Below are 576,716 nucleotides of genomic sequence, written 5' to 3' on the forward strand. Positions count from 1 at the left end.
GATTACCGCGAAAGTTTCTTTTTTTATCACCAAAACTTGGACGAATTCTGCTACTTCTCGTTTTCTTCCTATCCATTGTCATACGATGTTCAGTCACCCAGTAAGAAGCGAGAAATTGAAAAGAATTAAAATATTTTAATTCTTATGAATTCCGTTTTAAAATTTTATGTAGAAAAAAATTTGACGGTCCGAAGATTTGAACCTTCGATTTTCAATGCCGGAGCCAAACAACTATTTCGCGCAGCTATATCAACTGTACTATAGATATTTGATTTTAAACGTACTTACTTCAGAATATTACGGATTTCAAAAAAATTAAAAAGTTAGCGAAATATCAAAACGGAATTGGTAGTAATTGACTTTCAGGTAAAACTGAAATATTTAGTCCGAATTACTTATTCAGTATTTTCGAATATGGCCGATCCAATATGGCGGACGAAAAATAAAAATCATTCAGACGGGCTTAAAAAATTGTTACTCGGGGATTTTCGGGGTCGATAATTACGAATTTGATATCAGTTTTCAAAAATTCAAAATGGCGGATCCAATATGGTGGAAGATTTTTTTAAAAATCGATTCAATTTGCCTGAAAATTTTTACTCATGGGTATTCGGGGTATCTGATGATGAATCTGGTGTCAAAATTTCAAAATTTTCGAAATTCAAAGTGGCAGATCCAATATGACGGACGAAAAATAAAAATCATTTAAATGGCTTGCAAATTGTTACTCGAAGGTTTTCGGGGTCGCTGATTACAAATAGGATATCAGTTTTCAAAAATTCAAAATGTCGTTTCCAATATGGCGACCGAAAAATTTAAAAATTCATCGGATTCGTAATCAGCGACCCCAAAAGCCCGCGACTAATAATTTTTAAGCAAATTGAATCGAATTTTAAAAAAATCGACCGCCATATTGGATCCGCTATTTTTAATTTTGAAAATTTTGAAAATCTGACATCGGATTCGTAATCGGTGACCCCGAAAACCCCCGAATAACAATTTTTAAACAAATTAGATCGATTCTTAAAAATGTCGGCCGCCATATTGGATCAGCCATTTTGAATTTTTGAAAAGTGATATCATATTCGTAATCAACGACCTCAAAAACCACCGAGTTGCAAGTTTCAGGCAAATTGGATCGATTTTTAAAAATTTCGGCCGCCATATTGGATCCGCCATTTTGAATTTTTAAAATCTGACATCGGATTCGTAATCAGCAACCCGGAAAACATAAGACTACCAAGCATTATGTAAATCGAAGAATGTTTTGATGTTTTTGGTATGTTTTCACGATTCTCCCCACTGTGCGGTCCTAACCTGATCTCGACTATGAGATGTTACTTCCATAATACTTGGTATTTCGGGCTAATATTTAGACAGTGAATTCTCCAAATATAGTACTTCCGAAATATGCAACAAAAAAAAAATCGATTTTTTGAAACCGAAACACCAGAATACCCCCTTAATTGGAATCTTTAAAAGATCGTCAATATTATTGAAACGCGAAATTGTTGTATTACACAAATAGCATCGCTGAGCTGATGTCGTTTCTGTGACTGCATTGCACACTTTTCCGTCAATCATAGTTAAAGCGAGTGTATACGATATAGTTATCTGTTTTCCATCCAGTTGTGTTTCGAAATTTGTAAGTTGATTCACCTTTTCTTGTATGTATTCATTTTCTTTGGTAGTGATCTCAGTTGTTTTGTGTACAAATTGTATTCTTATGGGTCTACAGAAACGAGGAGAAGATGTTCTGGGATTTTTCCATACCACCATACCTGTGTTTACTCCATTATTAACGGATTTTAGTTGCAAAGGTACTAGAGAAGTAAAGAATATGTTGGCATTTGATTTTCTTCCATCGTCATCATTAAATTTTTGTTTGTAGACACTTTGACCAGAGGTACCGTCACAACCCCATTTGCAGATCAAATTTAAGTGTCGAACATCTCTAGCATCCAAGTTTTTGATAACATATGTTTGCGTTTGTAAAATCCTTTTGGAGGTATGTTCTAGAAGAGCTTGTAATTCGACTTCAGCACTGCTTTCTGTTACCGAAATAGCTAATTTAGGTGAGTAACATTTATTTTTAGCTTCTAATACGGTATTATAAGCAGGAAAAAGCTTACTGTTCTTCTCTTTGCTCACCGCTCGTAAACTTCTATATTGTCCCACAGATAACTGCAATTCGATCATAACTGATAAAGCACAATCAGCAGAAAGAGTCTTTTCTTCTTCTGGGTCTGTAGATTTTCTATATTTTTTAGCTACTGATGGACTACCTGATGTAATATTTTTGACAACGAATGCAGCATCATTTCTTCCAGCTGCTCTGAAGCTCATTTGTGTCGCATAAGATAGTTGTTCAGTGCTTACCTGTGAGCGAAGATCTTCAGTTCTTCTTCGCTTTGTTCTTTCACTCGAATTTGCAAACTCAGATTTGGGACGACCTGCTTTACATTTTTTAAACGATTTTACTTCATCAGTTACTTTGAAAGAGATGAAAACATCGAGATAATCACTGTAATTTTTAAAGAACCTTTCTTCCATCCTTTTAGCCTGTTGCCATTTTTTGCAAAGTTCGAATTTCAATTTTCTTATACTCGGTTTAAGAGATTCTGTCAAGTTAAAGGGAGATTGCAATTTTTCAGACATAAATAATTCAATTCTTTCATATGCCGCAATAGCGCCTTAATTTAGATGGTCCTTTAATATACAAAATATTTCCTTTCTCGATAAGCCTATTGCTTCATTTCTATCAATAAATTCTGAAAAGGAAAAAAAAATTTTATCATCAATGAGTATTCAATATTAAAAAAAAATTTCAATTTTTTAACCTATTGGTTATGGTTAAACGTACCTTACTTTTATTTTTGTTATAAAAACATAAATTATGAGGTTAAATTAACATTTTATGTTATTTTATTAAAATATATAAACTCTTTTGTAATTAGTACTGACTACTTTTTTTCGAATTTGATATAAAACTTTAAATTTTACTAACCTTTTGCATTCAAGTCCATTTTATAACCCTATAAATCTTTCAAGATAATTTCAAAATTAAAAAAAAATCGTAGGGGCAACTGTGGGCAGCTAAATATTTTTTCATTTGTAAAATGAATGAATGAAAAATAAATCCTAATAAGTTATTTAACTGAACAGTGTAGAACAAATATACTTTTTGTCAACAATTTATAAAGTTTATTTATTAATTTAACATAAACTGTAGAGGTTTGTTTGTATAAGATGCTAACTTCAGTGTTAACTTTATTATATATGAAATATATAGTCAAGTGGTATATATGTTTTATTTTCAAATACATTTTGAACGGTCATAATCAATTGAATTTAAAAGATTTTCAACCTTTTTAGATAACAAGTTAATTTTCATCCTGCTATAAGACATTTATTAAAAATTGAAAAGCAACATTTGACCTTATTGAAAAAATATTATATAAACAAATTTTTTTCTTTGAGCACGAATTTATTGTATATTAACATTTTCTCTCACCAAATTAAAAGTAAAAAAAAAATAATTTTTAATTAGTTAATTTTTTAATTCTGACCAGCTTTTTTGCATTTTGAACCACTGTGTGTCACGTGCTACTGTAGAAGAAGTTAGCAAAGAATTAGACGTAGGGACAATGTTTAATGTATCGATAAGAGAAGATGAAATTCTAATGTATCAGAGACACGACGAAAAGTTAGCACGTAAAATTGATATTCTCGAAAAAACCGAGCGAAATAGAAGCAAGCGAGAGAAAGGTGAAGTTGTTGACTTTGTATTAAGAGACGGGATACTATATAAAATTGTAAATGAAAAAGAACTGTACGTCGTACCAAGGGCTATGCGTAAAGCTCTTGTCATAAAAAACCATTATTTAACAAGCCATTTTGGGTTAGATAGAACAATTTCGCGAATTATAGAGTTCTATTATTTTGCTAATATGAAAAATTATGTTAAACGACATATAGCGGCATGCGTCGAATGCATTTTCGCCAAGACAAAACCTGGAAAGCAAGCTGGGGAGCTTCATCCAATTCCCTCGGGGAACCGACCTTTTGAAATTGTAAATATAGATCATCTTGGACCCTTCGTAACGTCGACGAAAGGTAACAAATATATATTGGCAGCGATTTGTAATCTTACGAAATACGTTCATTTGTTTTGCGGTAAAAGATACAAAAGCATCGACGACAGTTAGAAAATTGGAAGAATTAGTTGAACAATTCGGAGCGCCGAAACGTTTTATAACAGATAGAGGAACAGCGTTCACCGCAAATACTTTCGAGAATTTTTGTAACGTAAATGGAATTAAGCACACGCTTAACTCAAGTCGCCATCCACAGGCGAATGGCCAAGTGGAGCACTTGAATAGTACAATTTTACCGGCACTTATCACTAGTTTAACTGATTCAGAAGGCTATCATTGGGATTTGGGAGTAAGAAAGCTAGCACACGATTTAAATTCTAGCATTTGTAAGACTACGGGTCGAACCCCGTTCGAAATGTTGTACGGATATATTCCGAAGTATATAAATTACCAGCGGAAATTAGAGCGGAAGCTGTCAAAAAAATCGAAATCGAACAAAAAAAAATCGAAAGAAAGGTATGACAAAGCTAGATTAAAGAATGTAAAATTCGAAGTTGGAAATATTGTTGTAATGAGAGGAAACTCCTAAGCACCCGGGGAGTTAACTAAATTGCTACCACGTGCAAACGATTCTTTTGTAATTACTCAATGTTTACCTGCCGAAACTTATTGTATAGAAAGTCTTTCTTCGAGAAATAGAATTAAAAGTCGAACTACCGCACACGTCAGCCAATTGCGAATTTGGACTGGACATGATGACAGTAGTAGTGAAACCGATTGTAGCGACGACAATAGTGAAATTGATGTTAAAATAAATGAAGATAAAACAAGCATTGTAGAAAAATCGACGATTAAAAATTCGAATTTAAAAACAAATGTAACGAACATTGACAACGAAAATGAATTAAATTCTAAAGATGTTTCGACGAATGTTAAAGCCCTGCGAAGAAGTTCTCGTACTCATACGAAACCATTGAGGTATGATTCAAACAACGTTTAAGTATTAAGTTATAATTACAGTTTAATAGCTTGGAGACCAAGCTATAATTCAAGGATGGCCGAATGTTAGAATCTTATTATTTTGTATATGTACTAATTTTGAATATTGTGTCACTAGAAGTCCATAAGGTTTGTTTGGTTGTCAGTCGTGTCGATAATGTGTGAGTGTGTCGAGTCAGTTGGCTGTTGGTTGTGGCCGTAGTCGGATCTAAAGACCCCAGTTATTATTAATTATTGCCTTCGTGGTGTAAATTACTTGTATAGCCTTCGTGGTGGATTATTGTGTGTGGCCTTTGTAGTGAATTATAAAAGAGATTAGCATAGTAGACTAAAAGAAACTGAAATCTTTAATTAGCACATATTAATTTAAAATAAACATTTATTTTTATATATTATTAAAATAAACATTTATTTTTTAAATAAAAATCTCAATTATCAGATTCGTTTTTATTTCATCAGAATATTTTAGAAGCTAATAATTATATTTTGGCGCGGTATCAACTCTACACATTTTAATTGTATACAGTGCAACTGTACACCGTTAATTCTATACAGTTCAACTCTATACATTTACGAATTTTGAAAAAGTTTAATTTTAACTTTACACAATTTAATTAAATACGCGTTAATTGTGCACTGTTCATCTCTATATAAATGAATTTTTAATAATTAATAACGTTTAACTCTATACAGTGCAATTGAATACAGATAAATTTGATAAATTGTTCCGCGCCGGTTGCATTTTGGGATCCGAATCAGTACAGACCATCGGTACTGGCGGCCCGTACGGGTGCGGTTCCCAGGTGGTTGTATGCTCCGACTTTTCCTCCTGGGATATGTCCCACGTGATGACGCGAGAAACATTCGTAAAATACGGAAAATGAAAACTGAAAGAAACTGCAGGAAAGGAGTAATATTTAAAATTTCCTTTGGAACGTATGGAACCGCTTTTATTTGGATATTTAAAACTAAAATTAATACTTAATTAATTAAAATGGTTTAAATCTCTTTTGTCACTAATTGTGACTATAATGTCCAATTTAGATACACTTACACTACCGACGGAAATTGTGCGAACGCTAACATCTCGAGCTATTAAAAAACACACCCGTACAGAAAGAGTGATAACTCTGTTAAAAATGAAGCTAGATGCTTTTTTTAAATTGCATTGGAAAGCTTATTAAATTTCCAATGAAATGCCACTATTTTAAGTTGTATTGCATAAGTAGAAAGCGAGATATCATGTTATAAAGATAAAAATATAATTCTATTTTTTTCAGAATTTCTTACCCTGACTTTGACTCCTGGCAAAATTCAGAAAAGTTGATGAAAAAGATTGTTACTTTCACGGACTATTCCTTGTAACCTAAGCTTTACATAGAGACCAAAAACAGCAAAAAATATTTACGGGTTCCCGAGGTATTACAAAAAGAGTCGGACCGTGCGAAGCAATATTTTCAATCATCGATTTCTCTAATTCGCCGTTGAGTCAATTGCGTGGCTGTGAAAAAAGTGTCCAAAATTAATTTTACCAAGTACATTCTTACTGGGATCCATTTTTTAATTTAATTTATTATATAATGATATTTAAAAAGTAGATGGAAAACTTTGCTTCGCGCGGTTCGACCCTTTTTGTAGGGGAGAGTCTCCAGTTGTGAGACGGGTTTTATTTTTGACCCGTAAATTGTAAACGGGTAAACGAAATTGTAAATAAAATACACCGTTCGAAAGGTAACAGAAATACGCAACTTTTATTAAAAGAAAGTATAGTGTTTCGATGAACTCAAAAAATTTTACGATACATTTTCCGAGCACATCGCTTTTTTCAAAAAAAAAAAAATGTCTCCAGTTGTAAGACACTCATTAAAAATTGCTAAAATTTAATAAGTTTGACATAAAACGTTATGTTTAGTAGAAATAATTGAATATATTAATAATATTTATTTTTATGTACTAAATAATAATATTTATTCGGCAAAATATGACTATCAAATAAACACAATTTAATAGCTTCAACAAGAGCATTAAAATTGATTTCTTCTGAATCAATTGACTTTTTTCCACTTGACATGCCCAAAAATACTAGAAAAAGAAATCAAAACAACATTTAAATAGTATGCCTGCAAAGTCGTATTTTTTATGCTGCCCAGATGGGTGTTGACACCGTCTCACAACTGGTGATATGCTGTGTCTCACACCCAGAAATTAGCGCTATTTTGAAAAAGGAAAATTAAATTATTTTCAACCGTAAATTGGAACAATGCAATATTGCATCACAAAATATAAGGAAAACACTAAAAGAAAATGCATTACATTTACCTTTTCCAATTAATTAACTTGGAAAAAAATTACTTTGCATTTATTGAAAAAACGCTTTTTAGTCGATTATCACACACAGTGTTGGTATTTATCAAAAACAGTTTATATATCCGCTTCAGCGTACACGAAAAAGTTAGCTCATATAAAAAGAAATGTTTTTATATAAACCAATCGGCTTTTTAATATTGCATGTTAAAAAAAATTGACTGTCTCACAACTGGAGGTGTCTCACAACTGGAGACTCTCCCCTAATATCCCGGGAACCCGTTAATATTATTAGCTGTTCTTGGTCTCTATTTAAAGCTTAGGTTACAAGGAATAGTCTGTGAAAGTAACAATTTTTTTCATCAACTTTTCTAAATTTTGCCAGGAGTCAAAGTCAGGGTAAGAAATTTTGAAAAAAATAGAATTATTTTTTTATTTTCATAACATTATATATTGCTTCCTATTTATGCAATACAACTCAAAATAGTGGCATTTCATTGGAAATTTAATAAGCTTTTTAATGCAATTTAAAAAAAAGCATCTAGCTTCATTATTAACCTAGTTATCACTCTTTCTGTGCGGGTTTGTTTTTTAATAGCTCGACATGTTAGCGTTCGCACAATTTCCGTCGGTAGTGTATATTTCCACTGCGCCCCAGGTAGAGCAATAGTTCCAACTGTGCACGGATATATTATATTTATTTATTTGTTTCCTTGCTTACATCACTTTTAGTGCAAACAAGGGAGTAACGCTAATTGTCTACATAATACGTAATAAATAAGGTTTGCGGGCGTTGAACACAGATACGAATATTAACACTTTAATACATAATTCATACATACATACACTTATTTTAAAAGAATAATACAAAATTTAATAGTCACGTTAGTGGTCTTTATTTCGAATAAAAATTTTAAAACAGAAATTCATTTTCCTTAATCATGTATACGTCCTGCGAAAAGTCGGAAGAGAGTATTTACAAATTTTTTTAATTAGGAACAATCATGGGAGTCAAAAGGATTCATGCAGCTTTCAAAGGGAGTATTTCTATTAGGGGCCATTCAAAAAATACGTAACGCTATTTTTCGGAAATTTGGACCCCCCCTCCCCCCATGTAACGCAATGTTGTATACATTAGCGCTATTTTTCTGCTGACCGTAACAAATAGCTTGACCCCCCCTCCCCCCTAAAGCGATACGTATTTTTTGAACGGCCCGTTAACGCTATAATCCACATAATCGGTCAGCAAGTGATTGCACGCTGGGCAGTCGCTCAAAATATGAAATAAGCTCTCTTTTTCCAGTTGGCACGATTCACAAAGGGATTCCTGATTAAATACTATTTTCTTTTTGTCAAAGTAACAAACATATTTATTTAGTAGTCTAAGTTAAGCAAGAATTATTTTTATATCTCAAAGGGGCCGTCCATAAATTACGTAAGGTCATTTGGGTGAGGGGTGGGTGGACAATGTTTCCATGTTAACTTACATGGGTGGTTACGTAAGATATATTTTCTTACACTACTCCATAAATTTCGGAAATTCTTAAGCTATGATAGGGTCGTTCCAGACTGAGCCAAAACGCAACGAAGACGCGACGCGTTCCAATGCCAAAGATGTTAATATTAAGCTAAATTTCTGCATTAATATTTATTATTTTGACCAAAGTAAAATATGTTTAATAAATTTTATACAAATTAAGTATATTCTAAGAAATACAGAACTATACACTAAACACCAAACATTTGTTTATTAATTCATTCTATTAGTTAAACAATTTTTTGCAATGCTACTAGTAAATTCTCGTAAAAAATACCTAACCAAAAACTTACGTAAGATGGGAAGGAGGGTGGGTGGTTAAAAATCTTACGGAGCCTTACAGATGTGGGTGCATAGGTCAAAATTTAAGAAAAAGCCTTACGTAATTTATGGACGGTCCCAAACGCATATTAACCCTTTAACGCCCAAATGTTCTGTTTTTCGACTTGAATTTTAACTTCGTACAACTATTAAAAGGAAGCTAAAAAAATTTCAAAAGTACCATTTCCTACTATTTTCGGGGTCGCTCTTTCGAATGGCGTTGTCAAAATTTCCAGAAAATGAAATTAACCCTCTCTTTTAATGAAATTTTCCAAAAAATGCAAGATTTTTGGATGAAATTTTTTTTTTATTGCAATTTTCATTGTTATATCGGTATCTACATATCGTCTAAGGTATAAAAACCGTATTCTCGATAGCTGTACTTTAAAAATGTGCAGTAGTTTTTTTTTTCTTTTTTTCATTTTTTATTAAAAAATGGCGCCCGAACGCAAAATTTTTTTTTTATTAGGTACACATACAAATTTATTTTTCTAAATTTGTTTAAATTCACTTGAAATTTGTTATTTGGGGGTTTATGGGGTCGCTAATTACGCATCTGATGTTAGTTTTGAAAAATTCAAAATGTCGGATTAAACATGGCGGACGATTTTTTAAAAAATTTACTAAATTCGACTAAAACTTGTTACTCGGGAGTTTTCAGGGTCGCTGATTACGAATATGATGTTAGTTTTTAAAAATCCAAAATAGCGGATCCAAAATATCGACCAAAAAAATAAAAATCATTTAGATAGGCTTAAAAATTGCTACTCGCGGGTTTTTGGGGTCGCTGATTACGAATATGATATCAGATTTTCAAAATCAAAAATGTCGGATCCAAAATGGCGACCGAAAAAATAAAAATCATTCTGGTTGGCTTCAAAATTGGTACTCGGGGGTTTCTGGGGTCGCTGATTACGAATATGATGTTAGTTTTTAAAAATCAAAAATTTTGGATTTAATATGCAACAGATATTCAAATGACTAAAGGTGACCAGGACTTAGAATAAGTTTTGGTAGATGTTACATCCCGAGATAAAACTTTTTTTTAATTTAACCCTCAAAGTGTAAAATCAAATCAGCACTTTACCTTCCTTTTATTATACGCTTAATAAAATTACCCTTGCCTTAGCTCGGAACGTGACAGAAGACAACCTCAAACAAAGTTTAATGATGAAAAAAGGTTCCCACTTTAAAGTTCAATAAGTAATTAAACTGAGTTTTATGAAAGTAATGTTTCAAGTTTGACATTATTATTAATTGAGTATAAGTAATTTCCAAAATTGACCCAAATAACAATTTTCAAGCCAATCCGGATGATTTTTATTTTTTTTTGTCCGACATATTAGATCCGAAATTTTTGATTTTTAAAAACTAACATCATATTCGTAATCAGCGACCCCAAAAACCCCCGAGTACCAATTTTTAAGCCAATCAGAATGATTCTTATTTTTTCGGTCGCCATTTTGAATCCGCCATTTTCGATTTTTAAAAACTAACATCATATTCGTAATCAGCGACCCCAAAAACCCCCGAGTACCAATTTTTAAGCCAAACTAAATGATTTTTATATTTTTGGTCGCCATTTTGGATCCGCCATTTTGGATTTTTAAAAACTAACATCATATTCGTAATCAGCAAACCTGACAACCTCCGAGTAACAAGTCTCAGGCTAATTTGGTAAATTTTTAAATAATCGTCCGCCATATTGAATATGCCATTTTGAATTTTTCAAAACTAACATCAGATTCGTAATTAGCGACCCCATAAACCCCCGAGTAACAAATTTAAAGCGAATTTAATCAAATTTAGAAAAAAAATTGTATGTGTAATAAAAAAAATGATATTCACGTCAAATGAAATTTATGTCAAGCTAATTTTATGTCTAATGATATTTATGTCAAATGAGAATTACTTTAAATGACATTTATGCCAAATAAAATTGATGTCAAATGAATTTTATAACAAATAAGATTTACGTTAAATGAATTTTATGTCAAAAGAAATTTATGTCAAATAATGTGCATATTATATGAATTTTAAGTTAAGTAGTTTTATATCAAATAACTATTTGGTCAAAAAAGATTTCGGGAATAAGCATGCGTCTCTAATTTCTTGAGTAAAACGTTTTTCTCGATTTATCTGCTTTGTCTGAAATTTCAAGTGAGTGTAAGCAATGTGACGGATTTCACGGCGAGCTCGGGCATCTTGTGCTCGGGTGACCAGTGATCCGACGCTCGTTTGAGTTAATTCCCTGAATTGACGCGTGGCGCAGCACTTGATTATTCAAACAAGCAGGTGGGAAATTTCATTTTTTTAACGAAAATATTATGATTTATACAAAATTAAAATATGAATTGATTTAAAATAATAATTGGAAGGTTAAATATTGTTATTTAAAATAATATAACTCACTCTTACTATATGTAAAAAACTGCTCTGAAATAAATTTAATTTTATAACTTATAATCAGAAGAAAGAGATAAAATAATTTTTATCAAATATAAAGAACAAATTGTGAATGCTCTGTTGGTTTGGTGTCACACTCTGACCTGCCTTGCAGGCGGATTCGGATTGCTGGCTTCTAGAGTATTTTCAAAATTCAGAAGTTTTAAAATAAATCTAATAATTTTTTTGGAGCATGTTTACAATATTCCAGGGTCAATGGTTAGATGAATACTTGTGTTCAGTATTGGGATCCGAAATCATGTGAAACTGACCCACCCCTGTACCCACTTGCGTCCGACATCTTGGTTTTTTATCTCTTTTTTTTACATATGTTAGAGAGAGACGAAATGAAAAGACAACTACCGCAAGTGGGTCGACACCAGAGGGCCTACGCAGCTCTGCGGTTCCCAATAGAATTCGATTATTGATTAAGAAAATTAGTAGTGTCGTATCTGTCACCCATACATGTGCTTGCGCAACCCAAAAACCGATTGACTTTCGAAGTAACAGTCGGAGTCAAACATCGGCGAGTGGTGTGCATGTGTGTTTTCGCGGTGCGATAACCCGATGTTTAGTTTCGGATCAGAGCAGTTGCAGTGTAATTGTTTTGGTTCAGAAGCAATAGGACATTTCTCTATTCAGTAAAATTTTAAAAGAGCCTGGTAATGTTAAAAGAAATTTTAATGAGAAATAATTCAGATAGAATTAAAATTTTGAAGAGTTAAAAGTTTAGAAGAAAATTCAGAGGTGACTTAAAATAAATAATTTTGTTAGACAACAAAAATATACAAACATTAAATTAAAAATATAAAACTCATACTAATTGAGAATGTTTCTTAAATCCTGGAACAGATGTCTAATGTAAACAACGGTAATCCTGGAACAGAAATCGATGACCAGAGTGAGGAATATGCAGAGTATTTGAGGACTAGGTGTGAAATAGACTAATTTGATCTTGAACAAGAAAATCAATGTAAGGATTTTTTTACATTAGTCTATGTTCGACTAAGAATTCAGAGTGCTGTGAGTAAGAGTAAGTTTAAAATTTAAAAGAGAAATCAGAGGAATTGTTTATGATTAAAGAGTGAAAGGTCAGATCTGACAAACCTGAATTTTCTAGTAATAAAAAAACCAGGTAATAAGAGTGTATTATTATTTACAGCAAATATGGAGCAACAGGAAAATTCAGAGCATACAAATCAAAATACATCGAAAAATTTAGAGATGGTCAATAATTCACAGGACAATACTTTGTCACTACAGATGTTAAAAATCCACAGGACACTTCACAGCCAACAATTAGTGTTAATGCATTCAAATCTGAAGAGAATGCGGAAGAGTTGAAAAATGTAATTTCAAGAGCTCAAGCACTGGCTAAAAAGATGGCATCAAATGTGTCAATATATCCAACCACTCAAAGTTTGTTGAAAGGAGCAGTATACAAACTGGTCTTGGCACAAAATAATATTCTTGAATCAGAAAAATTGAAGTTAAAAGCTATGCAAACAGCAGAGCAAAAACTAAACGACAATCAAAATCTACAAAATACTCCGAGTACAAGTAGCAACACAAATGTGAGACAAAACAATCAAATCATGCATGACGTTCAGAGTACAAATAATAACATGAGACCAAAAATTCAGAGGAATTATAAGCTCACTTCAAAATCAAGTTTTGAAGTTTGGTTGGATTGTCTCAAGACAGAGTTGACTAGTTGGATGTTGCTTTATTTGGTGGATTCGAAAGTACCTGTACCAATTGGTATCTCGGAAATGGAAACAATTTTGAGAAAAAAATCGGTCAAAGATATTATCATCAGTCACATTGATGAGGAATATCACAAGAAAATTTTAGGTTTAACAGAGCCTATAAAAATACTTCAGAAGTTAAGCGAAAGTAGAAAAGGTGAAGTAATTTCTACCCCAACTTCAATTAGAACGAGGCTCTACAATCTCAGAATGAACAAGGGAGAGAAAGTTCATAAGTTTTGTGAACGTTTCGATCAAATAATCCGAGAACATAAACTAAGTGACGATCCTCAAAAACTCACAGACCAAGAGCCAAGTGCGTCCAGAGCAAACTCCTACAAAACGAAGAATAGTAAATCCAAATGTTATCGGTGGAACAGATTTGGACATTGGCAACAAGAGTGCCCATTAACAGTTACAAATCGTTGGTTCTGCTACATTTGTATCTGTGAAACTGATCACAAAGGAGAAGAGTGTCTTAGAAAATTTAAACGTCCAGCTCAAGGACACAACAAGCGACGTTTTAACAAAAATCGGGATTCATCTGTTCCTCCTGCGAAAAAGAATAAGTTTTCTCAAGGTCAACTTAATCAGAGTAGAGATCCAGCAAATTTCAGAGGCGATCGAGTCCGTGGCAGAGGCTACAGCAGAGGCAGAGGGAATCATCGAGGTTCAAGGAACGGGTCGACTCTCAGGAGAGCTGAATTCGATGAGGAGGACGATAACTCAAATGCAAACATTGAAGGGTATGATAACTAGTATGAGTGCGAAGAGAATCAAGATAAGAAAAATCATATTTATAATAAAAATGACAATGATGAACATGTAGAATTTATTACGGATTCAGGAGCTACTGAACACATTGTAAATAAAAGTTTTATATTAAGAAATTTTAAAATATCAACAAAAGGAGTTATTAAAAGTGCAAACAAAAATGAATTTGCCAAAATTGTAATTGACGGTAGAGGTAATTTGTTGATTAAAAACAATTCAGACGTTAATATTTAATTAAGTTAACAAATGTGATTGCAGCTAAAGATATTTCAGAGAATTTATTATCATTGCGTAAGTTAGTTGATGCTGGTTTCAGTATGCTTTTAGATGATAAAATGTTCAGAGTTTATAACAAAGACAATGATAAAACTATTTTTGAAGGAATTTATGAAAATCCAAACTAGATAGTGAGATTTAAAGTACAAAAATCTAAAGAAAATGTCCCATAAGATGAGTATGTGATTTGCACTTTTCATATTTTAAATATGAGTACGATGACTATAGGTGCATTGCGTGCATGGCAACAGACAATGAGTCTTCAGAATAATCACAGAATAACATTGAAAATAAGCAATCCTTAGCTTCGGAGGGAGCTGATTCAGAGGTTACTGAAAAAATAGCAGAGTCTGTGATTGGGTGGGAGAATTTAGGAAGACTCATTGTTTCAAGTACTCAAACTTCAAGTTCAGAGTGTATATCTGAAGAGAGAAGTTCCAGTATGTATATTATCAAAGATGGAAAAACTTCCATTCAAACAAAATAGAAGTCGAGCAGAGAAACCGTTACAAATGCTACATTCAGATTTAATGGGTCCAATCAAACCTGCTTCATGACCGGGACAAAAAAAGGAACATCATGACATTTGTAGATGATTATTCTCGCTATGCTAAAATATACTGCCTAAAATCAAAAGATGAAACTGGCTAAGCTCTTGATGACTTTTTGGTATCAGCTCGAAATCTATTAGGTACAGATGCAAAAGTTTGCTATATTCGATCTGACAGAGGCACAAATATACTGGTGGAAAATTTGCAGAGGTAATGAGGAGGGAAAAAATAGAATTTGATTGTGGTCCAGCTTATACTCCAGAACTCAATGGAACTGCGGAAAGATTCAACAAAACAATTTAGAGCACTCATGTGCGACTCTGGTTTACCTTCAAGTATATGGGAATTGGCGGCAGACACAGCTGTCCATACGTATAACATTACTCCTCACAAATACGGTTACGAAGTACCGATATTGAGATTTTCACCAAAAGCCATATGTCATCTGGAACAGGTTAAGAGATTTGGATGTATTGCCTACATCAAACTTCCTAAAACAGAATCTAAATTTAGCAATGTTTCACTAATAACTGTTTTAGTCGGACATACAGGCACTGGATATATTTTATGGCATCCAGACTCAAGAAAATTCTTAGAGTCAAGACATGTCAGATTTCTAGAGAAATTAACTTACAAAGATGTATACATCAGAAAACTCAAAATGAAAACGAGGAAATAAAACAAAAGAAAAATACTTCAGAGATGCTAATCGAATTCTCAGAAAAAGAACCAAGTAAAGAACCAGAAAAGTTGACAGAGGCTAATCAATCGCCTAATCTAGAGTATCCAGAGAATTCAGAGTTAAATAAATCAGAGAATAAAAAAAGAGGCAGACCAAAGAAAACAATTCTGAAAGAAAATGAACAAAATTTAGAGCCAAACAAAGAGAAGCAAGTTAGTTAAAATGGACCTATTACAAGAAGGATAGAATATTTTGGGAAGTAGCCATAAAAGAAGAATTAAACTCAATGGATGAGAATAGTGTGTGGGAAATAGTAAATAGACCTAAAGAGAAACCAAATGGTGAAAAACCTAATATAATTGACTCCAGATGGCTATTCAAGAAAAAGCTCGAAGCGGATGGCACAATAAAATATAAAGCTCGACTAGTAATCAGAGAATTCAAGGACAAAAATGTTTATGGTTTAAAAGAAACCTATGCACCTGTGTCAAGACTGTCGCTTATTAGAGCAACCATTTCTACAATAAATAAAGAGGATTTAGAAATGTGCCAAATGGATGTCAAGACAGCGTTCTTGAACGGAGAACTTGAAGAGGAAGTCTTCATGGAAATACCTGATGGAGTAGAAAACGAAAAAAATGTAAAAATTATTAAAGTTTGTAAACTTAAGAAATCACTGTACGGTTTAAAAATCAGCCCAAAGAAATGGAGCAAGAAGTTTTCAAAGGTAGCACGTGAACTAGGTCTTGAAAATGATCCATATTTGTTCACTTGGAATAAAATGGAAAAGTAGCATTTATCATATTATATGTCGATGATGTGTTAATTACGAGTAATGATCCAGAGAAACTTAAACAAATTAAAACACATTTGTGCAGTGTCTTTAAAATGAAAGATCTAGGGGAACCCAGAAACTTTCTAGGAATGACAATTCAGAGAAACAGAGAAAAAAAAGCATCTTACTGCATCAAGCTGCTTATACAGAAAAAATATTACAAAAATATGGAAGAATGCAAGCCGCAGAAAACTCCAATGGTAACTCGACAAGTAAAGAACAGGAATAACAAAGTGAATATTGTTGATGAAAATTCAGAAGTTGTCGAAGAAATAATAAAAGTACCTTACAGAGAAGCGATTGGAAGTTTAATGTATCTGGCTAGTGATACTCGGCCAGACATTGCCTTTGCTGTTAATTATCTGTCAAGGAAACAAGTTGAACCTACTGAAGATAATTGGAATGATGTGAAAAGAGTGTTTAGATACCTAAGAGGAACAACAAATCTTCTTCTTGGTATAAAATTCACATCTGATTCAGAGAACTTGGAAGCACTCAGTGACTCAAGCTTCAGAGATTGTGAAAATTCAACTTCTACTGGTGGGTATGTCATTAAACTGTTTGGCGAGGTGATTGCTTGGAGAAGTCACAAGCAACTTTGCACTTCATTGTCAATGTGCCATGCAGAATATTTGGCGATGAGTGATGCATGTCAAGAGTTGATATCGTTGGATAAATCAGTCAGAAATATAATAGGACGAACTATGTTTCCGGTTACTATATGGTGCGGTAACAGGTCTGCAAGAGATTGCACCGAAATGGACGGAAGTCACAAACTGAAAACGTTTGATCAAAACGTCAAAATGATCAAGAGGGATTTAGCGTTTAGAGAAGAAACGGGAATTAGAAAACCAATGCCAGAATCTCATGATGATTTTATAAAACAGTGTGTAGATGAGAAAAAGGTTAAAGTTCTATGGATACCTACTAAAGAGAATCTAGCCGATATAATGACGAAACCTTTGGCTGAGAAAGAATTTACTTATTTAAGAGACAAAATCATTAATTTAAAATCATAAATAATACGCGATTTAAATTATTTCAGAGGGTCATTCAAAGATATGTTCATGATATACTAATATTTTTTTGTGTTTTCAGAATAGCGGGAAATGGATTCTAGAGGCTGCGTCTACAATAGAAAAAAGTAATGTGTAATTTGTAGTGTAATATGTATTGTTTTTGGCATTGACAACTGTCTGGGGCAATTACACTATATATTACACAATTTTCTACACATTATTTTTTCAGTTGTAGACGCAGCCAGAAGATGAAAAGGGAATTCAATACTCATAAACAATTGCAAACCAAAGTGGACTTCTAGTTAAATTTAGTCTACATTTTATCTTATGTTAAATATTAGTCATTAAGTATTTCTTTGAATGAATATATATTATTATTGTTAGTTTCGAAATGGGCGAATCCACGAAACCGTGTGATTTTATGTTACTCCTCATTTAAACAATTGACCTTTAAGATAAGCCTAAGATTATTAAAAAGCTTTCATTATTTTAGAAGTTATTTAAATTTTTGTAAAACATTGAAAATGACGATTTTTTAAAAATATCTAAATAAAATATGGGCGATTAGCTCAGTCGGATAGATGCCTCGTATTGGCGGTCGTTTAAGGACAAAGGGTATAAGTATCCTTGGTTCGCGCCCACTTGGCTTGGTATTATTCCGGCACGTGAGACAATCTGAGCGGGAGGTTTGACATCGCATCGAGGTATAATGTTCCCAGGTGCGAATTTAGGTTGGCCGCCAGAGTTTGAAGGTTGGCCCAAGGTTGGCCTAACTTTGGCAAGCAAAGTTTTGGTTGCCAGAGTTTGCCCAACTTTGGCAAGTACTTGTGCCCACAGTTGGCCCGACTTTGCAAGCCAACCATTAAATGCAGAGTTTAACCAACCGTCGGGCCAACTTTGGCGACAAAGGTTGGCACAACTTATCCAAACGTAGTTTAAAAGACTTTCAGTTTCGGTTGGACGAACTCTGGGCCACGGTTGGCCCAACGGTTGGCAAAACTATGTGAAACACAGTTTAATTGACTTACATTATTTTGGTTGGCCGAACTCTGGGCCACGGTTGGCCCGACGGTTGGCAAAACTATGTGAAACGCAGTTTAATTGACTTAAACTTTCTTGGTTGGCCGAACTCTGGGCCACGGTTGGCCCAACGGTTGGCAAAACTCTGTGAAACGCAGTTTAATTGACTTGATTTTTCTTGGTTGGCTGAACTCTGGGCAACGGTTGGCCCAACGGTTGGCAAAACTCTAGAAACGCAGTTTAAATGACTTAAACTTTCTTGGTTGGGCGAACTCTGGGCCACGGTTGGCCCAACGGTTGGCAAAACTATGTGAAACGCAGTTTAATTGACTTAAACTTTCTTGGTTGGCCGAACTCTGGGCCACGGTTGGCCCAACGGTTGGCAAAACTCTGTGAAACGCAGTTTAATTGACTTGATTTTTCTTGGTTGGCCGAACTCTGGGCAACGGTTGGCAAAACTCTAGAAACGCAGTTTAAATGACTTAAACTTTCTTGGTTGGGCGAACTCTGGGCCACGGTTGGCCCAACGGTTGGCAAAACTATGTGAAACGCAGTTTAATTGACTTAAACTTTCTTGGTTGGCCGAACTCTGGGCCACGGTTGGCCCAACGGTTGGCAAAACTCTGTGAAACGCAGTTTAATTGACTTGATTTTTCTTGGTTGGCCGAACTCTGGGCAACGGTTTACAAAACTCTAGAAACGCAGTTTAAATGACTTAAACTTTCTTGGTTGGCCGAACTCTGGGCCACGGTTGGCCCAACGGTTGGCAAAACTATGTAAAACACAGTTTAATTGACTTAAACTTTCTTGGTTGGCCGAACTTTGGGCCACGGTTGGCCCGACGGTGGGCAAAACTTTGTGAAACACAGTTTAAATGACTTAAACTTTCTTGGTTGGCCGAACTCTGGGCCACGGTTGGCCCGACTGTTGCAGCTTAAATATACATTTTGCGTTATGCACTCCCATGTGAGCGTAGCGTAGTGGTCAGTGTATAAGTCTTCGGTGCGTTAGGTTAGGGGTTCGATCCCAGCGAGCGATAGATATTTTCGAAAATGTATGTATGAGATTGTGTTTAATAATAATAGGTAAAGGTTATATCTGATGTTCCCGCTAATAATAACGTGTTAATTGTTTAAATAATGTAGTTTTTTAATAATTTTTTACCTTTGGCTGTTGAAGTTGGCCAAACTTTGAAAATTGTGGTTGGCCCAACTTACGCATCTAAAGTTGTGCCAACTTTGGCGTCAGTCTTTGGACCAACCATTGAAATGTATAGTTGGCACAACATATGCATTGTAAGTTGGGCCAACTTCCTTATGAGTTGTCGGGCCAACCATCGTCGCCATTAGACGGTCGCCGTTATCATCTGTATGGTTGGCCCAACCTCTGGCACGAGAAGTTGGACCGACTTTGTAAAAGTTGGCCTAACTATGGGCCGACCAAAAAATCGCACCTGGGTTGTGTACCGTCGATTATTGTCCGGTATACACCATCAGAACTCGACTGTCGATAAACCGGTTGTACTCAGAAGAGGTTTTCTACAGTTTCCCTCTTCTCTGGCGAGAAAACCCATTGACGGGTGGTCCAGGCAAATGCGAGTACTCCTAATTTTCAAGTCGCTCTGTAGGCGCAAAATTTAGTATTAAGTGATTTAAGAATTATTTGTAAGAAAAATTTTCGACGGTTGTAAAACACTTGTATAGCCAAGATTGTAGGCTTAAGACGGGTGTATAAACAAATAAATAAATAAAATATGGGCCAAATGACTTCTAAAAGATCTTGTTCTTTTCAAAATTCTATCATCTTTGAAAAATTAAAAAAAAAAATTTTTTAGTTTTTATACATTTTTTAAAGGCGTTTATGAGTCGGATATCATGTTATATCACATTAACGCACAGCAGTGTCTTCAAAGAAGTACTATACCCGAGTCAAAATTTGAACTTTCTTTTAGTTCTCCAAAACCGATTTTTAACCTCTTTAATACTTCTAAATCCTCTTTTGAAAAGAGAAGTAAAGAGGCTTAATGGAGGACCGTAAAAAGATTTTCAAAATATTTCGAAAGCTAAAATTGGAATTTTTTTAGTTATATTTTAATTGTTCTATAGAAGATGCAAATAATAGTTTTTAAATAATTTCAATAAATCTATTAGCATAGATAGAAATTTTTAAATATTTTAATTTTATAAAAATTTTAAATCCTCTTTTCAACCTCTAAACATCGGAATATGGAGTTTTCCGTATCGTTTTCAGGTTTAAAAAAGATTTAAAAAGAGAGGGTCCATTTTTGATTCGGGCATTGTTTCAACAACTCATTTTTTCATTTTTCTCCATGTATTTTAATTGCTTGCCTCCACTAAAACTTTACTATGTTTCTTGATTATTTTAAATTAAGATTTTAAAGAAATATTTTATATCATATTCAAAATAACCTTGCTTTCATATTTTCCATTTGACGGGGAGTTTGTGGAAATACAATTAAGTCATCCAGAACTCTGTTCGCAGCTCGTAGTACATTATGCAGACTTTTACTGATTGAACTTTGTGACATGCAACTGCAAAAATCCATTCCTACCCTTCTTTGGTAGGAGCCAGAAGCAACCAAGTTAATGGTCGAAAGTATCTATAAGTTGAAGTAGTTAATTTTAAAGTAAAGTATTTTTCATGTACACAAATAACGCGTAGTTCCTATTTTTAAATTATTGCTATTTGATAAGAAATAACACAGGAACACAAATTTTTTTTTAAGTAAGTATTGACCGGACCCTGTATTTTAGATCGCTGAATTCGAATCCGAACTCAGTTTCCCGCAATCACGTCAAGTTTCTTCAAAATGATGGATCCAATATGGCTGTGTTGGATTTTTTAAAAATTTATCAGATTTATTTAAAACTTGTTACTCGATTTTTTTGGTTTTGAGGTTGCTGAAAACAATTTTCACCTTAGTTTTCAAAATGGCGGATCCAATATGGCTAACGAATTATTAAAAAATTTATCAGATTTAAAATTTTTTAAAACTAAGGTGACATTCGTATTTCTTTGATTGTTTAACATTATTATATAATAGAATCTTTTGCTTATTTTTATTTAAAATCTTGTTTACAGTCAGTTTTTTTTCGAATTTTATTAATTTGTGAAGAAACTTGACGTGTTGGCGGAAAACTGAGTTCGGATTCGAATTCAGCTACTCAAAAAACATATAAAAAACATGGTCCGGTCAATACTTTCTTTAAAGAAATTTTGTGGTCTAGTGTTATGAAATTATTATAACATTTTAAATATCAAAAATCGTGGAAAAAATCATTTTTAAAACTTTTTTGGATTAAAACTATTGTGTAGCTAATTATAAACACGTAATAGAGAACATAAAAATTACAATGTAAAAAATAAAACTTTTAAAAGAGAATTTCTTTATCTCTTAAATGATTTTTAGCGTTCTTTAATAAATAAGTTATTTCATGTTGCATTTTGTATTTAAAAACTTTGAATCAGAATATCTAAAAACAATTAATTTTTAATTATATTGAAAATTATATTAAAAGAGCTTATATTCCTTAATTTTAGGATCATTCACATTTTTTACTTAAAACCTTTTTTTACATTTCATCACGCACAGCTTGAGACTCCACCGACCCCTAGAAGTTTTAATATGCTAACCCAATAATATTAATAATATTATTTTAACCTGCATGAAGTGTGGAATTGCAGTATTTCTTCGCTGTTGAGACATTAATGGTTCTATTAATTCAACGAAATATCGTGCTGTTCTTTTTGATAAACTGTTAAAAACATTGAAGTATTAAATCTTTTATAGTAGTTATAACTAAAAAAATCTAAAAATGTTAGGTAAAAATTATTCCTACGAATTTATTCGGAATTCGTTTAAAATTCAGGTTAAATTCCAATAGGAATTCGTGTGCCGTTTTGGAATACTTTTCGTGCGAATTCCGCAGGTGGAAAACTGATACAGAATTAATAAATAATCATTTTACATCGAATCCGAACGGAATTTTGCACTAAACAAACAGAGAACTTAATGCAAGATAATTTAAAAAAAAATTTTTTGAAATTTTCCAAAATTTTTTTTTATGGTTAATTTTGAAGTTACATTTTGCCCATAAATTTCTACCCGCTTAAAAATAACTTTCTGAAATTTTTAACTCAAAAGGGCTAGGGGATTAAGTGTGCAAAAACTGCCCCCGCATCTATTTTTCTCAAATTTGGCCCATATATTACTATCCATATGACTATAACTTTCTGCAATTTTGAACTCAAAATTCGCTTTTTTGGGGAGTTATGGAGGGGGAACGAAAAATAAGAAAACTTATTTTTCTCAAAAACTACTGAATCGATTTTAATGACCATGGTTTTTGACATTTTACTCAAAAACTATATTTTTAAAAAATTTGGAAAAAATATATGTTAAAGGAGACATTATACGGTACTATTTTCTATAAAAATTACAGTATGGTCACTTCAAAACTAACCCTCAATAAAAAGGTTTGAAAATTTCAAAATAAAATTTAATTTTTTTTTCTAGAATTGTCTTGTCTACATTTGAAACATATCCAAATTTCATTAAAATCGATTCAGTAGTTTTCGAGAAAAATAAGTTTTTTGATTTGTCGTCCCCCTCCATAACTCCCCCAAAAACGTGAATTTTGAGTTCAAAATTGCAGAAAGTTATAGTTATATGGATAGTAATATATGGGCCAAATTTGAGAAAAATAGATGTGGGGGCAGTTTTTGCACACTTAACGGCCCCTAAGCATATTCATGAGCTTTGGATATATTGTAAAGGTCTTACCTAACTGTCCTTGCCCAATCCTCCCCTACTATACATAAAAATGAACCGGGTAGGGTTTTTTTAGTTTTTCACCGTGCACACTGAAAAAAAGTTTTACTTTTAGCCTGTTTTCGAGGCTGAATTTAAGGTGTAAACGGAGTCAGCCCCACACTAAGAAAACTGGATATTAAAACTCTTAATAGAATATGCTAATGCATATCATCCAGATGTTATGGTTTAATATATCAGATGTTAAAAAGTATAATCTGTAAATGTAATGTTATGTTTGAACAAGTCTTTTTCCATTATCTTAGATATTAAATTTGAACATCTAAGAAGTTTACATAGTTTACTGTCACAGATATTGGCCATTAATATCTAGATAAGGCTTAATATCCATTTTTCTCAGTGCATTAAACAAGGACAAACTTATGTGAAATACAAGGGCTGAATTTAAGGTGTAAACGGAGTCAGACTTTTTTTCCTGTGTGACGCACCCTGAAATAATGTCGGGTAAAATTTTCTTGTTAAGTAGAACAAAGAAACAAAATAATAGTGAGTAAAATGAGAAAATAAATCAAAATGTCACACTTCACTAGAACTAAAAATTTTTTTTTTGATAGGGTAAATGCGCCAATTGCTGCAGGTGCTTCAGTTTGTGAAATGTGTGATTATTATTTATCACTTAAAATATTAATGTTTAAAAAATGTTGAAAAAATTATTTTGAAAAATACTTGATACAATTGTCTATAAAGATATACATTTAAAATAAAATTACTTTAATTATTTAATTTTTAATTCTGCTTGCCGCAGAAACTAAAACATGCATGTAAAATAAAATGTGCTTCAGTTGCTGCGGGCAAAATGACATCAAAATGCAGGATTGTTATTATGGCCGCACACCGAAAAAAATGCCTAGGACCCGTATACCAGGAATTGACTAGGTTTCCTAGTTACGAGAGGAGCCAACTATAGAATCCTAGTCAAAGTAATAAAATTCAAGCATAGTTAAAGTGACCAGGAAAATTAGTCGATGTAATCAGAAAAAAATAGTCAAATTGACTAGGATAATTATATTAGATTTACACTGTGTATCATAATTATTTGAAATTCTTAATCAAATTCTTATTATCCAATAAAAGAGGAAAAGTAAATATAATTAAAAAAAATAATTAATTATTTTATTAAACATATTTATATTTTACTTTGCATTTATATACCTTGGAATTAATTTAAACTTATGAAATAAGCCTGTTCAACTATCAATACAACGATGCTACACACTTATATATAATTAATTTTAATTTTTTTATGTCATAATATTATTTTAAATTCAATGGAATTATATGTACGAAAAGAATTTTTTGTCAAATATGATAAATAATAATTAAAAATTTGTTGTTAAAAATTTTTTCTTTCTTATTATTAAAAATATTGTATTTTGAAAACATATAAAATTATTTTTGGATTCAGCGTAAAAAAATACATCAAATTAAAAAAAGAAAGATAAAAATCGGTAAATAATTAACGAAGTTATGACCATTTTTGCAAATTTGAACAGCTAAATTCAGTTGTGGCGGCGAGAATCACGCTCCTCCGAGTACCCCCACTCCGCCGTTCAGAGGTTGAAAAATGGATACATTTACTTTTACTTGATATAAATTAAAAATAAATGCACAAAACCTTATGTCCAATTTTTTTTCATAAAATACATACATTGAACTATAAGTGGTATGAATTGCAATTAAAAATATTGATAATTAACTAGTCAGGAATTTTTTGAAAAAAATAAACTAACTCCCCCCTCCTTGAAGCTAGGTCGGATTTTTTTTGGAAAAGTTTTGTGAAAACGAATGAAATTTAAATCCCTTTACACCAAATCGATAAAGTGAAAATTGACTGAGTTATTCCATTTGTTTATGTCAAAAAAACATACCCTTTTTTAACGTCTATTATTATGCACTTAGATAAGAAAAATCAATTTCCCATTTAAATGGAATCAAAGTTTGACTCCTAAACTGTACTCTCGAAAAAAAAAACGAAATTCGCAGGTCCAAAAGTGGGGAAATTCTGTTGAAAAATTTCATGTTTTTAGTTAACAAATGGAATAAAACATAAACTATTTGTCCGATCGAGTTGACTTTTTTTTTAATTTATTCAGCTTCGCAAGGAGAATATTCCTGGTGAGTTGTAAACAAATTCAATAATTATTAACAAAGTTATTAAACAATTAAAAAAGTGCTATTTTTAATGGTTTAAATTCATTTGCAACTAAACTAATTAACCTTTTTCAACGTATGACCAATCATTTGAAAGGTATTTTTAGGCTCTACAACTTTCAATAACAACTTTTTCCTCTAAAATTTAACCGGAAGCAAGGGTCATCGAAAAACTACGTTTCTCGAACTTTGACGATTGTTTACACTATTTTTTGCAACCGGAAATCGAGAGCAAACCATGGGGCTCTTATATGGGGCCCCCAAACTACAAGAAACTATTGAGACTTTTCCAGTTGCACTTTTGTGCACTTTTTGCACTCACCGACTGGCCTAGTAAAAAAACTCTACAAAATTATGGAAAAACATTTGTAGGTGTCCTAACATTTTTTTAAAGTTATGGGCAAAAAACGTTTTTTTGCAACATTAAAAATCCAAAAAAATCCAGTTAAACTTTATTAATGTATCACAAAGTACTCTCACTTTATGTCCGCAGGTGAAATCTACAATTTAAAACAAGTTGTAAATCCAGATGTTCATTACATGACCATTTTGCTTCGTTTTTACGATCAGCAAAAAAAATTTGCTTCCTCGTGGAGAAAACATTAACGATAAGTATATAATAAGATTTTAGAAATATATGAGTAAGATTTTCTTATACAGCAACATAATTTTGAAAGAAATTGCAATTCTCTTAATTTTTAATATTTTAAACTAGTATTTTACTTTTGTTTTTGAATAGTGGTACAATAGAATAAAAGAATAAATTCTATACTATAGTTTGAACCCTAGTTAAGAAACCGGACAGATTTCGGACTAATCCGAAATTTGTCCGAAACAATGCGGTTTATGGTCAGGTTTTGGTCACCCGAAATTAATCCGGGAAAATCCGAACTCTATAAGGTTTGTGAACAACTAGTCAAACCGGAGTTGGTCCGATGAAGTCCGAAATAATCAGTGAATTTTAACTAGTGAATCCAGAATTTATCCGAAATAGTGCGGTTTATTGTCAAGTTATACGGTTTGTATACAACTAGTGAATCCGGAATTAGTCCGAAACAGTCAAAAATTAGCCCGGATATATATTTTAATAAATTTCAATACATTAAATTTTATTTAAATATTTGAGTTTTTCTTTAATGCTAAATAAGTTGAGATTCTTATCGAGTTCGGATTTATCAGGATAATTAGGGAAATTCGTGCTAATAAAAAATCTCCTCGAAATTTTCAAGTAATTTTGAAAATAAGTATTGAAAAATAAAATTAAAAAGTTGCATTTCTGGTGAAAGTGAGATGTGTCAGTGGTCAAGGAGGTTGCGCCAATTCGCGCTAGTGGCCGTGGCTTAAATAAAAAAGTGTCTTAGCCTCAAATTACTCCAATTTCAATCCTTTAGGTATCACATCCCCCTAAAAAATTTCTTAATGAAATATACGGCACTGAAAATTGCTAATGCTATATAACGCCTTCTTTACTGTGGAGAGATTAGGAACTAAAACGGTTTCTCAATAAAGTCCAACGGACAATAGGTTCGACATTATATAAAGTGCTTACAAATCTTTTTGGGATAATGCATTTAATTTGTCAAGTGGGGATCTTTTTCAGCACTTATTCTAGAATAATTTTCAATAGGATAAATTGCTAAATTTTTGTTTATATTAACTTGGAAACATTACATTTTGATTTAATATGCAGTGTGAGGCAGAATGGGGTACCTAAGTGAGGGGCTTACAAGGTGCTACGCCGTTTCATTCAACTATTTACAAATATTATATTATGCATTTTAAAAGTTTCTCGCAGAAGAATCGATATTTTTGTTTTGAGTATATACTACTATCGATGTTTCACTATCGATATATCGATATTTTACAATATAGATGTTTTTTTTGTTAAATTCTAATAAATATTACTCTTTAGGGTTCCGTATCCGGTAGGAACCCTATTGAAAGGGTTACGGAAAATGACCATGTACCCCCCCTGGCGTCCACAGTTTTTTACTTACAGATGTAAATTGGCATACTTATGTATTTTTTCGTGTAGATTACAGGAAAAATATAGCGGAAGTGATTAGAATTGATCTTCATGGTGTTTACATCGAAAAACTAAAATTTCTTTTTGCAAGCTCGAAAATACTTTAACCCTTGCTGGTTCTCACAATTCTTAATCTAGAGGACTGGCGTTATACACTTTTATTTATTTTTACGTGTAGATTTCAACCAACATACAGAAAAAATTATTGGAGTTCATCTTCATTTTTTTTGCGAAAAACTATTTTTTTCGTTTTAGAAAAAAAGTGTATACCCCCCTGGTTTTCACAATCCTTGGCCTAGTGGACTGCAGTTTTGCTTATTTTATGTATTTTCGTGTGTAGATTTCAGGAAAAATACACCCAACGTGATTGGATTTTATCTTATTTTTTTCAGCGAAAAACTCAAAGTTATTAAAAATTTTGTCAAAAAAGCGTGTATTTCACCTTAGCGCCCACAGTTTTTTATTTGAAGAGATGAAATTTTTTTAAATGGTCGAAGGTCTATAAAAATAAACACAAAACTTTCGTTTTTAATTTTTTTAAATGAAAATTCATACAATTTTAGGATTAAAAATAGCCAAATTAATGACAATTAAATTTACTATAAGAATGAACCGTCATTTTTTTATTTCATGCATTTTAAAAAATAAGTATTTTCCATTAGAAATTTCTGGTTGTCCGTTTCGCATAGACTGCCCCTATAGTCAAGCAATGGAATCGCAGTAGTTATAAGAAACAAATGACATGTTATTTAAAGTGCATGTTCATATTCAATTGATATCTTTATGTAAATTAAATAAATGTCAAAAAGAAGTTTAAAGGTTTACGATATGGAGAAGATTTCCAATTATCAAAAAGTAATGATGATTCGATTCATGAAAAATAATCAGGATCTTTTTAATTCTAAATGTAGTAAAGCTATCCACAAGAAGAAGTGGCAAATTCTCAGTACGCTTTTAAACTTGGAAAGAAATGGTGTTCAAAATAAACTTGAAGAATGGGAAAAGGTAAGCTCATGATTATTTTATAATTTATTGCTTACTTAATTTTCTATCTATTCAAAATTAATAACCTTAGAAAAAATATTATTTTTAGTATTTTCAATAAAATGATTTTATTGCTTCTATATCAAACAAAAAATTAAGTTGAGACAACAAAATTTTATTGGTGCCAAGGAAATGTAGTCTTAATTTACTTAAGATAAATTTATTCAATCAAAATTTAAAGATATTTTAAAAATTAAAAATTTTTTTTTCAAATGTAAGGGTTCATCCATAAACTACGTTACCAATTTAGGGTGGGAGAGGGTCCAAAAATTGAAATCTTTACACGTAACGAAATGGTAACGAAATGGTAACGTAGTTTATGGACGGCCCCTAACCTCTGGTTTTGTCCAATTTAAAAATTGTTTTCTTAAAAAATATTGTCCTATGTAAGAATCGAATAAATTAACCTACATTCTATTAAATTAATTTTAGATATGGATGGATTGGAATAAAGATGTGAAGACCAAGATTCGAAATGAGAAAAAAAATCAAACTCAAACTGGAGGTGGATCACCAATTCCAGTTGAGTTTGATTTCCTAGATGATCAACTTCGATCTTTGGTCTTAAAGGTTGATTTAACTTTACCACCCCAAGAAAAATGGGAAGTAGATGCTCTTAAGAATTTTAACCTTCAATCCGCAGCAGAAGAAATGCCTCAAATAAGCGTTAGTACAATTATTTATATATTTATTATTTACTTTTCCTGTTCAAAACAGTATTCAAGAATCTAAATACAATTTACTTAAATTATGAATAATTATAATCCATATGTTTTTGTTACAAAATCATTAACGTGATCGCTAACCTCATTCACGTTTCTTTTGCCCTCACTATAGCTTTATCTCACTTCTCTTACACATTTTTTTACATCACACATATGGACTAGTATATTTATAATTAATATATTTTCATTATAGAATAAAAAAATTAAACTTTACATATTATTTTACAGACGAGAAGCAACAAAAAAAATAAATCAACTACAACGAAAGAGAACTCGAAAAAGGATGCTTCTGAAGGTAAATTTTCATTTTGTTTTCTATTAAATATTTTTATTTTTTCTGATAAGTACATACATTATTTATTAATATTCTAATTTGTTTCCTTCTTCCTCTGTTTTTGACATATTTGTCAATTTTCTATTTACTACCTTTATTTATTATTAACATTATATCAATAAAATGCAGATGTGATTTTGGTTTCTGAGTCAGACGAAGAAGAATCATCCTCCAGCAAAGTGCAGTGTTCCGACAAAAAGGCTTCTCTTGGAAAAAATCTACCAATCAATAAATTAAGAAGTAAATATGCAAAAACCTAGACATTTTTTTTTGAAAAAAGTATTTCTCTTAAAAGTTAATAAGTGCTTAAAGTTAGAATTAATTAAAATTTGAATAACGTTAATTTTTTATGCGAATACCTCTTTGCGGATAGTTGAAAAATAACTTTAAACTTACAAAATGTTTAATCTAAAAATTTTTCTTTTTAATTGCCCAAAAATTGATAAAATTTCAAAAAAATGACACCTTAAAGAAAAAATGTGGTAATTTTTCAGATAGATATTTTTAAAAACTCCAATTTTTAAGGAGAGGTACTGGTGAAATTTCAACTCATCTATATTTTCCTTCTTTTTCGATGGTCAATAATTCTCTTGTAAAATTTTTATTATTTCGGTATTTCAAATTTCAAATTTTCGAAAAATCAAAAAAAAATAATAAATAAAAATAAAGATCAAGATTAAAAAAATAATTTAAACTACACACAATTTTCATTGCTGATTTTTTAAGATCTTAAATAATGATAGAAAAAATCAACAATTTCTGGCTATATTTTTCTCCGTGCAAAAAGAGGTGGTCGCACAATTACCAGTAGTAGTGTACATTTCATTTTATTTACATATTCTAAAAAATTATAGGTATCATGTTACGAAGAAGAAGCCATCTCAATGCGTATCAAGAACTAAAAATAAAAAAGTTAAACGATATAATTAAATTAAAGGAATCGAAGCTTAAAATTGAAGAGCGGAAAAATGTGATTCTTGGTAATATTTCAGAGTGTCTGAAGGAGTTAACGGAAGAAATGCGGCGAGGCCAATAATTTTTTTTAATATTAATATAAAAAGTATTTGCAATTATTATATTTAAGACTTTATTGAATTAAGCAGAAAATAATAGTGTTATCACCAATACACGTTTTAAATGAAATAAATTACATCAGTTTAAACAAGTGAAAACATTAATTTTGACCCATTTTCTAAAAACAAAAATTTTGAGAAGGTTATTAAAAAAAAATTTCAGTTTCTAAAGATTTGCAAAACCAGTAATTATAAAAAAATCAATTAAAATTTTTATAAACAAATATTCGTCTTTATTATTTTAAAAAACTACTTTTTTACAATATGAAGAGAAATTTATTTATAAGAAGAAATTGTTTTCTTAAGGGCAGTCTACTTTTCGCCGTCAACTCACTCCTGTATACCTGCTCGGCGTCGAAATCTCGCTCCCGGGCCCTTCGCCCACTTTAACGTTGGTGAAGTTCACAACGTTTATAATCAACAATTTCTTAAGAAAAATATGTTTTTAAGCAAATTTTTATTAATTTTTGTATAGAAAATATTTTGGTTAGTTTTTTGAATAATGATTTACAAAAGAAATATATTTGTGAACAAAAAATTTTATTCTTTTTCGTAGGAAAATAATTTTTTTTTAATCGTTGATCATAAACGTTGTGAACTTCACTGGCGTCCACTTTACCTACTTTTCGGGCACCATCAGTCATACTGTCAACCGGGGCTATTTTGTGCACCAAATAGCTTTTTTTGACTCAAAGAAAAAAAATTAAAAATTCAGAAATAAAAGAATTTTAAATTCAGAATTAAAAGAATAAAGAAAATCAACTTTTGACATATGTTGTGGACATCCTTCTAAAGGTTTCCTATAAATTTGGCAAAGAAAAAAATTTTTTTGTCTTAGCTATAGGCATTGAAAGTCGTACACACAATAACTCCCGGGATGGGGCTATTTTGTGCATCGAACTTTGTTTTTCTATAATGTTGCATAAACATTTTTTTTAATCGTTTCTGCTTCATGAAATCTTTTGTGTAAATAAAACATTTATGAAAAATATTTGATTTTTTTAAGTGCACAAAATAGCCCCATGGAATCCTGGTTTTTCAGTTTTTTCCACTTTTCTCTTAAAATAATGAATAAAAAGTTAGCGCATTACGTATGTATCATCACAACACAATTGACAACAAATATCTAACTCAGTTTATGAGACACATTAAAACTGTAGAAGATCTGCTATAATTTTCCCGAACTTTCAAAATTTTTTAAACAAATTTTCCGTTTTTATGAATTTTTTTCTCTTAACTGAAATAATAACATTTAGTGCTCTCTATTGTCATGTCATCAAACTTTCATTTTTCAAAATAGCAGATTGAAATAATTCATTTTAATAATTTTTTCATTAAAAAATTCGCGTACACAAAATAGACCCAGTTGACGGTACATGTTATGAACTACTTTTCCCCCCAACGAATATGCAGTCAAATTTGACTGCACCTGGCATTTTTTTTATTTCCAAAATAATATATAATTTAAAATTAGTTAGAAAAATAAACAAGTGGAATATGTGTTGTAGCTTCATGCTACCAACTTATATTATGAACACTGTGATGAGAACATAACCTCTGTTGTTCAAATCATATAGGCGCGGCTAACTTCTTACTGCCCTTTTTAAATAAAATTATCAATTTTAAAAATAATAGAATTTAAAAATTTTCTAATTTAAATTTTTGCTGAAAACACTAAAAAAATTTATTTTTTCAGAAATTACAAATAATTGCAGAAATTCAATTATTTAAAAAAAATAAAATTCAACTATATGTTCAAAATTTGAAGAAAATTCTTCTAAAAATCGTAATTATCTTGTCCTAATTTCAATTTTTTTCAATATTTACTATATTAATAAAATTTCCCAAAAAGAATTCAATTATTTAAAAAACTAGCTAAAACAAACGCGCGTAAACGCGCGTGAATACTTGCTGGGCGCAACTGCCATAACATAAGAACCCTGATTATCTTAAAAAAAATGTAAGAAAATAAATAAATTTTGCAATAATTTTAATTAATAGTACCCAATGCATTCAATATCATTTAAAAAAAAATTAACAAATTATGCATAATTTTTACATAGTCTTATATAGTAATTACTTAACAATTATTGGAAAATTTTCTGTCTACTTCATAAAATAAACAAATCATAATATTGAATACTATTTCTCATAAACCGTTTTTTTAAAAAGGTTTGTATCATAGTTCTAAATAGTAACAGTTATCGTCAAACAGAAACAATAATACTTCAATTAAGTATTTTTGACACTAATTTCATTCTTTTTTTTAATAATATTTAGAAAATTAAATCTGATAGCGTTCCACAAATGTAAGAATGGATGTCGAAATTTTAACAATTCTAAGAAATATGTTAAACGTTAAAACATTCATTATATTTTCGTGTCTTAACACTAAGGGGCCATTCATAAACCATGTAACCTCTTGAAGGGGAGGGGGGTCAAGCAATTGACTGGGGCCGTCCATAAACCACGTGGACAATGTTTCACCAATTTTTGACCCCCCGCCCCCCGTTGTGGACAGTCGTGGACATTTGTCAAACCCCCTCCCCCCTATACAATTGTCCACGTGGATATTGCAAATTAAAAAAATAAGTTTTTTTTACTCATGTATGTTAAAAAATAAAAAAGATTATTTTTGAACATATTTCAAAGCAAGAATGTCAGTAAAGTAAGGGAAATGTCAGGAAAAAATTTTGTCGGGGAAATTAAGAAAATTGTGACTTTTTTCGACTCATTTAAAATAATTGCGACAAAATACCACAATTTTTAGTAAAAAAAAAGTACAAGTTATTTTGATTTTTATAATGTGAAAAATAACTATAATCAGGGTGGCCGCTGGACCGGGAAACCGGGAAAACCGGGAAATGACAATGAAGTTTGAACTTGACCGGGATTTTGGATTTTTTTTTAAAAACACACATTATTTTGTGAGAAAAAATAAAAATATTTATTTCAAGACTTAGGTATTAACTATATTTCATTAAAAAAAATTGAACGATCTTCTATAAAATCTATTTATATTTTGTCAGAGAATTTTATAAAAAGTACTATAAAAATATTCAATTTCTAGAATTTATAAGAAAATTATGAATTTTGCTGTCCAACGTAACAGATTTAGAAAAAGAAAATATTAAATTTAATTTTAAATTCTTTCTATTTCTAACAATAATTAAACAAAATATAATTTTAATTAAACTTGTCAAAAAAATTTCAATGAGAAAAAATTTCACATCCTATAGAATAGTGAAAAATAAATCAATTTAAAAATTTTTTTGCAATAATATTATAACAAAACAAATAAGAATTATTAAAAATTTGAACTAATTAGAACAAAAGTGATACGAAATTTATAAAAATTAATTTTAGAATAATAAATAATGTATATAAAAATAAATAAAATTTCTTTTTTTAGAAAATAAATTTTTAAAAAATCGTATTTTGCATTAATATCAATTAGTTTTTTTTGCAATTATTGATAAGCAAACTTTTCTATATTTTAGAATGTTAAATTAATAATTATTATAGATTGAATTTTAAAAAATTTCAAATTTAAGTTTTAGAAAAGTTGAATTTTAAAAGATTTTAATTAAAAATTCTGAATAAGTCAGTTTTTAAAAATATTTATATTCACATTTTTTCAAATTAGTTATGTTTTTAAATATGTACCTAATATTTAATTGAAAAATTTTTAAATTATTCAAAATTTCATGAAATTGTCTTGTAAACAAGTGGATTTTAGAAATATTTTAGTTATTTCTAGAATATAATTAATTAATTAAATTAATTATTTTTTCCAGATACATAGAATGAAGTTAACTCTACCAAAAACCATATACCTATTATTAAATAAATATTTACTGTTATCTAAATCACTTTAATGCTATTTGACCCAATATTTGCAGTATTTGAAGCAAATACCATTTAACTTAATCTTTAAATTTTAACATTTTTTTGGTAAACAACATATGTATAAAATCGTGAAAAAGTAAGGAATTTAAATATGTTAATTTAAAAGTTGAAAATGTTACTATTTAAAAATTTATATTTTTCATTATTAATAGAAAAGTCATTAGCAGTTTTCCTTAATGAGGGTTTAAGGGTCCGAGCGACCCCCGGTATGAAGGTTGTTTGGGACTCAATTCCAAGTAGCCCTCGCAGCGGGGGGCTCTATGTCCCTTCTAACGGCGAACAGACAAACTAAATGCGAACAGACAAAATATATATATATATATATATATATACATATATAGAAATTTTTCACATCTAAAAAAATATTTTTAATTTAATATTTAAAATATATATTGTGAACTTATAAATTTGTTTGTGAGAATACGTTGATGTTAAAATACTGTGGACAATATTTATAAATGTATCAAAATCAAGGTAAGTATATATTATATTACTAAAATTATAATAATTAATTAATTAATAATAATTAATAATGAGGTAAAAGAGAAATATTTTTAAGGAAAAGTCTGAATAAGTATAATATGCTTTGACTTTGGAAAGACCGTGTTTGTTTATATTTTGGCGATTTACTCCTGTGGCATTATTACACTGAGAAAAATAGAGTTTGAAAAACTGGGAGTCAATATTGAAAAAAGTGAACTCAGTCCAGTAAAAGTACATTAATTCATTTCCATCAAGCATCTTAGGGTGTTGCGTATAGTGTATAGAGGGCCTTAGTTCCAAATGTCACTGTAAAGAGCATTGAAACACAGGCGAAGATTATAAGGCGCGCTGCAGTGTGCATAGTAGAGAAACTGGACTCAGTCCCCTACTTCGAAATTTTCACAATAAGGAAACGCAGGCGCGGAACCTGTCAAAATAAATGGCCGACGCGACGCGAAACGAGTGTTTCCTTTTATTCACTTCGTCAATTTTATATAAAAAAAACAATAACCAATCATTAAAAAAAAAGAAAAATATGTTCATATTCATTAATTCACAAGTTTTATTCTTCCCACATCTTCATACTTACAATTAACAACTAAATGCATCGGAAAATCTTACAATCATACGGGATTGAACACCTACCTAACCATACAACTAAATATACGCATATAATTATAAATCGCACGCTTTTACATTAAGCCTCTCGGCTACGCAATCGATGGGGGAAATTTCCTATTTAAGAAACATCCCTTACCAATGAAATAAATTAGATCATGCATGGATTTTACTTTGTAATTAATGTAAGTATGGATGTCAACAATATTCATAATATTGAATAAATAATATTGTCAACTAGTTTAAATTTGATACGGTTATTAGAATTTAATAATAAATAAATAGAAAACATTAATTTTTTCTTAATAACCTTGAAACCTTTTTTAAGTTTGACAGTCCTCATGGTAAATTTGATTATTCTTTTTTTTTCGTGTACAAAATAGTGAATTGACCTTGAATGAAATGTATAATTAATTATTCTCACAGCAATATTTAATAATTTAATGAACTTAACTGCACTGCATAATAGTTGAGAGTAGTAAGAGTAAGTGAAACGGTAAGATAAGTGAACGACCATTAGTGTGAGAGAGAGAGAGAGAATAACTTGTGGTTTTCGAGTAGGTATCTACTTTATGTGCACGGCGTTCATTTTTCGAAAGAACTGGACTGAGTACTATTTGTTCAATATTCGCTTCTATTATTGACTTGTGTTTTGTACACTGCCGCGTTCTTTTAACAATTACATGAGAAAGTAATTTCTCATTCCAATTTTTTATACTCTTATTCCCTCTTAGACTATATAAACAGTCTTGTTTAAGCTGATGAATGGGATAACTTGTGTTAAGTCCCAAACTGTTCAGCTATGAAACTTCTAATACTATAGTGTGTACCTGTCACATATTATTCTATAAAGGAGTACTACACTGACTGCATAAATCATTTTTCTATTTTTCTCCGTGTAAATTTCCACGATCTAGGATTTCTCAGAAGTGGAGAACGATTTCTGCCGCCCAATAACATTTTCAAAACATCTGAATAGCGTATTAACTTCTGAGACTTCTTAGAGTACAGACGTGTTATACTATTGTATATTTTGCAAATTTTTAGCTTTTCAATTTATTCTTACGAATCTTAACTGTGTTTACTTTAAAGAATAAGAGAAGAAACAAAAATTTAGATTTCTAAAAGATGGATTCTACCAGTAAAGAGAGTGGTAAGTAAAATAATTTATCTAAAAAAATTAGAAGATAATGTATCAGAAGATATACCAATAAAATTTCAATCTTGTCGAATTATTTGTCTAGCGCAAAATTTGTCTTTAGATTCATTTATTTATTATTTAAATTTAAAAACAGTGAATTTCGATAGTTTCGTTTAAAAATAAATTATTTAAAAAATTTTATTTTGTAGAAAAATTAATTATTTTAATAATTAATAGACATTGCAAAGCAAAGTTCACAATTTTGTCTACACTGAAAAAAAAAATTATTTGAATCAAATAAAAATTATTTGATTCAAATAAATCATTTATTTGGTTATATTCCAATAAATGTGTATTTGAACCAAATACATAAATATTTGAACTAAATATTTTATATTATCGCACCAAATAATTATTTATTTGAATCAAATACAAACAATTCAAATCAAATAAATAGAATATTTGAATCTAATAAATAATTATTTGAATCAAATTCAAAAATTATTCAACTCAAATATATATTTATTTGACCCGAATATTTTATTTAATTGTATCAAATAACTATTTATTTGAATCAAATACAACTAATTCAAATCAAATAAATAGAATATTTGAATCTAATAAATGATTATTTGAATCAAATTCAAAATATATTCAACTCAAATGTATATTTATTTGACCCGAATATTTTATTTAATTGTATTAAATAACTATTTATTTAAATCAAATTCAAATTATTTTAATCAAATAAATCGAATATTTTAATGTAATAAATAATTATTTGAATCAAGTATGAAAATTATTTCATTCAATATTGATAATTTCAACATCAACAAATATTAATAAAAAAATAACTAATTGCAAAAGATAAATACTGATGACAATTCATTGATAGTTCACTTTCACATTTTTTTATACACTTAAACGCAATTTTTATTACATACACATTTGAAAAATCCTAACGCTTGGGGGTACGAACCCACGCCTAACCGAATATTCACGCACCGAAGTCACGCACGCTAACCACTATACTACGCTCGCATGGGACTCTCAAATCTTAAACACTCTCATGTCTCACTAGCTGAAATAAAACTTGTAGAATTACTACAAGGCAGTGAACAATTTTGCCGCTATATTTTCAATACTTTATTCAATGTATATTTACGAATATATTTCAATATTTCTTTAAAAAATCAACTTATTGTAATATTTTTATTTATATATTTTTTCATAATATTAATTATTATGTCAATAATAATAAATTTATATAGTAATAATATAAATTTATTTGTAATAATTATAAATAAAATAAATTTATTGTGTCAAATAATTTTTATTTGCATCAAATAAACGAAATATTTGGGTTAAATAAATGAATGAATAGTTTCAAGTAACTCATTATTTTCGTTTCAAATAATTATTTAATTGATTGAAATATTTTTTTATTTGTCTTGATAAAATGTATATTAGCTTTAAATAATGAATTATTCGGATTAAATATTCCAGTCTATTAGAATCAATGAAATAAATTTACTGAATCAAATAATTCTTACTTGCATCAAATAAATGAAGTATTTGAGTGAAATAAATGAAAGAGCAGTTTCAAATAATTCATTTTTTTCGTTTCAAATAATTATTTAATTGATTGAAATATTTTTTTATTTGTCTTGATAAAATATTATATTAGCTTTGAATAATAAATTATTCGGAGCAAATAATTCCGCTTATTTGAATCAATAAAATAAATTTATTGTGTCAAATAATTTTATTTGCATCAAATAAACGAAGTATTTGAGTGAAATAAATGAAAGAATAGTTTCAAATAATTCAATATTTGTATTAAATAAATTTATTTATTCAATTCAATTAACTATTTATTTGAATCAAGTACGATTTATTTGGTTCAAATAAGTATGATTCAAATAATTGCAGATATTTAAATCAAATACATATTTTTTTGATCCAACTAAAAAGTATTTAAATCAATTAAATATTTTTCAAATAATTTGAATTATTTGAATCAAATAAATTTTTTTTTCAGTGTATAATTTCAAGTTTTATTAAAAAGAATGTTAATTGATAACATTTTTATAATATTCATAAAATAATTTAATAATTAAAAATAAATTAAAATTGACCTCTGTTTCCTTCTATCAAATTGAATGCAAGTAAAGAATCAAGCCTCATATTGCACGATAATTATTCGACTTTTTTGACAAAAAATAAACTATTTTAATAAGATTTGAAAATTATTACAAAATTTTTAAGCAAATTATAACTTTTTTATAGAATTTGCAAAATTAAATTATTTAAAAAATATTTTAACTAAAATGAAATTCAACTGAAATTTTTTACTAAATTAATTCGAAATGTTGAATAACTTTAATCAATTTTTTTTAAAATCCAATTATTAAAAACAATTTTTAATTACAATTTTTCTAAACTTAAAATTTTTATTAAAGAAATTTTTTAAAATCTTCATCAATTTATATTTATAAACATTCGTATATCTCTTAAAATTGAATGAAACATTTCAGGAGTCATACGACTGTTACTCTTACAAAATTAAATTATTTTTAAAAAATTTTTTCTGAAATTGTTTGCTAAATTAATTGTTTTCAATAAATTTTATTAAGTTTTGAAATAAAAAACATTTTTTAATTAACAATTTATTTTAGTGATACACCCTCTCTCAAAACCTGGTGCATAATGTTAATGATACCTTCTCATCGTATGAAGCGCTTATGAAAAAAGTGAAAGAATTTGAAAATGAAACTAATTCTTGTTTTAAAGTGCGAGATTGTTTAAAAAAGGAACGAGGGGAAAAATTAAAAAGAATCAAGGTTTTGAAAGAAGGCATTAACTATCACTATTTGAAATTTGTATGCAAGCACGGAGGAAGAAATCACCAAAAATCCAAGTCAAAAGGGCAACGAGAAGCCAAGTGAGTATGAACTAATTATTGCAAAAGTGTAATTCTTTTACTATTATTTTTTCAAATAATGCTAAGAGGCATCACAGTAACTTTTATTTTAAAAAAGAAGAATTTTTTGAAAGAATGAATAGTAATTTTTAAGGAAGAAAATTTAAAATTTACAAAAATGTATTTGTTTAAACAGTTTACATAATTATATAATTAAAATGTATATCGCTTTTGTATAGAACTTTTTAATAATTAATCAAATTTAATATAATGAAGGTTTTTTCTTCAGAAAATGATTTTGAATATAATTTGTTTAAAAAAAAGTAAAATTAATGTGCCCTATTACCAGGCTTCGGATCGATATAAAAAAGTCGAAAAAGTCGCATTTTTCAAGATATCCGAGGCCTATATTAAATAAAAATTGAAACATTTATAAAATTTTTTTATAGAAGACAAATATTTTGATCATCTGTGAACTGTATAAAAATAAACAAATAAATATTATGATTGTTAATTTTTTTCTTGAAAAAAGATATTTTTATTCTTCTAGAATATACTATAACTATAGCAACAAATCGCGCGGCTAACTTCTTACTACGTTTTTTAAATAAAATTAGCAATTTTAAAAATAATAAAATTTGAAAATTTTCTAATTTAAATTTTTGTTGAAAATACTAAAAAAATTCAATTTTGTAGAATTTGAAAATAATTGCAAAAATTCTTTTAAAAAAAATTATTCTTCTCATTACATTCAATTATGTTCAACTCTTGAAAAAAATTCTCGTAAAAATCCCAATTATCTTTATAAATAACAAAATTCTTCTTCAAAGTTCAATTACACAGGCACACAAAAAAAAAAAGTTTCGTGGCCGAGACACTACAGTAGTATATTCCCATGTATTTTTGGCCGCTGAATCCGAATCTGAAGTCCGAATGCTCAAGTTGGTTCTTTTTTTTTAGTTATACTCAAAAAACGACTCAAAACACGAATTTGAACCAAAAAAATTAAAAAATTTTTTTGTGAGACATGACAATAGCATATTTCCATGTATTTTTTCCCGCTAAATCCGGATTCTAAGTCAGAATTGACAGATGTGCTCAAAATTTTGAGCTAAACTCAAAAAACGACTCAAAAAACCGAATTAAAATGACGAAAATGAAAAAATTTTTCTGTGACACTGCAAAAGTATATTCCTATGTATTTTTTCATGCTGAATCCGAATTCGAAGTCAAAATTGACAGATTTGCTCAAAATTTTGAGATAAACTCAAAAAACCACTCAAAAAAAGACTCAAAAATCCGAATTAAGATGAAAAAATTTTTTATGACACTACACTACTATATTCCCAAGTACTTTTTCCCGCTGAATCCGAATTCGCAGTCAGAATTGACAGATTTGTTCAAAATTTTGAGATAAGCTCAAAGAACTGATAAAAAAGCGATTTAAAATAAAGAAATGGCAATTTTTTGCTATGACACTACATTACAGTATTTTATATTTTTACACTCGGATCTCGCATTTGAAGTCAGAATTATTCTAATGGCTCAAAATTTTGAGACACACAAGAAAATCTGTTAAGTTACAAAAATTAAAGTCAAGAAACTCTACTTTTCTTGCTAGTACACTACATTAGTATATTCTCATGTTTTTACATCTGCTTCTAAATTCAAAGTTAAAATTATTAAATTGGCTCAAAATTTTAAGTTAAATCCAAAAATGCTCAAAATTTAATATAATGCAAAAGAGTTCATTTTTTTGGTATTCGGTAGTGTATTCTCATGAATTTTATATACGCTGAATACAAATTCGAAGTTAGAATTATCAGAATGACATAAAATTTTTTAAAACTCAAACCCTGGTTACAGGTACAAGCATGCATGTTTTTGAGCACTTTTAATGAAATCCAAAATTTTGAGCCACTTTGAAAATTCTGACTTTGGAATCACAGTGAAAAAATACATGGGAATACACTAGTGTAGTGTCATAGCAAAAAATTTCCTTTATTCATATTAAATTACATTTTTATCAGTTTTTTGAGTTTAGCTCATAATTTTGAGCACATCTGTCAATTCTGACTTCGAATCCGGATTCAGCGGGAAAAAATACATGGAAATATGCTATTGTCATGTCACAAAAAAAATTTTTAATTTTTTTGGTTCAAATTCGTGTTTTGAGTCGTTTTTTGAGTATAACTCAAAAAAAAGAACCAATTTGAGCATTCGGACTTCAGATTCGGATTCAGCGGCCAAAAATACATGGGAATATACTACTGTACCCAGTAAAAAAAAACTAATTCAAATGAATTGAAACGAATTAACATTTTTGGTAGGCTCCAATTCGTATTTGTCACAAAGCGGGATTCACTCAAGCTCTTTGTATATTCAATTGAATTTAATTCAATATGTACCAATTTGTCCAAACGAATTCGCATTCGAAAGAAATGGCCAAGGAATGCATTGAATTCGTGCTAACGAATTGAAAAAAATTAAAGGCTCAAAACTTGTCCAGTGAATTGGTACGGATAGAAGGTTCGGAAGTTCAATACAGTTTCACGAATTCAGGAAAATTGCATCATGGCTCCAATTCGTATTTGTCACAAAGCGGGATTCACGAAAGCTCTTTGTGAATTCTTTTTAATTCATTTCAATTAGTTTTCGTTTACTGGGTAGTGTCTCGGCCACGACACTTTTTTTTTGTGTGCCTGTGTTATTTTCGGAAATTTTTCTAATTTTAATGATTTTCAATATCTACGATTTTAATAAAATAATAAAATATTTCCCAAAACGAATTCAATTATTTAAAAAAAAATTAATTTTAAATTTTAGAAAATGACAATTTTGAATGAATTAACATTTTTTTAAACAGGAATTCAATTCTTTTCATAAATAATTCTATAGGTATGTAGGTTTTCAATTATTTTTATAAATAATAAAAATCATCGCAGAATTTCAATTATTTTTCGTACAATGTTAATGGAATTTCTCGAAAAATTTAATTATTCTTAAACTTTTTATCAAAATTAATTTTCAAAGATTTTAATGAAATAATTTTAAACAATTCGATTTTTTAAAAATAATTTGAATTAAATTCTTCGTAGAATTAAATTAATATCAATAATATCAAAATTCAATTATTTTTAATATCTACTATTTCAATAAAAATTCTCAAAAGAATTCAATTATTTAAAAAGAAATATATTATTAAAATTGAGCCTCCGGAAAGTATAACCACACATAAAATTCTGACGCCCATTGAATTAGCATGGCGGTCAGAATTTTATGTGTGGTTATACTTTCCGGAGGCTCAATTTATCGCAAGAATTAAAGTATTTTTCATAAATAATAAAATTCTTCTCAGGTATTAAATTATTTTCAATACAATTATTAAAAAATTCGATTGTATTCAATAAATTAAAGAAATTTTTCATTAAAAAAAGGTGAAAAAGAGGCCAAAAAAGGACTATCTGTGATGCCTGTAATAGTAATTATTATTATTATACTAATCTTATCTTATCTTATATTATATTATATTAAAATGCTTCCTTCGTCCACCAAAAATTTTTCGTTCAACGTTTTCAGCAATATATGAATACTAAAAAATATATATATATATATATATATAAATATATATAAATATATATATATATATATATATAAATATATATATATATATATATATAGTATATTATATATATATGTTAGGCTCAAAGACCGAAAACGCTCATTGAGCGAAAATATAGTCCACAACGCGTTGTGGCTACTTCAAATTGTCCACAACGCGAAATTCGTGTTGTGGCATGGCAAAAAGTGCTCAAAACGCGTTGTGGTAATTTAAAAAGGGCCACAACGCGAAATTCGCTTTGTGGCTGCTACAATATTCGGCCACAACGCATTGCGGTAATTAAGAAATGCCACAATGCGTTCTGGATTCTTTTATATTTGCCATTACACGTTTTGGTAATTTAGAAAAATCATAACACATTTTGTTGCTTGCAAAGAAGGTGTATACTAATTACCTGTCTTATTATTTGATACTTAATTAATTAATTTTCTATTATAAGTATGTCATTAGCCTCTACGATTATAATGCCTTTGAAATTTTCTTTATTCAATGAATAGTTACAGTAGTAAAATTTCCACATCGGTGATTGCTAAAGTAGATTTAACTTAACATTTTTGTAGTCTTTGTGTAATATTTATACTGTGACATTTATATAATTTAAAAAGCTGTGCAGGATTTTAACAATAATATTAATAACTCCCCAATGGGAAGTAAACGATTGGTTCAATAATGGGCCATGCTTGGCGAACTCCGTTCCATTATTGGAACATTAATGGCAACCATCATTGGACCACCAATGGTTTAAACTTGGGATGATCACGCTACTGCCAATGATCGGTAGCCAAGCATCGGGCCAATATTAGTTGCCAAGGAATTGCCAAGAAAACAAAATCGATTTTTAAAAGCTTGATTTTTTATTGGCAGCCAACAAAAAACCAAGGTTTTGAAAATTGATTTTTTTTAATTATTAATTAAAATTTATTTTAAAAAAATATATTTTTCAAAAATTAATTTTAAAAAAATATATTTTTCAAAAATATATATTTTTTTAAATTAATAGAACATATTAATTTAATTTGTCACCTCTGGTAAAACAAAGATGAAAGACTGATAAATTCCCTCACTTTATATCTTACAGTGGAGGGATAACTGTGAATGTCTTTGCGAGAGAGGAGCAGGTACTTATATAGAGCCAGTGAAACAGGTCACAAGCGAGAAGAAATCACTAGCATGCACTCTGGCGGCGCTTGTCGGAAGTGGCGCAACGTTGGTTGCCAAGCGCTGTGTCGATAACGTCAGGATATGCATGCGCGCCAGAAAACAGTTCCGACAAGCGCCGCCAGAGTGCATGCTAGTGATTTTTTCTCGCTTGTGACCTGTTTCACTGGCTCTATATAAGTACCTGCTCCTCTCTCGCAAAGACATTCACAGTTATCCCTCCACTGTAAGATATAAAGTGAGGGAATTTATCAGTCTTTCATCTTTGTTTTACCAGAGGTGACAAATTAAATTAATATGTTCTATTAATTTAAAAAAATATATATTTTTAAAAAATAAATTTTTGAAAAATATATTTTTTAAAAATAAATTTTAATTAATAATTTAAAAAAATCAATTTTCAAAACCTTGGTTTTTTGTTGGCTGCCAATAAAAAATCAAGCTTTTAAAAATCGATTTTGTTTTCTTGGCAATTCCTTGGCAACTAATATTGGCCCGATGCTTGGCTACCGATCATTGGCAGTAGCGTGATCATCCCAAGTTTAAACCATTGGTGGTCCAATGATGGTTGCCATTAATGTTCCAATAATGGAACGGAGTTCGCCAAGCATGGCCCATTATTGAACCAATCGTTTACTTCCCATTGGGGAGTTATTAATATTATTGTTAAAATCCTGCACAGCTTTTTAAATTATATAAATGTCACAGTATAAATATTACACAAAGACTACAAAAATGTTAAGTTAAATCTACTTTAGCAATCACCGATGTGGAAATTTTACTACTGTAACTATTCATTGAATAAAGAAAATTTCAAAGGCATTATAATCGTAGAGGCTAATGACATACTTATAATAGAAAATTAATTAATTAAGTATCAAATAATAAGACAGGTAATTAGTATACACCTTCTTTGCAAGCAACAAAATGTGTTATGATTTTTCTAAATTACCAAAACGTGTAATGGCAAATATAAAAGAATCCAGAACGCATTGTGGCATTTCTTAATTACCGCAATGCGTTGTGGCCGAATATTGTAGCAGCCACAAAGCGAATTTCGCGTTGTGGCCCTTTTTAAATTACCACAACGCGTTTTGAGCACTTTTTGCCATGCCACAACACGAATTTCGCGTTGTGGACAATTTGAAGTAGCCACAACGCGTTGTGGACTATATTTTCGCTCAATGAGCGTTTTCGGTCTTTGAGCCTAACATATATATATAATATACTATATATATATATATATATATATATATATATATATATATATATATGGGGCATTCCACGCCAAGTCGGACACCTTTTGACTTTTGCATCTCCGATTTTTTTCAAATATTTTTTTTCTTTTAGTGCTGGTTGAAAGGAACTTCCATGATTTTTTTCAAATTTTTTCATGAAGTAATTTAAGAGATCTGGGTTTTTGAAAAATCACGTTTTTTACATAAATTTTTTTTTTAAATGCTTATAACTCGGACAAAAATTGATCAAATTGGACGTTCGATATATGAAAATTTTTGTTTTTACACGTAGTTTTTGATAAAAATATTTAAAAAAAATTTTTTTTTAATTTACCAAAAAAATTTTAAATTTTAAAAATAAAATTTAATTTTTAAGAATGTATGTATCGATCGATTTTTTTCAAAATTTTTTGTAAGAAACTGGTACTAAATTAAGAATTTTTAATCCTTGTCTGATTGTGGGCAAACGATGGGATCTATTTATTTTGAAATTTTTAATTTTTGTAAAACGGTAGGTAGCCAAATGCCTAACTTGCAATTTGATCAAATCACTTTTTTAAACAGTAAGAAGGTTAAGTTCGGAGAGACTCAGTCTGAAAACAGTTTTGGTTTGAAAAATTTGCGTGATTTGGTCAAATGTCAAGTTACGCATTTGGCTACCTACCGTTTTCACTGCGTATACAAAAATTAAAAATTACAAAATAAATAGATCCCATCGTTTGCCCACAATCAGACAAGGATTAAAAATTCTTAATTTAGTACCAGTTTCTTACAAAAAATTTTGAAAAAAATCGATCGATACATACATTCTTAAAAATTAAATTTTATTTTTAAAATTTAAATTTTTTTTGGTAAATTAAAAAAAATTTTTTTAAAAATATTTTTATCAAAAACTACGTGTAAAAACAAAAATTTTCATATATCGAACGTCCAATTTGATCAATTTTTGTCCGAGTTATAAGCATTTAAAAAAAAAATTTATGTAAAAAACGTGATTTTTCAAAAACCCAGATCTCTTAAATTACTTCATGAAAAAATTTGAAAAAAATCATGGAAGTTCCTTTCAACCAGCACTAAAAGAAAAAAAATATTTGAAAAAAATCGGAGATGCAAAAGTCAAAAGGTGTCCGACTTGGCGTGGAATGCCCCATATATTTTTTAGTATTCATATATTGCTGAAAACGTTGAACGAAAAATTTTTGGTGGACGAAGGAAGCATTTTAATATAATATAAGATAATATATATAATATATATAATATATATATGATTTTTTCTCGCTTGTGACCTGTTTCACTGGCTCTATATAAGTACCTGCTCCTCTCTCGCAAAGACATTCACAGTTATCCCTCCACTATAAGATATAAAGTGAGGGAATTTATCAGTCTTTCATCTTTGTTTTACCAGAGGTGACAAATTAAATTAATATGTTCTATTAATTTAAAAAAATATATATTTTTAAAAAATAAATTTTTGAAAAATATATTTTTTAAAAATAAATTTTAATTAATAATTAAAAAAAACCAAATTTTAAAACCTTGGTTTTTTGTTGGCTGCCAATAAAAAATCAAGCTTTTGAAAATCGATTTTGTTTCCTTGGCAATTCCTTGGCAACTAATATTGGCCCGATGCTTGGCTACCGATCATTGGCAGTAGCGTGATCATCCCAAGTTTAAACCATTGGTGGTCCAATGATGGTTGCCAATTGTTTTGCCAAGAAAAAACCATTGGGCACCAAGCATGGCCCATTATTGAACCAATCGTTAACATTGGCAACTTCCCGTTGGGTCATAATGGATAATAAAGAGGCAATATTTTTTGGGAAATTAAGTGAATTGATGAAGAATAGCACGGTACGATATTTATTATTTTTATATAAATTAAGTAAGTAAAAATAAAACAATGAAAAAATATAGATCAAAGTACAAAATAATAAAGTACAAATGTTTATGTTTAAAGTTAATTTCGGGTATTTATAGTTTAAATTATTTGTAAATAAAATTATATGTTATTTGCTAAAAAAATACTACAGTTATTTATTTCTTATCATTTCTAAATTACCAAAACGCGTAATGGCAAATATAAAAAAATCCAGAACGCATTGTGGCATTTCTTAATTACCGCAATGCGTTGTGGCCGAGTATTGTAGCAGCCACAAAGCGAATTTCGCGTTGTGGCTCTTTTCAAATTACCACAACGCGTTTTGTGCACTTTTTGCCATGCCACAACACGAATTTCGCGTTGTGGACAATTTGAAGTAGCCACAACGCGTTGTGGACTATATTTTCGCTCAATGAGCGTTTTCGGTCTTTGAGCCTAACATATATATATATAAAATATATATAATATATGTATATTATATATATATATATATATATATATATATATATATATATATATATACTAATTTTCACTTAAAAATCCATTTTAAGACGATTTTAAGGGTTTTTTTTAAAAAAAAATTTTTGAAAAAAAATTTTTTTTACAACTCCTTCCAAGTTTGAAAAATTGATAATGAAAGGGGTATAATATTTATACCCCTTCCAACAATACGTTAATTACTCACACATATGAATTCCTAAGAAAATTCTGAATTTTTAACGACGTTGAAGTCCACAACGTTTATCAACGAAAAAAAATATTTTTTTAAATAGAAGATTTAACTAATATAACAGATATCAAAAGAAAAGTCACAAACACAACAGAAAGCAAATATCAAAACTCAAAATCATAAAAAATTACATTTTTTTACAAACTTAAAATATCAACAATATGTATGCAAACTAGACCAACTTGACAACAACATAAATGTAAAAATTAGAGTTATGAATTGACCAAGGATTTTATTTTTGGAAATGACTCCTAGTGAGTCTCCTAATCATCCTACACAATTTCAAAAAAAATCGCTGCCCGGAAACTCTCAATTTTTTGACCTAAAAAATCAAAAATGGTTTCTTTTTTGCTATGAAATCACCACGAATTCTAACACAAAACTTTCAAATTTTTCTATTTCCTACAGTAATATTTCTTTTTAAATAACTTCATTCTTAAAAAACAATCATACAATTATTGTTATTTATAAATTATTTATTGAATAATTTTATTTAAATATTTCAATATTAATTGCCATTTAAAAGAATTGAGTTTACAATTTTCAAAAATAGATGAACTTCAAAAGGCTTTAATTTGAAATTTCATAAACTTTCAATTTTTAATGAATGTAATTAGAAACTTTAAAAAACTTAGATTTTTTCAAAATTTTAATAGTTCAAATTCTTCTTAAAATTAGTTACATTTATCAATATATCGTCGGTTGGGTGCAGAAAGATGCCAATTCAGACTAATTAACAAATAGAAATTTTTTTTATACAAAATTTTTTTTTCACACAAATTTTTGTTTATTTAAGTAATATATGTCGATTTTGGTAAAAATTATTTTGAATTTAACAATTACCATTGTTATGAGCAATTACATGAACAATAATCAAGTTTCTTTGACATTTGTAAACATTTTTTAAACATAAAATGTTTATATAATATGTACATTCTTTCAAAAACTTTAAAAATTTATTAGCACAAACAATTAATAATTTGTTTATAACAAATGTAATTACATTTGTTATAAACAAATTATTTACTTTTTAAACAAATAAATGGCTCTACTTGATTATTGATAACTAGATTATTGTTCATGTAATTGTTAATAACAATGGTAATTGTTAAATTCAAAATAAATTTTACCAAAATCGACATAGATTACTTAAATAAACATAAATTTGTCTGCAAAAAAAAATTTTTTTATAAAAAAGTACAATAGTTATCTATTTGTTAATTAACATTGTTTGCAACAACTTAAATAAATTGTATTATACATTATTATTTGTCTGGTGGTCATGCTAGACTAATTTAAATTGATTCCAATCATCTGCAACGAAAAAATAAAAAAATTAACATGATTTTTTCTAAAAATATTGTAAATTTATTATTAACTTTGAATAACAAAAAAAATATAAACAATTTAAAATTCAAAAATTGGTTTAGAGGAATCTCTTGGAAATTTTATTCCCTTCAATTTAAGACCAAATCCATGAAAATCCGATAAAATTTGTAGGTTCCAGACAATTTTAAACAGTAAATTGTAAAAAATTCCAATGTGCGCGGGGCGAGTTTAACGTCATCATATAAAGCTCTAGAAAGCTGCAGTTTTTAATTAATAACATTTTTCTAATTGAGGTTTTCTTTTCTCGAAACGGTTTTACACTCGGAGACATTTAAGGAATAGAATAAAATTTTAATTTTTTTGTTAGGACGTGAAGAACATATTTGTTTATTAACATTTTATAAACAAATTATATAAAAAATTATAAAAAATAAAAAAATTTAAAAACAAAAAATATATTCAAATAGTACAATCCAAGACGAAAAAAACCCATATTTTAATTTCAAAATCCGTCAACTGGAACTCGAGAAAAAAAATTTTTAATTAAGCAGTACTAAAAAATTCAACTAATTAATTACTAATTAAATTTTGAAACTCTGCACTGCACTAATTATGGGACGATGATTTCTTGTATGTACGGGTGTCCCAAAATGAATGTACCTATTATCACTGGGTTACAAAAAAATGGTCATATCGTGTTTATTCAAAGTTTCCTGTGTTTATTGAAAGTTTAGGTGTCACTGAATAAGAATATACCAGTAAAACATTTTTTCATTCGGTCATTCCCTTAAAAAAACGAGTTTAAAGTGTCAAAAACCGTATTTTTAGCACTTATTGAGGCAGCGTAACAAGAAAACGCAACATGATAAAAATCTCTACAAGAGCTTAAATAAAAGCTTAAACCTTCAACTTTGAGGCTCAGAACTGAAAAGTACTTAAATAATCAATGAAAACCTCCTTAATTAAGCAGTCGCTACCTGAAATTGTCAAAAAAAGCTAGAACAGGAAGCAATTGGTAAAAATCGATTTCCTTAAGCGGATTCGGTTGCAACTTGTTATTTGAAGTTTTTTGAGGTTTCTAATGACGAATTGGAACTTAGATTTAAAAATTTCAAAATGGCGGACTGAAAATAATGAATTCACTCAATTTTTCAAAATTTGCGTTAATAATTTTAAAAAATTGAGTCCGCCACTTTGAAATTTTTCAAATCTAAGTTCCAATTCGTCATTAGAAACCTCAAAAACCTAAAATAACAATTTGCAACCGAATCCGGTTAGGGAAATTGATTTTTACCAAGTGCTACCTAACCCAGCTTTTTTGATAATTTCAGATAGTGACTGCAGGTTTTCAGTGCTTATTTAAGTACTTTTCAGTTCTGAGCCTTAAAGTTGAAGGTTTAAGCTTTTATTTAAGCTTTTGTAGAGATTTTTATCATGTTGCGTTTTCTTGTTACGCTGCCTCAAAAAGTGCTAAAAATACGGTTTTTTGAGACTTTAAACTCGTTTTTTAAGGGAATGACCGAATGAAAAAAAGTTTTTCTGGTATATTCTTATTCTGTGACACCTAAACTTTCAATAAACACAGTAAATTTTAAATAAACACGACATGACCATTTTTTTGTAACCCAGTGTTATGAGACATTTATTTAATTCAATAAGTAATTAGAATTCTATTGACTTATCTCAATAATTTGAATATTAATTATAAAGAATAAAATACAATAAACAAATTCTGGTTTAATAAATAATTATAAAACTAATTTTTCTGGTAGAAAATTAATGCGAAAATACTGAAAATATTTGAGGTTATGTTTGCTGTATATTTCCTGTGTGTCTAATAATAGGGGCATGCAAATAATAACCCACACAGCACATGATATTTCCTAAATATTTCCTGAATATTTCACTGAAAGATTGAAATATTTCAGTGCAAGGTTCTTGAAATATTGCTGCAAATTGAAAATGTCCGCCTACGTGAAATATTGATGTGAAAGTTTAGAAAATATTTCATTGAAATATTCCTGCAATATTACACATGACGATTCTGCAATATTCTGAAAATATTTCATAAAATTAAGAAATTTGTTAAACACCTGAAACCAATAGGAATTTTCTGAAATATTTTAAAACCCATAGGATATAGTAAGCCAAAAACTACTGCGGAGCTCTACAGGCCATAGAAACTGAGTTCGACCAGTGCGCCCGAGTCGAACTTTTAGACCTGCTTACCTCCTTGTAAGTATAATTTAACCCTAACCTGCACCTAACAAACCCTTGGTGTTTTTTTCCTCCTGCGTAAGTTCTATTTAACTCTGACAACTCCTTTTTAAGTCCTAATTGAACCTTAAACCCTGTATTGCTTCTACCACATTCTTACGCAATAGGAAATGTTACGCGCGGTACAAGATATTCAACTTATTATTGTTTTGCAAATTACAAAATTTTTTATTTTGAAAATTTCACGAAAGAATTCAATTATTTTCTAAGATTTTAATAAATCCTTCGAAAAAATTCAATTATTTTTATAAATAGTAAAATTCTTCCGAAGAATTCAATTAATTTTATAAATAGTAAAATTCTTTGCAGGAATTCAATTATTTTCAAAACAATTTTAATTGAATTCCTTAGATGAATTCAAATATTTTAAAATATTTTCATAAATTGCAATTATTTTCTTAAACTTTAATAAATTCTTCGAAATAATTCAACTATTTTTATAAATACTAAAACTCTTTGCAAGAATTAAATAATTATTAACCCAATTAAAATAAAATTAAACGAAAGAATTTAATTATTTTCAAAAATTCCCATAAAATTTAGTTTCAACAAGAATTTAAAATTTTTGAAAAACAATTTAATTATTCTCAAAATATTTAAAAAAAATTCTATATAAGAATTAAATTACTAGCTCAATACAATTTTTGAATATATTCGTCAAAAGAATTGAAATAATTCTATTATTTTCGAAAAGTAATTAAAATTCTTATGATGAATTTAATTATTTTGAATAATACTTAATTTTAATAAAATTCTTTAAAGAAATTCAATTATTTTCGAAACAACTTTAATTGAATTTTTCGAAAAAATTTCATGATTTTTAAATATTTCTATAAAATTCTTCATAAACAATTTAATTATTTCTTAAAATTTTAATAAATTCTTCGCAAGAAATCACTTATTTTCAATACAATTTTAATAAAATTCTTCTTCATAAAATTCAATTGCTTTCGAAATTTTCAATTAAAATTATTAAAGAAACTCCATTAGTTTAAAAAAAATTCAAAGAAATTTTTCAAAAAAATTTAATTAGGATTTTTAAAAATATTAATAAAATTCTTTGCGAGAATTTAGTTATTTTTCTAAATAAAGAAATTCTTTGAAGGAATATTCTATTATTATCAAATTTTTTGATAAAATTCTTTGCAACAATTCGAAGATTTTCAATACATTAATTTTAAAATTGAAAATATTTGAAAAGAAAAATTAAAAAAAGATTAAGAAACCAAAATGTAAACAACAATTAACTTCAAACTGCGAATAGGTTACCGAAACATGTACTTTTTTATTATTAATTTATAAATATTATTTTTAACTGAAATGTTTTGACATTTTTTTTAAATAATAAAAATATTAATTTATGAATGTTTAAAGGTTATTATTATTAAACAATTTATTTATTTGCTGTAGTGTATTAGTGTCAATTAATGCTTTATTGAATCACTCAACAAGTCACTGAAAATAGAGCGTCTGTGTTCAGTTAGGTTCCGTAGTATAGTGGTTAGGGCGTTAGTTTCGTAGTCCGTAGTTCGTAGGTCGTAGGTTCAAGTCTCGCGTGCGTTAGATTTTATTTATTTCGTAGGTTTGCGTTTATTCCGATTTTTCTGTATTGTATAGGTATAAGTATGCAATTTAATGATTATATACACCGTTAAATAATTTAATTACCAAATATTAAATTAAATTTTTTTTTATATATAAATGGATATGTATTAATCCTGACATATATACTAACATTGTTTATGAATTCGCTATTGGTCACGATTAAATTAGAAAAAAAGTAAAAATCATTAAATAATAATGCCATTTATTAATAATTAAAGTTATTATAAAAATTAGTTAAAAATGATCTCAAATATGCTATGAGCAGTTTTTCCAGGGTTTTTGGAGAGGAAAGAATTCTGTAAGTAAGGGTCAAGCAGTATTTAATAAGGTTCTAGGAACACCTGCTTTCCCCCTTTTACCATCTAAATTTGTCGCTAACCAGGGGTTTGCAGGAGGTAATCAGAGTTAACTTGCAATGCAAATAAACTCTGCTTTCATCCTATTACATCCTTACAAACCCTCAGTTTTAAGGAGGTAAGCAGGTCTAAAAGTTCGACTCGGGCGCATAATTAAAGTTGGAAATTTCCAAAATATTTTCTAAACTTTCGCGTCAATATTTCATATAGGCAATTTATTATTTTTTTTTTTTTTTTTATTTCAATTTGCAGCAATATTTCAAGAACCTTGCACTGAAATATTTCAATCTTTCAGTGAAATGTTCAGGAAATATCATGTGCTGTGTGGGAAGTGTACCTAATGTGAGACGGCAGTCTGACGAAAAACCTGGCTTACCTTAATTTAAAAGCTAAAATGCAATTAAACATTTCTTATTAAATTAAATGCTATACACAAATAATTTTTCTTATAAAGTGTAAAATTTTTTGAAATAAGTAGAAATTTCGTATGACCAATTTTAATTGCACTTATTTTATTTTTTGTAATACTGTCTTATAATAGGGACGAAATTGTAAATTGTCCCATAATTGGGACCTTTACCTTATATTTCTTATTTCTTAATCATAATTCTTAACAATTAACAATTTTCTAATATTTTTTATAAATAAAAAGCATACAAATTTGTATAATTTAGATCAGTCAAACGAAGTTTCTTATAAAAAGCGTATAAAAAACAAAATTTATTTGTTAATCATAACTTTTAAAAAATTTTTTAATTTTCCAATTTCAAATATCACTGGATCCTTTTTTCCCCTTGATATAACCTAACCTCAAAATTGTTAGTGAGCTATCAGACAATATTAATTAATTTATTTATTTGTCTACAAATGTAATTTAATAAATTCAAATTATCAATTTTACACTATATTAATAAATTTCAAAGATATAAAAAAAAATTAGCAGGCGATTCTATTTCAACCGAGGGCAAAAAGAATCTTCGTACTGTCCTGCATATTTATACTTTTTCGTCAAGGTTAATATTATATTATATTAAAATGCTTCCTTCGTCCACCAAAAATTTTTCGTTCAACGTTTTCAGCAATATATATATATATATATATATATATATATATATATATATATATATATATATATATATATATACATATATATACTAATTTTCACTTAAAAATCCATTTTATCGATTTTAAGGGTTTTTTTAAAAAAATTTTTTTAAATAGAAGATTTAACTAATATAACAGATATCAAAAGAAAAGTCACAAACACAACAGAAAGCAAATATCAAAACTCAAAATCATAAAAAAATTACATTTTTTTACAAACTTAAAAACTTAAACTTGACAACAACATATATAAAAATTACAGTTATGAATTGACCAAGGATTTTATTTTTGGAAATGACTCCTAGTGAGTCTCCTAATCATCCTGGAGAATTTCAAAAAAATCGCCACCCGGAAACTCAATTTTTTGCCCTAATAAATCGAAAAATTAGGTAAAAATACCCAGTGAGAAATTTCTCACCGGTCCAATATCGGTCCAATATTGGGAGCCAAGAGACCGATCATCGGTCCAATAAAGGCTCCCAATATTGGACCAATATGGGCTGATGCTTGGGATGTAACGGCATCGCCAATCATCGGTTGTCAATATTGGTCCAATATTGGCCGAATATTGGCAACCAAGAGAAAAAAATTTTTTTAATTAAATAATAATAATAAAAAATTAATGTTTATAATTTTTGTTTAATATATTTATTTGTTTAATTATTTATCTTTAATAATTCATGTAAATAATAAATAATTTATTATTTATAAATTATAATTATTTAAAAATGCAGCAGCTATTAGAAAATAGCATTCTGCAAAAAAATTCTATCATTGAAAAATCAATGATAGGCGAGAGAAATCCGCGTCTTTAAATAGATTCGCAGATGATAGACAAGAGATATCCGCGTCATTAAACGGATTCGCAGATATACTCTGGTCTCGCGACGAATCTCTCGATACTTATATACACTGGAGTCGCCGTGTCAGTTGCGAGAACGGTTACAGCGTCCCCCTTTCGGCGGAGATAAGAATTGTCACGTAAACTGCGGGTATAATAAGGCGGTCGGTAAAGCGATTTAGCAGTTTACGTGACAATTCTTATCTCTGCCGCAAGAGGGACGCTGTAACCGTTCTCGCAACTGACACGGCGACTCCAGTGTATATAAGTATCGAGAGATTCGTCGCGAGACCAGAGTATATCTGCGAATCCGTTTAATGACGCGGATATCTCTTGTCTATCATCTGCGAATCTATTTAAAGACGCGGATTTCTCTCGCCTATCATTGATTTTTCAATGATAGAATTTTTTTGCAGAATGCTATTTTCTAATAGCTGCTGCATTTTTAAATAATTATAATTTATAAATAATAAATTATTTATTATTTACATGAATTATTAAAAATAAATAATTAAACAAATAAATATATTAAACAAAAATTATAAACATTAATTTTTTATTATTATTATTTAATTAAAAAAAATTTATTTAAAAAAATTTTTTTCTCTTGGTTGCCAATATTCGGCCAATATTGGACCAATATTGACAACCGATGATTGGCGATGCCGTTACATCCCAAGCATAAGCCCATATTGGTCCAATATTGGGAGTCAATCGGCGCCCAGCACGGCAACCAATATTGGACCGATATTGGACCGATTAAAGTCTATTGGCAATTTCTCACTGGGTAGAGAAAAAAATGGCAAAATTAGAGTTATCAATTGACTAAGGACTCTTCTAACATTCCTACACAAATTCAAAAAAATCGCTGCCCGGAAACTCTCAATTTTTTGCCCAAAAAAATCAAAAATGGTTTCTTTTTTGCTATGAAATCACCACGAATTCTAACACAAAACTTTCAAATTTTTCTATTTCCGACAGTAATATTTCTTTTTAAATAACTTCATTCTTAAAAAACAATCATACAATTATTGTTATTTATAAATTATTTATTGAATAATTCTATTTAAATATTTCAATATTAATTAATTGAGTTTACAATTTTCAAAAATAGATGAACTTCAAAAGGCTTTAATTTGAAATTTCATAAACTTTCAATTTTTAATGAATGTAATTAGAAACTTTAAAAAACTTAGATATTTTCAAAATGTTAATAGTTCAAATTCTTCTTGAAATTAGTTAAATTTATCAATATATCGTCGGTTGGGTGCACACGGAAAAAAAAAGTACGTGAATCCTTCCTTGAAAGTGCTTGACTTTTGGATAGAACACAAAGTACAAGGCTGTATCATATACTTTTTATTAGAAAATATAGAAAAGTCCTAGAGTTATTTTAGTACTAGTATGGGCAACAGTGTTTTTTAAATTTTAACGAAAAGTCATTTGTTCAGTTTTATAAAGTACGTGAAAGATTAGTTGACTGCGCTTGAAAATTCTGTAGAGCATGCGCAGTGTGCGTTGCGCGTTTCTACCCAAGGTAAATGCCAGCTGATCGTCTGTTTCCGTTTGTGTTAATTTCAGATGTGAATATACTATTATTTTATGAAAAACAAATAGTGTTAATATATATTTGTCTTCAAGAATTGACTTTCAAAAAAATATTTTTTGTTTTGTGTTTCTCACAAAACAGAATGTTATGTAAGTCTCAGTTTTCAGTGAAATAGCATGTCTCAGAAGTCGTGAAAAATTTCACCATGTGGTATATAAGAACAATTCGATACGTACTTTTAAGTGTTAAGTGTGTGTTTATATTTAAGTTATACGCGAATATATGTGTGTGTTATAGGTTAGTTCATAAGTGTTGACGAACGTCGAAAAGTGATACAATAATTGTTCTAATTGTACAATTTAATTTATTTAATAGTCAAATTTAATTAAAATTAATTTTATGTTTTTAACAATTTTATTTGTTTACTTAGCTCTAAATTACAATGGTATTTTTACATAATATTAAACGACAATTTAGAGAATAATTGAATATCGCTAAAATTTATAATTGAATGTATTAACAGGATAAGAAGAAAAATATTTTTGTTGATAATTAAAGAAAATTCGGAAAAATGAAGTACAGAATAAAATTTTTGTGATTTCAGTTTTAATAAATTGAGCTTTTTCTTCTTTTCTATATAGGTAAAAAGACGCATTTTAATGGAAGAATTGGTGCAGTTAGTAGAAAGTAAAGAGTCATCCCTTCCTGATAGTGAGCAGGATTTACTTGAAGAAAATGAAACCTCACTGCCAGAAGAACAAGTTTCGCTTCCGGAAAATGAGGCTTCACTCCCCGAAGAAGAAGCTTCTCTTCAGACAGAGCAGTTTCTTTTTTCGGAAGATCAGGTGTCACTTTCGGAAATTTCGGAAAGCCAGCCATGCATTTTATTTGATGAGTGTTGCGATGTTATTAATGTCTCCTCTGTAGATGCAAATTACAACATCTTGCATTCAGAAAAAAAAGGATGAAATAGAATCAATGGAAAATTCCATAAAAAATTGTATAAGATGCCTCCGTCGCAAAAAATGCGTGGGAGACCGAAGCATTCCGCGACAACGACGCCAATAGGACTTCCGAGGAGACAAAAGTCTGCTAATGTAAAGCACAATGTTATCCCCTTTAAAAAGCAAATTCTAGAAAGTAAAGTAGAAAAAATTTTAAAATGGTTAGTGTCCGATTCAATTGTCAAAAAATCTTTATTAGGATATAAAATAAAAGAAGAAGAAGTAGAAACAAGGCCAGAGAAAATCAGTTCAGCAATTTTAGACGAGGAAATAAATTTCGAACTAATTGAAAAATATTTTTCAGAAGATGCGTGGATGGTGGTAAATAACGTACTTAAAATAAAAAACGACAATAATGTTTGGTATTGTAAAAACTGTAATGTAGATATTATGGAAGCACCCGAAGTTTGTTCAATAACAACAAAGTTTAATGAAAACACATCAATAAGATGTGATTCTTGTTTGGAGTGGTTCCACCAGATGTGTGTTAATTTAAAGGAATCTCCAAAAAGCAACTGGTATTGTAAAGAATGTAGAGATGTTAATAAAAAAATTGACAAAATTCCTTAGATTTAATTCTTTAAAATTAGATATTTAAAACCCACATTTTTAATTTTTAAATTCGCAGATTTTATCATTACTTCAATTCCCATTAGCTTAAACAATTTGTCTGGTTTTTTTTTCACAATAAACAGAAAATAAGTAACTAAATTTTAAGTATAATAAGGAATAATTTTCAATTTACGATTTCTTTAGAAATTCTTGACTTTAAGAGAATTTCAAATATTAAGAATATTTTTCAAATTTGCTACACACGTTTAAAACCATAACACTATAATAAGTATTATTATAATAATTATTAAACTAAAATTATATTAAAAATTTTTGTATTAATTTTATACTCCCAATTTATTTAAAACTTCCCGCCTTTATGGTAAAATCAGATGACACAGAATATATACAGAAATTTGAGGTTATGCACTCGAGTGATAAAAATAATAAATAAAACGAAGTTATAAAACTGTTTGCTATTTGAAGGGTGAAATAATTTAGTTCTCTTATTTCACCTGTTTCCTTTAATCGACGTATTATTTACCTGACGGGTGAAATAATATAGTTTTTTTTATTTCGCCCGTCTTTAGTAATCGCATATTTTTTCTAACGGGCGAAATAAACAATTTCTCTTATTTCGCCCGTCTTTTATATTTTCACTGACGGGCGAAATAAACAATTTCTCTTATTTCGCCCGTCTTTTATCCCATACATTTTCAATGACGGGCGAACTAAACTATTTTCCTTATTTCGCCCGTTGACGGGCGAAATAGCCACTTCGAAATAAATATAGCCGACTGTCAAATGAAACACGATTGCAATTTTCTTAAAAAATAAATTAGCGTGCGTACTTTCGACCGTATATAAAGAAAAATAGTATACATTACAAGGGCAGAAATTCGAAAGCCCTAAACTACGCGATGATAAAAAAAAATTTCGCGCAGTGCAAGAATTTCAAACTTTCTGCCTTTACTATTAGTGAAGAGAAATCAAAGTTATCTATTTTTTAATTAATATTGTTTATAACAATTTAAATACATTATTTAATGATGTATTAATTGTCTGGTGGTCATATTGGATTAATTTGAACTGATTTATATCATATGTGCAGCAACGGAATAAAAAAATTAACGTCCTTTTTTAAAAAATTGTATTAATTTGTTAACTTTGATAAAAAAAATAAATTATAAACAATTAATATCTCAAAAATCAGCCTACACTGAGAAAAATAAACATAACTGGGTACTGTCCAGACAGGAATGATCCCTGTCCAAAAAATTTTTTTCGTTTAGACAGTACTCTTTGCTTTCTGGACAGGAACCCCTTAGTAATGTCTTAGACATTAATAAAACAGACAGTAATGTACAATGTCTGGACAGGAACCACTCCTGCTGCCCAGTAAGAAACGAAAAATTGAAAAGTATTAAAAAGATTCTATTCTTTTGAATGCCATTTCTGTCCAATACTTTTCTATCCAGTGAGAGCAATAAGAAAAGTAACGATATCAATCCTCTTGAATACCCAGTAAGAAAGCAAAGATTAAGAAGCATTAAAAAAATTCTATCCTTTTGAATACCATTTCTGTCCTATCTTCTGAATTCCGCGACAGTAGTATAATAATATAATACTAATATTGTTGACATATAGAATGTTCAATTACTTTCAAATAACTGCACTCATGACTTTATTTGCTATTTAAAAAAGGAATAATTATTAAATTATCAGTTAAGAGGGTTAAAAGTGTTTAAAGGTCTCTGAAATTTTTAGGTTATGATTTATTGTCTAACAGAATAACGGCCCTGACTCGTTTAAATGACGTAAAATTGGTAAACAATCAATTTTTCAGCAAGTTTTTCTTTGAACACATACACTTTTTACAAAATCTGCCACTGTATGTATCTTATAAATTACAAAAATCCAGAAGATTGCTTGAATGCATGCAGAAACGCGGTTCCAATGAAAAATTGAAAAGTGATGTAATGACAGGCTGTAATAATTTCGGATGGGATTGGAAAGCATTCAGAAAAAAATGTTGTCTTTGTTAACAATTACAAACAGAATTGAATAGCATTCATTTTTAGACGAAACGTGGTCCTATCATGGTATAGAAAAGTATTGGACAGAAATGGCATTCAAAAGTATTGGATAATTTCTACTACACCATACAGAGTTTGAATTATTTCAATCCTTTTCAATTCCTCGCTTCTTACTGGGTGTCTAGACCTAAATGTCAATTCGCCGCATTAAAACAAAACAGTGTACATACATATGTACATATAATTATCATTGAAAATATTTAACCTTAAATCATCTTAGATTTTATTTTAATAAAAAACGATTTTATAACTGTGTCAATCCATTTTATTTCAACTAAAGTGGTCGCCGACTAATTTTAAAAAATTGTAATATTGTGCAGAAATGATTTTAATGTTATCAAAGTCACAAAATGAAAAGATTTTTTCAAAAATATGTTATATCTTTATAATTTTTTTTCAGTATAAAATAATTTAATAGGCATACAATTTATTACAAAAATTATTGGTATATGTTAAGAATGTCTAAATTTATTATTATAAACTGATGTAAGTATTTAAAAACATAAAATAATAAATAAAATATTATCCTAATGTTCATCAGTAAAGTAACCTAATTTTGCGATTTTTATTAACAAATAATGGGGAAATGGCATTATAAAATTAAGTAATTACTTACGGAATATTAAGAATTTGTGATGAATTTTCAGTTTTTATTTAGTTTTCTTCCATTGTCTTGTCAAATATAAAATATATGTAAAATAAAATTTCCACTTTGCCAATTTTCACGCGATTTTTAAATGCGTCTAATTTCTCTTGAGAAGTTTGAAAAAATGTGTCTCTTTTAGGAATAATTATTCGGAAAAATTATATTTTAAAAATAGTACGTTTTTAAAGGTTAATGAATGTAATTTTTATAAAGTTATTGTTAGATAAGCATTGATAATAATATGTGAGAGTGCTGTATTGTGTTTACATGTGTGTGTTGTGATTGTGTGAGTAATGAGTAATGAGAACGATGACTGAAAGTACGAAAACGTAGGACAGTTCGACTTGAGCCTTGGCTCCAATAACTTATTATATATTCATTCTCGCAGTTATAAAGATTATAATAAATTCTCGAGATTCCTATGTGTTTTATTGCGTTTCCCTCTGATTGCATCCTGACATCTCTTACATAGTATATTAAGCAACAAGAGGAGAAAGGCAGCCATTTCTTTACGGTGATTTTTGTGACACGAGTGGAGGTCGAGGGCGCCGTAGGCGCCCCGAGACCTCCACTCGTGTCACAAAAATCATCGTAAAGAAATTGGCTGCCTTTATTCTCGTGTTACTTACGATATTTTTTATTCCTAATGCACAAAAGCGGCGATTTCAGATAGCAGACGACAGGGAGTAAAAGTCATTCACTTGTTCGATTTGTATGAAAATGGCGGCCGTCTTCTCCCTTGGGCAAGAAAAATGCATGTGAACAGCTAATTTTCTTGCCCTTGGGAGAACACGGCCGCCATTTTCATACGATCGAAGAAATGAATGACTTTCCTCCCTGTCGACTGCTATCAGAAAGCGCCGTTTTTGTGCATGTGGGATAAAAAATATATTAAACCAACTTCAACTTAAAAGATGTTATATTTATTAACCTTTAAGGGGAGGGTATAGTATTTTAGCTTTTATTTTTTTATTTTAATCTACTATATTTCAAGAGTATTGTGTGAAAATTTGAAGCAGATCCGAGCAAAACTGACGGATGATCCAGCTTCGACTTACACCTAGTGAGAAATTGCCAATAGACTTTAATCGGTCCAATATCGGTCCAATATTGGTTGCCGTGCTGGGCGCCGACTGACTCCCAATATTGGACCAATATGGGCTGATGCTTGGGATGTAACGGGTTCGCCAAGCATCGGTTGTTAATATTGGTCCAATATTGGCCGAATATTGGCAACCAAGAGAAAAAATTTTTTTAAATAAATTTTTTTAATTAAATAATAATAATAAAAAATTAAAGTTTATAATTTTTGTTTAATACATTTATTTGTTTAATTATTTATTTTTAATAATTCATGTAAATAATAAATAATTTATTATTTATAAATTAAAATTATTTAAAAATGCAGCAACTATTAGGAAATAGCATTCTGCACGTAAACTGCGGGTATAATAAGGCCGTCGGTAAAGCGATTTAGCAGTTTACGTGACAATTCTTATCTCTGCCGCAAGAGGGACGCTGTAACCGTTCTCGCAACTGACACGGCGGCTCCAGTGTATATAACTATCGAGAGATTCGTCGCGAGACCAGAGTATATCTGCGAATCTGTTTAATGACGCGGATATCTCTTGCCTATCATCTGCGAATCTATTTAATGACGCGGATATCTCTCGCCTATCATTGATTTTTCAATACTAGATTTTTTTTGCAGAATGCTATTTCCTAATAGTTGCTGCATTTTTAAATAATTATAATTTATAAATAATAAATTATTTATTATTTACATGAATTATTAAAAATAAATAATTAAACAAATAAATATATTAAACAAAAATTATAAACATTAATTTTTTATTATTATTATTTAATTAAAAAAATTTATTTAAACAAAATTTTTTCTCTTGGTTGCCAATATTCGGCCAATATTGGACTAATATTAACAACCGATGCTTGGCGAACCCGTTACATCCCAAGCATCAGCCCATATTGGTCCAATATTGGGAGCCTTTATTGGACCGATGATTGGTCTCTTGGCTCCCAATATTGGACCGATATTGGACCGGTAATAAATTTCTCACTGGGCAGTGAACACCGAAAAATGGTTTTTTGAAGGCGTCTTCGGAAATCGCGTGCCAATCAGTTCCTTCTCATCATATAGCTTTCAAATTTTGACTAAAATTATCTTTTAATGATGTACTATAAATGTAAAATTTGTCCAGTACACTGGCTCTAACCAGAGCGCCAAAAAAATCACGAAAACATGCCATTTTTTCACAGAATTAACTATACCCTTTCCGTAAACCGTTTTTCCCACACTTGCTGTTTTTAAAGTCGGTGTTCACTGTCACTCAAAATCTACTGCACCGATTCTTTTGAAATTTGGTATATTTTTTATACACATAAATGGCGAGCCGGCGAGATAACGCTGTCGAGTTTTTATTTTTTTGTTAATTATTACTCATTTTACAATAACAAATGTGTTGACATTTTATAGCAAAAATCGATTTTTTGACTTCAAAGTGGTGCCAAAAATCCAAAAATAAAAAAAAAAATAAAAACTCGACAGCGTTACCTCGGGACACTCATCAGTTAACAAAAAAATCTTGGGTTTTTGAATTCAGATGATCCAGCTTCGACTTACAGTGAACACCGAAAAATGGTTTTTTTGAAGGCGTCGTCGGAAATCGCGTGCCAATCAGTTCCTTCTCATCATATAGCTTTCAAATTTTGACTAAATTATCTTTAAATGATGTACTATAAATGTAAAATTCGTCCAATACACTGGCTCTAACCAGAGCGCCAAAAAAATCACGAAAACATGCCATTTTTCAGAGAATTAACTATACCCTCCCCTTAAAAAACATACTATTTTCAAAAAGTTTTTAATTTTTAATGTGGACCCGGGACCAAAGTGAAAGTTATAGTGTGCGTTTAATTAGTAATAATTTAATTATTCCTGAAAAGTCCCATATTTTTCCGATTTTCTCTAAATAAGTTAGACGCATTTGGAAAACGTGAAAATGGGACAAAGTAGCAATTTTATTTTACGAAATTTTTTATGTGACGAGACATTGGGAGAAAACTTTAAATAAAAACTGAAAGTTCATCACAAATTCTTAATATTCAATAAGTAATTACTTATAATTTTATAATCCCATTTTCCAATTATTCGTTAATAAAAATCGTAAAATTAGGTTACTTTACTGATGAACTTTGAAATAGTATTTTATTTATTATTTTATATTTTTAAATGCTTTTATCAATTTATAATAATAAATTTAGGCATTTTTTAATAAAATAAAATCTAAGATGATTTAAGGTTTAATATTTTGAATGATATAATTATATGTATGTATGTACACTGTTTTCTTTAATGTGGCTAGTTGACATTTAGGTCTGGGCAGGAATGGTTCCTGTCCAGAGACCATCCCAAGTAGAAATGTAATACTGGCATAGTACTGACCCAGTACTGACTGACAGTATAACAGTACTGACTCCAGTACTAAATCAGTACCGGGAAGTCCCTGGCTGGTAACGCTGTCCAGTACTGATGTTTTACCAGCAGTCAGTACTAAGTCAGTATTAAAATATCACTGGCAGAACACCGCTTAATTACTGATTTGCAGGTAAAATTTAACAAATTTGGAAAATGCTGTAACGCGTTCTCTAAAACAAAATTTACCTTTAGAAGCTTATATTAATTTGTTATTTAATTATTAAAGAATAGGGAGTAATTTATTGAAGACTAATAATTATTATTAATATTTCTGTAGTAAATAAACTTTTATGAGTAAGTAACAATAAAAATGTAAATAATTAGCAAAATTGCTTTTATTGAAATAAGTTTTTTCTTTTTTTCACTATTTTATACAATTTTATTTATTTTAACTAATTACTAAATTATTATTATTAGGTATTGTTTATAATTATTTAAATTTATATTTTATGTAACACTGATGAGAATTATATACTAAACACTTAGAAACTAAGACGGAAAAATATCGCACGCACGGGGAATCGAACCCTAGACCTCGAGGACGCAAGTCGAATACACTAACTGCACAGCCACGCAAGCTTGGAAGTGATTTTACTTAAACTTCCTTTTGAATTATAGCAAGGATATATACAGTGCTATAATAAAGAACTCACTGTATATTATATTTATTTAAAGAAAAATTATTATAAATATATGTTTTATATATTTATACACATTTTAACAAGACGTTATATATTAATTAATAGGTATAGCATAAAAATATGATAAAAATTATTAATTCAATTATTTATTAATTATTATTTATTTAATATTTTTAAATTATTAAATTATTTATTATTTATAATTTAATTATTTATTAAAATAATAATAAAAAATATATATTTGGGGCATTCCAGGCCAAATCGGAAATTATTTTGCTTTTGCATCTCAAATTTTTTTTAAACATTTTCTTTCTTTTAGTACTCTTTGAAATGAGCTACCTTGATTTTTTTCAAATTTTTTCATAAAGCGGTTCAAAAGATACAAATTTTTGAAAAATGACGTTTTTTACGTAAATTTTTGTTTTAAATGCTTATAACTCAGTCAAAAATTGATCAAATTGAACGTTATTATAATGAAAAGTTTTGTTTTCACGCGTACTTTTTAATAAACATATTTTTTAAAAAATTTAAAATAATTTACGATAAGATTTTAAAATTTTTTAAATAAAATTTTATTTTTAACAATGTATGTATCAATCAATTTCTTTCAAAATTTTTTGTGAGAAACTAGCGCTAAATTAACCATTTTTAAGCCTTGTCCGATCGTGGGCAAACGATGGGATCTATTTATTTAAAAAATTTTTATTTTTATATACGCAGTGGTGGCCAATGATTAACTTGCTATTTAACAAAATCACACAAATTTTTCACAGCAAATGTGTTTTCAGACTGAGTCTCTCCAAACTTAACCTTCTTTCTGTGTAAAATTGTGATTTGGTCAAATAAAAAGTTAGGCCTACCGTTTTCACTGTGTATATAAAAATTAAAAAATTTTAAATAAATAGATTCCATCGTTTGCCCACGATCGGACAAGGCTTAAAAATTGTTAATTTAGTGCTAGTTTCTTACAAAAAATTTTGAAAAAAAATTGTTCGATACATACATTGTTAAAAATGAAATTTTATTTTAAAAATTTGTAAATCTTATCGTAAATTATTTTAAATTTTTTTAAAACTATTTTTATTAAAGACTACGCGTGAAAAAAAAACTTTTCATTATAATAACGTCGAATTTGATCAATTTTTAAACGAGTTATTAGCATTTAAAAGAAAAATTTACGTAAAAAACGTCATTTTTCAAAAATCTGTATCTCCTGAACCACTTTATGAAAAAATTTGAAAAAAATCAAGGTAGCTGATTTCAAAGAATACTAAAAGAAAAAAAATGTTTAAAAAAATTTTGAGATGCAAAAGCAAAATAATTTCCGATTTGGCCTGGAATGCCCCATTTATAGGGGAGTATAGTCGAGGTTGGACCACTGTCTAGGTAGGCCATTCGCGTTTTTTTGTCAAGTTCACTAGCGCCACCTACGCGCATGCTTGTCGAAGCTTGTCTTAGTAAAACCTAACTTTTTGTTCAATTACATTTTCGGAGAATCGAAAATTGTGTTTTCTGTGACGTCGGTACAAAAAAAGCTCAAAAAAAGTTTTGTGCATCATATGAAAAATAATTAATAAAAGATAAAAAAAATTAAATCGTCAAGGCAAGCATGCAGAAATTTTGTGGGACTCATTGTTGAAAGAAAATCAAAGTGAAAAATCGAATCTTGAAACGTATTTCTTTCTGGTTACAACAATTCGGTAATGTTACTTTCTGTCAAGGTCGGCCACTTTGTGTTTAAAATGCGCAAAGATGAGGACGAGCTACTTCATTTGCAAAAACTGCAATTCTGTATAACTCATAATATAATTGATCATCCTATTAACATTTTTATTTAATTTTATTAATGTTTCAGTGCAAAATTTTTTTTATTTATATTTATTTTTTTATATTGTTTATTTTTGTTATTTTGTTATTTCATTAAGTTACAAACTGTAAACAATAAAGAATCAATTTTCCGTAACTCTAAACATGTTATTTTATTTTTTTACGATTAATGCCCTTTGAATTTTAAACATTAACAACCTTGACTGTAAGGACCAACCTGGACTACAAATTTTTTTTTTTAATCTTTATAACTTTTTTATTTTAAAACCAATCAATTTACTTTCTTCAGAAAAGATGTTCCTATTAAACAGGACTTTCCAACCATATACTTCAATTGTCCAAATTCATTTTTAAAAAAAAGATATAAACAAAAGTCAAAAAGGGGGCCGACCTCGACTATGTTCCCCTACATTTTTAAAAAATTAAAAAAATTTTATTATTAATAATACATAATAGTAAAAAAATTAATAAATAATAATTTATTATTATTATGATATACAGTGAGTTCTCGCGAGTCCTTCAATTCTCGAAAATTTTCAAGATCATAAAACTCACGAGTCGTTCAACGCATAAACCACGCCTCCAAGGCGATTTCAGGGATGTGTGAAACATATTTATCGCCCCGAAAGACACAATATTCAATGGCTTTGGTCCGTTTAAATTACGCAGCACTGAGCACCAGCGCGCGCATACCAGAAATTGAACGACTCGTGAATCGGACACTGATCAGCTGTTGAACGACTGACGAGTTTGAACGACTCGTGAGTTGAACGACTCGCGAGAACTCACTGTATCCGGATTCCAATTATCCGGACGTCCGATTAACCGGATTGTCGATTTAAGGGGAGGTTCCCATTGCGGGAGTCAAAAAAATTGATTTCTTTTTTATTGTATTTTTTTAAAGCTATATATATGTAGAATATGTGTGTATAGCGATTTTTTGATCCGAAGAATATTTTCGTTTTTATGGAGTCTTGAACTCACCGCCGTCCCGAGCACTGAGTAACAAATGTCAGGCAAATCGAATCAATTTTTAAAAATTTTGCAAATCTGACCTCAGAATCGTAAAGAGCGACCCTAAATACCTATAGATATTTATCATATACGCAAATTGAACAAAGAATTGCAAAGAATAAAATTATTGCACAAAAATGTTTCTCAAACTTTAAACGCGGTTTTCTCGAAACAAGATTTTTCAAACTGGTGGGCATCGTAGCGTCTAAACTATTTAATCAATCAACTTCGGGTTTGCGGCTAATTAAAGGTAACTAAATTCTACTGGGGTTATACCTATAATATGATAAAATTGTTAACAATAGAGATTTTTACAAGAGGTCAAATATGGAAAAATAATGCAAAAACGCAGTTTTTTTAAAAATGTGTTCGCCATTTGACATTTTATTAACTTTTTAACTATTTTTTAGGTATAACCTATTCTTTAGGATGTCACCTTTATAAAAATTTTTGAGTTTTTGTTTTAGACTAAAAATTGCGCAGTATAGAATGCCCACCGTTTTCCCTATTTAATAAAACATTATTTTCTAGATGCGCCATATTGGCCGCCATTTTGCATTTTTTTTTAAAATGAAATATATATTTTAAAAGTTCAAGAAAGTATCTTTATTTAGAAAAAAAAATTACATCGTTAAGTCATAGCCGTTCCTCGCAAAAAATTGTCAAAGTTTGTGTTTATTTTGGCCTCCGCAATGAGAACCTCCCCTTAAAGAAAAACAGTTCTGCGGTTTTGAAGTTTGCTTCTGATTTGGAATGTACGGATAGAAACCCGTTTAGAAAAATTATGGAAACCTCTCAAAATAAAGAACTTGAAGCGTCAATGTTTAAATGGTTTTTGCAGCAGCGTTTTAAATAGCAGATTGAAATCTTATTACTCAAAATATATAAATCTTATGCTCATTTCGATTATCCGGATTTTCGCTTATCCGGATCGGGTCTGGTCCCAATTGATCCGGATAATTGGAATTCTACTGTATAGAAAATATTAAAAGTATATACCAATGCTTAAAATCTCTAGTTACGGCACTGAACTGAAACATAATTATGTGCAGTGGTTATTAATTCTCAGTATCCATTGCGTTGAACGGCCGAGTGCGTTAAGCGGTGCGACTTTAGTCCAGCGGGACCCGGGTTTGCTCCCCGTTTTACCCCCCAAGATTTTTTCGGTGAAATTTCGTTATCGTTTTAAGGTTTATATAGATTATAATTGTTTATACTAATAAAACATATTTGTTTCAGTGTTATTGTTAATAATAGTGCATTAAAAAAAAAAAATTAAAAAAAAAAATTTTTTTTTTAATTGAATTAAAAATCAAAAGGTAATGTAGAAAATTACATGTAATAATTTACTATTTAAATTATTTTTATATAATAATTCAACTAATTAATTAAAAATTATAAAATATTACATAATTTTTTATTCTATTCCATTTATTATGTATATATTATAATGGATACAGAAATTTTCCAAAAATATTTTTTATTGAATTTCTTTGGTGCTAAATAGAAATTTTATATTAATTGCATGAAATAAATGTGTTAACTACAGTAAATCTTAATATTAAACAAATTTTCAGTATTTTAAAAGAATTAATTTGTCTAGTTTTTCTACAGAACCGTTGACCAGAATTTATAAAGTTGGGCTAGATAATAACTTGATAAAAAAAGCGTGACACTCCATTCCAGTTATTAGCCAGTTGGCTTGTAAAGTAACTAGACAATTTCAAGCGCGACTGGACAGTTCCTTTATAATAACTAGGACAAATTTCTACTATAGGGTATAGGGGGAACGGGACATAATGACTAAGGGGCGTAATGAATAATTGTTCTTTGTTTTAAATTAAAGGGGAATAAATTCTTAAGACATCCCTCTACACTGAGAAAAATAAACATAACTGGGTACTGCCCGGACAGGAATGATCTCTGTCCAAAAATTTTTTTTCGTTTAGACAGTACTCTATCCCAAGTAGAAATGTCCGGAGTGATGACGGAGTTAAACACCGGCATGGTACTGACTCAGTACTGACCGTCGGTACTGACTTTCGGAACCCGATCAGTACTGGGAGTATATTGACTCCAAAACCAAATCAGTAATACGTCGGAGTTAAAAAGTATTAAAATGAGTACTAGCAGAAAACTGACATAACACCAAGTCAGTACTGCGAAGGAGTTAAAAAACAAAAAAATTTGTTATAATGGTATTAAACTGGTCACTATTGATAACAACATTGTTTTAATTATTAACTATTAAAATATTTTCCAAGATTTTTAAAAACATTATTCATCAACAATAACGTCAAACACTTAATTAATATATTATTAATTATTAGGGGAGAGTGGGGCAAACCGGCCCGGTGGGTAAACCGGTCAGGTGTCAATATCTCCGAAATGGCGAAATTGTCAAAAGTGCTATTTAGAAATTTGAAACAACCATGTATACCTTATTTTTTCAATTTGACAATTTTTACTTTTGTTTGTGCAACGCTGGGAGCAAAAGTTTTTTTTTAGTTTTTTTCTACACTTTTACGAATTTTTTTCTTAAGGAAATTCTGAGGAAATCGTGTAATATTTCCAAATATTAGGTCTTAGGTTTTGAAGGTACACACCTCAGGAATATTTACCACCAAAAACTTTGATGAATTTGCAAAGCGTTTCTTTTAAAAAAATATTTATTCTTAAAATGAGCCTGTGGGGCAAAGCGGACAGTTTTCGGTGGGGCAAACCGGCCATAGGAAAGTTTCATTGTATAAGAGTTTCAAGAAAATTATTATTAATTAGAATGTTTTTTTCATTAAAATATTTACTTTTAATGAAAAATAATTATCTTCTAATGATAATTAGACCCTTTAATATTGTTTCTCTGATAATTTCAAACATTTTTTTTTGTTTTTTAAAAAAATTATTTATTTAATTAAAATTTAAATTAATTTAATTTAAATTAATTAATTAATTAATTTTAAATTTTTTTTAAATTAAGCATTGTTCGCATGTTGTTATTGTAGATTATAAAAATGCAATATTATAGATAAAAAACGTAGGTGGCCGGTTTACCCCAGGGGGTGGGGCAAACCGGCCCGTTTGCAAATTTTTTTAAAGTTAACACAGTAATTAAACAATAAAAGATAAAGTATAGGTGCCTCTGGGAAAAAGTTGCGCAATTAAATGATCTTTCAAACAAGCCATCGAAAAATGAAATCAGTTGATTCGTTTAGTCACAAGAGTGAAAAAACCGTAGGTATGGCCGGTTTGCCCCACTCTCCCCTAATTAATAGGTACAGTGAGTTCTCGCGAGTCGTTCAACTGACGAGTCGTTCAAACTCGTCAGTCGTTCAACAGCTGATCAGTGTGGAATTCACGAGTCGATCAATTTCTGGTATGCGCGCGCTGGTGCTCAGTGCTGCGTAATTTAAACGGACCAAAGCCATTGAATATTGTGTCTTTCGGGGCGATAAATATGTTTCACACATCCCTGAAATCGCCTTGGAGGCGTGGTTTATGCGTCAAACGACTCGTGAGTTTTATGATCTTGAAAATTTTCGAGAATTGAACGACTCGCGAGAACAGACAGATCGACAGACAGACACTTCTCTAAAAACCATTTTGTTGGAATCAGGGGGTCATGAAACGTGAAGATTTATCAAAATTAGAAATTTCTCAAAATCGCACAAATCCAAGACTTTCATTTTTGATGAGAATGTAATATAATAATATAAATAATTTAAATATTTTTAAAATACTCTGCGAAAATATTACCAGTATACTAGTACTTTTAAATACAATTATTTATTTTAGATTTTGCAACTTTGGGAAAATAGGAAGGGCCACTTCAGGAATTTTTACTCAATATTAAATAGATTTTTCAATTTATTTCTATTACATGGTCTATTTTCATTGTTGTAGATATAATTTGATGTTAGTTTTGTCAAGTCCAATAATTAAAATACAAAATATGTTCGCGCATGTTCGGGGCTACCAGACAAATTGTTGAAGGTTGATATTTTAATAGGGGAGACTAGATGCGGTTGTTACGCTGTGCAGTTGTTACAAATGGAATATCTCAGAAACAGTGAATTATAGAGATGGGGTTCCCAAAGGAGAAATGTTTAATTTATATGTATGAACTTTCTGCAATATGTTTAAAAATTATATGCAAGCTTTACAAGTAAAAAAAATAGGCACATTGGTTTTTAGAGGCCAAAAGTAAATATTTCTCTGCTTGATATTTTTAAAATAATTAATAGACCTTTATACTTAACAAAGTAAATTTTTTAATTTGATTTTTATGAGGATTAAGCTTTAAGAAACTGCCTTAGTTGTCCACATTTAGTGTATACTTTTTTAATAAAGTGATTAATTGTAAAAAATGTAGGGGAGATTGGGGTATTGTGGGCCACACTTTTTCTTAGCTCAATATCTTACAAAAAATTTCTTTTTTTAATTTTAAAATTTTTCGTGTCAGTAGGAGGTCTAAACTATCATATATCATAGTCAGTTTACCAAAATTATCACTTATCTAAAAAAATTTCAGTTTTTCCAAAGAGTGCACTTTTATGATTTTTAAAAATGTTGGGGAATTGTGGGCCACTGCCTAAATTAAGTTCAAAATCAAAAATAACGATGAAATATATTTATTAAATTGTTAGAAATATTAAAAATGTTATAAATGTTTAATTATTAGTTTAAAATTAAAAAAGAAAAAGTAAGAAAATGAAATTAATCGGAATCACAATTTGGACAAGTAAAAATAGGCTCAATTAATTACACATTTTAAGTGAACAGCTCTATCCCTTGAATCGCAATGAATATAATTGTTTTGTTAAATTACTATATCTATGAGTGTTTTTAATAATATTTGCAATTAAATCGCCAAAAACAAGCAACAAATAGTTCCCTAAAAAAAGTGGCCCACAATTCCCCAAATGCTTCATTTTACAAAAAGCTTTGTATTATTTATTCATTTTAATTTAATAAAAAATTTCTTTTTGGAGTCAAAGTACCAATGACACACAATAATTAAAAACATATAATTAATAATTAATTCTTGAAAATCCTTGTAAAAAAATAAAAATATGAAGGCCCAAAATAAATATTTAAATGCAATTTTTCAGGTGATTTTTGTTAACTGTTTGTAGGTAACAACCGTCATTCACTTTGTGCAGTTGCTACAATTTACGCGCTGTCACTCAAATGCTTCTAGTTAATTAAATAATAGATATAGAGCTAAATCAATTATGGCCTTTTAAAACTAGATAATATACCTTTGATTTAACTGTATGACCAAACAAATTGGAGTTAAACTCTATTCACTGTAACTGATTTTATCAAAATTGTAACAACTGCACCTAGTCTCACCTACTCATATTTTTCCTTATTTTTTCGCTAAAATATTTGATTATTTTACAAATAAATTTATGCTGAAGGTTGAAAGAAGCATTCTGTTTGACATAAAAAAAAATAATTAATACAGTGAGTTCTCGCGAGTCGTTCAATTCTCGAAAATTTTTAAGATCATAAAACTCACGAGTCGTTCAACGCATAAGCCACGCCTCCAAGGCGATTTCAGGAATGTGTGAAACATATTTATCGCCCCGAAAGACACAATATTCAATGACTTTGGTCCGTTTAAATTACACAGCACTGAGCACCGGCGCGCGCATGCTAGAAATTGAACGACTCGTGAATCGGACACTGATCAGCTGTTGAACGACTGGCGAGTTTGAACGACTCGTGAGTTGAACGACTCGCGAGAACTCACTGTATTCCAAAAATATGAACACAAATTATTCACCAAAAAGCTTAAGTGTCCGGGGCTACCCGAATCTCCCCTATACGACTTAAAATCATTAACAAGAAAAATTATTTTCTATATTGTTATCAATTTTCTGTACATAAATTTAAAAATATTCTTTTACTTAATGCTGAATATTATGATTATTTCAACCATTTATAATATTATTTATTTTTTTAATATAAGCTTTATCAGGGTGACCACCAAAACTCGTGAATAAAATTCACGTCTATTTCCCGGTTTTTTAAAGGTTTCAAGGAAATTTTCAAGGTTTTTTTGTTGGTTCAAATTTTACTATAGTAATACTTAAAAAATTCAACTACTTCCACATTTTTTATTATTTTTTATTGTCGAATTCTTGATAGGCTTTTCTTACGATTCTGAACAATCAATCGTATAGATTTTAAAAAATTCAGGGTTGCCACAAATATTTAATTTTATTTTTCCCTGACTTTTCCCTGATTTCCAGACAAAATTTTCACTTTTTCCTGACCATAAAGAATATTCTGATTCACTCTAAAAATTATTAGATACTCAAAAAAAACATTCTATTACATTTATTTACGAATTTCTTAAATTGTAAAATTATTCGCAAACATCAATAACTACATTTTTAAATAAGCATTTAATTATTATTTTTCCATAGGAATTAAAATTCTTCAAAACATTCAAATTCAAACAGTTTTAAAATTCAACAACTTATAAGAATATTATTATAAAACATAAAGATATCTTCATATTTTATAAAAATTTTAATTTACATAAAATTTTACAAAAAAAATTAAATTATTTACAAAAATTATAATAAAATTCGTTGCAAGAATTCAATTATTTTCATAAATAATAAAATTCTTCACATGGTTTCAATTATTTTTAAAACAATTTTTAATAAATTTCTTGCAAAATAAAATTATCTTTAAAAATTTTTTGCAAGAATTAAATTAGGTACATTTCACAAATAATGAAATTCTTCGCTGAAATTCAAAAATTTTCAAAATATACATTTTTAATACAAGTTGTCAAAAGAATATGATTATTTAAATAAAATTTAATAAAATTCGTTGCATAAATTCAATTATTTTTACAAGTAATAAAATTTTTCACATGAATTCAATTATTTTAAAAAAATTGATAAAATTCGTTGTAAGAAATCCATTATTTTCATAAATTAAAAAATTTTCTGAGGATTTCAATTATTTATAATACAATTTAAAGTAAATTCCTAGAGAAATGGAATTATTCTCTTAATTTTTTTGTAAGAATTTAATTACATTTCACGAATATAATAAGATTCTTCGTTGAAATTAAAATATTTTCACAATCTATACTTTTTTTATAAAAATTCTCAAAAGAATTCAATAAAAAAAAAAAAAAAAAAAAAAAAAAAAAAAAAATTTTTAAAAAAATGTAATAAAATTCGATGCAGGAATTCAATTATTTTTATAAATAATAAGATTCTTTACATTATTTCAATTATTTAAAAAAAAATTTGAAAAAATTCATTGCAAGAATTCAATTACTTTCATAAATTAATAAAATATTCTTCACAGGATTTCAATTATTTTTAATACAATTTTAAGTAAATTTTTCGAAAAATGTCACTATTTTCAAACATTTTGTTAAAATTCTTCGAAAGAATTCAATTATGTATTTTATCAATTATGTATTTTTAAAAATTCATGCTACAAAGCTTTTAATATTCAATTATTATCCAAAATTTTAACTAATATTCATTTTCAAATCAATTTTTATTGGAAAATTCTACAAGAATGAAATTATTTAAATACAAAAATAAATAATTTATTGAATAAATGAATGTTTTTCGAAACTAAATTATCATAAAGAAAACAAATCAACAAATTTGATTTTTTTCGAGAAATTTTAATAACATTTTCAAGAATATTTAAATTTTTCGAGGAATTCAATTAAAATTGTATTAAAAATAATTGAAATTCTATGATGAATTTTATTATTTATGAAAATAATTGAATTTTTGTAAAAAATGTTATTATTTATGAAAATAATTGCATTATTGCAAAGTTTGCTTAGAATTTTATCAACATTTTTTTTAAATAATTGAATTCTTTTGAAAAATTTTATTAAAACTAGATATTGAAAATCATTGAATGGAGAAAATTTTTTTGAAAATAATTGAAATTTTGCAAAGAATTTTATTAAAATTCTTGAAAATAATTGAAATTTGGAAAAGAATTTTATAATTTTTAAATATAATTGAATTTTTATGAGAATTTTTGAACATAATTGAATTGCTGCGAAGAATTTTATTACTTTTGAAAATAATTGAATTTTTGCAATCATTTGTAACTTCTCCAAAATTAAATTTTTTCCAGTTACTTAAATAAAAATCCCTGACTTTTCCCTGAATTCCCTGATTTCCCTGACCTGTGGCAACCCTGAAAAATTTTAGTTTTTTAAAAATATAAAATTTTGAAGTGGCCAAAGAATTTTTTTTCAGTTTTAATAATATATAATACTAAAATTCAAGGTTTTTAAAAAAATTCAAGTCCAATTCACGGTTTTTTCAAGGTTTGACAAAATTCACGTCCATTTCAAGGTTTTCAAGGTTTCAAGGTCCGGTGGCCACCCTGTTTATCATCATTGTTATTTTCATTTCCTAAATATTGATATAAATATTAACATCATAGTAACATTATTAAAATAATCATTATCGTAATCTAATGGTAATTTCTCAAAACAACATATAATTATGTTAACCTTGTTGCCATCATTCTGAACATAAATTGGAAAATATGAGAATGATCATCAGGGCCGTAGCGACGTAGGTGCAGGCGGTGCGGTGCACCGGGCCCCCAGCTGCCAGGGGCCCCCCCCAGGCAGAAAAGTTGGAGGTGTGCCAGCACTAACGACCGGCATGGTATCGAACCGGTTGTAAAGTCGGACATATGCCGGTACCGGCAAAAAGGTACCGGGCCGGATATGAAATAAATACCGGCCCAGTACCGGCCCGGTGGTAAATGTGGATTTCTACCGGTACTGGTAGTGTGTACCGGGCCGGTTGATTAAAAGTATCTGGCCCAGCACCGGCCCGGTACTATAATTTACTTCTTTTTTTATACCGCCCAAGGAGATTTGCCGGTGATAATATTTGTACCGGCCCAGCACCGGCGTATCACCGGCCCGGTACTATAATTTACTTCTGTTTTTATATCGCCGAAGGAGATTTGCCGGTGATAATATTTGTACCGGCCCAGCACCGGCGTATCACCGGCCCGGTACTATAATTTACTTCTGTTTTTATACCGCCGAAGGAGATTTGCCGGTGATAATATTTGTACCGGCCCAGCACCGGCCCAGCACAAAAATTTACTTAATGCTTTCTACTGGCACAGAAGTTTTGCCGACAAAAATATGAGTACTAACCCAGTGTCCTTCCGGTTGTTTGCCAATGTTAAACTATCAGAAAAAGAATTAAAGAAAAGAAAAAAAATTTGAAAATTAATTTATTAATTAATTTATTAATTTAATTATTAATAATAAATTAATTAGTTAGTTGTGCCGGCAATTATATTAATACCGAGTAGGTTGCTTATTGGTGCCGGCCCGGTATTTAACCGGTGAATAGGGCGGTTATTATTATTTATAATTACTATTTTTATTTATTTATTTATTTTTAATAATTTAAATTGAATTAAAATAAATTAGAAAATACAAATACTGGCCCGGTACCGCACCGGTTGAATATTAGTGCCGGCCCGGTACTGCTGCCAGGTGGAATGTCGGTTGGACTTTATAAGCTCACTTTGCATTTGCTTTCCATATGCAGGTTTAGGTTAGCGGATGTGGTGTCGACTTTGCAGCCTTAGGGTCCGGAGTTCAATTCCTCGAGTCTTCAGATTTTTCTATAATTGTTTATGTTTCTCTGTTTCAGCATTTAATATATTTACTGTTTCCAATTTAAAATTAATAACAAGATTGATAATAATAATAATAATTAAACAATTAATCAGACTGAAATATAATTTTTTTAACCGGCCCGGTACCACACCGGTTGTTTTTTAGTGCCGGCCCGGTACTGCGTCAGATATTTATTAGTGCCGGCCCGGTATGGTTGCCGGATACCTACCGAAGTTATCATCCGGCAATTTACCGGTACTGCGCCGGTGGAATGAACAGACTTATGCCGGTACTGGACCAGTACCTAGCCGGTTGTGCAGCCGGTAATAAACCGGCACCAAATGCCTTCCAACAATAACCGGGCCAGTACCGCCCCGGTGGATTATTCGGTACCGGCCCTGTACGTATGCCGGATACCTGCCGCAGTTATCATCCGGCAATTTGCCGGTACCAAGACGGTGAAAATTGCGGTCTTATGCCGGTACCGCCCCGGCACTTATAATCCGCCGTTTGTACCGGGCCGGTACCATCCCGGTCGTCAATTTCTACCTGGGCCGATGCCAAATGACGGAAACCTGGTTCCAGTCATATTTTGCGCAAGCGCAAACATATATGTTTTGGTATCCACTCATATTACACTGAGAAAAGTGGATATTAAAAATCTTAATATACTAGATATTAAGAAAAGATGCTAATGCATATCATCTACACTACCGTCCAAAAGTATCAGCTATCAGGACGATTACATTCGACTCTATAAAAAAACATGCCATCACTTTTTCAATCATATCTCGGAAATAAAAGGAGGTACAAAAAAAACTTAAATACGGTTAGAAAGCTGATTAAATTCTGCGTAAAATAAGCCGTCTTTGAAGTCATTTCGTTAATTATTTTTTAAGTTGTAGAGTGAGAAAGAAATAAAAAATATTATCAAATTTTCTCATTTTTGTCTCTTGACTTCAACTTTTTCAAAAATCTAGAAAAATTTAAATAAAATTTTTCTAAAAACACGGAAATCTTCGTTAGAATTTCAGCTTTAAAATGAGCCTTCGAAAATTAAAAAAGGTTAATCCGTCTTCGATATATCATTAAAAATGTAAAGCTGTGTTTCGACCGATTGGTGCATTGAAATTCAACAGTGACGACTCGATTCTGGCTTCGCGCGGCTGCGAATGAGAGAAAACAGGGACGAATTTTTGCTGGAGAATAATAAATAATGATGTTTCACGAGTAATATAAAGAAACTCAAAAGTTCATCGTTCCCCCGCATGAATTCGTTCCTGTTTTCTCTCTCATTAGCTGCCGCGCGAAGCCACAATCGAGTCGTCACAGTTGAATTTCAATGCACTAATCGGTCGAAACACGGCTTCACATTTTTAATGCTATATCAAAGACGAATTAACCTTTTTTAATTTTCGTAGGCTTATTTTAAAGCTGAAATTTTAACGAAGATTTCTGTGTTTTTAGAAAAATTTTATCTAAATTTTTCTAGATTTTTAAAAAAATTAATATTGTTACCATTATTTTTAGTTGGTATTAATAATAAAATTATAATATCTGTTCCATATTAAAAATATTATTGTCAACCCAAAAAGCACATAATTTTGAGCTCAATATTGCCATAATATTGAATTCAAATATTATGATGATCCCAAATAGCGATCTTCATTAGCATAATTGTGGCACCATGTGCAATAACTGCAGATACGCGCGGTCACATGCGCGTGTTTCACCAGTCAAGTATCAGTGAGTGGCCCAGAGACTCTCACTACTATTTGGCTGGCATCAGGATGTCTAATCGAGAGTAGGTTCCTATTGCTATTGCAAACGGTGTCTCAATTATTATTATTTTTCATATTGCGGTGAGATCACTTTTCTTAACATGATTATCATATTATCATTAAATCTTTATTAAAACCCTTATGATGATTTTCCTCAACAAGGTTATTATGATCTTCTCTATTAAAATTATTTTTCTGACTTTTATTAATATTACATTAATATCAGCTATATTCAACACCAGAACTATTATAATCTTCAACATATATTCCTTAGAATCCTTCTTATGAGTTGAATACTATTCGTCAAAATCAATTATGCAATTCAAAATTATTATTTTCATGACAAGGACAATAATAATGGAATAATAATCTTATACTGTGACCATCTTCCGAAACTTAATCTTCATCAACATCACGGTCACCGTATGATGATAAGCAATTTAAGAAATATCCCCGGGCTTAACGAATCGTGACTCCATTCCTGTTAAACTTTCCCTTTACCTACTTCCCCTCGCCACCGAGTCTCACATTATACGTATCCTGATATTCTTGTACCATGGATATAGCGCAACACACACACACCACAAAACGAATGGACTCTCTCAGTAGCTGGTGCTATAGAATCGTTGTGATTACAGCACAGGCGCAGTGTCGTGGTGAGCCATCAGCCGAGAAACATCAATGGATAGTCATAGAATAAGATGGCAGACTGCGAGTCGGAAGTGCAGCCTCGAACGCCAGTGACCAACATTGACGGAATGAATACAACAGTGACGATGGTCAACAATGGCCGTGTGCCTCAACACTCTGTCAACAACACCTCGGATCCAATAGGACAGGGACCAAGGTGCGTCACAATTTACAAGACTGAAACCGGGTTTGGGTTCAATGTACGCGGCCAGGTCAGTGAGGGTGGACAACTAAGGAGCATCAACGGGGAACTCTATGCACCACTTCAACATGTCAGTGCCGTTTTAGCTCAAGGTGCTGCTGAAAAGGCCGGTGTTCGCAAGGGCGATCGCATTCTAGAAGTGTGAGTAAACCTGTTTCTTTTTTTTTCTTCTACTTCATCATCATCATCATCGTCTTCTTCTTCTTCTTCCTCTTCACAACAAATCAATTCTTCTCCTCTCCTTAAAAAAATTCCCTTTTATCCTGAGAATTTTCGACAATACCATCACATTCGTACATATCTTATAGACGTTTCCTTATCATCAAATTACTAATTCATTAATAATTTAAATCAATGGAATTACCATCTTGAGAGAATAAATGCAACACTGTGGCTAACATTGCAAAAAAAAAATTGATTTGGTTGTGTGTAGAATGCTTATGTAGAGCTCTTTGCCAATTATTCAAAGACATAGAGAGAGAGAGAGAGAGAGAAAATTGATTGTTCGAAAATAGGCTCTGGAATTTAGCTTCTTTATTTGTTTGGTCTTCTTTAATCTTTTTTGATGGACTTGCAACTTAATCATAATCTTGTATTATTATATTCATAAAATTGTTCTTGCTATTGTTGTTCGCGGGTCAAGGGGTAATTGATCATAAAAAACGCTTAAGTTCAATTTTTCAATAGTTTATAATGACGTCTAGGAATAAAAAAACGTACTTCAAAATATGGAGAAATTTTAACATTCCTGGATTTTTTTTATGTCATTATCTAAACGTATAGAAAAAATATATTTTTCACCATTCAATGTTGATTTTCAATATTCTTCACTTATAAAAAATTTTTTTTAATGCTCTCTTCTATTTGTTTCCTCTTTTCCTACTTTTTTCACCAAAAGAAAACAACGATTTAACAAATATTAAAAACAAATTGATTAAAACAGAAAATTAAATGCAGAAAAACAAAAGAAAAATTTAATAGAACGATCACGAAAATTTATATATGCGACATTTACCGAATTGGAAATCAATATAGTCGTTTTATGCTTTTCAATGATAAATTATATAAACCACTTTTTAACTTTAAAAAATATATTTTTGTAAACAAAATTTAAAAAGGACAGCAGATAAAAATATTTTTTAATGCTTAATTCTTTTTACTATTTGAATTGTAATTTTTGAAAAAAATGTCTGCTAATTTGTTTATTTTAAAAAATTGGTTTTTTAAAAAAATTAGTATTTGTTCCTTTTTCAATTATCGTTTTATAATAAAAAATCATGTACAGATAAAAATGTTTTATATTCTACGAGTATTGAAGAATTAGTCTACACTTGATTGGATAGTTACGCATTTGCTTTTCCTAAACAATTTCAATTTCCAAAATAAATCTGAGTAGAAATTCTACAATTTGATCTCCAATTAATGGGTCAAAATTAAAATCAATATTTGTTTATCTGTATACATATATAGGCGAAATTAAATTTGTAATTTATACATTATATAGTCTATAAATGTTTCGCTTCATTTTTAGATAAGAAATTTTCGGCAAACATTTATCGCTTAATCATCAAAACACTACAATGTCACAATAAAAGATAAATTTAGCCAGAGCAAATACAACTCTGTAATTAAAAATTCATTACACATTATCAATTTTATTATATGACTGCAATTAGCTATTTATAAAAAAAGACACTTTCTTTTTTTATTATAGCACTTAATCATGTAGTTAATTGATTACAATTTAAATATATTTTAAATTTGGGCAATATTAATTATATATATATTATAATTAGTAATTTATTGTACTATTGATAGTAATTTTTTTTAATATTAATTAACTATTTTAATCTTCGTATTATTCTTTCATTCATTCTGACCGCAGTTTGTGTACAAGCTTTTGTTTTTTTTTAATAATACTAGCAACAATTCGCGCGCGGCTGACTTCTCACTCGCTTTTTGAAGTAAAATTAGCAATTTTAAAAATAAATAGAACTTAAAAATTTTTAATTCAAATTTTTTTTTATAAAAATAAAATATGAATTGGAATATATAGTTTTAATATTATTATAATTATAATAATCACATATTCTGACATAGGAAATTCAGGAAAAAGTCAGGGATTTTTATTAAAAGTACTAAAGAAAATTAAATTTTTAGAATTCATAAAAAAATTCTGAATTTTTGTGTCTTTTTTTACTCATTTATTATAAAATTTCAACGAATTCTAATACAAAATCTTCAATTTGATCAATTTCTGACAAAAATTTCTTTTTAAATAACCCTCACAGCACGGGATATCCCGCGAATATCCCATTTCCATCCCGTGATATCCCTAGGATATCTCACGGGACGGAAATTTGGATATCCCAAGGACATCCACTGGATATCTTTGGGAGATCCATGTAGGCCAGTCGGTGAGTGCAAAAAGTGCACAAAAGTGCAACTGGAAAAGTCTCAATAGTTTCTTGTAGTTTGGGGGCCCCATATAAGAGCCCCATGGTTTGCTCTCGATTTCCGGTTGCAAAAAATAGTGTAAACAATCGTCAAAGTTCGAGAAACGTAGTTTTTCGATGACCCTTGCTTCCGGTTAAATTTTAGAGGAAAAAGTTGTTATTGAAAGTTGTAGAGCCTAAAAATACCTTTCAAATGATTGGTCATACGTTGAAAAAGGTTAATTAGTTTAGTTGCAAATGAATTTAAACCATTAAAAATAGCACTTTTTTAATTGTTTAATAACTTTGTTAATAATTATTGAATTTGTTTACAACTCACCAGGAATATTCTCCTTGCGAAGCTGAATAAATTAAAAAAAAAGTCAACTCGATCGGACAAATAGTTTATGTTTTATTCCATTTGTTAACTAAAAACATGAAATTTTTCAACAGAATTTCCCCACTTTTGGACCTGCGAATTTCGTTTTTTTTTTCGAGAGTACAGTTTAGGAGTCAAACTTTGATTCCATTTAAATGGGAAATTGATTTTTCTTATCTAAGTGCATAATAATAGACGTTAAAAAAGGGTATGTTTTTTTGACATAAACAAATGGAATAACTCAGTCAATTTTCACTTTATCGATTTGGTGTAAAGGGATTTAAATTTCATTCGTTTTCACAAAACTTTTCCAAAAAAAATCCGACCTAGCTTCAAGGAGGGGGGAGTTAGTTTATTTTTTTCAAAAAATTCCTGACTAGTTAATTATCAATATTTTTAATTGCAATTCATACCACTTATAGTTCAATATATGTATTTCATGAAAAAAAATTGGACATAAGGTTTTGTGCATTTATTTTTAATTTATATCAAGTAAAAGTAAATGTATCCATTTTTCAACCTCTGAACGGCGGAGTGGGGGTACTCGGAGGAGCGTGATTCTCGCCGCCACAACTGAATTTAGCTGTTAAAATTTGCAAAAATGGTCATAACTTCGTTAATTATTTACCGATTTTTATCTTTCTTTTTTTAATTTGATGTATTTTTTTACGCTGAATCCAAAAATAATTTTATATGTTTTCAAAATACAATATTTTTAATAATAAGAAAGAAAAAATTTTTAACAACAAATTTTTAATTATTATTTATCATATTTGACAAAAAATTCTTTTCGTACATATAATTCCATTGAATTTAAAATAATATTATGACATAAAAAAATTAAAATTAATTATATATAAGTGTGTAGCATCGTTGTATTGATAGTTGAACAGGCGTGCATATGTGAACCTGATGCTACACACTTATATATAATTAATTTTAATTTTTTTATGTCATAATATTATTTTAAATTCAATGGAATTATATGTACGAAAAGAATTTTTTGTCAAATATGATAAATAATAATTAAAAATTTGTTGTTAAAAATTTTTTCTTTTTTATTATTAAAAATATTGTATTTTGAAAACATATAAAATTATTTTTGGATTCAGCGTAAAAAAATACATCAAATTAAAAAAAGAAAGATAAAAATCGGTAAATAATTAACGAAGTTATGACCATTTTTGCAAATTTGAACAGCTAAATTCAGTTGTGGCGGCGAGAATCACGCTCCTCCGAGTACCCCCACTCCGCCGTTCAGAGGTTGAAAAATGGATACATTTACTTTTACTTGATATAAATTAAAAATAAATGCACAAAACCTTATGTCCAATTTTTTTTTCATAAAATACATACATTGAACTATAAGTGGTATGAATTGCAATTAAAAATATTGATAATTAACTAGTCAGGAATTTTTTGAAAAAAATAAACTAACTCCCCCCTCCTTGAAGCTAGGTCGGATTTTTTTTTGGAAAAGTTTTGTGAAAACGAATGAAATTTAAATCCCTTTACACCAAATCGATAAAGTGAAAATTGACTGAGTTATTCCATTTGTTTATGTCAAAAAAACATACCCTTTTTTAACGTCTATTATTATGCACTTAGATAAGAAAAATCAATTTCCCATTTAAATGGAATCAAAGTTTGACTCCTAAACTGTACTCTCGAAAAAAAAAACGAAATTCGCAGGTCCAAAAGTGGGGAAATTCTGTTGAAAAATTTCATGTTTTTAGTTAACAAATGGAATAAAACATAAACTATTTGTCCGATCGAGTTGACTTTTTTTTTAATTTATTCAGCTTCGCAAGGAGAATATTCCTGGTGAGTTGTCAACAAATTCAATAATTATTAACAAAGTTATTAAACAATTAAAAAAGTGCTATTTTTAATGGTTTAAATTCATTTGCAACTAAACTAATTAACCTTTTTCAACGTATGACCAATCATTTGAAAGGTATTTTTAGGCTCTACAACTTTCAATAACAACTTTTTCCTCTAAAATTTAACCGGAAGCAAGGGTCATCGAAAAACTACGTTTCTCGAACTTTGACGATTGTTTACACTATTTTTTGCAACCGGAAATCGAGAGCAAACCATGGGGCTCTTATATGGGGCCCCCAAACTACAAGAAACTATTGAGACTTTTCCAGTTGCACTTTTGTGCACTTTTTGCACTCACCGACTGGCCTACATGGGATATGCAAAGTTTTCTTTCGTGGGTCATCCCGTGTGGGATATCCCGCGTGGGATATGTCAGCGCATGTGCAGGAAACGAAATGCAATCGTTCCAAGTGTCAAAGAGTGTGTGTCAAAGAGCTGTGAAATTATATTTAACTCATTTAAATTAGAAAAAGTTCGTTTAGATATTTGTTGCATTAAATTAACGAAAGTGGAAAATAAATATATTTATAAATTCAGCTTAAAGTGTACGATTTTTTAGTTACTTTTTTTGGTAGATGATATATTAAATTATTCAAATATTTATTTTAACTACATTCTAAACAAATACTGCATGAATTACTAGATTAATTACTGAAAATCCAGTATATTTTTCCCTTTAAACAAGAAGAAATAAAATTTTATATGTATGTACAAGGTAGTCCAAGTTGGGTGGGGGAAATTCAATATGGCTGACATCAGCTGATTTACCGGAGGACAAACAATGCATTGAATTCAATGGGACAAATCAGTTTTTTAACCATAACTTTTTAAATATTCATTTTTGAACCATAGTGTAATGGAAAATTATTCTTTATTTATCGAAATCTATTTTTTAAAACAATAAAACCAAAAAATTAAATTTTATTGTTTTAAAAAATAGATTTCGATAAATAAAGAATAATTTTCCATTACACTATGGTTCAAAAATGAATATTTAAAAAGTTATGGTTAAAAAACTGATTTGTCCCATTGAATTCAATGCATTGTTTGTCCTCCGGTAAATCAGCTGATGTCAGCCATATTGCATTTCCCCCACCAAACTTGGACTACCTTACTCATATAATCTAACACGCGCATGCGTCGACCTTCCCAGCTGTTGAGTGTCATGGCGACCATGGCGTCGCGTCATTAGATCAGAATCGTGTGTTTTGCACTGTGTGATTATAAGTGTTGCTGTTTAATATGTTTAACTTTCACATTTTTTTTAGTTTCTTGTAAATATCTTTAACCAATAAATATTTATCAGTAATAGACAAAATGAATTGACCAAAATTAGTGTTTAAACCCACACACAATAAATGTTTAGCGTTAAAAAGACATTTTATTGAATTCAACTAATCGTTTATTAAATCACAAAAAAATAACTTTGATATTAGTCAAATAATCTTTTATTTTGGAAATAATTTTTTTCTCATTCTGGTTATAATTTAATAATGGTTTTTCAACTCTTTAAAGCTCTAATTATTTTTCAACATATTACTATTTCTCACGTGGCATATCCCGTGTGGAGAATATTAGGATATCCCGCGCGAGTCTCCCATGGTATGGAAATTTTGATATCCCAGGGATATCTCTGAGATGTCACAAATATCCCAGGGATGTTCCTGGGATATCCCAATATCCCGCGAGATATATCTAGGATATCCCTTGGATATCCTTTTGCTCAAAAGGAACTTAAATATTTATTTATTCATTTATTTATAATAATATTGAACAACTATCATGAAATCAATAAATTATTTAATGAATAATTTTACTTGAATATTTCAAAATTAATTCAATTTTAAAAGAGTTGCGTTTATAATTTTCATAAATGAATGAACTTCAAACGGTTTCAATTTGAAATTTTATAAAATTTTAATGTTGAATGAATTTAATTAGAAATTTTAATGAACTTAGATTTTTGAAAAATTTTAATAATTCAAAATCGTTGAAAATTAGTTAAATTTGGCAATATATATTTAATTAATTATTAAAAATAATGGATTTATAGAAGAATTTCAGTTAAAAACACTAAAAAATTGAATTTTGAAGAAGTTACAAATGATTGCAGAAATTGAATTATTTTAAAAAATAATAAAACTCCTATCACAAAATTTAATTATGTTCAAAATTTCCAAGAAAATCTCGACAAAATCCCAATTATTATCTTGATAAATAAAAAAATTCTTCTTAAAAAAATCCAATTATTTTTAAAACTTTTAAGAAAATTCTTGTCAAAATTTCAATTATTTTCAAAACTTTTCCTCATTTCAATAATTTTCAATATCTATACTATTTTAATAAAATTACAAAAGAGAATTCAATTATTTAAAAGCAATTTCAAAAAAATTTGTACGCAAACATTATTTTTATTTTCATAAGTAATAATTTAGATAAATTAATATTATATTTTTAAAAGAATTTTTCTGTTGGTACAAAATTAATTTTATGTTTCTAAAATTCTAAACGTTCTAATGAACACAATTTCATTATTTCTTCAAATTATTAAAATTTTATTATAACATTTTGGCACGTATTAAAAAAAATTAAAAAAATTTTAATTATTTTATTTTTGTTTTTAATGTTTATTAAAATAAGTTTTGAAAATAATTATATCAGCAAAAGATTTCGTTCATTTCAATATTCAGAGCTTGTGGATAATAAATTTATAAAGTATAAAAAGTTTTCTTGATAATTTTTTTCTCATTTTATATTGCGATAACAATTATTCGTTAAATTTTCATTGACTCGAAATTTTTTTATTTACCGACAGTGGTGTTTTTACCGACAGAGAATTCTTTTACTCCCGCTGTAATAGAGGTTGGGTATGAAAATCAACCAAAGCACAAATGTTTGACTTTCTGCTGCGAAATCGCAGAGGGAAGTACGTACTTTCGACCGAGGTATGAAGAAATAGTATATTAAGCAACAAGGGTATAAAGGCAGCCATTTGTTTACGGTGATTTTTGTGACCATGTTACTTACGATATTTTTTATTCCTAATGCACAAAAGTGGCGATTTCAGATAGCAGACGACAGGGAATAAAAGTCAGTCACTTGTTCGACTTATATGAAAATGGCGGCCGTTTTCTCCCTTGGGCAAAAATAACGCATGGGATCAGCGGTTATGTTTGCACATGGGAGAAAATGGACGCCATTTTTATATGGTCGAACAAATGAGTGACTTTACTCCCTGTCGTCAGCTATCTAAAAGCGCCATTTTTGTGCATGTGGGATAAAAAAATAATTTGTTTTAAAATAACACATTATTTGTGTTAAATAAATTCATTTATTAGAGTCAAGTAATTGTTTAATTAATCCAATTAAGATTTATTTGATTCAACTAATTAAAATTATTTAAAGGAAATAAATTATTATTAGATCGAAATAAAAGTTTTTTAAATAAGATATTATTTTTCAAATAATTATAATTACTTGAATCATATAACTTTTTTTCAGTGTAGCTATAGTAGGGGAGACTAGATGCAGTTGTTACAATTTTGATAAAAACAGTTACTACACTGAGAAAACTGGAGAGTCAAATTCAGAGGTTCAAAAAGTGTATGTTTTCTTTGCTTATGAAGAGAGTTAAATAGTCCTTCTAAAATAAATTTTGAATTGATAATGGAAATCTACTTGTATATTCTCTCCCATTATATCTGAGGGTTAAAAGTTGCGCAGAAAATGTGTACGATCTGATGCGCGCGAAATTATTTTTCTGACATTTTATGTATTTAATTTTGGGGGTTAGGTTGCCATATTTATTCATTTCGCGCCGGATAAGGAAGGGATTTCTCAAGATGGTTAATTTGTCCCTCTGTTATAAACTCATTTTCCCTCCAAGAGAAATGGCACGAATATCTGTCAATGGTGTATTTGAACATTTAGATTGTTATCCAATAGCTAACTCTCAAATATCAACGATTTGTCCCTCCAGATGTTTAGTCCAATACTCCAGTTTTCTCAGTGTATGATTAGAGTTTAACTCCAATTTGTTTGGTCAAACGATTAAATCAAAGGTATATTATCTAGTTTTAAAAGGCCATAATTGATTTAGCTCTATATCTTTTATTTAATTAACTAGAAGCATTTGAGTGACAGCGTGTAAATTGTATCAACTGCACAAAGTGAATGTCGGTTGTTACAATACCAAGAATCATCTATAACATTTCTAAATTGAAGACAAATAATTTCTTATAACAACTTTTATTAATTATTCATAATTTTTGACTCAACGTAATAGTACGTGACAGTTCCATAGAGATGGCAGCATTAATATTGTTTCGAAATGAAAGAAACTTAAAAAAGTTTTTTTTTCATTAATTTTGAAGACGAATTTAGAGAAACCATTAGATTTTTCATAAAAAAATGAGTGTGATTACATTTTTGACAAATATTTTACATTTCAAACGAATCTGTTGCATTTTGGAGAAAATATCCATTCTCATTATCACTTGTAATAACTGCACAACAGGTACATTTTTTACTATAAAATACTTTATTAAAGTAAAGTATACACTAAATGTGGACAACCAAGGTAGTCTTTTAAAGCTTAATTATCATAGAATTGATATTAAAAAAATTTACTTTGTTAAGTATAAAGATCTATTAACTTATTTAAAAAATATCAGGCAGAGAAATATTTACTTTTGGCCTCTAAAAACCAATGTGCCTTTTTTTTTACTTGTAAAGCTTGCATATAATTTTTAAACATATTGCAATTGCAGTAAGTTCGTACATAAAAACTAAACATTTTTCTCTTTGGAACCCCATCTCTATAAATAACTGTTTCTTAGATATTCCATTTGTAACAACTGCACAGCGTAACAACCGCACCTAGTCTCCCCTAAAGTAAAAGTTACTAATGTGAACGAACATTATGCTATATTTAAAAAATTTTAAAAAATCAACATTAATGTTTTGAAATAATTATTGTCATCAATTTTACTCAAATTTGAAACAGGGTTAATTTTAGTGTTTTTTATTAGAATTCAGTCATCAGAATAGAATTTGAGTTTTTTATTTTTTGATCATTAATTAATATAATATAATAGCAATTTTGAATTCTGTGCAATTTACTGACAAAAGTCTCATGTTATTAATATGGATATTGTTAATATTCTGACCTAATAGAATTCTTTTAGGAAAGTAAACTTATGATTTTAATAACAAATTTTTATTGTTGACCTAAGAAATAGAACCGTTTAAAAATTAATTACAAAAAAATTTCTATTTTTAAACCCGTTGCCTGTTTCCGACCCACGGGTGGGTCGTGAAAAAGTATGGCCATAACTGTTTCCGACCCCACCCGTGGGTCGTGTTCACTATCACTCAAAACAAATATAATTTGTATATAAATTGATAGATATTTTTCTTTATACCAATATTATAAGAAATTATAAGGGTCATTAATGATATTTTAGAAAATAATTGAATAATTAGTTATAATTTAAATATATTATACTATTTGAAAAAGTATCCGATTTCGCTGGGCAGTTTGGGACAATCATGTTGTATTTTCCTCAAACAGTTAAGGGGTTAATAAGAAACACTAAAATTAACACTGTAACAAGTTTGAGTACAACTCACTGAAGTATATGAAAAAACTAAAAATTTCGAATTTTCGAATTTTTTAAAAAATGGCATAACTTCCAATCATATTAATATTTTTTAATCTACTATCGCTAGGATTTTAAGTTAGGCTAATGCTTAAAAGACTGCCAAGTTTCACTTCAAACGATCGCACACTAAAAAAAAGTTTTACTTTCAGCCTATTTTTGAGGCTGAATTTAAGATGTAAACGGAGTCAGCCCCGTTAAACAAGGACAGACTTATGTGAAATACATGGGCTGAATTTAAGGTGTAAACGGAGTCAGACTTTTTTTCCTGTGAACCGTTTTTCCGAGATGAGCGGTCGAAAATTTGCGGACATACATACACACATATATACACATACACACATAATTTTCTTAATAGTATTTTCGCATTTCTTAGAGTGAAGAAATATAATAGAAATTTTGAATTCTATGCAATGTACAGACAAAAGTCTGATTTTATTAATAAGGATAATTCTTAGAGTGAAGAAATATAATAGAAATTTTGAATTCTATGCAATGTACAGACAAAAGTCTGATTTTATTAATAAGGATAATTCTTAGAAACTAATTTTCATTTTTATTAAATTTACATTTAATGATTTTTTATTAAGTTTTTTGAGAATTAAATTATTTTCAAAATTTTGCAAATTGAAATTATTTAAAAGTTGATTTTCAAAATTTATAACAAAATATTTGAAAAAAATCAATTACTAAATTTAACAAAATTTCATTTATTCAAAAACTGTTTAATTATATATTTTGAAAATTTAATTAAAAAAATTATTCAAAAATAACTTCTCAAAGATTTGAATACTTTTCACACTAATAAAAATCAAAATAATTTGCAGTTTATTCTAAAAATGTTGTACCTACACTACCGTCAGGAATTATCAGTACGGCTGCACGCGCACGGCCCAAAAACATACCAATCTTTAAATCACAATTTTTTTGTAAATACAAATGTCAGAAAATTAACAAATATACCATTCGAAAGATAATTAAATTCTACGATTAATAATACATAACTGAAAATTTTTATAATTTATACAAAGATTGCAATAATCGACAAATTTGACAAAAAAATTTAAAAAATAAAATTTTTTTGGAAATTTTTTCAACCTCTACACATTTTTTAAAAATTGTAGAACAAATTTGAAACTTATATAGGTGTGATCATTCAAGTCTCATCTTTAATTTAAGACCAAAAGAGTTTAAAAATCTTAATCGGTTAGCGAGATATCATCAGTGGCGTAACAACGAATTAAGGGGCCCTAGACAAAAAAGTTCTACCCACACGGAGAGAAAAATCTAGCTTTAAAGTCCAACGCACAATAGGTTCGCGAAAGTCGTTCGCGAACGAGACACATGAGATAGACAAGGACACAAATATATCTCTGTCCTTTTCTAACTCATGCTTTGCGTTCGCGAACGACTTTCGCGAACCTATTGTGCTTAGGCCTATAGTATGACACTACCTATACTAATTTCGCATGGACTATAGTCACGCTTCAAACGCATGAAAACATACCGAAAAACCATGGTGAAGCGTGGACCCATGGTTTTTGGGTATGAATTCATGCGTTTGAAGCGTGACTATAGTCATGCGAAATTAGTATAGGTAGTGTCATACTACTAAAGCTAGATTTTTCTCTCCGTGCAGGTATAAAAATTTAATGGAAGCCTAGATATATGATAGCGCCACCACTGGAATTTGCATGGCAGTATATCTTGCCGACGTCTTCTAGTGCCTTGCATGGCGCGAGCACTTTGCGCTACACGGAAAAAATAAGTTCAGCAGATTTTACGAAACTAATTTCGCACTAGCGGATATTTAAGATTCCTAGACGAAGTTTTTCAAAAACCCAGAAACTTTCACTACTTTAAGCAGAACAATTGTCGAGAAACTGCAACCAGTGTTGTAATTTATAAAACAAGCTTGAATGTAGAAATGTTTCGTATTTTCTGGTGAACATTTTATCAGAAAATGGTAAAAATGTTTCGTGCAATCTAAAAACGCGTGGTTTGAGTTTCCACTTCGCTGTCTATCGTGAATTCTCGAACACAAAGTTTCGTAAAATTCTATACGGGGTGTACCAAAAGTCGCGTTATAAATAGATATGTTGAAGCTTGTCTCGTCGCGTCGGTATTAACTTGTCTGCTCTATATAGATATAATATGTGGAAGGAAAAAGAGAACTGCTTTACCTGCCGGTAACATTTGGATAATTGTTTTCTTTTACGTATTTCACATTTCATTGTTCCAAATTCGTAACATTTTTTATGTGCTTTTGTAATCCAAACTTTTAATTATTATTAATTTCTTTTAATTTACAGTCCAATAAATTTTATAGTTTATCATAATATTGGGTATCCATAATATTTACCGATGACAATATATATATTAATTTCTCAAGTTTTAACTGTTATTACTTCAAATTTTAGACAATTTAATATAAACATTTTTTGAGTTTGAATTTAATTTTGAAAATTTTTTGTCAATTTATTTATAATTTAAAATTAAGAATAAAATTATTTTCTAAAAATTGAAAAATTTTATAGAGATTTTATAACTAATTATAATCAAAAAATGTTATTTTAAAAACCATAAAATATTTTGTATAACTTTTAAAAAAATGATTTTTTTTAAAATTAATATTCAGTATATTGACATTTCTCGCAAGCGCAGTTTTAATCTCCTCAGTTAGTATATAAAGAAACTCAATTCTTTCATCTACAAGTGCGAGTTATATTGTATGTGCGTTGCGTCAGAATTCGTTTATATGTATGCGTATTTCCGTTAAGTTAGTGTCAGAATAAAATAAGCCAATCCAAGCGAACCATTGCGTTGTAGAGTGCAGTCACATGTGTCGAACCAATCATCTATCTCCTATAGAAGACGAGAAAAAATGGTCTTGAGAGCTCATTGGTACATTAAGAAATTCTTTTTTCTGCTTTATTCGTTTTTTTCTCCATGAATATTTTTTTCCGTGGCGCATGCGCTTCAGGCTAAACATTTTACAAAACTCTTGAATTAGAACGTCCAACCGATCATTTGTGAATTCCATAGAATTTTTTTTGAGTTTTCGAGAAACGCAGTCATCATATATTACTATTGATTCTGTTTTATCTTATACTAAACTCCTCTCCGTATCCGCTATTCCAAAATTAGTTTCGTAAAATGTACTAAATTAATTTTTTTCCGTGTAGAATGCAACACAACCTCAAATTTCTGTTGCATAAAGTGTCAAAGGTGTTTGTTTTTATTTTTAAGGTAAAAGTAAGTGTTTGCTTGTAGAATATTGTGGCATTTAAAAACAATAATAGTAAACGATTATAAGTATTTATATATTTGTAATTGTATTACATTTAAATATTTAAATTAATATTGCATTATAAATTTAATGTTCATTCGTTAATTTATACACTTGTTTATAAAAGAATTTTTAGTATATGAATGTCTTATTCAACCTCCAAGAAAATTTTTAAATATATTTTAAGTAATTAATCTAACAATTTATCACCAAGAATAACAATAAATACTTTTTGATGGATCAAATGAGCAATTCCATGTGAAGTGATCGACGATTTTTGGACATTGTTAGCAATTTTCTTGAAAATTTTTTTCCTTGTATAGCTATAAGGATAAGATACGATAAAGTGAAGACGATTTTGAAAATTTCGAAAAAATTTTGAAAATATTCAAATTTGAAAATTTATGTACTAATTTTTTAAAATTAAGATAACTCCGGTTGTTTTCAATATTTTTTCAAAAATTTTTTTTTTCAATTTCTCAGTATAACTAGTATTTTTTAGATAAATTTTTTAGAAAAAAAAATTTTTTTAAATTATTAAAAATTTTTCAAAAAAAATTTTTTTTTTTAATTTTTTTTATAGTGATAGCCAAAAGTGATAAGAAAATTTTCGTAAAAGTTTTATAATGGGATCGTGATAACTTTTCGAGAAATCAACGAAAAAGTCTATGGCGCCCCGTTGAGACTGACGCGCTCACGTACGTATGTCCAAGAAGTTGGCAACGCCATTTCATTTTTTCTCAACAAAATTTGGATAAAACTAAAAAACGAAAATTGCATGAAAACACTTAGAAAACGATAACAAATATTGTGCTCGAAAAAAATTAATATATTTTTTAAAAATTAAAAAAAAATTTCTTATTATACTTCAATAATTTTTTTGGACATTTTTCAAAAATCAAAATTTTGAAAAAATAAAATTTGTGCTGAATTGTTCTCAGCGAGCACAATAAAAAAGTCTAAGAACAATTGTACAACAAGTTAATAATTATTTAAAAAAATCACAGTTTTTGAACCTTTTTGAAAAATCAAAAGTTTGGAAAAATAAAATTTGTCCTGAATTGTGCTCGTGAGCACAATAATACAGTCTCAAAACAATGTTTCAAAAAGTTAAAGAATTATTTGACAATAATCATAGAGGAAATTGGGGAATTGTGGGTCACCTCCATTATTTAACAATTTTTAAAAATTTTTGATCATCCAATTTTTTTATTTTCTTTTGTTCGTCAAAAGTAAATTTTTCATTAGCATTTCATGACTTTACAGTATTTCACAATTACCTATAAGTCATAAACAACAACCAACTGAAAATTGCAATAAAGTATTTATTTTGGGCGTTCAAGTTTTTACAAGAATTTTGAAGAATTGCCTAGTTAAAAAAAATTTTAATATATTGTTTCTTTTTTTTACTTCGACTCCAAAAAAAATTTGCATGAAATTTAAATAAATAAATAATAAAAGCTTTTTGTAAAATGAAGCATTCGGGGAATTGTGGGCCACTATTTTTTTAGAAGTATGCAGGCACATAATATTAAAATCACATATAGCTAAAATAGTAATTTAATTGAAACAATTCTATTCATTGCAATGTATGAGATAGAGCTGTTGTAAAACTGTTGTAAAATTGTTTTTTTAGACTTTTTTATTGTGCTCGCCGAGCACAACTCAGCACAAATTTTATTTTTTCAAAATTTTGATTTTTGAAAAATATTCAAAAAATTTTAGACTCAAAAAATATGATTTTCTTGAATAATTATTAACTTTTTCAAAAACTGTTATATACTTTTTTTATTGTGCTCGCTGAGAACAATTCAGCACAAATTTTATTTTTTCAAAATTTTGATTTTTGAAAAATGTCCAAAAAAATTATTGAAGTATAATAAGAAATTTTTTTTAAATTTTTTAAAAATATTTAAATTTTTTTCCAGCACAATATTTGTTATCGTTTTCTAAGTGTTTTCATGCAATTTTCGTTTTTAGGGTTCCGTACACCATAGGTGTACTGACGGAACCCTTATGAAATCACTCGTGTGTCCGTCCCAGCTACGCAAAATGGGCTGTCCCCCCCTCTTAACTTTTACAAATTTTAACCTAGTGAGCTGAAATTCGGTAGAGATCTTCAGTTTTAAGTGCAGATTACAGGAAAAATATACACGGAAAAAAAAAGTTCGAAGATTATTCGGGAACTTCGTTCTTAACTCTTGGATACGGCGGGTAGTTCACAGAGAACTAAAGGTTGCCTCGTTTAAATATGTCATTTACTATTTCTCTACAAATTATAACTATTTCACCACTTCTCGGCAAACTGTTCTTGAAAAAGTCGGGAACTGTTCAAGAAAATCGAAAAGTTAGGCAAATGCAAGAAAAAATGGATTCTGCTTCCCCCCTCCCACTTCCCCTCCTTGACACGTCCGCACACACACACACACACATTTATCCTTGAAGATCACATACAATTTTTATTTTTTATTAAGTTTCTGAAATAGAAAAAACCATATGAGGGAAAAATCGACGGCGGCTGGAACAGAACTCGCGTACCCGAGGAATAGAAGTCCGGCGTCTTATCCACGTGAGCTAAACAGGAGCGTTAAATACCTCAGCATAAAATAAATATATAAGGCACGCAAGTCTTACTGACGTTGAGACTGGTGCGCACAGTTTCTGCGCACCAAGATTCCTTGACGAGTTCCCGAAAATTTCAGAAACAGTTGCGGCCAGTGCCATGGACTTTACATGAGAAAGAAATGAAAAAAAGACTATTGGACTATTTACAGCGTTTTCTAATACAGTTCCCGAATTTCTTTCAAACATTCATTGATTACCATTGAATGTTCGACGCTAGTTCAGAGCTGTTACCACGTATCCAAGAGTTAGGAAATAATTCCTGAAATATCTGGGAACTTTTTTTTTCCGTGTAGCGAACCCAATTGACGGACATATTTGCGAACTAGGAGGGAAAGAAATTGAATTTTTCAGAAAAAATTACAAAAAATGACCCTGTCACCCCTCCTTAATTTTTACAAATCTCAACCTGGTGAGCTGAAATTCGGTAAGGATTTTCAGTTTTAAGTGCAGATTACAGGAAAAATATAGCGAACCCAATTGACAAACATATTTGCAAAATAGGAGGGAAAGAAATTCAATTTTTTCGAAAAAAATGCTAAAAATGACCCTGTCCCCCCCTTAACTTTTACAAATCTCAACCTAGTGAGCTGAAATTCGGTAGGGATCTTCAGTTTTAAGTGTAGATTACAGGAAAAATATAGCGAACCTGATTGGTGGAGATATTTGGGAACTAGAAGGGAAAAAAATTGAATTTTTTTGAAAAAATTGCAAAAAATGACCCTGTTCCTGCGGTTAACTTTTACAAATCTCAACCTAGTGAGCTGAAATTCGGTAGAGATCTTTATTTTTAAGTGAAGATTGAGGTAAAAATATAGCGAACTCGATTGACGGACATATTTGCGAACTAGGAAGAAAAGAAATTGAATTTTTTTGAAAAAATTGAAAAAATTACCCTGTCCTCCACCTTTAACTTTTACAAATCTTAACTTGATTAGCTGAAATTCGGTAGGGATCTTCAGTTTCAATTGCAGATTACAGGAAAAATATAGCGAACTAGATTGACGGACATATTTGCGAACTAGGAGGGAAAGAAATTTAATTTTTACGAAAAAATTGCAAAAAATGACACTTTTATCTCCCTTTTTGAACTTTTAGGAATCTTAATTTGATGAGCTGAAATTCGGTAGGGATCTTCATTTTTAAGTGAAGATTAAGGTAAAAAAAATATTTTTTTTTGTTATTTGTAAATAAAACATAAGAATTCAATGTGGATTATAGTTATAGTTTTTTTAATCTATATGTAATAAAAATACATATATGTGTACCGAATTTCAGCTCAATAGGTTTATATATGTTAATATTAATCAATTATATTTCTTATATATATTTTTTTTTATAAAAAATGAGTTTTATTTTGGTGTACGGAACCCTCGATCTTAATGCGAGTGCAACTCGCACTTGCCCGATGTTTTAGTTTTATCCAAATTTTGTTTAGAGAAAATGAAATAACGTTGCCAACTTCTTGGACATACGTACGTGAGCGCGCCAGTCTCAACGGGGCGCCATAGACTTTTTCGTTGATTTCTCGAAAAGTTATCGCGATCCCATTATAAAACTTTTACGAAAATTTTCTTATTACTTTTGGCTATCACTATAAAAAAAAATAAAAAAAAAATCGGACGGGGGGTGTTTTTTTTTCCTGTGACCTATGGATCGAAAGGTAATTTAATAACCTTTCCAATGATACCTCATTTATTATATTTTGACAAGCTAATTTTCCTACAGGTAATTTTAAGTGGCGTCGCACCTCGAAAATGCAAAATTTGAAGCTACAGAAAAACTGCACGAGGGAAAAAAATTAAAACTATGATTTTCTTACTCAAAAAACACCTACTATTCGAAAAAAAATTGTTTTGTTCGATTGGCAAAAAAAAGTTTTTAATTTGTAAACCTGTGTTATCTTACCGTTTCACCCAGTGAGAAATTGCCAATAGACTTTAATCGGTCCAATATTGGTTGCCGTGCTGGGGGCCGATTGACTCCCAATATTGGACCAATATGGGCTGATGCTTGGGATGTAACGGCATCGCCAATCATCGGTTGTCAATATTGGCCGAATATTGGCAACCAAGAGAAAAAAAATTTTTTAAATAAATTTTTTTTAATTAAAGAATAATAATAAAAAATTAATGTTTATAATTTTTGTTTAATATATTTATTTGTTTAATTATTTATTTTTAATAATTAATGTAAATAATAAATAATTTATTATTTATAAATTATAATTATTTAAAAATTCAGCAGCTATTAGAAAATAGCATTCTGCAAAAAAATTCTATCATTGAAAAATCAATGATAGGCGAGAGAAATCCGCGTCTTTAAATAGATTCGCAGATGATAGATAAGAGATATCCGCGTCATTAAACGGATTCGCAGATATACTCTGGTCTCGCGACGAATCTCTCGATACTTATATACACTGGAGTCGCCGTGTCAGTTGCGAGAACGGTTACAGCGTCCCTCTTTCGGCGGAGATAAGAATTGTCACGTAAACTGCTAAATCGCTTTACCGACCGCCTTATTATACCTGCAGTTTACGTGACAATTCTTATCTCTGCCGCAAGAGGGACGCTGTAACCATTCTCGCAACTGACACGGCGACTCCAGTGAATATAAGTATCGAGAGATTCGTCGCGAGACCAGAGTATATCTGCGAATCCGTTTAATGACGCGGATATCTCTTGTCTATCATCTGCGAATCTATTTAAAGACGCGGATTTCTCTCGCCTATCATTGATTTTTCAATGATAGAATTTTTTTGCAGAATGCTATTTTCTAATAGCTGCTGCATTTTTAAATAATTATAATTTATAAATAATAAATTATTTATTATTTACATGAATTATTAAAAATAAATAATTAAACAAATAAATATATTAAACAAAAATTATAAACATTAATTTTTTATTATTATTATTTAATTAAAAAAAATTTATTTAAAAAAATTTTTTTCTCTTGGTTGCCAATATTCGGCCAATATTGGACCAATATTGACAACCGATGATTGGCGATGCCGTTACATCCCAAGCATCAGCCCATATTGGTCCAATATTGGGAGCCTTTATTGGACCGATGATCGGTCTCTTGGCTCCCAATATTGGACCAATATTGGACCGGTGAGAAATTTCTCACTGGGCACTTACTCTTACTATACTCTCAACTATTATGCACTGCAGTTGAGTTCATTAAATTATTAAATATTGCTGTGAGAATAATTAATTATACATTTCATTCAAGGTCAATTCACTATTTTGTACACGGAAAAAAAGAATAATCAAATTTACCATGAGGAGTGTCAAACTTGAAAAACCCTGGCGGGTTGGGCTACCGTAAATCTACCCAAGTTATGGTAGATTTAAGGTAGGTTTTGGGTAGACTTAAAAAATTGCTATTATTCAATGAAATATTGTAAAATAAATTATTGGGAATAATAAAGTAACATTTATAGATTAAATTTTTAAATTATATTATGTAAATTGAACAATTATAAATAAATTATTGATATGTAAAAGTGACAAAGTAGTTTCCAGTGAATATAGTGGGTTTTAAATAGTATATTTAGTGAATAATGAAAAGAAAAAATTAGGAAAACTTATTTAATTTAACTAAAGTGATCATTACAGCATTTATTTATTACACATTTAGGGCAAATTAATGTTTACTTATTGAATAATTAATGTTTAAAGTTGGAGATGTCAGTTCTACTGTGAGATGTATGCGTGTGTGTGTAAAGCGATGATAATATACTACTTGATATATCGCCGCGCATTTGTCACGACAGATGGCGGGACTGACATTCGAACTCCTCTGTTTTATCCACATTCAAAACAAGAAATAGGAAAACCAACTTTCCAAGATGAATTTTATTTAAAGCAATTCTAAAAATTGTATATTGAAATTAACCTTTTTTTAATTTAATAAATTTCAATGACAATTATTAAAGTATATTTAATAAAATATAAAAAATAAAAAAGCAGAAAATAAATAATTATACTAAGAAAGATAAAATATGGAATTTTTTCCCATTTTTCTAAAATTAATAGAAAATTTACTTTTTAGACCAATTAAAATGAGATTCTAACTTCTCCTACTTTAAAAAAGCAATTTCTTATTCGTTGGTTCAACATTACAAAAAGGGAGTGAATATTTAATTTTTAAAAAGTTACATTTAGTCTTAACCCATTAAGAAAAAAAGATATCTGCGGCCAATAAAAATAAACTCCTATTTTCAAAATGCAATTTTTGATTTGTTAGTTGAGTGAAATTAATATTTGAAAAATAAAACATATATAATACCAACCTTCAAAGAAAAATGGATGATTTAGACCAATAAAAATAATAAACATCAAACTCCTCCCACTTTCAAAATCAATTTTTCTATTTGTTGGTTGAGTTAAACAAAATGGAGAAAAAATTAATATTTAAAAAATAAATCATATAAATCCAACCCCCAAAAGGAAAAATGGATGATTTAGACCAATTAAAATAAAATTTAAACTCCTCCTTCTTAAAGAAACCTTTTTTTCTATTTGTTGCTTCAATAAATCAAAATGGAGAAAAAAGTAATATTTAAAAAATAAATCATATATTTCTGTTTTATTGAAGAACTCTCCTTCTTTAAGAAGGAGGAGTTTAAATTTTATTTTAATTGGTCTGAAACATCCATTTTTTCTTTTGGGGGTTGGAATTATATGTTTTATTTCTTAAATATTAATTTTTTCTCCATTTTGTTTAGCTCAACCAACAAATAGAAAAAAAGGTTTCTTTAAGGGTAAGTCCAAGGTGTGAAATGTAAACAAACCAAAAGGTAAACAAACCAAACACAAAAATCCCACTTTTGTAACAGCCATTTCTTTTACAAAAAATAACATTTTTACACTTTCTCTACAAAAATGGAAAATTAGAGTTTCAAAGAGTCCAATAAAATCATTTTTGGCTATGAGCAATAAAAAGCAATTAGTTAAATAACTAATTAAAATGACCAGAAAAATAGCATTTTTGACGCGTCGCGAAAAATAAACTGTTTGAGTATATCAACCGCACGGATGATGAAGAAGTTCCATGTCAGCGATTGGACCTTCAACATGTGGAAGGGTAAATTTTTCCCTTTCTTCCTTGAAATTACAAGAGAAAGGGTAAAAACTTCTTCATCGTCCGTGCGGTTGATATAGTCAAACACTTGAATTTTTCGCGATCTGAGACTCTGTTGCTCTCTGCGCAAGCGCAGAGCGTACTAAGAATGCATTGACAGCACCATGTGGAAGTGCACATTTTCTTTTGAATAAAACTTAGTTGTTTTCTCATTTTTTTCAGCTATGCAAGGCGTAGTAACCAAATAGAATACGTCAGTTCACCATTTTCATAAAGAAAATGTGAATTTGTATTTATTTACGAAAATGAGACCTCGTGCAAAAATGCTTCATTATGCGCTATTTTGAAGCATTTTTGCACGAGGTCTCATTTTCGTACATAAATATAAATTCACATTTTCTTTATGAAAATGGTGAACTGACGTATTCTATTTGGTTACTACGCCTTGCATAGCTGAAAAAAATGAGAAAACAACTAAGTTTTATTCAAAAGAAAATGTGCACTTCCACATGGTGCTGTCAATGCATAAGGTAGTTCAAGTTGGGTGGGGGAAATCCAATATGGCTGACATCAGCTGATTTACCGGAGGACAAACAATGCATTGAATTCAATGGGACAAATCAGTTTTTTAACCATAACTTTTTAAATATTTATTTTTGAACCATAGTGTAATGGAAAATTATTGTTTATTTATCGAAATCTATTTTTTAAAACAATAAAATTAAATTTTTTGGTTTTATTGTTTTAAAAAATAGATTTCGATAAATAAAGAATAATTTTCCATTACACTATGGTTCAAAAATAAATATTTAAAAAGTTATGGTTAAAAAACTGATTTGTCCCATTGAATTCAATGCATTGTTTGTCCTCCGGTAAATCAGCTGATGTCAGCCATATTGGATTTCCCCCACCCAACTTGAACTACCTTATTCTTAGTACGCTCTGCGCTTGCGCAGAGAGCAACAGAGTCTCAGATCGCGAAAAAATGAAGTGTTTGACTATATTAACCGCACGGACGATGAAGAAGTTTTTACCCTTTCTCTTGTAATTTCAAGGAGGAAAGGGAAAAATTTCCCTTTCCACATGTTGAAGGTCCAATCGCTGACATAAGACTTCTTCATCATCCGTGCGGTTGATATAGTCAAACAGTTTTATTTTCGCGACGCGTCAAAAATGCCATTTTACAGGTCACTTTAATTAGTTATTTTATTAATTGCTTTTTATAGCTCATAGCCAAAAATGATTTTTTTGGACACTTTGAAACTCTAATTTTCCATTTTTGTAGAGAAAGTGTAAAAATGTTAATTTTTGTAAGAGAAACGTCTGTTACAAAAGTGCGATTTTTGTGTTTGGTTTGTTTACCTTTTGGTTTGTTTACATTTCACAACTTGGACATACCCTTAAGAAGGAGGAGTTTAAATTTTATTTTAATTCGTCTATATCATTCATTTTTCTTTTTGGGGGTTGGAATTATATGATTTACTTTTTAAATATCAATTTTTCTCCATTTTGTTTAACTGAACCCATAAATAAATATATCGGTAGGAGGGGTTTGATTTTCTTTATTGGCTAATAGCAGTCTATTTTTCGTGAGGGCTTGAGACTAAATTTTATATTTTTTAAAGTTCAATATTTTCTCCATTTTGTTTTATTGAAGCAACAAATAGAAAAAAAGGTTTCTTTAAGAAGGAGGAGTTAAAATTATATTTTAATTGGTCTAGAACATTTATTTTTTGGGGGGGGTTGGAATAGTATATTTTAAATTAAATTATTTAATTTTTTCTCCATTTTGCTTAGCTCAACCAACAAATAGAAAAAAAGCTTTGATTACTAAGGAGGAGTTTAAATTTTATTTTACTTGGTCTAGAACATTCATTTTTTCTTTTAGGGGTTGGAATTATGTTTTATTTCTTAAATAATAAATTTTTCTCCATTTTGTTTAACTGAACCAATGAATAAAAATATAAGAGGAGTTTGATTTTTTTATTGGCTAATAGCATTTTTTTTCGTGAGGGGTTGAGACTTATATTTTTTAAAGTTTAATATTTTCTCCATTTTGTTCTATTGAACCCACGAATAAAAAATAGTTTTTATTAAGAGGGAGGAGTTTAAATTTTAATTTAATGGGTCTTAAACAACCATTTTATCTTTTGGGGGTTGGAACTAAATTTCATATTTTTTAAATATTAATATTTTCTCCATTTTGATTTATTGAAGCAACAAATAGAGAAAAAGGTTTCTTTAAGAAGGAGGAGTTTAAATTTTATTTTAATTGGTCTAAATCATCCATTTTTCCTTTTGGGGGTTGGATTTATATGATTTATTTTTTAAATATTAATTTTTTCTCCATTTCGTTTAACTCAACCAACAAATAGAAAAATTGATTTTGAAAGTGGGAGGAGTTTGATGTTTATTATTTTTATTGGTCTAAATCATCCATTTTTCTTTGAAGGTTGGTATTATATATGTTTTATTTTTCAAATATTAATTTCACTCAACTAACAAATCAAAAATTGCATTTTGAAAATAGGAGTTTATTTTTATTGGCCGCAGATATCTTTTTTTCTTAATGGGTTAAGACTAAATGTAACTTTTTAAAAATTAAATATTCACTCCCTTTTTGTAATGTTGAACCAACGAATAAGAAATTGCTTTTTTAAAGTAGGAGGAGTTAGAATCTCATTTTAATTGGTCTAAAAAGTAAATTTTCTATTAATTTTAGAAAAATGGGAAAAAATTCCATATTTTATCTTTCTTAGTATAATTATTTATTTTCTGCTTTTTTATTTTTTATATTTTATTAAATATACTTTAATAATTGTCATTGAAATTTATTAAATTAAAAAAAGGTTAATTTCAATATACAATTTTTAGAATTGCTTTAAATAAAATTCATCTTGGAAAGTTGGTTTTCCTATTTCTTGTTTTGAATGTGGATAAAACAGAGGAGTTCGAATGTCAGTCCCGCCATCTGTCGTGACAAATGCGCGGCGATATATCAAGTAGTATATTATCATCGCTTTACACACACACGCATACATCTCACAGTAGAACTGACATCTCCAACTTTAAACATTAATTATTCAATAAGTAAACATTAATTTGCCCTAAATGTGTAATAAATAAATGCTGTAATGATCACTATAGTTAAATTAAATAAGTTTTCCTAATTTTTTCTTTTCATTATTCACTAAATATACTATTTAAAACCCACTATATTCACTGGAAACTACTTTGTCACTTTTACATATCAATAATTTATTTATAATTGTTCAATTTACATAATATAATTCAAAAATTTAATCTATAAATGTTACTTTATTATTCCCAATAATTTATTTTACAATATTTCATTGAATAATAGCAATTTTTTAAGTCTACCCAAAACCTACCTTAAATCTACCATAACTTGGGTAGATTTACGGTAGCCCAACCCGCCAGGGAAGGTTAAGAAAAAATTAATGTTTTTTATTTATTTATTATTAAATTCTAATAACCGTATCAAATTTAAACTAGCTGACAATATTATTTATTCAATATTATGAATATTGTTGATATCCATACTAACATTAATATTACAAAGTAAAATCCACGCATGATCTAATTTATTTCATTGGTAAGGGATGTTTCTTAAATAGGAAATTTCCGCCATCGATTGCGTAGCCGAGAGGCTTAATGTAAAAGCGTGCGATTTATAATTATATGCGTATATTTAGTTGTATGGTTAGGTAGGTGTTCAAGCCCGTATGATTGTAAGATTTTCCGATGCATTTAGTTGTTAATTGTAAGTATGAAGATGTGGGAAGAATAAAACTTGTGAATTAATGAATATGAATATATAAAGAGTGCATTTAACATATTTTTCTTTTTTTTAATGATCGGTTATTGTTTTTTTTATATAAAATTGACGAAGTGAATAAAAGGAAACACTCGTTTCGCGTCGCGTCGGCCATTTATTTTGACAGGTTCCGCGCCTGCGTTCCTTTATTGTGAAAGTTTCGAAGTAGAGGACTGAGTCCAGTTTCTCTACTATGCACACTGCAGCGCGCCTTATAATCTTCGCCTGTGTTTCAATGCTCTTTATAGTGACATTTGGAACTAAGGCCCTCTATACACTATACGCAATACCCTAAGATGCTTGATGGAAATGAATTAATGTACTTTTACTGGACTGAGTCCTGTTTTTTCAATATTGACTCCCAGTTTTTCAAACTCCATTTTTCTCCGTGTAGTAATAAACATAACTTCCAATTTATATTTTACTCTTATAAAAAAAATTTGAATTATAAATTTTTATATTAATTCATTTATAAAATTGTTAATTTTATAAAAAATAGTAAACGAAAAGCTAACCGCGCGCGTCAGCGCGTGAATTGTTGTTGTTATCATTATAATAATTATTAATGACCTAAGAACAACAATTAATATATGTATGAAAATTGAAGTAAACTAAAAATAATATATATATATATTCATAACTGGTCAACTTAATACTACCTGCGCGGGCAGGCAGCATTAAAACTCAAAAAAACATCTAGTTTATTATATACTATTTTATATGTAGCTTATGAGAAAAATCAATTTTATCATTTTTGGGGCCCCTAGTTCGCCGGAGCCCTGGACAATCTAACCCCCCAAACCGTCTATTGCTACGCCACTGTATGATATTATAAACGGCAGAGCATTTTCAGCCAAAAACCGTTCAAAATCGACTAATTCACTGCATTTGTCAAAAAACATGCTCGGACGTTTATAATAGTATCTCACGAACCGAATAAGATTTTTAAACTCTTTTAGTCTTAAATTAATGATGAGACTTGAATGATCACACCTACACAAGTTTCAAATTTTTTCTACAATTTTTAAAAAATGTGCAGGGGTTGCAAAAATTTCCAAAAAAATTTTATTTTTAAAATTTTTTTGTCAAATTTGTTGATTGCTCCAATCTTTGTATAAATTATTAAAATTTTCAGTTATGTATCATTAATCGTAGAATTTAATAATCTTTCGAATGGTATATTTGTTAATTTTTTGACATTTGTATTTACAAAAAAATCCTGATTTAATGATTGGTATGTTTTTGGGCCGTGCGCCTACAGCCGTACCGATAATTCCCGACGGTAGTGTACTTTGTCAAAAAATTTTTTAAAAAAAGTATAAAAAGTCGCATTAATATTGAAAATAGTCGAAAAAGTCATAATATCCGAGGCCTGCACTAGAAAATGTAATTGAAAATGAAACTGTTTTTTGAATTGTTAGAAAATAAAGGAAAAAATTATGTTGAAAAAAATGCTCTGTTAAATTTATTAATTAATTTATTTATTTATTATATATTATTATTATTATTATTATTATTATTATATTATATTATTATTTTTATTTATTTATTTATTTATTTTTACGAATATCTTTAACTGTAAAATTATTCGAAGACAATAATTTCTTTTTTAAATATTTAATTATTATTATTTTTTCAAAGCAATTGAGGGCCTGGAACGGATAACTGCCTGCAACGCATGGTCGAAAGGGACTATACCAGTCAGACAATAGTGAGCGCCTCTAGGCTTCTCAGAGATGTCTGACTGGTATAGTCCCTTTTGACCATACGTTGCAGGCAGTTATCCGTTCCAGGCCCTCAATTAAGATTTTCAAAAATTTCAAACTCAAACCTTTTTGAAATTAAACAACTTAAAAAATTTCTGAAGGAAGTGAATTTATCATTCGGTGATTAAATATTAAATTTGAAGAAGCTTATCGAGATTTATTTAAGATATTTAATTTATTTGTGTAGATTGATTCGGGAAAATTGTTAACTTCTTCAAAAATATTTAATCACCGAATGATAAATTCACTTCCTTCAATTATAATTGCCTATGAATTGTAAAATTAGGCTTACCATCTTTAAGAACCTTCCTACGTTATCAGTAAAATAATGTAGGAAGGGATAGTATATTTCAAGGAACTCGGAGAGTCTCGGGGTGCATGTAGCTCAGTGGTCAGAGCAGTCTACCGGCAATAGAAAGGTCGTGGGCTCGTATCCCACCATGCTACCGTTTTTTTCTGAGTTCTTTGATAATTTTGAAATTATTAATTAATTTCGAAAATATTTTCCAGATTAAGCAGGTTTCTCTATTAGGGCAGCTGTGCTGTCGATACATTGAAGCCCATGAGCTTATCGAGATTTATTTAATATATTTAATTTATTTGTGTAGATTGATTCGGGAAAATTGTTAACTTCTTCAAATTTAATAATTAAACAATTTTTGTTATTAAACATGAAGATAACGATTACTCCGAGTCGAAGACTCGGAGTGATGTTAAATAATAATATATAATAATAATAAATGTTAATAATAATAATTAAATATGTATAATATAATAATATATATATATATATATATATATATATATTATATATATATATATTATATATATTATATGTATAATTTATATATGTTTAATAATAATTAAAGAGGATCGACTGTTAAAATCATTATTTTATATTATAAGAATTTTGTTACTGTAACTCCTCTAAAATTATTTTCATATTCTATTATTATCTAAAATTTAAACTAAAATTCATTTTCATATAAATTTTTATTAGAAAATTCTACGAGAATTAAATTATTTAAATACAAAAGTAAATTATATAATAATTAAATGTTTCTTAAAATTTAATTCTTCTAAAGAATTTTATTAACAAATTTTTAAATAATTGAATTCTTTTGACGAATTTTAATAAAAATTTTTAGAATAGTTACACTAAAAGACTTTGTGTTTCAAAATTTAATATGATTATTTCAAACAGGTGAAACGGTGATTTTATGTTACTTAATTGTATGAGCGTATCAACTATTAATATGGTTCATACTAAAGATTGGTACGGACCATACTAATTTTTTACATTATTTTGTCAAAAGCTGATACGTTCGTACGATTAAATACCTAACCTAAAAACATCGTTTTCCCCTTTTTAAAATGAATTATATTAAATTTTGAAACGAAAAGTCTTTCAGTGTACATTTTTTAAGGAATTCGATTAAAATTGTATTAAAAATAATTGAAATTCTGCTACGAGTTTTTTTATTTCTGAAAATATTTGAATTATTGAGAAGAAACTTATAAAAAATTTGCGAAAAATTTGTAAATATTTGAATTCCTGTGAAATTTTTATTACTAGAGACCTACACTTTGTGCGAAGCGCATAATCGCATAATTTTCTAAAATTGAATAAAAATGTAATATTTCACTTTTAAACATGTTTATAAATGAAATATAATAAAATTAATGTCGCATCAAAACGCATATTTTTTTTTTCGTCGCATAATTTTTCAATTCTCGCACAATTTCGCATAATTTTATTTTTTTGTGCAAGAAATATTAAAATATTTGATTTTTCAGATTTCGGTAAGTTTTTATTTGTTATTTTACTTTTTAATACTGTTAAAAATACTAAATAGATATTTATAAACATGTTTTATCATAAATTTTAGCTGAATAAAATTAATTATCCACAATTAAAAGTAATTTCTTGATAATCGGAAGTTATAATTGTTTTATAATTCGCGGGCAAACTTTATATATCGAGTAGCGTATCTTCGTATTTTACAATATTAGCTTTACCGCAACTTATTTAGTTTTATGTGGAGAGAGCGCTGGAAGCAAACAGATCGCATAGTTTTTGAGGTTAAGTTTCAAGTTAACGTAAAGATTCGAAACGTCTAAAGCTTTACTGCCTATATGTGACTGTCCGCGACAAAAGGGACCTTAGCTCCCATGTATTTACATGGAGCTAAGGTCCCTTTTGTCGCGGACAGTCACATATAGTGAAAAATGTGATTCCCTTTATTTGGAAATAATAAAGAAAAGTGTTTTAGACAATAAAAATAAAAATGGCACCGCATTTAAAAAGTAGAGACAAAATTACTGTTCATGATCGGGTCAAAGAATATGTGCATGACCCGTGTAGAAATTTCCCTAAGTTTCCCTACCAATGGTTGGATTCTAGCTAGAACCACGCCAGAAAATCTAGCCTAGGAAAGCCTGACTGGAACTGGCAAGATTCTTGTGAGGAAATCCGGATTAGAAATATCTCCCTAGATCCCACTTGGAATCTAGAGAGGAAATTGATACTGGAAAAAACTGGTAAGGCCCCTGATAAATTCTGGACAGAGATATCGAGTCGATATCTCAATGCGCAAACGTTGGGTTAGGAAATCCAATTAATTATATAGATAAAATAATAAGTTATTTTAATTTTTTAAACAATTTTTTCTCAAAATAGTAAACTGTCGAATTATCGAAATTTTCTCAAGTAGAGTTTAGGATAATTTTATACTTTGTTTTAAAGATAATAATAAGTGAATAAGCAAAATAAATTAAAAATAAATTTTATAAGTTACAGTGTTGTTTTCATTTTTTGTTTCAAATAGTTCTAATGTAATTATACACTGTTTGAGTATATAATTTTTTATTAAAAAATAATGTTCATATTGTACACAAATCTTTTCCATAATTTATATACAGAGTTAACTAAATTAACTGCTTTAACTATTTTTGAAATAACTAATTTTGAAATAACTATTTTTTTTCCCTTTGTCAACATAAAACATAATTATTAATTATTAATAATTAAATAATAATAATAATAATAATAATAATAATAATAATAATAATAATAATAATAATAATAACAATAATAATAATAAATAATTATTAATAATAAATATTAATTAATAAAATTTAAAATAAAAATTATTATTATTATTATTATTATTATTATTATTATTTATTTATTTATTATTATAATCAGGGACCGTCTCGAAAGTTTAATTTTGTTTTAGTGTTTGAGTTAACACGAAACTAAATTAACAAAGTGACTTTAGTTTCAAGTCGACACGAAACTAAACTCAGTTTAGATTATAACATATTTATTTAATTACTGATTAAATATAAATTCCCTGAAATATAAATTCTTTTATTACTTAATATAAGAGAAAAAACTCCAGCACGGCATTTAACTGTAGAGTAAGCGACTGATATTAAGAAGCGGATGTATTACAATGCAGCGCGCCGGTTCCCGTCGATCACGGAAGTTAAGCAACTTTGGTCGCGGTTACTACTTGGATGGGTGACCGCTCGGGAATATGTCGTATTACCGTGTTTTTCTGACGAAAAAAAATAAGTTTGTGTGTGTGTGTTTTTAGCCGTTTAGGGGAAATTTGTTCGATTGAAAAAAATAAAAAAATTATAAAGATGTGTATGTGAGTTAAAAAAAAAGTTAAAATAAAGATTTATATAGAAGTATTTGTAGCTATGAAAATTAATTAAAATATGTAAACCTAATTTTCTTTTTTCAATTTATCGTTTGTATATTTTTAACCCCATAAAAGGATTGGATTAACAATATGGTGTTATTGAAGCAATAGCGACAACTAAAAAAATTTTTGTATCATAAAAATGCCCGGGTGTCATTGATTCAACAGCATTTTTTTCTCCGTGTATTTATTCGCATATTTAATAAACCGAGCGATTGAAGGGAACTAAAAGTGTCCTAGCGGTGGCTTTCTATTTCTGGTAGGGCCATCACAGGGAAATCAAGCTAGAGCCCGATCTTCCATTCCTCGCTGTCCGCGAGCGTGACGAAAGGTACCGGGGCCCGACCAGATTTTCCCTTCCAGAACCCTGCTAGCAGTACGGAAATACAGCGAGGACCCTATCAGAACCCAACTCAAATTTCTACACGGGGAGGGAATGTTCGTTTTTTACAACAAAAAAAATGTAAGTATTGCAATTCTACCGTCAATTGGGAAAGGAAGTGTATTGTTGACAATCACTGCAACTCTACTTCACATGTCAAAAAAAAGAAAACTGATGAAGAAGAAAAAACGAAAAATAAACAAGTATCTATTGAAAATTCATTTGGACAGTCTGCAAAATTACATTCTGAGAAAGAAGAATTTATTATTTCAACTGTATCTTCTTTTTTAAAAGCTAACATACCGCTGGAAAAATTAGATGATCCTGATTTGAGAAAGTGGATGGAAAAGTACATGCCTGGTAAATAATAAAATAAAATTTAAATGCAATAACAGTTTTTAAATACTATTTTTTTAGAAAATAATTTTAGTAGACTTTATATTTTTAATGGCAAGGAAAATTTTATACTTCGTGACTTAAAATATTTTTAATTTAAGTAATAATCAATCTATTATTTTTATTATTAAAAGAATTAATGTTCAATTTATAAATGAAAAATTTTAATTTATCAAGGATCAGGAAATCTTCCTCAAGTTTCTTGGATTAGACAAAGATATGTTCCTCTAATAAAAGAGGATCAAGACCAAAAACTCAAGGAAACTTTCAAGGACAAGCCTTTGATAGTACATTGCGACGAAACAACAGACAGAAAGGGACAAGCAGTTTTTATAACCCTTTTTCGAATTTTACCAAACGAATTGTGTACCATACCGAAATTATTAGTAGCAGGAGTGACAGTTCTCAAAACTTGCAATGCTCAGCAGACAGCTCAAGCTATTCTTCAGGTATAATTTTTTGTTATTCTTATTTATATTGTATATATGTATATATATATTTTTTATTTTATATTATTATTTATTGTTCCTTTTATTATAGGTTTTGATGAAATTTGAAATAAAGTATGAAAATGTTATGGGCTTGTCTTGTGACAGTGCACCGTACATGACTGCTTGTGCTAATAATTTAAAGGGAATAATAAATCCTGACCTTATTCATGTGCAATGCTGGTCTCACAAAATTGACAAATTAAATAAAATTTGTCCGGATAAATTTCCTCGTTTGAACGAATTTATTTCGAAAACGAAAAAGGTGTTCAAAAATACAAGAAAAAGAAAGCATAAATATACAGGATTTCTTCAAAATAAGTACGGCTTAAACAAGGAAAAATAAGTTAAACTATTTCCTCTTCCTGTTATGACCCGCTGGAATTCCTGGAAAAAAGCTTCCGATTATGTTGATATTTATGCTTCAGATCTAGTAGAGTATATTAAAACTTTACCTGATAATCCGAAAATAATCAAGTATTTTAAATTGCTTACTACCGTTGATGTCAAAATAATTCAAACTGAAGCATCTTTTATAAAAGAGCACTGTTCTGTTGTAAACGAACTTTTGTTGCTGGTGGAAGGATCAACATATCCAATGGCGCACTCTTTGTACCCGAAATTAAAAGAGATAAAAACAGCATTTTCAATTTTTGCAAAGTCAAAAAGAGTCAAAAATGATTTAGGAGAAAAGACTAAAAGCCTGATAATATCTTTATCAGATGAGAAGAAGAAAAATGTGGAAGATCGAATAAAAAATTTATCAAAATCTATTTTAAAGAAACTCGAAGAATTAATTGAGAAAGATCCAAGCAAATTGTTTTTTGAAGGGGCGGAAACTCTTTTCCATCCTATTACATTGATGACAAATGACGCTAATTCTGTAATGAAGTCTATTCAATCCACAATTTTTCTCAAGAATATTTCAACACCGCAGGTTTTAGTTTTGTATAATTTGTTCAAAGACGCTGTCAAAACATCTCTAAATAGAGAAGCTATTCGTAAAGAAGATTTGGTATACAGTGTTCTCACAGGAATGTTAGCAACACAACCTGAATTTGCGATTAAATGCTTGCAAATTATATTTTTTTCCGTGTCGAATGTGGATTCAGAACGCGCTTTTTCAGCTTATTCTGATATTGTTTCAGCCAGAAGATGCAATCTTCTCCCTTCAAATGCTGAAACTATGATGAGCTTATACTTTGGAGATGATCCAGAACCCAATGGGAAATTTACAACTGGCGTAGTACTGCGCCAGCACTGGCAGCACTGGCGGCAAGGCTGAGAGCCAGCACTGGCATGGCACTGGGATGATAACGCCGTCTGGTGCTGCCGAAGTACTGTCTGTCAGTGCTGCCAGACAGCGCTGGCGCAGCACTGGACCAGTGCTGGCTGAGAATATTGCCGCAATAAATGCCGTATTGTTATTAATTAGTCGTAAATTCATAATTATAAATAATTTAACAACAAAATGGTAAATAATATTAATAAATAGTTATTATTCATAAAATATTTCTCTTCTTAAAGAAATTGTATTAAAGATGGAGACTAACAAATGATATAGTAAATGAAGTAGAAAAAAATTGTTTATAACATTTAAAAATTAAATAATAAACAATTACAGTAAGTGTGCATTAGATTTTCATATTTTAGTACCTAACGATTGGAATCTAGAAATATCGCAAACCTATGAAAATAAACAAAATTGCTGACGAGGGGAATCGAACCTACGATCTACGGACTAACAGACTAACGCTCTAACCACTATGCTAACGACACATGTGTACAGTAAAGTATTAATATCTCAGTATCATTCAGACATACAATTATTGAGTCAAAGATGAGAAAAAATAGGGGTACGTTAGAAATAATAAATTGAAATAAAATAAATTAAACTAAATTTTTAATAATTAAATTAAATTACTTTACTTATTGCATTTAACATTTTACGTAATTCTTAAATTACGTGGTATTTTTTTAATAATTTTTTATTCATAGTAAGAAGTATAGTAGTATTTTAATAGGAACCAAATTATTATTGAGATTAAAGTTTAAATTTTGTTTATAATTTTAATTTGTTTAAATAATTTATTATTTACAAAATTAGACAATTATGTTAAATTATTATTATTAAATTTAATAAAAATAAAAAATGAACAACTGAAAAGTAAAATATTAATTTTTTCAATAAATTTATATTTATGAACATTCATAAACTTTTTTTATATTTTTTTTCAAGTTTATGTCAAAAAAGCAATGTTGGCAAAGAGCGTTGTGAACAATTTTTCTATACTCAGCCAGCACTTGCCGCCGTGGCTTGGCCAAGCTTTGGCGAAACAAAAATTCTGTACTGCGCCAGCACTAATTGTCGAGGCTCGGCTAGACTACGGCCGAACAATCGTCTGAGTACTAAGCCAGGGGTGAACATCGGCACTACACTGGCATTTCCCATTGGGAATGAACGTTTTTTAAAGATGTGTTTCATTATTTAAAATTTTAAATTATTAATAGTATTGTTTTATGATCTCTAAAAAAACTAGTCTTGTATGTTATAAATAATGAAATTTATAATATAATAAACAAACTTTATAAATTATTTTAGTTATATATTAGTTTAAAATGTAACTTTTAATTAGCCTAATATTAGAAGCTTTATTTAGGTCCTTAATAACGTTTTTCTTTTAAAAGCATTCATAAAATACTGTCCTTATTATCTTTCACATTTTTTTTCGTGCCTGCCCCCGACCAGAAGCACTCGCTTCGCTCGTGCATCAAATGTCGGGGCAGGCGAATATTGTTAGCAAGAGAGAGAGACAGAGAAAAAACCAGAACTTCACGAGTGTCCGCTAGAGGCGTCAAAGCGAGGAGCAAAAGTAAATAAAGATGGCCGGCTGTCAAATGAAACACGATTGCAATTTTCTTAAAAAATAAATTAGCGAGCGTACTTTCGACCGTATATATAAAGAAAAATCCCTACTGGAAGTAAAAAGATAGAAAGAGATAGAATTTTGGGGATTGAAAGAGATAAAGTTTTTTCTATCCCTTTGACATAGCCACTTTGCATACCCGAAATATTATACCTTTTTATCTCCAAATTTATATCTCTTTTTATACCCAATTATCCCCTATCTATCTCTTTTTATACCTATGTACTTTTATCTCTTTTTATTTCTCTTTGCTGCAAATTTTTATCCTTTATAATACATAAAGAATTAATTAACCAATATTATTAACAATATTAAAGACTTTATGAAGTATTACAATTTCAATTGAATTTATTATTTAAAAAGATATTTTTAGAGTTTTCGTACTTCTATTTATAACCTATTTTTAACAAATCAAGTTATTTATTTATTTGTTATGAAATTATTATTTATTGTTTAAATCTATATTTCATTTCACATTATTAACCAACATTGTACACATAACACTTAAAACCAAATTTGAAAAATCTCGCACGCAGGAGGGCTCGAACCCTGAACCTTAGGGACACAAGTCGAATACACATGTCACTCAGCCACGCTAGCTTGAAAGATACTTTTCTTGAACTACCTTTTAAATTTTGGGACTGTATTGATCTCTTTTTATCTCTTACTTTATCACTCTTTATCTCTCAGTTGATCTCTTTTTTAGTTTTAATTTCTCTTTATTTATCATGAAATCGTCACATTGAAAAGCGTATAAAAAGTTTTTTTTGGGGATTGAAAAAGGATTCAATGGGATATAATGAAGGTTATTAAAAAAGATTAAGAAAAAAGAAAAAATCGAATTTTTTAAAATTTAATAGAAAAGAGATAAACTGTGATAGAATCGAAGGAATAAAAGGAGACAAGTATGGACTGAGATTTAAATAGGGATAGAAAGGGAAAGAAGTGAATAGTAAGAGGATAAAAGGCGATAAAGTAAGGGTTATTATAAGAGATTGAATAAAAAGGGAAGATAGAAAGAGATTGAGGGGAATAGAAAAGGGATAGCCTGGGATAGAAACAAGATTATTAAAAGAGTAAGTATATTCTAAGGTAAAATAAGAGATAGAAAGAGATAGGTGTAGATATTTAAAGTATTAAAAGAGATGAAATAAAGGTTATTGAAAAACATTTATACAGAAGGAGAGATAAAAAGTGATTGAAGTGATAAACTGGGGACAGACTACACGGAAAGAAAAAGTCCGTCAACCATTAATGGATTAGTATATTACTTTGAGACGGGACTCTTTTTCCGTTGATGGTTACTTAACTTTACTTAACGATTGAAAACGAGTCATGGATTGATTAGAATGCCAGTATGTGACCAATTGTTTTAGATTTAATGCTGAATTGTTATCAATGGCTGTTTGAATGTTTACGAATCATTAGTGAAAGTTTGTGAAACGTTAGTTGACTCGTATTCTAAATCGGCGCTCTTCACTAGCGCATTGTTGCGCAGTGTACCGATGCGCATTTCTTCCGGTTTCTCTATAGTCCATGTGTTTTTGCTGTCTGCTATACATATCCCTATATACTATTATGTGTAATGTGAATATTTAACTTAACTAATAATTTGCAGTTGAATTGCGTCTAGAAATTGACCTCGATAAAAATATATTTTCTTTTATATTTCTCGCTAATTAAAAAGTAGTTATTAGTGCAAAATCATTTCTCACAAGTTGTGAAAAATTTTGTTATTTGATATATAAGAACAGTTCGCTTCTAAACTTAAAATGTTATAAGTGTGCGTTTCTACGTGTAGTTATTATAAGTGCGAAAATGTGTTGGTCTAAAGCGTCTAAGAGTGTAAATAAAATATCGGAACTGTGCAACGAAAAAAATGTGTTCTTTCTGTACCAAATAGTGTCTAAAATTAGGGATAATTCTGAAAGAAGTTGAATTTTTTGAATGCTTTTGATAGTCATAGAAAATTTAATAGACAGTTTTCTAAATTTTAGTGAACGAGTTTTATATATTGATGACAGTTTTCTAAATTTTAGCAAGCAACTCGTCACTGATTGTGACTCAAAGTATGTTATGCATTCAATGATTTTGTGTCCCGTCTCAAAGTACTATTCTAGTCTATTAATGATTGACGGACTTTTTCTTTCCGTGTAAGATAGAGAAACTTTATCTCTTTCTATCTCAGAGATAAAAAAATATTCAAAGAGATAGGATTTCTATCCCTTTACTTCCAGTAGGGATAGTATGCATTACACGGGCAGAAATTCGAAAGCCCTAAACTACGCGATGATGCCCTCGGCATTTCAAACTTTCTGCCTTTATAATGTAACCAATTGATTAAAAAAAGAAAAACCTAAAAATATCAAATATTTTAAGAAATATAACAAAAAAATTGTTTTGCAAAAATAAAATGATAATTTTACTAAACAAACTTTTATTTTTTAAAACATAAGTTTAAGTATTTAATTTTTAAAAACGTAACATGTAAATGAATTAAATATTTCTCTACACAACTGGCGTGGTGTTTTAGTTTAATTTTGTATCTAAATATTTTAAATTTAAAGTAAAAAAAAGTTTGTTACGTGGGGCAAAGGCAATATTGAACATAATTTGGTTAAAAACAATTGAATATTCCAATTTTCTATGTATTAATTCACAATATAAGGTTAAAATCACTAAAAGTTTTTATTTTTTATTTAAATAGTTTAATTCTTTTAATAATATGTTGTTAACCTTATGTTTCGTAAATATTATACTAATAAATATCACTTGTTAATTTTTTTTAAGGCTTATAAATGCTTTCTTTTAGAAATATAAGCGAAAACGTCGCTGCCCCAGCGTGTGGGGCAAAGGCATTTTTTGCATTCTTTTTAAATTTCATTAAATAATGTATTTATAATTATAATATACTAAATAACAACTATTAAAATTTCTTGTTGATTAGTTTTAGAATAATGAAAAACAAAGACCGCATAAATTAATTGCTTAATTTAAAAAATATACATCCATAAATGTAAACCTAGCGTTTTTGCCCCACTCTCCCCTACTAATTTCACTCAGTTAATTGGATATTTGACATAAATAAAAATTATTTGACACAATTCATTTTATAGCTTCAAGTATAATAATTTATTTAATACAAATAAAGTAGTTAATAAAAACAAATAAAAAAAACATTTAGATAAAATAAGTCAGTTCCGTTGACGATGTAGTTTGTTTTTCCTATTTCCTCGGCAGAGTTAGGGGTCTTCGGTTATAGGTCTTAGGCTAGGTAAGTGTGACTGGGTTTCGATCCCCGTAGGTTTCAAATTTTAATTTAATTGTAAGAATTTAATGTTAATATTTCCAAGCATATGAGTCCTTCGAAGTATTTAGTCTAAATAATTAATTATTTTATTAAATTTAACTATAATTAGTCCAGTTACTCCAGAGTAAAAACATTTATATGATTGGAATAATTTCAAATACCAACGTTGGTGTTGAAACGTTGTAAAAAATTAATAAATGTCGCAATAGTAATAAACTATCCAGAAGTACCTGAATTATTCCAATAATTAATTTTTATTGCAATTAAAGGAATATTATCCTGAATTAAAATAATTCCCAGGTGAGAACTGACGCTGGGTTCAGGCTTTACGAAAGCTTCGTTGAGGCTTGGTCAACATTGATCAAGCCTCGGTGGGACGGCGGAAGCAAGGTTGCTTCTAGCCATAATGTAACACTTATTTAAGACTGACGCTCCAGTCCTTCTTGAAGATTGGCGTTCAATGTTTAATCAATGCTGCGGAACCCTAATGCAGGACTGAAACAAGGCTGCTTCCACTGTTCCCAAATTTACGCGTCTCTCGCGCTCATTCAATATAATATGGATATATGAATTGTATATAATAATAATAATAATAATAATAATAATAATAATAATAATAATAATAATAATAATAATAATAATAATCTCATCCAGTCGATGATGGAGAAGAGAATACCGCCCTACTTGTTGCGGATAATGAATGATTATCTTAGCGACAGGTGGGTAATATATGAGGGGGACAACTGGACTCTGAAGGAAGAGATGCAAAGTGGTGCCCCCCAAGGCTCGAGGGTGGGACCATTCGTGTGGAATGTATCCTATGATAACTTCCTGCGAATGGGTCTACCTGAAGGCGCGGTCATCATCGGCTTTGCGGACGATGCGTTGGTCGTGTGCTCAGCCGAAAGCGAGGAAGCCCTTGGGACATTGGTGAACGAATGTCTGCGGCGAGTTAAAAGCTGGTTGGATGCCAGAGGTCTTCAAATGGCCTTGGAAAAAACCGAAGCTCTGCTCGTCACAGACAGACGTGGTTATAGTTTCCCACGAATCGTGATAGACGAATTCGAGGTCAAGTGGAGTAAACATATTAAGTATTTAGGAGTGGAGCTCGATGGAAGGTTAAACTTCCATTACCATATAGCGACGGCCTTGAATAAGGCGATAAACTGTGCGTCAGACTTGGCACGACTTATGCCAAACGTTCGCGGACCACGTGAAAGGAAAAGGAGACTGGTGGTTAGTGTTGCCCACGCTAAGCTGTTTTACGCAGCAACAGCGTGGGCTCCCTCACTTAAAACAAGAAGCAAAACCATTTGCGATAATATGCTGTCTGCGCAGAGATGTGTTACTACCCGTATCGTCTCTGCGTATAAGACGGTCTCGACGAGTGCTGTGCAAGTCCTTGCAAGTGTCCCGCCGGCAGATCTTATGGCAAGGGAAAGGGAGGAAGTATTTCCTCTTTTTAAAAGAAGAAATAATCCCGAGTACCCAGAGGAAGAAAGACCTAGCAAGGACCGCATCCGCAAATACGCGAGAAACAGACTTATCGAGACATGACAGGACAGATGGGATGGGGAGGAAAAGGGCAGATGGACCTATCGTCTGATTCCAACACTCACCACCTGGATAAACCGAAAGCATGGAGAAGTCTCCTATTATCTGACTCAGGCGCTCACAGGTCACGGGTGTTTTAACTCGTACCTGTGCGGCTTTAAATTACGCGAGGACGAGGTGTGTGCATATTGCCAGTTCCCTGAGGACAACGCGGAGCACACCCTCTTCTCATGCAAGAAATGGGACTTGGAGAGGCAGGCCATGTTCGAAGGTGTAAACAGTCAAGTTACACCGGAGAACATGGTATCGCTGATGACCCAGTCAGAGGAGAATTGGCGGCAAGTCGAGAACTTCATAATCTCGGTTATGTCGAGGAAGGATCTCGACGGCCGCCAAAAAGCGTAATTTAAACAGCTTTTAATTTATTCGTTTGTTTTTTATTAATTTATTTTGTGATTTATTTGTCCTTATACATTTTTTAATTGTTTGTTTTTTTTATTCATCTTTGTACAGTTTTATGTTTTCAATTTTTTATACGCGTTTATTTTTTCTTTTTTTTATATATCCGTTTATAATTTTATCTTCTGACTTTTTACACTTAATTACACATTTGTTATTTTTAATTATTGTTGTGCTGTTAATTCCGCTTTATATTGAAATAGTTTTAAATTTTTAACTATTAACGCAGGATAACCGCAGAGAAAAGCAGAAAGTCGCATTAGCGACAGAGTTGGAGCGCCACCCTCGAAGGCTAAAGTCTTACGACAGTTCCGAGGGAGGGTAAAGGGCTCCAGAAGAAGGGTTACGGGTTTTAGTGGGTCAAGCTGGCAGTAGGTCGCCAGTTTATTAAATTTATTATTTTATATATTTATTTTTCAATTTTTTTTTATTTCCTTTTGTTTTATCACACCAACCCCACATAACCTTGGAGTGCGAAGTCCATGGTATCTGTAGGCAGATTTCCCAAAATTCCCTAAGCAAAAAAAAAAAAAAAAATAATAATAATAATAATAATAATAATAATTTTATTTTTTTTTATTTTTTATTCACGGGGGAGAAGAGGAAATGCATTTGCGCATCCCCAGGAAGATCCCACTTACCTGGGGTATGTCGGACTCGTACAAAATGCAAGGAAAAAAAAAAACCTCACATACCTGCTTTTAACGGCAGTCACCCTACCGACTAAAACCTCTTCTTGTTTCCCCTGGGTTTCGAACCTTCTATCCACCTACGGAACTACCTAGTGGCTTCAGACTTCGTAGATGAATGGTTCCATGTAGTCGCTGGCGCGACTCTCCCGTGCCGCTCTTGTTCTGGCCTTATTTTCTCCTTGTCCTTGACAAAGTCTTCTTAGCTTCCTCTAAGGCAGTCCTGAAGACCTTGCACCGACCTGATCCGGCGACGTGTTGGATGTCCTCCTTTTCGCCGAACTTCGCCTGGCATAAGAAGCAGCATGAGCTCTTCTTACAATCTGCTACCTTATGGCCGGCTTCTCCGCACTTGAAGCACGCAGCCGACCTGTCTACCTCTTGGCAATCTCTTCCTATGTGGCCGTAGCCAAGGCACCTATGGCACCTTGTGACCGTAGTTCTTCTTCTGACCTGGCAGGACACGAACCCAATTTTAATGTGTCCTATTTTCTCCAGCTTATCTGCATCCTCTTGGCTGGTGACAACGACAGCGAGCTTTACTCCTCGCTTGTTTGGGCCAAGGACCGCCACCCTTCTGCTCCCTGCTGGCACCGTAGAGATTTGCTCCAGGGCATTCAAAACGTCTTCCTTTTCAGTAAGGGCGTCCATATCGCGGATTTCCAACGTAGTTTGCCGGACCGCAATCTGCACCTTACCCAAATCGCCGATTACCTTTGTCACCTCCTCGGTGAACAGCTTCTTGTTGGAAGACCCTCCAATTTTAATGAGAAGGTCTCCTTTTTTAGTGGGTAAAGCTCCCACAACCCTTGTCTGGCTGGCCTCCAGGTCAGCCTCCCTTCGAACCTTCGCCAGCACTTCAGCGAAAGTTTTTCCTTCGGCCACTTTAACGATCACTGTGGCTCTTCCCTTCTTGACCTGGTCTGGGTTTGGAACCGTTTTGTTCCCCTTGCCTCCAGTCTTTTTTGGTTTCTCCTCCTTTTTCCTTTTTGGATCCTTCGCAGGCTCAGGATCACTTCTCTTCCGCTTCTGAGCATCCAAGACGACGTTTCTCAACACGATCGCGTTACAGCGATCTCGTCTAGCTCTACGATCCTGTCTGGCCTCTTCCGACCAAGTCAATCCCTGGTAGAGACTCTCATCCTTTTTCGTAGCTGCTGCGTGCTTCTCCTTTACGTCCCTTATGAGCGATGTTAAGCTTCTGAGTCCATCCTTGATTGTCCTATTGACATTGTTCTGGACTTCACAGGACTTCAGCATCTTGCTGACCTCCTCCTCCATTTCTAGAATGCTCGCTGCCTCTTCCTCCCGCAGCTTAATGCATTCATCTCTATCTTGGTTGCAGCTTGCAATGTCCTTTGCCGAGGCATTACTGAAGACAGAAATGCAGCTGGCTTGACTCGTCACGCTGCTTGTACTCCCTCGTCTCTCCGACCTGTCCACGATGATCTGTGGTACTACCAACGCGTTGTTGCCCTCCTGCATCCTTTGGCCACTGGCCACCGCCCTCACGCTCGAAAGCGCTTGACGATCGGAACCAGTGAGGGATTTAGCCGTAGCATTACCCCGCAGGTACTCTTCCTCGTTTTTACAATCGCTCATGATGGATGTTTCTTGTTTGCTGGTTTTGGTCCGCGTCGAGTAATTTTTCTGTTAATCGGTACATTTTTTCTCGATTTTTCAGCAGACTTTTTAATATTATTTACAAACATATTCACATTTAAAAAATTAAATTCTCGCATTTAAACCGCTCGGCCACAGAAGGCTGGAAGGCACCTCGCCTAATCTACTATTTCAATGCCAGCGCCGTATATTCTGTATATATACGGCGCGTCACTCAATATTTGTTCAGCATGGGACACCAATGTTCGTCCCATGCTCGATTCAAGACTCGGTCAATCTTGATACAATATTCACTTTCTTTATTACCGTGTGCACTGAACAATATTAAATATAAATATTTATAAATTATTTAATATTCAAATATTTTTTATGATAATTTTATAAGTTAAATTATATATACATTTTTTTCTTGTACAGTGTCAAATTATTATTTTCAAAGATTAAGAGTTTCGTTTATCTGAAAAATTATTAGTGAAAAAAATGTTCATTAGGTAGTGATAAATATTTATGCTTAGTAATTTTACACTAGGATTAACTGTTTAGTAAATATTATCAAAAAACTATTTTTTGGCAAACACGCGCAGCTAAACACAAATAACCTTGAAACTCCAGCATTACCAACTCAACACATACGTTAAACTCTTAAGTTCTCTTTAAATCTGAATAAGTGAAATTTTCACTTTTTTCATGTGTGAACCTTTTTCTCACTTATTAATAAGTAGAATCTACTTATACATAAGTGAAATATTCACTTTTTTATGTGTGAAACTTTTAAATGTTTAAAAACAATGTTTTTATCATTTCAGTTAATATATTAGAAATTTTTTATTTTATTTAATTATAAAAATTGTCATTTAAAATTTAATAAATTTTTTAAAAAATATTCAGTTAAATATTATATTAACAGTAATCTAATAACTAACTTTTTATTAACTAAGTATTTATATACATATATAATAAGAGAAATCTTAAACAAAACGTTAAAGTAGAACACAATAAACTAACTCTTTATAAGTATCACCCAATAATTTTCTATGAGTATAAGGCAACTTATTAAGTGGCATTGTAGTGTTTCTCGTTGATCAAAAAATTTAAGCGACATTGCTTGCAGTTAATATTAGGATGGGTGACCGTTTGGGAATTTAGCTTAAAAAAGTTGAAAAATTGATATGTTTATAAGTTTCAGACTGATAATGAGAAGAGAAGAGAGTGTTAAATAGTTAATAGTAAATAAATATTTTTTTTTATAATATTGATCCTGATTATTTATTTACATTCACTTCTTAATGTCTGAGTATTCACTTATCTCATAATTGAATATTCACTTATTCATAAGTGAATGTAATTCACTTATTCATAAGTGAATATAATTCACTTATTTCATGTGTGAATATTCACTTATTCTACGTGGAAGAGTTTTGAAACATGGAATAAGTGAATATTCACTTAAAATAAGTGAAATTTCACTTATTCAGATTTAGAGAGTTGGCAATGCTAAAGTCTCAAGGTTATTTGTGTTTAATCGCACGCGTTTGACAAAAAATAGTTTTTTGATAATACATATTTACTAAACAGTTAATCCTAGTGTGAAACTACTAGGCATAAATATTTATTACACCCTAATGAACATTTTTTTTACTGAACATTTTTCAGACAAACGAAACTCTTGGACTTTGAAAACAAAAATTTGACACTGAGCAAGAAAAAAATAATAATATATAATTTAACTTTATTTATATGAATCTTATATAATTAATAATAATAATAAATAATATAATAATAATAATAGTTATTATTCTTATAATAATAATAATAATAATAATAATAATAATAATAATAATAATAATAATAATAATAATAATAATAATAATAATAATAATAATAATAATAATAATAATAATAATAATAATAATAATAATAATAATAATAATAATAATAATAATAATAATAATAATAATAATAATAATAATAATAATAATAATAATAATAATAATAATAATAATAATAATAATAATAATAATAATAATAATAATAATAATAATAATAATAATAATAATAATAATAATAATAATAATAATAATAATAATAATAATAATAATAATATAATAATAATATAATAATAATAATAATAATTTTTTTTTTTTTTTTTTTTTGCGTGGGAAGTGGAAAATCTGCTATAACCTTGGAGGCCTACTTCCAAGTCAGATACCTGGAGCCCGTACTCCTAGGTTATGTGGGGATGACCGCTCTTGTTCTGGCCGACCCACTAAAAACCACTCCCTTTTGAGACATATCTCCCCTGGCGGAACTGCCGTCAAGCTTAACATCGCCAGTGGAGGTCCCCTTACCTACTTCCAGATCCAAAATCCTTAACTAAGCGCTAGCGGAAGAGGGAGGAGGTCCAGTTAAGGTCTCCTCCGTCTTCCGCGAGCGCCCAGCTGAGCTGCAGGAATTCTCCGATGGTGTTGTGACATCCTTCTGTCCTTTTCCTTTGTCTGCATGACTTTGATGACAAAGGACTCTACCTCACGCCATGAGTCTGCACTCTGTAACATAATTTGAACCATGTTCTCGACCGTGACTTCAGTGCCCACGGCCGAAAACATGGCTTCCCTAAGTCCACGCCAGTGCCCGCAGGAAAAAAGCGTGTGCTCCGCGTCGTCAATGTGCTCTGCTTCGTCGTCACCCGAACCGTTGCAGTACACACATTTCGCGTCTGCTTCTATTTTAAACCGATAGAAGTACTGTCCGAAACAACCATGACCCGACATCGCTTGTGTAAGGTAGTAGCCTACTTCACCGTGTTGTCTTTCCAACCATGTGGCGAGGTGGGGAATCAGGCGATGAGTCCATCTACCTTTTAATTCCCCATCCCATCTCTCCTGCCAACTCAGAACGAGTCTTTTTCTTGACTCTAAGCGGATTAAAGCTTTGAGTCTTTCTCTACGCTCAGGGTTGCCTACTAGATCTTTGGAGAGCTGGAAATTCTCCTGCCTTTCCATCGCCAACAAATCCATTGGCGGTAATCTAGCAAGCACCCGAAGAGCGCAATCAGACACCGTTCTGAAGGCTGACGTTATTCTCCTTGCTGGCTCTCTCTGGGCCGAGAGAAGTCTGTCAGAGATGCTGTGGATCTTAAGGGCTGAGGCCCATACAGGGGCAGCATAAAGCTGCTTTGATTGAACCACAGTCGCCACTAGTCTTCGTTTATTTTCCCTGGGGCCACCGATATTGGGCATCATCCTCGAGAGGTTTCCCATGCATTCGGTGGCTTTGAGTGTTGAGATGTTAATATGTTGGCCAAAACTTAAACGTTTGTCCAACCACACTCCCAGGTACTTAAGCTTATTTCCCCATGCGACTTCAGTTCCTCCCATTTCAATTTTCGGGGCTTCATAAACTCTCCTGTCTGTGACGAGCAGAGCTTCGGTCTTTTCGAGGGCCATTTTCAGACCATGCCGATATAGCCAAAATTCAGCTCGCCGCAGACTATCTTCAAGTTTTATTTTTAGCAGTCTCAAATCCTCGTCATAACATATCAAAAGCACGTCGTCCGCGAACCCGGATATAGACGTATCTTCGGGTAAGCCCAACCTCAGAAAACCGTCGTACATAACGTTCCAGATGGTTGGTCCCACCTTTGATCCTTGGGGAGCTCCGCATGTCATTTTCTCTTTGATATGACATGCATCGCTCTCGTAGACAACCCATCTGTCGCTAAGATAGTTGTCTATCATTCGCAACAGATACGTTGGTACCCCTTTACATCTCATTGCTTTCATACAAATGTCCCATTTCGCGGAATTGAACGCGTTACGGATATCGATTGAAACGAGTGCGCAAAAACCCTTCTTACGTCCCTCTTTGACTCTTTTCGCTTTTTCGAGAACTGCTAAGATCGCGTCTACTGTCGACCGGCCTTTCCTAAAACCGAATTGATTCTCTGATAGGCTATTTTCGCCTACCAGGATTCCCTGAAGTCGCTCTAGAATCATTCCCTCTAGAAGTTTACCCATCGTGTCCAATAAACAAATTGGTCTAAACGATGAGACTTTATCTAGAGGTTTATCCCCTTTTCTCAGGAGGACCAACCTCTGTGTTTTCCAGTCACTGAAAAACTCTCCACTCTCGAGACATGTATTGAAGACGTCGAGAAGCAACTCTGGATACACAGCGATTACCTCTTTGAGGATCTCGTTGGGTATTCCGTCGATGCCTGGCGCTTTGCCGTTCCTTAACGTCTTTGCCACCTTTTTAAGCTCCTCCAGCGTGAAGAGCTCCTCCCTTTGCACTACACAAGAGGAAAAGTCCTCCCTAGGGCCAGATTCCACATGGGGAAACAGCGCCTTAATAATCTTTCGGACCCAGATTGGATTGTCAAGACCAGGGGTTCTTTGCCTCGAAACTAATTTCTTAGTGACGACTTTGTAGGCCAAGCCCCATGGGTCCTTCTCCGCTTCTCCAATCAGGTCCTTCCAACACGATTTTTTGCTACTCCTTATAGCCCGCTTAAAAATCTGCCTGGCTTCTTGCCACTCTTCTTGCAGCAGAAGGTCTCCCTTAGATTGGGTATATTTCCTTCTTGCTGCATGGCATTCTCTCCTTAAGCGAGCTAGTTCGTCATTCCACCAGTACAGAGCTCCCTTCCTAGTTCTTTTTTGTTGCCGGCGAGGCATTGAGTAGTTGCACGCTGCAATAATTACTCGCCTCGCCTCACGCACTTTATCACCCACTGAAGTTGGCTTCGTCATCCAGCCTAACTCGTGTATAGCCCGAGCATCGGCTAGTGACTCCACCAACTTCTCCCTATTTAGCCGTCTGAGATTCCAGGAGGGACTCTTGTGACCAATATGCGGCCTAATGTTCCCTCTCGGATTTTTCTCAGCGACTATAAACTCTATGTACTGGTGGTCACTCATAGTCGTTTCGTCCAGCACCTTCCACCGCGCCAATCTACGGGCCACGCGGGGCGACGCAATTGTCAAATCAATGATGGACCCTGATACCCCGCGTCTGAACGTGAACTCTCGTCCCCGGTTCATCACCACCAAGTCGTTTGCTGCAACCATGTCCGACACCAAGGTTCCCCTCTTGTCTAAACGGGTCTCCCCCCATTCCGGCGACTTACTATTAAAGTCTCCCGCAATGAGGACATCCCCGCCGAAAGCTTTAATGCTTTCTTCAAGAGCCTGAACCTCGGCCTCGAACTTTTTGAGGGGATCATTTGGAGAGAAGTAGCAGCTGTAAACACGTACCTCGGCCACCTTTATCCAAACGAACCCCCTATCGGTCTCCAGAAAGTCACCGATGGCGATGTCCGGGTTACATATTTGAATACCTGATCTCTTTGATGCATCCTCAAACCAGACAGAGGATTCTGGCTTCCTATACTGCTCACTGAAAAGCAGTATATCAGCTCCCCTCTCTCTGGCAGTCTGCATCAAGAGATCTTGCGCGACTTTTCCCTTCCTGAGATTAACCTGGAGAAACCTAAGCTCTGGACTTTAGATCTGTTAGTATCTTCCAGTACACCGGGCAGGCCCTGCTCCCTGAAGGATGTTTTGTGTCTTCCATCCCACGATCGGAACAGTCAATGCACTGGGCTACCCCTTTGCATTGACTCTTCCTGTGGTCGAGACCGCCGCACCTCCAGCAAGCCTCCTTTCGGTCCGGCCCACTGCATCCTCCAGCCAGATGGCCGTAACAGAGGCATCTAAAGCACCTCTCTACTTCCACTCTGGCATGGACTCTGCAGTTGACCCACCCTATCTTTACTCGCCTGGCCTTCAATAACGACTCCGCTTCCGTTTCCGGGAGCCGCAGAATGGCCTTCTTCGTGCTACCATACCGAGCGAAAAGCTGACACGGAACTTCTAAGTCTGGTCTGCCAAGTGCACCCCGGACCGCCAATACAACATCTTCTTGGACTATGGTTTCGTCAAGGTCCAAAATTTCTATCGACCTCATCGAAACCACAGTCCTTACTTCTGCCTCGCCCTGAAGAGCAGCGGTCAAGGCTCTGCCGAAACCCAAGACGCCCTGTCCCTTTTTGAGTACCAGAAGGAGATCGTTCCTTTTGGTCCTCCGAATCGACAGTATCTCCGTCTGCGTATCCTCAGGCCTAACCGCCGCCTTCATTTTGCTCATAATGTTGGATCTTTCGTAGATATCACGATCGCATCCGTCATTTTTTCTCTCTTTTTACGTGGAGGTCGATCAGTCTCTTTGATCGACTCCCCCGTCTTTTCTTCCAACTTCTCTGCATCCCCCTTCTTTTTTTTCTTTTTCTTCTTTTTCTTGACCTCTTTCCAGGTTTCAGTTTCCTGGAGAGAGTTCAATTTTTCATTTTCTTCGGTAGCAGGCTTGCTGTCCCCCGGGTCCAGCTCGCCTGTTTTGCCCTTCTTTTTCTCCACTTTCTCTGGTGGTGTCCCAGAGGCATCTCTCTTTTTTCCTTTTCTTTCAGAGTTCGGAGTCGCCAAGGGTATTGTCCCCTGGCGGCCTCGAGCTCTCTTCTGGCTGAGGGAATCCACTATCTCTAAATTATGAGAAAAGCAGGCCCCCTCCTACATCATATCTTTTAAGATGCCTCTGAGGCTATCACTATGGTGATATGCCTCTCTGGCACTGATTTTCACCTCCCTGGAGTTGTTCTTGAGCATCCCTTCCTTCACTATTTCTAGTGATTTGAAGAGCTGCTCAACCACCACAGACTGCTTCTCCATAAGTCCAAGAATGACTTGCCATTCTTCGACGATCGGTGAAGCAGTCCGCGACACCAGAGTCTCCTTTTCCTTTTCAATGATGGACTCAGAGGAAACTACGCTCTCCGTCTCCATCATCACTTTTCCGTCACCGTTATGGTCAGAAGGACCAGTGTGCTGTTGGCCCCCTCCAAAATCCGTGGGCCTTGCGTCGACCATCGGGGCTTTCACCCGATCGGAATCGACGGCAGGATTAGCCTCTGTCGAGGTACCTGCTTGGAGGATAACGTTCGTTACATCACACATTTCATTAAAACGTCGTTCGGTATTCGGTATGGGTGTGATACTTAACAGTGTAAGTGTATATGTGTCGTGTTATGTAAGTGGGTGTACCCATATCAGTGTGAGAAAGAAGAGTAATTATGTATATGTTGTTTGAGGAGCTTCGGAGGCCGGGATCAGCCGGAGATCCCCTTACATACTTTGCGACCAGGAGAATAACGCGTTTATAGCGCATCCCACACTCATACTCAGGAAGAAGCCTCTCCGGAGGGTTCCCCTTTCACCTCACCAACATGAAAGGCGCCGTTTATAGGCTTAAACCTTTCAGATTCATACATCAGCTTCTGCTATCCCGCAAGCTGAATCCCCCCAATCTGCGTCGCGAGTACATGAATTAACATGGTCCGACGTGCCGGCAGGGATGGCGAGCGTGGATAACAGGAGTTGCCCATTCGTGGAAGATGCCGTTTATAGACTATGTCTTCCCAATCACCAAGACAAAACAGAACAAAAATTTCATACTGAACTCACCGGTTCAGATTCTTCCTGCCCATTCAGAGGGGTAATGTGTTTATAACAGTACCCTCCATTAATACCATTCCCTAACATGCTGATATCCAGATGGTCCTCACCTCAAAAGCTCTCCAAACTACCCTCCTCCTCCTCCAAACAACTCAGCACACGTACACACACTTCATGTAAAATAATACACAAATGGGTGCAGATGAGCAGAGAAGATGGAGTCCCGGGCTTGGGACCGGTTCAAAGCGGAGTTAATAATAATAATAATAATAATAATAATAATAATAATAATAATAATAATAATAATAATAATAATAATAATAATAATAATAATAATAATAATAATAATATATAATTATTATTACACAGTGCAACAGAATTTCACTTTTTTATTATTTCTGGGATCGCATAGGGTGATTTTGATAGGTTTTTTGATGCTGAATGCGAATCCGTAATCTACAGGCCTCGAACTGAGTACATAAATTAAGGAAAAGTACGTAATTTTGACAAAAGGTCCGTAAAGTACGTAATTTTGACCATTTCGACTGAAAATCAAAATATGTATACCTACAGATTGTGAATAAATATTTAGTTACGCCTTAGATAAATATACTAGATGCGGCGAGGCGTTAGTTTAGGCACATGAATCCAGGGTGGCGTTAGTGTAGATCATGTGCCTACATGTGCCGGAAATGTTTGAAAATACTAACAAAGCGATCATTTCTCATTCAAATTTAAGATTAAAATTGTATACACAATTTATAAACAAAATTGTTGTTTTTCTTAACTATATATAATTAAATATAGTAAATTAAATTCTTTTATTTCGTTGTATATTTAAATGTGTGAATCCGGGAAAAAATAATGTTTTCGTGATAGCGTTCTCATTTAAGGGCATCCGGGAAATAATACTGGTTTCGTGATAGACGTCTCATTTAAAAAGAAAAGAATATTTTGAGTCGGGATTTTTTGGTAAATATAGAGAAATGCTCTGGGACCAGCGGTCCTCTCGGAATTTAGAGAAATTTTAATAAATAATTATTGAAAAAAATTGTTTAAATATACGGAAAAAAGGGGTTTTGAACGGTTCAGTATAGACGTCTCATTTTGAGAGGATAAAATATTTCGGGTTCATATTTGGAGGGGTGATAGAGGAAGACTCTCCGAGGAGCGGCCCTCTCCGTTTTTGCAATAATTTTGCGAGGAAATGATTTTATTAACGATTGAAAGTGGAGTAATTTGAGATTACTACATTTCGTTAGTTCAAGTCACGACCACTTCCGAGAATTGGCGCCACCTCCTTGACCATTGACACATAGATCCACTTGTCTGTGTGCTCACCGCCATATTGTCTCTCACTTTCGCCCAAAATCCAACTTTTGTAATTTCGTTTTTCAATATTTATTTCAAAAATTACTTGCAAATTTCGAGAATATTCTTTATCATCATGAATTACCCTAATTATCATGATAAATCGGAACTAAATATCTCTAATTATTTAGGAGTGAGACGACACGCGGGAAAACACTTTTTGGGCTCGATTTTTCCCGGATGCCCTTAAAAAGAAATAAGAAAAGAATATTTTTAGTCAGGGTTTTTTGGTAAATATAGAGAAACGGCCCAGGTAGAAATTGACGACCGGGATGGTACCGGCCCGGTACAAACGGCGGATTATAAGTGCCGGGGCGGTACCGGCATAAGACCGTAATTTTTACCATCTCCACGGAGAGAAGGGCGTAGTAGATTCTACTGACATGGCAGTTAAATCTACTAAACAAAATCGTTAGGTTTGGACTGACGGTACAGACAGTGCCATCTACTGCACTGTTTAGTAAGATAGTAAGATACACTGAGCAAACAGTATATTCTACTAAACAGAGAGGTGTCGTAGTGTATTATACTAAACATACAGTTGGCGCCACTAACCGGTGCACTAAATGATTTACTAAACGCGTTCTGTCACATTTACTGCAACTCTTCTCTCCGTGTCGGTACCAACAAATTGCCGGATGATAACTGCGGCAGGTATCCGGCATACGTACCGGGCCGGTACCGAATTGTCCACCGGGGCGGTACTGGCCCGGTTATTGTTGGAAGGCATTTAGTGCCGGTTTATTACCGGCTGCACAACCGGCTAGGTACTGGTCCAGTACCGGCATGAATCTGTTCATTCCACCGGCGCAGTACCGGTAAATTGCCGGATGATAACTTCGGTAGGTATCCGGCAACCGTACCGGGCCGGCACTAAAAAACAAACGGTGTGGTACCGGGCCGGTTAAAAAAATTACATGTCAGTCTGATTAATTGTTTAATTATTATTATTATTATCAATGTTATTATTAATTTTAAATTGGAAACAGTAAATATATTAAATGCTGAAACAGAGAAACATAAACAATTATAGAAAAATCTGAAGACTCGAGGAATTGAACTCAGGACCCTGAAGTTGAGTCTCCAATGTGAGAGAGGTGCGCATCGATGTTCATAGCTATAGATATACCAAAGCATACTTTAGTATACCTATAGCTATGAACATCGATGCGCACCTCTCTCACATTGGAGACTCAACTTGAAGCTGCAAAGTCGACACCACATCCGCTAACCTAAACCTGCATATGGAAAGTAAATGCAAAGTGAGCTTATAAAGTCCAACCGACATTCCACCTGGCACCAGTACCGAGCTGGCACTAATATTCAACCGGTGCGGTACCGGGCCAGTAGAAAGTATTAAGTAAATTTTTGTGCTGGGCCGGCTCAAATATTATCACCGGCAAATCTCCTTCGTTCGTATAAAAACAAAACCAAATGGTAGTGCCGGGCCGGTGCTGGGCCGGTACAAATATTATCACCGGCAAATCTCCTCCGGCGGTATAAAACAGAGCGAAATGACAGTACCGGGCCGGTGCTGGGCCGGTAAAAATATTATCACCGGTAAATCTCCTTCGGCGGTATAAAACAGAGCGAAATGACAGTACCGGGCCGGTGCTACACCGGTGCTGGGCCGGTAAAAATATTATCACCGGCAAATCTCCTCCGGCGGTATAAAACAGAGCGAAATGACAGTACCGGGCTGGTGCTACGCCGGTGCTGGGCTGGTAAAAAAATTATCACCGACAAATCTTCTTCGGCGGTATAAAAACAGAAGTAAATTATATTACCGGGCCGGTGCTGGGCCAGATATTTTTTATCAACCGGCCCGGTACACACTACCAGTACCGGTACAAATCCACATTTACCACCGGGCCGGTACTGGGCCGGTATTTATTTCATATCCGGCCCGGTACCTTTTTGCCGGTACCGGCATAAGTCTGACTTTACAACCGGTTCGGTACCATGCCGGTCGTTAGTGCTGGCACATCTCCAACTTTTCTGCCTGGGGGGTTTGAACGGTTTGATATCACGGTCTCATTTTGAGAGGATAAAATTTTGCGAGAAAATTATTTTATTAACGATTAAAGTGGAGTAATTTGCGAGGTTATAATACATTTCCTTAGTTAAAGTCGCGGCCACTTCCGAGAATCGGCGCCACCTCCTTCACCACTGACACATAGATCCACTTGTCTGTGTGCTCGCCGCCGTATTGTCTCTCACTTATGTCAAAAATCCAACTTTTGTTATTTGTTTTTCAATATTTATTTCAAAAATTACTTGCAAATTCCGAGAATATTCTTTATCATCATGAATTCCCCTAATTATCATGATAAATCGGAACTAAGTATCTCTAATTATTTAGGAGTGAGATATGAAACGCGGGAAAACACTTTTTGGGGGCGATTTTTCCAAACAAATGTTTTTAAACATTTCTCAATCAACAATTTTCAAAAGAAAAATTTTACATTTTACATTGATTTAATTGATCGGTCAATTAATCGGTTATTTGAATCAAATAAATTTTTTTCAGTGTAAAATTTTTTCAGACAGAAAATATTTGTTTAAAAATTAAAAAATTTTTGCATTATAGAAATTTTATTATCGTTTAATATAAAATATTCCTCATTTTTCAAACTTTATGTATTTTTTTAGCCTTTCCCATTCTATTAAACACAATTTTTAAATTAAAATTCAGAAATCTAAATGATTTCCTCTTCAGGAAGTCTATCCAAAAAAATATACAAAATTAAAATAATAATAAAAATTATATACCTAAATGATTAAAATAAAAATAATTTAACAATAAATAAATAAAATAAGAATTAATGGATAATTATCTTACCAAAAAATAATATAATTAAAATAGATGAAGACTTAAATTTTTATGCCCTGACGATGGAGTAGAGTCTCGAGTAAAAGAAAATTATAAAAAACTTAATATTCATCAAATAAATTTAAAAATAATTGAAAAAAATTGTTTAAATTTAAAATTGTGAAAAATAATAATCAATAATAAAATTATTAACAAGTTAATAACAAATTAAAAATTAATTAATAAAAAAAATTAAAATTTATGAAACATTAAAAATACAATTATGAAAATTAATAATAAATAAAAATAATAAATAGCACATTTAAAACTGAGCTCCAAACTCTATCGAGTCATTACATTATAATGAACATTATAATTATCTATTAATTTTTATTTTATTTATTTTTAAATTATTTTTTTTGCTTAGGGAATTTTGGGAAATCTGCCTACAGATACCTTGGATTCCGCACTCCAAGGTTATGTGGGGTTATTTAACTAATTAAAAAAATTAAATTAATAATTAATTTAATAATTAAATAAATTATTTTAATAATACATTTAATAACTAAATTAATTAATATAATTAATAATTAAAAAATTTTATTTTAATTAAAAAAATAATTAATAACTTTTTATTATAAAGGAAATTAATTACAATTAATAATCAAAATATTTTATTTTATTTATAAGAAAGTTAATTAAAAATAATAATTAGGTTTTTTTATTCTAAATTAAAAGTTCTTTATTTTTAAAAATTTTATTTTAAAAAATTGATTGATTAGTTTTTATTGAAAAACACGTTGTTTTCAAAAAAGAAAAGTAGTGATATTGGCGAGAAATGAAATTCTAGCCTTTCACGACTCAAAAAACGAAATTTCCAAGCAGTATCCTTGGAAACGGCGAAAAGTTGAAGAGGGCAGCGCTAACATACACTGAAAATTTAGTATGCTATATATATCGGTAGTCCCCACCATCGACCCTCGCCGCGTCTAGTATATTTATCTAAGTTCAAAGTGCTGAGATCTTTCTAAAATTTTACACAACATTTTTGAGGTATTTTACTTTCAAAATCCGTAAAAAAATTTAATTTTTTGAAGTTGACAAAGTGGTATGAATCCTTAAAGAAATTCAAAAACTTCTTAATTTACATAAGAACATATAAATAAAATATTATTTTAATTTTAAGATTTTCTAAACTAATAAAAATATGTTGATTGAAATCCATTTAATTATTTAAACTAAATCATTCTATTTTGCGATTTAAAGTCGGCACTTTAAATAAAAAATTACAAATTTTGGTACGTAAATTGGTCACTAATTTTTCCTTTTTTGGTACGTAAAGTACGTAATTTTCAATGCCAAAGGTAGTTCGAGGCCTGGCTAATCAGAATTGTTCCATCACCCTAGGTTTTCGAGAAATTTGACCTTGAAAATTGAAAAATGGACGTTTTTGGGATACTTTTTGGATTTTTATCAGGGTACAAAAATTTTTTCTAGTGTTTTCATGATATGAGTACGAAAGCTCACATCATCCTCAACAATCTCCAATTTGAACATTTTAAAAATATTTTTTTTTCGATGAGTTATCTTTGTTTTTGTTAAATTATTGTTAAAGAATTTGAAATGATAAACAAAAAAGCAATGGTTCATTTATTTTTGATTTTTCTAAGAATGTAATAGTTTTTTTAATAAATCATTGGTTTCTGCTTGAGATTTAATGGGTTAATATTAATAATAGTAGAGGCATTTCACGTCAGAAATATCACGATTTGGAAAGGGTCTGCCGATTTTCGCAAAACTTCGTGGGATTATAGTTCTATATAAGAGACTTCTTTCCCCCAAATTTTTTCAAAAAAAATTGAAAATTGTTGAAGATACGCCATTTTAAATTTTAATATTAATTTTATAACATTTTGAATATCTCGGAATATTGTTTATGGATTTTTATGAAATTTACACACTTTTCAGGTAAAAGTATGTACTTTAAAATGCAAATAAAGTTTTAAAAAAAAATTAATTTTTAAACAAAAAAATTTAAAAAAAATTTTTTAAACAATTTTTTGTTTATTTACTCCTCTCGGAGAAAAATGTTATTAACATATTTGGATTCCTTATGAAATCGCCTTTAATTTCATTAAAAAAAATTGATGGAGACTCAACTGGGTCCGGAGATATTGAAGTTTTTGTAAAAAATAGTCCTAGTTGCAGCAGCAATGCACGACTTCGGTAACGTACTACGCGACTTGTGCAGTATGGTGCTATGGCGCGGCGACGCTTTTTTTTACAAAAACTTCAATATCTCCGGACCCAGTTGAGTCTCCATCAATTTTTTTTAATGAAATTAAAGGTGATTTCATAAGAAATCCAAATATGTTAATAATATTTTTCTCCGAGAGGAGTAAATAAACAAAAAATTGTTTAAAAAATTTTTTAAAAATTTTTTTGTTTAAAAATTAATTTTTTTTAAAAAACTTTATTTGCATTTTAAAGTACATACTTTTACCTGAAAAGTGTGTAAATTTCATAAAAATCTGTAAACAATATTCCGAGATATTCAAAATTTTATAAAATTAATATTAAAATTCAAAATGGCGTATCTTCAACAATTTTGAATTTTTTTTGAAAAAATTTGGGGGAAAGAAGTCTCTTATATAGAACTATAATCCCACGAAGTTTTGCGAAAATCGGCAGACCCTTTGCAAATCGTGATATTTCTGACGTGAAATGCCTCTAATATTATGTTAATATTTTTCTCACTGTTATCCCATTTGACGTTACGATGCGAACTTCAAACAAGGATAGCTCATTGAAAAATAGATATTTTTAAAATGTAAAAATTGGAGATTGTTGAGAAGAATAGCTTTTATACGAATATCATGCAAACACTAGAAAAAATTTTTGTACCCTGATAAAAAACAAAAAATTACCTCAAAAACGGCATTTTTGCTAATTTTACGATGCGACGCGAACATCAAACAAAGATAACTCATCGAAAAATAGATATTTTTAAAAGGTCCAAATTGGAAATTGTTAAGGGGGATATGGGCTTTCGTACGCATATAATGAAAACCCTAGGAAAAATTTTTATACCCTGATAAAAAACCAAAAAGTACCCAAAAAACGGCCTTTTTTCAATTTTCAAGGTCAAATTTCTCAAAAATCTAGGGTGATGGACCAATTCTGATTACGGATTCGTGTTCGGCATCAAAAAACCTATAAGAATCACCCTATGCAATCCCAGAAATAAAAATGCTGTTGCACTGTGTTATTAATTAATATAAATATTATATACTAAATAAATATTAATATTTATTTACCAATTGATATCTTAATAATAATAATTTTTAAATAGGATATAAAATTATCATAAAAAATATTTTAATATTAAATAATTTATAAATATTTATATTTGATATTTTTAAATGCACACGTCAATAAATAAACTGTCAAGATTGATTCAGAATTGAATTAAGATAAGATATTCAAGCTTCACTCACGAAGATTGACCGAGCCTTGAATCGAGCATGGGACGAACATTGGTGTCCAATGCTGAATCAATATTGAGTGACAGTGATATAAAGACTGCTTCAACACTGGGTTACCCACGCTGGGCGTTCAAGACTGAATCAAGCTTCAATCCATCGTCAGCATTGGTCTTTCGCGCCTGGGTTATTTATAATACAATATTTATTATAATATATATTTATTTATAATGCATAATTGAAAATTTGATACAAATATATATGTATGTAGTTATTTCAAAAAAATTATTTCATTGTTGCAAATAAATCCGCTCATTTGAATTAAAAGAACGGGAATTATTGAATTAAACAATTTTTATTAGATCGAATTATTCTATTTATTTGACCTTAGTAGTTTGTATTTGGTATAAATAAGTAACTCAGGCGCGAAGTGACGCCGAGTTCAGGCTTTATAAAGATTGGCCGAGCATTGGTCAACATTGATTGAGCATGAATGAATCAGCGAGAGCAGGAATGATCGAAGCTTTAATGTAACACCAATTCCAGACTGCAGCGCAAGCCTTGATTCAGCATTGGACACCAATGCTCAATCAATGCTGCGGAAGCCTAATGCAGGACTAAAACAAGACTGCTTCCACTGTTCCCAAATTTACTCGTTTCTCACGTTTATTCAATATAATGTGAATATATGAATTATTAATAATAAAAAAAACTTTTGAAAAATTTGAAAAATTTGAAAAAAAAAAAAAACTTGAAAAATTTTTGTCCCCGAATTTAAAGTTATCTATGGTTTTTGATAGATATATGAGTAAACTTTTACCCGCTAAAATATTTTTCAAAAATTTTATTTATTTTGAAAGTTATCAGGTGTTAAACTTTTAGGTTACTTTTAATTCTTTTCATTATTACTCCGAAACGAATGAAGATAATTTCAATTTTTTTTTGGAAATTAAAGCTAAAAGTCTGTAGCTTAAAGTGCAACTGAAAAAATTGCTGTATAATAAAAATTTCTAATTGTTATTAACAATTATTTTAAACAATTGCGATTTAAAGTATGTTCTCAATGTCGGAAAAAAATCAAACTATACTCATGTGATGCGCAAAACTCTAACGAGTAAATTAAAAAAAAAAAGTGAGTAACCTCTAAAATTGAAGGGCTACATAAAATAAGGGGACGAATGCATGGTTGAAAGGGATAATATCAGTCAGGTAGCAGCGAGCGGCTCAAGGCTCGTCACTGCTACCTGACTGGTACTATCCCTTCCAAGCCTCGAGTTCGTCCCCTTATTCTATGTAGCCCTTCAATTACAGAAGTTATGCATATTTTTCTGACGACGCGCGGGAATTAACTGATTCGCAAACTCTCGAGCGCGCGGGAATACGCCCGCGCCCGCTCCCGCCGCACTGCTCACATTTGTGTTTTCAAACAATTTATGTTTACAGAGAAGGAGAAGTAATTAAAATATTATTTTCTTACTGAATAGTTTATTAATATTTTTACTTTTGGAGTAATTATATACATAAAAACCATTTTGTATGTACTCATAAACTGCTTTGCAGTTTTTATGCTTTGATAAAAAACTTTTTTCGTGGGTCTGATATTCTTGAATCGTACAAAAATCGAAATCGATATTGTTTGTGTAGAATTTCATCAAAAAATTTTTTAAATAATTGGATTTCTAAATAAAATAATTGAATCATTTGTCACTTCTCCAAAATTCAATTTTTATTAGTGTTTTAACTGAAATTTCTTCTATAAATTCGCTATTTTTAATAATTTATTATTTCTTAAAATTGTATTCCCATAAAGAATTTTATTAACAAATTTTTAAATAATTGAATTCTTTGAACGAGTTTTATAAAATGTTTAAGAATAATTACATTTTTCGAGGAATTCGATTATAATTGTACACGGAGAAAAATATAAAGTAACTTTTACTACTTTTATAGTAAAACATTTCTGATAACTTTTACTACTTTCGGAATAAATTTACTCCGAAAGTAGTAAAAATTATCAGAAATATTTTACTATAAAAGTAGTAAAAGTTAGTTTAAAAATATTTCAAAATTATTTGAATTTTGAAAAGAGTTGCTCTCTAAATCTGAATTAGTAGAATTCTACTAAGGAATAGTAAAATTTGACTAATTTTTAGTAGTTTTCATGGACGACTTTTCCCCTTTTCAATTAGTAGAATATTACTAATTCTTAGTAAAATTTTACTAATGTTTTAGTAGAAATTCACTAATTAAAAGTCACTCATTTCACTAAATGAATTAGTAAAACTGTTTTATCGACTATTAATAAAACAGTTCTACTAATTGTTAGTAGAAATCTATTAATCAATTAGTAAAATTCACTATTTGTTAGTAATATATTACTAAGTCATTTGGTGGACGACTTTTCGCCATTTCATTAGTAACTTTCTACTAATTCAGATTTAGAGAGTGCGTTTACAATTTTCATAAATAGATGAACTTACAAATGATTGCAAAAATTCAATTATGATAAAAATTTTTTTTAAATTATCGTCAACATTTCAATAAACTTTATAAATAATAAAATTCTTCTCCGAATATAAGTTATTTTCAGAAGTTTTCCTCAATTCAATGATTTTCAAAATCTACTATTTTAATAAAATTTTCTAAGATAATTCAATTATATTAAAAAATAATTTTAATACCTACAATTCCAGGCAAAAATTTAATTATTATTTATTATTAAGAAATAATAAATTATTAAAAATAGCGGATTTATAGAAGAAATTTCAGTTAAAACACTAATAAAAATTGAATTTTGGAGAAGTGACAAATGATTCAATTATTTTATTTAGAAATCCAATTATTTAAAAAATTTTTTGATGAAATTCTACACAAACAATATCGATTTCGATTTTTGTACGATTCAAGAATATCAGACCCACGAAAAAAGTTTTTTATCAAAGCATAAAAACTGCAAAGCAGTTTATGAGTACATACCAAATGGTTTTTATGTATATAATTACTCCAAAAGTAAAAATATTAATAAACTATTCAGTAAGAAAATAATATTTTAATTACTTCTCCTTCTCTGTAAACATAAATTGTTTGAAAACACAAGTGTGAGCAGTGCGGCGGGAGCGGGCGCGGGCGTATTCCCGCGCGCTCGAGAGTTTGCGAATCAGTTAATTCCCGCGCGTCGTCAGAAAAATATGCATAACTTCTGTAATTTTAGAGGTTACTCACTTTTTTTTTTAATTTACTCGTTAGAGTTGTGCGCATCACATGAGTATAGTTTGATTTTTTTCCGACATTGAGAACATACTTTAAATCGCAATTGTTTAAAATAATTGTTAATAACAATTAGAAATTTTTATTATACAGCAATTTTTTCAGTTGCACTTTAAGCTACAGACTTTTAGCTTTAATTTCCAAAAAAAAATTGAAATTATCTTCATTCGTTTCGGAGTAATAATGAAAAGAATTAAAAGTAACCTAAAAGTTTAACACCTGATAACTTTCAAAATAAATAAAATTTTTGAAAAATATTTTAGCGGGTAAAAGTTTACTCATATATCTATCAAAAACCATAGATAACTTTAAATTCGGGGACAAAAATTTTTCAAGTGGCCGGTTTCACTTATTTTGACCCTATATATATATTTAATGGCATTAAGTTACTATTATAATAATTATATTACTTTCATATAAATAATATATTACTAACAATAAATGTCATTTGAAATAGTAATACTAAAAAAAAATTTTAGTAAAAAAATACAATTTTTCTGTTAATCGATACATTTTTTTCTTGATTTTTTAACAGACTTTTAACATTATTTACAAACCATGTTCACATTTTTTATTCACAACACAACACACAATTTTATTATTTTATATGACGCTTAATGCCGGAAGTATCTAACGCACGCATTTAAACCGCTCGGCCACAGAAGGCTGGAATGCTTCTCGCCTAATCTACTATATCAATGCCAGTGCCGTCACTCAATATTGGTTCTGCATGGGACACCAATGTTCGTCCCATGCTCGATTCAAGACTCGGTCAATCTTGATACAATATTCACTTTCTTTATTACCGTGTGCACTGAACAATATTAAATATAAATATTTATAAATTATTTAATATTCAAATATTTTTTATGATAATTTTATAAGTTAAATTATATATACATTTTTTTCTTGTACAGTGTCAAATTATTATTTTCAAAGTTCAAGAGTTTCGTTTATCTGAAAAATTTTTAGTGAAAAAATGTTCATTAGGTAGTAATAAATATTTATGTTTAGTAGTTTTACACTAGGATTAACTGTTTAGTAAATATTATCAAAAAACTATTTTTTGTCAAACGCGCGCGACTAAACACAAATAACCTTGAAACTCCAGCATTGCCAACTCAAGAGTTTAACGTATGTTAAACTCTTGAGTTGGCAATGCTAAAGTCTCAAGGTTATTTGTATTTAGTCGCACGCGTTTCACAAAAAATAGTTTTTTGATAATATTTACTAAACAGTTGATCCTAGTGTACAACTACTAGGCATAAATATTTATTACACCCTAATGAACATTTTTTTCATTAAAAATTTTTCAGAAAAACGAATCTTTTGAACTTTGAAAACAATAATTTGACACTGTGCAAGAAAAAAATAATAATATATAATTATTAATAATAATTTTTAAACAGTATACAAAATTATCATAAAAAATATTTTAATATTAAATAATTTATAAATATTTATATCTAATATTGTTAAGTGCACACGGTAATAAATAAACTATCAAGATTAATTCAAGCTTGAATAAAGATGGGATGTTCAAGCTTCACTCACAAAGATTGACCGAGTCTTGAACCAATATTGAGTGACAATGATATAAAGACTGCTTTAACTCTGGGTTACCCACGCTGGGCGTTCAAGACTCAATCAAGCTTTAACCCATCGTCAGCATTGGTCTTTCGTGCCTGGGAATCCTTATAAATAAAATTACACTTCTGCATGTACATTGCTTAAAACATAAAAATTTGAAATAAAAGCAGTTGTTTTGAACATCAAGAAATGTAAAGAAGTATGTATGATTATATGTCACAAAAGCTTTGTGCACCAATCACACAAAACGCCCTGTACCGATGAGAATGAAATTTTTGACGAACCTTAAATAGGGGAGACCGAGGTGAGTTGTAACAGAGGTGAGTTGTAACAAAGCCAATTTCTCGAAATCTATGACCTTTTAAAAATTTTGAAAAGCGTGAATTTATTACATTTGTGATTCACTATTTGATGCAAATTTACTTGACCACCTGAGAAAAGTTTATGAGATGTATTTAATATGTGTGCAAAAAAATTGCTAAAAGTAAGTTTTCAGCGGAAATTTTGATACTTTATTATTCGACACATATTAGATTTTTGTTATTCTAATATTTACCTTAATAACTGTTGGATATCCTAGTTTCATGAAATGGTTTTGTTTTTTGTGTTAGTCTCAAAATTTAAGATAAAAAATAATTATTCGAACCGATGCACAATTTTTCGCACCTAGGCGAGTTGTAACAAACTGTTTCAACTCACCTAGGTTTACGCAAATTTGTACTTGATCGAATAGAGACTGTTTGGATTTTTGCTAAAGTATATTGTTTTATATTTTGGCTTTTAAAGTATTTAGAATTTTACAAATTTTCGTGTAAATCACTTTTATATTTTCAAATTAAGGAAAAAATATATTAATAAAAACATTTTTTGAGTTGCTCTTTTATAAACAAAAGTCAAAAATAATTTCTATTTATAGGTTTTTTCGTTATTATTGAGCTTGTTACTCATTTTTAATTTAGTTTTCGGTTTAATTTGATTGATATTGATCTCATAAATTTTCTTACTCTAATTACTTCTTAATTATTTAAAAATTCGCAAACAAAATTTTATTATTCTTAAATTTCTATAAAATATATTATATAATATTATTTTTAGCTACTATAAAGCTCAAATTGTTATTATAGATCGTAATTAAATACCAAAGATTGGTTTAAAATATCTAATTAGTGTTAAAGGAAACAAAATATGTGATAACATAATTCCAAAAGTAAATGAAGGTACTAAAACGAGTATTTTATTAAAATTACTATCTAAACTAAGCATTAAAAATGAATTTTTTCATTAAAGTCACAAAATTTGCAACTGTTACAACTAATGTCGACATGTGTTACAACTCACCTTGGTATTAGGTGAGTTGTAACACCGGGAACAGTTTTAGATTTTCTAATTTTTTCTTAAACCCTTACAACTTTTTAAATTTTTCATTTTTGATTCACATCCCGAGTCGAACTTTTAGACCTGCTTACCTCCTGGTAAGTATAATTTAACCCTAACCTGCACCTAACAAACCCTTGGTGTTTTTTCCTCCTGCGTAAGTTCTATTTAACTCTGACAACTCCTTTTTAAGTCCTAATTGAACCTTAAACCCTGTATTGCTTCTACCACATTCTTACGCAATAGGAAATGTTACGCGCGGTACAAGATATTCAACTTATTATTGTTTTGCAAATTACAAAATTTTTTATTTTGAAAATTTCACGAAAGAATTCAATTATTTTCTAAAATTTTAATAAATCCTTCGAAAAAATTCAATTATTTTTATAAATAGTAAAATTCTTCCGAAGAATTCAATTAATTTTATAAATAGTAAAATTCTTTGCAGGAATTCAATTATTTTCAAAACAATTTTAATTGAATTCCTTAGATGAATTCAAATATTTTTAAAATATTTTCATAAATTGCAATTATTTCTTAAACTTTAATAAATTCTTCGAAATAATTCAACTATTTTTATAAATACTAAAACTCTTTGCAAGAATTAAATAATTATTAACCCAATTAAAATAAAATTAAACGAAAGAATTTAATTATTTTCAAAAATTCCCATAAAATTTAGTTTCAACAAGAATTTAAAATTTTTGAAAAACAATTTAATTATTCTCAAAATATTTAAAAAAAATTCTATATAAGAATTAAATTACTATCTCAATACAATTTTTGAATATATTCGTCAAAAGAATTAAAATAATTCTATTATTTTCGAAAAGTAATTAAAATTCTTATGATGAATTCAATTATTTTGAATATACTTAATTTTAATAAAATTCTTTAAAGAAATTCAATTATTTTCGAAACAACTTTAATTGAATTTTTCGAAAAAATTTCATGATTTTTAAATATTTCTATAAAATTCTTCATAAACAATTTAATTATTTCTTAAAATTTTAATAAATTCTTCGCAAGAAATCACTTATTTTCAATACAATTTTAATAAAATTCTTCTTCATAAAATTCAATTGCTTTCGAAATTTTCAATTAAAATTATTGAAGAAACTCCATTAGTTTAAAAAAAATTCAAAGAAATTTTTCAAAAAAATTTAATTAGGATTTTTAAAAATATTAATAAAATTCTTTGCGAGAATTTAGTTATTTTTCTAAATAAAGAAATTCTTTGAAGGAATATTCTATTATTATCAAATTTTTTGATAAAATTCTTTGCAACAATTCGAAGATTTTCAATACATTAATTTTAAAATTGAAAATATTTGAAAAGAAAAATTAAAAAAAGATTAAGAAACCAAAATGTAAACAACAATTAACTTCAAACTGCGAATAGGTTACCGAAACATGTACTTTTTTATTATTAATTTATAAATATTATTTTTAACTGAAATGTTTTGACATTTTTTTTAAATAATAAAAATATTAATTTATGAATGTTTAAAGGTTATTATTATTAAACAATTTATTTATTTGCTGTAGTGTATTAGTGTCAATTAATGCTTTATTGAATCACTCAACAAGTCACTGAAAATAGAGCGTCTGTGTTCAGTTAGGTTCCGTAGCATAGTGGTTAGGGCGTTAGTTTTGTAGTCCGTAGTTCGTAGGTCGTAGGTTCAAGTCTCGCGTAAGTTAGATTTTATTTATTTCGTAGGTTTGCGTTTATTCCGATTTTTCTGTATTGTATAGGTATAAGTATGCAATTTAATGATTATATACACCGTTAAATAATTTAATTAACAAATATTAAATTAAAAATTTTTTTTTATATATAAATGGATATGTATTAATCCCCACATATATACTAACATTATTTATGAATTCGCTATTGGTCACGATTAAATTAAAAAAAAAAGTAAAAATCATTAAATAATAATGCCATTTATTAATAATTAAAGTTATTATAAAAATTAGTTAAAAATGATCTCAAATATGCTATGAGCAGTTTTTCCAGGGTTTTTGGAGAGGAAAGAATTCTGTAAGTAAGGGTCAAGCAGTATTTAATAAGGTTCTAGGAACACCTGCTTTCCCCCTTTTACCATCTAAATTTGTCGCTAACCAGGGGTTTGCAGGAGGTAACCAGAGTTAACTTGCAATGCAAATAAACTCTGCTTTCATCCTATTACATCCTTACAAACCCTCAGTTTTAAGGAGGTAAGCAGGTCTAAAAGTTCGACTCGCCGGGTTAAGCATATATTTGATTTTTAAAAATTATTTTTCAGTTGTAAAAGTAATTTCAAAATTTTTATAATTTTTTTTCAACATTCGTCACATTGTTTTGCTGAAGAAGCTACGATATTTTTAAAATACTAGTATCAAGTTCTTTGTGTACGTAATTTGTAAATAACAATCATTTGATTAAATGTTGCTGAAATTGATAAATTCATACTGTAATAAATACACGTTTTACAAAAGAAAATAATTTAAATTTAAGTAAAAATACAATTTATAACAAACAAAAAATATTATTTTCAATCGTGAGGCATTAATAAATTAAAATAAAAGATGTTTAAATAAAATAATTAATTGACAGAAACAAACAGAAAAATAAAATCATTAAAATATTCGTAAACAAGGTAATAAGAGAAATTGAATAAATGAGAATCAATTAGCGCTCAAAATATTTAATATAAAAATCAGTCGTTAAATGACTCGAGTCAAGATAAAATAATTATTTACAACAAATACGTCCACGTAACATTCATACACATACACACATACGTCAAAAAATATAACTATAAATTAGGACGAATAAATCATAAATAATATAAAAGAAATTGATGAAACAAAATCCAGAAAGTGAAAGACAATAACAAAAAAATATGACAAATTCAAAATACTCATCGCTCTCTTTAGCATAGGGGAAAATGGCTGCGGCGCGGATCCGGAGAACGGCGTGGTCTCTTTCTGCAGAGCGGAATTCAAAACTTCGTTTCCCTCCTTTATTTAGCAGTTTATAGTGGAATATGAAGACGATTGAGATCTCTCCATCATTAATTATTAATTAGACAGCCTTCTTGATTCTCCACATTCGATCCTAATTCGCCAAATCAATTATCGGCCCATATGAAAATAGCAATAAACGCCACACTGTACGAAATTGAATAATTTATATATAAGTCGTCACAAAAAAAATTATCAAAAGAAAACACAATTTGTAATAAAATAATCAAAATAATTAATCTTTATCTTTATATACCTTGAGGTCTCGGCGATGGACTTCGCGTATGGCGCGGATTCCCCCTTATCAGGCGAGAAGCAAATGAGGCAGAGAATCAAGAAGGAAACCGTTTTATTGTCGCGATAGTTTTTCCCCCCACATTGACCAATTCTCCGAACCCACCACGCTTTTCCCCGAAACGCGAAACGAACACAGAAAATTCATACTCGTCATCCCATTACAATTGGTTGCCTAAAGGCAGGAGAGAACTTCTTCGTAATTAAATATAATTTTAAAATATAAATTTTCTTACAATACAATATCTTCATGCTTTTTTGCCCACCTTAATTATTTGCAAAATTAAAAAAAATAACCTTAGTTTTTAGGTGCTTTATATAAAGAGCTTAATGAACTAATAAGTATTTATTTCTTTATTACTTTTATTGTCATGACAAATTTGCTCATTAGTGTTGTAAAAAAGTCTAAATTATTAGTAAGTAAGTTTGCTGCTTTACAAATTCTATGAATAGGTGAATTCTCACCATACTCTGTTCTATGATAACCTACACAGTAAAAAAAAAGTATTGAGTGGAGCGTTTAGGAATTGAGTGAAGCTCTGAGCCAATACGGATTCAAGTAAAAACCGTATTGGGACGTTTGACTCAATCATTTTTTCATCCGCCGAATTCGGTCTTAATTTAGCATTAAAATTAAAATCACATGAACAGAGTACACATTATAAATTGAAAGCACAATTGTCCTGGAATGTAAAAATGCCGATTTCGATAAGAAGCAGTGAATATTTTTTAAAAATTGGTAAAAGCAAAGTTTGATAAGCGCGACTGAATTTACCATGTGAATAAATGAAGTAATGGAGCGTTCAGATTTCTACAGCCTGTCTGTCTGCCTGCAGGTTGCCATGGTAACGTACAAGAGTAAGAGAGTAAGGAAATTCAAATTTACTACACCTTCTCCCTTACTCTTATTGCTTCTGGCTGCGCAGGCAGACAGCCTGCAGAGGTCTGAATGCTCTTTCAGTTTAAATGGACTAAAAGAAATCTACTGTTACCGATAGAAAGTTCCTAGAGAATTGTGGTAAATTCAAATGGAGAAAACAAAACAATAAAATTTCATTGTTAAAAAAAACCACAATTCTCTAGAAACTTTCTGTCGGTAACAGTATAGATTTCTTTTAGTCTTTTAGTATTTTAGTTCTTTTAGTTTAAATAAACTTACTACTTCATTTATTCACATGGTAAATTCAGTCGCGCTTGTCAAACTTTGCTTTTTCCAATATTTATTTTTAACAAATATTCAATGTTTCTTATCGAAATCGGCATTTTTACATTCCAGGACAATTGTGCTTTCAATTTATAATGTGTACTCTGCTCATGTGATTTTAATTTTAATGCTAAATTAAGACCGTATTCGGCGGATGAAAAAAAGATTGAGTCAAACGTCCCAATACGGTTTTTACTCGAATCCGTATTGGCTCAGAGCTTCACTCAATTCCTAAACGCTCCACTCAATACTTTTTTTCTTACTGGGTAACTTAAACAAACCACTAACTTTCAAAAAACGGTTAAGGAGGAATGGGACACTCATTAATAAATGTCAGAAACTCTTCAAATTTTTGGAAGAAGTTTCTAATAATATTATAAAACAGCTCACAGAGTTTGAAAATTTTTGTCTGAATAGTTTAAAAGTTATAAATTTATTAATTTAACATTGTCTCTTATGGAAAATTCAAATACTGGGTTCTTATCAAACATAAAAATGATATTTCTAGATGTCAACTTTTTTTGTCTCAAATAGGGGAGTGTAAGGTATGGTGGCGGATACTTTGTTTTTTGCGTCTCTCTCTCTCAAAAAACAATATTTTTCAAAATTTCAAAAGCAGACAGTTGCTGACATCTATTAAGCACATTTCTATCAGAAACGGTTGTTAAAATTTAAATGCAGTGAAATTTTACAGCTCTTGGCGCAAAACACTGATATTTTTATTTTTGAAAGTTGTAAGGTATGGTGGCGGATTTGGTGTATTCAACTAAAATATTATGTAGATGTTAAAATCATTTATTAAAACTACTAGAAATGATGAAAAATAACAAAAAGAGAAAAAAATGATGATTTTACATTATAGAAAAAAAAGTTTCACTTCAGTTATGGTTACAATTTGGACATGTGAAGTAGCTGGTACTGTTTTTATGCAACTAGAATAAGAGAAGACCGCAAGTGTCACATATTCGAGAATTGTTGCGATGGAGCACAAGAGGCATTAGTACACAAAAAATGCTAAGACAATTGAAACTCGTGCAAAAAATGATCCGCCACTGTACGTTACAAAAATTACACCATCATACCTTACAAGCTATTGATGAAAATATGATGGTGTTACTTTCACTCTGGCACTGTTAACACACGGAAAAAAATTTCTTATAGAAAACACAAACTTTTTTGTAAAATATACAAATAGGTTAGGTTGTGTTTTATGCAGTCGAGTTTTGTGTTTTCAACAAGCTGGTTTGGGTGTACCACAAACCAATCAGTAATAACACCAAGAAATCCACGCAAGCGCAAAAAAATTCAAGTGAACGTCTGCTTGTCGTCTGCTGCGTGACTGTTTAAGCGGTTGAATCATAAACTGAAGTTTGTGACAAGACTCATTCTGGTTTGTGTATTTTCCAAACTCAGCCGTTTGTGGATACTACAACCGTCGTTCATAGATGGCACAGGAAATCTTGTAATTTCCACAGGAAATTTTTTTCCGTGCACACATATCCAATAAAACTTTTTATTTTTTTTTACTACTTTTTTATTCAAAATCACTTAGAGTACAAAGCACGCGTTTGCTCCTTAACCCTTTAACGCCGGGACAGACACTTTTTTTAAATCATATTCAACGTTAATTATTTTGGTTATTAGACATGTAGAAAATTTTCGGAATAACATTTTCTGACGTATTTTTTATCGCTCTTTCAGAATCTGTCATCAAAATTGGAAAAAACAAAAATTCCTAAAAGTTATGGCCATTTTTTTGGAAAAAAATCCAAATTTTTGACATTTTTGATTCAAAAATGATTTTTTTTTCATGTTAGCAGTAACCAGAAAAATTCTTTATCATAAAATATCGCGTCCACAATATCCCAGCTTCAAAGTTATGGACCATACATTTAAAAATTTCAAGATGGCAGATCCAAAATGGCGACAAAAGAATTTTTTTTCCCCAAAATTGATACCCTGTGGACTTTTTTTTTAATTCTCCTTTTATCTTCAAGACAAATAGTACTTGAATGTTTTTTGGGTCGCTGATTACGAATATGATGTCAGTTTTCAAACATTCAAAATGGCGGATCCAATATGGCGGACGAAATTCTAAAAAATTATCAAATTCACTTGAAACTTGTTACTCAGGGGTTTTTGGGGTCGCTGATTACGAATATGATGCCAGTTTTGAAAAATTCAAAATGGCGGATCCAATATGGCGGATGAATTTCTAAAAAATTATCAAATTCACTTGAAACTTGTTACTCGGGGGTTTTTGGGGTCGCTGATTACGAATATGATGCCAGTTTTGAAAAATTCAAAATGGCGGATCCAATATGGCGGATAAATTTCTAAAAAATTATCAAATTCACTTGAAACTTGTTACTCGGGGTTTTTTGGGGTCGCTGATTACGAATATGATGTCAGTTTTCAAAAATTCAAAATGGCGGATTCAATATGGCGGACGAATTTCTAAAAAATCATCAGATTCACTTGAAACTTGTTACTCGGGGGTTTTTGGGGTCGCTGAAAACGAATATGAAGTCAGTTTTCAAAAATTCAAAATGACGGATCCAATATGGCGGACGAATTTCTAAAAAATCATCAGATTCACTTGAAACTTGTTACTCGGGGGTTTTTGGGGTCGCTGATACTGAATCTCAAGTCAGATTTCAACAATTCAAATTAACGGATAATTTCTTACTTCATTCATTTAGCTAAATGAATTGTCTATTAGTTAGTCTTTGCAGTCAGTTGTTTTACAACATCATTGAATTGCATTTCCTTTAGAAAGTATATGTGACCCCATATGAGAAAAGGGACCTTATGGCCAAAAAATCGATTTTTTTATTTTGACAGTGTCTTACACTTTAAGGTCCTTAAAATGCATGTAGTCCTGGGTTAAAAAAGTAATTTCAATTCTTTAAACAAATAAAATATTTTCACCTAAAAAAAGTTGAGTTTGTTCATAATGTCCCTGTTCTCGGACGCGGTCACATATTGTTTCTTACTTTATTGACAACACCAGAAAGACATGGTTTCTCTAAAGAACGTATAAACTTTTAACACAATCTAATCTTTCTCTGAAATTTTCACTACCATATTAAATTCGGAATATTGAATTTTTGAAAACCGACTTCATATTCGTTTTCAGCGACCCCAAAAACCCCCGAGTAACAAATTTCAAGTGAATCTGATGATTTTTTAAAAATTCGTCCGCCATATTGGATCCGCCGTTTTTAATTTTTGAAAACTGACATCATATTCGTAATCAGCGACCCCAAAAACCCCCAAGTAACAAGTTTCAAGTGAATTTGATAATTTTTTAGAAATTCATCCGCCATATTGAATCCACCATTTTGAATTTTTAAAAACTGGCATTATATTCGTAATCAGCGACCCCAAAAACCCCCGAGTAACAAGTTTCAAGTGAATTTAATAATTTTTTAGAATTTCGTCCGCCATATTGGATCCGCCATTTTGAATTTTTGAAAACTAACATCATATTCGTAATCAGCGACCCAAAAAACATTCAAGTACTATTTGTCTTGAAGATAAAAGGAGAATTAAAAAAAAAGTCCACAGGGTGTCAATTTTGGGGAAAAAAAATTCTTTTGTCGCCATTTTGGATCTGCCATCTTGAAATTTTTAAATGTATGGTCCATAACTTTGAAGCTTGGATATTGTGGACGCGATATTTTATGATAAAGAATTTTTCTGGTTACTGCTAACATGAAAAAAAAAATCATTTTTGAATCAAAAATGTCAAAAATTTGGATTTTTTTCCAAAAAAATGGCCATAACTTTTAGGAATTTTTGTTTTTTCCAATTTTGATGACAGATTCTGAAAGAGCGATAAAAAATACGTCAGAAAATGTTATTCCGAAAATTTTCTACATGTCTAATAACCAAAATAATTAACGTTGAAAATGATTCAAGAAAAGTGTCCGTCCCGGCGTTAAAGGGTTAATACTACTGCCCAGATAGCACGCAAGTTTGCTGCAAACTTGGATTGCAAGTTTTGCAAGATTGCAGTGCAAGCTTTCTGCAAATTTGCAGCAAGCTTGAAAAGTCTGGACTGCTGCAAACTTGCACAGCAAGTTTGTGGAAAGTTTGCACAGCAAGCTTGTCGCATGTTTGTCGCGTGTTTGTCGAAAGCTTGTCGCGGGTTTGTGGAAAGCTTTTGTTGTGAACTACATATATTTATAAAAGTTTTAACATTTCAGAAAATTAATTAAAGTTTTTCTAACATAGTTGAGCTGGACTGATCCAATAACTTATAAAAAAAAACAAATTTGCCTTTCTATGAAAAAATGTTATAGAGAAAAGTTGTTTGTATTTTCCTAATCTAAAGTAATATAAAAGTTTAACATATTGGAATTTGAAAAAATTGAATTTTCAAAATTTTGAAAGTACTGTAGTTTGTCTAGTTTTCGACGAAAATGGCTGGCTAACAAACTCGATCTGTATTTTAACACTAACTTTGTGCATGCAAAGTTGCAAGTTGACACAATAAGGTTTACAAAAGTTATCGTAGGGACACCATTGTGTCTACAGACAGTCACTTTTTCTAGACCATGTTTTTTCGGACTCAGAGTACCCCAAAACGTCGAGATTTCATGAAATTAGCGAAAGTCAATTTTCGACCAAAACTAATACTTTCTCATGTACCGACAGATTGGCTCAGTCGGATAGATGTCTGGCGTTGGTGGTCGTTTAAGGACCAAGGGTATAAGTACCCTTGGTTAGCGCCCACTTGGCTTGGTATTTTTCCGGCACGTGAGACAATCTGAGCGGGAGGTTTGACGTCGAGGTATAATGATGTGCACCGTCGATTATTGTCCGGTACACACCATTAGAACTCGACTGTCGATAAACCGGTTGTACTCAGAGAGGTTTTCTACAGTTTCCCTCTTCTCTGGCGAGAAAACCCATTGACGGGTGGTCCAGGCGTAATGCGACTACTCCTAATAAAGTCGGCTGTAGACGCAAAATTAGGTTAATATATAGAAAAATTTCTAAAGTAGAATGGTTATGCTTAATCCAAAAAAGTATTTCTCGGGGACTCTTGTCGAAGTGCGTAAGGCCAATAGGGCAGGAGTATAAACAATAAAAAAAAAAAAATACTTTCTCATGTGATGAGAATGTAAAAATTAGTTTTTGATAAATTAAATGTTCCGTGAGTTCTGATCAGAGGTACACTACCGGCGGAAATTGTGCGACGCCTACACGGAAAAAATAAATTTAGCAGATTTTACAAAACTGTTACGGTGTAGAGGATACAGCTTTTTACGAAACTGAGTTTTATAAAATGTAAGGAATATTTCAGGATGAAGTACAAAACTTTCGTAGTTTATACGAAATATTCCTTACATTTTACAAAACTCAGTTTCGTAAAAATCTGTATCCGCTACCCCGTAACAGTTTCGTAAAATCTGCTAAATTTATTTTTTCCGTGTACATTCAATATCTTTTAACTTGGAAAATATAATAACTAAAAATTTTTCTTTTTTATTTTCAATAACGGCCATGGAGGACCGCGAGCTATTTACGCGCGAAGCGCGCAACTATTCTCGGAGCGCGAGCCTCAGCGCAAAGCGCGGATGAGAATGTGTCCGCCCGAAGGACGGGCAGATTTTTTTTTAAATTTTTAAATCTTGTAAATCAGTACTTTTTAGGTTTGTCAGAAAAAGTTTTTAGAGTTTTTAACCTTTATGGGACTGATGAGATAGCCGGGTACCTTTGGCATTTTCAAATTGATTTTTTTCAATGTTCCTTTACTATCTTAACGATTTTTGTACGCAGCTTTGCTATTTATGTTTAAAGTTAGAAATGGTGCAATCAATTGTTCAAATTTTTTGATTCTCTTCGGATTTTATGTGCCTCCTAGACCTAGTAGACATTCACAATTATTTCAAATTCCTATTATTAGAACCGATTATCAGGGCAATTCTGTTGTGAATAGGTTGCATAAACAAACTAATCAATACAAAAATAAAATTGACTTTTTTGGTGTCTCAATTAACAAATTTATAGGGGAATTGCAAAAAATTGTATTTGATAGTAACAATAATTATAATGCAGCCAGATAATTTGATTTTATATAAGCTTACATGGTAAGTTTGTGGTAACCTTAAAGGATAAATGTGGTAAGGTTTTAGTATGTGCATTGAAAATAATATAATTTATATTATTAATATAATAAGAAACCCTACATTTTTTAAAAAAAAATTTAAATTAACAATTATTAAAAAAATAAAGATATTAAAAGTTAATGAAGAAATTTGTTTTTCGTTTCCTTCTTGTGATAATGTAATTAAAACGATATAAATTAATTGAAATACTGTTACTGCAATGCGGATTTGTAATTGAATGCCTTATGTACAAGTAGCATTGATTTTTAAACGAAGGTTTATTAATGTTAAGTCGATATAAATGTTGTAAGGCGATCTCACCAGAAATTGCGTCGAGGATTAGTTTAGATGGTAGTTAATTAAAGGGGCGTTTAACTACGTCGTTACAATTCATTGCCAGAACGAAATATTATTTATAAATTAAATTCAATTCAAATTTGTGATATAAGAATCAATTATTTTTACAAATTTTCAAGAGTAGTATATGTGGGCAATTCCACGTGAGATTTTAGTCGACCTCTTAAAATCGGCAAAAAATATTTTTTTCTATTCTGCATAAAAAACAGATACGTATTTTTTTATTTTTGTCTAACCCGTTGGCTGTCGCTGACGCATATATGCGCAAAACTAAACTGGCCAAAAGTGTTCATGACGCAAAAATGCGCAACTCAAAAAAGGTGATTAAAAACTTCCTAAATATTCCTGAAACCGGTTACTCGGAGGTTTTCGAGGTCGCTGATTACGAATATGACATTCGTTTTCCAAAATTCAAAATGGCGGATCCAATATGGCCGATAAAAGAATAAAAAAATTGATCAGATTGACTTGGAACGTAATACTCGGGGGTTTTTGGGATCGCTGATTACGAATCTGACATCAGTTTTTCAAAATTCAAAATGTCGGATCCAAGATGGCGGAAATTTTTTCAAAATTCGTCGAATTTGCTTGAAACTTGTTACTCGGGGGTTTTAAGGGTCGGAGATTACGAATCTAATATTAGTTTTCCAAAATTCAAAATGGCGGATCCAATATGGCGGACGACAAACTAAAAAATTAATTATAATGGCTTGAAACTGAATACTCGGGGTTTTTTAGATTCGTAATCAGCGACCCCAAAAACCTTAGTGTACCAAGTTTCATAAAAATCCATTAAAAATTTTTTCAACACACTTTTGGCCCAAACAGTGGAAATCTCGTTGACAGCCAAGGGGTTAATTATCTAAATTTTCGAGTTATGAATTTTCGAAATTTTAGACTTGTAATTGTAGATTTATATTCAGTAGCTTATAAGTCCGAAAATATTGAGTTTAGGAAAAGTTGTCAAAGAATGAAAGTTTTAGTTTTCTTTTGACTTTTAAGAAATGTAAACAAAACAAACTTATTTTATTTTTTTTAATTTTTTTTATAATATCACTATTGGCTGCCAAGGCAAATGTCAGACTTTCCAAGCCTTAGATATTCATTGGCAACAAAGATTGGACCAATATTAATGACCAATTAATTACCAATGCTTTAAAATTAAATTAATGCTTGGTTATTTCTTAGTTACCAATACTGAACAAACGTTTGAAATCAATATTTTACAAATACCAACAAATAGCAAAAATTTAAAAAAAAATGAATTACTAATCTAGAAAAGAAAAAATAATTAATTTAATTAGAACACTCTGTTAAAAAGAGAATGTGATAAAAATCAGACAAAGACAAAATTTGTCTAAGTTTGAGAATGCAAGCGTCTCTCCTTATATAGAACTGGTAACGCCACTTGCTAGTGAGTGAAAGAAGCTCTGGCGCATCCTGGTGTTCGATTTTGAAATGTCCCGCGCTGCTTCAAAGTATATATGCTCGAAATTACTTTGGATAAGTGCCACCAGGGTGCGCCAAAGTTTCTTCCTCTCGTTTGCAAGTTGTTTCACCAGTTCTATATAAGAAGAGACGCTTGCATTCTCAAACTTAGACAAATATTATCTTTGTCTGATTTTTATCACATTCTGTTTTTAACAGAGTGTTCTAATTAAATTAATTATTTTTCTTTCTTTAGATTAGTAATTTAATTTTTTTTTTTTTTGAAAAATTTTTGCTTTATGTAAAATATTGATATCAAACGTTGGTTTAGTATTGGTAACCAAGAAATAGCCAAGCATTAATTTAATTTTAAAGCATTGGTAATTAATTGGTCATTAATCTTGGTCCAATCTTTGTTGCCAATGAATATTCAAGGCTTGGAAAGTCCGGCATTTGCCTTGGCAGCCAATGATCCAATATTGGCTGCCAATGCTTGGCAAAGTCGTGATCATCCTAAGACTCTGGCAATAGTGGCTTAATATTGGTTGCTATTATTGCACCATCATTGGTACTGCTGGCTCCCAATATAGGACCATTATTGCGCCAATGGTTAATTTCCCATTGGACAGTGCAAGACAATTCTATCTGAAAATTTTGTGCAAAATATTACTAAGTAAAGCTGCGTATAAAACAATTCTATCTAACGTTGAATGAAAGATATATGTAACTATTATTATTTATTTTATTATCTTGCATGTAAAAGTTAGATAGAATTGTTTTATACGCAGCTTTACTTAGCAATATTTTGCACAAAATTTCCAGATAGAATTGTCTTGCCCCGAATATTGAAATAGAATTTTCTTGCATGGTTTTTTTAGTTCACTTTATATTGCACATATTTTCCAAGTAGAATTGTCTTGCATTGACTTTTGAGTTAGCATTTTATGAACGGAAAAATTTAATATGGTGGGAGACCATTCAATTTGCAATGAAACTTGTTGCTCGGAGGTTTTTGGGGTCGCTGATTACGTAAAATTAAAATTTCCACACAATTTGAAAAATTTTTAAAAATGTCTTTGTGTTTTACAGGTTTGACACTGTCATTACATTCAAAACGATGCCCACATCACAAGTTCATACATTAAAGTCGTATTCATTTATGATAAAGCAGTGAACCCAGTCATGTTGTTAGAAGACTGGAAATAAAATATTTGAGACAAAGCCCAGAAGAGAATATTTCCAAGGAACTCCCTTCTCGGGAGTTTATTTTCATGAAATTCTCAAGAAATAAACGCAAAATTTAAGGAAATTTCCCAGGAATGAATTTTTCAGAGAATTTTCTAGGAATCAAATCCCAATGAATTCACGAAAATTTCTCCGGGATTTTTTTGTGGATACGTTGAATTGCTTCTCTTCTAGAAAACTGCAATTTATTAAAAAAAATAAAATAATTAAGTGCACAATTTTAATATGACTAATTGTGTATATGATGTCCTTGTCTCCACTGGAAAGCACAAAGACTTTTTTACAAACTTTTGGAAATTTGACGAAAATTCAAAATTTTATTCTTTATAATTGTAAACAGACGCCAGATTCGTGATTAGCGCCACAAAAAAACACAGAGTGTCAATTTCCATGCAAATTGATCAAATTAAAAAAATCTGTGAGCCATACTGGATTCGCCATATTGAATTATGGAAATCAAACTTCACATTTGTAATCAGCGATCCTAAAAACCCTCAAGCAACAAGTTTAATTGCAAATTGATCAAATTTTAAAAAAATTCGCCTGCCATATTGAATCCGCCATTTTAAATTTTGGAAATCTAATCGCAGATTCGTAATTGGTGACCCCAAAACCCCCCGAGTAACAAGTTTGAAGCGAATCCATTACATTTTGATAAATATGTCCGCCATATTGGATCCGCCATATTGAATTTTGAAAATCTAACTTCAGATTCGTAATCAGCGACCCCAAAAACCCCCGAGTAACAAGTTTCAAGCGAATTCATTATGTTTTTAAATATATGCCCGCCATATTGGATCCGTCATTTTGAATTTTCAAAAACTGCCACTCAGCATTTAAAAGTATTTATTTTTAACTAAATTTTTAGGTTATATCTGGTAATTCAAACGCAAACCATTTTTGGAGAGCAGGTGGGTTTCGTTGACAAAGAATGCCTCATATATACATATATGGGCAATTCCACGTGAGATTTAAGTCGACCTCTTAAAATCGGCCAAAAATATTTTTTTTCTATTCTGTATCGAAAAAAAAACAGATACGTATTCTTATATTTATGTTTAATTGTTCAAATTTTCGAGTTATGAATTTTCGAAAATTTGGACTTTTAATTGTAGACCTATATTCAGTAGCTTATAAGTCCGAAAATATTGAGTTTAGGAAAAAGTTGTCAAAGAATGAAAGTTTTAGTTTTCTTTCGACTTTTAAAAAATGTAAACAAAAAATTTTTTTTTTATTTTTTATTAACCCCTTCGTTGGCATTGACGAATTTATGCGTCAACCATTTATATCATGTTTAATTAGCTTCAAATTGCAATTAAATCATTCGGAAATCGTTACTCAGGGGTTTCCGGGGTCGCTGAACACGAATCTGGCATCAGATTTCCAAAATTTAAAATGGCGGATCCAATATGGCGTAAATAAAAATTAAAAAATTGACTAAATCGGCTAGAAATCGCTACTCGGAGGTTTTTGGGGTCGTTGATTTCAAATCTGATGTCTGTTTTTAAAAATTCGAAATGGCGTATCCAATATGGCGGACGTAAAAAATTAAAAATCGACCAAACCGGCTAAAATTCGTTACTCGGGGGTTCTTGAGGTCGCTGATCGCAAATCTGATGTCTGTTTTTAAAAATTAAAAATGTCGGATCCAATATGGCGATTGAATTTTTTGAAAATTGATTGTTTTCTAGAGATTTTCTTGAAAACTGGTGTATTCTCATTGAAATTAATACTTTGAAGTTTTCCAGGTCGCTGATGTCAAATCCAAAGTTAAATTTGAAAAATTCAGAATGGCGGACCCAATATGGCGAACGAAAATTTGAAAAATCATTTAGATTTTTGTATAATTTGGCATATGATGGAATTTTCGGTTAAAAATTACGAACAAGACTAATTTAAAAAATTGAAATTTAGGAAATTAAAAATGATGAATTCCGAAAGGTGGAAAAACATGCAAAAAAGGTTTTTATTTGATTTAGTCTTCGTACTCATTCAGGATGCTTATTATAATTCGATTGAAATTTGTTATTCAGTTTGGAATTGACTTAAAAAAATACAAAATGTTGCATGATAAGACTAACGGAGATATACAAAATTACTTCATTTTTACTTTTGGGGACCCCCTGCATTAGCTAGTCAAATTCGTAATCATCGACCCTAAAAATTCCCGAGTAGCGAGTTTCAATCAATTTGATCGATTATTAATTTTTACGTCTGCCATATTATCCGTCATTTTGAATTTTGAAAAACAGACTCCAGATTCGTAATCAGCGACCTCAAAAACCCCCAAGTAACGAATTTTAACCGATCAGGTCGATTTTCAATTTTTTATGTCCGCCATATTGGATCCGCCATTAAGAATTTTCGAAAACAAACATCAGATTCGTAATTAGCGACCCCGAGAATCCCCGAGTAACGAATTTGAACCGATTTGGTTGATTTTTAATTATTACGTCCGCCATATTGGATCCGCTATATTGAATTTTTGAAAACAAACATCAGATTCGTAATCAGCGACCCCAAAAACCCCCGAGTAACAAATTTTAGCTGATTTGGTCGATTTTTGATTTTTTTATGTCCGCCATATTGGATCCGACATTTTGAATTTTTCAATTTTGACCTCAGATTCGTAATCAGCGACCCCAATAACCCCTAGGTACAAAATTAAAAAAAAAATTTCTGTACATTTTGGGCACTTTTGGTAGAATTGCCTCTGCCAACGAAGGGGTTAAAAAAAATTTTTTTTTATAAACAAATTAATTTTTTTTAACTTTGGGACGGATTTTTTTTATTTTTTTTTATTTTTTTGTACCTTATAATATAGAGAAGATTTTCCAAAAAGTCTCGAAATGGGCCTGGTGTGTTAAATGAGTTTTAAAATATTTTCAAAAATCACTTGCAAGCATCACAGTGGGATTTTTTTTACAATTAACTTTCTAAAACTGTCTACAACCCAAGTAGACATTTCCCTAGCTTTGCCCGATGTTTAATTGTGGCCCATACATGGAAGCCATCCATGGCCCATCCAAGTTTTGTAACCGGCAGCAGACTTTTTCCCGACTTTTAAAATTTTTATCAGATCATTTATTCAGACATTTCTTGTCATTATTGCATGACTTTGCTTGTTTAAGTAAACCCGAAAATTAAATTATTGAAATAACATCTTTTGAATTTTTTTGTATCACGGATTTTCCAAAAATTTCGCACGGTGCGCCTTAACTAAAATTAAATAAAAAGGTCTTACACCAAAAAAATTAGTAAATTTTCTGAATTTACAATGTTCATAGATGAGAAAAATCAAAAAACTAAAATAATCTATGGAGAGATTTTCAAATAAATCCACTTTGAACATTTTTGCGCACTAAGTAAGTTATTTTGGAAAATATGGCATTGTTTATTTATATGAATAGAAAGGAAAAAATTATATAATCATAATTTTTAAGTGGTAATTCTATTAAACTTTTATTATTTTAACACTTTAGTACTAATAAAATATAAAAATGTAACATAATTTAATTATAATTACATCAATTTAAACATGTAAAGCATTATATCTACAAACAGCGCTGAAAAGGTGTTTAGGATAATCCGGGTGATTTTTTATATGGGAAAAAAATAACTAAATTTTCTATTTTTTAAATAATGTTTATTTTTTATGACAAAATTAATCATTTTCAAATAATTAATTTCTATAAACCCTCGTTCGGTTGTATTTCAACTTATTTGTTTTTATTTATTTAAATATTTATTTATATCAAATATGCAATTATTTTTCATAATTAATTATTTTAAATTACTCTCTAAATCTGAATTTGTAGTTTTCTACTAATGAAATAGTGAGAATTCGTTTACCAATTAAATAAGTAACTGTTTTTTTCAATTTTTAGTAGTTTTTTACTAATTGCTAGTAGAAAATTACTAATTCAATTAGTATAACGTATTTTTTACTATTTCAAATTAGTAAATTTTCTACTAATAATTAGTTTAAAAAACTACTAAAAATTAGTAAAAACCGTTAGTAATTCAATTGGTCAACGAATTCGCACTATTTCATTAGTAGAAAACTACTAATTCAGATTTAGAGAGTAAATTAAAATAATTAATCATGAAAAATAATTGCATATTTGATATAAATAAATATTTAAATAAATGAAAACAGATAAGTTGAAATACAACCAAACGAGGGTTTATAGAAATTAATTATTTGAAAATGTTTAATTTTGCCATAAAAAATAAACATTATTTAAAAAATAGAAAAATTTAGTTATTTCTCTCCCATATAAAAAATCTTCATATGGAGTCCGTACATTTTGATTTCCTAAAGTCTTCCTGGAAAATGAATAAGGTTGCTGCGAATCACCCGGATTATCCTAAACACCTTTTGAGCGCTGTTTGTAGATATAATGCTTCACATGTTTAAATTGATGTAATTATAATTAAATTATGTTACAATTTTATATTTTATTAGTACTAAAATGTTAAAATAATAAAAGTTTAATAGAATTACCACTTAAAAATTATTATTATTTATTTATTTTTATTTATTATTATAAACGGGTTTACAAAATCATACCCTTTATAAAGGAAAAAAAGACACATATTCATTACAAAAAAATAGCGCTGTAAATATTACTCAATCAATAACAAAAACGTGTATGAAAAATTGAACAAAGTTAGTCAAGTTTTGCTATTTAAGTGCTTTAAAAGCTCCTGCGCAAATCGACCTTTAGAAACATTAAAAAAGTCTACACTTTGGGCATGATTAGCCTCTCGACAAAGCCGAGTAAGAGGTGAGTTGCTTCCCAAATTTGTGGGACTGAAAGGCACTTTATAAATTGCTCTATTTCTTAAAAATATGTAAGGAACTGGCAGCGAAATTCCAGACAATAATGATGGACAATCTATCTTTCCATTTAGGATTCCATAAGAAAATTCTAAATCGCTCTTTAAAAATCTACTACGAATTGAAGGAATCCTAAACTGCGACCGCAACTCCTCATAATCATGACTAAAATAGTCATAAGGCACACTAAGCTGTCTAGCAGCAAATCTCAAGAAAATATTCTGAACTCTCTCAAGCCTCACTTTCTGATATTCATACTGGGGAAAGTATATTTGTGATAAAAAATCCATGTGTGGCCTGACAAGAGCAAAGAACAGGATCCTGAGAACGCGCAGATTAAAAAAGACTGAACCAGATCGCACAATCTGACCGAGAGCTTTTAAAGATTTAACAATTGCAAAATCAATGTGATCATTATACGTGAGAGCAGGGTCCAGCATCAGTCCCAAATCTCGCTGTCGATGAACATTCTCGAGTGGTGCTCCACTGATATTATAATAGAAATTTATTATTTTAGTTTTTCTATGAAATGACATTATATAGCACTTATTTATATTTTATGGCAAAAAATTCTTGGTGGACCACAAGTAGACTCTATCCAGATCATCCTGTAGTTCAGAAGTACAATACAAATATTGTATAACTTTAAATATTTTCAAATCATCTGCATAAATGAGAAATTTACTATTAAAGAAACAACTATTAATATCGTTCAAAAAAATAAGAAAGAGAAGAGGACCAAGATGAGAGCCCTGCGGAACACCAGAAGTTGAAAAAAATTCATATGAAAAGGTCCCATTCACTCTAACAACTTGTCGTCGGTCACACAGGTAGGAAGCCAACCATTTCAAAGCCAAATGCGAAACACCATAGGCACGAAGCTTGCAAAGAAGGACATTGTGATCAATTTTGTCAAACGCCTTTGAGAAATCGATATAAATTGCATCAACCTGCAAACCAGCATCCAAGGCGCTTGACAGATACTGAGTATAAATGCACAAATTACTTAAAGAAGAACGTCCCCTTCTGAACCCGTGCTGCTCCTCAACTAAAACATTTTTAAAGGCAAAATACATTTGGTCGTAAATTAAACTTTCAAATAATTTCGGAATAGCACTGAGGATAGATATAAGTCTATAATTCTTTATATTCGATTTATCATTAGTTTTGAAGATAGGTGAAATTATGCCCAACTTCCAATAGTCCGGGAAATAACCAATTTTCAAAGAGTAATTAAATATTAATAAAAGTAGATCAACAATCGAGGAGCAACACGACTTCAGAAAAGAGACTGGTATATTATCATGGCCCGGCCCCTTGTTATTGTTTAAAGCTCGTATTTTAATCTCAATGTCCCTCTTAGAAATCTCATTAAAACTCAAATCAACACTTTCACCAAACTCAACTGGAAAAAGGGCACTATTATCAGATTGGTTATAAACTGATTTGAAAAAATCAGCAAAAAGGTTAGCAATACTCAAACTGTTATTTGCTTTACTTTGACAAAGATACATTTCATCTGGAAAAGTTGAAATTTTTTTATTATTTTTAACAAATTTCCAGAAGAGTTTTGGATTACGCGTTAAATTCGCTTCCGTATCAATTATATATTGATTGTAAGTCGTTTCCGAGAGCTTTTTACATTTAGCTCTTAAAATTGAAAAATGCTCATAATCAGATAACTCTCTTGTGCGTTTATATGTTGCATGAGATGCTTTCTTTTCAATGATTAAATTCTTTAATTGATTAGAAAACCATATTGGATAAGTTGAGGGTCGATTACATTTAGTAGGAATAAAAAGTTCAAAGGGATACTCAATATTTTTGTAAAAAATCAAAACCATTTTATTTATAGCATCTTGTCGAAAATTATCAGAGTTATCTGTTATGTGCAAATCATTTAAAATATTTAGTTCATTTACAAACTCGTGATTCCAGTCAATTGCCAGTAAATAATTATCAATGGATGCAAAGTTTGCTTTTTTAAAATTGAAATTTATGGAATAGTTTGGTAATTCATGAATGGCAATAGGTACTTTAATTTTATATATAAGGGGAGGGTGATAATCATCTATGGGTAACAATATGTCGCCTGATAATTTAACATTACTATAGTCAATATTTGTCAGTATAAGATCCAAAATAGAGTTACGATTGTTCCAAAATAAATTAAATTGTCGCAGGTTAAAAAAATCTAAATTGTCCATAAATAATACAAAAATTTCTTTTTGAATAATAGTATGACTAGGTTCAATTTTATGCAAAACACAAGACAATTCATAATCATTATATATCCCCCACTTAATTAAAGGCAAATTGAAATCACCCAGTATATGAAATGGTACATTTGGCATGTCATTACAAATCAATTCGACAGTATTGAAAAAATCTCTATAATTATTCACACAAGAGTTTGGTGGAAAGTATACTACACCGAGAATGTGCCAGATGTCTGAAAGCTTAACTCGAATAAACAACATTTCAATAGTTTTACATACAACCGGTATATGGGCACTGGAAAATGTATTATTAACTGCAATAAGTACTCCGCCACCACGACGCGATGTGCTAGTCAAAGAATTTCTGTCAAATCTGTAGACTATAAAATTCGAAAAGCCTAATTCACCACTGTCAATACCGTCATGCAGCCAAGTCTCAGTGAAAACAAAAATAGGATTGGAAAAGGATGGAAGAGATTTCTGTAAATGTAGCGTTTTAGTACGTAAACCTCGAATATTCTGATAATATATTTCTAGTGAGCAAGTGTGAGGAGAATTACGTGTATGTTGAGGGGAAAGTGGTGTATTGCTACGGTGGGCACGTTCTACATCGATGACTCTGGAACAGGTGGCCTCTCCCTCCTTACAATTTTCAGCTCGACGGTCCCTCAATTCCATTTGAATCTCCTTCTGCTGCGTTCGTTGAAGTGGGGTTAGATACCTGGACAGTGAAATGGTCAGAGTATTTTTCCCCACTAATAGAGTTTTCTGATTCCAATAAGCGCGTAGCATTTCCCACATCAAAGCTTCGTTGTCATATGTGATCTGAATCGGCCGAGGAGATGCTGAGCTCTGTTGATATTTACCAAGTCTTTAAAACTTAATTAGGAGAGGATTATGCCTATCATTAATGGACTTAAGAAAACCATTAATTTTCCCAAAATCTGACTCATTAACAACATTTTTACTTTGATCACCACTATCCAGTGCCTCAAGACAGCCAAACATTACGAGGTTACATTTTCGTTTTAATCTGTCAGTCACTTCAGCAACGCATTTCGAAGAGATTGATACAATTGCATTATTATTTAAATCTTAAAACTCTTGGAATTTGTCTTCAAGATTCTCGATTTTTTCCACAGCATTATCCAGTCTGCTTGAATAGGAAGCAACAGTAGTAGTCAAGAAAGAAATTTTTTCATCAACAGCACCAATCCTACCACCAATAAATTTCTCAGATTCAGTTTTAGCTTTAGCATAATGATCCTCCAACATTTTACCAAGTTGCTCAATATTGAAACCAGAAGAAGAAGTTAGGGACAAAGATCTCGCAATTGGTTTGAATGGACAACACTTCCTCTTACGACTCTTTTTACTAACCGCAAGGGAAATACATTCCGGATGATAGAAAACACCACAAGGACAAGAATTAGCATCTCCAACAATAATGTTAGTACATTGACGACAAACTCGAGGATCTGACATATTTAGTCTGTATCAGCTAAGCATATGTAGGGATCTATGAAGTCAATACACGGCACTGAACTTGGGTCCAATTTATACAGTTAGGTAGTACACAAGCACTGCACTTGGGTCAACTTTATATGATTGTATAGTACTCTACAAAATAATAGAAAACTTTACGTTTTCAATTTGTCAAAAACAAAACCAGTTTCCAAAAAACCAATTCACTCACAGCAAAGAAGATCGCCCAGATAATCCAAAAAAGCAATAACCGGAAACAAAAAGTTACCCAGAGCACATAAAAACGCAAAAGATAATAGAGCAGATCACAACACGTGTTTAATACCAAGCGCCTGCGCACAATAGAAAAAATTATATAATTTTTTCCTTTCTATTCATATAAATAAACAATGCCATATTTTCAAAAATATCGTACTTCGTGCGCAAAAATGTTCAAAGTGGATTTATTTCAAAATCTCTCCACAGATTATTTTAGTTTTTTGATTTTTTTCATCTGTGAACATTGTAAATTCAGAAACTCTACTAATTTTCTAGGTGTAAGACCTTTTTATTTAATTTTAGTTAAGGCGCACCGTCGAAATTTTAACTTAATGATTCTTTGAACTGTACATTATTTGATCTAATTAGCTAAAAATTGGTATACTAGTGTATCTTTACAGGCTGATAAAAGAAAATTATTTAAGAAAATCATTTAAAAAAAAATTTTTTTTAAATGATTTTTTTATGATAATTGTTTATTTTAATGTCAGAAACCATTTAAAAAAGATTTCAAGAGGATCTAAGTCGGGGAAAGCAGTGATTTTTTTTGTTACGGATTTTTCGAAAATCCAGGAATTTTAAGTAAATTGTTAATTCCTCGGCTTGGAAACCATTTTTTTTCCCTTTAATAACTATTTATTTTAATCTTCAAAACCCTTTAAAAAATTGCAAGTGGTTGAAGTCGGGGAAAGCAGGAGTTTTTATTTTTTTGTCACGGATTTTCCAAAAATTTCGGAATTCTAACTTAATTAATAATTTCATTTAAAAAATCAAAATTACTGTTTTCCTCGACTTGGATCCACTGAAAATTTTTTTAAATAGCTTCTTACATTAAAATAAATTATTATCAAAAGAAAACAATTTGTTTTCAAAGCAAGGAATTATTAATTAAGTTGAAATTTTTTGAGCAAATTACTCATGAGTCGAGGAACTTGAAATTTTTTTAAATGGCTTCTAACATTATTAGTTTTCGAACTTTTTAGAAAAAATTTTTTTCTAATTTTTTCGATAAGTCAACGTTGGTAACTTCAATTTCATGATAACTTTAGGTAAATCCTAAATTAATAAATTATTTATAAACATTTTAAATGAATTGGGTTTGGGTCAGTCCATTATATTTCATCTAAAGTCGTTGCGGCCTGTTTTTAATAAAATCTCATAATTTGTAAAAATGATGTTTAATATCCATAAAATTCATTTTTAAGAATTATTTTATAAAATTTTTTGAATTTAACTTAGAATTATAATTTTTAAGTTGAGTTGCACAGAAAAAAGGTTAGATTGACAGTTATGAAAATTTAATAAAAAAGCATGGAAATACTTTAGATAATACAAATTTCTTGATTGATATTTGCTAAAAATGAGCTAATTTACTTATATAAATAGATTATTATGTAAACATACCTAAAATAATAGATAAAAATTAATTTTAAAATTTACCTATGAAATGTCAAAAGTCACTACATTTTAATAACATTTTTCTAAAAAGTTTATACAGTACCGGCCAAAATTGTCAGTCCACCCATTTTTGAAGGAATGAAAAAAATTTTTTAACATAAAATTTATGAAAACTCAAAATTTTTTTGGTTTATATTTTGAAAGACAATAAAATTTTGAAAAGAATAAGACCTCACAGAAGTTATTTGACCAAAATTTGTAGAAGATATTCTTAAAAATCGTCATTTTCAATGTTTTACAAAAATTTGAATAACTTCTAAAATAATGAACGCTTTTTAATAATCTTAGGCTTATTTTAAAGGTCGTTTTCTACGGAATAAGCATTACTTATAGGCATTAACCTGTAATTTTTTATTTGGAATAAGCATGACGTCAAAGTTGGACAAAAAAATTGGAAAAATTTGAAATAAATTTTTTGTACTAAAAACTATTCTAGAACATATATAAAACATGATATGGTGAAGATTTTTAAAGAAAAGTTAATAAAAAATATGTTTGAATTTCAAAAATTATTTTTCTTTTAATAACATTATTTCAAATTTTTTGAATTTTTTTGTCCAACTTTGACGTCATGTTTATTCCAAGTAAAAAATTAGAGGTTAATGCCTATAAGTAATTCTTATTCCGTAGAAAATGACCTTTAAAATAAGCCTAAGATTATTAAAAAGCGTTCATTATTTTAGAAGTTATTCAAATTTTTGTAAAACATTGAAAATGACGATTATTAAGAATATCTTCTACAAATTTTGGCCAAATGACTTCTGTGAGGTCTTATTCTTTTCAAAATTTTATCCTCTTACAAAATATAAACCAAAAAAAATTTTAGTTTTCATGAATTTTACGTTAAACAATTTTTTTCATTCCTTTAAAAATGGGTGGACTGACAATTTCGGACGGTACTGTAAATATAAAAAAATTTATTACTATTTAATGTAAAGTATTTTCAATGTACTCTCATAATATGTGCTAACTTTTTAATTTTATAATATAGAAGTATGAAAAATTTTACCTTTAATATTGAGTGTTTCATGATTTTCAGTGATTTTAATCACTTATTTCCTCTCAGGTGCAAGACTAAAAAATCCAATTTTTGTCTTAATATTTAAGTTTGACCTTCTTTTCCACTCTATTAAATTTTCGTGATGGAGAACGAGCTACTTTTCAGTTTAAATTTAGTTTAAAAAATCTGCTGAAAAAACGAATTTGTTGGTTAAAATGCAAGTAGATTTTTGCATGACTATTGAGATAGCCAACTTCAGTGTTATAAAATTACCTAAATTTTAACCAACAAACTCGCTTTTGGAAGCAGATTTTTTAAACATGAATAAAACTACAAAGTAGCTCGTTCTCCACCACCAAATCTTAATAGAATGGAAAAAAAGTTCAAACTTAAATATTAAGACAAAAGTTGGATTTTTTAGTCTTGCCCCTATTGAAAATCCCCATATGGGAAACCACATGGGAAACCACATGGGATCCTATGTCAAAAACCATGTAAAACCCTACTTCCATGAAGGAAACCACGTGGTTTACCATGTGGTTTCCCATGTCAAACCATATGGGAAATTGAGACAGGATTCTAGCTAGGAATAGACATGGGGAATTTGAACAGTTCATCTATGCATAAAACCATATCAAATCTCACATGTTTTTCCCATATCAAATCCTAAACCAAATCCCATGTGAAAAACATTATCCGCCTTATTGAATATCCCTACATGGGAATCCACTTGGAATTTTACAAGGGATTTCACATAGGATTTTATATGGGAATTGACATAGGATTTCATGCAAGATTTCACCTAGGATTTAATGAGACATCACATAGTATTTTATTAAAGATCCAATGAAGAAATTTTCAAAGGATTAAAAATTATTTAATAAAAAATTAAATAATATATAGTATTAGTGTTACAAGTCATCAAAAAAGTAAAAAAAACGATCATTTGAAACACGTCCTCTCTGCTACAGGTTCTGAGCTTTTATATACTTCCAGAATCGTCTCAACAGCGAGAGAAGTCACTTTCGCCACCTAGCGGTGAAAGTATAGGAGCGACAGTAATCTTTAACATTACTAAGGAAACCATGTGGAATACCACGTAGGATTCCATGTGGTTTCCTACGTGGGGATTTACATGGGATTTTACTTAGGAATTCATTTGGGAATTTATTTCTACTTAAATTCCTAAGTAAAATCCCATGTAAATCCCCACGTAGGAAACCACATGGAATCCTACGTGGTATTCCACATGGTTTCCTTAGTAATGTTAAAGATTACTGTCGCTCCTATACTTTCACCGCTAGGTGGCGAAAGTGACTTCTCTCGCTGTTGAGACGATTGTGGAAGTATATAAAAGCTGAGAACCTGTAGCAGAGAGGACGTGTTTCAAATGATCGTTGTTTTACTTTTTTGATGACTTGTAACACTAATACTATATATTATTTAATTTTTTATTAAATAATTTTTAATCCTTTGAAAATTTCTTCATTGGATCTTTAATAAAATACTATGTAATGTCTCATTAAATCCTAGGTGAAATCTTGCATGAAATCCTATGTCAATTCCCATATAAAATCCTATGTGAAATCCCTTGTAAAATTCCAAGTGGATTCCCATGTAGGGATATTCAATAAGGCGGATAATGTTTTTCACATGGGATTTGGTTTAGGATTTGACATGGGAAAATAATTATAAATAAATGATACTGTTTTTCACTTGGGGATTGACTTGGGAAAATAATTATAAATAAATGATACTGTTTTTCACATGGGATTCGGTTTAGGATTTGACTGGGAAAAACATGTGGGATTTGATATGGTTTTATGCATAGATGAACTGTTCAAATTCCTCATGTCCATTCCTAACTAAAATCCTGTCTCAATTTCCTATATGGTTTGACATGGGAAACAACATGGTAAACCACGTGGTTTCCTTCATGGAAGTAGGGTTTTACATGGTTTTTGACATAGGATCCCATGTGGTTTCCCATATGGGGATTTTCAATAGGGGCACCTGAGAAGAAATAAGTAATTAAAATCAATGAAAATCATGAAACACTCAATAAGAAAGGTAAAATTTTTCATATTTCTATATTATAAAATTAAAAAGTTAGCACATATTATGAAAGTACATTGAAAATACTTTACATTAAGTAGTAATAAATTTTTTAATATTTATAAACTTTTTGGAAAAATGTAATTAAAATGTAGTGACTTTTGACATTTCATAGGTAAATTTTAAAATCAATTTTTATCTATTATTTTGGGTATGTTTACATAATAATCTATTTATACAAGTAAATTAGCTCATTTTTAGCAAATATCAATAAAGAAATTTGCATTATCTAAAGTATTTCCATGCTTTTTTATTAAATTTTCATAACTGTCAATCTAACCTTTTTTCTGTGCAACACAACTTAAAAATTATAATTCTAAGTTAAATTCAAAAAATTTTATAAAATAATTCTCAAAAATGAATTTTTTGGATATTAAACATCATTTTTACAAATTATGAGATTTTTTTAAAAATAGGCCGCAACGGCTTCAGGTGAAATATAATGGACTGACCCGTTTAATTGTTAAAAGTCTTTTTTCTCAAATAAATAAATTTAATTATTCTTTGAGCTTCAAATGTACACATTAGATGTATCTTATTTTCGACATTAAAAACTATATAAAGAGTTTTAAAATGTTTAATCGGAAGAAAAAAAGTAAAAAATTTCTAGGAGAAGAAATTGATGCACAATAAATCACCTTTAGAATGGTTAGAATGATAAAAACCGCTGGAACACGCTTAAAACTATGTAAAGTATTCATTTTTGATAATTTTAAAAGTTAGGAAGAAGTCTGCTGCCGGTTACAAAACTTGGGTGGGCCACGGATGGATTCCATGCATGGCCCACGTATGGAACAGGGCTTCCAGACAAGGACCATGGTTGGATCCAGGCATAAGTTTCTACTTGGAAAGGTATAATTTTTAATGTATTTGAGTGTTCTTTGTTTTAAATGAAAGGGTCTACGCTGTAAACAGTTTTAGAAAGTTAATTGTAAAAAAATCCCACTGTGATGCTTGCAAGTGATTTTTGAAAATATTTTAAAACTCTTTTAACACATCAGGCCCATTTCGGGACTTTTTGGAAAATCTTCTCTATATTATAAGGTACAAAAAAATTAAAAAAAAACAGATAGCTATTTTTTTATTTTTGTTTAATTGTCCAAATTTTCGAGTTATGAATTTTTGAAATTTTGGACTTTTAATTGTAGACCTATATTCAGTAGCATATAAGTCTGAAAATATTTTTTTAAATTTATTTATACCTTATAGTATAATGAAGATTTTCCAATTAGTCTCGAAATGGGCCTGATGTGTTAAATGAGTTTTAAAACATTTTGAAAAATCACTTGCAAGCACCACAGTGGGATTTTTTTTACAATTAACTTTTTAAAACTGTCTACAGCGTAGACCTTTTAATTTAAAACAAAGAACACTCAAATTGATTGAAATTTATTCGCTGTAGACAGTTTTAAAAAGTTATTTGTAAAAAAATCCCTCTGTGATACTTGAAAGTGATTCTTGTAAATCTTTTAAAACTCATTTAACACATCTGGCCTATTTCGGGACTTCTTGGAAAATCTTCTCTATATGTATTGTAAAGTAGAAATGAATTTAAAAAAAATTAAAAAAAATCCGGCCAAAAGTTGAAAAAAATTAATTTGTTTATAAAAAAAAATTTTTTTTTTTTTACATTTCTTAAAAGTTAAAAGAAAACTAAAACTTTGACAACTTTTACCTAAACTCAATATTTTCGGACTTATAAGCTACTGAATATAGGTCTACAATTAAAAGTCCAAAACTTCGAAAATTCATAACTCGAAAATTTGGACAATTAAACAAAAATAAGAAAATACTAGAGATGTGAAAAATTAGAACCGAACCGAGTTTTTTTCGGTTTTGGGGCGCCAAAATGTCGAATATTCGACATTCGAACTAGGCTAACTCGGTTCGGTTCGAATTTTGTAGTAACTCGAATGTCGAATATTCGACATTCGAACTAAGCGAAGAACTTCCAACAGTTCGGTTCGAATTATTTTGCACAGCTGTAGAAAATACGTATCTCCCAGTGAGAAATTTCTCACCGGTCCAATATCGGTCCAATATTGGGAGCCAAGAGACCGATCATCGGTCCAATAAAGGCTCCCAATATTGGACCAATATGGGCTGATGCTTGGGATGTAACGGCATCGCCAATCATCGGTTGTCAATATTGGTCCAATATTGGCCGAATATTGGCAACCAAGAGAAAAAAAATTTTTTAAATAAATTTTTTTTAATTAAATAATAATAATAAAAAATTAATGTTTATAATTTTTGTTTAATATATTTATTTGTTTAATTATTTATTTTTAATAATTCATGTAAATAATAAATAATTTATTATTTATAAATTATAATTATTTAAAAATGCAGCAGCTATTAGAAAATAGCATTCTGCAAAAAAATTCTATCATTAAAAATCAATGATAGGCGAGAGAAATCCGCGTCTTTAAATAGATTCGCAGATGATAGACAAGAGATATCCGCGTCATTAAACGGATTCGCAGATATACTCTGGTCTCGCGACGAATCTCTCGATACTTATATACACTGGAGTCGCCGTGTCAGTTGCGAGAACGGTTACAGCGTCCCTCTTGCGGCGGAGATAAGAATTGTCACGTAAACTGCTAAATCGCTTTACCGACCGCCTTATTATACCCGCAGTTTACGTGACAATTCTTATCTCCGCCGAAAGAGGGACGCTGTAACCGTTCTCGCAACTGACACGGCGACTTCAGTGTATATAAGTATCGAGAGATTCGTCCCGAGACCAGAGTATATCTGCGAATCCGTTTAATGACGCGGATATCTCTTGTCTATCATCTGCGAATCTATTTAAAGACGCGGATTTCTCTCGCCTATCATTGATTTTTCAATGATAGAATTTTTTTGCAGAATGCTATTTTCTAATAGCTGCTGCATTTTTAAATAATTATAATTTATAAATAATAAATTATTTATTATTTACATGAATTATTAAAAATAAATAATTAAACAAATAAATATATTAAACAAAAATTATAAACATTAATTTTTTATTATTATTATTTAATTAAAAAAAATTTATTTAAAAAAATTTTTTTCTCTTGGTTGCCAATATTCGGCCAATATTGGACCAATATTGACAACCGATGATTGGCGATGCCGTTACATCCCAAGCATCAGCCCATATTGGTCCAATATTGGGAGTCAATCGGCGCCCAGCACGGCAACCAATATTGGACCGATATTGGACCGATTAAAGTCTATTGGCAATTTCTCACTGGGCTGTTTTTTTTCGATACAGAATAGAAAAAAAATATTTTTGGCCGATTTTAAGAGGTCGGTTAACATCTCACATGGAATTGCCCATATATATTTTTTGTTTATTTAGTATTTATTTATTTATGTGTAAATAATTTAATTTAATTAAATAATATTATTTAAATAATTTAATAATTATTTTTTTATTATAGAAAAAAATTTACATTAATAGAAGTCATTTAAAATTTTTTCCATTAATTAAAAATAATTATATAAATATTAAGTAATTTAAAAAAATCTTCTTAAATCTACCGAGATAGCAAAGGTATCGGGCCCGCCTGGCCGCTACACCACGTTTAAGTTGTGACGCTGCGATTTATAACTTTTGTGTAAATTTATTACTTTCTATATCTGAACACCTGATTTCCCAAACTCATTAAAATCTAATTTTTAGGAAAAATCAATACTTTTTCAGAAAAACGTTACAATTACTGTTTTTCATCAATTGGCAAAGGATACTGATAGCATTAGAACTAAATGTTTTTTTAACTCCAAAAAACCATGCAGTATTATTCTATTATGTACTTGAATTCTTTTCAAAAGTACAAACCGGCTTCGGATTTTACAGTGAGCAATTGAGTCTGTATATTCTAACTTTAAAACCATTTAAAAAAGTATAAAGTTTCCAAAGATCTTTCGGATTATCCAAACTGACTGTTAAGAGCTGTATATGAATACAATAATTTACATATCCTATGATACAGGATATAGGAATTTGAAAACAATAATTTTACAAATAATAGGCTCAAAAGTCAAAAGTTCGATTTTATTAGTTTTGATATATATATTTTGATATATATGTTTTTATATTTTTATATTTTTATATATTTTGATGCCAAAATATATATTTTGCATAAAAACAATTTAGATTAACGTTTTTAAAAAAGAAAAAACACAATAACCAACAAAAAAGGAAAAAATCAACATAATTTTAGTTTCCCTCCACCAATTATTTTCATTTTGGTCTTAAAATAATGATAAAACATTACCAAAGTCATTCCAAAAGAAAACGGTGAGGTGGTCGGACTTTTGGGTTGAAGTCAATCCAAGCTCACCGTGATTGTTAATTGTAAGTATGAAAATGTAAGAAGAATAAAACTTGTGAATTAATGAATATAAATATATAAAGAGTGTATTTAACATATTTTTCTTTTTTTTAATGATTGGTTATTGATTCTTTTTATATAAAATTGACAAAGTGAATAAAAGGAAACACTCGCGTCGCGTTGGCCATATATTTTGACAGGTTCCGCGCGCGCCTGCGTTCCTTTATTGTGAAAGTTTCGAAGTAGAGGACTGAGTCCAGTTTCTCTACTATGCACACTGCAGCGCGCATTATAATCTTTGCCTGTGTTTCAATGCTCTTTACAGAGAAATTTGGAACTAAGGCCCTCTATACACTATACGCATCACCCTAAGATGCTTGATGGAAATGAATTAATGTACTTTTACTGGACTGAGTCCTGTTTTTTCAATATTGACTCTCAGTTTTTCAAACTCCAATCTTCTCCGTGTATTTCTCAAAATTTCAAAAGCAGACAGTTGCTGACATCTATTAAGCATATTTCTATCAGAAACGGTTGTTAAAATTTAAATGCAGTGAAATTTTACAGCTCTTGGCGCAAAACACTGATATTTTTATTTTTGAAAGTTGTAAGGTATGGTGGCGGATTTGGTGTATTCAACTATAATATTATGTAGACGTTAAAATCATTTATTAAAACTACTAGAAATGATAAAAAATAACAAAAAGAGAACAAACTGATGATTTTACATTATAGAAAAAAAAGTTTCACTTCAGTTATGGTTACAATTTGGACATGTGAAGTAGCTGGTGGCTGTTTTAACGCAACTAGAATAAGAGAAGACCGCAAGTGTCACATATTTGAGAATTGTTGCGGTGGAGCACAAGAGACATTAGTACAAAAAATGCAAAGACAATTGAAATTCGTGCAAAAAGATGATTCGCCACTGTACGTTACAAAAATTACGTCATCAAGCTATTGATGAAAATATGATGGTGTTTCATTAATACAGCGCGAATTAAGAAAAATGTAAAAAACAAAAAACTGTTGTTCAAGGTCTAAACAATACGTTCCATACATTTACCTGGCTCAATTTTCAAAAAATCTTCACTCTGGCACTGTTAACATACATATCCAATAAAACTTTTTAATTTTTTTCACTACTTTTTTATTCAAAATCGATTAGAGTACAAAGCACGCGTTTGCTCCTTAATACTACTGCATATAAAATTTCATCACGATAAAAGACATACTATACCTTACACGCCACAATACCTTACATTCCCTTACATATTAAAATATCTGACGCTCGCGGGAATCGAACTCGCAACCTAACGCACTATAGTCGTACACACTAACCACTATGCTACGCTTACATGTCTGAAGGAGGAGCGTGATGACTTTATAAACTACAACCGGACCCGACCGTTGGCCCAACTGTGGCTGACGGTCGGGCCGACCATTAAGAAGTTGGCTACAAAACTATGGCGGCTAAAGTTTACCAGACCTTTGGCCCAACTGTGGCCGTTGGTTGGGCCAACCATTAAGAAAACGGTTTTTCAACTTTGGCGGCCAAAGTACATCCGACCGTTGGCCCGACTGTGGCTGACGGATGGGCCGACAATCATAAAATTGGTTTCAAAACTTTGGCGGCCAAAGTATATCCGACCGTTGGCCCAACTGTGGCTAATGGTTGGTCGGCCCAACGGCCGACCATCAAAAGTAGGTCTTTCAACTTTGGCGGCCAAAGTTCACCCGACCGTTGGCCCAACTGTGGCTGACGGTTGGGCCGACGGTCAAATTTTTGCAGTTGCCACGGTGGCATTCACGTTTGGCCCAACTTTGGGAGAAACTTTCAACCAAAGTCGGGCCATCTTTGGGGGCCGAAACTTCGGCTGCCACAGTTGGCTCGACGTTCCAACTGTGGCGGCCGACCGAAATTTGCACCTGGGTCCTGTAAAAATTATCTTGGTCTTTTCAGTTGATTTTGAGAAATTAATTAAAATCCACAATCGTTTCAGAGGTTAAAATTTGTATAAATTGAGAACCACTTATTAAATAGAGTAGCTTTTGTTTTTATAAAATTTAGATAATAGTGGGCAATTTTTATTTTAAATAATGCTGTATTTAATAAGTGGTTCTCAATTTATATTATTTTAACCTCTGAAACGATTGTGGATTTTAATTAATTTCTCAAAATCCACTGAAATGTCGAAGATCATTTTCAAAGGAATAAAAATAGTATATTTATGCTTTATTTTGACATCAATTTTATCAAAATCGGATATAACGTGTTTTGACATATTGAGAAGTTTAACCTTCAAATTAAATTTTCTATAGAATAACATTATTTTTTTAAAAAAAAGCTTTTTACTATCATAAAGTTCGAGAATTTATCTTTCAAAACTGCTAGTAACAAAATTCAATTGGTTTATTTAAATAGGAGAAATATTTATTTAAAAATTGCCTTAAATTGTCAATTGTTTACAAGGGGGGTCGTTTTGAAATAGAATGCCTCATTTATCAATTGCAAGCTTACAATTGAAAAAAATTCAACAAAAACTTTTAAAATTTGAATACAATTGAAAAGTATTAAAATTTCTCATAACAATTTTAATTTAATTAGCGACGATTGAATAAACAATAAGCAAACTGTTAACTGTGAATACTTACAATTCGTGATCAATCGATTCCTTCTATATGGGTTCGAGTGTATAGTTATACTGTTATTTTCTGTTACATTGAGACTTTTCTCTAATCCCCTTAAATCGTGTACGTTATTGAAAATAAGTAAACTTTTTAAAATGCAATATTTTTGAAATACTTATAACTCAAACATTAGATACTCAGGCAAAAATAAAAAATACGTATTCCTTGTCTTCTGAAAGGAATAAAAAAAATAAATATATCTTTATTGTAAATATATAATTTCATAAGGTAGATTTCTTTCTACAATTTTCAATAACAAAAAATGATTTTTTCGTACTTTGTTTATTAAAAGTATATATTTTAAACTTTAATATGAAAAAAATTTATAAAAAAACGATTTTGAAAAAAAGTTCAAAAAAGTTTTTATTTTTAATTAATGGTTGATAAAAAAGGATTTACCGATTTTCCGGTTCGCTGAACACATTGTACACATAATTCATTCAAAAAATTGAGAGAAATAATATCTAACCAATTGCTATACACTCGAACCCATATAGAAGGAATCGATTGATCACGAATTGTAAGTATTCACAGTTAACAGTTTGCTTATTGTTTATTCAATCGTCGCTAATTAAATTAAAATTGTTATGAGAAATTTTAATACTTTTCAATTGTATTCAAATTTTAAAAGTTTTTGTTGAATTTTTTTCAATTGTAAGCTTGCAATTGATAAATGAGGCATTCTATTTCAAAACGACCCCCCTTGTAAACAATTGACAATTTAAGGCAATTTTTAAATAAATATTTCTCCTATTTAAATAAACCAATTGAATTTTGTTACTAGCAGTTTTGAAAGATAAATTCTCGAACTTTATGATAGTAAAAAGCTTTTTTTTAAAAAAATAATGTTATTCTATAGAAAATTTAATTTGAAGGTTAAACTTCTCAATATGTCAAAACACGTTATATCCGATTTTGATAAAATTGATGTCAAAATAAAGCATAAATATACTATTTTTATTCCTTTGAAAATGATCTTCGACATTTCAGTGGATTTTGAGAAATTAATTAAAATCCACAATCGTTTCAGAGGTTAAAATAATATAAATTGAGAACCACTTATTAAATACAGCATTATTTAAAATAAAAATTGCCCACTATTATCTAAATTTTATAAAAACAAAAGCTACTCTATTTAATAAGTGGTTCTCAATTTATACAAATTTTAACCTCTGAAACGATTGTGGATTTTAATTAATTTCTCAAAATCAACTGAAAAGACCAAGATAATTTTTACAGGACCCAGGTGCAAATTTCGGTCGGCCGCCACAGTTGGAACGTCGAGCCAACTGTGGCAGCCGAAGTTTCGGCCCCCAAAGATGGCCCGACTTTGGTTGAAAGTTTCTCCCAAAGTTGGGCCAAACGTGAATGCCACCGTGGCAACTGCAAAAATTTGACCGTCGGCCCAACCGTCAGCCACAGTTGGGCCAACGGTCGGGTGAACTTTGGCCGCCAAAGTTGAAAGACCTACTTTTGATGGTCGGCCGTTGGGCCGACCAACCATTAGCCACAGTTGGGCCAACGGTCGGATATACTTTGGCCGCCAAAGTTTTGAAACCAATTTTATGATTGTCGGCCCATCCGTCAGCCACAGTCGGGCCAACGGTCGGATGTACTTTGGCCGCCAAAGTTGAAAAACCGTTTTTTTTAATGGTTGGCCCAACCAACGGCCACAGTTGGGCCAAAGGTCTGGTAAACTTTAGCCGCCATAGTTTTGTAGCCAACTTCTTAATGGTCGGCCCGACCGTCAGCCACAGTTGGGCCAACGGTCGGGTCCGGTTGTAGTTTATAAAGTCATCACGCTCCTCCTTCAGACATGTAAGCGTAGCATAGTGGTTAGTGTGTACGACTATAGTGCGTTAGGTTGCGAGTTCGATTCCCGCGAGCGTCAGATATTTTAATATGTAAGGGAATGTAAGGTATTGTGGCGTGTAAGGTATAGTATGTCTTTTATCGTGATGAAATTTTATATGCAGTAGTATTAAGGAGCAAACGCGTGCTTTGTACTCTAATCGATTTTGAATAAAAAAGTAGTGAAAAAAATTAAAAAGTTTTATTGGATATGTATGTTAACAGTGCCAGAGTGAAGATTTTTTGAAAATTGAGCCAGGTAAATGTATGGAACGTATTGTTTAGACCTTGAACAACAGTTTTTTGTTTTTTACATTTTTCTTAATTCGCGCTGTATTAATGAAACACCATCATATTTTCATCAATAGCTTGATGACGTAATTTTTGTAACGTACAGTGGCGAATCATCTTTTTGCACGAATTTCAATTGTCTTTGCATTTTTTGTACTAATGCCTCTTGTGCTCCACCGCAACAATTCTCAAATATGTGACACTTGCGGTCTTCTCTTATTCTAGTTGCGTTAAAACAGCCACCAGCTACTTCACATGTCCAAATTGTAACCATAACTGAAGTGAAACTTTTTTTTCTATAATGTAAAATCATCAGTTTGTTCTCTTTTTGTTATTTTTTATCATTTCTAGTAGTTTTAATAAATGATTTTAACGTCTACATAATATTATAGTTGAATACACCAAATCCGCCACCATACCTTACAACTTTCAAAAATAAAAATATCAGTGTTTTGCGCCAAGAGCTGTAAAATTTCACTGCATTTAAATTTTAACAACCGTTTCTGATAGAAATATGCTTAATAGATGTCAGCAACTGTCTGCTTTTGAAATTTTGAGAAATACACGGAGAAGATTGGAGTTTGAAAAACTGAGAGTCAATATTGAAAAAACAGGACTCAGTCCAGTAAAAGTACATTAATTCATTTCCATCAAGCATCTTAGGGTGATGCGTATAGTGTATAGAGGGCCTTAGTTCCAAATTTCACTGTAAAGAGCATTGAACACAGGCAAAGATTATAATGCGCGCTGCAGTGTGCATAGTAGAGAAACTGGACTCAGTCCTCTACTTCGAAACTTTCACAATAAAGGAACGCAGGCGCGCGCGGAACCTGTCAAAATATATGGCCAACGCGACGCGAGTGTTTCCTTTTATTCACTTCGTCAATTTTATATAAAAAGAATCAATAACCAATCATTAAAAAAAAGAAAAATATGTTAAATACACTCTTTATATATTTATATTCATTATTTCACAAGTTTTATTCTTCTTACATTTTCATACTTACAATTAACAAATTGGTAATTTGCGACCCACTAGCTCACACAACTGTTTCAAGGGAAAACCTTAATAAAATAGGTGAAATTAAAAAATCGCCTGAAAATCGCCTAACAGAAAAAAAATCGCCACATTTGGCTCATATAGCTAAAATAAAAAATGTAAGTCGCCAATCAAAAAAAATCGCCAGATTGGCGATAAATCGTCAAAGTTGGCAACGCTGAAAACACTCTGTTAAAAACAGAATGTGATAAAAATCAGACAAAGATAATATTTGTCTAAGTTTAAGAATGCAAGTGTCTCTTCTTATATAGGATTGGTGAAACAACTTGCTAACAAGAGAAAGAAACTTTGGCGCACCCTGGTGGCACTTATCCAAAGTAATTTCGAGCATATATACTTTGAAGCAGCGCGGGACATTTCAAAATCGAACACCAAGGTGCGCCAGAGCTTCTTTTACTCACCAACAAGTTGTTTTACCAGTTCTATATTAGAAGAGACGCTTGCATTCTCAAACTTAGTCAAATATTATCTTTGTCTGATTTTTATCACATTCTGTTTTTAACAGAGTGTTCTAATTAAATTAATTATTTTTCTTTTTCTAGATTAGTAATTTATTTTTTTTATTTTTAAATATTTGCTATGTGTTGGTTTTTGTAAAATATTGATTTCAAACGTTGGTTCAGTATTGGTAACCAAGAAATAACCAAGCATTAAGGAGGTTCTCCGGCTGCTACTCTTGAAAAAAACGATTTTCTTCAAATTTTATTTAAATTTTGAGGAAATGTTTCTTCGAGTGCGCTCTAAATGTGGTAGAAATTTCAGAACCCTTTGCCATGCTAAATTTTGAAATATTCAAGTTCAAACTTCAGCTTCTACATATGCGATTATTTTGAAAATGAAAAATGCCAACTACGATATCTCGTTTTTTGACATGGCAAAGGGTTCTGAAATTTCTACCACATTTAGAGCGCACTCGAAGAAACATTTCCTCAAAATTTAAATAAAATTGGAAGAAAATCGATTTTTTCAAGAGTAGCAGCCGGAGAACCTCCTTAATTGAATTTTAAAGCATTGGTAAATAATTGGCCATTAATATTAGTCCAATGTTTGTTGCCAATGAATAACCAAGGCTTGGAAAGTCCAGTATTTGCCTTGGCAGACAATAGTGATCCAATATTGGCTGCCATTGCTTGGTAAAGTCGTGATCATCCCAAGACTCTAGCAATAGTGGCCCAATATTGGTTGCTATTATTGCACCATCATTGATACTGCTGCACAGTGGTTCAGAATTACATTTGGTGTTCATAATCACCTACAGCCTACAATTTTTGATGAAATTTGACTTTTTTTCTAAATCTTCCGCGATAAATTCCCCAGATCGCCATTGAGCCGAAATTTGGAATTTTATTTTGTAATATAGTTTATTTAAACAATTAAGTGAATTTAACCTACAATTTCAATATTTGTTGAATATTTTTGAAAAAAATGATTAAATCAACTATTTAAGTATCTTAACAATAACATATATGTCCAAAAATACAAAACTCATAATTAAAAATATTATTCCAATTGTTCTTAACAATAGTTTTAAACAAATACCTATAAATAATAAAAAAAAAATATTGCTTTTTTTGCTGCAATAATTTAAATAATGGTTTAAACAAAAGGTAGGATAGAAGAATAATTGTTAATAATAAATATTATTATAAATAAAATTAATTAATTAAGAGCTTTTTCTTATGTACGTTAAAAAATGTTATTAAAATACACTGAGATAGGAAATAGTATTCACTTATCTTTAGATAAATAAACATTTAGTTAAATAGTTGTTTAAACAAATTATTGTTATTTATTTATTTTTTTAAAAATGTTTTTCTAAGGATAATTTGTTATTATTATTATTAGGTTATTTGTCTTGAACCACAGGTTCATACAAAAGAGTTACATTGAGTTACTTCTCCTTTACTTTATTTTTTTAAATACATTTTTAACGAAAAAAGTTAATGCTTTAACAATTTCTGCTTGAGAAAAATTTAATAAGTCGATACAAAAGTCTTTTATTATCGAAGTGTCTTCGCTTGCACAAATAAATTGTTTCCTAATATCTCTGTATAAATCACATTCCATCAACATATGATACAATTCTCTCCCTCTCAACTCGGGATCTCCACAACAATAACCGGTATTTAATTTCAAAACTTTATTTTTCAGTATAATTCTAGTTCTATAGTTGTTGATTAGGAGTTGGAGAGATCTCGAGTTTGACAGGGAGTTTACATCTTCTGCTCGGATATAGGTTTCATATTTTTTCGTTAATCTTTCTTTATTGTCTATTATAAACTGTAAATCCCAAGAAATTGTTTCTCCAATAGTTTCTAACATTTTTTCAACTTGTTTGCACCAATTATATTTGGGAGTTGAGTTTGAAGATTTCGCTAATTTAATAAGTCTAAGTAGTGTTACGATCCTAATTATTATAATTTCCCTAATGTTTCCCGATTTTATTTTAAAATTTATTAAAATAGGGACGGGGTAGTAAATAACAAGAAATTACTTTAGTTGAAGAAATATATGTGTATTTTATGAAATAAGATAAAATTGATGAAAATAAGAGATGGACATAGGCTTTCTAATGTGAGTCTTAGAGTGGTTGATTGTTTACCTTGGGACAAAGGGTGATGCTAGTCGCTCAGGTATAATGGCACTAGTCCGTTAATGGTTGACTAAGTGGATGCAGTATTGTGTCTCGAGAAACAGGAACACTCTTTTCAAATGGCAAATTTGACTTCCAGATTGACTTTCCAAAATGCACTTTTGAAATATACGTAGAGTAAAGGACAACTACTGAAACTGGGTTTAGAGCACTGTGTCGTGAAGAACCACTTGTTATAGATAAAATTTTAAGACTGAAGACCGTTTGATAGTCTGGTCCTTCTTATACCCCAATTTCCCTTTGTATTTGAAGAAACTGTACGTTTTGCCATGTATTTGAAGAATCGTTCGCTTTGCCATGCATTTGGAGAATTGTTCGCTTTGCCATGCATTTAGAGAATCGTTCGCTTTTCCATGCATTTGGAGAAACCCTTTGTTATAGGAACACTTGTCACCACTAATAGTGAGTCACCACTCACTATTAGATCGCACGTGTACATTCCCTTATTACTCATGTTATTTTATAATTTTGTTATTAATTGTTACAATTTGTTAATTATAATTGTTTAACTTTGTTGTTAATTATAATTGTTTAAATTTGTTATTATTTATTATTACAATTTTGTTGTTGCTGATATTTGTTATTACAATTCTATTATTTAATATGTATTATTACAGTTTATTATTGCTTATGTTTATTATTACAATTTATTATTGTTTATTATTATTTCTTAAAGTTTGTTGTTAAGATTGTTATATTTAACTATTTATTAAAATTTATTATTGTTTATTATTGTTTGTTAATATTTATTATTACAATTTATTATTGATTATTATTAATATTTATAGTTATTATTTATAATAATATGTAAATAATAATTTTGTTATTAACTTTTATTATAATTATTACTATTATTATTAATTATTATTAATATTATTAATTAATATGATTATTATTATTAATTATTAAGATTAATTATTATTCTACATATTATTATTGAAAATAGGTTACGGTGACGTAACAGTAGACATATTTTGGGGAGTCTATCGTCTTTCATTTTCAAAATTTTCTCAATTAGATTAAAAGTTAACTTAAGCACTCTACTGGATAATTTAAGGGGGAAAACCTAATTGTAATTTTCAAAAAATTTATTTTTTATTTTTTCCATTTTCTTAAAGTATATATATTTAGAAATTTTTTATTATTTTTTCTATTATTATATGACTCTTTGTGACTTTAAAAAAAATTTCTGCCTAACAGAAAAAAATAAATTGAAATTTTAAATGCGTTTTTCTCAAAATCACATTTTTTATGATTGCGTGCAGTCTAACTTAAACAAATATTTACCGATTATAATGGGATTTGGAAGTTTTATTCTTTATAAAATTACAAAGAATATGAACCACCATTTAAGCTGATATCACGATTTTAAGGATGTTTTTTTGTGTAATTAGTGTAAAAAAATTGTGAAAATTCAAGAAAAAATGTCAAACACCTTTAAAATTAAAATTTTTTATTATTTTTACCTAAAATGAGGTTCATATTCTTAGAAAATAAGTTAAGAATGTAAGAATTTTTTTTTCAATTTTAGTTAAAAATAAAAATTGCTACACGTCACGCAAGTCGAGAAAAAATATCAGGACCATCAGTGGTTACGACAGCATATTTGCCTTATTTCTGGTTAAAATAAATCAAAAGAATTTATAAACATTGTTCAAAACACTAATAAAAAGATGTCTAAATGTAATTGAATTTTAATTTATATTTCCCCCCTAAAAAAAATTTTAAAAAATCCATAAAAATGAGCCACCTAATGTGGTTTCCCCCGTTAAGGTCACCTACCTCCAATCTGATCGCATAATTTGGCGTATTTTGAGAGACAAGAAGTAATTTTTTATAAAAATTTGTTTGAACTTTTTCAATGTCGTCAAGAGATCGTAGACCCCATACCAATTTTTTTATCTCCGTACATAAAGTTAAATTTTTTATAATAATCTCATTAGTATGTCCTATCGATACACCCCTTATCCTTTCCGATTTTAGAAACTCCTCTAAGTCGGCTAAAAAGAGCGAGAACAATATAGGGCTGCTTACTTCTCCCTGTAGTACGCCTTTTGTAATTTTCACTGGTTTTAAGGTTCCGCAATTATTTTGTATCGATACAGTTGCTTTCGAGTAAAATTCCATTAAGATTTTAGTCAACTTATAACCTAAACCTTGATTATAAAGTTTTTTCCAGAGTAGATTATGCGAAACAGATGGAAATGCGTTACTAAAATCTACAAACAAGGCAAACAATCTCCCACCTTTCATCTTAAGTATATTTTGTACCAATGCGTTTAAAACGAATATATTGTCAATGCAGCTTCTCCGCTTTCTGAATCCAGATTGGAATTCAGGAAGCAGATTTTCTTCTTCAGCCCTCTGGACAATCCTTTTCGTTATTATGGTAGTAAATTCCTTCGTTATGGTGTTAACAAGGGCAATAGGGCGGTTATTGTCTGGCTTGCTTGCGTCGCCCTTTTTATAAATCATTCTCAAATTAATCTTTGACCAATTTCTCGGTACTCTTTCTTCGTTTAAAATTTTGTTAAAAAGGAGAGCTACAAAATTAATCGATTTCCCAGGTAAATTATTTAGAAATTCAAAAGAAATTTCCTCTGTTCCGGGGGATTTATTATTTTTACTATTTCTCAAGGTGGAAATAACTTCCTCTCTTGTAATAGGTTTTTTTAATGCTGGGTTGATATGTTTAATGGGTATTTCAATAATTGTATTCGGTTCTTTATGCAATTCGTTTTCCTGGAAAAAATTGCTAAAATATTCGTACCAGACTTTTAAATCAATATCATTTTTAATATTATTATATTTTCGTCTAAAACCATTAATCACTGTCCAGAAAATTTTAGAATCTTTACACTGTGATAAATGATTGAGAATTGAATCCTCATAACTCTCCATTTTTAACTTTTTTGTATTGTGATACATTTTTTTTGTATTAATATATTCTATAATTGTGTTATCATTAAAATTTTTTTCATATTTACATTTTTTCAGTAATATTTTTAAACTTTTTTTCAGCGCCACACACTCAGAGTCATACCACGGTCTTAACTGACCAGTTTTATTATTTAGTTTTGATATCATGCCTATTGACTTAGCTTGCGCTGTTATTGAAGATACCAATTCGTCTGCCGAGAGATCTACATCGTGAAGATTAGTCAGTGCGTCGCAAGGGAGAGCATTCATAGCCTCAAAAAACTCGTTTGACCTATCATTTTTCCACCTTAATTTGTTTATCGATTGTCGTATTTCAAAATCTTTTATTTCTGAAATTGCTGCCATATTTACCCACACTAAGTTGTTAGTAGATTTTTTACCGTTCAAAAAATAAAAATCTCCTGGCAATCTACCGTTTAAAACAATAAGTCCGTTCTCTTCCATGCAACGCACCAAATCTCTTCCTTTTTTATTTTTTATTTTGTCTGAGTTAGCTCTAAAGGGAGTGATATTAACATTTTCTGGGAGTACATTTTTTTGTAGTTGATTTAAATCACCTATTCTAACATTAAAATCTTCTCCTATAATTAAAGGTGAATTTGGATAATAATTGTTAATTAATATAACTATTTCATTAAATTCTGAGCAAAAAGATCAATATTTGTATCTGGTTTTAAATAGATAACTCGGAGGATGAAATTCATATTAATAGAGTTAATTTTAATTTCGACGATTATAAATTGTTCTGTGATTTTAATTGTCTTATATTTGTATTTACTTGTATTTATCGCGATGAGTAATCCTCCGCTGGCTCCTCCTCGTTCGGCTGTTCTTACTGCTGGGCTGTCAATCAAATTAAAGTTGAATGGGGAAAAAGACCGTGATGATGACGTCATCCAAGTTTCCGAAATACAAATTATTTCGATGTCGTTGAGAAATGGTGATAAATCCGTAATATTGGTCCATCCCTTTGGATTCCAGAATACTATTTTGGGGTTGATTTTGTTTGTGCTGAGCTATGCTTTTTGCGAATAATATTTATTACTTTTTTTTTAGGTTTAGGCCAAAGAATATTTATTATAATATTAATTAAATATTTATTACTGTTTCAAGTAGATTTTTGTTTTCGTTCACTGTGCCTGGGATTTTGTAAATTATCAGGTTCTTACTTTTCTCCTTATGCAAAAGATGATCAAGTTTTCTTTCGCAGAGACTTAATCTCTCGGTTAGCACCCTATTTTCCTCAGTTAAGCAATCATATTTTCTTTTGTAGATCTTCAAATCCGTTTTAAATAATTGGTTGTCCCTTTTTATTTCTTGTAGATTTGAGTCCATTACATCCAGTTTGTTATTTGTCTGTTTTCCTTGCTCTTGAATAGAAAGAAGGAGCTTTGTGAGAGAATCCGGCTGCGTTGAGTTGTCTGGAGTATCGGTTTCCATATTCACCGTTGCACATTAGAGAAAATCCAGAATTACACTACCCAGTTGCACAATTAAGGTCATGTTATTCAGTGGTCACGTGTTCCCATAGTAAAGTATATGGAGCACGTGACCACTAAATAACATGACCTTAACACTTCCGATAAACAAGGACACTTGCGGTTTGTAAAAATCAAAATATTTGATAATTTTGCGATTGAACGAGAGCAACCCGTAAATACGTCTAGACACTTTGAATGCTCAATCGCATCTCAAGGATAATTTGTTTAAATAATTATTAAAAATTTTGAGGATTTGTTTAAACAACTATTTAACAAAATGTTTATTTATCTAAAGATAAGTTAATACTATTTCCTATCTCAGTGTATTTTTATAACATTTTTTAATGTACTTCAAAAAAAAAAAAATTTTAATTAATTAATTAATTTTAATTATTTATAATAATAATTATTATTAACAATTATTCTTCTATCCTACCTTTTGTTTAAACCATTATTTAAATTTTTGCAGCAAAAAAAGCAATATTTTCTTTTTTTTATTATTTATAGGTATTTGTTTAAAACTATTGTTAAGAACAATTGGAATAATATTTTTAATTATGACTTTTGTGCCTTTGGACATACAGTCGAACCTGGATAAGTGACATTTCAAGGGACCGTGAATTTTTTGTCACTTATAGAGATACATAGAGGTTGAAGAGCGGCCTCAGTCACTTATAGAGGTTTAATCACAGAGGTTTAATTGATTTAATCTACAAATGATACTACCAAATTTACTAAATTCATTAATTTATTTGTAAAAATTTTATGAAAAAGTAATTTGTCGATTTACACAATTATTAATTAAGTGAACTTCTATTAAAATTTGAATTACTGTTTACTTACTTCTATTGCCCAGTATAGCCCATTTATACACGGAGAAAAAAATCAGGGCTTTGTAGCATGGAGTGGTCTGTACCTTTAGCGCATGGGCGCTTCCTTGCGGCGAAAGAACGAACTCGTACGATTGCAGCAAGGCTCCTTACTAAAATAGGGCGAGCTCTTGCTGCAATCGTACAAATTCGTTCTTTCGCCGTAAGAAAGCGCCCATGCGCTAAAGGTACAGACCACTCCATGCTAAAAAGCCCTGATTTTTTTCTCCGTGTATAAGAAAAAGATTTTCACTTACAGAGGTTGTAGCCTGCTCCTGTCATTTATAAAGGTCTACTTAAGAAAAATAATCACTTATATAGAGGTTCAAGGAGCGCTTCATTCACTTATACAGGTCTAGCAAAGGAAAAATATCGGTCACTTACAGATTCTCACTTATAGAGGTTTTTACATGAGAAAATGAAGGGACATGGCGATTTCCACACTATGGGGTATTTTGTTAAAAAGTGTGCCAAAAACAAAGAACTCTTGATAGATTCAACCAATTTTAATAAATCAAAAAGTAAATGAGAGCTTATTTTCTACAGAATACAGAAAAAATAAGCAGAAAGTGAAAAAAACGATTCTAATCTATTAAAAAGTATCGTAAAGTTGACAGTTTTTGAGGAAATTGGCACTTTTTGCCTGTGTTGTTGAGAAAAAGGGACAAAACAGTTGTGCTAAGCAGTATATTTGAAGACTCAGTCATCTTACTTCAGATTCTGAAGCAAACAGTGCAAAATCAAAATGGCGGATTCAACATGGCAGACAAAATGTCAAAAATTTAAAAAATTAAGTAAATTTGCTTGAAATTTGTTACTCGGGGGTTTTGGGGTCGCTGATTACGATTCTGATTTCAGTTTTCAAAAATTCAAAATGGCGGATCCAATATGTCAGACAATTTTTCTAAAAACTCATTAAATTCACTTAAAACTTGTTACTCGGGGGATTTTGGGGTCGCTGATTGTGATTCTAATCTCAGTTTTCAAATTCAAAATGGCTGATCCATTATGGCTGCTAATTTTTAAAAAATTTCTTCGGATTTATATATGAAACTCGTTACTCTGGGGTTTTTGGGGTCACTGATTACGAATATGAAGTCTGTTTTTCAAAATTCAAAATGCTGATAACGTATGAAACTATATTTTAAACATTTTCTTAACATAATATGTTTATAACTTATAATGCTGAATTGAATTTTCTTGTGTTTAACCAATGTCACTTATATCATATCGGTTTCCAAATCGCTCTCTTCACTTACTTTATCCTCGACAACGATTGCATCTTCATCTAATTGTCTGGAAAGTAATTTTATGCCACTGGTATAGATATTCTTAAATTGATTACATTTACTTGTATTTTATACATTAAATTAAAACAATTTTACTTAAAATTATGTTTCATCTATAATAAGATAGAAAATTGAATTATAAATTAAGTGAAACTATTAAAGAAGAACTACATTACTTCTTGAATTTTGCCGTGCATGAGAAATAAAGTTCTTTCTGTAGAACTTGTGTCACGATTCATTAGCATCTTCAGCAAAATATGCTATTGGTACAGGAAATTTTCTACAAATCTGACACCCATGCTTAAATAATTTGTGAAGAGTTGGGCTCATTCTAGCCCATGGACAGATTTTATAATAGCGACAGTAGGTTTGCCAACAGAATGTCTCTAGCTCATCTAATTTTAATTCTTTCTTACATTTAAATGCTTGTAATATGATTGCAATATTAGAAACCAACTGTTCATCAATTTCAAGTACGTCTGCAAACATTTTTGGTTGTTGAAAGCATGTTCTTGCTAAGTTGCATGTATTTGTCGTGCCATGTCCTTGTAATACTTGATCGACTCTTATACCAAAATTTCTAAAAATATTTTCTTGGATTAACAATTTTCTAGTCTCGAATCGATCTATGGAATTTGAAAAACATAATTATTACGTTTAAATTATAATTAAATTTTTCTGAAAAAGTAAGTAGACAATGGCGATATTTCATTTCAGTTTATTAGGAAATAATTATTTTTGATGAAAGTTCACTTATCAATGGTATATGTAAAAAAATTTGAGTTAAATAAATAAATAAATAAAATAAATTAATAAATAAAAATAAAATAAATAATTAAAATAATAAATAATTAAAATACCTTAAAATCCTTTTTCACATCCCACAATTGCAAGGGCTTTCTATAAGATAAGTGAAACAGACGTTCAAAAGCTTTAATTTCGCAATGCAGTAGACCTAAACCATACACTAGTGAGGTTTCTACAGGGTTAAAATCGTCTTTTAAATTGCAAAATTGGTGGCTTGTTTTCAAACACATAGGACACCTACTGGATGCTTTATTTCCTATAATGGTATTCAGACACTTCCCATTAAACAATGTTTGCGTTACATTATACTTTACTGTAACCTTTTTACCATTGGACATAGTAAACGTTAAGGTTTAAGCATTTCTATTTCTTTATTCAATCGCTGAAACTCTCAAATAGTCGATTTATCATCTTCTTTTTACAATGCGATCCTATGTGGACGACAAAAACGCACACTCTGGGAAGTTGGATTTGGCCCTGATAATTCATTTACCCTACAATTTGTCAGTTTTATAATAATCATGCTATTAACAAATAGAGACTGCAAAGCCTTTGGAACATCGTTGGTTGGATTTTGACATTTTTCATGTGGATTCGTATATCCTGAGGAACTATCAAAGCCTAAGGTAACGAGTAATTCTAAATTACGCAAATCTCTGTTATCCCAATTCAAAGCAATAGATTCGCACAAACGTTCAGAGGTCTTACTTAGCATGTCTTTTAGAGGAACTAAAACTTTAATTTCAGATGACTTATAGTGAAGAGGTTTGCAATTTAACATAGATTCTTGTACTTTCATATAACAAGGATAAACAGAGCTATTTCCTTTTTTACTATCTTTTGAAAAAGCCTCATAGCTTCTCTTAGAAAAGTTATATTCCAAATAAAAAGCCAATCCTGAATCACTTGTATGCCTAATTATTTCCGGTCTTTCAAAAATGCATGAATCTTCATTTATATTATTATTTTTGGCAATGTTTCTTTTTCTTCCTATCTTGACAGCGAATTCTATAGAAGAGATATTATTTTCTGCATAATTTAAAATTTCATTGGCTCTTCTATACATAGTTCTCTTACTGATGACATTTTCCATTTCAATTTTCCTTCTACCAAGATTTAATATATTTTTATTTTTCTTAGCCGGGCGACCACGATGTCTTTTTTTATTCTCACCATTCTTCTTATTTTTCATACTACATATATAATTTTTGTTTATAAAATTAGATTATTTCTAACCAAATACAATACATCAAAATTAATCATGTAACTTACGCTAATTACTATTATCAAAGAAGCAAGATTATGAAAATTCTATTCTCGAAATGAATATTGAAATATGCACAAAAGTCTTGCCACTTAGAAAAACAAGAACAAAAAGAATTTGTTTAACATTTGTACAGAAAACTTATTCTCATGAATAAGAAATGACAGATCTTCCACAATTTAAAACTTTATTCAACTATTTATTTTAAAACAATCGCTACATAGTCGTACTCTTGAAAACTAACTTCAGATACGTAATTACCTACATCAAAAAACCTAAGATTCAGAAAATTCATGAGTAACAAATTGAATTCTAAGAAATATGCTAGCCACATTGGATCATCGATTTTGAATTTTTGAAATCTAAGATCAGAATCGTAATTAGCAACCTTAAAAACCCCCGAGAAACAAATTTCAAGAAAATTTACTCAATTTTATAAAAAACGTCCGACATATTGGATCAGCCATTTTGAATTTTTGAAAACTGAAATCAGAATCATAATCAGCGACCCCAAAAACCCCCGAGTAACAAATTTCAAGCAAATTTACACAATTTTTTAAATTTTTGACATCTTGTCTGCCATGTTGAATCCGCCATTTTGATTTTTTTTTATTTTTTTGCACTGTTTGCTTCAGAATCTGAAGTAAGATGACTGAGTCTTCAAATATACTGCTTAGCACAACTGTTTTGTCCCTTTTTCTCAACAATACTGTCAAAAAATGCCAATTTCCTCAAAAACTGTCAACTTTACGATACTTTTTAATAGGTTAGAATAATTTTTTTCACTTTCTGCTTATTTTTTCTGTATTCCGTAGAAAATAAGCTTTCATTTACTCTTTGATTTATTAAAATTAGTTGAATCTATCAAGAGTTCTTTGTTTTTGGCACACTTTTTAACAAAATACCCCATAGTATGCCGTCTCTAATAGAGGTTTTTCACTTATGGGTGACTCTACAAACGAAGGACGAAAATCAAGAAAATTTGGACACAACATTTTTTTCTCATTTAAGTTCTGAAAAGTATTTTAACTTCAAGTTAATGTACGGTACTAATAAAGACATCCATAAGTGGCCAGACAAAATATTAAAAATTACAAAAGTTATGGTTATTTATAAACAATTTATCCAGAGAATTAAAATCGTGTCAAGAAAATTCACATTAACATAAAAATTAATGAATGGATTTTTATAAAATTGGTTACTCGGGGGTTTACGGGGTTGCTGATTAAGAATCCAATGTCAGTTTTTCAAAATTCAAAATGGCGGATACAATATGGCGCACGACTTTTGAAATAACTTATCGTATTCGTCTAAAAATCGTTACCCGGGGGTTTTTGAGGTCGCTGATTAAGAATCTAATTAAATGAATTTTAAAAAAATTGTTCGATTTTTATTAAATTTGATTTTGTAAAATATATTTAAACGTTAAATAAGTTATTAACCTAGAGGAAAAGTTAGAACTAACAATTTACAATTTACCACCATTTTCGCAACTTTTGAATCAGATAGTTCAAGATTATTTAAAATACGGAATACTTGATGCATACGGAAATTTCCGAGGACTGAAAAGAAATCGAGTACCCGAAAAAATCGAATACTAAATACTTTGAATACACCTCTAGTTTTTAACGTTGAGTTTAATTTTGAATTCACTTTTTAATAATTTATTAATTTATTTTTATTTAATTTATTTAACTAATTAATAATTAATAATAATAATAATAATAATAATAATAATAATAATAATAATAATAATAATAAATTGTAATTAATTAATTAATTATGATTATTAAAAACTATTTAAAATTTATTTATTTATTTTTATACATCTATGAACTATAAATATAGTAGTAGAACTAAAAAACATAATTAAATTGTTTAAACAAATTGTAAAAGCAATGGTTAATTTGAAAAAAGTTGACCTCGGATTGGTAATAAGCGAAACAGAAAATCACCGAGTAACGATTTTCAGACGAATATGTTAAGTTTCTCCAAAATCGTCGGCCATATTGGATCCGCCATTTTGAATTTGAAAAATTTTTAAAACTGACATTAGGTTCTTAATCAGCAACCCCGAAAACCCCCAAGTAACGATTTTTACGAGGATCAATAAAAGTCATCGGTTTAATTAATTTTTGTTGTAATTTAATTAATAATTGTTTTTAACAAATTACGGATGGTGTATTTGTTTCTATAAGCACAATTTCACAAATCATAGAATTGTAAAAGTAAGTTCAAGTGTCTAATAATAAAGAACTACTTTGATTTTTGTGGGCTAAACTTTATTCATATAAAAAAATACTTATTCCATTTGTTTGTTTATGTCAATATAATTATTTATGCGAAATGAAAATTGAAAATTCAGTTATAGCAATTTCTTGTAAATTTAATTAGGATTATTTTAAGACCAGAAAATCGAACAATAGTTGAAAATTGTTAGTTTTACGCTATTTTTAGTGATATAGTATACATCCTATCTCAAAAGTGCCAGACGAATGAGAACCAGACGAATGAGAATTTGGCATTTTTTGTATAAAAAATAGAAAAATAACATTAAATGAAAAAATCCTTTAGTACTATCTTATAGAGAATAATAATCTACAAAACATAAGTCTATAGAATAACCGAAAAATAAAATATTTTTTTAAAAAATGTATGCCAGACGAATGAGAATTTGTCTGGTCACAACACAATCTCCGTTACAGATTGAGAAATCTTGGATAATAGATTAGAAGATTCAATAAAACCCGATTGGTATCACATTTAGTTTAGTTTAATTAACAACTACAACGAACAGTCACTTCATCAGAATGTTGATTTTTAATAATTTTTACATTTTTTGCACTGCCAGACGAATGATAACAAATTCAGGGGACAAACTTCGCGAAGATATTTTATAAATAAGATATAGAGAAACATCATAATTATTTCCATATTAGTAATCTACAACTATTCAAAATTACTAATTCAGTATGAATTTTCCGCAAAACATTTGAAAAGTGATATTTATTCTCAATATGAACTGTCATTCTCCCAAAGGGACATGCCAGACGAATGAGAATTTAGCACTATAATGTGTATTTTTTGCAAAAACATATTTTTTTTCATCGGTTTTTTTTCTGTGCCATAATAGAAACCATTAAGATTTACAATTTCCATTAAAAGTAAAATTATTCTTTCCAAAATTAATGTACAAAACATGCTTCAGACATCAAAATTTCCTCTTTTGTAGAATCACCCTTATCCAGGTTTCACTTAGCCAGGTTCGACTGTATATGTTATTGTTAAGATACTTAAATAGTTGATTTAATAATTTTTTTCAAAAATATTCAACAAATATTGAAATTGTAGGTTAAATTTTTCACTTAATTGTTTAAATAAACTAAATTGCAAAATGAAATTCCAAATTCCGGCTCAATATCAATCTGGGGAATTTATCGCTGAAGATTTAGAAAAAAAGTCAAATTTCATCAAAAATTGTAGGCTGTAGGTGATTCTGAACACTAAATTGTAATTCTTAACCACTGTGTGCTGGCTCCCAATATAGGCCCATCAATGCGCCAATGGTTAATTTCTGATTGGGCGTAAATAAGTAAATAATCAAATAAATATTTTCTTTTCAATATTCGCACTTTAAAAAAATTCCAATACAAGTCAATTAAAAATAAACTTGAGTAAAAATTTCTTTAATATATGGAGGTTCAAAATAGTTAACAATTGGAAACATGAAAAAAGTGCTCGCACAGGTAGAATATAATTATAATAAAATAACTTTTATATGTAAAACATCTAGTTAGACTTGGCCTCCAAAGTACTCAAAAGCTAGTCTCAATATTTGATCACGTAACAATTTCGGAACAAAATTTAAAAAAAATCGTATGCCACGGACCTGACAATTTAATCCTTATTTTCTTAGTTTTAACTATAATAATGATTAGTAAATCAGGGTGGCTACATGTCAGTAAAGTCAGGGAAACTTTTTCATATTTTCATATAAAAAGAATTTTGTCAGGGAAAGTAATTTTAATGTCAGTAAATTGTCAGGGAAATTGATAAACTGAAACTTGTGAGCACTCTGTAAATGAACTGAATATTAAGTAGGTATCATTAAGAACAGACTGCCATTAAAAGGTTTATGAAGTAATTGTAAAAAAAAAATAGTTTTAGTAGTTATTTATCTTTGAGGCCATGCAAATATGACAGTTATTTGAAAATCATCCAAATACGTAGCGGTTTTTTGATAAGTTAATTTAAACAAAATTGTTATAAATAATTAAGTTTCGTTTTTTGGGTCGAAAAATGAGTTTTTTCTTCAAATGCTTTTCAATTACACAAAAATAAATATTTTTAAAATCCGCTACATATATTTCTGTAGCTATTCTCATGTAAGCGGAGAGAAAGGAATAGTAGACACATCCAGATACATGGATATCACAGCCATATTATATTGAAAAATACGGGATATCCATAGTTAAGGTTGCTGCATCCATATTCTATGACTGGCTGTATATTGTTGGAGCAGCAAAAGTAGTGATGGGACATCAAAACAAAAACATCGATGTTGTGAAACATCGACATAAAAAATTCCTAACATCGAGTGTTGTATATTTTTTATATTTTCCTAACGCGAGTGTTTCCTTTTATTCACTTCGTCAATTTTATATAAAAAGAAACAATAAACAATCATTAAAAAAAAGAAAAATACACTACCGTCCTTGAGTATCAGGACGCCCCTTTTTTCATGAGTGGAAAAATGCTTAAAACGTAGAAAATATCAACTTTTAAGTATATTTTTGCATTTTTTCTCACCGCAATTTTTTACTTCATTATTTGGGTCCCCTGAAGAGATACCTACATGTATTTTCTAAATATCTTTAGTCAGATTTTTTATGTTTGTTGTTAAAGCCAAAAACGCACCCTGGGGCGAAAAGTTAAATAATGGGTGGGGCCAAAAGTTAAATGTATTTTTACATGTTGTTAAATTTTTTTTTATTTTTCGTTTTTTTGGGTTTATTTGTTTAAACATTATTTATTTGCCATTTGGCAAGTACTCTGTCAAAAAATAAGCCGGTTCACGTGAAATAAACCAAAAATTTTTTTTTTTTTTGAAATTTCAATTTTTTAACTTTACAACTATTCTAAAGCTTTTGTCAAATAAACAAAGATCTTTTATTTACTAAATTACTTGTTTACGTATACTTTAACTTATCTACTATTTATCACTTATCAGAAAATAGTTTTAGTAGGCTAAAAATAGAATTTAACTTTTCGCCCCAGCATGGGGCGAAAAGTTAAAAAAAAACAAAATTTTCAAAAAAGGACAAAACATGTATTTTTTGCGAAAATATCAGGAACTGTTTTATTGAAAGTTGTAGAGGACAAGTTGCCCTACAATATTGATATACAAATATTTGCATCTAAGCGGCTTATATTGCCAAAAAAAATCATTTATGCAAAATTTAACTTTTCGCCCCAGTCTCCCCTACATATGATATAAATATTTAAAGTTTAAAAAATGCTGGAAATGTTTATAAATGCAAAAGAAAATAGATTATTGATGGTTATATAATTATTAAAAACAATGATAATTGCTAACTTCCAAATCATTTTCTTACAAAATAGACATACATTAGAGGCATTTCACGTCAGAAATATCACGATTTGCAAAGGGTCTGCCGATTTTCGCAAAACTTCGTGGGATTATAGTTCTATATAAGAGACTTCTTTCCCCCAAATTTTTTCAAAAAAAATTCAAAATTGTTGAAGATACGCCATTTTGAATTTTAATATTAATTTTATAAAATTTTGAATATCTCGGAATATTGTTTACAGATTTTTATGAAATTTACACACTTTTCAGGTAAAAGTATGTACTTTAAAATGCAAATAAAGTTTTTTAAAAAAAATTAATTTTTAAACAAAAAAATTTTTAAAAAATTTTTTAAACAATTTTTTGTTTATTTACTCCTCTCGGAGAAAAATATTATTAACATATTTGGATTTCTTATGAAATCACCTTTAATTTCATTAAAAAAAATTGATGGAGACTCAACTGGGTCCGGAGATATTGAAGTTTTTGTAAAAAAAAGCGTCGCCGCGCCATAGCACCATACTGCACAAGTCGCGTAGTACGTTACCGAAGTCGTGCATTGCTGCTGCAACTAGGACTATTTTTTACAAAAACTTCAATATCTCCGGACCCAGTTGAGTCTCCATCAATTTTTTTTAATGAAATTAAAGGCGATTTCATAAGGAATCCAAATATGTTAATAACATTTTTCTCCGAGAGGAGTAAATAAACAAAAAATTGTTTAAAAAATTTTTTTTAAATTTTTTTGTTTAAAAATTAATTTTTTTTTAAAACTTTATTTGCATTTTAAAGTACATACTTTTACCTGAAAAGTGTGTAAATTTCATAAAAATCCATAAACAATATTCCGAGATATTCAAAATGTTATAAAATTAATATTAAAATTTAAAATGGCGTATCTTCAACAATTTTCAATTTTTTTTGAAAAAATTTGGGGGAAAGAAGTCTCTTATATAGAACTATAATCCCACGAAGTTTTGCGAAAATCGGCAGACCCTTTCCAAATCGTGATATTTCTGACGTGAAATGCCTCATTACTTAAATAAACATAAATTTGTCTACAAAAAAACAATTAAAAAAAAAAATACCAAAGTTATCTATTTGTTAATTTAAATTGTTTTTTTTAACAATTTAAATAAACTGTATTATGCATTATTATTTGCCAAGTGGTCAGACTAGACTAATTTAAATTGATTTCGATCTTGTGCAATGGAAAAATAAAAAATAAACAGTATTTTATACAAAAATATTTTAAATTATTAACTTTGAGTAACAAAAAAATAAATAAACAATTAAAAATTCAAAAATCGGGATAAAGAGATCTCTTACAAATTTTATCCTCTTTCATTTAAGGGGAGGTTCTCATTGCAAAGGCCAAAATAAACACAAACTTTGACAATTTTTTGCGAGGAGCGGCTATGACTTAGCGATGTAGTTCTTTTTTCTAAATAAAGATACATTCTTGAACTTTTAAAACATATATTTCATTTTAAAAAGAATGCAAAATGGCGGCCAATATGGCGCATCTGGAAAATAATGTTTTTTTAAACATGGAAAACGGTGGGCATTCTACACTGCGCAATTTTTAGTCTAAAACAAAAACTCAAAATTTTTTATAAAGATGACATCCTAAAGAATAGGTTATACCTATAAAATAGTTAAAAAGTTAACAAAATGACAAAATGGCGGATACATTTTTAAAAAAACTGCGTTTTTGCATTATTTTTCTATATTTGACCTCTTGTAAAAATCTCTATTGTTAACAATTTTACCATATTATAGGTATAACCCCAGTAGAATTTAGTTACCTTTAATTAGCCGCAAACCCGAAGTTGATTGATTAAATAGTTTAGACGCTACGATGCCCACCAGTTTGAAAAATCTTGTTTCGAGAAAAGCGTTTAAAAGCGTTTAAAGTTTGAGAAACATTTTTGTGCAATAATTAAATTCTTTCCAATTCTTTGTTCAATTTGCGTATATGATAAATATCTATAGGTATTTAGGGTCACTCTTTACGATTCTGAGGTCAGATTTGCAAAATTTTTAAAAATCGATTCGATTTGCCTGACATTTGTTATTCAGTGCTCGGGATGCCGGTGAGTTCAAGTCTCCATAAAAACGAAAATATTCTTCGGATCAAAAAATCGCTATACGCACATATTCTACATATATATAGCTTTCAAAAAATACAATAAAAAAGAAATAAATTTTTTTGATTCCCGCAATGGGAACCTCCCCTTAAGACCAAGAACATCAAAATCCTATAAAATTTGAAGGCTCTAGACAATTTTGAAGAGTAAAGTGTAAAAAATCCCACTGTGAGGTGTCCCGGGTAAAAGATAATGCGCTGGCACTGATACGTGGTCGCGCTTCCACAAAAATTGCAATATCTCGAAAACTATTAAAGTCTCCATCGTTTTCTTTTTTGTAAATGAAAGGTGAAATTATAAGGAATATTTTATTATATATCGAAAAATTCTCAAAAATCGGTCCCGTGCTTAATAAATCGATTCAAAAAAATTTTTTTTACTTTTTTTTTGAAAAAAACAAAAATTTTTTTTTCTTTTGAAAAATTCTGAAAGGACATGATTTTAACTATAACATATTTAAATTTTATTAAAATCCGTTAAATTGTTTCGGAAATATTCACATTTGAAAAAAATCTTATAAAAAAATTCAAAATGGCGTAACTTTTACAATTTTGAAAATTTTTAAAAATCCTTTGGTACACTTATTTTTGTTATCAAATATAACAACTTCACTAAATTACAGAATAATCCGAAGACCCCATGCAAATTGTAATTTTTCTGACGGAGTCTTACCCAGTACTCTTTGAAATGAGCTACCCTGATTTTTTTCAAATTTTTTCATAAAGCGGTTCAGGAGATACAGATTTTTGAAAAATGACGTTTTTTACGTAAATTTTTGTTTTAAATGCTTATAACTCGGTCAAAAATTGATTAAATTGGACGTTATTATAATGAAAAGTTTTGTTTTCACGCGTACTTTTTAATAAACATATTTTTTAAAACATTTAAAATAATTTACGATAAGATTTTAAAATTTTTAAAATAAAATTTCGTTTTTAACAATGTATGTATCAATCAATTTCTTTAAAAAATTTTTGTGAGAAACGAGCACTAAATTAACCATTTTTAAGCCTTGTTCGATCGTGGGCAAACGATAGGATCTATTTATTTAAAAATTTTTAATTTTTATATACGCAGTGGTGGCCAATGATTAACTTGCCATTTGACAAAATCACACAAATTTTTCACAGCAAATGTGTTTTCAGACTGAGTCTCTCCAAACTTGCCCTTCTTTCTGTGTAAAATAATTGTGATTTGGTCAAATGAAAAGTTAGGCCTACCGTTTTCACTGTGTATATAAAAATTAAAAAATTTTAAATAAATAGATCTCATCGTTTGCCCACGATCGGACAAGGCTTCAAAATTGTTAATTTAGTGCTAGTTTCTTACAAAAGATTTTGAAAAAAATTGATCGATACATACATTGTTAAAAATAAAATTTTATTTAAAAAATTTTTAAATGTTATCGTAAATTATTTTAAATTTTTTTAAAACTATTTTTATTAAAAACTACGCGTGAAAACAAAACTTTTCATTATAATAACGTCCAATTTGATCAATTTTTGACCGAGTTATAAGCATTTAAAACAAAAATTTACGTAAACGTCATTTTTCAAAAATCTGTATCTCCTGAACCACTTTATGAAAAAATTTGAAAAAAATCAAGGTAGCTCATTTCAAAGAGTACTAAAAGAAAAAAAATGTTTAAAAAAAATTTGAGATGCAAAAGCAAAATAATTTCCGATTTGGCCTGGAATGCCCCATATTCATAAATTCACAAGTTTTATTCTTTTCACATTTTCATACTTACAATTAACAACTAAATGCATCGGAAATGCTTTTAATGATAATAATAATTTACAATTTACCATTGATTTTGAGAATAATAATTGCATTAGTTTTTTGGACACCCTTCTTATCGGAGAAAATAGTTCTATTGTAACCAATTGGTATCATAAAGATACCTTTTCTGGTAAATATATAAATTATAATTCTAATGTATCCATTAAAGATAAAATCTTAATCATTAATGGTTTGGTAGACAGGGTCATGAAACTGTCGGATCAAAAATTTTTTGCAGAAAATTTAAAATTTATTTATGACATATTAATTGAAAATGATTATCCTAGAACTTTTTAAAATAAATATATAAATATTCGTTATCGGTTTCTTGTAAACGATAATATGGTAGATAGACAGATTTTTGATACTACCAATTTAGTTGTTTTACCATATGTGAACGAGTTACAATATTGTTTAAAAGAATTGTATAACGAGTATGACATTAGGGTTGTTTTTTCTTATAAGAAGGATCCATTTACAGTTTTTTCAAAGAATAAAGACAATACTCTATTTGATCTCAGATCGCATTTGGCTTACAGTATTCCCTGCCAATGTGGAGCTATATACATTGGTGAGACTGGTAGCTATATTAAAAGTAGATTAAGCGAACATAAAAGGGAATGCAATAATGATAATAGAAGAATAGCTCTGGTAACACATGCTCATGAGAATGATCATTTTTTTAGTTTCGATTTCACAAATATTATTTGTAGTGAGCGAAATAACAGACGCAGGAAATTTAGAGAAATGTTTCCCATTCTAAAATTCCAAAACTCTGTAAATAAGCAAACTGATATAAATAATTTAAATCAAATTTATCATTCATTAATTCTAAACACTAATTAAATTATTGAATTAATTAATTTGTCTTTATATTTAAATTAATTAAATTTTCTTTATTTTAATTTTTGAAATTATTGATTAAGCAGTTTTCTTCATTATCATACTCCGAATCTGCTTTATCCTCATATGGCATTTAAAAAACATTTTTTATACGTTAAAGAGCAGGTATGCATACACGTTTTTTTTCATTTTGTTTAATTTTTTGTTGTTTAATCAAGAACAAAATGTTCTTGATTTTTTTATTATATGAATATCTCTAAAAAATGGATTTTTTTATTTAATGTTTTTGTGATCATTTTTTGAAGAGACCTCTTGGTAAGTTTTTTGGTTATGTTATTGAGTGATGTAAAAAGAAAAAGTTTTCTAATTGAATATAACATGTATTTCAGTTTAATATCTGAGGATGCCTGTCGTCGACGGGCGAAAGCTCATAAATAAAATATTTTAAATAGTTAAAACAATGGATTTTTATAAAAACAATATAAAATCACACTAAAATTATAAATCCAAACAAAATAACAGCACAATATAATTATAACACTTTATTATACACAATAAACTCACAATGCGATTATATAGACGCGACAGGAGACCGACGCGATGGACAAATTGAGACGACCATTTTTAACAGGATGCCATGATAATGAATTGCGCGCAACATGTATCAAAAGTTTGAACTAACTATGGATCTCCCAACCAAAGTTTATATGGATGAGGCAGCCATATGTGAAAATCCATAGCATGAATTGTAAGCCCAACCATGCCTATGGATGTCACATTCGTATTTAATTCAACAATATAATCCTGAAAGTTGTCTCTTCCATTGAATTAATATTCTGCTCAACAATATTTTTATGGATATCTCTTCCAGACCTATTCTTTCCGTGTTGATTCAGAAAAAAAATTTATTTGGTTCTAGGTTGAAATTTACATTACTTATACTGCGTGCCGCGTATCTCCTGGAAAAAATATGCATTACAAAAATGACTCCTGTGCCACCATTTTGGAATATTTATTACTAAAAAATTTGTAATTTTTTACTTGAATATACAGTTAATAACTTCCTAAAACATTACAACTGTAGGGGAAAGGTATACGAGATGATCCTTTTGAATTTTGAAGAGACTATTAGTGCCACCTTTTAGGCAATTATAGTAATACGTTGCCAATGACATACCTATGAACCAGTCAAACTGTCATGACAACACGCGTCATTAAAAAAATTTTATTGGAAAAAATAAAAATTTCATACTTTTGATGTAAGAAGAGCTTAACTTTGTGCTTAGGTAGCTTTTATTGTAGCAGCTGGAATAAAAAGTCTCTTGTACTGATAGATTCAGTATAACTTCAATTAAGTGTTCTGATTGGTATTATTGAATAACAGAGCTCGTAGGTTAAGTTACGAACAAACCATGAAGTTGTATAAGGAGACCGAACGACCGTGCAAGTTTTGTATTGAAAGTGGGACAGATTTCGGTACCTGAATAGTGGGTAAAAATACCGAAAGGAACACCAGCGCTGCATGTAGTTAAATTGTTGACTATGAGATGCACAAAACATAACCTATATTATTTGTTTATGTTTCACTAATTCATGTGTGTCATATATGTTTCCACGTGTTCCTCATATTTTTTAAATATTATCAAAGTAAAATAATTATAGTGTTATTTTCAGTGTTATAATTCTATCAATTGTGAATGAAGTGTGTTTTCCATTTTTCCCATGCGCAGCGCTAGTGTTCCTTTCGGTATTTTTCACCTACTAAGCGGGTACAGAAATCTGGCTCATTTATAATGTATATTTCGTTCGGTCTCCTTATACTACTTCATGGAACAAACTACAAAATAGTGACATTTGGGCAAGATGATCCCCCCTGATTACCATGTATTTCGTCTCACCTCAAATTGAATTATCTAGTATTAATAAAAAATTTAATTTTTCTCGCTTTTTATATGTTTTTATTATGAAAACTAACTCATCTAAAACAAAAAGTTGACATCTACATCTATTTCATTAATTTTCTTGTTGTAGACAATGTCTCGTAATTATAAAATAGGAAAACGAATCGTGGTGAGTGGTCTAAAGCATTTATGGCCTAAATAAAGCTCATTTAATATAGATACACTGTTATTCCTTCAATTTAGTCTCCATTTCCAATAATTGGGGTAATTGACAACAATAGTAATCCTACGGATAATCTTGCCCATACCATGGGGATCATCTTATTTGGACACCCCGGTGTCCAAGATGATCCTTTTGTAAGGTTTTAGAAAAAATAAATTTAATAGTAAAATATTAATTTTTGTTCTATTTTAATATTCCGACAAGGTTTTGAACATGCATTAACATCTACAAATAATTTCATAGCGTCACAAAAATAAGGGCGAGGTCTGCAGGTTGAGACACGGTGTGGCACGCAAGTTGAGAAGCGCACATTTATTTTGAATCCAGAATTTTCAAATAATTTACAAGTTCTTTTTTCAAATTAAAGGCAATACACGTTTTTTAAGATTAGCATAAGTAATAGAATTTATTATTATAATTATTGCGCTTCTGAATAAAATTAATAAGATTTTACATTTTTTATTCTCTTTATTTAGGATAAAATTTAATTATTTTCTCTCTTTCAAGTGAATGATAACAAAATCCGTCTCAACCTGCGTACCTCTCCCCTAATAGTAATGAAATTATTATTAGTAATTTTTATTAATAAAAATAGTTAATAAATACATCAACATTAATAATTGTATGTAATTATGTATTAATGAGGGAAATTTCAGTTTCAGGAAAATTTTTTAAAAAAGTACCTGTAATATTGAGAAATTATTTTTTTAAATTGAAACGACATTAGGAGAGTCTTAAAAGGTTTTAGATTATGAAAGGCTTCTGTTAAATATGACTTGGAAATGAAATCGGCAAACGGCCAAGGTCATAAAATGTTACTATTCTTTGAAAATATATAATACATTCTTCTTATCAAAAGAATTTTGATGTTCTTTTTTGTTTTGACTTATAGTAGAGTAAGGGGCCCCAAGGTGTCCCCCATCTTTTGAACGACTGTAATTCCTAAACGGTATTATAAAACATAATAAATAATATATGCACTGTAACTGTATCTCTTTAGCTAACTTTTTAGCAAAAAATTTTTTTTTATTTTACTAAGAAAAATAAAACTTATGCGACTTTGTAAAAACAGCTGAAATTTTGCTTTAAAAAAAAGTTGTTCCAAGGTGTCTACCATTCAAAAATTCACTGAAAAATTAAAAAAATAGTTGCAAAAATAAATTTTAGGTAATTTTATTTAAAATGTATTGTTTTTGGCTTATACTCACAGAATAAATATTTGCAAACTTTGTTTTTTGCTTATAAGAAGCCATTCTAAAATATTGTTAATTATTTATCCTATTTCATGCATTAAAAATTAATTATTTTATTATTCATCATAAAATTTTCCAAATCGATAAAATTTACATTTAGGGGAGAGTAGGCTACATTGAACCAGCGTCAAAAGTGAACCACTTCAATTTTCTGAGAAATGACTGAATGAAATTTGTTCTTATTCAATATATAAGTTAGTATTACCGAAGCAGACTATGTCCAAAAATTGCTGGCACGTAGGTTTATTATTTACAACGAAAAACTAAAAAAATTGTTTTTCACATACAAAACAAAAAATTTGGTGGAATTATAATGACGTTTTTTTATTGAAATAGGAATTTTAAAAAATTAGTAAACTTGTGATTTATTTTGCTTAGGGTGTTAACTTCAATATTCCGATGTGATAAAGAATTTTAGAACTCACATAAATTTATTTTAAACAATTTTTGTTGTAAATGTCATGTGTATACAGTGAGTGCGGCATCATTGAACCACCCGAAAAAGCAATGGATTTTCAATTTTAAGAGTGGTAAAGTTGTCTGCTCTACTAATTAGTAAGAAAAATACAGGAAGACATACTTTCATCACAATTGTAAACGAGATAAACTTAAACTGTCACTTTTGCTACCTAACCTGACATCGAAATATATTAATCTCCTATATTAACAAATAATAACTATTTAACAACAATTTTCTATTTTTTTGAGTGGAAAATAAGATTTTTTACAATGTGTAAGTGGAAATATTTTTTTCGAAGTAAATTGTAGTGTTTTATTAGAGCTGGTTCAATGTAGACCCACATTCTTCAAAATAAGAAAAGTGTAACTGATTAGAAAGAAATTAAATTTCATTATTTAATTATAGTAATTCGTGTTTGCATCGTGTATATTAACTGAAGGAATACTTCAGTCTTAATTTTATACAAAAACCTGATCAAAATTTGTAAAATTTAATTAGTTCTTGGACTTCATAAAAAACCTGGTTCAATGTAGCCTTCTCTCCCCAACCATAATATATTTTGATAAATATTACATCGTAAGAAAACTCAAAAGTGATTTTACATATAAAAACGCATGGTGGCCTCCTTACACGGAGAGAAAAAAAGAGAGCCGTTTGATTTGGCAAGAGAGCGCTGTTTTCCCTTTATAAAGCACAGCAGTAGCGCCGCAAACGTCGAACGGTTATACTTTTTGAGGAGTATCGGTTCTCTTCTCCACACAAATAGAGCCGCTTACTTTCCAAAAAGTGTACCCGCTTTCCCCAAAAAGGAGAACCGTTCTCCCCTCGAGAGTAAGCAGCGTGCTTAACCTCAAGTTGAACGGCTGTTTCGCATTTAACGCAACCGCTCTACCGACAGGTAGAGCCGTTTACTTTTTTTTCTCTCCGTGTAGGGCCAGGACGACATTTTTTAAAAGTTATTAAAAAATTGTATAACACACAATTCTATCGATATTCGTTTATAATATTATTGTATGTAAATTATATGTAAACAAAATTACACTGGAAGCCCGATCAGCGGTTGGCTCCGGGGGTGCTCAACCGCTGATCGAGCGTATACATATAGGACTCCCTCTTTGCCCCTCGCCCGCCCCATCTACAAACGACGTAAACAAACTACCGCTGATCGGGCTTCCAGTGTACCACAAAGTTTAGAATTTTTAAACTATTAAATGTAATCACAGTAGGTACCACTTTAAAAACAATGATTTTAAAATTTTTGTTACCAAAAGGACAATGTTAAAAATAGTCGATCTTTAGATCCGACAGAAACCTAAAATTCGCATGTCAATTCTCTCATTACTTCATAAGGAACAAGAAAAATATACTCATTCACCCTATACATGTGAGGAAAGGGGTGAAATCATCCCTTTCTTTGATCATGTATCTAAACAGAGCCATTCATAAAAAATTAATTAAACGAATAGTCTAAAATTAAAAAAAAAATTGTATGTATTATTTGCAATTATATAAATCCCATAGTTCAAGCCAAAAACAACCCAATAAAAATATACCACCCCTATTTCATCCCTAGAACTAAAAAATCTTTACAAAAAACTAATAAATGATAAAACTCTCTACCTTTTGCAAATAAATGTTTTTGTAAGGTAGATATAATGTTCGTAAATTAATAAATCTTTGCAACCCTTCTTTTCACCTTTAAAAACCATTTTTATTTCATCCCTTAAAGCAAAAAATTGTAAAACAGGAAATAAACTGTTCTTAGTTTTTTGTGTTTTCAATCTAAGAGCTCTATTGATACAGATAGGGGATCTCCATGAAGTTGGCTTCGACGCTCAGCGTCGAAAATTTAGTTCTCATCAAATAACATTGCACGTCATTAAAATAAGGCGGAAAAAGCCACAAAATTATAGAAAACTAAGAATATTCAAAATAATTACAAAAAATTACTTCTCAACCCCTCGTGCTGTAAGTTGAAAACTTTTTAACCCCAAAAAAATAGTAAAAAAAAGAAAAAAATATTCCAAAGACTAGAAATTTTCTCGATACCCAAAATTTTATTACAGTTTTTCAAATATTATAATACATAAATGCTAGAAAAAAATATAAGCCCAGTCGAGATAGGAGAATATAAATTTTTGAACCCTTAAAATGCCAAAAATCAAGAAAATATTGAAAAAAATTACAAAATTTCATCGATAACCAGAATTTTATTCCTGCTTTACCAAGATTATGATCCAGAAAGACAAGAAAAAAATACCAGCCTCATAGCGATAGGGGAACAAGAGTTTTTCATCCCTCAAAATACTAAATAAAAGAAGAAAAAATCGAAAAAAATTCTAAATTCTCTACTTTTTCTCGATACTCAAAATTTTATTGCATATTTTGGATGATTATGATTCACTTAGACTAGAAAAAAATACCAGCCCCATCGCGATTGGGGAGCTCGAGTTTTTCAACCCTTAAAATGCCACAAAAAACAAGAAAAAATTTGGATGATTATGATCCACTGAGACTAGAAAAAAATTTTTAGCCTTATCGAGAGAAGGGAACACAAATTTTTCAAATCTCAAAATGCCAAAAAACAAGAAAAAAAATTCTACAGATTTTATTGCATTGGCTTATTAAAATATTTTTTAAAAATATTAATTCTTCTAATATTTTGATAATAATTTTTTAAATGAAAATGAACTTGATTGGCTTTCCTATTGGGTCCTAGCTCGAGTGCGTTCGGAAAAGCTCGGTTCACCTTGAGATTTAAAATCTCGCTGCATTGCCCAGCACAACGAACAAAAATCGGAAGGAGACAACGAAATTATATTTTGGACAATCAGCCCTCACATCGATAGCGCGACAAACTGCAACTCTTTGCAAAAATTTCTATTGTAATTATTGGTTCTAAAATTTAAATTTTCGGAAATATTGATAATAATTAATTTTTATTTAATTATATAATAATAAATTTAGAGATATAGAGTCAAAATTTCTGAACTGGGCCACCTAAAACAATCTTAAATCTTTTTAAATTTGCATTATGTCTATACATAATTTGTTACAGCCGGGTGATACAAAAACATTCCCGGAATGCGTTTTCAAAAATTTTAATTTTTCAATTAGTTATAATCAATTGAACTTTAAAGTACCTTTTTAGAAAATTTATTATTTCTTCGGTGTTTTTTGATAAAATTTAAAAATATTTGTCAGAAATGTACAAAAATACTGCCTCTATTAATAACAATAAAAAATTTAAAAATTCATAATTATTTATGCAAAATAAATTGTTAATTAATTAAACAATTAAAGTTTTAAGTGACTTCTGGACTATTAACAAGAAAAATTCAAACACTACTGAAATCTATTTTTTCTAAAATTTTATTTAAAAAAAAAAATCTTAGTACTTTTAATAATTGAGCAAATGACATAATTTTAAAGAGGGGCGGTGCAAGTGCTCGGACTGCCGCGGCCGTTGCGCTAGGACGCGTCGAGACATAATTGTTCTTGAAAAAACGTTTATTTAATACGCTTTTCTTATGATTTGATTTTTATTAATTTTCGTTATACCTTTTGCAATAATATCTATTTAATTAACGTTCGTATTTTTTGAATATATATATATATATATATATATATATATATATATATATATATATATATATATATATATATATATATATTGATTTTTTGTACAAGAATAAAAATTTCTGAAATGTAACAGTAAATTTTAAGATTCACTGTATTTATTTTTTTTTTTATTTATTTGGTTTTATACACCCGTCTTAAGCTTATCTAGCTATACAAGTGTGTTTAGATTTTCTCTTACATAATATTTCTTATATACATTTTCCTAATACTAAGTTTTGCGCCTACAGAGCGACTTGAAAATTAGGAGTACTCGCATTTGCCTGGACCACCCGTCTAATGGGTTTTCTCGCCAGTGGAGAGGGAAACTGTAGAAAACCTCTCCTGAGTACAACCGGTTTATCGATAGTCGATTTCTAATGGTGTATACCGGACAATAATCGACGGTGCACATCATTATACCTCGACGTCAAACCTCCCGCTCAGATTGTCTCACATGCCGGAAAAATACCAAGCCAAATGGGCGCGAACCAAGGGTACCGTCAAATAGGGTAACTTCGGACGGTTTTCGATGTTTTTTATTAATATTTTTTATAATATAATATCTGGAAGTTTGACGTTCAGAATATATCATCCTTAGGGTCTTGTGTGTTGATATTTCTAGTTAACATTTTTTTATTTACCTCTGTTATTTTCTGTGAAGTAAAAAACAAGTGTCCGGAGTTAGCCTTCAAAGTGGGGTAACTTCGGACCCCGTATAATTTTTTGTGTAATTTAAAATTATTTTGGATAATTATATTATTTACGTATTTTTGTTTTAACAAGAAACTATTCTAAGGTTCTCAGACTATTCATTATAATTTTTTTAGAAAAACAAAAACTAATTAAATTCAATTAATGGTGCATTTGAAAAATGAACTTTTTTAAAATTTAGCGATTTTTAATATAATTTTTTGGACATAAGAATGTAATACAATTTGAGAATATAAACAATATATATATTTAAAGCTTTTAAACATTTAATAAAAGTAAAGTTTGACTCAATTTACTGTAATCAACGCCAGAAGACGTGTATCTGACCATTACATTTTCTTAAATAAAAATAATTTACGAAATAATTTTCGAATTTAGGTTATTGAAATTAGTGTTAATTTCATGTCAAGACATAGTAGATTAAATTTTAAAAAAGAAATAGCTTTTACTTTACATATGTTCGCTTATAAAAATAAGTTTTTCATAAAGTTCAATAACTTCCTAAAATCTCTTCTGACTAAATTAATTTTTTTCTCAAATTTTTTTGATTATTTTTATTTCTCAACTGTCATATAATGTTCCTTGAATGTTTGGTAAAGCAATAGAAATTGGAAATCCTTATAAAAATTTTTAGGTAGAATGGAAATACAAAATATTTACAGAAATATACGAATGTCCGAAGTTAGCCTATTTGACGGTACTATACCCTTGGTCCTTAAACGACCGCCAAGCGAGGCATCTATCCGACTGAGCTAGAGATTCACTGTATTTACTTAGTAATACATGAAAGTGAAACATAATTATGAGATAATTAAATGCCTAGAAGGATTTTTCAAAAAAATTAAATTTCACTTAATTATAAACAATTGAATTTTTTGCAGTGTTTTATTAAAAAATTAATTTCTCGGAACAGAATAAACGAATCGTTATAAAATTTGGTATGTATACTCAGAATGCTTCTCTCGAAATTCAGGCTTCGAATTTAGTAAAACATAACTGAAAAACTAGTTAAACTTGACTAATTGAATCAATAAATTGTATTTAAAAATTATAAATCTGTTTGATTAATCCAAAATTAAGATAAGATTAGATTCGAAAAATAGGTGTTTGTAAAAGTTAGAATTTTATATTCCCCTATCTCGACTGGGCTTATATTTTTTTCTAGCATTTATGTATTATAATATTTGAAAAACTGTAATAAAATTTTGGTTATCGAGAAAATTTCTAGTCTGGAATATTTTTTCTTTTTTTTACTATTTTTTTGGGGTTGAAAAGTTTACAACTCGTGCTGTAGCACGATTTGAAGCCAACATCATGAAGATGATAGGGGAGTATAGTCGAGGTCGACCCACCTTTTGACTTTTGTTTATAACTTTTTTTAAAAAAAGAAATTGGACAATTGAAGTATATTGTTGGAAAGTCCTGTTTAATAGGAACCCTGGTAAAAATTTCGGACTAATTCCGGATTAAATACGGACAGATTAGTACGGATTAGTCCGAAAATTGTACGAAAAAAGTCCGAAAATGATCCGCGTTAATCTAACATCAATCCGAGTGAAATTGGGAATCCTAAATCAGTCTGGAGTAATCTTAAATGTCTATGAATTAAGTCCGTAAAATTATTACGCAACAATCCGAAATTATGTCTGTCAAAAAACTCATCTAAAATAAATACGAAATAATCCGAAATCAATATGTAAACAATACGAAATCAGTTCGCAATATTCCGAATTTAATCCAGTTAAAAGATTTAATCCGAAACAAGTATGGAACATTCCAAAATCTGTATGCAAAGAATCTGGTAATAGTCAGCGTCAATCCGAATAATATCTGATCAAAACACCACAGTCCGAAAACAAGTCTTATTATTATAAGAATTTGTAAATACATACAATCCACAGACAGTTCAAAACAATCCATATTTAATCCAATTTAAAGACTTAATCCGGAATGATTTTGGTATAATATTGAATTTGTATATTAAAAACAATTTGTATTAAATGCAGATAAATTCAAACTATAATTATAATTTCGTATGACAAAAACCTGACCAAAACTAGATTAATTCCCGAGTTAATAATGTCACATTTCCAAGTTGCGTATTATTAGACTAACTTCGGACTAATTCCGGATTCACTGGTTATACACAAACCACATTAAGTTTGAATTTATGAGCGACAAAAACCTGTCCATAAGCAGACTGTTACGGATTAGCTGCGGATTCACTGGTTAAACTAACCGCATTACTTCTGCATTTACTAGTCGTAATAATGCAGCATCGTTATTAGGAGTCTCCGAAAAATAGGGACCTTGAATATTAAGAATGTATCTATCTGGTGCAACAACTAGTACAGGCTTTAATAAATGTTTACCCTTGGACAAACAGTAAGATTGCCTTAGTACTCTAAAGTTGCTACTTTTTTCTATGTCCACGTACGTTCCATCCATAATTATATACTATAGCTTTCGGTACTTCTGGTTCTCGATTATATAGAATATTCGCAAAAGGGGTAACATGGTTTTCGATGTAGTCATTCCTTGTAATAGCTTGAAAACCGATATTTTCTGGCACAAATCTTATTAACAATGACTTTATTCCTTTACTGATAACGTAACTTACTAACTGTCGAGTGGAATAATTAAAAATGATTTCCAGTGCACTATCACTAAGACCATGTCTCATTTTTGTTAGGAACGTTAAAAGATCTTTTTTTGTAATGTACTCATGTGTATTTCCTGCGGGTACTGGCTCGCGGTGTAAACAAAGATCAAGAAAGTGCTCTTTTGTTAAAGACGTCATTGCTTTAAAGTCTTCTTCATTAAAATCATCTTCATCTTTAAAATGTGGAGGTAATGAAGCACTGATGCGAAGTTGTTCAATGAGATGCTGCAGTTCTTGGCCTTTTATTACATATGGTCTGTTTATGTACCGTAATCCAGCATGCAGTGGTTGCAAAAGAAAACCCTTTTCATTTAAGTGAATCGGACACGATCTAACATTATTAGGAATATAAATATTCGAATTAACGAAAATATTAACACGCGATTGCATAGAAAGCCTTTGTACACCAATTTCTTCATTACAAAAGAAACAGGATGCACTTCGATTTTGTGTAAGTATATTAAGTCTTACGTGAGATTCATCTAGTTCCAATAATCGAATTTCATCAAGAATAGATCTATTACAATTCATGCACAATCTTGTTTGATCTGTCACTTCTAAAGCTGGATGCCCAGCATTATCACGTCGAAAGATATCAATATCTCTCTTTACTAAATGATCATCGACATCAATGCGTCGCATTAATCTGGGCTGAAACCGTTGGTTACAAACAAAACAGCTAAAGAAATTGCGCCCTGCCATAATTTAAAATAACTTTTTTAAACTGAATTAGTCAATGTTATACAATAAATCATTATAATGTTACTTCAAAAGCAAAAAAATGTATTGCAATTCTCTTCAAAACACTAACAAATGACCCGTTAAATAAAAATATTAATACATCGAATGTATAACATATATGTTATAAAACTTCAATTTTAACAAAACGTTAAACTTTTTTCTAAAAAATATAACTAAATAATAAAAAAACAATACTGTATAAATCTCTGTGAAACTCTTTTTCTAATTTAAAAAAAGGAAAGCAAATAAAACTGACTATCAACGATTTTTCCGTGAAAATCTTCTAATATTTCATCTCAGAAAAGAAGAAAGGAAAATTGCAATATCTTTATTAACGTAGAGAACACTTTTAATAAATCACTACTTCTCATTAGAGTTATGTAATAACTACAATCGACAAGAAAAATACGTCTATCTTAAATTATGTTTTGCAACGTTTTGACAAATGTAATATAAATAAACAAAAAAACATTAACGCGTGGCTTTATTCTCTATTCCTTTGTTTATAAATAGTTTATGAATATGCATGGCAACGACATGACATCCACCTTTTGTAATATATATATATATATATATAGAAAAAGCATTAAATAAAGAGTTTGAATTTCAATCATAAGGGTTGATTCTTAAATAACAATATCGCTTGTTATTAACTTTTTACTGATATTTATAATAAACAATAAAAAGTTAGCTTTAAGCATATTGCAAAGATAAAATCCTCGACTGATTGAGCTATAATATCTTTAGTGAATCATGAAATTGATTCAAGTGTTGAAAAAGAACTTTTTTCTTGCAGAAATAAAAATTGACAGGGTTAGATTTTTGATTTTAGGACTATTGTCTTATTATTAGTTGTAATTGTCTTTGAATTACATTTTTTAGAAAAACTTACTGGACATTGATTCATAAATATTAATTTTACAGAATATAAATACTAAGAGTTGGACATAAGGGTGAACACCCCATATGAGTCATTACCGTTTATTTTTAGATTTACAAACACTTCAAGTACACAATAATGTAATTTTGTCTTTATTCCACAATATTTAATCCTTTTTAATCTATTCAAATCTAATATTCTAGTAGTTACCGCAAATGACCTTTTCAAGAGTTTCAATTGCTTGTATCTTAAAACCAGCTCCATATCCTGCAATTTGCCAAAGGAAAAAGTTGTTTAGAATGCAAAAAGGTATAAAACCCCAAAATTAAAAAAAAATCGACTGAGAGCCAAAACTAATGTAAATCCTGCGAGGTCCACTCAAGAGAAATTAGACGTATTTAAAAATCGCGTGAAAATTGGCAAAGTGGAAATTTTATTTTACATATATTTTTTATTTGACAAGACAATGGAAGAAAACTAAATAAAAACTGAAAGTTCATTACAAATTCTTAATATTCCATAAGTAATTACTTAATTTTATAATACCATTTCCCCATTATTTGTTAATGAAAATCGCAAAATTAGGTTTCTTTACTGATGAACTTTAGGATAATATTTTATTTATTATTTTATATTTTTAAATTTAGACATTCTTAACATATACCAACAATTTTTGTTATATTTTTGTAATAAATTGTATGCCTTTTAAATTATTTTATACTGAAAAAAATTATAAAGATCCCTGGTAAAAATTTCTGACTAATTCCGAAATAAATACGGACAGATTAGTACGGATTAGTCCGAAAATTGTACGAAAAAGGTCCGGAAAATGATCCGCGCTAGTCTGATATCAATCCGAACAAAAACCTGATTCCGAAAACACTCCGGAGTAATCCTGAATGTCTACGAATTCAGTCCGTAATTAGTCCGCAACAATCCAATGACCGGTGAATAATTCTTCTAAAATAACTACGGAATTATCCGATATCAATATGTAAAGAATACGGAATCAGTCCACAACAATCCGAGTTTAATCTAGTTAAAAAAACTTAATCCGCAAAATGTCCGGAGCAATCCAAAATCTCTAAGCAAGAAATCCGGTATTAGTCCGCAACAATTTGAAATTAAGTGTGGCAAAATCCTATTCCGAAAGAAGTATGAAACAATCCTAAAATTGTCTGTAACAATCCGGAATTAATCCAACTAAAAGGTATAATCCGAAACAAATACGAAATAATCCGAAATCTGTATACAATGAATCCGACATTAGACCGCTTCAATTCGGAATTAGTGTGGTAAAATCATATTCCGAAACAAATACGAAACAATCCGAAATATGTATGCTAAAAATCCGGTAATGGACAGCCACCCGAATCATATTAAATACCTGATAAAAATTTCGGACTAATCCGGGTATATTAGTGTAGATTAGTCCGAAAATTGTACGAAAATGATCCCCGTTAATCTAACATCAATCCAAGTGAAATTTTAAATCCTAAATCAGTCTGGAGTAACCTTAAATGTCTATAAATTAAGTCCGTAATTATTATGCAACAATCCAAAATTAGGTCCGTCAAAAAACTCATCTAAAATAAATACGAAATAATCCGAAATCAATATGTAAATAATACGAAATCAGTCCGCAATAATCCGAATTTAATTCAGTTAAAAGATTTAATCCGAAACAAGTATGGAACAATCCAAAATCTGTATGCAAAGAATCCGGTAATAGTCAGCGCTGATCCGAATAATATCTGATCAAGATACCACAGTCCGAAAATAAGTCTTATTATTATAAGAATTTGTAAATATATACAATCCACAGACAGTTCAAAACAATCCATATTCAATCCGATTCAAAGACATAATCAGGAATGATTTTGGTATATAATATTGAATTTGTATATTAAAAACAATTTGTATTAAATGCAGATAAATTCATACTATAATTATAATTTCGTATGACAAAAACCTGACCAAAACCAGATTAATTTCGGATTTAATAATTTCACATTTGCAAGTTGCGTATTATCAGACAAACTTCGGACTAGATTGGACTAATTCCGGATTCACTGGTTATACAGAAACCGCATTGAGTTCGAATTTATTCGGACAAATTCTGAGCGACAAAAACCTGTCCATAAGCAGACTGTTTCGGATTAGCTGCGGATTCACTGGTTAAACCAACCGGATTACTTCTGCATTTACTTGTCGCATATGATCTGACTAACTGCAGACTAAACCGGACTAATTATGGATTCAATAGTTATAAAAAACGGTATTAATTTAAAACTTAATTCATGGTAAAAAAACTTCACAATAAACCGTACTGTTGCGGACAAATTCCGTATTAGTCCGAAATCGGTCCCACATTTTATTCAGGGTATTTACTTATGGTAAATAAAATATTTAATTCTGCAGTCAATTTGTTTTTACAAATTTACTAGTATTATTAGTTATCTTGTTCCAATATTAAAATTAACACTGATATGTTAGTTTCTTGTCATTTCTTTTCGTGGCACTTCATAAATTCTATTATAAATTTGAACTCCCATGCGAGCGTGGTATAGTGGTTAGTGTATTCGATTTCGGTGTGATATAATGTTAGATAGGTGTAGGTTCGAATCCCCAAGCGTTAGAAATTTTAAGTTAATGTAAATAAAATTGCGATAGGTAAATCGAAAAAATATTTTGAATGTACCATAAAGTAATAATAATAATTAATATGTGTAACTTGTATCATTATTTTTTGATTAACATTCCCTAAATTGTCTGGATTAATTTTTGACTGTTTCGGACTAATTCCGGATTCACAAGTTAAAATTAACTGATTAATTTCGGACTTCATCGGACCAACTCCGGTTTGACTAGTTGTTCACAAACCGTATAGAGTTCGGATTTTTCCGGATTAATTTCGGGTGACAAAAACCTGACCATAAACCGCATTGTTTCGGACAAATTTCGGATTAGTCCGAAATCTGTCCGGTTTTTTAACCAGGGATATAACATATTTTTGAAAAAATTTTTTCATTTTGTGACTTTGGTTACATTAAATATAAAATCATTTCTGCACAATATTACAATTTTTTAAAATTAGTCGGCGACTACTTTAGTTAAAATAAAATGGATTGACACAGTTATAAAATCGTTTTTTATTAAAATAAAATCTAAGATGATTTAAGGTTAAATATTTTCAATGATAATTATATGTATGAACACTGTTTTTTTTAATGCGGCGAATTGCCATTTAGGTCTAGACAGGAATGCACAGTGGTTCAGAATTACAATTTAGTGTTCATAATCACCTACAGCCTACAATTTTTGATCAAATTTGACTTTCTTTTTTTCTAAATCTTCAGCGATAAATTCCCCAGATCGCTATTGAGCCGGAATTTCGAATTTCATTTCACAATATAGTTTATTTAAACAATTAAGTGAAAAATTTAACCTACAATTGCAATATTTGTTAAATATTTTTGAAAAAAATATTAAATTAACTATCTTTTTAAGTATCTTAACAATAACACGTATGTCCAAAGACATAAAACACATAATTAAAAATATTATTCTAATTGTTGTTAACAATAGTTTTAAATAAATACCTATAAATAATAAAAAAAGAAAATATTGCTTTTTTTGCAGCAATAATTTAAATAATGGTTTAAACAAAAGATAGAATAGAAAAATAATTGTGAATAATAATTATTATTATAAATAAATAAAATTAATTAATGAATTAGGAGCTTTTTTATGTACATTAAAAAATGTTATAAAAATGCACTGAGATAGGAAATAGTATTCACTTATCTTTAGATAAATAAACATTTAGTTAAATAGTTGTTTAAACAAATTATTGTTATTTATTTACTTTTAACTAGTTATATATATGCATTGATCGTAATTTCTTCTTTATATCTTAGGTATCATACTTCTGCTTTTTCGTAGAGGAACCTTTGCTTTGTTATCCTCCAAATTTTTAATAATTATTTTAACAAATTATCCTTAGAAAAACATTAAAAATTAATAAATAATAATAATTTGTTTAAACAACTATTTAACTAAATGTTTATTTATCTAAAGATAAGTGAATACTATTTCCTATCTCAGTGTATTTTTATAACATTTTTTAATGTACATAAAAAAAGCTCTTAATTAATTAATTTTATTTATTCATAATAATAATTACACAGGCCAACAAAATTTGATTTAATTGTCTGATACAATACTTTTCCGAAGGATTTCGACGTGCTGAATCCGAATCTAGCCTTAAAATAGACCCATCACGTCAGGTTTTTGAGATATTTTAACCTAAAAGTGCAAAAAACCTGTTTTTAGTTTTATTTGATGTCATGTAACATCAAGAGATAATTTTTTATTTAAAAAGTCAATATTGATTTTAAAAGTACTACTCTTCCCCTTTAATATCCATTTTGAAAATTTAAAAAATCTTCATTTGTCTCTGAGTAATCGTTCATTGAATTTTTTGAGTTTGGTGAATTCTTCGAAAACTGAGTAGAAACAGACAAAACTTCGATAATAAAGCAGATTTTAACTACAAACATCTAAATTTTAAATAGTTCTAAAAATTTTCGAGATAACTGAATACGAATTCGATATCAAATTGACAGAATTCAAAATGGCATATTTAAAAAATATACACACAATTTTAAATAAATCGTCTGCCATATTGTATGTGCCATTTTGAATTTTGTGAATCTAATATCGAATTCGTATTCAGTTTTATCGAAAATCCTCAAAACTAATTAAAATTTAGATGTTTGAAGTTAAAATCTGCTTTATTATCGTAGTTTTGTCTGTTTCTACTCAGTTTTCGAAGAATTCGCCAAACTCAAAAATTTCAATGAACGATTACTCAGAGACAAATAAAGATTTTTTAAATTTTCAAAATGTATATTAAAGGGGAAGAGTAGCACTTTTAGACACAATATTGACTTTTTAAATAAAAAATTATCTCTTGATGTTACATGACATCAAATATAACTAAAAACAGGTTTTTTGCACTTTTAGGTTAAAATATCTCGAAAACCTGACGTGATGGGTCTATTTTAAGGCCGGATTCGGATTTAGCACGTCAAAAACCTTCGGAAAAGTATTATCTGATTCTTGAAAAGTAAATCTTGTTGGCTTGTGTTATTATTCACAATTATTTTTCTATTCAATCTTTTGTTTAAACCATTATTTACATTATTGCATCAAAAAAAGCAATATTTTCTTTTTTATTATTTATAGGTATTTGTTTAAAACTATTGTTAACAACAATTGGAATAATGTTTTTAGTTATGTGTTTTGTGTCTTTGGACATATATGTTATTGTTAAGATACCTGAATAGTTGATTTAATATTTTTTTTCAAAAATATTCAACAAATATTGCGATTGTAGGTTAAATTTTTCACTTAATTGTTTAAATAAACTATATTGCAAAATAAAATTTGAAATTCCGGCTCAATGGCGATCTGGGGAATTTATCGCTGAAGATTTAGAAAAAAAAGTCAAATTTCATCAAAAATTGTAGGCTGTAGGTGATTATGAACACTAAATTGTAATTCTGAACCACTGTGGAGTGGTTCCTGTCCAGACATTGTTCATTACTGTCTGTTTTATTAATGTCTAAGATATTACCGAGTCCTTTCTGGACAGGAATGGTTCCTGTCCAGAAAGCAGAGAATACCTACTGTCTAAACGAAAAAAATTTTTTGGACAGGGATCATTCCTGTCCGGACAGTACCCAGTTATGTTTTTTTTATCAGTGTACCATTCGAAAGCTTATAAAATTCTACGTTAAATAATTATAATATAAATACTATTTTCATAAATTAGGTACACAAAGATTCTAGCAATCGACAAATTTAAAAAAAATAAAAATTTTTTTCTAATTTTTTAAACTTTTGCATATTTTTTAAAAATTGCAGACAAAATTTGAAACTTAAATAGATGTCATCATTTGAGTTTCATCTTTACTTTAAGACCAAAAAAGTTTAAAAAAATATTCGTTTTTCGAGATATCATTATAAATGTCAGAGCATGTTTTTTGACAACACAGCTACACATAAAAAAAGTTCTGATCTGGGAGTCTCACTATGTAGACTTTATGTTTTTTGGGTCGCTGAATCCGAATCCGAGGTCCATTTAACCTCATCAGATCAGGATTTTGAGATAACCTCAAAAAACCAATATGGCGGACACATTTTTGAAAAGTTCATTGGATTCGCTTGAAATTCGTTACTCGGGGGTTTTTGGGGTCGCTGATTACGAATCTGATGTCGGTTTTTTAAAATTCAAAATGGCGGATACAATATGGCTGACACAGACATATTGGATCCGCCATTTTGAATTTTTGAAATCTGACTTCAAATTCGTCATCAGCGACCCCAAAAACCCCAGAGTAACGAATTTCAAGCGAATCCGATGAATTTTTCAAAAACGTGTTCGCCATAGTGGATCCGCCATTTTGAATTTTTGAAATCACTTCAAATTCGTAATCAGCGACCCCAAAAACCCCCGAGTAACGAATTTCAAGCGAATCCAATGAACTTTTCAAAAATGTGTCCGCCATATTGGTTTTTTGAGGTTATCTCAAAATCCTGATCTGATGAGGTTAAATGGACCTCGCACGGTGCTTTTTAAACCGATTTAACTGAAAGGTTCTGGCACCTGAAATTTTCTTCTTGATTTCGATTCTAGATCACAAGTACATCATTTTCCAACAAAAACGAAAATCTTCTGTGGAGCCGTTTTTAAGAAAAGTTGATTTAAAAATTCAAAATAACGAAAATTCAGATACACATTTAAGAAAGAATATCATCAGAAAAAACTTGTATACATTAAAAAGCAATTTTTATATGATTACCAATGTCCTATACCTATAAAATTATAATAGTTTACGTCAGAGACGAAGAAAACTAACCTTTTGCATGTGCTTTCAGTTTTTCTTTATTAAAAACTAGTTAAAATGAAACAACTTGCTTTAAGAATTTTATTTTCGCACAGTTTTTAATAATAATGAAATGTAACATTTTATAATCTAGGAAAATGTTACAATACAGTTATATATTATGTAACATATTATGTAATTTATAATTATGTAAACATGTATAAATATAACATAATATAAAATATAACACAACCCCAAAAAAAGTATCCTGCGCAAAAGATCATAGTACGATAACCCTATGTATTTTGGTAGGCTGAACACGAATCTGAAGTCTGATTTGCTCCTTCATGTCAAGATTTTTTTCTAACACCAAAAAACATGTTAGATTTTATGTAATAATTTTGGTAACATACAAATTTTTTAAAATTGATTAGATTCGTTTCAAACTTGTTTGTCGGCGTTTTTTAAGGTCGCTGATTACGCATCTGGTGTCAGATTTTAAAAATGCAAAATGTCGGATCCAATATGGCAGACAAATTTTTTAATTTTTTTGGATTATCACTTTACTTGGAATCTAGGGGTTTTCGGGGTCGCTGATTTCAAATTTGTAGTCAGAATTTCAAAATCTAATATGGCGGTCATTTTTTCGAAAATTGTTTTATTATGATTTAAAATGGGTAAAATGTACAGTTTTTATCTACAGTAGTTTAAAGTTACGGTACATCCGAAAAAACTCAAAAAATGTTGCTCAGGAGTTTTTTAAGTCCCTGATTACGAATCAGAATTTTAGAATTCAAAATGCAGGATCCAATATGACAAGCAAGTTCTTAAAAAATCTATCGAATTTACACGAAACCTGTTGCTCAGGGGTTTTAGTGATTTCATATAATGATTCTGAAGTCAGGATTTCAGAATTCCAAATTGCGAATCCAATATTGCAAACAAGTTTTTAAAAAATCTTTCGAATTCACACGAAGCCTGTTACTGTGTGTTTTTTTGGGGTTCTTAATGACTTGTTTGCAATATTGGTCCCTAATATCCGCAATTTGAAACCCCCAATTATCACGTTTCGTGTGAATTCGGGAAATTTTTCAAGAACTTGTTCGTCATATTGAATTTACCATTTTGAATTCTTAAATGCTGATTTCTGATTTGTAATCAGCGACTCCGAAAACCCCTAGATACCAAGAAAAGTAAAAATCCAAAAAATTTTAAAAACTTGTCAGCCATATTGGATCCAGCATTTTTCATTTTTAAAATCTGAATTAGTAACCATAAAAAATTACTTTTTTTAATATCTACAAGTTTTTTCTGATGATATTCTTTCTCAAATATATATTTCTTGAAGAAAAGCTGACTTTTCGTTGTTTTGAATTTTTAAATCAACTTTTCTTAAAAACGGCTCCACAGAAGATTTTCGTTTTTGTTGGAAAATGATGTACTTGTGATCTAGAATCGAAATCAGGAAGAAAATTCCAGGTGCCAGAACCTTTCAGTTAAATCGGTTTAAAAAGCACCGTGCTCGGATTCGGATTCAGCGACCCAAAAAACATAAAGTCTACATAGTGAGACCCCCAGATCAGAACTTTTTTTTGTGTGTGGCTGTGATTAATGCATCAATTAATGCATTGAATTAGTTAATTTTGTATGGTTTTTGACTGAAAATGCTCTGACGTTTATAATGATATCTCGCGAACCGAATAACATTTTTTTACCTTTTTTGGTCTTAAAGTAAATATAAAACTTGAATGATGACATCTATTTTAGTTTCAAATTTTGTCTGCAATTTTTAAAAAATATGCAAGAGTTTAAAAAATTGTAAAAAAAAATTATCATTTTTTAATTTTTTTTTAAATTTGTCGATTGCTAGAATCTTTGTGTAATTAATAAAAATTTTAAGGTGTATATTATTTAAAGTGGAATTTTATAAGCCTTCAAATGGTACATTTGTAATGATAGGGTTTTTATTTGCTGAGAATTCGCTCGCCGGATGGAGTCCGGGTTCCCTTAAATATTAATTAAATAAATAATTATCCATTGTTAATGGCGTAAGGCGCCATATATTGAGCTTAACTTGATTTCTGTGATTCTGAGTAAACCCTAGTAGAAATTTGTCCTAGTTATTATAAAGGAACTGTCCAGTCGCACTTGAAATTGTCTAGTTACTTTACTAGCCACCTGGCTAATAACTGGAATGGAGTGTCACGCTTTTTTCATCAAGTTATTATCTAGCCCAACTTTATAAATTCTGGTCAACGGTTCTGTAGAAAAACTAGACAAATTAATTTTTTTAAAATACTGAAAATTTGTTTAATATTAAGATTTACTGTAGTTAACACATTTATTTCATGCAATTAATATAAAATTTCTATTTACTACCAAAGAAATTCAATAAAAAATATTTTTGGAAAATTTCTGTATCCATTATAATATATAGGGTGATGTGGGGTGATGTGAAACATGGGGGGATGTGCAACACCGCCGATTTCTGATCTACAGTTCGATATTGAACAGAGCCAAGTATTGCCATTTGTTTGTGTCCTCAGTAGCTTGTTTTTGATATAAAACTCACGAGACAGCTCACAGCTAGGTTTACTGTACGTAAGTTGACTTAAATTTCTCGAGAAGGAAATATTTCTCGCGCTTTACATTTCTAGTCGTTTCGTGAAGGGTTTTAATTTATTTTATATAGATAAGAATGTGTTTATTTTTCCTTTTTAAGTGTTTTTAAATATCTATTATATTTTGTGTTTCCATTGCATTGAATTGCGTACAAATCATTTATTACAAAATATCATATTTGGGGTGATGTGCAACACTTTTTTTTGGGGTGGACGTAACTACTTTTTACGTGCCATAACTGCGATTCACATGATGAATAAAAAATTCTTAGTTATTTTCCTTTAATTATATTTCTCATTCAGTTATTAATAAATAAAAAATTAAACAAAAAAATTTTTTTTTTCTTTGGTGAAATCTCTACTTTTCAGAGGTCAACTATACCTCAGTAAATTTTTTTTGGCAGATTTCGATTAGTTTGCATTAAAAAAGCCTAAAATTAATAATTAAAGAGATGTTCATCGATATTTATGCATTACATACCTGAATTTTACTGGTGTTGCACATCACCCCAACTTTTTTGGAAAATGCAAAAACAGACGTTTTTGAAAAAGCGAAAAATTTGTAGGAAAAATTTAAAATTCTGAAAATCTAATAATGCAGAAATATTCTTTTATAATGCTTCTAAGTCATTCAATTTTGAAATATTTAAAAATTTAATTATTTGACATCAGGGACCGTCACGGAAATCAAATTTTGATTTCGTTACGATATTCCAAAACAAAACGAAATTATTAATGTATTTTGATTTTGATTCGGTAACGAAACAAAATGTACTTCCTATTTTGATTCTGATACTGTAACGAAACAAAATTTACTTTCTATTTTGATTCCGATACTGTAACGAAACAAAATTCACTTTCTATTTTGATTCCGATACTGTAACGAAACAAAATTCACTTCCTATTTTGATTCCAATAATGTAACGAAACAAAATTCACTTCCTATATTGATTCTGATACGTTAACGAAACAAAATTTACTTCCTATTTTGATTCTGATATTATAATATTGCAATTCGGTTTTCTTATAGAAACAGAAGTCGATTCGAATTCTATTTCAGATTTCGTATGTAAAAATGATATTATCTTCTGATATCAGGGACCGTCACGGAATTAAAACAAAATTAAAAAATACTTTTGTTTTGATTCGGATATGGGTATCAGAATCAAAATTCTACTCTATTTAGTTCTGATTCCAATATCAAAATCAAAATTCAACTCTATTTCGTTTTGGTTCTAATATCAAAATCAAAATTCAACTCTATTTCGTTTTGGTTCCAATATCAAAATCAAAATTCAACTCTATTTCGTTTTGGTTTCAATATCAAAATCAAAATTCCATTCTATTTCGTTTTGGTTCCAATATCAAAATCAAAATTCCATTCTATTTAGTTTTGATTCCAATATCAAAATCAAAATTCTTTTTTGTTTTAATTTTGATAAAATACTACTGCGCATGTATAAGTCTCATTGAACCTAAATTTTGTTGCAAATGTCAAATATATCAGAAGATAATATCATTTTTACATATGAAATCTGAAATAGAATTCGAATCGACTTCTGTTTCTATAAGAAAACCGAATTGCAGTATTAAAATATCAGAATCAAAATAGGAAGTAAATTTTGTTTCGTTAACGTATCAGAATCAATATAGGAAGTGAATTTTGTTTCGTTACATTATCGGAATCAAAATAGGAAGTGAATTTTGTTTCGTTACAGTATCGGAATCAAAATAGAAAGTGAATTTTGTTTCGTTACAGTATCGGAATCAAAATAGAAAGTAAATTTTGTTTCGTTACAGTATCAGCATCAAAATAGGAAGTACATTTTGTTTCGTTACCGAATCAAAATCAAAATACATTAATAATTTCGTTTTGTTTTGGAATATCGTAACGAAATCAAAATTTGATTTCCGTGACGGTCCCTGTCTGATATATTTGACATTTGCAACAAAATTTATGTTCAATGAGACTTATACATGCGCAGTAGTATTTTATCAAAATTAAAACAAAAAAGAATTTTGATTTTGATATTGGAATCAAAACTAAATAGAATGGAATTTTAATTTTGATATTGGAACCAAAACGAAATAGAATGGAATTTTGATTTTGATATTGAAACCAAAACGAAATAGAGTTGAATTTTGATTTTGATATTGGAACCAAAACGAAATAGAGTTGAATTTTGATTTTGATATTAGAACCAAAACGAAATAGAGTTGAATTTTGATTTTGATATTGGAATCAGAACTAAATAGAGTGGAATTTTGATTCTGATACCCATATCCGAATCAAAACAAAAGTATTTTTTAATTTTGTTTTAATTCCGTGACGGTCCCTGTTTGACATGTTTTTCGTCCAACGAAAAAAAACGTTGCACATCACCCCACATCACTCTACATAATAAATGGAATAGAATAAAAAATTATATAATATTTTATAATTTTTAATTAATTAGTTGAATTATTATATAAAAACAATGTAAATAGTAAATTATTACATGTAATTTTCTACATTACTTTCTGATTTTTAATTTAATTAAAAAAAATTCTAAATTCGAATATCCTAAATATTTACTGTTTTCAAACAACTTTCATTTTTTTAATGCACTATTATTAACAATAACACTGAAACAAATATTTTTTATTAGTATAAACAATTATAATCTATATAAACCTTAAAACGATAACGCAATTTCACCGAAAAAATCTTGGGGGGTAAAACGGGGAGCGAACCCGGGTCCCGCTGGACTAAAGTCGCACCGCTTAACGCACTCGGCCGTTCAACGCAATTGATACTGAGAATTAATAACCACTGCACATATGTTTGAGTTCAGTACCGTAACTAGAGTTTTTAAGCATTGGTATATACTTTTAATATTTTCTATGTAATAAAACATTTTAAATGATTTTTTAATTATTATAACTTTTTAGTAATTTAATTTACAACGTTAACAATTAATAAATAAATTGTTTACTGTAATTAAATTTTTAATTATTTTTATTAATTTGTTATAAATTATTATAAATATTTATTAATTAATTTTATTATTTAATATGATTAATTGATTATTAATTAATAATAATAAATTCATTAAATTTTTAATTAATAGAAAATTATAATTAAACTAAAATGGAATTTAAAAAAATTAATTTTAACTAATTTTATTATTTTTATATTTATAATAAATGATTGTAAAGATTTATTAATTATTTTTATTAATTAATATTATTAATTTATTTTATTTATTATTAATATTATTAATTTATTTTATTAATTAATAATATTATTAATTAATTTGATTAATTAATATTATTAATTTAAAATAATAAATTGATTAAATTTTTAATTAATAACAAATTAAAATGAAAAGTTTTAAAATATTGAAAAGAATAAGAACAAATTTATCTCTAGCAAATAATCAGTCGAGCTGTCTAGTTATTAGACATTATTGCAGTGTCATCGACACGAAAAACTTAGAACTATAATTTCTAGGAGTACTTTAAAGTAACGTTAAAAAAACTAGACAGAAGTTATGTCTAGCCAATATCAAATTCAACTTGAATCTTTCACGAAGAGCGTTGGTCAGTAATTTTACAGTTATTTACCAGTCCACCTAGAATCAGCGTCCGTGACAAAAACTGTCCAGTAACTTGAACAATCGAGTGGCTCCATGACAAATTTCTACTAGGGAAGGTGTAGTCAATAACGAGGCGAGAATTAAACGTTCGAAAGAAAAGTATATTATAATAAAATAATATTTTACAAAAAATAATAAATAATTAGAAATTAGAATTAACAATAATAAAGTAAAAAATAATAATAATAATTCAAGTACGACAAAAATAAAATAATGATCGAGAATCTAATCGAGAAATAATAATAACAATAATTTAATTTCGAGACGCGAGTAAATTAACATTTACTAATCAAATAATTATTAACAATAAAAATAACTGAGAACGCGAGTTATAAAATATTTGAAATTAGTTTACATATGTTTTCGTTTTGTCTGAAACTATCGCATACTATCGAGTTTATAATTCACGAAACTAGTCTAGAATTCGTTCCATAATCTATCGTTACCGACGCGACCAAGACGTGCACTCTGAGGAAACTGAATCTGCTCTTCGTTTAGGCAGAAACAAGATTCTAATACATTCTAATAATAATAATAATAATAATAATAATAATAATAATAATAATAATAATAATCTCCGCCGAATATCATTGATGTCTTAGATGTGCTGGTAGAAGCGGGTTCACTGCCAAACATCATTGATTTCTTTGATGTGCTGGGAGAAGTGGTCCCGCTGCCAGACACGACTGGCATCATGGATATGTTCGGTAGACCTTTCCGTGGTGGCGGGGCTTTTCACTAAAGGGCAACTAAACAGCAAGAAAGAATGGATTCACAAAATTCAAAGAAAGTACCCCATGTGAGCAGGCCAAAAACGGGAAATCTCACCATCGGTCCCAAGACTGATGCTCAAGTGCGCGCGGATTGTGGGGGCGCACAATTTCTTGCAGTGCCACGGGTGAAGGCCTAAGCACAACTGTTCGGTTTCGGGATATGTAAGGCTGCGGTTACACCTCTGCAGGCAGCCTGCCTGCCTGCAGGTTGTCATGGTAACGTACAAGAGTAAGAGAGTCAGTGACTTTAAACTTCTCCCTTACTCTCGTTGCTCCTGCCTGCGCAGGCAGGCAGCCTGCAGAGGTGTAACCGCAGCCTAAGATTTACATACATTTTGAGGTTAGGAAGCCCATATCCCGAAGTCGTCTCCCGCACCCGACTCAGTTGTGCTTAGGGCTTGATCGTGGAGAAATTGGATCCACAGAACATTGTGGAAGGAGAAAGAATAAGAAAGGGAAGCGCGTCGAGCCTTCTGAGTGTGTCAAGCTGCAGTAGCGGAAAGACCGTACATAGCGCTATCCACTCAGAACTAGACGACGAGGCAATAGAAGAGACTCGCGAGATATGCTCGCGGCTCAGAAAGGAGGAGGCGACTTGCCTCGACAAAATGGAGTTGGAGGTCGCAAAGATGATAAAATCTTGCGACATTCAGAAGAACGTCAACAGGACGGTAAAAGATGGACTCAAAGCCATCGAAGTCCTGTTGAAAGAGGCAAAAGTAAAGCATGTCGCGGCCGATGAGTCGGACTTCGATTTGGCATGCGTTCTTAGCGGTGCGGAGTGTAACCGCAAGGACCATAGGGAGAGGAGAGAGCGTTCCTATAGGCGTAATCTCAAAAGCGTCCTAAGAGATGCTCAAAAACGGAAGCGAGAGGGTGACAGTCCAGGGGAGACTTGAACCCAAACCGATAAGAGGAAAAAGGAGGAAGCTCCTCCAATGGAAACGGAAGTACCAGATCCAAAGATTCCTCAAATAAAAAGAATGGGGTCAAAAAGATCCGCAGTTCTAATCCGAGTCGGTCAAGGATTAACGTTTGTTGACGTTCTGGGTAAACTTCGGAAAGAGGTCAACCCGAACGACTGCCATACGAGAATAGTAGCAGCGAAAGCTACAAAGAAGGGAGACCTTCTGATTAAGATCAGAGGAGGCTCCGACAAGGGCGCTTTCACCGCTGAGATCACCAAAGCGGTTGGAAGCATGGGTAAGGTGCAGTCGTTGGATCGAAGAGTTACACTCGAGATCCGTGATTTGAATTACCTTACCTAAGAAACCGAGGTGCAACAAGTGTTGTCGGAAGCGATAGGAAATTCAGGATGCAGGAAAGTGACGGTCTTAAGACCCAACCGCCGAGGGATGAAGCTCGCGGTTGTAGTCACCAACCCGGAAGAGGCGAACAGGCTGGAGAAATTGGGACACGTAAAAATTGGTTTTATGTGTTGCCCAATTAGAAAAAGAGTAATGGTCGTCCGGTGTCATCGATGCTTGGGATACGGTCATATTGGAGCGAAATGCCAGAAGGTGGACAGATCGGCTGCGTGCTTTAAGTGCGGTGAAGCCGGTCACAGGTTCTCCAACTGTAAGAAGAGCCCAAGTTGCTTTTTATGCAAGGAAAAGTTTGGCAATAAGGTATCAACCACCCATATTGCAGGCAGCGGAGGATGCGGAGTCTTCATAACGGCCCTTGAGGAGGCGATGAAGACTCTCGCAAGAACTAAAAGCAAATAAATAGTATTAAAAGGAGCAAGTCGAGAACTTCGTAACCTCGGTTATGTCGAGGAAGGATCTCGACGGCCGCCAAAAGGCGTGATTTAAACAGCTTTTAATTTTTTGTTTGTTTTTTATTAATTTATTTTGTGATTTATTTGTCCTTATACATTTTTTAATTTGTTTTGTGTTTTTTATTCGTCTTTATGCAGTTTTATCTTTTCGGGCTGGTAGTAGGTCGCCAGTTATTAAATTTACTATGATATATATTTATTTTTCTTTTTTTATACCTATTTTCTTTTGTTTTATCATACCAACCCCACATAGCCTTGGAGTGCGGAGTCCAAGGTATCTGTAGGCAGATTTCCCAAAAGTCCCTAAGCAAATAATAATAATAATAATAATAATAATAATAACAAGATTCTAATACATTCTAATTCGAATAGATTCTAATACGCTGCCGATATTCTTGTCCGACGCGAAAGATTTGTGAATTAGGAACTCAACTGTCGATTTCTTATCCAGGGTGCTCCCTAAGGGAAGGAATCGTCTCCGTAGCTTAGCCTCAGGTGTAATAAGAGCTCCTATATACACCTGGGGGGCAGAGTATAGGAAAAGGAAATCTTTACCACGAGGTCCTCTTGTGAGAGCTCCCGCAGGGAGGTCCAAGTGGTAAAAGGGCTAGGGAGTGAGTTCGTAACCATTCTTCCCAAGGAACTCCATGAAGCATGTCAGGCTACGAACTGAGGAGTTATATTATAGCCCATCGTTACACATTTGTTTTTACAGAAGAATCGTGATTTAAAGTTTGGTACCTATGTTTTTGGGCCATGCGCGTGGAACCGAACCAAAAATTTCCGACGTTAGTGTATGCTAACACAAAATCTTAATCTTAAAGTAGTAGAAAATTGACTGTAATAAATATTATTTGATTAAATTAAATATTTAATTGATGATAGTCAAGTAATCGGTTATTTGAATAAAATAAATTTTTTTTAGTGTACAAAGAGCGCTAGTGACAAGTTTCTAAGAGCAAATTGATCAGCAAGTTCGTGTCTTTTTAACCCATGGTTTAGTCCCAGCGCATTTTCTTTATGCTAAGCGATTAATATAAACAAATAAAAATAATTATTTATTGTCGATGATCAAACATTCATTTTCTGCAGCTGGATTATTTTCTACTAAAATTCGGTCACGATTAGGAGATAAAAGTTTTGACAGTCTATGTTTTTTACGTGCGTACTTTTAAAGAAATTTACTTTTAAATCATGTCAGCGATTAGACCTTCAACATGTGGAAAGGGAAATTTTTCCCTTTCCTCTTTGTAATTACAAGAGAAAGGGTAAAAACCTCTTCATCGTCCGTGCGGTTGATATAGTCAAACACTTTAATTTTTCGCGACGTGAACTCTGTTGCTCTCTGCGCATGCGCAGACCGTACCAAGGTCGCAATGACATCACCATGCGAAAATACATATCTTGTTTTGAATGATACTTAGCTGTTTTCTCATTCTTTCAGTTATGCAAGGTGTAGTTACCAAATTTGATACTTCAGTTCACCATTTTCATAAAGAAAATGTGAATTTATATTTATTTACGCAAATGGGAACCGCGAAAAAATGCTTCACTATTCGATCTATAATGAAGAATTTTTCGTGGTTGCCATTTGCGTAAATAAATATAAATTCACATTTTCTTTATGGAAATGGTGAACTAAAGTATCGAATTTGGTAACTGGTGTAGTTACCAAATGCAAGGTGTGCATAACTGAAAGCATGAGAAAACAACTAAGTATCATTTAAAACAAAATGTGCACTTCCACATGGTGCTGTCAATGCATTCTTAGTACGGTCTGCGCTTGTGCAGAGAGCAACAGAGTCTTAGGTCGCCAAAAATTAAAGTGTTTGACTATATCAACCGCACGGACGATGAAGAAGTTTTTACCCTTTCCCTTGTAATTACAAGGAGGAAAGGGAAAAATTTCCCTTTTCACATGTTGAACGTCCAATCGCTCTCTGGAACTACTTCATTATCTGTGCGGTTGATATACTCAAACAGATTATTTTTTGCGACGCGTCAAAAATGCTATTTTGCAAGTCATTTTAAATAGTTATTTTAATAATTGCTTTTCTTTGCTCATAGTCAAAAATGATTTCATTGAAAACTTTGACACTCTAATTTTCCATTTTCGTAAAGAAAGTGTAAAAATTTTATTTTTTGTGGAAGAAATGGATGTTACAAAAGTGCGATTTAAGTGCTTGGTTTGCTTACCTTTTGGTTTGTTTACATTTCACAACTTGGACATAACCTTAAAATGTTGTTTTATGTTCACAAAATTTTTAACATAATTCTGTTATCGCAATAAAAAACAATTAACATTGCATAATACTATTTGTTTTTAGTAATAAAAAATGAATTAGAACTTTTATATGTATTACTTTATTTTTAAAAATATTTAAAGAGAAACTTAATATAATATGCTGAATTGTTTTGTTTTATATTCACAATATTTTCAAATATGCTTTATTTTCAATTGAATTTTATCTGCCTTTTTTTTTTTATTATAATATTATATACTAGTCAAAAGTATTACCGGTAAAGCGGTTTTACCGTATTACCGGTAATTGAAAAAGTCGGTAAATTTACAATCCCTAATTCTGGAAAGTATTTATACTTTTTCAACTGTCTAACAACTAGTTGTCTGAAGGGTTACAAATGACAATAGGCACAATATAGAAAACTGTCTAGAAACAATAAAGAATCTAGTACTACGAAGCAGAACCTAGAAACTTCTATGACTTTCCACACGGGACCCTTTCAAATGTATTTGTAGAAACTAAAACCCGTCGAAGACGGGTATGACAGCAAGTTTAATAATAAAAATTTTATATTACGATGGATATATATTTCTATCTATAGTTTATTGTAACATACAAAGACTATTTTTTCCGATAAAACTTGATCCTATGTAAAAAAAATCTTTATTTCTTCAGAAACAACGTCAACGTCGAGGGTGCAACTCACAAGCAGGTAGTCGACCTGATAAAATCCGGAGGTGACGTTTTGACCTTAACTGTGATCTCAGTAACACCACAGGAAGCAGAGAGATTAGAACCATGCGAGGATATAAGGTACACATTTCCTCTTTTATATTTACTTTAAGAAGATCTAATTTCGATTATTTGCAAATAATCTTTAAGCAGACTTATAAAATTCTAAATATACTTTTTACTAAGAAAAGAAAAGAAAAAAACAATTTTTTTTATAAAACATTTTTTAATTTTAGTAATATTTACATTTCCGTCCCTAATGAGAAGATGGTTAATTTTTCAAAAAAAGTTTTTTTCTTTTCTCTATGTTTCTAAAAATAAAATAATATGAAAGTAATTAACAATCTATATTTATTGGAAGTCGTACAGAAAGTATTTTCCCAGGTATACAAATTTCAATTCAGTACCGACCAGTCACTGGGAGTATCTCTAGATACTGACAGAAAATCTGATAAGTGACTGGTTGAAAATGCTATTTATCAGTCACTTGTCAGAATATCTGTCCAGAATAAAATACAATTTTTTCTGACTTTTATTATTATTTTTGTATTATAGTATTATATACTAGTGAAAAGTATTACCCGTAATTTATCAGTCATAATTTATTTTTATTGTCATAATTTAGCTATTTTATTTATAATTGTTTAATTATATTTTTTGTTTATTTAAATATTTAAGCTTAATTAACAATTGAGGAGCCGGAAAGAAGAACTCTCCGAGAGCCCGAACATACTCCCTAATGGGGAATCTACACTTCGAACTAAGATGCATATAAGCCCCAAGTTGATGCGGGCAATCTGCGGAGTGCCCAAGCGGCTGCGGGCAATGTTACTTAGGGGACATTCCAGTTCAAAATGTCAAAAAAATCGATTTTTATTGTTTTTGCTTCCTCATAAGGAAGCTTTGCATTCGTGACGATTTTCAATTTTTCAAAAGAAGGTTATATGGACTCATTTTCATCTATAACATATGTATATTCAATTCTGAGCAAATGTCCAGATGCATGTGTGTGTGTATGTGTGTATGTGTGTGTGTGTGTATGTCACAAAAATTGTGTACAAATTATCTCAAACAAATTTTGATGGATTGTCTTGAAATTTTGCAGGTTTATTGCAGTCATTAATACCTAAAATCTGACACAAGGATTTTCAAAAATATCTAAAAAAAAAAATTTTATACAATTTTTTTAAAATTCAAAAAAAATTTTTTTTTGTATTTTTGTAAATAATTTTTTTATCTGTTAATATTTTAATTAATTATTCTCAAAATTACATTCCTGACCGCGGGCAGTTAGTAAAATGCCTAAATTTGAATGTATAAAAACAGGTAATAAGCAAAGTACCTAGGCAGTTTACATACTGCCAAAGACGTTTCAGGCAATTAGAAAAATGTATTGAAAGTAGCAATGGGGTGAAAATTTCTCAACAGGCCACCTGAAATGGACTTTTCAAATTTCAAATATTTTTTTCATAATCTTTTGTAGTAAGCCTAACTAAAAACATTTCTGATGTGCGTTTTCAAAAAAATTAATTTTTTAATTATTTATTAAAAATTGAAGTTTTTATTGCCTATCTAGAGGTTACAAATATTATTTGTTTTTAATAAACTTTTTTAAAATGAAAGTTTATTAAATTGAGGCCTTGGATCGAATAACTCGCCCGACGCTCGGAGGAACGCGCAACTGCCAGTCAGTGAGCAGTGAGCGCCTCTGGGCCACTAACTGCTGCCCGACTGGTATTAGCGCGTGTCTTCGAGCTTCAGGCGAGTTATTCGATCCAAGGCCTCAATTGTTCAGCAATCTGTGGAGGTAGAATTTTGAAAACTGTTTACAAATTTTTTTATTTAATCATATATTTCAACAAAAGAGAAAAAAAAATTTTATGGGAGTATATTTTTTATTAAAATGTGTTTCTATTAATCTATGCTACTTTAATTGAAACAAGAGTTCCAGATAAACAATATTTATAAGTGTAGAATAAATAAAAATTTTATTTGTTTAAAAGTATTCATTCAAATTTTTTTAAGCTTTGATTCAAAAATATAATTTGTTTAAATAATTATGTTTAATTCAAACATATTTTAAGTTTAGATTTCAACAAAAATTATGTTAAAAAATTTTATGTTTGATTTAAACTTAAAAGTTGATTATAAATAATTCTTAAATTAACCAAAAAATTTGTTTCAATTAAACTCAAATATGTTTCAGATTTAAAAAAAAATTTACAAGATATATAGTTGTATAAAAGTTATGCCACAGAAAAAATTTTGTGACTTTCAATATACATTTTTCTAATTACCTGAAACGTCTTTGGCAGTATGTAAACTGCCTAGGTATTTTGCTTATTACCTGTTTTTATACATTCAAATTTAGGCATTTTACTGCACCCTGGTGGCACTTATCCAAAGTAATTTCGAGTATATACTTTGAAGCAGCGCGGGACATTTCAAAATCAAACACCACCTATTGTGCGTTGGACTTTACACAACTTGTTAGTGAGTGAAAGAAGCTCTGGCACCAGGGTGCGCCTAAGTTTCTTCCTCTCGTTAGCAAGTTGTTTCACCAGTTCTATATAAGAAGAGACGCTTGCATTCTCAAACTTAGACAATTTTGTCTTTGTCTGATTTTTATCACATTCTGTTTTTAACAGAGTGTCCTAATTAAATTAATTATTTTTCTTTCTTTAGATTAGTAATTTAATTTTTTTTTGAAAATTTTTTTGCTATTTGTTGGTATTTGTAAAATATTGATTTCAAACGCTGGTTCAGTATTGGTAACCAATAAATAACCAAGCATTAATTTAATTTTAAAGCATTGGTCATTAATTGGTCATTAATATTGGTCTAATCTTTGTTGCCAATGAATATCCAAGGCTTGGAAAGTCCGGCATTTGCCTTGGCAGCCAATAGTGATCCAATATTGGCTGCCAATGCTTGGCAAAGTCGTGATCATCCCAAGACTCTGGCAAGAATAGCGCAATATTGGTTGTTAATGTTTGACCAAGAAAAAACTGTTGGCAGCCAATATTGGTCCATTATTTAGCCAATGGTGACCATTGGCAATTTCCCATTGGGTACTTTCAAAAGTTAATGCTTTTTAGAAATCTAAGATCAATTGGATAATTGTAAAAACTGAGTTGCTGAATAATTAGAAATTTTTGTTGTAAAATTAGCCGCATTCTCTAATTATTAATCTACAATCAAAATTTAAAAACAGACTAAAGATTGGTAATCAGGGACTACAACAATCTCCGAGTAACAAGTTTCGTGACAATTTAATAAATTTTTACATTTGGCATCTATCATATTGGATCCGCAATTTCGAATTTTTGAAAACTAACATCAGATTCGTCATCAACGATCCCAAAAACCCCCGAGTGACAAGTTTCAGGTAAAACTAGACAATTTTAAAACAAAATTTGCGCCATATTGGATTCGCCATTTTTAATTTTTAAAAACTAACATCAGGTTCGTCATCTGCGAACTCTGAAACCCCCGAGTGACAAGTTTCAGGTAAAACTAAACAATTTTTTAAAAATCGTTTGCCATATTGGATCCGACATTTTAAATTTTTAAAAGCCAACATCAGATTCGTCATCAACGATCCCAAAAATTCCTGAGTGACAAGTTTCAGGTAAAACTAGACAATTTAAAAAAAATCTTCCGCCATATTGGATCTGACATTTTTAATTTTTAAAAATTAACACCGGATTCGTCATCAGCGAACCCTGCAACCTCCGAGTGACAAGTTTCAGATAAAACTAAACAATTTTTTAAAAATCGTCCACCATATTGGATTTGACATTTTGAATTTTTAAATACTAACATCAGAATCGTCATCAGCGATCCCTAAAACCCCCGAGTGATAAGTTTCATGTAAAACTAAACAATTTTTAAAAAATAGTCCGCCAGATTGAATCCGCCATTTTAAATTTTTATAAACTGATGTCATATTCATAATCAGCAACCCCAAAAACCCCCGAGTAACAATTTTTAGTCGATTTTCAAATGTTTAAACAATTCGTGACTGTTAACAATAATTTATGAATTTTTTAAAACAATAGGAATTTTTTAACATGATCTAGGTTACATATTTTTAAAGCCCTATTCTTCCTGAAAAGAACGCACTAAATTTGACTCAAAAATATTAATTTTTGTTAAAGATATTGAGGTTTTTGTAGGTGGGACGTATACGTCCCACTGCCCCTCAAAGGGATAAGCAGAACCCAATCGAATGATTTAAATGTTTTCTTATTTGTATTTTGTAAAAAAGACAAACAAAAATGTATTTGGTGTTGCTGATCACAAATTAGATATCAAATTTTCAAAATTCAAAATGGCGGATCTAATATGGCGGAAGAAAAAATTGAAAATCAAGTGGATTTGCTTGAAAATCGTTACTCAGGAGTTTTTAGGGTCGCTGATTATGAATATGATATCAGATTTTTAAAATTCAAAATGGCGGATCTAATATGGCGGGTAATTTTTTTAAATTAATTAATTTTGAATTTAAAAAATCTAATATCATATTCGTAATCGGCGACCCCAAAAACCCTCCAGTAACGATTTTCAAGCAAATCCGATTCATTGTCATCATATCTATAAGTGGAACCTAAAAAACTGAAAAATTTCCAACTCCCTTTTTATTTATAAGAGAAATTCTGAATAAAAACATGTGTTTTTTTCATGTTTTGGGGAAAAAGTACACTAAAAAAAGACGGGAAGAAAATTCTACGTTTTTTGAGGTTCCACACCTAAAGAAATATCTAACGAAGAGAATATCACTTCGTTTTTGGTTTTATCTGTTTTAGAAAGTTTGGAATCGATCTTACCATAAGAAATGGACATTTTTGAAAATGTCGTATATCGCCGACATTTTGAAGTAAAAATGAAAATTTTTTTTTGCATATTCTTAAATAAATTATTTGTTACTTGTAAAAGAAATTTTATAAATAAATGTCATAGTTATTTTAATAATATATACTAAAAAGCCTTGTTTTTTCCTGTTTTGAACTGGAATGTCCCCTTAAATCGTTTTTTATTAACAGAAAATTGTAATTTTTATTGAAATGCAGCTTTTAATTATCTAAAATGTTGAAAAATGTAATTCTTTAAGCTTCCACTAGATTGAATTTAAAATTTATTAATTATCTTTTTCATATAAAATACGAAATCATGACATTATAGGCTTGTTTGTATTTTTTCCTTTGTATTTAGAATCTATTTAATTTCTGTGTATTGCTTTTGAAGTATCCGTGTGAAGAACAATTTTTAAAATTGACAGAAATCCCACAAGAAATGGATTCAGTTCGGCATATTAATGGTGAGGAGTCACTATTTGGTCTACAAGGATTTGTCAAATGCAATTGCACAAAAAAATGTATTTAAGTAAGGCTTGTAGGGGAGCGTGGGGGCATTGGAGCCCCTTAAGGAAAATTATTAAAAAAACCAACTTATATTTATAATAATACATTATTTTCGTCATTTCCTACTTATTTCGTTATTTATCTTTAATTATGTTTAATTAGAAACTTAAAAAGAGAAAGTAAATTGGAAAAAAAAAATTTTCAAAAAAAAATACATTTTTTGCAATCACCCAATTTGTGGGGTAATGGGAGCTTTCACTTGAAATTTAAAAAATTTCTATGTTTTAGGAATATTTTTTGTTTTCTAATAGAAAAAAGTGTTAATACTTACAATGAAGCCAAAACTTTAGACTTAGAATAAATTTTTTCCTAAATTATAATTGAATAAAAAATTTTTGAAAAAAAATTAAATTTTTCATTTTTCCCACCAAAAATTATTTTTTAATTAAAAGTTTTTTCATAAGGTGATACCTTTTACAATTTTGAAAGAAATAACGAAAGACGCAACATAGTAACGAAAATTCTTTGGTCTGACACTAATTCTCCCATTACCCCACAGAATTCTTACAGGCCAAAATTTGAATAAAAAAATTAAAACATAAACAAATTTTATTATTATTTCAATTTTTATACAAGTATACATATCTACATATATTCACCTATAATATAATGAAAAAACAGAACTAAATAATACGATTTTAACTACTTATGGTGATGTTTAGAAATATTTGGCATTTTACAACGAAAACGCAAAAAATACATTTTCCCTTGTCTTTACTAAAAATTTGTCAAGAATGTAATCGTTTGTTTTGGAATGATATAAACAAAGGTTGTAGAAGATTTTCTAGACATTGCAGCGAATTTGAAGGCTTTTAAGTACGTGAAATTTAAAAGCTCCCATTACCCCACGCTCCCCTAAGTGTAAAAAAATAATGTTATGTGCTATTCCAAATGCCATAATGCAAATCCTTGTTTAAGTAAATAATATTTTTATTTCAATTTTATTATAATTTTTAAATTTTAAACGCAGAACATTAGTTTGCAGTAATTTGAAATTTTATGATATTTTAATTTAATTTAAGCATTAAAATAGTATATTAAGCAACAAGGGTATAAAGGCAGCCATTTTTTACGGTGAATTTTGTGACACGAATGGAGGTCTCGGGGCGCCCTCGACCTCCACTCGTGTTACAAAAATCATCGTAAACAAATTAGGATGCCTTTATTCCCATGTTACTTATGATATTTTTTATTCCTAATGCACAAAAGTGGCGATTTCAGATAGCAGACGACAGGGAGAAAAAGTCATTCACTTGTTCGACTTATATGAAAATGGCGGCCGTTTTCTCCCTTGGGCAAAAATAACGCATGGGATCAGCAGTTATGTTTGCACATGGGAGAAAATGGACGCCATTTTCATATGGTCGAACAAATGAGTGACTTTACTCCCTGTCGTCAGCTATCTAAAAGCGCCATTTTTGTGCATGTGGGATAAAAATTTTTTTATTTTCAAATATTACGTTTCTCAATTAAATTTGGATTTGGGGCAAAGCCCGAAATAAATCAGTATTTTGGACTTTGCCCAAAACAACTTGGGCACACTGCGAAGTGCCCGGACACTCCGCGGATTGCCTGCACTCCGGACTTTGACCACAACATATAGATATAGTAAATTATAGGAAGCGCCAAGAAAAAACGTCCCGCTTAGCTTCCTAGATCGAAGTGTAGATTTCCCATAATACCAGTCGGGGAGCAGTGAGCGCCTCTGGGCCTATCACTGCTACCCAACTGGTATTAGCGAATGCGTTCGAGCGCTCGGCGAGTTATTCTGTGGGATCGAACCCTAGATCTTGGAGACACAACGGCTGTTTTCGGCGCTCGCCCGTGTTGACTCCGGTTTAATGGTGATTGGTTAGTTCCAACAGAATGTTATTGATGATTGGACCATCGTTAACTCTGGGTTAACCCGGGGCGAGTGCCGAAAACAACCAACGCATGGGGGTGGTAACGCAGCCACGTTGACTCGACGGTAATTTACAATAACTACAGTGTCGAATAAAATTCGCTCCTAATTCGAAAGATACAATAAATAAAAATAATATGGAATTTTTTTTATTTCCAGCTATGCATCGGTGGATTACAGTGAGAAAAGATCTTTACCAATTAGTGTACCGGATTACCATGTTCGCGAAAGAAAACATGAACGGTATGTTGTTTTTAATGTTCACATGGCAGGTCGTCATTTATGCTCTCGTCGATATCGAGAATTTGCCGCACTCCATATGGCCTTGAAGAAGGAATTTATTGGATTCAATTTTCCGAAATTGCCTGGAAAATGGCCTTTTCAGTGAGTTCTAAATTTTTGTTCCTTTTGCGAAAAAGAATTTTATTATTAGGTATAATTTTTATAAGAAAAAATATTGTTTTAAAACAATAATAATAAACTGGACAAAAATGTTTTTCTCTTTGCTTAAAATTAAATTGACTTAAAATAAATAAATTTCTAATTTAATTAATTAAAAATTATTAAATAGTTTTATTTTTCATAGAAGAAATTATATGAAAAATTTTATTATGTTTTGTAAAATAGTATCTGCATGTAATTATTTTTTGTTGTTAGAAATTTTAAACTATACATAAATTTAAATGAAATACTTCAGATATTGACTATATAATGTTAGAAAATAAAATATTTACCCAATAGTTCTCGTTACATAATTTAAAACCACTAAAAAATATAAACATCGGTCTGTCAGTCTGCTGTTTGACAAACCGGTGGTTAACGTGATTTTTTGGCACCGATCAGTTTAAAGGTTAAAACTATAAATTTTATTAAGACCCTTTTTGACCTGTATCCCAAGTTGAAATGTCCGGAGTTAGGACGGAGTTAAACACCGACATGGTACTGACTCAGTACTGACCGTCGGTACTGACTTTCGGAACCCGATCAGTACTGGGAGTATACTGACTCCAAAACCGAATCAGTACTATGTCGGAGTTAGAAAAGTTCTAAAATCAGTACTGGCAGAAAACTGGCTTAACACTAAATCAGTACTGCGAAGGAGTTAAAAAAACAATCAAAATTTGTTATAATGTAATTAAACATTAAACATCGTTTGATTTATTAACAATTAAAATATTTGCAAAGATTTGTAAAAACATTATTCATCAACAATAATATCAAACATTTTATTAATTTATTATTAACTAATAGATATATTTTAATAATATAATAATAAATTATTATTAATTAATTATTTTTAGAATTATTACGTATTATTAATAATAAAAAAAATTTTATTTTTTAAAGCTGTATATATATTTTTATTTATTTATTTAACAAAAATTTTCTTAAATAAATTTTTTTTATTATTATTTTAATAAATAATTAGACTATAAATAATAAATAAATAATTATATTAATAATTTTTACCATATTATTATGATGTATCTATTAATTACTACATAATGACTTGATAAAATGTATATAAAGATATATGTATAATAATTTTTCTTGAAATAAATATAATATGCAGTGGATTTATTATTAAAGCACTGTATATATCGGTCCCACAATTCAAAAGGAAGTTTATGCGAGATAACTCCCGAGCTTGCGTGGCTATGCGGTATGTGTATTCGACTTGCGTCCTCGAGGTCTTGGGTTCGGTCCCCCGTGCGTGCGATATTTTTCCGTCTTAGTTTTAAGTGTTTTGTGTATAATTCTTAACAGTGTTACATAAAATATAAGTTTAAATAATTAATAACCAGTAATAATAATAATTTAGTCTATATAGTTTATTTACTCTCCCTACAATAGGTAGGGTTCGAGACTCCCAAGTACATACATAACAATCTTAACCTATATTTACAAAAATCCTTACAACTAAACATTCTCTTCATACAACTTAACCTAAAAAACGCAACTCTCTCCACGCTCTCTACCTTACGCTCTTAACCTATCGCCAGTGCCGGGCTTCCGTTTCCAGTTCCTTCTATGCCCATGCTGGCTTCAACCCAATTCGCCCACCCTTTTTTCAAAAACCTGCTTTCTCACCTCCCTTACACGCTCCAGTCATCCACTTTTATCCATCCATCCATCCATCCAAGCAAAATCTTCTCACCTCATTCTCAGCCTATACCTGTCTATCACACTTTACACACTTCCATCACTCCACCCATATCCTCCCCCACAACATACTTTACCCCATCCACCCAAATACAATCCTTACCCATTCTTACCTGTTTTCCTTTCACTCTCTCCGTCCACGCTCTTTCTCTCAATAGCCATAGCATTCTTCTCTCTCTCCAACATCTATCCTCATCTATTCTTATTACACTTCCTTTCAGTCTTCCTTTCACCCTCATTACATCCATTTTCTCTTCCTCACTACCCAACTCCACCAACCATAACTTTGGTACCCCATATTCACCCTTTCCTAACGCTTGTACCATTTTCACTGAGACATTAACCCCCACCCACGCCAACACTTTTTCCACTGCTCTTTTACCCTCCAACACACCTACATTCATACCTCTGATCACTACATTCTTTTTCCTTTTTTCATTTTCTACTACATCCACTCGTCTTGACAAATCTCCCATTTTCCACTTTAACCTCTCATATTCACTTCCCTCAACTTTCTCAGTCCCCTCATTCACTTCCTTTATAAATTTTTCTAATCCATTCATTCTTCTCCACATGCTTTCCTTATCCTTTTTCCACTTACTATCCCATTCATTCCACATTTCCTGCAATTTCTCCAACCTCTCTTCAATTTCCACTATCTCTTTGTCCCTTGATTCCCCATCCTCACATATATCCATCAAATTTTCCCTTACTCTCTTCGCTCCTTCATCCATCGCGTCCTTCATCATCCATACTAATTCTAACAAATCCATGCAATCCTCACACGTCATCTTTTTTCCATTCTTTCCTATTCCCCTTTCAAATACCCGCGCCTTTTTCTCATTCTCGCTAACACTACTTGAGTCAAACTCAGCCATTCCAGAAATCTACCTTATCACTCAAATGCTCAAAATTTTTCCACTGTCTCTCTCTCCTCTCTCTCACTTCAAGCAACCTAACCTCACAAAACACACTTCTCTTTTTTACCTTTTTTATCACTCACACATTCACTACTCTATACCAACATACCTTTCCTTTACACTACCGCAAATTACACTACACACTCAGCACTCTACATTACCCACCCTTTTTTAAAACCTTTATATTTCTCAAAAAAACTCTTAACTCTTTCCAAACGCGTGTACACCGAAACGGTACCGGAAACGGAAGCCTAATAATAATTTAGTCATTAATTTAAATAAATAAGATTTAAATAAATAATGAAAAAATAAGAAAAATATTTTTTTTAAACTTATTTTAATAAAAGGAATTCTAATAATTAATTAATAATAATTAATACTAATAATAATTATTAGTATTCAATAAATTACTCCCCATGCTTTAATAATTAAATAAGGAGCTTATACTGACCGCCGGTAAAAATCAGTACTGGACAGCGTTACCAGCCAGGGTTTTCCCAGTACTGACTTAGTACTGGAGTCAGTACTGCAATACTGGCAGTCAGTACAAGATCAGTACTATGCCAGTATTACATTTCTACTTGGGTAGGTTCTTTAACATAGATTTTGACGTATGATGAAAGCCCTTTTTCACATGTAGGTCAAAAAATAGGTCAAAATAGACATACATTTTGACATAATGTAAAGGCTCTCTCTTCTCTAAATTCGACTGCATTTTGACCTGTAGGAAAAAAAATAGGTCAAAATACACATAGATTTTGACAAAAAGTATTAGGCCTCTTTTTAACCTGTAAATTCATTTGTAACACTAGAACATTATCACAAAACTGCACTCACTATTATATTTAAAATTTAAAATTTAATTAATTGAAACAATTAATACGGCACGACGCACACTACGAACTACACCCAGACTTCCATATATAAAAAACGAAGAAACTGAACAAACGCGGGTGCAGGCGCGCCACAGAGTTTCGCATTCCTAAAAACTGTTTGGGAATGAATCTAAGGACTCTCGCACAGAACAGTCTCCGTTTAAGTGAACGTTGATACAAAGTTTGTAACAATTGAGTAGCTAAATTAAAATAAATGCAAATAATTATAATTGTACCTAATTCTTTTCACCTTTGAATTAATTACGGAATCTGATTGCACTTGTTGAAAGAAGACTATTAGCGTTTATTAAGATATTTAGCATTGATCTTAATTGAAAATCGTTACTAAACTTTTTGGGATAGAGAACCAAAATTTAATATTTCTTCCTACGATAATACAAATCATTCAAATTGTTTTATATTCAGTCCGAAATCTGAATTTTCATTTTTCTCCGTGTCCCGTGTAGAAATTTAACCATGGCCCAAATAGGGGGCAATGGTTTTAATCATTGTGTAGGCCATAACATGGCATGAAATGCCTTCCCAGATCGGGCCCAAGTCTGGCCAGACTTGGGCCCGATCTGGGAAGGTGTTTCATGCCATGTTATGGCCTAAATATGGCAATTTCTACACGGGATAGGTTAAATAATTTAATTTTTGTATATTTATTTAAAATATGTGCAGAATCGTACACGGAAAGAAAAGGTCTGGAAGAGATATCTATAAAAATATTGTTGAGCAGAATATTTTTGTGTTATCCAATTCAATGGAAGAGACAACTTTCAGAATGGAAGCACATTCCATATTCAATGGATGAGGGAGCCATATTATATTGTTGAATCAAATATGGATGTGACATCCATAAGCATGGTTGGGCTTACAATTCATGTTATGGATTTTCACATATGGCTGCCTCATCCATATAAACTTTGGTTGGGAGATCCATAGTTAGTTCAAAATTTCGATACATGTTGCGCGCAATTCATTATCATGGCATCCATTTAAAAATGGTCGTCTCTATTTTGTCCGTCGCGTCGGTTTCCTGTCACGTCTATATAATCGCGTTGTGAGTTTATTGTGTATAAATAGTGTTATAATTGTTTATTATTTATTATCGTTATTGTCTATTAGTGTTTATGTAAATTCATTTTCATGAAATATGTGTAGAGTATATAAGGAATATTATATGCTCAAATATTGTAGTTGTGTGTATAGTGTAGTGGATAGCGTTAGTGTTTAGTATGCGTTAGGTCTAGGGTTCGCGTCTCCCCCATCGGTTAATAATTTATTTCGTAAATATGCGGTTATTCAATAAGTGGTGTGTATTAATTAACAAAAATGTGTATAAAATATCTCAAGTGACATTGAATTTAATTAATTGAGTGATTCCAATTTTTTTTTCCCATTTCCATTACTATGGATCACCCAACCATAGATCTTTTGCTGCTTCAACAATATACAGCCAGCCATAGAATATGGATGCAGCAACCTTAACTATGGATATCCCGTATTTTTCAATATAATATGGCTGTGATATCCACGTATCTGGATGTGTCAACTTATTTTTAGTATCAATTTGCATTATATATAATGCAAATTAATACTAAAAATAAATTTTTATAAATAAAATTATTTTGTAGAATTATTTCAATTTTTTGTGTACAGAAAATCACCGAAGCAATTAAAATCATTAAACTGTGACTTCTAAAGAGCCTCGGTCAAAATTGACCATTTCCAATACAAAATATTTATCGATTTCACAGTTATACTCGAATATTAATTTCAAAAAATATTAAATGGTTCCTTTAAGATTATTATTAGCAGCTGATTATGAATCTAAAGACAAACTGTAAGAATTCAAAGTGGCAGATCTTATTCGGCATTCAAATTTTGCAACAATTTATCGGATTCACTAGAAACTTGTTACACAAGGCTTTTTGGGGTCGCTAATTACGAATTTTATGTTAGATTTAAAAAATTCAAAATATCGAACAAAATATGTGAGATCAGTTGAGGGTAACAACCCTCAAGTAACGAGCCTCAAGTGAATTCGATGAATTTTTACAAAACTTGTCCACCATATAGAATCCGCTATTTTAAATTTTTCGAATTTTACATCAAATTCGTAATTACTGACCCCAAAACCCCCCCAAAAAAAGAGTAACGAATTTGAAGTGAATTTGTTGAGTTTTTGCAAAACTTGAGTGTCATAGTAGATACTCCATATTGGATGGGTACACAATTTTAAATTCTTATAGTTTGATTTTAGATTCGTAATCAACAGACAAAAATATTAAAGGAATCATTTAGTCTTTTTTAAAAATTAATATTCGAGTATAAATGTGAAATCGATAATTTTTTTTTATTGGACAGGGTTATAACTTTTTAGTTTTTTTTTTATTTAATGATTTTAATTTTTTCGGTGATTTTCTGTACACAAAAAATTGTAATTATTTTTACAAAATATTTTTATTTATACCTATTAATTAATTTTAGTATCAATTTGCCTTCCGATTGTGCAAATAATTTTAGTAAATGAAAATGTTTTGTTTTTTATGAAAAAATGTTATTAACCTCCAACATATCAATAACAGGTGTGAGTAAAAATAAGTTTTTATTTATTAATTAAAGTGGTTAAAAATAATAAAACAAATATTACATAATTTTTTCGTCAAGACATATTTATTTTATTCGAACTTAGGAGTAAGTTTTGAGAATGATGTACTACCCAATGGGAAATTAATCATTGGCGCAATAATGGGCCTATATTGGGAACCAGCAGTACCAATGATGGTGCAATAATAGCAACCAATATTGGGCCACTATTGCTAGAGTCTTGGGATGATCACGACTATTGGCTGCCAAGGCAAATGCCGGACTTTCCAAGCCTTGGATATTCATTGGCAACAAAGATTAGACCAATATTAATAACCAATTAATTACCAATGCTTTAAAATTAAATTAGTGCTTGGTTATTTATTGATTACCAATACTGAACCAACGTTTGAAATCAATATTTTACAAATACCAACAAATAGGAAAAATTTTTCAAAAAAAAAAAATTAAATTACTAATCTAGAGAAGAAAAAATAATTAATTTATTCTGGACACTCTGTTAAAAACAGAATTTGATAAAAATTAGAGAAAGATAATATTTGTCTAAGTTTGAGAATGCAAGCGTCTCTTCTTATATAGAACTGGTAACACAACTTCATAACGAGAGGAAGAAACTTAGGAGCACCCTTGTGGCACTTATCCTAAGTAATTTCAAGCACATACTTTGAAGCAGCGCGGGACATTTCAAAATCGAACACCAGGGTGTGCCAGAGCTTCTTTCACTCACTAACAAGTTGTGTAAAGTCCAACGCACAATAGGTGGTGTTTGATTTTGAAATGTCCCGCGCTGCTTCAAAGTATATGCTCGAAGTTACTTTGGATAAGTGCCACCAGGGTGCGCCAAAGTTTCTTCCTCTCGTTAGCAAGTTGTTTCACCAGTTCTATATAAGAAGAGACGCTTGCATTCTCAAACTTAGACAAATTTTGTCTTTGTCTGATTTTTATCACATTTATTTATTTATTTATTTATTTATAATAATCAAAGTTCCTAGGGCTATATGAAAGCCCACAAGAAACAGTTACATTCTGTTTTTAATTAAAATCTAATTAAATTAATCTGTTCTAATTAAATTAACCACTTCACTGGCAGGGCGTTCCAAATGGCGTTCCACGCGCCGAGGCCCAGACTGGCAAAAACACCGAAATGGCGTTCCTAATAAAACTTTATTTTTAAAGAGTGTACACTACTTTTTACTACTACAAAGCAATATTTCTATAGTTTAGACATCAGGGAACAAGATTATCACAATGAAAATGTCAGTTTTTGAGATTTTCAATGTTTCTTCGAACGTTGAAATAGTCGATTTTTAACACTTTTTAACAAATGGCGTTCCACTTTTGTTATTATTAATAATTATTATATTTTATTTATTAATTATTTATATTTATTTTTTACTTATAACATTATTATATTATAATGTTTTGTATGTAAATATATTTTTTAAATAAAAAATATGAGTTTTACTGCGTAAAAATTGAAAAAAAGTGGAACGCCATTTGGTGAAAAGTGTTAAAAATCCACTATTTCAACGTTTGAAAAAACATTTAAAATCCCAAAAACTGAAATTTTCATTGTGATAATCTTGTAACCTGATGTCTAAACTATAGAAATATTGCTTTGTATAAGTTAAAAGTAGTGTACACTCTTTAAAAATAAAGTTTTATTAGGAACGCCATTTCGGTATTTTTGCCAGTCTGGGCCTCGGCGCGCGGAACGCCATTTGGAACGCTCCGCCAGTGAAGTGGTTAATAATTTTTCTTTCTTTAGATTAGTAATTTAATTTTTTTTTTTTTGAAAAATTTTCGCTATATGTTGGTATTTGTAAAATATTGATTTCAAACGTTGGTTTATTATTGGTAACCAATAAATAACCAAGCACAACTAACAAGTTGTGTAAAGTCCAACGCACAATAGGTTCGCGATAGTCGTTCGCGAACGAGACGCATGAGATGGAAAAGGACACAAATATATCTCTGTCCTTTTTTAACTCATGCTTTGCGTTCGCGAACGACTTCGCAAACCAGTTTTGCCAGTTCTATATAAGAAGAGACACTTGTATTCTCAAAGTTAGACAAATATTATCTTTGTCTGATTTTTATCACATTCTGTTTTTAACAGAGTTTAAATAAAGTTTTATTTGGCTCAATCCAATCGGGATCTTCTGATGCTAGCTAGATAAGAACAACCTGAGTATGAAGGACTTTCTTCCAAAGGATGCAGACGGTCGTGCTGGTGAAAACTCTCAACATCGTGATCAGAAGAAGCCCGTCTAGGAAAACGAATCCTTTATTGACACCTTGGGAGGATCGCCGCAGACCCTTCTTTGTAACATATTTTTTTGGAATGTCCATGGCTTTGCAAATCTGGTGGATCTTAAAAAACGATTGGTCAATTGGACACCCTATGCATACATGAGACGTGGGTGGAGGATCCCAATATGTGCCTGCGAAGTTTCTCCAAGGATTTTTAGCTCTTCTACAACTTGGCGTGGAGGAAGGCTTTTAAGGGGAGAGCGACTTATTTTTAAGATACAAGGGAAAAAAATTAGAATCATTTATGGGTGACAATAGGCTCTGTGTTTTGATTGGTAGGGCAAAAGGAGATTCGCCTGCACAAATGACATTCTGCCAGAGTATAGGCTCTAGCGTAATCGACCTGGTGTGGGAGACTCCAAATAGTTTTTTCTTCTTGTAGGGGAGAGGGCCCTAAGGTGGTCACCCATCTTTTGAACGACTGTAGATTTCAAATGGAATTATATATAAAGGTCAATAATACGGCGTTTGAAACTTTATCTTATTACCTAACTTCCTATCATAAAGTTTTTTTTATTTCATTAATAAAAAAAAAGTTATGTAACTTTTTAAAAAAAGTTGAAAATTCGACTTTTAAAAAAGTGGCCCCAAGGTGGTCACCATACAAAAATTCACTAAAAAAGTTTTTAAAAAATGTAAAAAACGTACTATTAAGTTGTTTATTTAATATTAATTGTTTTTCAGGATCACAGAAACATATTACATATTTTTTTTTGCACTCTGTCCTTTTGTCAAAAATGATACTTTTTGTGTATGTATTAGACAGGTAAAATTTTGAAAATAATTCTATTTCATTATTATTCATCATAAAACTTAAAAATTGATAAAATTCACATTCACAGTGATAAATGTTGATAACTATAGCGTATAAACACATTTTCATAAAAAATCAAAAGTGACCACCTTGTGGCCAAAAAAGTGCCCACCTTAGGGCCAAGACACAATTTTTAAACGTTAATGAAAAAATTTTTTAAAGCACAATATTAATTATATTTATTTGGAATATTATTGTACGATATATAAAGATAATTATAACGATTTTTACTAATTTAAAATGGTTAATTTCGATGATTTTAACACCCTGAGAAAAAAATTTCTCGATCATTTAAAAACAGAAATTTTACGACGTGCACGTTACAAAGAGACTCATACGACTATTTACCTCAAAACTTTACTAAAATCTTTGTCTTCTCAAATAATAACAATAACAAAAAACATTTGAAGATAGTAACTAATATACAAAAATTTTCTTAGGGTGACCACCTTAGGGCCCTGACCACCTTGGGGCCCTCTCCCCTACGATTTGTATATTTTATCAACTTTGACATTGTCTCATTCTCTCAGGAGAGATGAGATTGCATGCGATGACGATGGAATAGATTGTCTAAAGGACAGTATAATATCTACGATAGTAGATACAGCTAGAGAGTTAAACATGGTTCAGGCAGTGCGAGAGAATTCGGCAATAAAGAAAAAGCAAACCCTGGTTCGATGGATAAGTGTCGGGACACTAGGTGGTGTTATCTCCGCCTTCAAGAGGTTGTCAGAAGGGGGCGGTGGGGAAAGTAGCCGCTTGATTTTCTTAGAAGCAAGAAAGAAATACTATGAACTTTTACGGGAACAGAGAATAGCGTATAAGAAGAGTCTTGTAGATAGGATTGCTCGCACACATAATTCTTCGGAATTTTGGGAGATATAATTAATACAAAACGAACAAAATCTTTGAACTCTAATTCAATTGATAGGGATACGTGGTACCTTTGTCTCATGAACTGGTTTTCGGATTTGTCGAATAACTCGTCGGTTGGGTGCAGAAAGGTGCTAATTCAGACTAGTCGTGAAAAACGTGCCGTTTCAAAAAACACGTGAGAAACCTGCCACTTCAGCTGCGATTTGGAAAACATGCCAACTCAGAATTGACGTTCATTTTTTTTATTTTAGGTTAACATTTGTCAGTACAGAAAAATTTGAAGCAAAGATTACAAAGTTGTATAAAAATTATTTTTTTAGCTGCATTTTGCATAATTGTTATTTTTCTTTGAAAAAGGAATATTTTTACTAATTTATTGAATTAATTTGTTAATTATTTATTATTTGATGAACAACTTCTTTCTTGTACCTAAAATGAAAGAAATGAACGTCAATTCTGAGTTGGCATGTTTTCCAAATCGCAGCTGAAGTGGCAGGTTTCTCACGTGTTTTTTGAAACGGCACGTTTTTTACGACTAGTCTGAATTGGCACCTTTCTGCACCCAACCGACGAACTATACAGCATTTTTTTCGTCACGACGTGGACAGACGCGCAGGTGCGCCGGCATTCGTTTCACCCGTCGGTGTGAGGCGCGTCATTGTGTGGGTACGGATTACTACTTTTTCGAGTAAAAATCTTTAGGAAATAGTAATAATTGCTCTGATTCGTAATAAAAGTTGCTTCGCTCAGAGTAAATAAATAAATAATAATAAATAATAATAAATTACTTACTTGAAAGTAGTAATTTTTCATCGAAAATAGTATAATTATTACAAGGTATTTATTTTTCTCCGTGCGAATTATATAATGCCACTCTTTTTTATGTAATAGACTGATTTGTCTTAATAAAGGAATATTAATAATAATAAATAATAATAAATTCATTTAATTTTTAATTAATAGAAAATTAGAATTAAACTCAAATGGAATTTAGAAAAAATAATTTTTAATTGATTTTATTAATTTTATACCCAAGTAGAAATGTAATACTGGCATAGTACTGATCTTGTACTGACTGCCAGTATTGCAGTACTGACTCCAGTACTAAGTCAGTACTGGGAAAACCCTGGCTGGTAACGCTGTCCAGTACTGATTTTTACCGGCGGTCAGTATAAGCTCCTTATTTAATTATTAAAGCATGGGGAGTAATTTATTGAATACTAATAATTATTATTAGTATTAATTATTATTAATTAATTATTAGAATTCCTTTTATTAAAATAAGTTTTAAAAAATATTTTTCTTATTTTTTCATTATTTATTTAAATCTTATTTATTTAAATTAATGACTAAATTATTATTATTACTGGTTATTAATTATTTAAACTTATACTTTATGTAACACTGTTAAGAATTATACACAAAACACTTAAAACTAAGACGGAAAAATATCGCACGCACGGGGGACCGAACCCTAGACCTCGAGGACGCAAGTCGAATACACATACCGCATAGCCACGCAAGCTCGGGAGTTATCTCGCATAAACTTCCTTTTGAATTGTGGGACCGATATATAAGTACATATATCTTTATATACATTTTATCAAGTCATTATGTAGTAATTAATAGATACATCATAATAATATGGTAAAAATTATTAATATAATTATTTATTTATTATTTATAATCTAATTATTTATTAAAATAATAATAAAAAAAAATTTATTTAAGAAAAATTTTTGTTAAATAAATAAATAAAAATATATATACAGCTTTAAAAAATAAAATTTTTTTTATTATTAATAATACGTAATAATTCTAAAAATAATTAATTAATAATAATTTATTATTATATTATTAAAATATATCTATTAGTTAATAATAAATTAATAAAATGTTTGATATTATTGTTGATGAATAATGTTTTTACAAATCTTTGCAAATATTTTAATTGTTAATAAATCAAACGATGTTTAATGTTTAATTACATTATAACAAATTTTGATTGTTTTTTTAACTCCTTCGCAGTACTGATTTAGTGTTAAGCCAGTTTTCTGCCAGTACTGATTTTAGAACTTTTCTAACTCCGACATAGTACTGATTCGGTTTTGGAGTCAGTATACTCCCAGTACTGATCGGGTTCCGAAAGTCAGTACCGACGGTCAGTACTGAGTCAGTACCATGTCGGTGTTTAACTCCGTCCTAACTCCGGACATTTCTACTTGGGTATTTAGGGTAATGTCACCTTGAGTGGACCGCCTAAGCTTTTTTTCGAAAAAATGCTTTATGAAAGCAAATTAATCGGAGGTTTCTATTCCATGCTTTAGTTTAGATTCCTAGGTAAGTGTTTACACCATAATAGCTTTGTTTTATTTTTATTTGGAAAAAACAATTGACTTTAAAAAAATAGCTAATTTTTAAGGAATGAAAAAAGTGTAACCTTGAGTAGACCACTCCTAAAAAATTGTAAAAGTTATTCTATTTTCTTTAAGGAGGATGGTGACCGTCTTTTCGGGGCAGGCGGCGAGAGGGGAATTCACATGCTTTTATATGGGATTAAAACTGCAAATACCAACTGTTTTAATATATATTTTATAAGTGAAATATGCAATACTTAATATATTAGACATAAAAAATAGTATTTTTAATAATTCCAATTCATTATTCTTAAAAAATATTTTAAAAAATAATTATTTAATTACGTAAAAAAAATTTTGTAAAAAAATTTTATGAGCATGGAGATCGTGACAACAGCGCATTCCATATGCATGCTAGAAACAGTGTTGGTAACACTGAATAAGATTTCATTCGTATATGCGATTACATTGCGACGTTGCCACGTTTCTGTGTATTATGTTAGAGAGGTTAGAAAATCTGTAATTTTACGTTAGTTTTAATGTTATTTCTTAAAATCAGGACAGTCTGTTTACTCAATTATTTTTTTAAATTATTCCAAAAGTATTAAACTTTAAAAGAGTATGATTTTTAAAAAAAGTTTAACTTTTTTATACAAGTTATTACCAAAATAGTGCACTTCACATAACAGTCCCCATAAGAGCCCATATAAAAACATGCAATTTCAACAATTAAATTCTCAAAAACGCGACAGTAAAAAATTTAAAAAAAAATTGTTCTATAATTTAGACATTCTTAACAACAAGTTTTTCCAAATTTCAAAAAATTCTTAACATTTTTATTTGAGTCACCATCCTCCTTAATTTACACTGAAAAAAATTCTTAGTAGATTTGACTACTTTTTAACTACGTTCCTTAGTTCAATAAGTCCCCAAAGATAATTTTGAACTTACATTAATTATCAGATATGTAGTTGAATGAAGTGATAATACAGTTGCATTAACTACTTTTCTTAGTTAAATAGGAACCAATGACAGTTTTGCAGTAGAATTAACTGCTGATATGTAGTTAAAGTTACTAAGATAACTCAGTAATAAAGACAACTACTGAAAATGGTAAAATAAAATTATTTATAATTTATTATAAATATTATCGAGTTGTATTTTTTTATATTTTCCCCTACCCACTTTTGTTTACCTATACCTTATTTATTTAATGTCTATATACCTAACGGAGAAAAATCTCTAAACGTCGGGAGTTGAACGCTCGACCCTAACATTCGTAAACCGATAACCAACCACCTAACCACGCTCGCTCGCTTCGATGAGTTGCTTAATACTTAAAGGCATTCCTGACACAGTTCAACTGATAACTGTAGTTAATTTTACTACTTAAAGTAGTTGCATTTACAACTTTTCACAGTTGATAATCTTCTATAAAAATCTATAACATAAATTACATGGAAAATAATTCAACTCCTAGAAGAAGTAAAAACTACTACAAAATTAGTCTATCGAACTACTTTAAGTAGTAGAATCTACTACTTTCTGTAGTCATTTCTTTAACATACATGCAGTTACAAAGTTAACTATAAAATTACATTAATTTAATTAATAATTTTTAACTACATAAAACAGTTAAAATAAGTATCAAAAGTAGCCAGACCAACTAAAAAAGTAGTTCGTTTTATTACTTTTTACTCTACTAAGGGGATGTAGTTGAAAATGTCTCATGTATTTTTTTCAGTGTATTTAATATTTCTGATATATTAAAACAAAATTTATGCTTATGCAGCTTCAGACCATGACTGTGTCGCAATGTTTACAAGTGAAACCACTTTTAATAATTTTGGCACATATCACATCAATATCACAAAAAAATTAATAAAGAACATAAAACATAGTTTCAAACTAATTTATTGTCAATTTATTTTCTTAAAAATGGTAAACTAACATTAAAAATATAAAAAACAGGCAGTCCTCTCATGGTTATAAACAGTGGTCCACTCATAGTGAAATACAACTTTTTATGGCAGCCACCACAATTTTTTTTTGAGTCAAAATTATCACTTAATTAAACTAAGACAATCAATTCCAATGTCCAAAGTAGTAGGAAAAAAATAAGTTACCTTTTAAAATTAAATTTTACACTACTTTTACACTTCTGAATCATTTTACTCACTGTAAGAGCGACTTCTTTTTTGGTTTGTATTCTTAAAAATGCGTTACATCAAACAATAACGTACATGTTTATCGCGGAACTTAATTTCTTACGGTTTCTAGGTGCGGTGCTGCTATTCGTTTTATTTATTTCATGTTTCCGCTGTCAGATAACTTAAAAGCTCAGGTGGTCCACTCAAAGTGGCGGTCCACTCAATGTGACATTACCCTATTATAAATGATTGTAAATGTTTATTAATTAATATTATTAATTGATTAATAATTAATTATTAATAATAAATTAATTAAATTTTTAATTAATAACAAATTAAAATGAAAAGTTTTAAAATATAGGAAAGGATAAGAACAAATTTATCTCTAGCAAATAATCACTCGAGCTGTCTAGTTATTAGACATTATTGCAGTGCCATCGACACGTCAAACTTAGAACTATAATTTCTAGGAGCAGGGAAAAGGTGTACGAGATGATCCCCCTAAGGGAAAAAACCTATTATTCAAAGAAAAATTAACATATTCGAGTTTTTTTTGGACGCACTACTAGATAATTAATCTATCTAACTATTATGATTTGTAATATTTGAAGCTAATTAATATTTTACTACTAAATTTAATTTTTCTAAACCCTTACAAAAGGATCATCTTGGACATCGGGGTGTCCAAGATGATCCCTATGGTATGGGCAAGATGATGCGTAGGGTTATCTTATCCCAATTATTGGAAAAAAAGTCTAAATTGAAGGAATAAAAGTGTATCAATGTTAAATATACTTTATTTAGGCCATAAACTCTTTTGACCACTCACCACGATTCGTTTTCCTATTTTATAATTACGAGGCATTGTCTACAACGAGAAAATTAATAAAATAGATGTAGATGTCAACTTTTTGTTTTAGTTAAGTTAGTTTTCATAATAAAAACATATAAGAAGCGAGAAAAATTGAATTTTTTATTATTACTAGAAAATTCACTTTGAGGTGAGACGAAATACATGGGAATCAGGGGGGATCATCTTGTACACCCATTGAGGAATCATCTTGTCCCAAATGCCACTATTTTGTAATTTGTTCGTAACTTAACCTACGAGCTCTGTTATTCCATAATACCAATCAGAACACTTAGTTGAAGATATACTGAAGCCGTGAGTACAAGATACATGGAATTTCAGCTACTACAACAAAAGTTAAGCTTTCCTTAGATCAAAAGTGTGAAATTTTTATTTTTTACAATAGAATTTTTTTAATGACGCGTGTTGTCATGCCAGTTTGACTGATTCATAGGTATGTCATTGGCAACGTATTACCGTATTTGCCTAAAAGGTGGCGCTAATAGGCTCTCCAAAATTCAAAAGAAACATCTTGCCCCGCGGAATCATCTCGTACACCTTTCCCCTACTTCAAGGTAGTTCTCCGGCTGCTTATCTTGAAAAAATTGATTTTCGATAGATTTTCTTCAAATTTTGAGAAAATGTTTCTTCTAGTGGCTTTTAAATGTGGTAAAAATTTCGAAACCCTTTGCGATGCTAAATTTTGAGTTACCCAGGTGCGAATTTGGGTTGGCCGCCAGAGTTTAAAGGTTGGCCCAAGGTTGGCCTAACTTTGGCAAGCGAAGTTTTGGTTGCCAGAGTTTGCACTGTAAAAATTTTTTTCGAAATTTTTCGAAAAACTGTTCGCCAGTTTTATTTCGCAAAGGTTAGAAATTTTTCGAAACAATAATGTCGAAAAATTTCAAAATCTGTTTCGAATTTTTCCGAACAGTGTGGTAAGAAAAATTTCGAAACTCAGTTCGAATTTTCTAGCAACGTTTTTAGATAAATTTCGAAACTCCTTTCGACTTTTTTCTAACCAAACGTTAAGAAAAATTTCTACAACCTATTCGATTTTTTTCAAACAAAATATTTAGATAAATTTCGAAACTTTGTTCGATATTTATAGCAACGTGTTCCGATATATTTAGTAAAATTTTTATATATTTTTCTAACTAAAAATTTAGAAAAATTGCAAAGCTAATAAAGATTTTTTGCTCTACAAATAGTAAGGATGTTTTTTAATTTCATTTAGTATTATTTGTTCATTGCAGTTATTCAATTAATGCTGTTCCAATAACCATAAAAATTATAAATGGGTGCAGAGATAAAACGATTTAATCATATAAGTATACATTTATAAAGTTTTTCTTTTATTATAAATTAACAATTTTAATTATAAACTAGAACCAAAAGGGCGCGCGTTGCGCGCCCACTCCTGGTCCTTTGACACACAAAATAAAACCTTAATGTAACCTTACATTAAATCTTAATTTAACAAAAACATTTGTTTATATTTTAATAATTATTTTTCTGTTAATAAGATTGTTTAAAAAATTTTTAATTTTTTTAATCTAAGTTTGACGAATTGAATTTTCTATAAAAAATTACACGTTAATGCCTATAAAAAGTTCTCATTCTGGAGAAAATCATCTTTAAAATAAGTCTAAAATCATTAAAAAGCATTCAGTATTTTAGAAGTCATTAAAATTTTTGTAAAACATTGAAAATTATCATTTTTTAAAAATGTCTAAATAAAATATTGATTAAATGACTTGAAAAATTATGTACAAACTCCAAGGATTAATTTAAAAAGAGAAAAATCAGTAACCTTCTATATTACAGAAATTGTGTAGATTTTTCTCCCAAAATACAGGCGAAATTTTTTTTAAATTAATACTTGGAGTTTTGCACATCAATACAGGGTAATTTAATTTTTCCAAAATATTGAGAACATTCTTGAATTTGCAATTGTTTTAAAGAATTGTTAATAACAATTTTAAAATTTCATTTTTTAACAATCCCTTTATTTTATCATTAAAGTATAGACTTTAAGCTTTAATTAAAAAAAATTACTTAATTATTACTTCCTCATAGAGGAAGTATTGTAATACCAAAATTTTTCGAGTTCGATTTCTTGATATATCTTTATGTTATTTGACCTCAGGAGTTGCGGACATAAAGTCAGCGTACTTTGTGATAGATTAATAAAGTTTAACTAAATTTTTTTTGGATTTTTAATTTTCCAAAAACACGTTTTTTGCCCATAACTTTAAAAAAATGTTAGGACACCTATAAATGTTTTTCCATAATTTTGTAGAGTTTTTTTAAACGCATCTTTTGAGTTCTAATTGAACATTTTTCGTCCATATTACTGGAGATATTAAACTTTTAAACATCATAAATTTTAGAAAAAAATATTTTTTTGAAAATTTTGTTAAAAAATGTAGAAGTAATCTTAAAATTATCGTTACCAACTTGTAGAGCATTATAAAACGATTCGATTGACTTATTTTTGAACCTAATTCGATAATAAATTTAGAAATTATTGGTATTTTAAAAACCAAAAATTGTGGAAAATGACATTTTCTCAACTTTTTTGTTTGAAAATTTTTGTTTAACTATTAAACTATTATAACTATATTGTAGAGTATTTAAAAATACATTGATTGACCTAAGATTCAATCACTTTTACCATATTTATAAAAAGTTATTCATATATTTTCCTATTATTATTATTATCTCTATGAGGAAGCAAAGTGTTCATGAAATGAGCGCACCAAAATTATAAAAAATATACAACTTGGCAGCGGTTTCTTTATTTGTTTCAAAGTAATAATAACATGAAAATAAAATGATCTAAAACTTTAACACCAAATTACTTTAACAATACAATTTTTTTTTTTTTGAAAAAGTTTCCCTTATTGGAAAAAATTTTTTTTTCCTTATTGGGTCAAAACCCATTATATTAAAACATCAAAGATGTTTTTGTTGGGATTAAATTATTCTCTAATTAATGATTTATTACCATTTATTAAATCAATTTTAATTAATTGTACACTATCTGCAAAAATTATGTAAATGATACATTTTAGTGCTATAAATAATTTTTTCATTTTGCAAAATGTATTAATTAACATTTTTCCCGTCTAAGACATTAAAACTCAATATAAGTATTCAAAAATTAAACTTAAAAGTAAAATTTAATTAACTTTCCAAAATCATTAAAAAATTTCTTGACTTTGTCTTGTTTAATAAAATTAATATAATTTTGGAAATACTTTACATGTTTTAATGTTCTTTAGATAAAGCTGAAATAAGCATTCAGTTTATTTTAATACAATTAATGTTAATAGTATTAATTTATGCTAATAGTATTTAACATTAAAATCTACAAGTAAATATGTAAATAAAAAAGCCAAACATGACAGAATTTTATGTATTATCCTAACTTCAATGCTTGGCCATTTCTAGTTAAAAAAGTATCAAGCTAAAACAAAAATTGTCTCTTTCAAAACATTTACAATATAAAATGTTTTTTGCCGTTTTTCGCGAATTTTTTTTTTAAAGTAAGAATTTTTTTGAATGAAATAAAACATTTCTACTATGTTGTTCATATATTTAACTGTAACTCATATTTTTTATAAGCGTTTATATCAAAAATCTTCCAAATTAGGAGCTATTGCATATAGAGCTGCTCCGCCGGAGTTCATGACTGCCGTGCAGTCCTGAGCCCACAAATTTTGTCCGAAAGCAAAAATCAAGTTTATTCATATTTTATAAATATTTTATTATTAAGTAAACTAACTTTTAAGTGAAAATATTAAAAATTGACACTACTTTAAAAAAAATTCGATTTTTTGCCTACTTTTTTGCAACTTTTTTATTTTAAAAAAGGTACTAAAATTTTTTTTTTTTTCAAGTTTAGTTCACTTAATAATAAATTTAATAACGAACAATTTCCAATTTTTCATTTTAAAATCGGTCAATAACTTTTTGAGCTACACTGTACGGCAATTTTAAAAATCCTGTTTTGAGAAAAACGCATTTAAAAAAATAGTATCAAAAATTGATATTTAGGGGAGAGTCTCCAGTTGTGAAACAGTCAATTTTTTTTAACATGCAATATTAAAAAGCCGATTGGTTTATATAAAAACATTTCTTTTTATATGAGCCAACTTTTTCGTGTAAATTTTGAATTGATAATGGAAATCTACTTGTATATTCTCTCCCATTATATCTGAGGGTTAAAAGTTGCGCAGAAAATGTGTACGATCTGATGCGCGCGAAATTATTTTTCTGACATTTTATGTATTTAATTTAGGGGTTAGGTTGCCATATTTATTCATTTCGCGCCGGAGAAGGAAGGGATTTCTCAAGATGGTTAATTTGTCCCTCTGTTATAAACTCATTTTCCCTCCAAGAGAAATGGCACGAATATCTGTCAATGGTGTATTTGAACATTTAGATTGTTATCCAATAGCTAACTCTCAAATATGAACGATTTGTCCCTCCAGATGTTTAGTCCAATACTCCAGTTTTCTCAGTGTGGGCAGCATAAAAAATACGACTTTGCAGACATACTATTTAAATGTTGTTTTTATTTTTTTTTCTAGTATTTTTGGGCATGTCAAGTGGAAAAAAGTCAATTGATTCAGAAGAAATCAATTTAAATGCTCTTGTTGAAGCTATTAAATTGTGTTTATTTGATAGTCATATTTTGGCGAATAAATATTATTATTATAATGATTCTAAAACTGGCACCTTATTATTATGGCACCTGTTTATTACCTTCAAGACTCTAATTTTGAACTGAAATAAAAAATATTCTTTTTTTGTTTAAGACAACATAAACTTTTTTATAATAAAAAACTGGGTACTGGTTTAAGATTTATTAAAAAAATATTAAACCATGTAAAGTATTTCTGAAATTATATTAATTTTTTAATAAAACAAGGCAAACTCAAGGACGAGATCAAGCATTTTTAAAATGATTCTAGAAAGTTATTTAAATTTCTTTACAAGTTTAATTGTTGAAAAAGTAGATAATGTTAGTGACTTAGACGGGAAAGTTGTTAATTTATTACTTGCATTTCTTAATTACAAAAAAGAAAAATCATTTTATATCACTAAAAAGTAGTATTTTACTCAATTTTTAAAAACTTACCTCCTTATCCTTATTTTTAATCACAAAAATTTTTTTCGTCTTTTAATTTTGAAAAGAGAAAAAAAGTGTTCTTCACATTGCACTTTTATTTTTCTGTATTATATAATGCGAAAATCTGTTAATAAACTATAACTACACTGTAAAAAAAGAGAGTTAAATTTTAACTCCCCAGGGGATTCTATAAAAGTCGCACCCATTGGGGAGTTAATGCTAGGGGAGTTAAATAAAGAGAGTTAAAACTTCACACCCAAATGCTAACTCCCCAATGAAAAAATAACTCGCGCGGGTGTTGAATGAAGGGAGTTAGAAATTAACTCTCTTTTGGAGTTGATTTTTAACTCGAAAAATTTCATTCCAAACTCCCGAGTCCGTTAACTCCCTAAATTTTTTACAGTGTATATATATGTATACTCAAGTATAAAATAGACTACCAACTCTCTCTCTCTCTCTCTCTCTGGTCACTCAATAGACTGCCTACTGGTTGAAAGAAACCCTTCAAACAATAGGCCAGGTACTCGAGCAGACCTTTCATTTCTCTTTAAATTTTATATATATATATATATATATTTCAAATATCTTTCTGTCTTCTTCTTTCTAAATAAATAACATAAATCGGTCCCTGTTTATAACGCAGAAAATCTAACGCTATTGCTTTCTTCCTCTTTCCAAATAGAAATAACATAAATCGGTCTCTGTTTATAACGCAGAAAATCTAACGCTATTGCTTTCTTTCTTTTTCGAGGATAAGCAACATTAGACTGTCTCTCTTTACCTAATTTGCATATCTACTCGTTTCATATTAAGGATTATAAATAAGTATGGTAATTATTACAATTAAATTACAATTATTTCACATAATTTTTTTATCTTGTTGAATAAATTAATTTAATAATTTTCACATAACATAAATTTAAAATACATCACTTCTTTATCACACAAAAATAACTTTAAACAATTTACTTCACAACAAAAAAATGTTTACTGAAAAATATTCACTTCACCACAACATTTCAGAACGATACCTTACAAAAAAATTAATTCATAACGAAATACTAACTTTAAAATAATTTTGTCACGCGCGATTTTAGTGTATTTCTGACAAATGCTAAGGAGCAACTGACGCTCGAAAGTCTTTTGGCAGAAGATTTTACAGTCAATATTTGAAACTTACGAATACTTCAAATTTTCTTCTAAATGAATCTATAAGAAAAAAACTAGAACCGAAAAATTTATAAAATAGACCCGTTTACAATAAGGAACCTTTAAAGATGGTCAAGCATTTTAAAATAAAATTTATGATGAAAATGATTTGTTATGAATAAAAAAAATAGTTTGTTTAACAAAAACTTAATAACAAGGGTGGACTATATAATCCATTAATATAAAATTGTTATATATGTTTAAATTCAAACAACTTTTAAACTGTAGTGTCATTAATTATTAATTTTTACTATATTAAAAAATACAGAATTTGTTCTTAATAAATAAATAACCATACGATATTTGCAGGTTCTACATTTTTAAGAAAAATTTATGAATATTATTAGAAATTTTGTTGTACATGGGTAGAAAAATATCTTAAAGTTTTTAGGAAGATTGTAATTTGTAACAAAATTAGAAAATTTTCTAAAACATTTTGCTATACTAGTAAAGTAAAGAAAAAATTCGAAATCAGTAAGAAAAATTTCGAACTTTTTACGAAATATACTTAATCTTACTCACTTTTCGAAAAATTTCGAAAAAGTTTCGAATTTATTCTATACTTTTTGAAAAATGTCGAACTTTGTATAGCAAAATCATTTTCTCAACGTTTTTCGAAATATTTCTAACTTTTCGGTAAGAAAAATTTCGAAAAATTTTTACAGTGTGCCCAACTTTGGCAAGTACTAGTGCCCACAGTTGGCCCGACTTTGCAAGCCAACCATTACGTGCAGAGTTTAACCAACCGTCGGGCCGACTTTGGCGACAAAGGTTGGCACAACTCATCCAAACGTACTTTAAAAGACTTGATTTTTCTTGGTTGGCCGAACTCTGGGCCACGGTTGGCCCGACGGTTGGCAAAACTTTGTCAAATGCAGTTTAAAAAACTTAAACTTTCTTGGTTGGCCGAACTCTGGGCCACGGTTGGCCCGACGGTTGGCAAAACTTTGTCAAATGCAGTTTAAATGACTTAAACTTTCTTGGTCGGCCGAACTCTGGGCCACGGTTGGCAAAACTTTGTCAAACGCAGTTTAAATTACTTAAACTTTCTTGGTCGGCCGAACACTGGGCCACGGTTTGCCCTACTGTTGCAGCTTTAATATACATTTTCGTCGTTCATCTTATCAAAATCTACGTTAAACTGACTCTGCTTATATGCCGAATGACCTGTACTGCCATCGAAGCCCTAAGAACACATTAAGACCAATTCTATTTGATTTCCAGTCTCGCTGGTACTTCCAATGTACTGATCAATAACGTCATTCTGCATTTCTAAAATTCTTTCAATTGATATATTTAATAACTCTTGAATTTGAACTTCTGCCACATGATCTGAAATTTTTACAACTTCTTTTTGTGGTCTTAAGTTATTTTTGGCATCACGGACATTATTATAAGATGGCCAAATGTCCGCCCCTGATTCCAGGCATGCTAAACGCATATTTGTATATCCTTGTTTTGAAAGATTATTTAGCAAGACGTACGTTAAAGATTGTTCTGCGGTTTTTTTTGTAACGCTAGAAGTTTTTGTAGACATTTCTTCTTTGACTTTATGTGGTCTTTCTGGACTTATCAAAATCTTTTTTATACGAGATGATAGATCATTATTTTTTTGCTTTTTAGCGGCATGAGAAGCAGCCAATAGAATTTTTTCTGGGTTATTTTCATTTTCCGAACTTATTCTAGCTGCTATCTTCTTTTTTGTTTTATCTGATGCCAAGTCAAAAGGAAGTAATGGTCTTCCAATTTTCGAATCTGATATTTCTTTTGTAAAAATCATTAGGCATATTAAATTCTGAATCAAGCCATTCTGAATTTTTTTCTAAAAATCTTTGTTTTATACGCCTTGAATCATTAAATTTGCTTTTATATTTTGCATGTAAGGATGCTACTGATAATCTTAAGCTTTCAAACTGATTTGGAGTAACATTTAAGTGGTCAATACTTTGGTTTGAAAGAATTTCATTTATAACAAAATTTGTGTCTTGTTTTTTCATAAACAAATCAATAACTTCCTTCTTCTTCATCTTCCCAAAAAGAAAGCATTCGTTTTATTTTTCTGAAATGTACAGCTAAAGCGTATAGATTATAAAAATACACTCAAATCTCTGTATAAGGAGAAGAACGGGTACCGTAAAACCTATGTATAACGAGCACAAGAGGGGTCCCCACTTGAAGGTTATATTGTGTATAGTATGTGATCGCATTCGTCTGCTACTTGCGCAGAACGATGCGCACGTATTGTACGAAGAGGTTAGTAGTAACAAAATTTTTTGAAAGTTGTATTCATTTTAAGTATAGCCACATGTTATTTAATATCACAATTTATTTAATTTCAAGAAATATACATTTAACTTTTTATACACTTAAATCGGTCAATAAATTCTTATAATAATTCTGAAATGAATATTATAAATTAAAGAAAACGTGATTTTGTAAAAAATTTAATTTTTTGAATTTTTTTTTTAATTTTGTGAAAATTAAATAAATTTTACAATTTATTTAATTTTAAGAAATACACATTTAACTTTTTATACACTTAAATCGGTCAATAAATTCTTATAATAATTCTGAAATGAATATTATAAATTAAAGAAAACATGATTTTGTGAAAAGATTTTTTTAAAGTGACTCAAAAATTGAAAATTACAAATATGAGCAACTTTGGGCATGTCTAAAATTAAGTACATATATCGCACAAAAGAATGAGACTTTATTGGCATTAAAATTCAGGGGATCGAAAAAGATCAAATCTTTCAAAGTTAAAATTCTACCGAAAACGCAGTATACGCACGTATATTAAACAACATATTTATTCGATTTTTAAAGAATATATTTTATTGTACAGCATAATTGTATGAGATATATGTGTAACTTTCAAGGAAAAATAAAAAAAATAAATAAATTTATACCTAAAGTAACCTAGGTTGCATAAATTAATATGAATTTATAGTCATTTTTTTCATTTTTATAAGTTTTGACGCCACATATCTCATAGAATTCAATGTATAATACTTTAATATTTCAAGTCATGCTAGTTTTAGGTGTCTAAAGTGACTTAGAGTTAGTAACATGTTTGATCATTTGATATGGATTTTGGCACTTTTGGGAAATTTTTTGAGTCGCCTGGCCCACTGTGCATAGTGATGGAACATCGAAAACATCGAAACATAAATGTTTTTTCTTCGAGGTCGATGTTTAAAACCTCGATGTTTTGATTTCGATGTTTTCGATGTATCGAGGTGTTTTTTCGATGTTTGAAATCGATGTAAATTAAGTGGGGAAAAGAGGTTTTTCAAAAATATTTTCTTTATTTCTTGCCTCTAACAATTTGTGTTTTTTTATCTTTTAAACAAGTGCTCTTATCGATTTGTAAATCTTTAAATTTTGTTTTTGTTGGTTAAATTTGCCCAAAATGTGAATTATCCTAAAGTGCTAAACAACTATAAAATGCTATATCTGTCTTAATATATTAATTAATATTATTTAAATGACAGAATTTAATTTTCATTGTTTTCTATATTTCAGAATTAGTTTTCTACTGAAAGCTGGAAATTGTGCTTTTAAAAATTACCATTTTATCTTGAATCTTTTTAAAATCTACTTCCAATGTTATTATTATAATTATATAAATATATTTTTTGATGAATCAAAAGGAAGTGTGAAAAAACATCGAAACATCGATGTTAGGAATTTTTTATGTCTATGTTTCACAACATCGATGTTTTTCTTTCGATGTCCCATCACTAATTCAAACGATAATAGAAGAATTTGGTTGTATGAGTATTGCGCAGAAGTCTGCTGCAGCCTAGCTCTTTTGCAAATGAAACGCCTGGTTAAAAATTGGTGACTCACCCCAACTACCGAAGTTTTACCTTTTATCTATAGCCTTCTTGATTTTGATAGAAGTATAGACAAAATGTATTTGGTGTTGCTGATCACAAATAAGATATCAAATTTAAAAAATTCAAAATGGCGGTTCCAATATGGCGGAAAAATTTTTTGTTTATTTTAATTTTTTTTTTCGTTTAATTTTTTTTGTCCACCATATTGCATCCGCCATTTTTAATTTTAAAAAAATGATGTCATATTCGTAATCAGCGACCTCAAAAACCCCCCCGTAACGATTTTTAAGCAAATCCAATGATTTTGAAAAAAATGTCCGCCATTTTGAATTTTTAAAATCTGATTCCATATTCGCAGTAGTGTTCTATCACAATGGCTGTTTTCGGCACTCACCCAGGGTTAACCCCGAGTTAAATATTATCCAATCGTCAAAAACATTCTGTTGGCCTAACCAATCACCATTAACCCGGAGTTAACTCGGGGCGAGTGCCAAAAACAGCCTATAACGCATGAGCAGTAGTGTTCTATTAGTATCACGCATGAGCAGTAGTGTTCTATCACTATTACGCATGCGAAGAACATTCAGAACTTCAAAATTTAATTTTTTAATTCACACACAATCTAAAAATTATTTTTCTACAATACAAAATTTCCAAAGCCAAAATATGAAATGTCCAAAATATGAAATTTCCAAAATAAAAAGTGTTAAATTGTAATATAAGTGAAAAGAAATAGATTATTGAGTATTGAGATTTAACAATTCTATTTCTGTGTAGGATATTTTTAAAAAATCATTATTTTCAATGTTTTACAAAAATTTAAATAACTTCTAAAAACATGAACACTTTTTAATGATCTTAGGCTTACTTTAAAGGTTATTTTCTACAGAATGGGAATTACTTATAGACATTAAAGTGTAATTTTCTCTTAGAAATTACAGGTCGGCAAAGTCATACACAAAAAATTCAATTTGAAATAATTTTTTTGTACAAAAAACTATCCTACAAAAAATATAAAACATGATATGATGTAGATTTTTCAAAAAAATTAAGTAAAAAAATATGTTTGAATTTTAAAAATTATTTTTCTGTTAACCCGTTGCCTGTTAACGACCGTTGGGTAGTAAACTTTTTAGCGCAAAATAAATGCAATTTTTTATGTAAATTATAAAATAAATTGTTTTATATCATTATCAACACACTATTGATTTCAATGATCCTAAATTAAGTAATAAATAAATGATTATTTATTATTTTTAAATAATATATAATAATTTAAAAACAAGTAAAATTTATGAAAATTTATTTTTAATTTCAGTCACATTTAGTGTATAAGGGTTTTTAGAGTCGGTGAATTCGAATTTAACCTTAATTTTAAAAAATTCAAAATGGCGGACATAATTTTTGAAATTCATTTGGATTTTTATCAATTTCAGTACCTAAGGGTTTTTCAGGTCGCTGAATTCGAGTTTAACCATCATTTTTAAAACTTCAAAATGCAGGATCCAAATTGGCGGACATACTTTTTGAAATTCATTTGGATTTTTAGGGTCCCCGAATATAAATCTAAAGTATTTTTTTAAATTCAAAATAGCGGATCCAATATGGCAGACAAAATTCAAATTTGAACAGATTCGATTAAAACTTGTTACGCGAGGGTTTTTAGGGTCGCTGATTACCAATCTGAAGTCACTTTTAAAAAATTCAAAATTTAAAATAACGGAAAAATTTTCAAATTTGATCCGATTTCCTTAAAGCGTGTTACTCGGAAGCTTATGGGGCCACAGATTACAAATATGAAATCACTTTTTAGAAATAAAAATGGCAGATCCAATAAGGTGGAAAAATTTGTTAATTTGATCATATATAATCGGGGGTTTTTAAGGTATCTGATTACGAATCTGCAATCACAATTTAAAAATTGAAAATAGCGGATCCCATATGACTAAAAAAAATGTTCAATTTTGATACATGTCGCTTAAAGTTTGTAATAATAAGAAATTGTTTACATTATAGAACAGTATGAAGCTAGATTTTCTTAAAAGTGACTTCAAATTCGTAATCAGATACGCTAAAAACCCCCGAGTAACACTTTTTAATTAAACCTGATCAAATTTAAAAATTTGTACACCATATTGGATTCATCATTTTCAATTTCTACGAAGTACCTTCATATTCATAATCTGCGACCCCAAAAGCCCCCGAGTAACACCTTTTAATCGAATCTGATAAAATTTGAATTTTGTCCGCCATATTGGATCCGACATTTTAGATTTAAAAAAAAAACTTTAGATTTATATTTGGGGACCTTAAAAAACTGTTAAAGAATGAGTTACAGAATAATTTACCTCGTTTTATAATAATAATAATAATAATAATAATAATAATAATAATAATAATAATAATAATAATAATAATAATAATAATAATAATAATAGTGTCCCGCCAGCAGATCTTTTGGCGAGGGAAAGGGAAGAAATGTTTCTCTTTTCTAAAGAAAGCAGTTCCTTGAATGAGGAATTAAGACCAAGCAAGGGCCTGATCCGCAAAGAAGCGAGGCACAGGCTCATAGAAAGATGGCAAGAAAGATGGGATGGTGAGGAAAAAGGTCGATGGACTTATCGCCTTATCCCGGCACTCGCCACCTGGATAAATAGGAAACACGGTCAGGTTTCCTATTACTTGACTCAGGCGTTCACAGGTCACGGGTGTTTTAACTCGTACCTGTGTCGCTTTAAATTACGCGAGAACGAGGTGTGTGCATATTGCCAGTTCCCTGAGGACAACGCGGAGCACACCCTCTTCTCATGCAAGAAATGGGACTTGGAGAGGCGGGCCATGTTCGAAGGTGTAAACAGTCAAGTTACACCGGAGAACATGGTATCGCTGATGACCCAGTCGGAAGAGAATTGGCGGCAAGTCGAGAACTTCATAATCTCGGTTATGTCGAGGAAGGATCTCGACGGCCGCCAAAAAGCGTAATTTAAACAGCTTTTAATTTTGATCGTTTGTTTTTTATTAATTTGTTTTGTGATTTATTTGTCCCTATACATTTTTTTTAATTTGTTTTGTTTTTTTTATTCATCTTTGTACAATTTTATGTTTTCAATATTTTATACGCGTTTATTTTTATTTTTTTTTATATATCCGTTTATAATTTTATCTTTTGACTTTTTAAACTTCTTAAAATTTTTGTTTTTTATTGTTGTTGTGCTGTTAATTCCGCTTTTATATTGAAATAGTTTTAAATTTTTTAACTATTGACGCAGGAGAACCGCAGACACAGAACAAAGTCGCAGCAGCGATAGAGTTGGAGCGCCTCCCTCGAAGGCTAAAGTATTACGACAGTTCCGAGGGAGGGTAAAGGGCTCCAAAAGAAGGGTTACGGGTTTTAGTGGGTCGGGCTGGTAGTATCCAAGGTATCTGTAAACAGATTTCCCAAAATTCCCTAAGCAAAAAAAAAAAAAAAAAAAAAAAAAAAAATAATAATAATAATAATAATAATAATAATTATAATAATAATAATATAATAATAATAATAATAATAATAATAATAATAATAATAATAATAATAATAATAATAATAATAATAATAATAATAATAATAATAATAATAATAATAATAATAATAATAATAATAATAATAATAATAATAATAATAATAATAATAATAATAATAATAATAATAATAATAATAATAATAATAATAATAATAATAATAATAATAATAATAATAATATAATAATAATATAATAATAATAATAATAATAATAATAATAATAATAATAATAATAATAATAATAATAATAATAATAATAATAATAATAATAATAATAATATTTTTTTTTTTTTTTATTCACGGGGGAGAAGAGGAAATGCATTTACGCATCCCCAGGAAGATCCCACTTACCTGAGGTATGTCGGACTCGTACAAAATGCAAGGAAAAAAAAAGAAACCTCACATACCTGCTTTTAACGGCAGTCACCCTACCGACTAAAACCTCTTATTGTTTCCCCTGGGTTTCGAACCTTCTATCCACCTACGGAACTACCTAGTGGCTTCAGACTTCGTAGATGAATGGTTCCATGTAGTCGCTGGCGCGACTCTCCCGTGCCGCTCTTGTTCTGGCCTTATTTTCTCCTTGTCCTTGACAAAGTCTTCTTAGCTTCCTCTAAGGCAGTCCTGAAGACCTTGCACCGACCTGATCCGGCGACGTGTTGGATGTCCTCCCTTTCGCCGAACTTCGCCTGGCATAAGAAGCAGCATGAGCTCTTCTTACAATCTGCTACCTTATGGCCGGCTTCTCCGCACTTGAAGCACGCAGCCGACCTGTCTACCTCTTGGCAATCTCTTCCTATGTGGCCGTAGCCAAGGCACCTATGGCACCTTGTGACCGTAGTTCTTCTTCTGACCTGGCAGGACACGAACCCAATTTTAATGTGTCCTATTTTCTCCAGCTTATCTGCATCCTCTTGGCTGGTGACAACGACAGCGAGCTTTACTCCTCGCTTGTTTGGGCCAAGTACCGCCACCCTTCTGCTCCCTGCTGGCACCGTAGAGATTTGCTCCAGGGCATTCAAAACGTCTTCCTTTTCAGTAAGGGCGTCCATATCGCGGATTTCCAACGTAGTTTGCCGGACCGCAATCTGCACCTTACCCAAATCGCCGATTACCTTTGTCACCTCCTCGGTGAACAGCTTCTTGTTGGAAGACCCTCCAATTTTAATGAGAAGGTCTCCTTTTTTAGTGGGTAAAGCTCCCACAACCCTTGTCTGGCTGGCCTCCAGGTCAGCCTCCCTTCGAACCTTCGCCAGCACTTCAGCGAAAGTTTTTCCTTCGGCCACTTTAACGATCACTGTGGCTCTTCCCTTCTTGACCTGGTCTGGCTTTGGAACCGGTTTGTTCCCCTTGCCTCCAGTCTTTTTTGGTTTCTCCTCCTTTTTCCTTTTTGGATCCTTCGCAGGCTCAGGATCACTTCTCTTCCGCTTCTGAGCATCCAAGACGACGTTTCTCAACACGATCGCGTTACAGCGATCTCGTCTAGCTCTACGATCCTGTCTGGCCTCTTCCGACCAAGTCAATCCCTGGTAGAGACTTTTTTAACCCTCCTTCACACACATGAGAAAAAATTACGACTTTACACACGTTTAGAGGGAATCCCTCACCACATTGTAAAATAAGCAACATTACAACATAAACAAAGGAATCAACAAAAATTTAGTTTTAACACAAACTTACAAATCTGTAGTAAATTATTCTAAATTATAAAATTAATAAAATTAATTTTCGGTCTCAAAAATAAAAATTAATTACACGAATGCACATCTTCGAACACGGAGAAAAAGGAATAGTTGACACATCCAGATACATGGATATCACAGCCATATTATATTGAAAAATACGGGATATCCATAGTTAAGGTTGCTGCATCCATATTCTATGGCTGGCTGTAAATTGTTGAAGCAGCAAAAGATCTATGGTTGGGTGATCCATAGTAATGGAAATGGGAAACAAAAAATTGGAATCACTTAATTAATTAAATTCAATGTCACTTGAGATATTTTATACACATTTTTGTTAATTAATACACACCACTTATTGAATAACCGCATATTAACGAAATAAATTATTAACCGATGGGGGAGACACGAACCATAGACCTAACGCATACTAAACACTAACGCTATCCACTACACTATGCACGCAACTACAATATTTGAGCATATAATATTCCTTATATACTCTACACATATTTCATGAAAATGAATTTACATAAACACAAATAGACAATAACGATAATAAATAATAAACAATTGTAACACTATTTATACACAATAAACTCACAACGCGATTATATAGACGTGACAGGAAACCGACGCGACGGACAAATTGAGACGACCATTTTTAAATGGATGCCATGATAATGAATTGCGCGCAACATGTATCGAAATTTTGAACTAACTATGGATCTCCCAACCAAAGTTTATATGGATGAGGCAGCCATATGTGAAAATCCATAGCATGAATTGTAAGCCCAACCATGCCTATGGATGTCACATCCATATTTGATTCAACAATATAATATGGCTCCCTCATCCATTGAATATGGAATGTGCTTCCATTCTGAAAGTTGTCTCTTCCATTGAATTGGATAACACAACAATATTCTGCTCAACAATATTTTTATGGATATCTCTTCCAGACCTTTTCTTTCCGTGAAGGAATTCTACTTGACATGTAAAAATAATGTAACATTAACAAATAAGCAAAAAAATTAATAAACAATTCATTTTAATTATATTTATAATATAATAAATTTTGTCACTAACTAACAGTGGAACAAAAAATATTTTGAAAACTTGATTTTTTTATTTAACATAACCTCACATTTTCGAGTTTTTTCTGGCTTTGAAGCTTCATAATTAAATATTAATTACACAGGCACACAAAAAAAAAAAGTGTCGTGGCCGAGACACTACAGTAGTATATTCCCATGTATTTTTGGCCGCTGAATCCGAATCTGAAGTCCGAATGCTCAAATTGGTTCTTTTTTTTGAGTTATACTCAAAAAACGACTCAAAACACGAATTTGAACCAAAAAAATTAAAAAATTTTTTTGTGACATGACAATAGCATATTTCCATGTATTTTTTCCCGCTGAATCCGGATTCGAAGTCAGAATTGACAGATGTGCTCAAAATTATGAGCTGAACTCAAAAAACGACTCAAAAACCGAATTAAAATGACGAAAATGAAAAATTTTTTCTGTGACATTGCAAAAGTATATTCCTATGTATTTTTTCATGCTGAATCCGAATTCGAAGTCAAAATTGACAGATTTGCTTAAAATTTTGAGATAAACGCAAAAAACCACTCAAAAAAGACTCAAAAAACCGAATTAAGATGAAAAAAATTTTTTATGACACTACACTACTATATTCCCATGTACTTTTTCCCGCTGAATCCGAATTCGCAGTCAGAATTGACAGATTTGCTCAAAATTTTGAGATAAGCTCAAAGAACTGATAAAAAAAGCGATTTAAAATAAAATAAAATTTTCCATATGGGATCTCGCATTTAAAGTCAGAATTGACAGATTTATGACTGATTTGCTCAAAATTTTGAGATATACTCAAAAGACTGATAAAAATGTAATTTAATATGAATAAAGGAAATTTTTTGCTATGACACTGTGTATTCCTATGTATTTTTTCACTGTGATTCCAAAGTCAGAATTTTCAAAGTGGCTCAAAATTTTGGATTTCATTAAAAGTGCACAAAAACATGCATGCTTGTACCTGCAACCAGGGTTTGAGTTCTAAAAAATTTTATGTCATTCTGATAATTCTAACTTCGAATTTGTATTCAGCGTATATAAAATTCATGAGTGGTTTTTTTAATTTATCTCAAAATTTTGAGCAAATCTGTCAATTTTGACTTCGAATTCGGATTCAGCATGAAAAAATACATAGGAATATACTTTTGCAATGTCACAGAAAAAAATTTTCATATTCGTCATTTTAATTCGGTTTTTTGAGTCGTTTTTTGAGTTTAACTCATAATTTTGAGCACATCTGTCAATTCTGACTTCGAATCCGGATTCAGCGGGAAAAAATACATGGAAATATGCTATTGTCATGTCACAAAAAAAATTTTTAATTTTTTTGGTTCAAATTCGTGTTTTGAGTCGTTTTTTGAGTATAACTCAAAAAAAAGAACCAATTTGAGCATTCGGACTTCAGATTCGGATTCAGCGGCCAAAAATACATGGGAATATACTACTGTAGTGTCTCGGCTACGACACTTTTTTTTTTGTGTGCCTGTGTTATATATTTAAACTAAATGTCTTTTTAGAAATGTGTTGAGGAGTAAATTGTCGAAAGGTATAGAAACTGATTTTATTTTGCAATGAGGAAAACAAAAGTTATTTAAAAAATACTGAAACCGTAGAGGGAATCTCTCCCTAGGTGTTTGACGGAGGGTTAAAATAAATATTTATACAATTCTACGTTAAAAAATTATATTTTTCATGTAAGAAGAACTGATTTCTTTTTTATCTTAACAATGACTAATTATTTTAACATCAACAAGAATTTAATTTTACGTAAATCATAATAAATTAATTGCAAAATGACTTAATAATGATAAATAATATCAAAATAATAATAAATTGTTCAGGTAAAAAAGGAATCATTTCTTTCTTGAAAGAGCAGGAAAAAACACCGAATACATATGGGTCAAATTGTTTTTTACTCTATTATATAAAAAGGTACAATTTCTTTTAGAAAATTCACTATTCATTAGAGGTGTGCAAAAAGCTCGAAGCTCGAGCGGGTGGGTATTTTCGAGCTTTTCATTTTTCGAGCCGAGCCGAGCCGAGCCTATTCAGTTCGAGCTCGGGCCGAGACGAGCTTTATAAAAAGCTCGAATAACTTCGGGTACTCGAAACTTTCGGGTACTCGATTTAATTCGAGCCCTTGAGAAAATCCAAAATTTTCTACATTAATTTTTAATTAAATTTTTTTTTTAATAATTTTTTTTAATTTAAAAGCTCGAATTAAATCGAGTACTCGAAAATTTCGGGCTCCCGATACATCGAGCCCGGCTCGGGCTCGGCTCGGCTCGAAAAAATTGCGGCCCGGCTCGGCTCGGCTATTCGAGCTTTTTGCACACCTCTACTATTCATACTTACCCAAAATATTCAACACCCTCCCCCCTCTTCAATTTTTTATTAAATTTTATAATGCTTGGTGGTTGAAGTACTCATTCATAGTACTAAATACTGTGAAAATATTAGTCCGATCCAGCAACTTTAAATTTTGACATTGGTACGCTTAAGAAAATTTGCCCCATTTACATGTATTTTTAAAATAGGATCAGGTACGATTTCGGGGCTCAAAAATTCGGAAACTAGAGGTCGTGTAAGAAAAATCTACGTTGGAAAATCTTCCATCCATTTTCAAAAACCCTGCTTTTATTTCAAGAGCACTGTGATCCACTCGTGTCACAAAAATCTGCCTTTATACCCTTGTTGCTTAATATACTATTTTCAGTTGTAAAAGTACTTTTAAATTTTATATAGTTTTTTCATTCACATTTTGTGACTTGCATTTTTTGAAGAAATGTATGTTGATAAATTATTGTGAAAAATCTCAATTCTATTAAAAAATACGATTTAAATAAGCATATGAACGTTAAAAAACGTAAATTTCTTCAGAAGAATAAAATTTAAGTTAATACATTTTAGAAAACAAATCACTTTTTGCAGTAATGGAAAAGACAATTTCGGCCGATACTATAAGCATATAATTTTTTTGAACTGTAAAATTAATTAACAAAAAAAAAGAATAATTTCTCGGTTTCATTCCTGGGAACATTTTCACGTTGGAGGTACAAAAAAATTACTCCTAGCATATGGATAACAAAATTTGCGATCTTGGCAAGTCCCATGATGATAACTGCAAAAGTGAATTTTCTTAATAATTTTAAAATGTTTGAAGATTATAAAACAAAAAAAGTATATGCATTTTGTTTTCGATACCTATTAATAAATACTAGCCCATTAAAAAAAAAAGTATTGGAAGAGAGCGAATAGTATTTGGCGGTGAGTTTCTGCCAATACGTTTTCGCGTGAAAACCGTATTGGGGGCATTCTGCCAATCCTGCTTTTTCACCGTCAATACTGTCCTCTTGAATCTTTCGATTTCACGTTTATTGACTCGATTTGGCATTTTAATCAAAAAGACTGATTGATTTAATGTGTAAAAATGCTGATAACGAACAGGAAATATAAAATTTTGTTAAAATGTAAATAAATGAAATGTGACAAACTATTGGTCTATTACTATATGATTTAGGGTATTTTCTAGATAAGCGCTGTGACTTATACTTACAGCGCCCCTAGCGCGAACGTCGAAAGCTCTCTAAATCATGTGGTAATAGATCAAATAGTACACACTCAAGTCGAGTCAATAAACGTGAAATCGAAAGATTCAAGAGGACAGTATTGAAGGCGAAAAAGCAGGATTGGCAGAATGCCCCCAATACGGTTTTCACGCGAAAACGTATTGGCAATACTCACCGCCAATACTATTCGCTCTCTTCCAATACTTTTTTTTAACTGGGAGGATAAAAAATAACTCTATAATATTTTATAAGTATCTGAATAATAATTTTCTAGTTATTAAATGAGGAAATAAAATAGACTTTTTGGAGAATCTCAGATATAACTAGCATATTTTATAGAGCTCGACATATAATTTATAAAAATTTATAGTACGTTATGCAACAAGGCAGGTACGTCCGAGTTTATGTACCGAGCACAATATTGTGCGAGGTCATAAACGAGGTTACCTCCCTTGTTCCATACTTTGCTTTATACAACAAAGGCGTATTATGGTTACTCTATGCTACCTGTACCGGTGCATGCTAAGTTCTTCCATATAACCCAGCTGGTCAATTAAGTAACCATTATTGCCCTAGGGAGATAAAGGGTACTTTATTAACCTGGGAGCGGTCAATAATATACCCTTTATCTCCGTAGGTCTATAATGGTTACATTATTGACTGCTGGGTTATAAGGGGGAACTTAGTACGCGCCTGTACAGGTAGACAAGGTGACCATAATACGCCTGAGTTGTATAAATATTATTATTAGCACATACTCGCACACACGGAATGATATTTTTCAAAAATGTGATTTTTGAATTCTTAAGGTCAGAAAACGTAAAGAAAAGTAAAAAATCGAGTTTGAAAATTGGAGGTAATACAATGCTGTAAAGTAGCCAAAAACTATTGAATAGCCTAATATTTGGACATAACCAAAGAATATTTATTTTAGATTAAGCGAGCAACAATTAGATGCAAGAAGACGAGGATTGGAACAGTATTTAGAGAAAGTTTGTGCAGTTAGAGTTATAGCTGAAAGTGATGCAATGCAGGAATTTCTCACAGACAGATTAGAAGAGGATGGTGATCAAGGACCTGCGGTGGATTTGAAAATTCTACTTCCTGATCGAGAAGTGGTCACCGTCACTGTAGCTAAAGCAGCCCCTGTAAAAGATGTCTACGATGCTGTTTGCTGTCGAGTTGGATTAGACGCAGAAACAGCAAAATACTTTTATCTTTTCGAAATCGTCGAATATAATTTCGGTATTTAAATTTCCATTCAATTCTATTCAATTTCATTTATATATTAGTTTGATGTATGTTTTATTAATTCACAACCCTAACAGCAACCGGATATTCAGGGTATCCGGAAAATATTATATCCGTAGGATGTCCCAGGGATATCTTAAGATATCTTAAGGAAATCCTAGGGATATCCAAAATTTCGAATGTGACTCAACATTGATTATGTCCGCCCTGTGGAAACATTACTAAACTTCACAGTTGACGCGCATCTTCTCTGAACGATGTTCCGCCCGTGTAAATAATACAGGGCGACTGCTAACTAAAAGATGAATGAAACACATATTATAATATGTATTTTACTTACGAAAAAGCAGTTTCCTTGTAACAACTTATTAAAAGACATAATTTTTGGGACAGGAATAGCCGAAATTTCAAAAATTTATAAGATTCAATTTCTGAGATAAACAATGACAAACACTTTCTATCTAATTTTGAACTAACTATGGATCTCCCAACCAAAGTTTATATGGATGAGGCAGCCATATGTGAAAATCCATAACATGAATTGTAAGCCCAACCATGCCTATGGATGTCACATCCATATTTGACTCAACAATATAATATGGCTCCCTCATCCATTGAATATGGAATGTGCTTTTATTCTGAAAGTTGTCTTTTCCATTGAATTTGATAACACAACAATATTCTGCTCAACAATATTTTTATGGATACAGTACCGGCCAAAATTGTCAGTCCACCCATTTTTAAAGGAAGAAAAAAAAATTTTTAACATAAAATTTATAAAAACTCAAATTTTTTTTGGTTTATATTTTGAAAGACAATAAAATTTTGCAAAGAATAAGACCTCACAGAAGTCATTTGGCCAAAATTTGTAGAAGATATTCTTAAAAATCGTCATTTTCAATGTTTTACAAAAATTTAAATAACTTCTAAAATAATAAACGATTTTTAATAATCTTAGGCTTATTTTAAAGGTTATTTTCTACGGAATAAGAATTACTTATAGGCATTAACCTGTAATTTTTTATTTGGAATAAGCATGACGTCAAAGTTGGACAAAAAAATTGGAAAAATTTGAAATAAATTTTTTGTACTAAAAACTATTCTAGAACATATATATAATAAAACATGATATGATGTAGATTTTTCAAGAAAATTTAATAAAAAAATATGTTTGAATTTCAAAAATTATTTTTCTTTTAATAATATTATTTCAAATTTTTTTAATTTTTTTGTCCAACTTTGACGTCATGCTTATTCCAAGTAAAGAATTACAGGTTAATGCCTATAAGTAATTCTTATTCCGTAGAAAATGACCTTTAAAATAAGCCTAAGATTATTAAAAAGCGTTCATTATTTTAGAAGTTATTCAAATTTTTGTAAAACATTGAAAATGACGATTTTTAAGAATGTCTTCTACAAATGTTGGCCAAATGACTTCTGTAAGGTCTTATTTTTTTCAAAATTTTATCTTCTTTCAAAATATAAACTAAAAAAATTTTAGTTTTCATGAATTTTATGTTAAAAATTTTTTTTCATTCCTTTAAAAATAGGTGGACTGACAATTTAGGACGGTACTGTATCTCTTCCAGACCTTTTCTTTCCGTGTGCAAAAAAAAAATCCCGTTATCTGAGATCGAAAAATCATTTCTCGTAGTTTTTTGTCAGGATTTTAAGATTCCCATGTAGAAATTGTAGCAGGATTCTCATAGGGGCCTTGTAAAGTTTTCCTTTTACTTATCTGAGTCTAGTAAGGAAAAATGTAGGGAACTGGTTGGGACCCGGGATTTTCTGTGACACTCGGATCTTGTCTGAGAAATGTCGCGAGGACCCTACGAGAACCTCACAAGAAAACTGATTTTTTTTCTGTTTAATAATTTAAGGTTATTTGTAATATAAACGAATTTATCATTTGAAGGGACTAGGTTAAAATTGAATATTCCCATTCTACGCTGAAGGGCGGAGTCCCACGACAGCGTGGCAAAACGGGAATATGTGTGAAATAAACATTCAAGACTGAAGTTTAAATCATTTATACTAATTCCTCGAACAATAAATAGAGCCAAATGTCTACAAATCAACATATCTTCCTAGGACCCATATTAAATAGTCAGCAAAATGGCAACATTGAATATTAAATAGAAAAAGAATAACCAACGCTGAAGGGCAGAAACTCACGACAGCGTGGCAACATTAAATTATTAAATAGAACAAAGAATAACCAACGCTGAAGGGCAGAAACTCACGACAGCGTGGAAACATTAAATTATTAAATAGAAAAAGGAAAAACCAACGCTGAAGGGCAGAAACTCACGACAGCGTGGAAACATTAAATTATTAAATAGAAAAAGAAAAACCAACGCTGAAGGGCAGAAACTCACGACAGCGTGGAAACATTAAATTATTAAATAGAACAAAGAACAACCAACGCTGAAGGGCAGAAACTCACAACAGCGTGGAAACATAAAATTATTAAATAGAGAAAGAAAAACCAACGCTGAAGGGCAGAAACTCACAACAGCGTGGAAACATAAAATTATTAAATAGAGAAAGAAAAACCAACGCTGAAGGGCAGAAACGCACGACAGCGTGGAAACATAAAATTATTGAATAGACAAAGAAAAACACTGAAGGGCAGAAACTCGCAACAGTGTAACAGAACAAAAAAAAGAAATACAACAATTGAATAATAAAATACATACAAATATCCGATGGTGAGAAAAAAACACTTATTTCACTTAATTAACACGTAATCAAAAAAAGACATCCGCAGCAATCGAAGCGTAGTCCCAAACTGAACTCTGCTCGTCAGGTCAGTGACCCGTCTGTGGATAGAGTGGGGGCAGTTCCCAACTTTTGAGAATAGTAAGGGAAAAATAAGGTTGCCTTGAATATCCAACCTTACATTCGGCCATCCTACAATTCAGCTCGTCTCGAGGTGACTGTCATCATCATCCGATTTGAGAGGGACTCCATCATCTCCACTATCACTATCGGTAACATCGGATAACCCTTCTGATGGACACCATGGTTTCATCTTGTCAACCGAAATGACGTATTCATAAGTTCTTCGACGATTAAGCCTGTGCGATCCTTCCATGTCCTTGACCACAAATCTGTCATTCGGCAAAATTTTTGTAACCACCATAGGGCCACAATAAGGATGTTGCAATTTTTTACTCGTTCCAGTCGCAACTAGATTTCTTTCCATTAGGACCAAATCACCCACTTTGTAAGTTCTGGGCTTCTTTCTTCTGCTATCAAATATTCGTTTTTGATATGCTTGATCCTGAGCTATAAGCACAGATGCTTATATATATTTCTTGAAGAAAAGCTGACTTTTCGTTGTTTTGAATTTTTAAATCAACTTTTCTTAAAAACGGCTCCACAGAAGATTTTCGTTTTTGTTGGAAAATGATGTACTTGTGATCTAGAATCGAAATCAGGAAGAAAATTCCAGGTGCCAGAACCTTTCAGTTAAATCGGTTTAAAAAGCACCGTGTATTGTTTTGGTTACATCTGAGAAGTATACAATTCAAAGCAAGTCAAAGAAATAAAATGTTTCTAGAAAAAATCTATAATGTACCAATTTATAATTATTATGAACTCAGTTCATTAATAAGTAATAAGAAATAAATTTTATTTTAAAAATATTTTTAGCATTGTAAATTGTAAAAATGACGAAAAACTGCATTATTCAAGGTTAATTCTAAAATATAGAAACAATTATTAACAACAATAATTTGTTTATACATTTGTTTTAATAATAATAACATTATTTAATTAAAGTCTGACTAATAGTGGAAAAAAATTCAGACCATAACTATAATTTAGGGAAAAAAGAATGTATAAGGGGCTCCAAGTAACCACCCACTTTGGGAGACGCCTATTCGGCCCTGGGGAGGCGAAGGAGAGAAAGCAATAGACGGGATCCGCGGCGATCGATGGTTCAATGACGAGAAAAACATACGCGGACATTTTTAATCATATCTCGGAGACGGATTAATATTTTTTACTTTTCTTAGGCTCAAATTAAAGGTGACAATTTTTTTAACAAAATGGTATAAGTTCCAAATTTTTCCTATTATTTTTGTAGATCAGGCAACGGACTAAACATATCGAACGATAATTGAAAATTTTGAGAATTTTGTACTACAAATAATTAAATAATATAACTAGTTTTAAACGTTAAAAAAAATTAGACCAAATCTTATCTTATTCAAAATTTTATAAGCTTTACAAATCTGCAAAATTCAAGACTCTATCTTAATTTTTGTCAAAGTTATTATGATTTTAGTGGAGCTGTCTTTTTTTCTCCTCTTCAGTCGATCGGACCGAAAATTTCCGACGGTAGTGTATACTAGAAAATATTAAATTAGGAAACTCAAACATTATTAGAGGAAAATAAATAACAATTAAGTAAAATATTATATATGTATTTCTTCATATAAACAAAATTATTTAATTATAAAAAAACATTTGAAATATTACATTAAACATATTATAATTATGATTTTTATACGTGCACTCAGAAAAAAGTTTATTCGAAACAACAAACTGAAAACTTCACAAAACGTTTTTGTAAATATTCTTCTCACTGGTACAAATTAAATATGCAGTAAGTCTAAAATGAACACAATGTATTTATTTAACCGACACTTATAATTTTTTTCTTTGATTTACCGATTTAAAGTAGAGTCTACATTGGATGAACGCGAACGTTGCCGTGCTGACGTCACCCATTTGAATAGCATGGGTGACGTCAGACGTTCGCGTACACGTTCACGTTCGCGTACCATGGAATGTAGACTCTACTTAACAAATAAATTTGACGCGAACGCGGACTGTAGACAAGTGAGATCGCCATTTTTAAATTCACACATGTACTTTTTGAAACAAGCAAATATGTTTGTTTGACTCAAATAAAATGATTTGGTTGAATCAAACAAATTTTTGTGTTGTGTCGAACAAACTATATTTAACTAAACAATATTCTCTATTCAAAACACAAATTTGGTTAAATGAAACAAACAACTTCAAATAAAAAATTTCTTTCCAATAACCAAACAAATTTTACGTATTTATTAAAATAAACCAAATTTTTATTTAAATCAACAAAATTGTTTTATTCTGACAAATAAAATAGGTTAATTAAACAGTTTGGTTAAGTGAAATAAACTTTTTCTCTGAGTGTAAATAGCGCTTCCAAAAATCGCCCTTGACGTTGTTTTAGAATTTTTACTTTAAAAATGTAGAAAATCAAAACTTTGAACCCGCCATATTGGATCCAAAATTTTGAAAATTAATTTCTAATATCAGATTCATGATAAACGATCGAAAATAGCCCCGAGTAAGAAATTTTTTTGAATTTTTGACAACACTTATGTGTTAAAATCTTGGACATATTGTGGTGCATTTTTATGACCCACTTTAATCATCCGCCATTTTAAAAATTTTTCAAAATTAAATTTTTGGCAAAGTGCTATCTTATAGTGCAGCTAAAAATGAAGGCAAATGAGACCTGGAGAATTTTTTGCATGAAAATTAAAAAAGTTATGAATTTTTTTTTAAAAAGTGCATTTTTCCTATGTATTTTTAATGGGAAATTTCGATGGATCTCTGGCACGTGTTAATATTAATCAGTCGGCTTCAAATTTTGGGAAATTTTTTTTTATTTTATTGGAACTAAACTGGGGGGTGGCGTAAACAAAATTCGAAAGTCGCATTGTTACGGACACCCTATTGTGCACGTTTGTACGCTCGCTTCATATTCCGCCTCGCTACGGAGTTTAATTCCGCGGTACGCGCTCCCACTAAAGTCGCAATATCTCGAGAACTATTAGAGTCTCCATAAATTTTTTTTTATGAAATGAAAGGTGAAATTACAAGGAATCGATATTTACTTATTAGAAAATTCAAAAATTAGGCCAACTGAACTAAAAATTAATTCAAAAAATTTTTTTGACTTTTTTTTTGACAAATTTTGGAAATTTTTTTTTGTTCATAATATCAAATTAAACTACGTATTTTTAACTATATCGCCTGTAAATTTTATTAAAATCGATCAAAAAGTTTCAGATTTATTAATTTTTGAAAAAAACGCAACACTCATTTTCAATATGGCGTAGCGGCCGCCATTTTGAAAATTTTTCAAAATCCTTTTAGGGTTAAATTTAATTCATATAAGACTTCTATTTCCCAAGGTTTCGAAGAAATCGGAAGACCACTGACTTGCAAATCGCTTTTTTTCTGACGGAGTCTTACCCATGAACATTTTACTTCCTTTTTTCGATCAGCAAAAAAAATTTGCTTCCTCGTGGAGGAAGCATTAACGACAAGTATATTTAATTTTTAAATCATTTTTAATACAATTTAACATTTATAAAATAAAGTTCATTCGTCTTAATAGGAACAATAAAATTTTCTTATACAGTAATATGAATCTAAATAAACAAAAAAATTTTTAGTAAAAAAAGTGAATTTTTCAACTTCAACTTTAATTGTAATTAATTCTATAATTTTCAATATAGCTAAAGAGACGGCACGCGAGTTACATCGCTCTCCAACAGTTTGTCAATTTTTTTGCGAATTTCGATTGACCAGTAAGCCCCAATGTGTATCGTTACCTCTTGTTTTGACTTGAATAAACTATGCGCTACTGGTGAGCGTTTTTTCTTTGTGTTTTGTGCATTTTTTCTGTTATAAAACTTAAAAGTTCGCTTGCTACATCCATAGCAGTGGCCCTTTTTCGTTTTGTGCAACGTCGTGCAACCGCATGTGTTATAATTTTTTTTGGTTTTCCGACTATGTGCGCGTGTGATGGTGCAATTTGATTGACCAATTCGAAATACTTTGAATTCGATTAATCCACTTTTATTGCATTCTTGTGCAGGCCCCCGCTGCATCTCATACTCTACATAAAAGCATAACGCCTGTAGTTGTATTTGACTGTACTTTGTACCTTATAAGGTGGCTGTACTTTAATACAATGTCGGAGTCATTCCAGCTGACAAGTGATCCTAGCCATCTCTCTGTGACAAAACCTACAGATGGCTCCACAATTAAGTGTACGCAATGCAATCTCAAAGTTAAATCACCTACACGGAAAAAATTTTGGTGCACCGTTTGTACGTTAAGGTACATCCGTTGTGTTAGTAGGCGATTCAAATTTTATCTCTTAAACCGAGACATATTTCGTCCCTGTTTCAGTGCGTCAGTCGTGTTAATGCTGCGCAAGCGTTGAACTTTGAATGGAGTCTAACATTTGTCTCCAAATCTGGGACCAGTGCTATATTGTACATGCGCTGTCGCGTATATGATTTTCTTGAAAAAATGGCATTATTATTATCTTATAAAGATAATAATTACAGTGTAGGCATTTAAAACATATGTACACAGAGAGAAAAATCAAGCGTTTGTAGTATGGAGACTTCCTATGCTAATTTTGTATGAACGTCCTGCTAAAGAGGCATGTTTTTATACCTCAGTTGCATGAAACATATACTAAAAAAGCATGGATCTCTTGCAATCGTAGTATACTGACGTCCCATGCGTTACAGGTAGAACTTTTATGCTGATAACGTAGAAATTTATACAAATACAGCAGAAGTTTTACGCATATTGCGCATGTGCATTCTTTTACGAAATAAGCTTAACTGTCCATACTACAAACGCTTGATTTTTCTCTCCGTGTAGACAAAAAAAAATATTTTTACTATTTTTTTAAACAACTACTTTGTTTTATTTTATCCTTATTTTTTAAACATTTCAAAAATTTTATTTTTATACTAATTCTTATTTAACAGAATAATTTTTTTTTAAATTTAAAAAATTTTTCAGAAATAATTTACAATTTTAATAACAATAATTTAAATAAAATTATATACACTGCAAAAAGAAGTATCTTAATTAAGATGTTTTGGTAGTCATTTCTAAGATATTATGGTAGTCACTTTTTAGTCATTTAAAATATCTTAATTTAAGATGTTAAAAGCATCTTCATACACATTTTCAGCATATTTTTTGGGAAAAAAGTTTTGAGGTTAACTATGGGCTTATATGTAAAACATTTTATGCATCTTAGGTTTTAGTAACTTAAATTTTTTTCGCATCTTACAATTCACAAGTAACCTATAGCTAAACATCTTATTGAGACAGAAACATCTTAATTTAAGATACTTTAAAAAACTTACAGGAAGTATCTTACTTTTTTAAGATAGAAGAAATAAGACGTATAAAGCATCTTAAAAATCAGTAAGATACTTTAGAAAACATCTTATTTTAAAATGTAAGATACCATTTTTCCATCTTACATCTTATTTTAAGATATCAAATAAGATACTTATTTTTGCAGTGTAATTTAATAATAATATAATACTAAAAATTTTCATAATAATAATTTTATAAAGTTATTTATATATATTTTCGTCTTTTGGATTAATTTAAATAATAATTTGAATTTATAATATTAATTAATCAATTATAAAATTAATATACACGGTTATTTTAAATCCTTAAAAGAATTTCTTCACAAAATTCAATAACTGAGATTCTAAATTGTAGTTATTTTCTTGATTCACTGCATTTGTCTCTGTTAACGTTCAAGTGTTGTCTTCAACATTGGGGACAATATACGTCCCTGTTTTCGGCGCATATGACGCATGGAATCCGGGATATCATTTACATCTGAACGTTAGTACAACAGGTGTACTATAGGCAGCGAAACCGGTGGACCGAAATTTTTTCCGTGTACGCCTTGCCCTGTGTGCTCTGCTCCCTTCCATTTGCGTTGTACAGTCAAGTATCCCAACGCCTCAAACGGCGGATTCAAGAAGTGTTGTAGCACACAATCACCATGTCCCTCACCTACTGATGACATCTCAAGTTTATACGCTCCGTCATGAGAGGGGAACTACAAGATTTTATGGCACACATAAATGGCAATATACAAGGCTTTTCTACGAAAATCACTAACATGGACTTAAACTTAAACACAATCAACGAAAGAGTTGAAAGATGCATCAGCAGCACTGCAGAAACAGCTGATCGCGTTACATCACTAGAACTAAAATTTCAAGAATTATCAACTGTCAACAATGTTGCTAATTTTCCAATCGACTCCTGCCTTAGTGAAGTGGAAGACCGTTTATTAAGACGTAAAAATATTATGATATACGGCATGAATGAACCTGCTCAATCTTTTACTCTCAATGCGCATGAATCTGACTTATCTTCTGTCAATTCTTTGCTTTCTCTTCTGTCCTCTTCTATCGACTCTCATAATATAAAAATTAGACGTCTCGGCACTTTTTCTACTTCTCAATTAAAGCCAAGGCCAATAAAAGTGCCTTTCCACATGAATTTTATGTTTCGCAGATTCGCGATTTATTCCTGAAATTGAGAAAACAATCGCAACTACCTCCAACTATAGTCCAAATCTCACTTGCTCCCGACCGCACAAAACAACAACAAAGCAACTATCAACGAATAAAAAAGGAATTCCAAACCCGTCTTCAGAATGGCGAAACAAACATATATCATAGTCAACAAGTGACTCATCAAAAACATACATCAATAAAAATTTATTATCAAAATGTCCGTGGTTTAAATTCTAAACAACTATTAGTTAATTGTTACCAAGACATTTTATTGTACTCTATCTATGTATTAACAGAATCATGGCTGAAACCCCATATAAATTCTTATCACTTTCCAATCTGCCCTTGATATTTATATTGACAACTGTTGTTGACAATGTCGTTCTCAAATTCTACTATCAATTTAATTTTTGTTTTTAGACTTAAGTATTGTGTAATAATTAATTTTATTTTTTTCGTAACCCATGTATGGTCCATCTTAAACTGCGGGAAAGATGATGTAAATAAATAAATAAATATAATATATAGGCAATTCCACGTGGGCAGTTCCATACGAAAAGCAAATGGCGGATCACCGATTTTTCTTAAAGTTTGTAATTTTGTAGTACTTGGGGTACGTTTAATAACTGTGCCAAACAGTTTTGCAAAAAAGAATTTTTTTTGCAAGATATTTAGATTTGAAAAATTGGAAACTGAAAAAAATGACTTTTTTGAGAATTTTTATTTCGAAAACTATTGATTCTACAAGAAAAAGTCATTTATTCAAAATTGGAGAGAAAATGTCAATTTTTTATAATATTAAAAAAAAGTAAAGAAAAATTAATTTTTCAATAATTTGTTTAAACAATAATTTTTTATTGTTAAAAAAAAGCAAAGGACATCATAGAATTTTCTAGAAAAATTATTTTCTCAAAATTTGAACCTTCCTTAATAAGTGGTTGAATTTTTAAAGAAGTGATTTTTGATGCTTTTGAGGAAAAAATTTTTGAAGTTTGCGCTACGAGTTTATGTGCGTTGCGCTAACTAAGCAGCACCTATATCAGTGTATTATAAAAGATGATATGACCTTTACTGCTCGCCCCTAATACATTTATTAATTATATACACGTATATATTATTATTATCTAATCTATTTTCCTTTTTTATTGTAAAAAATCTTTTCCTCGACACTTTACCCAGGCTTATATTTCTCATTTTTATGGTCTTCAATGGAACAAAAGTCAAACGTTATTGTGTCAAATTTATTTTCTACTAACTAAAAAAATGCTTTAAGGAAAAAATTTTTTACATTAACCCATTGATGCCTATAAGCAAAGGAATGCAGATATAATAAAAGTAACTATTGGAATCCTGGCATGGGATCTAATGATAATTTTTGTCATTGAATGTTAAAAAAATATTTTTTTAACAATTTTTTATAAACAAATGAAGAAAAATTGTTTTTTATAAGAAACTTATAGCGCTATTTGATTCTACGCTAAAAATCACTACGAAAACATATATTACATAATTTTTAAAAAAAGACCTATTGCTGTAAAAATGTTATAAGTAATTAGCCTTCCTTCATATACTGTATGAGCTATAAGGATCGTTTTTGAAGTTAAAGATTTTTTTAAACAAAATTAGTTTAATTAGGCGAGTTTATGACGTTAAAAATTTTTTAAACAAAATTTTCACCTCAAAAGCTATCCTTAGACCTCATACAGTATAAATGTTTATGACATTTTTACAAAAATATGTCTTTTTTTAAAAATTATGTAATATACGTTCTCGTAGTAGTTTTTTGCGTAGAATCGAATGGCGCTATCAGTTTTTTAGGAAAGTCAATTTTTCTTCATTTGTTTATAACAAATTGTTAAAGTCAAAAAATATCATTAGACCCCATGCACGGAAAAAAAGTACGTGAATCCTTCCTTGAAAGTGCTTGACTTTTGGATAGGACACAAAATACAAGGCTGTATCATATACTTTTTATTAGAAAATATAGAAAAGTCCTAGAGTTATTCTAGTACTAGTATGGGCAACAGTGTTTTTTAAATTTTAACGAAATGTCATTTGTTCAGTTTTATAAAGTACGTGAAAGATTAGTTGACTGCGCTTGAAAATTCTGTAGAGCATGCGCAGTGTGCGTTGCGCGTTTCTACCCAAGGTGTTAGAGCGGAGGTTCCGCTTGGTAAGCGGTATCGGTTAGACGCGTTACTTTTGCTCGTTAAAGTTTTTACCGTTTCTCCGGTCTTCGGTGCTTATTTATTGATCTCAGTTCCCGTCGTGGGCCCTGTTATTCAAGCCTAAAGTATTGTGTACTGCCTGCTTCACAGGCACTGTATAATATAAGTGTGTAAGTATATAAGTATATTATAAGTGTGTTGTTTATAGGTTAACGCCAGCCACCGGGCTGTGCGTGTGTGATCGAGGCATGGCCTCTGTCGATGCGGAAATGGATGTCGGCGACCACGGTGGTGGGTCGGAAGTAGAGAAAGCAGTTGAAGGTTTGCTTTTTATGCAACAAAATTCTAAAATTAGATCGCGCCAGAATTCGACATCGTCCCTTGATTCAGATCCAGCAGCGAAACGTATTCGCGATGGCAATTCATTACAGGACAAAGTCCCGCCTTCAACTCGGTCGAAAATTTCGCTTGACCCCAAAAATAGCAACCAGAAGCCTGCAAAGTACGGAAATTTTGATAAAGGAAATTGTCCAGTTTTTATCCAGCGTGATCCGAGTTCAACGGATGCAAACAAAGATCTCAACCACATTTCTATCGGCAAGACACTGCACGCGCTTTACCCCGGTAAAGTCGTCAGTATCCACCCAAGCGGTCGTGGTAAGGTGCGTGTTGTAATGAACAGTGGTAGGGCCGCTAATCAAATCGTCTCGGACCCCACTTTAAAATCAAAAGGTTTAGTTGCGTTAATTCCGAATAGCTTTGTCACATGTCAGGGTATTATAAATAATATCGGTCTGGACATCTCTAACGAGGAAATTTTGGAGAATGCCGAAGTTTTAGGTCAAATCGGGAAAGATTGCAAAATAATCAATGTCATGCGTTTCAACAGGAAAGTCGTTAATGAGGCCAAAGTTGTCTCACATGAACCATCTACCACCGTGCTTCTTACCTTCCAAGGTACAACTTTCCCGGAACGCGTTGCAATCTTCAAAGGCTCTAGTCCGGTCCGTCCTTACGTACCCGATCCCCGAATGTGTTTGAAATGTTTCCGTTTTGGACACATAGCAAAAAATTGTCGATCCAAAGCTAGATGCTAACAATGCGGTAGCACAACCCCACACGACGATTCAAACAAATGTCCCCAAACTTCGGATTCCCCAACTTGCCTGAATTGCAAAGGTCCACACAGGACATCTTCAAAACTCTGCCCAAAGTTCGTCGAACAGAAGGAAATTCGCTATTACGCGACAATGCACAGATTGTCCTTCAGTGAAGCACGACAATTCCTCAGTCCAAAAACAACCTCGAACCTCTCGAGTTCTTTTAACTTTTCTGAGTTTCCAGATCTGGGAGATTGTCCAACGCCGTCATCAGTTCAGCCTACAAAAACGCAATCCCAGTCTCGTTCATACTCACAAACAGCTCAGCAACAAAACTTTACTCATCCATCCTCCACAAACAAAACTCACAAACACAAAAACATGACAAAACCTTTAAGAAGCTCCGCTTCTTCATTCTTTGCCTCCAATTGGGACAATGGAAGATCGGAAATCATGCTTCCAAACGGTTTTGCTCTCTCAAACTTCACACAAGCATCTCTACCTCTACCACCTTCTACATCTTCTAACCACTCCTCTTTACCAAACCTAGATTCCTACTCACTCTCCTCTATCATCTCCTGGTTGAACAACCAGGTGTCACTTTCCTCTCCCAATTCTTCTCCTGATGATGCTAAACAAAGACATTCTCTTCTCACCAACATCAAAGATAACCTCCGCCTTTTACTTGTTCCTTCAACGGACAAACATGGCCAATCTCCCTAAATTAAACATACTGCAATGGAATTGTCGTGGTGTCTCTAACAAGACACACGAAATTCACAAAATTTCAGACAAGTTCGACATTCTCCTTCTCTGCGAAACTTTCCTGAAACCGGATAGACGCGATAACCTTAATATTCTTAAAAATTTTAATATTATTAGACTTGATAGATTAGTAAATAAAGGTGGTGGCCTGGTCATCGCCATTCGTAAAAACTTAACTTTTTCAAGAATCAACACAATCTATACCCGAGAAGACGATTTGGAGACACTAGCTGTCTCTATTGACTCATCGTTGGGTAAGCTTTTGTTGATCTCAGCTTATAGAGTACCGGGTAAACAAACTTCCATTAATGTTTGGAAATCTTTTTTCGATTCTATTAAAAATTCCGGTTTCAGGTCTGTCTTCATAGGAGGTGACTTTAATAGTCATAATACCTTTTGGGGAAGCTCCCAGACCTGCATAAACGGGCAAAATTTATGTGACCAATTGGATACCTCTGATTTTATTCTTTTAAACAACGGCTCCCCTACTTACTTAGGTCGCCCACCGAGCCCTGGTTCAGCATTGGATTTGTCACTTGTTACCTCAAACCTTTACACTCTCTCTTCATGGTCCATACACAATGACACACTGGGCAGTGATCACTTCCCAATATTCTCATCTCTAGGCATCTCTATACCCATTTTCACTTTTTCTTCTCACAAATATAACCTCAAATCAATCAATTGGACACTTTTTTCTGAAAAAATCCGTTTATCTGTAGAATCCAATTCAAACCTTTTAAACACCACAGATCCCATCGCAGACTATAACCTATTCACAGACATCGTGGACAGCTCAGTCAAATTTGCCTGTCCTCAACACAAACCTTCACACCACACACTAGGTAACAGGCCACATTCTAAAAAACCTTTCATTCCAGCACCTTGGTGGAATGGTAAATGCGATGAGGCTATTAATAATCGTAAATTAGCTTTGTCAAATTATAAAAAATCTTCTAATTACCAAAATTTTCTTGAATATAAAAAATCTGAAGCGATAGTCAAACGCACTGTTAATGAAGCTAAAAGAGAATCTTTTAAAACATTTTGCAATTCTTTAGATAGACATACTCCTATTTCAAGAGTATGGTCGGTTGTTAAAAGCTTTAAACATCGTTTTACCCATCCACCAACAGCTTCATGTTCGGCAGACAAGGAAATGATAGACAAGCTCCATTCTCTGGTAGATGAGCTTTACCCACCTACAGTTTTTCATGATAATTTTCCTAATAATTTCATACATAATCCTTTCTTGGAAGCGTCTTTTTCTCTGGAAGAACTCAAAATTGCAATTAATTCATGTAAAGTAAAATCATCTCCAGGTCTAGATAAAATAGATTATAATATCATTAAACATTTTCCAGATGAAGCTCTTATTACCCTTTTATCAATATTAAATAGAATCATTTCTAACAATGTCTTTCCTTCCTCGTGGAACGAATTTCTCATTATTTTCCTGCCGAAATCCACTCCTGGTAAATTCCGTCCTGTCTCTTTGGCTTCCTGCCTATTTAAAGTAACTGAGAAACTTATTTACAATAGACTCCTGTGGTATGTCGAACGCTTAGCTTCGAACGCTTAGCTGTCGGTCTACCTCAGGGTAGCATCCTTAGTCCAATCAACTACTCTATCTACACTAGAAATCTACATAAATGCATTCCGGCAAATTGCATAATTTATGAATTCGCAGACGATCTAACGGTCACCTGCCGTTCATCTAGTCTAAACCAAATAATAACTTCCCTCCAAAACAGTTTAAACGCACTGTCTGATTATCTTAAAGACAGAGGTCTGGAGGTCTGTCCGGAAAAGACGAAGTTAGTTATATTTAGCAATAAGAAGATTAACTTAGAAGACCCACCACTTTCTTTAAATTTAAATAATCAATCATTTATTATCAAACCCTCCCCTTCCGCAATTTACCTAGGCATTAACTTCCACCAATCCGGTTCATCCGATACCCACTTCAACTATTTATGTTACAAAAGCAGAAAAATTCTTAATGTTTTAAGGGTTCTTAGAGGCACATGGTGGGGTGCCGATCCCAAATTATTGCTTCACATTTTTGATTCCTTAATTGCAAGTGGCGTTAACTATGGTTCCATCTCCTCTAATTTTAAATCCCATAAAAATTTCTCCCGCCTTGAAAAAATCAGAAATCAAGCTCTTCGACTAGCCGTAGGCTACAGGAATAGCACCCCGATCAATGTAATGTTAGCAGAATGTTGTGTACCCCCCTTAAGAATAAAATTTAACTTTCTCGCAAAGAAATACCTTTATAGAATTTTTTCAAATCCCAGCCACCCTTTACCGGTCGGACTTACAGTTCTTTCGCGACTCCTCCGCGACTCTAATACTCTTTTTAATTATCCTCTTCTAATTGCTTTCGAAAGATCGAAGAATTACAGCTGACTCATTAGAAGTAAGAATCTAGATCCTTACTTCGAATTCCTCTATGAGGATCATATATTCACTCCCCAAATCTTCTTTGACTTGGGCAAATCACTACAAAATTCTCTTAATCTAGCAATTTTATTCAGGGACCTAACCAATCGCAACTTTCCTAATCATGTTTTCTTTTTTACTGATGGCTCAAAGTCGGACAAAGACCTTTTAGCGGGTTGCGCCTTTGTTTGTCCTACTTTAAATATCGTATCAAAATTTAAAATTTCTAAGTTTGCTTCAATATTTTCCCTCGAAGCGTTTGCAATCTTATTTACTCTCGATTTTATAATTAATTTCAATCTTAATAATACAGTCTTATTTTCAGACTCACTTAGCGTACTTAAAAACATAAACTCCAAAAGTATCTATAAAGTTAAATCTTATATAATATTTGCGATTAGAAACCGCCTAAAGGTCCTGTCTGATTTAGGTCGTCCAGCGAAACTGGTCTGGGTTCCTGGTCATTCAGGGATAGAGGGAAACGAAGCGGCTGATAAAGCAGCAAAAGAAGCATCCACAAATCCTACTCCACTAGATATTCAGCTTTCTTTTTCGGATTTCCATAGTGTTGCTCGCAAGCAACTTGATGCTAGTTTTAATTCTTATTTAACAGACGTAGGTAAAAATAAGGGTGCCCATTACACTCAACTTTTCTATAAACCCAGAAGAAAACCGTGGTTTGCTGATTTCGTCGCCCGCAGATCCTGGATAGTTTCATTATGTCGCGCGCGTTCCAATCACTATAATTTAGCTGCTAGCCTTCACAGGAAAAATTACATTTCCTCCAGTGAATGCTCTTGCAATCGCGGTGTGGAAGAAGATCTGAATCACATACTTTGGGCGTGCCCTAGGTTTGACGCGTTCCGACCAGACCTTTTAAGAGCTCTCTCGAGAGCCTTAAAATGTCCTCCACCTTTTAGCAGCATTCAATTTCTTACGAAGCCTTCTCCAAGAATAGTTTTTCACATATTCAGATTTTTAAAACGAGCTAATATTCAAATTTAATTTAATCTTTATAATTAATAATTTTTAATAATTTAATAAAATAATTATTATAGGGGAGACTGGGGTAAACCCGCTCACTTTTTTTCAGATCGGTAAAAATCTAAGAAATTATTCCCTAAATCCAAGTTAATTTATATCATAGAATTCTTGATTTTATCACTCGGTCAAATTAATAATATGTAAGATGTAGACTATCAAATGACATTCGAAACAAATTGATAGGTAACTTTCGTTCCTATGAAAACAACAAAAAAAGATCATGCCACGTTAACATAAAAGATAGAATGTTTGCAAAAATGTTGAATGAGACGAAATCATTTGTTAGTAGTCATAAGAATATTTTGTTCACTACTGCGGACAAGAGAAATGTCACGGTTGCGTTAAATAGATCAGATTATATAAAAAAACTTGAAAATTTACTCTCTGATAAAAAAACTTACAAAATTATTTAAAAAAATCCGTTATCAAAATTAAAAACTAATACTTATAATGTTCTTAGACATTTGAATGATAGTGGACTTTAGGGTAGAAAATACATTGACATTGAGTTAACACAGACTAATACTAACCTTCCAAGAATTTATGGTCTGCCTAAAATTCATAAAAAAGATATTCCTTTAAGACCTGTTGTTTCGACTATTGGTTCTCCAACAGCCTTTCTATCCAAACAATTATTTGATATGCTTAGCAATTCTTTAAAAAAACCGATGTCCTATGTACGCAATAGTTTTGAGTTTATTAAAAAAATTAAAAATGTTACTGTTCCTGACAATTATATTTTAATTAGCCTTGACGTATCATCTTTATTTACAAATGTCGGCTCGAAACATGTAAGTGATTCTCTCATCAGACGCTATCGAATGATTTCTCAAAATTGTAATATTGCAATTGATGATTTACTTGACTCATGTCAATTTCTTTTTGATAATACTTTTTTTAAATTTAATGACAAGTATTACCAGCAGGTTTATGGTACTCCCATGGGTTCGTCAATTTCTGGTCTTTTTGCAGATATTGTCATGGAGGACCTTGAGACCTCTTGTAATGCTAATCTTTCTTTTCAACCTTTATTTTTTTATAGATATGTCGATGATATAATTACTTGCATACCAAAAGATAAAATTGATGAAATGATTAATGTTTATAACAGTTATGACGAAAGATTACAGTTTACATTTGAAAAACAAAATAATAATACCATTAATTTTTTGGATGTTCTTGTTATTATCAATGAGAGTAATCAACTAATTACTGACTGGTATAAAAAACCTACTTTTTCCGGACGTACTATTAATTATTACTCTAAACACCCTTTTTCTCAAAAAATTGCAATTATTTATAATTTAGTTGATAGAGCTATTAAACTCTCTGATAAAAAATATCATAATAAAAATATTCAGTTTGTTAAGAACACCCTACTAAAAAATAATTATCCTTTAGAATTTATTGAAAAATATATAATAAAGCGTACTCGTTTAATTGAATCTAATTCTCAGAAATTTTCCACTAAAAATAACAATCTTTATACTAACATGCCGAAAGTTCTTTTACCCTATGTTCCTTATCTTTATGAAAAAACTGCTTTTGTTCTTAATAATTATAATGTTTTATCTATTCCATGCAAAAATAATATACAGTACCGTCCGAAATTGTCAGTCCACCCATTTTTAAAGGAATGAAAAAAATTGTTTAACGTAAAATTCATGAAAACTAAAATTTTTTTTGGTTTATATTTTGTAAGAGGATAAAATTTTGAAAAGAATAAGACCTCACAGAAGTCATTTGGCCAAAATTTGTAGAAGATATTCTTAATAATCGTCATTTTCAATGTTTTACAAAAATTTGAATAACTTCTAAAATAATGAACGCTTTTTAATAATCTTAGGCTTATTTTAAAGGTCATTTTCTACGGAATAAGAATTACTTATAGGCATTAACCTCTAATTTTTTACTTGGAATAAACATGACGTCAAAGTTGGACAAAAAAATTCAAAAAATTTGAAATAATGTTATTAAAAGAAAAATAATTTTTGAAATTCAAACATATTTTTTATTAACTTTTCTTTAAAAATCTTCACCATATCATGTTTTATATATGTTCTAGAATAGTTTTTAGTACAAAAAATTTATTTCAAATTTTTCCAATTTTTTTGTCCAACTTTGACGTCATGCTTATTCCAAATAAAAAATTACAGGTTAATGCCTATAAGTAATGCTTATTCCGTAGAAAACGACCTTTAAAATAAGCCTAAGATTATTAAAAAGCGTTCATTATTTTAGAAGTTATTCAAATTTTTGTAAAACATTGAAAATGACGATTTTTAAGAATATCTTCTACAAATTTTGGTCAAATAACTTCTGTGAGGTCTTATTCTTTTCAAAATTTTATTGTCTTTCAAAATATAAACCAAAAAAATTTTGAGTTTTCATAAATTTTATGTTAAAAAATTTTTTTCATTCCTTCAAAAATGGGTGGACTGACAATTTTGGCCGGTACTGTATTAAACCATAATTTGATTAAAAAAGGCAAAGATAAAAGTAAAAAATTTGAAAATACAAATATAGTTTATAAAATTGACTGCAAAAATTGTACAGCTTCTTATGTTGGCCAGTCAAAGAGAATGGTTGGTGTTCGTGTTAAAGAACATAAGAATTCAAAATCTGGTGTAATTGCTGATCATAATAATTTGTTTAAACACGATTTTGATTGGGATAACTTTAGGATATTAGATAAAGAACAAAACTATAAAAAACGATTAATATCAGAGATGATTCACATCAATTTACAAAGGAACTCAGTAAATAAAAAAGAAGACATACAAAATCTTAATACTAATTATATTCATTTTCTAAATGAGAGAAAAATATATTCATAACTCCTCTCTTATAATTTGATTTACCTTGACAATTCACTTGTTCGTTCTCTGTTTACTGATGCGGTCATTCACCTCATCCCCGTAGTTATAATGTAATCCGAAATATATACTTTGCATCAGTGTCAAATTGTTATCACTACGACGAAGACGTTCCTCATGGAACTGTCCTTATATATATATTTTTTTTAAATTATGTTAAATATTTTTATTGAGTAATTGCGGTAAATATTTATTTTTGTTTTATAAAAATTATGTAATTGTTTTTAATTTGTAATTTTAAAAAAATTTTTATTTCAATAAACCATAGTTCTGAAGAGGACAGCTGCGCTGTCGAAACGTAAAAACCATCTATATTTTATTTCTAATTTGACTCGGAGTGATCGATAGTCTACATCTTACATATTATTAATTTATATCATTTGAAAGCTTATGATTTCTACTAAAAAAATAAAAAAGAGTTTTTGATTTATCTTTTTTAGTTTTACTTAGAGAAACTTTTTAATACACATATACCAAATTTCGAAATTACAATTTTCCAGGGTAAACCCGCTCACTTTATCTTTTCAAGACGGAACAGTTTTATTTTTTAAATATTAAAGTTCGTCTTATTCCCGTCTTAAGTATGATTTATTATTGATAATTTATGAGTTATATAAACAATTCTATAAACAAAAAATTGGTTTAATAAATAATGAACATAGATTTTATGAATTACAACTATGGATTTAAATAGTGTTATATTTTATTAAGAGAAAGTGAAATGTAGTTACAATTTTGGTTTTAATAAGTCATAAATTGTGTTATTGTTGAAATATAATACGTGAAATTATTTTATTCTAAATTTTAAATTAAGAACTAAGTGAGCGGGTTTATCCCGACTTCACGTGAGCGACTTTACCCCGAGTGTATTCCTCACATTTCAGAATAAATTTAATTAAATCTTTTTGAAATAAGATAAAACTATACATGTACTTCGAAAAAGGACATCCAATAGCAACAAAAAAAAATTTGCCAAATAAATTAAGACTCAAAAATAATGATCGAAAAACTTAAAAATCCAAAAAACGTTTTTTTCTGATACCTCTAAAAACATTTGATTGCCTCTGATTCTATGTTGAATTCATGAAACTAAACGAAAGTTCGTTAATATAAGTTGAATGGTAAGTACTATTCACAGTATCAATATCTCCATCTTAAGTTGAGTTCATCGCGTTAAATCGCTGGTGAGCGGGTTTACCCTGTGCGCGGGTTTACCCCAGTCTCCCCTATTGCTCTCTCTACACTCCTACTCGGCACTACATTGGTTGCTGAGATCTACGTTCCTTCATTTGAATTGCTCCCGCTGATGCGCCAGGGGTCTTTGGACCCTTTGGCGCATACGCGGGAGCAAGGGCGGCCTACGCGCCCCACACTTTTACTCTGTTCGCAGGTTAATCATTAAGCTCCACTCATATCAAGAAGACTAGAGACAGGAGGTAAAACTTCGGTAGTGGGGGTATGGCAATGCTGAGTCGCTCAGCTGATGTATGGTCAGGCGTTTACTTTCAAAAAAAGTTTTCGCCGCAATAGACCACACGGACTTCTGCGCAGCTACACACGTAAACACAGGAAAATATATTCTATACAAATACAATATAAAATATAAGTGTTTATATATTTTCAAACATCTTTTAGTTATTAAAAAAAAAGTTTTTACATAAAAAAAATGTGGAAACTATAGCATGAAGTGTATTAAAAGTTAACAAAAAGTAATAGTCATAGTGCTGTGTTTATCTTTCTTCTTGTTACAACTTTTCACACAGCACGTTTTCGGAATTTTTAATTATTTGAATAATACTTAATTTAATAATCACTCACATTATTTCTATATATATCCGTTATGACACACATTGTGTCTCGATTGCACTTTAAAGTTAACCTCAAATTAAAATCATATCATACACACTGTAAAAAAAATTCTCTGTAGATTTACAGTTTTTAACAGGAATTTGTAAAATAACATCTTTAAAAGTAGCGAATTTACAATCCCTTTAGTAAAATTACTAATTTCAGCGCGTCAATTTTACAATTTTCTGTAAATTTACTACTATGAAAGTAGGTAATAAAAGGACAAAATTATTACTGATTATTACCTACTTTCATAGTAGTAAATTTACAGAAAATTGACACGCTGAAAGTAGTAATTTTATTAAAGGGATTGTAAATTCGCTACTTTCAAAGGTGGTATTTTACAAATTCCTGTAAAAAACTGTAAATCTACAGAAAAATTTTTTTACAGTGCACATGTAAAACATATGGTATACAAGAATTTGAATGTGTGAGTGATGTGCAGAAGCACCGCGCTGGCGACTTTTCGAAACGAAAAACGCCTGGTTAAAGGATGACTCTTGACTCATCCCCACTACCGAAGTTTCACCTCCTGTCTCTAGCCTTCTTGACTCATATATACCAGGTCATGGCCGGATATACAAGGCGAAAAGCCAGTATTTTTTCTCAAAAACACCACCTTTTCTTGTTATCAAATTTTTATTACAAGTTCTTAAAATAATTATGAACATTTCCTATGAATTTCAAGCGGGCTAAACCATTCTGGCAATCAGGAGAATTTTTTTATAAAATATTTATTTTAACAAATTTTTAAATTGTAAACGTTTACGTCAACAATGTTATAACGATTGATTTGTTTTCAAAAATGCAAAGTTAACAATTTAAAAATTTGCGAAAATAAATATTTCAAAAAAAATTTCTCTTGATTGCCAGAATGGTTTAGCCCGCTTGAAATTCACAGGAAATGTTCATAATTATTTTAAGAACTTGTAGAAAAAAATTGATAACAAAAAAGGTGGTGTTTTTGAGAAAATTGATCTTATTTATTTTCAGAAAATCATCCCCTATTTTTATAATTTTAAATAGGGTGATGGAACCAGTTGTCGAGTCGACACCAGTTTTTGAGTTCTGGTGACTATTTATGCTCATAAATAGTAAATTATATTAAATACGTAAAATAAAGTAATATAACAATATTCCCAATTTAATAAAGTTATTTATAAAAAAAATGTTTTTTATTAATATTTTTTAACAATTGTTAATAACAATTCAAATTATTAACAAATGTGAAATTTGACAACAAGTTAAGAAATTACTTTATATACAAGGAAATATACAAAAAAACGAGACTTAAACAACTAAAAATAAAGAAACGGTGCAATTGTTAATTAAGCTTTGTTTAAACAATGTTACAATAATAAATGAGAGTAAAAAATACTTCCTGTAAATCGTAACTAATAATAATATTGGTTTTAAAAATATAACTAACTTTGTGTTAAAAAAATAAAAATTGTTAATAAATAAATTGTTTATAACATAACAAAAAGTAATTGTTTAGAACAATAAATTTAACTAGTATTTACTTGCATATCATAAGTATAGTAGATTATGCAAAATTTAGTAACTAAATTTACATTATATTAAAAAAAGCTTTTGTTAATTTATTTGTTTATAACAAAAGCAAAAATTGTTTAAACAAAATAGTTAATGTCTCAAAACATTTTTAGAACATGGCTATAATGTTTTTGGTAATTATTAATAATATAATAGGCTTTCAAAAGCAACAATATTTGTTTAAAGAAAAAAAATTTCTCATTTTTTTATTTAACATTTAATAAACAATTAACGGAACATTTTTTTCTTAAATAAAAAACGTACGTTTTATGCAAAATTTTATTAGCTTTAATTGAAAAAAAAATTTTGTGAATCGGTTAAAAATTGTGGTCTAAAAATTAATTTGTCCAATAGCGTGTTTTTTGCCCCACTGTGGCGAAGCCCTCTTCCGCTGAAGTTCCTGTATACTTTGAATACGGAAAGGGGATCAAATTGACTTTCTAGTTGGTACTAGAAGGTACCGAACCCAGAATCAACCCCCCTCCAACTTTTTTAAATATACTCGTGGAGGAAACCAAAACGGAGGCGGGCGAAGCCCGCTTCCGCTAGAATTCATGTACACTTTGAATACGGAAAGGGAGTCAAATTTATTTCTACTTGGTACTAGAAGGTACCGAACCCAGAACCGACCCCCCTCTAACGTGTCACAAAAAACACTTTTTTAAATATACTATGATTATTATCTATGACTATTACTTTAAGGATAGTCCCTAAGGAACCATATTATAACAATTGTTACCCATCCCTATGGTATTCCTAGAGTTATCTTTTTTGGCTTCCGCCCATCTGATTTTTTATTTTCTAGCTAACTGAAAGCTTTCCAAAAAAAGAATTGATCATTTATCTCTGAAATTGGAAAAAGTCCTTCTTTTGCATAATTGAGGGTCCCTATCAAAGAACCGGTTAAAGTTTTTTAAGCTCGAAAGCATTGCCCTGTAAATAAATAATTAAACTGTTTTTAATCCCAATTTTTTTAGAAACATTTGGATAATATTTATACCAATACAAAATGATTTCAAGAAATTAAAATTTTAAATCCTTTTTTATTTAGAGGTCGAGAATTTTGAGTCTCAATATCTTATTACCGGTTCTTTGATAGGGACCCTCAATTACCCAATTTTCATGGAATTTTATCATTTTCTGCATTTTTCTCGAAAAATTGACACTTTTTAAAAAAAATGTATAGAACAAAAAAATTGTATTTTATTGAGATCTACAACTTTTGTAAACAATATTTTTAAAAATTTTGCATTTCTTAAAAGAAATAACACATAAAACTTCAATTTTATGGTGTCTTTTCAGTTTTCACCATAAAATTAAAATTTGCGCCAATTTTCACTATTATTTTCGTAATCAGCGCATCAAAATACATAAGTTTCACCAAGTTTCATTAAAGTCGGTTGGGAGTTGTTTTCGGAAGTATATCCAAACTTTATTATATTTGAAATAATTTTAATGAATTTTTTTACATAAAAAATATAAAAACATGTTTTAACTTTCAGTATTTTTCTATTTAACTTTCTTCGAGCGTAAGGCTTTGTGACCCTCTCACTCTTTGCAAATAGAGATAGAAGTCTTTTTGTACAATAAAATTTACTGCAAATCAAAACACACAGAGACATGTGTCTATCAAAATCTATTTTTTTCAGTGCACTTTTTAAATGAAATATTATACAGAAAATAACTACAACATAACACATTATTATTCACATAAATCAGAAACTACAACAAACACTAAAATTCACAAAAAAATGCACTACACGCTAACTGATCTAACGACTCCAATCGACGCGACGCCATGTTATTTAACAACTGGGTATAGATTGCCGCATGCGCGTATAACATCCTAGACCAAATCTAGACGATCTTAATAACCCCTTACTAGATGGATTTATTTGACTTAAAATTTTTCTAATAAGACCATCCGTTGAGTAACTGATTTGAGACTTGATGAACCGTCTAGATTATACGGACTTGATGATTGCTAATCGGGAAATTATTGGACTGCCACAACGTTTTTCCACACGGGATGCGACGCATTTGCGTAAGTGCAAAGTATGTGCGCTGTCGGACAAAAAATTCGATATTTCGGTTAGTTTTAAAGTCTTCAGGAATTTTTTTTGCAAAAAATTCTGGAGAAGATAAGGAATCCAAATATCATAGTTACAAAAAAATGAAAAGGGTGCTTATGCCCGAAAAAAATGAAATTAAAATTTTTTTTGACTTTTTTTCCGGGCACATTTTGGATTTTTTGTTTTTTAGTATTGCACTTTAAATTGTTAGAGAATCAGTTATTATCACCTAAAATATAAACAAAATCTAACTAAATGGTTAAAAGTTATTCGTTTTTTAAAAAGAATTTTCTTTAATGTTTGATGCCCGGTAAAATCCACAATTTTGAAAATTTTTTAAATCTTTTTTTCCTATAATCTTTTTACACTTATGTATGCTATAGAGACATTTATACTTTGAATTTTGGATTAACAATGTAGGATTATATTCTACAGATGACAAACTAACTTTTAAAGCAATGAAAAAAATTGTAAAAAAATTTCATTTTACACGAGTTCCCCCTTTATATGTTAAGAAAACGAATAGCAATAACATCTCCAACTATTGAATTTATAGATGTAATTTTCAAATTGTACGGTAATAATTCGTAGGTATAGGGGAGACCGGAGCGTAATGAATAATTACAATTTATTAAAAAATCCTAAATCGAAATACTTTTGCTCCATATATAGTAGTGATGGGACATCGAAAAATCGATGTTTTTCCTTCGAGGTCGATGTTTAAAACCTCGATGTTTTCGATGTATTTAGGTTTTTTCTCGATGTTTGAAATCGATGTAAATTAAATGGGGAGAAGAGGTTTTTTAAAAATATTTTCTTTATTTTTTGCCTCTAACAATTTGTGTTTTTTTATCTTATAAATTTTGCTTTTAAAAATTACCATTTTATCTTAAATCTTTTTAAAATCTACTTTAAATGTTATTATAATTTTATAAATATATTTTTTGAAGAATCAAAAGGAAGTGTGAAAAAAACATCGGAACATCGAAACATCGATGTTTTCTTTTCGATACATCGATGACATCTATGTTATGAATTTTCGATGTCAATGTTTCACAACATCGATGTCCCATCACTAACTTAGAGAGCTTCCTGGAATAATAATCATCTTTGCAGAGATTTAATTATTTCGCTATATTTCTTATTGGATAAGAGGGTCTAGGTAGCGCCCTGGCTCTTCACCGAGACGATCCTCGTAGAGCAAGCGAGATCGATTCTCCTTGTTAAGTGCACGAACATTGTCGCTCCCAATAATAATAATCGGGAAGTAAATTCATGACCAGCTTCGGGAATGATTAAAGACAGGACAATTAATTCATTAGCTTCTTAGTTATTCTTTATTTTATAATTGTTCTTTTATTTATTACAAACTACACTTTCTTACGAAGGTTTAATTATCGCGGAAAGAAAAGGTCTGGAAGAGATATCCATAAAAATATTGTTGAGCAGAATATTGTTGTGTTATCCAATTCAATGGAAGAGACAACTTTCAGAATGGAAGCACATTCCATATTCAATGGATGAGGGAGCCATATTATATTGTTGAATCAAATATGGATGTGACATCCATAGGCATGGTTGGGCTTACAATTCATGCTATGGATTTTCACATATGGCTACCTCATCCATATAAACTTTGGTTGGGAGATCCATAGTTAGTTCAAAATTTCGATACATGTTGCGCGCAATTCATTATCATGGCATCCATTTAAAAATGGTCGTCTCAATTTGTCCGTCGCGTCGGTTTCCTGTCACGTCTATATAATCACGTTGTGAGTTTATTGTGTATAAATAGTGTTATAATTGTTTATTATTTATTATCATTATTGTCTATTAGTTTTTATGTAAATTCATTTTCATGAAATATGTGTAGAGCATATAAAGATTATTATATGCTCAAATATTGTAGTTGCGTGTATAGTGTAGTGGATAGCGTTAGTGTTTAGTATGCGTTAGGTCTAGGGTTCGTGTCTCCTCCATCGGTTAATAATTTATTTCGTTAATATGCGGTTATTCAATAAGTGGTGTGCATTAATTAACAAAAATGTGTATAAAATATCTCAAGTGACATTGAATTTAATTAATTGAGTGATTCCAATTTTTTGTTTCACATTTCCATTACTATGGATCACCCAACAATAGATCTTTTGCTGCTCCAACAATATACAGCCAGCCATAGAATATGGATGCAGCAACCTTAACTATGGATATCCCGTATTTTTCAATATAATATGGCTGTGATATCCATGTATCTGGATGTGTCAACTATTCCTTTTTCTCCGTGCGCCTTATTAATACATTACATTTTCCCGAAAACATTTTCCTGAAAGATCTTTTCACGAAAGATAAATTTCCCGAAAGTCAAAAATCTCGAATACCTTTTCCCGAAGAATTTTTTCACGAAAATATAATCCCGAAGAACTTTTTCCCGAAATTCATAAAATAATCGTCATTTTTGAAGTTCTTACCTTGTTACCTGGCAACGGTCTACGTTTATTTGTTTTAACATTTACTTTCATATTTGTCATATTTGTTCTGAAATAAAGTTTTCCAAATTTATAAGTATTTTTAAAAGTCAAAATTTTCAAGTAATTTTAATTAATTTTTATTATATTAAAATGGAGAGTTCAGGAAAAATTGTTGGTGGTAAATTACATGTGGCCGGTTTTAGTTATTTGAAGTCCAGAGCAGCAAAGGGAAAAACATATTGGGATTGTAAGAAAGTTCGTGGAAAGGAGTGTATTGCAAGGGCTATCACTTGCTTCGATAGTGCAGGAGAAGTTGTAGTTTTAAAAGGTCCAAACAAATCAGTCCATCAACATGTGCCAAATCAAGAGGAATGTAAAGCAGAAGTTGTCAAATATATTTGAAACGGGGTGCAGAAGAACATCCGGAGCAACCCCTGGCCCAGATTTTAAGAACACAATTATCTGAACTATCTGAAGGGGTTTTAAGTCAACTACCAGAAAGAGAGAATTTAAAAAAGGCAATGCGAAGAGAACGCCGAAGAAATTTACCACCTAACCCTACATTATTGTCTGACTTGGAAGATCTTCCTGACAAATATCAACATACTGTTACTGGTGAGAAGTTTTTACTGTATGATTCGAAAAGCGATACTCAGGATGGAAGAGTTCTTGTGTTTTCAACACATAGAAATTTAGAATTATTATGTCAAAGTGATTGCTGGTTTTTAGACGGAACGTTCAAGGTACACATTATTATTTTTTTATTACTTATTACTTTTAATATTATTATTACTTTCAGTATTATTATTATTTTTCTATTAAATTTAAGTGTCTCCTACAATATTCACTCAAGTTTTCACTATACTTGGAACATGCAGGAGAAGTTCTCGAAATCTAAATTCAAGTATTCCTGAGTCTCCAGTTTCCTTACCGTTTGTTTATGCTCTTTTATCATCTAAGGAAACATATCAGTATGCTGCAGTTTTAAGATCTGTCCAATCTGCTATAGACACGTACAGAATTAATTGTTTGCCACGCAGAATAACGAGTGACTTCGAAAAAGCCATCATTAATACCTGCCACGAAATTTTTCCGGATGTTCCTTTGCAGTACTGCTTTTTCCACCTCGGACAATCTGTTTATAGAAGGATTCAGAGCGTAGGATTGCAGGAATTGTATAATAATCCTAATGATCGGACATTGAAAATTAACACTCACATGATTCTAGCGCTTGCTTTTGTTCCTGTAGCAGAAGTTTTGTCCACCTTTCTTCTCTTAAAAAATAATTTTACCGAGAACTTACTTCCGATTCTCACTTACTTTGAAGAAAATTATGTTGGCCGAGCAGCGAGAGGCAGAAGGAGAGCTATTGTTCCGCGATACGCTATACAGCTTTGGAATGTTTATGATGCAATATTGACTGGACTTCAAAAAACAAATAACATTAGTGAGGGTTGGCAGTTGGCACAACCGTTTCCAGATTCTGGTTGGAAAACATCATCTAGATTTATATTCTGCGTTAACAGAGTTCCAGAAGGAACAGGCAGACTCAGAAATAATTATTACTGAACTCAGTTTGGGAAGAAGAGTCAAAGCACAAGCTAAAAAAAAGTGGATAGAATTTCAAACACGGCTGAGAGCAATTGCATTAGAGTATAATGAGTACAAAAACGAACAACGTGATTTGGATTATTTGCGTGCAATTGCTCATAACGTTGTCCTATAATTTTTCGAAACTTCGGTGAAATAAAAATAAGAATTGTAAAAAAAATAAAATTTTTTTTCGTGAACAATAGTTTTCGTGAAAAAAGTCTTCGGGAAATGGTATTCGACATTTTTGACTTTCGGGAAATTTATCTTTCGTGAAAACATCTTTCGGGAAAATGTTTTTGGGAAAATGGGTGGATACCCTAAATCATATAGTATAAAACTCTAATTATTATAATTAACTGCTAAATAAGGTACCCGGACCCCATTCGACGAGTGGATCCTATTTGCAATAAAAGTTCAGTTTATTACAAATTTCATAATATATAGACTTCACTTAACAATGTAATTTAAACTTATAAATAGTGATTTTCACTCATTATTCATTACGCCCCGGGTGATTATCCATCACGCCTCTGCTTGGGGCGTTTACGTTTACGCTAAAAAAAAGATAGATTCTGTTAGTCTATAAAAAAATGTAGTCTTTGATCGTTGGAATTAAAAAATATCATTTTTTGACAAAATGGCAGCAAAAAAAAAGTTCATTTTTATGAAAAAAAATCGTCTTCAAATGTTGATTAAAATTATAATTTTATTTAAAAAACCTACGATCAAGGACAGCAAAGAGTAGTTGTTGAGCTTGTGGGAAAATTAGAGCTAAATCGGTTCAGCGGTTTTTGAGAAATCGTGTTCACCGACTTTAAAAACATAGTTTTGAGAAAAGCGAGTTTAAAGACGCTGCACCTGCTCTACACCTCACGGCGCGCCTTTCTAGTTTTGTCTGCAACAATTCGAAAATATTTCTCGAATCTTAATAAAAATTTTTGTCACAACAGGCAAATATATTATATACTTTAAGAAAATGCAAAAAAAAATCGATTTTTTGAAAATCGTGACTGTATATAACCCCTTAACTAAAACTGATTTTAATACTTGATAAAAAACCTTCAAAAGAATTATGCAGTGTTTTGTCCTAGAAAAATTGAAAAAGGTTACTGAAAATTTCTCAAAACAAAATTCAATTTTTCAGAGAGAAAGTTGCTATCCCATGAACATCCACACACCTTGTACATTCAGAATTATTCAACGGCTAGTGCAACTTGCCTATGCATAAGGAGATGGCTCTTTAATATTTCAAGACCCCTCAGTGAGCAAGCATTAACGTGGATATTTTGGCAAACTGTCGATGAAGTTAATAGAGGACATATTTCCGCGGGCGAGAGACTCTATCAACTCAAAGCATTGCAAGATGCTTCAAGAAAACACGAGGTAAAATTCACGACTAATTCCTTGCAAAATTTCTAATTTTCTGACATAAAAATTTTATAAATTTAGTTAATTAATAAATATTTACGACCCAAATCATATCATTTACTACATATTTTGAAAAATCTATAACACAAATTTATTAATTATTAATCCAACTTGTTACACTGAGAAAACTGGAGTATTAGACTAAACATCTGGAGGGACAAATCGTTCATATTTGAGAGTTAGCTATTGGATAACAATCTAAATGGTCAAATACACCATTGACAGATATTCGTGCCATTTCTCTTGGAGGGAAAATGAGTTTATAACAGAGGGACAAATTAACCATCTTGAGAAATCCCTTCCTTATCCGGCGCGAAATGAATAAATATGGCAACCTAACCCCTAAATTAAATACATAAAATGTCAGAAAAATAATTTCGCGCGCATCAGATCGTACACATTTTCTGCGCAACTTTTAACCCTCAGATATAATGGGAGAGAATATACAAGTAGATTTCCATTAACAATTCAAAATATATTTTAGAAGGACTATTTAACTCTCTTCATAAGCAAAGGAAACATACACTTTTTGAACCTCTAAATTTGACTCTTCAGTTTTCTCAGTATATGCTTATAATATGGATATAGTAAAAGCTTTGATTTTTGCACTTATAATATAGATTGTAAGATGTTTAAATATAGATATACTCAGAAAAAGGATTGAATAATATATTCAATTGGTTGTATTTTATAGAACTCGATCAAATAAATTGGTTAAGACATACGAATTTCGCGTCTGCGCAAAATGTTTGCCACAGCGGTGTAGTAAAAGGGGTGGAGTTCGTAGCAACCGTTATAAACAGACGTGTATTTTTTTCACTAAAATTAATTTAAAATGACTTAAATATTTTTTCGATAAAAGTTTAGTGTTCATTAATTTGAAAACAGGCGATTAAGTTTCGCTTTATTTTGTGTTATAAGTTATTGTGTTTTTTTTACTATTCGTGTTAGTTTTCTCAATTCGTATTCATGTCTAGCGGATATAAGTGATATAACCGCTTTGGCGCTGTGTCGCTTCGCGCATTCTCTTACGAAGACGCGCATTTTTTTGAACATTTAATATTCTCTTTTTTTCGTTACCGTGTTTAATAATTATTTTCGCTCATTATATTGAACGTTTTTGATAATGTGTGACGCGCGCTATCGCATCATTCCTCCAAAGAATTCCAAAAATACTGCGCATCGTTCTTCGAGTTTTTCAAAAAGAATGGCATCGGATTCTTCTTTTTCAAACTCAGAATATAAAAAAAAACAAAAATGTCAGATAAGTCATCTGTCAAAACAATTGACTCCTCTAACACAAATGTCATCGACGACTTAGACAAGGAAATTTATTCACATCTCTCTTCCAAAATTACTAATCCTTTGCTTACATCCCGATCTTTCACGGTCACCGAAGGTCCAGATCGTTTTCGCAGATACCCTGTTTCTCAACAGGGTTTCAGCAAACTTTGTGTTACTTTGGAAACAGCATCTGACACCAATAAATTATTGAATGATAACATCCTTCTTAATAATGGCCTCTTTACTTTTATTCCTGCTAGCTTTTGCACTTGTCAAGGTGTCATCCGTGATGTCCCACTTGACATAACTGACAAAGAAATTAAAAACAATATTTCTTTCTTAGGCTCTACAATTGGTTCTTCAGCTATTCTGGAAGTTCGTCGTCTCAACAGAAGGGTTAAAAAATCAGATTCTAACGAATCTGAATTAAAACCTTCTTTTTCTGTCCTTATCACCTTCCAGGGTATTTGCCTACCGGAAAAGGTTGCTCTTTTTCACGTCTCCTCCCAAGTTCATCCTTACACACCAGCCGTTAAAATATGTCACAAATGTCTTCGATATGGTCACATCTCGAGTCAATGCCGTTCATCACAGAGATGCTCTCACTGCGGTGAATCGCACTTAAATACTGCAGATAATCCATGTCCCTCAGTGAAAAATCCTCCCGTTTGTATCCACTACAAGGGTCCTCATTCTGCTAAATCCAAAGAATGTCCAGAATGGCAATTCCAAGAAGATTTTAGATCATATGCTGCAAAATAGAACGTAACATTTAAAGAAGCCAAATCATCAATAAAACCATCTTTCAATCAGAAAAACTTTCCAGACAGTTTAGCACTTCTACATCTTCTTCCTTTCAAAATGTTTCGCAACCCTCTCCTCGCTGTTTTTCTCAAATCATTCAAACTCCAGTATTTCGTGCTCCACCAAAATTATATTCTCAACCTAAAAAACTCAAACTCAACTTCGATCAAATCCTTCATCGGATGCCTCTCTTTTTAACAACGGAAGATCTGAAATTTCTCTTCCAAACGGCTTTAAACTTAAACGCCCCACATCACTCTCTTCGAATCTTCAATCACCCAAATCCAATGATAACACCTCGGACTCCTCTAACCCTGTACATCTTATCTCTATTTTAACATCTCTTGTTGATCAACTTTCTTCTAACTCTCCTTCATTAGCAGTTAATACCCACGACACAATTGCCAATCTTACTCGTAGCTTTTCTTTATTATCTCAATCTCTTCTATCATTCTACAATGTCTTACACCACTAACTTAAAAATTAAGCAGTGGAATTGTCCAGGCATTATAAATAAAAAAGGAGATCTTTTAAATATTTTAAATAACTTTAATATTCTTATTTTATCAGAAACCTTCAAAAAAACTTTTACTTAAAAAATTTTAATATTATCAGATCAGACAGATGAATCAATAAGGGTGGGGGCTTAGCCATCGCTATTAGAAACAATATTAAATTCTCTAAGGTAAATACAAGCCTCAACATCGAAAATAGTCTAGAAACCTTATCAATCTCGATTAGCATCTCAACTGGAGAACTGTTAATAGTCTCGGTATATAGAATTCCTTCATCTAATAATAAAATCTCTGATAACACATAGTCCAAACTCTTCAACTCTATCCAAAATGTCAACAATTCTTTTGTTTTAATAGCGGGTGACTTTAATTGTCACCACTCTTGTTGGGGCAGTTCCCATAATTGCTTCAATGGCATTGGTCTCTGTAATCAACTCGATTTATCAAATTTTATATGGTTAAACAATGGAAAACCTACTTGTCGAAGTAGACCTAACAATTCAGATTCAATGCTAGATCTTTCTTTTATTTCCTCCGATCGTTTCTTATCATCTTCCTGGGACATTTGGGACGACACTCTCGGAAGTGACCACTTTCCAGTCATTACAAACCTTGGTGTTTCAATTCCAATCTCCTATTTCTTCTCTCACAAATATAATTTAAAAAATATATCCTGCTCAATATTTTCTCACGAACTATTAACATTCAGAGATATCAATCAACTTTCTTCTTCAACTCCACATTCCAATGGCTTAGACAATTATAATTTATTCACCGAAGGAGTCTATCATGCAATCAAACTTGCATATTCCCCCTCTCCCAGACATCACTCAAGATCACCATCAAATTCCACTAGAAAGAAACCGTTCATTCCTGCTCCATGTAATGAAGCTGTCTTAAAAAGAAAATCAGCTTTACGTACTTATAGACATACATGTAACTTTGAAAATTACAACCTTCTTAAGAAATCTGAAGCAGAATGTATAAAACTGTTTCAACATTATAGAAGAGAATCATTTAAAAAGTTTTGTGAATCTTTAGACAGAAACACTCCAATTTCTAGAGTTTGGAGAGTAATCAAATCATTTAAAAATAGATTCACCAAGCCATTTTCATCCTCCTGCTTAGTGATGGGACATCGACATCGAAAACATCGAAACATCGATGTGTTTCCTTCGAGGTCGATGTTTAAAACCTCGATGTTTTCGATGTATCGAAGTTTTTTTTCAATGTTTGAAATCAATGTAAATTAAGTGGAGAAGAGAGGTCTTTTGAAAAATATTTTCTTTATTTTTTGCCTCTAACAATTCGTGTTTTTTATCTTTTAATCAATTGCTCTTATCGATTTGTAAATCTTTAAATTTTGTTTTTGTTGGTTAAATTTGCCCCTCTTTAGCACTTTTGCCTCATTTTCCCCTAAATTTTTATTTAAATCAGTCAATATCATAGGTTTTAACTTGCCTAAAATGTTAATTATCCTAATGTGCGTTTAGCACATTAGGATACACATTATTAACTATAAAATGCTATATCTGTCTTAATATATTAATTAATACGGATAATTACTAAGAAAAGGGCGAAGATACGTCTATTCTTTTGTTACTAATAGGATTTTCTGTAATGATGGGACATCGACATCGGAAACATCGATGTTTATAACCTCGATGTTTTAATTTCGATATTTTCGATGTATCGAGGTTTTTTTCCGATGTTTGATATTTATGTGAATTAAGTGGGGAAAAAAGGATTTTTTTAAATATCTCCTTTTTTGCCTCTAACAGTTTGTGTTTTTTATCTTTTAAACAATTGCTCTCATCGCATTGAAAATCTTTAAACACAAATTGTTATAGGGGAGCGTGGGGGAATTGGAGCCCCTTAAGGAAAATTATTAAAAAAACCAACTTATCTTTATAATAATACATTGTTTTCGTCATTTTCTACTCATTTCGTTATTTATCTTTAATTATGTTTAATTAGAAACTTAAAAAGAGAAAGTAAATTGGAAAAAAAATTTAAAAAAAATACATTTTTTGCAATCACACAATTTGTGGGGTATTGGGAGCTTTCACTTGAAATTTAAAAAATTTCTATTCTTTAGGAATATTTTTTGTTTTATAATAGAAAAAGTGTTAATACTTACAATGAAGCCAAAACTTTAGACTTAGAATAAACTTTTTCCTAAATTTTAATTGAATAAAAAATTTTTGAAAAAAATTTAATTTTTTATTTTTTCCACGAAAAATTATTTTTTAATTAAAAGTTTTTTCATAAGGTGATATCTTTTACAATTTTGAAAGAAATAACGAAAGCCGTAACATAGTAACGAAGATTCTTTGGGCTGACACTAATTCTGCCGTGTTTTCGAGAAACACAGTAACTGCAGATTGAAAGATTTCGAGAAAAACGCGAAAAACTGTTCGAATATTTATTGTCCCCTCCCGCATAGCCTAATTGAAATTATAAAACGCCGTTTTTACTTTTGATTCGTATGAATGTCCTCTTTTTAATGATGTAAAAATAAATGTTTTATTTGGTTAAACAATAAATAAATTATTAAAAATGTAGTTACCGGTATGCTGATTTGAGTCTCGTCGCACGAAATACCAAGTAACTGGCAGTTACTTGGTCTTTAGTGCGATGAGCGCTCGTATAAGACCCTTCGTCGCGCAGAGAACTTAGGTAACTGCAAGAGAATATAATGGGGAGTTCTAAAAAAAGGTTTTTTTAATGTAATAATTTTAGAAAAAATGAATAATATAATATTATAAAATTATAATAAAATTAAAAAATAAATAAAATAACAACAAGAGAAAACCCTGCGCAATATAATATAAAAATGTTAATATTTCTTGACGCCGTATTTTAATAATTATTTACATAAATATACAACTTCCCTATATTAAATTTTGTTATAACATATAAATGACTAATTATTAATAATTAATCAAAAACTATTAATTATTATTCTTTTTTAATTTAAAATTAAAATACACAGAAAATAATTTTTTTAAAATCCAACTACTTTGGGTAGTAAAGTGAATACTAAGAATTAGTTTGAATACATTGAAAAAAAAATTAATTTGATTCAATCAAATAACCGATTAATTGACTATTATCAATTAAATATTTAATTGAATCAAATAATATTTATTTGAGTCAATTAAATGGTAATTGCTTTAAATACTGCAATTATTGGTTTAAATACTATTGAACTGCCTGCAATAAATATTATTTGTTTCAAGTAAATATTTAATTAATAATAGTCAATTAATCGGTTATTTGAATCAAATAATTTTTTTCAGTGTAATTACATGTTTACTTAGCACTGTTTGTATAGTTAATTTTACTATTTCTTTATGTAGTTAAAAATTTAGAATTCAGTTAACTAAGAAATGTAGTAAAATTGCAAAAACAACTACAAAATCTGATAGCACAAACTACATTCTTAATTCTTTTAACTACTTTTTGATAGTTAATACAAGTTTGAATATTATTGGGGACTTATTGAACTAAGCAGAGTAGTTAAACATTGATAGGACATTACTGCGCATGCATAACATTGATAGAACACTACTGCGCATGCGTAACATTGATAGAACACTACTGCGCATGCGTGACACTGATAGAATACTACTTTGCATGTGTGACATTGATAGAATACTACTGCGCATGCGTGACATTAATGGAATACTACTGCGCATGCCTGATATTCATAGAACAGTACTGCGCATGCGTGACACTGATAGAATACTACTTTGCATGTGTGACATTGATAGAACACTACTGCGCATGCGTGACAAGACATGTATGTGTTTTGTGTGTATGTGTAACATTCATGGGTATGTGTTTTTTGGACATGTGTGAGTGAAGTATTTTCAAAGATAGTTAGACAGAATAGAAAGAGGTGTGAGTCGGTCGGCCGGTCGGTCGATCTCTAATTTAATATAATAGAGTGGATTATTTAACTGACAGAATTTAATTTTCATTGATTTCTATATTTCATAAGGGGTCATACACAAACTACGTAAGGCTTTAAGGGGGGAGGGGGGGTCAAGTTAAATCTTACGAACAGCAAAAAAAATGGCGCTAATGTATAGAACCCAGTAAAAAAATTCGATACACGGACCGCGGAGTTCGTATACGAGCTCGGTAGCTCGTATGAGAAATATGAGAAAACTCTCATATGAGCCTTTTCCGTTAGTTAGAGTAACAAGGAATTATTAAATTCTAACCTTTTTCAGTGTGAATAAATTTTTTGAACAAAATTATCCTTTTTTTTCTTAAGACTTCATTTCCTTTATAAATTTAGCTTTGTTTTACTTTGAAAATTCATTTCTATTATCTACATTTACTTTAAAATAGTGTTATATTAAGAAAAATGCTTTAAAAGTCACCTCGTATACAAGCATCTATACACTTCTCATTACGGAAAAGGAAATATCGAATTTTTTTTACTGGGAAAATGTCTTACGATGGGGGGAGGGGGGGTCAAAATTTCTGAAAATATGCCTTACGTAGTTTGTGTACGGCCCCTAATTAGTTTTCTATTGAAAACTGGAAATTGTGCTTTTAAGAATCACCATTTTATCTTAAATCTTTTTAAAATCTACTTCAAATGTTATTATTATAATTTTATAAATATATTTTTTTAAGAATTAAAAGAAAGTGTGAAAAAAACATCGGAACATCGAAACATCGATGTTTTCTTTTTGATACATCGATGTTAGGAATTTTCGATGTCGATGTTTCACAACATCGATGTTTTTCTTTCGATGTCCCATCACTACTCCTGCTCATCAGATAAAGAAGTTGAAGCTTCACTTCTCAAATTAATTGACGAAACTTGTCCTCCTGCACCACCAATTAACCCTCTTCCCTCATACTTTAGACACAATGAATTTTTAGAATCCCCTTTTTCTGAAAAAGAGTTATCCGTAGCAATTGCATCTCATAAATATCAATCCTCACCAGGACTAGCCAAAATTAATTACGAAATTATATGTAACTTTCCTAACAAAGCAAAATCTGTTATCCTAGATATTTTCAATTCTATCTTATCTTCAGGAGTCTTTCCTCCATCCTGGAATAATTATCTTATTATCTTTCTACCTAAATCAACTCCTGGTAAATTTCGTCCAATTGCCCTAGCTTCGTGCCTATTTAAACTTCTTGAAAAATTAATTGAAAGTAGAATCAGCTGGTATTCGGAACATAACTTTTTACTATCTCCATCTCAATTCGGGTTTAGAAAAGGCAAATCTTGCGCAGATAACTTAGCCATCTTGGCCACAGAAACATGGATCGGCTTTTGTAATAAACAAATCACCGCTGGCCTTTTCTTGGACATCAAAGGCGCTTTCCCAAGTGTCAGACCTGATGTTTTAACTGAAGAATTTCGTGATCTAGGTTTTGCTGCATCTCTTACTCAATTCATTTATAATTCTGTAGCACACAAAAAACTCTTCTTCAAAGTCAACGGCAAGTTAATAGGATCCAAAGAAAACCCAATTGGACTCCCACAATGGAGCATCCTCAGTCCAGTTCTCTACTCTATTTATGCTAGAGATCTTTCATCCTGCATTCCTGATGACTGCATTCTTTTATAATTTGCTGACGATCTTGCGATTATTTGTAGATCTGATGACCCAATAGTTTGAATCAACTCTTTACACATATTTCTAAATTCTATCTCAAACTTCTTAAACAATAATAGTATATTAAGCAACAAGAGGAGAAAGGCAGCCATTTCTTTACGGTGATTTTTGTGACACGAGTGGAGGTCGAGGGCGCCGTAGGCGCCCCGAGACCTCCACTCGTGTCACAAAAATCATCGTAAAGAAATTGGCTGCCTTTATTCTCGTGTTACTTACGATATTTTTTATTCCTAATGCACAAAAGCGGCGATTTCAGTTAGCAGACGACAGGGAGTAAAAGTCATTCACTTGTTCGATTTGTATGAAAATGGCGGCCGTCTTCTCCCTTGGGCAAGAAAAATGCATGTGAACAGCTAATTTTCTTGCCCTTGGGAGAACACGGCCGCCATTTTCATACGATCGAAGAAATGAATGACTTTCCTCCCTGTCGACTGCTATCAGAAAGCGCCGTTTTTGTGCATGTGGGATAAAAAGGTCTTTTTCTTTGTCCATATAAATCCAAGTTAATTGTCTTCAGCAAATCTTGATCTCAACCACCCCAACTTAACTCTGTCTCTTAATAATATAAAAATCTCTCCCTCAAAATCCACCAAATTTTTAGGCATTATACTAGACTCCAGCTTTACTTTCGACGAACATTTCACTTATCTCACAAATAAATGCCGTAAAAAATTAAACGTCATAAAAGTGCTTCGTGGTACTTGGTGGGGCGCTGATCCCTATACACTTCTAATTATCTATCGTGCTCTTATTAGAAGTTCTATAGAATACGGCTCCCATATTTACACATTTAAAAGACTAAAATTTGTCGATGAACTTGAAAAAATCTGAAATCAAGCTATTCGACTCTGAAATTACTCCTCCACAAATAACTTTTATCAAATCAAAGACTCTTTTACTCTCATCATAGCTTTTGAAAAAACACGCTATTTCCCACCTGACATACGCAAAGCCTTCACCCCTCCCTATTTTGAATTCCCTTATGAAGAACACCTTTTTATTCCATCTATCGATCTTAATCTGGGTAAACTGACTCAAATCAGTCCTGCCCCAAAAACTGTCTTCAATGAACTCACATCTTACCATTATCCTAATTCGACCCACTTCTATACTGATGGATCTAAATCAGATTCCTCATCCATAGCTGGGTTTTCCTTCATTAGCCCATCATTAAATATCTCTCATTCCTGGAAAATCTCTTCCCACGCCTCCATTTTCTCTATTGAAGCTAATGCCATTCTATACTCTCTTGACTTCATACTGAATAATAACATCCCTAATTCTTCCATTTTTTCTGATTCCCTCAGTGTTCTTACTAGTCTTTCCTTACCAATTTCTTCCAATATTAAATCGATTATCTTTCTGATAAGAAATAGACTAAATACTCTTCAAAAATTAAATCTCCAAACGACCCTAGTTTGGATTCCCGGCCATATGGGTATATCTGGTAATTAACTAGCTGACAAAACAGCAAAAGAAGCTGCAAATAATGGCACTCTCTTAAATTTTCATCTTCCTTATTCAGACCATTTACACACCAATCTTATCTGCCTTAAACAAACCTGACACAATTATTACTCCACAGTAGGTGAAGTCAAAGGTTTAAAACCATGGTTTACTTCTTTTATTGCCAAAAGGGCCTGGACAGTTTCTCTTTGCCGCATGAGAAGTAACCATTATTCTCTTAATGAAAGTCTACACAGAAAAAATGTCCCAAACTAGACATCACTCACCGCAAACCATTTTTGCAATCTTTCCATTTAATTCTTTTCACACTGTTTATTTCCCACCCTAGGAGCCCTATCAGAGAAATCTTATTGGGGAACTTTTCCATCCGGGTGAACTGAATAATTTGGAACTGTGGTTCCCTATGATAAACTTCTCTCTAGGTTCCCTCCTTTCACTCCCTGCCTATTCCTATACTTTCAATTTTATCTATTAGGTAGATATTGTTGTTCTTTTTATTCTCATGATTTTCTGCTTTCTATCAACGTATTTTGCTCACATAAGATCGCACCCTCACGGTGTACACAAGCTTTATCTTTCTCCGTGTAGTGAAGTTAATAAGTTTACAAAAGAGCTAGTAAAATTGAACGAACTTGCACAAAAATGGCGCTTTTAGATAGCTGATGACAGGACGTAAAGTCATTCATTTGTTCGACCGTATGAAAATGGTGTTCAATTTTTTCCTAGGACAAAAAAACAGTTGTTCCCATGCGTTATTTTTGTCCTAGGGAAAAAATGAACAGGGTCAAAATAAGTGAAACCGGCCACTTGAAAAATTTTTGTCCCCGAATTTAAAGTTATCTATGGTTTTTAATAGATATATGAGTAAACTTTTACCCGCTAAAATATTTTTCAAAAATTTTATTTATTTTGAAAGTTATCAGGTGTTAAACTTTTAGGTTACTTTTTATTCTTTTCATTATTACTCCGAAACGAATGAAGATAATTTTAATTTTTTTTGGAAATTAAAGCTAAAAGTCTGTAGTTTAAAGTGCAACTGAAAAAATTGCTGTATAATAAAAATTTCTAATTGTTATTAACAATTATTTTAAACAATTGCGATTTAAAGTATGTTCTCAATGTCGGAAAAAAATCAAACTATACTCATGTGATGCGCAAAACTCTAACGAGTAAATTAAAAAAAAAAAGTGAGTAACCTCTAAAATTACAGAAGTTATGCATATTTTTCTGACGACGCGCGGGAATTAACTGATTCGCAAACTCTCGAGCGCGCGGGAATACGCCCGCGCCCGCTCCCGCCGCACTGCTCACACTTGTGTTTTCAAACAATTTATGTTTACAGAGAAGGAGAAGTAATTAAAATATTATTTTCTTACTGAATAGTTTATTAATATTTTTACTTTTGGAGTAATTATATACATAAAAACCATTTTGTATGTACTCATAAACTGCTTTGCAGTTTTTATGCTTTGATAAAAAACTTTTTTCGTGGGTCTGATATTCTTGAATCGTACAAAAATCGAAATCGATATTGTTTGTGTAGAATTTCATCAAAAATTTTTTTAAATAATTGGATTTCTAAATAAAATAATTAAATCATTTGTCACTTCTCCAAAATTCAATTTTTATTAGTGTTTTAACTGAAATTTCTTCTATAAATCCGCTATTTTTAATAATTTATTATTTCTTAATAATAAATAATAATTAAATTTTTGCCTGGAATTGTAGGTATTAAAATTATTTTTTAATATAATTGAATTCTCTTAGAAAATTTTATTAAAATAGTAGATTTTGAAAATCATTGAATTGAGGAAAACTTCTGAAAATAACTTATATTCGGAGAAGAATTTTATTATTTATAAAGTTTATTGAAATGTTGACGATAATTTAAAAAAAAGTTTTTATCATAATTGAATTTTTGCAATCATTTGTAAGTTCATCTATTTATGAAAATTGTAAACGCACTCTCTAAATCTGAATTAGTAGAAAGTTACTAATGAAATGGCGAAAAGTCGTGCACCAAATGATTTAGTAATATATTACTAACAAATAGTGAATTTTACTAATTGATTAGTAGATTTCTACTAACAATTAGTAGAACTGTTTTATTAATAGTCGATAAAACAGTTTTACTAATTCATTTAGTGAAATGAGTGACTTTTAATTAGTGAATTTCTACTAAAACATTAGTAAAATTTTACTAAGAATTAGTAATATTCTACTAATTGAAAAGGGGAAAAGTCGTCCATGAAAACTACTAAAAATTAGTCAAATAATTTTTACTACTTTCGGAGTAAATTTATTCCGAAAGTAGTAAAAGTTATCAGAAATGTTTTACTATAAAAGTAGTAAAAGTTACTTTATATTTTTCTCCGTGTACAATTATAATCGAATTCCTCGAAAAATGTAATTATTCTTAAACATTTTATTAAAACTCGTTCAAAGAATTCAATTATTTAAAAATTTGTTAATAAAATTCTTTATGGGAATACAATTTTAAGAAATAATAAATTATTAAAAATAGCGAATTTATAGAAGAAATTTTAGTTAAAACACTAATAAAAATTGAATTTTGGAGAAGTGACAAATGATTTAATTATTTTATTTAGAAATCCAATTATTTAAAAAATTTTTTGATTAAATTCTACACAAACAATATCGATTTCGATTTTTGTACGATTCAAGAATATCAGACCCACGAAAAAAGTTTTTTATCAAAGCATAAAAACTGCAAAGCAGTTTATGAGTACATACAAAATGGTTTTTATGTATATAATTACTCCAAAAGTAAAAATATTAATAAACTATTCAGTAAGAAAATAATATTTTAATTACTTCTCCTTCTCTGTAAACATAAATTGTTTGAAAACACAAGTGTGAGCAGTGCGGCGGGAGCGGGCGCGGGCGTATTCCCGCGCGCTCGAGAGTTTGCGAATCAGTTAATTCCCGCGCGTCGTCAGAAAAATATGCATAACTTCTGTAATTTTAGAGGTTACTCACTTTTTTTTTTTTAATTTACTCGTTAGAGTTTTGCGCATCACATGAGTATAGTTTGATTTTTTTCCGACATTGAGAACATACTTTAAATCGCAATTGTTTAAAATAATTGTTAATAACAATTAGAAATTTTTATTATACAGCAATTTTTTCAGTTGCACTTTAAACTACAGACTTTTAGCTTTAATTTCCAAAAAAAAAAAATTGAAATTATCTTCATTCGTTTCGGAGTAATAATGAAAAGAATAAAAAGTAACCTAAAAGTTTAACACCTGATAACTTTCAAAATAAATAAAATTTTTGAAAAATATTTTAGCGGGTAAAAGTTTACTCATATATCTATTAAAAACCATAGATAACTTTAAATTCGGGGACAAAAATTTTTCAAGTGGCCGGTTTCACTTATTTTGACCCAACACCATTTTCATACAAGTCGAACAATTGCATGACTTTTCCTCCCTTTCGTCTGCTATCTGCACTGAAAAAAAATTCGACAGAATGTGCTTTTTACTTAGGCAATTTTTGCCTAAGAACAAAAGAAATACACATAAAGCAATTGTTTCTTTAGAAAAAAGCAATTTTTGACATTAAAAAAGGTAAAAATTGCCTTAGTTAAAATTTTTGCCTTTAAAAAAGGAAAAAATTGCTTTTTTTGAAAGAAACAATTTCTTTGCGTGTATTGCTTTTGTTCTTAGGCAAAAGTTGCCTGAGTAAAAAGCACAATCTGTCAAATTTTTTTTTCAATGTAAAATCGACACTTTTATGCCTTTGGAATAAAAAGTATCGTAAGTAACACGGAAATAAAGGCAACCCAATTTCTTTACGATGATTTTTGTGATACTAGTGGAGGTCTCGGGGCGCCCTACAGTGGGACCAAACTGCAATTTACTGTTCATAATATTCTGGAGCCTTCATTTTTTAACCGATTTTACTAAACTTTGTTTTAAGTAAAAGATTATTAAATTTGGAAGAGATTTGTCGATGCCGAATTTTAAATTTTAATTTGTTTATATTTATTTTTTTATTGCAAAGTTTAACAAAAGCATCTATTTTTAAAAAAAAGTTATCTCCAGCCTCTATAATCGAATGGTACGTGCTAAAAACTTTTTAGAAACACACCTAGAGTACTCTGTAAATTGTATAAAATTTGTGCAGGTAAATATTCGAATGTTATAAACAATTTATATTAACAAACAATTAAGTTTCCAACAAAGTGTTAATGTTGACAAAAGCTTTGATAGATTTTAATGAAATTGTATACTTAAGGTATTTTGGGGTCGCTAATTACGAATCCAATGTTGGTTTTTCAAAATTCAAAATGTCGGATCCAATATGGCGGATGCTTTTTTTAAAAATCGATTCAATTTGGCTAAAAATCGTTACTTGGGGGTCTATGGGGTTGCTGATTACGAATCTGATGTTGGTTTTTCAATATTCAAAATGGCGGATGCTTTTTTTAAATCGATGCAATTTGGCTAAAAACGTTACTCGGGGGTTTTTGAGGTCGCTGATTACGAATCCGATGTTGGTTTTTCAATATTCAAAGTGGCGGATCCAATATGGCGGATGCTTTTTTTAAAATCAATTCAATTTGTCTAAAAATCGTTACTCGGGGTTTTTTGGGGTCTCTTATTACAAATATGACGTCAGATTTTTAAGAATACAAAATGGCGTTCATAATATGATAAAAATCAAATTTAAATTATGTTTTATACGTTAATTTTTAAATTGATTTTATATACGTTTTTAAATAAAGGTTATAAAATTTACTGAATACTTTTATAGTCTTGTTTTGACAATTTTATTCATTTATACTTATTTTGATACTGAATAATTCAAAAAAGTAATAATTTTTTACAAATTGTGAGTAATTTGTACACTTTAAAGTATGTTTAAATCCAACAATATATAATAAATTTTTGAGCAAATTAAAAAAATATTATTGCTTTTAACAATTTTTTAACATCATCGTATAATTTAAATTTTTTTAAATAATTCTGCATAGTGTAAGGATTTTTAGCACAGATTGTTAGTCTAATAGTGATTACAATTTCGCGGTTAAAGTATGAGCTTTTCATCTCTGTTGCGAGATGGCTTGAAGCTTTTTCACCTATAAGTGAGAACTCGTTTTTCATTATAAGAGCTTATTACATTTGTGAATTAATAATGTAAAAGATTTTGATATACTAAAAATATTAATTATACTTAAAAAACCCAAAAAACCTCTCCGAGTAACAAGTTTCAAGTACATCTAATTAATTTTTTAGAAAAGCGCCTTACACATTATATCGTTCATTAAAAATGTTAAAAAACTAATTATAGATTCGTAATAAGTGACCCCAAAAACCCCCGAATAACGATTTTTAGCCAAATTGAATCAAATTAAAAAAAGCATCCGCCATATTAGATCCGCCATTTTGAATATTGAAAAACCAACATTGGATTCGTAATCAGCGACCCCAAAGACTCCCGAGTAACGATTTATAGCCAAATTGAATCGATTTTTAAAAAAAGCATCCGCCATATTGAATCCGCCATTTTGAATTTTGAAAAACCAACATTTTATTCGTAATCAGCGACCCCAAAAACCCTTAAGTGTATACACTTTCATCAAAATCTATCAAAGCTTTTGTCAACTTTGTTGGAAACTTAATTGTTTGTTAATATAAATTGTTTATAACATTCGAATATTTACCTGCACAAATTTTTTACAATTTACAGAGTACTCTAGGTGTGTTTCTAAAAAGTTTTAGCACGTGCCATTCGATTATAGAGGCTGGAAATAACTTTTATTTAAAAATAGATGCTTTTGTTAAACTTTTCAATAAAAAGAAAAATATAAACAAATTAAAATTTAAAATTCGGCCTCGACAAATCTCTTTTAAATTTAATAATCTTTTATTTAAAACAAAGTTCAGTAAAATCGGTTAAAAAATGAAGGCTCTAGACTATTATGAACAGTAAATTGCAGTTTGGTCCCACTGTGCGCCCTCGACCTCCACTCGTGTCACAAAGATCACCGAAAAGAAATGGCTGCCTTTGTCTCCTTGTTGCTTAATATAGGGGAGGCTAGGTGCGGTTGTTACGCTGTGCAGTTGTTACAAATGGAATATCTGAGAAACAGTTAGTTATAGAGATGGGGTTCCAAAGAGAAAAATGTTTAGTTTTTATGTACGAACTTACTGCGATATGTTTAAAAATTATATGCAAGCTTTACAAGTAACACAATAGGCACATTGGTTTTTAGAGGCCAAAAGTAAATATTTCTCTGTCTGATATTTTTTAAATAATTAATAGACCTTTATACTTAACAAAGTAAATTTTTTTAATATAAATTCTATGAGGATTAAGTTTTCAAAAACTGTCTTGGTTGTCCACATTTAGTGTATTCTTTTTTAATAAAGTGTTTTATTGCAAAAAATGTACCTGTTGTGCAGTTTTTACAAGTGATAATGAGAACGGATATTTTTTCCAAAATTTAGCAGATTCATTTGAATTGTAAAATATTTATCAATAATGTAATCACACTTATTTTTTATGAAAAATCTCATGCTTTTTCTAAATTCGTCTTCAAAATTAATGAAAAAAAACTTTTTTAAGTTTCTTTAATTTCAAAACAATATTAATGCTGCCATCTCTATGGAACTATCACGTAGTATTACGTTGAGTCAAAAATTATGAATAATTAGCTGTCGTACCCGTCTTCGATTGGTTTTAGTTTCTACCAATACATTTAACAATATGTCTACCAATCTGAAAAATCAGGAAATAGCTCGGGAATTTAATTTAACCCGAAAGAAATAATAATTAGTCACTATTAGCTATTTTAGTAGGAAAATATTACTATTTGAATCAGTGATTGACTTTTTATTATCAAATTAGTTATTTTAACCAATTTAAATGCAGCGAACAATATTTGTCAAATTGTAGTATTTTAATTAATGTTTTAAAAATTTATCAAATTTTTCACCCAGTTTTTGGAGTTATAGTAGAGTCTAATTGGATCTAATTGTATCGCAAACGTTACGACTGCTAAAACCTAACATAAGACCTATATTTCTGAAAGTAGGGCTTAAATTTTGACCCGGGTCTGTTTTCATAAATATTATACATCAATAAAAATTAAAGTAAAAAGCAATTTTTTAAAAGCGAATTAATATAATGAAACTTTTTCTTAATTTGATTGGAAAATTCCCAACTTTTTCCAGTTTTTCCCGTTTGGTAGATACCCTGTTAAATGTATTAGTAGAAACAGAAAACTGTCGTAGACGGGTACGACAGCTAGTAATATAATCTATATTTATATGGACTTAAGAAAGAGTATTTTCGTAAAATAAGTAAATTTTTATAGCCATTTGTAGATTTATTTATGGATAAAATCAAGTAAATTTAAATTTAACAAAAAAAAGATAAACCGTGAAAAATTTGGACAAAGCAGGAAATTTTGTTAAACAAAATAGACACCGTATTAACTTTTGTCTTTACATTGCTCAAAACATCTCTAAAAGTTAAATCTAGAGTAAAAATAAAAAAACGTTTTAACATATAAGTTTTTGCCTAGTGGCATATAATATGCTTGTATTGTATCACAGGTGACTTACAATTCTTGACATCCTGCAATATCATTTTAATCATAAAAAATTTGCATTTTCAATATTTCTGAAGTTCTTGAAAATATTAAATTAATTTAATAAACAATTCTGAATTATATTATTTGGACGTCAAAATATTAATCAGAGACTCCAAAAATACTACTGAATTAAACTTCATAGTAATTAGTATCGATTTTTTGATATTGAAAATATTTTTATATTTACTTATAGAATAGTATTTTTTGCAAAATTATGCTAAAATCTGACTAAATAACACATAATATTCAAATTTAGAAAGTTTAAAAGCTATCCATTAAAAAATGTGAAATTTGGAAATTTTCCATTTTTTGAAGTTTTTGAAAATACTTTTATATTTACATCTTAGTTGTAATATAGTATTTTTTGCAAAATTATGCAAAAATGTGACCAAATAACATGTAATACTTAAATATAGAAAGTTTAAAAGCAATCCATGAAAAAATGTAAAATTTTGAAATTTTCGTTTTTTTGAAAAAAATTTTATACGTACATATTAGTTATAAGACTTTATTTTTTGCACAATTATGCTAAAATGTGACTAAATAACATGTAATACTCAAGTATAGAAACTTTAAAAGCAATCCATGAAAAAATAAAAAATTTTGAAATTTTCGATTTTTTGAAAAAATTGAATATCTCCCATTCTAATAAATATTTTTTAAATCTGTAAATTTATAAACTGATGTCCATTATAACTAATCATGTTAACATTTTGAAGTTTTAAGCAATGTACAGACAGACATCTGATTTTATTATTAAGGATTAATAAAAGTTGTTATAAGAAATTATTTGTCTTTAATTTAGAAATGTTATAGATGATTCTTGGTATTGTAACAACCGACATTTATAGATATCAATCATGGCCTTTTTAAACTAGATAATATAGCTTTGATTTAATCGTTTGACCAAACAAATTGGAGTTAAACTCTAATCACAGTAACTGTTTTTATCAAAATTGTAACAACCGCACCTAGTCTCCCCTACTACTTTTCTGAACGAATCCACGCCCATATGTCGCTCTTTGAAAACAATAGAAATCACTCTTTTATTTATTTAAGGCAAATTTTCTTTAAAAGAAACCGAGGAGGAAAGTGACAGAGGAGGAAAGTAACGACGCTTATATCTTTTAAGGTGGTTAGTTCAAAATCAATGATAATAGAGAATTACTTGAAAACTTCAAAAAAATGAATTAACATATTAATGCACATTATTGTTGAATCTGAGATTTTTTTATTGTAAGGTTCTCGAGATATTGTCGTCCAAAATTTAGTATTTTTCTCAATGTTTGCATTGATCTAATGGACGCCGCGAACGAAAAACTGACTATTTGATATATATCACTTTATAACTTTTGATGCACAATAAAGATTCATCTCAAAATTAAAACAAAACTAATTTAATATTCAAAGATCAGAATACTTAAAACACTGTACAATTTATCGTTTAGTTACAGAGTATTTTAATTCCAAAAATTATAGTTAAATAAAAATTTTTTGTCATTTCGTTTGACATAGAGAATGTGGCAACGTCGCAACTGCCGCGGAGAAAATAGAGTAGCGCGAAAATTCAAACCAATTCAAGTATTTAGGAAATTTGCTTTATTCATCTTTGTCCAAAAAAATTAATGAATAAATTTTCGTAATATTTATTTACTTATTTACTTTTTTGAAACAATTCATGAACTTTTCTTTTAATTGGAAGTAAACTACGTATAAATTAAATACTAAATTGATATTACCTGGAAAAATAAAATTTTAATTTCAAATTAAATTATTATTATTATTATTACTGTCATTATTAAATAAATATTATTTTAAATTATTTAAGGGCATCCGGGAAAAATCGCCTCCCAAAAGTGTTTTCCCGTGTGTCGTCTCACTCCTAAATAATTAGAGATATTTAGTTCCGATTTTGATTTATCATGATAATTAGGGGAATTCATGATGATAAAGAATATTCTCGAAAATTGCAAGTAATTTTTGAAATAAATATTGTAAAACGAAATTAGAAAAGTTAGATTTTTGTCGAAAGTGAGAGACAATATGGCGGCGAGCACACAGACAAGTGGATCTATGTGTCAGTGGTCGCGACTTGAACTAAGAAAATGTATTAATCTCAAATTACTCCACTTTCAATCGTTAATAAAATAATTTCTTTGCAAAATTATTGCAAAAACGGAGAGGGCCGCTCCTCGCGGAGAGTCTTCCTCTATCACCTTTACGAAAATAAAATCAAGTTTACAAATTAGCATCAGCTGTACCTGCGAACATGCAGTGACTGCATTGTTGCCACGTCTCTAACTACAAAACACAACGTTCTTCAAAACATTACTATTTTTTATTTAATTTTCTATTATTTACAAATTTATACATCGTAACTTAAAGAATAATATTTAAAAATGTCATTTTTTATTTTATATCATGATATTTATTTCTTTTTTGAACTTTTAGAAAAAAAAAATTTACTTTTGACTAGCCTCCTGAAACTAAACACCTTAAACAAATTAGCCGATGTACAAAGTTGTAATTTTTTTTAGACTACAACTTCTCCATAGTGTGCAAGAGCATTTCCGGTTAGGTTAGGTTCGCTAGTGATATAACGTAACAAAAATACGTCAAAAGTTATAGTTTTCGTTTAAATTTTCGAAACCTCATATTTTTTAATTACACAGTTTTATAAAATGTGCTTTTCGTCTTTTTGTAGCTTAGTTATCTGTCTTTAAGTTGTAATAGTGTATTTTTAAATTACGTGTAATACTTTTCTGTAATTTTAACTTTTTTGTTGAAAAAGAGAACGAGGAGGAAATTAACACCTTGTTACTTTCCTTCTCGTTTCAATATTGTGCATACTTTATGAAATGAGTGAAGTAAATCTTATTTAAAGTTACAGATTAAATTTTGTTCGATAAAAATAATTAATTATAAGTAAATTGACTTTCGTTTTGACATATTAACATAATTTAAAAATGGTTTATTGAACCAGGCAAAATTTTTATTCTTCGTTCAAATTTTTGTTTTGTTTTATGTTTGTCACAATTGTTAATTTTTGCTTTTAAACTTTAGATAAAGTTATTTTCATGTTTAAAAGATTAACGTTTTATTTTTTATTTTGTTTAATGCCAAAAACATGAATCATAAAAAATTTGGCAACTTTTCTAGAGGCAGAAAAAGAGACCTATATCTTTAATGATTTGTTTTCAGAAAATGAAAAATGGAATAGAAAATAAAATGGATTTCTTTGTGGAAGGTTTATTAACCCCTTCGCAGTCAACAACAAAATATCATAAATGGACTCAAAATGTCGATAACTTTTTAGAACACTAAAATTTGCGCAATCGAGCATACTATTGTATTTGAAGTCACTGATTACGAATCAGAAATCAGATTTTGAAAATTCAAAATGGCAGATCCAATATGGCGGACTTGAAAATTAAAAATTGACTGAATTCACTTGAAACTTGTTACTCACGGGTTTTCGGGGTCGCTGATTACGAATCCGATATCAGATTTTGAAAATTCAAAATGGCGGATCCAATATGGCGGACACCAGTTTCTAAAATTCATCGGATTCACTTGAAACTTTTTACTCGGGGGTTTTCGGGGTCGATGATTACGAATCCGATTTCAAATTTTGAAAATTCAAAATAGCGGATCCAATATGGCGAATGAGATTTTATAAAATTCATCGGATTCATTTGAAACTCGTTACTAGAGGGTTTTCGCTGATTACGAAAAACTTTTGAAACTATAATAAATACAAAATTTTCCCCCGCAGTGAGCTGTTAAGTATACTACGTTACTTACGACCCCAGAGTTTACCAACTGGAGATATGCGGTCGGATTTTACACTCCTTTATTTATTTTGTTTTTTTAATATTTTTTTGTTTGTTCTTATATTGGATCCACAATTTCAATACCGATATTACATTTTTAATCTACGACATCAATAAATCCCAAGTAACAACTTTTAAGTAAATCTAATAAATTTTTTAAAATGGCGCCAAGCATATTCGGACCGCCACATTGTATTTTAAAAATTTGATGCTAGATTCGTAATCAGCGACCCCAAAAACCGCAGAGTGACGAGTTTTAAATGAATCGGACGAGTTTTTAAAAATGTCGTACGCTATATTGCATCCGCCATTTTGAATTTTTAAAATCTGAAATTGGATTCCTAATCAGCGATCCTAAAAACCCCCGAGTAACGAGTTTTAAATGAATAGGACGAGTTTTTGAAAATGTCGTCCGCTATATTGGATCCGCCATTTTGAATTTTTAAAATCTGAAATCGGATTCGTAATCAGCGACCCTGAAATCCCCCGAGTAAAAAGTTTCAAGTGAATCCGATGAATTTTAGAAAATGCCGTCCGCCATATTGGATCTGCCATTTTGAATTTTCAAAATCTGATATCAGATTTGTAATCAGCGACCCTGAAAACCCCTGAGTAACAAGTTTCAAGTGAGTCCGATGAATTTTTGAAAATGTCCGCCATATTGGATCCGTCATTTTGAATTTTCAAAATCTGATATCGGATTCGTAATCAGCGACCCCTAAAACCCCTGAGTAACAAGTTTCAAGTGATTCCGATGAATTTTTGAAAATGTCGTCCGCCATATTGGATCCGCCATTTTGAATTTTTAAAATCTGAAAACGGATTCGTAATCAGCGACCCCGAAAACCCCAGAGTATCAATTTGTGAACAAATCTGTGTGTTTTTGTAGCCAAAAATCTGCTTGCGTCTATACACGTCATCGACAGTTTGAGCCCACCTGCACCATGACGTGTATACACGTCATCGACTGCCAAGGGGTTAAATACTTACTGAAGTATGAAAAAAAGAACTTTTTGTTTTCATTATATAACAAAATGGCGGCAGGTAAATTTTTATGTTCAAAATCGACTATTTTTTTACGGCCAGAATAGTTTTATAAAAGTAAGTCCTAGAACAAAAAACACAGAAAGTTTATAATCTGTATACTATAAAGTATAAACTTTGGAAGTACATATAGATTTTTCAATTTGATGTAAGCTTTATATTTTATATAGAATTTGCTGTTTATTTTTTGGCAAAAAATTGATTATTTTACTCAAAAAGTGCGCCATTTTTACAAGAATTGATATAATAAAATCCCATATGTACTACCAAAGTTTATATTATAGAGATCATGAAATTTCTTTGCTTTCTGTTGCAGGGCTTAACCTTTTTAAAAAAATTGTCCACCTATTTTGGTCATAAAAAATAGTCGATTTTGACTATGAAATTTATCGCCACCATTTTGTTATAAAATTTTTTTTCTACATTTCAATAAGTATTTAACAAACCCTCCAAAAAGAAATCCTATTCCTTTTTCATGTTCCCAAAACAAATTATCAAAAATTAGTCTCTATTTCTACCTCTAGAGTGGTGTTACCCCTTAAGTGGTGAAAGCTATTATTTTATTATTAATTATTATTAATTTAACTTAAACTAAAGACTTAGTATTTTTGTTACACATTTTAATAATTTAATATTGCACGTACCTACGATAACTTTTGAAATTAGATGCTTTATCTATGATATGGATAAGAAGATAATATCTATGAGACACTAATGTACCAAAATGTGTTAAATATGTATTAAATTTGTGCCAAATGTGTACAATTTGTACTTTAATTAGCTTTGTGTTTTTCTAAGTTGATAATTAAAATATTTTCAATTAATAATAGTCTTCAAATTGTAATTTTAACCATAATTCTATAATGTTGCTTTCCTCCTAGGTGCTGTTACTTTCCTCCTCGGGGGTTAGGAGGAAAGTAACAAATGCAGAGGTCATGGAAATGTCATGCTGTGAACTGGTTATTTAATCTAAATGTCTAATTCAAATTTTATTTAACTGGTGAATGTCCAAACTTTCAACTAAGGTATTAACAAAAATTATTCGTTAAATAGTTTGAACGCTACAATGAAGTTATCAATACGAAAACTGCGTATTGTCAACAAACACGACTTGCAATACTCAGATCAGTATTGTGACAACCCATTCAAGAATTATTTTTAATATTATTTATTATTTAACGCGGGTAGGACTTGAAAAACAAGGGCAGCTACGAAGAAGTACGCAAAATTTGTAAATATTGTCGTATTTACTTTTGAAATACGCTGGAAATCTCGTTTTGTAGCACTTTAGGCTATAGTAGAAACAAGAATTTCAATTAAAAATTTTCACACATGATAGTCGAGAAAAAAGATTCTTACAAAAAATATTTAAAAATTTCATGTAATAAATAGAAAAGAAAAAGCGGTAAGCAGTTTTACAGTTCTAATTTCTTTTTAAGCGAAAGTATAAACATAATTAGAGTAATTTGTTCTAATCAAAATGTAAAAATAACTAAAAAAGGTTGTTTTTACCAGCGAAGTACAAAAATAATTGAAAAAAATTGTTTTACAAGCGAAATACGAAAGTAAATAATTATTTTCAAGCGAACTATAATGCGAAGCGAAGAAAAAAAAATAGGCAGAAAGCGATAAGCGATGGGAACAATTTTGTATAGTTTTAAATTATGCAAAATAGAAATAACGATAATTGATTTGAATAATTTATTTTGATCTATTTTGTAGAGTGAGATTGGTGCGAGCGAAAGCAGTGAGAGATCAGGGAAAATTGAGCATGCTTGATTTGATAGAATTTATTATAATAAATAAAATTTATAAAGTAAAATTAAGCATTGTCAAATAGCAATAAGTTAAGGAAATCTGGTTGGTTTCTTTAATAATATGACATTTAGCGCGAGAGAATAATTCGAAAAAAGATTGAATTATTTTCGAGAATAGCAGCTGACTGCTGTTCATGTGCGTAAAGGCATAAGGTTGTGTGAGTGTCAAGGCAGAGAGTGGTCTTGGCGTGACGTCACAATGGCGGCACATGTAAGAGAACTCTCGACGAAGCACGCACAAAGAAACGAATTTAGAAAAATTTGCTAAATTACACGTTGGGCGCCAAAAATGTGACAACCCATTCAAGAATTATTTTTAATATTATTTATTATTTAACGCGGGTAGGACTTGAACGGAATTGAAACAATATACCAACCAAAATGTCCTCGAACTTGGAAATTTTCCTTCTTTAGTTTCTCCAACGAGGCAAGCCAAGCAAAGTGAGAAATCGAACAAACTTACCAATATTTCCGTTAGAATAAACACTGCAACAACGTCGAGTAGTTATATCCAAATGAAAATGAAACGAGACACACAATTCACAATTTAGTTATAACAATTTATTAGTGATATAAGAACGAAGCGCAAAGACTTGTAAATACAATAAGTTTTACAATAATTTCGTGTGCCGTTCGCACCGGTTCGCACCAATCTGATTAGCATTCCGCCGCAAAAGCAACACGTGCTTGTGTCCCACCTGGTACTTGGCCTGTATAATAGACGATTTGAAGTTATGGACTATATATTACAAAATGACTGAAAATCAAAGTAAAATAAAAATAAAAATTGGAAATAAAGAAGGAAAAAAATTGAGATCATGTTTAACCAACTTCTCACTGCTCGTCTTATTTTAATAGAAGGCGCATTTGGTTTTAACTTAACGTAACAGTCTTTTCGTAGTTATTTAATACTCATTAAGTTAACTATAAAAACAAGATTATTTAAGTCAACGTAACAATGGTAAATATTCGAATATGAAAATAATTAGCGCAACGGCGCTAAACTATAAGTTAGTAAAAATGTAAGTTTTAACGAACTTGAAAGCGCGTAAGGCTCTTGAACTAAAAATAATTTAAAGAGAATTATGCCAAAAGGGCACGTTGAGTAGAGATGCGATTTTTCTTTATCGAGGTATAGACTAATAGACTTAGTCTTGTTCTTCATCTTTTTCGATGTTGAGCTTGTGGACTTGAGCCAGGCTTTCCCAGAGGATAGCGTTCATAGCATCGGAGTCGTATGGTGAAAGTTTTTTGATCGTATCTACTTCGACATGAGGAGCCCCAACAGTGGGAGGGCTACAGGCTGGAGAATCTTGGTCTTGAGGGCAGTCGGCTTCCGGGATTACTGGATTTTGGTTTTGCGCTGATATACGGAGAGTATGCTGTACTTCTAGTTCTAGGGCAAGTTTATTACGATCGATAAGAGCTGATTCGATCATTCGTTTGCGACAAGTATGGCAGTTTACGTCGGGGAGATTAAGTGGTCTCCAACAACATTTGCAACGTAGGCGCTCGGGTAGTTGATGTGGCCACTCGGAGTAGTGCGGCCAAGGGCATTCCTTCGTGGAGAAATCCGGGTGCGCGCAAATCTGGCAAAATTTCCCAGAGTATTTCGCTTGACAAGAGCGAAAGCTGTGTCCTATTTTTCCGCAGTTCAGACAACCGTCCGAGGCCTTTGGTCGGAGTTTGGCTTCGCGTAATTCCACGTGAGCACGGTAGACCTCTTGGATCCTCTCTTTGAACAGTTTCTTTAAACGGAAATGTTTTTCTTCAAGATAGTTGTAATCTTCTAGAAGGTCCTTGTAGTCTATTTCGTATGAACTGTAGTCTACTTTGAGTTTCGAGAGTTCGTCGTTTGAAGCAGATAGTTGTTTCTCTAATTCGCGCTGTTCGTCTTGTAGTCGGATTATGGTGCGATATTGTTCAACTATTTCTTGGTTATCGTTGATACGAATTGGGTTAGCTTCCTTGCGCAAGTCATCTATGATCTTATTGGCTTCAATCAATCGCGCTTCTAAGGTTTCTCGTTCGGTGAGGATAACATCGTAGGCTGATTTAGTAAGTGCGATCAACCCTGTGGGAAATGCGTCGAATTTCACCTTGCTTCCAATTTCGCGCTGATCCTCTAAGGTTGGCGATGGCTGTAAGGCCACAATCTCTGGTATTATGCTGGCAGTAGGCTCGTTGTTGTTAGCGCGGGAATCAGCTGGTGTCGTGTTGTTAAGCGCGATGTCCTCCATCTTGATGACGTAACCTGAAAACGATTTACAAGTTGGAGCGCGATCTAAGACCTTTTCTAGCTGGTTTTAAGTCATTTACATGATATTTTCCTAGCTTTTTGCCATGCAAATCGCAGATGACAACTATCATGGGTGACAATTTTTCCGCGATTGTTGCTGGACCTTTGTAACGTGGTGCTAGTGGCTAGTTTGGAACTATAGCCACGTACAGCACTTGATAAAGTATTATTGGGATAGAATACGAGATCTCCAGGTTGGAAATTAATGTCATTCTTCCGATTTTTGTTATAAGCTTTACCTTGTTTCTTGCTAGCTTTAATCATGAACTGTTCAACTTTTGCGCGAAGTGCATCTATATGTTTTAAACGATCTAACCAAGTGGCGATTGTTTCGTCTGTAGTAGTGTTAGTATTTGTGTCGCGTGGGGGTTCACCTGTTCGTCTTGGTCCACGAGCGAAATTCAAAAAGGCTGGTGTGACTCCAAGAGAAGTGTGAACTGTGGTGTTATAAGCGAACTGAATATCCTCGAGAAGAATATCCCATTCGCGTTGGTTCTCGCCGAAAAGACTCGCTAACATTGTTTTTAGATTATGATTCACGCGCTCGACAGGGTTGGCCTGAGGATGATACACGGGTGTAGTCCGTTGTACTGAACCGATTTTTTGAAGAAACGATGTGACATTGCGATTGACGATCTCGGTACCGTTGTCGGTGATGACAATTCTTGGCGCTCCCCAGCGGTTGACAAGGGTGTTTAAGGATTTTACAATCTTTGGACCGTCTGCTTTGGATAGCGCGAAGCAGTCTATGTAACGAGTATATGTGTCTTCGCAAACTAATATGTAGCTTTTACCAGATTTCGACCGAGGTAGGGGACCTACTATATCGAGTGACACTGTTTCCCAGGGTTCCGTAATTTTGCGCGGATAGATTAAGCCTTGTGGGGGTGTATTTTTTGGTTTACACTTGAGGCAAGTCTCGCATTCATTAACGTAACGCTTGATGTCTTCGCGCATACCGGGCCAATAAAAATTATTAATTATCGAAAGATAAGTTTTATTGATGCTTTGGTGTGCGGATTGAGTAGTGCAATGATGCTCGGTAATAATTGGTAAAATTTCGTTTTCTTTAAAGATCTTTTTCCAGGCGTTATTATCGCCGATAGTTTCTTTAACCATGTTTGGTTTATAATAGTATAGTTGATTGTTCGAATCAACTTTATATCTTTCGTAGCGCGAGGGATCTTTACGAACTTTTTCTAACATCTGGTCGTACCAACTTTGACTTTTAACAGAGTTCAATTCGGTAACGTGCGTGTCGTTATTATCGTCTTCGTAAAGTCGCGAAAGCGTATCCGGCGCTTCATTAGTTGTACCTTTTCTGTGCTCGATCTTAACACTGTTTGCGGAAAGCTCGAGAGCCCATCGCGCAAGTCTACCTTTTGGGTCTTTGAGACCTTGCAACCAAATTAAACTGGAATGATCCGTTATTACAGTAAATTCAGCGCATTCGAGGTAGCAGCGGAGCTTTTTAATAGCAAAAATTACAGCCAAGCATTTCTTTTCAGTGGTGGTGTAATTTAATTCAGCACCTCTTAAAGGTCTGCTTAGGCATGTGATTAAGTATTCTTTTTCTCCGTCTTGCTGTGTCAAGATAGCACCGATACCGGTGTCGCTTGCATCGGTATACAAGTAGAGGGGTAAACCGGGCCTAGGCGCGACTAAAGTCAAGGCGCTTTTTAAGGATTCCTTAACTTCGTTGAACGTGGCCTAGTGTTCTTCGGTCCAGTTCCAAGGTACCTTGGGACTCGCTAATTTATTTAGCGGTCCTTGCACTTTTGCAATATTGCGCAAGTGACGGTGATACCAGTTCACTGAGCCGTTAAACCGGCGCAACTCTTTTCGGTTACGAGGAGTTGCTCGTTCGAGGATTGGTTCGACTCGCTTAGCGTTTGGTTTTAAACCATCTTTGTCTAGGATGAAACCTAAATATTCTACTGACGATTTCGCGAAATAGGATTTATCGCGATTGATAGACAATCCTGCTTCCTGTAGAATGGTAAGGACTACATCGAGAAGCAGAATATGTTCTTCGAATGTTTTGGATATTATTATCCAATCGTCGAGATACGCGTGAACTTGTTCGCAGTAATGTTCGGGCAGATTTTTAGCGCGAATGTGTTCTACGAACTTTTCTTTCAGTCTATCGGTTAGAGCTTGGAAAGTTGCCGGCGCATTTGTGAGTCCGAAGGGCATTCTAACCCATTCAAACTGTCCACGACCAGGGACAACGAAGGCGGTGTTATTCTCGCGATTTCGGGTCAATTGGTATGTGGTGAAACGCGTCGGTTAAATCAATGGTGCTAATAATGTTAGCCTCAGATAGCGCATCAAGTATGGTGTCCATACGTGGCAAAAGGTATGCTGATTTCTTTGTGTTCTTATTCAACTTTCGGAAGTCCATGCATACTCTAGGCCTACCATCCTTACGATAAGTGAGCACCACTGGGCTAGCAAAACGTCCATTGCTCCTAACAATAAACTTTTTGTCTAGGTAAATGTTAATTTGATCGTTAATTATTTTGTTCGCTTCTAAGCTGCGGCGATAAGGTTTCAATTTAAATGGCGTTGGATCGGTAAGCTCTATAACGTGTGTCGTTAAATTAGTAACACCGGTTCCAGAGGTAAATTTCGATAATTTATCATCTAAAAACGCATTCAATTTATTCCTTTGTTCCGGAGATAATTCGATTAATTGAGCCGAATTTAGGAAGCTACGTGCATTGGAAATGGAGCCTAAAGGGTCACGAACCGAGGACCCTTTCATGGACCAATAACCTTGGCTTGCGTCAATAATAACTTGCCAACTAGTTATAAAGTCCATGCCTAAAATGACTGGTGTAGTTAGACCGTCGAGAACGGCAAACCATATTTCACCGTGGCAATTATCTATTTCGATATCGAATTTTACGGAATGGCGTGGTGCGGCTACGTGATCGCGTTGCGCGAGTTGTACGCCGGCGCGTGTTATCGCATCCTTAATCGGATCGCCGTTAGCTAAACTTTTGAGTTTGTCGAAAAGTTCTCCTGACATGAAAGTTCGGTCACTACCTGTGTCAAGAAGCGCTGTTATTCTTTCGTTACCGATTTTGATTACCGTGGAAATTGTACATCTTTCCTGAGGCGGCGAGGGCGATGCGTGCCCTTTGTGTACTCTGCGCTTAGTTTTATCAGTCAATACAAATAAATTGTTCGACTGATTAATCAGTGGCAACGATCTGAGTGAAGATATGCACGCGCCTATTGTGGGAGAGCAATCTTCCTCCGATTTAGAGTACTCAGTCTCCGATTCAGAATATAAGCAATCATCATAATCGCTTTCAGAATCACTAGTATAAATCCTACCTGCATGCGCTTTGTTTAGCGTTGATGCTATTTGAGGATTGTACGTTGATTCATTAGCGATAGGAATGCTTTCTGAATTTGAAGAAGTATCAGTTTCGTTTAAGTAGTTTATCGGTCGATTTTCGTTTTGTTTTGATAGGGTTTTGCCAGGGAGATCTAGTCTCTCCTGGCATCTCTGTCGTTTTTTGATTGCGAGTTATTATCGTGCGCGTTGTGGCCGAAATTTTGTGGATAATCGCGGTTGTAATTACCGTGCCATGGTGGCTGCGTTGGTTGCGGTGGAGGCGCGTGCGGGAGACAAGGAGGTCTCTCGTTTTGCGCGCTGCACTGGCAATCTAGCTGGTAGTACTGCGAAGAGTGGGGGGAATTGTAGTAGTAGTCTTGGTTATGATTGCGACCACGGCCACTACCATTCCAACCATTGTTATAACCGCGTCCGCGATTATTTTGATTGTTACCGCCTCGGTGGCCATTTCCACGACCACGAGGATTTTCGCTTTTCTTGTGCGCAGACGATCTACGTTTTTCCCCCCCTTTCTGCGACGAAGCGGAGCTTGAGGAGTTAGAAGAAGCAGAAGTGGAACGTTTGCGCGACCTATGAGAAGGCGAAGATTTGTTCGGAGTGATCAAAGCGCTTTTAGGTTTACTCGCATTGGGATTTTCTGTGTCGTTTATTTTTAATTTTTGTTTAAGAGACTCGAACTGTTTTTGATAAATGTCTATTTTATTTAACTTTTGTTCGGGCTCTGGTTTCGCTTTTTGTTTGTTTTTATTCGCTTGTTTTTGTTTTGTTTCTGTTTCGGTTTCTTTTTCGGTTGATTCGTCTGAAGAATTTTTAGATTGTGAGGTTTGCGAATCGATTGCATTTAATTGATTTCTATTGCGCTGGTTACGAGACCGTTTCGCGTCTTGTTCGCGCAATTTATTCGATTGTTGCATGAACTCGATTTTTTCTTGGTATTTGCGTATTTTATCTAAAAGTCCTTCATAAGAGGTGAAGCTGTCGCGATCGAAAAGAGAAATTAATTCGGAGTGTAGGCTTAGATAAATTTTGTCAAGCTGGATGTTTTCCGGAATTTTATTTCTCAATTTGTTATAAAGCGCGCCGATTTTTATAACAAAATCTATCCCTGTTTCATTTTCTAACTGAACTGCGCGGTGGATTTTGTTCAGAATTTGGTTGTCATCGTTAACATCACTAAATGTTTTTCGGAATGACGTGGAAAATTCTGTCCATGTTGTCCATTTGTAACGAAACATGTTAAACCATGAGAACGCGGTATCTGATAGAGTTTGGGAGAAAATTGGGAGCGCGTCATTTGGATTTATCGCTGAAGCCGTCATTTTCCTTTCGAATTCGTCGAGAAATTCGTTTGCGTCTTGTTTTCCCGGAAATTTGAGATCCCACGATTTGATAATTTTATGTAAGTTTGGAACTTGAGTTCGTTGCGCGATGGAGGCGTCGAGAACTGGGTTCAAGGGAAGGTCAATTAAATTGTGTTGATTTCTGTCATTTACGTTTTCGGGAGTTGGAAACATAAAATCTGGTTGTTCTGCGAAATGTAGTGTCCGATTTGCAGGAGGTCCTTGTCGCAAAGGTGTGAACGATAGTGGGGGGTGTATCGGCGCTATGACTGTGGTTGCGCTTTGCGTTGTAGTCGAGGTGTTACCCGTGAATGTGACCGTGTTTGTGGTTGTGGTGGGGGCTAAACTAACCTGTTGCGCGATGTGTTCGCCACTGTCGTCGAATTCCCAACGAGAATCGTGCCACGGGGATGGCGCATGTCTCGTTTGCATTTGTGACGTTTTTTTTGTAAGGTCCTGTATATTAGCTGACATTTCGGCACGAAGTTTTTCAATTGATTTAGTTGTTTCTTTTCTTAGCGCGGTTATTTCTAGTCGATTTTCGTTGTACGCGTCGAGTGTTTGTTGACGCGTATTTTCGAGATGTTTTTGGAATATTTGATGCATATCATTTTTGAATTTTTTATTTTCTTCCGCTTGGGCAATTGCGAGACTTTCTATTCGCGTGTAAAAATGATTTAATTGTGTGTTAGATACTGGGGTTTTTTGTGCTTTAGATTTATGAACGCGGCGATGAAGCGTTATTTTAGGAAGTGTTCCTGATGAAGATTGTGAAGGGTTGACTTTGTGAGTGTCTTTTAATGTGTTATTTTTAAAAATGTTCTACTCGTGAATTGGAGTTGTATTTGCGCTAGTTGATTCAGATTCTACGTCAGCGTTATTTATTGGGCTAAAATTTTCCGCTGGTGGAGGAGGTTTTTGATTTTGATTTTGTGAAAAAATAATTTCTAAATTTTCTTTAGTTGCGCTCCATGTTTCTTCTTGTGGAACGTGTGCGGTGTTAGTAACTGTTTCAGTACGCGCAGTGTTATTATCTAAATTTTCAGGGTTTACGGGGGTTGTTTTGTTTTCTTTGGGTGGTGTTCTCCACATTTTTTCGGAATCTCTGGGTGCGCTTGTTTGAGAACGTGTTTTTGGTTTTTGTTGTTGGTTCTTTTTAGGGCTTCTTCTTCCCATAATTAAAAAGGCATTCTCTTTTATTAGGAAAGAGAAAAAGAAAAATTTTTTTTTTATTTTATTTCATCGTTTTAATTGTTAATAAAAAAAAAATTTTTATTCTATTAATTTTATTTTTAATAAAATTTTATTTTATCAACTTAATTATTAATAAAACTTTATTTTGTTAATCTGATTTTTAATAACGTTATTTTACCAATTTAAAGGAAAATGAGAAAAAAAAATTTTCAATTTATTTTAATTTTGTTAATTAAAAAAATTAATTTATCCTTTAATACATTTTATTCCTTCTCTTAAATTAATCAAGTTGTAATTTCTTTTCTATATTCTCTCTCAGATTGCAAAAGGTTTTATTATATTTGAATTAAAATTTTATTTTGCTCAAGAAACAAGGGCAGCTACGAAGAAGTACGCAAAATTTGTAAATATTGTCGTATTTACTTTTGAAATACGCTGGAAATCTCGTTTTGTAGCACTTTAGGCTATAGTAGAAACAAGAATTTCAATTAAAAATTTTCACACATGATAGTCGAGAAAAAAGATTCTTACAAAAAATATTTAAAAATTTCATGTAATAAATAGAAAAGAAAAAGCGGTAAGCAGTTTTACAGTTCTAATTTCTTTTTAAGCGAAAGTATAAACATAATTAGAGTAATTTGTTCTAATCAAAATGTAAAAATAACTAAAAAAGGTTGTTTTTACCAGCGAAGTACAAAAATAATTGAAAAAAATTGTTTTACAAGCGAAATACGAAAGTAAATAATTATTTTCAAGCGAACTATAATGCGAAGCGAAGAAAAAAAAATAGGCAGAAAGCGATAAGCGATGGGAACAATTTTGTATAGTTTTAAATTATGCAAAATAGAAATAACGATAATTGATTTGAATAATTTATTTTGATCTATTTTGTAGAGTGAGATTGGTGCGAGCGAAAGCAGTGAGAGATCAGGGAAAATTGAGCATGCTTGATTTGATAGAATTTATTATAATAAATAAAATTTATAAAGTAAAATTAAGCATTGTCAAATAGCAATAAGTTAAGGAAATCTGGTTGGTTTCTTTAATAATATGACATTTAGCGCGAGAGAATAATTCGAAAAAAGATTGAATTATTTTCGAGAATAGCAGCTGACTGCTGTTCATGTGCGTAAAGGCATAAGGTTGTGTGAGTGTCAAGGCAGAGAGTGGTCTTGGCGTGACGTCACAATGGCGGCACATGTAAGAGAACTCTCGACGAAGCACGCACAAAGAAACGAATTTAGAAAAATTTGCTAAATTACACGTTGGGCGCCAAAAATGTGACAACCCATTCAAGAATTATTTTTAATATTATTTATTATTTAACGCGGGTAGGACTTGAACGGAATTGAAACAATATACCAACCAAAATGTCCTCGAACTTGGAAATTTTCCTTCTTTAGTTTCTCCAACGAGGCAAGCCAAGCAAAGTGAGAAATCGAACAAACTTACCAATATTTCCGTTAGAATAAACACTGCAACAACGTCGAGTAGTTATATCCAAATGAAAATGAAACGAGACACACAATTCACAATTTAGTTATAACAATTTATTAGTGATATAAGAACGAAGCGCAAAGACTTGTAAATACAATAAGTTTTACAATAATTTCGTGTGCCGTTCGCACCGGTTCGCACCAATCTGATTAGCATTCCGCCGCAAAAGCAACACGTGCTTTTGTCGTCTGCTAATCTTTGGTGACGGAGACGCCTGGTGGCTGAAGTTGGCGCTAACGCGCGAATATTCAAAATATTAATATAATTATTGTTCTAATAATAACGGTGATCCGGGTAATGGCAACGATATAAACAATAAAAATGATTATGATCGTTACAGTATAACGTCTGCTTGCTGTCGAAGTTTACGTATAGTCGGGGGACAAAAGCTTACTTTCCGCCCGCTATTCATGCACGAAAAGTCGAGTTTATCGCGCATGTAGGACGAAAATGACTTCTCGATCTCAGACAACGGAAATTTTTATTTTTTTGACTTTGACTTTTTTTATTTGACTTTGACCGGCATTCAATTTTTTTCGTTAGACATGTGGTTTTTTAGTGACAGTTTGTATTATTTTGACGTTTCTCGTATCGTGGAAGCAAATTTACAAGAGGTTTCAATCGACGCTCGGTGAAATTTGCTGCTACAACATGAAAAACGTTAAAATAATACGAACTGACACTAAAAAACCACATGTCTGACGAAAAATTCGTTAATTTAATTTGTTTATAAAATTAATAAATACTATTTTTTGAACAATATTTATGTACAGCTGTTAATAGTGACGTAATTCTAAAGCCATTAGAAAAGAAACAAATTTTGTTCTACTGTACATAAACAAGCGAGCTATTTATTTGTTAATTTAACTTAAATTAAAAGTTGTTTAAAATTATAAAAAAAAATTTTTTATTGTCGAAATATAGTTTTGTTTTTCATATGTTAATACTCATAAGATTTATGCAATACCGTGAAGAAATAAATTTTTGTTCCTAATGTATGAGAAGAAAAGCTATTAAAGTTATCATTTATTTGTTATTTGCATTAAAATAATAATGCATAATAAAAAATCGAAATTCTAAAAAGTGCTTCCTTAAGTTTCTTAAAAATTTATTTTTGAGTGTTTTAAAAAAAATTAGCGAGATTTCGACAAAACTTTTGGGCTGTTTACTTTTTTTAACAGTAAATTGCAGATTCAGACCATAGTTGCCACGCGGTAAACAAACGTGCCGCCCGGCAGAAAAAATTTAATAACTTTGCTCCTAATTACGGGACACTAAATTTTCAAACGTGTATGGAATCGTTATAAAATATCCTTTACGATAAAAATCGAACGAACTTTCTATGAAGTTAAGAACATTATTTATTTTATAAATAAACAATTAAATTTGCAATAACAATTATAAAAATTAATCAATTTATTTTTTTAATTATTTCATTTGAAACTATATCATTTTCTGAGTATAGGGTAGGGGAGGATGGGGCAAGGATATTTAGGTAAGACCTTTTCGGATCTAGCGGCCAAACTTGAATGTATCTGCAAACGAAAAGTATTTTTGGAAAGCCTGGTTATTTGGCTATAATTTTGCTATACATTATTTTACTGTAGACTCAAATCCCTACGAGATATGAATGAAAAAGTAAACAAAAATTTTTAACTATCCTTGCTCCAGCACCGGGGCAAGGATAGTCAAAAGAATCCGAATGCTAAAAATGTTATAGAAAATCAGTAAATTTTCGTTTTCTTTATTTTATTGAATTTAGACTATTCGATATTGATATCTCAAGTATAAAAAAAATGTATTGAACATTTTCTGAATTTCAATTATTGTATCAAAATTCATCTGAACTAGAATCAGAGGTTTAACCAATTTTCTTCAGACGACCACCAATTTCTTGGTCAATATGCTTTGTTTTCCCTATATAATTACGCACCATTATGTATATCAACCTAAAACAAACAATTAAACACTTTTTTAAAATTTGCAACGTCATTAACGTAAGCCCATATTTCAGTTTTTTCTAAATTTTATGGAACAACGTGAATTAATTTGAAAATAAACACGATATTCGTGTTGAGCAGGAATTTCCACTCCGGAAAACACTTAAGTAAATAAATATTCTGAAACTCTAATATAGAAAACAATATGATAAACATTACGTTGACATTTTAGCAAAACAAATTTTTTTCAAAAATAAACTCCTAACTTCGCAAATGGGGACAGATTGCCTTCCAATTTTTACTATCATCTTTTGGTGTCAAGACGTGAATATACCACGAATTACGCGATTTTTGAGCAAGCCGTCTAAGCATAACAGCAACTAACTATCCTTGCCCCTTAACTATCCTTGCCCCATCCTCCCCTAATGTCACCTTGAGTGGACCGCCTAAGCTTTTTTTCCAAAAAATTCTATATGAAAGCAAATTAATTAGAAGTTTCTATTTCAAGCTTTAGTTTAGATCCCTAGATAAGTGTTTATACCATAATAGCTTTGATTTTTTTTTTATTTGGAAGAAAAAATTGACTTTAAAAAAAGCTAATTTTTAAGGAATAAAAAAAGTGTAACCTTGAGTGGACCACTCCTAAAAAACTGCAAAAGTTATTCTAAATTCTTTAATGTATTTAATATTTCTGATATATTAATACAAAATTTATGCTTATGCAGCTTCAGGCCATGTGTGTGTCGCAATGTTTGCAAGTGAAACAATTTTTAATAATTTTGGCACATAGACATATCACATCAATATCACAAAAAAATAATTAATAAAGAACATAAAACATAGTTTCAAACCAATTTATTATCAATTTATATCTAAAAAATGGTAAACTGACATTAAAAATGGAAAAAACAGGCAGTCCACTCATGGTGACATGCAACTTTTCATGGCAGCCACCACAATTTTTTTGAGTCAAAATTATCACTTAATTAAACTAAGACAATCAATTCTAATGTTCAAAGTAGTAGGAAAAAAATAAGTAACCTTTTAAAACTTAAATTTTACACTACTTTTACACTTCTGAATCACTTTACTTATTGTAAGAGCGACCTTTTTTTGGTTTGTGATCTTAAAAACGCGTTACATTAAACGGTAACGTATATGTTTATCGCGGAACTTAATTTCTTACGGTTTCTAGGTACGGTGCTGCTATTCGTTTTATTTATTTCACGTTTCCGCTGTCAGATAACTTAAAAGTTCAGGCGGTCCACACAAGGTGACATTACCAAGACGCATGAATATTTCCCAAATGACAAGTAACCGAACTGCCATTTAACCGAAATGCATGTAACCGACCTGTCATGTAACAGAATTGTCACTTGACCGACCCGTCATGTAACAGAACTGTCATTTGACCGACCTGTCATTTGACCGACCCGTTATGTAACCGAATTGTCATTTAACTGACTCGTTATGTAACAGAATTGTCATTTAACCGACCTGTCATGTAACAGAATTGTCACTTGACCGACCCGCCAAGTAACAGAATTGTCATTTGACCGACCCGTCATTTAACCGACCTATCATATGGCCGACATGTCATGTAACAGAATTGTCATTTAACCGACCTGTCATTTGACCGACACGTCATGTAACCGAATTGTCATTTAACCGACATGTCATTTGACCGACTTGTCATGTAACCGACCTGTCATATGACCGATCCGTCATGTAACAGAATTGTCATTTAACCGACCTGTCATGAAACAGAATTGTCATTTGACCGACCCGCCATGTGACAGAATTGTCATTTGACCGACACGCCATGTAACAGAATTGTCATTTGACCGACCCCTCATGTAACAGAACTGTTTCGTAACAACCTATTTCTTTGAAATTTACAGTAATTCAAAGAAATTCATACCAACTTCTATGAAAAGGGTTGTTACAAGACAGTTCAGTTACATGACGGGTCGGTCAAATGACAGGTCGGTTAAATGACAATTCGGTTACATGACAGGTCGGTTAAATTGACAATTAGGTTACATGACGGGTCGATCAAATGACAATTCTGTTAAATGGCGTGTCGGTCAAATGACAATTCGGTTACATGACGTGTCGGTAAAATGACAATTCTGTTGCATGACAGGTCGGTTAAATGACAATTCTGTTACATGACGGGTCGGTCAAATGACAGGTCGGTTAAATGACAATTCGGTTACATGACAGGTCGGTTAAATGACGGGTCAGATAAATGACAATTCTGTTACATGACGAGTCGGTCAAATGACAATTCGGTTACATGACGGGTCGGTCAAATGACAATTATGTCACATGGCGGGTCGGTCAAATGACAATTCTGTTGCATGACTGGTCGGTTAAATGACGATTCTGTTACATGACGGGTCGGTCAAATGACAATTCTGTTACATGAAAGGTCGGTTACATGCATTTCGGTTAAATGACAGTTCGGTTACTTGTCATTTGGGAAATATTCATGCGTCTCCAAAAAATTTCAATCGTTTATAACTAAGTGAAATTTAATTTTTTTGAAAAATCCTTCTAGGCATGTAATTATCTTATAATTATGTTTTATTTTCATGTATTACCAAGTATCCTCTATTATATTAAGTTGAAGAACGACCGACCGACCGACCCTAGCCGTATATATATGTATATATATATATTTTAAAAACAATATTAACACATGTATAAATATTCACAAATCACGTATGCGCAGTAGTATTCTATCAATGTCAGGCATGCGCAGTAGTGTTGTGTCAATGTCACGCATGCGCAGTAGTGTTCTATCAATGTCACGCATGCGCAGTAGTGCTGTGTCAATGTCACGCATGCGCAGTAGTGCTGTGTCAATGTCACGCATGCGCAGTAGTGTTCTGTCAATGTTACGCATGCGCAGTAGTGTTCTGTCAATGTTACGCATGCGCAGTAATGTTCTGTCAATGTTACGCATGCGCAGTAATGTTCTGTCAATGTTACGCATGCGCAGTAGTGTTCTATCAATGTCAGGCATGCGCAGTAATGTTCTGTCAATGTTACGCATGCGCAGTAATGTTCTGTCAATGTTACGCATGCGCAGTAATGTTCTATCAATGTCAGGCATGCGCAGTAGTGTTCTGTTAATGTTACGTATGCGCAGTAGTGTTCTGTCAATGTTACGCATGCGCAGTAGTGTTCTATTAATATTAGGCATGCGCAGTAGTGTTCTATCAATGTTACGCATGCGCAATAGTGTTCTATCAAATCACACATGCGCAGTAGTGTTCTGTCAGTTTTACGCATGCGCAGTAGTGTTCTATCAATCCATTCTTCCACTCTATGATATTCAGTTGAAGAACGACCGACCGACATTACACAAAGTTATTTATTTTAAGTTCTAGTAAGGATAGAAAGTTAGTTAAGATCTTATTTCAAAGCTAATATTTTCTACTTTTATAATATCAAAATAATAAATTTGAAAAAAACATATTCTTCATTATTGTTTAAATGCAATTACCAATAAACAATTTTTTTAAATGTATGATAATTTAAAAACATATTTTTCTCATGTTTGTACGTCATGTAAATCTTAGGGACCGATTCTAAAACGAAACTAAATTAAAAATTTACGTTTAATTTAGTTTCATGTCAACTAAAAATAAATTATAATTCTATTGAAGTCTCATACTACTGTATATCTATTATTAAAGTTATAATTCTATTATTTCTTTAAATATTTTATTGTTAGCTGTGATTTTTTAATTAGAACTAGGTAATTGAGTTTCTCAGATATTTTTTTTGATCTGTACTAAAATAAATTCAAGTGTTTAAAAATCTAATTTATTTTTTTTTAGTTTAGTTTGCAGTCGACATGAAACTAAATCTAATTTGTTAATTTAGTTTCGGGTCGACACAAAACTAAATCAACAAACTGAATTTAGTTTCGATTCAACACGAAACTAAACTCAGTTTGTTAATTTAATAGTTTTGTGCCAACTCAGAAACTAATTAGGATAAAACACATTTATCCAGCATAATTTGTTAATAACAATTTTATAAACAAAATACGACCTGGAGAAGAAAATAACACTTACAAAACTTTCTTAATTTTCTACACAGAATCGATTTACGTTAAGAATTTTCGATAATTTTTAAATTTTTATTAATTGGTTTAAACAATTATTGTTAAATAATTGTAAATTAACAAAAACAGGTACATTTTTTTCAATTTTTTACTCAAAATGCATTTGTTTATGCTTGGGATAAAACATCCTATACTCAGCATAATTTGTTTATTTTTAATTTGTTTAAACAATTGGAAATTAAAAACAAAAAACAGATCTATCTTTTTTTCAATTTTCTTATGAACCCAATTGTTACTTTTTAAATAAAACGTCTGAGTTCTTAATGGGACTTAATGGGTATTAAATTAAATTTTATATTTGTTACAATTCTATATTAAAACTTTAGTTCTAAATTTTACTTGGTAAACTTTTATTTTACTAATTGTTTGGACATTTGCAAAAACTTTTACTTGGCGGATCTTTTTACATCAAAGATGTTTTTATTAGGATCAAAATACTTTTTGCATCATTAATAAAATTTTAGGGTATTTATGAAACTGCTTAGTACTTCAGGCTCTACGTTTGTCTAAATGTCAAAGAATCCAATTTTGTTTAGAAAAAATTCAAATATTTCAAAAAATACTTAATGTATTGGAATTTCCTGGAACATATATCGGGATTTTAACCCAATTTATTAAATTCTAGATTATTCAACAGCATGTGATTGTTAGGCTCTCAATGGTAATTTTTCCAACCACTTTTCTCTTCAAATATTTATAAATTGAGCTGAAATTTTGTACAAAAGTCTAAAATACAATAAAGAAGGTCAGTGATGTGCAAAAGTATTACTATTTTTAAAATCAATTATTACAAATTACTTTAAAATTATCAGTTGTCACGGTCACTTCTAATCAATTTCTCGTCTTTACCGATTTCAAAGTGTTTTATTATAATTTATTTTTTAATTATTAAAACTTTTGCACATTACTGCCCTTCTTTATTATATTTTTGACTTTCTTACAAAATTTTCAGCTCAATTTATTAAATATTTAAAGAGAAATGTGGTCAAAAAAATTACCATTGAATGTCTAACAGTCACATGCTGTTAGCAAATCCGTTAAGGAGTTTAGTCTATACGTTTGTCTAACTGTCAAAAAATCCAATTTTTTCAAAAAATATTTAATGTATTGAAATTGCCTGAAATATATATCGATATTTTAAACCAATTAATAATATTCCAAAATATTTACAAATCCGTTTAGAAGTTTAGTTTTCTTTGCTTCAGTTCTATAAAAGTATCCAAAATATTGAATAACCTTATCATAATTCTTTCTTTTATCATTCTTTATCCAACAAAAAAATTGAGCAAAATCAGTGAAGATTTACTCGAGTTATTCGATTTTATCGATAAACAGTTGATATTTACAAAAATAAATTTCTAATTCGTTAAAAAAATTTACAAAAAAAAGTAAGAATCCGACAGTAGTCGGCCACTTAAGGCAATCTTTTTAATTAACAATGTTTTAAAAGTGCCTTTTCATATTTTTTTCGAATTCTTTTATGTAATGTTGTTCCTTACGATCACACAAAACTATTAAAACAATCATGTTTATAAAAAATAAATTTTTATTCGTTAACAAAATTAGTAAATAAACAAGTAAGAATCTGACAGTGATCGGCCACTTAAAAAAGCTTTCAAAAACCGTACAAAATTTTTTTTTTAATTACAAAAGCTTAGATTTGTTTATAATCACCTTAGAAATGAATATCAACAAACAAAATATTTTTATTTCATACGGTTTTATAGCTATTCAAAATTGAAAAGTGGCCGACTACTGTCTGGTTTACCCTATACACGGTTTTTAATTTTTACTTAGCGGCAATTCTCTACTACGAATCTTGATATAATTTTCTAAATAGTTTTTTATTAGGGGAGAGTCTCCAGTTGTGAGACAGTCAATTTTTTTAACATGCAATATTAAAAAGCCGATTGGTTTATATAAAAACATTTCTTTTTATATGAGCCAACTTTTTCGTGTACGCCGAAGCGGATATATAAACTGTTTTTGTTAAATACCAACACTGTGTGTGATAATCGACTAAAAAGCGTTTTTTCAATAAATGCAAAGTACTTTTTTTCCAAGTTAATTAATTAGAAAAGGTAAATGTAATGCATTTTCTTTTAGTGTTTTCCTTATATTTTGTGATGCAATATTGCATTGTTCCAATCTACGGTTGAAAATAATTTAATTTTCCTTTTTCAAAATAGCGCCAATTTCTGGGTGTGAGACACAGCATATCACCAGTTGTGAGATGGTGTCAACACCCATCTGGGCAGCATAAAAAATACGACTTTGCAAGCATGTCAAGTGGAAAAAAGTCAATTGATTCAGAAGAAATCAATTTTAATGCTCTTGTTGAAGCTCATAAATTGTGTTTATTTGATAGTCATATTTTGGCAAATAAATATTATTATTTAGTATATAATAATATATATTATTAATATATTTAATTATTTCCACTAAACATAACGTTTTATGTCAAACTTATTAAATTTTAGCAATTTTTAATGAGTGTCTCACAACTGGAGACATTTTTTTTTTGACAAAAGCGATGTGCTCGGAAAATGTATCGTAACATTTTTTGAGTTTATCGAAACACTACACTTTCTTTTAATAAAAGTTGCGTATTTCTGTTACCTTTCGAACGGTGTATTTTATTTACAATTTCGTTTACCCGTTTACAATTAACGGGTCAAAAATAAAACCCGTCTCACAACTGGAGACTCTCCCCTATTTTTAAAATTCTTTTACGTATAGAAATGGAAAAAAATTCAATTCTTTAACCCTTTAACGCCCAAATGTGCTGATTTTTAACTTCGGTTTCAAGCTTATAATATTAAAAGAAAAAAATTATTAAAAATTATACAAGGACATGTCCATATGTTTTTGGGGTCGCTCTTTCGAATGGCATGGTCAAAATTTCCAAAAAGTGACGTTTAACCCTTATTATTTTCAAAAATACTCAAAAAATATAAAATTTTGGGAAGTATTTTTTTTAATCCAATTTTAGTTGTGATACCGATACAATTTTCCAAAGTTCTTGAAATCGCTTGAAATCTGTTACTTGAGAATTTTCAAAGTCGCTGATTACGAATCTGAAGTCAGATTTAAAAAATTCAAAATGGCGAATCCAATATGGCGGACAATAAAATTAAAAATGCATAGTATTCGCTTGAAATTTGATACTCGGGTGTTTTCGGGGTCGCTGATTACGAACCTGAAATTAGATTTAAAAAATTTAAAATGGCGGATCCAATATGGCAGACTAAAAAATTAAAAATGCATCGCCTTCGTTTAAAATTTGTAACTTGGGGGTTTTCGGGGTCGCTGATTACGAATCTGTAGTCAGATTTAAAAAATTCAAAATGTCGGATCCAATATAGCGGACGACAATATTAAAACTTCATGTATTGGCTTCAAATTTGTTACTCGGAGGTTTTCGGAGTCGCAGATTACGAATTTGAAATCAGATTTAAAAAATTCAAATTGGCAGATTCAATATGGCGGACCACAAAATTAAAAATGCATCGTATTAACTGCTCATGCCCTGTTAAATATTCTAACATACGATAACGTCTTTGTAGCCAATAGGATAAAGTTTTAATTTTATCATCCAGCTATATTGAATCCGTCATTTTGAATTTTTAAAATTTGATTTCAGATTCGTAATCAGCGACCCCGAAAACCCCCAAGTAACAAATTTGAAGCGAATACTATGCATTTTTAATTTTATTGTCCGCCATATTGTATCCACCATTTTAAATTTTTTAAATCTGACTTCAGATTCGTAATCAGTCACTTTTTTTGACCATGCCATTCGAAAAAGCGACCCTAAAAACGTAGAGATATGTCCTTGTAGAATTTTAAATAATTTTGTTCTTTCAATATTATGAGCTTGAAACTGAAGTTAAAAATCAGCACATTTGGGCGTTAAAGGGTTAATACAAATTGAGATTTATTTGAATCTAACACTGCTTTGCTTTGATGCAAATAAATTGAGTATTTGGACTATATTTAAAGCAATTAAAAGTATATTAGTCTGAATTAACATAATAAATTATAAAGAATAATTGCATATTTGATACAAATAAGTATTTAGTTATTTTAAAAACAATATTATATTGATGCAAATAAATATTTATTTCAATTAAAAACCATGCATTATTGAATCAAGTAATTTTCCTATAACTGATTTAAAATAATATTTATTAGATCCAATTATTTGACTCAAATAATTCGAATTTGCTACAAATAACTATATATTTGATACTATAAATTAAAATATTTATATCCAGTAAATATTTACTTAGCACAAATAAATAAAAACAAAGAAATAAGTAAAAACAAATAAGTTTAATTACAACCAAACGAGCGTTAGCGAGTGAGGTATATGTAGCTAGTATAGAGTAAGTTTCGTGATGAAAAACGTCTTTGACTACGATTCAAGTTGTTCGAACATGACTAAAAATAGTTGTCTTGACGATATAACATGGTTAATATAAATTTAATTTCTGGTTATAGTAACCAGGAACTAAAGTTGTGCTAACATTTGTTCGTAGTTGAAGACAAATTTCACTACCGATCATGGTTGTCACAACTAGGATTGTTTTATTTGGAAATTTTAGTTAATATAACTAAATTCCTGGTTACTGTAACCAGAAAACATGTTACAGAGACAATTTTAAGTTGGTCCAGTAACTGCATTTCATTAACCACTTTTTTCTGGTTGTAAGAATACGACAGTAGTCAGCCACCTTCAAAAACCGTAGAAAAAAATTTTTTTAATTATAAAAGCTTAGGTTTGTTTATGATGATCTTTGAAATGATTAGCAACAAAAACATTGTTTTTATCTCATACGGTTTTATAGCTACTCTAAATTGAAAAGTGTCCGACTACTGTCGGGAATGTTCCCACAGGACAGACGAAATCAATGTTGAGTCAATGTTGCCTCAAAATTGCTATGCAATATTGACACACTATTGAGCTCAAATGTTGTGGTATTTGGGAATACGCGGAGATTAAAATTTGCAATGTATGTAATAAATTGCACAATATATTTAACTAAGTTTACAATACAGATAGTAATAATTACAATGCAAATAGTTAAATTTAAAATATAGATGGGCCAAAATAAGTGAAACCGGCCACTTAAAAAATGTTTGTTTCCAATTTTCAAGTTATCTATGGTTTTTGGTAGATATATGAGTACACTTTTCCCCATACAATATTTTTCAAAAAAAAATGTTATTATTGAAGGAATCAAGTGTTGAAGTTTTGGGTCATTTTATTTTCATTTTACTATTACTTTGAAACAAATAAAGATAATTGAGTGAATTTTTTTTAAATTAAAGCTTAAAGTCTATACTTTAAAGATGAAATAAAGCGATTGCTAAAAAATGAAAATTGAGGCTCCGGATCTTAAAAGGGCACTTTCACCATGTAAAGTCTATGCGGAAAGTGCCCTTTTAAGATCCGGAGCCTCAATTGTTATTAACAATTCTTTTAAACAAGTTCCTGGAAAAAGATAAAATTACAAACTAATAAATAAGATCTTCTTTTGTTTTGTTAGAAACTTTTCGCTTTCAAGCGGATTTTTAACCCTAGAAGGAGTACGTTAATTTACTCACCCTCTAAGGAGTAACTGGGGTGTCCCGACACCCCACGCTTTAAACTTATTTTACACGGAAAAAAATAGTCGCAGAAATTTTCAGCGACTAATCGAAGACTCTCGGATATGAACGAATCTTTTATAGACTTTTAGAAATGTTCTACGATTTTAGCAGAAATTCTCCAAAAAAAGTCGAGGACTTTCTAGAAACCTAGTAGCGAAAAACAGTCTCGGAATTATTCTAACACTTCATAGAAGGTTTCGTCGACGAGTCGCGGAAAATGGTGCGCACAAAAGTTGCGCGCGTTAAAACCAATAAACACTGTTTTTTTAACAATTTATGACAATTGATTGTCAAGATTATTATTATTTTTATTATTCAATGTGTCGATATTAATATATACATTAAAAAATTCTAAATAATTTCCGCGACTGTCAATTAAAAATTAGAACGCTGTAGAGTAAATTCAGGTTTGTAATTTTCCGCGACTGTGGCGGAATCGGTTACATGCGCGTGGAGTCTTCATTTTCTTCGACAGTCGCGGAAAGTTTCTTCAAATGTAGTCTATTTCTTCAAAAACTGTGAATATGATTTTTAAAACACTTTCCACTAAATCCGAGAGTCTTCAACAAAGTCGAGGAAAATTTCCGCGACTTATTTTTTCCGTGTATAAGGTTTATATTTGACGTAAAAAAAATTTATTATAATGAATTGATTGGTTTTTTAGTAAGGAATACAATAATATTATTCATATTTTGATAAATTAAAAAAATTTTGAAAAAAACCATAAAAACCCAAAAAAACACCAAAAAATTGCAAAATTGCCTTTTTTCACAAAAAACGTTGTAGTTTCTTAAAAATTTGACTAATTTAAAAACTATTTTAAGTTTTTAAAGTTAAATAGATACACTTTTAGGGGAAAAAATTAGTTTTGTATTACTTCCAAAAAACATAATTATTTGAACATCTAAAGTGAAAGAAATTAAAGACAATTGACGAATAGTGAAAATCATAAAAATGAACTATAAAATGGACTTAAACAATTAATATTTACTAAAAATGGTGTTATAAATTTAAAATTTTACAAACTTCATATATCTGAATATATTAACATTAAAATTAATAACTTATGAAATGATTCTGTAAATTAATATTTAATCAAAGTTTTAATTAACAATTCTTAATACCTCTAATATATGTTAAAATATTATTAACAATATAGAATTTATAATTTAAATTTGACTGTCATATACTACATTTTTCTGTATTAGAATTTAATTTCTGACTGTAGAGAGAGCACAGAAATTTTTAATAAATCTTAACTCAAATTTCATAAGTTGTTACAAATACAGAATGTCTATTTTTCATAAAAATAGAATTTTTGTATAAAAATGTTTCTTTTTTATAAAATACAACTTTTTCATGCATAACCTATCAATTTATACTTTATCAGATGATTTTAACTGATTAAAAACGATTTTTGAAAAAAATTTGAATTTACTTATCTTGACAATTTTTCTAACGTTAGGGAGTAACTGGGGTGTCCAGACACCCAGACGTATTTTAACAGGAGATAGAGCTCTTCCTAGAGCAAAACTTTTGGCGGCACATACAGGTGTCAAAAAATAGAGGTTCAAACTAAATTATCAACGGGTTTTGAGCGTAAAAAAATTATTGGTTAAGCCATGGGAATACTTTGAATTTTGCTTGGGGTGTCCAAACACCCCAGTTACTCCTTCTAGGGTTAAGATTAAAAGTCGATTTTCGCCTGCATTTTGTCAGAAAAATCTACATAATTTCTATAATATATTATAGGAGGTTCCTGATTATTATTATAGAGGTTCCTGATTTTTCTTTTTTTAAAATTAATCCTTGGAGTTTTGCGCATCAATACATGGTAATTTAATCTTTCAAAAACATTGAGAACATTCTTCAATTTGCAATTGTTTAAAAGAATTGTTAATAACAATTATAAATTTTTATTTTTTAGCAATCGCTTTATTTTATTTTTAACCCCTTCGCAGTCCAGTTAAAAATCGCTTGTGGTCCAAAAACGGTCCAAAAAAAAAATTTACAAAATAATATGCCTTCATCATATATAAGGTTTTTGGGGTCGCAGAATTCAAATCTGATGTTCCTTTTTCAAAAATCAAAATTGCGTATCCTATATGGCGACCTACTTTTTTTAAAAGTTAATGAATTTGTCTAAAAATATATATTCTTGCAAATTTTTGAATAAAATAAAAAAAACCTAAAAAGATTAAGTAAACATTTTTGATAAAAATTCGTCAATATGCAGAAAATTTGTTCGCCATATTGAATTTGCAATTTAGTATTTAGAAAAACGAACATCAAATTCGAATTCAGCTACCCTAAAAACCCCCAAAAACGAATTTTAATCGAATAGCAATTATTTTGAAATTATCCGCCATATTCGATTCGCCTTTTTGAATTTTGAAAAGGAACATCAAATTCGAAACCCCCGAGAAACAAATTTCGATCGAATCGCATCAATCTTGAAATCATCCGCCATATTGGGACACCATATTAGATCAGAAATTTTGAAAATCTGACATTAGATTCGAAATCAGCGACCCCGAAAACCCCCGAGTAACGAGTTTCAAGCAAATCTGAAAGTTTTTAAAATTTTTGTAGTCGCCATTTTGGGTCCGACATTTTGAATTATGTAAATCCGACTTCAAATTCGGATTCAACGGCCTTTCGTGACCATATAGGTAAGGACCATGGACTGTCAAGGGGTTAAATTTTAGACTTTAAGCTTTAATTTAGAAAAAATTAACTTAATTATCTTTATTTGTTTCAAAGTAATAATAAAATGAAAATAAAATGACCCAAAACTTCAACACCTGATTATTTCAATAATAACATTTTTTTAAAAAAAATATTGTAGGGTATAAAAGTGAACTAATATATCTACCAAAAACCATAGACAACTTGAAAATTGGAGACAAACATTTTTCAAGTGGCCGGTTTCACTTATTTTGACCCAGATAGTAAATTTTGGAATACAAATTGTAAAATTTATAATATTTTGGCAGTAATAATTGTTTTTTCTAGTATCTGAAATTAGCCCGTGAATTAAGTGGCTATGGTGATATTGTATTTCCTCATTGTGCTTGTGATTCGAGAAAAGAGGGTCACGTGGTTGCGGCTGTTGGTACCTCGTCATTTAAATTGCATGCCGCAAAAGAAGACGGCACTTTAGAATCGCAAGTGGTCGAATTTCAATGGAATACAATCACACGATGGGAAACCGATGAAGAGGGTATGGCCTTTTGCTTCCAATATACAAGGTCTGATAATCGACCACCTCGTTGGCTCAAAGTCTTCACCCCCTATGTAAGAATATTTTTCACAAACTTCAAATTACCAAATTTATTAATAAAAACATAATGCTGAATTTAAAAAGAAAATTGTAATTATTTTAATTTTTCCAAGTAATTAAATTTTTAGGTTTTGTGTGTTTTTAACCACTTTGGCGGCATAGCGTTCCAATTGGCGTTCCGTGTGAAGGTGACAGAAGCGGCAACAAAAACCGAAAATTGCGTTCCTACTTAAACTCGATTTCTAAAGTCAGTTAACCAATTGAGCTTGCCAAAACCAAATATTGTTATTATTTGAGATCAGAGAACACTAATATGACAAAAAAAATTTATTTTTTTGAAGTTTTAAATTGTTTATTAAGAGTTTAAAAGTAGTCAATTTTTAATGTTTTTTACGAATGGCGTTCCAATTTTCACCGAAAAAAATCAGTTTTTTGCTTTCAAACACATTGGGATTCTCCGGAAATTTATTACTCGGGGGTTTTTTGGGCCGCTGATTACGAATCTGAAATTTATTTTCATAAATTCAAAATGGCGTACCAATCTGGCTGCCAATTTTAAAAAAATTTCTTCCTATTCATTTGAAACTCGTTACTCGGGGGTTTTGGGGGTCGCTGATTACGAATATGAAGTCTGTTTTTCAAAATTCAAAATGGCGGATCTAATATGGCTGCCAATTTTTAAAAAATTTCTTCCGATTCATTTGAAACTCGTTACTCGGGGATTTTTGGGGTCACTGATTACGAATATGAAATCTCTTTTTCAAAATTCAAAATGGCGGATCCAAGATGGCCGAAGAATTTTTAAAAAATTTTATCGGATTCATTGGAAACTTATTACTTGGGGGTTTTTGGTGTCGCTGATTACGAATCTGTAGTTATTTTTGACGAATTCAAAATGTCGGATCTAATATATATAATACTTGCTTACATTGGCAATGACAGCAAATAAAATAGGAAAAACTGTAAATAATGTGGAATACAGAAATTTATTGTCAAAGGCAACATCTGATGTATAAATAATATTCTCAAATTTTGCACCCTGACGTCGACTAATACAAAAAATATATATAAGAAAATATATAAAAATAAATATAAAAAAACAAAAAAAATTGAAAATATAAAAAACAAAAAAAATAAAGGAGCACGAAATCCTATCGCTACAGCCTCCACGTGGCGTGCTCTGGGTAAAAGATATTTTTTCTAGCCAATGTAAGCAGGAATTATATATATGGGTGATTCTCCTGAAAGTGGGCAATTTCATGTCTTTGAATTATATCTTCTAAAAAACTTAACATTTAAATATTAACATTGGACAAACATATTATTTAAACATCACTTATTATACCCTTTATAAAAAAAGATAATTTTTTAACACAAATTTAGTGGAAAACAACATTTAACAGCTGGAAAACAGCAATTCAATATGTCTTTACCTCTGAGTACCAAACTTTAAAGTACTATTACTTATAAAAAAAGAACTATCTTTAATTATTCAATAAATATTATAAAAGATTAACTCAAAAGCTTCAAATTTTTATCAATGAAATTTTTTAATACATCAATATAGTTATTGATAATTATTAAAATATAAGTGTCTTTAAAAATCTCCATGCTGGCACGACAAAGGATAAACGTGTATAAATAAACTATAAGACGTGCACTTTTTATATAAAAATCAATTGGAAATTAAAGAAAAAACATGTCACTTTTTAAATCTCCAAGAGAAATTGGAAAATAAATTATATTTTTCATATTTTTAAGAAAAAACACTAGAAAAACACTGCGTATTTTTATTCATTCCTTTGTCGTGCGCTGTCATAACTTTAATATTTCAATATAAATATTAATAAAAAACGGATGAAAACTTACAGTTTGGTAGGACAAAAGTGTATACCTAGCCATTTTTTTATTTACTTTTGTTTAAAATATGTATTAATGGATTTCGTACAAATTTCCATTGCCGTCGAGTCCTTTGTCGTGTCAAAACATTTGCACGTGGTAGGTGCGAAACAAGTAAAAAGTGTGCCCGTGCCTAAAACTTTTTTTAAAATAGGTAATAAAGTTGAAATTTATCTAATCTTTTCATATATTTTTAAATATAATTTTAAAAATGATAAAAATAAATCATTTAATTCAATTAATAATACCTATATGGAAGAAATATGAATTTCAGTGCCCCTCGATGATACGCCTCTGATGAGGTTAGTTTTCCTGTTTACTTTTCACATCTCATTTCAATTACGCGAAAAGTGCTAATTACACGAAAACTAATGTTTATTAATAAATGTAATTTAAAATAAATATAGTTGATATGGATTGTCTAACATAAAAGAATAATTAAACAAACAGAAAAAAGCAAATGTCGAAAAAGAGCGACGTGAAAAAATTCAAAATAATCCTGGTGAAATTTAAATAATTTTAATATTATTTTTAAACTTTAAATAGTTTTGTAGCGTACCTACTTCAAATATAGTTTATTTAAATACCAATGAACAGTAATTAATAAAAGAAAGTTCAATTTTTAAACATTAAAAAAAAAAATTTTATCAACTTAAAAGTGACCGGTTTTTGGAGAATCACCCATATATATCTATCCCTATAATATAAAATCATTTCGCCGCCGCCGCCGCTGATTCAGTCATTTCTAAGGGCCCCTTAGAAAGGGTACATAGTCAAGGTTGGCCCACTGTTAAGGTAGGCCCATCGTCAGAAACAAGTTACATTTGACCCATATTCAGGTCAATTTTAAGGGCAGTTTTAACCTACAGGTCAAAAATTGATAAACTAATCCCTCTGCCCTCAAAATTTAGGTCAATTGAAAGGGCAGTTTTAACCTACAGGTAAAAATTGACAAACAATTCCCTCTGTCCTCAAAATTTAGGTCAATTTTAAGAGCAGTTTTTATCTACACCGCAAAAATTGTCGAGAAAACTCCTTCTGACCTGACCTTCCCTCATAATTTAGGTCAAATTTGACATATTTTTTAACCTACTTATCAAAAAAGCAAATTAATTAGGATACTTCATGAGGTCGTTACCTTATATTAAAATTTGACAAAATTTTTGACCTATAGGTTAAAAGAAGCTTGACTTAAATTTTAATAGTAAGTTTAAATCAAAATAAAAGATGTTATAAACTGACATCTATTTTTAAAAATTTTATTAAAATTTATTTTCCTTTAGAGGAAAACATAACCTCAAACTTAGTTTAAAAGTTATAGGTGAGAGAGTAAAAATAAAACACCAAAATTAAGTCAAAATAATAGGTGGGAAAGCAAACATAACTTTAAAATTAAATACAGTCAAAATATAAGTCAAAATTTAATCTAATTTTTCACATATAGGTTAAAAAAAGGTCAATAACGATTGTTTCATTACTTCAAAATCCATGTGTACTTTGTCATATACTTATTGTAATTTATTATGATGCATTCATATTAAAAAAACATTATTTGAAATTTATAAAAATTAAAATAAATATAAAAAATACAGATAGGGGGTTGTATGTAATTTATTATGATGCATTCATATACACGGAAAAAACTGCATGGTTGGGACAAACATATATATTGAAAAATACGGAATATCCATTTTTAAGGTTATCACATTCATATACCACATCCATTTCTTTAGTTGACACATCCATAGAAAAAAAATGGATATCCCGTATTTTTCAATATATATATATGGTTGTCCCAACCATGCAGTTTTTTCCATGTAAGAAAACATTATTTTAAATTTATAAAAATTTAAACTAAAATAAATATAAAAATAGAGATAGGGGGTTGGCGCGCGAAGCGCGCAGGGGGGCGAGGCCCCCCTAGTATATATATATATATATATATATATATATATATATATATATTGGATCCGACATTTTGAATTTTTTAAAAATAACTACAGATTCGTATTCAGCGACACCAAAAACCCCCCAAGTAATAAGTTTCCAATGAATCCAATAAAATTTTTTAAAAATTCGTCGGCCATCTTTGATTCGCCATTTTGAATTTTGTGAAACAAACTTCATATTCATAATCAGTGACCTCAAAAACCCCCGAGTAACGAGTTTCAAATGAATCCGACGAAATTTTTTTAAAATTGGCAGCCATATTGGATCCGCTATTTTAAATTTTTGAAAATAAATTTTAGATTCGTAATCAGCGACCCCAAAAACCCCCGAGTAATAAGTTTGAAATTAATCCGATTAAATTTTTAAAAAATTGGCTGCCAAATTGGATCCGACATTTTGAATTTTAAAAAACAGACTTGATATTCGTAATCAGCGACCCCCAAAACCCCCGAGTAACGAGTTTCAAATGAATCGGAAGAAATTTTTTAAAAATCGGCAGCCATATTAGATCCGCCATTTTGAATTTTTGAAAATAAATTTCAGATTCGTAATCAGCGGCTCAAAAAACCCCCAAGTAATAAATTTCCGGAGAATCCCATTGTGTTTGAAAGCAAAAAACGGATTTTTTTCGGTGAAATTTTGAACGCCATTCGTAAAAAACATTAAAAATTGACTACTTTTAAACACTTAATAAATAATTTAAAACTTCGAAAAATTAAATTTTTTTTGTCATATTAGTGTTCTTTGATCTTAAATAATAACAATATTTGGTTTTGGCAAGCTTAATTGGATCACTGACTTTAGAAATCGAGTTTAAGTAGGAACGCCATGTTCGCTTTTTGTTGTCGCTTCTGTCACCGTCACACGTAACACCAATTGGAACGCCATGCCGCCGAAGTGGTTAAATAATTTAATTTTTAAATTCTATTTAGGATACCTAATGGTTACAATGCCACAGTGGGCCAGAATCGTCGATTTTTGGCCAAAAATCATTATTTAAAAAAAACAAGATATTTACGAATAACAAGTATCCCAATGGGAAACTGCCAAGAGTCACCATTGGCGTATTAATGGCCTAATATTGGGAGCCATTGTTTTTCTATTGGTATATTACTGGCACCCATTAATGGACCAATAGTGGTAAAGACATGGGATGACTACGTCGTTGACAATAATTGGCAGCCATTATTGACACATTAAAGAGGTTCTATCGATAATTGATTTAATGAACAGATTTTGATAAAATTTGATGAGCAACTAGATAAAGTTAATATGAAGGCGTAGTTAAATTTTTGTGACCTCTAGGTATCTATGAAAAAAGTTATAAACATTTTTGATTTTCAACATTGAACATTGAGTCTTATGGGAATTGAGTTGTTTGTCATATATATTTACAAACTGCAAAGTATTAAATGAACAGATATTGATCTAAATTTTTTAAATACTAAACCGATATGCAATAATTACATATCGACGCCCCCCGACTATAAAATGTTTATTCCAATCTCCGTGCAATAAAATGTTAACTCAGAAATTCGTGCTGTATAATTGTTTTTAAAAATTTCATGCAATATAATGTTAACTCAAGTTGCATTCAATAAAATGTCAATTCAACCACCAGTGCAATATAATGTTATTGAAAATACTAAAAGTTTTATTTCTAGCCTTTAAATTATATGAGGTTAAAGAAAAACATAATTAGTGAATTTTTCTTGCGAAAGTGAAAAAGTTATGTTATAAATATTTTTTACTTATACTAAATTAATTAGGAAAATGAAAGAATAAAATTTATTTAATTCTAACTTTGAAAACTATTTTTATTAAAATTATAAATATTTAAAAATATTAAAATTACTTTAACAGTCCCTTTTTTGAATTTAGTTTTCCATTTTGTAGCAGTTTTTAACGCTGTACATATATAATAACTCTTTTTTTCAACCAATTGGTCTGCTGAAGAAAAACCAAACTGTTTTGTCTAAACCCAGTAAGAAACGAAAAATTGAAAAGGATTGAAATAATTCAAACTCTGTATGGTGTAGTAGAAATTATCCAATACTTTTGAATGCCATTTCTGTCCAATACTTTTCTATACCATGATAGGGCCACGTTTCGTCTAAAAATGAATGCTATTCAATTCTTTTGGTAATTTTTAACAAAGACAAAATTTTTTTCTGAATGCTTTCCAATCCCATCCGAAATTATTACAGCCTGTCATTATATCACTTTTCAATTTTTCATTGGAACCGCGTTTCTGCATGCATTCAAGCAATCTTCTGGATTTTTGTAATTTATAAGATACATACAGTGGCAGATTTTGTAAAAAGTGTTTGTGTTCAAAGAAAAACTTGCTGAAAAATTGATTGTTTACCAATTTTACGTCATTTAAACGAGTCAGGGCCGTTATTCTGTTAGACAATAAATCATAACCTAAAAATTTCAGAGACCTTTAAACACTTTTAACCCTCTTAACTGATAATTTAATAATTATTCCTTTTTTAAATAGCAAATAAAGTCATGAGTGCGCAGTTATTTGAAAGTAATTGAACATTTTATATGTCAATAATATTAGTATTATATTATTATACTACTGTCGCGGAATTCAGAAGCATAGGGCAGAAATGGTATTCAAAAGGATAGAATTTTTTTAATGCTTCTTAATCTTTGCTTTCTTACTGGGTATTCAAGAGGATTGATATCGTTACTTTTCATATTGCTCTCACTGGATAGAAAAGTATTGGACAGAAATGGCATTCAAAAGAATAGAATCTTTTTAATACTTTTCAATTTTTCGTTTCTTACTGGGAAGAGTGGAAAACTATGCAGATATTTCACCATAAAAAAATAATCTTTTATTCAACATTCTGCATTACTGACTTTTTTTATAAAAACTTAACCCATAAATAAGGAACTATACGAATATTATTGTGCTGTCAACAGTTGCAACTTCAATCTATTTAAGTAATTTAATAAATAAATTAATAATCTAATTTAACCTCATACAATTTAAAGGCTGGAAATAAAAATTTTAGTATTTTAAATAACATTGTATTGCACTGGTGGTTGAATTGACATTTTATTGAATGCAACTTGAGTTAACATTATATTGCATGAAATTTTTAAAAACAATTATACAGCACGAATTTCTGAGTTAACATTTTATTGCACGGAGATTCGAATAAACATTTTACAGTCGGGGGGCGTCTTATCTGTTAAAACAATTGTCAATAGGTACCTGTGAGATTTACAATAAATCAATTTGTAAACAAAATTTACGTTTCATCTGAAAATATAAACAACACTTATAACGTTTGGCAACGTTGCATGCACTATACACATTAAATTTGAGCGCGAAATTTAAATGATAATTTTCATCACAGGTTAGAAATAATTCGGCGTTGCCAAACGTTTGACGTTACCAAGTGAGTCAAAACATTAAATATTTCTCACTGTTTTGACTAGCTGCGTCAAGCGATAGAACCTCCTTAATGGCTGCCAATAAAACGCCAATAATAAAAAATTTTTAAATTAACAAAAATTATTTTTTATCCCACATGCACAAAAATGGCGCTTTTAGATAGCTGACGACAGGGAGTAAAGTCACTCATTTGTTCGACCATATGAAAATGGCGTCCATTTTCTCCCATGTGCAAACATATCCGCTGATCCCATGCGTTATTTTTGACCAAGGGAGAAAACGGCCGCCATTTTCATATAATTCGAACAAGTGACTGACTTTTATTCCCTGTCGTCTGCTATCTGAAATCGACACTTTTGTGCATTAGGAATAAAAAATATCCTAAGTAACACGGGAATAAAGGCAGCCAATTTGTTTACGATGATTTTTGTGACCCTCGTTCCGGTCTCGGGGCGCCTACGGCGCCTTCGACCTCCACTCAAGTCACAAAAATCACCGTAAAGAAATGGCTGCCTTTATACCCTTGTTGCTTAACATACTATATTAAAATTATAATTATTTAATTATAAAAATTAAAAATTGTTTATTAATTTTTTTTTAATTATTATATTTGTAATAGAAAAAAGTCATCACAGTAATTAGTGAGATCTTTTCTCTTTCAAAAAAATTGCCTCACATCCTGTGCAAAAATAGGAGAGGCAGGGGGCAGAATTATTATATTCTACGAATGGATCTGAGGAGTGAACTCCTCACTTCTAAAGTCTGAAGCCTTTATATGTACGGGCTGGAGTAACTTCGATGCGAGTAGAACTGATGTTTGCTCGCCCTATGCGGCACGGTTGGAACTAACTTCCAAGCACAACGCGCACACGTGTTCACGCATGCGGGAAGATTTGAATAATTTTCAATTATTTGCCTATTAATTTCAAATCTATTCTATTCTAATAAAATAAATAATAAAATAAAAAGTATAAATAAAATAAATAATAATAATAAATTAATAATATCTATTAATTTGAATTATCTTATAAAATAAAACAAAATTTAATTTCTTTTCAAGTATTTCTATAACCCAAAAGAAAAAAAATGCTGAGTATTCTTTGAAAATAATATTCAAACTTGTATTTATAAAAATCTATTATTATTCATAAATTGTGATTTATAAATAGAAATAATGTCCATTTTTCATTTATTATTAAATTTTTTTTAATAAAAGAATTTGATAACTTTTTTAATTTTAAAATTAATTTTGAATTTAATAATATTTTTAAATTTGAAATTTAATGAATTTATAAATTTCTTAAATTTTGAAATTTATTAAATTAGACAATTTTGAAATTCATTCAATTTTTTTTACTCAAAACGAAAATTCAACAAATATCGTATAATTTAATACTAATAAAAACATTTTGAGAAATAAAGAATAAACGTTATTGACAAATTTCGAAAAACAGCGATATTTTATAAATTTTATGCAAAATTTGTTGAATTTTCCCCAACGGGAAGTTGCCAATGGTAACGATTGGTTCAATAGCGGGCCATGCTTGGTGCCCAATGGTTTTTTCTTGGCAAAACAATTGGCAACCATCATTGGTTTTAACTTGGGATGATCACGCTACTGCCAATGATCGGTAGCCAAGCATCGGGCCAATATTAGTTGCCAAGGAATTGCCAAGGAAACAAAATCGATTTTCAAAAGCTTGATTTTTTATTGGCAGCCAACAAAAAACCAAGATTTTGAAAATTAATTTTTGTAATTATTTATTAAAATTTATTTTAAAAAAATATATTTTTCAAAAATTTATTTTAAAAAAATGTGTTTTTCAAAAATTTATTTAAAAAAATATATTTTTTAAAAATATATATTTTTTTAAATTGATAGAACATATTGATTTAATTTTTCACCTCTGGTAAAACAAAGGTGAAAGACTGATAAAAATTCCCTCACCGTATCTCACAGTGGAGGGATGCCTGTGAATGTCTTTGCGAGACAACCAACGTTGCGCCACTTCCGACAAGCGCCACCAGAGTGCATGCTAGTGACTTCTTCTCGCTTGTGACCTGTTACACTGGCTCTATAAGTACCTGCTCCTCTCTCGCAAAAACATTCACAGGCATCCCTCCACTGTGAGATACGGTAAGGGAATTTTTATCAGTCTTTCACCTTTGTTTTACCAGAGGTGAAATAGTTATTTTCGTAACAAGGGCGCAAAATAGGTGATTGCGACGATGGCGAATGGACCGAGGGGATACAATTTCGCGCCCGAGGCGAAGTCGAGGGAGCGAAAGTGTCCCCGAGGTCCCGAAATTTCGCAAAAGTCAGAATCACCTTTGCGCCAATGATGCGAACATAATTTTTTGTCCTAACTGCATGGAAAGTATAGCATTGAGGGCACGCACGATTAAACGCTCATACCCAGTGAGAAATTTCTCACCGGTCCAATAACGGTCCAATATTGGGAGCCAAGAGACCGATCATCGGTCCAATAAAGGCTCCCAATATTGGACCAATATGGGCTGATGCTTGGGATGTAACGGCATCGCCAATCATCGGTTGTCAATATTGGTCCAATATTGGCCGAATATTGGCAACCAAGAGAAAAAAAATTTTTTAAATAAATTTTTTTTAATTAAATAATAATAATAAAAAATTAATGTTTATAATTTTTGTTTAATATATTTATTTGTTTAATTATTTATTTATAATAATTCATGTAAATAATAAATAATTTATTATTTATAAATTATAATTATTTAAAAATGCAGCAGCTATTAGAAAATAGCATTCTGCAAAAAAATTCTATCATTGAAAAATCAATGATAGGCGAGATAAATCCGCGTCTTTAAATAGATTCGCAGATGATAGACAAGAGATATCCGCGTCATTAAACAGATTCGCAGATATACTCTGGTCTCGCGACGAATCTCTCGATACTTATATACACTGGAGTCGCCGTGTCAGTTGCAAGAACGGTTACAGCGTCCCTCTTGCGGCAGAGATAAGAATTGTCACGTAAACTGCTAAATCGCTTTACCGACCGCCTTATTATACCCGCAGTTTACGTGACAATTCTTATCTCTGCCGCAAGAGGGACGCTGTAACCGTTCTTGCAACTGACACGGCGACTCCAGTGTATATAAGTATCGAGAGATTCGTCGCGAGACCAGAGTATATCTGCGAATCTGTTTAATGACGCGGATATCTCTTGTCTATCATCTGCGAATCTATTTAAAGACGCGGATTTATCTCGCCTATCATTGATTTTTCAATGATAGAATTTTTTTGCAGAATGCTATTTTCTAATAGCTGCTGCATTTTTAAATAATTATAATTTATAAATAATAAATTATTTATTATTTACATGAATTATTATAAATAAATAATTAAACAAATAAATATATTAAACAAAAATTATAAACATTAATTTTTTATTATTATTATTTAATTAAAAAAAATTTATTTAAAAAAATTTTTTTCTCTTGGTTGCCAATATTCGGCCAATATTGGACCAATATTGACAACCGATGATTGGCGATGCCGTTACATCCCAAGCATCAGCCCATATTGGTCCAATATTGGGAGTCAATCGGCGCCCAGCACGGCAACCAATATTGGACCGATATTGGACCGATTAAAGTCTATTGGCAATTTCTCACTGGGTATTAGTTAAAAATTAAGCTCTATATATATGTCGTAGGCAAATAGAAAAATCCGGCATTTAGCTTAATGCCTAGGCATTGGGCTAAATGCCGGGAAGTAGATAAATGAATCGTGAAAAATGGTTATTTTTCTATTTGCCTGAAATCAATTAGTCATTTAGCTTATTGACTAGGCGTTAAGGAAATTGCCTAAGTAGCACCCGGCAAATATAAAAATGAGAATATGTGCATGTGTCACTCAACAGAAATATTAAAAAAAAATATGTCAAAATTAATTAACACAAATATTTTATTATCAATAATAATAATAATAATAATAATAAAATATTTAGTAAAATGATTGAAATAAAATGAAAAATATAATTCACAAAATAAAATTACTTAGACGTTTTGATTTCCAATATAATGCAATATTAATTGTGGGATAGATTCGAGTGCTTGTTTGTAAATCAGTATTTTTGTTTTTAATTGAAAATTTGAAATATACACTTAATTAATACTTAATAATAGTGTTAATTACTTTTGACATATTTTTTTTAATATTTCTGTTGAGTGACACATGCACATATATTTTCATTTTTCTATTTGCCGGGTGCTACTTAGGCAATTTCCTTAACGCCTAGTCAATAAGCTAAATGACTAATTGATTTCAGGCAAATAGAAAAATAACCATTTTTCACGATTCATTTATGTACTTGCCGGCATTTAGCCCAATGCCTAGGCATTAAGCTAAATGCCGGATTTCTCTATTTGCCTACGACATATATAAACATTATATCGAATGAAGTCTATAATGATAGAAGTTTTAAAATAGAAATAAAAAACAATGTATTCTGGAAACATAGTATTTATTTAGAACGTAGTAATTAATAATTGAACAAAACTGAAACAAGAACTTTTAAAATTGACAATTTTGATAAACGAAATGGGAACAAAACCAAATGTCTCATTATTTTTTTAGAGAAAATAAAAAAAAATTGCAAATTTTTATAGACAAAATAAAACAAGTTGAAAATGTTTGCAGTTCTATAGTCAACATAAAAAGAAAGTCGAAAATGTCGCATTTTAATGAAGAAAATCGAATAATTAACAAGCGGGCGCAAAATACTTTTCCGCCCGCTTCCCCCACTCCCGGGCGTAATGTGTTACTTTGCGCCCGCCTTAAGTGCCTGAAATGACATACTTTCTGTGCAGGTAGGACAAAAAATTAAATTAATATGTTCTATTAATTCAAAAAAAAATATATTTTTTTGAAAAATATATTTTTTTAAAATAAATTTTAATAATTAATTAAAAAAATCAATTTTCAAAACCTTGGTTTTTTGTTGGCTGCCAATAAAAAATCAAGCTTTTGAAAATCGATTTTGTTTCCTTGGCAACTAATATTGGCCCGATGCTTGGCTACCGATCATTGGCAGTAGCGTGATCATCCCAAGTTAAAACCAATGGTGGTCCAATGATGGTTGCCATTAATGTTCCAATAATGGAACGGAGTTCGCCAAGCATGGCCCATTATTGAACCAATCGTTTACTTCCCATTGGGTCATTTTGAATAAAAAAAATTTAATGAATTTGAAAATTTACTAATTTAATAAATATCAAAATTACATGTTCCAACAAAATTGTCAAAAAAGTATTATTTCCAAAAATTTTACGATTTAAAAAGTTTAATTTCTTATGTTAATATTAACATAATTTCTATTTAATAATAATAATTAATTAATAATAATAGTTTTTTTTTAATTAAAATTTGAATACAGTAGAACCTCGATTATCCGAGGTAATGTGGGGAAGAGGTGCCTCGGATAATCGAAAACTCGGATAACACGGAACAAATGAAAATTTCAAAATTTCAAAATTTTTTTTTATGTGTTTAAAGTGTTAAAATAATGTTAAATGACAAAAATGGACGAAATTTTAAATGCAATGATCGCAAATAGTGGTTTTGTAAAAATTTTTTTTCCAAATTTAGTCGCTCGATCTGTTTTATTCGAGTTATTCCGCATTATCCGAGCATGTTTAGTGCCTCGGATAATCCGGAATCTCGGATAATCGAGGCTCGGATAACCGAGGTTCTACTGTATGTTAAAAGAATACTCAACATTTCTCTTTGCTAAGATTTTAGTAAAAGAAATATTTGAAAAGAAAGTAAATTTTATTTTATAAGATAATTGAAAACAATAGATGGGTCATTTCGCAGGAGAGTTAAGGTTCAAGTCTCAGATTTTTTTTTATATTTTGCTTATTAATAGTATTTTGGGTCCTAAACAACTATACCAAATTTTAATTAAATATTTTTATTATTTTTCAAGATATTTGCATTGCAAATTTCTTGACATGTTTTTTTCATTTTATTATAACTCACTTATTTTTAAAAATTTATTAAATTTGTTAAGAACCTTTTTTACGTAAAAACAATTGAAGTTTAGTAAAAAAAATTGAAAATTAAAAAATATGAATTTTTTTAATTATTTATTTAAAAAATTATATTTATTTTTAATGTTTAAGCATGAGCCCTATCAGATTTTGTTTAAAAAAAATCTTATTTCAAAGTTTAAGATCTCATTAAAAAACCGTGAAATTTTTAGAATGGCATCTGTCTTTGTTTTTTAGTAATAAATTGTCAGTTTTAATTGCACTATCGCGCGCCGGCTCACAGTTGGATTTTTTTACAATTTACTGTTCAAAAATGACTACAGCCTACAATTTTTAACCGATTTGAGTGTTTTTTGTTTTAAATTAAAGGGGACATCCTGGGAGGACGATTTTTTAAATATTAATTGTTTATAATTTTTTATTTTAAAAAAATTAATACAATTTTTTTAAAAAGGACGTTTATTTTCTTATTCCGTTACTGCACATGATCTAAATAAGTTCAAAATAATCTAATATATCCACCAGACAATTAATAAAACAAAATAATTTATTTAAATTGTTATGAACAATATTAATTAACAAAAAGTTAACTTTGATTCCTGTTCACTAAAAAATGTTTTTTTTCACATTTACTTTTATATTTAGGTTCATTTAAAGAATATATGTCTTCTCCTTGTTTAAATAAGTTATTTTTTAAACAAGTAGGACATGTATTCTTGAAATAAAATTAAATCAAAAAGAAAATATGGAAAAAAACCTTTTTTAGTGAAGAGGAATCAAAGTTATCTATTTGTTTAATTATATTGTTTATAACAATTTAAATAAATTATGTTTTGAACGAGGAGGACATATATTCATTAAATGATCCTAAATATAAAAGTAAATGTTAAAAAAAACCTTTTTTAGTGAACAGGAATCAAAGTTAACTTTTTGTTAATTAATATTGTTCATAACAATTTAAATAAATTATTTTGTTTTATTAATTGTCTGGTGGATATATTGGATTATTTTGAACTTATTTAGATCATGTGCAGTAACGGAATAAGAAAATAAACGTCCTTTTTAAAAAAATTGTATTAATTTTTTTAAAATAAAAAATTATAAACAATTAATATTTAAAAAATCGTCCTCCCAGGATGTCCCCTTTAATTTAAAACAAAAAACACTCAAATCGGTTAAAAATTGTAGGCTGTAGTCATTTTTGAACAGTAAATTGTAAAAAAATCCAACTGTGAGCCGGCGCGCGATAGTGCAATTAAAACTGACAATTTATTACTAAAAACAAAGACAGATGCCATTCTAAAAATTTCACGGTTTTTTAATGAGATCTTAAACTTTGAAATAAGATTTTTTTTTAAACAAAATCTGATAGGGCTCATGCTTAAACATTAAAAATAAATATAATTTTATAAATAAATAATTAAAAAAATTGATATTTTGTAATTTTCAATTTTTTTTACTAAACTTCAATGGTTTTTACGTAAAAAAGGTTCTTAACAAATTTAATAAATTTTTAAAAATAAGTGAGTTATAATAAAATGAAAAAAACATGTCAAGAAATTTGCAATGCAAATATCTTGAAAAATAATAAAAATATTTAATTAAAATTTGGTATAGTTGTTTAGGACCCAAAATACTATTAATAAGCAAAATATAAAAAAAATCTGAGACATGAACCTTAACTCTTCTGCGAAATGACCCAGATATTAGTCAATTTTGAAATTCATTAATTTTTTTTTACTCATAAAGAAAATTTAATAAATTTCGCATAAAATTTATAAAATATCGCTGTTTTTGAAATTTGTCAATTACTTTTATTCTTTATTTGTCAAAATATTTTTAGTAGTATTAAATTATACGATATTTGTTGAATTTCCGTTTTAAGTAAAAAAAATTGAATAAATTTCAAAATTGAAAAAATTGTCTAATTTAATAAATTAAGAAATCTTTCGTAATAATGATTTACAAAACAGAAATTCGTGCTAAGAGTTGATTTTCTCTTTCCTTTTTTCCTCCGCCTGTAAAATTTTCGATATGCTTCTTAGGTGCTTTTCTTCGCGACGCGTCACATTTATTATTATTATTTATTTTATTTATACATTTTATTTTATTATTTATTTTATTTATACTTTTTATTTTATTATTTATTTTATTTATACTTTTTATTTTATTATTTATTTTATTTATACTTTTTATTTTATTATTTATTTTATTAGAATAGAATAGATTTGAAATTAATAGGCAAATAATTGAAAATTATTCAAATCTTCTCGCATGCGTGAACACGTGTGCGCGTTGTGCTTGGAAGTTAGTTCCAACCGTGCCGCATAGGGCGAGCAAACATCAGTTCTACTTGCATCGAAGTTACTCCAGCCCGTACATGTATTAAAGGCTGAACTCCTCAGGTCTATTCGTAGAATATAATAATTCTGCCCCCTGTCTCTCCTATTTTTGCTCAGGATGTGAGGCAATTTTTTTGAAAGAGAAAAGATCTCACTAATTACTGTGATGACTTTTTTCTATTACAAATGTAATAATTAAAAAAAATTAATAAACAATTTTTAATTTTTATAATTAAATAACTATAATTTTAATAAATAATTTTTGTTAATTTAAAAAATTTTTATTATTGGCGTTTTATTAGCAGCTATTAATGTGCCAATAATGGGTGCCATATATTGGCAACGACGTAGTCAGCCCATGACTTTACCACTATTGGTCCATTAATGGGTGCCATTAATGGCATGCCTGGCTCCTATTATTGGCCCATTAATGCGCCAATGGTTTTTTTTCCATTGGGATGCTACCTACAGTTTTTGGGGTCGCTGATTACGAATCTGAAGTCAGATTTCAAAAATTCAAAATGGCGGATTTAATATGGCGGACATAAATTATTTTATATGAATCAATTTTAATGAAGCATAAGTATCTAAAGGTTTTTTGGGTCGCTGATTACGAATCTGAAGTCAGATTTCACAAATTCAAAATAACGGATCCAATATGGCGGACATCAAAATTTTTAAATCAATAAATTTGAATTAAACATAGGTATCTATGGGTTTTTTGGGTCGCTGATTACAAATCTGATGTCATATTTCAAAAATTCAAAATGGCGGATCCAAAATGGCGGAAATAGAATTTTTAAAATTAATCGATTTTTATGAAACTCTGTATCTAGGGGTTTTTTAGGTCGCTGATTACGAATCTGATGTAAGAATTCAAGTGGATTTTAGATTAGGTGAGATTCGCCTACAATTTTTTGCTTGGGAGTTTTTAAGTTTGGTGATTACAAAACTAGTGTCTATACAATTCAGATAATAAAAAAAATTTCCTGTTATTAGCCTACAAAAATAAAAAGTACTGTAGTTTCCAGGATCTACCACGAGGAGGTTACAGGTAAAGATCCCATTTTGTATTTTTTTTAGATTTTAAAATTTTTTTTAGTTTTTTTGGTTTTTTTTTGACGCCTGATGTTTACTTATCGGTATATAGTTTATCGCGTGGGTATATTAGGTGCGCATGAAGTCCTATTGGAGAATCTGCTTTTATTTCCATGGATCAGATAAACACTCCATTTCATATCTAAATCTGATTTTAGAAACACAGTGCTCATTTTTACATTTTTAAAATCTGACAACAGATTCGTAATCACTATCAGCAACCCGAAAAACCTCTACATACCTATGTTTCCTTGAAATTGATTAATTTAAAATTATTTATGACCGCCATTTTGATTTTTTGAAATCTGACGTCAGATTCGTAATCAGCGACCCAAAAAACCATAGAGTTATTAGAATAGAGTGCGCAAGCGACCAAAATGTTTCTTAGGCGCATAGACGGAGACAGCCATACGAAAAGTAGACCCCTTTTCTTTCTTTCATAAAGCATGCGCGATAGTGAAGCAGATGATGCATCGAAACAACTGTTGCTTGCTGGCAATTATATTTTTCTTTTATTTACGTGACAAATAAATAATTTAAAAACATTTTTAGCAGGAAAAATGGTATTTTATGTTAAGTTTACCTGCTTTCAATTTATACTCATCGAAATAAGCAGCTCAAAATTAAAAATTCCAATTACTATAATATTATCGATACGACATCCAAACTAGAATCAAAAGTTGCGTCATAACTTCAAATAACATCCAAATAGCTTTTTTTCAACATGACTTTTTAATCCCACTCTACCCTATTTATTGTAAAAAATTTATTTTACATTTAATTTTATTATATTTAAAACGATTTTTCATGCGATCTTTTTAGACAAAAACCTAACCAAAAACTTTTATTCTTGCACATGCGCCATTAAACAAGGTAAGATAAGGGGTCTACTTTCATGCTTTTGTCTCTTTCTATGCGCCTAACAAGTAACACCACCCTGGTGTGATACATAAATTTTTTTGTAACATTGCACACTACTAAAACATCAAAAAATATTTTATACGTGTTTTTTTATATGGGCCCGTTTTGCATTTTAAGGGCAGAAAGCTAATGAAATTATGCAAAGACTGGCACCTGATCGAAGAATTTTCGTTGACTATTCTGTCAGATACAGAAAGAATACTGGATTTTGCATGTTTTTCGTAATTTTTTAATTTCTCGAAAACTAATTAACTTTTATTAGCGCTCTTGGTCTTGTTTTAATCCTTATTTAATGTAGAATCTAAATTATTAACTACACGGAGAGAAAAAATGCAGTAAAAATGCAGGACGCTCACGGGTTTTCCCGGTGAGATTCTTGCAACGAGCTAAGGCCAATAGGGGCTAATGGCCTAACCGCTAAACCCAAGAAATTCATCGGGAAATCCGGTGAAACTCCTACCTGAAAAAGGCATGAATTAAAGTCACAGGGAAAAGCCTTGTTTTTTCTCTCCGTGTAGTATTGTGAAATAAATTTTTCCAAAAAAAATTTGAAACTGTAAAAGTAGGATTAAAAAAATTCAAAAAATTATCATAAATATTAAAGTATCAAAAAGGTCAATATAAAATATGTTCATTTAATAGATATACTAAAATTCAAAAGAGCTTTTTAATTAGTTAACTATTTAATTTAAAAAATATTTTTTTTGTAAAAGTGTCAATCTGTTTTTTAAAATTTTTTTATCCGACTTTCACAGTTTCAAATTTTTTTGGAAAAATTTATATCCATTAATTAATTTAGATTTTATATTCAATAGAGATTGAAACAAGACCAAGAACGCTAAAAAAAGTTAATTAGTTTTCGAGAAATTAAAAAATTACGAAAAGCATGCAAAATCCAGTATTTTTTCTGTATCTGACAGAATAGTCAGATAAAATAAAATTCTTCGGTCAGGTGTCAGTCTTTTCATAATTTCATTAGCTTTCAGGAAAAAAATACGTAAAATTTTTGTCATTCTTATTTTCTACGTTTTAAGCATTTTTCCACTCATGAAAAAAGGGGCGTCCTGATACTCACGGACGGTAGTGTATGGCGGCGAAATGATTTAAAATCTATCGAATTTGACAATACAGTCGACAAAAAAAGGAAATATTAATCAGATTTGTTTAAAAACTGCCACTCGGCCATTTTTGGGGTCGCTGATTACGAGTATGATGTCAGATTTTCAAAATTCAAAATGGCTGATACAATATGGCGGTTGATGAAATTAAAAATTAAACAAATGTACTTGAAAGTCGCTACTCGGAGGTTTTTGGTTTATTCCTAATACATAAAAGTGTCGTTTTTAGATAGCAGACGACAGGGAGTAAGAGTCATTCACTTCTTCGACTTGTATGAAAGCGGCCGCCATTTTCATATGGTCGAACAAATGAATGACTTTACTCTCTGTCGTCAGCTATCCAAAAACGCCATTTTTGTGCATGTGGGATAAAAAATTTTTTAAACAAAATTTTTAATGTCAAAAATTATTATTAGACCCCACGTTATGATTCTCATAGATACATTTTTCACATCTGTGTTCCTGTGACCATGAGCATTAAAGGCATCCGAGAAAAATCAGCCCCAAAAAGTATTTTCCCGCGTGTCATCTTACTTCTAAATAATAAGAGAAATCTAGTTCCGATTTATCAGGATAATTAGGGAAATTCGTGCTGCCAAAGAATATTCTCGAAATTGGCAAGTAAATTTTGAAATAAATATTGAAAAACGAAATTATAAAAGTTGGATTTTTGACGAAAGTGAGAGACAATATGGCGGCGAGCACACAGACAAGTGGATCTATTTGTCAGTGGTCAAGGAGGTGGTGCCAATTCTTGGTAGTGGCCGCGACTTGAACTACAGAAATGTCTTAACCTCAAATTACTCCACTTTCAATCGTTAATAAAATAATTTCCTCCCAAAATTATTGCAAAAACGGAGAGGGCCGCTCCTCGGAGAGTCTTCCTCTATCACCCCTCAAAATATGAACCCGAAATATTTTATCCTCTTAAAATGAGATCCCGATACCAAACCGTTAAAAACCCCTTTTTTCAAGATGTTTAAACAATTTTTTTCAACAAGTATTTTAAAAAATTTTCAAAAATTCCGAGAGCAGCCGGGGTTCCAGAGCGTTTCTCCATATTTACCAAAAAATCCCGACTCAAAATATTCTTTTCTTTTTAAATGAGAGCGCGATCACGAAACCATTATTTTTTCCCGGATGCCCTTAAAGTATTTTAAATAAAGCGCGCTTTTTCTTACTAATGATAGCGAATTCGGTTATCTGCTCCCAGAGTGATTTTGCTCGGAGTAAGAGTACAGTTTACTCTGCTCTCAAAATGCTCTGCTCTACTCTGAGGTACTCTATGACGTCATAAACACTGACAGAGTTCAACTATTTTGGAGCAGAGCAAAATCATGAGAAGCCATGCTCAGAGATAACTCTGATTAATAAATAAATATATCTTTCTAGGAATTTAAACTGTTAAAATATAGTATATTGAACTATATCATAAATTATTTTATTATTTATTATTATCAATTAATATAAAGTTTTAATAAATTAAGTATTACTATATATATATATATATATATATACACTACCGTCGGGAATTGTCGGTACGGCTGCACACGCATGGCCCAAAAACATACCAATCTTTAAATCACGATTTTTTTTTAAATACAAATGTCAGAAAATTAACAAATATACCATTCGAAAGATTATTTAATTCTACGATTAATGATACATAACTGAAAATTTTAATAATTTATACAAAGATTGCAGCAATCGACAAATTTGACAAAAAAATTTAAAAAATAATTTTTTTTTTGAAATTTTTTCAACCCTTGCACATTTTTTAAAAATTGTAGAAGAAATTTGAAACTTACATAAGTGTGATCATTCATGTCTCATCTTTAATTTAAGACCAAAAGAGTTTAAAAATCTTATTCGGTTCGTGAGATATCATTATAAACATCCGATCATGTTTTTTGACAAATGCATTGAATTAGTCGATTTTGAACGGTTTTTGAATGAAAGTACTCGGCCGTTTATCATTATATTAAGATTTTTTAAATCTTTTGATCTTAAATTAAAGATGAGACTTGAATGATCACACCTATATAAGTTTCAAATTTTTTCTATAATTTTTAAAAAATGTGCAAGGGTTGAAAAAATGTTCAAAAAAATTTTATTTTTAAAATTTTTTTGTCAAATTTGTGGATTGCTGCAATCTATGTATAAATTATTAAACTTTTCAGTTATATATCATTAATCGTTGAATTTAATAATCTTTCGAATGGTATATTTGTTAATTTTTTGACATTTGTATTTACAAGAAAATTGTGATTTAAAAATTGGTATGATTTTGGGCCGTGCGCGTGCAGCCGTACCGATAATTCCCGACGGTAGTGTATATATATATATATAAATTAATTAATTATTTTTATTTACTTCATTTTATTAATTTGTACACTGAGAAAACTGGAGTATTGGACTAAACATCTGGAGGGACAAATCGTTGATATTTGAGAGTTAGCTATTGGATAAAAATCTAAATTTTCAAATACACCATTGACAGATATTCGTGCCATTTCTCTTGGAGGGAAAATGAGTTTATAACAGAGGGACAAATTAACCATCTTGAGTAATCCCTTCCTTATCCGGCGCGAAATGAAAAAATATGGCAACCTAACCCCTAAATTAAATACATAAAATGTCAGAAAAATAATTTCGCGCGCATCAGATCGTACACATTTTCTGCGCAACTTTTAACCCTCAGATATAATGGGAGAGAATATACAAGTAGATTTCCATTAACAATTCAAAATATATTTTAGAAGGACTATTTAACTCTCTTCATAAGCAAAGGAAACATACACTTTTTGAACCTCTAAATTTGACTCTTCAGTTTTCTCAGTGTATTATATATTTTATTAATTTTTCTTTAATTTAATTTAAAGAAAAATAGACAAATATTCGACTGTTATCATTTGTTTAAGTTTACATCAGCTATTTTAAAGGACGTTTTTATTTTTTCATTAAAATTATTTAAAATTTCATTAAATAACTCTTCATCACTTTCACTACTACTGTCACAATATTCCATTAAATACGTGATCATTTTCATGTTTCCCGCCATTTCAGACATAACGAATATGTGCTCTGTCAAAAATAGTGGAGTAAATTCAGTTACTCCGTTTACTCGTCAAAGAGTAGAGTGGGGAAACCGAACAAAACACCCTTACTATGCTCCGGAGCAGTTCACAAATCGAATACTCCAAACGCTTCGCGCCGGTGCAGATTCGTCAAACCGAACATGCAAATCCTTCTTGGAGTAGCCTTGGAGCACTCTTAGAGCACTCTAGAGCAGATAACCGAATTCGCTATTAGATAGTTGTAGTGACGCCAGCGCCACTAATATTTGTGACGACCGTCGACAACTTTAAATATGATCATATATGAACCCCTTGATGCAAGAACCAGACATAGACCATTGAAATCAAATGGACTGCGTCTGGCTCTTGCATCAAGGCATTCATATGGACATAGTCTCACGCTTGTTCTACTCCGCGGACCAATCAGTGCGTCGCTGTATCCCACCACTGTTCGAAAGGCAGACTGTCTGTCGCCAGATCGTTTATTTCATTTACAATCGAAAATCCGAAACAATCGCTCGAAACAAATAATTAGATAGTATAGCTGTGGTTTATAGAAGTGGGAATTGTATATTATTAATCTTAACTCTTAAAGAGCTAGTTAATGTTAGCATACAACATATATTATATTCTGAATTATCTGAATGAATTGTAATGCTTTCTCCTTTGTCTACTTCTTCTATCCTTTATGCAATAAATTCCTTATTTACTATTAAATACTGTGGATAAATTCTTTTGTGCATATTTGAAAGTTGAAAAATTGTATTTTTGGCCAAAATTCGACGACCCTGGCCCACTGTGGCAATGATTGGCGCATTAAGAAATTTTTTAGGCCTACCTCATTGCCAAATTCACTCTAGCTGTCAAAAATGTATTTAAAAAGTAGGGGAAACCGGGGCGTTGTGGATAGCTTTTTACTCTTTGATCTTTTACTTCCCCATTTTTACAATATTTAAATGTTTATTCCACAGAAAGGTGATTGTAGTATCATAACTTCTTTTTTTTAAAAAATGGGTTATGATACATTCTACTTTTTTTTATAGAAATGTTTTTCTGGAGCGCTGCAAAGCTATCCAACGCTCCCCGGGCCGAGGCGCGATGAATGTCCCCGGGGCGTAATGAATAATGAGATAATTTATAAGCTCAGATCTTATTATAATTATATTGTTATGTGAAGTTTGTATATTATAAGTTTATTGTAAAAATTATATCCCGAGATGGACATTTGGATTAAATTTTTTTAATAAAGAAGCAGCACCATATACTTTTTGTTATTTTTGTTAAAAATAGACGAAGCTTTTGATTCACATTTGAAGAAAAATTACATTAGAAATATTTTTAACTTTGAAAATATCATTTTAAGTCCTGAAATTGACATAATCCACTTTTAAGCATAAAAATAGGCTACTTTTTATTTACTATGGTTGTAAGATGTAAACGGTTTCAGACATTGTTTTTTGTATGTATTCTTATTTACTTTTATTTATTTCGATTATCGGATTATACACAACCTTCAATAGTTTTCTGAAATTATTTGGAGATTATGAAGAAGGTGTACGCACATCTTGGGGCCACTTTTTCACATCGAAATTTTAAACAATTTGAAAAAATTTATTTAACTAAAGTTGTAAGGTTATAGTTTCTTGTCAAGTCAATTGTTTATTAGCATTTACTATCACAAAAGCAATAACCTTACACCTTTAGTTAAATATATTCAGCCACAAGTCGAAACTACAACTACATCTAACTATAATTTGAAAAAATAGTTAAAAAAAGGGTTTAGGGGGTTAAGTGTGCAAAAACTGCCCCCGCATCTATATTTTTCTCAAATTTGGCATATGGATCTACATCCATATGACTATAACTTTCTGCAATTTGGAACTCAAAATTCGCTTTCTTAGGGGAGTTATGCAGGGGGAACGAAAAATCAATAAACTTATTTTTCTCGAAAACTACTGAATCGATTTTAACCCATTAAGTCCCATAAAGAAACCAGCCATTGTATTAAAAAACTAACAATTTGATTCATAGGCAAATGGAAAAAAAAGATATACATGTTTTTTGTTTTTAATTTCCAATTGTTTAACAACAATTGTTTAAACAAATTAATAAAAAAATTTAATTTTTAAAAAACTGTTAACGCCAATCGATTCTACGTGAAAAAATAAGAATGTTTCGTATAGGTCATTTTTTTCTACAAGTCGTATTTTGTTTATAAAATTGTTACAAACAAATTAAATTGGGTAAAGAGTGTTTCATCCCAAGAATAAACAAATGGATTTTGAGTAAAACTAACAATTGAATTCATAGGCAAATGAAAAAAATAGATATACCGTGTTTTTTTCAAATTGTTTAACAACAGTTGTTTAACCAAATTAATAAAAATTTTAAAATATTTGAAAATTGTTAACGCTAATCGATTCTACGTGAAAAAATAAGAATGTTTCGTATAGGTCATTTTTTTCTACAAGTCGTATTTTGTTTATAAAATTGTTACAAACAAATTAAATTGGGTAAAGAGTGTTTCATCCCAAGAATAAACAAATAGATTTTAAGTAAAACTAACAATTGAATTCATAGGCAAATGAAAAAAATAGATATACCTTGTTTTTTTCAAATTGTTTAACAACAGTTGTTTAAACAAATTAATAAGAATTTAAAAATATTTGAAAATTGTTAAAGCTAATCGATTCTACGTGGAGAAATAAGAATGATTTATATGGGTCATTTTTTACTAGAAGTCGTATTTTGTTTATAAAATTGTTATAAACAAATTAAGCTGTGAAAAGGGTGTTTTATCCCAAGCATAAACAAATGGATTTTGAGTAAAACTAACAATTGAATTCATAGGCAAATGGAAAAAATAGATATACCTTGTTTTTTTCAAATTGTTTAACAACAGTTGTTTAAACAAATTAATAAGAATTTAAAAATATTTGAAAATTGTTAACGCTAATCGATTCTACGTGGAGAAATAAGAATGATTTGTATGGGTCATTTTTTACTAGAAGTCGTATTTTGTTTATAAAATTGTTATAAACAAATTAAGCTGTGAAAAGGGTGTTTCATCCCAAGCATAAACAAATGGATTTTGAGTAAAACTAACAATTGAATTCATAGGCAAATGGAAAAAATAGATATACCTTGTTTTTTTCAAATTGTTTAACAACAGTTGTTTAAACAAATTAATAAAAATTTAAAAATATTTGAAAATTGTTAACGCTAATCGATTCTACGTGGAGAAATAAGAATGATTTGTAAGGGTCATTTTTTACTCCAAGTCGTATTTGGTTTATAAAATTGTTATAAACAAATTATGCTGGATAAAAAGTGTTTCATCCCAAGCAAGTTTTCAAAAATATTAAATTTTAAATTATTTGTTTAAACAATTTTTGTTAAACAATTGGAAATTAAGTACAATTAATAGGCATATCTTTTTTTTTAATTTGCCTATGAATCCAATTGTTAGTTTTACTTAAAATCCATTTGGTGATGCTTGGGACGAAACACCCTTTATTCAGCATAATTTGTTTATAACAATTTTATAAACATAATACATAATACATAATTTTTAAAAATGTATTTTAATTTTTTAAATATTACTTTAATTTCTTCGACAGTCTAATCATTGAATAATGATTCATACTTGTATTAATTATGTTTTAATTAAATTTTTACTAGACAAAAAAGACATCTTTAAAAATACATTTATTGGCCCGAAATTCAATCACTTTTACCATATTTGTAAAAAGTTATTCATATATATTCCTATTATTTTTATCTTTATGAGGAAGTAAAGTGTTCATGGAATGAGCACCAAAATTATAAAAAAAACATACAACTTGGCAGCGGTTTTTTCCACGTAGAATCGATTGGCGTTAATAGTTTTTGAAAAATCTAAAATTATTATTAATTTGTTTAAACAATTGTTGTTAAACAATTGGAAATTAGAATCAAAAAACAGGTATATCTATTTTTTCGATTTGCCTATGAATCCAATTGTTAGTTTTACTCAAAATCCATTTGTTTATTCTTGGGATGAAACACTCTTTACCCAGCTTAATTTGTTTATAACAATTTTAAAAACAAAATACGACTTCTAGTAAAAAATGACCCATACAAATCATTCTTATTTCTCCACGTAGAATCGATTGGCGTTAACAGTTTTTTAAAAATTAAAATTTTTTATTAATTTGTTTAAACAATTGTTGTTAAACAATTGGAAATTAAAAACAAAAAAACATGTATATAGATGATTTTTTTTCTTCCGTTGTTGAAGTTTGTAAATCCTTTTTTATTCGATTATCGGAAGAGTGATAAATGAAACAATGTTACATTAGTTGTGCAACGTTTCGGTGTCTTGGTTTGACACCATCATCATTTATTAAACAATAAAAATTATTTTTTTTTAAAAATTAAAATTTTACAAATAAAAGATTTTTACAAAAAAACTAAAATAAATTAAGTTAATACAAAAAAATAATATCTACCTAGTCATTTTACAAAATTAGTTTAAAAAAATTATTCCAATAAATAATTTGTTACATTAGTAACACGTCTCAAAAACGTCAAAAAATTACGAGCGAACAGTTTCACATAAAACACGGACATCTCATACGAGTGACAAAACAAGACAAAAATAATTTTTATTGTTTAATAAAGTGGCCTGATGATGGTGTCAAACCAAGACACCGAAACGTTGCACAACTAATGTAACATTGTTTCATTTATCACTCTTCCGATAATCGAATAAAAAAGGATTCACAAAAAAACATGTATATCTTTTTTTTTCATTTGCCTATGAATCCAACTGTTAGTTTTTTAATACAATGGCTGGTTTCTTCATGGGACTTAATGGGTTAATGAAATTTAGATATGTTTCAAATGTAGACAAGACAATTCTAGAAAAAAAAATCAAAATTTTTTTTCAAAAAAAGTAAAAAAAAATCTTTTTTAGGGGTTAGTTTTGAAGTGACCACTGTAATTTTTATAGAAAATAGTACCGTATAATGTCCCCTTTAACATATATTTTTTCCAAATTTCTTAAAAATATAGTTTTTGATTAAAATGTCAAAAACCACACGGAAAGAAAAAGTCCGTGAATCATTAATGGACTAGTATATTACTTTGAGACGGGACACAAAATCCTTGAATGAATAAAATTCTTTGAGTCACAATGAATGACGAGAAGTTTGCTAAAATTTAGAAAACTGTCATTAACCTTTACTGAATGTCAAAGGGATGTTAAATACAAGGAATCGACATTTTAGCAGACAGTGCATTCCGAATTTCGAAAACAGCCAACGAAACTTTCATAAACTGTTAACCAATATATAAAACTCGTTCACTAAAATTTAGAAAACTGTCTATTAAATTTTCTATGACTTAAAAATGGTTAGATGAACAGAAAAAAAACTTAAATTTTTTTTCAATTTATAGGTAACTTCAGACACTATTTTGCCACAGAATGAACACATTTTTTTTGTTGCACAGTTCGATGCTTTGTTAACACTTAAGATTAACACATTTCCGCATTTTAACGCATATAACCTAACAACCCTAGACTTACATATATATATTCGCATACTTAATAACTACACGTAGAAACGCACGCTTATAACACTGAAAGTTTAGAAGCAAACTGTTCTTATATACCAAACGACGAAATTTGCATAACTTGTAAGAAATGATTTTGCATTAATAATTACTTTTTAATTAGCAAGAAATATCAAAGAAAAAATATTTTCACCGAGGTCAATTTCTGGACACAATTCAACTGCAAATTATTAGTTAAATTCAATAGGTATGTTTTCGTTGCCTGCACTAAGTGTACCTTATACACCACCTCAAGAGTAGGTGCAGAAAGTGTAGCGAAATGTATGGTAAAATTACGCCACATCCGGCAAAGAGAAATGAACAAAAAGTTTTGAACGTTCAAATGAACGAAATATTTTTTGTTAAAAATATTTTCATAGATTATTGATTACAATTCAAATTAAAAACTCAAATTTTACATTTAGAAACATTATAATTAATTTGCTTAATAGTGACGCAAAATTATAGTAATCAAAATTTAATTTGAAGAAGAAATAAATAAATTTCGTTTATTTGAACGTTCAAAACTTTAACCTCCTAAGAGAACAGCATAGTGCAGGTTAGGTGTTAAAGTGTAAGAAGTACAGACAACGAAAACATACCTAATATTCACACTGCACATAATAATATATATAGGTATACGTATAGCAGACAGCAAAAACACATGCACGGACAAAAAAGTACGTGAATCCTTCCTTGAAAGTGCTTGACTTTTGTATAGGACACAAAATACCAAACTGTATCATATAGAGGAGAACGGGGCGAGGCAGCCAAGACGGCACATTTTGGTTTGCAAGGCAGTTATTTAAATAGGTTTTTTCAATTTTAATATCGCGTTAAAAAAGCTTGACTTTTTGGCTAAAAAATCGCCATAGAACATTTTGACGTAGGTTGCACTTAAAAATTTCTACAACCCTTTTCCCAAAGGACCACATTTTGACATATTTGCAAAAACGTGGGGTGATGTGAGGCGGCCAACTATTTTAATAGTTAAAAAACATAACTTAAAGTTAAAATTAATGAAACATAACAAGGTATTTGTACTTAACTTACTTCTATTTTGTTAGTAAACTTCAAAAATTTACATTTGAATAATATTATAATAATAACATTAATTAAATTCAATTCAACATTTTAAGGAAATATAAATTTGTTATTCTTAAAAAATGGTTTATAAAATTCAATGTTAAGTTTAAAATGTATTGGAGTAGGAAAAAAAGAGAAAACATTAAGAAGAACCAATAAAATCAACACAAAAAGACGAAAAATTTAGCGTTGGCTGCCTAACCCCACGAGTACTTTTTTAAGAAAACATTCACAAAACCCGTAATATTAAAAATATCGCAATTCCATTAACACCATCGTCTTCGGCACTAAATTCTGCATTGAAATCACTATACAACAATTTTATTCGTGTAACTCTATTAACTAAAATCACCAAAATAACTCTTAGAAAAGTTACATCCAAAAAGTCTGTTTTCATAAATGATACTGTCATTGCTAAACTGCTGCAGCAATAATGCCCATCTGTTAGCAACTAAAGTAAACTACCATTAGTAGTCCAATTGGCTGCCTCGCCCCGTTTTCCTCTACTTTTTATTAGAAAATATAACAAAGTCCTAGAATTATTTTGGAACTAGTATGGGCAACAGTGTTTTTTAAATTTGTCATTTGTTCAGTTTTATAAAGTACGTGAAAGATTAGTTGACTGCGCTTGAAAAGTCTGTAGAGCATGCGCAGTGTGCGTTGCGTGTTTCTATCCAAGGTAAATGACAGCTGATCGTCTGTTTCCATTTGTGTTAATTTCAGATGTGAATATGGTCAAAATCGCGAAAAACGAAACTTTTGTAACGTAACAGTCTTTTTAAAACGTTTATAACTTTTAATTGATAAATACAAAAAAATTTATATTCCTATGCAATATTTTAAAAAAAAATATATTTTAAGATGCAAACATAAAAATTTATTAATTCCTTGCTATTTAAAAGTTATGGACAAAACAAAAAGACTGTTACGTTACATGCTCCGCGATTTTGACCATATACTATTATTTTATGAAAAACAAACAGTGTTAATATATATTTGTCTGCAAGAATTGACTTTCAAAAAAATATTTTTAATTTTGTGTTTCTCACAAAACATAATGTTATGTAAGTCTCAGTTTTCAGTGAAGTAGCATGTTTCACAAGTCCTGAAAAATTTCACCATGTGGTATATAAGAACAATTCCATACGTACTTTTAAGTTGTTAAGTGTGTGTTTATATTTAAGTTATACGCGAATGTGTGTTATATAGGTTAGTTCATAAGTGTTGATAAACGTCGAAAAGTGATACAATAATTGTTGTTTGTTTGTGTGATTAATTATCCAAATAAAATATATTATCCAAATGTATGAATGAATGAGTGAATTTCAGAAAAACTGTGTGAACAAGTGGAAAGTATTTTTTTATTTCACATAAATTTTTGAAAGTCAATGAAATTCTCAAGCAAGGTACTAGAAATTTTCATTGACTGCTTTTGAAACTCTCATGCAAAAGAACTAGACTGTTTCTAGTATTTTGTGTCGTATCCAAAAGTCAAGCACCGAGTCAATGAAAATTTCACGTACTTTTTTTTCCGTGTGGTCTATAGAGAAAAGAGAAATCAGAAGAAACGCGCATCGGTACACTGCGCAACTTTGTCAGTAGTATAGCTAGGCCGGTTCTAGGACATATCGGTAATGTAGATTCCTACTTACCGACCGCGAGGGTAAGTTACAGGGCGTTAGTGGGGTATATGTCGGTAATTTACCAGCCATTGGTGGGGTACCTGATTTGCATATAGTTAAATTAGTTAACCCTTTTAATTGACGTTAGTGGGGTATTTGATTTGCATATTTAACTTTCATTATTAACCCTTTTAGTTTATGCAAATTCCACCCACTATCCACCCTTTTGGACGTAGAATATGCAAAATACCACCCCTTCCCACCACCCACTCACCTATGTAAAATACATTGCTCTTAGTTAACCACCACCCCCCCACCCACTTTTTTTCTATTATATACATATTTCCAATACTACCACCCACCACCACCACCCACTTAGTATAAACCAGAAATTTCAAAAATCATATAGAGAAGCGCGAGGGACTAAGCGTTCGCGAGATACCGCGCAGGCGTTGTGGGTAGTGGGAGTGGGTGGTGTGGTAAGGCCCAGTGCGCAGCAAAAGTGCGCGTACGGTTACCGCGTTGAGTGAGTGAAAGTTCCATGCGTCAGACCTGTCTGTCTGACTCTCACAGCTTGCTTCACTAATACTATAGCACCATAGGGATAAATGTATTGTCCAAAAATATGTAAGCAAGTTTCAACTTGCCTTTTTTTAAGATAACAATAGTATTGTTTGAAAATTTTAAAGCATGTTTCAACCTGCATCTTGAATAGAATAAAGAGCTTGTCTAAAAAACCTTCAGACAGGTTTTAACCTGACTGTAGATGAGAACAAAGGCATTCCTTAAAAACCCTTTTAGTGACGTCATTTTTATGCGAGTTTGAACACGTCTTCTAAATGACTCTTCATTTTAACTTAAAGTGGAGGTAGTTGCGTGCGCAGTCGTTAAAGTGGGGGTAAAAGAGTGGGAGTTGAAGAAGAAAAGTGGGGGTTTAAGGGATATAAGGTAGGTTGGAAGCAACGATTCGACACTTCTATTAAAATTTCCAGCAGTAGCAGCAACAGTATTAGCAGTATCAGCAGTACCAGCAGCTTCAGCATATACAGCAGCATTAGCAGTACTAACAGCTTTAACAACTACAGCATCATCTTCTCATTTGATAGGTAAATTTCATTTCTTTAATAAAAACATTTTGTATTCCAAATTAGTTGTTTAAAATTTAATATTAAAAAGTCCATCTTTTTTTCTTTGCTTACAGATATTAAAAATTGTAAATTGTTGTTATTATTAAATTGTTGACTTCCAAAAAGTCAACGCCACTGGTCGCATGGAGAGATTTCTACCAACGAAGCAGCTTTCTGAATTGACTGTGAATGAGTTATACAACGTAACTAAAATAAACAAGGTGCCGACGAAATATGGTTCTAGGATTGTAGTAGACCTGGATGCTACATTTACCACTTTTCTACCGGCAAGGTTTTCAAAACTATTTGAAGATGACCCTACCTCCTTCACAATGATGGAAGAAGCCCTGCAATCGGAGAAGTTGCGATTAAAGTATATTGGTGGTAAATTTAATGTTATTGAATTTGAATAAAATATATATTCTAAGGTTATATTGTAAAAAATTATGTAAATATTTACAGGTTTTAAATAATAAAAAAAAATTACTTTTAAATGGATTGTTTTATTATTCTACCTTCATATTTTAAATAATTTTTTAATTAATTGTATTTTATATAAAACTAGCTGTCGTACCCGTCTTCGACGGGTTTTAGTTTCTACCAATACATTTAACAGTGTGTCTACCAATTTGGAAAATAAGGAAATAGCTCAGGAATTTAATTTGACCGGAAAAGAATAATAATTAGTTACCATTAGCTATTTCAGTAGGAAAATATTACTATTTGAATCAGTGATTTACTTTTTATTATCAAATTAGTTATTTTAACCAATTCAAATGCAGAGAACAATATTTGTCAATTTGTAGTACTTTAATTAATATATTAAAAATTTATCAAATTTCCCACCCAGTTTTTGGAGTTATAGTAGAGTCTAATTGGATCTAATTGTATCGCAAACGTTACGACTGCTAAAACCTAACATAAGACCTATATTTTAGACTGAAAGTAGGGCTTAAATTTTGACCCGGGTCTGTTTTCATAAATATTATACATCAATAAAAATTAAAGTAAAAAGCAATTTTTTAAAAGCGAATTAATATAATGAAACTTTTTCCTCATTTGATTGGAAAATTCCCAACTTTTTCCAGTTTTTCCCGTTTGGTAGATACCCTGTTAAATGTATTAGTAGAAACAGAAAACTGTCGTAGACGGGTACGACAGCTAGTAATATAATCTATATTTATATGGACTTAAGAAAGAGTATTTTCGTAAAATAAGTAAATTTTTATAGCCATTTGTAGATTTATTTATGGATAAAATCAAGTAAATTTAAATTTAACAAAAAAAAGATAAACCGTGAAAAATTTGGACAAAGCAGGAAATTTTGTTAAACAAAATAGACACCGTATTAACTTTTGTCTTTACATTGCTCAAAACATCTCTAAAAGTTAAATCTAGAGTAAAAATAAAAAAAACGTTTTAACATATAAGTTTTTGCCTAGTAGCATATAATATGCTTGTATTGTATCACAGGTGACTTACAATTTTTTGACATCCTGCAATATCATTTTAATCATAAAAAATTTGCATTTTCAATATTTCTGAAGTTCTTGAAAATATTAGATTAATTTGATAAATAATTCTGAATTATATTATTTGGACGTCAAAATATTAATTAGAGACTCCAAAAATACTACTGAATTAAACTTCATAGTAATTAGTATCGATTTTTTGATATTAAAAATATTTTTATATTTACTTATAGAATAGTATTTTTTGCAAAATTATGCTAAAATCTGACTAAATAACACATAATATTCAAATTTAGAAAGTTTAAAAGTTATCCATTAAAAAATGTGAAATTTGGAAATTTTCCATTTTTTGAAGTTTTTGAAAATATTTTTATATTTACATCTTAGTTGTAATATAGTATTTTTTGCAAAATTATGCAAAAATGTGACCAAATAACATGTAATACTTAAATATAGAAAGTTTAAAAGCAATCCATGAAAAAATGTAAAAATTTGAAATTTTCGATTTTTTGAAAACATTTTTATATTTACATATTAGTTATAGGACTTTATTTTTTGCAAAATTATTCTAAAATGTGACTAAATAACATGTAATACTCAAGTATAGAAACTTTAAAAGCAATCCATAAAAAAATAAAAATTTTTGAAATTTTTGATTTTTTGAATTTTTTAAAAAAATTGAATATCTCTCGTTCTAATTAATATTTTTTAAATATGTAAATTTATAAACCTTCCTTGGGTCAATACCTAATAACCTACCAAGTTGGACTTAAAAAAATTTAAAATGGCGGATCCAATATGGCGGATGAGTTTTTCAAAAATTCATCCGAATTTCTTGAAAATCTATAATCGGGGGTTTTTGAGGTCTAAGGGTTCTAAGATCTAAGGTCAGATTTAAAAAATCCAAAATGGCGGATCCAATATGGCGAATTAGTTTTTCAAAAATTTATCCAAATTTCTTGAAAATTTATAATAGGGGGTTTTTGATGTCGCTGATTACGAATCTAAGGTCAGATTTAAAAAATCCAAAATGGCGGATCCAATATGGCGGATGAGTTTTTCAAAAATTTATCCAAATTTCTTGAAAATTTATAATCGGGGTTTTTTGAGGTCGCTGATTACGAATCTAAGGTCAGATTTAAAAAATCCAAAATGGCGGATCCAATATGGCGGATGAGTCTTTCAAAAATTTATCCAAATTTCTTGAAAATTTATAATCGGGGTTTTTTGAGGTCGCTGATTAAGAATCTGAAACCAGATTAATAAAATCCAAAATCGCGGATCCAATATGGCAGATGAGTTTTTCAAAAATTCGTCCGAATTTCTTGAAAATTTATAATCGGGGTTATTTGAGGTCGCTGATTACGAATCTAAGGTCAGATTAAAAAATCCAAACTGGCGGATCCAATATGGCGGATGAGTCTTTCAAAAATTTATCCAAATTTCTTGAAAATTTATAATCGGGGTTATTTTAGGTCGCTGATTAAGAATCTGAAACCAGATTAATAAAATCCAAAATCGCGGAACCAATATGGCGGATGAGTTTTTCAAAAATTCGTCCGAATTTCTTGAAAATTTATAATCGGGGTTATTTGAGGTCGCTGATTACGAATCTAAGGTCAGATTAAAAAATCCAAAATGGCGGATCCAATATGGCGGATGAGTCTTTCAAAAATTTATCCAAATTTCTTGAAAATTTATAATCAGGGGTTTTTGAGGTCGCTGATTACGAATCTAAGGTCATGTTTAAAAAATCCAAAATGGCGAATCCAATATGGCGGATGAGTTTTTCAAAAATGTATCCAAATTTCTTGAAAATTTATAATCGGGTGTTTTTGAGGTCGCTGATTAAGAATCTTAGGTCAGATTTAAAAAATTAAAAATGGCGGATCCAATATGGCGGATGAATTTTAAAAAAATTGTTTGATTTTAATAAAACTTGGTATCTAGAGGTTTTCGTGGTCGCTGATTACAAATCTGAGGTCAGATTTTCAAAACTCAAAATGGCAATATAAGAATATTTTATAAATTTAACAATTCTTTAATTGTTTTAACAAATAATTGTTGTTATGTACTAACTTTTTACAAAAAATATCTAGAAACGTGCAGCTTTTTTCTAATTTTGCAATTAACTAAGCTGTGTAATATTACATAAAGATTTTTTATAAATTTAACGATTCTTTAATTTTTTAAACAAATAATGTTGTTGTTTACTAACTTATTACAAAAAACATCTAGAAGTATGCAATTTTTTTAAATTTTGAAATTAACTAAGCTGAATAATATACCTCCAATTTTGCAATTAACAAACATGAATCTTACAATAATACTGATCTTGTTAACTTTTAAAATTTGGAAAAAGCATGTTTCTAAGTCTTTTGTGCAAGGAGTTAATCAACATCTATAACTATTTGTTTAAATATGTGTTAAATTGTTATATTCATAAAACATCATTATGTAGTACTACTCAACTTAGGAAGTCTAAAAAATGCACATTGTTTCATATAACAGAGACGTAGTTTATAAAGGACTCGTAAAATACCAATATATCTAAAACAAATCTAAAAAATTTCTAAAACTGGCGGCCATATTGGCTCTGATCTTCTGTATTTTTAAAATCTGATCTCAGCTTCGTAATTAGTGACCTCTATAAACCCTAGACACCAAGTTTCATTAAATTTTTTTAATAAAATCAAACAATTTTTTAAAAATTCGTCCGCCATCTTCGATCCGCCATTTTGAATTTTCCTAATTTGATCTTAGATTCGTAATCAGCGACCTCAAAAACCCCCGATTATAAATTTTTAAGAAATTTTGATGAATTTTTTAAAAACTCATCCGCCATATTGGATCCGCCATTTTGAATTTTTTAAATCTGACCTCAGATTCGTTATCAGCGACTCCAAAAACCCCTAGATACCAAGTTTCATTACAATCAAACAATTTTTTAAAAATTCATCCGCCATATTGGATCCGCCATTTTGAATTTTTTAAATATGACCTCAGATTCGTAATCAGCGACCCCAAAAACCCCTAGGTACCAAATTGTAGAAAAATCCAACAGTGTGAAAAATTTGTGCATTTGGAAACAATTTTATGGGTGAAAATAGGTACGCAGGAGGGTTAATCTGGCTTCAGATTCTTAATCAGCAACCCCAAAAATCTTTGAGATACCAAGTTTCATTGAAATCAAACAATTTTTTTAAGAGAAGTATGTATTTGCAACTTTTATTTTGTGACCTATCCTCTACTGTTTATAACAAATATTTAATACTTTGTTTATTAACAAATACTTTAATTAGAGACTTTATTATGTATGTATCATTAACTATGAACCTTGCACTGTAAGTTGCACTTTGTCTCGTGTGTTAAAGTTAATTTGTTTAAAAGTTATGAGAAAAAATATTTGGACGAGTATACTCGTCCTCGCGCATTTGGTAACAACTTAGTTTGGACGAGTATACTCGTCACGGTACGCAGGAGGGTTAAATCGATTCACATGTTTTTGTGTGATTAGGGTACAAAGTTTTTGTGACAGACATACGTACATACATACGTACATACATACATACGTACATACATTAAATTTTTTAACAATATTTTTGGAATCCCTGATGTCCATAATAACTAATCATGTTAACATTTTGAAGTTTTAAGCAATGTACATACAGACATCTGATTTTATTAATAAGGATTATATAAGTAAATTTAATAAGGATTAATTTAATAAGGATTATATAAGTAAATTTTTATTAAAGTTAAAGGAAAAAAATGTTTCAAGTAAATAATATTAAAGGAGTAGGTATATCAAGAAAAAAAGACAACATTTTTTAAAATTATAAAATTCATTTATTCATATGTATGTAGAAAATTAAACTTATTACAATAATGTTTCATAATTTTCATAAAATGATTTTAAATTAGTATTCACATCATCATCATCCACTTCGTCGATACCATTTGACAAGTTTCTCAGTTCACTCGTTACATTTAAAAACCAATTTCGAAGCTTAAATATATTGTTTACTGCACAATTTTCAGTTTGTGTAATATGATGAGTACATGTAGGTGGTAAAAATTCAGTTTTAATATTCTTAAACGCTGGACAGTCAATTTCTTCTAAATTGTATACATTCATTAAATACTTTTCTAACCACGGTTTTTTTCACAACCTTTAACATAGATAGTTTTTGCTTCTCGTAATGCATCTTGTAAAATGGTTCGCACTTCATCGTAACACACATCTCCAGCCATCCAAGGGATTAAATGATAGTTGTTTGTTAACCACTGGTTTTCACTTCTATAACGTCCAGGTAGTAAATTCCAAGCACAAGGTGGTTCAAAAGGTAAACTCTTGGTTGAGCAGCTGCCTCCAGAGGAACTATAGCCAACTCTTTGAAAATAAACTCATTGCAGGGTCTTTTAAAACCTTGAACGTCTACTATAAACTCCATTTTATGAATAGAAATAAGTTTCTGCTTCAGAGATATGTCTTATATACCTCTCCACTTCACCCCCACCACTTTGTTTCCCTCTCCACTTTCTTACAATCTTTATAAATAAGATCAGACTTTTGTCTGTACATTGCATAGAATTTGAAATTTCATGTTTAGTTTTCCTATTCGAGTAGTAAGAATTCCAAAAATGACAATAAAAAAAATTATGTATGTATGTATGTATGTATGTATGTATGTCTGTACGCAATATTTTGTCCGGGATAAACACAAAGACTACTTGACCGATTAAAACGAAACTTTACAGTCTCTTTGGTCTGAGTCTAACTTAAATTTATAGCCATATCCGATTGAAAAATATTAAGCTGAACGAAAGTTATAGCTTTTTTCACAAAATTCAAAAAAATCAAAAAAATGCAAATTTTTTAAATTTTTGTCAAATTGATGTGACACTTTTTGTAGCTACTTTTTAATGTAAATACAACTAATTTTTACTATAAAAATGAAATATAAATAATTAATCCGAATTTTTAAGCCAAAATCATATTTTTGATTTTCGACAAAATTTTTAATTAATTTTTTTTGTTGAATATTGTTTAATTTTTTATTAAGTTCGTAGTGATATCGATTGATGTTTTTAAATTTTTAATTACATTCATTACATTTATTTTATTAAAAAGTTTAGAGTCATGAATTTGATGCCGATTACAAATTTTCTAAAATCAATTAACGTGAGAGTTTGCAACCAATTTCTATATTGATATTTTCAGGTTTTAAGTTTGAAAATTTCATAGTATGTATTATCATATTTAACGTAGAAAATAAAATATTTATGTTCAATATAAAGGGTATACAGTAAAAGTATCAATAATACTGAAATTTGACTTCAGCGGGCACTGGGACACAGAAAGTCCTTAAGATTTATGAATTGGGATTTATGAATCAAAATTTTCTTTTTTTGAATTCAAGAAATGTTTTAGAAATGAATTTGAAAATAAATAACAAATTCCTATTTATGAATTAAAATTGTTCTTCTTGAATTTTAGAAATGTTTGGGGTATGGTGTTGCTTTCCAAAATTCTATCCGGGCATTACGCAAAAACGGGTAAAATGTAAAATCCCATGTGGAAATTTTTAATAGGGATATGGAAAAATTATACCATACGGTTTTACATAGGAATCAATATGGTTTCCTTTATAAAAGTAGATCCCATGTAGATTTCCTATGTGGGAATCAAAAACGTGTTATAATTTCTACTAATACATTTAACAGAGTGTCTATTAATCGGAAAGGTATCCCGAGAAATAGCCGGGAATTTAATTCGACTAGAAAAATCGGGAATTTTCTTATCTAATTAAAAAAAGTTTTATTATATTAATTCATTTTTAAAAAATTGTTTTTGCTTTAATTTTTTTTTGTTTTTTTTGTTTTTTTTATTGTTTATACTCCTGCCCTATTGGCCTTACGCACTACGACAAGAGTCCCCGAGAAATACTTTTTTTTTGGATTAAGCATAACCATTCTACTTTAGAAATTTTCTATATATTAACCTAATTTTGCGTCTACAGCCGACTTTATTAGGAGTACTCGCATTACGCCTGGACCACCCGTGAATGGGTTTTCTCGCCAGAGAAGAGGGAAAACTGTAGAAAACCTCTCTGAGTACAACCGGTTTATCGACAGTCGAGTTCTAATGGTGTGTACCGGACAATAATCGACGGTGCACATCATTATACCTCGACGTCAAACCTCCCGCTCAGATTGTCTCACGTGCCGGAAAAATACCAAGCCAAGTGGGCGCGAACCAAGGGTACTTATACCCTTGGTCCTTAAACGACCACCAACGCCAGGCATCTATCCGACTGAGCCAATCTGTCGGTATTTGCTTTAATTTCTATTGATGTAATATTTTTATTTGTCAAAATTTAAGACCTACTTTCAGATTACAATATAGGTCTTATTTTTGATTTTAGTAGTCGTAACGTGGGGCCTACTTGCGATACAATTAGTTCGAATTAGACTCTTATATAACTCCAAAAGCTGGTGGAAAATTAGTATTAATTATTAATGCATTAATTAAAATACTACGAACGCATAAAGTACTACAAATTGACAAATACTGTTCTGTAAATCTGAATTAGTTGAAAATAGTATTTGATAGAAAAAGTCATTTACTGATTCAAATGGTAATATTTTGATAATGAAATAGTTAATGGTAACTAATTATTAGTTTTTCCCAGTCAAATTAAATTCCCAATTGGTAGACACCTGTTCAAATATATTAGTAGAAACTAAAACCCGTCGAAGACGGGTACGACAGCTAGTTTCTTAATAATACCACTGATTGGTTTATACTGAACTATACGATCATGTATGACGAGACAATATGCAGTTGTATCAGCAGGTATATTTTCTCTAGCTTCCAATTCTAAACGTACTTCGACTGAAGACTGCATTAAAAACTCATTTTGTTTCGAACAATCAATAACAATTAAAGGTGCTTTTGATTTAAAAGTATTAATAGCTAAAGTAGGTTCTGAATCTTTTCCATAATAAGAAGATTAAAAATTAGCACACATATCATATAATAAAGAATACTGATTTTGATCAAAATTTAAATTTAAATTTCCATAAGGGTAAGATTGTGAGTTCAAAAAGAGTTTTACATTTGTAATATTACAATGATCAAAGTAACAGGATGTATTTTTTAGTTTATTTTTTCTTCCAGTTTGAAATCCAACAATTACATATCGTGGTTTCTCTAATTGAGATGAAGATTTGAGTTGCCACATAATTCTTGAACTTTCTGGAAGTAAAGGATACTCATACATTTCCCACGATCGGAAACTCGTAGAAATTAATGGATCCTTCTCAATAAATTTTAATAATTTAATTTTATTACTGTCAGATGGTAAAATATATGGTACTAACCATTCAATTTTATTAATTGTAATTTTAAATTCTTTATTATTGTCAAGATTTCCTGTTTGAATAACAGCATTTAAATCATTTCGTGATCTTATCAAAATGAGTTCATGTTTAGCATTCATAACAATTTTCTTATAATATTCAGCAAAACCGAAAGCATACTAAGTGGTACTGTTACATTAAAATAACCATTTTCTAAAGTCATTTTTAAATCTAAAGCAGAATATTCAAATACACCTGCATTTCCAACACGCATAAGATGAGAAGGAGTTAGTGAAACCAGGTTTTTTATAGTTGAAGTATAACCAACATATTTGCATCGATCAATCTTAATACCATTTAATTCATAACGAATTTCATCAAATAAGTAAGCTATAACATTGTTAATGAGATCAACATTTTCTGTTAAAGTATTTCCATCATTCTTTGTCAAGCGTCCAAATATATGTAAGAAACTGCTACTCGGTAAAATATATAAATCTTGATTTTGAACTATTATCCGAATTTCATCACTATTGTTAAAAGATGATGATGCATATGGTTGATGACTATGAATTTCATAATTTGCTATAGATTCATCAAAATTCACTTGAGTTGGAATGCTGAGAATTTCCTCCATTTTTCTTATAACAACGACACAAAATGAATAGATAGAATTTTTCACCTCTCTTCTGCTTCTTCTTCTTCTTTATTTTTAATGTCTGATTCGCAGACCAAGTTTCTTCAGAAATATTTGATTCTGAGGTGTTAACACCTTGCGAGTTACATTCACACTGCTTTTCTTTACACATGTTGGTTCACTTTTATAACTACCACCAACTTTTCTTTTTTGATTGTAAATAATTCCCATTACACTGATTTTATATGTAAACGTATTGTTATTGTCTCTCCTCTAAAATTAACTAAATTACCGTCCTCATCAACTATACGCAGCTGAATATTATATATTGTCTTTACATAAATATATATAAATGACATTATTTGGAACTTCTATGATTTTATATCCAGCAGGAACAGAAGAAAAAAATTGATGTATTATATGTACTTTATTTCCATTAATGACGGGTTCCACGTCAAGTGACCCAGGTCCAAATTTGAAATGTTTGGGATCAGGTAAAAAGTTTGCACAAACAGTAGTCCTATTAGATACAATAAAAAATATCAAATATTATTAATTTATTTAAACAAATATAAAAACTGGAGGGGGTCAAAGTTTAAATTTTTGGTCTTACATGGAATATTTGAAAAATTTGTAGTTTCTTTAAAACAAAACGAAAATACGTTTTCTATTTTGGATTTTTCTGCTGTTTTTCAAAACTTTCTAATGGTGTAAACAAATGTAGAGAAAAAAAATTTTTTGACCTTGAAAAATTAAATTAAAAAATAAAATTTCATTTTTTTATCAAATGGACAGTTTTTATTTTTTAAAAAAAAATTTTATCATAAAGGTGAAGTTTTTTCCTAAAAAAATGTATAGGTCAAAACGTGGGACAAGAACTTTTAACTGTTCAAAATAAACATTTACTTCTGCAATCCACCGCCCCTGCGCGTTGTTGGGCTGTATATTATTTATAACAATTGAAATAAATTATTTTATGCTTAAGTAATTATCTGGTGGTCATATTGGATGAATTTAAATTGATTTAGATCATGTGCAGCAACGGAATAAGAAAATAAACGTCCTTTTTTAAAAAAGTGTATTAATTTGTTAACTTTGACTAAAAAAAATTACAAATAATTAAAATCCCCAAAATTGTCCTCGAAGGATGTCTTAAGAATTTATTCCCCTTTAATTTAAGACAAAGAACACTCAAATAGGTTAAAAATTGTAAGGTGTAGACATTTTTTAATAGTAAATTGTAAAAAAAATTCCACTGCGGGTCGGTGCACTGCAGAAGTAAATGTTTATTTTGACCATTTAAAAGTTCTTGTCCCACGTTTTGACCTATACATTTTTTTTAGGAAAAAACCTCACCTTTATGATAAATTTTTTTTTTTTAAATAAAAACTGTCCATTTGATAAAAAAATGAAATTTTATTTTTTAATTTAATTTTTCAAGTTAAAAAAAAAATTTTTCTCTACATTTGTTTACACCATTAGAAAGTGTTGAAAAACAGCAGAAAAACCCAAAATAGAAAACGTATTTTCGTTTTGTTTTAAAGAAACTACAAATTTTTTAAATATTCCATGTAAATTTTTGACCTGGGGCACTTGACGTGGAACCCGTCTAATATATGATCCTGTTGTAATATTACACTCAACACGTATAGCATTCACCTTCATTATAGATATAATTGAATCAGAAACATTAACTGTATTTGCTCCAAGATACTTGGGAGAAAATCCAAATAATTGTCCTATACCATTTTCTTTACTGAAGTCAATTTCACGATTAGATGGAATTGTACAGTGTAATGTATTTGTATCAACCATCATTTTTAAAAGTAGACCAGTGCGTCTTATTCTATGTTCAATATGCTTTTTAATATCTTCGATTTCATAACTACCTGTAGGTATTTCTATATTGAAACCATCTATATAAAATGTATTAGCACCCTTATCAATGTTGGGAATTGAGTTAAATGTAAGGAGTTCAACAAGACCAAGAACATAATTTTTGTTAGATGATAGTTCAATTGGTGGAAAGTATGAAGCCTCAAGGGTTGAAGAATTCCCTGATAACGTGAGAGTCATAGAATCATTCATGTTAAGTGTTTAGTTGTATACTGAAGCTTAAAATTGGTTACACATTCTTATATAGACTAAAGTTATTCTTCACTGTAAGTTGATCACACAGAAATTTAAGACACAAATGACCGCATATAAACGTATCAAAATTTTGATGTCTTTCATGATTATATTTTATATAGCTACAAACACCTAAGTAAACAATGAGATCCAATGGTGGTGAAAGATTACCAAAACTGTCAAAGTATTCGGTTTCATTGTTCACCTTTTTATATGCAAGCCAATGAGTTCCAGGACCTTCTTTATTATCAAGATTTATTATTGCTGATTTATATTGAAATGGTCCTCCTATGGGTAATTCATTTCTCATAAAGACTCCTCTAAAATATGGTATTTTTAAACTTTTAGAATTTTTTAGAAGATCATAATCACTTAGTGCACGGTGAGGTAGCTTCAATATTAGTTTTTTGATATTTTTTTCTTATTATATAATCCTTTGCCTTTGTAAGGTTGCATATAAAGGCCAAGTCCTCGTTGATATGGTTTCATGTATAGACCTTTTCCTAAAGCAATGGATTCCATAGTATGATTATGTCGTTGAGCTTCTGAAAGTTCTTTCTTAGCAACATTAGCTTCATTTACAGCTCTCACTATACCGCTAATTCCACCACTAAGCGCCCCTAAAGCACTCAGTCCAGGAAAAATTGGTACAAGAGGTAAAATACCCCCAACTTTTGAGGGTATAGGAAGAATTCGAGGTGATATAATCTAAGATTCACCGCCATACTGTTTTATAGCCTTTCTTGCACCAATCATAGCAGTTCTAATTGTATCTAAAGAGTTGTTATTAGATTTCATAGACTTTTTAGCAGCATTAACAATCTTCTTTAAAGTAACATGTTTTTAGAAACAACCTTCTTACTCTTCTTCTTCTTCTTCTTTGATTTCTTTGTCTTAATCTTTTTATATTTCTTATTAACTTTTATCCCCATCCCAAATTTAGACTTGGCTTTCATTATATTAGTTACAGCTAATGCAACTGCTTTTTCACTTAATTTAGCGTCTTTAGAAACAACCCGTTCCCACGCCTTCTCCGCAAGTATTTTATCTGCAGAATTTCTTATAGCCACGTCTTTATATTTTGAATAAGCTATATCATGATCTTTACAAGCTGCATCTAAAGGGTTTATACTAGAATCACCACGTGCAAGACGTTTTGCTAACTTCGTACCAGGTCCACAATATTGATAACCCGGGAAATGAAACTCGAATGGTAATTTATTGATTATAGTATTGAGAAAGCCTTGTTCCACGTCAAGTGACCCAGGTCCAAATTTGAAATGTTTGGGATCAGGTAAAAAGTTTGCACAAACAGTAGTCCTATTAGATACAATAAAAAATATCAAATATTATTAATTTATTTAAACAAATATAAAAACTGGAGGGGGTCAAAGTTTAAATTTTTGGTCTTACATGGAATATTTGAAAAATTTGTAGTTTCTTTAAAACAAAACGAAAATACGTTTTCTATTTTGGATTTTTCTGCTGTTTTTCAACACTTTCTAATGGTGTAAACAAATGTAGAGAAAAAAAATTTTTTGACCTTGAAAAATTAAATTAAAAAATAAAATTTCATTTTTTTATCAAATGGACAGTTTTTATTTTTTAAAAAAAAATTTTATCATAAAGGTGAAGTTTTTTCCTAAAAAAATGTATAGGTCAAAACGTGGGACAAGAACTTTTAACTGTTCAAAATAAACATTTACTTCTGCAATCCACCGCCCCTGCGCGTTGTTGGGCTGTATATTATTTATAACAATTGAAATAAATTATTTTATGCTTAAGTAATTATCTGGTGGTCATATTGGATGAATTTAAATTGATTTAGATCATGTGCAGCAACGGAATAAGAAAATAAACGTCCTTTTTTAAAAAAGTGTATTAATTTGTTAACTTTGACTAAAAAAAATTACAAATAATTAAAATCCCCAAAATTGTCCTCGAAGGATGTCTTAAGAATTTATTCCCCTTTAATTTAAGACAAAGAACACTCAAATAGGTTAAAAATTGTAAGGTGTAGACATTTTTTAATAGTAAATTGTAAAAAAAATTCCACTGCGGGTCGGTGCACTGCAGAAGTAAATGTTTATTTTGACCATTTAAAAGTTCTTGTCCCACGTTTTGACCTATACATTTTTTTTAGGAAAAAACCTCACCTTTATGATAAATTTTTTTTTTTTAAATAAAAACTGTCCATTTGATAAAAAAATGAAATTTTATTTTTTAATTTAATTTTTCAAGTTAAAAAAAATTTTTTTCTCTACATTTGTTTACACCATTAGAAAGTGTTGAAAAACAGCAGAAAAACCCAAAATAGAAAACGTATTTTCGTTTTGTTTTAAAGAAACTACAAATTTTTTAAATATTCCATGTAAATTTTTGACCTGGGGCACTTGACGTGGAACCCGTCTAATATATGATCCTGTTGTAATATTACACTCAACACGTATAGCATTCACCTTCATTATAGATATAATTGAATCAGAAACATTAACTGTATTTGCTCCAAGATACTTGGGAGAAAATCCAAATAATTGTCCTATACCATTTTCTTTACTGAAGTCAATTTCACGATTAGATGGAATTGTACAGTGTAATGTATTTGTATCAACCATCATTTTTAAAAGTAGACCAGTGCGTCTTATTCTATGTTCAATATGCTTTTTAATATCTTCGATTTCATAACTACCTGTAGGTATTTCTATATTGAAACCATCTATATAAAATGTATTAGCACCCTTATCAATGTTGGGAATTGAGTTAAATGTAAGGAGTTCAACAAGACCAAGAACATAATTTTTGTTAGATGATAGTTCAATTGGTGGAAAGTATGAAGCCTCAAGGGTTGAAGAATTCCCTGATAACGTGAGAGTCATAGAATCATTCATGTTAAGTGTTTAGTTGTATACTGAAGCTTAAAATTGGTTACACATTCTTATATAGACTAAAGTTATTCTTCACTGTAAGTTGATCACACAGAAATTTAAGACACAAATGACCGCATATAAACGTATCAAAATTTTGATGTCTTTCATGATTATATTTTATATAGCTACAAACACCTAAGTAAACAATGAGATCCAATGGTGGTGAAAGATTACCAAAACTGTCAAAGTATTCGGTTTCATTGTTCACCTTTTTATATGCAAGCCAATGAGTTCCAGGACCTTCTTTATTATCAAGATTTATTATTGCTGATTTATATTGAAATGGTCCTCCTATGGGTAATTCATTTCTCATAAAGACTCCTCTAAAATATGGTATTTTTAAACTTTTAGAATTTTTTAGAAGATCATAATCACTTAGTGCACGGTGAGGTAGCTTCAATATTAGTTTTTTGATATTTTTTTCTTATTATATAATCCTTTGCCTTTGTAAGGTTGCATATAAAGGCCAAGTCCTCGTTGATATGGTTTCATGTATAGACCTTTTCCTAAAGCAATGGATTCCATAGTATGATTATGTCGTTGAGCTTCTGAAAGTTCTTTCTTAGCAACATTAGCTTCATTTACAGCTCTCACTATACCGCTAATTCCACCACTAAGCGCCCCTAAAGCACTCAGTCCAGGAAAAATTGGTACAAGAGGTAAAATACCCCCAACTTTTGAGGGTATAGGAAGAATTCGAGGTGATATAATCTAAGATTCACCGCCATACTGTTTTATAGCCTTTCTTGCACCAATCATAGCAGTTCTAATTGTATCTAAAGAGTTGTTATTAGATTTCATAGACTTTTTAGCAGCATTAACAATCTTCTTTAAAGTAACATGTTTTTAGAAACAACCTTCTTACTCTTCTTCTTCTTCTTCTTTGATTTCTTTGTCTTAATCTTTTTATATTTCTTATTAACTTTTATCCCCATCCCAAATTTAGACTTGGCTTTCATTATATTAGTTACAGCTAATGCAACTGCTTTTTCACTTAATTTAGCGTCTTTAGAAACAACCCGTTCCCACGCCTTCTCCGCAAGTATTTTATCTGCAGAATTTCTTATAGCCACGTCTTTATATTTTGAATAAGCTATATCATGATCTTTACAAGCTGCATCTAAAGGGTTTATACTAGAATCACCACGTGCAAGACGTTTTGCTAACTTCGTACCAGGTCCACAATATTGATAACCCGGGAAATGAAACTCGAATGGTAATTTATTGATTATAGTATTGAGAAAGCCTTGACCACGACAAGAAATTTTTTTATTATTCTTTTTCACTTTATCATGAGTAATCATTCCTCACTCGACTATGGTTCACAACTAACTGATTGGATACAGCTATATAAACGCTATATTTATACCTATACCTTCAGTCGATTTCAAGATGCGGTTTAATGTACAAGATGTTCAACTCCCAAAAGTGAATGTTGATAACCTTCTTCCAAACAATGATGATGGTGTAAAACGTCATGGATGTTTATTTTCAAACAGCATTCGTGCAGCTTTTTGTGGACCATCAAATTGTGGAAAGACAAATGCTCTTTTGTCTTTAATCATACATCCGAATGGTTTAAGCTTTGAAAATATATATTTATATTCAAAGTCTTTACAACAACCAAAATATCAATTTTTAGAAAAAGTTCTCAGTAAAGTTGATGGTATTGAATACTTTCCATTTAGTGAACATGAAGAAGTGGTTTCACCTAAAGACGCTAAACCAAATTCTGTATTTATTTTTGATGATATTGCTTGCGAGAAGCAAGACAATGTAAGAGCATTTTTTTGCATGGGTAGGCATGTCAACGTTGACAGTTTCTATCTATGTCAGACATATGCCCACATTCCCAAACATCTTGTTAGAGATAATATTAACTTACTAGTACTTTTTAAACAAGATGAGAGAAACCTTAAGCATGTTTATAATGATCATGTAAATACAGATATGACTTACAATCAATTTCGTGATTTATGCTCAACATGTTGGAATTCTGATAGATATGGGTTTGTTGTTATAGACAAAGACCGAAATTTAAATGAAGGAAGATATAGAAAAGGTTTCGATTGCTTTATTCAGTTATAAGTATCTATTGGTTTACAACTTTCATTAGTATAATTTTAGACATCAATATATAAACATGTTTCGGAAAGAACGAGAAACGCTTCATGAAATAGCAAAAGCAAGTGATGTTATAGGTACGCATGAAACATCGTATACTTTAAAGTGGTAGAGAGACTGCAGAAAATATATTGAAAGAAACTTTTCAACCATTAGTTACTCCATTGGAGAAATTGGTGAATAGAAATTATAATCCAATCAAGAGTGAAAATGTATCAAAAATAAAAAAGGAAGAAGAAGAAGAAGAAGATGAAGACTTTGACACAACATTCAAGACTGCTGTTAGTGATGATGAACCATTTGATATACCTGCATATAATAACTATACATTTGATGATCCTACATCTAAAGTAGAAAATTTACAAAATTTAAAAAGTGAAAACATAATTGACGACTTATCAAATCAAGAGTACCAAGATGTTATACATGGGCAAAACGATAGGTTAAATGATAATTTAACAATTCAAGAGTCTTATGAGCAGAATAATATACAACAACAAGATTCCGACAAATTAACAAATAAATTCATAAGATTGTTGAATCAAAATAGAAAACAATATTTGGATATGGTTTACGGAGTGCGGAAAGTTAAAGATAGAGGTTTCATGATAGGTAATACAGAAATTAATTTTGATGGTCCTCTCAAAGACTTAGGTGGAAAGAAAAAATATACTAAAACAGATGGATTACTAGAACTTTTATTTAGAGAAAAACCTAATGAAGATTCTATAAGTTCAGATGATTTAGCCAACTATAAAGAAATATTACAAGCTACTAATGCACATAGAAGGAATTATAGTCCAAATAAACCTATTCGTACAAACAACAGTTTTAAATACACAAATGTTATTGCAAAGCTTTATCAGAAAACTGGAGAATCTTTACAGAAAAAGAATTTATTACCACAATCTATGTTAGTGAAAAAAGCATCATATTCAGACTACATCTACTGGGATGATCCAAATGAACTTGTTGATCGTTTACGATTACTTATAGCATCACGGAAAGCTGGAAATCCAAGTCATAACAATGAAATTATGAGTATTATTGAAGAATTACGTGAAAGTAAATTATACATTAAGTATGTGTATATAAACTTTGAATCAGTATTGTGCTGAGTATTGATGTATTCATATATACCTTAAAAATGGATGATAAAAAGTTAACAGTTGTCACAGAATTACATAGACAAACTAGAAGAAATTATCCACGTCGTAAAGTACAATGTATGGTGTGGATGAAACATGGCAAGCAGATTTGGTTGAAATGATACCATATTCGAAAGTTAACAAAGGATTCAAATACATGCTTACTGTTATAGATATATTTTCCAAGTATGCATGGGCAGTACCTGTAAGAAGTAAATCTGGGAAAGATGTTTCTACTGCTATGAAATCTATACTCAAAGATGGACATATACCTAAAAATTTACATACTGATAGAGGCAAAGAATTTTATAATTTAATATTCGAGAATTTAATGAAATCATATAAAATTAAACTGTATTCAACATATAGTAATTTGAAAGCTTCAATAATTGAAAGATTTAACCGAACACTTAAAAATATGATGTGGCCGCAGTTCAATTTAAGAGGAAATTATAAATGGGAAGATATATTACCATCTCTAATTTCAAAGTATAACAACCAGAAACATCGAACTATTGGTATGAAACCCAAGGATGTCAGGAAACAAGATGAAAAAGAATTATTGAAACGCATCTCAAAACAGAGGAAAATTTTAATTAAAAGAACAAAATTCAAAGTTGGCGATAGAGTTCGAATAAGCAAGAATAAACATATTTTTGAAAAAGGATATACACCAAACTGGACAACTGAAATATTTACCATCTCTCAAGTTAAATCCACAAAACCAGTAACATATAAGTTGAAAGATTATCAGGATCAACCCATCGAAGGTGGTTTCTACGAAAAAGAAATTTCTAAAGTGAAATATTCAGATATATATCTCATAGAAAAAGTTCTCAAGAATCGTCGTGATGAAGTCTTTGTAAAATGGTTAGGATTTGATAATTCACATAATAGTTGGATAAAAAAATCAGACATGTAATAGTTTATTAACTCTTTTATTAACTTTTTGAAAAGTTGAAGTCAACTATTTGAAAAGTTGAAGTCAACTATTTAAAAAGTTGAAGTCAACTATTTGAAAAGTTGAAGTCAACTATTTGAAAAGTTGAAGTCAACTATTTGAAAACTTGAATTCAACTATTTGAAAAGTTAAAGTTAATTTGACTGGTATCATTGTTTTCTTATAATACAAAGACTATATTTTTACTATACTTTTTGTATTTAGAAAATATTGATACCAGTCAAATTGAAGTCAACTATTTGAAAAGTTGAAGTCAACTATTTAAAAAGTTTAAGTCAACTATTTGAAAAGTTAAAGTCAACTATTTGAAATGTTGAAGTTAACTTTTTCTTACTTTAATATTTTTTTATATTGGAAAGAATGTATACTTACAACGGACAATGACTTTGCAGGTTACAACTTGATTTTGAAGGGTGTCAAATGCATGGTTCAAAAATTTCTAAGCAAGTTTCAACTTGTCTTTTTCCAAGATGACAATAGTATTGTTTGAAAATCTTAAAGCATGTTTCAACCTGAATCTTGAATAGAATATAGATATTGTCTAAAAAACCTTTAGACAGGTTTTAACCTGACTGTAGATGAGAATAAAGACATTTTTAAGAAACCTTCAAACAGGTTTTAACTTGATTTAAAGATAGAAAAAAGTTAGAAATGGTTTAAGAATTTATTTTTACTTGTGTTAGTTATAAAATTGGTATTACTGTTTTAAATTTAATTTACTATTAAGTTAATATAATATTGAATAATATGTAAGCTAATTGTATAAGGTTTTATTAAATAAAGTACACATAAAATTGGCAACAAATTTTTTTGGTTTATTAATAATCTTCATATTTCACCCATCCAATCTTTTACAATATATATAATACTATAATATAAATAAATATAACATCTAATATGTAAATACGTACAATATATGAAACAATAAATATTTAAACATCTAACATCATAATATCATTATTATCACAATCATTTTCACCGTTTTTGATTTTATAATGTCCCCAAGCAAGAGTATCTGTACTGTTTTCTAATAAATATCTTTTATTCAAAACAAGTATGTAATCCCCGCTTTCTCGGCGCGTTTTTGAGACGCAAAGTATGCCTTTACTTCAAGCAGCAGTTTTACGGTCCTAGGACGAGAAAGTAGTCTTTACCGTCCGCTTGCTGCGCAAAAACGGTCCTAGGACCGTAAAACTACTACTTGAAGCAAAGCCATGCTTTCCCTCTCAAAACGCACCGAGTAACCGCGGATTATATTCTCGTTTTGTATAAAATGTCGTGTGTACCTCAGACGCACGCATTTCTCGTCCTCGCTTGTTTACAGTACTCGGCTTCGCCTCGTACTGCAAAATCAAGCTCGGACGAGAAACTTGCGCTTTGCGTCCTCGTTGCACAATGTACTATTATCATCATAAGGACTCAATGCTATTTTTGTTTGTTTCAGTGTATGTACATTGTGTAGTTTTGATCGCATAGAATATTGTACTCTAGTTGGTATTTTAATGTTCTTTAAGCAGTATACATAATCATTGAAAGTAATAGATTTTTTCACAACTACCGTCTTGACACCTTTTGCTTTTTTCATAAAATCTTTTCCCTCTACACGAATACTATACATTTTACTTCGTAAGCCAACAAATTATGTTATTATTCGTCCATTACACTCATCTTTCATGAGTCCTAAGAATTTTTTGTTAGCTTGCGGAATTCCATATATGGGTGAAATATGTATATAATAGAAAAAAAAGTGGGTGGGGGGAGTGGTGGTTAACTAAGAGCAATGTATTTTACATAGGTGAGTGGGTGGTGGAAGAGGGTGGTATTTTGCATATTATACGTCCAAAAGGGTGGAATTTGCATAAACTAAAAGGGTTAACAATGAAAGTTAAATATGCAAATCAAATACCCCACTAACGTCAATTAAAAGGGTTAACTAATTTAAATATATGCAAATCAGGTACCCCACCAATGGCTGGTAAATTACCGACATATACCCCACTAACGCCATCTAGTGACAGAAACTCATACCCCCACCAATGGCTGGTAAATTACCGACATATACCCCACTAACGCCCTGTAACTTACCCTCGCGGTTGGTAAGTAGGAATCTACATTACCGATATATCCTAGAAACGGCCTAGCTATACTACTTTTGTATGTCTTCAAATAGAATATACAGTTTTCAAAAATTTGGAATCTTTTAAATTTTTTAAAAATTATTTCGGTTTATAAAAAAATGTATGCTTTATTCCTATAAATTTGTAATATTATTAAGTTATATTATATATTATGTTATAATATATATCCATATTTTAAAAAAATAATTCCTAAAAATCATATAATATTAACAACATTATTAAATATTTGAACATTGGAAAAATTAACTTAAAATAAATATTAATTTTAGTTATTGAATAATAACTAAAGTATTGTTAAAAACTTTTGCATTAATTCCATAAATTAATAAATATTTGTCACACGACCTCATTCACTGTAAACACGTAAGTAATATATCTGTGCGCAGACGACGTGTATGCGAATCTCGGAACGATGCGCGAAAGTAGAGTAGAATACGAGTCAACTAACGTTTCACAGACTTTCACTAATGATTCGTAAACGTGCGTTAAAATTTCCTGTACTCGTATAGTCTTCGATAAATTTCGTGGTTTTATAAAATTTAGTTATAAAAATATTTGAAACATTAAATGACATCAAATAAATAATAAGTACCTTTCAAACATCCATTGATCACAATTCAACATTAAATCTAAAACATCTGGTCACATACTGCATTCTAATCATTCCATGACTGTTTTTAATACTTCAATGATGTTTTTGAATTGTTAAGTAAAGTTAAGTAACCTTCAACGGAAAAATTGTCCCGTCTCAAAGTAATATACTAATCCATTAATGATTAATGGACTTCTTTTTCCGTGCATGGTCATGCTATTTGTCACGTACGGTAATGCACATACATATAGGCAATTTCATGTGATAGGGTATAGCCGGATAAATATGGAAAAAGTGACCCGAATATATTTTTTCCATTCATTCCTAACCACTTAAAAATAACTTTTTGAAATTTTTAACTCAAAATTTTGAGTTTTGTGGGAGTGATGGAGGGGGAAAAATCGAAAAACGCATTTTTCTCAAAAACTACTGTATGCATTTTAATGAGCTTTGGGTATGTTGAAAAGACAATTAAAGAGATTCCAAAAAAAATTCAAAAAATTTTTTTTTTTCAAAAATTTTAAAAAAATTTCATTTTTTATATTAAAAAAAAATTTTTTTAGTTCTTTATTAAAGTGCCATTTTTATGCATTTTCTTATTTCATTCTCTTGCGTGTCCCACTGAATAAAAAAATTGTGCTCAACATGCTATCAGGGTGTGTCACGGTGAATAACTCAAAATCCCTACCCGGTACATTTTTATGTTGTATGTGAATGGTTAATTTTAAGAAACCTGTCAAATTTTTTTGCAACTTATTACTAGTGGGTTATTAAGGTTGCTAAATACAAATCAGAAGTTGATATAAAAAAATATTTTTTAGACAAACAAAAAAATTTGGAAAATTTTTAATTTAAATTTTAGGATTTTTGAGTATTATTTTGTAATTAAATAAGTAATTAATTAATTAACCATTCACATACAACATAAAAATGTACCGGGTAGGGATTTTGAGTAATTCACCGTAACACACCCCACAGTTGGCTTTAAGCAAATTTAGGTTTTGCAAAAATGGTGACGAAATCGGCAAGTGGTATTTCAATCCTGTATATTAAAAGCTTTGAAAATTGTAAAAACAAAAATCGTAGCTGATCCTTTTTTCGAGTTATTGTCAAATTAATTTAGATTAAATTTAAGTAAAATTAATTTTTAAAAATTATACAAGTTTTTGTTAATTTCATATATAATTATATAACATATTAGTTTAACATATTAGTTTAAAAGAAAATGGAATTATTTAGTTACAATAAAGTATTATAAAAATTTGATGTCAGATTTGTAATCTGCGACCCCAAAAACTCCCGAGTAACAAATTTCAACAAAATCCAATAACTTTTTAAATTTTCGTCCGCCATATTAAATCCGCTATTTTGAATTTTTGAAATTTAATGTCAGATTCGTAATCAGCGACCCCAAAATCTCCCGAGTAATAAATTTCAACAAAATCCAATATCTTTTTAAATTTTAGTTCACCATATTGAATCCGACATTTTTAATTTTTGAAATTGGATGTCAGTTTCGTAATCAGCGACCCCAAACTCTCCTGAGTAGGGAGTTTCAAACATATTTTGTCAAATTAAAAAAAATCGTTTGCCATATTGGATTCTCCCTTTTGAATTTTTGAAATTTGATGTCAGTTTCGTAATCAGCAACATCTAAAACCGCTACCCTGACAGATTTGGGTTTACTATATGTCCACTTTTAAAGTGGACATAAGGTAGACATAAGGTAACAGTTGAAAAAAACTATTTAGAAAGTGTTATATATCAAAAGGAAGTGTTGATAATGTAAAATGGATATTTAGAGATTCGATTTAAGCAAAAATTAACTATATAATAATCCTATAATTCATTCTTTCATTCTGTCCACATCTGAAGTTAGTCATGGTTATTCTTTTGTTTTTTATACGTTTCGATAGAAAATAAAAATAAAATATAAAATAACGATTTTTTAACAAAATTCATGCTTTTGTTTTTTACATGTTTTGATAGATTTCTTTATTTTTTTATTATTTTTTTAATTTAATAATATTTTTTTTATTTCTCAAATAATTCAAAAATATTTTTATTAATCTAAAAAAATTATTAATGTTATTATATTATTCATTATTTCCTTTGTTTCTAAAAAATTAGCATTTTGTAACAAACATTTTAGATAATTAACAAATGTAAATCCTGCAAAATATTTTCTTTTTTTTAATATGAAAAACTTAATTACTTGACAAAATTTTGACTTCTTCCCTGACTCTAAAGAATATTCTGATTCACTTTAAAAATGATTAGATACTCCAAAAAATGTTCCATTACATTTATTTACGAATTTCTTTAATTCTAAAATTATTTAAAAACATCAGTAACTTCTTTTTTAAATAAATTTTAATCATTATTATTTTCCCACAGGAATAAATTATTTTTAATAATTTTTAAAAAAGTTCTTTAAGAATTTTAAAATCCATTTGTTTACAAATCAATTTTACGAAATTCAAATTATTTAGAAATTCTTCAATTAAATACGAATTAAAAAATAAACACTTCAAATAATTTCAGAAAAAATGCAATTAAACAATTAAAAATAATAAGTGATTAATATTTAATGCTGTTCAGAAACAAGTGCATTAAAACAAAAGAACCTCAATTGTCCCAGTTCTGCTTATTCACTTTTAAAAGTGAATTACTGTCATGCATAGCATAAAACGCCAATGAATATTACAAATAAATAAATAAAAAATGCAAAAAATTAAACTTTGATTTGCTTTATAGGATATGTGCAGGTATTGAAATGTCGGTCTAGTGATAATCTAGTAACTTTATCCTTTTACTTTGATAAAATAAGAAAACTTTTTTTGGGTAGAAATGGATAAGATAAGGAATTTCAACATAGATCTATCCCAAGTAACTTGTAAGTTTGCAGCAAACTTACACCACAAGATTTGCAATCTTACACGTAAGCTTGCTGCAAGTTTGCTGCAAGTACAAAAAGGTCCTACTTGCTGCAGGATTGCACAGCAAGCTTAGGACAAGCCAACACTGCAAGTTTCTTGAAAATTCCCAAATATTTAATTATATAATATTAAGCAAATTATTTAATATTTAATTTTTATTCAATTTTAATATATTTAATATTTATTTAAAATAATATAATGGTAACAACGTTATAATAAAAATGTTATTAATTTCTCCAATCCACAGAATTGTAGTTGTGTACTATTATCCGTGATCAGAGGATAATAGTAAAAAATTGTAAACGTCGTGGCAGACATTAATTATTGATATTATGATCTAAGATACTATTGTGAAGCAACTGTTTAGGGGACTGATACTTATACTCTCCGCGAGACAAGTCGTGCGCGAGAGAGGTATTTCTCGCCATCTATCAGGGAATTGGAAAAGTAATAGAAGTTTCTCTTATAATTCTCTAACTCCGTGATAGATGGCGAGAAATACCTCTCTCGCGCACGACTTGTCTCGCAGAGAGTATAAGTATCAGTCCCCTAAACAGGTGCTTCACAATAGTATCTTAGATCATAATATCAATAATTAATGTCTGCCACGACATTTACAATTTTTTACTATTATCCACTGATCACGGATAATAGTACCATTATCCATCAGTTTTTATCTACTTCTATCTTTCTACTTTCAACAGGGTAGCCAATTAAAAAATCAAACTCCTATATATTTATTTATGGGTTCAGTTAAATAAAATGGAGAAAAAATTAATATTTAAGAAATAAAACATATGATTCCAACCCCCAAAAGAAAAAATGAATGATTTAGACCAATAAAAACAATAAACAAAGTCCTCCTATTTTCAAAATAAATTTTTCTATTTGTTGGTTGAGCTAAACAAAATGGAGAAAAAATTAATATTTAAGAAATAAAACATATAATTCCAACCCCCAAAAGAAAAAAATGGATGATTTAGACCAATAAAAATAATAAACAAACTCCTCCTATTTTCAAAATCAATTTTACTATTTGTTGGTAAAGTTAAACAAAATGAAGAAAAAAATAATATTTAAATTTAAAACATATAATTCCAACCCCCAAAAGAAAAAATGGATATAAAATTTAGTCCCCAACCAAACAAATAGAAAAATAATTGATTTTGAAAATAGGAGAAGTTTGTTTATTATTTTTATTGGTCTAAATAATCCATTTTTTCTTTTGGCCAACCGCCAAATTATATGTTTTATTTCTTAAATATTAATTTTTTCTCCATTTTGTTTAGCTCAACCAATAAATAGAAAAATAGGTTTCGTTAAGAACGAAGAGTTTAAATTTTATTTTAATTGGTCCAGAACATCAATTTTTTCGTGAGGGGTTGGGACTAAATTTTATATTTTTTAAAGTTTAATATTTTCTCCATTTTGTTTAGCTCAACCAACAAATAGAAAAAAGGTTTCTTTAAGAAGGAGGAGTTTAAATGTTATTTTAATTGGTCTAGAACATCCATTTTTTCTTTTAGGGGTTGGAATTGTAAGTTTTATATTTAAATATATTTTTTTTCTTAATTTTGTTTAACTTAACCAACAAATAGTAAAATTGATTTTGAAAATAGGAGTTTGTTTATTATTTTTATTGGTCTAAATCATCCATTTTTTCTTAGGGGGTTGGGATTATATGTGTTATTTTTCAAATATTAATTACTTTCTCCATTTTTTTAACTCAACCAACAAATAAGAAATTGCACTTTGAAAATAGGAGGAGCTTATTTTTATTGGCCAGGAGTCTTTTTTTTCTTAATGAGTTAAGACTAAATGTAACTTTTTAAAAATTAAATATTCACTCCCTTTTTGTACTGTTGAACCAACGAATAAAAAAATTGCTTTCTTAAAGTAGGAGGAGTTATTTCTTATATTGTACTACACTGGGGTCTAAAAGTTTCAGTACATTTGTACTGATTACTTTTAAGTGCTCGCTTCACTTAAAATTCAAATATTTCTGTAAAAATGGATGTAAGTGCTATCAAAGTAGGATCATTTTAAAGTTCAATACATTTGGAGTCAAGTAGGCTAGGATATAACCAATTTAATAGTGTAAATATTAAAAATATAATTCTTTAAAGTTAGAGATTTTATGCGAAAATTGCGATTTTGAAATCTACAATTCAAGCGCACGCCAATTGAAGAAATTTTTTTTTTATGATTTGATAGTTGCACAATATCAAGTACAAATTCCATTTTTCAATTCTAGACCAAAATAATTCACATATATTAAGTATTTTCTTCAAATTCTATAAAAATAATATCTGTTGCTCTAAATTTTTCGAAGAATATAAATTGCAAATTCGTCGTTTTCATTCACTTGTTCTATCAAATAACCACACTTTTGAAAAATATAGAACCTTTTCATCTTAGGAAATTTAAGTTATTTACATGAAATTTATCCCTCTTCTTATAATTTTACAAATTTTAACATTATTAAAATAATAATTATTCCTTATTCCATTATTCCTTATTTTCATTCTAGGTGTCTATTTTTTATTTTACAATAAAAAAAGGTACATATTTTTCAAAAGTGTGGTTAATTGATAAAAGAAGTGAACGAAAACGACGAATTTGCAATTAATATTCTTTGAAAAATTTCGAGAGCAACGGAAGTTATTTTTATAGAATTTGAAGAAAATACTTAATATATGTGAATTATTTTGGTCTAGAATTAAAGAATGGAATTTGTACTTGATATTGTGCAACTATTAAATCTTATAAAAATGTTTTTATCCCACATGCACAAAAATGGCGCTTTTAGATAGCTGACGACAGGGAGTAAAGTCACTTATTTGTTCGACCGTATCACAATGGCGATCATTTTCTCCCATGTGCAAAAGTAACAGCTGATCCCATGCATTATTTTTGCCCAAGGGAGAAAACGGCCACCATTTTCATACAAGTCGAACAAGTGAATGACTTTTACTCCCTGCCTGCCGTCTTCTATCCCTACTGGAAGTAAAAATATAGAAAGAAATAGAATTTTGGGAATAGAAAGAGTTTTTCTAACCCTTTGAAATAGCCACTTTGCATACCCGAAATATTATACCTTTTTATCTCCAAATTTCTATCTCTTTTTATACCTATGTACTTTTATCTCTTTTTATTTCTCTTTGCTGCAAATTTTTATCCTTTTTAATATATAAAGAATTAATTAACCAATATTTTTAACAATATTAAAGACTTTATAAAGTATTACAATTTCAATTGAATTTATTATTTAAAAAAAATATTTTTAGAGTTTTCGTACTTCTATTTATTACCTATTTTGAACAAATCAAGTTATTTATTTATTTGGTATGAAATTATTATTTATTGTTTATGATAAAAGATATAAATTAGGATAGTATGAAATTCCAGATATCACGTTTAAGACAATAAAATATTTATTAAAACAAAACTTGGACTACAGAAAATAAAACAAACAGACATGAGGGCTTTCTATATTCGACTGCCCTCTCAAACACCTCATCCCTTCTACACTCATTAAAATACAGAGTTGCCATATTTCAACACTCCGCCTCAACTTGACAATTCTATTTTACTCTAAACAATCAAACATATTCTCCACAACACCGAGCTTTTCTCGCAAATACATAAACTTACTTGCATTCAAGGATTTTGTAAGAATGTCTGCAATCTGTTCATCAGTTCTCACATACTTAACACGAAAAACATCTCGATCGACTAAATCGCGTACAAAATTATATTCGATATCGATGTGTTTCATGCGTTTATGTTCCCAACGTTTTAGTGAATGAATACACGATTGGTTATCTTCAAAAATCGTAAATGTATCCGCATTAACAATTCTAAATTCAGACAACAAATTTTTCAACCACAAAAACTCGCTCGCACACATAGCAAGGGAAACAAATTCTGCTTCTGTGGAGGATTGCGCAACAGTACATTGTCTCTTCGTTTGCCAACACACAGTGTTTCCAAACAAATTAAACAGGTAACCTGAGGTCGATTTACGATCCTCGCAATTCCCCCAGTCAGCATCCGCAAATGCAATCAGAGGTTCTCCGACATTTCCCCTTATGAACAATAAACCAAAATCTTTTGTTCCCTGAATGTATCATAAAATTCTTTTAAGTCCTGACCAATGCTTTTCTTTAGGATTGCTCTGATACCTACTAAAGAAATTCACGGAGAAACTCAGATCGGGTCTCGTGGTTTGAGTAAGATACATTAAGCACCCTATAAGTTCACGATAAGGCTTATCAATTAAATCATCACTCGAGGTAGAAATAAATTTTATTTCCATGGGAGTTGTTGACGATTTACATTCATTCAAATTGAAACGATTTAACAATTTTTCTAAATAGACTCGCTGACTTAAAAACATTTTTTCATTCACCCGAGAAATTTTTATTTCCAGAAATGTATTTAAATTTCCCAAATCTTTCATACTAAATTTCTTGTTTAAGGCAGCTCTTATTTTATCGACAACCAATTTCTTCTCAGACGTCACAATAATGTCATCTACATATAGTAATAAATATACCATACAGCTATCATACATTCCAAAATACAAACAACGATCAGATTCAGAACTTTTGAACCCAAGAGATCTCATGAAGGCATCAAAGGTCTTATTCCACTCCCTTGGTGCTTGTTTTAAGCCATATAAAGTTTTATTTAGTTTACAAACCTTATTTTCTCCCGCCAAAACACCATTTGGTACCTTCATATACACTTCCTCCTTCAGCTCGCTATGAAGAAATGCATTCTTTACATCCATTTGAGAAGCGCATAAATTTCTCTCATTGATCACTGACAACAAAATTCTCAACGTCGTTAGTCGCGCGATAGGTGCATAGGTTTCTGTATAATCGAACCCATGTTTTTGTAAATATCCTTTTACAACAAGTCTCGCCTTGCGCCGCACGATTTCACCATTTTCGTTGTTTTTCACTGTAAACACCCACATACTTTGAATTGACTTTTTACCTTCCGGCAAATCACACACTGACCAAGTATTATTTTCTCGAAGAGCACTTAATTCCTCGTCGACAGCTTCCAACCAGTCTTCTTTATCCTCACGCTGAGCAATATCCTCGAATTTTAATGGTACATTTTCCACATATGTTTCTGCGCTAAATGCGATGACCCCGTAATCGTCCAACCATCTGGGTTTCTTCCGTTCACGAGTACTTCGCCTTGGAGTTTCACCAGAAACTTTCTCCAAAATAATTTTAGGAGCTTGTGGTACAGATTCCGAATCTTCAAATTCAAGGTCATCAAAATCCGAATCTTTTGATTTTGATTCATCGACTTTTACACTCGCCTGATGTTTTGACACTTCTTCCGGAAGCCAAGAACCAGTTTCCGACGAGTAAATTCTAAATTTGGTTTCATTAAATTTTACGTCTCTTCCATAAAAAACACGACCCTCTTCCGGACTCCATAACTTATATCCGTTGACACAATAGCCGATCAATAAACATTGAATTGTCCTGGTGCTGAATTTGTCACACACAAGCTGTTTTGGTAAACACAAATAAGATTAACAGCCAAACACTTTCAATTTCTGCAAATCGGGTTTGTTACCGTACCACTCGGTTTCAGGAACACTATTTTTTAATGCACTAGTTGGAGTGCGATTTATCAAATAGACTGAAGTCCTGACAGCATCTGACCAAAATCGTTTTGGTATCTCCGAACCCAGAAGTAAACACCTTGCTCTTTCACAGATAGTTCGATTCATACGCTCGGTGACACCATTCTGTTCGGGTGTGTATCTCATGGTGAATTCAAACACGATACCTTTTCCTTTGAAGTATTCTTTCATCTCATTCGAAAGGTATTCTCTTCCGTTATCACACCGGAATCTGCTTAGCTTACAGTTAAAATGAGAAGTAGCCATTGCCTCGAACATTTTAAAATAATGAAACACTTCCGACTTTGCTTTTATTACGTACGTTACCGTAAAATGTGTGAAATCATCGATAAAAGTTACTACGAATTTCCCATTATCATAAGACACGGGGGAAATCGGACCAAACACGTCACTGTGTACAAGTTGTAGTGGTCTTGTAGCACGAACACGCGTTTGATTGAATGGTAACGTCGTTTGTTTACCCTCAACACATACACGACACAAACCTTCCGGAGCACTATTCGAGTTCACTTTAATTCCATCAGCCATGTTTATCAGCTGATTAATCATAGCAGCATTCATATGACTCATCCTTTTATGCCAAAGATCCATCCCACAAGATATTAAAGAGCACACTTCGTTGATCGAGACACTTAACACATATAATTGTCTCTCATTCAACTTCGCCACAGCTGCGACAACGCCATTTTTCTCAATTTCACATATTCCATTCTCGAACACTACTCGAAAACCGTTTTTTTCTAATTTCCCTACCGACAATAAATTAAATTCCAGTCCTGACACTATCAACACATCTTTAATCATTATACAGACTTCATTTCCGTTCACGACAGTTGTCACTTTTAAGTTATCTTTCTTATGAGCATGCGAAACTACTCCACTTTTTGCCACTTTAATTTTTATAGTAGCATCCAGAGTAGTTACATTCATAACCGGTATCTTGTCACTCACTAAATGTTCAGTAGCGCCCGAGTCCAGCACTAAATCAACTGAAGAGCCACCACGATCACTCGCAACAAAGCAGAATGCCGTAAGATCACTGGCATCCTCATTCACGCTTACAGCTACGTTGCCATGATTCTCACTTTTAGATTGCGCATTTTTCTTTTTGCAATCTTTCCGCCTATGTCCTAATTCACCACAATAGTAGCACCTAAATCCAAATTTCTTCGCTCCGCCTTTATTGTTACTTGAAGACGGACCACTAACAGCCTGTTTTTGACAAAGGCCGACGTTAGTGAGTCATCTGACAATGTTTCTATAGCCGTGACCACGTGATTATATTCCTCCGGCATTGTAAGCAAAAGATGACATACCACGTCCATCTCTTCTAATTTTGCACCTGTTGAACGCAACTCCCGAATTGACTTATCGAAATTTAAAAAGTGTTCAGCTAGAACCTCTTTTGAAGGATTAAATTTCATTAATAAAAGCCTTTTCTTGAGAAGCAGTTGACCAGCAATTTCTTTACGTTCAAAATTTGCGAGCAAAACGTTCCATGCCGCAAACGCGCTATCACTATCCTTGACGTACTCCAGGTGACTATCTGCTATTCGTTGCACGATTTGTGAACGACATTTTCTATCAGCCTTCCGATGAGTCTCGATTTGTTCTTGTTTAATCGCCCTCTCTGCTACCGTATCACAACCATATCCGCATATGATTTCCCGATATAGTCCTGTAATTCCAGCTCGCTGAGAAGTATTTCGATTCGAAACTTCCAATTTCCAAAGTTAGTACCGTCGAACAGTGGAATTTTATGCTTCTCACCGTCAGCCATTTTTAACACGTGAATCTACTAAGCGTAACTATACTTAACTCACGAAAACTAAATTAAAAGTTCATAATTACACGACCATCCTATTACAAGACCCATAACCTGATAAAAGATATAAATTAGGATAGTCTGAAATTCCAGATATCACGTTTAAGACAATGAAATATTTATTAAAACAAAACTTTGACTACAGAAAATAAAACAAACAGACATGAGGGCTTTCTATATTCGACTGCCCTCTCAAACACCTTAACCCTTCTACACTCATTAAAATACAGAGTTGCCATATTTCAACAGTGTAAATATATATTTCATTTCACATTATTAACCAACATTATACAGATAACACTTGAAACCAAATTTGAAAAATCTCGCACGCAGGAGGGCTCGAACCCTGAACCTTAGGGACGCAAGTCGAATACACATGTCTCTCAGCCACGCTAGCTTGGAAGATATTTTTCTTGAACTACCTTTTAAATTTTAGGAGTGTATTGATCTCTTTTTATCTCTTACTCTATCACTCTTTATCTCTCAGTTGATCTCCTTTTTAAAGTTTTAATTTCTCTTTATTTATCATGAAATCGTCACATTGAAAAGCGTATAAAAAGTTATCTTTGGGGATTGAAAAAGGATTCAATAGGATATAATGAAGGTTATTGAAAAAGATTAAGAAAAAAAAAATAGAATTTTTTGAATTTAATAGAAAAGAGATAGACTCTGATAGAACCGAAGGAATAAAAGGAGACAAGTATGGACTGAGATTTAAATAAGGATAGAAAGGGAAAGAAGTGAATAAAAAGGAAAGATAGAAAGAGATTGAGAGGAATGAAAAAGAGATAGCCTGGGATAGAAACAAGAATATTAAAAGAGATAAGTATGTTCTTAAATGACATTAGAGATAGGTGTGGATATTGAAAGTATTAAAAGAGATGAAATAAAGGTTATTGAAACCTTGACCTCCACTCGTGTCACAAAAATCACAGTAAACAAATGGCTGCCTTTTATACCCTTGTTGCTTAATATATGTACTATTTCTTCAATTGGCGTGCGCTTGAATTCTAGATTTCAAAATCGCATTTTTCACAAAAAATCTCTTACTTTAAAGAATTATATTTTTAAAGTACGATTTCATTGTATACCCTTTCGGGTCTTTACAATCTCCTCAACACCACTACTAAACTTTCCTAACTCACAAACTCTTTGGGGTCCCTACTTTTGCGGCTGCAGCCGACTTAGGTTAGGAGTACTCGCATTCGCCTGGACATTTAGCCAGGGGAGAGGAAAACTGCAGAAAACCCACTTCCCGAGTACAACCGGTTTATTGATGTCGAGTCATGAATGTACATTTGGATAGCCATCACAAATGCACAAACATAACCTCGGCATCAAACCTCCTGTTTGATATATCTCGATCAGCGAAAAAACCAAGACTGTAGAGATATTCACAGAGGGTCACCCATCCAAGCACAAACCGCGCTCAAATGGTGCTTAACCTCTGTGATCGCAAGCCACGAGTTCCGCCAACCGAGCTATACCATCGATAAGAATTATATTTTTAATATTTACACTATTAAATTGGTTATATCTTAGCCTATTTGACTCTAAATTTATTGAACATTAAAATGATCCTAGTTTGATAGCTCTAACATCTATTTTTACATAAATATTTAAAGCTGAAGTGAAGCGAGCATTTAAAAGTATTCAGTACAAATTAGTGATGGGACATCGACATCGAAAACATCGAAACATCGATGTGTTTCCTTCGAGGTCGATGTTTAAAATCTCGATGTTTTGATTTCGATGTATCGAAGTTTTTTTCGCTGTTTGAAATCAATGTAAATTAAGTGAGAAAAAATATTTTTTTTATTTTTTGCCTCTAACAATTTGTTTTTTATCTTTTAATCAATTGCTCTTATCGATTTGTAAATCTTTAAATTTTGTTTTTGTTGGTTAAATTTGCCCCTCTTTAGCACTTTTGCCTCATTTTCCCCTAAATTTTTATTAAAACCAGTCAATATCATAGGTTTTAAATTGCCTAAAATGTTAATTATCCTAATGAGCAATTCCACGCCAAGTGATCATAAGAATTTTCGATGATTTTAGCAATATTAAAAATACTTTCAGAATTTGTTCCTTCTTATACATGGAATAAAAGTGTATAAAAGTTTTTTTTAAATTTTCAAAATTTTTTGAGTTACCTCTTACTCAAAATTTTGGTCGGTTTTTCAAAAAATGCACATAACTTTTTTTCTTGTTAACCGATTAAGATAATTTTTTTTGGAAAATACTCATAATAAAAAGTACTTTAAAGAAAAAAAATAAAATTTAATAAAAAATTTTTTTTTGCCCGAAAAAAATTTAAAAAAATTTTTTGAATTCAAATTTTGAAAAAAATATATCTTCGATTTGAAAATTTTTTTTTGGTAAATATTGTCAATTAAGTAAAGAATACTTCTTGTAAATTTAATTATGGGACAAAAATAACTTTACGAGAAAAAAAATAAAGTGTGCAGCGCGGCGTGCCGGGACTTGTGCATGTATTCACTTATGGCCGCGCAAGTTTCGTTTCAAATCACACTATAGGTCACAATTCTTTAACAAAACGCTTTTTCTTTTTTTCTAAATCTTCGTAATTAAATTCTCTATGGATCTCTTGAGCCTTATTTTTGAATTTTTGTTTTTAAACATTTTTTAAATAACAGTAAGTATTAAAAAAATCATAAAATCGTAAAATATATTTTTTTTAGTTTTATTGATTAAGAAAATTATTTAAAAAACCTATTAAAATAATGTTTGATTGATAAAGAATAAATTAATTAAACACTTTTTAATTAATTAATTGTTGTTATTTTTTATAAACTGTATACTTAGGCCTAGAAATTACTAGTTTCTTCTCAATTGTACAATTTTTCATAAGTAATATATCTACTGATGATAAAAAAACAATTATTTATTAAAACATTGTTTAAACAATTAATTGTTGCTATTTTTTCATAAACTATTTATACTTAGGGTAAGAAATTTATATTTGTTTCTTATGTACTTTTTTCATTTTTTCATAAGTTTCATTTGGGTTAGAAATTTCTAATTTTTTCTAAACAATTAATTGAAAAATTGAAAATTATAAACTGTTTAAACAAGGGTTAAATAATAAATTTTTATTTTTTCTTTTATACTTGAATACTTTACTTATGAAAAATTGCACAATTCAGAAAAAATAGAAATTTTTAACCCTAAGTACAGTTTATGACAAAATAATAAATTTTTATTGTATAACAATTTTTAACTAAATAATTTTTTATTTTTTATCAATCAAAAATTATTTTAATAAGTTTTTTGATTAATTTTCTTAATTAATAAAACTAAAAAAATATATTTTACGATTTTATGATTTTTTTAATACTTATTGTTATTTAAAAAATGTTTAAAAACAAAAATTTAAAAATAAGGCTCGAGAGATTGATAGAGAATTTAATTACGAAGATTTTTAAAAAAAGAAAAAGCGTTTTGGTAAAGAATTGTGACTTATTAGAGTGATTTGAAACGAAACTTTCGCCGCCATAAGCACAAGTCCCGGCACGCCGCGCTGCACACTTTATTTTTTTTCGCGTAAAGTTATTTTTGTCCCATAATTAAATTTACAGGAAGTATTCTTTACTTAATTGACAATATTTACCAAAAAAAAATTTTCAAATCAAAGATATATTTTTTTCAAAATTTGAATTCAAAAAATTTTTTTAAATTTTTTTCGGGCAAAAAAAAATTTTTATTAAATTTTATTTTTTTTCTTTAAAGTACTTCTTATTATGAGTATTTTCCAAAAAAAATTATCTTAATCGGTTAACAAGAAAAAAAGTTATGTGCATTTTTTGAAAAACCGACCAAAATTTTGAGTAAGAGGTAACTCAAAAAATTTTGAAAATTTTAAAAAAACTTTTATACACTTTTATTCCATGTATAAAAAGGAAGAAATTCTGAAAGTATTTTTAATATTGCTAAAATCATCGAAAATTCTTATGATCACTTGGCGTGGAATTGCTCTAATGTATTAAACAACTTTAAAATGCTATATCTGTCTTAATATATTAATTAATATTATTTAACTGACAGAATTTAATGTTCATTGATTTCTATATTTCATAATTAGTTTTCTATTAAAAACTGGAAATTGTGCTTTTAAAAATCACCATTTTATCTTAAATCTTTTTCATATCTACTTCAAATGTTATTATTATAATTTTATAAAATATATTTTTTGAAGAATCAAAAGAAAGTGTGAAAAAATATCGAAACATCGATGTTTTCTTTTCGATACATCGATGACATCGATGTTAGGTATTTTCGATATGTTTCACAACATCGATGTTTTTCTTTCGATGTCCCATCACTAGTACAAATGTACTGAAACTTTTTGACCCCAGTGTAAATATAATAATAATTGATTTTAAATCAAAATTAATTGTTCAGGTTATTTATTTTTTATATGAAATTGTTTAAAAGATTTTTATTCAAATTCATTTTTCTAAGTAAAATACTGATTTTTAGCTTTGAATAATATTTATTTAAATAAATTCATTTATTTTAATAATCGAAATAGTTTTCTAATTTTCTAATTTTTGATCACATTGTTGTAAAAAACGTTTTTTAAAAGTAAAAGATATGATTTATGTTAATGTATTATTGTTATTAGTAATATCTCTTAAATCAAAGAAAGCAATTTTTTTCAATGTTTACTATATTTACACATCATTTTGAAACTTCGCGCGTTTATCCGAATCAGTTCCTTTCGTTCTGCCATTCAGAATATGATCGTAGTCTGCTACAAGTATCACGCATGTTACTAATACATTGACAGGTCTCACAGCCCGCATATTTTTCATTAATAATTGAACAATTTACGATTTAATTCAACTTAAATAATGGATAAATCGACTATAGAATAGTTAATTTATTAATTATAAGAGCTTTTTCTAACATTTTTAGTTTTTTTGATGAACTTTTTTCCACTATTTAAAGTGCCCACCGGGGTACATTTATGTTTATCTAATCTGTCAGGAATTTCAAATAATTATTTATTATTATTTATTTATTTTATTTTTTTTTATTGTTTATACTCCTGCCCTATTGGCCTTACGCACTTCGACAAGAGTCCCCGAGAAATACTTTTTTGGATTAAGCATAACCATTCTACATCTGAAAATTCTATATATTAACCTAATTTTGCGTCTACAGCCGACTTTATTAAGAGTACTCGCATTCGCCTGGACCACCCGTCAATGGGTTTTCTCGCCAGAGAAGAGGGAAACTGTAGAAAACCTCTCTGAGTACAACCGGTTTATCGACAGCCGAGTTCTAATGGTGTGTACCGGACAATAATCGACAATGCACATCATTATACCTCGACGTCAAACCTCCCGCTCAGATTATCTCACGTGCCGGAAAAATACCAAGCCAAATGGGCGCGAACCAAGAGTACTTATACCCTTGGTATTTAAACGACCGCCAAGCGAGGCATCTATCCGACTGAGCTAATCTGTCGGTTATAATTATTTATTATTTAGAGCTTTATTAATTGCAATTTTTGCTTAAATCGAATCTCTAAATATCCATTTTACATTATCAATACTTTCTTTTGCTATATAACACTTTCTAAATAGTTTTTTCAACTGTTACATTATGTCTACCTTATGTCCACTTTAAAAGTGGACATATAGTCATATATGGGCCAAATTTGAAAAAATAGATGCGGGGGCAGTTTTTGCACACTTAACCCCCTAAGCCCTTTATGTGTTCAAAATAAAAATTTTTTTTCTGTGGCCAAAAGATACCCAATTTATTGTACTTTTATTCAGTAGGGAAGAGTCGGCAGTGGCGGGACATTACTTTAAATCGCAAATTTTTCAATTACAATGTCAATTTCAAAGCATTTGGGTTCCTTTGTGTCCCTTTTAAATTGTTTACGTTTTTTACGATTACATGTAGTTCGCCCGAAAGTAACAGCCCGAATAAACATTTGCCCGAATATAGAACGCCCGAAAAATATTTACCCGAATACTTTTGCCCGAATATAAATTCCCGAATCCTATTAATTTTCCCGAAAAATACCCGAAAAAATAAAATTTTATGCAACATATAACTTTTACTCTCGTCTCGTCTCCAGTATTATATTGCCTCTCCTGAAAAAATGGAAGTTATTTGTAAGAGAATGTAATTTAAAAAATAAACTATCGAATAATTACTATTAGTTTCACCTGTTATTAAAGCTGTATATTGGAAGCCAGATTACTCAAAAACTCTATGATTTTATTTTCTGATTTGTAAGTTTCGTACTCCTCTGTGATGGTGCGAAGACGTCGTTGGAGTGTGATCCACGTTTTCCTTGGTGCCGCTCTTACATTTCGTCCCAGACTTAGCTCAACTAAACTTGTTTCCGTATCTTGTTGCTCTTTTTGTATTTGAATCAGAAACGAATACATATCAGGATGATTTTTATTGACCAGAAGCCGAAAACGATTGTGCCACCCTTCGCTAACGTTGTTTGTTCGGTGAAGTCCTTGAAGGGTACTTTCGTATTGGTTCCACAAATCGGGAGTATAGCGGGGTGGCACAGGCCGACGTCGACCACGACCTCTTCGACCACGGATGTACGTATTGTCAAAGTAGTCTAGTACGTCCAACAAGTCATCAGAAACTTCGTCTGATAATTCCTCAAAGGCATTAACCACATCGCGAGTAGGGATGAAAGCCAGACTTAAAATCATGTGTGTTTGTTTTCGAATGGTATCGTCGTTGGGGTCATTATACTTTGTCTGAAGTCCTTCACTTTGTATTTTCCTATACATTGACTGTCCAAGATGGAAAAAGCAACACTTTATGGGAATGTCAATATACACTGACCGACAAGCATTGATGATCGCAACTTCGAAGTCAGCAACAATTCTCTGGGGTCTGCATCCATGAATCCCGTACGATACAGCTGTTGACTCTATAGCTTTCAGAACTGCCTCATATTGATGAGTTTCCTTGGAGGACAGAAGAGCGAAAACAAACGGGAAAGCTACGACAGTTGATTCACCTCCTTCGTTCCTGGGCTTTATCACCTTTCCAATGACCGTAAATAATTGCGTGAATATAGAAGGTGAAACCTTGAATGTTCCGTCGACATACCACGTGTCACTATTCGCAAGACGTTCAATATTGTTACGAGTTGTGAAGACCAAAACGCGACCCTCGCCAAAATCGTCATCGTTTTGAGAATCGTAGGCTAGAAAGCGTTCGTTCGCCAATGTTGTTTGATATCGCTGAGGTAACTCTTCGATGTCATCCAAACTTTTTGGATTAGGTGGAAGATGTCTTCTTCTTTCTAGCCTTAAATTTTGTTTAATACTTTCCCGCTCTGGTAATTTTGCCAAAACAGCGGGCGTCAAATTGGATAAGTGTTCTCGTATTATCTGTTGATGGAAAAAAAGAAATGAACTGATAGAATGAAAAATGAAAATGAAAAATGAAAAGAGAATATCACTATCTTATCATACCTGCGCTGGAGGGCATTCCGGATGCTCTTCCGCTGCACGTTTTAAATTAAACTTAACTTCCTCCGCTTTGACAAGATCTTGATTAGGAGAGTGTGTATGCGCGGATACTTTCGGGCCATTGGGACCTTTTAATACGATTAATTCCGTAGCGCTCTGCATCGTTATTGCCCGTGCTTTACATTCACCTGAACGAACCTTTTGACAATCCCAGTAAAATCTGTTCTGTTTCGCCGGTTTTGATCTTACATAAATAAAGCCACTAATTGTTAATTTCTTCCCGATAATGCGTGCTTCTAAATTTTGATCCATTGTGACACCAGAAATTAAATTTTACTTCAACACTTGAAAATTTTGTGCGTTTGAAAAGAAGGCAATGTTTACACTACAATTTTGACGTTTAAATGGTTAGCAAACAACTGAATAACTCTCTTTTGTTTCTATCATTGCATATAACTAAATACCTCTCTTTTGTTTCTTTTTTTTAAAAACTTTTATTTTTTCGGGAAAATTAATAAGATTCGGGAATTTATATTCGGGCAAAATCATTCGGGCAAAAAAATTCGGGCAAAACCATTCGGGCGAAAAAATTCGGGCGAATTACCATTCGGGCGTGTATCTATTCAGGCAAATAAATTCGGGCGGGTACATTCGGGCGAATTACCGTGTACCGTTTTTTACCATCTAAAAAAAGAGTTAAGATTATTATTTTTATTATTACAGATTATTTGAAAATACATTCGCAACTTTAAGATTAGGTTATTGTTATGAAAAATATTGCCCACAAATCTTTAAAAAAATAATACCGAAGTCATTTAGAAATGTACTATTTTATTAGATTTAAACAAGCAGTGTCCGGACACTGCTGACATTGCCGAAACAGTGATTTACGGTAATAACGATCTACAATTGTGTCTATCGCACTATTATGCATAATGTTCTAGGAATTTTGAAGGAATCTTGCATACTAATAACTAAAAATATTTGCCGTTCACCAAATTTTGAAAAGTTTAATTTTATAAACACTTTTTCTTACAAAGAATAAAACTTTAAAACTTGCTTAAAACTATTGACAGCATTATAGTGACAGATTTTACATCCAGAAAGTGTGTATCATATAAAAAAGCTTCAACAGAATAAAACTTTACTTTTACACCAAAAAAAGCAACACTGTCAACTCAGCTGTTTGAAATATCGCAGTGTCTCGCTATACCCGCTGTCCCGCCACTGCCGACAACGCCCTATATTACAATTTAACTTATTCTATTAGGTTTGGATTCTAGAGCATTAAATCGAAACCATGTCAATCTTGGGGCCCTTTCCCCTAAAAATAGTTTCATGAAAGAAAATTCTGAATATATTTACTTACGGTTATTATAGAACATGATAGATATGTGGGTAAGACTCCGTCAGAAAAAAAGCGATTTGCAAGTGGTCTTCCGATTTCTTCGAAACCTTGGAAAATAGAAGTCTTATATGAATTAAATTTAACCCTAAAAGGATTTTGAAAAATTTTCAAAATGGCGGCCGCTACGCTATATTGAAAATGAGTGTTGCGTTTTTTTCAAAAATTAATAACTCTGAAACTTTTTGATCGATTTTAATAAAATTTACAGGCGATATAGTTAAAAATACGTAGTTTAATTTGATATTATGAACAAAAAAAAATTTCCAAAATTTGTCAAAAAAAAAGTCAAAAAAATTTTTTGAATTAATTTTTAGTTCAGTTGGCCTAATTTTTGAATTTTCTAATAAGTAAATATCGATTCCTTGTAATTTCACCTTTCATTTCATAAAAAAAAATTTATGGAGACTCTAATAGTTCTCGAGATATTTCGACTTTAGTGGGAGCGCGTACCGCGGAATTAAACTCCGTAGCGAGGCGGAATATGAAGCGAGCGTACAAACGTGCACAATAGGGTGTCCGTAACAATGCGACTTTCGAATTTTGTTTACGCCACCCCCCAGTTTAGTTCCAATAAAATAAAAAAAAATTTCCCAAAATTTGAAGCCGATTGATTAATATTAACACGTGCCAGAGATCCATCGAAATTTCCCATTAAAAATACATAGGAAAAATGCACTTTTTAAAAAAAAATTCATAACTTTTTTAATTTTCATGCAAAAAATTCTCCAGGTCACATTTGCCTTTATTTTTAGCTGCACTATAAGATAGCACTTTGCCAAAAATTTAATTTTGAAAAATTTTTAAAATGGCGGATGATTAAAGTGGGTCATAAAAATGCACCACAATATATCCAAGGTTTTAACACATAAGTGTTGTCAAAAATTCAAAAAAATTTCTTACTCGGGGCTATTTTCGATCGTTTATCATGAATCTGATATTAGAAATTAATTTTCAAAATTTTGGATCCAATATGGCGGGTTCAAAATTTTGATTTTCTACATTTTTAAAGTAAAAATTCTAAAACAACGTCAAGGGCGATTTTTGGAAGCGCTATTTACACTCAGAGAAAAAGTTTATTTCACTTAACCAAACTGTTTAATTAACCTATTTTATTTGTCAGGATAAAACAATTTTGTTGATTTAAATAAAAATTTGGTTTATTTTAATAAATACGTAAAATTTGTTTGGTTATTGGAAAGAAATTTTTTATTTGAAGTTGTTTGTTTCATTTAACCAAATTTGTGTTTTGAATAGAGAATATTGTTTAGTTAAATATAGTTTGTTCCACACAACACAAAAATTTGTTTGATTCAACCAAATCATTTTATTTGAGTTAAACAAACATATTTGCTTGTCTCAAAAAGTACATGTGTGAATTTAAAAATGGCGATCTCACTTGTCTACAAACCGCGTTCGCGTCAAATTTATTTGTTAAATCGGTAAATTAAAGAAAAAAATTATAAGTGTCGGTTAAATAAATACATTGTGTTCATTTTAGACTTACTGCATATTTAATTTGTACCAGTGAGAAGAATATTTACAAAAAGGTTTTGTGAAGTTTTCAGTTTGTTGTTTCGAATAAACTTTTTTCTGAGTGCACGTATAAAAATCATAATTATAATATGTTTAATGTAATATTTCAAATGTTTTTTTATAATTAAATAATTTTGTTTATATGAAGAAATACATATATAATATTTTACTTAATTGTTATTTATTTTCCTCTAATAATGTTTGAGTTTCCTAATTTAATATTTTCTAGTATACATATTATTGGTTAATTTATAATTTATTATATGTATAATTTTAAAATATCAATAATTATATAATAAATTATAAATTAACCAATAATACGTACTAGAGAATATTAAATTAGGAAATTCAAATATTATTAGAGGAAAATAAATAACAAAATTAAGTAAACAAAAATATTTATTTAAATGAACCAAATACGTTTACTAAAACTATTTATTTGAATCAAACAAATCTTTTCTCTTGAAATAAACAAATTTTTTAGTTATATTAAATAAAATTTTTTGGTTAAGTGTAATAAGCATTTGGTTAATACAAATAAACGTATTGGAAGAAATTTTTTGGTTGAATCAAACAAACGTTTGGTTGACTGTATAGCAATGCATTTATTTGGTTGATTCAACCAAAATTTGGTTGATTCGAACAAATTTTTTTCTGAGTGTACAAATCTAATGTTAAAATTTTATTTTTCAAATTATCCGATCCACTATGACGGATTCAAAATTATGATTTTCTACATTTTTAAGTAAATAGTCTAAATATTAATTTATAGATTAATATTTACAAAAAATAATTATTGGGATGTTTTAGAAACTCTTTTATAGAAATTTAACTTTTTATACCTCTGCTCTTTAAAATCGATTATTAAAGGAATATTTAAAAAAAATTTGAATCCGCCATGCCATATTAGATTCGGTAATTTAAAAAATAAATTTTTAACATTAGATTCGTAAATAGCGCTTCCAAATATCGCCCTTGACGTTGTTTTAGAATATTTACTTCGAAAATGTAGAAAATTAAAATTTTGAACCTGCCATATTGGATCCAAAATTTTGAAAATTAATTTCTAATATCAGATTCATGATAAACGATCGAAAATAGCCCCGAGTAAGAAATTTTTTTGAATTTTTGACAACACTTATGTGTTAAAACCTTGGATATATTGTGGTGCATTTTTATGACCCACTTTAATCATCCGCCATTTTAAAAATTTTTCAAAATTAAATTTTTGGCAAAGTGCTATCTTATAGTGCAGCTAAAAATAAAGGCAAATGTGACCTGGAGAATTTTTTGCATGAAAATTAAAAAAGTTATGAATTTTTTTTTAAAAAGTGCATTTTTCCTATGTATTTTTAATGGGAAATTTCGATGGATCTCTGGCACGTGTTAATATTAATCAATCGGCTTCAAATTTTGGGAAATTTTTTTTTATTTTATTGGAACTAAACTGGGGGGTGGCGTAAACAAAATTCGAAAGTCGCATTGTTACGGACACCCTATTGTGCACGTTTGTACGCTCGCTTCATATTCCGCCTCGCTACGGAGTTTAATTCCGCGGTACGCGCTCCCACTAAAGTCGAAATATCTCGAGAACTATTAGAGTCTCCATAAATTTTTTTTTATGAAATGAAAGGTGAAATTACAAGGAATCGATATTTACTTATTAGAAAATTCAAAAATTAGGCCAACTGAACTAAAAATTAATTCAAAAAATTTTTTTGACTTTTTTTTTGACAAATTTTGGAAATTTTTTTTTGTTCATAATATCAAATTAAACTACGTATTTTTAACTATATCGCCTGTAAATTTTATTAAAATCGATCAAAAAGTTTCAGAGTTATTAATTTTTGAAAAAAACGCAACACTCATTTTCAATATGGCGTAGCGGCCGCCATTTTGAAAATTTTTCAAAATCCTTTTAGGGTTAAATTTAATTCATATAATCTTCTATTTCCCAAGGTTTCGAAGAAATCGGAAGACCACTTGCAAATCGCTTTTTTTCTGACGGAGTCTTACCCATGTAGTAACACTTATATCCTGAAATATTTGTATTTAAAAAACTTATAAAATAAAATTGAAAAAACTCAGGTCTACAAAATAATACAAAAATATAAAATGAAAATACGAAGACATTAAATAATAATTTATAAACATTAAAAACAATAAATAAAAAAACAAAAAAGAAAGAAATATACGAAGACTTAAAATGATAATTTAACAGAACATAAATAAATAAAACAAAATTAATAAATAGAACAAAAATTAAAAATTAAAAAAAAATAAAAAATAAAACAATAATTAAAATGAACATAAAAGTCACTTTAAAGAAAACAATAAAAATATCTTACCAATAAAATGTTTTACATTACATGTCAAAAGAATTAAAGGATTTTTAATCCAAAAATTGGAATGTAACATTTGGAGTTAGTAACTGAAATTTATAGAAAACATTAATTAACAAAAATGTTAATGTTAATGGGAATTTAAGTTAATTAATAGATAAAAAGTTGAATAAAAATAAAATATAAAAGGATAATTGAATTAAAGAAAAAAATTAAATAAAAGAATCATAAATATACAATTATAGTAAAATAAGAACAATATTTATTTAAGATACTTATACGGGCAAAGCCCTTAATACAAAAAACGGTTATAAAAATAAGTAAGTACTGTCGCAAATTAGTTTATCAATAAGACTTGTTTTCGCAAATTATTAGTAAATATGTTCTCGTTTTGCTCAAAGACATCAATTCGATCACAATATTCATTCATCTTAGCAGCCATTCTAGAGATAGCTGAGTTTTTACCATAGTTAGTTCTATGGGGTGGTTCGCGAATTAAATTGTAAGAACGTAAATTTACAGGTGAAGCAAATAAGTTCACCTTCGATACCAATGCTGTGCAATTAACAGAACCCTTAATTATTTTATAAAAAAATAACAAATCTGTATATAAAAAACGCGCTGACAACTTTGGAATACTCAAGGCCATTCTGATATTAGTGTAATCATGACTATTTCGTTCATAAAAAATACCCAAACAATACGCAACAAATCGAAGAAAGCGATTCTGGACTCTTTCAATACGTTGAATGTGCACCTCATAATAGGGGAACCAGATTGAAGAAGCAAATTCCAATATTGGCCTAACCAAAGAAAAAAATAATATTTTAAAAACTAATGGTTTTTTAAAAAGACCTGCGTTTCTGGTGATGAAGCCAAGTACCTTAAGAGCTTTGCTCACTATAGACGAGATATGTTCGTTAAAGGACAATTTCTCATTAAATATAACGCCAAGGTCACGTATAGTACTAACTCTGGAGAGCTCAGTGCTGCCTATTAAATATTTGTGTCTAATTAAAAGTATTTTCTTAGAGATAGATAAAATCGAACATTTTTTAATATTTAAACTGAAGTTATTATCATCACACCAAGTCATTAAACCATTTAAACTAAGCTGCAGCCGCTCAAAATCCTCATGCGCATGAATTACCCTATAAATTTTAAGGTCATCAGCATACAAGGAAAATGAGCAATCGTTGAGGACGGTACAAATATCATTAATGTGAAGAACAAACAGCAGAGGGCCCAATACGGAGCCTTGAGGCACTCCAGAGAATGAAAGCGTTAGAAAATTCATAGTTAACTCTTACAACATGAGGTCGATCTGAGAGATAGTCAATAATTAATTTTAAAAAATTGCCATGAACTCCCATGTTAATTAGCTTCTTCACCAAAACACCATGATCAACTCTATTAAAGGCCTTCGCAAAATCTGTATAAATAATGTCAATCTGGCTTCCCGATTCGAGAGCACAAATTACATCATCAAGAAAAATACACAAATTAGTATTTATTGATCTTCCCCTGACAAAACCATGCTGTTCATCAATTATCACACCTGAAACTGATGCATAAAGTGCATCTGCAATTAAGCTTTCATAAATTTTGGCAAATGTTGAGAATAAAGTAACAGGACGATAATTTTTTACATCATTTACCGAGTCTGATTTGTAAATAGGAACTATTATACCTTTTTTAAATTCGTATGGAAATATACCAGAAGTGAATGATTTGTTAAATAAAATGTACAGTGGTTTGACAAGAGATAAACAGCACGACCTGACAAGGAAAGGTGGTACACCATCAGGTCCTGAGCCCTTATTTACATCAAGTGAAATTATCTTTTTTAAAATGTCAGTCTCGCTAAAGGTTGTAGCGGCGATGTCAACAATATTTTTAAAGTTAGGATCAGGAATATAATTATTACGGGTTTCAGTAAGATACACTGACCCAAAATTTTTTGCAAATAAGTTTGCCATGTTTACATTATCACTCACCACAGTTTCATTGAGAAAGACTTCCCCCGGCATACCACCCTTCTTACGACGAGAGTTGACAAATCCCCAAAACTTTTTCGGGTTGTTTATTAATGTATTTTCAGTATTTGAAATATAATTCAAGTAACATTGGCATGATAATAATTTACATTGCTTTCTTAGTTCTGAGAAAATACCATAATCTATCATTGAGCCAGATCGCTTAAAATTTGAATGCGCAATTTTCTTTTTCAAGACAAGTTTCTTTAAGTCACTCGTAAACCAAGGTAGAAATTTACAGTTGTGTGAAGTTTTAAGTGGGACATATAATTCAAAAGACGAATACAATTTAGAATAAAAAATTTTAAATGCGTCATTTACATTAGGAACATTTAGTACACTCATCTAATCAATATCATTTAAGTATAAATTAATGGCCGCCATGTCAGCGTTTTTAAAATTATAAGATAATAGACCAGAATGAGAGTCTTGAAAATTGTCAGTAGTTTCAATATTATTCAAATGCAGCATTAGTAATAGAGGAGGGTGAAAATTGTCAACGGGTAATAAAGGATCATAGCTTAAATTAATGTCGAGTTCAGAAAAATTACAAAAAACTAAGTCTAAAATAGATCCAAAAGTATTAGGGATTTTATTAATTTGCGAAAAGTCTAGAAAATCCAAAGTATCAGAGATAACATTCGCAATATCTTTATGCAATTTAATTGAACAATTGAGTTTAGCTGTACAAGAGGGTTCATTTTTATTATTATTATTCCAGCTAATAAAAGGTACATTAAAATCTCCCACAATACATACAGGGTTTTGTGACTCAGGTATTAGCAAATCTTCAAATGTTCGACATAAACAACTAAAAGTGTCAAGGGATGCGCAAGGAGGAATGTAGAACGCACCTATAATTAAAGAAAAATACCCAATCTTCACAAATAAATGTTCAATTGTTTTACAGTTCGTAGATAATAATACTGCATTAAGATGCCTTTTAACTGCCACAAGAACTCCACCTCCACGAGAACCCTCTCCTGTCAAAACATTTCTATCGAATCTAAACACATCATAATTATCAAACGAAAGTTCCTGAGTATCAATACAGTCATTCAACCACGTTTCCGTAAGCACAATACAATCATAGTCAGCTGACCGAACCGACACACGTAGATCTTGAAGTTTTGTACGTACTCCCCTCACATTCTGATAGAAGAGAGAGAAATTGCGCACGCAGGAAACTGTTGGTGTGTGTGTTTCACGCTGTGTATCATTACAGATGATCACATCCTCAGTCTTACTGCTGCCTGGTTTTGGGTCAATGTTTTCTGATTCGATTTTACTTTTTGACAACGTGCCTCTTTTTCCACCTTTTTCGCTTTCATTTCCTCGATTTGTGTTTTTGTTCGGTCGAAAGTCATCCAAAGTTTGTCCAGTCTTTCCTGAATAGCAGGGGTATTTTTTGCTATCCAAAAATCTTGATGAATTTGGTTGGCTGTCACTTCTGAGTCGCAAATTAACTTCACAGGTCTCGGTTTCTGTTCCGTCTGTTCAGGAGAACCAAATCTTTTAAATTTTACATTTGAAAACAAGTTAGGTGAAATCGAATTAGACAATAAATTAATAAAGACAATCTTGTCACTATGAACTTCAGAGCTTTCAGATTCAGTTAAACCGTGCAAAATAAGGTTCCTCTTGCGACGAATTCTATCCTCATATTCCTTAATGCATGCACTTGTATTGTCAACATGCATTTTTTTTAGACGAGCATCTAGTGAATCAACTTTACCTCTTAACTGCGTTACATCTCCATCAAGAATATCAACTTTTTCCTCAGCGGAGTCAATACGTAAAATGGTATTATCCAGTTTGGAGTTCATGGAATCAAGTTTAACTGCTAGTCCATCAACAGCAGATCTGATAATCTGATAATTAAGTATAGGATTAGAAATAAAAGTTAGAAATAATTAGAAATAAAATTTAAAAAAAAATTTTAAAAAACATACCAAGGAAACGTACTCCATTGTTAAAAACAATCATATAAATAATAAAAAATAATACACAAAACAAATAAATAAACAATAAAAGAATCAACAATTTACAATGAATAATAATACATATGTAGAGTGTTAATTGCTTGAAAAAATATTTTTTGAACGCACTGATTATTTTATTATAATTTATTAAAATAAAACGAGACAATATAGCCACTACGTATTTGTAGACAGGAACATATTAAAAACATTAATTTAGATAAGAAATATCATAACGTCTTGACTTCACAATTTACACCTGTTATTTTATTTTATTTTCAGTGGTTTTTCTCATTGTAAATTTTTTATTCTTTTATTGTTTATTTATTTGTTTTGTGTATTATTTTTTATTATTTATATGATTGTTTTTAACAATGGAGTACGTTTCCTTGGAATGTTTTTTAAAATTTTTTTAAAAATTTTATTTATAATTATTTCTAACTTTTATTTCTAATCCTATAGTTAATATTGTTCTTATTTTACTATAATTGTTTATTTATGATTCTTTTATTTAATTTTTATCTTTTAATTCAATTATCCTTTTTTATTTTATTTTTATTCAACTTTTTATTTATTAATTAACTTAAATTCCCATTAGCATTAACATTTTTATTAATTAATATTTTCTATAAATTTCAGTTACTAACTCCAAATGTTACATTCCAATTTTCGTATTAAAAATCCTTTTATTCTTTTGACATGTAATGTAAAACATTTTATTGGTAAGATATTTTTATTGTTTTCTTTATAGTGACTTTTATGTTCATTTTAATTATGTTTTTTTTTGTTAATTTTTTATTTTTGTTCTATTTATTAATTTTGTTTTATTTATTTATGTTCTGTTAAATTATCATTTTAAGTCTTCGTGTATTTCTTTCTTTTTTGTTTTTTTATTTATTGTTTTTAATGTTTATAAATTATTATTTAATGTCTTCGTATTTTCATTTTATATTACCATGAAATATTGCTACATGCTTATTACGAACTGTTGCTGCAAGTGTGTTGCAAGGTTGATACAAGCTTGCTGCAATTTCTTAAAAAGTTTTCAAATTTAAAACAATTATTTTTATTGCTTCCTCATAGAAGAAGTATTGTAATACCAAAATTTTTCGAGTTCGATTTTTTGACATATCTTTATGTTATTTGACCTCAGGAGTTCAAAAATGACATTTTTAAAAAATGTCATTCCGTATGTGTGTGTGTGTAAACATTACATTTTCAAAAATATCTCGAAATCATGAATAGCTTTTGGGTTGAATTTTTTTTAAATTGGAGGTCTCATCTGCGGCCATAAAATGAGAAAACTTTTAGACAGATTAATATGGTTTAACTACATTTTTTTTATTTTTAATTTTGCAATAAAACGACTTTTCCCCATATCTTTAAAAAGATGTTAGGACACCTATAAATGTTTCTTCATAATTTTGTAGATTTTAAACATTAAAAACCTAAAATTTTGGGAAATAAGACTTTTTTAAAAATTTTGTTGAAAAATGTAAAAGTAACTTTAAAAGTATCATTACAAACTTGTAGAGCATTAAAAAATGCTTCTATTGACCTACTTTTGAACCTAATTCAATAATAAATTTCGAAATTATTGTTTTTTTAAAAACCAAAAATTGTGGAAAATGATGTTTTCTTAACTTTTTTGTTTGAAAACCTTTCTGTAACTATTAAACTATTATAACTGCCTTGTAGGGTTTTAAAAAATACATTGATTTATGCAAAATTTAATCACTTTTACTATATTTATAAAAAGTTAGTCATATGTTTCTATTATTATTATTATCTCTGTGAGGAAGCAAAGTGTTCCTGAAATGAGCACCAAAATTATAACAAAAATACTTATACAACTTGGCGCACGGTGCTTTTTAAACTGATTTAACTGAAAGGTTCTGGCACCTGGAATTTTCTTCCTGATTTCGATTCTAGATCACAAGTACATCATTTTCCAACAAAAACGAAAATCTTCTGTGGAGCCGTTTTTAAGAAAAGTTGATTTAAAAATTCAAAACAACGAAAAGTCAGCTTTTCTTCAAGAAATATATATTTGAGAAAGAATATCATCAGAAAAAACTTGTAGATATTAAAAAAAGTAATTTTTTATGGTTACTAATTCAGATTTTAAAAATGAAAAATGCTGGATCCAATATGGCTGACAAGTTTTTAAAATTTTTTGGATTTTTACTTTTCTTGGTATCTAGGGGTTTTCGGAGTCGCTGATTACAAATCAGAAATCAGCATTTAAGAATTCAAAATGGTAAATTCAATATGACGAACAAGTTCTTGAAAAATTTCCCGAATTCACACGAAACGTGATAATTGGGGGTTTCAAATTGCGGATATTAGGGACCAATATTGCAAACAAGTCATTAAGAACCCCAAAAAAACACACAGTAACAGGCTTCGTGTGAATTCGAAAGATTTTTTAAAAACTTGTTTGCAATATTGGATTCGCAATTTGGAATTCTGAAATCCTGACTTCAGAATCATTATATGAAATCACTAAAACCCCTGAGCAACAGGTTTCGTGTAAATTCGATAGATGTTTTAAGAACTTGCTTGTCATTTTGGATCCTGCATTTTGAATTCTAAAATTCTGATTCGTAATCAGGGACTTAAAAAACTCCTGAGCAACATTTTTTGAGTTTTTTCGGATGTACCGTAACTTTAAACTACTGTAGATAAAAACTGTACATTTAACCCATTTTAAATCATAATAAAACAATTTTCGAAAAAATGACCGCCATATTAGATTTTGAAATTCTGACTACAAATTTGAAATCAGCGACCCCGAAAACCCCTAGATTCCAAGTAAAGTGATAATCCAAAAAAATTAAAAAATTTGTCTGCCATATTGGATCCGACATTTTGCATTTTTAAAATCTGACACCAGATGCGTAATCAGCGACCTTAAAAAACGCCGACAAACAAGTTTGAAACGAATCTAATCAATTTTAAAAAATTTGTATGTTACCAAAATTATTACATAAAATCTAACATGTTTTTTGGTGTTAGAAAAAAATCTTGACATGAAGGAGCAAATCAGACTTCAGATTCGTGTTCAGCCTACCAAAATACATAGGGTTATCGTACTATGATCTTTTGCGCAGGATACTTTTTTTGGGGTTGTGTTTTATTTTATATTATGTTATATTTATACATGTTTACATAATTATAAATTACATAATATGTTACATAATATATAACTGTATTGTAACATTTTCCTAGATTATAAAATGTTACATTTCATTATTATTAAAAACTGTGCGAAAATAAAATTCTTAAAGCAAGTTGTTTCATTTTAACTAGTTTTTAATAAAGAAAAACTGAAAGCACATGCAAAAGGTTAGTTTTCTTCGTCTCTGACGTAAACTATTATAATTTTATAGGTATAGGACATTGGTAATCATATAAAAATTGCTTTTTAATGTATACAAGTTTTTTCTGATGATATTCTTTCTTAAATGTGTATCTGAATTTTCGTTATTTTGAATTTTTAAATCAACTTTTCTTAAAAACGGCTCCACAGAAGATTTTCGTTTTTGTTGGAAAATGATGTACTTGTGATCTAGAATCGAAATCAAGAAGAAAATTTCAGGTGCCAGAACCTTTCAGTTAAATCGGTTTAAAAAGCACCGTGTAAAATTAAATTTTATTTTTTTATTATTTTTTTTTTTTATTTTTTTTTTTATTTTTTTATTTTTTTATTTATTTATTTATTTTTTTTTTTATTTTTTTTATTTTTTTTTTTTTTTTTTTTTTTTTATTTTCTTTCTGGCGTCAACTTTTTTGCGGCAGTCTTGCGCTCTAAGCTTGGCAAGATTACATGGATAGCTTGCTGCAATCTAGCCGTAAGCTTACGTGTTATCTGGGGAAATTTGTGAAAATGATATTTTTCACAAGAATTTCTTTTTTTTTTAAATACCAATAATTTCGTAATTTCTGACCGAATCTGGTTCGAAAATAGGTCAATCGAAATGTTTTTTAATGCTTTACTAGTTGGTAACGATACTTTTAAAGTTACTTCTACATTTTTTAACAAAATTTTCAAAAAAGTTATATTTTCTAAAATTTAAGATTTTCAAGTTTCATATTTCCAGTCAAAATAAACGAAAAATGTGCAACGAGGGCTCAAAAATTGAAGCCTAAAGCTCTTTTTGGTTTTGAGATATTGAAGCAAATGTAATGTTAGTGCACACACACATCCAGACATTTTAAAAAATACGTTTTTTGGACTTCTGATTTGTCTAATTACATTGAAATATGTCAAAAAATCACAATCAAAAATTTTGCCAATACTTTTTTGCCTCCTCTAGGAGAAATAAAAATAAGAATAATGTACTTGAATTTGACTGATACATAATAATAATAATAATAATAATAATTAGTGTAATCATGACTATTTCGTTCATAAAAAATACCCAAACAATACGCAGCAAATCGAAGAAAGCGATTCTGGACTCTTTCAATACGTTGAATGTGCACCTCATAATAGGGGAACCAGATTGAAGAAGCAAATTCCAATATTGGCCTAACCAAAGAAAAAAATAATATTTTAAAAACTAATGGTTTTTTAAAAAGACCTGCGTTTCTGGTGATGAAGCCAAGTACCTTAAGAGCTTTGCTCACTATAGACGAGATATGTTCGTTAAAGGACAATTTCTCATTAAATATAACGCCAAGGTCACGTATAGTACTAACTCTGGAGAGCTCAAGTTTCATATTTCCAGTCAAAATAAACGAAAAATGTGCAACGAGGGCTCAAAAATTGAAGCCTAAAGCTCTTTTTGGTTTTGAGATATTGAAGCAAATGTAATGTTAGTGCACACACACATCCAGACATTTTAAAAAATACGTTTTTTGGACTTCTGATTTGTCTAATTACATTGAAATATGTCAAAAAATCACAATCAAAATAAGAATAATGTACTTGAATTTGACTGATACATAATAATTAACCCCATACAACACCGAAGATTTCCTGAAACTTGACAGGACCTTGCCCAGCGAGTTTAGAAACATTGAGTAGCGATGTTCATGGAAGAATGTGTGAATATTGAAATGTCCACATAAAAGGAATATTAAATGTCAACCTTTAGCGAAAATTATACTGCAAATATTGACTTGCGATGTTCACACGGAGAAAAATAAATTGTACACGGAAAAGTTTTTAGGTTAGCAGCTGTATCAGTTGTGGTTGCCGCTGCGCGACTTTAACTAAAGTAGAGAGGCATCCCCAGTTTGATAAAGCAGGGAGTGCTGCTCGCCCGGTGCGGTCAGCACAGCTCTCTTAAGGCGGTGTCAAAGTCGATTGGATTTTTGCATTGAGCTTCAATGGAAAAATCGCATCGACTTTGATACCGCCTTAAGAGAGAAAGCGGAGCACCCAAATTGTGAAAAGTATTTTTTTCTAATCGTGGAACGGCAGCTCACCCAAAAACTTTTCCGTGTAATAATTATACTATTTTCGATGTGAAATTACTACTTTCAAGTAGTAATTTTGAAACTGCTCAAGAAATAGTAACTTTTGCTTCGTTTTCAAACGATTTTTACTTTTTTAAAAAAGTATAATTTATTCTAACTTTGGAGTGAAATTGTGAAAAAATTAATGCAGCTAGAAAGCTTACTTTGGTATTTGCGTACTTTGATATTTTCAAATTTGGAAATTATTTATATTGGAAATTATTATTTTGGAACTTTTTCACTTTGGAACTTTTTTAAATTGGACATTTTGTATATTGGGACTTTTTCATATTGGAACTTTTGGATTGTAACTTCTGGTTTGGAACTTTTAAATTGTAACTTTTGTCCTACAATCCGAATGGGCACTGCCCGTATAAATGTTATAAATAAATAAATGAAAATTTCGATGTACTTTGACCTCAGAAGTCCAAAAAACGGATTTTAAAAAAATGTCCCGATCTGTGTGTGTGTGTGTACTAACATTACATTTGCCTCAATATCTCAGAACGAGAAAGAGATAAAGGCTTCAATTTCTTTAAATTGTAGGTCTCCCTGGGGGACATAAAATGAGAGTATTTTCAGCCCGATTCATAAAGTTTAACTGTATTTTTTTCATTTTGTAAAAAAACCTTTTTTTAGCTTCGATTAACCTATTTGTGAATCTGATTTTATAAAAAGTAATTCATATATTTCAATTATTATTATTTCTATGAGGAAGCAAAGTGTTCATGAAATGAACACCAAAATTATAAAAATGTACAACTTGGCAGCGGTTTTTATATTTACTTTATTTATATTATTTATTTTTATTATTTTATTATTTCCTTAAGTTGCAAGCTGTAAACAATAAAGGATCAATTTTCCGTAACTCTGAACATGTTATTTTATTTTTTAACGGTAATGCCGTTTGAATTTCAAACATGGACCGACCTTGACTGGAAGGGACAACCTGGGCTACAAATTTTCTTTTTTTGAAATTTTTATAACTTTTTCATTTTTAAATCAATCAATTTACTTTGTACAGAAAAAATGGTCCTATTGAACAGGACTTTCAAACAATATACTTCAATTGACCAAATTCATTTTTAAAAAAAGTTATAAACAAAAGTCAAAAGGTGGTCCGACCTTGACTACATACTCCCCTGGATATTTAGGTAAATAAAATAATACTACTGTCAAAAAATATATTGATTACCCCTAAATACATAATAATTGACAGAAACCAATAATTATATTTCAACCCTTAAAGCGCACACTTACACGGAAAAAATTTTTTCAGGAAAGGTTCCCGAACTGCACCTGAACGGAGAAAGATTTCTGAAAAATTCGAGAACCTTTCCTGAAAAAATTTTTTCCGTGTACGAATCCATCCTTAAACCGCACACTGGGTGTGCGACACCCGGGGACTTTCAAGTGTGTTCTCCAAGCTGGAATAGGATATTATCTTTTAGAAAAATCATCTTATGTAGCTTTGAAGGCAAATACGTTTCTTAATGATGTATTTAATCTTAATAATTTATAAAAAGTTTTTTAAAACTACTGAAATTACTGGGTGTCATACACCCAGAAATTTTTCGCCTCCAACTTCATAAAGTTATCAAATACACAAAAAGCTAGAATATGGGTGTCGCACATCCAGGGTGCGCTTTAAGGGTTAAGAGTATTTAAGGTTTTTATTTACCAAAACCTATTAAAAACATTTATTTAACTTTTATAAAATATTCTTCTAAATATAAATAATATTTTCAAAAAATACACCCATTGCAGGGCTCGAACCAGTGAAAGTATTTAAAAATACGGACTTTACGGACCAAAAATGAAAAATTACGGACCATTTACGGACCAATTACTGACAAAAATATATAAGAGAACCAGGAGCGTATCCGGAGGGGGGTTTAGGGGTTCAACCCCCCATCCGAAATTTTGGAAAAACATATATGTTAAAGCCTAAATTTCTAATTTTATTCTGAGTACACCTCTCATCAAAGTCCATAACCCCCCCCCCCCCCGAAGATTTTTTTTTGGATACGCCCCTGAAGAGAACATTTTACTTAAAACTATAAATTAGATTTTTTCATAACTAAAAAACATGAAGATATCGATATCTCCGAGTCTTCGACTCGGAGCGATCGATTACTTCGTGTTTTATAATAATTAAAGATAGAATGATAAGCGTTTGTCTGATAGTCCGTAGGTCGTAGGTTCTATACCCGCGTGCGTCAGATTTTTTTTTTTTGGTCACGATTTAATTAAAAAAAGTTAAAATCGTTAAGTAACAATGTTATTTATTAATAATTGAACTTGTTTATTATTAATAAATAATGAATTTATTAACTTAATTTTGAAAAATAAAGGTGAGAGTAAGTTGAGGGCAAAGATGAGGGCAAACGCAAGGGCCACGCAGGGGGCCGACGAGGGCGACCGCGTGGATCGCCCATGCGGGCGCCCTTATCGATCAGCATGTCGTTTCCATGAGGGGCCTCGCCTGGATCACCCACGTGGGCCCCTCCTGGATGTGGACGATCCATGCGGGCCCCCGGCGTGGGCCAACACCACTTTTCCACACGGGCCTGTACAAATTTTATTATTTATGAAAATAATTGAATATTGCGAAGAAATTTATAAAAAAATTTGTAAATAATGAAATTCCTGTAAACTTTTTATTATTTTTTTTGAAAATAATTAAAGGTTTGTGTAGAATTTGAGGAGATTTTTTTTAAATAATTGAATTCTTTTGGAAAATTTTATTATAATAGTATAGATACCTATTAAAAATCATTGAATTGAGGAAAAATTTTGAAAATAATTGAAATTTTTCCAAGAATTTTATTAAAGTTTTTGAAAATCATTGATATTTCGGAGAAGAATTTAATTATTTCTAAAGACAATTGAAATTTTGACGAGAATTTTTAAAAATTTTTGAACATAATTGAATTTTTGCAAAGAATTTTATTACTTTTGAAAATAATTGAATTCCTTCAATCATTTGTAATTTCTCTAAAATTATCCAAATTATATCGTATAGTTTACGTACTTTACGGACCTTTTTCAATCGAATTACGGACTTTACGGACCTTTTTTCGAAAAAACGGACTTTTACGGACTTCAAGCAAAGTTACGGACTTTTACGGGATTTACGGACCTAGTTCGAGCCCTGCCATTGGCTTTTCAAATCAACCTGGTCAGTCTTTGTGTTTTCATACAATTATTGTATTATTAATTAGTATTATTGATCTACAACTTTAATATTCACAGCTGTTAAGTTGTTTTTTCGAAACACATAAATAAATAAATAAAAATTAATTGTGTCTAGTTTACTATCCACAGTTAATAAAATCTTTTGATATAAGATATTTTTTATTATAATATTTATATTTTAACTAGACAGTCAATTATTGTAGGCTATCATTTATACTGATTTCCCTATTATTAATAAATAATTTATTACTTATTATTATTTATTATTAATAATTAATAACTTACTATTAATTATTTATTAGAAATAAGTTGTTATTTTTAACTATCGATTGTTAATTAATTGTTTAAATAATATTTTCAGTTTACGTTCCTGGCGGACTGTTTCGATCGAATATCAGAAGAAGTAAAGTGGGATGATTTGAGCGAATGACAACATGCAAAAAATTAATTACGTTTTTTAATATTCTTTATAAAAACAGAAATTCCTCACTTATATGCATTGTGTATATTGCCCACAATGCATACTAAATAAATTGTCAAAACTTTTTTCCAATACATAGAATATAATTTTACGTTTAATCGACATGGATCTGAGGCAAAGAATTGCTAGATAAAGAAAAAAATTCTAAATAATATAGCAGTTATAATAGAAACTTTTATCAATAATGAGATTAAAGTTTATAAATTTTTAAATTATAAAAACTAGTTAAACATTGTAAAAAAGATTACTTTTTAAAAATAATGTGTTAGTTAAATTTTTACGTTAGGTGCACTTTATTCTTTAATATATATTTAAATATTATATGCAAAGCAGTCTTTCGTTTCCGAAAATAAAATATTAATTATATTATTATTAATGAGGAAGCAGAATAGTATTCTACGTAAGAGAAAAAAGGAATAAAGGCACAACAAATAAATAGTCGCCAATTATTCATAATTCACTTGGCCTACTAGAAAAAAATACGTAATAGTATATTAAGCAACAAGAGGATAAAGAAATTGGCTGCCTTTATTCTCGTGTTACTTACGATATTTTTTATTCCTAATGCACAAAAGCGGCGATTTCAGATAGCAGACGACAGGGAGTAAAAGTCATTCACTTGTTCGACTTGTATAAAAATGGCGGCCGTTTTCTCCCATGGGCAAGAAAAATGCATGTGAACAGCTAATTTTCTTGCCCTTGGGAGAACACGGCCTCCATTTTCATACGGTCGAAGAAATGAATGACTTTCCTCCCTGTCGTCTGCTATCAGAAAGCGCCATTTTTGTGCATGTGGGATAAAAATAAATTTTGTTTACCTTAAAAAATAAAGATATTTCCTTATTAGCATATTTTCAGAATTTTTTGAAGAGAAAATGAATTACCTATTATTATTTTTATTATTACTAACATAGGTGATGAGCCATGAATCATTCTGTTATCCAACTTTTATTTTTCTTTTTTAAAAATTTTTATTGCATTTATTTTTATTTTATTCTCAATTTCACTTATTTAAAATAATCTTTTAAAGCCATACAGAAAAAGTCCTCTCAAAAAGTGGTTTTTCGCTCGTCCTCTTACTTTTAAATAAATTGAGATACCAAGCTGAGATTTTTTTAGGATAATTAGAAGATAGCGAACTGTAGTAGAATCTTTTTCACATCTACAAGTAATTTTGTAAAAAGTGTTAAAACAAATGTAAAAATTGTATTTTTGTGAAATAACGCAAAAGTGACATACACTATAATATAATATAATAATATTAAAGGAGAAAGAAGCTATCAATTATCCGAATCAAATTTTTACAAACAAATTAAATATCTTAAATAATTCTCTATAAGCTCATGGATTTCATATGTATCGACAGCACAGCTATGAATTCAAATACTAGGCTTACCATCTTTAAGAACCTTCCTACGTTATCATTAAAATAATGTAGGAAGGGATAGTATATTTCAAGGAACTCGGAGAGTCTCGGGGTGCATGTAGCTCAGTGGTCAGAGCAGTCTACCGGCAATAGAAAGGTCGTGGGCTCGTATCCCACCATGCTACCGTTTTTTTCTGAGTTCTTTGATAATTTTGAAATTATTAATTAATTTCGAAAATATTTTCCAGATTAAGCAGGTTTCTGTATTCGGGCAGCTGTGCTGTCGATACATATGAAATCCATGAGCTTATAGAGAATTATTTAAGATATTTAATTTGTTTGTAAAAATTTGATTCGGATAATTGATAGCTTCTTTCTCCTTTAATATTTAACTGCCAAATGATAAATTCACTTTCTATAATTATAATATAATAATGTTATTATTATATGATATTATCACTCGGTTGTTATAAATATTTAATAAACATTGAATTTAATGATCATTCCGAGTCAGGTGTATAAAATAAAACAACATTTGTTGTTTTATTTTATACACCTGACTCGGAATGATCGTTGAATTCAATGTTTATTAAATAATAATGTTATATTATAGGGTCATTTGGGGTAAATGTAAACAAGGGGTAAATGTAAACAGTAGATGTTTCAGCTAAATTTACAAATTAAAAAATAAGTACGATGTCAATATTTTTACCTCAGCTCACCTACAAAATGTTCTGAGTATTGCCAATATTTTATTTTGACAATTCGCAATGCCATAGTGTAAGTTATTTTTTAATGCAAAAAAGATTGAAAATCAAATTTTTACTGTTTCGGTATTTTGTCTCGCATTTGCCTAAAAATAAATTTAAAAATCAAACAAAAATATGTAATTCTTCCTTATTAATGCCCTAACAAAAATTGACTTTGATTTTTGATTTTCGTCAATTTAGTTAATAAATAATTAAGTGTTTACATTTACCCCGAGAATTCGAAAACTCGGGTTAAATGTAAACAGAACTTCAACTACATTTTAAAAGAAAATAATTGAATAAATTTGCTTCTATTTTACAATTTCATTAATTTGGCAATGTAAAATTACATAGAAAAGGAAATTAGGTCCTCTTTGAAAAAAAAAAATTTATTAAAAAAAAAATTTTTTTTTTTGAAAATTTGATCAATTTTTAAAAATATTTTTAGGTTCATCCGCCATTTTGAAAATTTAAAATTTGACTTCAAATTCGTATTCAGCGACCTCAAAAATCCCCTAGTAGCCAGATTCAAGCAAATTTGATCAATTTTTAAAAATATTATTTTTAGGTTCATCCGCCATATTGGATCCACCATTTTGAAATTTAAAAATTTGATTTTAGATTCTTAGTCAGCAACCTTAAAAAATTTTTTTTATTAAGTTGAATGAAAATCTATTAAAATTTGTTCAATTTATTCAAGTTTTTACATTACTAATTTTGTAATGGTTGATTGTTTATTTTATATGATACATTATCAGTCAACTGGTTGATTTACTATACATCTACGAAGAATTTTTTTTTAGTTTTTCCATCCCCTAAAACAGTAGTATACTTGAAATAACTTGTTTCTTAAACATCGCTTAACTACAGTGGTGTTTACATTTACCCCGAATTTTAGGAAAATTTCAAAATCTCGGGGTAAATGTAAACAGTCAGTTTTAGGCGATTCAGGTGCATCAATATTTTTTTGTACCTCATAAAATTTTTCTAGGGAACTGTAGTAACAAGTTCATGCAAGAAAAAAATCCGTTCGTTTTACCTTTTAACAAAAAAACTAATGTTTTTGGTGAAAAATAGATATTCCGATTGCATTTACCCCAATTATTGACCCTATAATATTAATATAACAATCCTTCTTCATTAAAATAAGTTTTTACTAGATTATTGTATAATAACGAAAAGAGCGCACTACAGTTTAGCTTCTTCTTTTTATTCCACAAAAATTCCCTAAATATTTTTTTCTTAAATAAGGAGTAATTTACAAATCCCTTTATCTTTTACATTATGTTTAAATACATCTAAAAATAATATTTTTTTCTAATTTCTACTTTTTAAGGAAAAGATATTATCTTTTTCATAAAAAGTAGATATATTTATTAAATAGTATATGTACAATATTCATTAAATAAATTATACTTTATATATGTTTATTTCAAGAAATCCTTTATAACGATTCAAGTACGCAAATCTAAAGATTAAAAAATTAATTTTAAAATGTAAATAATATAATAAATAATTTTATAATTGTGCCATAGAACTGTTAGTAATTCTCAAAAGAAATATTATAATTTTTTTATATTAAACTTTATTCTGCCGATGTTATATATTAGAAAGTAAAACGGTAAATTTTTTCGGTTAAATAGTGCCATCATTGAAAAATACTTTTTTAAAGAGATGTAATCAAACTCATTTTTTTATTTGTGAGCAAAAAATGTTTGGATAACAGAGTGATAAAAATTTTGGTATTAGTATTCTATCATACGCACGTAGGCGAAAGGTGTACGAGATGATCCCCTGGGGCAAGATGATCCTTTTGAATTTTGGAGAGCCTATTAGCGTCAAAGTCAAAGTCAAACTGTCATGACAACACGCGTCATTAAAAAAATTCTATTGGAAAAAATAAAAATTTTATACTTTTGATCTAAGGAAAGCTTAACTTTGGGTTTAGATAACTTTTGTTGTAGTAGCTAAAATTCCATGTTTCTTGTACTCACGGCTTCAGTATCTCTTCAACTAAGTGTTCTGATTGGTATTATGGAATAACAGAGCTCGTAGGTTAAGTTACGAACAAATTACAAAATAGTGGCATTTGGGGCAAGATGATCCCTCAATGGGTGTACAAGATGATCCCCCCTGATTCCCATGTATTTCGTCTCACCTCAAAGTGAATTTTCTAGTATTAATAAAAAATTCAATTTTTTTTGCATCTTATATGTTTTTATATGAAAACTAACTTATCTAAAACAAAAAATTGACGTCTACATCTATTTTATTAATTTTCTCGTTGTAGACAATGCCTCGTAATTATAAGATAGGAAAACGAATCATGGTGAGTGGTCAAAAGCGTTTATGGCCTTAATAAAGTATATTTAATAGTGATACACTGTTATTCCTTCAATTTAGACTCCTTTTCCAATAATTGGGGTAAGATAACCCTACGGATCATCTTGCCCATTCCATGGGGATCATCTTGGACACCCCGGTGTCCAAGATGATTCTTTTGTAAGGTTTCAGAAAAATTAAATCTAATAGTAAAATATTAATTAGCTGCAAATATTTCAAATCAGACTAGTTAGATAGATTAATTATCTAGTAGTGCGTACAAAAAAAACTCGAATATGTTGATTTTTCTTTGAATAATAGGTTTTTTCTCTTAGGGGGATCATCTCGTACACCTTTCCCCTACTGTTTAATATATTTCACAAATTTATATTTGTGAAATATACACAGCAAAATATGTCTGCTTATAATTATTTTACGAGAATTACTTAAGTCCTCTTAATTAAAAATGTCCAAATTTACCCAAAGTTTAGTTTAAATTTTAATAATTTAAAACGAAAAAAGAAGAAAAGTTACTAATTTACAAATAATTCCTCAAACTGAATTATAAATTTGAAAAGTATTTTTTAGTACGTAATAAATTATTTCTTTTGGTTTTTAATTAATTGACTAAAAATTATAATAAACAAAACTTTTATTTTTATTTATTTTAATCGAATTAATTTATTTATAAATATTTTAAATATGAATAAATATAAAAACTGAATATTATAAATGAATAAATTATAATTAAATTTACTATTAATTAAATCGATTATTTAATACTACATTTTTTATATAAATTATAAAGAGAATTTTTAAATGTTTTATAAATTATATTAAAAAAATTATTTGTTAAATTTATTACCAACAAAATAAAAAATAATGAATTCTATTATTTTTATTAGGAAGACTTAAATAATAATGATAATAAAAATTATGTCAATATTCTAAATAAAAGAAAAGAAATAATTTTGTTTGTGGACAAAATTATTTTTGTTAAGAGAAGAGAATTAATACTCACTTTATTATGTATAAAAATAAGACAGGTACTGATAATAATGAATCTTTACCGTAAAAGTATATAATCGCAAAAGTAGCGATTTTCATTAGGTAGAATTTAGAAGATTCTAGGAAGAGTTTTATTTTAAGATATACATGTAATTTCTTTTGCTTTTAAGTTTTCCCGTGGATAAAGAACCTTTTTATAGAGTAGAATAATTTTTTTCTTATTTTATTCTTAAATTAACACTTTTCAATTGTCAGTTTCCTTTTAATTTCATTAATACTTTTGAGCAATTTTCTTATTTTTCAATATACATATTACTTTAGCCAAATGGCACATTATCATTTTTATCATCACAATTTTTAATGTAAAATTAAGCAAAAAAATAATGAAATGAACAAATGTGAAAAAAATTACTTTGTCTTCTAAAAATATATTACTTCACGGAGAGAAATTTCTGTTAATTTTTGTAAGGAAATTATGGAAAAAATTACTGTGCTTCCGTATAAAATAGGTTCGTTTTGTTGGCAAAGTAGAATGTACCATTAACCAACACAGTTTATACCTAACAAACGAAAATATTTGCTGTCTCTTTAACTACAAAAATTACTGTGCTACCTCAGCAAAGAAAATACACAGAAAAATAATTTGACATAAGCTATTTGTGTATGTTACATTCTTTTTTTTACAATTCATGTAATGAATTAACATAAATTAAATAATGTTTGTTAATTAATTACTGTTAATATTTATTTGTTTTACATGTGACGCGATTATTATATTCCATGTATATCATATTATCACATCAATATTTGAGGTTAAGTTGAAATTCCCGTAAACGTATTGCATGTACAAGGCACACAAGTTTGATTTGAAAATTTCTAGGTTAAGTGAAATCATGGACAGGAAAAATTATTTCAATTATTTTATTTTCAATATATCTTTATATCACAATAAATTAAAACATAAAAACGATGAAAACGTTGCAAAAATTTACCTTGCCGACAGGTGAGGAAAGTACGATAGTAACAATCGTAGCAATATTAAATGGATGTTCGTGATACATCGGGTATCATCGGCCTTCTTCAACTTGACTTTATGCAGGCAGCACAGTAAAAATTTGTAAACAGCACAGTCTATTTTATTAACCTGCGCATGACTATTTCATGGTACGGTTAAAGGCCAACGCACAACTGCTTCGCGAACGTGGTTCGCGAATTTAAAGCATGAGTTAGAAAAGGACACAAATATATCTGTCTTTTTCTAACCCATGCATTGCGTTCGCGAACGACATTCGCGAAGCAGTTGTGCTTAGGTCTTAATATATTTTGCTTTGGACCAAATTAGAAAGGCCTGGTTCAGCAATTTTTAAGGTGCTTTCAAAGAAATATTCCGAGGCCATTTGGGAAATAAAACTGTTTTCCATATGAAATAAAATTGTGCGCAAGTCAATATTTCTATTCTTCCGATACAAATAGTTCAGTAAAAACATTTTGCACATACTTTCAGGTGACAAGCACAGTAATTTTTATTGGAAATTTCTCTCCGTGTTTATCAAATGAACATTCCTGTTTAATTGTTAATAAAGAAAGATTTTATTTTTGATGTTTGTTGTAAGTTAAACTTAAAAAATTAATTTCTTTATACTTTATTTGAAACTAAGAAAAAAATAGAATTAAGTCGATCATTGTTTTAAACACTGTAAAAATAAACAAATAAATAAATTTTATAAATGAAGAAAAATAAAACGTCAAAAATTAATTGCGAACTAACCGCAACATTTGTAACAATCGAGAATTTAAAATAATTGAAATTTCGTCATTGTAATTTGTTGACTTTCTTAGTTGCATTATCTTTAGATAATTAAAAAAATTTATTTAACAATGATAATGTTCTTATTACTATTGAAAACAATAAATAATAATGAAAAAGTATTTTCACGAAAAAGAACCCAGTGGGCTCAGGGACATGTGAAGTCCATATGATGACCTTGGGATATCCTGAGAATGTCTATGTCCTTTCAAAGGACGTTCTAAAGATATCTTGTGTCCTAGAGATATCCTTAGGACATAAGATGTCTCTTGGATGTCCTTCGAATGGATATAGATGTCCTAAGGATGTTCTAAAAACATTACCCTGTCCCAGTGCCCACAGGGAAGTAATTAATTAAAAAAATTCTATAGAAACTTTGTTTGTTGAATGTTTAATTGTTTTTTGAATATTATGAAACTAACAAAGTCAGTGAAAAATTTACACTACCGGCGGTAATTGTGCGACCCTTACTTTTTTATGTCTATTAAATAATTTTTAACTTGAAAAATATAATAACTAAATTTTTTTCCTTTTTATTTTCAATAAACTGATAAAATTCTAAAAAAATGACACCTTTACGACAAAAAAATGTTAATTTTTCAATAAGATACTTAATAAAAACTTTAATTTCAGTGATTTGACTAATTTTTTTTTATATCTTCCGAAGAAATTAACGTTTTTCAACGTTCATAGGCTCATTAACATTGTATTTTTGGTAGAATTGCGATTTATTACTAGAATTTATCTGCATAATTATATTCCTTTAGAAAGTGCAACACTGAGAGAAATGGATAGTAAGATTTTGATGTTAAAAAGATTATGATACACGATACTATCATTATACTACTGGCTACCATCACAGATGTTACAAAAATATAGTTATGCTACCGTACGTATCAAGATCTTACTCCGCATAATCTTGATGGTAATTGTTACTATCTAGATAGCTGTCTGTATTTGTAGCATTAGAGATGGTCACCCTAACCATCATTATGTTACCCACTATTATAAATTTCTCTCCGTGAAGTGATTAAAGTTGTGTAAACAAAATTGGAAAAATTATGATTACCAGTAAGATGCTAAAATATAATATATAAAAAATAATTATAATTATTTTTCATAGTTGTAAAAGTACCTCAAAAATTTTTATACTTTTTTCTTTCAACTTTCGTGACTTGAATTTTTATCAGTTAATTGAAAATAAAAAGGAATCATTTTTAGTTATTATATTTTTCAAGTTAAAAGTTACTGAATAGTCATCAAACAAGTAGGAAAAAAATATTCACCTGAAACAGCTACAAATTTTGCTAGATTAGCCAACTGTTTAGTTGTTTCAGTTAATACTTTCACTATTTTAGAGAAACTTATCGCTGTTCCAGATAAAATTTTTTTGCCGTGTAGTGTATTCATAAATTAAAATATATTACATATTACCTTGAAATGTTTTAATGTTAATTTGTGTGAATAATATGTAATTGTATAATAAATTTTAGAATTCAGAGAAATTGATAATGTAAATAGTCAGAAAAATATGAATTTATAGCATATAATAAATAATTATAAAAGAGTTTAGGTAGCAATAAAATAATAATTTTCCATGTTATGTGTAAACGTGTGTACTGGAAATATGCTTTTTGTTTCAAACGAAAACTGTAAATATAAACAAACTATATTCATTGCGAGCTATCGATATTGAAGGAAAATGTATTATAAATAAAACACACCACTGAATTTTTTTTTATTCCAGTGAATTTAAAATTCAAAAACAAACTTGTAAGATTTTCAGAAAACGCAGTATACAAAAAAAGTTCATTCAAAAGTGTTTTCATGTTTTTTTAGAAATAAATTTGTTTAAAATTCCAAAAGAAATGAGAGACGATTTCTTTTAAGAATTTTGCATAGAAACAATGTTAATGATATTTATTGAAAAATTACCAATTTTAATTAATTACATAATCCTCCCTCATTTTTAAACCAGATTTATAATATTATTAGTAAAGAAGAATTTGATAAGATCCAGATAGCACGTAATCTTGCAGCGAGCTTGCTGCATTATTAATTAATATACCTAATATTTATAATAATTAATGATAACATTAATAGTAAAATTAATAATTGAATATAGGTAGGGGAGAGTGGGGCAAGACGGGGTACCGGGCTTATTTAACAAACGAATTAACCAATCGCGATTATATTTTACATAATACTGCACCGAGACGATAGTTTCTTATTTACAAAACCTAAAAACCATGAGAACAAATCTTTTATCTGTTTTACTAAAAAAACTGTTTTTGACGATTTTCTTGTCATTTTTTCACTTTTTTTAGGAGGTGTTTATTACTTAATAATAACAGTTAATGAACTGTATAAATTTTTTTCTAACTGTCAAGGGTTACGGAAGAAGGGAAGCATATGTTTTTTTTTCTTTGTTGAATCGTAAATTGTAGTAATTAATCGTTTTATTAAATTTCGTAGGTGCGGGCAAGATGGGGTAGGGGAGAGTGGGGCAAGACGGGGTTAACAAATTAAGCAAAAAAAAAGAGAAATAAGAGAAGTTAAGAAAACTACTAAAATCAAGACTGAATAAAATAAGAGTGACCAAAAAGAAAAAAGCTTGTCAGGTTAAATCATCAATTAGCTATAGTAAAGTGGAAAATACACCTTGTCTCTATTGTAATGGTTATTATTTAGACTAGTTTTAGCAATTTAAATTTGGCCATTGGACGTTTCCAATTGCCAAAACTACACGGAGAAAAAGGAATAGTTGACACATCCAGATACGTGGATATCACAACCATATTATATTGAAAAATACGGGATATCCATAGTTAAGGTTGCTGCATCCATATTCTATGGCTGGCTGTATATTGTTGAAGCAGCAAAAGATCTATGGTTGGGTGATCCATAGTAATGGAAATGGGAAAAAAAATTGGAATTACTCAATTAATTAAATTCAATGTCACTTGAGATATTTTATACACATTTTTGTTAATTAATACACACCACTTATTGAATAACCGCATATTTACGAAATAAATTATTAACCGATGGGGGAGACGCGAACCCTAGACCTAACGCATACTAAACACTAACGCTATCCACTACACTATACACACAACTACAATATTTGAGCATATAATATTCCTTATATACTCTACACATATTTCATGAAAATGAATTTAATAAACACTAATAGACAATAACGATAATAAATAATAAACAATTATAACACTACTTATACACAATAAACTCACAACGTGATTATATAGACGTGACAGGAAACCGACGCGACGGACAAATTGAGACGACCATTTTTAAATGGATGCCATGATAATGAATCGCGCGCAACATGTATCGAAATTTTGAACTAACTATGGATCTTCCAACCAAAGTTTATATGGATGAGGCAGCCATATGTGAAAATCCATAGCATGAATTGTAAGCCCAACCATGCATATGGATGTCACATCCATATTTGATTCAACAATATAATATGGCTCCCTCATCCATTGAATATGGAATGTGCTTCTATTCTGAAAGTTGTCTCTTCCATTGAATTGGATAACACAACAATATTCTGCTCAACAATATTTTTATGGATATCTCTTCCAGACCTTTTCTTTCCGTGTAGTTTTGGCAATTTGACTTTTGCTAAAACTAGTTTTGTCAATTTGACATTTGACAAAACTAGGTGAGGCATTTCAAATTGTGAGAAAGACCGCTTCGTTATACAATAGAAATATATTTATTTAAAAATGTGTCATTGATTAATATTATTTACAATAAGATGAAATTTCTCTAACAAAAATCCATTGATATTTTGCACATAAAAGTTAATTAAAAAAACTTTTTTAACACTTATTTATTTTTACACAGACTAATTTACCTTTACACAGGCTAATTTACCTTGTTGACGATTTCTTATTTCATACACACAATCATTCAATACAGAAACAATATGTGACCTGGTCTATGAAGATAAGGAACGTTACGTGCGAAAACAAGTTTTCGAAAAAACAGCAGTTAAAGTTTAACTTAGAAAAACCCTTGTAACTTTTTTAAATATTAATATTTTTCTATCAAGTAAGGCTTATTTTCTTTACCGTGGATCACAGTATCAAAATAAAAAACATACAAGTAATGACAAAAATTTTTTAATAATTGTTTATATAAATTATTAATAACAAACTCCCCAAACATAGAAAAAATAATCTAAGTTTTCAAAATAGCAACAATAAGTACATGCTAATTCTAAACAAATTTCCTATTAATACGGCGGTCTTTCTGTTTCTATTCTTTCTTTCTTTCAATTTCTCACAATTTGAAATGCCTTACCTAGTTTTGCCAAATGTCAAATTGACAAAACTAGTTTTAGCAAAAGTCAAATTGCCAAAACTACACGGAAAGAAAAGGTCTGGAAGAGATATCCATAAAAATATTGTTGAGCAGAATATTGTTGTGTTATCCAATTCAATGGAAGAGACAACTTTCAGAATAGAAGCACATTCCATATTCAATGGATGAGGGAGCCATATTATATTGTTGAATCAAATATGGATGTGACAACCATAGGCATGGTTGTGCTTACAATTCATGCTATGGATTTTCACATATGGCTGCCTCATCCATATAAACTTTGGTTGGAAGATCCATAGTTACCCGTGTGGAAATTTGTCACGTATCTGTACCGTAATGATATAGTTTCACTAGTTGCTATCTAGTTGCGATACCGTGAAATGTTGTAGTAACTATCTTGAAATGTAACGCTACGGACATCAAGTTTCTAGATAGTTTTACTATATCAGAACAATATAGTGAAATATTATAAAGCTATAACACGGGCTCTAGTATAAATTTCATTTTTAGAAACTTGTTTAATACTTCTATATTGATTTACGGTAAATATATTTGTAAAAATTAATAATAATAATAATAATTAATAACATATGTACAATATAATTATATAACAATATTAACAAAGTTCATAATTATAATATATAAACTATTATTAATTTTTAACAATATTAAAGATTTTAAAAGGTGCAATAATTTCATTGAATTTAAAAAAAATTTCGATTATTCGCTTTCTTCTTTTATACCATATTTTATTTTTAACAAGTCCAGTTATTTATTTGTTATTATTTTAAATTCTAATTAAGAATTTCAACCTATACTACACTTCACATTATTAACATAAATCACTTAAATTAAGACGGAAAAATATCGCACGCACGGGGGTTCGAACCCTAGACCTTTGGGACGCAATACGAATACACATACCACACAGACACGCTGACTTGGAAGATGTGTTGCTTAAAATACCTTTTCAGTTTCGAGACTGCAATTTTTGCCTTTATTTATAATAAATTGTTTGTAAATGGTATATTTAAATCTATATACTTAATAACATTATTAATTACAATATATAAATAATAATAATAATATTATAAACATAAAGAAATTACTTGCAGATTATGACTGTGAAGTTTCACTAGGCAGAATTGATCTAGATCGACAATATGAAGCAGTTAATGTAGTGAAACTATACAAATAAATTCTAGACCGTATCCCAATGTAAAGCAGTTGTAGTGAAACTATACAGAATCTAGACCATTTCGGTATAGTTTTACGTGACTAGCTTTACGAGATGTTTGCGGTACAGTTTCTATCTCGTATATAGTTTCACCAGACACTTTTCTGCATAGTTCAAAATTTCGATACATGTTGCGCGCAATTCATTATCATGGCATCCATTTAAAAATGGTCGTCTCAATTTGTCCGTCGCGTCGGTTTCCTGTCACGTCTATATAATCACGTTGTGAGTTTATTGTGTATAAGTAGTGTTATAATTGTTTATTATTTATTATTGTTATTGTCTATTAGTGTTTATGTAAATTCATTTTCATGAAATATGTGTAGAGTATATAAGGAATATTATATGCTCAAATATTGTAGTTGTGTGTATAGTGTAGTGGATAGCGTTAGTGTTTAGTATGCGTTAGGTCTAGGGTTCGCGTCTCCCCCATCGGTTAATAATTTATTTCGTAAATATGCGGTTATTCAATAAGTGGTGTGTATTAATTAACAAAATGTGTATAAAATATCTCAAGTGACATTGAATTTAATTAATTGAGTGATTCCAATTTTTTTTCCCATTTCCATTACTATGGATCACCCAACCATAGATCTTTTGCTGCTTCAACAATATACAGCCAGCCATAGAATATGGATGCAGCAACCTTAACTATGGATATCCCGTATTTTTCAATATAATATGGTTGTGATATCCACGTATCTGGATGTGTCAACTATTCCTTTTTCTCCGTGTAGTTTTGGCAAAACTGCACTTGCCAAAACTAGGTTTGGCTGTTTTTTCCGGCCATTGGCCGTTTTCGGCTTTTGAGCCTAACATATATTCGATAATTTTCGTCTTTTTTGCGCTTTAAACCTTAAGTACCCCGTCTTGCCCCACTCTCGCCTAGTAAAATTATTCGCACCACGTTTACGGCAGTCTTGCAGAAAGCTTGTCGTAAGCTTGCGGTAATCTTACGCGCAATGATGAAACAGATGTTCGTGAAATGAAAATGGTTCTCAAGCATTAATTTAAGTGAGGATTCACCTCACAATGTCTATAATTCTCTAAATTTAACTTATTTGTTGGTTTTAAAGTGTCTAAATTCAAGTATTTGGAAGAAATGATTTTCAACAGACTTTTTAAACTTAAAGGAACTTACCCGGTAAGAAGCAAGGAATAGAAAAAGATTAAATTTCCAGAAATATTCTGTTAAACGAGGATTTTTTAATCTTTCTGAATAGGCGAATTTCCAAAAAAAAACTCAATTCCTCTGTGAACAGCAAAATATCAGAAAAATTAATTCTTCTCCATTGCTCGTGTCAATGAGATGATAAAAAAAGTTAAGAGTTTCTATTTTTTTGAATGCGCAAAATTTTTCTGCTTCTCAACGTTCCAAAAAAAATACAGAATCCTATCCTTTTGAATCGACAAAGTAAATCTTGTAAAAGCGAATTGAAAAAAATAAGAAATAGCTATTCTTTTCAATCGACTTTAAGCGATTCTACGTAGTCAATTCAAATGAATAGAAATTGTTTATTATTCTTTTCAATTGACTGCTTCGAATTTTAGAAACGCAGTAAGAGGAATAGAACTTTTGACAAACAATTTGAAAAAGCCTAAAAATCTTTCCAATTATTTGTAGGAGCTCATCTAGTTATTGTCTTAAAATAAAATGCAGTGACAGCTATTTTTCGCGTCGTGTGAATTTCATTGTGATTTCAGTGCTAAATTATTAAAATGAAATATTAAAACTAGTGAAAATATGGTTAAAAACGCACAGTGCTTACGATAAAATAAAAAATTCTCTGTATTAAAATAAATGAAAGAAATTTTCAAGTGTTCAATGTTTAACGTCAAGTTTTCAAAACCTAACCTTTTTTTCAAGTGAAATATTGAGTGATAGTAAAGCAATTCAGTTTTTGGTGAAGTCAATTAAGAATAATAGATTTTGCTACTTTTCCTTGCTCCACCGAGGAATTGGATTATTTTGGAAATTCGCGCATTCAAAAGAAATGAACTTCTGAATTATTTTCAATTCCTCCCCTAGAAAACGGGGATCGCTGAATGATCACTGAACTTATTTTTGTTTTTTGGAAATTTGAAAAAAATTGCAATAATGTAACTTAAAATGATGTTTTAACTCCTGATATTTGCATAAATAACTATTCAGGGTGGCCGCAAGATTGACTTTATCAATTTCCCTGACATTTCCCTGACATTTTACTGATATAACAACGAATTTCCCTGACAAAAATTTTTTTGTTTAGAGCAAAAAATGTATTGCATGACCGTCTTAATTTCTTTAATTGCCCTGACAAAAAAATTTTTCCTGACATTTCCCTGACTTTACTGACAAAATATATTTTTCCCTGACATTTCCCTGACTTTACTGACATGTGGCCACCCTGCTATTGTTAATGTTTATTTATTAGTGAAAGTACCAAATTAAATGAATTAATGTTAAAAAACTAGAAAAATTGAAAAATAATAGTACGGTGATGATAGCATGGTGGGATACGAGCCCACGACCTTTCTATTGCCGGTAGACTGCTCTGACCACTGAGCTACATGCACCCCGAGATTCTTTGAAATTCTTTGACATATACTATCCCTTCCTACGTTATTTTAATGATAACGTAGAAAGTTTCTTAAAGATGGTAAAAAAACATGGTACATGTGGCCACCCTGCTATTGTTAATGTTTATTTATTAGTAAAAGTACCAAATTAAATGAATTAATGTTAAAAAACTAGAAAAATTGAAAAATAATAGTACGGTGATGATACGGTGATGTCCTGTTATTTACTAAAAAAAAGTACAAAATAATAAAGTTGATCACTGGAAAACATTAAAATTATAAGTGGATGTTTTATAATACCGTTTAAGAAAAGCCAAATGTCAATTTATATTATTTTTAAGAAGAAAGAAGCTATCAATTATCCGAATCAAATTTTTACTAAATAAATTAAATATCTTAAATAAATCTCTATAATCTCTTAGATTTCATATGTATCGACAGCTCAGCTGCCCGAATACAGAAACCTGCTTAATCTGAAAAATATTTTCGAAATTAATTAATAATTTCAAAATTATCAAAGAATCCAGAAAAAAACAATAGCATGGTGGGATACGAGCCCACGACCTTTCTATTGCCGGTAGACTGCTCTGACCACTGAGCTACACTGAAAAAAAAAGTTCATTGAATCAAGTAAATGCATTTTCTTGACCTGATTTATTTGAAACAAACCCATATTTTCTTATTGGAAGAAATTTATTTTCTTGTGTCAAGTAATTTTGAGCATTGATCAAAGTTATTGAAATAAGAAAATATGGGTTTGACATAAGTAAATATCTTACTGTTTTAAACGAACATGTTTTACATGCGCCAAGTCTCGAAAAAGTATTGAATCAAGAATATCATGTTCTCACGTCAAGTAATTTACCTTGAGTCATTTGGTATCTTGAGTCAAATAATTTTTTTATTTCCTTTAAAGCAACTATTTATTTCATCCAACACCCATAGTCTTGAGCCAAGAAAATGGGAAGATTAATACAAGTTAATAATTGTTTCAACTCAATTAAAAATTATTTTGTTTCAAAGAAATATTAATTAATCTAAGCATTTCTTTTACTTGAAGCATTTCTATATTCTCATGTTTCAAAATCATTAATTTCTTGCGAGAATGTTATATTTTCTGGAATGAAATATTTTATTTATTCAATTCAATTAAGTGTAAGATCTTGAATCAAATCATTCTTTTGTTTCCTTTAAAAAAGTTTTTACTTAATTCAACGCTCATATAATCCTGATTCAAGAAAATACGAAGGTTAATATAAGTAAATATTTGTTTCAAGTTGATTAAAAATTACATTCAATTAATCCCATATTTATTTGAAGAAAGAAATTCATTTTCTTGTGTCAAGTAATTATTAGCATTGAACAGAATTCTTGAATTAACAATTTAGTATTTGTCAGAACTCAATATGTAATTATTTCAACCAAATATTTTACTTTTCCGAAGTACCAAAAAGTATTGAATCTAGAATATCATGTTCTTAAGCGAAATAATAAAGTATTGTGTGGAGAATTCATGTTTCTTGAATCGAATCATTTTATTTATTTGCTTTGAAACTTTTTTTTATTTAACACAATGCCGGTGTTCTTGATCCAAGAAAATATTTTTCTTCAAATGTATATGCAACTTAAATATCAGTTTTTGAAAACTGTCCATTGAGGCTAGGATGGCATAGTGGTAGCGTGACGGCTTCTGGTGCGTGCAACCCGAGTTCAATTCCTCCGACCGTGGAAAATTTTCTTTCAAGGTATATATGTTGTATTTGTGTTAAGTAATAATTAAATGTAAATACAGTGGAACCTCGATTATCCGAACCTCTGTTATCCGAAACCTCTATTATCCGAACCGAAAATCATTTTATCCGAATTTCTATTATCCGAATTTTTTTTTGGCTATCCGAATTTTAAAATTTATTTTCTCTATTTATTTTATTATTTATATTTTCTTCGGACATTTTTTGCGTACATTTCATTGCATCTTACTGCACAGCGCCACCTATTCTTTTTTCTATGACTAACTCATACTTTCTGTTGGTATAAAAAGTTCACAAAAATACACAAACTTGATTGGTCGTCTCTTAATTCTCAATTTGTACAACCAATCAAAATTTGTATTCATTCATATTGTTAAATGTATGCCGTACTCTGTATGTTCGACTTCTATCTTTTTTGTCAGTTCATGTTAGTTCTTTTGTGGTTTTCCATAATGTATGTATACAAAAATATGTGAAAAAAATTAAATCAACATTTTTACTGAAAACATGAAAACTATTCATTCAAAATATATACATATGTTACAGAATTTTTTATACAGTTTCTGTAACATTTATGTAATATTAAATTAATAATTTTTATGTTTTTGGTAGAGTTGTTTATTTAATTACTATTTAATTTTTCAGTAATACGTGCAATGGATTCAAGTTCTAGTCCTTCTACCTCTAAGCGAAAACGTACTGTTCTTTCAGTGGAGAAAAAATTAGAAATTCTCTCCAAATTGGAAAAAGGCGAAACAGGTGTATGTTTAGCTAGATTTTATAATGTGGGTACAGCGACGATTACCGACATAAAGAAAAATCGAGAGTCACTTATGATATTTGCGTCACAGATGGATACAGAAGAAGGGCCTAAAAGACGAAAAACAATGAAAATGTCTCAAAATGAAACTCTTGATGATGCGCTTTCTAAGTGGTTTATTCAAAGACGAAGCCTCGGTCAACCAATTTCCGGACCACTTTTATGCGAGAAAGCTCTTGATTTTAATGAAAAACTTGGAGGATCATCAAATTTTAAAGCTAGTACCGGTTGGCTTGAAAAATTTAAAAATCGTCATGGAATTCGACAATTGCAAATCCAAGGAGAAGCTCTATCAGCAAATTCTGATGCTGCTGAGAAATTTAAACTGACAATTGGAAATTATATAGAAGAAGGAGGTTATTCTAGAGACGATATTTATAATGCCGATGAGAGTGGCCTTAACTGGAGATCATTGCCACGAAAATCACTCGCATCTCGTCAGGAAACGTCAGCCTGTGGTTTCAAAGTGTCAAAAGATCGAGTGACTATAATGACATGTGCTAATGCTTCCGGGACTCATAAATTGCCACTCCTAGTCATTGGCAAAGCTAAAAACCCTCGTTGTTTCAAAAATATAAAAAATTTACCAGTTTCTTACAAAAGTCAGAAAAGTGCTTGGATGGATTTAAAATTGTTCTGCGATTGGTTCAAAAATGATTTTATAAAAAGTGTAAAAAAATGGCGTAAAGATAAGGGTAAAGATGGTAAAGTGTTGCTATTGTTAGACAATGCACCATCTCATCCATCTGTTGACGTACTGAATTCCTTCGATCCAAACTTCGTCGTCATGTTTCTTCCACCGAATGTCACTGCACTTATTCAGCCGATGGATCAGGGGGTAATTGAAAAGTTAAAACGTTTATATCGCAAAAATATGCTTAAGAGTTTATTATTGTTAGATGATAACTCTGAAATCAACGTTGCTTCTTTCCCAAAAACATTAAATCTGAAACATTGTTGTTTCATGGTAGCGGATGCTTGGGAATTATTGACGGAGGAAAATTTAAAAAGAGCATGGAATAAACTATTATCTCTTGAAACAGATTCCGAAGAAACAATCGAGGCACAAAATATATCGGAGTTTAACGAGTTCTTTAGCAATATCCCAGGTTTCGCAGATTGTGATGCCGATGACGCTATTGATTGGATTAATAGCGATGCCAACGATCCTGGATACCAATTGCTGAATGACGAAGAAATAATATCTTCAGTAACGAATTTGACCGAAAATGATGATGAGAATGAAAGCGAAGATGAATGTTTAGATGAGACCAAAAAGGTTTCCAATTCTGAGGCATTTAATGCTTTTGAGATAGGACTTGAATGGTACGCGCAACAAGAAGAATGTTCCTGCACGCAATTGCTTCTGCTGAGAAGAATGCGTAATTTAGCAGCTAAGAAACGAATAGATGCTATCTTTCAAAGCAAAATAACGAAGTTTATGCCAAAAAAGTCTTAAAAAATCATATATTCTCTGTTTTATTAATATATTATTATAAATTAATATATATTTACATATATATACTTATATATAACTTTAAAAAAATGTATTAAATTAAATACATATAGTTCAACTGTCCAATTTTTTTACTTTAATTATGAAAAACATTAAAACCTCTATTATCCGAATTTTCGATTATCCGAATCAGGCCTTGCCTAGGTTAGTTCGGATAATCGAGGTTCCACTGTATATATGTAAAATAACAATTATTTAATTATTTAAATAAAAAATATAAATGTTAATTAATTAAATAATAAAAATATTTGACCTAAGTATTAGAAAAGATGGGATGGGGGTAAGGGGGGGGGGTAATTTAAGTAAATAATTTACTTGTATTGAGAAAGTATTTTTTTGATTGAAATCTATAAATTTTCTCAAATCAAGAAAATATTTTCTTGGACAGAGAACATACTTTCTTGATTTGATACATAAATGATTTTGAATTAATATATTCTGCATTTCTTACATGCTACTTAACTTCTTGGTCGAATTCCATATTTTCTTGGATCAAGAATATCTGTTCTTCTCACAAAATAAATGTTTTCTTCATTTAAATCTTGAATTACTTGAACGAACGTTACAAAAAATTGAATGAATCAAATAAAATAATTCAATTAACTATATATATATATTCTTAGAACAAGAAAATATTTTATTCATTTAATACATTTCATACTTCGTATAAGAAGACTAACTTCTTGGTCGAATTCCATATTTTCTTTTATCAAGAATATATGTTCTTCTCCCAAATATCCTATGTCAAGAAAATCGTTTTCTTGAATCAATACTTTAATAGTCTTGGCCGTATTCAATCCCACGATTTGCTTCAATCCCTTCCTACGTTACTTTAATGAAAACGTAGGAAGTTTCTTAAAGATGGTAAGCCTAGTATTTCAATTCATAGGCAATTATAATTATAGAAAGTGAATTTATCATTCGGCAGTTAAATATTAAGAAGAAAGTAGCTATCAATTATCCGAATCAAATTTTTACTAAATAAATTAAATATCTTAAATAAATCTCTATAAGCTCTTAGATTTCATATGTATCGACAGCACAGCTGCCCGAATACAGAAACCTGCCTAATCTGAAAAATATTTTTGAAATTAATTAATAATTTCAAAATTATTAAAGAATCCAAAAAAAACGGTAGCATGGTGGGATAGGAGCCCACGACCTTTCTATTGCCGGTAGACTGCTCTGACCACTGAGCTACATGCACCCCGAGATTCTCCGAATTCTTTGACATATACTATCCCTTCCTACGTTATTTTAATGATAACGTAGGAAGTTTCTTAAAGATGGTAAGCCTAGTATTTTAATTCATAGGCAATTATAATTATAGAAAGTGAATTTATCATTTGGCAGTTAAATATTAAGAAGAAAGAAGCTATCAATTATCCGAATCAAATTTTTACTAAATAAATTAAATATCTTAAATAAATCTCTATAAGCTCTTAGATTTCATATGTATCGACAGCACAGCTGCCCGAATACAGAAACCTGCTTAATCTGGAAAATATTTTCGAAATTAATTAATAATTTCAAAATTATCAAAGAACTCAGAAAAAAACGGTAGCATGGTGGGATACGAGCCCACGACCTTTCTATTGCCGGTAGATTTTCTATAATTATAATTGCCTATGAATTGAAATACTAGGCTTACCATCTTTAAGAAACTTCCTACGTTATCATTAAAATAACGTAGGAAGGGATACCCAGTAAAAAAAATTCGATACACGGACCCCGGAGTTCGTATACGAGCTCGGTAGCTCGTATGAGAAATATGAGAAAACTCTCATACGAGCCTTTTCCGTAATGAGAAGTGTATAGATGCTTGTATACAAGGTGAGTTTTAAAGCATTTTTATTAATGTAACACTATTTTAAAGTAAATGTAGATAATAGAAATGAATTTTCAAAGTAAAACAAAGCTAAATTTATAAGGGAAATGAAGTTTTAAGAAAAAAAGGATAATTTTGTTCAAAAAATTTATTCACACTGAAAAAAGGTTAGAATTTGATAATTCCTTGTTAATCTAACTTACCGACATTAGATATTTCTCGTATACGGTAAGCAGATTTTGTATTGGCGGTAGAATAAATAAGTTTTTTTCATTACTAATTAATAATATATTATTATTTATCTATATTAATAAAATCAGACTTTTGTCTGTACATTGCACGAAATTAATTTTTAATAGCATAATTTATTTATTTGAACAACGGAGAATCCAAAAATGGTAATAGAAAATTTCCTGTCTGTATGTATGTATGTATGTATGTCCGCAAAATTTTGTTCGCGTATAACTTCAAAACGTCTTGACCGATTGAAGTAAAATTTGGCAATCTTTTAGATATTGGTCTAACTTAAAATATTAGCTATATTTGATGAAAAAATATTGAGCTAAACAAAAGTTATGAATTTTTCAAAAAATTTTTTTTTTTAATTTTTGCAGATTGGCATACATTTTTAATTTATTAATAATTCAAATGATTATAAAGATATATAACAATAAATTGAATTAAAAAATAATATTAATATGAAAAAAAATTATAAATTTTCCAAAAAATTCGAAATTTTTTTTTTAAATTTTGACAGATTGCTGTAAATTAATCAGTTATAACTTTTATAAGATATATATAAACAATAAATTTACAGATTTTAAACATATTAATTAGAACGGGAGGTATTCAATTTTTTCAAAAAATTAAAAAAATTGAAAATTTCCAAATTTTATATTTTTTATTGTATATCTTTTAAACTTTCAGTAATTAAATATTACATGTTATTTTGTCATATTTTAGCATAATTTTGAAAAAAATACTGTCCTGTAACTATAAGATGGAAGTATAAGTATAAAAATGTTTTTAATATAAAAAAATTGAAAAATTATAATTGACAGACCAATTACTATCAAGCTTAATTCAGTAGTATTTTTGGGGTCTCTGATAAACTTTTGACTTCACAATAATGGAATTTAGAATTATTTGTTTATCCAATTAATCAACAATTTTCAATTGCAAAAATTTCGAAAATATTAAAAATGGAGATTTTTTATGATAAAATTGATATTGTGGAAATTCAAGAATACCTCTGTGATAAGATACTTGCATTATGCTACTGGGAAAAAACTTAAATAGTAAAAAGTTTTGTTATTTTAATTCTTGATTTAACTTTTAGGGATGTTTTGAGCATTATGTAAAGGCAAAAGTTAAACAAGGTGTCTATTATTATTTTTGTTTAACAAACTATCCGGTTTTTCCCAGCTTTGTCCAAATTTTTACAGGTGTATCTTTTCTCATCAAATATAAATTTTCTTGAGAAGAATTAACATTAAATAAATCTACAAGTGGCTACAAAAATTCACTTATTTTATGAAAATACTCTTCGACGGGTTTTTGTTTTTACTAATACTTTTAACAGGGGTTCTACCAACTGGAAAAAACGGGAAATATGCAGGAATTTAATTTAATCGGGAAATCGGGTGAATTCAGCCTGCAATATAGGTCTTATTTTAGATTTTAGCAATTATGATACAATTAATTGTGGATGGAAATTTTGTTTGGATATTTAAAAAGTAGTTATGTTGTAAATTTTGTTTACTATAAATCCATAATTTATTATACTCCCAGCTGATACAATTAGTTCGAATTTGACTTCATTGTAACTCCAAAAACTGGTGAAAATTTTGGATTAACTTATAATACAATAATTAAATTTCTACAAATAATTGACAAACATTGTTCTCTGCATTTTAATTCATTAAAAATAAATTATTTGATGATAAAAAGTCAATCACTGATTTAAAATAGTAATATTTATCTAATGAAATAGTTAATGGTAGCTAATTATTATTTATTCCGGTCAAATTAAATTCTCCGCTATTTCCCATTTTTCGAGACTGGTAGACACACGCTATTTAATGTATTAGAAGAAACTGAAACCCGTCGAAGACGGGTACGACAGCTAGTTTATTATATAAATGTTCTTATATAAAATAATTAAATTTAATACAAAATCTGCTTACCGTATACGAGAAATATCTAATGTCGGTAAGTTAGATTAACAAGGAATTATCAAATTCTAACCTTTTTTCAGTGTGAATAAATTTTTTGAACAAAATTATCCTTTTTTTCTTAAAACTTCATTTCCCTTATAAATTTAGCTTTGTTTTACTTTGAAAATTCATTTCTATTATCTACATTTACTTTACACGGAGAGAGATTTTGTATTAATATTTGTTAAAATTGGCAATAGAATTTAATATATTCTTTTTCAATTTAGAGAAATCGTGTTTTATATTAAAAATTAATATTGTGCATATTAGTAGGCAGCCCTTGATATATTTTACAAAAATTAATAAAATTGTAATACAATTTAATAAAAGAATTATAATTTTTAAAAATGACTATATTAAAATCGCAGTCCGTGTAAGTATCGAAAGAATAAGAAAAATTGAAATAGTTCTTTTAAATTTTAGAATAAAATACATATTTCAATCTTTAATATAGTCAATACTAAAAATTATGAGTGAGTCGAAAAGGACAGGAAATAAAAAGACGTAGGAAGGAGGAGGATAGAATTATCGTTTCGAAAGTATTTCGCACACACACCAATGAGCTAACGCAAGCATCATACTATACATCATACTATACAAACACAAACTATATATATACAATTTCGGAGATCTATGTTAAAACCTATATACGCATACATATAAACTTAACTTAAATACAAATAAACGCAATAACGCACGCACGCTGTACATTGGGAGATACAGTTCTCAACTTCCTTATATACTAAACTCGAGAAATTTTCTGAACTTGTGAGAAAGTGACATTTTCTCCATATTTTGTTTAAAAAAGTTCTTAATTTATTTTACATTATAAATACATACTTTTGTATGCTGGGTCAAAATTTTATTCAGAAATGTTTATCATAATACTGTTTTTAAAATTGTTTGTTTCTGGAAAATGATTTCTATTGAAATTATATCCAATTTTTCGTTATATAAAAAAACCCATCATTTTATTTATTGGCATAAGAAAATGCAGCATATCTTAAATCATTTTTTTTAAATACCTTCCAATGTCCTAATTCATTTTCGTACACGGAAAAAAATTAATATCTAAACTTGAAATAATATTAATTTGAAATCCAATGGAATGTAAGTATGTCTAAAATAGACATTATAGTCACAATTAAATTCACATCTCTGATTTAGAGATTTGTTAATTTCACAACTTATCTGATGTGAATTACATTGCGTTTTAAGTTCATCATTGTCAAAGAATATTTAAACCATTTTAATTATTTAAGTATTAATTTTATATTTTAAATGCAGTTTCATTCCCAGTTTTCACTTTCCATATTTTACGAATGTTTTTCGCGTTATCACGTGTGGGACATATTTTTATTTATTAGTATTTTCAGGTTAAACTTTCGTTTGACACTTGAAAACCTAACCTATATTGAAAGTTGTACCAAACCATGTTTTTTTATTAAGAAATAGAAAAAGAATGTTTATATTGTGTAATGTTGAGATAATTTGATTCAAATAAAGAAATGAAATAATAAAAAATTCATATTATCTTCAAAAAATGTCCAATTTTTTATGATTGTCAATGGATTTGTTTATAAGTTCATACTAAAAGAAAAATATACATTCTTTGAATAATTCTCACTCTAAATTGTGATAAATCATAAAATTTGAGATTTCTAATATCATTTTCAGGCATAAAAATACGGATTCTTCACACTGATAATATATGCGGATTAGATATAACTCTAAATTTCAGTTTTAGAGATCTGTTCAAATCACACATCCGATTCCAGTGATAGTTTATGCCTAAATCTCATATTAAATCTCTAATTTAGAGATTAATTTTTTTCCGTGTAAATTTTGAATGCTCTCAAATGCTCATTTAAAAGACAATGGACTATGCCTTTTACTACAATTAGGAAATCTTCATTGTCGATTAAAATTATTGAATGAACAAAATAAAATTGTTCACCCAATTCCGACACATTTTGACACATCAAATTAAAATATTTTGGGGTAAACACAACGTGCACATGTTGCCACGAGGTTTGACTCGGATAATTTCGGAACTGCTCGACTGAAATATTCGGCTAATCTCGGACAGCTTCGTAACCGCTCTACGTCAGCCTGACGTCAGCCCATAGCCTGCTATGGCCTGCTACTAGGCTGGTCATAATTTTTATTATAGTCGATAATACTATTCATAACTAAATTAACAACTTATGTAATTCTTCGATAGTATTTAGTATAATCATCTGTTAATACTTTTTACTATTGCATACTTTCTTACTTATAATATTACAACTTCTTATTGACTATTTCAATTTCTATTACTTCAGAATAATACAAAGTAATAATTTGATTATAAACTTTCTTAAAAATGGTAATATTAATTCATAAATGTACATGATTTCCCCAAATTGCAATCGGTTTTACTAAATACTAATATAATAATACGAAATATTAAAACAGAATCTCTCTCCGTGTAAAATAGTGTTACATTAATAAAAATGCTTTAAAAGTCACCTCGTATACAAGCATCTATACACTTCTCATTACGGAAAAGGCTCGTATGAGAGTTTTCTCATATTTCTCATACGAGCTACCGAGCTCGTATACGAACTCCGCGGTCCGTGTATCGAATTTTTTTTACTGGGTATAGTATATGTCAAAGAATTCGGAGAATCTCGGGGTGCATGTAGCTCAGTGGTCAGAGCAGTCTACCGGCAATAGAAAGGTCGTGGGCTCGTATCCCACCATGCTACCGTTTTTTCTGGATTCTTTGATAATTTTGAAATTATGAATTAATTTCGAAAATATTTTTCAGATTAAGCAGGTTTCTGTATTCGGCAGCTGTGCTTTCGATACATATGAAATCTAAGAGCTTATAGAGATTTACTTAAGATATTTAATTTATTTAGTAAAAATTTGATTCGGATAATTGATAGCTTCTTTCTTCTTAATATTTAACTGCCGAATGATAAATTCACTTTCTATAATTATAATTGCCTATGAATTGAAATACTAGGCTTACCATCTTTAAGAAACTTCCTACGTTATCATTAAAATAACGTAGGAAGGGATAGTATATGTCAAAGAATTTCAAAGAATCTCGGGGTGCATGTAGCTCAGTGGTCAGAGCAGTCTACCGGCAATAGAAAGGTCGTGGGCTCGTATCCCACCATGCTACTGTTTTTTCTGGATTCTTTGATAATTTTGAAATTATGAATTAATTTCGAAAATATTTTTCAGATTAAGCAGGTTTCTGTATTCGGGCAGCTGTGCTGTCGATACATATGAAATCTAAGAGCTTATAGAGATTTATTTAAGATATTTAATTTATTTAGTAAAAATTTGATTCGGATAATTGATAGCTTCTTTCTTCTTAATATTTAACTGCCGAATGATAAATTCACTTTCTATAATTATATTATTTTTTTTGTAAAAATAATATAAATTGTGAAGTGTATGAATAAAACGTGAAGGAACTGTCAGTGGAACAGTAGAAATAGATGGTAGCGCCAAAGTGGTAATTCATTACTAAATTTATTACCGACTTGCAATATATCTCTAGAATTAATTCATAACAAATAAAACAGATGACACTACTATTTTCGTAATTGTTCAATATAGCTTATTTTCAGCAATAATACATTTATTTGACGAGTGGACTTATTATTGTAGAAGGTAAGTAACTTAACAAAATAAAATAAAATGTTTTAATTTTTTGTAATTTCTTTTCTAATATCAGATTATGGTTAAAACGTCTTTATTAAAATTCAAATAAATGACAACTGTTATCTGTTATAAATTGTAAGAAACATACTTAAGTATAATGAATCATATATTTAAATTTAAATAATTTTTGTAATAAATTTAGTTATAATTATTAAAAAATTAATGTTTCATTTGTGTAAAGTGCAAATCCTGTCAGTTTATCATTGGGTGATTTTTGTTATTTTTTGAAATAAATTGAGTTGTATGTTACGGTAAGTACAAAAAATAAATAATTGCATATTTCAAGCTTATTATGTACAATTTTTTAATATTTATTAGTGATTAATTATTACAAAATAAGCCTTTTTAGGGTTCCGTACCCGGTAGGAACCCTATTGGAACGGTTACAAAAATGACCATGTACCCCCCCCCTAGAACTCACAGTTTTACACCTAGAGAGCTAAAAATTGGTACACGTATGTATTTTCACGCGTAGATTACAGGAAAAATATAGCGAACGTTATTGGGATTGATCTTCATAGAGTTTTCGACGAAAAACATCAAATTTTGGCCATTTTTCGCAAAAAAAGGCATGTACCCCCCCCCTAGCACTCACAGTTTTTTACCTAGAAAGATGAAAATTGGTATGCATATGTATTTTCAAAAATGGATTACAGGAAAAATATAGCGAACATATTTGGTATTGATCTTCATAGTGTTTTCATCGAAAAACTCGAAAATTTTGAAAATTTCGAAAAAAATGCATGTACCCCCCCCCTGGCGCCCACAGTTTTTTATCTAAAGAGCTGAAAATTGGCAAACTTATTCGTTTTTACGCATAGATTACAGGAAAAATATAGCGGAAGTGATTAGAATTGATCTTCATGGTGTTTTCATCGAAAAACTAAAATCTCTTTTTGAAAGCTCGAAAATTCTTTAACCGTTGCTGGTTCTCTCAATTCTTAATCTAGTGGACTGTCGCTATACATTTTTATTTATTTTTTCGTGTAGATTTCAAAAAACATACAGAAAAAATTATTGGAATTCATCTTCATATTTTTTTTTGCGAAAAACTAAAAAAAATTTTCGTTTTAAAAAAAAAAGTGTGTACCCCCCCCTTGGTTTTCACAATTCTTGGCCTATTGGACTGCAGTTTTGCTTATTTTATGTATTTTCGTCAGTAGTTTTCAGGAAAAATATAGCGAACCTGATTGGATTTGATCTTCATATTTTTTTCATCGAAAAACTTAAAGTTTTTAAAAATTTCGTCAAAAAAGCGTTTATTTCACCCTAGCACTCACAGTTTTTTACCTAAAGAGGTGAAAATTGGTACACTTTTGTATTTTCACGTGTAGATTACAGGAAAAATATAGTGGAAATGATTAGAATTGATCTTCATTGCGTTTTGAGCGAAAACCTAAATTTTTTTTTTCAATTTTCGATAATAATTATACCTATGCTAGTTCTCTCAATTCTTAGTCTAGTGGACTGGCGTTATACATTTTTATTTATTTTTTCGTGTAGATTTCAACAAACATACAGAGAAAATTATTGGAGTTCATCTTCATATTTTTTTTTCGAAAAACTAAAATTTTTTTTCGTTTTAGAAAAAAAAGTGTGTACTCCCCCTTTGGTTTTCACAATTCTTGGCCTATTTGACTATATTTTTGCTTATTTTATGAATTTTCATATGTAGATTTCAGGAAAAATACACCGAACATGATTGAATTTTATCTTCATATTTTTTTTCAGTGAAAAAGTCAAAGTTTTTAAAAATTTCGTCAAAAATGCGTGTTATTTACTATAGCGCCCACAGTTTTTTACCTGAAGAGATGAAAATTGGTACACTTACGTATTTTTACGCGTAGATTACAGGAAAAATATAGCGGAAGTGTTTAGAATTGATATTCATTGTGTTTTCATCGAAAAACTGAAATCTCTTTTTGCAAGCTCGAAAATAATTTAACCCTTGCTGGTTCTCGCAATTCTTAATCTAGTGGATCGCCCTTATACATTTTTATTTATTTTTTCGTGTAGTTTTCAACCAACATACACAAAAAATTATTGGAGTTCATCTTCATACTTTTTTTTTACGAAAAACTGAAATTTTTTTTTTTGATTTAGAAAAAAAGTGTGTACCCCCCTTGGTTTTCACAAATTTTGATCTATTGGACTGCATTTTTTTTTATTTTATATATTTTCATTTGCATATTTTAGAAAAAATATAGCAAACATGATCGGATTTGATTTTAAAATTTTTTTTAGCGAAAAACTCAAATTTTTAAAAAAAAATTTCAAATAAGCGTGTATTTTACCCTAGCGCTCACCGTTTTTTACATAGAGAGATGAAAATTGGTACACTTATGTGTTTTCACATGTAGATTTTAGAAAAAATAAGAAATATTAGAATTAATCTTTATTGTGATTTTTGCGAAAACATATATTCTTTTTTTTATAATTTGTTCCTAATAATTATACCTATGCTAATTCTCATAAATTTTTAATTGAGTGGATATTGGCATTGGGCATTTATATTTATTTTTACGTGTAAATTTCATAAAAAATATTGTTATGAAAAAATTGTATTTTCGAGATTTCAATTTTTTTACGCCAACTTCAAGTTGAACTAAGAGAAATATTTGAAAAAGTGTCATATAACCATTGATTTCATATAATCAATAATTGATACATTCTTGATAATCAACAATCGCAAATTAATAAACATCACTTCAAAAAAATAAAATAATATAGAATAAAACTATATTAAAAAAGTTTGTGATAAAACTTTGGAAAGAAGATACGCTTAATAGTATGTAATATTACATTTTAATCAATTGCTTGAAACATGTTTTACTAAATTATATTATTTTACTGTTGAAATGTATTAATGTTTTTTAAAACAATTTTTTATTAAAAATTATCTTTACTATAAACTTTTTATTATTATTTCTGGCAATATAAATTTTTTTTTATTAAAAATTATAAAAACATTTATTTAATCAAAATTTAACCAAAAATATTATTATGTGTTGGAATTTATTTTTTCTTTAAAAAATTTTTTATTCTACATTATCATTACTATATACTTTTTATTATTATCTCTGGCAATATAAATTTTTTTTATTGAAAATTAAAAAAACATTTATGTAATTAAAATTTAACCAAAAATATTATTTTGTGTTGACATTTATTGTTTCTTTAAAAAAAATTTTTATTCTAAATTATCTTTACATAAACTTTTAATTATTATTATTATTTCTGTAAATATAAATTTCTTTTTATTAAAAATTTAAAAAATATTTATTTAATTAAAATTTTTACAAAAAGTAATATTTTCTGTTGAAATCTATTAATGTTTTTTAAAATCAAATTTTTATTCAAAAATATCTTTACTATAAACTTTTTATTATTATTTCTGGCAATATAAATTTTTTTTATTGAAAATAAAAAAAACATTTATTTAATCAAAATTTAACCAAAAATATTATTTTGTGTTGGAATTTATTGTTTCTTTAAAAAAAATTTTTATTCTGAATTATCTTTACATAAACTTTTAATTATTATTATTTCTGTAAATATAAATTTCTTTTTATTGAAAATTTAAAAAATATTTATTTAATTAAAATTTTTACAAAAAGTAATATTTTCTGTTGAAATCTATTAATGTTTTTTAAAATCAAATTTTTATTCAAAAATATCTTTACTATAAACTTTTTATTATTATTTCTGGCAATATTAATTTTTTTTATTGAAAATTAAAAAAAAATTATTTAATCAAAATTTAACCAAAAATATTATATTGTGTTGGAATTTATTGTTTCTTTAAAAAAAATTTTTATTCTGAATTATCTTTACATAAACTTTTAATTATTATTATTTCTGTAAATATAAATTTCTTTTTATTGAAAATTTAAAAAATATTTATTTAATTAAAATTTTTACAAAAAGTAATATTTTCTGTTGAAATCTATTAATGTTTTTTAAAATCAAATTTTTATTTAAAAATATCTTTACTATAAACTTTTTATTATTATTTCTGGCAATATTAATTTTTTTTATTGAAAATTAAAAAAAAATTATTAAATCAAAATTTAACCAAAAATATTATATTAAAATAATATAATATATATATATTATATATATATATATATATATATATATATATATATATATATATATATATATATATATATATATATATATATATATATATATATATATATATATATATATATATATATATATATATATATATATATCTATCCCTATTAATATAAAATCATATCGCCGCCGCTGTTTCAGAAAGTTTCTATCCCCCCCCCCTCCCCCTTTACCCCCTCCCCCTTACCCCCTCTCACCCTCTTTACCCCCTCTCCGCCTTTTACCCCATTCAGAAATTTTTTAACCCCCTCTCCCTTTCTATCTTCCTTACCCCCTCTCACCCTCTTTACCCCTCTCCGCCTTTTACCCAATTCTAACCCCCCTCTCCCCCCTTTACTACCTATTTACCCCCTCTCACCCTCTTTACCCCTCTATACCCCCTCTCCCTCTTTTTACCCCCATTCTACAATCCCATATTTACCCCCTTCTCATATACCCCCTATCTACCACCCCTCTTTACACCCTTCTTACATGGCCCCCTCTTCTCCATTTCCCTTATTACCCTTTATACCACCCCCCTCTTCCCTCATTTCCCTTATATAACCCTCCGCTTTCCCTATTTAACCGCTTCTCAAAATTCTGTCAAGATTAGGTCAACGGTCAAATTATTGTCAAAGGTTAGAAGATGATGATGGGGTTTTTTCACCTAAAAACCATTGTGTAAGAAATATAAATTAATGTTTTGGTTTTTAGCCAATTTCATTAAAATGTAATTAAATGTTCAACATTACAGAAAAATTTATATCAACTTATTTAAAAAAAATTTTTTAATGAAATTGTTTCCAAGATGCACTACGTGGAAGTAACCAAAATCGCATCTCAAAATCTGTAAAAAAGGATTAGTAAAATTTGTAAAAAATTTTATAGAACAGAATGAAGAAAATTTTACCAAAAAGTTTGAAAATCTATGAAACCTAAAAAATGTATATAAATTTTTATCATTATTTATAAATACATATCAATAAAGAAAATACTTATTATTCTGTATTTTTCTTATTTGCGTAAATTAATTCTCCTCCATTTATCAGAAATTCTATATCTGCTGATATCTCTTTTAGAATCTTAATTTGACTATTATTTTGTAGTTGTATTCCAATACTATTGTCATCTGGATATTAAATTATATATTTACGAATACTTTATCATTATTTAAGTATATTTAATTCAATGCTTAAAGTATACCATTTTTAAATAATTGACCAATAATTTCCAATTTTTGTCCTTGAACGAAATTTGAATTTACAGAGAAATTTTTAATATTTATAATGATTTTGTTTTCTCCATTTGTAAAACTTCCAACGTATTGATGAGAATTTATTTTAATGGGAATAAATTCATCTCTTAAGTATCCTTCAATTTCTATTTTTAATTATAATTAAATAAATTAAGTATTTTAAGAAATGTAAAATGTAAGTTTTACATTTAAAGAAGTTTATAAAATGTCAATTGTAATGATTTAGAAAACTTACTAACGAATCCAGTATTTTCTAAAATACTTTCTTTAGTAAATGGAGTTTCTTTAATTTCTTTTTGTTCTTTTAAAATTTCGAAAGTTCCAAACGTGTTATATTTTGTAAAATTGTGTAACAATAATTCATAACTCATATTCCCATCGTTGAAATTTGAACTTTCTTTGGCAATTAAATTTTGCAGAAGAATTTTCTTCAATAAAATAAAATTTTTTATTTGAATTGTAAAAATTTAAATTTAAATTTAAATTAAATTTTGAAGAAGAATTTTCTTCAATAAATTAGAATTCATTATCAGTATGGAAGAAAAAATATTATTTATGAAACAAAATAAAGAAGTTTTTTTAAAATATTTAAGTTTGTTAAATAAAGATCAAAATTTAATTTTTGAAAATATAACTAAAGGAAATTATAAATTGATATTTATTGATGGACCTGGAGGTACAGGAAAAACTTTTTTATACAAAACCTTAATTTACTATTTTCTTTCAATTGGAAAAAATGTTTTGTCAATGGCATGGACAGGAATTGCATCAATTTTGTTACCTGGTGGTATGACAAGCCACAGAACTTTTCGATTACCACTAGATTTAACAAATATTGAAACAACATTTTTAAAATTAAAATCTGACAAATGTAAATTAAGAGAATGTGACGTTATAATCTGGGACGAAGCTTCTATGATTCCAAAAAAAGCTTTGGACATAGTTGATAAAACGTTAAGAGATTGTTGTCACATTGAAAATATACCCTTTGCAGGAAAATTAATAATATTAGGTGGAGATTTTCGACAAATCCTACCAGTAATAAAAAATGGGTGCAGAGAATTAATTGTTCAAGAATCAATAAAATTTTCACATCTTTGGAAAGACTTCATAATTTTCAAGTTAAAAAAAATATGAGAACGTGTAATACAAAATTTTCAAAATTTCTTTTAAAAATTGGGGAAGGGAAAATAAATCCATTTTTTGTACCCAAAGAATGGAAAACTGATGATGTTTGCACAAAAATTTTTGGTTCCAAAATTACCTTGAAAGATGATGTTTCAAAATTTGCAATCCTGGCATGTCATAATGATGACATTATTAAATTAAATAATAAAATATTGAAAAAAATTTCTGAAAAAGAAAAAATTTATTATAGTATTGATTATGTAAAAAATAAAGGAATGGATCTAAGTGATGAAAGTGTGCAATTAAATTTTCCGAATGAATATTTAAATTCCTTAAAAATTCCTGGCTTACCTGTACATAAATTAATTTTAAAAATTGGGGCAATCGTAATGTTGATAAGAAACATAAGTATAAATGATGGATTATGCAATGGTACCCGATTAAAAATTTTGGAATTACATAAATTTAATATAAAAGTTTTGATAATAACGGGAAGTAAAGAAGGTACCACTGCATTTGTTCCAAGGATAATTTTAGATTCCGGGGAGAATTCAAATTTACCATTTATTTTGTTCCGAAGACAGTTTCCTATAGTTTTGGCTTTTGCAATAACAATTAATAAATCACAAGGTCAAAGTTTTCAAAAATTGGGTATTTTATTCAATAAACCTTTATTTTCTCATGGCCAATTATATGTTGCTTTATCAAGATGCACAGATCCTAACAATTTATTTATTGAATGTTCTGACGATAATGATCAGGAACATCAAAAAGATATCAATAATATCGTATGGACCGAAATTTTTGAATAATTTATATGCTTATTCCAAATTGTTGATTTAATATATCGTAATATATTTGACGAATAAATGAGATATTTTTATAATCCTAATATATCAAACCATAAATATATTTTTATTCTTCAACATAAATAATTTTTTATAAGCTATGTATACAGCAAAACTAATTATTTTTATTTAGATTTTGAGATACGAATTTGGTTACTTCCCCGTAGTGTATCTTGGAAACAAATTCATTGAAATCTAAAAATATAATTGTTTTAACTTAAATTAACTTAAATTAAATAAATTTTAACTTATATTTAATTTCAATGAAGTTGGCTAAAAACCAATATTAATATTTAATGCTATTAAAACTAATATTAATCAATGCTATTAATTCAAAGAAGCAAGTTCAAAGAAGAATGTAGAATTTAGAAATTATAAAAAAGTAAAAAAAATAGGGGGTTGGCGCGCGAAGCGCGCAGGGGGGCGAAGCCCCCCTAGTAATATATATATAATATATAATATATTATATATATAATATATTATATTATATATATATTATTATTTATATATATATATATTATATTATTTTATTATATTAAAATTTTTACAAAAAGTAATATTTCCTGTTGAAATTTATTTTTTTTTAAATTAAATTTTTATAAATAAAAAATTTTTATTATTATTTCTGTAAATATACATTTTTTTATTGAAAATTAAAAAAACATTTATTTAATCAAAATTTAACCAAAAATATTATTTTGTGTTGGAATTTATTGTTTCTTTAAAATAAATCTTTATTCTAAATTATTCTAAATTATCTTTACATAAACTTTTTATTATTATTATTTCTGTCAATATGTACAAATTTCTTTTTATTGAAAATTAAATAAATTTTTATTAAATTAAAATTTTCATAAAAAGTAATATTTCCTGTTGAAATGTATTAATGCTTTTTAAAATCAAATTTTTATTCAAAATTATCTTTAGTACCTATAAACTTTTTATTATTATTTCTGTCAATATAAATTTTTTTCATTGAAAATTAAAAAAACATTTATTTAATCAAAATTTAACCAAAAATATTATTTTGTGTTGGAATTTATTATTTCTTTAAAAAAAATCTTTATTATAAATTATTCTAAATTATCTATACATAAACTTTTTAGTATTATTATTTCTGTCAATATAAATTTTTTTTTATTAAAAATTAATAAAATATTTATTTAATTAAAATTTTTACAAAAAGTAATATTTCCTGTTGAAACTCATTAATGTCTTTTTAAAACAGTTTTTTATTCAAAATTGCTAAATAAGCTGTTTATTATTTCCATCAATGTTATTTTTTCTTAGACATTAATTTTTATTGTAGGAGAGTGTAGTCGAGGTCGGACCATTGTCCAGGTAGGCCACTGTCAATTTTTTGGACTAGTTCATTAGTGCCAAAAAAATGGAGAACACCAAAAATGGTACATTTTCGTACGTCTTAAATAAATATAGATATCTGGAAGATGATTGTATAAACGAATTTCATAATATTCTCCAGAGAAATTCTCATTTTAAACCAGTAAACGTTTTTCAATTAATAGAACCAAGTCTTCAATGTGACGTAAGTCCTATTTTACCAAATGAACAACATTTACAAATAATATTCCGGGAAGGTAGTGAAAATGTTTTAAAAACTACAGATGAAGTAGGGCACTGGTTATGTATATATTTTATAAATGGAGAACTACGAGTTTATGATAGTTACTATAGTACTTTGACTCCATTTGTGATTCGCTGTTTAGATGTGCTATTTCCTTATAAACCACCTGTGATATTTATTCCTGTACAGAGACAAATTGACACAATTGAATGTGGGTTATTTGCAATAGCAAACGCAACATCTATAGCATTAGGAAAAAATCCTAATGAAATAAAATATGACATTGACTCGATGCGTTCACATTTATATAATAATATACTTCAAACAGGCTTTTTATCTCATTTTCCGGAACAAAAAGAAGTTAATCTTACTGTTCAAAACATTACTCTATCTATCAATGCTTCTAATTCAGAGAAATTGTCTCAACGTGGGCGTCCTAAAAATATTTTTTGTGGTACTCAAATCGATCGGAAGCGAAAATCTAACAGAGATAAAGTGCAACGAAAAAGAGAGAAAGTAAAAAAGAATGTTTTATCAATGGAAAGATTCATTTCAGCCAATAGTGAATCAGAAGTAGTAAACGATATTACAGAACATAAAGAAATTACATCTAATTCTTCAAATCTTTCCTTAACTATCAATACTTCTAATTTATTGGTATCCAGGCAACGTGGAAGACCTAAAAGTAATTATCATAGCACTTTATTTGAGCGAAAATGTAAAGATAATAAAGATAAAGTTCAGCGCCATAGAGAAAATAAAAATCGTTCTTTCTCAATTGAAAAAATTATTTCTACTAGTAAAGAGTTAAATGCAATTAATATATCAAAATCTGAAAATGTAATTTTGTCCGGATTATCTGAATCAACTAATTCAGCTTTAAAAGTTCAAGACAATAAGTTTTCTTATCAATTTTCTGTACAAAAAGAAGTTGATCCTACTGTTCAAAATTTCACTCTAACTGTTAATACTACTAATTCGGAGCAATTATCTCAACGTGGGCGTCCTAAAAATATTTTATGTGGTAATAAATTAGAGCGAAAACGAAAAGCTAACAGAGAGAAAATGCAACGCCATAGAGAAAAAGTAAGAAAGACCCTTTTGTCGAAATCAGATGTACAAGACAAAATTACAGTAGATGTAATTACCCCTACTATTAATATTTCCAACTCACAGCAACCCATTCAACGTGGGCGGCCTAAAAATATTTATGGTGTTACAAAAATTGATCGAAACCGTAAAGCTAATAGAGATAAAGTACAACATTATAGAAACAAAAAAAAGGAGTCATCTATTAAAAAAAAAATTACTTTTGTTAATGATCAGTTAGAAGTAATTCATACTCCAAAATCTAAAATTTCACGTTTAAATGATTCAGATATAAAAATCCACAATAATTTTTTTTATGTTTTAAATGTTGAAAGATATCTAGAAGATGATTGTATAAACGAATTTCATAATATTCTTGAGAGAAATTCTCATTTTAAACCAGTAAACGTTTTTCAATTAATAGAACCAAATCTTCAATGTGACGTAAGTCCTATTTTACCAAATGAACAACATTTACAAATAATATTCCGGGAAGGTAGTGAGAATGTTTTAAAAACTACAGATGAAGTAGGGCACTGGTTATGTATATATTTTATTAATGGAGAACTACGAGTTTACGATAGTTACTATAGTAATTTGACTCCATTTGTGATTCGCTGTTTAGATGTGCTATTTCCTTATAAACCACCTGTGATATTTATTCCTGTACAGAGACAAATTGACACAATTGAATGTGGGTTATTTGCAATAGCAAACGCAACATCTATAGCATTAGGAAAAAATCCTAGTGAAATAAGATATGATATTGACTCAATGCGTTCACATTTGTTTAATAATATACTTCAAAAAGGCACTTTGTCTCTTTTTCCCTTAAAAGATGAATTTATTCCTGCTGTTGGTATTATTTCTCAAATTATTGAGTCTCGTGATACTTTTGAATTATCTCAACAAGTAGAACCAAATTGTAATGAGAATCATTGTGAAGATATAAAGTATCAATCAAAACAAAAAAGTAAAGATATTTTTTTAAATGATTGGAATAAAGTTTCTAAACATTTTTTTAATTCCATTTTAGATGGTCAAACACATGTTTGTGTTTGTTGTGGTCGTTTATGGTGTATTAAATCATTAAAACTGTTAAATAAAAATTCGTTAATTAACAAAAAAAAAATTCTTCTGAAAATTATAAATAAATGTTTTTATCTAACAAAATCAGATAGTGGATATTTTTGTAGCACTTGTTACAGAGATATATGTTCAGATAAAATTCCTAAACTAGCTTTATGTAATGGTTTAATGTTTTCTGATATACCGGAAATATTAAATGATTTAACTCCCCTTGAAGAAAGATTGGTATGTCCTCGACATATATTTTTGAAAATAGTTCGCAAAGGTTATGGTATTGGTTTCCAACACGGTTTAGTTGGTAATGTTATCAACGTTCCTGTTGAAGTAAATGCAATGGTATCTGCATTACCGCGAAAAGTTAAAGAGAACAATGTTATTACAATTGAACTAAAAAGGAAGATGTGTTATAAACATGGACGTAAGGAAAATATTCGTCCAGAAAAAGTACGTGCAGCTGCAAAATATTTAGTTGGTACTGAATTATTTCGTGAACTAGGAATTACTTATGATGATTCCTGGCAATACGAAGAAGGCGTTTTTGAAGAAAATATGCATTTAGATGACAATTGTACTTGTGTAACAGATATTGAGTCAGAAGAATTGCCAGTTAATCCAGGAAACGTTGAAACACTTCTTGATAATGAACAGGATGTTACTATTACTATGGCTCCTGGAGAAGGGAAAAGGCCTATTTCCCTAACTATTGATGAAAATTTAGAAGAACTTGCGTTTATTAAAATTCACGGAGGTAAAAAGCGTAATTTTTTGTGTAAATTAAGTTACTCAGATATAATTAAATCAGAAATATCTCGATTTGATCGTAGAGCAATGCGCATCGATTATTTGTTTACTGCATTAAAAAAGAAGCAAATGTTATGTATCACAAGTAACATTAACACTTGTCTAAGAAAAAAGACAGCAAATGGGAATTTAATTTTAGTTAGTAATTTATTAGATGAAAATTTCATGCAAAATCTAATTCAACATGATGATGGATATAGGGTTTTAAAAGGAATAAGAAATTCTCCAGCTCATTGGGAGTCAGAGAAAAAAAAAGTATTAGCTATGATAAGACAGTTTGGAGTACCAACTTTATTTCTAACAGTTTCAGCAGCAGAAACAAAATGGCCTCGATTGATAATACAATTAAAAAAGATAGTTGACGGAATAAATATTACTTTAAATGATGCAAAAAATCTTTCATATGAAGAAAAAGCACGTCTTATACAGTCTGATCCCTTTATTTGCGTATCATTTTTTGAAAACCGTTTCAAAGAATTGAGGAAAACATGGGATAGTCCTGTTGGTCCTTTTTGTGAACATAAAATAGAACATTTTTATTATAGAATAGAGTTTCAACATCGTGGTTCACCACATGCACATATGATGCTATGGTTAAAAGACGCACCAGTTTTTAAACCAGGTGATAAAACGTCTATAAGTAAAGTGACTTCATTTATTGATAAAATTATATCTTGTAGTAGTGAAAATATTTTAGATTCACTGTTAGAATTACAAAAACACAAACATACACACACATGTCGTCCAAAATCAAATCGTTTATGTAGATTTGGTATTCCATTCTTTCCAATGGAAAAAACACGTCTACTATTGGAGCTAGATAAAGAGGAAGATGCAGTAGAAAAATGGAAAGAAATTGGAAAAAACCTCTCAAAACAACTTGAAGAAATTCCGCAAAATGTAAAAACATTTGAAGAATACTTGACATATATTAACCTTAATTTGAACGATTACATAAAGGCCGTAAGAGGTACACTACAGCGTCCAAAAGTTTTTCTAAAACGTTCTCCAATAGATATATATATTAATGCATATTCAAAAAAAATTTTAGAATTACAACAGTCTAACATGGATATACAATTTATTTTAGATCCGTTCGCATGTTCAAAATATATTGTAGATTATATTAACAAAGCAGATCGCGGTATGTCTACTTTGTTAAGAACAGCTATTGAAGAAGCTAAACAAGGAAATAAGGGAATAATAGGGTCATTAAAAGCTGTTTGTAAAGTATTTTTAAATTCATCAGAAATTTCTGCACAAGAGGCTATATATTGTCTTTCTGGTATACCTATGTCAAAAAGTAGTGAAACTGACATATTTTTAAATACTTCTCATCCTTCAAAGCGAGTACATATACTTAAAAGTCGTAAAGTTTTAGAAAATTTAGATTCTTCGTCAACAGATGTATTTGAAAAAAATATAATCGATCATTATATTAATCGTCCAAAAGAAAGTATTTTTGAAGATATGTCTTTTGCACATTTTGCTTCTTATTATACGTATTCAAAAAAGATTATAGGTAGTAAATCAAATAATCAAGAAAATCAAGAAGTAGCAGAAGGTAGCTCTGATAATGATAATTGTGAAACAAAATCAGATTCATGGATTAAGCTTTTAAATGATGATGGCTATATAAAACGTCGTAAAAAAATGAAAATAATTCGTTTTTGTAGATATAATGTACAATCAGATCCAGAAAATTTTTATAGAGAACAATTAATGTTGTACGTTCCTTGGAGGAATGAGAACGCAGATCTGCTTAATACAGAAATTAATATTAAAGATAAATTTTGTAACTTGATTGATAGTATTCGTACTGAAAGTAAAAAATTTAATAAGTTAGGAGAAGATGATGTATTCGATAGGCTATTAAATGCAGTTAATGATGTAACTGCAGATCAATCAATTAACGACGAAGACATTCCTTCTTATAGTGATCCACTAGAAGGTTTCGAATATGAAAATGAGGAAGAGAATAATGAAAATGACTGTAATTTTCTAGATATTTTACCAGACAGTGTTTCATCAACAGCAGTTGATGAAATTAGTATTACTCAACCATCTGTCTTAAATCAAGAAGAAGTACTTTCTTTGATTCGTATTCTCAATTCTGATCAACGTAATTTTATTTTACATGTTGGAAATTATTTTTCAAATAAAAATGTTGACACTTCACCTTTGTATTTGTTTATAAATGGCGGTGCTGGCGTAGGTAAAAGTTTGTTAATAAAAGCATTGTACCAGTATCTTCTTGTATATCATTTTAATAGAATTCCAAGTTCAAATCCAGATGATATTAAGATAATTTTGTCTGCCTTTACTGGGAAAGCGGCCTTTGGAATTGGGGGACAAACCGTGCACAGTGTTTTTGGGCTACCTATATCACAATGCGGATATACTATGCCTGAATTGTCAGCTTCAACAGCTAACACTTTTGCATGCAAATTAATGTCAGTGAAATTAATTATTTTAGATGAAATTTCTATGCTTGGCAGTCGTACATTTAATCAAATTAACAGAAGGTTGCAACAAATATTTCATACTAATGTTCCTTTCGCTGGTATATCAATAATTGCAGTAGGAGATTTTAGACAGTTGTCACCCGTTGGTGATAATTGGGTTTTTCAACCGAACATAAGTACGAATCCAATGGCATTATTGGCTGGTGCTCCTCTTTGGGAATCATTTAAAATATTTAAAATGACAAAGATAATGCGACAGAAAGATGATTTAAATTTTGCTACTGCATTGAACAATATGGCTTCTGGTATAATGACTTCATATGATATTGCTCTTCTACAATCTCGTTGTTATACATTAGATTTACTACCACAAGAATCAAATGGTGCAATACATTTATTTGCAACAAACAAAGAAGTAGATGATTATAATAGTAAAATTTTATCTACAATGGAAACAGAAGGTGCAGTAGTGAAGGCTATTGACATTGCGTCTGGGGCAATAAATGATATAGCAAAACGAAAAGCATTAAAATTAGTTAAAACGCTTCCAACTACGCAAACTTATGGTCTTCCAAAATCACTGTATATCAAAATTGAAGCACGCTTTATGATTACTGTAAACCTAAATACAACAGATGGTCTAGTTAATGGTACTACAGGTATTTTAAAAGCTATTGAATTTGGTATAAATAAAGATAATGGAGAAAAACGACCTTTAAGATTGTGGATGGATTTCAATGATGCAAGTATTGGAAGATCAGCAAGAAGTAATTTTAAAACTTCAAATAGGCGTAATCTATATTTTATTCATAATCAATGGACACCACTTGAATCAATTACATACACTATAAAGAAATGGAAATCATCAAATCTAATTGTAAAACGAACACAATTTTGTATAGTACCTGCAGAAGGAATAACTATTCATAAGAGCCAAGGAGCAACTATGGAAAAAGTTGTAGTACACATTAATCAAAATATTCGTCGCTCTATGTTATATGTAGCATGTTCAAGAGCAACTACGGCATCTGGCTTGTTTATTATTTTAAAAAATAAAGAAACATTTAAAGCTCCTTCTCCACCAAAAGATGATAATCCAGTAGTTATGGAACTAAAGAGGCTTGAATCAAATTGTCAGCTTGTACCAATATTTAGTTTTTTGTGCAACGTACCCAACCATGAGTTTCAAATTATTTTTCATAATGTACAATCGCTTAATAGACATATAATTGATATTGAAATAGATCCAATTGTTAAAGCTTCTCATGTCCTTGTTTTCGTGGAAACGTGGAGTTGTAGGAAAAATGATTTTAATATTAGAGATTTTTATCAGACGGTCAGAATAGATGGACCTATAGAAACAAAACCGAATCCTGGATGGGGATCAGTTATATTTTTGAAATCGTTTTTGAATAAAAATAATGAAAATTATGACTTTAAGAAAAATGTAAAGCTTAGTCCAGTTGGTGGACACTGTGAATGTGTAGAAATGCGATTGGCAGGAGTTCGATTAATAAGTGTATACCGATCGCCAAAGTGTATAATTAAAACTGCTCTTGCGTGTATTGATGAAGTTATTTTCAAAAATGTACAAAAGAATATATCACTTCCTCCCATTATTTTAGTAGGTGATTTTAATGTAGACTTTTCTAAAAACCAAAATAATGAAATCTCTAAGTATTTTATTAAATATGGTTTACATTCTAAACTTAATATGGAATATACAACAAAACAATGTACAAGTATAGACAATATATTTTCTAATTTAGAATTTATTGAAGCTGGTACAGTAGAAAGCTTTTTTAGTCATCATAAACAATTATGGATTCGATTTGGTATAAAGATTGATTAAAAATAAAAATATTTAATAAAATTAATTAATTATTAAATTATGTCGAATCAACGTTGGGTTTGACATGAATAAATTTTATGTTACCTCAAATTTAAAGGATATATTTAAAAAAATTCATTGTGTTCGTACTGCGGAAATAATGTAGTTAAACATAACTTAAAAATTTAATAAATTTTAATTGATACTTCTAACCTCCGGTGGGTTGAAAGTTAAATCCGATAAATTTAAGCGTAAAAATTAACGGTCTTAAATAAAAATTTTTGTTTTAGAAATATAAAAGGGAGATCTTAATTTATTTTGTTATTACTAAACAAATTTCGAATCATCGCTATAGATTTGCAATAAATAAATTCAAATTTAAAAAAAAATTTAATCAAACATAACTTAAAAAAATTGATAAAATTTTTAACCTCCGATGGGTTGAAAGTTAAATCAGATAAACTTAAGCGTGAAAATTAACGGTCTTAAATAAAAATGTTTTGTTTTAAAAATATAAAAGAGAGATCATAATTTATTGCGTTATCATCACTACAGATTTACGATAACTAACTTACGTTAATTTAAAAATTTTTTTTTTGAGATACAGCATTGGTTACCTCCACGTGGTGTATCTTGGTAACAATGTCATTGAAACATTTTTATTAAAATTTTAATAAATATATTATTAAAATCTGACAAATAAAATTAATGTATTATTATTATTCTGGCATAATTTAAATTTCAATGAAATTGGCTAAATACCAATGAATGGTAATTTAATTATCACGTATCACTAACTAAAATAATAATTTTTTAAATTTTTAGAAAAATTTATTAGACTAATTACTGGACTTAATTGGAATACCCAAACTCGAATACACATACAATGTCAAGAGTGAAAATGTAATGCCGAGCCATATTTATTTATTATTCTAATGTGAAGAAGCAACATAAGTCAATAATTCGAAATTGTTCAAGAATCAGGGAAAACTGTTTTTCTTGTAAATGTTAAAATTTTTTTTTAATTTTTTTTTTGTATTATATTCTACTAACAGACATATGCTGTTTCTGTATAAAATGAAATGTAAATAAATTTATTGAATCGAGTAAAGTATCAAAGTTTTATTAAATATTTAATAACATTTATATAAAATATTGAATTTTGACCATTTTTAGTAACATTTTAAAAATAATGAAATTGTTTTAAGAATAAATTTAACCAATTCAAAATTTTGTTTTTAATTTTTTACTTACGTTTCTCATTATTCATTTTTAAATTTAAATTTTTATTTTTATTAAATATTTCTTATAATACAAAATATATTTTTTATTTTAATTTCAAATCATTATTTTATTTATTTTTATTTATTACTTTATCAATTTTTTTATTATCAATTTATATTTAAATTTTAAGTTTTTTAATTAAAAAATAATTTTTAATAGTTTAAAATAATGTATGGTTTTGTTACAGTTTAATTATATATATTAATATTATAGAACAAGTTTAATTTATAATTAAAAGTTTGAAATAATGAGCGATTAATAGACAACAGTTGAATATTATTTATAACGTGAAGTTACAATAATATATAAGTAAAAAAAAAGAATAAATAATGATTGAACTTGAATACAACCACATAAAAAAATCTTATCTTTCAAAATATTTAATTTATTCAAAATATTTAATAATTAAAATTAAATTTTAAATTTAAAAAATGGATAATGAGAAACGTGAGTAAAAAATTAAAAACAAGAACTATAAAGTATTTAAATAATATAATTTTCAAAGAAAATTTTTTAAATAGGGAAAAACGAAGAAGATTCAAGCAATCAAGAGAAGAAAAAAATAAAGACTGGTATTTATTTATTATTTAAAGTTTATTCAGTTAAATTATATTAATTTTTTAAATGTAAATAAAAAAATTTTCTTTTGATTAATGAAATTTATTAAAGTAAAATTATGTTTATCATCATTTTTTTTAAATAAAAATAAGGTTATAATTATAACCTTTTATTATTTGTTACAATTAAATTTTATTTTAATTTTATAATAAAAATTAAAAATGTTATAATCTTTTTATTATAACCATTTTCTATAAAATATTTAAGTTTATTTTATTATTATTTAATTATTTCATTATTTAAAGAATGTAATTGAATTCTAATTTTAAAAATTTGTTAATAAAATAATTCTGAAAATTAATAATGAGTAATTAGTAATTTAAAATGATAATAAATTAAAATATATTTTTTAATATAAAATATAATAATTAAACTTTGTAAATATTCTACAGAAGAAAAACAGGAGAAAGTGGAATCTTCAACACAAAATATTGAAAAGGGTATTTTTTCAATTTTTAAAAATTTTAATTAAACATTTATAAAAAAAATTAATTTATTTTTTTGTTAATTAATAAAATAATTGCATAAATTACTCTTGAATTTTGTTATATTATATAATCTTTTTATTAATTATTTAAATTTTGTAGGAATTTTTTTAATTGAAAGAATTAAGTTTTTAATTAATAATTATAATTATTTGAAAGTTTATTTAGTTAAATTATATTAATTTTTTTAATGTAAATAAAAAAATTTTCTTTTGATTAATTAAATTTATTAAAGTAAAATTATATTATTTACCATCATTTTTTTAAATATAAATAAGGTTATAATTATAACCTTTTATTATTTGTTAAAATTAGATTTTAATTAAATTTTAATATAAATTAAAAATGTTATAACATTTTTATTATAACCATTTTCTATAAAATATTTAAGTTTATTTTATTATTTAATTATTTCATTATTTAAAGAATGTAATTGAATTAAAATTATTAAAATTAGTTTATCTTTATATAATTTATTATTTTTTCATATATTTGTTAATAAGATAATTGTGAAAATTAATAATGAGTAATTAGTAATTAAAAATTATAAGAAATTAAAATATATTTTTTAATATAACAAATAATAATTAAATTTTGTAAATATTGTACAGAAGAAAAACAGGAGACAGTGGAATCTTCATCAGAAAATATTGAAGAGGGTATTTTTTCAATTTTTAAAAATTTTAATTAAACATTTAAAAAAATTAATTTATTTTTTTGTTAATTAATAAAATAATTGCATAAATTACTATTTAATTTGTTTATATTATATAATTTTTTTTATTAATTATTTAATTTTTGTAGAAATTTTTTAATTGAAAAAATTAGGTTTTTAATTAATAATTAAGAATTAATTAATTAATTCAATTTTTTTTTATTTTATTAATTCAATTAAACGTTTGCTATAATTTAGATTTGACAGAGTCAGACGAAGAATTTTTGAGCATAATCGAGCAGTTTGAAAAGGAAAACAATGTGAAGTTATAAACTGTTAATAAAATATAAACTTTAATTACGTAAAAAATAAAAATCATAAATGTGTTTACTACGTCACATCGGACAAGTGGGATTTTGTACAATAAAAAATAATCTTTAATAAATAATTTTTATTTTTTTAAATATGTATTTTAATTTATTAATTTAAAAAAATTTATATTAATATATTATATTTACTATTATCATTTTTTATAAACATTTTCTGTATAATATTTAAATTTTTTCAATTTAATAAAACTAAAAAATTATTCGGTAAGACCTGAAAATTTTAATTTAATTTTAATAAAAATTAAAAATTTTATAACATTTTAATTATAATCATTTTTTATAAAATATTTAAGTTTACTTTTAATTTAATAAAAGTAAAAAATATATTTGTAAAATTTTTTATTATAAAACATTTTAGTTTATTTTTAATTTAATAAAAATAAATAATAAAAATATAAAAATATCCTACTTTAAATAAAAATTTTTTAAAATATTTATTTAAAAAAATTATTAATTAATTAAAATTTAATAAAAATTATTAAGTTCAAATACATTTAAAAAGGTATCTAATTTTAAAAATAAAAAAAAAGTTTTATTAAAATTAATATGTATTATATATACATAATAAAAATAAAGTAATAAAAGAAATGCAATCGATTGTCAATTGATTGTGTTTATGAAACGTCACGTCATAATCAGATTGTAAGAGCGTTAATAATTTTTTTGAAGAGAGCGTATAAAAAATGGGTAAATAATAATATAAAAAAATTATTTATTAACAAAAATATAATTGATATAATCTTTAATACAATAAATTTCGATTTTTAGTTTTTGGATTTTTAAATATTTTCAAAAAAAATGATAAAAAAAATGAAGAAAAGGAAAAAGGGAAAAATGCAGAAAAAAATTTGAAAAGAAGATTGAAACAGAAGGAAATTAGAAGGTATAATTTCATTATATTATCATTGTCAAATAAATATTAATTTCTTAAATTTATTATTAATATTATTTATTTTTTTTTAATTTTTGCAAGTTTTCTAATCATATAAATAATTAAATTAAAAATGAATATTCATTATTTAAATAATTTAAGATTAATAAATTAATAATAATTCTAATAAAAATAAAAAAATAATTAATAACAAATAAAAATTATAATGTAGTGATTAATTAATATTTAAATAATATAATTTTTTTTAAATGTTTAATTAAAATTTTTAAAAATTGAAAAAATACCCTCTTAAATATTTTCTGTTGAAGATTCCACTGTCTCCTGTTTTTCTTCTGTACAATATTTACAAAGTTTAATTATTATTTGTTATATTAAAAAATATATTTTAATTTCTTATAATTTTTAATTACTAATTACACTCATTATTAATTTTCACAATTATTTTATTAACAAATATTAAAAAAAATAATAAATTATATAAAGATAAAATAATTTTAATAATTATAATTCAATTACATTTTTTAAATAATGAAATAATTAAATAATAAAAATAAACTTAAATATTTTATAGAAAATGGTTTCAATAAAAATGTTATAAGATTTTTAATTTATATTAAAACTTAATTTTAACAAATAATAAAAGGTTATAATTATAACCTTATTTATATTTAAAAAAATGATGATAAATAATATAATTTTACTTTAATAAATTTAATTAATCAAAAGAAAATTTTTTTATTTAGATTAAAAAAATTAATATAATTTAACTGAATAAACTTTCAAATAATTTTAATTATTAATTAAAATTATTTAAATAATTTAAGATTAATAAATTAATAATAATTCTAATAAAAATAAAAAAAAATTAAAATGTAGTGATTAATCAGTATTTAAATAATATAATTTTTTTAAATGTAATTGTTTTCCATTTCAGGGAATTTCAAAGAATGAACAATTTACGTGCACAGTACACCCCACGTGAATTTTACGTATCTCATCTACAGTATACCCCACGTGAACTGTATGTACCGTCTGCACCGTACACCCGACCTGAATTGTACGTACCTCCTGTACGGGTAGAAAACGCACCTCGTGTTTATAACCTGCCGGAAGAATACGCATCTCGAGCTCAGTACACTCCGCGCGAAGCTTACGCACCTCGTGTACAGTATAACCTGCCGGAACATTACGCATCTCGTGCACAGTACATTCCACAAGAAGTATATGCACCTCGTACACAATATGAATATATGCCACGTGAAGAATATTTTGGAATGAATGCACCACGTGCAATGCATCCATCATTTGAAAATTATCCACAATGGCGATTAGGCAGGCAATAATTTAGAAGGGTATTTTATATAAAATAAATAATATAAATTAAATATAAAAAAAATTAATTTTATATATTTATCAAAAATTTGTTTTGAGATTAATAAAAAATTTATTAAATTCGAAATATAATATTTATATATTAATTAATTTACAAATGTAAATTTTTAAATTCAAATTGAATTTAATTAATCAAATATTTTTTATAGCTGTTCAATGAAGCGAGTGTTGATTATTAATAATTTGCAGAAGAAATTATTTTCGTTATTATTATTATTATTGAAGCAAATGAAAGTATTTTTATAATTAAGAATAATACAATTATTATTAATATTATTATTAAGAATAATATAGTTATTATATTATTTACTATATTTGTAATTAAAATTACATAATATTAATAAATTGTTTTAATTTGTTCAAAATAATTTATTTAATTTCAATAACAGAAAATTTATTTGATTTAGTTTTATATTTAGTAATCATTATTAATTCACTATTTTTTAAAAATAATCTTTTAAAAAAATATTTAAAAATTAAATTTGTTTTTTTATTAATACAATCATTAAATATGATTTTGTTTATATTTTCAAAACAGAGTAACTTCAAATTGAATTGGAATTGATATATATTTATTTTTATAAGAAAGAAAATTAGAAGTTTTTATGGAGGGTACGGAACCCTAGGTTTTAGTACGAGTTCTACTCGCACTTGTCCGGTTTTTTATTAATAAAATGCATTAAATTACTGTGAAATATGAGAGGTGACATTCTTATCGGATTAAGTAAAGTGTAATTTCACCGATTTCAGTGAAATTTCTTTCATTTTATTTATTTTTAAACATTGTTGGTGCTTAACAATATTAAAGTTATAAAAATAATTGCTTACATAACGTTGAAAATATGATGGAAAATTATAGGCTGCAAATAAAAATTGGTAGAGAGTTACTACGTGTGTAAATAGATGGCGCTCCTTACGCACGTAAGGAGAGAAATTGACTAAAGGCCTAAGCACAACTGCTTCGCGAATGTCGTTCGCGAACCAATTGTGCGTTGGACTTAAAGCCCTAAGCACAACTGAGTCGGGTGCGGGAAACGACTTCGGGATATGGGCTTCCTAACCTCAAAATGTATGTAAATCTTACATATCCCGTAATCGTCTCCTGAACCCAACTCAGTTGTGCTTAGGCCTTTGGAAACCAGGAAACCAGGGTTGGGCGCGTAAAATACCTCAAGTTGAGTCTCCAATAGGTGCCAATGTATGTGCAAGTGCCAGTGCCAAGAGTGGCACTTGGATGCGCGCGCAACGTTGTGCCAACTGTAGTGCAATCTGATTAAAAACTAACGACGACAAATTTGGGAAATTTCTCAAAGCAAGAAAACTATAATTAATTAATTATTATTGTTTAATATTTTCAAAAATATTAATATAATTCTTCGCAAAAATTCAATTATTTTTTAAATAGTAAAATAGTATTATAAAATTCAATTATTATCATAAAAATAAATCCTCAAATTTTTCTTAACATTTTTGTAAAAAATTCTCAATTTGCATAAGGAAATAATTTGTATCAATTCTATTTCTTAATTTCAATTTTTTTAATAAAATTCAAAGTTTTTTAAAAATAAAGAAAAAAAAGTTTATAAATTATATTTGTCAATTAGAAAATTTATTTGAAAATGAAACTGAGAATTTTTGAACTTTTAGAACATAAAGGAAAAAATTTTATTGAAAAAAATTTTCTGTTAAATTTATTTACGAATATCTTTAATTGTAAAATTATTCGAAAACAATAATTTATTTTCTTTTTTAAATATTTAATTATTATTATTTTTCCATAGGAAATAAGATTTTCAAAAATTTCAAATTCAAACCTTTTTGAAATTAATCATTAATCAACTTTAACCCGGCGAGTATGTGGTTGGGCATGTCATGCCCCACATTTACTTAAATCCTTTTAAATCCTAAAATTTCCACTGTTACGTTTTGAAACTTCGAGTAGCTGAAGTTATGGGTTCATAAGAGAAGATGATGGTATGGTGATAGTGTTATGTAAATTATATTTTAAATTACTTGGACGTAAACGTCAATTTTGCATATTTTTGGCGAATTTTTTTTTCCTAATTTCTACTAAATTAATGACAACTGAATTGAGATATATTCTAAAAAGCAGTATTATGCTCCTTATTCACTAATATTTAAAGTCCTGCCTTTATAAAAGTGCAAATTTGATTTTATAAAAGTTTTAAGTTTTCATTGTTTTATTTAATCATATGATAAATCTTATGACAAAGAGTTGATTTTATCTTTATAAATAAATAAATAATTAAGGAAATATATTTTATTACATGCCTTTTTATAATATAATACCAGAAATTAACTTAATATAGCTATATGTAACATTTATAAGCAATTTTACATTTTGGGCATGTCATGCCCACCACATAGTCGGTGTAACAGTTTCCCGCCACATACTCGCCGGGTTAAAAAAATTGTTATAAAACATGAGGAAATCGATCACTCCGAGTCTTTAAAAGAGTTACGTTAACAATTTTTATAAATAAATGAACTTTAATTGGATTCAATTTGAAATTTAATAAAATTTCAATGTTGAATGAATTTAATTAATTAATTACAGGGTGTCTACTAACCGGGAAAACCGGGAATTTTATTTGACCGGGAAAAACCAGGAATTAGCCGGGAATTTTATACCAAACAGGGAATCTTTTTACCAAAATTAAAAAGTTTTATTATTTTAATTTGTTTTTAAAAAATCACTTTTTATTTCAATTTTTATAGGTATTTATACTGTTCTCTAAATTTAAGTTAGTTAAAAATAATTAATTTGATAGTAAAAAATCAGTCACCAATTCAAACATATTATGTAAATAAATTTTTAAAAAAATATGAAGTTAATAGAAATATTTTTATAGGTATTTATACTGTTCTCTAAATTTAAGTTAGTTAAAAATAATTAATTTGATAGTAAAAAATCAATTCGACTGAAAATATGTAATTAAATTTGATAAAGAATTTCATTAGAAACTTTTTAACAAATAGAATTTTCAAAGTATTTTAATTTATATATACCAATCGATCCGTCTTGGTGCAAAGAATAAGATTTTAGAAATAAATTAGTAAGATTTTCTTATACGGTAACATAATTTTGCGGAAAGAACTCATTTTTTGATAAAAATGCGAATTTTTCAGCTTTAATTGTGATTAACTCTGTAAATTTTCATACAATTTAAACTTTTTATATACCAATCGATTCGTCTTGATGCAAAGAATAAGATTTTATTATAGATTAACTTCAATAACCAACTTAAAAAAATTTTTTTTAGAAAAAAGTCAAAAAAAAATTTTTTTCTGAGAATTTTTTAAAGTCTATCAATTCATTTCGAGATATTTTTATGATAAATATACCTGGTAAATTTTAGCCAAATTCGTTAAAACCTTTTCGAGTTATCGTGTTCACAAAAATCAGAATCCACACACACACACACACATACACACACATACATACATACATCCGGACAATTGTTCAGGGTCTTATATAACATAGTCCTATATAGAAGAAAATTTGTTGAAAGGATTTTTAAAAATTTTGTAAATTAAACGACTACAAAGCATCCTCACAAGGAAGCAAAAACAATTCAATTATTATCAAAAGTAATAAAATTATTCGCAGAAATTCAATTATGTTTAAAATTTTTTTAGAAATTCTCCTCGAAATTTCAATTATCTTTATAAATAATTAAATTGTTTTCTACAATTCAATTATTTTTAAAAATTTTAATAAAATTCTACACAAACATTTTCCTACTTTTTTAAACTCATAATTGAGTGCGAAGCCTGAAATTCAATTACTTTTAAAAGTAGTGAAATTCTTTACAGGAATTCAATTCAAATAGAAAAATATTTCTTATTTCGCGAAATGTACAAAAAGGAAATAAATGTTTCTTAAATCTTATGTTTATATAAAATTAACATTTTATTTTGATATTATAATAATAAATTTAAGTACAAAATTGTACCGCAAAAAAAGTAATAAACTAAATTGTTACAGGGAACTGAAGAACAAGATAAAAGAAATATCAAAATAAAATAAAATGTTAATTTTATATAAACAAGATTTAAGAAACATTTATTTCCTTTTTGTACATTTCGCAAAATAAGAAATATTTTTCTATAATTGAATTAAATTACTGTGAAGAATTTTACTACTTTTAAAAGTAATTGAATTTCTGCAATAATTTGTAACTTCTTCAAAATTTAATTTTTTTAGTGTTTTTAACTAAAATTCTTTTATAAATCCATTATTTTTAATAATTAATTAATTAATTAATTATTTGTTAAAAAATTTAACTAATTTTAGAAGATTTTGAATTATTAAAATTTTTAAAAAATCTAAGACCATTAAAATTTCTAATTATAACAGGGTGTCTAGTATTTTCGTTCAACAAAATTCCCGGTTATTTCCCGGATTTTCCCGGTTATGTCCAAATTTTTTCCCGGTTTTTTTCTCATCAAATTTAAATTTAAATTTAAATTTGATTTCGAAAATAAATAAATCTTTAAATTTTTTTAATTTTTCAAAAATAATCTTGTCTCTTTATGATTTATAATTGAAAATTTGATTTTTTAATTTTATTAAAATTATATTGATAATAATTGAATTTCTGCAAAAAAATTTCACTATTTATAAAAACAATTGAATCCTTCCAAAGAATGCTATTATTTATGAAAATAATTTAATTCTTGTGAGGAATTTTATTAAAATTTTTGAAAATAATAATCATTAATAATTAATTATTTACTTAATAAGTAATAAACATTTAATCAGAAATTTAAAATTATAAAAAATTAAGAGAAGTTTAATAATATTTTTAGAAGCAAAAAATTGATTTAAAACTGTAAGAGGGACTTTAAATTTTAAAAATTAAATTATAATTACGGTCACTAACTTCCCTTGATTATTTTCGAAAAATTTAAATAAAATTCTTTAAAAGAATTCAATTATTTTTCAAAAAATGTAAACCAATTTCAATAATTTAAAAAAATTTCAATTATTTGTTTAGAAAAATTCAATTATCTTGAAACAATAGAATTAAAAAATTACAACAATCTTATTTTTCAGAATTAAAAAAAAAATTTGCGAAAGTTCAATTTTATTAAACAATTTTAAGTACCCGTGTGGAAAAGTGGTGTCGGCCCACGCCGGGGGCCCGCATGGATCACCCACATCCATGAGGGGCCCACGTGGGTGATCCAGGCGAGGCCCTTCATGGAAACGACATGCTGATCGATGAGGGCGCCCGCATGGGCGATCCACGCGGGCGCCCTCGTCGGCCCCCGGCGTGGCCCTCGCGTTTGCCCTCATCTTTGCCCTCGACTTACCCTCGACTTTATTTTTCAAAATTAAGTTAATAAATTCATTATTTATTAATAACAAGCAAGTTCAATTATTAATAAATAACATTGTTACTTAACGATTTTTACTTTTTTTAATTAAATCGTGACCAAAAAAAAAAATCTGACGCACTCAGGAATAGAACCTACGACCTACGGACTATCAGACAAACACTTTACCACTGTGCTAAGGGACCTACTTGAAATTTATTTCTTTATAGTAGGTGACTAGCTGACTTGCTTTTGATGATTCAATAAAACATTATTGACACTAATACACCATACCAAAAAACATGTTTTTCATTGTTTAAAATCATTATAAACATTAATTTTTGTTATGTAAAAAAATATTTTTTGTTTGGACTTAGAAATTTTTGCAAGTCAATGATGTGGACGATCCATGCAGGCCCCTCACGTGGGCCCTCAAGGATTCGCCCTCATGTGAGTGTTATATTTTTTTAAAAGTAACATTAAATATTTGTTAAAAACGTGTTTCTCATTGTTTAAAATCATTATAAACATTAATTTTTTGTTGTAAAAAAAATTGTTTTTTTTGGACTTAGAAATTTTTGCTAGTAAATGATGTGGGCGACCCATGCGGGCCCCTCGCGTGGGCCCTCAAGGATTTGCCCTCATGTAAGTTCAATATTTTCAAAAAAATGTCAAAACATTTCTGTTAAAAACGCGTTTTTTATTGTTTAAAATGATTGTAAACATTAATTTTTTGTTGTAAAAAAAAATTTTTTGTTTGGACTTAGAAATTTTTGCTAGTGAATGATGTGGGCGATCCATGCGGGCCCTCGGCGTGGCCCTCATGGATTTGCCCACATGGATCAGCCCTCGTCGGCCCCCGCCGGGGGCCCTCGCGTCGTGTGGGCTTCATGGGGGCTTTTTCCACACGGGTATGTATACATATATTTTTAAATTAACTAATAAAAATTTTAATTATTAATCTTCGCAATAAGAAACATGAGTACATTAGAATTTAACTCTTTATAATATTCAATTATTAATCAATTATTAAATTAAAATACTTTGAAAATTCTATTTGTTAAAAAGTTTCTAATGAAATTCTTTAACAAATTTAATTACATATTTTCAGTCGAATTGATTTTTTACTATCAAATTAATTATTTTTAACTAACTTAAATTTAGAGAACAGTATAAATACCTATAAAAATATTTCTATTAACTTCATATTTTTTTAAAAATTTATTTACATAATATGTTTGAATTGGTGACTGATTTTTTACTATCAAATTAATTATTTTTAACTAACTTAAATTTAGAGAACAGTATAAATACCTATAAAAATTGAAATAAAAAGTGATTTTGCAATTTTTAATTTAAACTTTTTTTTTGGTTTCTAAAAAAAGGGTGTGATCTAAATTCTATAATTGTTTTCTTATTTCCTCTATTAAATGCAAGAAAGTATTTGTCATCATTCTTCATGTATCGAGTTACAAAGAACGACCATGACTCTTTAAACGCGAGTATACTGGGTCACATACATTACGTCCTTGTAATTAGAATCTTTCCGCATAACTTTTAAGAAATACTCTAATACAACCAATAGTAAATAACAATCTGCTAAATTTTGTTTTTACTTGTTCTTAAAAAAAATTAATATTTCAATATAATAAAACTTAAAATTTATCAATTTTTTTTACAGCAATTAATAAAAACTACAAGGAATTTGCATAATTTTGAATAATTAAAATTGTTTTTAAGACTAATATTTATTAATGGAAAAGAAAAATAGTTACAATGAAAATTAAAATATTTGTGATTCTTTTAAGGGATTTAAGAATCATGATAAATCAAAACATCAACTTCAATAAATAAAATTAAGTCAATCAAGTTGTAAAATCGAGTAAATTTAGAATGTCAGTTAAACTGTAAATAATTTTTTTTATAGTTATCGATAAGTAAATAAATATAAATGAAAATAAAACTTAATTGTATAAATAACAATAAAGCAAAATAATCGATATTACATAATAAAATATATAATAAAAATAAAAATAATATAATCAATAAATAAAATTTAAAATTTTCAAATATAAAAAACATGATAGTAAAACTAACCATCTAAGTTCGGGTAGACGGTTGGTTTTGTATTATTTCTAGAATCACTAATTAAATTATAATTATAAATTTAATAAATTAAGTAAAAAAATATATATATATATGTATATATATAGCAAAATTCTTAGGTTAGAAGTTTTAGTATAAAAAAAATATGCGTAAATGAAATTATAATAGACAATTAGTATAATTATAATAATTTAGTAAATAAATTAAACAAATAATTAATAACAGTATCTTTATAAAATATTATTAAGTATAATTAATAAATAAATGTAAATAAAATTTATTTTTAAAGTAATTAATATTACAGTTATAAATAATATAATATAATGAACAAATATGATTGTTATATGTTAATGATATAGGGGTAAAATGAGAATAAATTTTATTATCTAAATTCGGGTGGATAATCGGCCTTGTATCATTTCTTTAATCATTGATTGAATAATCATATTATAAAAATAATATAATCAACTAATAAATATTTTATTTATCTAGTAGTTAATCAATAATAATAACAAATAACTGAATTAACAAATTTATTAATTTTTTTTGTATCTATCGTTTATCTTAATTTATGACGAATATATGACGGGTTCCACGTCAAGTGACCCAGGTCAAAAATTTACATGGAATATTTGAAAAATTTGTAGTTTCTTTAAAACAAAACGAAAATACGTTTTCTATTTTGGGTTTTGCTGCTGTTTTTCAACACTTTCTAATAGTGTGAACAAATGTAGAAAAAAAAAATTGTTTGACCTTGAAAAATTAAATTAAAAAATAAAATTTTATTTTTTTATCAAATAAGCAGTTTTTATTTTTTTAAAAAAAATTTTATCATAAAAGTGAGGTTTTTTCCTAAAAAAAATGTATAGGTCAAAACGTGGGACAAGAACTTTTAACTGGTCAAATTAAGCAATTTATATCTGCACTGCACCGGCCCACAGTGGAATTTTTTTTACAATTTCCTATTAAAAAATGTCTATAGCTTACAATTTTTAACCGATTTGAGTGTTGTTTGTCTTAAATTAAAGGGGAATAAATTCTTAAGACATCCTTTGAGGCCGATTTTGGGGATTTTAATTATTTATAATTTTTTTTAAATCAAAGTTAACAAATTAATACACTTTTTTAAAAAAGGACGTTTATTTTCTTATTCCGTTAATGCACATGATCTAAATCAATTTAAATTCATCCAATATGACCACCAGATAATTAATAAAGCATAAAATAATTTATTTTAATTGTTATAAACAATATACAGCCCAACAACGCGCAGGGGCGGTGGATTGCAGAAGTAAATGTTTATTTTGACCAGTTAAAAGTTCTTGTCCCACGTTTTGACCTATACATTCTTTTTAGGAAAAAACCTCACCTTTATGATAAAATTTTTTTTAAAAAAATAAAAACTGTCCATTTGATGAAAAAATGAAATTTAATTTTTTAATTTAATTTTTCAAAGTCAAAATTTTTTTTTCTCTACATTTGTTTACATCATTAGAAAGTGTTGAAAAACAGCAGAAAAACCCAAAATAGAAAATGTATTTTCGTTTTGTTTCAAAGAAACTACAAATTTTTCAAATATTCCATGTTAGACCAAAAATTTAAACTTTGACCCCCTCCAGTTTTTATATTTGTTTAAATAAATTAATAATATTTGGTATTTTTAATTGTATCGAATAGGACTACTGTTTGTGCAAACTTTTAACCCGATCCCAAACATTTAAAATTTGGACCTGGGTCTCTTGACGTGGGACCCGTCATATAAAAAAAATACATAATTGATTTTAGTCAAAAATAAAATTTAGTTAGATACCATGATCCTAGCCGTTATTAATTTATTTCAGTATTAAAATTTGAATTTTAAAGGTTGTTGTAATTGATTATTAATTATTATTTCCTTTTGTTAAATCACAGTTGTGTTTATATTAAAATCCAGAATTTTATTTCTTTTTCTATTCCCTCTTTTACTTCTAAATTGAAAAAAATACTACTAAAGTATAAAAACAATTGAAATTATAATTAATTAAGATTGATATGGCCTTAATAATTATATAACAATTTTGTTTTATCATAAATACATGTTCTTGTATTTTCTAGTAAAAAAAAAAATTTTTTTTAATTTAATTTTCCACCACTGTAAAAATAAATCACACATACACTCTTTTAATTTTCACAAAATCATCAATACCATTACACAGGCACACAAAAAAATAAAAAAGTCAAAACCCAGAGGTTACACCCCCCTTTTCCCATGTTTTTGGGGTCGCTGAAACCGAATATGACCATTAAAACTTTTTTTCATCGGCCATTTTCCCGCTACCACCCCCTTACACCTGCTCCCGGGGGTTGGAATTTCAGTTTTAAAAAAAGTGGAGTAGGGTGTCTATTCCTATGTTTTTTGGGTCGCTAAAACCAAAAAAGACTACCAAAAACAAATTCTTCCCTCCATTAACCCCCTACAACCCCCTTAACACCCGAAAGGTGGGTGGTCGAAATTCGAATTTTCACGAAAAGTCGATTACGATGTCTAAACCTACGTTTTTTGGGTCGCTGAAACCAAAAAAGATTCTCTAAATCAAATCCTTTTCACCCCGATCCCCTACAACCCCCTGTAATAATTTTTTTCAAATAAAACGAATTGATTTTTGGGAGATTGAAAATTAAATATTAATTATCAAAAATTATTGCAGGGGGTTGTAGGATGTTGAGGGTGGAAAGAATTTGATTTTGGTAGTCTTTTTTGGTTTCGGCGACCCAAAAAACGTAGGTTTAGACACCGTAATCGACTTTTCGTGAAAATTCGAATTTCGACCCCCCACCTTTCGGGTGTTAAGGGGGTTGTAGGGGATTAAGGGAGGGAAGAATTTGTTTTTGGTAGTCTTTTTTGGTTTTAGCGACCTAAAAAACATAGGAATAGACACCCTACTCCACTTTTTTTTAAACTGAAATTCCAACCCCCGGGAGCAGGTGCAAGGGGGTGGTATCGGGAAAATGGCCGATGAAAAAAAATTTTTATGGTCTTATTCGGTTTCAGCGACCCCAAAAACATGGGGATAGGGGCGGGTGTGACCTCTGGGTTTTGACTTTTTTATTTTTTTGTGTGCCTGTGTTATTAATGATTTACAAAAATAAAAGTTTAAATGATTAATTTTGTTTTGTTTGCTTATTTATTTTTCTCTCTCTCTCTTTCTCTATTCTCGCAACAAATTTGCAGGAATATTCCGCGGTGGCGGAAAGAAATCTAAACTTATAATTACCCAGTTAACCAGCGTACTGGTACGATGCATGTACAGTGCAAGTATGTCGAATGAGTCGTACTAGTACTGTACTCGCCATCTGCCTTTGTACGGTAACGGGTACTGCACTGGTATGCCGTACCAGTATGATATACTGGTGTAGTGCGGGTACGATGATAGTATGGTATACTAAGGTTTTTGTCATTTAGATTATCGTACGGTTACTGTATTCGTACTATACTAGTACTACGTGTAAAGCATTTTATATCCTTTTCCCTCTTGTGCTGTAGCCTGTATTAACTATTTTAATTTATTATTTCATGATAAATTTACTGAAAAAAACATTACTAAGATTAATTTAATTTCAAAGGAATTTATTTTTTTTATTACAAGAGTTCTTTCTTTTATTTGTACCTAAAGATATTATGTAAATCATATAACTTGTAACCACATTTACTTACATTAGAATAATCAGTATTTTAAAGTATTTTAATTATATAATTCTGTAGTGGTTTTGCTTTGTTAATTTTTAAACATTCTTTAAATAATTATGAATAATAAACATCTATAAACTAAAGTGATTTAATGTAAGGAAAATCATTTAGACGTTCTAACCTATAAATTATGACACATGTTTATGTGATCTATAAGAAAAAAAAATATTGCAATTTCTATATATTTTACTGTAACTCTTCAATTAAAAAAAAAATTTCTCAAGTGTAAAGCACAAAACAGTTTAAAATTTAAGTTTTCCACTTTTGCGGTAATTAGAATACGCTTAGGATAAAAGTAAGCATTATGACAAAGCAAAACCACTTGAGATTAATAGTATACACATATTACATATAGCTTAATAGAAACTAAACCACTGATTTCAAATTTAAGTATAAAGGCACATGTTACACAGATTTAAACTTTTGTATCGCATCCTAAAGGGTCAGAATTTGTCAATGTAATCTCGAGCTCTGAATGACAAAGGAACCATTGCATTTAATAAAGTTTATTTTATATATATCATTTTGATGTTGATAATCATGCATAATAATTTTTCTCAGATTATTTTTGTTTGCAATCATAACTGTTTTGTTTAATGTCTAAATAAGTAAATCCTTTATAAGTTATATACAATTTTACTATACAAACTGCAGGAATATTCCGCGGTGGCGAAAAGAATATGCATAAAATTCGTTTTATTTGATTTTAATTTTTATTAATAATCTTATTGCTCCTTTATATTCCTTTTCTCTTCAAAATTCAAAATCAACTTTAATTAATTGAATTAATAATTAACATTTTTTTATGACTTCTTTTTCACCTTTGTTATTAAAAGTTACAAAAGAAGGTAGTCAATTATTTATAGCAATATTACCGCCTGCATTTGAGAGAATCAAGGATTAGTCAGACTGATGGTCATTTTCTTTTAATTAGGGGACACTTACGGAAAGGCAGGTAAAGGTTACTTGGTGTTGCATCATAATCATCCCCGCACAAGTACCGTAAATACAAATGCACCCTAGAAGTATAAATGATCAAAAGAATGATTTCACTCCTTTTCTTTCTTTTGTATGGTAAAAATAATGCGCTAAAATAAGTTTTTAAAAACAAGACAATATGAAAGTAATTTGACCACACAAAGTATATGAAATTTTGGAGTATCTTCGAGACAAAATGGAGAGCTATGTTTTTATTTGCAATATATCTTTTTTTTAATATTTTTTTTTTTGATAGTAGGAATGTTGTTTATTTTATAATAAATAATATTCTTGCCTCTCGACGTGACGAATACAATTAACGAATACAACATAACGAAACGTGACTCACTGAAGACTCTGAACATAACCTAACAATGTAAGACAAAAATTCATAAAGCATTTTATTGAAAAAAAGAACTTGTAGCAGGAATTATCCGCGGTGGTGATGTAAAGATCACTTTTAACCGTGGATGAATCTTGATACTCTTTGTGCCAAATCTCAGAAGTAAAACTACCCAAGTGTCAGACGCCGAATTTATTGAAACTTTTCATACGTCAAGAGGGATAAAATATAAGATATACGTGTTTTTTTATATCGGCGGTAACTGACTTTAAAGGGTAGAAACTACCCTTTTAATTTTAACCCTTTAACGCCCAAATGAACAAAATTTTGGCATGAAGTTTGAGGACTTATTTCGGTACTTAAAAATCAATAAAAAAATCTGTCCGCGCAAGCGCGGACACATTCTCATCCGCGCTTCGCGCGGGGGCTCGCAAGTTTAATCGCGCCTCGGGGCGCGCGAATATTGATCGTCGCGCTTCGCGCTCCGGCGATTATTTCACACGTCGCGCTTCGCGCTCCGTGTGTTGTTGCGCGCTTCGCGCGCAAATGGCTCGCGGCGGTCTGCAATTGTTGTGCATTATTTGTGTTCTTGTTTCCTATTATATGTTTCATAAAACATTTTTTTTCTTAAAGTTACTAAGACTTTAAGGATTACATTCTCATAACATGTTTTTTTTGCTGATGATTGCGAGATAAAGTGGATTTAAATGTATATTTTTGGTCTTGATGATTTAAATTGTTAAGTTATTTTTAATTATACTAACTCTCTTAGCAGAAACATGATTTGCAGAAGCAGATAAATTATTCTTAAAGTATTAGTATCAAGGTTTTTGTGCAGTGTAGACCGGAGCGTAATGACTGACTTTTCACTCTTTGTTGATTTACTCGGACATTTTTGTTTTAATTAAGTGTTTATCTCCTAAAAAGTTACTCTGGTATCTTAGCTTTCTTTTAAAAAGACGAACGTCCCTATATTACGCTTACTTTTTTTCTATAATGAACGTACACTTCGTCGAAATCGTAGGTTGCTCTTTATATACATAGCCTATTGCATTAGCCAACACGCTCTAGGGGTACTTGGATAATATTTTTTAATTTTTATCAATACTGTAAGTGTGAATCAAAAATCTCAAATTGACCCTCAAAAAATGTTTCAAGCTTAAAACGCGATTTTTGTTTCTTTTAAAGTTATTTTAAAAAAATTAGAACGAAAAAATGAAAATTTTGAAAAGTTACTTTCATATGTGAAATACAGTTTTTATACTAAATTTCTTACAATAGTGATTGAATAATAAATATTTAAACTTTGTAGAAATATACGTATATACGTGATTTGTAAATATATATCAAATGTATGATTAAAAACATGTAAATCCGGATACAGTGAATGTGATAGTTTAATTGTTATAAGAAAAACTTTAAATTTACTGAAGATTTAAAAATGAACAATTAGATAAATTTTCTGCATGATTTTTTTAAAAGAACGTCCAAGCGCCTAAACTTTCGGTAGGACCTTCCGGCAGGACGCGCCTCTTACATAATTTATTAAATATATTAACAAATATTGTTATTATATGTTATTTTGAGCTTAAACAAGAAATTCACTTAGATTTTGAAACAAATGCCATTTTTAATGCTATACAAATATTTGAATAACTTATAAAATAGTAAACGTTTTCTAAAGCTTCTCTTCTTAATTTAAAGGTCATTTTCAACAATATGAGAATTACTTCAGGTATTAACGTGTATTCTTTGCTTAGAAATTGTAAGCAAAGCAAAGGTAGGATACCCAAATTAGAACAAAATAATAATAAATAGCACAGCATTTCAAAAAAAATTTTGAACTAAGAAAATAAAAACAATCCTCTAAAATTTACCCATCGTTTTAACAAGCAACAATAAATCACCTCCACTAAGATGAGACAACAAGTCAAAAATTCGAAAAAGTTTTTAAAAAAATTAAGTTTTTCAAAAGTTATCGTCGGACAGACAGACAGACCTACAGACAGACGTAAACGCCGGACCATGTTTTTTGGATTCAGGGCACCTCAAAACGCAAAGATTTCATAAAATTAGCAAATAGTATATTAAGCAACAAGGTATGTAAAGGCAGCCTTTAAATCCCGTGTTACTTACGATATTTTTTATTCCAAAGGTACAAAAGTGGCGATTTAAGATAGCAGACGACAGGGAGTAAAAGTCATTCACTTGTTCGACTTGTATGAAAATGGCGGCCTTTTTTTCCATGAGCAAAAATAACGCAGGGACTAGCTGTTTTTTTTGCCCATGGGAAAAAAAGGTTGCCATTTTCATTCAAGTGGACAAATGAATGGCTTTTAGTTCCTGTTGGCTGCTATCTAAAAGAGCCTATTTTGTGCCTGAGGTATAAAAAGTAAATTTTTCACCAAATCTAATACCTCCTCATGTGATGAGAATGTAAAAAACCATTTCCAACAAGATAGGACCATAAATTAAAATGGAAAAAAGGGTCAAAACAGCCAAACTGTATAAAAGAAATTTCATTGATTTTCTAAAATGTTAAAACTTTTATGAATATATTTTAGTTATAACATTTTAAAAAATCAATAAAAAATTTTTAACCCAGTTGAGCTAGACTGACCCAAAAACTTAAAAAAAAAAATTAATTTTCAGTGAAAAAATGTTGTAGAGAAAAGTTGTTTGTATTTTCCTAATCTAAAATAAAATGTAGTTAAAAATTCCGAAATTTGAAAAAATTTATTTTTCAAAATTTTGAATCTACCGTAGTTTTTGTAGTTTTCCACGAAAATGGCTGGTTAACGAACTTAGCCTTCATTTTTACACCAACTTCAAGTGTGTTGGATTTAAAAACGATCCGATAAGTTTTTCAAAAGTAATCGTGGGAACAACATATTACCGTCTACAGACGGACAGACAGACAAACAGACAGACAGACGCACTCGCCGGACCATGTTTTTCGGACTCAGGGCACCTCAAAACGTAAAGATTTCATAAAATTAGCAAAAGTCAAAATTCGACCAAAACTAATACCTTCTCATGTGATGAGAATGTAAAAATTCACGAATCATCATTTCTTATGTTTTCACATGCGCTCTATCGAATGGAATTAAAAAAAAGTCAAAAATTTATAAACAAAAAAGTTATTAATGTTTTTTATAAAAAAAGTCCGATTTTTTTCTAATTTTTGTTTAATTTTCAATTTTTTCTACTATGAAAGAGCGGAAAAATAATTCCAAATGTAACAAATAACGTGACATAGATATATAACTTAGAAGATAGGACTATAGAGAAAATTAAAAATTAAAATGGCGGCTTAAAAATGGAGTTTAAAGTTCAAATTTTTTTCAAAATTTGATTCGAAAGTACGCAATTGTTAAAAGTGTTTAGATCAGCATGAAATTTGTTACTCGGGAGTTTTAGGGGTTGCTGATCACGAATCTGAAGTCCGATTTTAAAAATTCAAAATGGCGGATCCAATATGGCGGACAATTTTTTTAAAAACTTATTAAATTTGCTTGAAACTTGTTATTCGGGGTTTTTTGGGGTCGCTGATTATGAATCTGAAATCCAATTTTTAAAATTCAAAATTGCAGATTCAATATGGCCGCCAAATTTTCATAAACTGATTAGATTAGCTTGAAATTTGTTACTCAAGGGTTTTAGGGGTCGCTGATCACGAATCTGGAGTCCAATTTTCAAAATTCGAAATGGTGGATCCAATATGGCGGACAATTTTTCTAAAAAATCATTAGATTCGCTTGAAACTTGTTACAAAAGGGTTTTTGGTGTCGCTGATTACGAATGTAATGTCTAATTTTTAAAATTGAACATGGCCGCTCCTATATGACAGACGAATTTTCAGTTGAAATTCGATAATCACGTTCTTTAGCCATTAAAATACTTAAAATATTTTTAATGTTTTCCAACTTTCACCACGTGGAGGTAAACGTGAACTGGAAAGTCTTTCTTTTTATTTTTAAATTTTATATTTTTTTTACTTTTTTTTTGTTATTTTTGTTTTTTCATTTTTTATGTATTTTTCTTCTTTTTATTTGTTATTATAATTTTTGAATTTAAAGGTCAAAAAATGGAAATGTATGTTTTATATTAATCATTACTTATTTCAAGGTCAAATTGAAAAAAACAATTTTTATATCTCCAGCTTGCAGCTCTTGTAAAACCTTTAAAAAATCATTATTCACAGTTTTAATTCGATTAATTTTACTTATCAATATATTAATTCTAAAAAAATATATTTTAAAAAAAGACATAATTTATTTTAAAAATAAAAAAAAAGACTTTTCAGTTCACGTTTACCTCCACGTGGTGAAAGTTGGAAAACATTATAAATATTTTAAGTATTTTAATGTCTAAAGAACGTGATTATCGAATTTCAACTGAAAATTTGTCTGTCATATTGGAGCGGCCATGTTTAATTTAAAAAATTGGACATTATAATCATAATCAGCGACCCCAAAAACCTTCGAGTAACAAGTTTCAAGCGAATCTTATGATTTTTTAGAAAAATTGTCCGCCATATTGGATCCGCCATTTCGAATTTTGAAAATTGGACTCCAGATTCGTTATCAGCGACCCCTAAAACCCCGGAGTAACAAATTTCAAGCTGATTTAAACACTTTTAACAATTTCGTACTTTCGAATCAAATTTTGAAAAAAAATTTGAACTTCAAACTCCATTTTTGAGCCACCATTTTAATTTTTAATTTTCTCTATAGTCCTATCTTCTAGGTTATATATCTATGTCACGTTATTTGTAACATTTGGAATTATTTTTCCGCTATTTCATAGTAGAAAAAATTGAAAATTAAACAAAAATTGGAAAAAAATCGGACTTTTTTTTATAAAAAACATTAATAACTTTTTTGTTTATAAATTTTTGACTTTTTTTAACGCCATTTGATAGAGCGCATATGAAAACATAAGAAATGATGATTTGTGAATTTTTCTATTGATTTTTAAGTACCGAAATAAGTCCTCAAACTTCATGCCAAAATTTTGTCCATTTGGGCGTTAAGGGATGTAAAATCAATAGTTATCTTAAAATTGCTTAAATTTGATGGAAACTCTCGAGTTTTCAGTTTCCGGCGAATCCAGGCAATTTTTAGTAATCTCGTCCACCATAATGGATCCGACATTTTGAATTTTGAAAACTGACATCGAATTTGTAATCAGCGACCCCAAAAACCCCCGAGTGCCCAGTTTTCAGCGAATTTAAGCAATTTTTAGAAATCTCGTTCGCCATTTTGGAACCGCCATTTTGAATTTTGAAAAACTGACATCGAATTCGTAATCAGCGACCCCAAAAACCCCCGAGTAACCAGTTTCCATCGAATTTAAGCAATTTTAAGATAACTATTGAATTTACATCCCTTAAAATTAAAAGGGTAGTTTCTACCCTTTAAAGTCAGTTACCGCCGATATAAAAAAACACGTATATCTTATTTTTTATCCCTCTTGACGTATGAAAAGTTTCAATAAATTCGGCGTCTGACACTTGGGTAGTTTTACTTGTCAGACCAAAGTTATAAAAGAATATATATATACATGAGGCATTCCATTTCAAAACGACCCCCTTCGTAAACAATTGACAATGAAAGACAATTTTTAAATGAATATTTCTTCCATTCTGTAGAACCAAACTACTTTTTATATTAGTGATTTCGAAAGTAGAATTTCTGTACTTTCTGATAATACAAATATATATTTTTTTAATAATTTAATTTAAATAGAAAATTGAGTTTAAAAGTTAAACTTTGAAAAATCTCAAAACACGTTACCTCCGATTTTAATAAAATTCATATCAAACGAAAGCTTGAATATTCTACTTTTTATTTATCAAGCGATAATAATGGACATTTCAGTAAATTTTAATTAATTAATTAAATTTTACAGACATTTAGAAGGTTATTATGCATAAATGGAGAAAAACAAATGCCGCCCTATACTTAATAAATGGTTCTCTCAATATAACCTTCGAAATGTTTGTAAAATTTAATTATTTTCTCAAAATCCACTGAAATGTCCATTATTATCGCTTGATAAATAAAAAGTAGAATATTCAAGCTTTCGTTTGATATGAATTTTATTAAAATCGGAGGTAACGTGTTTTGAGATTTTTCAAAGTTTAATTTTTAAACTCAATTTTCTATTTAAATTAAATTATTAAAAAAATATATTTTTTTATTTTTAGAAAGTTCAGAAATTCTACTTTCAAAATCACTAATATAAAAAGTAATTTGGTTCTACAGAATGGAAGAAATATTCATTTAAGAATTGTCTTACATTGGCAATTGTTTACGAAGGGGGTCGTTTTGAAATGGAATGCCTCACATATATAATCAGTTAATATTCACAGTCGACCAAGACATACATACGAATACATAAAAACAACTCAGATATTCCTGACACGTAATAACAAAATAATGGTTGCCAGTTTTAACCATTATTTTCCACTGAAACTATTATTAACATTTTTTGTCTAAATTTTAGGTCTAAATAAAATTGATGACGCAACTTCTATTCCCAATTTGACAGACATAATTTTGAATATTTATATTCAGATGAATGAGCAAATCAAGGGCCAATTCAACAAAATTTTAAGACCAGAAGTGGATCGTCATCAGTTACTCAAAACCCACTGGTGAAGGAGTCCTTTCTTCTTCCTTTTTTTAATCAACGAACCTAATTCGATTTCTATTTGGTAAATCAGACAAGGTAACACACCTCAAATAAATGTATCTTTCTCTTCTGATAGATAATAGATAACACAATGAGGCAAAAATTTTCTTATTATTATTTTTCTTTTAATATGTTAAATATTTAAAATTCGTTTGACGTGTGTTATCAGTTAAAATAGAAAATTAATGTTTACGTATTTAAATTATTTGTCTAAATTAATTCAACTATTTCACGTAAACAATATTGTAAATCTCATAAAATTTTCCAGACTAAAATATAAATTATTTAGAAAGGGGTATAAACTTAAAATACACATACTATAAAACAATTATTAAAATTATCCTTTTTCTAAATAAATAAATAAACTTCTCTGATGCCTTAAATTTACAGTATAACCTGCCGAAGTGCAACTTGATATTTTTAATTTGTTTTTTGGTAAAACAGTACTTATAAAATTATTTTATAATTCAATTTTATGGTATTTTACAACATTTCAAAACTAAGTGAAAATAATTCTTGTTGGACATTATTAATTAAAAAAAAGGTATTTAAAGTAGTGTTGCATTCCGACAGGTCCGATTGTAATCGTTTTTCAGAAAACACAAGATTGTAATCTTAAAAATCGATGAGCGTATTTTATTTTATGTATTAAGGATGAGAGTAATGATTCTCTTTAAATTAAGGTATCCTGCTATAAGGCATTAAGTACTTATTTTAAACTTCCACTGGTAAAATGGATAGGTTAAACAAAATTAGTGATCTACTTAATTTAAGGTGGATCTTTACTGTTTTTGTATGTGTGATTTTGAAAACATGCATGAGGTAAATGTTTCTCTTTAACACAGACGATTAACAAACAAATAAACAAAAATCAAATTGTTATTTAAAGCTCACATTTAACTATTGTTCTACGATAAAACTACAAATTTAAATGTAAAAGAAAAACATTTATCACATGAAGTATTTATGCGTTTCCTGAAAGACATGAAACTTATGTCATAACCCAAGTTCATTTTCATTGCGACTTGTTTTCGGGGACGAAAAACGGAATTTCCACGGTGGTTTGTTACGCCATTATCGTAACAAAAATTTTACAAAATTTTTATATTTTATTTATCATTAATTAAAATTAACTAATGAAATGCATGCTTAGCATTTTTTAAAATCGCGCAGAAAATGAACACGGTTCAAAGACCGTAAGCCTTTTCTTCCATCTGAAAGTACTATTTCAGCAATTAAAATATTTTATTTTCATGACTTTCAGGTAAATCAATTAATGAAGGGCTATCATTTTTATTTTTTTTGACTTAAGAAACAACAACCACATAAGCAAATGAGTGTGTGTGTATATGTATATATATATACATATATATGTTGCCTATTTTATTTAAAATAAAATGTAAAGGAAAAATTATTAACTATTAGAATTAAAATAATAAAATACAATATATATATATATATATATATATATATATATATATATATATATATATATGGGACATTCCACGTCAACACGGACAGAGCTCTAAACAAAAATTGCTTTGATGGATTTAAACGTTCTAGGGCTTAAAAGATTTCTACGTTCATGTACTTTAAGATGCTGATGGGCGTTTTTTGAAAAATTCCATTTCCGATGCCAATAGAACTGTCAAAAGTCAAAAGGTCCAAAAAACTCAAAATACTTTTATGAATTAAAAGCAAAAAACGAGGTAAATAATTCTGTAACTCATTCTTTATCAGTTTTTAGGGTTCCCGAATATAAATCTAAAGTTTTTTTTAAAAATCCAAAATGGCGAATTTAATATGGTGGACAAAATTCAAATTTGATCAGATTCGATTAAAACTTGTTACTCGGGGGTTTTTAGGGTCGCTGATTACGAATCTGAAGTCACTTTTTGAAACTTCAAAATGGCGGATCCAAAATGGCGGAAAAAATTTTCAAATTTGATCCGATTCCCTTAAAACGTGTTACTCGGGGGCTTTTGGGGTCGCAGATTATGAATATGAAGTTACTTTGTGTTTGAGACTTCAAATTCATAATCAGATACGCTAAAAACCACCGAGTAACACTTTTTAATTAAATCTGATCAAATTAAAAAATTTGATAAGCCATTTTGAATTTCTACAAAGTAACTTCATATTCATAATCTGCGACCCCAAAAGCCCCCGAGTAAAACGTTTTAAGGGAATCGGATCAAATTTGAAAATTTTTTCCGCCATATTGGATCCGCCATTTTGAATTTTTAAAAAGTGACTTCAGATTCGTAATCAGCGACCCTAAAAACCCCCGAGTAACAAGTTTTAATCGAATCTGATCAAATTTGAATTTTGTCCGCCATATTGAATTCGCCATTTTGGATTTTAAAAAAAAAACTTTAGATTTATATTCGGGAACCCTAAAAACTTATAAAGAATGAGTTACAGAATTATTTACCTCGTTTTTTGCTTTTAATTCATAAAAGTATTTTGAGATTTTTGGACCTTTTGAGTTTTGACAGTTCTATTGGCATCGGAAATGGAATTTTGCAAAAAACGCCCATCGGCATCTTAAAGTACATGAACGTAGAAATCTTTTAAGCCCTAGAACGTTTAAATCCATCAAAGCAATTTTTGTTTAGAGCTCTGTCCGTGTTGACGTGGAATGTCCCATATATATATATATGTTACGGTCATTGTCGATTATAGGGCATTGTCGACAATGCCCAGGCAAAGTCGACTATGCCTACAGTCACTGGGCACTGTCGACAATGCCCACGGCTACTGGGCATTGTCGACATTGCCCGGTCAATGTCTAAAAATATTCATATCATCTAACTTTTCGGGCAATGTCGACATTGCCCGGTCCAACTTGGGCAATGTCGAAATTTCTATATAATAGCTTCATACGTCATGATATATACAAATCTAATCACACAATAACGTATACAAAATTTACATTACATTTTTAGTAAAAATGAGTAACGGAATTCTAACTTTAGTCAAACTAAAATCAGTAACTAGTTAAGGAAATTTAATAAAATTTAACTTAAAATTTGGGAATAGTTTCAAAAAGTATAAAGAGTAACTGAAAATTACGAAACTGTAACAAAATTTTCAGTTTTAAACTATTTATTGAATTATGTTTATGAAATTTAATTACTAATAAATGATTGATTAATATTATTTGATTGAATAAATAATTTTGTGTATAAAAAGTAAGAAATAAGTATTATTAATATTATTTATCAGTTATTTTTTGACCAAATTTATTTATAAACCGTAAATAAATAATTTTTAAACATTAGCATTATTATTAAATATTTTTCAGGTTAAATAATTTTTTTTACTGAAAATCTAGTGCAATAGAAAAAATTTTAAGACAAACTTAGAAATAATTATTTAAATAAATAAAACTTCCGTTGCTTGTTTCTGAAGAATCCTACAAAAATTTCTAATAGTGTATGAAAGATGCACCTGCAAGACAGGACAACTGAATCGTCTTTTTTTATTCGTAAATAACATTGCCCAAAAATAAGTGGGCAATGACGACATTGCCCGGGCATTACTGACTATGCCCGGGCACTGTCACATTTTACTAAATTTTGTTAAAAATACCCGGGCATTGTCGACAATGTCCAGTGACTGTGGGCATTGTCGACTTTGCCCAATAATCAACAATGACCGTAACATATATATATATATACGAAAAATGGACAAGAGGCTTCACTCAACGCGTTGAGTGAAGGCTCCCAGCGCTCCCCTTGACATTGTGCGAGAAAGAAGGAATATTATGTATAGCATTGAAGCGTTCTCTCTGGTACACTTGAATCCAACGATGCCTTCTCTCCGGGAAGGCACTAATTTGACGAAGTTTGCCTACCTTCTATATTGTCTGAAAAATCAGCCAATGGAAAAGCAGAATTACGTTGAAATTATGGACAGGAACTATAAAGAATATAGAAAGTGGTCAAAACTCGTCAAATTAGTGCCTTCCCGGAAAGAAGGCATCGTTGGATTCAAGTGTACATATTGTTCTTACAGAGTATTGCGTACTCTATCTGTCCTGTAGCTCTTTTTCTCTAACAATAATAGTGAATTTTATTATTTTAATACATCTCTTAATTTTTCAAATTATTGAATACAGGGTATATGCTGGCCCGGTTAAATTAAAACTATATTTATCATACAATATATACATGAACGGGAACGTTTAGGTTTATTTAATTATTTATGAATTATAATTTATCCTTTCTTGCTTCCCTTTACCAACCTAGCCTACGAACCTTGCCTGCCATAAACTGCATACTTGCGGAAGGTTTCTACGCAATATTAAAATAATTATTAGGACAACTGATTTAATGTTGGATTTGTAACAACCTTTAATGGGTTACAAAATAGAATGGAATTTCTATTTTTGAAATGTCCATTATTTCTAACTTACATTAATCCTATTTTAAGAGATTAATTTAAAAAATAAATAAACAAATTAAAAATTGTTTCAATAATTAAAAGAATATTAAAAGATATTCTTTTCTAAGAATACAAGAAAAAAAGAAATTTATTTCAACATAGTGCAATGAACCGATTCCATAAGATGCAAGTTCAGCAATTTTGGCATGGCAACAGGTCCAACGCCCTGTCCCCACCATCTTTTATTGCAATATTTTCCCACCTAATTAGAAATCCATCAAACTATAAAAGACACATCAATGACCATCCAAATTGTTCAGTACGGTTTCCCACAGCACAGAGACTCGAACTCTGTCGGAGTAAAAATAATATTTCTTATAATGTTCCCGTCCGGTACCGAGGACCCAAATTGGTTGTGTGCTTACACGAACAATTTGGTCGGACGTAAAATAAAATACCAACTTACTCCGAAGTCCACAGAGGCCGTCTTAAAAATTAAAATTGTGAAGAAATAAAATGTTATAAATCTTTCTTGTCAAAAAGACCGGCCGGTTTCGTGTTGTTGCCGCGTCCGCCCTGTTTTAATGGTTTAAGAAATTAATAATTAAGGACAATAAAATTCATAATTGCGCGTGTACGTGTGACCGTATTTCGAAAAATTGTGAATGTTACGGCCGAACTCCGTAACTTTTTATATTGTTAATACCTTTTTTAATTATATTTAAACTAAAATTACATGCAACAATTACACGCAACATGAGATTTTGTTAAACATCACAAACACATTTACACAAAATACAACCCTTTGTAATTTCACAAAAGGGACATTCTTCTTTTTGAATATTTAAATCTAAAGTATTTTAATCGGATAAAAATCTAATTTTATATAAATAATAGATTTAATGGAATTTAACATTCCTTTAAGTTTCACAATTTGAAGTGAAAAACCTAAGAATAAAACACGGTATTTCTTAATAAATTCCTTTTCTTGGACAAACAGTTTATTGACCCTTTTGAGGAATAGTTAGAAAATATGAAAAGTAAATTGCTCAATATAAGGAGTGGTGCATCTAAGTCACTGAACTCGGATCGCGCCACTGCCTAAATCTGCAAGCTTGCAGAATTGGCTTGGCAACAGTCAAGTGCAATAAACTTAACATACGATTTCCCCACTAAATCGTCTTTCAATAAAATTGATTGACACTGGGAAATCTGGGCAGTTTAAGCCAGGCCGTTGTAGCCGGCAGTTAGCCCGGGCAGTTTAGGCCGGCAGTTTAGTCCAGGTCGTAGTCACCTGTAGTTGTAGCCGGCAGTTTTGGCCAGGCAATTCTAAGTCCGGCAATTGGCCGTGTTCAATTAAATTTTGTAATCCCTGAGCAAGGGATTTCCTTAGAAGTTAACGGGTTTAATAAAAAGTTTGATCAGAAAAGTGAATTTGAATTGAGAATAAAAATATAAAGAAATAAAAAGTAAAGAAAGGTTGAATTTAAAAGTTATTTTGAGAATAATAAAAGTGACAAGTGAAAAAGTAAAATAATTAAAAGAAAATATATAAAATAAAGTAAGTAATAATAATTATAAAGAATTTGTGAAGGAAAATAAAATAATTAAAGAATTGAAAAAGAATATTGAATATAAAGTGAATTGAAAAATAAATATAAAGAATTTGTGAAAGAGATATAAAATATAAAGTAAAAGAATCAAAAGAGAATATTGAAAAAGTCTTGTATCAGCAAAAATAAAATAAAAAGTAGTTTTATTAAAAGAATATTAATTTAAATATATTTTTAAAGACAGCCTTTTTTTACGGGGTTTCGGTCTTTATTTTGTGCAATAAAAGGAATATTAAAGTTCAAAACGAAATATCAATCTAGTGAACCTAGATTGGGTATTTCTTTAGTTATTCGGAAAAGCAACTTAAAATATACAAATAGATAGTGAAAATACGACTGAGTGATAGAATCATCTCTACTCTTAAAATATACAAAGTTAGAAAGTGTCATTTGGATTATTATTTCAAGGAGATCGAATTACTGAGTAGTGAGTATAAAAATCTTACACCACATAACACACACTACAATTTCATTCACACATATACAAAATACTCTCTTTTACACACATAAAAATTAGATTATTTGTATTAGGGACTTTTGGGCAAAATATACAATTAATTGATTTCATCTTAATATTGCATTTTAATTTAAACATAATCCTAATAATTTTCCTATCTTCTCATTTTACTCAAGAGTAGGGTTCTCAACCTCTTAGTTGAATCAATAACTAAGTAGAGGGGGAATCCACTACCTTTACAATTTCTTTGTCCGAAGGACACGTGAGTTGAAGTTTTAAAAATTAAAATTAAATTTCTAAATCCTACTTTAACAAACTGGTGGCAGCGGTGGGATTCTTTCTCTTTATTCTTGGGAAATAGAAGATAGCAAAAAAATCCAGAAAATCCCAGTAAGATAAACAGAGCTCACGCTCTGGCAGTTTGAATTCCTCCGACAGACTTGAAAATAGGGCCATCTCAAAGGCCCAAAATAATCTATATAGTTAATTTAACTATATTAATTGTTTAAATATTTTCTGGTTCGTAACAGACAAATATAATTTATAAACTTTTTTTTCTTTATTTTTAAAAAACTTTGAATTTTATTAAAAAAATTGAAATTAAGAAATAGAATTGATACAAATTATTTTCTTATGCAAATTGAGAATTTTTTACAAAAATGTTAAGAAAAATTTGAGGATTTATTTTTATGATAATAATTGAATTTTATAATACTATTTTAAAAATAATTAAATTTTTGCGAAGAATTATATTAATTTTTTGGAAAATATTAAACAATAATAATTAATTAATTATAGTTTTCTTGCTTTGAGAAATTTCCCAAATTTGTCGTCGTTAGTTTTTAATCAGATTGCACTACAGTTGGCACAACGTTGCGCGCGCATCCAAGTGCTACTTTCTGGCATTGGCACTGGCACTTGCACATACATTTGCACCTATTGGAGACTCAGCTTCAGGTATTTTAAGGAGAGTCCAGAATAGAGTCGAACGCGCTGATAGTAACGCGCTCGTCCATATGGAATACATAGGAGGAGCGCGTTAGTATCAGCGCGTTCATACCGACGTCGACTCTAATCTGGACTCTCCTTAACGTCAAAAACACCTCTAGTGAAGCGTCACTTCCCAACATTGATGGAAACCGATGTAGCTTAGGGATGGACGATTCTACTCGATGCTGTTTGGAATCGCACCGATTCCATCTTGAGAATCGATTCTTATTTGTGGGAGAATCGAGTAATGTGTTTTTAATTTTAAAGATTTAAAGTTTGTTTGATTTTGAGTGCTTTTTCCACATAATTAATAAATGTGAAGGATGAAAACTGTAAATGTTGATAAGAAAATGTTAAAATATATTATATAATAACACAAGCCTGCAAAAAAATAAAAATTTCCGTTGTCTGAGATCGAGAAGTCATTTCCCGCAGTATTTAGTGCACTGAATCCGAATCTGGCAACGTAAACCTCCTATCACGTCAGGATTTTGAGAAAAGTGGGGGTAAATTCCCAAAAATAATGTTTTTTGCTGTTTTTGTAAATTTATATCGGGTAAATCCGACGTGCTAGAGACTTGTCATAGGAGTCAAATTAGGGGCCGTACACATAATACGTCACGCGATTTTTGACCATTTTTAACCCCTCCCTCCCCCTATGTCACACTTCGTCACAAACCTTGAACCCCCCCCCCTCCCCCTATAACGTCACGTCACACACGTAAATTTTAATGTGAATTTTATACATTTGACATTATATATTATATCCTACACTCAAAATTATTGAATCAGTTAAAAATATTTTTTTCTGACAATTAGTTAAAAATAACTGATGTTTCAATACAATTTTTTTTTGATTGATTCATTTAGTCACGTTTAACTACCTACATATCACCGAAACTTTCCTAAAAATTTATTAAAGATTTACTCGCAAGCTTCGAAATATTTAAATGCAAAGTTTAGTGAAAATTGTGTAAAGATTTAAATATCCCACTTCAATAAATGTTTAACGCGAAACTTTCCTGAAAATATTCACGAAATTATAGTCGAAAATGTAATTAAAATGTTCAGGAATGTTTCAAGCTATATTTTTAAGAAAATTTGACGATAAACATTTATTGTAGTAAAAAATTTAAATCTTTACACAATTTTAACTAAACTTTGCAAGTAAATTTTTTGAAGTATGCAAGCAAATCTTTAATATACATATTTAGAAAAGTTTCGGTGTTTTGTGGATAATTTTTCAGTTATTTTTTTAACTGATTCAGAAGCAAAAAGTCAGTCACTGCTGATTGTCAGTTAAAACCAAGATTTTTAACTGATTCAAATTAAGAGAATATATTATTTATCATATTATATTATAAATAATAAATCAATAGATGTTAAATAGGTACATAATAGATATTAAATAGTTTAAAGCATTTTTAACTTGTTTTATTTAGAAAAAGTGACATTGTCACATATAATTTCTTATAATCTTTGAATTTAAAAGATTGTGACGTAACACATGAGTTCACCCCCCCCCCTCCCCCATGTCACACTAAGTCACAATTCTCAGACCCCCTCCCTCCCCCTAGCCGCGTGACGTATTATGTGTACGGCCCCTTAAATCCTGAACCCTATACTATAAGAAAATAAAGCGATATTGCTGACAAGAAACTAAATTAGCCGTCAAAAATGATTTTTTAACAATTGGAAATCATAAAAATTGACTGACACAGTACGTAAATACAACTATTTCAAAAAATGATTGGATTCGTTTAGAATTTATTGCTTTGGGGTTTTCGGGGTCGTTGCTTACAAATAAGATGTCAAAATAAAAATTTTGTAGTTGGATTCATAATCAACGTCCCCAATCCCAGGTAGAAATTGACGACCGGGATGGTACCGGCCCGGTACAAACGGCGGATTATAAGTGCCGGGGCGGTACCGGCATAAGACCGTAATTTTTACCGTCCCGGTACCGGCAAATTGCCGGATGATAACTGCGGCAGGTATCCGGCATACGTACCGGGCCGGTACCGAATTGTCCACCGGGGCGGTACTGGCCCGGTTATTGTTGGAAGGCATTTAGTGCCGGTTTATTACAGGCTGCACAACCGGCTAGGTACTGGTCCAGTACCGGCATAAATCTGTTCATTCCACCGGCGCAGTACCGGTAAATTGCCGGATGATAACTTCGGTAGGTATCCGGCAACCGTACCGGGCCGGCACTAATAAATATCTGACGCAGTACCGGGCCGGCACTAAAAAACAACCAGTGTGGTACCGGGCCGGTTAAAAAAATTACATGTCAGTCTGATTAATTGTTTAATTATTATTATTATTATCAATGTTATTATTAATTTTAAATTGGAAACAGTAAATATATTAAATGCTGAAACAGAGAAACATAAACAATTATAGAAAAATCTGAAGACTCGAGGAGTTGAACTCAGGACCCTAAGGCTGCAAAGTCGACACCACATCCGCTAACCTAAACCTGCATATGGAAAGTAAATGCAAAGTGAGCTTATAAAGTCCAACCGACATTCCACCTGGCAGCAGTACCGGGCCGGCACTAATATTCAACCGGTGCGGTACCGGGCCAGTATTTGTATTTTCAAATTTATTTTAATTCAATTTAAATTATTAAAAATAAATAAATAAAAATAGTAATTACAAATAATAATAACCGCCCTATTCACCGGCTAAATACCGGGCCGGCACCAATAAGCAACCTACTCGGTATTAATATAATTGCCGGCATAACTAACTAATTAATTTATTATTAATAATTAAATTATTAAATTAATTAATAAATTAATTTTTGAATTTTTTTTCCTCTTCTTTAATTCTTTTTCTGCTAGTTTAACATTAGCAAACAACCGGGACGACACTGGGCCAGTAATAATATTTTTGTCGGCAAAACTTATGTGCCAGTAGAAAGTATTAAGTAAATTTTTGTGCTGGGCGGGTGCTGGGCCGGCAAAAATATTATCACCAGCAAATCTCCTTCGTTCGTATAAAAACAAAACCAAATAGTGGTACCGAGCCGGTGCTGGGCCGGTACAAATATTATCACCGGCAAATCTCCTTCGTCCGTATAAAAACAAAACCAAATAGTAGTACCGGGCCGGCGCTGGGACGGTACAAATATTATCACCGGCAAATCTTCTTTGGCGGTATAAAACAGAGCGAAATGACAGTACCGGGCCGGTGCTGGGCCGGTAAATATATTATCACCGGCAAATCTCCTTCGGCGGTATAAAACAGAGCAAAATGACAGTACCGGGCCGGTGCTGGGCCGGTAAATATATTATCACCGGCAAATCTCCTTCGGCGGTATAAAACAGAGCGAAATGACAGTACCGGGCCGGTGTTGGGCCGGTAAAAATATTATCACCGGCAAATCTCCTTCGGCGGTATAAAACAGAGCGAAATGACTGTACCAGGCCGGTGCTACGCCGGTGCTAGGCCGGTAAAAATATTATCACCGGCAAATCTCCTCCGGCGGTATAAAACAGAGCGAAATGACAGTACCGGCCCGGTGCTACGCCGGTGCTGGGCCGGTAAAAATATTATCACCGGCAAATCTCCTTCGGGGTATAAAACAGAGCGAAATGACAGTACCGGGCCGGTGCTAAGCCGGTAAAAAAATTATCACCGGCAAATCTTCTTCGGCGGTATAAAAACAGAAGTAAATTATAGTACCGGGCCGGTGCTGGGCCAGATATTTTTTATCAACCGGCCCGGTACACACTTCCAGTACCGGTACAAATCCACATTTACCACCGGGCCGGTACTGGGCCAGTATTTATTTCATATCCTGCCCGGTACCTTTTTGCCGGTACCGGCATAAGTCCGACTTTACAACTGGTTCGGTACCATGCCGGTCGTTAGTTCTGGCACATCTCCAACTTTTCTGCCTGGGAAAAACCCCCGAGTAACAAGTTTGAAGTGAATTTGATCAATTTTAAAAAATAAGTCCGCCATATTGGATCCGACATTTTGAATTTTAATAATCTGACAACATATTCGTAATCAGTGACACCGAAAACCCCTGAGTAACAAATTTTAAGCAAATTCAATCATTTTTCAAATAGTTTTATTTACGGACAGTGTCAGTCAATTTTTATACTTGACAACTGTTAAAAAAATCATTTTTGACGGCTAATTTAGTTTGTTGTTAGCAATATCGCTATATCTTCTTAAAGTACAGGGTACCGGCTTTAATTTGACTCCTATGACAAGTCTCTAAAACGTTGGATTTACCCGGTAGAGATTTATGAAAACAGCGAAAAACATGATTTTTGGGAATTTACCCCCACTTTTCTCAAAATTCTGACGTGATGGGAGGTTTTCGTTGACAGATTCGGATTCAGCGCACCAAATACTGCGGGAAATGACTTCTCGATCTCAGACAACGGAAATTTTTATTTTTTTGCAGGCTTGTGTAATGTATTATAAAAAATAACATTTCTATTTTAATTAATAATTGTAGTGTTAACATTTTTCATGAAATAAAATCTTTTGCAACACATCATAACCTATAAAAATTTGGATTAAAACGATTAAAATCTTGTAAAGAAATTTTATTATAATATATTTATTTAAAAATGCTTTCATTCTTTACAATTACTTAAGATTTTAAATTAATATTAATATCATTTTGTTATTATGTTTAATTACTATTATTTATTATTATTTTTATATTCAAAAATAACGCTATTAGTATTGTACTCGATTCCTCGATACTTTTTGAAAAGAATCGATTCTTAGGAATCGATTCTTTTTTAAGGTATCGTCCATCTCTAAGTAGCTGCTGCCAGCGCAAACAGCAGCGAGCAGAAATATGAGTTTACCCTAATGCGCAATTTGAAATCGCCAATCATAGCACTAGTTTTTCTCACTTTGCGAGTTGAAACAGAGAAAACCCCCGAAACCTCCAACGACACAATTATCAGTCATTCTTTTTACGGCTCTAATGTACGTAAGCTGTATCTGTGTTCATTCTTTTTAATTTTTGAAAAGTTTGGTTACATGTTTTATTTATTTTACACATAGTTGACAGTTATTTTTGGTAGACTTGTAAAATTTCCCAATTTAAGGAGATAAATGTGACAATTTGCACAAACAAGTGAGTTAATTTTATAATCAAATAAAGAATTGCAAAATGTTAAGGTTTTACAAATATTTATTTACGAAACAATGTCAAAAATATAAATCGTATTTATTTTACTGCTTGTGAGATAAGGTCTAAGCACAATAGATTCGCGAAAGTCGTTCGCGAACGCAAAGCATGAGTTAGAAAAGGACAGAGATATATTTGTGTCCTTGTCTATCTCATGCGTCTCGTTCGCGAACAACTTTCGCGAACCTATTGTGCGTTGGACTTTAGACTCTCCAGGTTCTAATCTAAATTATAAAGTATTTTTTTTTTGTTTTTTAAGAAATCAGTTGCACAAATTGAAATGAAATATAATCATTACATAATTTAATATTGAAATTTTTTTTTTCTCTCTGAGTTAGAATCGAATTGAGAAAAAAATATATTTTTATACTGTTTTTCTGCTATACTCGTGTACTTATTTTTGTGTACCAATGTGAAGACTTAACAAAATCTCTTCAATTAGTTTAATGAAGTAAATAAAAATATAATTAGACTCGAAATAGTTTCATAGAAATAACTGAATTATTTCACTTGCACAACGTATTTCCAGTTTTTCAATCTCGGAGAAGCAACTCGATTGCTTTATTTTCATAGGTGCTTCTCACAGTCCTCAGATTAAATTCAATTTTATTTCATTTTATGTAATATTTTTTTATTTGAAATTATTTAAGCTACAATCAAAAAGGTTGTCGTAAACAAACAATTTTATTGGGATAAAATTTTTTTATCTACTTAGATAATTTTCAGATCTTCCTTTTCAATGTCTCTCTCCAAAGCTTTATCAGAAAACACTTTTGCAAAGCTCAAAGCAATTGAGGTGCAGTGACATAAAATACTTTGCACTAGTTTACAACTATTTTTCATGACTAATGTGTCAAAAATAAAGATTACCCGAAAGCTTGAAGTCTTTTGCAGTGTATGTGACCAGAAAAGTAAATTAGCTTACCTAATGTTAAAATTAAAATCTTTTGACATTATAAACTATAATTTATTTTATCAATTAGTTTGTATTTTTTTTATAAAATTTTCCATTAGAAAAACTAAAGCACAAACAATTGAGTAAGGAAAATGATAATTTTTTTTTTAAATAATTAAGAATTATTAAACATAATTAATAGTAATAATGATAATTAATAAACTTACAATTATTACCTTAAAATTAATAAATTATTATTTATATAACCTTAAAATTGTATTATTTATTTTATTTTCTTATTTAAAATACTGATTTTTTGCTTAATAAAAAAATATTTAAAGTAATATTATTGTAGAAATCTCACCTTTTTATATTTTATCATTCATTTCATGTACAGTAGAATCCGTTTATAACGACTCCGCTTATAACGACCGACCGCTTATAACGACCTATTCGAACCTTTTAGTTTGGTTTACATTGAAATTACTATGGAGACGCGTCTGCTTATAACGACGAGCGACGTCCGGTTATAACGACCTTCCGTATATGACGCGTTCCACGTCAAGTGACCCAGGTCCAAATTTTAAATGTTTGGGATCGGGTTAAAAGTTTACACAAACAGTAGTCCTATTCGATACAATTAAAAATACCAAATATTATTAATTTATTTAAACAAATATAAAAACTGGAGGGGGTCAAAGTTTAAATTTTTGGTCTAACATGGAATATTTGAAAAATTTGTAGTTTCTTTAAAACAAAACGAAAATACATTTTCTATTTTGAGTTTTTCTGCTGTTTTTCAACACTTTCTAATGGTGTAAACAAATGTAGAGAAAAAAAATTTTGACCTTGAAAAATTAAATTAAAAAATAAAATTTCATTTTTTCATCAAATGGACAGTTTTTATTTTTTTTAAAAAAATTTTATCATAAAGGTGAGGTTATTTCCTAAAAAGAATGTATAGGTCAAAACGTGGGACAAGAACTTTTAACTGGTCAAAATAAACATTTACTTCTGCAATCCACCGCCCCTGCGCGTTGTTGGGCTGTATATTGTTTATAACAATTAAAATAAATTATTTTATGCTTTATTAATTATCTGGTGGTCATATTGGATGAATTTAAATTGATTTAGATCATGTGCATTAACGGAATAAGAAAATAAACGTCCTTTTTTAAAAAAGTGTATTAATTTGTTAACTTTGATTCAAAAAAAATTATAAATAATTAAAATCCCCAAAATCGGTCTCGAAGGATGTCTTAAGAATTTATTCCCCTTTAATTTAAGACAAAGAACACTCAAATCGGTTAAAAATTGTAAGCTATAGACATTTTTTAATAGGAAATTGTAAAAAAAATTTCACTGTGGGCCGGTGCAGTGCAGATGTAAATGCTTAATTTGACCAGTTAAAAGTTCTTGTCCCACGTTTTGACCTATACATTTTTTTTCGGAAAAAACCTCCCCTTTATGATTAAAATTTTTTTTAAAAAAATAAAAACTGCCCATTTGATAAAAAAATGAAATTTTATTTTTTAATTTAATTTTTCAAGCTCAAACAATTTTTTTTCTCTACATTTGTTCACACTATTAGAAAGTGTTGAAAAACAGCAGCAAAATACAAAATAGAAAACGTATTTTCGTTTTGTTTTAAAGAAACTACAAATTTTTCAAATATTCCATGTAAATTTTTGACCTGGGTCACTTGACGTGGAACCCGTCATATAGCGACGTCTTTTTCAGATTTATTTGGTCCGAGGTCCGGTTATAACGACTAATTACCGATTTCCTATGTCCATAGCTCCATCTATTTGACAATCTTTTCATTTATTAAAACATTCAAACAATTGTGTCAGAAATAATATATAAAAAAGGTTGTGTGCAAAAGAAATAATTTTTACTTATTCTCATTCTCCTTAATGAAGATTTGCGGTAGAGAATCGCCACCAAGTAAAAACCGCGAATATGTATATCCCAACTAAAACATCTTTGATGCAAAAAATTCCGCCAAGTAAAAGATTTTGTGACTGTCCAAACAATTAGTGAAATAAAAGTTTACCAAGTAAAATTTATAATTAAAATTTTAATAAAGATTGATTTTAAATATTTTCTCTCCTACACAACTCGAAGTACATATTGCAGTTGAAAAAAACAACCCGGGCTTAGCTGTTGTTATTCTACATTGCGGCGTATTACATTTCCGAATTAAGTCAATGTTCTTCATAGCATTTTGAATTGTAGCAAATAAAATTTAACTTCATAATTAACATTCACAAAAAACGAAATCTAATTACTCGTCATAATAAAAAATTTCTATTTCAGCAATTTCAAAATCTTGGCGTCAATACTTTCATTAATTACAAGTTAGAAGCATCAATTAAGATTTAAATAATAATTTATTTAAGATATGATTCTTTACAGAAATTTTTACATAATAAAGAAATGAAAAAAGAATAGAAGAGAAAATTGATGTTTTGATTAAACTAAAAAATTTTTTTTAAACATAAATTAAAAATTAAAAAATAATGTATTAAAGTTTTTAAAATAAATTTCTAGCTTTCCATCCATAATAATATTTCAAAATATCTTACAAATCTGTTAAGTATAGTTTAGTCTCTACGTTTGTATAAATGTCAAAAAATCAAATTTTTTTAGGAAAAACTAAAATCTTTCAAAAAATACTTAATGTATTGAAATTTTATGCAATATATATAGAGATTTTAACCCAATCAATAACATTTTAGAATATTTTACATATCCATTTAGAATTTTAATCTCTGCATTCGTCTAAATGTCAAAAAAATCAATTTTTTTGAGAAAAATCAAAATTTTTCAAAGAATACGAAGTGAATTAAAATTTCCTGCAATATTTATCGAGATTTTAACCCAATCAATAATATTCTAGAATATTTTACATAACCGTTTAGAAGTTTAGTCAAAAAATTCAATTTTTTTGAGAAAAATCAAAATTTTTCAAAAAATACGAAGTGAATTAAAATTTCCTGCAATATATATCGAGATTTTAACCTAATTAATAATATTCTAGAATATTTCAGAAATCCATTTAGGAGTTTACGCTCCAGGTTTGTCTAAATCTCAAAAAATCGCTATTTTTTCGGTTTTTCTAGCCTAAATTCTATAAAACTATATAAAATATTGAATAAACTTAACAGAATTCTTTCTTTTATGATTCTTTATCCAACGAAAAAAGAATAAGCCAAATCGGTTAAGATTTACTTGAGTTATTCAATTTTATCGAAAAACAGCCGATATTTTGAGAATAAATATTCGCGGTTTTTGCTTTTTACTTGGCGGCGATTCTCTACCGCAAATCTTGATTCTCAAAGTATAAACTGTTTATAGAAAACAATCATTTTTAGTAATTTTTACTTCTATCCATTGAAAGCAGAAAAATTACTATGATCCTTGTCATTAAATTTTTAAGAAAATAAATTTGGATGGTCCATATTCATATACCTTAAATCAGCATAAATGTATATATCTCCACCTAAACGATAAAAAACCATTTATTTATTGAGAGTAAGTACTCTATTTATATGCTTGCAAAAAATTTGGTCAACAATGTCTGGCAGACCGATCCTCGCTCTCTGTAGATACACAAGAGCCTTTGAAGATTTATCAAAATGTAAACAAAGCGGTTTATAATTTAAGGGGAGGTTCTCATTGCGGGGGCCAAAATAAACACAAACTTTGACAATTTTTTTCGAGGAACGGCTATGACTTAACGATGTAATTTTTTTTCTAAATAAAGATACATTCTTTAACTTTTAAAATATATATTTCATTTTCAAAAAAAAGCAAAATGGCGGCCAATATGGCGCATCTAGAAAATAATGTTTTTTTAAATAGGGAAAACGGTGGGCATTCTACACTGCGCAATTTTTAGTCTAAAACAAAAACTCAAAATTTTTTATAAAGGTGACATCCTAAAGAATAGGTTATACCTATAAAATAGTTAAAAAGTTAATAAAATGACAAAATGGCGGACACATTTTTAAAAAAACTGCGTTTTCGCATTATTTTTTCATATTTGACCTCTTGTAAAAATCTCTATTGTTAACAATTTTATCATATTATAGGTGGGCAATTCCATGCAAGATTTACCTATGACCTTGAGAATTCGGTGAAACATATTTTTTTCTCAATCTATATGAAAAAAAAGAAATACGTGTTTTTTTATTTTTGTTTAATCGCCCAAATTTTCGAGTTATGAATTTTCGAAATTTTGGATTTGTAACTGTAGACATATTTTCAGTAGCTTATAAGTCTGAAAATATTGAGTTTAGAAAAAACTTGTCAAGGTGTTACGAATAGGATTTAATTTAATAAAAGTAAAATAGATAAATTATTTTATTATCAATTTAAATCTGTCGTGATAACGAAAAATGCTCTTCAGCAAATTAAATAAATTTGAATAGGTAGGGGACTTTTCCACTCTCACAATTATTGATATCAATTGTGTAGTTACAATTAATAAGAATAGAAATTATTGGTTAAATTAATATTTATTTAATTATCAGATTTACATATATTTTATAAACCTTTAATTTTCCAATATATAAATGTTCTGGGATTAAAATATAAATTATAATAAAAAAAAGAATGTGAATATTCTTTTTAGTAAAATCTCATGAAATCAACTTATGAAAATTTACGTATTTCTTTGAAAATTGATTTGTGTATATGAGTGTAATGTGAAATTATTTACTCACTTTTAATCGTTATGTTTGCTTCTTTTATTTGTATTTATATCGCAGCAATCTTCCTTTTCTCTTACTTGTATTTAGCCTCAAACTTGATATTCTTTAAAGTGGACTTAATCTCAATTCAATATTTCTGTTTTACAATAATTGGGGACTACGCCCTTTAATTCACAAAAGGATAAAAATTCTTTAGTCTTTATGACTCACAATATATATATCACGTTCAGGTACTTTGCCTGAATTAAACTGCCCAACTTAGTTTCGCCAAGTTTACGCGGGCAACTGCCCAGATTTCTCCTTGTCAATTCTTTTTATTGATTGACAATTAGGTGGGGAAATCCTCAATGCAGTTTATTCTGACAGCTTGCAGAATTTGGTACTTGCGAAATTTAGATTCTGACAACTTCGTTGTTGTGCAATAATTTACAAATAATTGAAAGAAACCCTGCCTTGCGATATTAACACAAAAAGAAAAATGTACTGTGCTTAATTTATTTGTGCTAATTACCCGATTAAAAGTGGGTTGTTAAGAATTTTGCTTAATGTTGGAATTTATTGGTGTTGCTAATAAATATGTATTTTTGTGTAAGAACGATAATTGTGTTTTTAGGTTACAAGTCAAAATTATTAAATGGATTCTATATAATTCAATTAAAATTCGTTGTTTCTATGTAAATATAAATGTTACGAAGTCATACGTAACACAAGGAATGAAAGTTTTAGTTTTCTTTCAACTTTTAAGAAATGTAAAAAAAAAATTTTTTTTTAAATTTTTTATTAAAAAAAAAATTTTTTTTATAAACAAATTAATTTTTTTTAACTTTGGACCCTTTTTTTTTTAAATTTATTTATACCTTATAATATACAGAAGATTTTCCAAAAAGTTTTGGAGTGGGCCGACGCGTTTAATGAGTTGTACAAAATTTTCAAAAATCACGTGCAAGGTGCTCGCGTTCTACGAAACGCCTCACATTGGAATTTTTTTACAATTTACTTCTCAAAAAATGTCTACAGACTAAAATTTTTAATCGATTCGAGTGTTTTTTGTTTTAAATAAAAGGAGAACAATTTCTGAAGATATCTCTCCATGCAAACCTAAGAATCTTCAATTGTTTATAATTTTTTTTTAAAAACAAAAAGTTAACAAATTAATTGTGTAGTTTCCTTTAAAAATGAAAGATTATTTTCTTATTTTGCTACTACACATGTCCTAAATCAGATTCAATTAATATAATATACGACCACCGAATAAATAGTAAAACATAAAATAATTTATCTAAACTGTTATAAACAATATTAGTTAACAAATAGTTAACTTTGGTTCCTCTCCATAAAAAAACTTTGTTCTTTCATATTCATATTTTACTTTAGGTTCATTTAATGAATACATCTCCCTTTCGTTAAAAAACAATTTTTAATTGTTATAAACAATAATAGTTAACAAATAATGAACTTTGGTTCCTCTGCACCAAAAAGAATTTTTTTAATAGTTTTCATTGAAGTTTATTACAAAGAATATATGTTAAAAAATAGTGAACGTATGAAATAGTTTGTTCAATAACTATAAAAAATTTAATTTATATAAATTTGTATTAAATGTTTTTTTTCTTTCCTTGTGTTTTTGAAAATTAAAATAAAAAAATTAATTAAAATAAAATAAATGCAATTAATATATATTTTACATTAAAATGTTTATTGTTTTATTTTGACACAAACATTCTTTGTAATAAACTTCAATGAAAACTATGAAAAAAATTCTTTTTGGTGCAGAGGAACCAAAGTTCATTATTTGTTAACTATTATTGTTTATAACAATTAAAAATTGTTTTTTAACGAAAGGGAGATGTATTCATTAAATGAACCTAAAGCAAAATATGAATATGAAAGAACAAAGTTTTTTTATGGAGAGGAACCAAAGTTAACTATTTGTTAACTAATATTGTTTATAACAGTTTAGATAAATTATTTTATGTTTTACTATTTATTCGGTGGTCGTATATTATATTAATTGAATCTGATTTAGGACATGTGTAGTAGCAAAATAAGAAAATAATCTTTCATTTTTAAAGGAAACTACACAATTAATTTGTTAACTTTTTGTTTTTAAAAAAAATTATAAACAATTGAAGATTCTTAGGTTTGCATGGAGAGATATCTTCAGAAATTGTTCTCCTTTTATTTAAAACAAAAAACACTCGAATCGATTAAAAATTTTAGTCTGTAGACATTTTTTGAGAAGTAAATTGTAAAAAAATTCCAATGTGAGGCGTTTCGTAGAACGCGAGCACCTTGCACGTGATTTTTGAAAATTTTGTACAACTCATTAAACGCGTCGGCCCACTCCAAAACTTTTTGGAAAATCTTCTGTATATTATAAGGTATAAATAAATTTTAAAAAAAAGGGTTCAAAGTTAAAAAAAATTAATTTGTTTATAAAAAAAAAAATTTTTTTTAATACAAAATTTAAAAAAATTTTTTTTTTTTTTACATTTCTTAAAAGTTGAAAGAAAACTAAAACTTTCATTCTTTGACAAGTTTTTTCTAAACTCAATATTTTCAGACTTATAAGCTACTGAAAATATGTCTACAGTTACAAATCCAAAATTTCGAAAATTCATAACTCGACAATTTGGGCGAATAAACAAAAATAAAAAAACACGTATTTCTTTTTTTTCTATACAGATTGAGAAAAAAATATGTTTAACCGAATTCTCAAGGTCATAGGTAAATCTTGCGTGGAATTGCCCAGGTATAACCCCAGTAGAATTTAGTTACCTTTAATTATCCGCAAACCCGAAGTTGTTTGATTAAATAGTTTAGACGCTACGATGCCCACCAGTTTGAAAAATCTTGTTTCGAGAAAAACGCGTTTAAGGTTTGAGAAACATTTTTGTGCAATAATTGTATTCTTTGCAATTCTTTGTTCAATTTGCGTATATGATAAATATCTATAGGTATTTAGGGTCGCTCTTTACGATTCTGAGGTCAGATTTGCAAAATTTTTAAAAATTGATTCGATTTGCCTGACATGTGTTACTCAGTGCTCGGGACGGCGGTGAGTTCAAGACTTCATAAAAACGAAAATATTCTTCGGATCAAAAAATCGCTATACACATATATTCTACATATATATAGCTTTAAAAAAATACAATAAAAAAGAAATCAATTTTTTTGAATCTCGCAATGGGAACCTCCCCTTAAGATATTTAAATGTTTAAAATCTAGTGTTAAATTAATTTAAGTCATTTATGTTAAAGATTCGAAGAAAATATTTATGTACGGGAAATGTAAAAGGCCGAAAGGTCATACATATGAATCCAATAAAATAATAATAAAAAATACTCTATTGGCAATGAAAATTACCACCGCGGGCTCGGTGTCGCTAGTGTTTTACACCAAAAATGGACGAAATGGATGTACAAATTTAAAAAAATATAAACTTATATTGTGACTTTTCGGTTTTAATTTTAAGTAGTTTTTCAATAAAAAGATAAATAATGACCAACAATCTTAACAAATATTTCTTAAACATTATAGAATACTTTAAATATTAACAATTTTTGCAACCTTGTACACCCACAGCAGCCATTTTTTTTAGTTCACTTTATGGTCACTATGTGTCGCATTGCAATTTTAAATCCCTAATTTATACTATTATTTATGCCTATCACAGAAAAAGTATAATAAATTTAATTTATATCCTTACATGTTTATAACAGTTATAATTTTTTAAGAATCTCGGTATTTCAACTAAATTATCATTTTGACGCCTCAGAAACAACTTTTTCTTTTGCTATTTAATTTTATTAAAAAATTTGTTTTCTAAAAGTTGTTGCAAAATAAATTGTTTTGCAACATTTTAAACAAAATTTTATTTCTCCTAAATGAATGAGCCGATTTTAATAAGCTAATCGGGAATACAAAGAGGATAAAATATACTTTAATTTAGAATTAAAAAAATTTTTTAAAGTTTATTTTTTAATAATTATTTAATAAATTGCTTATAAACAATTTACTTTTTTATGTTCTGCGCCTTTTAAAAATTTGAAAAGAAATCTCAATATACAATTGAAACTATAAGTATAATTAAAATCCGTTGAGAAAATATTTATGTAAGACAATTATTTTGAAAGTTATAATAAAAATTAAATTGGCGCGGTGTAGTGTACCAGTGATATACTTATGTTTTGATCATTTTCATGGTTAAACAATTGAATGCAAATGTTCATTCGACAATGTTTTATACATTTCGTATTTGAAAATAATTTATAATTCTGAAAAGCATCAAAATCGTATCTCCGCGCAATATAATTTTAATTATAACTTTCAAAATAATTGTCGCTCATAAATTTTCTTAACGGATTTTAATTACTTATAGTTTCAATTGTATATTAAGATTTCTTTTTAAATTTGTAAAAGGCGCAGAACATAAAAAAATTGTTCATAAACAATTTCTTAAATAATTATTGAAAAATTAACTTTAAAAAAATTTTTTAGTTTTAAACGAAAGTATATTTTATCCTCTTTGTACTCCCGCTTAGCTCATGTCAATGGATTAATTCATTTAGGAGAAATAAAATTTTGTTTAAAAAGTTGCAAAAAAATTAATTTTTAATAACTTTTATAAAACAATTTTTTTTTACTTTTCTCTGGTGGACTTATTTCTAAGGTCTAATAGAATTATTTTTTCAAAATTTTGGTCAAGAAAAATACTTTTTATTATTAATGAAAATTTCACGAATTATGACCCTGTTAGAAGTCAGTTTAAAAATTTGCAAAAGGATCCATGTCGGTAAATACAAAATATTTTTAATTTTTGTCATGGATTTTCCAGTAATAAAATTCCTGACATTCCACAGGGTGTCTAACAAATTAATTAGTTAAATTAGTTTAAGAAAAAGTATAAATTTCCTTCTGCATTGATGCATCAATCAGGCTCGTTCTGAATAATAAATATTATAACAACACTTTAAAAGCCATAGCAAAACATAAATTATAATTAAATTAAAATTGATTTTACATAAATAATTACTTTATTTTTGTTAAAAACACGTTAAATAGTGCAAATAACTATGTGACGCGCTTTGTACAAAAATTAGTTAATTATTTATATAAAATAAATTTTAATTAATTTATTATGCTATAGTTTTCAAAGTGTTGTTAACATTTATTATTCTAAACGAACCTGACAATGATGATGATGAACCAAGTCATTCTTCATGTTATTTATTATACCATTCAATCATCGAATTTCAATATAAAGCAATTAATAAAAAATGTGTTTTACAATTTGGGGAAAAAGTGTAACAAATCAAAATTTTTATATAAAAAAAAACTTTAAAAAAAATTCTGTGGAATTTAGTATAATTATATCAAATATCAAGAATTTTAATTCAATTTTAATATAACTATACTAAATTCCACATAAGGTAACTGTACATAATTACGTGCTAGTACATAATTCCGTGCTATCACGTGCTATTTCCTTAAATTAAGTAGAATAGGAAATTGACAAAATATTTCAACAAGTGAAAAATTTTAGCACAAACTTTGCTATTTATTAAATCAATATTCTGTGTTTTAATTGCATCTTTTTAGTTTATGTACTCAAAATAAAATATTTTGTCAGTCAATCGACGACTGAGCGTCGTGCAATGCGATATGCTTCGAGTGACAGCTACGACTGTAGGTGATCTTCGTAAGGATAAGAAAAGTGAAGTGTGAATATTTTTTAATTTATGTTTTCATTTTTTGATTAATTAAGACCTATTTAAATTATATTTCCTATTGCTGAGTTATTTTTAAAAGTTTTTTTTACATAAAAATCACTTTTTTAAATTCACGGAATTACGTTCGCTCTTCTCACACGAAGTACATTATTTTGTGTGACACACGTAAATAGGGAATTACACTGTTTTATATTAAACTTATTTTAATGAATCTAATAAGAATATTTAATATGCTTACATTTTTTAATAAAAAATGAAATTATAAATAAACAAATGAGGTAATTGCGTGGTAGTGTTTTACTAACCATTTATGTTAGTTATAATCTGCTTTATAACTCAAATTTTACGAACGGAATTAGGTTCAAAACATTTTATATATGCGTCCATAATTCCGTGCTATAACCTTATTTGCTATAGCAGATTGATAGAGACGACATCCTCATCTACAATGCTCAAAATGTTTTTAAAGAACTAAATTTTCATGTATTATTTAATAACCGCGAAGTATATTATGTTATTAATTTTATTAATAATAATTATTGTCAAAAAGATTGATATTTTATATATAAGAACGCGTAAAAACGGAATATGCCGCAATTAGGGACAAGTTGGCACGGAATTACCTACATGGCAAAATTTTTGCACGGAATAACGTTCAATTGAGTGTTTTAAAAAATTATTAAAAATTAATATAAATTTAGTTTTTAAACAGATACAAATAATGAAAAACTGAGAATGATTAATTAACTTTTATGGTGCAATTGTTTTCTTGCACTTTAAGTTATTTACTAAAATAACAGAAATAGAATTCTCAGCAAGGGCCTTAACATGCCGTAATTATGTACATTTACCTTAGTTTTTTTTTAAAGTTTAGTATTTTTTATATCCTGCTTTTTCCGCCTGGGACCCTCTTGAAAATTGTCTTGAAAACTTGTAACTACAATAAATAATTAGAAAAAGAAAAAAAAATTGCTTCAGAAGTGTGAAAATAATAATTTAGTTTAAATATACCAGGATTTTTAGAAAATCTGTAAAAAAATCAAAATTACTTCTTTTCCTGCCTTGGATCCTTTTGGGATTTTTTTAATGGCTTTCATTATTAAAATAAATAATTAACAAGTGTAAAAAAACTGCTTCCGAGATAAGGAAACGTTAAATTAGTTTTTCCGAGATTCTTGAAAATTCCGTTACAAAAAAATATGTACCACTGTTTTCCCAGACTTGGATCCTTTTCCATTTATCTGTTTATATACGCTGTTTGAATTGGCTGCATACTCTATGCTGTGAATCAGTAGGCCTATAGTGAATCAATCACTTTTCGACGATTCAAATTCAGAGAATTACAAGTTAAATAAAAGCACATACAAATATTTGGAAATTAAAATTTTATAGATGGAGGAAGAAATCAAAGATAATCCAATTACATCTCAAAGTAACGTTGAGAAAGTCATCAATGAAACAGGTGTTTTAGGCAAAAGGTTGATAAAAAAAACGTGCGTTTTTCGCCATGTGAAGCCGAACAACCAAGTAAAAAAGCAGCCTCATTAGCGGTGAAAGCTAATGTTACAACAATTAATGTACCGCCAAACGAGGTAAGTTTGGTAAGTTTTTTCATTTATCTCTGTTATTTTCTATGAAGTAAAAAACAAGTGTTCTAAGTTAACCTTCAAGGGGGGGGGGTAACTTCGGAAACCGTATATTTTTCTGTGTAATTTAAAATTATTTTGGATAATTATAATATTTATGTATTTTTGTTGTAACAAGAAACTATTCCATGATTGTCTGACTATTTTTTATTATTTTTTAGAAATTACATACATTATAAATTATACATACCCAAGTGCGAAAACCAACGCGGCCCAACACTGGCCCAGTATTGGCAAAGCTGGCATCGAGACTTGGCAGACAATATTGGCCCGACTTTGCGCCGACTCTTGTGATGTTAACAACGGTTGGACGTCGGCAGCCAGATCTCGGCAGACATTAATGGCCCAATATTGGCCGCCACATCTCGGCAGACATTAGTGGCCCATTATTGGCAGCCAGATCTCAGCAGACATTAATGGCCCAATATTGGCTGCCATTACTCCCCCAGTGTTGACAAAATTAGAAAAAAATAAAAATAAACTTTTTATTTAATTAACTAATTAATTTATAACATTTATACGGCTTATTTCCCTAAATTAAACGCAAACTTACAAATATTTGAAAAATTCTTACCTCTCGCGGGGATCTTTACCTGAACCTGTCGCACCACAGCCTAACACTCTGACCACTCTGCTACTCTGACTTGAAGTCGAGGAAACAAAAGGGTTTTTATAAGCTACACTACACTGGCCGATACTGTGCCATTCTTGGGCCGAGCTATGTCCCAATATTGGCAATTATAATTTGCCATCATAGATACAAAATGATAGACATTAATGTGCCATTCCTGGGCCAAGCTACACCCCAATTCTGGCAATTATATTTTGCCATCAAAGATACAACATTTTTGCCATTAAAGTGCCACTAATGAGCCATTAATGGACCGATCTTCGTCACATCACTGGCAATTGAATTTTGCCATTAAAGATTGATCAACTTTGCCATGAATGTGCCGTTATTGGGCCAAGCTACGCCCCAATACTGGCAATTATAATTTGCCATGAAAGATACAAATTTTTTGTCATTAACCCCTTCAGTGTGTAGCTAAAATATAACAAAATGGTCCCAAAATGTGTAAGACCTTCTTGTGAATAAATTTTCATGACACTAGGTACTAAGGGGTTTTTGGGGTCGCTGATTACGATAGCGGTGTTAGTTTTAAAAAATTCAAAATGGCGGATCCAATATGGCGGACACGATTTTGAAAAATTCATTTGATTCGCTTAAAATTCGTAACTCGGGGGTTTTTGGGGTCGCTGATTACGAATATGTTATTAGTTTTTCAAAGTTTAAATGGTAAAAATTATAAAAAGAATTTATCCACTTTTAAAATTTTTCAAAATTTTTGGCGGCCATTTTGGATGAAAAATTATTTATTTTGAAAATCTGACTTCAGAATCGTGATCAGCGACCCCAAAAACCCCCGAGTAAGAGTTTTCAAAAGAATTTGTCGACTTTTAAAATTTTTCAAAATTGTTGGCGGCCATTTTGGATGAAAAATTATTTATTTTGAAAATCTGACTTCATGAATGTGATCAGCAATCCCAAAAACCCCCGAGTAAGAATTTTTAAAAGAATTTATCGACTTTTAAAATTTTTAAAAATTTTTGGCGGCCATTCTGGATGAAAAATTATGTATTCTAAAAATATGACTTCAGAATCGTTATCAGCGACCCCAAAAACCTCCGAGTAAGAATTTTTAATAGAATTTATCCACTTTTGAAAATTTTCAAAATTTTTGGCAGCCATTTTAAATAAAAAATTATTTATTTTGAAAATCTGATTAGGTATTCTAAAATTATGTATTCTAAAAATATGACTTTAGAATCGTTATCAGCGACCCCAAAAACCCCCGAGTAAGAATTTTCAAAAGAATTTGTCGACTTTTAAAATTTTTCAAAATTTTTGGCGGCCATTTTGGATGAAAAATTATTTATTTTGAAAATCTGACTTTAGAAATGTGATCAGCAATCCCAAAAACCCCCGAGTTAGAATTTTTAAAAGAATTTATCGACTTTTAAAATTTTTGAAAATTTTTGGCGGCCATTTTGGATGAAAAATTATTTATTTTGAAAATCTGACTTCAGAAATGTGATCAGCGACCCCAAAAACCCCCGAGTAAAAGTTTTTGCGAATATATGTTAAGATGTTTTCTTGTTTGTGCCATGACGTGTATACACGTCATCCACTGTTTGGGCCAGTTTTTTTCATGACGTGTATACACGTCATCCACAGTCAAGGGGTTAAAGTGCCAATAATGAGCCATTAATGAGCCGATCTTCGTCACATTACTGACAATTATCTTTTACCATTAAAGATTGATCAACTTTGCCGTGAATGTGCCATTATTGGGCCAAGCAACGCCCCAATTCTGGCAATTATATTTTGCCATCAAAGATACAAAATTTTTGCCATTAAAGTGCCATTAATGTGCCTTTAATGGGCCAATCTTCGTCACATCATTGGCAATTGAATTTAAAAAAATTTTAATATCAAAATTCATGGTATATTTTTAATATTTAATTATTATCTAAAAATTTGACTAGAATCCATTTTGAAATAAATTTTTACTAGAAAATTCTACGAGAATTTAATTATTTAAATGCAAAAATAAATAATTTATTGAATAACTAAATGTTTCTTAAAATTGAATTATGAGAATTAAATTTTAAAAAACATTCATTTATTCAATAAATTTTCTTAAGGAAATAATTTGCATCATTTCTATTTCTTAATTACAATTGCTTTAAGAAAAAATCAAAGATTTTAAAAAAATAAACGAAAAAAATGTTTATAAATTCTATTTGTCAATTGCAAATATTAATTGAAAGTGAAATTGAAAATTTCTTAATTTTTAGATAATAGAGGAAAAATTTTACTCAAAAAAAGGTTTCTGTTACATTTATTCACGAATTTCTTTAATTGTAAAATTATTTGAAAACATTAATAACTTCTTTTTTAAATTAATACTTAATTAAACTTTTTCAAAAAAATTAATTCTTTGAAATTGACAGTTAAAAATATAGAAAATTCAAAGTTTCAAATATTTTAATTTGAATCCTTTTCAAGCTTATTCAATTATTTCAATACAAAATAAATAATTTATGGAATAACTGAATGTTTCTTAAAATTAAATTCTTATAAAAAATTTTACCAAATTAAAATGCCATTAATGTACCTTTAATGGGCCGATCTTCGTCACATTACTGTCAATTGTCTTTTGCCATTAAAGATTGATCAACTTTGCCGTGAATGTGCCGTTATTGGGCCAAGCTACGCCCCAATACTGGCAATTATAATTTGCCATCAAAGATACAAAATGTTTGCCATTAAAGTGCCATTAATGGTCCGATCTTCGTCACATCACTGGCAATTGTCTTTTACCATTAAAGATTGATCAACTTTGACAATAACGTGCCATTATTGGGCCAAGCTACGCCCTCATACTGGCAATTATAATTTGCCATCAAAGATACAACATTTTTGCCATTAAAGTGCCACTAATGAGCCATTAATGGACCGATCTTCGTCACATCACTGGCAATTGAATTTTGCCATTAAAGATTGATCAACTTTGCCAATATTGTGCCGTTATTGAGCCAAGCTACTCCCCAATACTGGTAATTATAATTTGCCATGAACGATACAAATTTTTTGCCATTAAAGTGCCAATAATGAGCCATTACTGGGCCGATGGTCGGCACATCACTGGCAATTGTCTTTTGCCATTAAACATTGATAAACTTTGCCATGAATGTGCCATTATTGGGCCGAGAGCTGGCCCAGTCTTAAAAAATTTGAAATTGTGACCATCGGCGCCATCATTGGCCCAGTAATGGGACGTTTTGGACACCAATAATGGCCCAGTAACTACTGCCAATTCTCGGCAGACATTACTGCACCAATGATGGGCCGTTTTTGCAGTCTTGTCATTTCGCACTTGGGTACATTACATACATTATACATTATTGCATTATTACATTACATACATTATATATAATTTTTTATCTTTTAGTATAACAGGAAAAAAAGTGTTTAAAAAGTCCTTTGCTACTGAAGATGTTAAATTTAAAAAAATCATAAATAAAAAAACACGTATTTACTTTTTTTATTTTTCATAAAAAATTTTTAAAAAATGTTTTAATCCAAACAAAATTTTCAGTGAAAATATCACAAAGAATGACCTATATATTTAAACCTTTTAAACATTTGAAAAAAGTAAACACTGACTCAATTTAGTGTAAAAACCCCAGAAAACGTATATTTACCTATGTCCGAATTTAAGGTACTATTAGGTACACTTTAGAAGGCTCTTAAAAGAACCAATTAAAAAAAAATTTTCCTTAGGTCTTTTATTATAAATATGTAAAAAAAAACTTTTTTGACTATGTTAGTACATATTTGGAGAATAAAAATAATGGTTTGTTTTTAATTTTTTATTTAATATCATAATCTGCAGACATCATCCAGATCGAAACTTCAAAAAGTTAATAGTCCAATTGCGGACAGTTTATCTCAAGATTGACAAATCGGAAACAAAAAATCCAAACTGCTTTTTAAAAAGGAAGAACCCCACCACTTTTTTATGTCAGACACTGTTACACACATTAGCACCAATGTTTCTACTGGTCGTAATAAAAAGCTGGACCCCACCATCCCCTTAAAGACTTATTTAATTTGTCAATGGCTTTTTATGTTTATTAAATTTTTTAAAAAAAATTTACTTTTATTTTTTACAATTGGTTATGAATACTTTAGGAGGTGTGTTCTGAAGTCATAAGGAGTGTCATACAATAAAAAAATAAAATTTTCTTAAATTCTAAAGTGTTGTAGTACCTTCATCAACAAAATTACTAGAGTTGTGCAAAAAGCTCGAGGCTCGAGGCTCGAGCGAGCTTTTTCGAGCTTTTCATTTTTCGGGCCGAGCCGAGCCGAGCCTAATCAGTTCGAGCTCGAGCCGAGTTCGAGCCGAGCCGAGCTGTGTAAAAAGCTCGAATAGTTTCGAGTACTCGAGTTAATTCGAGTACTCGAATTTTTCGAGCACTCGAGGGAATTCGAGTACTCGAATTTTTTCGAGCTCTGAGTAAATTCGAGTTCTAGAGAAAATTCATAGAATTTTCGCATTTATTATATTTAGCAAATAGAAATATTGATTCAGTAATTCAAAAAAATTCGAAATTTTTTACTTATTAATAGTTTTTTTAGTAAGTCAAAAGCTTGAATCCATTCGAGTACTCGAAAAATTCGAGTACTCGAATTCACTCGAGTGCTCGAATTTAATCGAGTACTCGAATTTACCCGAGTACTCGAAGTCACTCGAGTACTCGAAAATTTCGAGTACTCGATACATCGAGCCGGCTCGGGCTCGGCTCGGCTCGGCCCGAAAAAATTTCGGCTCGGCTCGGCTCGACTTTTCGAGCTTTTTGCACATCTCTAAAAATTACATTTTCCTAAATTTAAACCATTTAAGAAATAATTTTTTAATTCAGGTTATTGAAATTAGTGTCAATTTTATATCAAGAAATAGTAAATCATATTTCAAAAAAGAAATAGCTTTTACCTTACACGCGTTCTTTTATGTAAATAAGTTCTTTCACAAAGTTCAATAACTTTTAACAATCTCTTCCAAACAATTAAATTTTTAAAATATTTTTTGTTATTATTATTATTATTTCCCAACTGTCATATAATGTTCCATGAATGTTCGGTGAAGTAATAGAAATGCGAAATCCTTATAAAAACTATTAGGTACACGGAAAGAAAAGGTCTGGAAGAGATATCCATAAAAATATTGTTGAGCAGAATATTGTTGTGTTATCCAATTCAATGGAAGAGACAACTTTCAGAATGGAAGCACATTCCATATTCAATGGATGAGGGAGCCATATTATATTGTTGAATCAAATATGAATGTGACATCCATAGACATGGTTGGGCTTACAATTCATGCTATGGATTTTTACATATGGCTGCCTCATCCATATAAACTTTGGTTGGGAGATCCATAGTTAGTTAAAAATTTCGATACATGTTGCGCGCAATTCATTATCATGGCATCCATTTAAAAATGGTCGTTTCAATTTGTCCGTCGCGTCGGTTTCCTGTCACGTCTATATAATCGCGTTGTGAGTTTATTGTGTATAAATAGTGTTACAATTGTTTATTATTTATTATCGTTATTGTCTATTAGTGTTTATGTAAATTCATTTTCATGAAATATGTGTATAGTATATAAGGAATATTATATGCTCAAATATTGTAGTTGCGTGTATAGTGTAGTGGATAGCGTTAGTGTTTAGTATGCGTTAGGTCTAGGGTTCGTGTCTCCCCCATCGGTTAATAATTTATTTCGTAAATATGCGGTTATTCAATAAGTGGTGTGTAATTATTAACAAAAATGTGTATAAAATATCTCAAGTGACATAGAATTTAATTAATTGAGTGATTCTAATTTTTTTGTTTCCCATTTCCATTACTATGGATCACACAACCATAGATCTTTTGCTGCTTCAACAATATACAGCCAGCCATAGAATATGGATGCAGCAACCTTAACTATGGATATCCCGTATTTTTCAATATAATATGGCTGTGATATCCACGTATCTGGATGTGTCAACTATTTCTTTTTCTCCGTGTAGAATAGAAATACAAAATATTTACAAAAAAATACAAAATGTTCAAAGTTACACTGGGAAAACGATTAATTTGATTGAAACAAATTTTGTTTTAATTAAACTTAAATTCTGTTTCATTTTAAAGTATCTGTAATTAACTTTCAAGTTTCATTCAAACATACAATTTTTTAACATACTTTTTGTTTAAACCTAAAAAAAATATGTTTAAATTAAATATAATTATTCAAACAAATGATGCTTTTGTGAACGCAGTAGATATTTTCTATATATTAATATTACCCAGGCGCGAAAGACCAGTGCTGACGATGGGTTGAAACTTGACTGAGTCTTGAACGCCCAGCGTGGGTAACCCAGAGTTGAAGCAGTCTTTATATCATTGTCACTCAATATTGGTTCAGCATGGGACACCAATGTTCGTCCCATGCTCGATTTAACACTCGGTCAATCTTCGTGAGTGGAGCTTCAACATCCAGTCTTTATTCAAGCTTGAATCAATCTTGATAGTTTATTTATTACCGTGTGCACTTAACAATATTAGATATAAATACTTATAAATTATTTAATATTAAAATATTATTTCTGATAATTTTTAGTAATTTTTTATACTATTTAAAAATTATTATTATTAATTATTATTAAATAATATAATAAGTATTATTATTATTGTTATTAAGATATTAATTGGTAAATAAATATTAATATTTATTTAGTGTATAATATTTATATTAATTACATAAGATTCATATCAATAAAGTTAAATTATTATATATTATTTTTTTTCTTGCACAGAGTCAAATTATTATTTCAAAGTTCAAGAGTTTCGTTTATCTGAAAAATTTTCAGTGAAAAAAATGCTCATTAGGTAGTAATAAATATTTATGCCTAGTAGTTTTACACTAGGTTTAACTGTTTACTGAATATTATCAAAAATATATTTTTCGTCAAACGCGCGCGACTAAACACAAATAACCTTGAGACGTTGCGATTGTCGTGCTCCCACCATCCCATCTACTCAATGCTTTCCCCTCATGACGTCACAGGCGGGGAGTGTATTGAGTAGATGGGATGGTGGGAGCACGACAATCGCAACGTCTCAAGGTTATTTCTGTTTAGTCGCGCGCGTTTGACGAAAAATATATTTTTGATAATATTCAGTAAACAGTTAATCCTAGTGTAAAACTACTAGGCATAAATATTTACTACTACCTAATGAACATTTTTTTTCACTGAAAATTTTACAGATAAACGAAACTCTTGAACTTTGAAAATAATAATTTGACACTGTGCGAGAAAAAAAAAAATATAATTTAACTTATAAAATTATCAGAAAAAATATTTTAATATTAAATAATTTATAAATATTTATATTTAATATTGTACAGTGCACACGGCAATAAAGGAACTGAATATTGTAGCAAGATTGACCGAGTCTTGAATCGAGCATGGGACGAACATTGGTGTCCCATATTGAGTGACGGCACTGGCATTGATATAGTAGATTAGGCGAGAAGCCTTCCAGCCTTCTGTGGCCGAGCGGTTTAAATGCGTGCGTTGAGAACTTCCGGTATGCGTTAGGGGGGCGGGGTGCGTGAGTTTCGATCCCAAATGCGAGCGAATATTTTTCATTCTTTGTTATAAGCGTTTATATAAAAAAATAAAATTGTGTGTTGTGTCGTGAATAAAAAATGTGAACATGTTTATAAATAATGTTAAAAGTATGTTAAAAATCAAGAAAAAAATGTAACGATTAACAGAAAAATTGTCTTTTTTTACTAAAATTATTTTTTTAAAATTACTATTCAAATGATATTTATTGTTAGTAATATATTCTTATTTATATGAAAATAATATAATTATTACAAATAATAACTTATTGTCATTAAATATATATGTATATATACGCACATGAATTAAAGTAATAACAATAATATTTATTATTATTATTATTAATAATTCATATATTCACATTATATTGAATAAAAGTGAGAAACGAGTAAATTTGGGAATAGTGGAAGCAGTCTTGTTTCAGTCTTGCGTTAGGCGTCCGCAGCATTGATTGAGCATTGATGTCCAATGCTGAATCAAGGCTCGCGCTGCAGTCTGGAATCGGTGTTACATTAAAGCTTCGATCATTCCTGCTCTCGCTGATTCACTCATGCTCAATCAATGTTGACCAATGCTCGGCCAATCTTTATAAAGCCTGAACTCGGCGTCACTTCGCGCCTGGGTAAGTTTACAAACTAATTCCAATTAAAAAAAATCATCTAATATTATTTTTGTGTTTTGTTCAAGTATATTGTTTTCTCAGTGTAGCCTCCTGTCCGGAGTTACCCTATTTTATGTTTGATATGTTACTTTCTTAGAACTTAGAAATATTCATCAAAAAACCTTCTTATATATATTTGAAATTTACGTTAAATTACAAACTGTATAGATTGGTGCGGAAATTACGAACACTCCGCTGACATCTCAAAAAACCTTAGAGCCACATGTCGATGGTGGTCTTGGTAAAAGAGTGATAAAAGTCAATCTGCCTTATACACCACCTGAAGCACAACCGATAAGAAGAAATGCAGTCATTTTAGAAGAGAAAGCTAAAGCGTTCAATGTATGTTAATCGTATTAAGTTTTCACTTGGAATGATTCCAAAAGAAAAGCTCTATTCTGATTATTTTTTGTAACTAAAATTGAAAAATTGAATACAATCTCCAGTTGTACTTTTCTGGTTAATCATTCCAAGTGGATTATTTTACTATATTTAAAATAAAAGATTGCAAAAAATTTGTAATATTTTAGAAAAAAGTAAGAACCAACAAAGCAAAACATGAAGAGGAAACAGACGTTCTTTGTTTATAACGTGCTTGCAGTGATGTACGTATGAAAATTTCGATGCATATTCTTTTTCCAATAATTTTAATATATCTTAGTAATATAATATTAATTGATTTGTAATTTATGAATTTTAGAAGAAGCAGAATGTAACAGCTAAAGTAACAAAATCTAAAACTCCAAAATACACTTTTCAAAAAACCGCTGAAACACAGGTTAGTTAAATATGTATGTTCTAATCGGTGTGCCCGAATTGCGTGCGGAAATCCAGGTATGATTTTTTTTGATCGAATTGCGTCCCAGTGGCTCCAGGGGGTCAATCGAATTGCGTGCCTGTCGTGTTTTGCCTATGAGTTGAGAACCACTGGCAACTGATTCCCCCATATTTTCCTCTTTCCGAAATGTAAGCAATTGAAGAAATTATTCGTTTCAAAATCAGTTGGCAATTAACGGGTGTGTGTTTATGTTGTGCTGTTTATCCTGTTCAATTCATTTGTGTCTTTTTCATTCACTATTATTATGGATACATTTAGTGTGATAATTGGAGAGAAAGGTAAGCCTTTAATAGTAATTGAAGGTTTTAAGTTTTCTTTTCAAAAAACGTTAAAAAATGATATTAAAAGATGGGCTTGTTCGAAAAAAAACTGTAAAGCATATTTAAAAATTACTTCTCAAAATAAAATTATTGAAAAACAAGTCAATCATGACCATAATCCGGACGAAGAGAAAATTTTTTGTAGACAAGGGAAAAAATGTAAAGAAACTATAATTAAAGAACAGTTTATGACAAATAAAATGTTACTTTTGTACAATAATATAATTACGACATTCGAATATATTGAACAAGTATCCAGAAAATTTTTGCCTATCAATAAATAATAAGTGTTATCATTGTAAATGTTTGTACTCTGCACCTCATTATTTCTTCCTTACTGAACTGACAAGGCACTTTGTTGCTGATTTTTATCTATTTCTTACTTAACTGACAAGGCACTTTGTTGCTGATTTTTATCTATTTCTTACTTACTTACTTACTTTATTATTTTCTTACTTAACTGCTTTTATTCATTTCTCATATAAAAGTTAATGCCAACTCACATTTTTAAACACGCCAGCAATGCTGCCAGTCCTAAGCCTGGATAGAGTGCGAAGGAAAATGTGGGGGGGATAATTTTTGATTTTGTCTGGGACGCAATTCCACATATACCTGAAATCATTGGCACGCAATTCAACTTGTACCCACCAGCCCTTGGGACGCAATTCGACCGTCCGCACGCAATTCGGGTTCAGCCGTTCTAATCAGGGACCCTCACGGAAATCAAATTTTGATTTCGTTACGTTATTCAAAAACGAAATTATCAATGTATTTTGATTTTGATTTTAATTTTAACCCTTTTCAAAATTCAATTATTTCTAAAAATTTACGCTACAATGTTTTTAATATTCAATTATAATTTAAAATTTTAATTAAAATACATTTTTTAAACAATTTTTATCAGAAAATTTCCCGAGAATTCAATTATTTAAATACAAAAATAAATAATTTATTCAGTAATTGCATGTTTTTTAAAATTGAATTTTTATGAAGAATTTTATCAAAATTTTTAATAACAATTGAATTCTTTAGGCGAATTTAAAAAAAATTGTAAGAATAAATGCAATTTTCTATCATTTTATAAAAATAATTGAAATCCTGCGATCAGTTTTGTTATTTATGAAAATAATTGAATTCTTGCAACGAATTTTATTAAAAATTTTTTTAAAAAATTGAATTCCTGTGAATAACTTTATTTTTAAAAATAATTGAATTTCCAAGTAAGAAAATAATTAATTTCTGACAAAAAATTTTATTCAAATTCTTACACATATAAATGTCCTGGGAAAATAAGAAATCTGTTCTGGAATGTCCTGGAATTTTAAGTCATATTTTCAGTAGACACCCTGATTGCTAAAAAGTAATATTCATATGATTACTAATTTGTATGTTATTTCACAGTATGAAGTATTTGTTACTGAAATGGACAATGATAATTCGCTTTCGGGTTGTTCAAATACGCATGACGATATTGTAACGGGTAGTACAATTTTTCAACAAAATGAAATACAAAATAACAATCAATTAATATCTTCAAAAGAAGTGGGAAGTAATGAAATATTAAACCAAAATATAATTCAAATTTAAGAAGAGAATGCTAAATTGCTAAGACTTTTAGAACAGAGAGATTCAGAACTTAATGAATTAAAAATAGTAAATAAACATCTCTAAAACATTAATAGTAGTGTACTTCAACATTTTAAAACAATTATTGTAAAAGAATGTGCTGAGGTAAAAGATAAAGTTGAAGAACTATCATTTAAAGTTGGAAATCCTGATGCTTCAGCTGCAGAAGCATTGGGTGATCCCAATGCAATGGTAAATGCTTTTAAAATTTTTCGAAGATTTTTAAATAGTATCCGAACAAGAAGTCCAAAACAAAAAGTCCAAACCAAAAAATTGTAAGTAAATGAAATTCAAAAAATTAAAATAACAAATAGTTTCACTTTGGATTTTATATAATAATCGAAATTCTTCTAGAAATTTTTTTATTTATGAAAGTAATTGAAATTTTGTGAAGAATTTTTTTGTTTTTGGAAATAATTGAATATTTGTAAAGAATTTTATCAAAATTATTAAAAATAATTGTATTTCTTGGAACAATTGTTTAAACAATTTTGTAGAATAATGGAAATTCTTCTAGAAATTTTTTTATTTATGAAAATAATTTAATTTTTTGTGTTTCAAAATAATTGAATTTCTGTAAAGAATTTTATAAAAAATGTTGAAAATAATTCCGATTTTATAGCGCAAAAGTAAAAATGTGTCTTTTTTACAAGTTTCATTATTTACTTTGGACGATTTTATTTATTTTTAATTTTTAGACTTTGGACATTTTTATTTTAGATTTTTCGTACTTTGTACTTTTTTTCTTAGACTTTCCGGTCTGTATTTATTAAATTGGATCCGGCGGTAATTATGCGACTTTTAGTTTTTTGATGACTATTAAATATCTCTTAACTTGAAAAATAAAATAACTAAAATTTTTTCTTTTTATTTCCAATAAACGTATAAAATTCTGCAAAAAATGACTCCTCCACAACAACAAAATATTAATTTTTCAATAAGATGTTTAAGAGAAACCCCATTTTCAGCGATTTGACTATTTTTTTTATATCTGCCGAAGAAATGGACGTTTATCAACATTCATAGAATCATTTTAATCGTATTTTATTGTAGAATTAAAATTTCTTAAAACAGGGTTACCAACCTTGAAAACCTTGAAACTTGGAAATGTCAGGGAATTTTTATAAACCTCAAAAAAACCTGGAAAAGTCAGGAAATTTTTAATGGAATCTTGGAAAATTATTGTTTTCTAAAGTTATTGTGCTTATTCTTGAAATTTAATTTTTCTTTATTTTATATTTCAATTTTCTTAATTCAATTTTAAAAGAGTTTCTTTTACAATTTTTCTTCGCAATAATTCAATTCTTTTCATAAATACAAAAACTCATCGCAAAATTTCAATTATTTTTAATACAATTTTAATGGAATTTCTCGAAAAATGTATAATTATTATTCTTAAAATTTTTATTAAAATTCATCAAAGAAATTCAATTATTTTCAAAAGTAATAAAATTATTCGCAAAAATTCAATTATAGTCAAAAGTTTAAAAAATTTATCGTTCAAATTTTAAATTATCTTTATAAATATTAAAATTTTTCTCCAAAATTCAATTATTTTCGAAAATTGTAATGAAATTCTTTTTAACAAATTCAATTTTTTATCAAAAATTCTCCTCCAGTCAATGATTTTCAATATCTACTATTTTTAATAAAATTTTCCAAAAGAAATGAATTATTTTAAAATTTTTTTATAAATTTCTTTACAACAATTCTATTATTTTTAAAAATATTTAATTTATGTTTACACCCTATTGAAAATCCCCATATGGGAAACCACATGGGAAACCACATGCGATCCTATGTCAAAAACCATGTAAAACCCTACTTCCATGAAGGAAACCACGTGGTTTACCATGTGGTTTCCCATGTCAAACCATATGGGAAATTGAGACAGGATTTTAGTTAGGAATAGACATGGGAAATTTGAATAGTTCATCCATGCATAAAACCATATCAAATCCCACATGTTTTTCCCAGTCAAATCCTAAACCGAATCCCATGTCAAAAACAGTATCATTTATTTATAATTATTTTCCCATGTCAAATCCTAAACCAAATCCCATGTGAAAAAAATTATCCGCCTTATTGAATATCCCTACATGGGAATCCACTTGGAATTTTACAAGGGATTTCACATATGATTTTATATGGGAATTGACATAGGATTTCATGCAAGATTTCACCTAGGATTTAATATGAGATATCACATAGTATTTTATTAAAGATCCAATGAAGAAATTTTCAAAGGATTAAAAATTATTTAATAAAAAATTAAATAATAAATAGTATTAGTGTTACAAGTCATCAAAAAAGTAAAAAAACGATCATTTGAAACACGTCCTCTCTGCTACAGGTTCTCAGCTTTTATATACTTCCAGAATCGTCTCAACAGCGAGAGAAGTCACTTTCGCCACCTAGCGGTGAAAGTATAGGAGCGACAGTAATCTTTAACATTACTAAGGAAACAATGTGGAATACCACGTAGGATTCCATGTGGTTTCCTACATTTTTAATCTAATTTCTCGAAAAATGTTTGTTCTTAAAAATTTTATTCAAATTCGTCAAAAGAATTTTAATTACCTATTTAAAAATTTGTTGATAAAATTCTTTAAATTAGAGTTCAATTTTAAAAACATTCAATTCTTCAATAAATTATTTTTTTGTATTTAAATAATTGAATTGTCGTAGAATTTTCTAATAATAATTGATTCAAATATGAATCTCAGTTAAAATTTTAGATAATAATTGAGTTTTGAAAAGGTCTCAAATTATAATCTTTGATTGTTTTAATTTTTTATACTTTTTAATTTAAAATTGTGTAGATTTAATTTTTTTGTAAAAGTTGAATTGAATTTTTTTAAAGTTATTTCAAGTTTTTATTTTCTAATATATATTTTATTGAAGAATTTCCGAATAATGGATGAAATTTTGTAAAATTCAGTTGTAAACAAAAGGATTTGAAAATGTTGAAAGAAATTTTGCAGAAATTATTAATAATAATTAATTTAAAGAAGAATTTTAGTCAAAAATAATTGTGGAAAACAATAATTGAATTGAAATAATAAAAGTAATTTTGAATAAGTTACAGTAACAATATTCTTATAATAGGTATAAAATGATGATTTTATCAGTCCAACATTTTTAATTATTATAAAACATGAAGATATCGATTGCTCCGAGTCGAAGACTCGGAGTGATCGTTATTTTCATGTTTTATAACAATTTTTTATAAGTTGTTTAATTTCAAAAAGGTTGGAATTAAATTTTTTGAAAAATATAAATGTAGTTTTAAAAACCTGGAAAAATTCGGTTTTTAACTTAGAAAACCTGGAAAAGTCAGGGAATTTGACATGAGCAAAAGAGTGGCAACCCTGTATAAAAGATTTTATTTACATATATTTCTTTAGTGAAAGAAGAAATTGGAAAAATTTTGAAAGTGCTTTTACAAATAAAAATAATTTTTAAAAATCACATATACGTTTAATCCAAAAGCTGACTAAAAGTTTAAACATTTTTTTCAAATAACGGATTTTTCTTATTACTTTTTTGCACCTTAATAGTAATTATAATTTTTCCAATTTTTTTTATGCAACTTTAATCACTTCCATATTCTAAAAAAATGTATGTAGATAAAATCTTTTAAAAAATCTTAATTCTACAATAAAATACGATTAAAATGAGCCTATAAATGCTTAAAAACGTTAATTTCTTCAGAAGATATAAAAAAATTAGTAAAATCACTGAAAATGGGTTTTTTTTAAATATCTTATTGAGAAATTAATATTTTTTTGTTGATAAGGAGTCATTTCTTGCAGAATTTTATACGTTTATTAAAAACAAAAAGGAACAAATTTTAATTATTTTATTTTCAAAATTAAAAGATTATAAATAGTCATCAAAAAATAAGGGTCGCTTACCGCCGGTAGTGTACTGTTTGTTCTTTATAAAAAATATTTCTTTTGTAGGTTATGTTTTCTGGAGTTAAAATAAATAATACCAATTGGAAAAGGCCAAAGATGCAAAAAGATTAAATTTACGAGTGACTTATCTTTCCCAGGGCTACTGAAGTCCCTTTTGCTGGAGCTAAACCGCCAAGAAATGTTAGTGAGTCGCAATTTATCGAAGTTACACATCAAGATGTCAAAAATATTATGCGTGAGTGATTATTGTTCATTTAAGTAGCGTATTTTTTAGTTGAAAATATGATTTATAAATTTTGAAATATTTTTATTTTTTCAGATATAATTCACGAACTTGAAAAGGATTCTAATTTAAAAATTACTGATGGTGTGGAACATTTAAATGACAAACCCTATATTAGAAAATATATGCTTGCTGTTCTTAAAAGTTTACGCGCGCAGTTGCGCACAGTCTTTAAAAAATAAAAGTTAGATTAAAATTGGTAAAAATTATAATTTTTACATATTTTTATTTTATGTGTTATATCCCAGTAAACAAAAACTAATTGAAATAAATTTAAAAGAATTCACAAAGAGCTTCAGTGAATCCCGCTTTGTGACAAATACGAATTGGAGCTATGTTGCAATTTTCCTGAATTCGTCAAACTGTATTGAAATTCCAAACCTTCTATTCTTACTAATTCAATGGACCAGTTTTAGGGCCTTCAATTTTTTTTAATTTGCCAGCACGAATTCAATGCATGCATTGGTCATTTCTTGAATGAATTGAATGAATCCCGCTTTCTACCAAAAATTTTAATTCATTTTAATCCGTTTATATTAGTTTTTTTACTGGGATTACTTCTGGTAAACTATCGACCAAAATATATGTTTTAAATTTTGTCGCTAGTACAAATTTTTATAATTACTTACATTCAAGCTTATTTATATTCATGACTTCAGGCTTCGCCCTCCTTTACTTAAACCTACTATTTACTACTTTTTTATGATTCGCTATTATTTAGAAACTTTTTTTTATTTTGTAACAATGAAAAATACTTTTTTCTTTGTTTTTAAAATTTTTTGATTTAACTACTTCAAATCCGCTAATTGTTAAAATAAAAAAAATTATTCTTAACATTTTTAATACTATTCTTCTTAGAGACACAATTTTTTTTAAACAATTCACTTATTATCGAACATTTTTCGAAAATGTTTGTCAAGAATTCAATTATTTTCAATTTAAAAAAAATGAAATTTTTCGCTGAAATTCAAATACACGGAAAAAAGTACGTGAATCCTTCCTTGAAAGTGCTTGACTTTTGGATAGGACACAAAATACAAGGCTGTATCATATACTTTTTATTAGAAAATATAGAAAAGTCCTAGAGTTATTCTAGTACTAGTATGGGCAACAGTGTTTTTTAAATTTTAACGAAAAGTCATTTGTTCAGTTTTATAAAGTACGTGAAACATTAGTTGACTGCGCTCGAAAATTCTGTAGAGCATGCGCAGTGTGCGTTGCGCGTTTCTACCCAAGGTAAATGCCAGCTGATCGTCTGTTTCCATTTGTGTTAATTTCAGATGTGAATATACTATTATTTTATGAAAAACAAATAGTGTCAATATATATGTTATGTAAGTATCAGTTTTCAGTGAAATAGCATGTCTCAGAAGTCGTGAAAAATTTTACCATGTGGTATATAAGAACAATTCGATACGTACTTTTAAGTGTTAAGTGTGTGTTTATATTTAAGTTATACGCGAATATATGTGTGTGTTATAGGTTAGTTCATAAGTGTTGACGAACGTCGAAAAGTGATACAATAATTGTTCTTTGTTTGTGTAATTAATTATCAATATATGTGAATGAATGAGTGAATTTTAGAAAAACTGTGTGAACAAGTGGAAATTATTTTTTTTAATTTACAATTTTTTTGAAAGTCAATGAAATTCTCAAGCAAGGTACTAGAATATTTCATTGACTGCTTTTGAAACTCTCATGCAAAATGACTAGACTGTTTTTAGTATTTTGTGTCGTATCCAAAAGTCAAGTACCGAGTCAATGAAACTTTCACGTACTTTTTTTTCCCGTGTACTTTCAATATTTACAATTGCAATAAACTTTTCAAAAAATTCGCAGTTATTTAAAAGAAATTAATAAAATTCTTCTCAAAATTTCAATTAATATCATGAATAATAGAATTTTTCCAAAAATTCAATTATTTGAAATATAATTTTCCAAGAAAAGTTTTGAAAAAAATCAATCGTTTAAAATATATTCAAGAAATTCTGGAAAAGGTATTAATTAAACGCAAACGGAAATGTGGTGCAAACTATGGAGCTCTTATTTGGGGTCCTCAAACTACAAGAAACTGCTTCGACTTTTCAGGTTGCACTTATGTGCACTTTTTGTACTCACCGACTGGCCTACAAAGAGATTCTGCTTTTAGAGCTTGGAAGAGAGTTGGTGGTGAATCAAAGCGAGGTGAATATAAAGTACTAAGAAACAGAGTAAAATTATTGATGAGAGAAGCGCGTGATAAGTACAACGCTGGCAGGCTAAAGGGTGTTAAAAATTCAAAAAAACTATGGGGGAACTAAGGCGTATTGGTCTTGCTAAGAGTAAAAAAACGATTCTCCTCTCCTTTTTAATGTAAATGAAATCAATGATTATTTTCTATCTGTTTGTGGAAACTCGTCCTTCAATATTACACCCTCCTTTCTCTTAAATGTAGTGGACGATGATGAGTTTGATGACACTCTTTTTTATTTTAAAGATATATGTCCTTCTAAGTTGCTTGAGGCTTTCAACAGTATTAAAACTGAAGCGCAAGGAATTGATGGACTTTCAAAAAGTGCAATTATGAAGGGAATGCTGGCGTTGTTTTCTCGGGTGCTTGATCTCTTTAATTTGTCCTTGCAGACATCTATTTTTTCGGATGACTGGAAAAAGGTTATTATTAAATCAGTGCCTAAAGTGAAGGTTCCGCAGCAGCCTGGGGATCACAGACCGGTTGCTATACTGTGTTCTTTGTCTAAGGTTCTTGAGAAAATGGTACATTATCAGTTGACAGATTATATACAGAAAAGGTTTCAGCACCCATACTCTTTTGGTTAGTTTAACGGATGATGTATGTAAAGCAATTGATCAAAGGATGGTCACAATAATTGTTTTCTTTGATTTTAGTAAGGCCTTTGACATGGTGCCTCATACTCTTTTGCTATTGAAACTTAAATCTTTTGGTTTGTCAAATTCTGTCTTAAGATGGTTTGCTTCATATCTGTCTGGGAGAATGCAGGCTGTTGTGGACCAAAATGGGGAATTTTCATATTGGGGAAATATTGGAACGGGAGTACCTCAGGGATCGGTGCTGGGTCCCTTATTATTTAACCTTTTTACGAATGACCTAAGGAATGTTTTAAAATACTCTAAAAATATGTACTTCGTGGACGATTTACAAATTTATATTCATTCTAGTCTAGATAATTTAAACGAAAATCTGGCTTTAATAAATAAAGATGTGAAGTCGGTACTAGATTGGGCATCAACAAATTTTCTTAAAGTAAATACTGATAAAACTTATTCTAGGATAATTGGATCAACTTGGTATACAAATAATATCAAACTAGATGGTAACTTATTAATTAGGATTAATGATATTACCATACCTTTTGTTGATTCAGTTAGGAATTTGGGTGTTATATTTAGACCGACTCTCTGTTGGGACAAGCAAGTTGGTAAAATTTGTAAAAGTGTTTATGCAACCTTGTCACAATTTAAGGGGGATAAAGGAGCTCTTACTGTTGACATTCGAATAAAACTTGTTACCTCGTTGATTTTTCCTCATTTTGACTACTGTTGTGCTGTTTATAATGATTTAACTGATGAATTAAATCAAAAACTTGAGAAGCTTCTTAATACATGTATAAGATTCATATTCAACTTAAAGAGGGATGAACATGTAACACCATATAGGTTAAGACTTGGATGGCTTAGTGTTAGGAAAAGAAGACTTTGGCTTGTTGGTTGTTTTACACAGGTTATCCTGTATACTAAAAAACCTTTATATTTGTATGAGAAATTTATTTTTAGAAACGATGTTACTTCGAGAGAGGTGAGGTGTCCTAATTTACTTAGGATACCAACACATAGAACTGAACGATAATTTAATTCTTTTATGATAACTGCAATAAATTTGTGGCATTCTCTTCCGGGCTCTATTACTACTATCGAAAGTCCAAAAATTTTTAAGCTTAGATTATATAAATATTTATTTTTATTGGATGAGTAGAATCTCGTTATTATGACTCTTGCCATTGTTAAATTTTTTGTGAGTGTAATATTGAAGATTGTTTATCATTGTTGAAAATATTTTATGAATATTATTTTTATGTGTGTTTTTTCTTTTGTGAACATAATGTATATTTTGAATTTTTGATTTTTGCTGAAAATTGTATTTTAATTATTGTTCCTGTGGCTTGCCTGGGACAAAATAAATAAATTATGAAATTATGAATTATTGTAAAAATGTTATAAACAATTAGCCTGCATTTATACTGTATGAGGTAGAAGAATCGTTTTTTAGGTAAAAATTTTGTTTAAAAAATTTTTAACGTCAAAAACTCTCCTAATTAAACTAATTTTGTTTAAAAAAATATTAAACTTTAAAAACGATCTTTTTACCTCATACAGTATAAATGCAGGCTAATCGTTTATAACATTTTTACAACAGTATGTCTTTTTTTGAAAATTATGTAATATACGATCTCGTAGCAGTTTTTTGCGTCAAATCGAATAGCGCTATCAGTTTTTTATGAAAATCAATTTTTCCTTATTTGTCTATAACAAATTGTTTAAAAATTTTTTTTTTAATTTTCAACGTCAAAAATTATTATTATGATCCTATGCCAGGATCCCAATAGTTACTTTTTATATTATGCGTTCTTGTGCCCATGACCATTAATGGGTTAAAAAAGGAAAATAATGTTTATAAAAAAATTAAAAATATATTGTTAAACTGTTTATAATAATAATATATACGTATATAATTAATAAATGTATTAGGGGCGAGCAGTAAAGGTCAAATCATCTTTTAAAATACACTGATATAGGCGCTGCTTAGTTAGCGAAACGCACAAAAACGCGTAGCGCAAACTTCAAAAAATTTTTTCTCAAAAATATCAAAAATCACTTCTTTAAAAATTTAACCACTTATTAAGGAAGGTTCAAATTTTAAGAAAATAATTTTTCTAGAAAATTCCATGATGTCCTTTGCTCTTTTTTTAACAATAAAAAATTTTTGTTAAACAAATTATTGAAAAATTAATTTTTCTTAACTTTTTTTTAATATTATAAAAAATTGACATTTTTTTTACAATTTTGAATAAATGACTTTTTCTTGTAGAATCAATAGTTTTCGAAATAAAAATTCTCAAAAAAAGTCATTTTTTTCAGTTTCCGATTTTTCAAATCTAAATATCTTGCAAAAAATTTTTTTTTTTGCAAAACTGTTTGGCACAGTTATTTAGTACCTCAAGTACTACAAAGTTACAAACTTTAAGAAAAATCGGTGATCCACCATTTGCTTTTCGTATGGAACTGCCCATAATATAAAATACTGATTTTATCACTCGGTCATCTTTAATTACTATAAAACATGAAGATATCGATTGCTCTGAGTCGAAGACTCGGAGTGATCGATTTCTTCATGTTTTATAACAATTTTTTATAAGTCAAACTCAAACTTTTTTCTTTAAATTTAAGAAAATTTTAAAAAATTTCAGTCGCTTTGTATTAAAAAAAAATCTTGAAAAAGTTGACTAGTCGTATTTTTCCACAAAAAAGTCGGAAAAAGTCACATTTCCTTAGAAAAGTCGGACAATCCGACAATTTGAATATATAAATATACAGTTGAAAATACAAAGTTTATTTAGAAATTTTTTTTGGTCTTAAATATTATATATTATACTATTTATGTAAAAAAGAAAATTACGATCCTCGACAATTGGTGCAGTTACCCTATTATATGAAAATTGATAAAATAAATTAACTCTCCTTGTATCGCAAAAGAATTCTTAAAAATATGCATTTTCCCATCGAATGAACCTTACCCCCTCTTAAAAACTAATAATTATATTTATGATAATATCTATGAACATTTGATTATGTAGTTGTACACATCTATTATACTTTGAACTGTATTTTCAGATCTTATCAATGGATCCATCTGAAGATCATTTATCTACAAGAGGAAGGGGAGTTTTCGTACGATGAGGATAGTCCATCAGAATCCGATTCAGAATATTCTAATGAAGAACATATATTTGAGAACGACGAAGTAGAAATCGGAAACCTATTTATTGAAGAAGATTTTGATGAAAATCTTGAAGATGAGAATTTAGAAGAAGTGGAGGGCATCAATGAGGAAAAGAGACGAAAATGTGGAAGCAGAGATACCTGGTGATGGAGAGGAAGGCGAAAGAATAATTGAAATGAATGTAGGTGCACAAGGATTTGTTTTTCAAGGTTTTCTAGAAGATCCAAGAATGAATGTGTACCTTCAAGGCCGAAACGATAAGACTGCAAGAGACCACCTGTTGGTTGCAATTGCGCACAATATGGCTGAGAGGGAAACATACAAGAGTCTAATTGGCAGTCTACGCTGGACTAAAAATTCTTATATCCAATGTAGATTGCCAACCACGATGAACCAATTGTGGAAGGTGATGGGTCGCGATAAGTCAAACTTGTTGTACTCAGTACATTGTGCATTATGCAAATGTAAAGTTGGTGATGGGCAAAAACCAATGAAAGTTTGTTATTGCGGCTCCTGTGGACCTGGTCTCAACACAAAAAATTTAGCAGCGTTCATATTAGTTCCGATAATTCCTCAATTGCAGGATATTTTAAAAGTGCCAAACATATCGCAGTCTTTACGGTACAGAGATGAGCGGGTGAAAATAAATAATAACAATTTAGAAGACATCTATGATGGCAGAAAATATATAGAAGAAAGAACAAATGGTCTACTCAAAGAGGACCAGAATATGTCCTTAACTTTGTGGGTAGACGGAATTGCGTTAGCAAAATCATCTAACGCCTCTTGTTGTCCAATTCTGCTAAGAATTAATGAATTACCACCTTTTGCACGAATTAAGCATACAATTTTAGCAGGAATTTATGTGGGACATCAAAAACCTAACATCAATAGTTTGTTGCTCCAAATTGTTGATCAGTTAATATATTTACACACGATCTGAGTTAATGAGAATGGCACCTCACAACAGTCATTTTGCTTGTCCAAAATGCTTTGCAGAGGGAACATATTCGAGACTATATTCCAAAATGGTTTATCTTGATGAACCTTCTGTCTTACGTCAGGATCAAGATTTTCGTAATGATATGGAGATTGCAGTACTCACAAGAAACAAAATAATTGCAACAATCACCTACTCAAATTTCTAGGCATCAATTTCACAAACCAATCTTATTCTAGCTCGAGCTTTCTTAATGCAGTTTACATCGCTAGCAGAAATTCATTATGGGCCAAAACAAATGTCGTTCAATTTTCATTTCGCAAAACACTCACCGGAATCAACTGCTGATTGGGGGGTCAACGTGGGGATATTCTACTTATCCGTTTGAAAGTTTTGCATGTAAGATTAAGGACACTGTTACCAGCCCGAATGGTCGAGCAGAACAAATAGTGAATCGATTTCTTATGAAAAAATATGTAGAGTATTCAATTCATAGAGATGACGTTCCTGTGCCAACAAAAAATAAAATAAAGCGACTGCTAAATCATAAGACAGTTAACATTCCAGAAGGAATGCAACAAGGGCATTATTTTGCGGGTGAAGGAAGAAGACAGCGAAGACGTCTCAATCAAGAAGAAATTAATGCTATAAGAGAAATAGAAGAAATTAATGAAGAAACTATTGTCTATCAGTATAAGAAGGCATCGATTCACGGGGTAGAGTATAGAGTAAAAAATAATATCGAGAGAGAATTTTGTGATTCAATAGTTTATACCAAACATGGATTTTTTTAATCACTAAATTATTAGAATATGAAATTGAGGAAAGAACGGTTGCTGGCATCATGGGAGAATGTTTGAAAGAAATAGGTAATCTTTATCAAACAAGATATATAAAGCAAGTGGTACTAAATGATGAATTAAGATTTATTTCTTTCCGTGATGTCATTGTACCAGGAATAAGCTTTGAGACTATGCATAAACTTATAGCAATTCCTTTGTCTAATACATCAAATATAGATTGATATATTGGAAAAAAAGAAAGAAATTAATAAAAGACAATCTTTAAACTGTTTTAATTGAAAGACTGGTTTTATTGTTTATCGCCACTAGATTTTCAAAACTTGAAATACTCTCTTCTGTGACTTATTGTAAATCACCTCAATTATACAGTAAAAACAATACTGTACAAATTTTTTTGAATTTTTATTACTTTGTATTTCCAATAATTCAATAATCTTGATTTTCCCTAAACCAGATACTGACAGTTTCTTTTTTTGTACCGGCGTATTGATATTATTACGGCCTTACACCTAAAAAAAGTACGTAAGTGACATTAGAACTTTAGGTTGAATTTCATGTGTCCATTCTATAGAACGATAAACGAAATTTATTTATAATAATAATATATTTTGAGGGTTGATTGTCCAGAACCAAGCGATATCTTATAACAAAATGGCGGACGAATTCTGTTGTAAAGCTGGAGCATACAGTTCTTTTTTAATTCTCGGGTACAATTTATTTACATAAAAAATATCAACGATCGACATTAAAAGCAATCCTAGAATATTCTTCTTTTAACGATTAATGTAACTATTGTTTATATAAAATTAGAAAGCATGTAAAACAAAATCAAAAATGTAATTTTTTTATGCTTAAGTTAAACATTTGTTACACAGAATGGGGAAAAAATTATCAAGTATCATCGTCGTGATGTTCTATCTCTTCGTTTTTTTTATAAATTTAGGAATATTTTCAAGAAGTTGACATAATAGACCAAATTTTGTTACAAGCGGAAAAAGTAAATTGTTGTCTACAATTATTATTTCAATTAGAATTTATTATTATAATATAGTTTACAACTAGTTTTTTTGTAATCGACATTTAATTTTTCTCCAAATGAAGGAAAAATTATTCTGCAATGTGTGAATTTTGTTTATAAAACAATTCTTTTTTTCTAGAAAAGAAACGAGTGTCGGCCAGCGAACCCTCAAAGTCAAACAAGTTTTATACATCTGAAAAATATGTATAGAATTTTTTGCAATATAAATTTGCAATATAAAATTTTTGCAATAAAACAAGTCAGCCACAGTTGGGCCATCAGTCGGCTAAACTGTGATTTCCAAAGTTGCGAAACAAATTTTATAATTGTCGGCCAAACCATCAGCCGCAGATGGACCAACGGTTGGGTGAACTACGGCCAAAATTAAATAAATACCAAAATTAAATTGTATCGTTCCATCCTGACAAGTTCACAATTTGAGGTGCAATTAAAGTAGGCAAAATTTTTAACAATTGTTATTTATTTGCAATTTGTTACATTTGTTTGATAAATTAATAAATATTTAATTTGTCTAATTAACCCTCGGAGAACAAACCTCTTTTTTAGACCATTTTTTAAAGTTCAACCAATTTTAAACTGATCATCTAATCAAACTAAAGAATTTTTTTAATATAGTTTAAATTCTGTAGAATAAGTCTGTATACTTGAAAATCTTTATTAAAAATATTTAAAAAAGATAAAAAGCTTTTCGTAAAAAAGCGTGGGGTCAAAAAGACCCCATGTGTTCTCCGAAGCTAAATTAATTAATTAATTAATTAATTATTCATTTCTGAGCGATCCCATGTCAAGTGATCAAGATGGACAACATTTTTTCTCTAATCGTGCATAAACTTGGGGCTTTTGTAGCACTAGTGGATAGTGATTTTTGGTAAAAATTTTTACCTAGTCTAATATTTTCCGAGGGGGAAGGGGATGAAAGTTTTACTTTTTTCACCTTCAGGGGGAAGGGGGTTTTCGGTACAATGCTTATTTTGATAATTTTTTATTTTTAAACAATTAAACATAAAAATTTGGCTAAGTACAGTTTAGAAAGGTTTTTTCATGCTCTTTCGATTGGAAATAAGCATTTTGAAAAAAAATTTTTTTGCCTAAAAAAATCAAAATTAAATTTTAATTTTTGGGGGAGAATGATACGATTTTTTTTAAACGAAAGCTGAGGTTTTTTTACTAAAAGGACTTATATATGCGAAAATGTGCCTAGAATGTTTAAACACTGAAAAAAAGAGATTTCTACCAAACGGAGCCAAAAACCGGGTTTTGAGCTCTCTGGTCAGTAGAAATCTCTTTTTTCAGTGTTTAAACATTCTTGGTCCATTTTCGCATATATGTGGACGTTCACATGAAAAGGGCCTATTTTGGCACTATTGGAGTTATCTATATGGGGGTATTCCTGGCAAAATTTGGAAATTTTTGAGTGGTCTTAGAACTTTTTTGGTTAAAAATTCGCTGAGTTACGTAATTTCAAAGTTTAGAACGTCAAAAACCTCATTTCGAGAAAAACGGAATTAAAGATTGCGACACCAACTAATTGTTATATCTCTGGTTCTTCTTGGAAGTTATTTAGATAAGATTTGTTTCCGGTTCAGGGCACCTTGAAGATAAAAAACCAACAGTTTTTAAATTTTTAAAACCATCCCCCCCTTAATTTTGAAAATACGAAAAGTCGACAATATGGGCCCTTTTCTAAAAAGGACAGTTTTTCTATTAAAAAACCATTTTCTTACAAGATTAATGATTAGGTACAATTTTATTGTGTCATTTGAAGAAAAAGAATAGATATTAAACTAATTTAAAATTTTTTACAGTCTCTATTATGAAAAAATTGACGCAATATCCAAATTTTCATTTCGCCAATTACGAAAAAATACTCTAACATCAATATCTCTGGTTCTTCTGGGAAGTTATTCAGATAAAAATTGTTTACAGTCCAGGGCACCTTGAAGATGAAAAATCAAGAGGTTTTAAATTTTTTCACACCCCCATTTTTAAAATACGGATTACTTTTGCAAATGACCGACAAAATGGGCCCTTTTCATTTTACTAAAGAACCAATGAAATCAAACAGTTAAATTATCGATAACTTAATGAAAACCGCATGATTCGACTTGTCAAAACATGTAGATTGATAATAAAAAATAAAAAAAAAATTAAGATCTTGCTCCAAAATTATTAAATTGCTATCTCGAAAACTAGAACCGACAATATGGGCCCTTTTCATGTGGACGTCCACATATATGTTCTTTTAGTAAAAAACCTTAGCTATCGTTTAAAAAAAATCGTATCCTTCCCCCCAAAAAATTAAAATTTATTTTTAATTTTGATTTTTTTTAGACCAAAAACATTTTTTTTTCAAAATGCTTATTTCCAATCGAAAGAGCATGACAAACCTTTCCAAACTGTACTTGGCCAAATTTTTATGTTTAATTGTTTAAGAGTAAAAAATTATCAAAATAAACATTGCACCGTAAGACACCTTGATCACTTGACGTGGAATCGCTCTTTTATATCTTAGTTTCAATTGTAAGCACAATTATTTGATTCGCTAGAATATTCCTTGCTATTGTAGGTGGACATCAGAGGACAAACTATTGCATCGTGACAATCTTCTTGATATAAAGATCATTCCTTGAAGGTGACAAACCACTTTCTAACTTATAAAGAAATTCCCAGAAATCTTTATTATAAATTAAAACTCTCCAGTCCTAAAAACACAAAAAAGTTAAAAATATAAATATAGAGGTGTGCAAAAAGCTCGAAACTCGATCGAGCTTTTTCGAGCTTTTTATTTTTCGAGCCGAGCCAGAGCCAAACCTGATCAGTTCGAGCTCGAGCCGAGTTGAGCTGTGTAAAAAGCTCGAATAGTTTCGAGTGCATTCTAGTACTTAAATTTTTCGAGTATTCGATTTAATTCGAGTACTCAAAAAAACTCGAGTTCTTGAGTAAATTCGAGTTCTAGAGAAAATTCATATAATTTTCGCATTTGTATATTATAATTAGCAAATAGAAATACACTTTGAAATTGAAGATTTATTTACTTTATTGATTCAGTAATTCGAATAAATTCGAAATTTTCTACTTATTAATAGTTTTTTTTTAGTAAGTTAAAAGCCCGAATTTAATCGAATACTCGAATTTACCCGAGTACTCGAAGTCACTTGACTACTCGAAAATTTCGAGTACTTGATACATCGAGCTGGCTTGGGCTTGGCTCGGCTCGAAAAATTTTCAGCTCGGCTCGGCTCGAACTTTCGAGCTTTTTGCACATCTCTATAAATTTATGAACAAATTAGAGCCCAAGTGCGAAATTACAAGACTGCAAAAACGGCCTATCATTGGTCCAGTAATGTCTGCCGAGAATTGTCAGTAGTTACTGGGACATTACTGGTGTTCAAAACGTCCCATTGCTGGGCCAATGATGGCGCCGATGGACAGATTTTCAAATTTTTTAAGACTGGGCCAGCTCTTGGCTCAATAATGGCACATTCATGGCAAAGTTGATCAATCTTTAATGGCAAAAGACAATTGCCAGTGATGTGCCGACCATCGGCCCAGTAATGGCTCATTTTTGAAACTTAAATGGCAAAAAATTTGTATCTTTCATGGCAAATTATAATTGCCAGTATTGGGGCGTAGCTTGGCTCAATAACGGAACAATATTGGCAAAGTTAATCAATCTTTAATGGCAAATTTAATTGTCAGTGATGTGACGAAGATCGACCTATTAATGGCACAATAGTGGCAAAAATTTTGTATCTTTGATGGCAAATTTTAATTGCCAGAATTGGTGCGTAGCTTGGCCCAGGAATGGCACATTAATGTCTATCATTTTGTATTTATGATGGCAAATTATAATTGCCAATATTGGGACGTAGCTTGGCCCAATAATGGCACAGCATCGACCAGTGTAGTGTAGCTTATAAGAACCCTTTTGCACAGTAAAAACAGTGTCTCAATGTAAGACGTTTTTGACCCCACTTTTGAAACATTTGAGATGTTTTACCTCAATAATTTTGAGGTATAACACCTCAAATGTTTCACGTCAGAGTAGCAGAGTGGTCAGAGCGTTAGGCTGTGGTGCGTCAGGTTCAGGTATCGATCCCCGCGAGCGGTAAAAATTTTTCAAATGTAAGTTTGCGTTTAATTTAGAGAAATAAGCCGTATAAATATTATAAATTAATTAGTTAATTAAATAAAAAAAATATTTATTTTATTTTTTTTAAATTTTGTCAACACTAGGGGAGTAATGGCAGCCAATATTGAGCCAGTAATGTCTGCTGAAATCTGGCTGCCAATATTGGGCCATTAATGTCTGCCAAGATGTGGCTGCCGACGTCCAACCGTGGTTAACATCACAAGAGTCGGCGCAATGTCAGACCAATATTGTCTGCAAGTCTCGATGCCAGCTTTGCCAATACTGGGTCAGTGTTGGGCCGCGTTTGTTTTCGCACTTGGGAGGTTATAAATTATGTAAATCGTCTTTTTCATCAAAGAAGTAATTAATTAATTAATTAATTAATTAATTAATTAATTAATTAATTTATTAATTAATTAATTAAGTAATTAATTACTGTCTTTTTAAATTCTCGATAATAAAATTAAAATTAATAAAAATTGTAGAATGCTGTAAAACAATATGTATAGGTTTTTAATTTTATTACAGTAGAATTCCAATTATCCGGATTCCAATTATCCGGACGTCCGATTAACCGGATTGTCGATTTAAAGAAAAACAGTTCTGCGGTTTTGAAATTTGCTTCTGATTTGGAATGTACGGATAGAAACCCGTCCAGAAAAGTTATGAAAACCTCTCAAAATAAAGAACTTGAGGCGTCAATGTTTAAATAGTTTTTGCAGCAGCGTTTTAAATAGCAGATTGAAATCTTATTACTTAAAACATATAAATCTTATGTTCATTTCGATTATCCGGATTTTCGCTTATCCGGATCGGGTCTGGTCCCAATTCATCCGGATAATTGGAATTCTACTATAATATAGAATAATTTTAGAAAGTAAATAAGTCCTTAAAAATCCATAACCAACAAAGCACAGTATTTTTCTGCAAGTTTTCCATGCAAAGTTCGCAAGTTTGCATCCAAGTTTGCAGCAAACTTGCATACAAATAAAAATGTCACCCTCTTGGCAAGTTTGCAATGAAAACTTGAGGAAAATTTGCAGCAAACTTTCTAAAATACTTAAAAAATTTTTTAAAAAAATTTTTTCTCAAATTGCATATATTTTGATGAACGATGCCTTCCCTGCACTGAAAAAAATTCCTAGGCGATTTGACTATGCTCCTAGTTACGAGAGTCATCCACTAAGAATTTCACGGAGAAAAATGGAAAAATGATTTATGCAGTCAGTGTAGTACTCCTTTATAGAATAATATGTGACAGGTACACACTATAGTATTAGAAGTTTCATAGCTGAACACTTTGGGACTCAACACAAGTTATCCCATTCATCAGCTTAAACAAGACTGTTTATATAGTCTAAGAGGGAATAAGAGTATAAAAAATTGGAATGAGAAATTACTTTCTCATGTAATTGTTAAAAGAACGCGGCAGTGTACAAAACACAAGTCAATAATAGAAGTGAATATTGAACAACTAGTACTCAGTCCAGTTCTTTCGAAAAATGAATGCCGTGCACATAGAGTAGATACCTACTCAAAAACCACAAGTTATTCTCTCTCTCTCACACTAATGGTCGTTCACTTATCTTACCGTTTCACTTACTCTTACTATACTCTCAACTATTATGTACTGCAGTTGAGTTCATTAAATTATTAAATATTACTGTGAGAATAATTAATTATACATTTCATTCAAGGTCAATTCACTATTTTGTACACGGAAAAAAAAATAATCAAATTTACCATGAGGAGTGTCAAACTTGAAAAAGGTTAAGAAAAAATTAATGTTTTTTATTTATTAATTATTAAATTCTAATAACCGTATCAAATTTAAACTAGCTGACAATATTATTTATTCAATATTATGAATATTGTTGACATCCATACTTACATTAATTACAAAGTAAAATCGACGCATATTCTAATTTATTTCATTGGTAAGGGATGTTTCTTAAATAGGAAATTTCCCCCATCGATTGCGTAGCCGAGAGGCTTAATGTAAAAGCGTGCGATTTATAATTATGCGTATATTTAGTTGTATGGTTAGGTAGGTGTTCAAGCCCGTATGGTTGTAAGATTTTCCGATGCATTTAGTTGTTAATTGTAAGTATGAAGATGTGGGAAGAATAAAACTTGTGAATTAATGAATATGAATATATAAAGAGTGCATTTAACATATTTTTCTTTTTTTTTAATGATTGGTTATTGTTTTTTTATATAAAATTGACGAAGTAAATAAAAGGAAACAAACTCGTTTCGCGTCGCGTCGGCCATTTATTTTGACAGGTTCCGCGCCTGCGTTCCTTTATTGTGAAAGTTTCGAAGTAGAGGACTGAGTCCATTTCTCTACTATGCACACTGCAGCGCGCCTTATAATCTTCGCCTGTGTTTCAATGCTCTTTACAGTGACATTTGGAACTAAGGCCCTCTATACACTATACGCAATACCCTAAGATGCTTGATAGAAATAAATTAATGTACTTTTACTGGACTGAGTCCTGTTTTTTCAATATTGACTCCCAGTTTTTCAAACTCCATTTTTCTCCGTGTTTGGTTACTTTAACTAGGAATCCTGGTTACTACAGCACTAAATTTGTCAATATAATCAAGATTCCTAGTTAAAGTAATATTAATGCTATAATGGATGCTCAAATCGTTTAGACATTTTTTTCAGTGTGTAGGGAAGGTGACTAAAATATAGTGCGCAGCTCTAGATTTCATAGTAAACTACTGCGAATACATTTAAGTTTTTGCTATTTGGCGCAAGTTTGCTGCAAACTTGCCAAGTGGGTGACATTTTTATATTTATGCAATTTTGCTGCAAACTTGCGAAATTTGCATAGAAAACTTGCAGAAAATTTCTGTGCTTTGTGGGAACTTAGATTCTTGACATAGTATCTGTTGTTTCGTTTTTACTTCTTATGATTTTTTATTGATTTTCTTTATAATTAATATTTATTTATTTACAGGGCTCGGATCGTCTTTAAGACTCAAAAAAGTCGCTTTAGTCGCATAAATTTACAACAAAAGTAACGAAAAGTAGCATAAAATTTCCGAAAAAGTTGAAAAAAAGTCGCATGAAATCTTAGAAAAAATAAAAAAAACGACAAAAAGAAAACACAAAATTGTCAAAATTGTAAAAAAAATTACATTTCTCGACAACAGATACATTAATATCAAACAATCAGGAATAAAATTAAAAAAAATTTAATAAAATTCATAGCAAAATTTTAATTATGTATTATTAACATTTATTTAAAAATACTCTTTAAAATGTCAATTATTTTTATAAATAATAAAAAAATTGTTCTACGAAATTCAATTATTTAAAAAAAATTTTAATAAAATTCCTCTCTAAAATTCAATTATTTTCAAAAGTAATAAATTCTTCGCATAAATTCAATTATATTCAAAATTTTATAAATAATAAAATTCATTATAAAAATTTAGTTATTTTCAAAAGTTCTGATAAAATTCTTTGCAACATTCAAATATTTTAAAAAGTAAGAAAATTCTTTACAGAAATTCAATTATTTTCAGAATTTTTTTTTAAGTTCTCCTTAAAATTTCAATTATGTTTATAAATATCAAAATTCTTCTGCAAAATTCAATTTCTTTTAAACATTTAAAAAAAATCTGTTCAAAATTTTAATTATCTTTGTGAATAATAAAATTCTTCTCTGAAATTCAATTATTTGCAAAGAATTTTAATAACATTCATCCCAGAAATTCAATTATTTTAAATTTTTTTTAAATTTCTCGTCAAAATTTTAATTATCTTTATAAATAATAAAATTCATCCTGGATATTTAATTATTTTCAAAATTTCTGTTAAAATTCTTTGCAAAATTTAATTATCTTCTAAAAGTAAGAAAATTCTTGGCAGAAATTAAATTATTTTCAGAATTTTTTTTAAGTTCTCCTCAAAATTTCAATTATGTTTATAAATATCAAAATTCTTCTGCAAAATTCAATTTCTTTTAAACATTTAAAAAAAAATCTGTTTAAAATTTTAATTATCTTTGTGAATAATAAAATTCTTCTCTAAAATTCAATTATTTGCAAAAATTTTTAAAAAATTCTTGTTAAAATTTTAATTATCTTTATAAATAATAAAATTCATCCTAAAAATTCAATTATTTTCAATTTTTTTTTAAATTTCCGTCAAAATTTAAATTATTTTCATAAATAATAAAATTCATCCTGTAAATTCAATTATTTTCAAAAGTTCTGTTAAAATTCTTTGCAAAATTCAATTATCTTCAAAAAGTAAGAAAATTCTAGGCAGAAATTAAATTATTTTCTAATTTTTTTAAAATTCTCTTCAAAATTTCAATTATCTTTGTAAATATCAAAATTCTTCTGCAAAATTCAATTACTTACTAATGTTTTATAAATTTTTTCTCAATAATTCATATATTTTCATAAAAAATAATTAAAATTTTTTTTATAATGTCTTATAATATAAAATATAATGATTTTATAACTCGGTCATCTTTAATTATTATAAAACATGAAGATACCGATTTCTTCGAGTCGAAGACTCGGAGTGATCGGTTTCTTCATGTTTTATAACAATTTTTTATAAGTTTTTAAATTTCAAATAGGTTTGAATTTCAATCTTTTAAAAAATTCTAATTCCTATGGAAAAATAATAATTAAATATTTATTTAAAAAAGAAATTATTGATGTTTTTGAAAAATTTGAAAGAAATTTGTAAATAAACGTAGCAGAACATTTTTTTGACTCAAAACTTTTTCCTTTAAATTAAAATTTTTTTTTTAAATTTCTGTCGCATTTTACTAAAAAAAATCTCAAAAGTCGATTAGTCGCATTTTTTCAGAAAAAAGTCGAAAAAAGTCACATTTTCTTAGAAAAGTCGAAAAAGTCGCACAATCCGAGCCCTGTATTTATTATTATTTTAAAAATTTGAAAGAAATTATTATTAAAAATTTTGTTATTTTCAATATTTTAATAAAGTTTCTAAAATGAATAAATTAATTATTTTTAAAAAATGTAATATAAAAAATGATAATAATTATAATAAAAAATAATTAACTATAAAAACATAAATAATATAAGAAAAGAAAGAATATTAGAAATGAAATTGAAACTAACCTCAAAATTGGGAAGTATCCATAATTATTCTCATTATTGTTTTTTATTTGAACCGTTGACACTTATTAATCCACTTAATCAATGAACACAAGCTGGTCCATTCTTTGTTGCCAATGAATAAACAAGGCTTGGAAAGTCCGGCATTTGCCTTGGCAGACAATAGTGATCCAATATTGGCTGCCAATGCTTGGCAAAGTCGTGATCATCCCAAGACTCTAGCAATAGTGGCCCAATATTGTTTGCTATTATTGCACCATCATTGGTACTGCTGGCTCCTAATATAGGCCCATTAATGCGCCAATGGTTAATTTCCAATTGGGTGGGTATTTGAAGCTTGCCACAAACTTGCCGCAAGCCACGTGTTAGTAGTATAGCTAGGCCG

The 576,716-nt window shown here is 29.8% G+C and overlaps 7 protein-coding genes across 11 annotated transcripts; 5 read left to right on the top strand and 2 right to left on the bottom strand.

Annotated features, from left to right (window-relative positions):
* The first annotated feature begins 28,308 nt into the window (after positions 1–28,308).
* LOC122504512 lies at positions 28,309–30,776 on the top strand. The gene is made up of 5 exons (XM_043615660.1): positions 28,309–28,642; positions 29,114–29,347; positions 29,635–29,701; positions 29,870–29,980; positions 30,595–30,776. Exons 1-5 carry the CDS (start codon positions 28,436–28,438, stop codon positions 30,774–30,776), a joined length of 801 nt encoding a protein of 266 aa, XP_043471595.1. The 5' UTR covers positions 28,309–28,435.
* Positions 30,777–80,891: 50,115 nt separating this feature from the next.
* Positions 80,892–448,476, top strand: LOC122504517 (sorting nexin-27). 2 transcript variants are annotated; one of them, XM_043615665.1, is made up of 7 exons: positions 80,892–81,329; positions 235,093–235,230; positions 242,635–242,859; positions 279,442–279,752; positions 310,210–310,448; positions 358,990–359,271; positions 448,283–448,476. In XM_043615665.1, exons 1-7 carry the CDS (start codon positions 80,998–81,000, stop codon positions 448,349–448,351), a joined length of 1,596 nt encoding a protein of 531 aa, XP_043471600.1. In that variant the 5' UTR covers positions 80,892–80,997; the 3' UTR covers positions 448,352–448,476. The 2 variants fall into 2 exon arrangements, with proteins under 2 accessions (XP_043471600.1, XP_043471601.1); XM_043615666.1 differs by lacking the exon at positions 358,990–359,271.
* Positions 288,321–289,407, top strand: LOC122504521. The gene is made up of 2 exons (XM_043615674.1): positions 288,321–288,910; positions 289,131–289,407. Exons 1-2 carry the CDS (start codon positions 288,655–288,657, stop codon positions 289,295–289,297), a joined length of 423 nt encoding a protein of 140 aa, XP_043471609.1. The 5' UTR covers positions 288,321–288,654; the 3' UTR covers positions 289,298–289,407.
* LOC122504519 lies at positions 333,549–344,757 on the bottom strand. Its single transcript, XM_043615668.1, has 2 exons — positions 344,194–344,757; positions 333,549–336,792 (listed from the first exon to the last, which is right to left on the bottom strand). Exon 2 carries the CDS (start codon positions 336,776–336,778, stop codon positions 335,687–335,689), a length of 1,092 nt encoding a protein of 363 aa, XP_043471603.1. The 5' UTR covers positions 336,779–336,792; positions 344,194–344,757; the 3' UTR covers positions 333,549–335,686.
* On the bottom strand, positions 437,622–439,346 carry LOC122504518. Its single transcript, XM_043615667.1, has 3 exons — positions 439,231–439,346; positions 439,014–439,149; positions 437,622–438,771 (listed from the first exon to the last, which is right to left on the bottom strand). The coding sequence occupies exons 1-3, from the start codon at positions 439,246–439,248 to the stop codon at positions 437,624–437,626; spliced, it is 1,302 nt and encodes a 433-aa protein (XP_043471602.1). The 5' UTR covers positions 439,249–439,346; the 3' UTR covers positions 437,622–437,623.
* A 17,737-nt stretch (positions 448,477–466,213) lies between the features above and the next one.
* Positions 466,214–467,836, top strand: LOC122504513 (jerky protein homolog-like). The gene has a single exon (XM_043615661.1). The coding sequence runs from the start codon at positions 466,214–466,216 to the stop codon at positions 467,834–467,836; it is 1,623 nt and encodes a 540-aa protein (XP_043471596.1).
* Positions 467,837–540,505: 72,669 nt separating this feature from the next.
* Positions 540,506–567,481, top strand: LOC122504520. Of its 4 annotated transcripts, none has more exons than XM_043615670.1 (5): positions 551,852–551,904; positions 552,000–552,077; positions 558,049–558,238; positions 558,323–558,485; positions 564,194–567,481. In XM_043615670.1, the coding sequence occupies exon 5, from the start codon at positions 564,406–564,408 to the stop codon at positions 565,243–565,245; it is 840 nt and encodes a 279-aa protein (XP_043471605.1). In that variant the 5' UTR covers positions 551,852–551,904; positions 552,000–552,077; positions 558,049–558,238; positions 558,323–558,485; positions 564,194–564,405; the 3' UTR covers positions 565,246–567,481. The 4 variants fall into 4 exon arrangements, with proteins under 4 accessions (XP_043471608.1, XP_043471605.1, XP_043471604.1 ...); XM_043615669.1 differs by lacking the exon at positions 551,852–551,904 and adding an exon at positions 553,859–554,275 and having other exon boundaries at positions 552,001–552,077; XM_043615673.1 differs by lacking the exons at positions 551,852–551,904; positions 552,000–552,077; positions 558,049–558,238; positions 558,323–558,485 and adding an exon at positions 540,506–540,739.
* The last annotated feature ends 9,235 nt before the right edge of the window (positions 567,482–576,716 follow it).

The sequence above is a fragment of the Leptopilina heterotoma genome, unplaced genomic scaffold, assembly GCF_015476425.1.
Source record: "Leptopilina heterotoma isolate Lh14 unplaced genomic scaffold, ASM1547642v1 Lhet_302, whole genome shotgun sequence".
Taxonomy (NCBI): Eukaryota; Metazoa; Arthropoda; class Insecta; order Hymenoptera; family Figitidae; genus Leptopilina; species Leptopilina heterotoma.

Bases quoted from the DNA above. Each gene is read 5' to 3' on its own strand.
- LOC122504512 (XM_043615660.1), top strand. From the start codon at position 28,436: ATGTCAAAAAGAAGTTTAAAGGTTTACGATATGGAGAAGATTTCCAAT. The intron at 28,643-29,113 runs GTAAGCTCATGA...AATTAATTTTAG, and splicing joins AACTTGAAGAATGGGAAAAG to ATATGGATGGATTGGAATAA. The intron at 29,348-29,634 runs GTTAGTACAATT...ATTATTTTACAG, and splicing joins AAGAAATGCCTCAAATAAGC to ACGAGAAGCAACAAAAAAAA.
- LOC122504517 (XM_043615665.1), top strand. From the start codon at position 80,998: ATGGCAGACTGCGAGTCGGAAGTGCAGCCTCGAACGCCAGTGACCAAC. The intron at 235,231-242,634 runs GTACACATTTCC...TTTTATTTCCAG, and splicing joins GAACCATGCGAGGATATAAG to CTATGCATCGGTGGATTACA. The intron at 279,753-310,209 runs GTATTTAAATTT...TCAATTTTTCAG, and splicing joins AATCGTCGAATATAATTTCG to AGAGAAAGTTGCTATCCCAT.
- LOC122504521 (XM_043615674.1), top strand. From the start codon at position 288,655: ATGAGAGGGGAACTACAAGATTTTATGGCACACATAAATGGCAATATA. The intron at 288,911-289,130 runs GTAAAAATATTA...TATGTTTCGCAG, and splicing joins GGAAGACCGTTTATTAAGAC to ATTCGCGATTTATTCCTGAA.
- LOC122504519 (XM_043615668.1), bottom strand. From the start codon at position 336,778: ATGGAGGACATCGCGCTTAACAACACGACACCAGCTGATTCCCGCGCT.
- LOC122504518 (XM_043615667.1), bottom strand. The intron at 438,772-439,013 runs GTAAAGTTGATT...TCTCCTGAACAG, and splicing joins AGATGTAACGCAGTTAAGAG to ACGGAACAGAAACCGAGACC.
- LOC122504513 (XM_043615661.1), top strand. From the start codon at position 466,214: ATGGATTCAAGTTCTAGTCCTTCTACCTCTAAGCGAAAACGTACTGTT.
- LOC122504520 (XM_043615670.1), top strand. From the start codon at position 564,406: ATGAGGAAAAGAGACGAAAATGTGGAAGCAGAGATACCTGGTGATGGA.